Genomic DNA, 576716 nt, shown 5'->3' on the forward strand with positions numbered 1-576716 from the left:
TGATTCCCTAAATTACCCGGTTTGCAAGCCATAGTTGCCTTTATAGGTGTAATTGCTGCTGGCTGTGTTATTCTCCCATGTGTCCTCCCCATTTTTGTGCAAACCATATCTAACAGCCTGTCATTATTAGCAAAAAGGGAAGCAGTAGCCCAGGTAATGGCAATGGAGGAATATGAAAAAATAACAGGTGTGGGTGATTGTGAAACTCCTCCTGAAAAGTCATAAGAGTTTCAAAGGGGGGAAAGTAGAAGGTTAAGCTGGGCAAGAACATCCTGACTCTTTATCCATGCAACAGGGGATTGATTATCTTATCTACCTGACTAGGTCGAGCCAGGAAATTGGTAAGATTATATCCTTATAAGGCAATCAAGATATCCTGTCACTAGGGGTTAATGTATACGAGTCATTCGTGACATGGGAAGAATGTATACTTAGGAGAATGATCAATATCTTGGCTGATAAAGTATACAAACCTGTAACCAACTGCCCTTCAGGGTTCAGATTCTGCTTGAGTTATTGCTGCTGAACCTTGTGCAATAAACCTTTCCTTTCGACAAAGAGCTGGTTTGGTCTCATTTCTGCAACACTATAATTCTCTGTTTCTCAAATATTATGATAGCCAGTGTAATTAAGTGGCTGGTGGGTAACTACAATATAGGTAAAGGGTCTTTTAGATTGAGCAACATCTATTCATAAAGTTATTTTAACAATTTCTGAATAAAATAAACTGGCACAGTAGGCATAAAAATGTAGGTGGATGTTATTTAATGTGTGAAATTAAACTTCCAGCATTAATGGATACTCTAGACAGTATTTCAAATAAAAGCCATCTGCACTGTCTGTGGTGATAGGAGTTGAATGCAAGAATTTCAACACATGAAGTATGAAATTCTGTACGGTTCCAAAAGTTTGGGTTGAGCTGTACAATTGACAGACATTAATTAGCAATTTCATTAAACAGTCTTGAAGTTATAAATGTCTACTCAAAAGCTGGCTAGGAAAGACTAAATTCAAGAATGATTAATTCACAAGCACTGTAGCCCAAGAGTTCCATTTAAACAAAATTTTAATTGAAATAAATTCATTTTAAAAATATGAAGCTTGCCCCTGAAAAGCATCAAATCCATTTTATGAATAAACTTGAGGTAGTATTAATAATGGGATACCTAATTGTCAATATTATACAACTCTTTTTTAAAAAAAACAACAGAATAAGTTATTGTTTTTGATTGCATACTGTCAGTGCAGGATCCCAATTGAAAACAGCTATAGCTTTTACAATTAATCTTTGGGTTATGGAAATCATTTTTGATGAAAAACATTTTGATATATTAAAATAAATTGGAGATGAGATTATGTATATAGAAATAATAAGTGAAGTCTAATTGCACAGGGATAATGGTGTTTTGTACCAAGATAAGGAAAGTTTATTACGATAATACTGGGGAAAGGTCTTCAGTTTTTAGTTAGGCCTTAATCTTCTTATAAGATTTAAATTACTTTGCAGTTTTAGGTGTTGGAGCATAAAAGCTAACCTGTCTTTCCCTCAACAAGAGAACATTTTACAGCTATATTAATTGGTTATCTCTCTTTTAAGGAAATACAAGAAGCATTTTTCTGGTCCCTATACAAAGTAATGGCTTCAGGTCCCATCGCTGATACCACATAGCAAGTATGAGAATAGTGTACTAAAGTGTCCTTGAATTGGCAGTAAAAAGCACCAGCATAACCTTTGCTAGCCTGATTGCTGAGTTCTAATCTGCACAATAACTGTTGGTGATCATTTGGGAGATGGCTCAAGCATGGAATTAGTCTGGATTTGTTACATAACCACAAGAGGGCAAGGTCTGAAAAAATGCCTTTGAGTGTTATACAATCTGTCTCCAAAGTGGGGCATGGAAGGAATCACAGCTGGGTATTATCATGGCCCATCTGCCCGGAGACTGAGGTAAATCTTGAGGCCACACCTCTACCCCTCCTCTGACTCCCCAGATTAACCTTAGTCTTTGGCCCAGAAGGAGCTAAATACCTGGCTCTCCTTGGTACGAGATTTTCTTCAACTTTAACTTCTATTGATATACAACTTACCTCCTCTCGTGCGCTCTGTGATCGGCCTGTGCACAGAAGCAGTTAGCACTGCTGAAAGGCTCCCGAGCCGCGGCCCGGCAGCAGGGGGGGGAGCCCCAGGCTCTGTGCACAAGAACGACTACAGCTTCAGGTTTCTCCGCAAGGATCTCAAAGCAGGAAGGAAGAGACCGACTCAGTCGGAGTCGGCTCATGTGTTCGGACCGCATGGTTGGCGGTCACCATCTTAAGTACTAGAGCGCATGTGCGGAGCGCAGTTCTGGTCTCTGGTCACAAAGACCGGAAGCGCCCATGACCACCGCCAGCATACAGGAGAGGACTGGGCCCGAACTCTGCAGGTAGTCCGGGTAGGGCCACAGAATATGACAGTGGGCCAGTCTCAACTCGGGCCACAGATAGGCGGCATGGCTGAAGAGTGAAGAGCCAAGGGAGTACCGAGCCTTCGCAGGCAGCCTGCTGACCGGTTTCAATGGTGAGCGAGGAGGCGGATTGGCTAACCGTGAGTAAGGTTGCGATGGCGGACAATTTAAGAAGCGTAGGATTGGGTAGGCCTGATTCCCCAAGGATTGCAGACCCAGGTGAAGGGACCTCCTGGGGGCCCAATCCTACGGAGAGGGGCAGACCCGCAGCAAGAAAGTGCACCTCTAAGTCATTGCGGAGGGAGCACTCTAGAAAGGAAGTGAGGGTCACCAGGGTGGCAGGCAGGAGAAATAGGGATACCATCAGCCCTTTCCCGGACAGATCCCATTCTCCAGTCAGGGCTGTCTTCCCTAGAGATCCTCCCAGCCCAACAGCCTCCCCACGTGGTTCCCTAAGGGGGTAGTTCCCTATCCCCCTTTCTTCAGTTCATCCCTCTGGAGCATGAAGAGACTCCTTCGGCTGCTGCTCTAGCAGCTTGCCAAGGCAACGCTTGGCTCCACAAGGCCCTGATCCCCACGTGGATCCAGAGCCCCCCAGCTTATCTCTGGCCTACCCAGAAATCTCCCAGAGTTTCCAGGAGGTCTTAGCCAGAGCTATTGCCCAGGGTATCTCCTCGGGCATGCAGCATCAGTTTCAGGGACCTAGAAGCAAGGCTGCTCATAAGTCACCTTGAAGTCATCTAGACCTACTCGGTCCTTCCACCTCCAGAGACCTCAGAGCAGACTTTCCCTCCATGGCTAGTGAGGAGTCGGGGTCAGAGGAGAGGGAGCTTAAGGGTGTCGGTTTCTCTGATGACGAAGAGGTCCAAGCCTTTGAGGCCACAGCCATCTTGGGCCTCTTCTCCCCATTCTCTTTAGCTCCCTGCTGCGCAAGGCTAGGGCCACAGCAGACCTGGACATTCCAGTAGCCAGTCAGGACACTGCTACCACTAGCATGAGTGGGGGAGCCAAGAAAGGTCCTTTCCACAGACCCCAGGTGGAGAAGGAGGAGATCCCTACCCCAGACCTGTTCCTAGAGGTGGTCAAGTCACAATGGGCTCAGACTGGCACTTTTCCCACCCTGGGGAGCAATGATCATAGGTTCTATAACCTTAATACTAACTTTGATCAAGCCTTACAGGTTCCCTCAGTGGCCTCCTCGGTGGTTAGTCTGGCATCCTCCTCACCAGTGGTGACGGGAGACATTTCCAATTGCCTGAAACCAGAAAACAGGAAGGCGCAGTTAGTCATGCATAGGACGTTCCAGGCGGTATCGTGGGCAATCAGAGCTGCCGCAGCAGCCTTCTTTTTCAACAGGTCCACCTTACTATGGCTGGAGCAACTCCAAGACAGAATCCCAGCCTCCCACGTTAGGCTCCCGCAGGACATTACAAAGGTGATGTCGGCCACCCAGTTCTTGGTGGACGCCACACTGGATGTGGTAAGGTACTCTTCCGGGGCTTTATCCTCGTCAGTGGCATTCAGACGCTCGCTGTGGCTATGTAACTGGCAGGCAGAGTTCCAGGCAAAATGGCATTTGGCAGGTACAGAGTATACGGGAGGGAAGCTGTTCAGTCCATCCCTGGACCCCATCCTCATCAAGGACAAGAACAAGCAGAAGGTCTTCCCATCCACGTTCAAGTGATCAGATCACTGTTTGGCACCTTATCCCAGAAGATCCAACTTTCGAGCTCCCAAACAGGACTTCCAACAACCGAGGTACTCTGCACCCAGATTCCCCAGGCAGGGGGATAGACAGTTCTCTAGGGACAGGGACAGGTTCCAACAATCTAGCAAGTGTCCCTTTTGAGGGGGGGCGGCTGCTTCTTCTGCAGAAACAAGTGATTCAGGATTGAATCACTCCATCTGTGGCTGCCTTTCTCTGTTCGCGGATCATTGGGCTGATATCACTACAGATGCATGGGTGCTACAGACAGTCAGGTTCGGGTTCACCTGGAGTTTCACTCACAACCCCCGAATAGATTCCCGGTCTTTTTCTCCTCCAAGAACCCGGCCAAGTGCTCCTTCATGCGCAAGGCCATCCAGCATCTACTGGAGATCAGAGTGGTGAAGTTGGTGCTGGAGGGGGAGAAGTAATCAGGATTCTATTCTAATCTTTTTGTGGTCCCCAAGAGCTCTGGAGGGTGGAGGGCCATCCTAGACCTTAAATTACTCAATTTTAGACTGGTCTACCGTAAGTTCAAGATGGACTCGCTCAAGTCTACCCTGGAAGGGATTAGACAGGGGAATTTCCTTGCCTCCATGGATCTCACCGAGGCTTACCTGCACATCATGATTGCACCAGACCACTGTAAGTTCCTCAGATTTCCATACGGGGCACTCATTATCAGTACAGGTCTCTTCCCTTCAGTCTGGCATCCGCCTCCAGGACGTTCACCAAGGTACTAGCCATGGTGGCAGCCCACCTCCGCTCCACTCTGGTCTGATTATATTGTTACCTTGATGACATCCTCGTTTTAGCCCCCTCGGCGGCTTGAGCCGAAGGGGACTTAAGCCTCACCATCGCCACCCTTAGGTCACTGGAGTTCTCGGTCAACCTTGAGAAGAGTCACCTGACTCCCACCACCAGACTCCAGCATCGGGGAACCATTATTGACTCGGTGAGGGAGGAGGTTTTCCTCTTGGAGGAGTGTAGGGACAGCATTGTACAAATGATTCTAGAGATTTGCAGGCATCAATCTGTTCCCCGAGCTCTTCTTTCCAGGCTTCTCGGCAAGTTCATCTCTTGCATCGGGATAGAGCCTTGGGCCTGGCTCTATGCCAGAAAGCTGCAGTGGTTCCTCCTTCCTCACCAGAGAGATGGGACAAGCGACACAGAATTCAAGGTCAGGGTGACGCCCCAGGTACTCCTGTCTCTCCACTGGTGGATGTCCCCAGCACTGTCCAAGGGCTCCCTGTTCAGGGAGCCGGACAGGCTTGTCCTGATGGGAGACATAAGCCTGTTTGGTTGGGGGGCATACCTGGATTTCCTGCTAGCCCAGGGATGGTGGACACTGACTGATCTTCGCAAAAGCATCAATTGGTTGGAGCTCAGAGTGATCCACCTGGCTCTACGATGCTTCAAAATGATGGTAGCCGGAAAGCATGTCCTAGTACTCATGGATAATGTGGCGGCTTCCTGGGCGGGACCTTGCTGATGGTGGCAGCTTAATAGAGCTGCTCCCGAGTTCCTGGTTGCGTTATCTGCCTAGACATCTGACAGATACCTCACCCTTCAGGCAAGAAGGGAAGGAGAGAGATCCAGCTGGCAAGTGCTTTCTTTTGATCTTTGCAGCTTTTTTGTCTGCGAAGAGAGGGGGGGCCAGCCGAGGCTGAATCATCTTCGTGCCGGAAATCTACAGCTGTTTTTTTTTTCAGCTCAAAGTAAGATCCTCCCACTTAGAACAATATTTGAACTATCTATCTGATTTTAATATAAGCAGAGTCTGTATCTGAGAACCTCATCTGCTTTTTTAAATCCTAGCTTCATTTTTTACAAGAGCTTCCTTCGTTAATTTGGTTATCTAAAAAAAAAAGGCTCCTAAAATGGCGATTGTGTATTCTCCGTAACAACGCCGCCTCCCTAATCTTTTTGCAAAGAACAGCGATAAAACTTAAAAGGGAGGAACAGCCAGCCAGCAGCTTCTTATTAATTAGTTTCATTTCTCTGAAGATTTTACAAGACTTTCCTCTTATCAACTTTGCTAATATATATTTCTGATATAGAGAAGTCTAAAATGGCACTGAATATGCTGAGCTGCTTCGTTACAATGCTTTTTTTTCTGAAACCTTCTGAAAAATCCTAAGGAGCTAACAAAGGGGTGATTTCATACCTTTTTCTCGTAAGCTGCACAGCGGACCAGTAGAGTTTGATTAATTGCTTGAAGATAAGACTTATAATGGCATCAAAATTAAACCCTGGGCTGAAACCTCCTCCTAGAAATACATCCCCAATACCTGGCACAAAGTTGCAGCCTCCACCCTCTATGCCCCCTACTGGAGATTTGCTAACGAAAGAACTTTTTTGGAAACTTTTAGAGAATTTAGAGAGGAGAATTTAGAAACTTTTAGAGAATTCAGAGAGGAGATAAAGGAGGAGATAAAAGAGCTTAAGGCGGACTTATATGATAAACTTGATACTAGGATTGCCAAAATAAAAGATGATATGCTGGGACTTGTAACTGTACTGACAGAACATGTTTCTGGAATTGAAGATAACCTAGAGGATCTTAATGAAGTTAATACCAATTTGACATCCAAAACTGAGGTGATGCAACAAAAAGTTGAAAACGCTGAAAAACAAATTATTATGATACAGTACAGGCAGATGGAGCTGGCATTAAGAGTCAGGGAGTTGTGTGAGGATAAACAGGAGAACTTGAAACAGATTTTTTCAGAAGCTTTTGATTGTCTGGTGGGAAGACCGGGGTCCAACTTTAACTGGCAGATCGATAAAGCTTATCGCGTTAATTCTTGGGTGGCAAAACAGAAGCAACTTCCCCGAGACGTAGTTATATACTTCACCACAAGAGAGTTCAGAAACATGATACTACAAGAGTCCTATAACACTAGGCTTCAAATTGGGGGCCAGGATTTGATTGTTTTGAAAGAAATACCACCTCAAATGCTAAGAGCCAGGAGAGACTATGCTTTTTTAGTGGAAGAACTCAGAAACTGTCAGATACAGTACAGATGGGATGCACCATTTGGTATTATATTTACATTTGACAGGCAAAGATATCGTCTCAACTCCATATCGAAAGCTCGAGATTTTTATCACAATATTCTGAAGGTGGGACACTCTGCACCATCTGGATCTGGAGAAAGACCACAAGAAGGACAAGATAGACAGCGAACCACACAACTACCAGACAAGATGTACCATCTTCCCTCCCCGGAAGGGCAAGATGTTATGGAACAAAGACCTAGCCGTATGACTACCAGACGACTGGAAAAACAAGCTAAAAGGCAACAACCTAAACAATTATTGGCCACCGACCAAGGAGTTACAGCAACAAGCTCAGAAGCCGTGGGAGGAGCTAGGCCAAAGATTAAACAGGCCATGCAAGAGGCTCTAAAAAAGCTTCAGGTAACCAAAGATGACAACTAAGATTTTAACATGGAATGTCAATGGACTGAATTCTCCACAGAAGAGAAAGAAAATATTTCACTATCTTAGACAGTTTAAGAATGATATAATTTGTTTGCAAGAAACTCATATCAAATCAACTGATCAAAAATATTTGCTTAACCCCAAACTTGGTCAACATTTTGTTACTTCTGCTATGGAAAAGAAAAATGGTATAGTTGTATACTTAAGAAAAAACATCAAAGCTGAACTAATTGAAGCAGATCCCTTTGGAAGATATATCGCACTAGATCTAATCTTAGAAGGGAAAAAGACATTACTTTTGGGAATTTATGCTCCTAATCAACAGCAAGACGGATTCTATAGAAATCTTCATGCTAAATTAGTACAGTGGGACTATAGGTCTTGTATACTATTGGGTGACTGGAACAGCATGATTGACATTAAAAGAGATAAGAAGACCTCTCTCCCAAATACTAAAATGCGAGCTAAGCTAGCCCAAACCTTTTTTTGACATGATGGACTACTTTGAATTGAGAGATATTTGGCGAGAAAGAAACGCAGAGAAATATGATTTCACTTTCTTTTCTGATAGACATCAACCCCTTTCAAGGATTGATTTTATACTAATCACTAATGATTTACTTTCTAGGGTGAAGAAGACAAAGATTGCAGCTAGGGTCCTTTCGAATCATAACCCAGTTTGGATGGAATTGGGAAGGGCAGTGCAGGCAAGAAGGTCTTGGAGACTGAATGAAAACTTATTCAGATATGAAAAGTACATTAATTATTGTAAAAAATTGTTATTTGAATACTTTGTTTTGAATATGAATAAGGGTACACCTATGGAATTCATATGGGATGCAAGCAAAGCATATATGAGAGGAGTACTGATGAATATAAATAAAATACATAGACATAAACAAGGGCTAAAACGAACAGAATTGGAAGAGGAAATTAAGAGGAAAGAATTGGAGTTAACAATGAATCCAGGCGATACAAAGGTTAAGGAAGCAATTACCATATTAAAATCTCAATTTGACATGTTGATCTCTGACCAGGTAGCCACTAGTTTATTATATGCAAAACACAATAGTTTTTGTAACGCAAACAAACCTGGCAGATGGTTAGCTTATCAGATTAGGGAAAAAAGGAAAACTTGAAATATAACTAAACTGATTTATAGAGGGAAGGAGGTGTTTCAACGGGAGGAGATTCAAAAGGCATTTCGGGAATTTTTTACAGAATTATATAAAGGGGATAAAATTAAGGGTTTAGATATAGACAAATACTTAGATAAAGAGAAAATACCCTCAGTTAGAGAAGAGCACAGGCAAAAATTGAACCAACCAATAACCTCGGGGGAAATTTTGCAGGTTATTAAGCAACTAAAGTTAGGGAAAGCACCAGGTACAGATGGTTTGACAGCGGTTTACTATAAAAATTTACAGTTAGAAATGGTAGAACCTCTTAGAGAATTATTTAATAAGATTCAAATGGAAGGTAAGGTGCCTCCATCTTGGAAGACAGCGTTTATATCTTTGATACCCAAAGAAGATCAAGATACTACCCAACCAAAAAACTATAGACCTATCTCATTACTTAATGTAGATTATAAAATTTTTACTAAAATACTAGCAAATTGGTTAATGCTGGTTATTCAACAATTGATACACACCGACCAAACAGGTTTTATACAGGGGAAACAGATGAAAAGTAATGTTAGATTAATTATTAATGCATTAGAATATTTGGGAAAGAACAACCAAATTCCTGCTGCGTTCATATTTTTGGATGCTGAGAAGGCCTTTGATCGAGTTAACTGGCAATTTCTGTTGAAGATATCGCAAAAAATGCAGATAGGAGATAGCTTTTTACAGTCAATTAAAGCAATATACCAACAGCAAACAGCACAAATCATAGTCAATGGAAGTTTAACAGACCCTTTCCAAATTGGAAAAGGTACAAGACAGGGCTGTCCTTTGTCCCCACTATTGTTTATTATAACTTTGGAAGTATTGTTGAATAAAATACGGGGCTTGGATGGTCTAAAAGGGATCAAGATTAGGCAGCAAGAATACAGAGTCCGCGCTTTTGCGGATGATTTGGTCATAATATTGGAACAACCACAGGAATCTAGTATGGTTTTAATGAATACGATTAATCAATATGGTCAAGTGTCTGGTTTTAAAATAAATTTAGGAAAAACAAAAATATTAGCTATAAATATGAATACTAAACAAAAGGAAGAACTAGGAGGGATGCTAGGATGTGAGGTAGTCAAAAAAGTCAAATAACTTGGGGTTAATATTTTAACCTCAAACGGGAAATTATACAAGCATAATTATGAACCACTTTGGCATAGTATACAGATAGAGATGAAAAAAATGGGAGAAATTGCACTTATCTTTGCTGGGTAGGATAGCGGCAGTGAAAATGAACATCTTACCAAAATTTTTATTTCTCTTCCAAATGTTACCTATACTTAAAAAAGATGTGAATCTTTTAGAATGGCAGAAGGGTATCAACAAATTTGTATGGGCAGGAAAGAAGCAGAGGGTAAAGATGAAAATAATGCAAGATGTACGCAAGAGAGGAGGCTTGAAATTACCTAACCTAAAACTATATTATGATGCAGTGGCGCTATCTGTAATTAGTGATTGGATTCATTTAACCAATGATAGAATACTGAATATCGAGGGACACGATCTGGTATATGGTTGGCATGCTTACCTGTTATTCAACAAAAAATTGGATAAGAATTTTAAAAGTCATATTTTAAGAAATGCTTTACTGCGGGTCTGGAAAAAATACCAATATAAATTAAATGACAAGATACCCATGTGGGCAATTCCTAGACATGCGATTGAAAATATGAATATAGCACAAAAACAGGATAGAACTACCTACAGACAGCTTCTCACTTTGGAAAGGGGGGTACTACAACTAAAATCTTTAGAGGTATTAAAAGAGTAGAAGGTAGTTCAAACATGGTTCCAGTATGGGCAATTACAGGCCAGGTGGAAAATAGATCAAAAAAGTGGTTTTATCCAAGTTGAGGATAATTTGTTTAAACAAATAAGAGATCAAAGTTTAATGCATATAAAGAGGATATATAATGTACTAATACAGATGGATTCGGAAACAGAATTAGTTAAAGATTGTATGATAAAGTGGGCTCAAAATATTGAAGAACCAATAATGTTGGATATATGGGAAAGAATATGGGTAAGAAATGTGAAATTTACACAAGCTCAAAACCTGAGAGAAAAATTTTATAAGATGTTCTATAGATGGCATTTAGATCCTAAAAAGCTGGCTTCTATGTATCCGAATGTACAGCCTAAATGTTGGAGGTGTGGTTCTCTCGATGCTACATATTTTCATATATGGTGGACCTGTCAAAAGGTTAAGGCATTTTGGATAAAAATATGGTGGATTATGCAAAATATCTTTAAAAGAAGGATAAAGTTTACTCCCCAGTTATTTTTACTAGGTATATGTACTGACTTTACAGTGGTAGAGACTAACTTGGTTCTGCACCTAATAACGGCAGCAAGACTGTTGGTGGCGCAATACTGGAAGAAGGAAGACTTGCCTACAACTCAAGAATGGACATTGAAAGTTACAAACTTAGCTGAGATGGCTAAAATATCGGCATATCTTAAAGATCATTCAAATGAGAGATATAAACGAGACTGGAAAAAATGGATTGACTATATACAAAACAAATATGGGACTAAGAAATTCCAGATAGCCTATGCTTAAGATCAGGAATAAGTTAAACTGTTCAAAGTTAGTGTAGCAGGAAGAAGCTGAGTTCAATGTAGAGATGTTATTAACTTCTTTTTTTTAATTTCTTTTGTCTCAATATATTTTAGACTGTGTTTGTTAAAAATCTATGCCATGTACGGGCTCTGGGAAGTCGGGAGGGGGAGCGAGGTGGGGTGTTAGGGGGGAGGGTGGGGGAGGGTGGGATATATACTATGTGTTAGATTTCAATGTAATGCAATTTCACATGTATACTGTTTCTCTTTAATTTCTCTGTAAAAATAGGACAAGCTGAATACATTGACATATAGTAGAAATACACCAAGGGCAGGAGTAGTGGGATAGAAGAAAGAGGGGTAGAGAGGGCGGGAGAGAGGATGGGAGGGAGGGTGAGAAGGAAGGGAGGGAGCAGACTGGGAGAGAGGAGTGGTAGAGGGGGAGGGGAAGTAGGGTAGAGGGGAATGATGGAGGGAAGATAGAAAGTTGGAGGGGGTGGAAGAAAAAGGTGTATGGAGAGTGGAAGAGGTATATTGGGTTTCTATTTTGGGGGGTATTGTTGACAAGAGGAATTGCTGTGATTATTGTTTAATGTTGTATGGCCCCAGCTATGCACAGTATATATGTGACTGTATGAAAATGAAAAATGGAAAATAAAAACATTTTACTCTTAGATAATGTGGCGGCCAAGGCGCATGTGAACAAGCAGGGAGGCCCCCACTCCAGGGCACTTCACGACAAGGCGGTGAGATTGGGGAACTGGGCGGAACAGAACCTCCTATCTATCTGAGCAGTATACATCTCTGGGGTGGAGAATCATCAGGCAGACTGGCTCACCAGGGAGACAGTGGACCATGGAGAGTGGCAACTTCACCCCAGTGTCTTCAACCGGATCTGCCAGAGATTCGGCCGACTGTCGGTGGATCTCTTTGCTTCCCCGACGAACGCCCAGCTTCCAAGGTACATATTGCAGTTCCAGACACAGGGAGCGATGGACAACAACTCCCTGCACTGCAGTTGGCCATCAGGTCTTCTCTATGCCTTCCTCCCCTCCCTCTCCTTCCCGGGGTGCTCAGAAAACTAGTACTAGAGAGGGCAGAGGTCATCCTGGTGGCTCCCTACTGGCCCCGACGTCCTTGGTTCGCAGATCTGATAGAAATGTCTATCACACTCCCATTGGAAGATCCCTCAGGGGGAGGTGTTCTGACCCCCCTCTTCATACACCAAAGCACGCCGAGACAAAGATACTTCAAGGATTTATTAACACTCAGACTAGACCTTGGTAGCAATCCAGCACAGACTAGACTTTTGCAGCCATCCAGTGCAGACTAGACCTTGGCAGAAATCCAGCACCGACTAGACCTTGGCAGCAATCCAGCCTGCCAAGATAGCCATGATAGCTTCTCCAGCTCTAGTAAATACGTTGATTCCTGCGACAAGCTTGTGGAAAGCCATTCCTTTTATAGTCTTGAGAGGAACCTAATTTAGATTTAGATTTAGATTTTATTAACATTTGTAGGCCGCCCTTTTCCCTGAGGGGACTCAGGGCGGCTCACATAAAATCAGGGAGGGGGAACACAAACAATGACATAGACACATATAATAAAAGTAATAAGCAACATACATTCATCATTCGGGAGGGGCGGCTATCCTTATCCCCAGGCCTGACGGGCTAGCCAGTTCTTAAGGGCTGTGCGGAAGGCCTGGACGGTGGAGAGGGTACGAATCTCCACGGGGAGCTCGTTCCAAAGGGTCGGGGCTACTACTGAGAAGGCCCTCCTCCTTGTAGTTGCCAGCCGGCACTGGCTGGCCGATGGAATACGGAGGAGGCCCAATCTATGAGATCGAATTGGTCGCAGGGAGGTAATTGGCAGAAGGCGGTCTCTCAAGTACCCAGATCCACTACCATGCAGGGCTTTATGGGTGACTAATAGCACCTTGAAGCGCATCCGGAGAGCGACAGGTAGCCAGCGCAGCTCGCGGAGGATAGGTGTTATGTGGGTGAACCGAGGTGCACCCACAATCGCTCGCGCGGCCGCGTTCTGTACTAGCTGAAGTCGCCGGATGCTCTTCAAGGGCAGCCCCATGTAGAGCACATTGCAGTATTCCAGCCTAGAGGTCACAAGGGCCCGAGTGACTGTTGTGAGAGCCTCCCGATTCAGGTAGGGTCGCAACTGGCGCACCAGGCGAACCTGGGCGAATGTCCCCCTGGTCACAGCTGTCAGGTGGTGGTCAAACGATAGCTGTGGATCCAGGAGGACTCCCAAGTTGCGAACCCTCTCTGAGGGGTATAGAATTTGACCCCCCAGCCTGAGTGATGGAATATTGATCGAATCTTTGGGAGGGAAGCACAACAGCCACTCGGTCTTTTCTGGGTTGAGCACAAGCTTGTTTACCCTCATCCAGTCCATAACGGCCTCAAGGCCTCGGTTCATCACGTCTGCCGCTTCATTGAGTTGGCACGGGGCGGACAGATACAACTGGGTATCGTCCGCATATTGATGGTATCTGATCCCGTGCCTGCGGATGATCTCTCCCAGCGGTTTCATGTAGATGTTGAATAGTAGGGGGGATAAGACCGAGCCCTGAGGCACCCCATATGTTAGGGGCCTAGGGGACGATCTCTGCCCCCCCACTAACACCGACTGCGACCTGTCCGAGAGGTAGGAGGAGAACCACCGCAACACGGTGCCTCCCGCTCCCACCTCCCGCAGTTGTCGCAGAAGGATACCATGGTCGATGGTATCGAAAGCCGCTGAGAGGTCAAGGAGGACCAGGATGGAGGAATGTCCTCCATCTCTGGCTCTGCAGAGATCATCGGTCAATGCGACCAAAGCGGTTTCTGTGCTGTAACCGGGTCTGAAGCCTGACTGGAAGGGGTCGAGATAGTTTGCTTCCTCCAAGGACCGTTGTAGCTGGAAGGCCACCACCTTCTCAACAACCTTCCCAAGGAAGGGAAGGTTGGAGACTGGGCGATAGTTATTAAGAACAGCTGGATCCAGAGATGGCTTCTTTAGGAGGGGTCTCACCACCGCCGCTTTCAGTGCGGCGGGGAAGTTCCCCTCCCGAAGAGAGGCGGTAACAACCGCCTGGATCCAGCCTCGTGTCACCTCACTGCTGTTAGTAACCAGCCATGAGGGACACGGGTCCAGTACGCAGGTGGAGGCACTTACAGCCCTCATGGCCTTGTCCACATCCCCGGGGGTAACATCCTGAAACTCAACCCAGAGATGTTCTACTTGATCCTCCTGTGCCTCGGCTGGAACTGCGGGGATGGAGTCCAAGTCCGACCGAAACCGAGCAATTTTGTCCGCTAAGAATTGGGCATAGTCCTCAGCTCTGCCCTGCAAGGGTTCCCCCGCTTCCCTTTTATTCAATAGGGAGCGGGTTATCTTAAACAGGGCGGCTGGGCGAGACTCAGCGGACGCAACCAAGGTGGCTATGTGAGATCTTTTCGCTGCCCTAAGTGCCCTGGTGTATTCCTTGGTGCAGGTGGTTACCATTGCTCGGTTCGATTTGGACTTATCGGACCTCCATCGGTGCTCTAGGCATCTCCTCCGGCGCTTCATCTCCCGGAGTTCCTCGGTGAACCAAGGAGGTCTCCGGGATCCGCCGCCTCGGAGGGGCCATAGTGGCGCAATCCGGTCGAGGGCCTCCGATGCTGCCGAGTGCCAAGCAGCAACCAGAGTCTCTACCGGACTGTGGGCGAAAGTATCAGGAATGACCCCAAGCTCCGTCTGGAACCTTAACGGTTCCATAAGTCGCCTGGGGCGGAACCACCTGGTCGGTTCCTCCTCCCTACAGTGGGGGTTTGGCCTCCAGAAGTCAAGCCTCAGTAGGCAGTGGTCTGACCACGACAGGGGTATGATGTCGTTACCCCTCAGACCAAGATCACAAATCCACTGCTCCGAGAGGAATACGAGGTCGAGCATGTGACCCGCCGAATGGGTTGGGCCCCGAATTACTTGGGTCAAGCCCATGGCTGTCATGGAAGCCATGAACTCCTGCGCCCCATCAGAGTTTTCACCGAGCGACGGCAAATTAAAGTCCCCCAGGACCATCAACCTAGGGAACTCAATTGCCAGCTCGGCTACCGACTCGAGGAGCGAGGGGAGGGCTGCTGCAATGCTGTTGGGAGGCAGGTACATTAACAGCAGACCCACTTGACCCTTGAGGTCCAACTTTATCAGCAGAGACTCACACCCGACAAGCTCCGGAGCAGGGACCCTACGAGGAACTAACGACTCCCGGATAACAATGGCCACACCCCCACCCCTTCCCTGGGCTCTCGGCTGGTGTAGCACCTGAAATCCTTCTGGGCACAGCTCTACAAGGGGGACTCCTCCCTCTGGGCCCAGCCAGGTTTCAGTAATACATGCCAGGTCTGCCCTCTCGTCTAAAATTAAGTCCCGGACGAGAGGAGCTTTGTGTACAACAGACCTGGCATTTAGCGACAACAGCCTGAGACCAGGGTCCTGATTACTTGCGCCATCTGGTCTCGGAGTGGGACTCATAGGGCCGGAAGGAGGGATCTCTGTAATGTAGCGAACCCTCCTTCCCCGGTAATGGCCTGCCCTAAAGTCCCCGCCGTATCTGCCCCTCCCTGTTACGACCGTAATACCCCGACCCTCTCCCGTGTCTCTGGTCCCCTCAACCACCCCCATGGCCCCCGCATCTCCCGGCAGGTCCTCCGAATCACACATACTCATGCACTCCCCCAAACAGTCCCCACGTAAGAGTTAAAAACACAAAAATTTACAACAATATGATAATAAAAAGTGGGACATTCATTCATCTCATACGTATCTCATGCATATCCCATACAAAGAGAGAAGAGAAAGATGAAAGAAAAGAAAGAAACTAAAAATAGTTGCGCAGTTGATTAAAATTTAAGGTGCGAGTTCAGATGGCAAAATTGGCTCTTAATGTTTGGAGTTAAAGTGGCTAGGGACCAGTTATAGTTCAGATGGAATATACGGGGGAGTGTCTTGTTGCCCCTCTCTTCTTTTGCAAATTTGCTGGTCAAAAGGTCCTGCGGGGGTTCAGTGCGAACACACAATACTGCCGTCGTCTGTCCACCCGCAGCCCGGGTCCAAAATTTCCTTCTGGGGGTAAAACCAGTATAATAGTGATGGTAACAGTCAGGGCTAAGAAAGACAGGATCACAGGCCCTAAATATATGGGTGAGGGAAGTCAGACAGTCAAAGTCCAGAGTGGCAGGAAACCAATGTTGGTAAAAAAGGTAGCGTTGAAACCAATGTTGATGGAAAAGGCAGCGTTGGAGAAGATGGTAAAGATGGTATAGATGGTATTGGGATAGAAGCTCCAAAGGGGCTAAGATGGAGTCTCTTAACAACAACGGGCGGCAATGATCGTACCAACCAGGACTAGATCGTGAGTCCAATGTCCAATGTCCAGTAGCCGTGAGTAAGGAACCATATGGCAAAGTCCTGTATAAGTAAGAGCAAACTGAAGACCAGGGAAAAAAGGAGAGGCCGTGCTGTAAAAAAGGCCTAGGGGGTAGATTAAGGGGTTGTGATAATGGCCGCAAGGCCAGCTGCCAGGTCTTATACCGCCCCATATCAAACCAACTACCCCTCTATAAAGTCAGCAACAGAGTCTAAAGAGATTCCAAGGAAAACAGGGCCAAAGATGTCGAAAAACGCCAAAAACATCCAGTAATATAATCCACCAGAGTAGAAAGGGGGGGGGGGCGCCTAAAGAGACTACAGCAGCCGGGAGAAAACCAGCTGCCTTGCCTCCTCCAGCATCGTTCGAATCACCCACCTCCTTTGAATAACAATAGTCCTCCGGAGACAACTAAGCACCAGGGTCCTCCCAATCAGCACCAGCTGAGTTCAATTATCTCCTGTAACTGGGTAAATGTTCTTTACGCCAATTAGCCCTCCGTTGCCGGGCATCCAGACCAACTCCCTTGTCTCCTCCCCATTGCTCCAATGCATGATGTCAGGATCACAGTCCCTTGTTCTACTAACTCGGAAACAACTCTTGCTTTTCCTCTTAGTCCTAATCTTTGGATTCGTCACGCTCAATATATGTTTTTGATTCATGGTCGGAATATAACTTTATATTATGAACCTCCTATGGCTCTTGGTTAAGTTGCTTTTATTCCTAATTTAATTAATTCTTCTGCTTTCATTGTTTCGCAACTTCAACATATTTCTTCTTCTTGGTTATTTTCTACTCCTCCACATGAATTAAATTTAGTTAGATGGAATTATATTCATATTAATCAATTTACTAGAGGCTTATGTTTTTGTTCTTATGCTCATCATAATTAGCTTAATCAATTTAGCCCAAAAGCTAAATGTATTTTAGATAAAGTGGGGAATTATAGTTATTGTACTCAGAAATATTGGTTATGGGATACTATTAAAAAAATCACAAGGTCATAACACCATACCTGATATGTATCCTGAAAATTTTCCTATTTTTCAAACTGTCTCTTCTAATACTGGAACAGGTGGATCAATCTGTGCTGGATGGCAATTAAAAGATCCTGCAATGTGGTTTTTCTTTGACAAATATGCAACTAACGTACACCCTCAGAACTATCAATTACAAAATGACAATGTCTACTGCATATAGAGAAAACTTGTATAAGATGTTTTACAGGTGGCACCTACCCCCAACCAGAATCGCAAGAATGTTCAAGAATAAATCAGAAAAGTGTTGGAAATGTTACCAGATACCTGGTTCATACTACCACATGTGGTGGACTTGCACTGAAGCTAAAAGATACTGGACTAAAATCCACATGTGGTTGGAGAAAATGACACACAAACAAATAGACTTTAAACCAGAGGTCTTTTTATTGGGGATCATACCAGAAATCTACAACAAAGTCTTAAAATATTTGATTGTAAATGTGTTAACAGCAGCCAGAATTGTATTTGCAAAAAACTGGAAAAACGAAACAATACCAAAACAGGAAGAAGTTATCCGAAAAATAATGGACTGTGCTGAAATGAGTAAATTGACATTTGAAATTAGAGAGCAAGAGGATGAGCAATTTTATAAGATATGGGATTTGTTTTATCGGTGGCTAGGGGAAAAAAAAAACCTTGGAAATGAAAAATGATATACTTATGCTTTAATTGAAGAAAGTGAATGATGATATAATTATGCTATGAAATAATCTAACAATGATACAATGAAGAATTAATATAAGGTCTGGTGATATAATGTATAATGTTAAGAACTTATTATAATGATATTTCACTGCTGATAAGCAATTTTAATAAGGGAACAAATGAAAACTGGTATATATATGCAGCAACATTTTGTTGAAAAATGAAGGAATAAGATCTCTGTTTGAAGGTATGAAATGCAAGGACAATAATGAATATAAGTATACTTTCTGGGGAAAAATAATGCTAATGTTAACTGAATATATATTGTAGAATGAAAATGAGGTTTTTAGTTATACTAGATGAAACATTTGAGACGGTAAATATTATTTGAAGATTTAGATGTTAAAACACTTGTAACCAAACGACATGCTGCATGTGATGATGGGTTTTTTTTCTTTTTCTTTTTGTGCTTTTTCCTTTTTTAAAAAAATCCTATTTTATTGTTGTGTCTATTAAATATATAACAGAGAGATACGGGGTGTGTGTGTGTGGGGAAACGTGGTAGGGATGGATTGCTACAGGCAGGGGAATAAGAAACGATACTAAATTATAATCTATTAAATGAAACAATGAATGTATAAGAATGCTAAAGGTTAAAACACTTGTAATCAAATGACATACTGCACGGGATGATGGGCTTTGTTTTTTTTTCCTTTTTTCCTTTTTTTTCCTATTGTTGTGTGATTATGTTATCTATGTAACAAAAATAAAAAAAAATTCTATATATAAAAAAAAGAACTATCAATGTGCTGCCATTGGATATTTGTCTTTACCTGTCCAAGTGGGTGTTTCTGGAAGTTTATCAACTCGAAAAAGACGTGCAGCCTTGGGATCAAAATGTTCTGATGAAGTTATTATTGATACTCAATTTTCTTCATTGCCTACTTTTGGACGTGCATTAGTTGGAGAAATAACTGGAACTATTTTTTGGGGATCATACCCAGGAATATTAGGTCAAAAAAATAGACATTCTATTTTAGGTCTCACATGCCGATTAATGCTACTGCTGCAATTATTAGAGATTTACAAAATAAAATTGAAGAACTTAATCAAGATTTAATTCAACAATGCTTTGCTATAGACTATTTGCTAGCTCATCAAGGTGGATTTTGCAGCTTAGTTGGTCAACGTGCTTGCGCTGTGCATTTTCATTCACTTAATAAAACTATTGATGAATTAGCTAATTTACAAGCTTCTATAAAAAATAATGTACATGATGAATTTTCTCCTCATGCTTGGTTAACTAAATGGTTACCTGACATTTCTTGGTTAAACAATTGTTTTTCTATGGTGTAAACATAATCGTATTACTTATACTTTGCTGTTGCTGTATGCAATGTGTTCCTTCATTTTTTGCCATGTTTCGCAAGTCTCCTGCACCTACTTTGAATGTGATTCAAATGCATGCTCTTGAAAAATCTCTTTTTTTGTCATTAAAAACAAAAAGCAAGGAAATGTAGGGTTTTTACAGTGAATCATCTGAATGGTCCTTGGAACTGAGGTTACGCGTGTAAGTAAAAACTGCAGCAATCTGTAGAAAATATTTGCCTGTCAGCTATTCTTTGCTTGCAGTGTTCCCAAGGCATGATCAAGGACATGGGATGATACAAAGTATAACCTGTAACATTCACTCATTTGATAACACTTGATTTACTTAGCTATTACAACGTGAATTTTCTTATGAACACCAATGATGTAAGGACTAACCAATTATTGTGCCTTGGAGACTTGTTAGCCAATAATGATATAACACGTAAAGTAGGTAGAGCTCAAAGAAGCTGAAAACACTATAAGAATGATGTTTCATGATTAATAATTTTGCTGTTGATTCTCATGTTAATTCTGGATGCTCAATAAACTTTGGTTGATTCAGCTATCTGTGAGTGGACATTCCTTTCATCTTCAGCCTCGGAAACCCTAAATGCTACAGCTTGTGAGCCAGGGAATCCTAGAACCGGTTGATCACGCACGCTGGGAGACCCCTATAGTGACACCTGTCAAATCTGACAGGTCTGTCCGCATCTGCGCAGACTACAAGTGCACAATAAATAAAGCACTACAACAAAGCGCCTACTCTGTACCCATTGTACAGCACTTACTTCATTCATAGGCCCAGGAAAAATCTTCGCAAAATTGGACATGGCACAGGCATACCAACAATTGCTTGTAGATGGTGCTATGGTGGAGGCCCAAACCATTGTGACGCACAGGGGTGCATTTAAATGTCACCGCCTGCAATTCGGCGTTAGTATCGCCCCTGGACTGTTCCAAAACATCATGGAACAGCTTTTGCAGGAGATTCTAGGAGTCGTCCCCTATTTCGACGACATCTTGGTATCAGCTGAAAATGAGGCGCAACTTTTGAAACGTGTACGAACAGTTTTGGCTCGAATTAGAGGCAAAGACCTCTGTCTGAAAAAAGAGAAATGCCAAATTAATGTGCCAAGGGTTGAATTCCTAGGGTACCTAATTGATGGTTCTGGGATTCACCCAGCTACACAAAAAATTAAAGCTATTCAGGATACCCCCACATCTCACAATCAAACCGAGCTGCAGGCGTTCCTCGGGCTCCTTAATTTCTACAGTGTCTTTCTCAAACAGAAAGCCACTGTTGCTGAGCCCTTACACCGTCTCTGGCTAAGAATGCCAAGTGGTCCTGGGGCAGAGCTGAGGCTGCTACATTTGCCGTGGTAAAATGACTCTTGTCGGCGGACTCCTTTCTAGTCCAAAACAGCCAGACCTTGCCATTGGTGCTGATCTGCAGTGCTTCTCCCTTTGGCATCAGCCTCTCCTCAGCCACCATATGCCCAATGGAACAGAAGCCCCTATTGCATTTTACTCCAGGACCTTGTCTGTTGCTGAGTGGAACTGCAGCCAGTTGGACCATGAGGTGTTGGCTGCAGTGGCCAAAGTAAAGAGGTTCCACGAGTATCTATATGGCCGTGACTTCGAACTGGTTATGGGCTACAAGCTGTTGTTGGGCTTACTGGCTGGAGATCTTTGGCTAGGAGTTACATGTAGTGGCCTAACATGGACAGGGAGATCAAAGAGTGGGTGGCTAACTGCACACCATGCCAGGAGTCCAGACCAGCTCCCCAGAGACACCCGCTAAGGAGTGGGAGTGACCTCAAGCACCATGGTGTAGGGTGCACATTGACTTTGCTGGTCCAGTTCATGGCCGGACATTTCTTGTAGTTGTGGATGCCTATTCGAAATGGTTAGAGGTAGTCCTGATGACCTTCACTATGGCAGAAGCGGTCATCAAGGTGCTACAGAGACTTTTTTCCACGCACGGCCTGCCGGATGTCTTGGTCTCAGACAATGGGCCCCAATTCACAGCCATGCAATTTGAGACTTTCCTAGCAGCTCAGGGAATCAGGCATACCCTGGTCACGCAATTCCATCCGGCCTCCAATGATCAGACGGAGAGAATGGTGAGATCTGCAAAAGAGGCCCTCTCTAGGATGGGCCCAGGAGATTGGTAAACATGGATTGATCACCATTTGCTAATTCAGCACATCACACCCAGTGCCACTACAGGGAGAAGCCTCTCCGAGCTTCTCATGGATTGCCAGCTAAGGTCCACTTAGACCAGCTACACCCCAATTATTTTGTCTCATCACCCCAGACTCCACAAGCAAGTTTCGGACATTTAGTGTAGGGGATTCAGTATATGCCCACAACTACGCCGAGGGAACTCTGTGGATTCCTGCCACAGTGATAGGCATCACCGGCCCTTGCTCTTACCTCTTAGAGCTTGAGGATGGTAGAAATTGGAGAAGGCATATTGACCAATTCCATGGCCACCTCTCCAATTCCACTCTTAGACAACCAGGGGTAGCTCCTGCACGGGTTAGCCAAAGCCCTTCCCAAACAGAGCAAACACTCACTCCTTCCACGGCCAGCTCAAGCCCGATGGTACCAGGAAACTTATCTGGTTTTGTTGCAGGCCTGCAGCAAGCTCCAAGCGAACCAGCTCTAGAAGCTCCAGCCGTGGCCGGTGAAAGGTTCCAGGAGCTTCCACCAAATGGAGCTGTGGAGCAAACAGGTCTGTCCGACCTGTCCAAGGAAACCCCTCCAACTGAACTGTGCAGGTCAGACAGAGCTACCCAAAAGCCTGCCTACCTGCATGACTATGTTACAAGTAGGATTGTTCCATCCAAGAGGGGAGTGGTGTTAGATATCAGTACTAACTACAGTGGTTTTCACCAAGGTCCTTTTTTCTGGCAGTAACAGAGGTTTAATCCTATTGGTTGAAGGGTCTGACAGCTCCCTATAAAAGGGCTGCTGTCAGACTCAACTTTTGCTGGATTGTTAACACTTGTTGTACTCAATAAAGAACTGTTGTTACCATTAAGCCTATGTGTGCCTATCCATTACCCAATCCAACAATGGTGTTACAGATATCATTGCAGGATGGAAGCAGTTCCAAGTAAAGCTGCCTTCTGCAATTGACTGATTGCAAATTTGTCAATGCCTATGGTGCTCTAGTTGTTTTGGGACTGCATCCAAGGCGTCTATTACTATTGGTACTACTCTTGTTTGCCTTTGCCATAGTCATTCTATTTCTATTTGTAGGTCTTTGTATTTTGTTAAGTTCTCCAGTTCTTTCTCTTCTATTCTGCTGTCTCCAGCCACTGCCATATCCACTATCCAGACTTTTTTGTCTTTCTTATCTACAATTGTTATGTCTGGGGTGTTATGTGACAGGTGCTTGTTTGTCTGGATCCTGAAGTCCCAGAGCAATTTAACTTCTTTATTTTCTATGACTTTCTCTATTTTATGGTCCCACCAGTTTTTGCTTACAGGCAAATGATACTTCTTGCAGAAGTGAAACATTTGTTAAGTGAATTTTGCCGCACTTTATGACCTTTCTTGCTACAGTTGTTATGTCAGGTAAGTTAGTTACACAGTTGACTAAAGCGAATCTGGCTTCTTCCCTATTTGCTGAGAGGACCAAATGATTCTGGGACACTGCAACTGTCATAAATATGAATCAGTTGCCAAGCATCTAAATTTTGATCATGTGATTATGGGGCAGTGGTGGGTTCTGAATCCCGTTGCAACCGGTACGCTGCAGTGAGGCCAGGCGTCCAACATATGTACACGCACAGTGCGCGCATGCATACCTACCACCTGCGATGCTCCTGCTGCTTGGCAGAGCATTGTGCAGGTGCCGTACGCTCCATGTGTATGTGCAAATGCCCTGGTCGGCTCGAATAGAGGTAAGGAGAGCAGGCAGGTGGGTGGGCCCTCCATAGTATCAATTGCAGGAAGCTGCAATTTGTTTATGTATCTTATAAATTTCTTGGACATAGTACCAAGTGCCCTGATGATAATGGCTCACTGTTACATATTTCATCCATTATTGTGTAGTTTTGATGGACAGGTTGCGGTATTTTGTGATTTTTTTCCAGTTCTTTTTCTTCGACTCTGGCATCTCCTGGTACCGCAATGTCAACAAATTGTACATTTTGGTTTTCAACAACTGTGATATTTGTCAGGTTGTGTTCCAAATGATGATCCATTTGTATTCGAAGGTCCCCCAAGATCTTCACCTTCTCATTTTAGATAACTTTTTACATTTTATGTTCTCATGACTTTCTGGATAAAGGTAAATCATATTTTTTATATAATGACCAGAGGATTAATTTAGCAATTCGATCGTCTAGCTTTGCAATCTGTTTCTGCAATTTGGCTGCATTCACATATTAAATGTGAAACAGTTTCGACTTTGTCGTTGCAAAGTCGGCAGTTTTGATTGTTGGTGGATTTTTGTATGTTTACTTTCATGTCATTAGTTTGTAGTGCTTGTCCTTGAGCAGCATTAAACCTTCCGTTTCTTTCTTCATGGTTCCCATCTTAAGCTGTGCCCATGTAAGGTTGTCATCACATTTTCCTTCAATGTTTTTCAAGTGTTGTCCGTGGAAAGCTTTGGTTTTCCATCTATTTAATCTGTTATCCAGATATTTTTTCCTTATATTCTGTCTTTGTTTCTGTTGTTTTTACAATATTCTCCGTTTTCACAGTCTGCAGCAGCAATTTTTCTATACCTTGGTTCACATAATCATTCAAACTTCATTTTTCTTCTTCTATACTTTGATGGATTTGCAATAGCCCCCTGCCCCCTATTTTTCTTGGCAGGTACAACCTGTTGATGTCACTTTGTTGATGTAAAGCATGGTATATATTCAAAAGTTTGCGCATTTTCTGATCCAAGTTTTCCAGTTCAGCCAAAGTCCAGTTGATGATTCCAGCTGAGTAGCATATTACTGGAACTGCCCATGTATTAATGGCTTTAATTATGTTTCCAGCATTCAGCTTTTATTTTAATATTTTGCAGACCTTTCTGATTAGCAGATTGTTTTATTATTTTTTCCCTTCTACAACACCTTACAGTCATATCAACATTGTTATGTCATCATACCTGTACATGTATATAATATTTTGCTTCTATATTTACACACCTTTATACAAGTTCTATATATATTGTTTTTTGGCTTAATTAATTTTATTGTTGTTTTGCAGCCATTTTTACCAATTGTTCCAAATTTCATAATATTCCGACTCTTCTTTATCTTTTAATTTCAGTGTTAATTTGTCCATCTCTGCACAATCCAAAGGTTTTTTTTATCACTAATTCGTCTGAGGGGGTATTATTTTGTTTCCAGCATTGGGCAAATGCTATTCTACTTTAGTTAGCAGATTAATATGTACTTAATTTTCTTTGTATATTTCCCTTCGATTATTCGTAACAGAAAGATATCGGGTTTGCATTTTATCTGTTCTCCTATAATTTCTTGCACCCATTTCCAAATTTTTGTCCAATATTTTTGTGTTTCCGGGCAGGTCCATCATATGTGATAAAAAGTTCCTTGTACTTTTTTACATTTCCAGCAGGTTGGGTTCATGTTTGGGTACATTTTAGCCAATCTTGTTGGTGGTAAATGCCAGTGGTAAAACATTTTGTACATGTTTTCTTTAAGTGCTGCTGATCGTGTTAGTTTATAATTTGTGTTCCAAATTCTTTCCCAATCCACTAGATCTATGTTGTAACCAAAGTTTTTGGCTCATGCTATCATGCAACCTTTAACTTTTTCTTCTTCTAATGTTACTTCTAATAAATATTTGTAAATTTTCATTATGAATTTATTTTCCTGGCCAATTAAAAGTTTGTCTATTTGTTGTAATTCTGTGTATATTCCATATTCTTTTACGTCTTTTTTGTATCTCAATTATAGTTGGAGATATGGCCACCAATCTATATTTATATTTTGCTCCTTTAATTCTGGATTTGTTTTCAAATTCCCTTGGCTATCTAAAATTTCACTATATCTAACCATTTTCGATAGATCTAGTGTATTGGGATGTGTCATGGCTTCCATAGTGGAAAGCCATGTCGGTATTTTCATGTAATGTTTTCCTCTAATTTTATTCCAGACCTGTATCAGTGCATCTCTAATATAGTTTCTGTGAAAGTATTTTTGTTTCTTTTTACCCTCTTCTCATAGGAAAAAATGCCATCCCATTTGCAAATCGTGGTCCTCTAATGTTAGTATTCTTTTATTTTTTAAATTTATCCAATCCCTGATCCATGTTAGTGCTGCTGCTTTGCAATAAAGCTCCCAGTCAGGGAGTTGCATACCACTTCTGCTTCTGTCATCCTGTAGAACTTTCAACTTTATCCTGGCTTTCTTCCCTTGCCATATAAATTTTAATATAATCTTATTCAATTCAGTAAAAAAAAATCCTAATTTTATGGGGATTGTTTGAAATAGGTATAATAGTCTGGGTAGTACATTCATTTTTATCGCTGCTATTTTCCCTAATAATGTTAGTTGTAGTTTTCCCCATAATTCTAGATCTTTTTTCATTTGTTGCACTAATTTTGTATAATTATTTTCTTTTATAGTTGAGCACTTTGCAGTTAGCCATATTCCAAGATATTTAACTTTCTTTGTCACTTGGAGTCCTATTATTCTTTCTAATTCTTTATTTTGTTCTTCCTTCAAATTTTTAGTTATCATTTTAGTCTTTTCTCTATTAATCTTTAACCCTGCTACATCTCCATATTTTCCTAGTTCTCGCATTAAGCTATTTCCTGTTTCTAGTGGGTCTTCTATAATGAATACCAAATCATCTGCAAAGGCCTGAATTTTATACTCCTCTTTTTAAATTTTAGTTCCTCTTATCTCTGAATTTTGTCTAATTATTATTAAAAGACTTTCAAGTGTCAGGATAAATAGCAGAGGTGAGAGTGGGCAACCCTGCCTTACTCCTTTCATTATTTTAAAGGTCTTTATATTTTCCCCATTTAATAATATATTTGCCCTTTGGGTGGAGTATATTGTTTCTATTAATCTTTCAAATTGATCCCCTAATTTCATATTCTTAATTGGTTGTATCATGAATTCCCAATTTAAATTGTAAAATGCCTTCTGTGCATCCAGAAAGACAAGTGCCACTTGTTTCTCTGGATGCGCCTCATAGTACTCTAAAATATTTACTATTATTCTAGTGTTATTCCTGATTTGTCTTGTTGGGAGAAATCCATTTTGGTCTGGATGTATATAACCATTTACTAGTTTTTTTCAATCTCTCCGGTATTATTGTTGTGAATATTTTATAGTCGGCGTTTAACAACGAGATTGGCCTATAGTTTTGAATCTGTTTTTTCTGCACCTTCTTTAAATATTAATGTAATATGTGCTTCCCTCCATAAATCTGGTATTTTTGCTTTCATCAATGCTTCATTATACATCTCCAACATCAAGTGTTCTATCAATTCATTTATTCATTCAATTCATTTATCATTTTGTACCATTCTGCTGGGAATCCATCTGGGCCTGGCGTTTTATTATTTTTCTGTTTCTGAATCGCCTGTTTCAATTCTAGTTTTGTTATTTGTTTTGACAACATTTCTTTCATATCTTCTGTTATTTTCGGGGTTTCTTTTCCATTTAGATATTCTTTTATTTGTTTTCCATATACTTGTTCCCCTTTATACAGATTCTCAAAGCACTTGTATGCAATCTTTTTCTTCCGTTCTATTGTATGTTGTAGTTCACCAGTTTCCTCTTGAAGTTGATATATTAATCTTTTTTCTCTTTCTTTTTTCAATCTATATGACAGCCACCTCCCCGGTTTATTTGCTTGCTCAAAGAAGTTTTGTTTTGTTAGTTTTAGGCCCTTTACCATTTCTTCCTGGTTTAATATATTTAATTTATGTTTTGCTAACATCCAATCCTTTCTAATTTTGTCACTTTGTGGCTTATGTATTAATGGCTTTAATTATGTTTCCAGCATTCAGCTTTTATTTTAATATTTTGCGGACCTTTCTGATTTATTCCTTTTGTGTTGACGCTTTGACTTTTCCATTCAAGATGTTATCTGCTTCCAATATGCCTAGGTACTTGTAACCATCATCTTTTGCTAATGCTTTCACTATGTTTCCATTTCCCAATTCTATTCCTTCTGTTTTTTTCCATTTTTTCTTGCCACGTGGATAACATAGCATATTTTTCAAGTCCAAAGTTCATTTTGATGTCGCTGCTGAACAATTGAACTGTGTTGAGCGTCGATTTAAGTTCAGTGGGGCTGAACTTTATCATCATCATCATCATCATCATCATCATCATCTTGTAGGGCTGCATTATTAGCTATCAGGTTGGAGAGTATACTCTGTTGTAGAGTATAAAAAATAAATGTTTGCAGATATCTATATTAAGGAGCAAGAATTGACTACATCCTTCCTGCTGAAAATGCAGGTTGTGCAAATTTTTATTATGGTGCATTTGATTTTGGCTTAGTATGTTCTATGCACTGTAATTTGAAGATTACAAATCAGATTATGATATGATGTATCAAACAAACAATGATTAAGTAAATCATGGCTTAGTATAACCAGAATATACTCAATAGTAAACTTGGGTTTGTTGTAATCACAGTGGATAAAACATTTTTAACTAAAGAACTGGACTGAGCTATTTTGCCTCCATGTAAAATCTGTCTCTTGAGTCATTCCATATAATTACTTCCACAGCCATTTTATGTCTTGTAATTATAATGGGTCATGGCCAATGGTGGGTTCCTACCAGTTCGGCCAGGTTCGGCCGAACTGGTAGTGGTTTGGTGGCCTCTGTCACTAGAACTGGTAGTGACCCAGGCTTGCCACGCCCTCAAAATGGTTCCCTGGTCGGCGCCTTTGGCGCTGCCATCTTTTTTTAAGTTCTGTGCATGCACAGAACATTTTTAATTGCACTGTGCATGCACGCACAGCATGCATCAAGCACACATGCAAAGTGCATATATTAGCAAACTGGCAGTAGTGCTGGCAGGAACCCACGGCCTTAGTCATGGCCTAAGTTTATTTTAAAAAATTGGATGGATGGATATGCTGTATGTCAAAGAGAGGACAGTTGGCTCCTTTCTGCTTAAGAATCTGTCTCTGCTAAAGCTAGATCACCTTGTAGAAATGGCAGCTTGCCATCTGAGCAGATGGACTGAAGTATAAGCAGCCAAACTGTTGCTTAAGAACATAACATGCATTGTCTAAGGAGAGAGTTGGAAACATTAATGACCAGTACTGCTTCTAGGACAGAATTTTGATGCCCCTTATCAACAAGCAGTCTTCCATTGATAGAATGCTCCACTAATTATAAAAGCCAGCTGCAATTTCCTACAGTTATCAGAAAAATGGTTTTACAAAGAAACAATCATTCTTATAGGGCCAATTCAATGAGAGCAAAAATTCAGCACAGTGAATTCATAACACCTGGTTGTTTGGTATACCGCAGGAAGAAAAGTGTTATGCTATAATTAGACTTGAAGTAGAATTTGGAAAAAAATTTCAGCCATGCAGTTTAAATAAATTAACTTAGAAAAATCTATAATAAAGTGTTCTTGTTGGAAGAAATACCCATCTGGATTCATTTCCAAGTGCCGAGAAAGACACTGGAAACATGGAAGCTGTTTGGAAGGTTTAATGGTGGACAGGAGCATATGGTTTGAGGTCCTGGGAAATCGAGCACATGAGTGAGAGAGAGATTTATACCAGGGTGGGTTGTTGCCAGTGTTGCTGTAGATTCGCTTTGCTGACTCACTTTGGATTGCATGGATGATGGCTGTATAACAATAAAGGAGCCACTGTTATTGTAATATTAAACTGCTGGATGTTTTTTAAAACCTTAGAAGCTAATGGGAAAACTAATGGCTTAAACAGTCACTCAGTACTTGCTGTGTTGGCAAAAATCACACATCTCATTTCTTTGGTTGTCCAGATCATTGACTCTACCCTGATTCAATAGTATCCATAATGGCTCAGAGCATATCATGCAAAAAAGTTTAAATTACAGGGGAAAAGATTTGTTAGACACCAAGAAAAAATTCCTAACAGTAATAGCTGTTCAACAACACACACTGTGAGAGAGAAGTGAGAGAGTCTCTTCAATATTTTGAGCCCACTTTATCATACAATCTTTAACTAATTCTGTTTCGGAATCCATCTGTACTAATACATTGTATATCCTCTTTATATGCATTAAACTTTGATCTCTTATTTGTTTAAATAGATTATCCTCAACTTGGATAAAACCAATTTTTTGATCTATTTTCCACCTGGCCTGTAACTGCCCATACTGGAACCATGTTTGAATTACCTTTTCCTCTTTTAATACATCTAAGGGTTTTAGTTGTAATACCCCCCATTCTAAGGTAAGAAGCTGTCTGTAAGTAATTATATCCTGTTTTTGTGCTATGTTCATATTTTCTATTGCATGTCTAGGAATAGCCCACATGGGTATCTTGTCATTTAATTTGTGTTGATATTTTTTCCAAACCCGCAATAAAGCATTCCTTAAAATATGACTTTTAAAATTTTTGTCCACTTTTTTGTTATATAATAGGTAAGCATGCCAGCCATATACCAAGTCATGTCCCTCAATATTAAGTATCCTATCATTAGTTAAATCGATCCAATCACTGATTATAGATAATGCTACTGCGTCATAATATAGTTTTAGATTGGGTAATTTCAAACCTCCCCTCTCATGTACCTCTTGCATTATTTTTAACTTTACTCTCGGCTTCTTTCCTGCCCATACAAATTTATTAATACCCTTCTGCCATTCTAGGAGATTCACATCTTTTTTAAGTATAGGTAACATTTGGAAAAGAAATAAAAATTTGGGTAAGATATTCATTTTCACTGCTGCTATTCTTCCCAACAAAGATAACTGCAACTTATCCCATTTTTTCATCTCTGTCTGTATACTATGCCAAAGTGGTTCATAATTATACTTATATAATTTTCCATTTGAGGTTAAGATATTAACTCCCAGATATTTGACCTTTTTGACTATTTCGCATCCTAACATTCCTCCTAGTTCTTCCTTTTGTTTAGTATTCATATTTATAGCTAATATTTTTGTTTTCCCTAAATTTATTTTAAAACCAGACACTTGACCATATTGATTAATCGTATTCATTAAGATCATACTAGATTCCTGCAGTTGATCCAATATTATAACCAAATCATCTGCAAAAGCATGCACTCTGTATTCTTGCTGCCTAACCTTAATTCCTTTTAGACCGTCCAAGCCCCGTATTTTGTTCAGCAATACTTCCAAAGTTATAATAAACAATAGTGGGGACAAGGGACAACCCTGTCTTGTACCTTTTCCAATTTGAAAAGAATCTGTTAAACTTCCATTGACTATAATTTGTGCTGTTGATATATTGCTTTGATTGATTGTAAAAGACTTTCTCCTATTTGCATTTTTTGCAATGTTTTCAACAGGAATTGCCAGTTAACTTGATCAAAGGCTTTCTCAGCATCCAAAAATATGAACGCAGCAGGAATTTGATTGTTCTTTCCCAAGTATTCTAGTGCATTAATAATTAGTCTTACGTTACTTTTCATTTTTCTCCCTTGAATGAAATCTGTTTGGTCACTGTGTATCAATTGTTGAATAACCAACATTAACCTATTTGCTAGTATTTTGGTAAAGATTTTATAATCTACATTAAGTAATGAAATAGGTCTATAGTTTTTTGGTTGAGTAACATCTTGATCTTCTTTGGGTATCAGGGATATAAAAGCTGTCTTCCAAGATGGGGGCACCTTACCTTCCATTTGAATCTTATTAACTAATTCTTTAAGAGATTCTACCATTTCTAACTGTAGATTTTTATAGTAAACCGCTGTCAAGCCATCTGTGCCTGGTGCCTTTCCTGCCTTTAACTGCTTAATTACCTGTAGAATTTCCCCCGAAGTTATTGGTTGATTCAATTTTTGCCTGTGCTCTTCTTTAACTATGGGTATTTTCTCTTTATCTAAGTATCTCTCTATATCTAGGCCGTTAATTTATACTTATACAGCTCTGTAAAAAATTCCCAGAAGGCCTTTTGAATCTCATCCTGTTGGAACACCTCCTTCCCTCTATAGATCAGTTTAGTTATATTTTGAGAGTTTTGTTTTTTCCTAATCTGATATGCTAACCATCTTCCAGGTTTATTTGCATTGCAGAAGGTATTGTGTTTTGCATATGACAAACTAGTAGCCACCTGATCAGAAATCAACATGTTAAGTTGGGCCTTTAATTAATCTTTGTGTCTCCTGGATTTAAAGTTAACTCCAGCTCTTTCTTCCTAATTTCATCTTCCAATTCTTTTCGTTTTACCCCTTGTTTATGTCTATGTGATCTATTTATATTTATCAAAATTCCTCTCATATACGCTTTACTTGCATTCCATACAATTTCCATAGGTGTGCCCTTATACATATTAAAAACAAAGTATTCTGTTAACAATTTTTTACATTCATTAATGTACTTTTCATATCTGAATAAATTTTCTTATAAATAAATAAGACCTTCTTGCTTGTGTCACCCCTCCCAACTCCATCCAAACTGGGTTGTGATCTGATAAAACTCTAGCTGAGATCTTTGTCTTCTTCACCCTGGAAAGCAAATCATTAGTAATTAATATAAAATCGATCCTAGAAAAGGATTGATGTCTATCAGAGAAAAAGGTAAAGTCATGTTCTTCTGCATTTCTTTCTCGCCAAATATCTCTCAATTCAAAGTCATCCATCATATCAAAAAAGGATTTAGGTAGTTTTGCTCGCATCTGAGTGTTTGGGCGAGAAACTTTCTTGTCTTTCTTAGTATCTATAACACTGTTCCAATCACCCAGTAGTATGCAAGATCTATAATCCCACTGTACTAATTTAGCATGAAGATTTCTATAGAATCCATCTTGTTGTTGATTAGGAGCATATATTCCCAGAATCAATGTCTTTTTCCCTTCCAAAACCAGATCTAACGTGATGTATCTTCCATGGGGGTCTGCTTCGATCAGTTCAGCTTTCATGTCTTTTCTTAAGTATATAACTATAGCATTTTTCTTTTCCATAGCAGAAGCTATAAAATGTTGGCCAAGTCTTGTATTAATCAAATATTTTTGATTGGTTGATTTAATATGAGTTTCTTGCAAACAAATTATATCATTTTTGAACTGTTTAAGATAGTGAAATATTTTCTTTCTCTTCTGTGGAGAGTTCAATCTGTTGACATTCCATGTTAGAAGCTTAGTTGTCATCTTTGGTTTCCTGAAGCTTTTTTAGAGCCTCCTGGACAGCCTGTTTAACCTTTGGCTTGCCTCCTCCCACTGCTTCTAGACTGGTTACTGTAGCTTCTTGACTGATAGCAGGTGATTGTTGGGGTTGTTGCATTTTGTTGCTCCATTCGTCTGGTAATCATACGGTTTGGTCTTTGTTCCATAGCTCCTTGTGCTTCTAGGAGAGAGAGAGATGGTCCATCTTATTTGGTAATTGCTGTCTATCTTGTCCTTCTTGTGCTCTTTCTCTAGGTCCAGATGGTGTGGGATGTCCAGCCTTCAAAATATTATGGTAAAAATCTCGAGCTTTCCATACTGAGTTGAGACGGTATCTTTGCCTCTCAAATGTGAGTGCAAGGCCAAATGGTGCGTCCCATCTGAACTGTATCTGGCGATTTCTAAGCTCTTCGACTAAAAAAGCCTAGTCTTTCCTGGATCTTAACATTTGAGGTGGTTTGTCTTTCAAAACAGTCAATTCCTGACCCCCAATTTGAAGCTTAGTTTTATAGGACTCTTGTAATATCGTATTTCTAATCTCTCTTGTGGTAAAATATATAACAATGTCCCGTGGGAGCTGCTTCTGCTTTGCCAGCCGAGAATTAACGCGATAAACTTTATCAATTTTCCAGTCAAAATTACCCCCTGGTCTTCCCAACAGGCTGTCAAACGCTTCTGAAAAAATCTGTTTCAAATTTTCCTGTTTGTCTTCACGCAAGCCCCTTACTCTTAATGCCAGTTCTATTTGGCTGTACTGTATCATAATAATTTCTTTTTCAGCATTTTCAACTTTTTGTTGCACCACCTCTGTTTTCAATGTCAAATTAATATTAGCGTTGTTAAAATCATCTAGTCTATCTTCAATTCCGGAAACATGTTCTGTCAATACATTTACAATCCCCAACATATCATCTCTGATTTTGGAAACCCGGGTCTCAAGTTTATCAGACAACTCCTTATGCACCACGGATATCTCTTCTTTGAGCCCTTCTTTGAGTTCTTTAAATTTGGCTTCCACCTTAATTGTCTGAATGTTAAAAGACTCAGTCATTTTATCAGTCAGTTCTTTCAGTTCCTTCAGGAAGAATTCTTTCGTTAGTGGGTCACCTATAGGGGGCATAGGAAGCAGAGGCTGTAGCTTTGTGCCAAGTGTGGGCGATGTGCCAGAGCTTCTAGGAGCCGAGGGGGGCATCTTTAAAATAAGAATTGGCTTAGAGGCCATTCCAAGTTTTATCTTCAACCAATTAGTAAAACTCTGCTGGCCAGTTATACAGCTGTGGAACGAAGTGATAAATCACTCCTTTCCTTTGAAGTTTTAAAACTCCATAGGGCTTTACGAAGAGTTTCAAAAGATAAACATTGTTACGAAGCAGTTCAGCGAGCTCGTCGCCATTTTAAGTGTCTCTTTAATAGCTAGGTTATCGGAAGAAGGTCTTGTAAAAATGAAGCTAAGATTTAAACAAACAATTAAGGGCTCCCGCATACAAGTCCTGCTCGCCTTGAAATCAATAAATCTAGCTTTGTTCTGAGGAAGAGAGCTTGCTTTGTGCTGCAAATGCAGCTGGAATTCCCCGGCACGGAGACAGTTCTGCCCTCAGCTGGCCCTCCTCCCCTCACAGACACACAAACTGTGAGGATCAGATGGCACTTTGCCCAGCAGAACCCGCTCACCTCATCTTCTTTGCCTGAAGAATAAGGTAAACAAACTGCCAGACGTCCGATAGATGATCATCCGACAAATAACGCGACCAGGAATTCGGGAGCAGCTATAATGAGCTGCTTCCATCAGCAGGCCCCTCCACGGAAATGCAGGCCCCTCCCCGGAACCAATAATGTTGGATACATGGGAAAGAATTGGGGTGAGAAATGTGAAATTTACACAAGCCCAAAACCTGAGAGAAAATTTTTAGAAGATGTTCTATAGATGGCATTTAGATCCTAAAAAGTTGGCTTCTATATATTCGAATTTACAACCCAAATGTTGGAGATGTGGTTCTCTTGATGCTACATACTTTCATATACGGTGGACTTGCCAAAAGGTTAAGGCATTTTGGATAAAAATATGGTGGATTATACAAAATATTCTTTAAAAAAGGATAAAGTTTACTCCTCAGTTATTTTTGTTAGGTATAATAACTGACTGCACAGCGGTAGAGGTTAACTTGATTTTGCATTTAATAACGGCAGCAAGACTGTTGGTGGCGCAATACTGGAAGAAGGAAGACTTGCCTACAATCCAAGAATGGACATTGAAAGTCACAAATTTAGCCGAGATGGCTAAAATATCTGCGTATCTTAAAGACCACTCAAATGAGGGATATAAACCAGACTGGAAAAAATGGATCGATTATATACAAAATAAATATGGGACTAAGAAATTCCAGATAGCCTATGCTTAAGATCAGGAATGATTTAAATTGTTTAAAGTTAATTTAGCAAGGAGGAGCTAAGTTCAACACAAAGATGTTATTAATTTCTTCTTTTTTCCCCCTCAATATATCTTAGACTGTGTTTGTTAAATATCTATACCGTGTATGGGTTCTGGGAAGTCGGGGGGGAGGAGGTTGTGGGGGCTCGGAGGGGAGGGTGGGAAGTATATTAGGCCTGATGAGGGGTGTTAGATTTTAAAGTAATATGATTGCACATGTATACTGTCTTCTCTTACAACATATTGTCTATGTAATAGCATACATGTGATTATATGTTATAAAAATGGAAAATAAAAGTTTGTTGAAAAAAAGAAGAAGTGATAGTGTCTCATTTGTTGGATTGCTTAAACATAGATGATCTTGTTTAACCATAGCTAATCGTGTGTGTGTGAGAGAGATCCAGGTACAAATAATCAAGATTTACAATATTCATTAATTAACATTAATTCTGTAGTGTTAAAATATTAAACATAATAATCATATTTGCTTCTTTCTCTTAAGCTATCTTCTTTATTTCACTAATCTTTTTCTTTTGTTTTCCTGTTCCTAACTTCCATTTTTGTTGTCTAACCATTGATAAGTCCCATGTCATGTAATATTCAGTTTATTATTTCTCCTTAATTGCTAACATTAGTTTATTCCAGTGATGGGTTTCAAAAATTTTCATTACCGATTTGGTGGCTAGGTGGGGGGCATGTGACTGAGTGGGCATGGCCAACTTGATGTCCCTCATGCCCATGCCCAGTTACATGACCCCCCCCTACCAAGCCACACCCACAGGAAAAGGTAGGAAAAGTTTGGAATTTGTACCTATCTATCCTACACTCCCTTTGCCAGTTGGCCCTATTTCCCGTCCTTTAGCAGCCCCAGCCCTAGCCGCACTTCCTCCTCCAGCACCACCTCTTTGTTTGGGCTGCTTACCTTCCGCAGTGGCTGGTCCATACTCTGGAAGGCAAGCTGACTGGAGTTTTCAGCAGTCCCAGTCAGCCTCCGCTGCTGGGAAGCGGCTGGCAGGCAAAGAAGCCTCCCTCTTTGAGAGCTACTTTGTGGATGGCTATCAGCTGCCAAAAAGTACTATAGGTCGGCAAAAAAGCTGCTGCGGTCACCATGTTCTTCGTTCATATAAATCCCATTGCCTTGCAAGTCCAGTCTGTGGCCTATTTGGAACCAAGCCAAATGAGCAGTGGGCTGGTGTGCATTTTTATGCAGCTCGTGTGAGCGGCAGGCTGGTGTGCATGCACAAATGCATGCACACAGCTCAGCTATATGTACATGCTTGTGTGCCCCAGCCCACCTCTCGCTCAGGTTCAGCTGCTTGTGCATGTATGTGCACGTTGGCCCACTGCTCATGCAGCTTGGTTCCCTTCTCCCATCCCAGCCAAGCCAGAAAGGTTGAGCACTACTATTTTGGATTGTGTGGATTTATTTTTTAAAAAAATCTTATCCTATTTTATAATTTTGTTTTAGTTTTTCAATAATTTAAACAAACTGTAAATCACTCAAAAATCTATATATATTTTAAATAATCAAGTAGCTAGCAAATACAACTTATTAGCACTAAGAAATATAAACTATTGTGATATCAACAATTTATTATGATTGTGACATGTTTCATGAGTACAATACTTTTAAATTATGGTCACGCACAGAATTATTGCAGAGTTGTTTGCTCGATGAATAGTCTTTTGAAGCAAGTAAAACTAAGCAAATACATGCATGCTCAGAATTGGTAGTTATATACTTAGTGGTAACATTGCAGTTAAAGTAAAATTAGTTCTTGTAATCTTCAAAGTGATACTATAATTTGATGGCTTTCTGTATGATGCTGATGCTTAATTAGGGAGCTGTTACTTCTAATGATTTTTTTTCTCCAAACACTGTAAATCCAATGTACATAAAATGATATCTCATATTCTTGATAAATGTGATTTTTTAAAATTGCTGCCAAGAGATAAAAAATGGAAAATGGAGTTTGAAGGTAAGTAAGAAACTAGTGTTGAATAATTGGCCCAACTCAGAAAATATTCATAATAGAAAATACCTCTTCATGGAAATTACTCAAATTACTTAGAAACTAAATTTTTAATCTTTTAAAATATATTCCTAGTTCAGCAATTAATCAGCCTCAGGAATTTAAACAAAATTTGACAGGTAGATGACTGCAAGCAGTATATAGTTTTTTTCTTTGACATACATAAGTGCTTAGGAAAAAGTGTATTGTCTAGGTCAATTTATACACAATACTGATAATAATAATGCTATTTAGGTATACATAGTAATAATCTTTCAACTTCTAACATTTACATATATATAGTAATTATAATAATTATATTATGTAGCAATATACTCTTTGAAAGGGAGAGGAAGAGCCTGAAACCTCCACAGAGCGTATCCTCAGCTGGCGGATTGGGGACACCTATCCAGTATAGCTTTTATGCTATAATGGTGATGTTGGAGGGAATCAAATACCTCCCGTGGACCAAAGGCCTGGTGAGTGGCAGCTGGCTCATCAGTATCGATGGAAGGCAGAGACCTCATTGGCCAGAACAGTTTCAGAAGAATAGCACACGGTGTGGTGGCAGTCATTTGAACAGTGTGTGTATCACGGTGTAGAAAGGGAGGACTACACTGTATATTTGCTAGGAAAATCATATTAATGGTGCCAAAACCTAACAATGGCCTCAAGTACAGGAGCCCCTTAAATGGGGCAGAGGTGCTAAGAATCTAACCCAAAAGTACGAATTGGAACCTGGAACCTGAGAAGCCTATATGAATCTGGGAAAACACCCAATACTATCCAAGAAATGTTCAAATACAATATCTCTACACTGGGAGTGAGTGAAATGCACTGGCCTGAAAATGGAATGTATAGAATAGGATATTATAGTATCTACTACTCTGGTGAAAATAGTAAACCTCATCGAAATGAAATAGCTATAATAGTAAACGACCTTGTAAATAAATGCATCAAGTCCTTTATTCCTGTATCTGATAGAGTGATGATGATTCAAATAAATAGTACTCCAATAAATATAAATGTTATACAAATTTACGCTCCCACAGCTGACAGAGAAGTTTTACAAAAATATAACCAGTGTATAGAAACCCCTAAAAGTAATGATATCACAATACTCATGGGGGACTTCAATGCAAACTCATGGATGAAAGACTCTCTTATAAAAATAAAAACAAGAAAAATACAATGAATTGCAGAGAGCAATTAGAAGAAAAATTCGACTAGCAAAAAAAAAGTGGTTTGCAAAAAGATGCAAAAAAAAAAAGAGACAGAGAACATTTCATAATAATTTCAATTTACACAAAAAAAGTGAAAGCAGCAGGTGTCTACAAAAAGAAAACCAATAACTTAGTTGTCAAAGAGGGGGAAATCATCTTGGATGAGGATGAAAAACTAAAAAGATGGAAGGAATATATTGAAGAACTTTTTGAGGACACTAGGGATGATATTGATATGGGAAGTATAACAACTAGACCAAACATCACTATGGAGGAGATTGAACACACAATAAAAATAACAAAAACAAGAAAAGCTACAGGACCTGATGATATCCCTGTAAAAAATTTAAAATTGCTTGAAGACAATAGGAAAAAATTTTTATTGCAGCTCTTCAATCAAATATATGAAACAGGAAAGATACTAAATGATTGGCTAAAATCAACTTTTGTTGCAATCCCACCCCCAAATAAATGCAAAGATATGTACCGAATACAGAATAAGCTTAATGAGCCATGCCCTGAAAATATTCCTGAGAATAAATCAATATTCAACAAAATTGAGGAGTGTTTAGTAACACACAATTTGGTTTCAGAAACAATCTTGGTACACAACATGCCCTATTCAGCATTCAAGTTCTTGTACAGCGCTGTAGAGATGTCAATCAGTGTTTATATGTACTTCATCGATTTTGAAAAAACATTTGATAAAATAAGACACAGCAAACTACTACAAATCGTGGAACAAGTGGGACTAGATGACAAAGACATCCGAATCATAAATAATCTATATTGGTATCAGGTAGCAAATGTGAGACTAGGCCAAAAATACTCAGATGATGTAGAAATATGAAGAGTGGTCAGACAGGACTGTCTCCACTGTTGTTTAATATCTACTCTGAGTCAATTTTCAATGAAGCACTGGAAAACATTGATGCTGTCCTTAAATAAATGGTGTTCAGATCAACAATTTAAGATATGCTGATGATACAGTTCTGCTTGCCAGTAAGCATGAAGACCTTCAGCTTCTTATCAATAAGAGTCTCAGAAATATCTGAAAAATACGGTTTGAAGCTTAACACTTCAAAAACCAAGATCATGGTCATCAGCAAACAACCCATTAATTTACCACTCATAAATTCCAAAAGGATACCACTAGAAAAAGTTGACAGGATCAGGTACCTCGGTTTTAATTTACATGAAAGCTGGGACGTGATCAGTGAAGTAAAGACAAGGACAGAGAACGCTCAAACAGCATTCTTCAAAATGAAAAAGGTCTTCTGCAGTCACGACATAAGCCTAAGACTGAAAATCAGGCTTGTCAGATGTTACATCTTTTCTATCCTGCTCTACAGAGTACAGAGTTGGTCTCTGACAGAAAACCACTTGAAGAAAATAGAAGCATTTGAAACGTGGATTTACAGATGGCTGTTACGTATAAGCTGGGTTGACAAAATAAGCCACCTGGGTAAGCAAAGGGAAATCATCAAAGCTATTAAAAAGCTAAAGTTAGGATATTCTAGACATGTGATGTGATATCCAAAAAAATACAGCATATGAGGTTCAGGCAGAAGGCAAATGAGGTCCAGGCAGGAGAACATAGTGGCTTCAAAATCTAAGGGACTGGTTTGGACAAAACTCAGCAGCACTTTTTCATACGACTGTTGACAAAAATAGGATTGCCACCATGATCGCCAACATCCAATGACGGATATGGCACAAGAAGCAGAAGCAGTATGCATAATAATATTTTCCCAATTTCTAATCTCTACCTCTTATTTTCTAACACTTAAATCAAATCCCATATTAAGAAGTATACTGTATCTATCTATCATCTCTTGCCCTTTTTAGTATTTTAACTCTTAATGACTTTTTGACAAATCTCCCATGCTCCTCCCTTGGAACCTTGTATCCGCTTACATCACTCATATTTAATCTGTCTCTACATCTACCTCTCGCTGTCGAAGCTCTAGAGCACCCATCCATAATTATTTCATCAGTTCTGGGAGATCTTTCTCTTTTTCCTCTATATTTTGATCTCTTAAAGAGCAATCTACCTGTTCCATTTCAAGAATTTTTACTCTGTTTCATATCTTTATGTTTATGTCATTTGTTGATTTATCTCCTCTATTCTTCCCTGTTCTCCTTCTAATTTCTCCTCTATTTTCTGATTTTTTTGTTCATTTTTGATTGTCATTTGCTGAGGGATTCCTAGTCTCACATCTGTATTATGCATCAGTTTCTTCATCAACCTATGGTTCCTTGTCATAGCTTCCTGAATACATTGAAGCTTCAATAGTATTTCTTTTTGAAATGTATGTTTTTCCCTGTTGCTTTATTTTAATAGGCCAAAAGTTACTCAATAATCCACCAATATTCCAATTGTCCAGAACACCAAATAGCCAATATTAGAAGAATTTGCTCAATCCCGAACTGTTCCTCAGAATCCACAATTTTTTTAGTTCTCAAAATCTGCCCATTTACTCCCTGTGAGTTATCCAAAGTTGTAAAAAATGGAAGTTTTCTTCTTTTGCCTCATAAGATGTTCTATCAAACAATATTTATAATCCAGAATGGCCCACTAAATTTCCCGATGTCTCATTAAACCACCATTTGACCAAGTCAAATGTTCAGTTTTGAGGACAATTCCTATTGTTTATAATCCGCACTACTTTGAAGAGCTTCAAAAGGCTCACCAGTTACTCCCAAACAACCAGAAAGCAAATAGACATAAAATGAAAAACAAAAAGACAGTCTCTCAGGTGTTGTTTGCTTTCACTTTGTTTCCCTTCTTATCAATTCTGGCTTCCCATCAAGGCCTTTTTCAACCATGTAGTAGTATAGTATCTTTATTCACTAGTAGGTGGCATCCACGCTCTAAGTTCCAGCATTAAAAAGAAGCAGAAGATACAACAGCTGTTTGTCAAATGATCAAAAGGTCCATTTTTAAAATACAATTTCTTCCAGTAGTCACATATTAACAGCAAATTAAAATCATTTTTCACAGTAGTACAAGTTCCAGTCCGGTCTTTCTATATTTTAAAACTTCATTGTCTTCCATTTAAATTTCATTTATCTTTTGGGTCTATAATCTCCATGTGCTAACTCGCACCTTTCCCAGTGCTTTGGAGAGTCTTTCAAAAATTCTTTTTTACTTGGGGTTGAATTTCTAATACAGTAGTTTAAAATCGTTTCATCCAGTTCCAATGCTCTGTTCACAAACTGCTCCAGCTCATTAGTATTTCTTCTTTGGTTGTCCAGCTTCGGTGCGGCCTTAATAGCTGTGTCTCTTCTTTGTTGGTTGGGAGGGTGCCTTGGATCAAGTGGCAGAGCGTGATCAGCAGGGTGTCCCTCCTTTCTTTGTCACCCCTCTGGGGTGACTTTAGCCCGTTAAGGCCTCCTAACGAAAAAGGATTGGCCGGGATTTGCGGAGCCACACTACTCACAATTGTCTTGCTGTGACACCAAATCGGATGTCTAACAGAATTGTTAGCCGGCTAGATAATAATTGGAAAATATTTTCCATGCTGGGAGAATGCTACATGAAGAGAATGCAGCGCAATGGGAAAAGTCACTGGTCTATTCTTCAAAAACGGTTGGTCTCTGATTTCTATTAAGGCAAGTCATTCAACTTCAAGCTCAGAAATAGGGCATAATGGATTGCAACATGAGCCAGAGAAACAAGGGCAATTTCATTCTATTAGATTGAAGTTGCTAACCCAAAGCTTAAAAAAAAAACCTTCGTGTGGCATTACTGGCCTCTCTCAGCAAAACATGCATATTTCCACCCTTCACCTCCACTTTATTATAAAAGTGCCCCTTTCAAAATTCGTGTGTATAAGGGCATGAACGCAGGCCCGCGTCACTTTTTCAGTCCAACTCTTTTCTCGCCTTAAGTGAGGGCAAACAGCGCAGGGCTGAGGGGATCTCCCCGCCTTATGAAGAAGTACACAGCAGTAACCTTTGTTGCGTTTAAAGGCCAATGCGCTGCGAGCGGATGCCTCTCCGGATACCACGTCCGTCCTGACCCCAGGAACTTCTCCGAGCCCTTTTACCTCGCCCCCGCCTCCTCCTTTCGTGAGGGGCATGGCGAGGAGGTCGAAGGAAAAGGAGCGCTAGTCGACAACCACGGCGCCAAGGAAATGCACTCCGACAACTGGGTCTGTCGGGCGGCGCCTGGTTCTTCCCTCGCGCATGCGTACCTCCGCTCCGGGTTCAGCGTTCTCCAGAGGATCTGCCTCACGCTCTCTTTTAAGCCCTTCCGCTCCGTTCCCGCGGCTGGTAGCGGAAGTGAACCTAGCTCAGAGAAGAAGACCGAAAAAACCCGATTCGGGAAGGAAAAGTGGGGATGCGCTTGGATTGCGTTGCTGCTGCTGCAGTGGCGAGGAGTCCGAGCCGAGGAAGTGAAAAAAGAATCTTTCCCCAAGCAGGGCGGCCGACAATTTGGAAGAGGGAGGCACAAGGTGAGTTCTCAGGCGGAGCAGGGATGGGGCAAATGAAGAATGACCTACAAGAGGAGGGGCGGGTGCCAGTGGCTCCTCCTTTCTTCTGGTGAAAGAAACTGGGAGCCTCGCGAGAAATCTCGGTGCATCCCCGCAGCTTTTCTACTTTTCTCTTTAGAAAATTTCCCTTCTCAGCAGACTTCACGTCCGCCTTCCAGGTGGGTGTCCGGGCTGAGCCAGCCCCTACCAACTAGCAGGAGACCGAGTAGCTGGCAGTCTCTGGGAATGGTTGGAGGAGAGCGGGTGACAGATGTCAAGCAAGGAAAGCTATCCCGAGGAGCCCTCAGGAAAAGGGATAAGGATCTTGGCGATTCTCTCCGCGCTCCCGAGAAGGCTTGGGATTCAGCCGGTAGAGGTCCCCGTGGGTGGTTCTCCGAAGAGCCTTTCTCTTTGTAGAGCTGCTGGGTTACAGAGCGTTTCCTTTTGAAACCTTGGGGGAGGGTGGAGCTTCCTGTCCTTCCTGGAGCCTTCCTGAGAAAGAATTGCCAGGATAAGCAGCAGCGTTTTTGTTTCCTATGTCTTTATCTCCCCTTTCTTTTGCTAGCGTTTCATCACTTACCCTGTTCTCACCGATGTTGCTGTGTTTGAGGTCAGTGGGAACAAACCACCTTCCTGGAATATAGGGGTCTCTCAGCACTTTTCTGCTCAATCACAACCATTGGGCTGCTTGTTGCTGTCATTAAAGTCTTTGTAGCCATCAACCCAAGTGCGGTTTCAATGGGAAAATGAAGGTAAATATTTTGGGGATGGAGTTTATTTGGGGATTGTTGGGGAAAACAGTATAACTGCCTTAAAGAAACAAAAGCACAGCAATTACATTTTGTTTAAACTGCCTTCAGGTGTAATTGAGACATAAGCTTGATATAGACTCTATATAGTGTTGGACAAAAGTTGTGTAGACTATTGGATCTCTGTTTTGCAGTAGTTCTGCCTTAAATTCATAAAACCTAGTGTTTTGTCTGAACCATAGTCTGATTTTATAGTTTCTTTTGTTGTGGTTTATTTAAAATAATCAAGTGCGATCAGTTTTAGATCACATCTAGTGATTGGTTAGGAAAAGATTAAATATTTCTGTTATATATTTGTTGTCCAAGTAAAGTTTGAATATGATTAAATTCTATTTAAATTAATTAAAATCTTCATATATTTTGAATTCCAGTCTCAAAATTTTGAAAATAGAAATTGAGTTTTTCTTTTCTGTATCAAACCTAGCTCATTAGAAATTCTTTGCCAAAGTGTATTATTCTCAGCTTGTATATCTGTTCCTTTCTTTATCTGGAAATTCTTGAGGAACTCAAAATGTTAAAATAAACAGCTTTTTCAATAAAATTGAAAATAAAATGTTAAAATAAACAGCTTTTTCAATAAAATTGAAAATAATTATATGGGAATAACATCTAACTGTTTGAAATTGCTGTCTTCTCACTGATCTTATGGCTGATTCTATACTAATTGGTTTAGTGCAACCAAGTTCCAGAAATGCCAGCTATCTTCATTTATCATAATTAGTCTAATATTAATAAGAAAATAACTAATTTGTATTTTAATAATGCCACCAAATTAATATGAAAGTTCACATTAAAGGAAGGATTAACCCTGTCCCCTTCAGATCCACCATACTAATTAAATTGGCTGTCCCTGTATTCTAGCTACATTTCATTTAGGATATGTTGGGGGCATATTATGTAGTTTAACTCTGGCTGCAATCTGATGCATAGTTATTTGGTAGTAATGCTTATTGTAGAAAATTTTTCTATTTTTATAATTTGTTTATTGAAATAAATTATCTTGCTTGAACAAAGTTGAAACACAGTTGCTTTAAAGAGAAAGATCAACTCTATAATTAAAGTTATGAAATACATAGTAATTACAGAATAATGCAAAGTTTTTCAACCTGATTCTCTAGATATTTTTCACCATATTTTCAGTCTGATCCATTCAGCATGACTAATTATTAGAAATGAGTTTTACTAAAACATTCAGAGAAACTGACACAACAGAAGTGTTGCGTGTTTATATTTAAAGCACCTGATAACATTTACACTAAATTGCATTATATATATATTTTAAAAAACTATGAATAGCTCTAGCTTTCTTAAACAGATTTAGCTTCCCACTCAGTCTAATAATAGTGCTACAGTAGGTAGCCAACAGTAAGCATACATATACATTTTAGTAAATATGTTTCCATCTCTTACTATTCTCTTACTATTCTGTAATTTTAGCAACGTTTTTATTGCTATCTAGGCCAGATCTGGGCATCCAGCCCTTTAGTTGTTCCTGTCTAGACTGCAGAGTGTCAGCGGTGGGGGCAGGAGTGAAGCATTGGGGGGCAGGGCGGTGGGGCAGCAGGGTATATATGGTATATGGCCTCTGGGGAAAATTAATTGCCTACCCCTGATCTAGTCTCTTTAAAAAAGCAGAATAAATAAATGGAATAAGAACTTTTATTCTTGATAATTAAAAAATGAATTAGCCAAAAGATTTATATGTATCTGTAAACATAAACATCTAAGAATTATTTCCTACAACAACAAAATAATTTATGTAACTACCATACAAATTAGTAAGTAGCTATCACTCATAACAATTTATGATTTTCCCCATCTACAATTGATTTATGAAATTTAATTGTTTATATAAGACCCAGTTCAGCTTCTGAATGTATAATTCACACAAAAACTCTGTCTCTTCATATGAAGCATTAAATTTAATTGTTACAGTTTCCCTAGCCTATAATACTTACAAATATGGACAAAATAAGAAGACTCTCAAAGGCAGAAATGCCATAATAATAACAGTAACAACAACAACAATACGATCCCTAGTCAGTGTAAACAGCTTAATTTATTTTATAATCTGCTGTTTTATTTTTTATTTATTTATTTTATTTATTTTATTATTTTTAGTATTGATTGCATCACAAAAAGTGATACGGAATTCTGTACATGTTGGTTTCTTGGTATTTTTGTAATTTTTTAAAACACGTATTTGGAATGTAGATAGGTCTCTTCACCACTGAAGGTTCATATTTGGACACAGACCGAATATATAGCAACTAAGGCAGTTTAGAGAACTGCTGTATAATATTGCTCTTGGATCAATGACATTCCTAGATAGATGAAATGATCTAGAAAGGAATATATATCATGATATATGAGCATTTGTATGTATAATTAATATTGAATAAGATTATTTGTTGTATTAGAACAATGTAATTTTATGTATGATATGATTTGTACTATGAAATTATAGAATTACAGTTTGCCAGTACAATTATAAAAAATAGGACATGCATTAGAAAAAGCAAATTTAATTTGAGAAGATAATATATTTTATATAAAGGATTTCTTTTAAGGTAATTTTGATAAGGAGTAGCTATACTTATTGCATACATTGTGCAGATTAGCATTTATTGATCTTTTATCCTGTATATATAGTATTGAATACATCGGCTTCTATGAGAGAATAAGAATTGCAAACTCATAATGCAAACTCTGGATTTTTGTATGTGCAATCTGATACAAAACACATATAAAAGAAAAGATGCAAAGCTGTTGTTTGATCACAATGCATATTTTGTTATCTTGATGAAATCTTAGTTTGCTGTGGATGCCTCTGAATGAAAATCTGATTGGATCTGTCACCTGAAGGGTTAATTTATTGATTACGTGAAGTTTAACTTTTTGTTGCATAGTTTAACATCTCATGTGGTTTGCTAAGCTGCTTTAATAATCTTTAAAGATATGATTGTCTCATCTGATAATCTAATTCGCCTATAACATTTAATTAATGAAAGAATAGAAATTGACTTTTCAAAGCTCCACTTAATGAACTTTTCTTGTTCATTGAATCAGAATGAACAAAACTTCATTTACAGTTGTTGGAAAATGGCAATATTTTCATTTTTCTGGAATGTGAGCACATTTTCTACTGTTAGATAAGGAGGCCTTTCTTTTCTTTAGAAGCATACAGGTAATCCTCGACTTATGAGTACAATTTTGCCCAAAATTTCTGTTGTTAAGTGAGGCATTTGTTCAATGACTTTTGCCTGATTTTACAACCTTTCTTGCTACAGCTGTTAAGTGAATCACTGCAGTTGTTAAGCTGGTAACGTGATTGTAAAGTGAAACTGGCTTAATCATCAACTTTGCTTGTCATAAAGTTACAAAAAGTAATCACATGACTTTGGTACTCAGCAATGGTCTTAAATATGAACCAATTGCCAAGCATGTGAGGTCATGGGGAGGCTGCAAAGGATGTAATTAAAAAATGGTCATGTCAGTTTTTTCAGTGGCATCATAACTTTGAACAGTCACTAAATAAACTTATAAGATGAGGACTGTCTGCATATGTTTGAACGTCAGCCATTTCTGCTGATACTTGTTTACAATATTTATCTGGTGGTATATGTCTATAGTGGGCACTCTGCAGCCTACATACACTCCTCTTAAAGCACACTAATATCACATTGCCAACTTTGTCAACAAAATGAACAGAATCTGTACTTTTTGATATAAAAAAAACAACACAAGAAGGGTAGAAATTGATATGCTACCCTACTCCTAGGAGACTCCCATTTCTATCTTCTCAAAACCTGGGAAAAGAAGTTTGTATTTCAGCACAGAATTTGTCATATTTTTAACAAATCTTTTTTTTTATATAGCTTTATTTATAGTTTTTTCTTTAACATCCATAAATGCTTGGTGAACTGTGTATTGTTTGGGTCAATATATTTTAAACAGAGTACTACTACTACTAATATTATTTAGATAGACATAATCATAATCTTTCAACTTTTAACATTTGTGTATACATGGTAATTATAATGTATTCTATTATATATCAGTATACATAATACTATTTCCCCAGTTTCTGGGAAAACTTTCTTCTTTCTACCTCTTTTTTTCTAACCCTTAATAAGATAACCACCATATTAAAGAAGTATTCTATATCTATCCATCATCTCTTGCCCTTTTTAGAATTTCAACTCTTATTGACTTTTTGGTAAATCTTTCATGGTTTTCCCTTGGGATCTTATAACTCCTTATGTCACATTTATTTAATCTATGTATTTCAACTGCTTCAACACCTATCTCTTGCTATTTGAGAATGTCCATCCGTAGTTTTTAAATCATTTTTAAGATAACTTTTTCTTTATTCTCTTTTGTTTTGAACTCTTAGAGGATAATCTCTGTGTTGTGTTTTTAAAATAATTAGTATCTCTACCATATCTTTAACCATTTGTATCATTTTTGGATTTATCTCCTCTATTCTTTCCTCAGTTCCTTCTAATTTCTCCTCTATTTTCTGATTTTTTTGTTCATCTTTTATTATTGTTTGTGGGAGTTTTTCTAGTCTCACATCTGTATCCTGCATCAATTCCATCATCTCCCTATAATGCCTTCACATCTTCCTGAATTCATTGAAACATCAATAATATTTTTTTTTATATACCATATTTGTTTTCCCCTGTGGAAACATTTTGTAATAATTTAATGGGCTAATAGTTGCTCAATATTCCACCAAGATTCCAATATCCCTATTGCTCCAAAATGCCAATCTATATAAATAAAAATGTAATGGTTGTTTGTTCAAAATTGCTAATCTCCGAAAGTTCTTCACAGATTGCTTTGAAACGTTGTATTCGAATACGTGAATGTTTTTATATATGTATATTATATAGATGTCACACCTGTGACAGGTAAAAACATGATTTTTGTAAAAACATGCTTTTTTGAAAACCAGCGCCATCTGGTGGTCATAAAAGCAACACCTGCTATACTAAATATTTCATGGTTCCATTTCAATGTTTCCAATTGATTTATTTTCATTTTGATTTAATTATTTCATGTGACATTGCGTTGGAATTGAGCTGTGTCATTTACCATAGCGTTCATTTAGTGAGTATAGTATATTCGGAACAGTTCAGCCTCTCTCCAGCTTCGTCCTGATGGTCCCTTTATATGTGTGGCTGGGCTGCGGTCACACCCTTTCCCCTTTCCGCCCCTCTTCTGACAAGCTTTGGCCATTTCCGCCAAGGGGAGCCGAAGCCCTTCACTCTCTCCCCTCCCCTCCCACTGGGCATTTGCTGTCTGCGGCGGGGCATCACCTGCGCCATCCCTCGGCCGCCTTCCCTGCCCTTAAGCCCTGGCCAGCCCAGCAGAGCTCCAGAGGAGGCAGTGGTGGAGCGTCTCTTCAGTCTGGCAGGCCACGCGTGTTCTCCATCCCCCCTCACAGTGAGCCAGCTACGGTCTCACCAAGGCGACTCTGACAGGGTGGCGGTGTCGGTGTCAGCCTGAGGTGCAGCGAGGCTGGGGTGGTCCCTGGGTGCCCCGTGAGGCAGCACACCGAGGACCTCTAATCCTCTGAGATCCTGGACGTCTCACTCTCCCGGGCCACTGACTTGGATGAGCCCAAGCGCAGCTCCTCCGAGGAGATGCTCAACAACTTCCATGAGCCAACAGCCCCGGTGCCATCTCCCCAACCAGCCTCGCCCAGCCCAGCAGCCCCGAGTCCTGACCAATGCCAGCACCCACCTGCCGCCCCACTACGCCCAGACTGGGCTACAGCAACACGTGGCTGGGTACAGTTAGTATTAATATAATTTACACAGTCCCAGAACTGTTCCTCAAAATCCCCTAAGTTTATAGTCCTGAAAAATTTCCAATTTGTACCCTCTAGATTTTCCAAATTTTTAAGTCTTGTTTAATTTTTCTTCTCTCTTTTTTCCTTTTCATCTTGTAGAGTGTTCAACCAAATAGTCTTAATAATACAAATTTATCTACCAAATTTCCCAAATGTCTTTAATCCCCACAATCAAATGTTCATTTTCAAAGAAATTTCTTGTTAATTATAATCCACCTTGCCTTAAGAATCTTCAAAAGGTTCAATACTTGCAAGCTGCCAAAAAATCAGTAGACAGAAAGGCTTTCCTGGTTTACCTTTCCCCATTTCCTTTGTTCTCATCTTTGTTTTTCTTGCGTTATCAATTAATCAATTAACCCTCACTTGCCAAGGTCATTTCCCACCTTGTAATAGTATAATATCTTTTTTCACCAGTTGATGGCATCCCCATTCAAAGTTCCAGCATTAGACAAAGTGAAGAAAATGGCTGATTGTCAAAAAAAATCAAGGGAAGAAAACAAGATTCCTTTTTTTATATGATTTCTTCCAATAATCACACAAATTTATCCACAAATTAAATCACTTTTCACACTACTACAAGTTCTAGTCTGGGTTTTCTATATTTTAAAGTTTCATAGTTTTCCATTAAAAGTTTGTTTCACTTTTGGGTCTATAATCTTCTCTCTGTGTTAACTTGTCGCTTTCATAGTGTTTTGGAGTGTCTTTTTAAAATATTATTTTGTGTGAGTTTAGATCTCTAATATAGAAGTTGAAAGTCATCTCAACCAGTTTCAATCTTCTGTCCACAAACCTCTCCAGTTCATAATCTTCTTGTCCCAGTTGTCACAGCTTTGGTCTTGCCAAAGAGGGTTTCTTTGGAGGGTTTCTTTGAAGTGAGGAAATTGTTGTTTCCTTGCAATCTACAAAGCATCCCTCCTTTCTTCACCCCCCCCCCAGGATAGCTTTGACCCCATAGAGTCGCCTGGCAAGCAGGTATTGGCTGGATTTCATGGTTCTCTGTGGAGCACAGCTGTCCCAGGGGCAGCTGCAATGCCAGTGGCTTCAGGAGACACTGGCCAGTGGGGAGGAGTAGCTAGGCTAGTGTGAAGGCTTACCTGTGTGTAGGCAGGAAGAGGCAGTTCTGTGGATACACATGGCAAAGGCGAGGCAGGGTGAGTGTTGGAGCGTGCCAATTCAGGGGCATGGCCAGCCAGCCATCACTACCAGTTCGGCGACCCAGGCCCAATTACCACTACTGGTTTGTCCGAACTGGGAGCAACCCACCTAATTGGATATATTAGGACAACAGTTATAATCACATAGGTACATAGAAATCTTAGTTGGTGGGAAGAATAATGATTATGTTCCCCAGCAACGAGATGGTGGTAACGCTAGAAATGATAAGAATGGAATTTTTACCCCTTTTATGTACTTTGGAAGTAGTTTAATTAAAATAAAATTATCAAATCTTTTGGAAGTTTAATACTTATGTGATAACTTATTTGGTTAAAGGATAACTCAGCAATCATGTTACTAGAAAAGGTGCTGAACACCAAATTAGTAGTATCATTTTATCAAACTTTTGTTTGGGAGTGACAAGAATTAGAAAATGTGTATGATTGAAAGCAATATGTCTGATGAATTGTAAGTATACTGAAGCTGTTGTCTATAGGAATGTAAACAGAATTAGGATGAACAAGAAGTTTGCATGAAAACAGCTTTATAAAGTATGTATGAATTTATGTCTATGCAGCCTTCTTGGCAACATTACAGAAATAGTTTGCTGCAGGTTTTTTCTGGGTTTATTTTGAAGTTTCTTCTCTAAGGTATGACTTGGGTCATGCCTAAGATCTCTTTCTGTATCCTCTGTGATTCTTTTAGGGAATCTATGTTGATGAAGAGCCACCAGCATCTCTGCCCTTTTATATATGTGTATGTGTGCAGGCATGGGGATGGAAGATGTGGCAGCAGGGGTGCCACAGTTGGCCCTCCAAGAAACAGGCATGGCAGTGGTGGCAGCAGGCAGAGTCAGGGGGAGCCATGTGATGCAGACCACTGGATGCACCTGCTCTATTATACATGGCTAGAATGGGCTAGACTGCGTGCCTCTCCCCTGCGCCTCTGCCTCTGGCTATTGCTGCTTCCTAACCAACCATCCACTGTACTTTGGGGAAGTCCGGATGGGTACCACATGTTGGATCTGTTAGTGGGCAGAGAAGTGCCTCAGCCTCCCCGACTTTATCTTGGGCTGCTGGCGAAGCACCACTCTGGTGCACCCGATGCACCTCAGCACAGCTGTGGGCCGCTGTAACAACCTGCTCTCCAACTGCAAGTCAAAACAGACAGTGAGATGGAGTAAGTGCGTCCAGCGACCCACATCTTGTTCCTCCCACTGCCTCAACCTACTGCTTTGGTGGGCAGCCCAGTGGTGGCAATAAGCTCCAGAGCAGCATCGTGGACCAGCTGAGGGGCTGGCAGACTGTGGCTATAGCTGAAAATCATCCCTCCACACAAAGGGGCAGCGAGTGTATGCTGGCCGACGGTTTCCGGCTTTGGCTGCCTTGCTTCATCTCGTTCTATGGGACGAGCCTCCTGCTACTCCTCCACTCCCCAGATTCTGGATTCTCTCCTCAACCCTGCCCATTCCCCACAGGCACTACCTACGTGAAGCTGGCCATCACCGGACAATGCCCAGTCGGCCATGACCACCCGACCATGCCCCTCTTCCCCTGGCCCTTGGAGGACAATCACAATGCTGATCTGGCCCTCAATGTCTAGACCAGTGTTTCTCAATCTTGGCAACTTGAAGATGTCCAGACATCTGGCTGGGGAATTCTGGGAGTTGAAGTCCGGACATCTTCAAGTTGCCAAGATTGAGAAACACTGGTTTAGACCAATCTTACAACCAAAGTACAGTTGTACTTTCTTAACAAGTCTAGTAATGGTAAGGCTTTGAGGCTTATGTATGTACAGCACTCACCACAAATGTAGCAGAATATATCATGGCTGTTTTGGCTTTGGTGAGATATTCATGCTGTCACTACTTGATCATCCTATAAGTCTATAATCGGCTTGTTATGTAAATTGTAAAGAGACAGTGTTTGCCTTCAAACAATCACATCAAAATGCATGGGAACTGACACCAAGAAAATGAGTAGCCTTTGTTCATGTGAACTGTTTTAATAGTCCGTGTTATGTAATATGCTGGGAGTGCATGCCTGGACATGTATGAGCTACACAAAGTATCTTATAACACAAGTGAAAATTTGTAAAAAAAAAAAAAAGTATATACATACATACATACATACCGGTATACACATACACCATTACATTCAGCTGTCTCAGCACAGCTTTTATAATTAACAGCTGCCCTCTCACATTCTGTGTGTGTGTGTGTGTTGGTAAGAGAAAGTGTATTTTTGTGTGGAAATAAAGCAACTAGAACAAGAAAAAAGCTGATGTGGTTTCTATCTTCAAAAAAGGGGAAAAAAATAGATCCAGGAAACTACAGACCTATCAGCCTGACCTCAATACCAAGGAAGATTCTGGAAAAGATAATCAAGCAACGAATTAGCGAACACTTAGCAATAAACAAAGTAATAGCCAAAAGCCAACATGGGTTTATCAAAAACTGATCATGCCAGACTAATCTTATTGCATTTTTTGACAACGTAACAAAATTAGTGGACCAGAGGAATGCCATCGATATAGTTTACTTGGACTTCAGCAAGGCATTTGATAAAGTAGACCCTAACCTACTACTAGACAAAGTAGAAAAATGTGGGTTAGGCAGCATCACCACCAGACGGATTTGTAACTGGCTGACCAACCGCACTCAACGTGTAGTCCTCAGTGGAACTGCATCTACATGGAGGGAGGTATGCAGTGGAGTACCCCAGGCTCTGTTTTAGTCCCAGTACTCTTCAACATCTTCATCAATGATTTGGATAAATGGGGGACTCAGTACTCTTCAACATCTTCATCAATGATTTGGATAAATGGGGAACTCATAAAATTTGCAGGTGACACCAAGCTGGAATGAATAGCCAACACTCCAGAAGATAGGCTTAAGATACAGAAGGATCTTGACAAACGTGAACATTGGGAACTATCTAACTAAATGAAATTCAATGGTGAAAAAAGTAAGGTTCTACATTTAGGCAAGAAAAACAAAAAGCATAGGTACAGTATAGGTGGTATCTTGCTCAATAGTAGTAACTGTGAGAGGGATTTTGGAGTGCTAGTGGACAACCATTTAAATATGAGCCAGTAGTGTGCAGCAGCTCCCAAAAAAGCCAACACAGTTCTAGGCTGCATAAACAGAGGGATAGAATCAAAATCATGTGAAGTGTTAATACCAGTTTACAATGCCTTGGTAAGGCCACACTTGGAATACTGCATTCAGTTTTGGTTGTCACGACATTAAAAAGATGTGGAGACTCTAGAAAGAATGCAGAGTAGAGCAACAAAGATGATTAGGGGACTGGAGGCTAAAACATATGAGGAACGTTTTCAGGAACTGGGTATGTCTAGTTTAATGAAAAGAAGGACTAGGGGAGACATGATAGCAGTGTTCCAATAACTCAGGGGTTGCAACAAAGAAGAGGGAGTCAAACTATTCTTCATAGCATCTGAGGGTAGAACAAGAAGCAATGGTTGGAAACTAATTAAGGAGAGAAGCAACTTAGAACTGAGGAGAAATTTCCTGACAGTTAGAACAATTAATCAATGGAACAGCTTGCCTCCAGAAGTTGTGAATGCCCCAACACTGGAATTCTTTAAGATGATGTTGGATAGCTATGAGTCTGAAATGGTATAGGGGCTGGATCCGGCTCACGGGTGCTTAGATCTGACCCGTAGGACTGCCCCAGAAACAACGAAGGACCGGTCTGTGGTCCCTCTGCCAGTGAAAATGTCATGGCCCTCCAGAGCTCTGATTTTGCTTGCAGAGGGTTGCAGAAGGCCATTGCAGCTAAAAATGAAGCTGGGGAGCCTTTTTTCGCTGGCAGAAATATACTATCTACTATCTATTTATGATCATCTATTATCTGTTATCTATTATCAACTGTTTATATTTATCCTATTTATAGACAGCTGCTACCTATTTATTACCCACTATATCAGTGATGGCGAACCTTTTCAGTACTGGTGTCGAAAAGGGAACCTGTGCATGTTCCTCTGGGCCGCAACCCAGAAGAGGAGCTGCCCAGGGGGCATGGGTGCACTGAAAAAATGAATTTTTGGTTTCTGGCACGCGCATGCAGGCTGGCCAGCTAATCTCCCGGTTACTGGCATGCATGCGCGCTTGACTATTAACTGGCGCGCATGCTTACTCCAGAAATGGAAGACCAGCTGTTCCAGTTTCTGGCACTGCTGCATGCACAAAGGCCAGCTGATAGTTGCGCATGCATGCGCACCAGAAACCTGGAAGAGGAACGGGTCTTAGGCGACATGGCTCCGTCTGCCACTTCTGACACGCATGCCATAGGATCGCCATCACGGCACTATATACTATTATCTGTATACTATCTACTTGTATCTACTATCATCTAACTCTCAACCATTTGCTATCTATATCTATCTAGTGATGCATAGAAATAATATTTACATTATTGTATTATTTATCACTCATAATAACTTTACTTTTTACAAAACAAACTATAAGAGTTTCAGAATAATCAGATATAGTAGATGGAATAAAATATAATGAAAAATAAGATCAACTCATGTTAAGAGATAAGATGATAGATTTCCAGCTCACTACCATCTATATTCTAAGGTGGATCAGTGGCTAAGACGCTGAGCTTGATGATCAGAAAGGTTGGCAGTTTGATAGTTCGAATTCCTAGCGCCGCATAATGCAGTGAGCTCCTGTTACATGGCCCAGCTTCTGCTAACCTATCAGTTTGAAAGCATGTAAAAAATGTAAGTAGAAAAATAGAGATCACTTTGGTGGGAAGGTAACAGTATTCGTACGCTTTCGCCATTTAGTCATGCCGGCCACATGACCACGGAGACTTCTTCGGACAACACTGGCTCTTCAGCTTTGAAACGGAATGAGCATCACCCCCTAGAGTTGGGAATGACTAGCACATATGTGCAAAGGGAACCTTTACATTTATCTTTACTGACCTGTACAATTAAAATAATGTGCTAATTATTAGAAACCTAGAAATGTACTACTCAAAGATATTTTCATGTTATCTTACATTTTGGAATAAAAAAACCTGCATATTCAAGTGCCATATTTTCTTTAGAGAAATTATAATTTTTCTTACTTAGCACCATACAAAATGGGCTGAGAAATATTTTTTATTCTTGTGACTTTAATTTAAAGAGGGAGATTTCAGTGAGGATTTGTGTTCAAAGCCACAGTTCAATCAATGTTAAAATAAAGCCATGACTTAGTAATTTTATGTCAGCAGTCTGTGATGACCTAATCTTTTATGCACATTTAAGTGAGGTCTTTAGGTTGTGGTTGTCTTCTTATAATTGCAATTTTATGATTGTTCTGGTTATTTCTTAAAGGCTGCACGCCATAGTAGGCATAACAAAATCCCCCCCAAAATCAGTGGATTTATCCAGTTAACCAATTCAAAAGGGCTTAAATTTATCTCCAAGAAGATCCATTAATTATCTCCTGGTAAACAATTTTTCCCATGTTGTCATAGATAATAGAATAATAGGGTTGGAAAGGACTCTAGTCTAACTCCTTGCCCTAGATAGGAAGGAGCCTTGCAACATGGTTGTCCAATCCATTTTTGAAAAGGTAATAATGCATGATAAAGGCTTTGGAGGCCAAATTGTATGATGAATGATTATGGGAGCTAGGTATGCCTTGCCTATTGAAGAGAAGGATTAGGGGTGACATGATAGTTGTCTTCTAATACTTGCAGAGCTGTCACAAAGAAGAAGAGATTAACCTATTCTCCAGAGTATTTGAGAGCAGTACAAGAAGTAATGGGTGGAAGCTTGTTAAAGAGAGATATGTTTTGCTAGATATTATTTTTTGTAACTTACTGGAGCAGCTGAACTATGGTATCTGGTGATATAGATAGCTCCTTGTTTTTTAGGTTGCACATTTTCAACAGCTGCCTAAGGATGAAAATGAAATAATGATTCCTGTTCTAACTTCCAAAAAAGCAAGTGAATTAGCAGTCAATGAAGTGGCAAGCATTCTTCAGGTAAATAATAACTTGAATATATAAGAACATTTTCTTAATATCCTTGAGTGTTTGTTAACTTCACATGTCTGATCAGTTGATAATTTGCTAGTTATTTCTATTTCTTTATGATGTTCAAATAATGCCTTGGTTTGCTAAAAATTGATGAAAACTACCTCTTTATAGTTGATGGGTAAATACTGATTTCTACATTTAGATTAAACTTTAAACATAGATAAAGCAGATCCATTTTGAGTTTTTATAAGTGGTTTTAGTCTTGTTAGATACAGATGTTTGATACTATAACTCCTATAACTTCAGTTACTTTGGACTGTTGGTTGCATCTAGGAATGGGAAGGACTGCTTTAAGAAATGGGATAATTTGCTGCCATTGACTTGCCACAGCCATGTTGCCATGGCCGTCTCGCCACAGGGCAACTCACCATAAAAGAAATCAATGAGGGATAACTCAAGAGAGGGACAAATGAATGTGCATCCAGCCTTGAGGACTTCTAAATTGAGAAGGTTCAAACTTAAAGGCCCGATGCAATTCAATTCTACCTCTTTTGAGTTATTCCATGTTGAGTTGTCCCATGGCAGGTCAGCTGGGGTGAGTCAGCCTTGATGAGTTGTCCTAGACCTGCTTTAAACAAACGTGCTCATCTACCATTTTTAAACATACTAATCACAATTTAATCTATTATTTGTATTGTTAATGTAATAATCTAGACCAGCATTTCTCAACTTTGACTAGTTTCAAATGTATGGACTTCAACTTCCAGAATTCCCCACTCAGCACTGATCTACACTGTTTATTCAAGTATTATTAAAATCAGAATAGAATCAATGAATTTTATTTGCTAAATGGGCACATTTTCTGATTTACTTTGGAAAGTGAATCATCAACACTGACTGGGTAAGTTACTAGTATATAAAAATAAGAGCAAACTCCACTCCCTTCTAGCGCTAATTATGTTACCTAGTTTGGTAATGAAACATCTTCAAGAAAATCACCAAGCTAGGAGAGCACCAAGTACTTTCTTTGGAAGATCTTGGAACTTTGCACAATAAAATTATGTTTAAATGACAAAAAAGAAAACCAATAATACAGTGCCATTCACAGAGGTGCTTTGGCGACAAGAAGGGCATCTGGCCATTAAACGCTTTGCTAGCTCCATTCAGTTGCCCAGACTCCATCCTGCAAGAGATTATGGGTTTTTAAAAGAAGATAATGGTGATTTACAAAGATGCTGTAATGGAACCACAAAGAACCTATTTTCCATTCTTCTGTCCTTCCAGGTGCTTTTGGTTTACTTTGAAAGGTACCCAGACTTTGGAGCCAGTTTTGTGTGCCAAGGCATTTTTTATAGGAAAGAAAGTAAAATATATGCTTTTTTCCTTCTCAGTAATAATCCAAATAAACTTAACCATGCATTGAAAAGAAACCAATTCCTAGCATCACAATAGACTGAATTGCTTTAGATTAGATTGAATTTAGCACATATGTGTTCCATAAAATAATTGAAATAACTCTCCTTTCTCAGATATCTGTAGGAAAGTCAGGACTTAATGGCTTTCATGTGTATAGAAGAATTGAGTGATGTCAGCTATACTTTTTTCGATACATAGAGCCAAATGTTTAACATGACTTGTACATGAATGAACCCAAAGGTGGTATTCAGCAAATTCTGATCATTCTGGAGAACTGGTAGCGCAAATTTTGAGTTTCGGAGAACTGGTAAATACAACCTCTGACTGGCCCTGCCCTCATCTATTATCCGCCTCCTGAGTCCCAGCTGATTGGGAGGAAATGGGGATTTTGCAGTACCCTTCCCCAAATTTTACAGTATGCTCACCAAGCCATGCCCACAGAACCAGTAGTAAAAAAATTTGAATCCCACCATTGAATGAATCTATATAGTGATGAGATAGAAATTCTAAAATGCTCCCTTGTTTAACCTTTTCTTTTTGGAATTTCTGCCAACAATTGCCCTATGCCAGCAATGGCGAAACTTTTTGGGCTCCTGTGCCAAAAGCGGGAGGAGCACAAGGGGGCCGTACGTGGGTTTACCATACCCATAATGCTATGCACATGACCCCCTTGCGCATGTGTGCGTGTGCACACCCTGCATATGTGCACGCAATCCCCTCCCCTTTTGGCCCCTGATAGCCCTGTTTTTCGCCCTCCCCAGGCTCCAGAGGCTTTTAAGGAGCTTAGGGAGGAAAAAACAGCTTCCCCACCCTCCTGAGGCTCTTTGCTGTCTCTTGGACTGCACTGGGGGCGACTGAACAGGCTGCTCTTGGAAATAGAGGTTGTGGCCGATGGGCTTAGCTCTGGGCTCTTGCTCTGCCTGCCCAGGAGATGGAGCCCAGGGAGGAATATAACGGCCGTTATGGAAGGAATGGACCCAGCACCTTCCACTTACATCCACTGCAGCCTCGCCTGCCACGCCCTGTTGCCTTCGGAGGCAACAGAGGAAAGCGCTTCTCTTGGTGGGATGGTTGAGCTGGCCGGTGCTGGGCCCCAAGCCTCGCGATCACCCCGGCTAGCACACAAACTTTGTCTCTATTGCGGCCTGCGAAGGCGTGCACTTTGGCCAGCTGATGCCCTGGGAGACCCATTTCCTGGCTCCATGTTCCTGACCTGGGTTATGGGGCAACCCCTGGGCATTATCCTCGCCCCTACAATGCTGTTGCCGCCACTGCCACTGCCGGGTGTGTTGCCTATGTCTATGCCGCTCTGCCTCAGGTCCCAGTAGCCATTCTGCCTGTTCCTTCAGATGCACCAGAAGCATTTGCAATCGGTGCCTGCCCCACCCACCTCACCTGGAGGCTTCTCCTTCTGGCTGCTCCAGCATCCCAGCCAGAAGCAGCACTGACAGTTGCTGAGGGCGAAGGGGCGGTAATGGCAAGGACGGGCAAGGGCTTCCCTCCCTCCCTCACCCAAATGGGCTATTTGCATGGCTCCAGCCCGCGGCTCTGATGAGGATCTGCAGTCCGGAGCGCTGCTGCTTCCAGCCGGGATATATTCTGCCAGGCCCTCAGCAGCGTCTTTATGCAGGTAGCTCACCTCCACGCCAGCAGCACCTCCAGCCTCCCAGCTGGAAGCAGCAGTGCAACAGTTACTCTTACCAGGGATGAAGGGGTGGCAGTGGCGAGAACGGGCGACCGCCACCCCTTCGTCCCTTCCCCAATAGCGGCTGTTGCGTTTCCACTTCCAGCTGGGATGCTGGTGGAGGAGCTGCTGGCGGGGAGGCAAGCTACCCGCATAAAGACGCCACCGAGGGCCTGGCAGAATATATCCCAGCTGGAAGCGGCAGCGCTCTGGACTGTGGCTCCTCATCAGAGCCACAGACTGGAGCTGTGCAAGAAGCCTGCTTGGGCGGGGGGAGGGAGGGAAGCCTGGGACCACCTATCCTCGCCACTGCCACCCCTTCACCCCTTGTACCGAGATGCCACCAAGGGCCTGGCAGAATATATCCCGGCTGGAAGCAGCAGCGCAATAGCCACCGCTACCAGGGGCGAAGGGGTGGCGATGGTGAGGATGGTGGGCCCAAGCTTCCCTCCCCCCCCCGCTTGTGCAGGCTTCTTGCACAGCTCCAGCCTATGGCTCTGATGAGGATCCGCAGTCCGGCACGCTGCCACTTCCAGCCAGGATATATTCTGCCAGGTCCTCGGCGGTGTCTTTATGTGGGCAGCTCGCCTCCCCGTCAGCAGCTCCTTCACCAGCATCCCGGCTGGAAGCAGAAGTGCAACAGCCACTGTTGGGGAAGGGACGAAGGGGTGGTGGTTGTCCGTTCTCGCCACCACCACCACCCCTTTGCCCCTGGTAATGTTGACTGTTGCGCTGCTGCTTCCAGCCGAAACACTGGAGGAACTGCTGGCAAGGAGGTGAGCTACCCTTATAAAGACGCCACCGAGGGCCTGGCTCTCTGACTTGGGAACAGCTGCAGTGACTGCCCGGTTGCTTCTGCCCTTCCCCCTGTGGCTGCAGCTGCTGCTCTTCTGGGGCACCCGAGCCAGCCAGGCACTCCAGATAGTAGATCCTCATTAGAGCCGCGGGCTGGAGCTGTGCAAGTAGCTTGCTCCGGTGGGGAGGGAGGAAAGCCCGTCGTTGCCGCTGCTGCCCCTCGCCCCCGGCGGCTGTCATAGTGTCACTTCTGGTTGGTATGGGAGTGGCTGCAGGGGCCGGCCGGCCGCTCCTGCCCTTCCCCTTGTGGCTGCCACTGCCGCTGCTTTTCTGGGGCGCCCGAGCCAGCCAGGTACTTCGGACTGCAGATGAGCCACAGGCTGGAGGACTGGTGCCATGCAAGAAACCCACTCAGGTAGGGAGGGAGGGAAGCCCCAACCACAGCTCTACTCTGCTAAGAAGTGATGGCCAGGAACCCCTCTTCGCGTCTTTTGGCATGCGTGGCCGTTGCTCTGTCTCATTTCCCTCTCCCCCTTCTCTCATTTGTTTCTCTTTCTCTCATTCTCTCCTTCCATCATTTATCATTTCTCTCTTATTCTTCCTCCTCCCTCCCTCTCTTTCTCTCATACGAGCAGGAATACCCTCTGCAAGTGAGTGGAGCATCCTCTGAGTGGCTTTATAGGGGATTTTTGCTGTCTGGAGGATGCTTTTCAATCAATGCCATTGCCAGCACCGCTCAGCTGGAGGAATAAAGAAGCTCAGGGGAGTGGGAAAAGGGAGCTGGTCCCCCCAAACCTCACCCCCCCCCCCCGGAGATCAGGCTTGGAGAAAGCCGGATGCCCTCGTGAAAGATCCTCGCCTGTCAGCCGGTCAATCCACTGCTCCATGCACCTTCGCTGCGTTTTGGCCAACCCCAGCCACTAACTTCAGGAGGGTAGTCCCACTCATGTGCGCCCTTCTGATCCTGCAACAGCCAGCCAGTGGGTCACTTGAGGAGAAGAAGTAAGAGGGTCATCTTCAGGGAAGCTGCCACCGCGACTCTTCTCTCTTCTCAGCTGCGAGCCTGTCCCCCTTTCCGTCGTATCCTCTTCCTGGATCCCATTCCCACCTGCCAGGCTTCATGTTAGTGAGGTATTGGGCCAGTATCTCTGAGCGGAGAGCAGGTTGTAGATTGCACGACCGAGTCAGCAGGGTGCCACAGGATAGGGGTCAAAGAGCCACATGTGGGTCCAGAGCAGCGGGTTGCTGAAATCCAGTCTAGTAGAAGAAAGTGAACATTAAATATTTTTGTTAGTAAAAACCCGGCAATTCCGGAATAAATCTTCATTGTTTTTAATAATAGAACTTCTACTGTATCATTCTGATTCTTAAAGTACACAATTATGAAACAATATTAGATAAAAGGCTTTTACCCAGGTATAATATTCACACAGTATGGATTTATGGGATTTTACTATTTGATTGTACAGAAAGAATACATTCACATGAATGTTTAGATTGAATACATCTCTTAAAATACATATCTCTATATGTTTCAAAGGCTGATATTCAGAATGGCTTGAAAAATTGTGAAGTTTGCCATAGAAGGGCCTTTCATGGTTGGAATGAATTTGATATTACTGAAGATGAACCACTATGGAAAAAATATATTTCTCAGGTAAGAATCTTTTCCAAGAACACTTTTATTATTTTAAGTACCCAAATGAACTACCTTCATGCAAACTAAGAAAAAATGGGATCAAAATCAGCTTATGATGTGGTGGTATGATGATGGTAAGTAGAGAAATGTATTCCAGCTGAGTTAATCTTCCAAGATAGTTTCCACCCACTACTCAGATCACTTTAGGATTGAACTCTTTGGATTTTTCTTCTCCTCTTCTTTCAAACCTTATTTAAATAAATATTTACACAATATTTGTGATGATTATATTTGTAAATGAAATTCTGATTAGTAATAAAAATGCATACAAATTGTCATTGACTTATGAATACAATTGAGTCCAAATTTTTTGTTGCTAGGAGAGACATTTGTTAAGTGAATGTTGCCCCATTTTACGACCTTTCTTGCCACAGTTGTTGAATGAATCACTGCAGTTGTTAAGTTAGTAACATGATTATTAATTGAATTGACTTTACTTGTTACAAGTCGCAAAAGGTGATCACATGATCCCGGAACACTGCAACTGTCATAAATATGAATTTTTGGGCAAGTGTCTGAATTTTGATTATGTAACCATGGGGATGCTGTAATTGTCTTATGTGTAAAAAACTCTCATTAGTCACCATTTCAATGCCATTGTAACTTTGAGCAATCACTAAATGAACTCTTGTAAGTTAATGACTATTTGTATAAAACTTTTCTTTAAATATTTTATTTAGAGATGTATTAATTACATTTGAATAATAAAACATATTAAAATCTAGCACAGTAACATTTTTAATAATATCGCTTAAGGCCTCATCTTTTGAGGCATTATGACTTGGGAGTTATTTTCTGGTATGTTGTTCCCATAAAGCTATCATTATTTTTAATGTAATAGGTAAAGGAATTTTCTTTATTATTCCAAGATATTTCTGTCTTTTTTCCTCCCTTTTCTCTGTAGTTTAAAAATCCTCTGATTATGCTTCTCCTGGCTTCTGCAGTCATCAGTGTTATAATGCATCAATTTGATGATGCCGTCAGTATCACTGTGGTAAGATTGTCATTTTGCATTTAAATGAAGGGTATAGAGCTTATGATAAACACTATCCATCATGGCCAATGGTTATAAATAATGAGAAATGTAGTTCTACTAACATCTAGATGGCCACCGTTTCAGGTCCATGCTTAAATAAACGCAGCCCTCTATATGTATGTATTTAGATATTCTCAGCTATTTTTTTTAAAGTTATTTGCTTTAGATCAAATAGAATTGCTTTGCATTGCTTGCCATCTCAAATTGCTTTGTCCACATAATATGTTTTACTGAAACATGCATTTTAACTAGTTTTAAGAAATGGCATCTGCTCAGTTTTTTCTGCAATTAAATACCATATATATATTAAGATTGTACAGTACATCTGAAATTTTAAGGATGCCTTTCTCTGTAAGCTTTTGGATTGTATACATGGCAAAAAAAATTCCAAATCATTGACTATTACTTAAATATATTAAAAATATTTGTATATTGTTCCCATTGTAAGGTCTTGAAAATTAAAGAGATACAATTCTCTGTGCATCTACATTTCTTCTCATGTAACTATATTCTTCCTTTGATCAGTGATATATTGATTGTATGGAGCTATACAGTAGTTCATATTGTTGGTCATGTTGTTCTTGTTCTCTTACTTTTTTTCCAAAAAATTTAACTGATTCTCTAAGATACTAAGATACTGTAAACTTACACACCTGTTAAAATGGAAATAATATTTGAATATCGTTTAAATCAATTCTAGAACTTATGGGGTAGGCAAGGCTTATGTATTTTAGCTATATTTCCCCTTCTCTTCTGCATTGACTGTATTAGCCTGATTGCCTGCTGCATTTTGGCAGACAGGTAATCCCCGGAGTGTTCCCTTAGAGAATGTTCAGAGTTACGTAATAAGCACCTCCTAGCATTTACGAACAAGTCCCGAAATTACAAATATTGTAGCATCATGGCAATTGTTTGCCCTTATGAATGACCGCAATGGCTCTGCAACATTCACCCTGCCTATTCACTTCCCCTGCCAAGTCTTCACAGGCTTTCTGCCTGTGGAGACTCAAGTTGCGAAGATCTCTTTATCGTGGTTTCTTTGCCTACTTCATTGCTTCAGGTTTTAGGTGCATTCATACAGAACAGAGGTGTAATGTATCACGAGATCAGTAGCACGAGACCATGTGCTATTGATCTCATGTGACCTCTGAGAAATGAGGCCTGGACATTTGCAAACGGAGGAAAGGCTTTGGTCCTTCACGCCTTCCCTCTGTTTGCAGTTTCCTTGCTGAAGCCTGCAGGAAGATTGTGTCCCTGTAGGCTTTGGCAGCACTTTGCAAAAAGCCTTTGCTAGTAGGAACAGAGACTCCCTCCAAAGATCTGTTTCTACTGGCAAAGGCTTTTTGTAAAGGGCTGCTGAAGCCTACACAATTCACAAGCACTTTGACAGCAAGAAAGGCAGCCGGAAGCCTTCTTTTTCATCACTGAAGCTATCCTTGAGTCCCCTATAGCCTCCATTACATTCTCAACTTGAGGACTATCTGTACACTATTTTCCATTAGCCACTGTTGCTGATGTCTTTATAAGTGCAGCATATTGAACTGGCCCATTGGGGTCAAATATTTCCAGTCCTGCCTTCTGCCTTCCTTACCATGGCTTCATATATGTAGTTTCCAATTTATGTGTTTACCCCACCTTCCACTTTTCTCAGAACTTTTCTTTTTCTGCCTACCCAAAGATTTTAGCAGCAAGTAAGGAAAGATTAAAAAAGAAGCCTAAAGAGAATTTGTTATGATATAACTAAAGCTAAGGAGATTGGCAGAGCTATGCAAACAGCCTTTCTCGTCTTCTTATAACCTTCATTTCCCTTCCTTCTCTTAGTTGGCATGAGTAGATACCAACTTTTACTTATTTTGCCTCTCCCTTAATACTTCTGCCTATGCCTGGACCAAGAGTTTTCAGTCTCAACAGATTATCAGGAATCATCATGGAATGCTTCATGTATGATTGTTTTGCATAGTAGCAATGTTTGGAATTCAAATCTTACTAAATTACAGCATGTAAGTTTAAGAAATAGGTGGTATAAAAGGAGAAAATTTGCATGTTTTTCATTCCCTCCCCCCCTTTGAATGATACTAGATAAGAAAACAAATCTTCATCCGGATATTGGCAAACAATAAAATCATGGAAAATGTTTTTGGTTTTCAAAGTATACATCCATTAATGACATGTCCCCAACTTTGTCTTTTGTGTAGAAATGCTATTAGACATATTGGAGAAAACTCAAATATATCTGAAATGGTGATAAGTCTAAGAGACTTAACCAAAAAAATATATCATGTGAATGATGTTGTAATCTAAAAGATCCCAGAATTAATTCATTACGTTTTTTGTTCTTTTACATAATGACAATATAATTAATTTTTTCACTTGATTCAGTAATAATGGGATACTAACTGAAATTGTAACTGAAGTTGCCTGCTTTTTAAATTTGGTTTCTAATATCTTCTGGATAGTATTTACCATGCTTTTTGGAGTATAAGACACACTGGAATATAAGACACAGCAAGGTTTTGAAGAGGAAAATTTAAAAAAAATGTTTTTTGCACTCTGCAAACCTCCCCCAAACGGCCTGTTTTTCGCAAAAATGGACCCGTTTCCCTCCCCCCAAAAGCCATGAATAGCCTTTAGGGAGACTGGGGTAGGGGGTGGGGCAAAAGCGAGCAAAAAACAGCCTGTTTTTCATTAAAAAAAGGGCATGTATATCCTTTAGGAAGCTTATAGAGTGCTCCTGGGGGTTGGGAGGGGGTAAAATTGAGCAAAAAAATGGGCCATTTTTGCTCATTTCTGCATTCCCCAACCCTCAGGAGCTCTAAAAGCTTCCTAAAGGGTATGCACAGCCATTTTGGTGAAGGGATGGGGTTTCAGGAGGCAAAAAATTCTGTATTCAATGTATAAGACACAGCCAGATTTTCAGCCTTTTTTTAAAGGGGAAAAGGTGCGTCATACTTGGAAAAATACAGTAATGTGCATATTTACTTAGATGCTAAAATATATATTATAAGTAGCATTTATCATCTTTCATACAGGCAATACTTATTGTTGTTACAGTTGCCTTCGTTCAGGTAAGAATTTCTCGTTTGCTTCTTTCCAGTCATTATTTGCTATGTATTTACAATTGTTATGGCAATTAAAACATTTAACAGTTTATTTGTAGGTTGATTCTTTTCCTATTTTCCTTCCCTTTAATGTGTTTATATCTCTGATTCAAAATATAAATATATATATTGAAATATATATCTAGTAGAGAATACAGGAAAGGAGGGACTAAATTTACTGATCCTGTAATAATATTTTGCTTGCTGAAGTAAAGAAATGTCTCACAAAGAAGAATTTCCTTTTGCAATCTATTGATAAATATGTTGTCTCACAATTGGGAAAATATTGATATACTTTTTTGGTTCAGATTATTGATGTAAATCTGAATCACTCATATACATGGATCATACATACATACATGCACATATACATATACACATACATACATACATGCACATATACATATACACATACATACATATACACATACATACAGAGACAGAGACATATTATACATACATATACAGGTAGTCCTCGACTTACAGCAGTTCATTTAATGATCGTTCAAAGTTATAACAGCATTAAAAAAGTATGTTCTAATTAAAACTGAAAAATATAGTTTGGATTCTCAGGGGTTCCATTCTAGCCCCAAATTGGATAATAAAATTTAACAATGAGAATATTTGGGAATTGGAAGACTAATCCTCAGAGCTTAGGGTCATTCTTTTTTTTCCATGAGAAATTCATCCTATAGCAGTTTTCTATGCAGCATCTTTTTATTTCCATAGTTGATGCAAATGTAGTATGATGTTTATCAACACTTGGTAATCAACAGATACCACTTTTGCTAATAGACATGTAATACAGGTTGTAGTAATATCCACTGTATAAGAAGCTACACAGGATACTAGTGCTACACGAAACTTTTCATTTCTTGATTATGCCATGGAATGCTAACAATGACCATAGTTCTTGTCAAGTAATTAAAATTAATCATGACTGATCTTTTGGAAGCAGTAATAGCATTCAGTGATGCATTCTACTGACCTCTTTACCCAAATTGTGGAAGAGCTTTCTGGACTGGAGAAATCAGTGTAAGTCACTTGCTCCAAAGAAGGCATCCAGCTGCCATAAAAAAGTCACATGCTATCCTATGATTAGGCTGACCTGGGACGATCCACTACAAAATTAAGTTTTGTGCTTAAAATGTAATACTAGCTCTTGGGGGAAAAATCCGTTAATAATTTTGCATATGTGGAAAATACTAGATAAACTACAGAAGTACAGACATTCACAAATCTTGTGCATATATCGAAGTCTGGTCTCTAATTTCATGCTTTGTATTTGCAGGAATATCGTTCTGAAAAATCTCTTGAAGAATTGAGTAAACTTGTACCTCCAGGATGTCACTGGTAAGAATTAACATTCTGGTTTTAGATGTATGTGACATGTCTGAAGATACAAATCTAATTTCATATTTTGCAAAATAGCTGTGATTTATTTGAATTGACCTGTTTAGCAGTAATTATTTTGATGATTTCAATTTAATTGTAAAATGTAATACTATTTGAAGATTACAGTGAAGAATAGTATGAAATATTCTTTGAAAATAAATTATGAACAGTGGTTCTTTAAATGACTGATTTTTATGTACTTGTGCCCTTGAAAGAATAGTGAATACAGACACTTTTGAGCCACCAGATGATAATTGACTCTTTTGAAGGGGGAATCTAGTTGTTGAAGAAATGCTTATGAGCAGAGAAATAGTTCATAATTCTATAAATAAAAAGTGCAATCTTTCAAATATATAATATTTTTAAGGTTCGTATCATTTATGTATAAACAATTGCTAGATTTTGTGGCTATTAAATTACACTCACCTGTATTCCGACATGCATGCCTTAAGTTCCATCAATTTGTATGAGTCCACATAAACCTGTTTTTAATCCAACCCTCTCTACAATTATATTTTTATAGAGATTCCATAAGATGGCACCTGACCATGGTTTTAATTCTGTACAATAGAATTCATTAAAAAATCTGGCTAATTATAGATGTGAAAAAATCATGTGCAAAAAACACATCTTTTTTATATTGTACATTCATGATACAAATTTCAAAGGAATTTTAATAAAGGAGAAAAAATAGTTGGGATTTTGATTTTTGTTCATATTTATAAACTTCAATCTCAATTTCTACTTGAAATGGAACAAATAACATCTGAAAGGGATGATGTTTAGTATAGCAAATCAAACAAATTTTATCCTGAAGTACACACAAAGGCCAGTCAAAGATTATAACTTGAATTTTGTTTTAATTTATTAGATGTAGGCATTGCATAACCCCAAACTGAGACTGGATAGTTTATATAAAACTAAACAAGATAGAAAATGCAACATAAGTAGAAATCTTTTTTAAAAAAGAGGGGGGAAGAACAAAATGATAAATCGGGTCAACAACATCTATACACGCAAATGTATCTGACATATTCCAATCACTGTAACCCAGTGGTTCCCAATGTGGGGCCCACGCCCTACAGGAGGGCAATTTGATTTTTAATTAGGACAATTTGAACCTTGTTTAAACCAAGTTAATGGCCTTTTAGGCTTCCTCTATGTGAGTAGAGTTCACTTTTTGAGTAAAGTAAGAATTATATGTCACCGGGGACATCAGAATTTTAGAGATGCTTAGGTGGGGCATGGCCAAAAAAAAGTTGGGAACCATTGCTTTAACCCAAAGCTTTGGAAAATAGTCATGTGTTATTAGTCCTTTGAAGTAGTCCAGTGAAGAAGCAAATTGATACACTATCTATCCCTACTGTAAAGTTACATCTTCAAAATCTTGGCAATCGAAAGTATTTTTTCCCTCCTTTCCTTCGACTCACACTAGTGGGGTTCTAATCTAAAATGCTTCCCACATCCTCACTACTTCTGTAGATTGCAATACCTTTCATATAATTGGCTAGTCTGTGGCTTTTTCCCCTGTTTTCTAAGGTCATTCTCATCTACTCTAGAGGTCTTTAGGACTTTTTAAAATAGCATCAGGATTGGAATAATGTACATTGTGATCTTATTAGCTGTTAAATTTAAAGGTCTTTTTAATTCTTAAAATAAATGTGAAGGAATAATATATTCTAGTGATGGTTAATCTTTTTGGCACTGAGTGCCCCAACTGGAATCATACCCTGCATGTGTGCGGCAGAGCACTGGAAACACGATCACCAGGTGGCCGGTGCGCATGATCTTGGATTTCCGGCATGCGCATGCTGGCCAGCTGGTCTTCGCGTGTGCCGGAGCGCCAAAAACACAACCAGTTGGCCGGCACACACATGCGCCAGCCAGCTGGTTTTCAGGTTTCTAGTGCTTTGGCATGTGTGAAGACTAGCTGGCTGGTGCACATGCGCGCACCAGAAACCAGAAGAGCAGCTGAGACAGCACGTGTGCCCACAAAGAGGGCTCTGCGTGCCACCTGCATGCCATAGGTTCGCCATCATAGATATATTCTGTTAACTTTTTATCTATTTATGTCTCTCCAGTGTTCGAGAAGGAAAGGTAGAACATACACTTGCAAGAGACTTAGTTCCTGGAGATACTGTTTGCCTATCAGTGGGTGATAGAGTTCCTGCAGATTTGCGCTTATTTGAGGTAAGAAATCAATGACTTAGTAAATAATAGAACTGACTTCTCTTTAAATTTCTAACAATGTGTATTCATAAGCCAATTTTAACAGCTGAATGCTATAATGTTATATGAAGTAAAAGTGTAAATCCTACTATTGTAGGAGCTAGCTTATGCTTCTTTTGTGACTATTGATAATCCAATTCTATTACATTTTCATCTAGTAATTTTAAGCGACCCTGGAAATATCAGATGTGATTATACTTGTAAATAATTGGGGAACAGTGATGACACTTATCTAAGGTTTAATTTAGGATGTTTAGATGAGTTAATTATTGATTATTTTCAAAAGATACAATTTATATTTCAAGTCAGAATGTTTGTAAAGATTTCACTATCAGTCCAAGAAGTCCAACTAGGTAGTTTTAATTTTATTCAGTCATCTTAAAGAGCTAACTTGTTGTGAATTTCCATCAGCATTATTATGTATTTCTAAGTGAAAAAATGAAAGTGAAAAACTTTCAAAGATAGGATTTGTTTCCCAAAGTAATGTGTTACCTGAATTCTGATTATACATGTTGTTTTTCTGTTGTTTCTATGTTGTTGTATGATTTGTTAATAATATAAAGTCAAGGAGATGAAACCTAAAGTAAGTTACCCTGGAACATGTAATATAAATACAACATTGGGCACTCCAAACAAAAGGACTTTTTTTTTTAAACGAAGGTTTTTTTAAAAAAAATTGTTACATATTTTAATTTCTTTTATAAACAAAGTGTTGTCCGGGTTTCCCCCCTTTATATCTTCTATGATGCATAGTTCATTTTACATCATATTTTCATTTTATATTTCACTCATCTTATTTTCATTCCATATTTTTCCACCATTGGCTATATTTACCAAATTTCCTTCTATTCCACTAGTAAATCCTTTTCCTTCTTTCCTCTTTTCAACCATTTTCTCTTAGTCTCTCAGGAACTTCACCTCTCTTATATTCTCTTCTCTCCACCTATTTTCCTAGCTTTTGCTTTTTGTTGAAATTACTATATTTTTTATTTCCAATCTTTTTTCTCCGTTTTAATTCTGTTGTTTTAGTATCTCTCCCCAATTTTTCCCCATTAATCCCACCTTTGCTATTTAACTTTCCCTTCTTGGGTGCCACTTCCCCCTTGTCTCTTTTTGGTATATAACTGTAAATCCCAGTACAATCATGTAAGTATTTTTCTTTTTCAATCTCTTTTTCTTCTATGGTATCTTCTTGTTTTTCATTCAGTCCCTTTTCTTTCTCCCTTTCTCCTCCTCCTTGTTCTAGGAGTTCCCTCTGACTTTCCACTGTTTTTTTCCCCAATTAGCATTTTATGCACATTTTTTAACATATCAAGTAATTCATTATACATCCTAAATTCCATATTGTCTGCTTAATTAATTTAATAAATTGTTTAAACTTTTTCTGTTATATCTCATTTACTTAAACTTTTCCTGCAGCTCGGCGGGAGGGGCTACAGCTGGGTTTAGTCACAGCCTGATTGGTCCAGAGACTGAGGGAATTTTCTTAAAGACACCATACTTCCCTATTGACTCCCAGTTTCCTCTCAGTCTCAGTAGAAGCACTGGTTTAGGATCCTTGAGGTATTGATATTTATTATATTAATTCGATTAATTGGGTATTCTAAATTCTTAAATTATCGGACTGCTGGCCATCGAGTCTGCTAGTCAGTCTCATAAGGAGGCAGGGCTTCCTGGTCCTTGCCTCTGGGCCTGAGGAGGCTTTGCCCAACTCCTGGGTGTGCAAGGGTGACGGGCTCCCAGCGCAGCTGAGACTCCCAGAGGCCCCAGGGTGAACTATTGGTGTCAGGTAGGATTGCAGGGGCCGCACCTGCAATTGCGATCCGTGCTGCTGGGATTGCCTCGCATATAGCCCGCCGCAGTCTTAATAACTTTGCCGCGACTGAGAAAATTTTGTTGCGTCGTCCTAGCCTCGCCACGTTTTAAAACAACTGCAGCCTAAAGACTTGCAGCTTTCCTGTGGTTCGGAAGTCCCTGCAGCGAGGACAATCAAAGAGTGGACAAACAGCCTGGGCTCGCCCGGAGGCCATTGCCTTAGAGCCATTTAACTGGGTGGCCGCCATTTTGATTCATCACGAGGCGCGGTGGCCATTTTGGAGCGACCTTGTGGCGGTGGCAGAAATATATATACATATACATATACATATATACATATATACATATATACACACACACACACACACACACACACACACACACACACACACACACACACATATATATATATATATATATAACCAAGATCTGCACACGGCCACACATCGAGGCTGGCATATTGAAGCCCATATTGAAGCCAGATATCGAGGCTGGAAGGCTCCTATTTGACTCTCCATGAGATTCAGACATGTGAGTGAGGCATGGCCTCTACAAGTACCAGATCAGCACATGGCCCTGAAGGGAGCATTGATGATGGGAGAGAGGAAGGCTAGGACAGGCTGCGCACCAGGGCAGCGGCTTCTAAGCCATCTGCAGATCAGCGCCCCTCCAGAGCTACAGTGAGGGATGAACTTAGAAGACAAAAGACCTTGAAGAAACGAGTGGCCAGAGTTGAGAAACAATCTCACCCTGTTAGGCCCACATCTCCAGAGAGATCCAGGTCTCCCATTCCTCAGTTCTCTCCCTCTCCTCCTAGGGGCTTTAGCCTTCCTTTCCCTCCGTTTCCCCGGCTAGACCTTGCAGACATTCCCCCCCATCTCCCCTAGATCATTTAGGGATGGGAGCGGCGAACCTTCGGAAAGGAGATCTGGGGATTAACTACCTCCCTCTCATCTAGCTCCCAAGGGTCCAGTTCCCATGTGACCCTCAGAGGAGGATCTGGAGGATTTGGATCTCTTGCCTGAAAGCATCAGGAGATTCATCTCCTCTGCCATCTCTAGAGGCATTGCCTCAGGATTATACCAAAGGGACTGTTCCTCACAAAGGGCATCTAGATCTCATTCTTACAATGGACATCACAGGTCTCCTTCGTCCCGGGGCCAGGGTCAGCCTAGGGCACATTCTCCATCGATGGTCAGTGAGGCCTCAGCACTGGGGGAGGGCATTCATCCATAATTAGGCTTCTCAGATGATGAAGATTCTATTCCTTCAGACACCCAGGCTTTTTCAGGCCTCTTTATACCACTGGCCTTCAAGCCCCTCTTGCACAAGGCCAAGAAGACTACTCAGATTGGCACTGGGGCCTTGCCAGTTTCTCAACACAGGGACCCTAATATAGCTATGTTTATCAATCCCAATACAGATAAGGAGGAGGTTCCAGCCCCTCCTCTATTTCTGGAGGTGGTCCAGAGTCAGTGGGCTCGACCGTCCTCTTTGCCCAACCCTGGGAGCAATGACCGCTGCTTCTATATTATGGAGCAGGCCATTTCCAAGGTCCTTCAATTGCCAACTGTAGATCCCCCCCATTGCACTCCTGGCCAATGCCTCCACCGTCATTTCCAGTGACGTGGCAGATAAATTGAAGCCCGAGGATAAACGAGCGGAGCTCACCTTACGCAAAAAATTTATTGCCTGCGCCTGGGCAATCAAATCAGCTTCCTATTTTAACCGAACCACCATCATGTGGCTTCGCCAGCTGCAGGATCGTATCCTGATCCAAGATGAACGTGTCCATCAGGACCTGGCTAAAATTATCATGGCCACACAATTCTCTGCAGATGCCATCCTCGACTCCACCAAGTTTGCATCCAGGGCGCTGTCAGTCATGTCTAGACAACTCTTGTGGCTTCGCAACTAGCAGATGGACAACAAGTCCAAATGGGGGTTGGTTGCAGCTCCTTTCACCGGTCGGGGAATCTCTTGACCCAATCCTTGTGGAGAACAAGGACAAGGAAAAGGTTCTCCCTTCTAATTCTAAGAAGCAGGACTCTCCTCCTTCTTCTTACAGGAGACCTTCTTTGTACCAGCTTCCCGAATCCAACTTCTGGCAGCAGCGCTATGCCCCCTACAGTATGACAGGCAGAGCCATCGATTATTCTACCAGGATAGGAGTAGATTTCAGGGACAGTCCAAGCAGCCCTTTTGAGGGGGGGCGGCCGCCATTTCCACAGAAGGAAATTACTCCAACTTGAGTCAACTCATAGGCGGCTGCCAGGATCCTTCACGGATCAGTGGGATCAGATAATGTCAGATGCTTAGGTCAGATCCACCATCAAGTACAGCTTCCGGTTGGAATTTCTCTCCCTTCCCCTGATGCTCTTCAGAACCTTCTCCCCATCTCGGGATTTGGAACGCCGCCGCCTCATGAGCCTAGCCATTCAACATCTGATAGATATCAGGGCGGTGGAACCTGTTCCAAGGAGGGAGTACGGGCTAGGCCTGTACTCCAACCTCTTCGTGGTCCCGAAGAGCTTATTATTATTATTTATTTAATTTGTATGCCGCCCACTCTCAAGGAGACTCAGGGGGATGGAGGGCAATACTGGATCTGAAGCACCTGAACTCCTACCAGGTCTACAGGCGCTTCAAGATGGCCTCCCTCAGGTCTATCTTCCTGGGGATTCGGTGGGGCGACTTCATGGCCTCAATAGACTTAACGGAAGCATACCTACACATCCCCATACTGCCAGCCCATCACAGATTCCTCCGATTCTCCCACAAGGGATGTCACTTCCAATACAGGGTGCTCCCGTTCGGTCTAGCCTCTGCCCCGTGCATGTTCACAAAGGTTCTAGCAGCTCTCGTAGCTCACCTGCGTTCCTATCCGGTGAGACTCCATTGTTATCTGGACTATGTGCTCCTCCTGGCCTAATCCGGCACGTAGGCTGTCCACGACCTGAAACTGACCATTCAAACTCTTCACTCCCTAGGGTTTTCCGTCAACTTCACCAAAAGTCATCTTTCTCCCTCGACAAGAATCCAACACATAGGAACTCTATAGCAGGACTTGTTTGGCTCTCTCCGGATCGTCTCAAGAGTCTCCAATGCTTGGCACGCCATGTCCATGCAAGTCGGTCAGTTTCCATCCTGACCTTGGCTCGCCTCCTGGGCAAGATGGTGTTGTGCATAGGGATAGTCCCCTGGGTGCATCTCCACTCTCAGACACTTCAATGGCTGCTCATCCCCTATCAATGTCATCGCATGAACAACTTGCGCCTGATCGGACTGCCTCTGGATCTCTGCTGGTCCCTGAGGGGGTGGATATCTCTGGCCCTGCTTCACAGTTCCGGCATTTGGGAACCGGATTGCATTACTGTCACCATGGACGCGAGCCTCTACGGCTGGGGGGCCTTGATGGAATCAAGACTGGCGCAGGGTCGTTGGTCGAAATAGGACCTTCGCCACAATATCAACTGGCTGGAGCTGAAAGCAGCATACCTTGCACTCTTGCAATTTCGAAACTTGATTGCCAACCAACATGTCCTCCTCTTGATGGATAATGTAGCTATGAAGGTGCACATAAACCACCAAGGGGAGACTCACTCCAAGTGTCTCTGGCTGGAGGCTCAGAAACTTGGACTCTAGGCAGAGAAGAACTTGGCCTCAATAATGTCAGATCACATTTCGAGCATTGCCAATCATCAGGCCGAGTGTCTGAGTCGGGCGACAGTCGATCACGGCGAGTGGCAGCTGCTTCCAGGGCTCTTTCACAAGATTTGCCACTGCTTCGGCTACCTGTTGGTGAACTTGTTCGCGAGCCCGACCAATGCCCAACTACCACAATTCTTCTTTCGCTTCCCAGCATGCAATGTGGAAGGAGCAGACGCACTCAGAAGTCCATGGCCTCTGGGCCTCTTTTTGCCTTTCCCCCTCTCCCTCAGATCCAGGGGATCCTGAGGAAGGTAATGATAGAGAGGGCACACATCATCCTGGTAGCCCCATATTGGTCGAGGTGGCCTTGGTTTCAGCTGTCCATCTCTCCCCCATGGAGGATTCCTCAGGAGATCGCCCTGTGCCAGGGGATCTCTTCCATCTGGAGCCCCAGTGGCTCCAACTGACCACCTGGCACTAGAGCGGTGCCTCCTGAGGGAGGCACATCTCTCAGCGAAGTTTATCTCAAACATTGAAGCAGCCAGGCAACCATTGACCACACGGATATATAATTCCACGTGGTTGGTGTTTGCCTCTTGGTACGAGAGATTCAATCTCTCCCCGGCCCACACCTCAGTGGCCCATGTCCTTGAGTTCCTTCAGCACGGCCTGGATCTGGGTCTCTCCCATAACACCCTACGTAGGCAGGTGGCTTCCCTCTCCTCCGACCTGGCAGGGGATGGTTGGTTCCTCAGAGGGTCAGCAAACGTTCGTTCCTCTCCTATCCATCGTTTCCTAACGTGGGACTTCTCTACCATGCTCAGGGCCCTCACGGCCCCCCTTCGAATCACTTCGGACAGTTTACCTCAGATTCTGCACCTTGAAGGTAGTCTTCCTTGTCGCCATTACCTCGGCTCGACGCATATCGGAGTTGGGAGCATTGTCGTCTAAGGACAACCTTTGCCAATTCCACAGAATTAGATTAGATCCAACCTTCATCCCGAAGGTCAACTCCCTGTTCCATAGGTCGCAGGAAATCATACTCCCTAACTTCTGCCCCTCTCCTTCACACAAGAGGGAACACCTGTGGCACTGGCTGGATGTGCGCTGCGCCTTGCACATATACCTTAGACGCACATCTTCCTTCCGCCGGTTAGAGGCTCTCTTTTTATCCTTTTAGCCCAGCACAATGGGTGCTAGAGTTTTGTCTTCCACCATTGGTAGATGGTTGAGACAGGCCATTAGTGAGGCATATTTAACCTCAGGGAAGACTCCTCCCCAAGAGATCACGGCCCATTCCACCCAAAGTGCTGCTACCACGGCCGTGTGGGCCACTAGGGCTCCCCTGGAGGACATTTGCAAGACGGCCACCTGGGCCTCCCCGACACCCTTTATCCGCCACTATCGTTTGGACCGTTTCACCTCGGTGGACGCGTCCTTTGGGCATTGAGTTCTTCAACAGGTGGCTACCTCCCCTCTCCCGGGATCTTCATCCCACCCTGGGACTTAGCTTGGGTATGTCCCAGCTGTAGCCCCTCCCACCAAGCTGCAGGAAAAATTGGTCCTTACCTGAATGTTTCTTTTCTGCAGTGAAGGCAGGAAGGGCTACATCCCACCCTAGTAAGTTCAGTTAGACCAGTGAGGGGCGGTTGTGGGGTATGTGTACATATGTCTTCAATTGTTTTGCCTTACATAAGATTACAGCTTCTCCATCGACCTCAGGGAAACTGGGAGCCAATAGGGAAGGATGGTATCTTTAGGAAAATTCTCTCAGTCTCTGGACCAATCAGGCTGTGACTAAACCCAGCTGTAGCCCCTCCCACCTTCACTGCAGAAAAGAAACGTTCAGGTAAGGACCAACGTTCTTTCTTTTTTCTTTTCTTATTTCCAATTTCTAAAGTCCAATTTCACTTTTATTTGCTTTTTCTCTTCCACCGAAACAGTAAGTCCAATCTACAACACTGTTGCAAAAACAAGTCCTCCTTGTTATTTCACATCGCTTCAAAGTATCTTTATCTTGCTACAGTCAAGATCAGGTTACAGCTGTACTTTCCTCTGTTATTTTCTATTGAGTCTTGTAGTATCCTTTTCTCACTAATAGATGCCTCCTTCTCCACTGTAAGCAATGTGTTCTAGCTGTCAAAAGCTGCCAAAAGCTGTATTTATTCCACAAAAAATAAAAAGGTAGAAAGAAAGGATTTCCCCCCCTGAGTTCTTTTATTATTTTTGATGTTTCTAAGTCCAAATTTTGGAATAAAAGTCTTTTAGAGCTTTCTGTTTTCTTTTTTCCTCTGTTAAATCCCCCGTCTGCCAAATAACCGCTAATTTCCGCTCTGGATCTCTTTTTTAAAATCCAAATGTAAAATTTCTTTATTTTGCATTGATCACTCTTTCACCCAGGTCCAACACTTTGTTCCAGCACTGCTCCTGCTCAAAATAGCTTGGTCCGGCTCTCCCAACTTTGAAGCGGCCATTGGTGTGACTGCCGCCGCTTCCGTTGTCAGTTTAAGAACTTTATCTCAGATCTTTCGAGGAACTGCCGGTTTCTTCTTGGTCGTCGAGATATTTTTTTCTTTTTTCACCTGTTCCTCCAGAATGGTTCTGAGCAGAAGGTCCCTGGCAGCAAGTGTCCGGTTGGGTTTTCATGGAGCCTGTCAGAGCTCTGCTATTTCCCAATTGTTCCCGTTGCGGCGCTTCCAGTTTCTCCTTCAAATGAAAGGACTTCAAGTAAAATCTCCATTTTGCTTAACATGCTCCATCCCTAATAGAACAGTTGTTTCAAACTGTTGAATACAGCCTTTACCATTTAAAAAAAGTAGAATGCATAATATAACTTTTTAATTTTATCTGTTTGTTCTCAAAGGCAATTGATCTCTCTATTGACGAATCGAGTTTGACAGGTGAGACAACTCCATGTTCTAAATGCACTTCTCCCCAACCAGCTGCTATGAATGGAGATCTCACTTCAAGAAGCAACATTGCTTTTATGGGAACACTAGTTCGATGTGGAAAAGCCAAGGTAATTTTCTTCAAAGGTTATTAAACTAATTCTAAAAAGATAGATCAGAGATAAAATATGTATTTTTAAATATTTTCTTTACTTTGTGTGCTGGAAAATATATTATGAATACTTTCAGTTGCCTGTTTGTAATTTATTGAAAGTATTTAAAAATAAATTGTTCACAACTTTGTGTTAAATATATTTATTTTAATTAAGATGGAGTCATAGCAATTGAAATATATATTTATATAATGAATAATGTTTAAATCAATGCAACTAAGAAGTTAAATGGATCTCTATATGTCAGATTCTGTAGAGTCACTTACTCCCTTTTTATTGCTGGGATTCTTGCAGAGTACTAGACTAGACCAACATTGATTACATTTTGTAGTATACATTTTGTATTTCTAAGAACGTATTTGGAGGTTTAGTGAACACAAATTAGTTCTGTTTTAACTGTTCAGAATCCTTGAATTTTCATTTGTATTTTTTTCAAAAAATTAAACTTCCTGAATAGAACAATTTTAAACAATTTAATCTTTTTGCTTCTGTTTTGTAGGGGATAGTTATTGGAACTGGTGAAAACTCTGAATTTGGTGAGGTTTTCAAAATGATGCAAGCAGAAGAAGTAAGTAACATTTCATAAATAATATTAATGTAAATCCTAACTAATATAAACTGACTAGTTATCCATTTATAACCATTCATCCAGAGACTGTTAGAATTTTATTGAATAAAAGGATTTACAACTCATGCCTGAAGTTATGGCAATTGCAGTGCCCTTGCAGTCACATCATCAAAAACCCACACTTATGACTGCAGGGCCACTTCACCTCCTCCTCCATCTGTTTTCCCCCTATCTTTGCTCTTTTGGGTAGCCACACACTCCACCACTTACCTCTGCTGCCCCTGCTACCATATCTCCCACTAATGGTGGCTGATCTTTACCATCTTTCTTCTACTGGTGGTTCAAGATCTGGGTGCTGGGTAAGAGTGTAGCTATGGGATGCATGCATTGCACTCTGGAAGCCTATAGTCCTTCCCTTTCTTCCAAATCTATTCCAACAATGCATCCCAAAGAGCCTCCACTTTTGCCCAGGAAACAACTATTGTCTCTCCCCATTCTTACTGTGTGCACTACAGAGTTGCCCTGCCTAGCACCTGGATCCTCCTTTACCAGCAAGAGGAAGAAAATAGCAACTGTGGGCAGTGGGATGCAGCAGTGACAGGGAGAAGCAGGCGTGCAGGAGACACAAAAAGGCAGAGTTGGGAGAAGATAGGATGAGGGAAATTGAAGTGAAAACAAGCACAGCAGGGCAGAAGAAGCGTGAGATCCTTGCCTAATAACATCACTGTCTTGGCCTAAGGACCACAGCTGGGTCTACTGAAACTGGTCACATGGTGATTCGGCTTACTGATGGAAGTTCCAGTCCCAATTGAGGTCATAATTTGCACTCTACTTGTTCTAAATATGCGGAAATGTTTTCCCCCAAATAATTTCAAACTTGCATGCCAGACTAATTTCAATACTCTTAAAATTGTTTATATCTTTGTATGCAGATGTAAAGAAATGAGTTCAAACATTGTACAAAATTTGTAGTGGATATTAGCCTGAATTTAGATACTTTAAGATTTATAATTTACATTTATAATTTAATTTTTTTTCTTTCATATTTCTCAGGTGTAAGGCTTTTCTCAGGAATTCTTTAAAACAGTTTAATCCTTTAATTTTAGCATGATTTCAGTGAATGAAACAACTCTGCAAATTCAGCAAATCAGTGAGTTTAATAATATCAGTCTGACATTTTTTTTTTAAATAAAGGCACCAAAGACACCTTTACAAAGAAGCATGGATCTACTAGGGAAGCAGCTTTCCTTGTATTCCTTTGGTATAATTGGTAAGGAATCAGTTAAGTTATTTATTGTAAATGTTTGGTACAAATTGTGGGAAAGGGTATTAATATCAGGACAAGGATTGATGCTTATAAATTCTGTTTATTTTTATAGGAATAATTATGTTAGTTGGTTGGTTGCAAGGAAAACATATTCTTGACATGTTTACCATTGGTGTCAGGTAAGATTCTTATTCTATGTCCACTACATTGTATAAAAACAGATTTCATTCCCTGAAGAACATCATGAAATATAGAACTCATATACAGGACCGCCATGTATTGAATAGATTGCACAGATGTCCTTGTGCAAATAAGTGGGGTGGGGTGTCCCAATTTTGCATATAGATTGTTAAATTCTAAGCTTGTGTGATACAGAGAAAAAAGTTTTGGAATTTGTGGTAATCTCAAGAAACATTTCAGAGTTATGCAGCATAACTTGAATTAATTCTGGATTAACAATATGCTTCTGCTTTAGAAACCTCAAATTTCAAAGAAACAAAGCAAAATACCAATCAGCTCCCCAGTCCTCTTTGAATGCAGTTATTCATGAAATTTGTCAATACTCTGCTTTAACTTAACCATATAAGTTATTTTTTTCTGCATATAGCTTAATTAACACATCCTTTCAATATTCAGCTTAGCTGTTGCTGCCATCCCGGAAGGTCTTCCAATTGTTGTAACAGTAACATTGGCTCTTGGTGTCATGAGAATGGTTAAGAAACAGGCCATTGTGAAAAAATTGCCAATTGTTGAAACTTTAGGTAAGATTAAGAATAATATGCAAAACTGCTAATAGCAATATATCAAATCAATATCAAAATACCTTTGAGTATAAATGGCATGTTATTGTATAAAAAGTAGTGCTCCAAAATATCCAAAGTGACCACTATAGCAATACATTATTATAAAAATAAACCCTTGTATTTCTGGAATTAACTACTATTTCTATATATGCTGGTAAATATTTTTACTGTGTTTAAAAATTGCAAGAAACTATCTGCAGGCAGTTGAAATGGTAGATTTAAGCTTGAGTTTTTATATATTGATGAGGCCTTTTTTTGGAAGAGCAAACATAATTCATTGAACTGGTGCAGAATTCAGCAGTATGGCTATTGGCCATAGCCAAGCTTTTGTACCATATTAAAAATAGCTTTAACTGTATTTACTGTGTTTCACAGTGTATAATACCTACTCAGGTAGAAAACCTGTCCAACTTCCAACTTTAGAATAGCAATGGAAACTCTACTATATTTGCATGATTAAGAGTTGTGGAACCTTTCCTTAGGAGATATGTCTAATCCCCTTCATTTATACTCTTTTAATTGGGACAGCAATTATAAAATCAAAGCATTGGATTGAATGACTGTATGTTATTAAGGAAATATTTGTTTGACATCTGAAGTTTATTAAATAGGCAAAATGTTTGATCTAGTGTAAAAGAGAGAATTTGGTAGGTTTATCTGGAGAAAACTAGATGACCCCACATTTACTTGCCTTAATGAGCCGAGGTGGCGCAGTGGTTAAATGCAGCACTGCAGGCTACTGCTAGATCAGCAGTTCAGCGGTTCAAATCTCACCGGCTCAGGGTTGACTCAGCCTTCCATCCTTCCGAGGTGGGTAAAATGAGGACCCGGATTGTTGGGGGCAATATGCTGACTCTCTGTAAACCGCTTAGAGAGGGCTGAAAGCCCTATGAAGCGGTATATAAGTCTACTGCTATTGCTATTAATGAACCCCAATAATCAGGAATAAATTTGGACCTAAGAATATTTTTGTTGCTTAGAGTATGTTATTAGGTCAGGTCCCATCCAAAGTTTTCCAAAAGTAATCATCCAGGTCATGTGGAGGAGCTAGAAGTTTTTTGAAATGTAACTTTCTTCAGATTTGGATAATGATAGTCTTCATCATCATAAACGGAAAAGGCATGTGGTGGCTCTTGCAGTGCAAGAGCATCTGCAAGTGCTTATTAGCTTGGCCAATTCCCAATTCTTCCTCTAGACAAAGGTAAAGAATGGTGGAACCAGCTGCCCTTGCAGTTGTTGCTATTGGAATGTGAAAAGGGTAGCTCCAGCATGAATTACGCTAAAACTTTAGTGAAAGGGTAAGGCCTCTCTTTAAAAATGAATTGGCCTGAGATCCTAGAGTAGGTTTATGACTACATAAATTAGCTACGCCACAGATTATGGGACTTTTCCTATCCCTGATCTAAGCAAGGATCCTTCTCTATTATTTTAGATTCTTGAAATAGATTTTGCTCTTATATTCCATTATCTTATCAAATCTGACAAATAATGAACTGATAATATTGTTTATGCTTTTCAGGATGTTGCAATGTAATTTGTTCAGATAAAACTGGTACACTGACAAAAAATGAAATGACTGTAATTCATATATTCACAGCAGATGGACTACATGCTGAGGTATGTGAGCATCAGTGTCAGAGATTCTTTGTTTACTAAAGTGTAATGGTTCTGAAATCTTTTTCCTAGAAACTGGCTGTTATTAGAGTAAATTAGCCTCTATGGCTCTTAGGAATTTTCCAGTCTTAGCAACAGATTTACAACAGATTGCCTAGGGAATTCTGAGAGTTGATCCATTTTTCAGTTGTCAAGATTGAGAAACTCTGGATTATTGGACAATTGTTTCAAATATATATATTTATACATGAAGTCCTTGTTTGTCATTGAACCTGGAATTATGATTGTAAGTTGTTGAGCTGTACGTTGAGGCATCACATGGCTGCACACAATTTTTCAACATTTGCTTTGATTGTTAAGTAAATTAAACAATTTTCTCCCATTCGCATTTTTTGCTCAAAACTAGAAATCAATGCTGCACTTCATTGGTTAAATGGCCTAGATCCATGACGGCAAACCTATGGCACATGGAGCCATTTGTCAGGGCACGCGAGGCGTTCAATCTTTTGAGGGCGTTTTTCACCTTCTGGAGGCTTCCCTGAAGCCTCCAAAGTGTGAAAAACCGACCCTATGGGCAAACTGGAAGTTTAGGAACAGACTTTCGGTTTGCTCATAAGACCATTTTTCGCCCTCCGGAGCCTTCAGGGAAACCTCCTGAAGGCCTCTGAAGGCTCTGGAGATCAAAAATGGTCCTAAGGAGAACCCTGAAGTTCAGGAATGGTGACTTCCGGTTTGTCCATAGGTCCGTTTTTTGCCCTTCGGAGCCTTCAGGGAAGTCTCCTGAAGGCTCTGGAGGTCGAAAATTGGCCCTACGGACAAACCGGAAGTCGCCATTCCTGAACTTCCGGGTTCCTCGCAGGTCCATTTTTTGCCCTCCAGAGGCTTCAGGAAAGCTCCTGAGGCCTCGGGGGCGCGCGGAGGCTGCTTTTGTCCTCCCCAGACTCTTAGAAACCCTCTGGAGCCTGGGGAAGGTGAAAAAAATGCAGCAAAAGCAGGGGAGCGGTCACTGATCTCACGCATACAGGCTCGCTGGGGGCACACATACATAACATTGTTAGTGTGGCACACTGGCGCACAACCCCCCTGTGCTTCCCCCGCTTTTGGCATTGCAGCCAAAAAAGGTTTGCCATCACTGGCCTAGATATTGGTATTTGAACATAGATTTTTTTTAACATTTACATTTTATTGTGTTTTACCAATCTATTTGAAATGCTAATATATATTTCTATTCCATGTATGATAAGCCATGTACTAAATAAGGACTCAAGGATTTATCTTTCACAAATCATTACTTTTCCTACATTATTTTTAAGATCATAAGGTTTGATAATTGTGCTGATTATTTTGTCACAGGTTACTGGAGTGGGCTATAATAGATTTGGGGAAGTCATTGTTGAAGGTGATATTGTCCATGGATTTAGCAAACCATCTATTGGCAGAATTGTTGAGGTGAGCCTCACATGGAAAAATAACTATGTTCTGAAATAGTAACAGTTTATTATAGTAACATTTGTTTTCTTTGTAGGCTGGGTGTGTGTGCAATGATGCTATAATTAGAAACAACACTTTAATGGGGAAACCAACTGAAGGAGCCTTAATTGCTCTTGCTATGAAGGTAGGAAGTGCACTGAACCAATGGGTGATACTAATTAAAAATATAAAATGCATATTCAAAAAAACTCATTCAGGATAAACTGTGCTTGTATTATTATGTTGTTTGTAACCTATAATGTTAGACTAAGAAAAGTATTGCAATGCAGATAGTCCTTGACTTACATTCACAATTGAGCCCAAAATATATGTTGCTAAGTGAAACATTTGTTAACTGAATTTTGCCACGCTTTACGACCTTTTTTCTACAGTTGTTACATCAGTTGACTAAAGTGAATCTGGGTTCTTCCCTATTTGCCGAGGGGACCACATGATTCCGGGACACTGCAACCGTCATAAATATGAATCAGTTGCCAAGCATCTAAATTTTGATCATGTGACTATGGGGCAGTGGTGGGTTATGGATCCCGTTGTAACTGGTACACTGCAATGGGGCCAGGCGTCCACCACATGCACGCGCACAATGTGCACATGCGTACCCACTGCCTGCGACACTAGCTGCTTGGCAGAGCATTGCGCAGGTGTTCTACGCTTCATGCATGTGCACAAATGCCCTTGTCAGCTCAAATAGAGGTAAGGAGAGCGGGCGGATGGTTCCTCTGGAGCATCGTAACGGAACGATACCTAGTGCTCCCAGCAGGCACTGGTACGCCCGTACCAGGGCATACCAATCGTAACCCATCACTGCTATGGAGATACTGCAATGATTTGTGAAAAATGGTCATAAGCCACTTTTTCCAGTACTGTTTTAACTCAAAATGGTCACTAAGCAAACTGTTGTAAGTTGAGGACTACTTGTTGTATAGTTGAAACTTACTATGAAAACTGAAGCAATGCAAGAACAAGTAATATGTGTGTTCATAAACACATATTATATATAAGTATATAATATAATCCAAAGAATAAAATCCAATTAAAACTGAACTATCAGTTTCTAATGGTGAATAGATATAGCAAGAGCCTTAAAAAGTGCTATTCTGATTTTTCTTTGTAGAGAACCAGAAATATTTTGCATTTTTTGGAATTAAAATGCTAAAATTTCAAACTCTAACCATTTTGTTGATTCTTATAATTTATCTGTTGAATTATGAAGCTTTTAATTTCAGTTTTTCTAAATTGTTAATCAATTCTGTTACTGTTTGAGTTATAAAGAATAGTTGTTGATTTGAAGTCTCTAAAAGTTGAAATGGTTCTAGAATTAATAAAAACTTAAATGTTAATTATTCTATAAAAGGCACTAGCATTTTTTTTAAAAAAAAAATTAACTTGTTATGATTTGGTTACTGGCTTTGTTAACATAGGAGATAAACTATCAATAGAATACAAGAACCAGATGGAAACCTAAAGTGTATGTAATTAAGTGTAGGATACAGAATATGTTCAACTACTGACACTGAAGAAGCCAACCATGTGAAGTTACATTTTTGTTCTGGGAACAATGAGGATTTTAAATCTGGAATATTTATAGTGGCTTTTTATTATCTTAAAATTAGCATCTTAGAAATTAAATATGTTTATAAAACTGTAGCTTTAATTAAAAATACCATCCCAACTCTTTATGCAAAGGTTTTAAGATTGGACCCTAACATGTTTCTGTTAGGCAAAACTTAAGTTATATTCTGTTTTTCATTTTTATAATTAATCTACAATAATTTCAACCCTTGATTTTTTAAATCGAAATATAATAATAATTTATCTGCATAAATAATTAAACAATGGTTCTTAGCTATGGTAAAGTATGCTTCAAAAATGATGTCTGAATTATATAAAATTCTGATAGACAATCTAAAGATTTTGGAAAAATAACTTTCATTATAATTTTAAAAATTATTAACAATTTTTAGCAAAATAATTTTACTAATCAAGTGAAATAATTTTAGTAAAATAGAGAAATTAAAAGTGGATTACATAATTATAGTTATAATCTTTCTTAATAAAAAGTATTAGAGGGAAATTAAAAGTAAAGAATGTTGTGAATACAATTGTAATAAATAAATGAAGTAATGAAATGATGTAGATAATATATGTAAAATGAGTAGAATATGAATTGCCTGATGTAGGTTGAAGAATTACAATCTTTTGTTTTCATAGATGGGTTTAGATGGAATCCAGCAGGATTACATAAGAAAAGCAGAATATCCTTTCAGTTCTGAGCAAAAATGGATGGCTGTTAAGTGTGTACATAGAACCCAACAGGTATGGCTATTACTAAACTTTTAATTGAATCTAATATTTTCCTACACCTTATTGTTTTTAATAATGCAGTGATTAAATTCCACCCCATTGTATTTAAAAGAAAAAGATCTAAATTGTATTTTATTTATTATTAAACTTCTATGCCACACATCTCACTACGCAACTCTAGGGAGCTTACAATTTAAATTGTTATACTTCATTTTAGAGTGAAGATAACATTATAACAATGATTGTTTGAAAAAGAACAAGTAAACCCAGCTGAGGACGATGTGTAACAGACTACCATCTCTAATATTGCAGTACCATTTTCAGCCTTTTAACAATGCATCAGTTGATATAGTGTTGTTGTTGTTGTTGTTATGTGGTTAATCTTTGGTGAGATTCACAGTCTTTGGGGCTGGTTGGTAGCTCAACAACTCAAGTCCTAACCAAGGACCTAGGAACTGTTAAAGTAACATCGGAGGATATAAACTGTTCCAAGTAGGGTGGTTTAATATAGAATCATGTTCAAGTCTGATAAATTAAGAATTTCCAAATAGCAAGGTAGCCCTTTAGATATTGCTCCAAGGGTTCCAATTACAATCGGGACAACAGACGATTTCTTTTTCCACAGTCGCTCAACTTCAATTTGCAAGTCCTGGTACTTTGTGATTTTTTTCTTGGTATTTATCTTCAATTCATGCATCTCCAGGTATTGCAATGTCAATGAACCATACTTTTTTTTTATTTTCAACTATTGTTATGTCAGGTGTGTTGTGGGCCAAGTGCCTGTCAGTCTGAATTCTGAAGTCCCACAAGATCTTGACTTTCTCATTCTCTAAAACCTTCTGAACCTGATGTTCCCAGTGGTTTTTGCTATACTCAAATCCAAACTTTTGGCACAATTTCCAGTGAATGATTTTAGCAACGCGGTCATGGCGTTGTAGGTAGTCAGTTTGTGAAATTTTGCTGCACCCACTGATCAAGTGGTCAATTGTCTCGTCTTTCTCATTAGAGAGGCAACATTTGCTGTTGGTAGTAACATGTTGAATTTTTGCCTTCATGCAGTTTGTGACTAAGGCTTGTTCTTGAGTTGCCAAAATAAAGCCTTCTGTTTCTTTTTTCAGTGCTCCTGATATTAACCAAGTTAGCTTTTGGTCAGCTTTGCCTTCAATACTTTTCAAGTATTGGCTGTGTATAGTTTGTTTTTCCAATTTTCAGCTCGCTTCTCAATTACTTCTTTCTTATATTCAGCTTTTGACTTAGTTATTTTTAAAAGGCCTCCTTTATTTACTTCCTTAATCATTGGTTCTTCACTTTTCTGGATGTAATCATTCAAGCTGTGTTTTTCTTCTTCCCTTGTCTGTTTTACTTGTAGGAGTCCTCAACCACCCTCTACTCTTGGTAGATATAATCGGTCAACATCACTTTTAGGGTGCATAGCATTATTATTATCGCAACAACAGAATTGTATCATAGCGGCCAGTTGTTTTGCCAGATTTGGCATTGATTACTAGTCGAGCCCCACCCAGGGCCCTAGGACGTCATAATGTATTTTCATAATATGCGTGCAGATCCAAGCAGTGCGGTTTTTTGACTGATGGTGATTTTGTCAATTTTTAACAGCACCCAGTGTGCCAATTACCACTGCTGGTTTGTGCCATAATCGTTGAATTTCGATTTTTAAGTCCTGGTATTTTGCATTTTTTTCATATTTCTTCTCATCAACCCTGCTATCACCTGATATTGCGATGTCTATGATTGTAACCTTATTTTTCTCAACTAGTGTGATGTCTGGTGTATTATCCACCAGTATTTTGTCCGTTTGTATGCAAAAATCCCACAAGATCTTGACCATCTGATTTTCGGTGACTTTTTCAGGCTTATGTTCCCACCAGTTTGTTGCTGTTTTAATATTATAATTTTTGCACAAATTCCAGTGGATCATTTGTGCTACTGAGTTGTGCCGCAATTTATAATCAGTCTGCGTGATTTTTTTACAGCAGCTGAGTATGTGATCAACAGTTTCATCAGCTTCTTTGCAAAGTCTGCATTTGGCATCATCAGAGGATTTTTCGATTTTGGCCTTAATGGCATTTGTGTGGATAGCTTGTTCTTGCGCAGCCAGGATTAGTGACTCTGTTTCTTTCTTTAATGTACCTGCTGTTAACCATAACCAAGTTTTTTCACTGTCCACTTTATCTTTTATTTTTCCAGAAATTGGCCATGCAATGCTTTGTTCTGCCAACTCTCCATTAATGATTTTATCACATCTTTTCTGTATTCTTGTTTCGTCTGTTGGACCTTCAATAGATTTTTATTCTTTACTTCGATTAATAGATGTTCTTGATTTTCTTTTAAATAATCAGCCAGTGCATGTTTTTCTTCTTCAACTATTTGCTTCACTTGTAATAATCCTCTGCCACCTGATTTTTGTGGCAGGTATAGTCTATCAGTATCACTACGTGGATGTAAACTGTAGTGCATTGTCATTAGTTTCCTGGTTTTTCGGTCCAAAATGTCCAAATCAGCTTGTGTCCAGTTAACTATACCAGCTGTGTATCTTATACCTGATATTGCCCAGGTATTTATGGCCCTGATTGTATTTCCACCATTCAATTTAGATTTCAAAATTTTCCTAACTCTGTTGGTGTACTCTCCCCTGACAATAGTTTTTACTTCTCCATGCTTAATGTTATCCAACTGCAGAATGCCTAAATATTTGTAGGCTTCATTTTCGTTGCATTTAATTAATTGAATTCTTGTGAAAGAATAGCCTTGGAGGTCTTCTAGTCCAACCCCCCGCTCAAGCTGGAGACCTTATGTCATTCCAGACAAGCAGCTTTCCAGTCTCTCCTTAAAAGCCTCCGTTGATGGAGCACCCACAACCTCTGAAGCCGAGCCTTCCACGTGGCAACACGCTCCAGTGGTGCCACGGGTTTAACAATTCGGATGGAAGAGGTGCACGTGTGTCCTTTTAACGCCCACGTGCACTCAAAGAACACATTGAAGAACAGACATCTTGAAGAACACACACAGAACATTCTTGAAGGACACACTTCTTCAAATTGAATAGTTTCCATTTAACACCCACTCAGTTGAGGACAAATAGATAGATTTGCAGAGAATATTAGTATTCACGTGCCTCCAGAGGTTGTGGCTGCTTCCATTGCTGGAGGTTTTGAAGAAGACACTGGAGAGACTTCCTGGGGGCGTGGCCTGTTGCCGAGGAGGGCTCCACCGAGCTCCTCAGAGATCTGGTTTGTATATCTAAATAAGATCATAGATAGCACCCCTTTTTGGCTAAGAAAGGGGCAGGGAGGATAGCTCCGTAGGCTAGGGTCTATTCGTAAGCCACAGCCTTTTTCTTTTTTTGGCTGTGGAAAGAGATTAGATCCAGCCGAAGCGGAGCTTTTATCTCCAGCCATTTCTTCTCAGCTGCCTTTTTTTTTTTTTGGCAGCCCCAGACAGGCTAGCCCCCCCCAGGACAAAACAAAAGTTTTTTCAAGCTAGAATTGATACGGGAGGGTACCACCCCTGTGAGATTTATGCTTTTATTACTATCTTAAATACCAGCACCATTCGTCTTAGAGACTTCTTTGTCTAAATAGACCTCAAAATGGCGATTTCTCTCCGTGGATGATTACTGGATGTACTTAGCCGGGTTTATCTTCCTGCAGACCGCTCCTTAACAAAATAAACTCTTCTTCTTTGGAAATAGAGGGGAGCGAAGCGCTGCTTACTTGTTTATTTATTATGGCACCCAGATCAAAGAAGCGTCTTGCTACAAATGTGTCTAAAGAATTTAAAGAATTTTTTCTGGAAACACAGCCTTTGTCTCCTACGCCCTCTACTGGAGAATTTTTAACACAGGAATATCTCTTTAAAATGTTTAATGCCTTTAAGCAAGAAATTAAGGAATTTGTATTGGAACTTTATGATGATCTAAAATCTAAAGTTAATCAAATGAAGGCGAATACGTTTGCAGCCGTGTCTGCCCTGTCAGATTACTCTGCTGAAATAGAGAACAAATTGGAAAGTCTGGAGAAGGCTAATTTTAATTTGACTACCAATATTCAAATTTTACAACAAAAAATTAGAGATAACGAAGAACAGCTTATGATGATAAATTTTAATAGGAAGGCATTTGCAATAAGAGTCAGAGGATTCCGTGAAAAGGAGCAAGAGAATTTGAAACAGACCTTTGCTGAAGCCTTCAGCCATGTGCTGGGAAGCCCGGGACTTAACTTTGATTGGCAGATTCGGAAAATCTATCGCCAGAACTCATTGATAGCGGAACAGCGACAGCTCCCGAGGGACATAATTATACATTTCTCTACAAAAGAATCTAGAAATGCGATTGTGCAAAAGTTTCATAATAACAGTTTCCGAGTTGACGGCCAGGACCTGATTGTTTTCAAAGATATTCCTTTTCAGATGCTGAAGGCAAGAAGGGACTACACCTTTTTAACTAAGGAGCTTAGGAGTCAACAGATTCGATACAGATGGGAGGCCCCTGCCGGTATCACGGTTACATTTGAGAATCAAAGATTTCGTCTTAACTCTGTTTCGGAGGCTCAAGATTTCTATTGTAGGATTCTGAAGGCGGGACTTCCTGACGCGCTTGGAAGAGAGGAGAGACAAGCGGAAGGAGAAGGCAAGCGGCTGGCCATGTGGCTGCAAGATGGAGGGGGTAGCCCCTCCTCCCTCGGAGAAGCAGAAAAACGGAGATCGAGAATTTAGACACTTCAAAATGCTTGCTAAAGTTGAGGACTGAATGGGGGTTTGAGACCTCTCTCCGGTAGAAAAAGCGGACTAATTATTATCAGAAGGGAAAGCTGGGTGAAACTACTTTGAGCTAGATTCTAAATTAACGTTAGCATAAATTTGATAGTGGTAAACATCAGGCAAGCAAGGGATGAGGGTAAAATTTACGTTGTTTAAAGCTTATTAGAACAGAAAGCCGGTTGGGATTATCTTAAGATAAATGTAAAAAGAATGCGGAATGATTTATGTTGTTTAAACTTTGTTAGATGGGACTATTTTAAAATAGAAGGTTAACTGACTCTTGCTGAAAGTATTATTTGAATATGATCCATGCTATTTAACTTTTATTTGAAGGGAAAGTTGGTTGAAATCGCTCTGAGTTACATTTTAAACAAATGCTAGTATAAATTTGATAGTGGTAAATATCAGACAAGTAAGGGATGAGGGTAAAATGCATGTGGAATGAACTACGTTATTTGTGGTAAACATCAGACAAGCAAGGGATGAGGGTAAAATTTACGTTGTTTAAAGCTTATTAGAACAGAAAGCCGCTTGGGATTATCTCAAGATAAGTGTAAAAAGAATGCGGAATGATTTATGTTGTTTAAACTTTGTTAGAAGGGACTACCTTAAAATAGAAGGTTAACTGACTCTTGCTGAAAGTATTATTTGAATATGTGGAATGATCCATGCTACTTAAATCGCTCTGAGTTATATTTTAAACAAATGCTAGTATAAATTTGATAGTGGTAAATATCAGACAAGTGAGGGATGAGGGTAAAATGCATGTGGAATGAACTAAGTTATTTAAATCCTATTAGAAGAGGAAGTCGGTTGGAATTATCTTAAGATAGAAATTGATTCCTGTGTAAAGTAATATCTGATCTACGCTGCTTAACTTTACTAAGAAGGGGAAGTTTGGTTAGATTATTTTGAATTACTGTTTGAAAAGGGGGTAAAGAAAGATCATTTACGCTGTTTAAATTTTACTAGAAGGGAAAGTTTGATTACTTGTCTGTAAAGTTATATTTGAATATATGGCATGAACCACGTTGCTTAAATTTTATTGGAAGGGATCATGAGGTTTAGGAAGAGGAACGGGAGAATCTACAGAAGGTTGGGGTAAATAGCAAAGAAGTAAGAGACGAGAATAAAATATAGATAGAATGATTTATACTATTTAAGCATAGATAAAGATGGGGGGCTGAGATCAACGCAAAGAGTGGTTTCTTTTTTTTCTTTTTTTTCTTTTTTCTCTTTTCTCTTTTATTTTCTCCTTTTTTTTTCTCTGCTTTTTTTTTTCTTTTGATATATTACTTTTATTTTTTAATCCATATGTATACAAGATATTTTAGACAGAAGGTAGTGCCAGGTGTGGGCCCTGGGAAGTCGGGAAGATTAGGGATGGGGATTGTGGGGGGTGGGGTGGGGGGGTGTTAACATAGTCTTAATAAGAACAAGAATGTATTTATATACGGTGGTTCTTTTTTTTTTTTCCTTTTTTTTTATTTTTATTTTTTCCTTGGTTCATTTTACTTTTATCAGATCAAACAACACTCGAATAAAGGCATACACCAAGGAGGGAGGTAGAGGGAAAGAAGAGGGAGGAGTAAGGAAGGAGTAAGGGGAATGTAAGGAGGGTGTCCTGGGAGTAAGGGGAGAAGGAAGGTTTGAGGGGAAAGGGAAGTAGGAGGGGAGTGTTAGAGGGAGAAAGGAAAGTTGGAGGGGGTAGATGGGGTGTATGGAGGATGGAAGGGTTAGGTGGGGTTGTGAATGATGAGTTGTGTTTCCTTTTTACTTGTTCGTTTTATTCCCTTTTTCTTTTTTTTCTTTTCTTATAGTAAATACCCTGTATATAAATGATTGCAAATGGAATGTGAAAATTGAATAAAATATATTTAAAAAAAAAAAAAGAAAAAAAAAAGAAGACACTGGACAGCCAGTTGTGCAGGATGGTACAGGGCCGTGATGACGAACCTGTGGCACTTGGGCCAGAGGCGGCATGCAGAGCCCTCTCTGCTGGCACCGTCACCCCAGGTCAGATCTCCGTGGCGTTTCTTTCGTGAGCGTCTCTTTCCCTGCAAACGATGAAAGAGACGCTCACAGGGGGAAAAAAAAATCTTACCTCTTACCGAGCTGCCGGTGTTGGGATGCCCCATCTCCTGCCCTCCAGCTGGTCTTCAGGTCCCTGCTGCACATGTGTGCATGTACACACATGCATGCGCATGTCTGTGCCTGCACACTTTCACTTTGGGCATGCATGCACGTGCAGTTTGGGCACTCAGTGTCTCAAAGGTTCGCTATCCCTGGTGTAGGGTCTCTTACTTGAGCAGTAGGTTGGACTAGAAGACTTCCAAGATCCTTTCCAACCCTATAATTCAATGTTCTAGTTTTATTATTTTATTATTTATTTGTGCCTTTGATTAATTAATTGTGCATTTGATTAATTGGAGAGGGAGTAGAACTCCTTAGCACCAGAGCATGTTAATAATAATGTAAAAAATACTAATGCTATGATGGTCATTTTGAAAAATCCTTTCTTACTGAGCACCTAGAAGCCAAGAGGAACATATGTGGCAAATTTGAAGTTTGTAGGCTTTACGGTTCTGGAGATTTTGTGATGGTGCATGAGTGACATTTCACTTTTATATACCTTGGTTCTATTATATATCCATATATGTACTACTATTTTCCCAATTTGTACTTTCTGCTTTTTTCTATTAGTTTTTAGTACAGTCACTATATTGCAAGATATTATATCTCTATTCATCATCTCTTAGACTTTTTAGAATTTTATCATTTATTGACTTTTTGGTAACTCTTATATTTTTCTCTTGGGATTCTATATTTCTTTCTAGCATTTTTGCACATACTGAATGTTCCCTCTGTCTTACCCCTTATTTCCTTCTGAGGCATCATTAGGATACCAATCCATAACCCTTTCATTACTTTTGGAAAATCTTCCTTTTTTCTCTCTGTTCTATTGTAAATTGTTATGGAATTATTTATTTGATTCTTAGTATTTATTATTACTTTTTTTCCAGTGTTTTTGTCTCCTTGTAACTTGTTTTGATCTGTCTCCTTCGCCAATCCTTCTAATTTCTCATGTGTCTTCTGAATGTTATGTTAATTTTTCCCCACAGTTTGTTGAGGGTCTTCTACACTCACATCTTTATCTTTGAACAATCACATCATCTTCTTATGATTCTTTAGCACATTTTTGAAAATACTCTTAACCATCATTAACATTTCTTCACAGAACTTTATTTTCTCCTGTTGAATCATTTTCTACCAGTTTAATATATTAAAATTATTCAATGTACTCTAATATTCCAGTATCCCAATACCTAAAAACTCAAAAAAGTCAATTATTAATAAAATTTAATCAATCCTGGAATTTTTCCTCCAAGTCCCCTAAATTTCTATTTTACAATATTTATAATTTCCAGTTTACATCTTCCCAATTGTCCCAATTTTTTTAATTTTTAATTTATTTTGGTTACATAATAAACAATCTTTTGTGGAAAGGGGCTGACGTCATGACGGCACAACATGCGATCTTGGTGCTCTGAAATCGCAGTCGATATTTCTGCTGCTGGACGGTCCATTCAGACCTAAACCATCCCGCAGAGATGGTGATTGAGAAGGGCACCTCCTGCTGATCTCAGGGACACCTCAAAGTCCCTGAAAGATCCAGGAATAGCCTTTTTTTCCGGTGACAGAAACGCAGCTAATGAAGCTGCTGAAGTTGGAACAGCTCCGGAACGGGAACAAAGTGAAAAGAGAAAGTGTGTCGAATTGGTGAGGAAATTTTATTATTAGAAAAAGAGACTACCACCCAAAAAATTACGTTAAATTGAAATTGAAGATAGAAGACTGTAAGTGGCAAAATTAATCTACATTAAACTTAGTGTGTTATCCTGTTTCTATTTTTTTTCATGGATGGAATTTTTGCAAAGGCTCCCTATTTAAACTGAATGGATTATTTTTTTCTTCTTTTTTCACTTTTGCTCACACCTATGGATTAAAATTTTCCTTCTTTTTTTGCAATGCTTGATTGGATTGATTGGATTATTTTTTATCTCCATTTAAGAGTTCTTTTCTTTCTTAAGCTTGGAATATAAAGAAGATAATAAGAAGGATTATTATAAGGATTATTATTATAAAAAGCAGTTACACTGCCACTTAGAATGCTGGAGGCTGGATACATTGTTTTTTCTTCTTTCTCTTTGATCACTTGAAATTTAATGTTCTTTCAGTTTGTTTACTGGCAATGATAATAGGAAGAGCACAAGTTGTTTATACAGATGCTTTTTGGGAGTTCTATCACTAGCTATTGGAGGGAAGACAACATTTTGACTTGAAAGATAATAAATGAACCTGTTTGAAGTTTATTAAAATAGCCTTGAATCCTATGGTGGCAGTGCCTGCAAAATTGGAAGAATGGTGCAGCAGGAAAAAGAAACTGTAACATTGCAAATGATTATGTTTGAAATTCAAAATCTATTAGTTGTGACAGAGACAGTTGAAAAGAGATTGGAGAATATGGAATACAAAACAGAAAAATTTGATGGAAAAACTGAGGATGTTTATCAAATGAAGAATGTGGAGGACACAGTTCAAAAAAATGGAAGAAAAGATGAGCAAAGAGATAAGGAAACTGTGGATACTGACAACAAAGTGAGCGTGGTTGGTAATGGCAAGAGCAGAATATGGAAAGGGGAGATAGATGGATTGGAACTCTACCCCAGACTTCAAAGCACAGAAGAAGAAAAGAGAGAAAAATTGATAGAGATAAGGAGAAAAATCTTGATAGAAGCACCAGTGATAACCAAAGATAAGCTGATGGAAAGAGCAGATGCTCGGTTTTGAACTTTTATGAGATATGAAAGGAACAACATGTTGCAAAGAGAAGTTCATACAAGATTTATTAAGAAATTTACTAGAATATTACTGCTACAAATGGCAAGAGATATAAGACTGCACTATTACTGGGAAGATACTGGTTGATGCAATGAAAATGTATAATAAAAACTAAGCTAAATTTAGTTTACTAGTAGTATGTATAAAATGAAGTGACAATAGCTATAGTTAAATAATGATTAATAATGATAACAATACATATAGATATATTAATTTGATAATATGAATTTTTATATAAACAACACATGGAGAATATGAGAGGAGGTTTAAAAGCTTTATCTAGAATATGTTATAAAGATGTATTGCGATTGGATGATTTTAGAATGATTTAATACATATAATCCTATTCTAGATTTTGAATATTATATATAAAAGGATGTAAAAACAATTATAGTCAAATTAAGGTTGAGATATAATAATCGTGATATACATGAATATATTTGGATTACTCTTAAAATATGAGATTTGATATGAAAAACTGGTGATGACTATGGAAGAGATGCATGGAAATACTGTAACCAACTGACACACTTTCTACAATTTGTAATGAAAGATGCTTTTTGTTTTTATGTTTGTTTGTCTTTGTTCAAAAATAAATAAAAATTGTTTAAAAAAATTATTTTGTGAACAGTGTTGTCTGAATTCCTCCTTTAACATTCCCACCAAAAGGCATAATTCATTTTATATTATATTTCCATTATTTCTAATTTTAGTCAGATTACTTTTCTTCTATTTTCCAATTTCTAGTTTTAAACATGTACAAACAATATAATTTTTCTTTCTCTTTAAAAATAAACAATTATCATTTCTTTTCCATCTATTTTTCATTAACAGTATGAATCTTCAAGTTTCAAATTTCAAGTTTTATGTAATCAACATAACATAATTATTTAAGAGATTTAAGGTTTTTAATATAATTCCCACACATTCTAATTAAAAATATTTTAATCTTGTTAATATTTCTTTTACTGGATCATATTCTACTATTCTTATATTTCTAAATTTTCTTTTCTCTCTTTTTTATGTGTCATATCTTTTATTCTATATTTTCCCTCTCACTTTTCGATAGATTTTTTTTCTCCCCTATCTCCCTTTATTTCTCTCTCTATTTTTGGCTAATTTTTTTTCGGATGCCCTTTTTTCTTCTCTACTCTCTCTCTTTTTTTTTTTTTTTGCAATTTTTTTTTATTTTTAAACATAAGAAACAACATAAAAAAAAATCTCATCCATACAGACTGTAGAAAGTGTATCGGTTACAAAAAGTTTTCATGCATCTCTTCCACAGTCATCAAGCATAATTCATATTAACTCAAGTATTTTAACTCAAATATTTATACATGTTACTCTTATACCTCCACTTATGTTTGACTATAATTGTTTAAACATCCTTCATCATAAACTGTACCAAAATTTAATACATAACCACATACTGGCATTTCATTTAATATTTCTAAAATCCCTCAATAACACTGAATCCTTATGTCCTATTCTAGCTAAACATCCATAATATTTAAAAACAGACTTTTCTAATCCTCCTTTCCAGATCGCTGTTGGCAGTTTTCAGCTAGTTTCCTTATATTATACTCATGTATATGTATATAAGTTATCATCGTTATCCCTCCTTTATTTAACTATATCCTGTATCATAACATTTACCACTAATCAATATTAATATCCAATTATTACTTATCATAACACTATACATTGTGTACATTATTATCATTATCATATTTAGTTATATCTATTATTATTAAGTTTCACTAAGTTTAACTAGTTTTAAGTTATATTCTTCCATCTATCAGCCTGCATCTTTCCAATAACAAAACAATCTTATATCTTCTGCCATAGTATTTTAACTCAGATATTTATACATATTATCCTTATACCTCCTTTTTATTTAACTATAATTGTTTAAACATCCTTCATCATAAAATATACTAAGATTTAATACATAACCACATACTGGCATTTCATTTGATATTTCTAAAATCTTCCAACAGCACTGAATCCTTATGTCCTATTCTAGCTAAACATCCATAATATTTGATAACAAACTTTTCTAATCCTCCTTTCCGGAACACTGTTTGCAGTTTTCATCCAGTTTCTTTATATTGTACCCATACATATATATATAGATTGTCTTCATTATCCCTTCTTTATTTAACTATATCCTGTATCATAACATTGTCCCCCTAATAATCAAAACTTAACTGTATCTAATTTAATTCTTTTTTATTAGCCTCAGTATATAATCCAAAAGGATTTCTAATCTTCCTTTCATGAGTACCATTCAATGTTCATGTCCAATTATTACTTATCATAACACAACACATTGTATACATTATTATCATTATCAATTATTTATTTAATTATATCTATTATTACTAAATTTCACTAAGTTTAACTAGTTTTAAGTTACATTCTTCCATCTATCAACCTGTAATCTTTCCAATAACGAAACAATCTCATATCTTCTGCCGTTTGTGGTACCAATTCTCTAGTCATCTTCTTGGTCAGCTTTGTATGGACTTCTCTTAGCACCTCCTTCCTTATAAGATCTTTCATATAATCTTTTTTTTATTACATAAACAACACATACACACAACAATGAAAAAACAAAAAGAAAAAAGAAAAAAAGCACAATCATCATCACATACAGCATGTCGTTTGGTTACAGGTGTTTTAACATTTATCATTCTTCTACATTTATTACCTGTACTATATATATATATATACAGTCCATTATTTTTCAGATAACTTCTTCCTGTTTTGGTATTGTTTCATTTTTCCAGTTTTTTGCAAATATGATTCTTGCTGCTGTTAACACATTTACAATCAGATATTTTAAGTCTTTGTTATAGATTTCTGGTATGATCCCCAATAAAAAGACCTCTGGTTTAAAGTCTATTTGTTTGTGTGTCATTTTCTCCAACCACATGTGGATTTTAGTCCAGTATCTTTTAGCTTCAATGCAAGTCCACCACATGTGGTAATATGAGCCCAGTATCTGATGACATTTCCAACACTTTTCTGATTTATTCTTGGACATTCTTGCAATTCTGGTTGGGGGTAGATGCCACCTGTAAAACATCTTATACAAGTTTTCTCTATATGCAGTAGACATTGTCATTTTATAATTTTGAGACCACAGTTTCTGCCATTTCTCTAAGTCAATCCCATACCTAAAATTTCCCCCCCAAGCTATCATAGTTTCTTTAACTTGTTCTTCTTGTAATTTAACCTCCAATAGATATCCATATAGTTTTTTAATTACTTTTTCATCAGTACCTGTTAAAATTTTGTCTAACTCAGTCATTTTATTGTAAAAACTTTTGGATTTTCTATCTTCATTCTATCTGGATTGTATCTGTACATATGAATACCAGTTCATTTCTATCCCTTCTTGTTTCAACTCTTGGATAGATTTGAGTTCACCCTCTGCATTCAATAATTCAAAATATCTAACTGTTTGTTCCTTTTTATATATTATTGGATATGAAAATGCTTCAATTGTTAATATCCAGACTGGAATTTTTAAGTAGTGTATTCTTTTTACCTTTTCCCAGTTTGATAACAACGCCTCCCTTATATAATGTCTTCTAAAATAACCATGTGCTTTAGTTCCCTTATACCATAAGAAAGCATGCCAAGATCTTTCATATAATCTTGATGCCCCCTTTCTGTTTCCTTATTCAGTTTGTCTTTGATTGTCAGCAGTGTTATCAAAAATTTTGCTAGTAGAATTTTTTTCTTCTCCATAGGTTCTTTAATTCTATCTTCTATATCTTGACCCTTGAAGAAGATTTCCTCTCCATTTGATTCCTCTTTCTGTATTCCATTCTTTCCATTTTGAGGAACAAACCAATTACCATAGATCTCAACAGGTTTAGTTTCTTTATATTCATTTTCCATTTCGATGTTTTGAATTTCAATCATCCCGTTTTGCATTTGATGAACATTTTCAATTTTTTCATCATATTTTTCTTGTTATGTGCTCTAGATATTCCAGTTGTTTCTCTTCTCTATTTAGTATTTTCTGTTGCTCTGAAAGTATATCTTGCAAAGTCAAAGCCTCTATTTTTCTTTGCGTTTGTGTCATTGCTGTTCTGGCTTAAAAGATCAACAAAATTAAAGCATAGGTTCACAAAGAACGCTGGTCAAACATCAAAGGGCCATCTGTGCGTTCTTATCAGTGTGCAGCCAAGACAACAAAGCCCTGAGGCGCCAAATCAGAGTAATCCATGAAAGAAAAGAAGAAGAAAAAGTTCCGTTTTGAATACTCAGAGCTCCGAGTACCTCCCAGCCTCTGAAGCAGAGACACTTAGAGTTTCTTTTTGTAAATACCTGACAACAATAAGAACAGAAAACTTTTGTCTGTGAATCACGAAGAGTCAGAAAGAGAAGGTAGAAGAAGAAGCTTAATCCATCCGTTTCAAAAGGCTTGCATAGATTCAATCCATGTAAATAACATTTAAAAAGTAAGATAACCACTGTCCAAAACCATTCCAAATTCAATTCTTCCGCTTGATTCTTCTATTCTTTAATTTAAATTGGTTTTTGAGTTTTTATGAGCAGATTCTTTTTTAAAGCAATAAAAATTCCTCACCAGCTGGAAACACTTTCGCTTTCTGTATCTTTCTGTTTGGGCCACCCCGACTTTGTCAGCCTTGTGGCTGGAATTTTTGTCACCGGCTTGAAGATCTTCTCTTGCTTCTTTCGAGGATTTTGCGATATCCCTGAGATCAGCAAGATGTAATCTTCCTGTTCACCGTCTCTTCAGGACGGTTTAGGTCCGTTTGGACCTCCCAGTGGCAAAAGTATTGGCTGTGGTCTCTGAGCATTCAGACCACACAACCATCTTGTCGTGACATTGGCTCCTCCCCCTTCTCTGCTCTCTTTGTACCTTTACCCCATTGAGTTTTATTTTCCATTTCTACCGTTAATTCCTTGTTCATTTACATTTATTGTCTGTTCCCCTCATGTCTACTTTCAACAATATTTCTGGTTTCCTTTCTACCTCTTTGTTACCTTTTAATGTTGCTCATGCACTTTTTAACACTTCCAGCAACTCCTCTAACATCCCACCCTCCATGATCAAATTTAATACATTTTTAATATTTTTATTTTTTACCACAATTAATTTAGTCCTTCTTCTTAGTTCTTCTCTTTGATATCAGATCCCAAGATAATCCAATCCATTTCCAAAATTCAAAAGTTCTATATTTTCTTCCAGTGTAAACAAAATAAAGTCAAGTAAAAAGAAAGACCACACCCTTCTTCTATTCCTTTGTTTCAAATTGGTATTATGTATCCTCTCTCCAGTAGGTGGCTTATTGTTCCTTTATGTAATCAGATCACTATCTTGTCAAACCTTGTCAGTAGTCGAACCAAAAGTTCAAAGTCCATATTCCAATTTTTCTGACCCCCCCCTTTTTTTAGCTCTAGGTTTTTCCAATTCCAAATTTATTAACAAGGTTCTTCTTGGTCTCAGTACTCTCTCACTGATAGCTTTCCCTCCTTTCTTTTTGTCCTCTGTATTCCGAGTGACGTTCAGCTGCTAGCTTAGCTCCAGAAAATTTTTAAGCTCCAAAATTTGTTTCTCTTACTCTTACATCATCCAATTTCCTCCAGATCAAACACTCTGCCTACTTCTCCGCACCTGCACAAATTTTGTTCCAGATGCCCCGTCTCCAGAGCAGTCATACAAAGATGGCTACCATCCCCACCGCCGATCTCCAGAGAGCTTTGAATCGGACCTGCTGGGGAGCTTGCCTCGCTTCCTGCAGGCATCCAAAACACCTCTCCTTGTACCCCGTCCCTTCAGGACAGTTCCAGTGCATAAAGGATTTCTCTACGCCGGCTTGCGGGCTGGGCTTTTGCATAGCTCGGCAGAGCTCGCTATTTCCCCAGCCGTTCTCGCCGGAGTGCTCTAGGTTTCTCCAATTGTCCCAAATTTTATTCCCAAACAAATTTTTTCCAAATTTTAAAGTCTTATCTTTTCTTCTTCTTTTCCCCTTCTATCACTTTTCTTAAGACTTGTAGAATATTCTATCAAGTAGCATTTGTAATCCAAATCCAAATTGGCCCACCAAATTCCCTTAAACATCCAAGTTGCCTACTAAAATAGAATCAAGGTCAAATGGCCTTTCAGCTGTTGTTTGCTTTCACTTCTTTTCTTTGTGTATTCTTTGTAAATCTTAAACAATTATTACTTTCATTTCGGTTCCCATGCTGCAGTAATCTTCCTCCAATAGATGACTCTCTGACTACAAATCCATTGAATAGCATGCAAAACAAACAAAACAACCTAACCACAACAAATTGTGAACCTATCAGAGGGGGTTAGAATTTTAAAAAAAACACGCAGTTTCTCCCAATAATCACTTTCCAAAATATTGTTAAATCTTTTCCAGGCTTTCTTTGTTTGTAAAGTTTCCTTTAGATATTCCTTTCAGATCTGCGTATTTAATCTTTCTCTTTTTCCATGTATCCAATTGCCACTATCTTAATGTTTGGAGATTATTTTTTAAAATTATTTAACTTGGGTTAAATCTCTAGCATAAAAGTTGGAAGTTGTCTCACCCAGTTTCAATGCTCTATCCACGAACCGCTCCAGCACAAATCTTATTGTCATAGCTGTCACAGCTTATGATTTGCCAAAATTGACTGTTGTCTCTTCTGCTGTTTGGGAGAGCTTTCTTCAGACCTAACGAGGAAATTGCAACTTCCTTGTGATTGACAAAGCGATTCTCCTTTCTTCACCACTCCTCCAGGACGGCTTTGACCCCGTTGGATCTCCTGGCATGCAGATACTAGCTGGTTTTCATGGAACTCAGTAGAGCTCCTCTATTTCCAGCTGTTCTTGCCACATCACCAACCAGATGTCCTATGAAATAGATTCCTGATTTTCCTGGCTGACTAGCTGCCAGGGAGAGTCTCTGAATCTGAGTGGTAGTTAATATTTTATTAAAGGGATTGCACCTGTTGCCTTGAAAAAGATGATGATACACTCCTATCTGAATCAAATCAACTTCCCATTTTCCAACTTTCTTTTTCTTGGGAAGGTCCAACTCAATTAGAAAAACCTGAATGAAGCAGATTATATTGACTGTTTTTAGTCAGTATGAATATCTGTGATAAGTCTGCTTTAGTTGGTCTTACAGATGGCCTACAAAAAGATCTTGGTAAAAGGAATACAGTCTTCAGCAACTTCATATTATTTTTATGGATCTATTTCAGGGATTAAATTTTGAAGACATACCTGCATTTCAGTGGTTCTCCTAGCAGACAATTTATTTTAGTAGTGATAAGAGGTAAAAAAATAAAGTGCTTGGCCACTCCTTTGCAAGGTGCCCCTGTCTTTAATCTTATTTAATATCTATATTTTGCTGCTGCAAGAGGTAATTGTTAGTTTGGAACAGAGTGTCATTAGTATGTTGATGATTACTAGCTATATAGTTCATTGGAGACCAAGATAAGATATGGGGAAGTGCTACTCCAAAATTTTGAGGCTGAGAAGGTACACAATGGTTGTTTGTTAGAAGCACCATGGTAATTCTGGTATTGGTTCTGGATAAAATCATAATATCCCTGAAGGAGAAAATTTATTATCGGGAGTATTCTTACTTCAGTAACAGCTGGTGGCTATAGCTACGGGAATCTTTTCTTGACATTAGTGGGGGGACTAACTCCAATCTTTTTTGGAACGGAATGTGCTAATTATAGTTACTCATGCATTCAAGCACATTAGAATTACTATAATTCACTCTCCTTAAGGCTATTATTGAAGACCTCACTTGATAGAAAATGAAGTTGTATATTGGTGATAGCTAAAAGCCTTTTAGAGGATAACATCTATAATGGAGGCACCATATTGGTTATCAGTAGGTTTTGAGGTAATTAATGAAACTTCTCATTATTATCTATGTAGCCTTTTATGACCTGCATCCTAAGTATCTGAAATATTATCTGCTTTAAAATATAATTAAGGTAGGTAGATTGGATTAGGAGCTTCCTATGTGTTTTTGGTTTGTATTTGAGAAACAATCTTTCTCTGTGACAGCCCTGGAAATTTTTTAATAGAGATCAGGATGACACCTATTGATTTAATCGTTAAGACGATTCTTTTAGAAAACTAGATTATCAACCTTAGAATGGTTTATTCAGCTGTTATAGTTGCTCCACTTCTGTTATTGTTTTTATGATTTATGTTTTAATTATGTTTTTCCCAAAGAACATAATTGGGATGGTATACAACTGAAGAAATAAATGTATGAATAAATATTTTTTTAGGACAAGCCAGAGATTTGCTTTATGAAAGGTGCCTATGAGGAAGTGATTCGATACTGTACAACTTACAACAACAAAGGGCACAGTTTACCACTTAACCAACAAGAAAGAGAGCATTATCAGCACGAGAAAGCATCTATGGGCTCTGCAGGACTTAGAGGTAATGTTTTAACTCATGTTTCTTTGTGGATTGTGAAAACAAATTACTTGCTGAACACAGTGAACTCTGAGCAAGCCTGTACAAAGTGGCAATGTAACTTTAATTTTTCTCTCCAGAATATAAAAAGAGAATGAGTTGAAGTAGGCTGTTAAAGCTTCAGTTTAATCAGGGAACTGGTTTTATAGCATTGTCTTATGTATTTATATTTAAAATTGAGAGTTGAATACTTGGAAGTCTGATTAAACACTGTATAGAATTATCTAGATTAAAGAAAATTACTAAATAAGAACAGAAATATGCATTTTTATAATATTTTTCCTCATAGATTAGGAAAAGACATTGGTTTTATTTCTTTTTACATTAACATTAATTGCTTATAAAAAAAACTATTTTTTGGAATTCCTTAGAGTCTCTTTGGATACCACCTGCATATTATCCTATTAACATTCTTCTTCTCATACTTGAAGAAAAATAATTATATATTTTCTGTTCCCTTAAATCAGTGGCATAGCTAGTAATATTATTTCTTTTATTTTGAAAGTTCTAGCTTTAGCTTCTGGTCCTGAGCTTGGACAGCTATCCTTCCTTGGTCTGGTTGGAATTATTGATCCTCCTAGGACTGGTGTAAAAGAAGCTGTTGCTGCGCTTATTACTTCAGGAGTAGCAATAAAAATGATCACTGGGGATTCACAGGAGACTGCAGTTGCCATTGGTATGAACAGACATTTTTTCTGTGAACTTTTATTAATAATTATTTTGCCAATATATGTTGATTTTGAGTTGATTTTGAAACTGGGGACAGGAAGTATAAAACCAAATCCATGAGCTTAAGGAAACACTATCATAGCTGTGTGTGTTTTTCCAAGCAACTCCCATCAGTGCGTGACAAAACACTTTGTGGATAGCTATAGAAATACTCTATAAAATACTCTATAAAAAATACTCTATAAAAAAAGAATACAATATGAAGTTTAGTTATTCTTAGTAAAATCCCAACAATGCTGGGTAAACACTGTATGTTTTCACATTCGGCATTAAAAAAAATCTTGTAGCTTGTGTATACTACCATCCTACATCCAATCATGTTCTGTATTTTAAGTTTTAGGCTCACTATATTGTTTACTAACCATTATGAGGGAGATAACACAATCCAGTTCTAAATGAAAACCAAGCAAATTACACTACAGTCACAGATAAGTGAGCAAACTCTTTGGATTAGTCCTGTTCTATATTTTTAAATTGGATGAAACCAAGAATCATGTACAAACAGCCAGCAAGAAGGAAGATAGAGTGCACAGGCTGAGAAAGAAACATATAAAACGTGCCCTCCTGCAGCCTGTTTTTGGTCCGCCAGACTGTTGTAGGTAGTTGTGGGGGCCAAAAATGATCCAACACCCCCCCCCCTTGTAGCCCGTTTGCAGCCACCAGAATGCTGTAGGAGGCCATAGAGGTTGAAAAAGTTCCTCCGTGGCCCGTTTTCAGCTGCCAGACTTCTTTAGGCTGCAGTCTGGCATCCAAAAATGCCCCACAACCCATTTTTGGCTGCCAGACTACTGTAGAGGCAACCGAGGTACCACTGGGCAGTCCTTGTTATTTCCAGGCTGGCCCTGCAGGCCAGATATAAGCACCCCATGAGCCAAATCTGGCCCGCGGACCTTGAGTTTGATACCCCCTTTCTAGACAATTTATTTTTATCACAGAAATTCTCCTAAACAATGCTACTTGAAATTTCTTCCAGTTTTAAACTTCATTTCAAGTTTTAATATAGGTATTTTGAAATAACATTATTCATATTTATTATACTGACACCAACATATTTTACTTCCTTTTCAATCTTAAAACTCATTTCATTTGTCAGTTCTGTTTGATTTTCTATTTTTATATAATTTATAAATTATATAATTGTCTATTAATCTTGAAATCTGCTAATGCATCACTCATGGGAGGATATTTTTAATTGATTTCCAAAGTCTTTAAATTAGTTTCAGGAAGAAGTCAAATTTATAATCTTCCCCTAACCAACTTTTAAATCACCCTTTGTTATATATTGCAAAAAATAAAGATTTTACAAAACTGAAGAAAATGTTATTTCTTTTTTAATGTATTGAAAGGAAAATTGTCCAGTGGTTGGTAGACTTGCAGTTCTGAAAGTTTTTCAAGCTTAAAAAAGCAGTCTAAAAAGTAAAATTCCAAAGTGTTTAAAAAGATGACTCCATGAAAGGCTTAATTTCTTTCTCAGAGTATAATGGAACCCATGATTCCCAGTTGATCACGAACAGCCATAAAATTGTCATTTTTTGCATTAAAATCTAATGTATAGAATATACATGGGCAATCTCCAGATTACTCTTTATTCCAAAGAGAATTTTGGAAGCTTGCATTTTTGGCTGTAATATCCCACATTCATAGAACAGAGAAAAGTGTGGATGTTGGTTTGCCTTGTACTGGAAATTAATCCAACATATCTGAAATAGCAGATGATTTATAGGCACCTAATTCATAAGAACGATGTCCTCCTATTACACATTGCTTTTATCTTGTACCAATAAGAGTTTAAGGACCACCTGTAGATTTTTTATCTCCGATATCTCAGGAAAGTTATTAAGAAGAAACTGTGTTTTTAATATTTCTGAAGCTACAAGATACTTGCAGACAGAAAAGGCTATAGGCCTAGTTGAGTTTCTTAAAAGACCAATCAATTGTACAAGCAGGTTTTCATAATAACTTCTTTAATAATTTAATTTTATACTTGCAAACGGAAGTATTATATTTCATTATTGCTTTTTGTCCTACTACAAGAATAAATGCATTTGCTAGCATTATTTCAAAAGACAATGTGGAACTATAAATATTTCTTAAACTCTCAAGCTTTTCTAACAATATACTGAAAGGAAATTTATTGTGTGTGTGTGCGCGCGCATCCATGTGTATGCACGCAAACACACATAGATAATGCACCTAAGTGTTAGTATGTAGTAGAATATATATTTTCCATGTCTTTACACATATGACTAGATAACAAAATGATTACTGAGAATTTAGCAATTCCACTGAATCCAAGTCCATTGGGTCCTTTATTTGCTTAGTAATTTTATTTTCTTTCCTTTTTCTAGCCAGTCGCTTGGGAGTGTATTCTAAAAGTTCTCAATCAATCTCGGGTGAAGAAGTGGATGCATTGGATATACAACAACTTTCACAAATAGCACCTAAGGTTAATTATAAATTGAGGGGCAGTGATCTTAGAGGATAGAGAATCAGAAACTATAAGTGAGAAAATTATTGTCTAGCTTTTTAATTAATAAATACATTAATATGTATAAGCATTATACACACACACACACACACATATACACAAATGCAACATATATATATATATAATGTTGCATTTGTATATGTATGTGTGTATATCTATATATCTATATCTATGTATATCTAATGCTTATACATATTAATGTATTTATTAATTAAAAAGCTAGACAATAATTTTCTCACTTATAGCTTCCGATTTTTGTTAGTTATGAACAAATAAATATAGTTGTATGTTCTCTTTCAATATTTGTTTCAGTAATGCAACACAATATTCTTTAAAAAGAAAGTCACATTTGGCAAAATTGTGCAACTATAAAATATTCTTTCTTTACCCAGATGTTCCTGTTCATTTTTATCTTGAGAAATTATTTTTTATATTTCAGTAAGTGATTTAAGAGGGTTTTTTATTTTTGCTTTTTGACTGGCATAATACATCCCATACAATAGGGCTGATCACGGTTGTGGTTGACCTCGGGGGGAGGGGGGCAGGCAGGCATGGCCATCTGGCATGGCCAGCCAGCTGGGTGGGCATGGCCATCTTGATGCCACTCTCCAAACTACTGACACGTTTCCTCTTTGCACTGGGTAGAATGGGCTGAAGCAGTGGTGGGCTACGACCAGTATGTCCCGATACGGGTGTACTGGTGCCTGCTGGGAGCACCGGCTACTGTTCCAGTCTGGAGGGCCCACCCGCCCGCCCACCATCCTTACCTATATTTGAGCTCTTCGGGGCTTCCACACACACACACACACGGAGCATACGGTGCTTGTGTGACGTTCCACCAAGCAGCTGGAGCGTTGTGGAGCTGTCGCAGAGTGTCACAGATGGTAAGTACGCATCTGTGCTGAGCGTGTCTGCGTATGTTCATGTGGTGGATGCCGGGCCCCGTTGCATCGTACTGGTTGCACCGGGATCCGGAACCCACCACTGGGCTGAAGCCATCCTGGCCCAATGTTCCCTCTTGGGTAGACCAGGCCGAAGCGATGCTGGCCTGATGTTTCCTCTTCACATTAGGTAGATCAGGCCAAAGGGACTTGGATAGACTGGGCCAAAGAGACGCAGGCTGGCTCTGGATGGGCCTGTGAGCAGAATCTGGCCACTTCGCAGGCTGGATGCAGCCCTCAGGTCTTGAGTTTGACACCCCTGCCATACAACTACTGCTTCATATCATTTCTCAGAAAAAAAGTGATTTTGTCCTTCCTCTGTTTATTTGTTTATACTACTACCGTGTTTCCACGAAAATAAGACAGGGTGTTATTTTTTTGGCCCCACGAAATATGGTCTTCGGTTTATTATAGGGGAGGGCTTATTATTTTCTGGGGCAGGTGAGAAGCGTGGTGTGCCTTTTACCTTTCCAGCTCCGTCGCGTTCCTCGCCATTGTGTCCAGGGAAACCGCTGGTAAAAAAAAAATTTCTTGGGAGTTCTATCAAACTTCTTAAAGTTGTGAGAAGGTTTTTTTTTTGTTTTTTTTTAACCAGGGGCGTCCCTGGCGAGGAATGCAACTGTCAGCCTCTGCTTCGCTACTTGCTTTCGGCTGCATTGAAATGGGGAAGGGGAGGCATGGTATTTAGGAAGGGAAGTCTTAAGTACAGGAGTGATTGTTAAAAAGGAGTTTTGCTCTCACCATCTACTGCGCATGCTGGAGATAGTGAATGTGCCCGCCAAGGCCAACTGTCCGGCATACCAACCTGATGATGCTTTTTGAAGATGGAACCCACATGACACCTGACTTGTGCGGATTGGACTATGGCAGTGGTTCCCAAACTTGGCAACTTTAAGACTTGTGGACTTCAACTCCCAGAATTCTCCAGCCAGCTCTGCCAAATTTGAGAACCACTGGACTATGGGATGGGGTTACCAGGGGGAAGGAGTTGGGTCATGTATTGATATCTATGGTTACGTGTGCTTTTGCTTCAGATCTTGCTTTGCTTAGCTGCTATCTCATAACCAGTAAAAGTACTCTTAATTCTGCAAAATGGAGTTAAGTGGTTTCTTTCTTGGTTTCTGAGGGAGGCTGGCTTGACATTAAGCAAGATCACAGTTTCCGGAACTAACACCTTCCAAGGGGAGTGTAAAAAAACCCAACTTTCAAAAGAATGTCCCACCCAGGCAGCGACCAAGAGGATGACATGGGAGCGGCTGCATCCTCGTTCCCTTTGGAACCGGAGCGCATGGCTGGACTAAACTTGGAAGAGTGATCCGTCCACCCCAGGTGGTCGTTGGGAGTGGGACAAAAGTATGACCCTGAGGAAATTCCGGCTGGAGTTACCACAAGGTGATATCGATTACCAGCAGCTGCTTGGCAAGATGCTGATTAGGAGAACCTTATTATGTCCCTTATGATGTCCTTATGAAAATCTTTGAAGAGGCTTGGGAGAGGCAACGCTTACGTGAGAGCGGTCCTGAAAGAGAAGCTGATCTCCGAGAAACAAAGGAGAGAACTGCAGAGGCCCTGCAGAGGATCTGCTCAGGGTGTGTGTGTTGGGGACAGACAGTGGAGCTCATCAGGTTGGAGAAGCCCTGGCCCCAACAGCAGCAGCCACGAGAGCCCTTCCAAGAGGGGGAAGGCCCCCCCGCAGATACCGGATGGCTAAAGTTCCTCCGCTTGGTGTGAAATTTGGGATTTTTTCTGGTTCAGGTCTGGAATTTTATGCAACAGTTCGGGGAGGACCTCCCCACAGAAGAAGCCAAGTTAAGAGTTGTTACCATGACACTGGAGAACAAGGCAGCAGCTTGGATGGTTGCCCTGTATAACAATGACTCTCCACTACTGAGAGACTATAATAGATTTATGGCCGCCCTGTTGAAACGCTTTGATGATCCGCTCACAGAGCGGAAGGCTAGAACCAGAATGAAAACCCTTACCCAGGGAAAAAGTCCAGTTGCTGAATATATACAAGAGTTTCGTTAATTTTTCTGTTTATATGCGGGGGGGGGGGTGTTTCCGAAGAGGATCTGATGGACAGCTTCATGGACGGTTTAAACAAAGATATATACCAGAACTGTGTAAACACCTCCCCCCCAGCAGCTTGCAATGCTGGTATGAATTGGCAGCGGACGTGGAAATTGATTTAGCCAGAGACCAGTACCGTGAGGATAGTGAGAAAGAGAAGGCTACCCCTCCCACCCCCACCCGCCAAGGAGCTCCAAAAGGAGGAAAAAGTTGGTCTGCAAGCAATCACCTGTTTCCGTTGTGGGAAGGAGGGGCACTGAGCAGCAAACTGCCGCACCAAGATGGGGCCAAACCCCCCTGCCAGGGGGAAGAGAAAGCCAGATAAACAGCTGCACCAAGATGGGGCCAAACCCCCCTGCCAGGGGGAAGAGAAAGCCAGATAAACAGCCTGGGAAAAGAAGGGATACAGCCACGAAAGGGGTGGAGCCTGCTGCACAATTCCCTCCCACTCCAGGAGAAGAGGAACCATCCTCCTCATCGGAGGAAAGTGAAACTGAATCTGACGACGGACGTCTGGTAAGTTCCCAATTGGGCCCCACGACCATCCCAGTAAAACTTAAAGTGCCCTCTACTGGAGCCCAAGCAAAAATGCTGGCCCTTTTAGATTCGGGTTGCACATATTGCATCGTTAGCCCTGAAATGGTGGAAAAACTGGGCATGAAACTGAGAACTTAGAAAGTCCCCATTGCTTTTTGCCAGTTGGATGGGTTGATAACTGGGGGGAGCCCTGCTCATTTTGTGACTGAACCAATAGACATGTGGATGCAAAATCACCAGGAGACAATAAGTTTCATTGTCGCACCAGGAATGGACTGGCCTCTCATACTGGGTTTACCCTGGTTACGTAAATGGAACCCACACATCAATTGAAAGAAAGGGTGGTTGCGCATCCGAACAGCTACAACCCCTGAGGGAGAAGGAAGGGTTCCCAGTATTGCTAACACTGAATCTAACGTAGCAGCTGCAGTACAGGAAAAAATTGAGGGGGAGGAGAAAATCCCAAAAGAATATTGGGACCTAAGGGATGTTTTCAGTGAAAAATCTTCTGATAAATTGCCTTCTCACCACGCAACAGATTGCAGCATTGATATTCTCTCGGGGATAAAACTTCCAAAACCCCAAATTTACTCAATGACCCCCTGCAAAATGGAAGAATTATGGAAGTTTATTGACAAAAATTTACAAAGGGGGTTTATTGAACCTGCTAGGCCACGAGTGGCCCCTCCAGTGTTATTCAGAGAAAAAAAAAGATGGCTCCTTTCGTCTCTGTGTTAATTACAAAAATCTTAATGCTGTATGCGTACAAAATGTTTACCCCCTCCCTCTGATGAAAAACATGTTGGCCCAATTGGGTAAAGGAAAGATCTTCACAAAATTGGACCTAAGAGAGGCCTATTACAGAGTCAGAATTAAAGAGGGAGATGAATGGAAAACTGCTTTCAACTGCCCACTTGCTTGTTTCCAATTCCAAGTACACCCATTTGGCCTAAAGGGGGTACCAACGGTTTTCATGCAATTAATAAATAAGGTTTTGCATCATCACCTGTACAAAGGCATGATAGTCTACCTTGATGACATCTTTATTTACATGGAAACACGTGAAGAACATGTGACATTGGTACGATCAACTCTGGCAGCAGAACTATATGCCAAATTATCTAAATGTGAATTTCATCATGAAAAATTGATTACCTGGGCTATCGCATCTCCCACAGCGGCATCGAGATGGACCCAGCAAAAGTCCAGGCTGTCACTGAGTGGGCACCCCCTCGCACCCACAAACAATTACAAAGTTTTTGGGGGTTTGCGAATTTTTATCGTCAATTTATTCCTTCATTCGACAGCATTGCTCTACCCATTACAAATCTCCTAAAGTCGAAAGGGGAGGCCAAGCCCAGACTGGGTAACCCATTGAATTGGACTATGGAATGTCAAGCTGCGTTCAAAAAACTGAAGCAACTCTTTGCAGCTGAACCCATTTTGAAACACCCAAATATGGATGCACCATTTATCATTCAAGCTGATGCCAGTGATGTGGCGGTGGGAGCAGTATTATTTCAAATTAACGCTGATGGGAACTTGCAGCCTTGTGCTTACACCTCTCACAAACTAACAGAGACAGAGAGACGGTGGGCTATATGGGAAAAAGAAGCTTTTGCTGTCAGGTGGGCTTTGATAACCTGGCGATATTTCCTTGAAGGGGCTAAATACCCTTTTGAAGTATGGACTGATCATAAAAATTTGGAGGCGTTGAAGCCCCCTTGAAACCTATCTTCTAAACAAATGCGGTGGGCGCAACATTTCAATCGGTTCAACTTCACCCTCAAGTACATCCCAGGAGGGAAGAACTTCATGGCTGATGCTTTATCCAGACTTCCACAATACAACAGTTTGAAGCTGAGCAGGGTTCACCTAGTCATCCCAACGAAAAGTCTTGCTGCCCCGGTGGTTACCAGAAGCCAAAGCAATTCGAATTTGGAGGTCACAACAGACCTCATCTGCAAACTCAAGGAAGGCCTTGAGTCCGATGACTGATTCAAGGAACACTCGAATGAATGTACTATGAAGGATGGACTGGCTTGGGTAGGGGCTAAATTGTATGTCCCTGCAAGCCTGAAAACTTTTGTTCTTCAGTGGACCCATGATTCCCGAATGGCAGGCCATTTTGGTTTTCTAAAAACTCTACATCTAGTTAAGAGGCAATTTTTGTGGCCTTCATTGAAAAAAGACATTGAGTGCTACATGGCCAGTTGTCTCATATGTGCTGCCGCGAAGTGCCCACCAGGAAAACCCCAAGGCCTTCTCCAAGGTGTGGCCCATCCTGAGGCCCCGTAGAAGGAGATACCAATGGATTTCATTGTCAGATTACCAGAGAGTCTAGGGAATACCGTGATTTGGGTCATTACAGACCTGTTTTCTAAACAAGTTCATTTTGTGCCCTGTTCCAAGATCCCATCAGCTAAATCGTTAGCTAAGTTGTTTATTTCGCATGTATACCGTTTGCACGGAGTACCGGAATGCATAATTTCGGATAGGGGGTCCAATTCACCTCCCTCTTCTGGAAGGAATTTCTAAAGTTAATTGGCTCCGCCGAGGGGCTAAGCTCCGCCCACCATCCTCAGACTAACGGTGCTTGTGAATGGAATAATTCTGTTTTGGAACAGTATCTCTGGTGTTTCATCAATTATCAGCAGGATAATTGGGCTGAGCTGTTACCACATGCTGAGGTGGCATACAACAACTCTGCACAGCAGTACCGGTTTCACCCCTTTTAGGATTGTGTTTGGACAGGACTTTGTACCTATTCCAGAATTACCCCAAGAAAAAACGCAATTTTTTTCTCTCTCCGAGTGGAGTGACCAGTTCCAGCAAATTTGGCCCATGACCCGCAAAGCATTAGAAGCTGCTCACCGGGCGCACAAGAAACAGGCCGACAAAAAGAGAGTGAAGCAAAGGGAGTACAGAGTAGGAGATCAAGTATTTTTATCCACCAAGTTTCTCCAAACCACCCAGAAGTCAAAGAAATTGGGGCCAAAGTACGTTGGTCCATTTCCTATTGTGAAAATCATTACTCCACTTCTGTACGATTGGAATTACCAAAGCATCCTAACCAGATTTATCCTGTGTTTCATGTGAGCCTCTTGAAACCTGAGGACACTTCTTCTTTTCGTGCGCCTCTACCTGTACCCCCTGCCCCTCTTCTCATTGAGGGAGAGCAACATTTTGAGATTAAGGAAATCTTGGACTCCAGGAAACATAGGAATCGAATTCAGTATTTAGTCCCCAGTCCTTTCTCACGGGCCTTTAGGAGAGATACTCTTCACCCCGGCCTTTTAGGCTCAAGAGACAGTTAGCTGCCAACCAATTGAAGGAAGGGAAGGGATAAAGAGAGAGGCACGGAGGGAGAAAGTGTTTTGTGTCAAGTTTCCAGTTGCCTCAGGTTCGAGCTGGAAAATCTAATAAATCCTTTGCATTTCCCTTATCCCTCACTAAAGGGATGTCGAGGAAGGGAAGAAGCCCGGCAGCTGTTACATTGGGAGTGGGGTGGGAGGTGGCAGGCCAGCCACCTCGCACCCCATTCCCTCTCGTGCAAAAAGAACACCTCCCACCAAGCCCCAATGATAATGGTGAGCCTGGTTGCTTCCCTTCCCCGACGTCCCTTTAGTGAGGGGTAGCAGTGGGGAGAGAAGCAAGACGCGTGTCCTAGTGCTACGGGAGACTGACAGTTCCACTGCATTCCTTGCCCTTTCGTCCTTGTAAAAAAAAACCTCATGAGTTCAACTTGTGAGGTTTTTTTAACAAGAGGTCTCACTGAATGAATGGGCAAGGAATGCAGCGGGGCTGAACAGGCAAAAGGCACGCCTCGCGTCTCCCCCCCCACCTGCCACCCCTCGCTAGAGGGGCAGTGGGGAAGTGAATCAGGCAGGCTGCCTTTACCATTGGGGCGAGGTGGGTGGTGTTGGGCCACGAGGTGTGCCTCTTACCTTTCCAGGTCAGTCATGTTCCTCGCCCTTTTGTCCAGTGAATCCCCTTGTAAAAAACCTCATGAGTTCAACTCACGAGGTTTTTTTTACAAGGGGCTTCAATGGAAGGAAGGGTGAGGAACGCAGCGGAGCTGTCAGTCTGGTTCCTCACTTCTCTCCTCCCCACCTGTCACCCCTCACTAAAGGGGTGATGGGGAAGGGAACCAGGCAGGCTCCTTTACCATTGGGATGGCCGGTATTTTTTTGCGTGAGAGGGAACAGGCAGGAGGGGGTGATCACATTGCTGGCCTGCCTCTTTTTTTGCGGTGGGCTCTTTGCACAGGAGGAAATGGGGTGTGAAGCACTTTGCTTGGCCTGCAGCTCTTTTTGCGGCAGGCCCTCTTTTTGCCCTGAAAGTTGTACCGATAGGTGGTACAGTGGTAATGGTGGTGACCAGTTGCACATGCACTTAAATAGTTGGGGTGGGCTTATTTTGGGGGGCGGGCTTATTATGGCGCATGCTCTGAAAAGCCCAATTGGGCTTATTAGCAGGGCATGTCTTATTTTCAGGGAAACATGGTATGGATGTAAATGCTATTATTATATAATTTTTGTAAATATTTATAAACACAATTTATGTCTCAAGACTGCTCTTTTCCCAGAAACTGTTTAGATAATGTATACAGGATCGCTTAACTCTTAAAAATGTTGTCTTCTTATATGGAGTTATTTTTATTTCCTACTGAGAGCATTGTATTTACTTAAAATGGAAATAGTGTCGTCATAGTTTTGGAGCATTTAATTTTTTTTCCCCATTAGAATCATAGTAGGAGATGTGATGAGAATGAGAAAGGTAGGCCATATGAATGTAGATTAACATTGTAAAGCCTAACTTTTACAATAATTGAAATGTTAATGCTTCCACCTCTTAGGTAGCAGTCTTCTACAGAGCCAGCCCCAGACATAAACTGAAAATTGTTAAGGTATGTATCTACTTTCAAAACAAGCATTCTTTAATTCAAAAACAACCAGCTGAAATTCTTTAGAGCTCTTCAAGAGAATGCTGCAATTTAGGCTACAGGACAACATTAAAAATAGTCTGGGATAATTAAAATTAAAATGTTTTCTTTGAAACATTGATTTCAGCCAGTCAGTATTTATACAATTAATTTCAAAAAACAAGATTAAATAACTTTCAATAACATACATTTATCTCATACGAGATAACCCATGATTTGTTGGGTTATTGTTTCAGATATATTTCTTTACCTAAACGAGAAACAGAATGATCATAGTCAGGCAAAATAATCAGAAGCATCTTTAATCTCCCTCATTGAGTTTCCCAGTGGGGGGGTTTCAGGAAGCATCAAAAATCTTTCTTTTCCCTTCTCCTTCCCTTCCATTTCTCTTTCTCCTCCCCTCCTGTTCTTTCTCCTCTCCTTTCCTTTCTTTTCTTGCAGGTAAGTAGTTGCTGCTAGATGACCTTACCTGCTGTTTTCCTCATTGCTGACTTTCTCTGCCAGCTTCCCAATGCAAAGGCTTTGCTAGTGGGAAAGTGCCATGGAGGGTTTGCAATAGCAATCAACTTTACAGTTCTTTCTGGCTTCTCCGTTAACTTTTGGGAAGTTGTCAATGAGCACTGGAAATAAGAAGCATGCTGCTGACTAACATGGCAACAGTAATGAAGAGTTAGCAATCCAGTGGCGTAGAAGTGGTCATAATTTCCCCAAATTTCATTCTCACAGGAATCATTGGTCCCAGCATTCTATGAGTTAAGTCTATATAAGGTACTCTGGTTTAATAATACTTTCCAAATTAACCCAGTTGACTTGGCTGAGTTGAGTTGAGTTTACAAACAAAAGGACACATGGGTTTTACTAGTATATAGATGTGCATATTAGAGTTCATGAAATCTTCACCTTCATAAAAGGAGGTAGGCAATGTTTAAATGCATATGTTCATTATAAAATCTTAGACTAGAAAAATATTTTGACATTTTTTTTTCTCTTAGTCACTTCAAAATAATGGTGAAGTAGTTGCTATGACAGGAGATGGAGTGAATGATGCGGTAGCACTAAAAGCTGCAGATATTGGAGTTGCAATGGGGCAGACCGGCACTGATGTTTGTAAAGAAGCTGCTGATATGATCCTGGTGGATGATGACTTTCAAACAATAATGTACGTTTGAATTATAGGATCATTCTGGATGTAATATAATTTTATTATTTGTATGGTGTCATTTGTGTAGAAAGTAATTGGCATTCCATAGAATAATCCTATTCAAAGAGATGCAGTGGCTCAGTGGCTTAATCATGCTGGAGATGGTCTGCTCCAGCAGTTCAAGTTCAAGCACTAACACTGTATGCCGGGATGAATTCCCACCATTTGCCTCAGATCCTTCCCATTAGCAGTTTGAAAGCATGTCCTATGTCAGTAGATAAATGGGCACCATTTTGGTGGAGAGACAAGTTGGTACTCTGTGCAGGCAAGCAGCTTGCACAGGCAGGCTGCTGCCTCCGAACTTTCCCATTGTGGTGCCCTATTTGCAAACTTGTATCAATTAATTTATTTTGTGCAAGGTGTAGCCTATTTGTCCTATATAGAATCAAAGCAGCATTGCTGGTAGAAAATGGAATATCTCACAAAATATGAAAAGGATTTGAAAATAGTTTTAATGTAGTGAATAAAGTTGGGGGGCTATCATGTAGTTATTGATATAAATGTGGACGCAAATGTGAGAGTTTGTTGCTGAGGTCGCTTTACAAAGGGCCTACAAGAAACAAAAATGGAGGAATATACTATGTAATGCCAGCAGACTCATGGCTATGCTTTGAGTTATTACCAGGTGCAAACTAAGGGCTTCAAATTCAAAATTTCCATTGTAGCATCATTATTCTGTTGCTTGTTTCTTGTGAAAATTTGCTTCAGGTTGGTTGGTTATCTGTTTACAAGTATGAACCTAGTATTTCAGAAAGTGCATTGTCATTATCTAGTTTTGGTTATAACTTCTTAATTGAGAGACCTAAATTGTGAACTATAGATGACAAGCTGTGGTGATGTTTGATTTTTGTGATCTGCCTTTCTTTGGAATCAGTTTGACTTAATTGATTTTACTATTGATTTCATTGGGTAGATACAGTAACCCACTGAATGGGTTAATTAAAAAATAATAATACTGGATTAATTCCTTAGTTGAGCAATTCTAGTATAGTAGCATAGAGTTTGGTTCTAAACAAATATGGTTGTGGGTGTTCTTGATGTAAGCTAGGAGCATGTATATATGCATGCCAATCTGTAGCATTCCTATATTATATTTATGTTGTAAAATTTTATTATACAAGTAAAAGTTAAGGTTGATGATGGGGCTGAAATTGTTAAAGTCTTGATGTATTTGAATGAAAAATCATTTTCTTTGGGTCCAGCTGATGAAAAAGTCATGAATCTCATGAAAATCAGGCAAAGTGTTAGGCCTTTTAATAAAAGTTGTTAGTTGTTTACGGTGCTACCACATTCCTTCTAATTTTGATTAATTTTATATACAGAAGCTGAAAGAGATTAAATTAATTTTTAAAGTAATTTAGATAACACTGAATGTAAATTAAATTAAATGGTCATAAGCATTGAGTTTTCAGGATGATGTCCAATTCTTTACTTTTTCCCTTTTCATTTTCTTTAAGCATTCTATCTTTCTTTTTGTATTTCAGGTTTGCTATTGAAGAGGGTAAAGGAATTTATAATAATATTAAAAATTTTGTTAGATTTCAACTTAGCACGTAAGTTTGAAAGCACAGTGTCAGATATTTCTTATAAATTTTGTTTGCAGGATCATTTACATAGATGTTTGCATGACTGGTTTTAAAATAAACTGAATTTGGTATTGCTTCTCGTGCATGCTTTTTGCTCTTCAGCCCTAACTGCAATATTTCTTAATAATGATTCTAAGTAATAGATTCACTGTCATATCTGCAGCTGATAGTTCAAATCTATATATAAGTTATTCACATAAGATTTTGAACAAAATGTAAAACTTCAATCTTTGCAGCCTATATTTAAACTGCATGAATAATCAGATATAAATTATGTATTTCTATAAATAAATGTTGGATTGATAAAACAGATATGCAGTAGATTTTTCAGCTTTTAATCATAGATTTGGATAGTTTTGTTTATTTGATAAGGTATGCATTTTCCCCACATTGTAGCAAATGAACTCAATAGGAACAGGGCTTATAAGGCCCTGTGAAAGTACTTTCACTTCTGTGTAAGAATGGTTGGTCCTATTACATGATAACTGCGTGATATGAAACTTAATAAACTCAGATGTTTTCATGAAGCTCTTTTCACGTCCTATTGCTTATGCATTGTTCTTAAAATGACAGAAAACAGTAAAACTAGATATTTTGCTTGAGGTACCGTACCGTATTTTTCGGAGTGTAAGACGCACCAAGGTTTTGAAGAGGCAAATTAAAAAAAAATTTTTTTTTTGCACTCTGCAAACATCGCAAAAACGGCCTGTTTTTTTTTTCTTTCAAAAAAAGGCATGAATAGCCTGTAGGAGGTGGGGAGCAAAACGAGCAAAAAACATTTTAAAAAGGGCATGGATAGCCTCTAGAAAGCTTATAGAGTGCTCTTGGGGGCTGGGGGGGGGGTAAAATTGAGCAAAAAATGGACCATTTTGGTGAAGGGGGCGGGGTTTCAGGAGGCAAAAAATGCTGTATTCAGTGTATAAGACTCACCCAGATTTTCAGCCTCTTTTTTGAGGAAAAAATGTGCATTGTATACTCCGAAAAATACGGTAGATATAACTCCTTGAAGACTTAACATTTATTTTGTGATATATGTTCATCCATCTGATACAAGAAAGATTTTGCTACAGTAGATGTATTAATTTGAAATTACAATAGATTTCAGCTTGTTTTTGCAGCTCTATAATATTACTCTCTGAATATTAATTGATGCTTTTATATAAAAAGGAGCAGTGTTCTATTTATAACAAATTGTTCCTGCTAGATGATTTATTAATTATAGGTACTAAATGTAACCTCAGAATTTAGAGAATGGAAAAAAAACCCTACCATCATATCTGTCTTGAAACTTACTATGTAACTTGACTTATATCTATGATACCTCTCATTCCCTCTGCTGCATTAGCTTTATTGTTTCAATTCTGATATAGACATGTGTTCATATTAGAAAAAGCACAGTACTATTCATGCTTGATAAGCGTTAAAGAAAGCAGAGATGGGTGTATGTTGGAAAATAATTTAGTAAACTGCTGTGAGTCATCTGTTTGTATTGACCCTTCCTTAAATGCTACCATGTTTCCCTGAAAATATGATATATCCTGAAAATAAAGCCATGCCAGATTTTTGGGGTGGGCAAAAATATGCACTCTCCCCTGAAAATAAGTCCAGTGGACAAGCACCCCCTTCAGCCTGGCAGAACAGCATTCACCAACCTGAAGGCATCAAGCCACATGAGCAGTGGGGGGGGGGGGAACCAGCGTTCGTGTGGCTTGGTGCCTTCAGGATGTTGCTGGGTCAGTGAGTGGTGCTCTGTCTGACTGGAGGGGGGGGGATGCACAAGTACATGTTCCCCCTGCTTGTGTTCCTCCCAGTCCTCTCCACAACCTGGCCCAGTTCTCTCTGCAGGGCTGCCGCTGCTGCCACCATCCCAGCACTGAAGATGGCTTCTTCTGTGCTTCCAAACTCCGGAAGTCTGTTGCCAAGTCTTCCGGGAGCCAGGATCTTCCAGCAGCTGGGGCAGAACCATAGAGCAGGAAGGGCACTCTCAGAACAGCCACTGCCGGAAGACACTCTGCCCCAGCTCCCGGAAGATTCAGCAGCAAACTTCCAGGGTTTGGAAGCCTCAGAAGAAGCCTTCCTCAGATGGTGGCAGCAGTGGTGGCCCTGACCCTGAAGAGAGCTGGTCCAGGCCGTGGGGTCCATGCAGGTGCTGGTGGTGGGTGCACATCAATGTGAGAACTGGGAGGTGCGCAAGCGGGGGAGGACAGGCCCGTGAGTGGGGGAAGTGACCTCCTGCACCCCCCAAAATAATAAGACCCCTTGATAATAAGGCCAAGACCATATTTCAGTAGTCAAAAGAAAATAAGACTCTGTCTTATTTTCAGGGAAACACGGTATCAAAAAAGTTTCTGAGGAATCATCTGGGGGAGAAGTCGTCCCAATTACATAAAGGAAAGAAGTGAATGAACTCAAGGAAAGGCTGTGATGCAATGCAAACCTGAATAGACTCAGAAAATAAAATAAATATGGATTCATGCTTCAAGACAATTGACATGACCATCATGTTTTTTTCCTTTCTTCTTTTCTTATTACTGTCTTCTCTCTGCATTTTGGAGTTTTATTTATTATGATCCTGAGGGTACATATTTAATTACACTGATTTTTCTAAAGGAGCATACATAGATTTTTTTTGACTAAAGGGCAAGATAAACATGTTATCAATGTAGTAATTATTAAGACTAAAAATAAAGCAAACTTTTTGCATTTTGACAGTATTGCATAGATTCCAACATACAAACATAACACAACTTTTAAAATAACTCTTTTAAAAAGTTGGCCATAATTTGCCTAGACTAGAAAAGAATCAAGTAAAATGTTACAGCTTCCAAACATCCTTTTGAAATTATATAACATTGTTTCGCAACTTCTAGATATATGGACTTAATTTACACAATTTCACAGGAAGCAGGTCAAAGTCTAAGCATTTACAGTAGAGGTTGTCAAGGTTGGAAAACATGTATGTTATAATGTATCAAAATGTTTTGGGAGAGATTCTCTTAAGCATATCCAAGTTTGGAATTGCCTTCAAATTTGATACATATAGAAATTAGTACATGTTAGTATATTAACATGTAAACTATGTAAACTAAACCATGAATATTTTGTTACTGGAACCTTGATTTCTTATAAACACGAAAAAGTCCAGTTTATTTCAATTGTTACAAAATGCATATTCTTATCAAGCAGACAAAACCATCATAGGCTTTATTTCAGTGCGGGGAAACTAAATTTTGAATTGCTGAATGTGAAAGCTATAATTTATGTTGCCCCAAATAACATGTGATCTGCTTTAAAGCAATTGGATTTTTATTGTTTATGTATATTTATTTGCTATTCATTTATATTATATTTTTCTGTTCTACATTCTCCCTCATCCTCCCTTTTTTTGGCTATGCTGACAGCTGTTTAAAATAACTTTTTTCAACAGGAGTATAGCTGCATTGACATTAATCTCATTGGCCACATTAATGAACTTTCCTAATCCTCTCAATGCTATGCAGATCTTATGGATCAACATTATCATGGATGGGCCTCCAGCTCAAAGGTATTTTTTAATGTATCAGGGTTGCATAATTGAAGCTAATGCATTTTTTAAAAAATTATTATATAATTTGCAGTCTGTAGTTGAACTTTTTACAATTCCCTCCATTCAAAAGGCAGTTATATCAAATTTTTGGTTTAGCTGTCAGGACTGCATTTGAAAATTGGTGCATTAAATATTTATTTCTGTATCATTTTCAAAAGACTGCTTTTTAATATCACCAGTAGACTACAGGACATTTGAAGGAAATTACTAAATTACTAATGGTAAATGGCTTTTAAGAAATACTGACATGGTGAGATTACATAAGTAATAAATTTTGCAGGTAGTATCAGATAAAAGTTAATTGGATTAAAACCAGAATAGTTCATTCACATTTCATTAATTTCAGTGACTAATCTAGTCTGGATTCAGCCTATTTTAATTAGTTGATAGAAAAATATACACATACACTTAAGTTTATACCAAATTCCGTATTAATTGATTTATATGATATTAATAAAGGTAAGCATTTATAAAATTTTTGCTTTCTTAATTTTTAGTCTTGGTGTTGAGCCTGTAGATAAAGATGTTATCCAAAAACCTCCACGAAATGTTAAGGACAGCATTTTGACCAAAAATCTGATCATTAAAATTCTAGTTTCATCTATAATTATTGTATGTGGAACACTATTTGTCTTCTGGAGAGAGGTAGGAACCATCTGTTTGTAATACTAACATTTACTTGCAATATTGTTTATATGACAGGAAATACAAATATAAAAATATATAGGCTATGAGAGAGATCTAAAGAACCATATACTGTATTTTTTCGGAGTATAAGATGCACTCCCCCCCCACAAAAAGGGTGAAAATTTGTGTGCATCTTATACTCCGAATGTAGCTTTTTGGAAGCTTTTTTCACCCCTAATGAGGCGCTAACGAGTGAAGCTTCAGTGCTTTGCCTGCTTTACTCACTTTGAATATGAAAAAAATCCAGGTTCATTCCAGCTGGGAGAAGCCAACTACGAAATATTTGAAGACTGCTTTAAGAGGTACTTCTTTTTGTCCAGTTTCTATTTTTGGGAGATAATCCTCTCAAGGGAAAGACAGCGTGTTCCTGTGACTACATGATTTATATTCTTTTCGGAATAATCCTTTTAAGGGCAAGGCAGGAATTTTTCCTATCAGCTATCTGAATATTCTCAATGGTTTCCTTCAGGGAAACACTGGGCTGGTTTGTTGATTCAACTTTGTTACATTTTTACAAGGTGTGAAGTGCTGTTGGCTGAATGCCCAGACATCTAGATAAGTTTATTAAGAATTTTCCGCTTGGGGAAAGAAAAAAAATGGCAAAAAGTATCATTTTATTATATTGTGTTTGCTTGCTTTTCTGGGGTTGTAATAATAATGAATGCCTGGTAAGCAGAATTTTGTTTCCCATATTTTTCTCCTGAAAAACTAAGGCATATCTTATACTCTGGTGCGTCTTATACTCCAAAAAATATGGTAATATGTTCTGTGCAAGCAAGAAAGCTATAGATTCTGGATTTTTAAATAACAGCCTTAAATGTCCATGGCATATTGGTTTTCTAAGATAAGAGAGGTTTTCAAAATTAATATTGAAATAATAAGGGATCGTGTCATACAAATATATATATAATTAACTTCTAAAAAAGGAATCTCTAGCAGCTCTTCAAATAACAACGATCAGATTCAAATGCCAGCTAGTACATTTGGTAGTTAAAGACAGAATTTTTTTTTAAAGGATATGGCCTAAGAAAGACCAGCATGTAATTTTTTGAGATTTTATAGATTCATAGCCTATTTTTTAAAAAAATAATTGCATGATATTGAAATAGCTATTATGTAGTATAACAACACTAAACAAAACTCTGCACTATGTAGATGTTTTGATTTCAATCTAAGAATAGATAAAATAAAATGGGGGAAAATGGAAATAAAAAATGAGGAATTAGTCAAATAAACTCTGAATACTTTGTTGACTTATAAGGCCGATTCTGAATTGTTAGCTATACTAACAGATGCAGTGATGATGCTGGCAGTGCTAGAAGCTCTAAGGGTCTGAATGGGAAGGATCCTGACAAGACAGAGTGGCTATTTTGACATACACACTTACACATAATCAGATGATTCTTTATCTTTGACTTTGGATGGAGTAGCACTTTCTGGACTGAGCAGGTGCACAATTTAGCATGGAAAGCTGAAAATCAGAGTATTCTTGTAACAGCTGCACAAAGCACTTAAAGTAAATGGATATCATCATCACCATATTATTATTGTTAGTTATTAGTAGTATTATGCTCCCAAATCAGCCAAGTGGGAAGTCCCCAAAATTAGATATTCTTTATGATACTAACATTTCAAATCTTGAGGAAAATTTACATTCAAAATGTTTTCATAAACTATTAGTGAACTTTATACATTTATAAATTAAGACTTTTTTTTTTGGCAGCTACGGGACAATGTTATAACACCCAGAGATACAACAATGACTTTCACTTGCTTTGTATTTTTTGATATGTTTAATGCATTGAGTTCGAGATCTCAGGTATGTGTTCATCTGATTTGAAAATTTTATGTAATATTTTTTGAAAAATATAAGATACATAAATAATCAGTACTATGTTTAAGACCATAGTTAACTCACATTTCCATGCAGTTAATAGAAAAATGTTTTGTTATATTTAGTTTGCTAAGAATTTTGCTTTTAATTCACTATGGAATAAATAATTGCAATTTCTTTTTTTTAACTTCCAGACTAAATCTGTATTTGAAATTGGACTTTGCAGCAACAAGATGTTCTGTTATGCAGTTCTTGGGTCTATAATGGGTCAGCTGCTGGTAATCTATTTCCCTCCACTTCAGAAAGTTTTTCAGACAGAAAGTCTAAGCATAACAGGTAAGGGAACATAGCTAAGTTTGGTTTTCAGAATGAAATGTTTTAGTTTTAATGTGTTGTATTAGTAAGGCATCCAAACATGTATAAAACTGTATATAAAGCATCATATTTAGTATTAGAATCTTGTTTTTTATCCTTTTTAATTATATTTTTCCCATTTCTCTCCTACCGAATTTGTTCCCTGAAGTTATTTTTTTCTTTCCTCTTATACATTCAGCATTATAGGAATTAAAAGTGAGGGAACAGCTTTATCCATTCTTATATCTTCATGTCACAGTTTTTCTTTTATAATTTGTAGGAAGATTGCTCAGCTAAAAAATAGCAAATTATGATTTATTTTAAACTAGGATCTGAGGGATAGGAATGAATAAAGCATGCAAACTGAGGATTCTTGTATGGGAAACCAGGAGGTTATGATGTTCCTTCTGTTCTTTGGGCTGTTCAGCAATATGAGTTTGTGATAACTCATTAAAATTAGCTTGCTCTGAGAATAGCATTGATCTGTTCCTCTGACCACCTTGTTATTAGACTCAGGACATAGATATTTTGGGGGGAAACTGTTGAAATGATCATTAAATGTACATTAAAAATAATGTTGAGCTTTTCAGTAGTCCTAAAGAAAAAATTGTAATTCCTTCCAGGTTAAAACCCCAATGTTATATCAGTCCTTTAAGTTATTTTAAAAGTAGGCAATCTATAGCTTATTTCTTGTAATGGTGAATTGAAAAGCCATGTTTTCATTTATTTTTAGATTTGCAGTTTCTTCTGGGCCTTACCTCTTCCGTGTGTATAATATCAGAGATCATAAAGAAGGTTGAAAAAAGCAGGGAGAAGACCCAAAAGCATGGTAGTTCACAACACTTGGGATCATTTCTCGATGTATGATGCACATTGCATTCTTTACCTAACTAGAAACTGCTGTTTATGTACAAGGGAGAAACAATATAAAGGGCTTTTGACAAACCCTTCTCCCTGAAGGATAATAAACTTTGGTAAAATTAAAGACTGTTTAATTCTAAACTTCCAGATAGGGAGTAATAAATTATGCAATTTTGGTAATTTTTCCCCTCAAAGGTAATTTTACTTTCCAGATTGATGGAACTTTGTAATATGAGAAAGACTACTTTAAAAGGAAACCTATGTCAAGAGTTTGGCCCACCTTTTTTTCTTAACAGATGTATGTCTATAGAAATAAAAATTAGATGAAATATGTTTTATGGTAAAGGTGATGGGATTTGATTATGGAAATATTTGAGGTATTCCATTTATCTGGATTAGGGGTGGTGTCAAACTTGTGGCGATTCGTGACGTATCAGGACTTTTTTCCCCTTTGCTAAATCAGGCGTGGGTGTGGCCAGTGCGTGATGCATCTGGCCTGTGGGCCGCAAGTTTAACAACCCTGATCTAGACTGAATTATCTAGACTGAATTACAAGAGTGCCATTTTTCAGCTCCTGTATTTATTTCCATTATTCTGCATTGTGTACCATGGGTTTTTCTTTTTGTATCCCGATCCTTTTTTGCACAGGATGTAACTGTCAGATCACTGTCTTTTCTTTCTTTTTGTGACTGAAAAGTCTATATTGCAATTTTCAAGTAAATGTTTGCTTTCCTTAAAATATGTGATTGTATTTTATGTAGAACTGGATCACAAAATTGTTTTCACTTCCATGGTAGTCTAAATATTTTACTTAATCAAAGTTACTAACTCATGCTTTTCAGTGGTCCCCCTACTCTCCTATCTTTCAAATTAAAGATTTTCTAGGCCAAAATTTATCCATTCCACATTCTATTCTCACAGCATCCAATCAAATATCTTGGGAGGCCCCAATGTAGGACATAAACACCATAGTGTACTAACATCAGAGATGGGTTGCTCTTGATTCGGCCCGAATCAGGTGAACCTTAGTAGCGGCAGCGGGAGGCTCCACCACCTGCCCGCTTCTGCGCATGCGCACACATGAGCGCACCCAAACCGGTAGTAAAAAAAATGGCAACCCAACACTGACTCACATCAATGTTATTCAGTAGGTTTTACTCAGATATACTTCTTTTGATCACGGAGACAGATTTATTATCTGACTTTACAGAGACATAGTAAAGGACTATGAATGTAAACTTGAAGGGGGAATGCAAGAGGGTTACATAAACAGCAGCTTAGCCCCGAAAGAGAGAAGGTGAACAAGCAATTTAGGAATACCTTACTTTGATTTTTTTCTGTATAAAAAGGAGAGAAATTCTGTCCATAGCACAAGTTTGTTATTTTATCTTGCAAATAGAGTTCCACTAGTGCTTGTGGAGTTTGTTTCCTGATTAACTGCAAATGGCTGAGAGAAACTACTATTACTGTACATTTCCTTTTATTCAGCAGAGGAATTTTAAACCTCATAAATCTTTCCTGCACATCAGTCTTTTGATACTCAGATTTCTTATCTTTTTTTAAAAGCCTTTAAAAAGCAGACTTCTATATTTTATTTATTCATTTTTAATCTGTAAAATTCGGAAAACAAGTATCACTTGGATTTCTGAAAAGAGCTTTACTGCTAGTAGAGTAATGTAACAGAGTCTTGAGAGCCTGTCAAAATAATTCTTCAGATCAATGTATACTTAATGTGATTATGACAGAGTTGCTTTCAATCGCTTCCTCAATTTTCCCTACACTAGGCTAAGGTTTCTCTTTTGCAATGGTTTTGTTTTTTTCTCTATTTCTTCATTATCATATGCCATTGCAGCCTTGCAATTCAATAAGATTTACAAGATATGTAAAGCAAAAAAATCAAAATATCTATGGTATTACAACATAAATAAGGTAAATAATGTCCTTAAATGTATACACATGCAACAAAACAATAAAAAGATGGCACAATAGGTAAGCATCTTTGAAATATCTTTCAGAAAACATTTCCAAAGTAAGATTATTTTTTTAAATATCTTCTGAAAAATTATCCATTATTAGAAACAATACAGCGATTTTTCATGTTCCTTAATTACCAAACGAATAAATCCATTTTAATAGCATTACTTCTTTAATTCTTTTGAGAAATAACTTCTCAAACCCAAAGACAGATAAATATCAACAACCAGTCTGGAATAATGAGCTTTCAGTTCTCTATTGCCAGTGTTGCAAACCTGTTAGTACTACAGAAAGGTAGAGTGTCCACCATAGTGCTTTCTTGTGTATCTGGCAATTTATTAATAATTTTCTTATTCTTTTTCCTTTGGGATTTTGATTTCTTCTGAAAGAAACCTGGTGGTGTTGAATCTTTTACTATCTGTATCATGCTGCAATAAAGCTTGTAGATCTTTGGCGATGTACTGAGGAGGTTCTCTGGTGTGGAACTGGATTTAAGCTGTTGATATAACCTATGGACAAGGGTCCCATTATAAAGCCTGTCAAAAATGAAAAAGACAAGTGGTTTTCTATAGGAGAACTTGGAGCTAGGTGTTAAAAACCATACCAAATCAATGAAAGAAACGCCTTTTCAGATCTGTCTCGGAAATAAACTCCCTTGCATTAAGTTGAACTCATGGTGATACTATGGACTATCCCTGTAAAGTTTCATTTTATATAATAATATGGAAGTAGCTTACTACTGCTTTTTTCTGAGATGTTTCACACTTTTCAAATCAATCTTCCAGTTCTGGAATTTCCTATTGATGTTCTATTCCAGAATTAGCCAGGTTTGCTGGTTTTAGCTTTCCAAGATCTTTGAAGTTGCTGTGCCCTAATTGGATTTTATATAAACACTATAATTAAAACTTTGTTTGGGAAACCTTGTTTGAGAAAATGCTAGTGCATTCAGAAAGTATTCAGTATCCCCTTCACTTTTGTCAATTTTGTTATGCTGCAGCCTGATTCTACAGTGGCTGAAATTCATTTTTTTCTTCATTAATGTACACTCAGTATCCCATAATGACAAAGTGAAAACAGAATTTTAGAAATTATCCCAAATCAGTGAGTATTGAACATCCCTATTCAGCAGCATCAACCATTGAGAGAGGGGGAGTAGAGTGGCCTGTTTTTAGGTCAGGTTTCAAAAAAAGAGCTAAAGATATTATACATTTTACAATGAGACTTGTCTCCCAGACTTTTTAAAATTTATATGGGAAAATTCCATTACATCTAGGTAAGAAATAAGCACCTAAACATCTGCCTGTAATTGAAAAACTAAACCATGGCACCACAATGGGGTATGGGCCAACTATTTGAATTGAAGCAAACCATTGTGCTCCACATTTACTCTTGACATTCTGAAATTTTTAATGCAAATCTGTAAATAAGATATAGAAGCATGCTTGTATGTTGAATCTTGAACAGTTGCTTATAATAGCATTATATAATATTAGAAAGAAAATAGGTTGTTTAAAAATACTTTCATTATCATCGATTTCCCAAAAGCAAAACATGAACAATCTTTGAAAAAAGCTGAAATGCTACTAGCAATATATACAAATCAGAAAGTGATATTGTTGGCAAGTAGTAGTTCTAGCAAATGGAAGCAAATATTTATAGCTCAGGGTTGCACTGTAGAGTCATTGGTGCGCTCTGAGCTTATTTGCATTTTTGCTTGCAAACATTTCATTACCTTACATCAGGGAAACTGATGATGTTACTTAGTCAAGTAATGAAACATCTGCAAGCAAACAAACAACCAAGCTCAGAGAGCATCAAGGACCCCATAGTAGTTGAATACTGTATTTTTAATTCAATTATTTATACTGTTGTCTTCAAATTTGCTACTGAAAATATTTAACTTTACATAATAGCATTTTTGGTTTTGTGATCATAGAAAGAATTGCTGCTGCTAGAAGTTATTAATCAAATGCCCCCCACCTATCTGAAAAATACAGAAACAGTACAATGCCACAAATGTGCAATTACAACTATACTTTTGGAAAAAGTATGAATTACAACTATACTTTTGGAAAAAGTCAACTTCTGAATAACATTTTTATATGCACATTCTAATATTATATTGAAATTAGAGGAGCATCCTTTAGAATAAGCACCTATTAATGGGATGTTTTGGGAATACCTACCGTGTAAGATCTGGCTCAGGGAAAGGTCTACAAAGCAGCTGGTTGAGATACAATCCTGCTTGCAGGCAGCACTGCCATTGACAGAAAATGTGTGCAACATCTAATTCCAAATAATCTTTTGGGGATTTCTTTTCTTTCCATTTCAAGTACTGGTCATGTACAATTTTATTGACCTCAGCATGTGGTGTTTCAGGATCTAGATATAAAAGAAAAAAAAAACATTTCCTGAACACTGAATGGTTTTATTTTCATTGAATGCATACTATGTAAGAATGAATACCAACGTTTCTAAATTTTTAGAACCTCAAAATCATAGCCCTTCCTTATTTACTATCTTAAATTTGGATACCTCTCCTTATATTGGAATAGTGTTACAAAAACAAAGGAAGCTTGAAAAAGTTTTTTTTTTTTACTGCTAATATGTTTTACTGAAAAATACTTAGCCAATCCTTATTTTTATTTATGAACAGCTTCTATAACATCCTATAATTATCCTGTTTAAAATCCCTTCTCAAAACAGTTTTTCCCATGGAGGCTATGAAAAGAATCCTTTTGCTATACTATACTTACTATACCCAAGCTGTAGTTGCTTTACTTTAAATAATTGTATTTTTCTTTCCCCCTTAGTATTGATGATTTTTTCTTATCTACTACTACTTCTGTTAAGCAGACAACATGCACACAGATATTAATGTACACATGGACTAAGAACAATGATACAAAAATTAAATATGCATGTCCTCAACTCAATTGCAGATCAGATTTCATTTATGGGATATATCATCTCCCTTTTAAATTCACAAATTTATATCTTTTATGGTTATATCAAAAGTGTTTTGTTTGTTTGTTTTTTAAAAAAGCAACTGGACTGATTTTTGAGGAAAACCAAGACATTTTGCTTCCTATCCTGAAAGCTTCATCAGTTGTATTCCAGGATAGGAAACAAGATGTCTTGTTTTTCCTCAAAAATCAGTCCAGTTGCTTTTTCAAAATTAAAAAAAAAACATCACTTTTGATATAACTATAACTTAAATCTTCATAAACATCTCTTGTGGTTATTACTATTACTAGATGATCAGAATATACTAATTTCCACTACCCATCACTGATTTAGTCAATGAAGGCTATCGCGTAATGCTTCATGGTAAGACAGAGGACCAGGTTACCAGCCTTAGTAGTACTCCTATGATGTTTACACTTCTTTCCTAATATTAAAGATATAATACTGGTTATTTGTACTTCAGCCATTATTCTACAATTGCAACACAAGTTTTGTTTTTACAAGCATATTCTAGATAAATTAGACAAATTTACTGACTACCTACAAGCCAATATACCAGTGATGTCAAACTCATGTCGCCATGTCATTGACATGTGACATAATGTGACTATTTCCCCTTCACTAAACCAGGGGTGGGCATGGCCAGTACGTGATGCATCCAGCTGCAGGCTGCAAGTTTGACACCCCTACAATATACTGTTGTCCACATCCTACAAAGTGGAGGTATACTTTAGAATTCTAATGAGATGCATGATACAAACATCAAATTCTTCAGTATTCTTACATCAGCTTTAAATATTAGATGTTAAATTTCTACAATGATTTCCACATTTTTATTTGGAGAGTAAGTAAAAACATTTTTTTTTAGTCAGCTGGCTTCTAGCCTGCAATTCCTCACCATACCGTATGGGTTAATCATGTGAGACATATCAATGTTTCACATGATTAGCCTAGAATATTGGATATCCTGAAATAGGATTGGCTGATCTGGATCAGAAAGAAAATTCCTTCATGTTCCAGGGTGTAAACTGACCATGATTAAAAACAAAAACAGGAGCAGTAAATAGAATATTACTTAGAAGAGTAATTTATGATTTCTATAACAGTAACCACTAAGGAAAAGTTGGATTGGATATTTATAACGCTGAATGTTTTGCCCAACTTCCTATGAAGTATTTTAATATGAAGTTGCTTACATAATACAAAACTTCAACATGCATTTCACAATTTTACTTAAAATATATCAGATACCAACAAAAGTGAAACAAATGAACTATAGCCTTTGGCTAAAATAACTGGAAAAATTCATGTGTCAAATAAACCTGATCCTCTCTAAACCTACCTGGAATGTGCAACATCTTATCTAATTCACCAAATGTTACTCCAAGTAGTAAAGCCTTGATGTGCTGTAGTGTCACTTTGGGTTCTGAAAACTTGGTCCAGTAACAGGTTGCAGCCATAGGGAGTTGCAGCAAACAAGGAACTGGTTCAAGGACACAGGCTGATACTCCAAACGTCTCGAAAAAAAATAGAAGACGCTCTGCGATGGGTGCCTACAAATAAATGATAAAGCTTTCATAAAAAATACTGTTTCCTAAGTAATTTTAATTTTAAACTTATAATTTTATTCAGTAGATCTACAGTTCACAGTGAGGCTCTTTAGAGAAAAATTAATACTTAATTATGATTAGTTCTTCTACTTCGCCTGTTTTGGGGAGTTGAGAGAATTATTAATAATAAACATTCTGCCTTAGTAAATTACCCCCAATCTCTTTTCCCACACCAAATATTGTTATCTTTTATGTCATACATATCCCATAAGGACTCCTGCTGCATTGTTCAGTTATCAGCAAAAGATAAATGGAACTTCTGTATACATTTTGCAGTGTAGATATCAATCAAATTATTTTCAAAGTCACTGTTTCAATCTTCCCATTACTTCTTTTAAATGTAAAATGTAAAATGTAAATATACCTATTTCTCAGGACAATAAAAGACACAGAATAGATTCATTAGCATTTATGGAATGCTAGACTCCCATAAAATTTTGGTATAAAAAAAAATGGCAAAAACAACCTAGTACAAAAACTGTTAAAATATTTTTATTGAAAATATTCATTTCTGTAATTCCCCCAAAACAATTGTCTTTGTATACCCTATCTGCTGAACCACAATGAGTTAACTCTGTACTTCTGATTAAATGTACTGAGATCTACTTTAATAAAGCTTTAGTCTTTGATGTCCCACAAGATTTTTTTTCTTTTTTATTGCAAAATACTATCACTGATATCTCTTTATAAATTTTGTGACAGGAATTCCTTTGCAGTCAAGGTTTTGTAAGAAAACTATTTAGAGACATCAAGAAAAAGCTTTAATGGAAAGCCTTTCTCACAGGTTACTAGAAAATTGATTATATCATTTATTTAATATATCCATTAATTACAATACATGTCTCTTTTTATAAGTCAGTGACATAAATTTTTGCAAGAACATTCCAAATTTTATACTTAAGAAATGTTCTGCAACCATGGAAAATATTTTTTCCTAGCTTCTTTAATGTGGAATAAATTCTGAAAAGTTGTGTAATTTATATGAAAAGCATAAATGTATATTATTTTGCTAGCCATAGATTAAAAAAAGAATCAGAGTCCAGAGAACTGCTTGCTATCTCTTACAGCATTAAGCATCAACATCATTAAATATCAGCAGAATTGATCATGCTTTTCAATATGTATTTTCAGTTATAGAGGTCAAATCTAACTTTAAAAATGATTTCAAGTGATAGTTATTAATCTGCGCAGTATGTTTCATATGTGTTCTGTATTGGAAATGTTTAAGTATATAATTTTAATTATTTACCTCATTTAATGTAGCCAAAGCATACCGATTGTCTGGAAATTTCTGTGCCAATTCTGCTACACAAACAGATGATTTCTTGAGTGATTTTTGGAATCTATCAAATTCATAGAAGACAGGAGGAAATGAAGTTGGCTGTTTGTTCAAAGAGGGACTAAGGGAACTTGGTGAAATGTTCAACAATAACCAATAGATAACTTGTCTAATTGGCAGAGTTATGGAATGAGCACTATTTCTCTGCATATTCTCCACTTGAACAGGAAGGATGGTTCTTTTTAATATAAGAGCGTCACTAATAAATGGTGCTAGATGTCCTTTAATTAAGTGTGTTGCAACCCACTGTGGTAATTTTAATTTCTTCATTTCCTCAGATTCATACATACCACTCTGGAAAAAATCTTTGAGATTGACATTAGATGGTTCATATTCTTTCATGAAAGAAGAGAGAAGCTGTCGTATGTCGTCTTTTTCATGCTTTTTAAAATACTTCAATACATTTTCCATTGCCTCAGAAAGATCAGCAAAATGAGATAACCAGTTCAGCAGTCCCTGAATGTGGCCATGCTTTCTACTTTTCCGCCGGGATTTCTCTATAGGAAGGTTTAGTTTACTAAAGAATACTTCCATAGCTGGCAGATTTATGTAGTCATTGCCACTCATTACTGCAAAAAGAGGCAGCAGGGTTTTGTTCATATTGCTAAAATGTCTACAAAATCTTTGTAATGAGAAACACCGTGTTGGGATGTAGCATTCTTGTGAGTCTTTACATTTACAAAGATTTCTCCACTGAAAATAATTTAGAGGACAATAGCCTGATTGGAGGTCAAAAATGCAAAAATCACTATCTAAAGTTAACACAGGGCAACTCAAGTGATTGGCTAGAGATACAATATCCCTGTCTGCCTCTGCAAATGATTGTACAAAGGGCACTTGTAGTTCAGTTAGAATCTGCTTGAAGAGCTCTCTGACAAGCAAAGGCAATACACTTCCTCCACCACCACGAGAAAGTGAATGGGCTGCCTGGATCTTTTCCTCAGCTCGTTGCTTTAAAGTTGCAAGTTTTTTATTAGATGCATCATTACCTCCATCCAGCACAACATATGGCTGTATGTGGCACAGAGCCAATGACTGAAAAAACTGACGTATAATATCTGTAAAAGAATCATAATCTCCACCATACTGAATATCCAGATTTGAATCAAAATAAAGGTGATGATACAAATTATTTCCATCAATTATTACATCTGTGTTTCTCAGCTGCAGATCAACAAAGAATTCACTATGTTCCCCTACAAAACTTGTTAGGCCATGAATGCCCATTCTTATTAGCTGGAGTTCCCCTGTTAAAAGGAAAAGAAAAGAATCTTTCAAAGAAAAAGCACAAGAATGTGGAATTAATTTGGCAACATTAATTATTTGATACTGCAGTTAAAAGTATTTGAACCCGTGAAAAAGCAATTGAATTAGTGACTAAAATTCACATACATGGATGGATTTGTTGCTATAAGGATAAAGCCAACTGAAATTTATTAATTTGGGGAGTAACCTACTGGTCTTCAAAAAAAAAAAAAAAGTATAAATTTGTCCCCTTTTGAAATAAGGTCCCATCACATGTCTAATTACATCAAAATGAGCCCAACAGTGTCAGAGTCCTTTCTCCCCATTACCACAGCAAAAATGTTTTGGCAACCATCTTTATGGAAAATTTCATGAAGCTATTAGGAACTGGGCCTTCAGGCTAGAAATACAGATGCTTCCTCAAGCATGCTTAACAGTTTCTGGGCTCTTATATGCTTGTGGCAATCCCAGGATTTCTTGATTTCTCTAGTTAGTTTGATAAAAACAGGGTAAATGGCCCAAAAAGTGTTTAAAAAATCTCAATGTTTCATAATTTAAAATGTGCTTGTTAATTTTTTGCAAACACAAAAGAAAAATTCCATTGATATACTTTATACTTTACCATTAGAAACATCTATAACATTGGAATTTGAATATTGCAACATTTGAAATGATTCACTAGAAATACACATAAATGACATCTTAGGTTAGTGAAAAATCCCATTCACCATTTTACATATGACTAAAATCCCATTCTTCTTTAACAGATGTTTGGGTCTAACAGACACTCCTTCCCTTCATTAGATGTTAAACTGAAAGTTTATTGTATGTATCAATCACTAGAAAAAAATACTTAGATTTAAAGCTGGTACGAGTAATTTCCATGGTTTTTTATTCCAAAAGCAAAATATTAAGAATTACTTTGGGAAGCCAAACAATGTTGTCTACTGCCATGCTATAAATAGTTCCCATATTCTATTCTATAGCAAGGTTTAATAAATATAAACCCTTCACATCCCTCCTCTATTTATCCCACATTATTTCATAAATTACTTGGAACAGAAACCTGTCTACTTAGGCCAAGCAGGCAGTAGTCATATATGCGCTTGATGTTAAACTATAATGAAGGAGAAAAGTAATACAGTCAGTCCACAATTTAATGACTGTTAGATTATCTGCAACACTGCAGATTTTTTTTACTACTGAATTTTTACTTAAGGATGTATCCATCCCCATCCTTGGAAAAAAATAACCTATAGCAATCTCAAGGGAGCATCATCCAAAAGGAACTCTGGTGGAAAAGTGATTGAGGCCATTTAAAAGGGAAGTGGGGAAGAATGCTGCCTTACATTGTGAGACAATTTGGTCTAGTAGTTAAGGCACCAGATGAGAAAACAAAATAATGACTTCAAGACCCATCTTAGCCATGAAAGCCAGCTGAGTGATGCTGGCTTAATCATTCTCTCTCAGCCCAATTCACCTCACAGAGTTGTTGAGAGCAAAATAAAAGGAGGAAAATGTGTTGGATGTTTGCCATCTTGAGTTATGTGTAAAAATAACAAAGGTAGAATATAAACGAATAAAATTCAGCAGCTACATATAAACTAATCACAAACTTCCCGCCTTTCTAAAATCTAGTTGATTCCAACACCACTCATGTTTTGTCAAGGGTAGTTTCAGAAAAAGCATTTTGTTTAAATCATGATCTAATTTCCAAATGACTAAAAACACCATTCCCTAAGAAGTTGCCAGCACATCAAAACTTATTACAGATTACAATTCTTAAAATAAATGCAACCTGTTGGTAAATCAGTGTTGTGAGCTTTTTTTTTTCAAGGAACTGAAATATGTGTGTCTGTATGTCTGGGCTACATGAATGGATATAGTCAACCAAACCCTGAATGAACGCTGTTAACCCTTAGCTTTCTGTCTTGTGGGCCTGTTTTGAAACAGACCGGTGAATGGGGGTTGAAAACAAAAGTGGAAATCAAAATTATCCTTACATCTGAATAAGTCATCAGCTTAACACTAAAAATTAAACCCCTCCTTTAGATAAGCCATAGCTTTTTGTGCGGATTCTCTTGTATTTTTACAGTACAGCTCCATAACGGAGTGAAGTTTTGCAGATTGTTTTCTTTGGCATGAACTTGAAATTCTGTTGAATTTCCAGTTGCCCAGCACGTTTTCAAGCAAAGAAAATCTTGCAATTCTGTTCCCAGCAACATCGGAAACATTCCGCCGGACCCATGTTTCTAATTTAACGTTTTGATCCAGTACACATATTGGGCGCCGGATTACCGAACACTTTAATTCTAAAGACGCCGAGAGGCGAACATCTGATGACCGTGGTGGGCGGAGCCACCTCTAACCTCTTGGACAACGTACCTCCGCGCAAACAATTCTTGAACTCTCGCCTTTTACAATGGAGCGGCAAATAAGGCGGCCCACGGTATTACGTCATCGCCAATCTGTACAGTACCGTGTGTTGAGAAAGATGTGTGAATTTTAATTCCCAGAATTCCTCAGCCAGGAAACGGAAGCATAGCTGCTCCCACCACAGCGCGCCTTCGCCTAGCAACAAAACCCAAACACTGAGGAAGCGGAAGAAGGCGAACATTATTGGAAGAAGAGAACAAGGCAGGTGTTGTTTGTGGGGAATGGGAGAGGGAGGCTACGCGAAGGATATAATCCTAACGTCCCCCTCACTATGGTATGGTACTGCTGGCAAAGTAAATGAATTTACTTTGAATCCCATATTTTTCCGACCTGCTTATCGCAAAGTGTTTTTATTTGATATTTAGATATGTAGTGATTCTCGAGGATCCTAAATCATCCCGAATTTTGTTTGTTTGTTGAACAGTTCCCTCGTCCATGGAGTTTTATTGGCGGTACAGATAATTCTCTTTCATTAGGATCCTCTGTCTGTGCCTGCTAGTATAAATGATACTGTAATTTTAACAGAAGCAGCATAAAAAAGCAATGAAAATAATGGAAAGATTACAGAAGGAGATTGATATTGTTTGTTTTCTCCTGTCAGGTAACAAGTACAGCATTTAGATAAGCAGGATCAGACTTTTACTGCTTCAATGGGAGACCATTAGGAAAATCCATGGCTAAATGGGAAATAGAAAAGATTTCTGAAAGAAGGTCCAGGTAAACCTCTTCTATATAATTGCCAAGAAAACTACATGGATATATCCATATAGTCACTGGTAGTTGAGCAAACAAGCCATCATAAAGACCCTGCTTTTTTAAAATAAAAATTCTTTGAATGAACAAGGCCATTCTTGGGGCACCAGTAAAAAACTATGAAATAATTATTCTCTTTGATAGATTTATGCAGTAATAAGATGAAAGACGCTTTGGCAAAAGATAGGAAGGGTACCAATGATGATCCCAAATGAAGGAAATACAGATTACCAATGATATCTGACAAACAATGCTAAGCAGATCTTCCAGAAACATTATGCCTTAATACATTCCTCTCTATTTAGTGAGCAGATTTGAATAAATTTCTGTGTCTTAATATAACTGCAGATAACATATTCTTTATCCCAGCACCTTACCTTGTGTGCCTGATATTTGTGTATTACCCACTTGATAAAATAATTATAATCCTATTGAAAAAGTAAATATTGAATTGTATGGTTTCATCTCTGTAACAGGTGATTTTGGCAATATAGCCACAGTAAGACTTCAAAATCCTACATCAGGCAATAATCAGATAAATCATCAAGAATAGCTTGGACTACTTTTACTAGTTTAGCAGCATTGAAAAGAAGTGAGAGGCATGGAGCAAGACCTGGCTTCTGCAGCTTCCAAGCCGGGGCAGAGAGGCAGCGAATGGCGAACAGCTCACCCCTGGGGATGAATAAGACACTTCACTGCAGAAACTGCCCCACGCCAGCCCAGGCTTCCTAAATCTCTCGCTCCCCAGATCATCTGCCTCGCAAAGAAAGCCCAACCTGACGCAAACTCTGCCTCCAGCCACCTCTTCATCCTGATGAAACTACTCTTTGAAAGGATTATCTGCAGGTGGGGGGAGAGATTTCCTGCACATTGGCGTCGTCGTCTCCTCACAGGGCTTCTCCCGATGTCCCAGGTGCAAAGCAACATCTCGTGAAGGAAGGCATGGAAATCATAAAACTGGGATGTCGGAAGAAGCCCTGCCAAAAGACACCACTGTTGATGTGCAAGAAATCTCCCCCCCCCCCCACCACCTTCAGATAGTCTTGTGGACTGGCCGGAGAGGGAGCGCCTTCAATGAACTCCACTCTTTGTCTGTGTCTTTGCAGGTGACAGCGTCGACAGTGTCTCCTCTCAGGGTTCCTTCCTCCTCTCTGGTCTTATTCTCAAATATTTTCAAGCAAACACAGCCAGGAGAGGGAAGTATCTCTTCCCTCTCCCTCACCAAACTTTGTGTGTAGGCATAACATTTCACAAAGCTACTGGCTCCCTTGCTTTGTGTTTTTTATACACATACCGACATACCCCGTGACCCGTCAAAACTGCGCCCGACTAAACCGCGTTGCTGACGTCATCAACAGGTCAACAACAGCCAGCGCGGAGAAAGAAGGGCGCTTTAAATAGCGCTTTGAAAGCAACCCGATTCAACTTAAGGTAAGGGTTAGCTTTAGGGTTAGCTTTAGGGTTAGCTTTAAGGTTAGGTTAAGGGTTAGGGTTAGGGTTAGGTTTAGGGTTACGTTAAGGGTTAGGATTAGGTTTAGGGTTAGGTTAAGGGTTAGGTTTAGGGTTAGGTTTAGGGTTAGGTTAAGGGCTAGGTTTAGGGTTAAGTTTAGGATTAGGTTTAGGGGAGTTAGGTTTAGATTTAGGGGTTAATTTTAGGTTTAGGGTTTACAGCCTGCTTCTGTCTCCGCGCTGTTGTCGCCCTGTTGATGATGTCAGCGACACGGTTTAGTCGGGCGCGGTTTAGTCGGTGAACCGACATACCCATTCTACCTGGGGATGCCGTTTCCCCCTCCCAAGATTCCATTTGCAAGGAAAGAAGAATGCTGGGGTGTCACTGGACTTTCCCCCCGCCCTGGCTCCTCTCAGCCTCAACTTCGCTCCTGAAACCCTGTGGGCCACTTCTCTGCCAGAGCTTGGTTCTGGGAGAGACCCTTGGCGCGCTCCTCAGGCGCAGCCACTTCTGCAGCAGGAGATTCAAGCCAGCCCTCCGAAGGGTACTGTAGAAGCAGCTGTCCAAAAAAACCTTACCCTTATTTTGTCCCGATCCATGTGACTCACTGGGCCATGTGGGTCGGGACGAAATAATGATTAAAAAATTGTGGATACCTGCTGCTAAAGTACCCTTCGGAAGGCTGGTGCGAGGCGCATGGAGTGCATCGCTTGGCCTCCTCCTGCTTTTATGGCTGCAATCGATGGCAAAAGCTCCCACACTTGCTGAAGGCCGCAGCCTGAGTAGCACCCGCAAATCAGCTGTTTTGGAGCTGCTCAGCTTATCCGATTAAGGAGCCGAGAAGCACTGAGGTGACTGGGGAAGGGAAGGGCTTCCTCCTGTGCTGGCCATGCCACCCTTTCACTAGGGTTTATTTTTGGGGGAGGGCATATATTTACGCACACCTCAAAAATTAGGCCTGGTCTTATTATAGGACATGTTGTATTTATGGGGAAACACATTATTAGTGTATCAATGCAGTCTTAGAATTATTGGAAGCATGTCATTTTCATTGTTAGGGTCTAAAAACAAGCAGGAAGACCGGAATATTTATCTAATTGATGTATTTAGTTGATTTATATAGCCATTCTACTGAGCACATAATTCAGATTAGTATATGTAATCGATAAAAATACACCATAAAACAATATAAAAATAACATATAAACAATTAAATGCTGAAAAACAACTCATCCAACAATTAACATCATTCCAAAACTCAAGGCTTGAGAAAAATATGTAGATCTTTATGCCTTCTGAAGTCAGGCAGAGTCTTGGCTGAATCTTAGCAAGAATATTGTTTAAAGTTAAGGACCAGAAACTGAAGGCAAGCTTCCCAATCATACTAGGAAGACATTGAGGGAGAAACAGGACCTTTAATTACGTATTGCAGAATTTATATTTGGTAAAGTTAATGTATTAATAACATTTTTAAAGTGGGAATATTGACTATTCATGAATTGTCACGGAGCTAAAAAAATGAGATTGTGGAAAAATAATGATGCATTCCATATTCATTGTAGAGATGCACTTTGCCTATATATCAGTGAACTGAATCAGTGAATTTATTTATCTTAAAGAACTAGTTTATTTCATTGCAGTGACTTGGGTATGCAAATATTAAAATTATCATAAATTTATATCAAAACCCCAAAATAAAACCACATCACCAACAGAGCTCACCCAAACGCCTATTTCAAAAGCCGGACCAAGAATATATTTCACCAAACAGGGAAGCCTATTAACAGATTAACAGAGTTGGAAGGGACCTTGTATGTCATCTTGTCCAAACCCCCGCCCAAAGAGGAGACCCTACACCATTTCTGACAAATTTCAGTCCAGTCTCTTCTTGAAAGCTTCCAATGAATCCCTCGTTCATTTTCCATCCATTATTCCTTGTCTAGCCTTCAGGTGCTTTGGAAAATAGCTTGATCCCCTTTTCTCTGTGGCAGCCCCTCAAATATTGGAACACTGCTATCATGTCTCCCCTGGTCATTGTCTTTGCTAGACTAGCCATGCCCAAGTCCTGTAACAGTTCATCATATGTTTTAGCCTCCAATCCCCTAATCATCTTGGTTGCTTTTCTCTGCATTCTTTCTAGAGTCTCAACATCTTTTTATAGTATAGTGATCAAAACTGGATGCAGTATTCTAAGTGTGGTCTTACTAAGGCTTTATAGAGTGGTATTAGTACCTCACTTTATCTTGATTGTATCTCTTTGTTAATACAATTTAGGATTGTATTGGCTTTTTTGGCTGCAGCTGCACACTGTTAACTCATATTTAATTGATTGTCCACTAAGACTCCAAGATCCCCCTCACAGTAACTGCTATTAAACTTGGTTTCACCCAGTCTACATGTGTAGTTTTGGTTTTTCTTGCCTACGTGTAAGACTTTACTTTTCTCTACATTGAATTTCATTTTGTGTTCAAGTCTGCCAAGATCCATCTGGATCTTGAGTCTATCATATAGAATGTTGGCTATTTCTTGCCAGCTTAATATCATCCCCAAATTTGGTAAGTTCCCTTTCTATTTCCTCATCTAAGTCGTTTATGAAGATATTGAAGCGTACTGGGCCTAAGACGGAATCTTGCGTGGCCCGACAAAACCGCACTCGTCAAAATAGCGGCGACAAAACCGCGTCGCTAAAGCCGCGACGTCATCACCGCGACGTCATCACCGCGGCAACAACAGCGCGGTGACAGAAGGGCTCTTTAAAACAGCGCGGCGGCAGAAAGCCGATTTAAATTAAGGTAAGGGTTAGGATTAGGTTTAGGGGTTTGGTTTAGGGTTAGGGTTAGGGTGCTGAGTGCTTCGGAAGGCGCGGATTTGCCCTCCACGGTTATGTCGTTGCGCTAGGGTCGCCTTTTTCCTTAGCGCTTCAGACGGCACGGATTTGCCCTCCGCGCTTATGTTGGCGCGGATAAGGGCTTCGCGGTTTTGTCGGTGAACCGGAATCTTGTGGTATCCCACTGCTTACTTTCCTTCATGGAGATGTAGTGCCATTAAGGACTACTCGTTGAGTACAGTTTATCAGCCAATATTATGTAAGATTTTTAATGGGATTATAGATAATTGCTGAAAATGAAAAGTAGGTCATATAGACAGATAAAATTTAAAAAGATAAGAGAGGTATAGTACAAAAAATTCATCAATAGATGTGGCATGAGCCATATCTCTAAGAAATAAATAAAAATAAAGGAATTAAGCAATATATAATATAAATGTGATGGAGTTGTTTATGGTTCATTGTGTTATGCCCATCATAGCAATTGATAAACTATGGTTCTGATAATTTGGGCTAGTATGTTCAAATACAGCTAGTGATATACTTTGTTGTAGCAGTGAAGGTTGAGTATAAGAGAAAATTGCTTCTACAAGATCTTCTACTGCACTAGTGTTACAATAATATAATGGAAAATAAGTAAGTTAAACCTATTCTTAAGTATCTTATAAATTTCAGTATATTGAATATTCTTTTTCCTTATAAATTTCAGTATATTGAGTATTCTTTTTTCTCTTGCAGGTGATTAATCCTTCATGATCAAGGTATTATAAATTTTGTAGTTTCAGTATTAATTATTGAGCTACCTTGATTCTATGGAGTAATGCTGAAATTCCAGGAAGCGGTTAAGCATGGTACATCATTTACACCTATTTTTATCCACTCAAAAGCACTAATTGCAGGAAGATACAATATTTATCAAAAACTTGGACATGGAAGTTTTGGAACCGTTTATCTGGTTTCTGACAAGAAAGCAAAAGAGGAAGAACAGTTGTAAGTGTTGTATAAAATGAATTGACTTAAAACTGCAAATATGCATTTTTGTTTAAATATTGCCTTCTGAGAAAATGGTAGAATGGAATAATATTTATTTATAAACAACATTTAGTCAATTTTCACAGGTATTAAGTGTTTGCAGCCATACAGATAAAACTGGTACTGTCTTAAATACATCTTGTTAAAAATAACCTAGCTTGCTTCAAAATAGTTATGTCATGATAAGGACATATATGATTCTAGCATTATACATATTTTGCATATGTTCTTCTGTAATATGTTCCTTTTATTCATAATTCATTCATTTTTAAAAGATTCAGCTTGATCTTTACTGAACTAGTGCATAGTAGCTTACCAGTGCAGTTTTCTGCTAATAAACTCTGAGGAGCTGCTGTGCCTCCTTAGCAACTACTGCATCCCCAATAACTTATTTATGCTTATTTTGAAACAAACATAACAACTTTCATTTATGTATCTATTTTCTGAGATTGTGGTGTGTAACCCAGAAAGAGATCTTAAGGTCAAAGTGACTAGTGTGATGAAAATGTCAATTGTGTTTTTACTAAATACAACAGCCCCCAATCTTTTGGACACCAGGGACGTACGTGTGTGTGTATGGTTTCAAATGCTACCTACATCCCCCATGCGTAGATGAAGCTTGCGCTGAGCAGTTCCTAAGAGGCTGTGGGCTGGTACTGCTCTGTGCCAGTGGTTGGAGACACTTGACTAGAAAACTAAATTCTCTCTTAGAAATAAAGGTAGTCCTCAACTTACAATAGTTTATTTAGTGATAGTTCAAAGTTACAACATCACTAAAAAGTGACCTATGACTGTTTTTCACACTTATGACCATTGCAGCATCCCCATTGTCACATGATCAAAATTCAGATGCTTGGCAACTGACTCATATTTATGATGATTGCACTGTGTTTGGGATCATGTGATCACCATTTGCTATCTTCTGACAAGCAAAGTCAATGGGGAAACCAGTTTCATTTAACAATCGTTTTAATAATTTACCAACTGCAGTGATTCACTTAACAATTGTGGCAAGAAAAGTCATAAAATGGGTAAAACTTAACAAATGTTTCACTTAGCATCAGAAATTTTGGGCTCAATTATAATCGTAAGTTGAGGACTGGCTATATTTAGAAAAAAAGATAAAAATAAATTTCCAGATCTTGTGCTTTTATCTAAATCTATTATGTATGCTTCTCTTAGAATGCCATATATTCTTCCAATTGATACAGTTCATTAATGATATTGTAAAGTTGGAAAAGTTTGAAAAAAATACAACAAAGTTTATTGCTAAATTGGTTCAATTTTCTTATGGAGGTACAGTCTATATAGTTACATTAAAAAACAGTATGCAAGAATAGAGATATTTATAAAATTAGACATGGTTTATATAAAGTGTTCTGCTTCATTAAAAAAAAATATAAGTGCACAATGAAACTGAACAAGAGACACAGAAATTTGAAGAATGGACTTCCTTAACAACATGACCTGATACATTCATTTTCTATTGTATATTTTAATTTTAAATTTTACAGCTAATTTTCTTCATGCATCTAAAAGAGCTAGTTTGGTGTAGGAGTTAAGGCATCAAGCTAAAAACTGAGGAATTCTGGAGTTCTAGTATCTCCTTAGATACAAGGCCAGCTGGGTGACCATTGGCCAATCTCAGTCTCTCTCAGTCCAAAAAGAAGGCAATGGCAAACCAAATCTGAAAACATTCAATCTAGACAGTCACTGATCTGAAATAGTATAGGTTCTCCTTTTTGAGCAAGGGCCTCGACTAGAATACCTCCAAGATCTCTTCCAGTTCATTCATTCTAACATTGCCAAGAAAACTACAGATTGTAGTCCATGCAATTGCCAAAAATCAACATTAACTTAGGTAAACACTTTTCTGCTTATAGAAACTTGCAGTTTAGCACTCTACCATTTGATGGAGCCAATGCTCTGTACAATAGTAAAGTTGACATTTCTAAGGTGGCACAGCAGTTTTTAGCAAAAGTGTTCAATCTTTTTAATATTCAAATTACTCTTTTTTACAGTTGGACTAAATTACATTGAGGGAAGGAAAAGCTACAGTGATATTTCTGTTTGAATATTAAATGCTTCAGAAAATCTTAACTAATATTTATTTTTGAATTTAAGAAAATATTGTGTCATTTAGCAAAACTGGTAAAAAGCTAGGAATTGTCACATGTTGCTGAAAACCCTGTTATTTTAGCTCAAGAATCATTTTGCTAAAACATTCCAACTATTGTTTTCAGGAATGCCTCTTCTTTTATGACAATCATTAAAAATACATCTAAAATTGTTTTTCTATATTGTAATATTGATATAAAATTTACATGGTGCTGCATGTATGCTATTTCAGCTCATATTAGATCTCAGAATATGATGGCTGTGTCATGTACAGGTAGTCCTCAACTTACAACTACAACTGAGCCCAACATTTATGTTGTTAAGTGATAAATTTGTTAGGTGAGTTTGCTCCATTTTACAACTTTTTTTTGCCATATTTGTTAAGTGAATCACTGCAGTTCTTAAATTAGTAACATGGTTGTTAAGTGAATCTTGTTTCTTTGCTGGTCAGAAGATCACAAGAGGGGATCACATGACTCTGGGACACTGCAACTGTCATAAATGTGAGTCAGTTGTCAAACATCTGAATGTAAATCACGTTACTATAGGTATGTTGCAACCATTATGACAAGTGTGAAAAATGGTCATAAGACATGTCTATGGAGGTTCTCAGTCATCCAGGTCCTGATTGTCCCATAGGTGATTTTTTCAAGAGGCAACTGGACTTTCTGATTTTTCTTTGAAGATGTTTTGCTTCTCATCCAAGCTTGGATTCACATAGTTATTTTTACATATTTTTACATATTTGTTTTTGCATATAAAAGGTTAAAATATACATTCTGGATTGCTTTACTTACCGTCCCATACATCTATTTTGTATTATCGCCGCCCTATTTTTTCTTTTCTTTTCACCCTCCCTCCCTTCTCTACCTTCTTCCTTCCTCCTTTCCCTTTCCTTCTTCCTTTGCCTCTCCCCTACTCTTCTCTTCTTCTTCCTCTTCTTCTCTTTCCTTCTCTTTCTATCCCTTCCCCCCTTCCTCTCCTTTCCTTTTTCTTCCTTCTCCCCACTTTCCTCTCCTCTCCTCCTCTCTTCCTTTCCTTTTCTGTTGTGGTTATCTCTTTTCAATGCTGAACTGGTGTATTTTCAGGATGGTATTCCCACAAACACTGTTATAATTTTATGCTTATCCTATTCCCTTTTCTTCATTATCTTGTCCTAACTATTTTTTCCCTCTATATCTCATTCTTGAACATATACTTATATATTAATACTTTCTTTTCTATTTTCTCCCCTCTTCCCCCCTTTCCATTTAATAGTGTCTCGCTTAGGTTTTATATCTCTCTCTTGCTTTCTTTTCTAGATTACTTTCTCTAACTAATCATAAAATCTTTCCCATGTCTTGAAGTGCACCGATTCCTCTTTATCCTCTATTCTCAAAATTAACCTGTTTATCTCTGCACAATCTAATTTTTTTTATTATCTCTTCTGTTGGTATCTTATCTGATTTCCAATTCTGTACAAATACAATTCTCGCTGCCGTAGTTATATGTATAATCAAAGATGTAGCTGCTTTTTTATATTTCTCTGGAAGGATATTCAATAAAAATATCTCTGGCCTAAGCTCTATATTTCGCTGTAACATTTTTTCTAACCATGTTCTTATCTTAATCCAGTAGTTCCTTGCTTCTGCATACGTCTACCACATATGACAATATGAACCCATACATTGTTGACATTTCCAACATTCTGCTAATTTATTTTTAAACATCTTTGCTATCTTTTCGGGTGACATGTGCTATATATAAAACATTTTGTATAAATTTTCTTTGCACAATGTTGACACAGTTAATTTGTAATTCCTTTCCCATAGTTGTTGCCATTTCTCTAGTTCAATTGTATAACCAAAATCCTTTGCCCATGCTATCATTGTATCCTTAACCACTACTTCTAATCTGATTTTTAATAGATAGCTATATAATTTCTTGACAGTTCTTTCTTCTGTTCCCATAAGAATCTAATCCAGCTCTGAACTTCTCAAGTTAAAACCATACTCTTTGTATTTTTCGTATATTGATTGTATTTGCAATTGTGAAAACAACCTATATCAATCCCTTGTTCTTCTAACTCTTGTTTTTGTCTTGATTCCCCCTTTTCGGTTAAAATATATTTGTATCTAATAACATTCTTCATACTACTAATGTTTGGATGTGTCAATACTTCCATTGTTGAAAGCCACGTTGGTATTTATAAGTAATATTTTACTTTTACTTTTTTTCATGTTGTTAATAGTCCATTCTTTATGTGGTATCTCTGGAAATAGCCATGTACTTACTTTTACCATACCACAAAAATGCATGCCAACCTAGTTGCAAATCATGTCCTTCCAAAGTCAATAATCTTGTATTTCTCAATAAAATTCACTCTTTCATCCAAGTTAGAGCAGCTGCTTGATTGTACAATTCCCAATTTGGTAATCCAAACTCGCTTCTGGTTCTTACATCTTGTAGCATTTTTATATTAATTCTTGCTTTTTTCCCTTGCCATATGTATTTCCCCACTATTCTATTCATACTTTCAAAGTATTTTTTCTTTAGCTTTATCTGTATTGTTTGAAATAGATATAAAATTCTTGGTAATATATTAATCTTTATTATCGCTATTCTTCTCATTAATGGTAGTTGTAAATTTCTCCAATTTTCCAAGTCTAATTCTATTTGTTTTCTCACCTTATAATAGTTATCCTACTTTATTGTTACACATCTTGATGTCAGTTGAATACCCAGATATTTCACTTTTTTCACTATCTGTATATCCAATTTTCCCATTAACTTCTGTTTTCCTGTTATATTTTTCACCATAATTTTTGTTTTATCTTTGTTTATTTTCAATTCTGCTACCACTCCATATTCCTCTATTATTTCAATTAATTTCGGTCCTGTTTCTATCAGATCTTCCATAATAAACACCAAATCATCAGCAAATGCTTGTATCTTATAGTCTTCTTTTTTAATCCTAATTCCTTTTATTTCTTTATTCTGTCTTATTTCTCTGTTCAGGATCTCTAGTACCAATATAAATAATAGTGGCAATAATGGGCACCCTTGCCTCATTCCCTTTGTAATTGCTACCTTTTCTAGCATATCATCATTTACCATCACCTTTGCTGATTGATTATTATAAATAGTTTTAATCATGTATATAAACACCTCACCAACTCCATCATTTGTAACTGCATTATCATAAATTGTCAGTTCACATTGTCAAAAGCCTTTTGTGCGTCCAAGAATAGCAGCGCCGTTTGTTTCTGTGGTTGAGCTTCATAGTACTCTAACGTGCTCAATACAATCTGCATGTTGTCTCTAATCTGTCTCTTAGGTAGAAATCTATTTTGGTCCATGTGTATAAATTCGCTTAAGAGTCTCTTTATTCTTTCTGCCATTATTGATGCAAAAATTTTGTAATCCACATTTGGTAATGAAATTGGCCTGTAGTTCTTTACTTGCTGCAAGTCTGCCTTTTCTTTTGGAATAAGAGTTATAGATGCCTCAGTCCATGTATCTGGCATCTTTGCCTCCCCTAATAACTTGTTAAATAGTTCCAACATTGCATTACTTAATACATCTTGTAAGGTTTTATATAATTCGGCTGGTAATCCATCTGTCTTCCCCTTCTTTTGCCTTTTAATTCCCTCCATTCCCTCCATCATTGTTATTCTTTCTTCTAGAAGCGAAACATTTTCAAAGAAAAAACAGAAAGTCCAGTTGCCTCTTGAAAAAAGCACCTTTGGGATGGTCATAAGACACTCTTGTCAGTGCCATTGTAACTTTGAATGGTCACTAAATGAACTGTTATAAGTTGAGGACTACCTGTATTTTTGTATAGAAAGAAAGCATAATTATCTGCTATTTTACTAACTATAATTGCATAATACCTACTTGTAACCTCATGCAGCCCATGTACTTCCTATCTTATTTCATACTATATTATTTATATACTGACATTGCTTAAGTATTTAGAACTTATATTCTCACCATTTAATTCCTCAAAATTTCCCATGTTGTATTATCATGATAATAAAGATTAAGATAAAAAGTTAATTTTAAAAAAATTGTCAGTCAGATATAAATATTTGCATATAAAGCTTGCATAGTGAAAAAATTTTTTGTGGTATGACTTCCCAAAATATACTACTTGTCAGGTGTGCCTCCTCCAATAACCAAGAAAGAAAATTCCCAACTCCATTTGAGTAGACATAAAGGTACTTTTACTGGATATGAAAGGAAAGCAGTGAAAGAAAAGCAAGATCTGAGTCAAAAAGGTGCAAACGTAGAAATATTAATTGTTTACCCAGGACCCTCCCCGCAATTATTCAAACCCAATATCCAATCTGCAACTCCCTAAGATGTCATGTGGGGGTGCATCTTCAAGTGGCCTCATTCAGTTGATAGCAGAGACGGTTGACCTTGACCAAGCTCAAACACTAGCCATCACCATGCGCAGAAGATGGTGAAAACAAAACTCCCTTCTTGATAACTCCTCCAATACCAGTAATTCCCTCCCCAAATACCACAAGCCCACACCCCACCCCCGTTTCTATGACAGCCAATAGCAGGCAAGCAATGTAGAAGCTGACATTCGGCTCTCCTTCAGAAAGGACATCAACAATAACAAAATATATATGGATCACAACTAGAGTTTATCAGGATACTTAGAATGGAACTTTTGCAAATGTTTGGGAGCTCTGACATCAGACTTGTTCACCCACTCAGCATGGGATGGAGGAAAATATTTCTAGGCCACCAAATATTGAATTCATCCCCTGTGTTTCCTGGAACCCGAGATTTTCTTAACCTCAAAATGTTGTTTTCCTTCAATAAGGAAGGGAACGGAGTGGAGGTTGAGATGAACACACTAAAGATGTTTGTTCCGGTTTCAGTAAGTTCACATGGAACACGGGATGGATTCTCCTAATGGTTTTTGGCAATTCCAATTGCACTGACACAGGATTCACAATTTTAAAAATAGGGAAAGGACCCACATATTTTGGATTCCAGTTTCTTCGACTTCTGGATAGTTTGAAGAAACTTAGTGTGTCAAGAATACCCTATCCCCAACCTGATATTCTTTTGGCTTTGACCTTTTTTGACCTTCTGGATAGTTTGAAGAAACTTAGTGTGTCAAGAATACCCTATCCCCAACCTGATATTCTTTTGGCTTTGACCTTTTTTTATCAGCTTGTCTTTTGTGTGCTTGGTGAGTCACATCTAAGCTTTGTGGGTCATAGGCCAGAAATGTTGAAGCTGATCACTCCACTTGGACAAAGACAAGTTCTGTGGTTTCTTCTGAGACAATTCAGGAATAGGTACAAAATCCTGGCCGAACACTTCTTTTAAAGGGGTCATTCCAGTACTGCGATGTACCGAATTGTTGTATGCCACCTCTGCATAGGGCAAGAGGTCAGCCCAATTATCCTGCTGGTAATTGACATAGCACTTAAGATACTGCTCTAGAACCAAATTATTCCTTTCACAAGCCCAATTAGTCTGCAGATGGTGGGCAGAGCTTAGACCATGGGCAGAGCCTATTAACTTCAGGAACTCTTTCCGAAAGAGGGAGGTGAATTGGGCCCCCCTATCTGAAATAATGAGCTCAGGAACGCCATGTAACCTATAGACATGCAAAATAAACAGTTTAGCCAGTGTTTTTGCCGATGGAATCTTTGAACAGGGCACAAAATGCACTTGCTTGGAGAACAAATCGGTGATCACCCAGATGACAATATTTCCCAGGCTTTATGGTAACTCGATAATAAGAGCCAAGGTGGCACAGTGGTTAAATGCAGCACTGCAGGCTACTTCAGCTGACTGCAGTTCTGCAGTTCGGCTGTTCAAATCTCACCGGCTCAGGGTTGACTCAGCCTTCCATCCTTCCGAGGTGGGTAAAATGAGGACCCGGATTGTTGTTGGGGGCAATATGCTGACTCTGTAAACCGCTTAGAGAGGGCTGAAAGCCCTATGAAGCGGTATATAAGTCTAACTGCTATTGCTATTGCTATAAAATAAAATCCATCGATATCTCCTTCCATGGTGCACCAGGTCGGGTGACGCTTTGAAGTAGTAGTTCCCTGGTGGTCTCTTTGTAGCCTCACAAACGGGACAACTAGCTATGTAGAATTCTATGTCTTTTTTCAAAGAAGGCCACCAGAACTCCCTTTCAACCAGATGTAATGTCTTCACAAAACCAAAATGTGTGGCGTTGTCGCCACACTGGAGGGCTGCTCATGTGTCCTTGCCTAATCAAAAGGAAAACACCAGACAAAATTCCTCGGGATGAGCTAAAGCTTTGAATGATCATTGAAGGGCTCTTTTATTAGAAAAAGTTAGTTACAGCGTCATCAAAAAGGAGCGTATCAAAAGGCATATATAATCACACATGGTACAAGTAAACTAATGAAAAGTTCATAGCATTCTACAAATAAACCAATAGAAAATCACATCATGGCAAAGGGTGGGCAAAGGGGGAATAGAAAGTTACAAGCTGCATGGCATTGGTAGGGGGAGAGGGGGAACAGAATGTTACAGCACAGCATAGGGGGGAGAAAGGGCATGTGTGGGAGTAGCTGGCTCACATATTTCATTGTTACATGAGGCTGCATAGTGAGTCCTGACCGTTAGGCCAGAAAGATGTTTCTGGTGCGATGTTTTTGCATCCCTGTGTATGTGTGTTTCAGGTAGCAGAAACTGCCCTGCACACAAACACCCGGAATGAATTCCAACATCTCCACTATTTTTGTTTTAAAAGGCAGCATCTCCCTCTTCGTCGCTGGGCATGCGGAAGGGATCTTTCCCCATGAAAGGGGTTGACTGTTCATGTAACTCCATGTGGCTGACAATGTGAATTTTCTTCTGTGGAGCCAAGCTAGAGAGTATATTCTTACACATAGTTAATAAAGAGGGTACACATTGAATACAGCAGCACAACAGTATTAGCAAAGCAACAAGGGTTATAATGGTTTTGACAGTATTTCCAAACCAGCTAAAATTAGGTAGCCAAGAGGTCAGCCAATCCCAAAGGAGTCCGAGGCCTTATATGTTTGTCTAACTGTTTGAACAATATCATGTAATTTTTCCACACTGGTTTCAATTTCTCCGGACTGGTTCAAATAATGACAACAGGTAGCATTCAACCAAACACATAGGCCTCCTTCCTTGCTTAACAAGTAATCCAGAGCCAATCTATGTTGAGTTAAAATTCTGGCTAAAGAGTCAACTTCTGCCTGCAGGGCTTGTAGCCCAAATATCGTGGTGTTAGCTAGGGTTTCCATTTGGGCAGATAGAATACGCAGTTGTTTAACGTTCCATGCGACACCCAAGAGTGGTAGGGTGGAGGGTGCTCTGCCCTGTTTTCCAGGTCAGAGACAGAGACAGCCTCAAGCTGTGGTTCCTGCTGGTTGGTCATGGTCAGGCGGCTTCTGTGTTTGTGCGGGTGGTTGTGTAGGTGGTTTGGGCAAATATGGTCTTATGTGCCGTCCTGGGATCCAAAGAACCTTGTCTTTCAGTTGGATTGCAGCGTAGCCCCATCCCCAGGTAATCAGGTCAGCAGGTCCTCGCCACGTCAGGTCAGGCAAGCAGCAATAGTAGACAGGTGGACGGGAGGTGTCAGCAGAAGGTGGAGCTGCGAAATGACAAATTGCTGCTGAGGAAGGCGGCTGACCGGTGAGATTTAAAAAGTTTAATGTATAGAGACAAAGATTAAGAATGTTTTGCAAAGCTGGGAGGCTAGGGGGCGCTTTCCCCTTTGTTTCAATGTAGCGATCAAGGGAATGCTTAAGAGTCTGATTAGCGCGCTCAACCATTGCCTGTCCTTGGCTGTTATATGGAATGCCGAATTTGTGCACAATGTCCCATTGGTTACAAAAAGCAGCAAAGGCTGCACTGATGTAAGCGGGCCCATTGTCTGTTTTTATCTCTTTTGGGCATCCCAGTGATGCGAAGGTTCGAATGCAGTGGTTGATAACATGTTTTGTGGCTTCCCCTTTTGTGGGGTAGCAAACAAGAAGCCAGAGAATGTATCTATGATTACATGTAGATACTTCCAAGGAGCAAAGGATGGATATTGAGTCACATCCATTTGCCAAATTTGGCAACATTCTGTCCCTCTGGGATTAACTCCCATAGGGAGGGAATGTGCTTGCCGGCTACAGGTGGGGCATTGTTGAACAATGGCAGAGGCCTCATTTGCAGTAATGCCAAATTGTTTCATGAGCGCTTTCTTGTTTTGATGAAAATAGGAATGGCTTTCCCATGGAGTGGGAGCTGTCAAGGTTAAAAGAGAAGAAGAGTTGACAGCAGCCGCTGCTGCATCAGCCACATCGTTGCCTTCCTGGAGAGGCCCAGAGAAGGGCTGATGGCTTCGGATATGGGAGACATTGAAAAAATGTGTGCGGGCAGAAATTAACTTTTGCAAAGATAAAAAGAACGAGAGTAATTGTAGTTCCAATGAGGGAGAAAGATAGGCCTCATAGATTGATTTCACAATCTGAGTTACATAGAGGCTATCCAAAATCAAGTTAAAGGGTTTATTTGGAAAAGTAGAAAAAGCCAAAATAGAGGCAGCAAGCTCTGCACGCTGAGCGGAAGTCTGCGGGGGTAATTTTTGTGCACCACCAACCATTCTCCTGCCAGGCACAAGCTCCATAGGTTTTGCTTCTGTCAGCAAAAATAGTCATGGCCTGAGGAAGTGGGAGGGGGGAATATGGAGTGTGCCATTGCAGGGGAACAGTTCGGGAGGTGCATGGCAAGAAATCTCACCTGGCCAGTCAGCAAGTGCGAATTGAAGGTTTTCCGAGTTAGCAAGTAAAGTCTCCCAGGTTGATAAAGAACAAGGGACAAAAATCGTGGAAGGTTCAATTCCGGCCAACAACTTTGTTCTGACATGGGCTTTTGTAATTAGAGCTGCAAAAAGTGCAGGTTTCTGAGAAATAGTGGATTTTGGGGTGTGAGACAAGTGTACCCATTCAATAATTAATAATTTTGAAGTTTTTTGCACCACGGCTCCTGTTGGGAGCCCAAGAGTGTTACATATAATGAAAGCTAAGGGGGTGTTGTCCTGAAGACGATCCACCCAAATTTGAGCAAGGGCCTCATTTACCTCTTTTAAAACTTGCTGATGTGTTTCATCTAATTTAATAACATCTGCAGGGTTTTTGCCCATTGTTAATGCAGAAAACAACGGAGCCAATTGAGGGGTTGTGAGCCCCATATATGGGCGTGCCCAGTTAATGGAGCCCAAATATTGCTGTAACTGTACTAATGTGGGAGTGTGTGGCAAGTCCAATTTTGGCATTGCAGGTGCAGCATGAGAAGCCAAAAGCTTATGACCTATGCCTATCTTCTTTCCATTTCTGTTAGTTTTCAGGAGGTGAAGGCGCAAAGTTGCAGGTTTCCATCTATGTTCATTTAGAGCAACAATGCCCCCACGGCCATGTCACTTGCATCTGCTTGGACCACAAAGGGTGTATCCATGTCAGGGTGTTTTAAAGCAGGTTCAGCTGCAAACAGCCTTTTCAACTTCTCTAAAGCAACTTTACATTCCATAATCCAATTCAAAGATTCTGTAACAGTCTTGACTTTCTCCAGGTCCACTTCGATATCCTCATGAGAGATGTGGTACCCCAAATAGTCAATTTTCTCCTGGTGAAATTCATACTTAGACAATTTGACATAAAGTTCAGTGGCTCAGAGTTTCTTCAGGAGTGAGCGCACCAGTTTTATGTGTTCCTCATGTGTTTCCATATAGACAAAGATGTCATCAAGTAAACTAACACCCCCTTGTACAGATGTTCATGCAGCATCTCATTAATCAACTGCATAAAAATAGCTGGCACCCCCTTTAGTCTAAATGGGAGTACTCTAAACTGGAAACACCCCAAAGGGCAGTTAAAGGCAGTCTTCCACTCATCTCCCTCTTTTATTCAGACTCTGTAGTATGCCTCTCTTAAATCTAATTTCGTGAAAAGCCTCCCCTTGGCCAAGTGAGCTAACATGTCCTTCATGAGGGGCAAAGGGTACATGTTTTCCATGCAAATGGCATTCAGATTTTTTTAGTTGGCACACAAGCAAAGAGAGCAAGCTTTTTTCTCTTGGAATAAGACTGGCGCGGCCACCCATGGCCTAGCAGGTTGTATAAACCCCCTCTTTAAGTTTTTATTAATGAAATTGCATAATTCCTTCAGTTTACGTGGGGTCATTGAGTAAATCTGTGGTTTAGGGAGTTTCTCCCCTGGAAGGATTTCTATGTTGCAATCTGTGACATGGTGGGGAGGGAGCTTGTCGGAACCCTTTCGCTGAAAGCCTCTTTGAGGTCCCAATATTCTTTCAGAATTCTTTTCCTCAAGTTTATCACATGTAACAGCTGCTAAGTCTGTTACAGCTCTTGCTAGGTAGGAAGTCTTTTCCTCCTCTGTCAGTTTAGCCAAATGGATTCCTTTCCGCCAGTTCATGTGCGGGTTCCATTTCTGCAGCCAAGGTAATCCCAGTATGAGGGCCCGATCCATCCCTGGTGCGACAACAAAACTCAAGGGTTCTTGGTGAACCCCCATCCACATCTATACCACTTTGGTTACAAAATGGGCCGCCCCTCCCCACCACTGACCCATCCAACTGATAAAAGGCAACTACTTTCATAGTTCCCAGTGTTAAACCCATTTTTTCCACCACCTCCAAGCTAATTACACATTGGGTGCAGCCAGAATCTAAAAGGGCCAGCATCTTCTCCTGGGCTCCAGTTGAGGGTACTTTTCATTCTACTGGGATGGTCATGGGGCCCGATCAGGGAAGTGGTCATCATCGGAGTCGGTTTCACATTCTCCCGAAGGAAGGGGTTTTTCTTTTCCTCCTGGCCTGGAGGAAGGACATCAGCAACTTCCATGCCTTTCATGGTGGTTTCACGACATCTCCCTGGTCAGGTTTCTTCCCTCCAGCTGTGGTTGGTTTGGGGCCAAGCTTAGAATAGCAGTCGGCCCAATGCCCCTCCTTTCCACATCGGAAACAGGCAGTTGACAGGGGCTTGGTTGCAGACTTCCCCTTTCCTGCTCTTGGGACCTCTTACGGGTTGTGGGAGGGTTGTTCCAGCTGCTGCCTCCATGGTATTGATTCTGGCTAGGTCAATTTCCACATTAGCTACCAGCTCATACCAGCATTGCAGGTCGCGGGAGGGGGGAAGCTATTCATATAGCTCAAGGAATACATCATTGTTAAGGCCATCCATGTAGCTTTTCATTAACGCCTCCTCGGACCACCCCCACATATGCACAGACAGTTTGCAAAACTCCTGAGTGTACTCAGCCACAGACCTCTTCCCCTGAGTTAAAGTTTTCATCCTGGTTCTTGCCTTCTGATTTGAGAGGGGGTCATCAAAGTGCTTCCTCGGGGCCTTCATAAACACATTGTAATCCCTCAGCGGGGGGGGGATCATCATTGTGCAAAGCCACCATCCAGGCAGCATCTTCTCCCTCCAATGCCATAGTAACACTTCTCACTTTGGCACCCTCCGATGGGAAATCTTCACCATATTGTTACATGTAATTCCAAACCTGAACAAAAAAAAAACCCAGTTCTTTGGGATCCCCTTCGTACTTCACTCCACGAGGAGGAATCTTTGGAATTTGCCGCCTTCGGGGGCCTATCCCCCCCACTTGGAGGAGCTCAAACGGCTGCTGGGATTGGAGCTCCTCTGTCTTAACCAGCTCTAGTGGCAGCTCTCAGGGCTGTTTCATGGTTAGCCAGGTCATCTGCTCCCCCCTCCACCTGCTCAGCTAATCCAAACTCCCTTTCAGCAAGACCTTCGTGGAAATGGTGCTTTTCCCAGGCTGCTTCAAGAAAGTGTAAAATGACTTCTGGTGGGCGGGGGCCTGACAGGGAGTTGTTTTTAACAGCTCCGGAATCTTGGCTGCGTTAAACTGTCTAAACAGCAATCCATCAACTGTTTTCAGTTTGTTTACCTCTCCTTCGGGCTTAGAAGAAGAAGGTGAGAAACTATGCTTGGGAAGCGCCCCATCTAATCCTCCCAGTCTAAAAATCTGGGAGGAAGGGGGGGGCACCTGGCAGCATAGCACCTCCGTGTTAAGATTTATTCTGCCTTTTGCTGCAGAACGAAGGTTTTTGCTCATCCTCAGTACAAAGATTGATTTACTGCTGACTTCAAGACGAGCTGAACCAATACTCGTGAATTCCTAATTGTATGTATAAATCCTTAGCTCTATTTGTAAAGAATTCCTTCTGACAATTACTTGCTGAAAGATACACAAAATGGCGCCAAGTAGCTGTGTAGGAGGGATTAGACTTTGATAGCATTCTTATGGAGCCCAGAAGTGGTTTATTATCAAACTAAATAGCAACTGCTATATAATTGGTTTGCTTGGACTTATTAATTGACTAAAGAAGCTTAAACCTGAGATGGCTTCTAAGCAAAAATCCCTCCCCCTACGTCAAAAAGTGCCGGAAGCTCGCCAGCTCCCACTACTAAATTACAGTCATTACTTCCCCCTACTTCTGCAGGGGAGCCTCTGACCAGAGAAATTTTGCAGAAAGAATTAATTAATGCATTACAAAATAATGCAGCTGCGATGGAAGTAAAAATTAAGGAAGAGATATCTGCTGCTAACAAAGAACTGTCCGAAGAGCTTATGACACGCAATCAAACGATTAGAGATGATTTTCTGATGGTATTTAATTCCCTGTCTGGCTACGTATTGGGAATTGAAGACAGGCTAGATGACTTTAGTGACTCTAATATTAACTTGGCAACGAAGATGGATGTGGTTCAACGAAAGGTTAGTGATGCAGAAAATGGCTGGATTATTGCAACGCGCTCTACATGGGGCTACCCTTGAAAAGTGTTTGGAGACTGCAGTTAGTTCAGAATGCGGCCGCGCGAGTGATATTGGGTGCACCAAGGTACATCCACATTACACCTGTCCTAAGCGAGCTGCACTGGCTACCAATTGGTCTCCGGACACAATTGAAGGTGTTCGTTATCACCTTTAAAGCCCTACATGGCTTAGGGCCAGAGTACCTTCGAGACTGCCTCCTGCCACATACCTCCCAGCGGCCAGTAAGATCCCACAGATTGGGCCTCCTTCAGATGCCGTCAGCCAGACAGTGTTGGCTGGCGGGCCCTCGGAGGAGAGCCTTCTCTGTAGCTGCTTCGACTCTCTGGAACCAGCTACCCCCGGAGATCTGGACCATGCCCACTCTCATGGCCTTCAGGAAAGCTGTAAAAACTTGGCTGTTCCAGCAGGCCTGGGGATGTTGACTTCACTTTTGAGGTCCAGCCCCGATTAGCATGAATGTACGAGGTGTTGCTGTTTTTAAACTGTTTCTTTTGTTATGTGTTTCTTTATGTGTTTTTCTCTTTATTTTTGTAAGCTGCCCGGAGTCCTTCGGGATTGGGCAGCATATAAATGTGTTTAATAAATAAATAAATAAATAAATAAATAAATAAATAAATAAATAAATAAATAAATAAATAAAATGAAATTATAATGTTACAGTATAGACAAATGGAATTTGCCTTAAGGATAAGGGGCCTCCCAGAGAAAACTTGAAGCAGATTCTCTCTGAAGCCTTTGACCTACTGATGGGGAGGCCAGGAGGGAATTATGTATGGCAAATTGAAAAGATTTATCGCGTCAACTCCTGGCTTGCAAGACAAAAGCAACTACCAAGAGATATTGTGGTGTATTTTGCTACTAGAGATATGAGGAATACGATATTACAGGAGTCTTACAAAACTAAGCTTCAAATTGGGGGTCAGGAGGTGACTGTATTGAAGGAGATACCACCTAAAATGTTGAGATCTAGGAAAGACTATGCTTTTATAGTCAAAGAGCTTAAAAATCGTCAGATACAATTTAGATGGGATGTGCCAGCCGGCCTTGCACTTACTTATCTTGGACAAAGATACCGTCTTAATTCAGTATGGAAGGCCCAAGATTTCTACAGTAACATATTGAAGGCTGGACATCCCCCCCCTCCTGGACCCAGAGAAAGAGAACAAGAAGGATATGATAGACAGCAAATCACTCAAGCATCAACAAGGGCGGGTCAACTTCCTCTCTCAGCGGTTCAAGAAGCTAAGGAACAAAAACAAACCCGCATGATTATCAGGTGAATGGAACAGGAACTAAAAGAGCAACAAACACATGCCACCGTTCAAGAACCTACAGGTGTTACTCTAGAAGCAGTGGGAGGAGCCAGGCCAAAGATTAAATTCCAAGATGTTCAGATGGCTCTTAAAAAGCTTCAGGGAACTAAAGTTGGCAACTAAGTTCCTAACTTGGAATGTGAACAGCTTAAATTCCCTACAGAAAAGGAAGAAAATAAACCACTATCTTAAACAATTCAAGAATGATATAATTTGCTTGCAAGAAACTCATATTAGATCAACTGATCAAAAATACTTGATTAATACAAGACATGGACAACACTTTATAGCTTCTGCCACAGAGAAGAAAAATGGTATAGTTATTTACTTAAGGAAGGAATTGAAATCTGAATTAATTGAAGCAGATTCCCATGGAAGATATATTGCAATAGATTTCGTATTAGAAGGGAAAAGGACATTGCTATTGGGAATATATGCTCCCAATCAACAAGGCAAATTTTATAAAATGCTTCACACTAAGTTAGTACATTGGGACTACAGATCCTGCATATTACTGGGTGATTGGAATGGTGTTATGGATACCAAGATAAGGCCCTCCGCCAAAACACCCAAATCCGAGCAAAACTACCTAAGTCCTTCTTCGATATAATAGAGGATTTTGAATTGAGAGATATCTGGCGAGAAATGAATGCAGAAGAATATGACTTTACCTTTTTTTCTGATAGACATCAATCCTTTTCCAGGATTGACTTCATATTACAACCAATGATTTGCTTTCTAGGGTAAAGAAGACGAATATATGCTCCAGAGCCTTATCAGATCATAATCCTGTTTGGATGGAGTTGGGAGTTGGGATGCGAGCAAGAAGGTCTTGGAGACTGAATGAAAACTTATTTAGATATGAGAAAAACATTAATGAATGTAAAAAGTTGTTAAAAGAATATTTTGTTTTTAACATGAATAAGGGTACATCTATGGAAATGGTATGGGATGCAAGTAAAGCATATATGAGAGGAGTTCTGATAAATATGAATAGATTACATAGATGCAAACGGGAGGGGGAAGAGAATTGAACTTGAAAAAAATTAGAAAGAGAGAGCAGGAGCTAATCTTAAAACCAGGAGACAAAAAGATCAAAGAAACAATCACATTATTAAAAGAGCAATTTAACATGCTGATGTCAGACCAGGTGGCTACTAATTTGCTATATGCAAACACAACACTTTCTGTAATGCAAATAAATCTAGTAGATGGTTAGCATATTTGATTAGGAAAAAACAGAAGTCTCGTAATATATCGAAATTACATTTTAAAAGGAAGGAAGTGAACCAACAGGAGGAGATTCAAAGGGTTTTTCATGAATTCTTTATAGGATTGTACACGAATGATAAAATCCAAAGCTTAGAGATAGACAGATACCTGGATAAAGAAAAAAATACCCATAGTTAAAGACGAGCAGAGGAAAAGACTGAATCAACCAATAAGTTTGGGGGAAATTATCCAGGTAATTAAACAGCTAAAAGCAGGGAAAGCACCGGGTACAGATGGCTTGACGGCGGCTTGCTACAAAAATTTGCAATTAGAAATGGTATTGTATTGTATTTATTGTATTTATTTGTCTTGTATGCCGCCCACTCCCGAAGGACTCCGGGCGGCTCACAATAGACAAGGGAAGGGGGAAGACTAGACAAAGACAACACTTTAAAAACAAAACCGCAACAATCACAATTTCTGCGGGACTGGATGTTTCACAGGCCCCCCGGCCTGCTGAAGCAGCCAGGACTTGGTGGCTTTGCGGAAAGCCGGGAGGGTCGTAAGGATCCGGATCTCGACAGGGAGATCATTCCAGAGGGCTGGAGCTGCAACAGAGAAGGCTCTCCCCCGGGGGGGTCACCAGCCAACATTGGCTGGCAGATGGAATCCGGAGGAGACCTAACCTGTGAGATCTGATCAGTCTATGGGAGGTAATCGGCAGGAGGCGGTCTCTCAGGTACCCAGGTCCGATGCCATGTAGGGCTTTATAGGTAGCGACCAGCACCTTGAAGCGGATTCGGAGACTAATGGGTAGCCAGTGCAGCTCACGGAGGATAGGTGTGACATGGGTATACCTGGGTGCACCCACAATCGCTCACGCGGCTGCGTTTTGGACTAACTGAAGTCTTCGAACACTCTTCAAGGGCAGCCCCATGTAGAGCGCATTACAATAATCCAGTCTTGAGGTCACAAGGGCGTGAGTGACTATCTGAAGGGCCTCCCGATCCAGGTAGGGTCGCAATTGGTGCACCAGGCGAACCTGGGCAAAGGTCCCCCTGGTCACAGCCGACAAATGGTGTTCTAAAGTCAGCTGAGGATCCAGGAGGACTCCCAAATTGCGAACCCCCTCTGCGGGGCGTACAATTTCACCCCCCAGCCTGAGAGATGGAATAGTTGGCCAATCTTTGGGAGGGAACATCAGAAGCCACTTGGTCTTGTCTGGATTGAGTGCCAACTTGTAGAACCGCTTAAGGAATTATTTAATAAGATCCAACTGGAAGGGAAGGTACCCCCATCTTGGAAGACAGCCTTTATATCCTTGATACCCAAAGAAGATCAAGATCTTACTCAACCAAAAAATTATAGACCCATATCGTTACTTAATATAGATTATAAAATTTTCACTAAAATACTAGCGAATAGGTTAATGTTGGCTATTCAGCAATTGATTCATAATGATCCAACAGGTTTTATTCAAGGGAAACAAATGGGAACTAACGTAAGACTAATTCTCAATACATTAGAATTCCTGGGAAAGAACAACCAAATTCCTGCTGTGCTTATATTTTTAGATGCTGAAAAAGCCTTTGATTAAGTGAATTGGCAATTCCTGCTGAAAATATTGCAAAAAATGAAAATAGGAGAGCACTTTTTACAATCAATTAAAGCAATATATCAGGAACAAACAGCTCAAATCATAATTAATGGGAGTCTAACAGATTCATTTAAAATTGAGAAAGGTACAAGGCAGGGTTGTCCCTTATCCCCATTATTGTTTATTATAACTTTGGAATTATTGTTGAATAAAATACTGGGTTCAGGGGACTTACAGGGAATAAAGATTAGGCAGCAGGAATATAGAGTACGTGCTTGTGCGGATGATTTGGTTATAACATTAACCCAACCACAGGAATCTAGTAAGGTTTTAATGAATATGATTAATCAATATGGTCAAGTGTCAGGATTTAAAATAAACTTAGGGAAAACAAAGATGCTAGTTATGAATATGAACACTAAACAAAGGGAAGAACTAAAAGGAATGACAGGATGTGAGATAGTTAAAAAGGTCAAATATTTAGGAGTTTATATCTCAACCTCAAACGGGAAGTTATATAAGTATAATTATGAACCACTATGGCATAGCATACAGACAGAGATGAAAAAATGGGAGAAATTACAGTTATCTTTGCGGGGAAGAATAGTAGCAGTGAAAATGAATATTCTACCTAAATTTTTATTTCTTTTTCAAACGTTACCAATACTTTAAAAAGATGCAAACCTGCTAGAATGGCAGAAGGGTATTAATAAATTTGTATTGGCAGGGAAGAAGCCGAGAGTAAAACTAAAAATAATGCAAGATGTGCGTGAAAGAGGAGGCTTGAAATTACCCAATTTAAAATTATATTATGATGCAGCAGTTTTATCTGTAATTAGTGACTGGATTAACTTAACAGATGATAGAATACTTAATATTGAAGGGCATGATTTGGTATATGGTTGGCATGCTTATTTGCTATATAAAAAAAAGGTCGACAAGAATTTCAAAAGTCATATTTTAAGGTGGGTAAAATGAGGACCCGGATTATTGTTGGGGGCAATATGCTGACTCTGTAAACCGCTTAGAGAGGGCTGAAAGCCCTATGAAGCGGTATATAAGTCTAACTGCTATTGTTATTGCTAAAGAAACCCCCCACTCCATTTGAGTAGAGATAAAGGTACTTTTACTGGTTATGAAATGAAAGCAGTGAAAGAAAAGCAAGATCTGAGTCCAAAAGGCATGAACGTATACATATCAAACGTTTACTCAGGACCCTCCCCCCAATTATTCCAACCCAATGTTCAATCTGCAACTCCCTAAGGTGTCATGTGAGGTGCATCTTCAAGTGGCCTCATTCAGTTGGTATGCAGAGACGGTTGACCTTAACCAAGCTCAAACACGAGCCATCAGCATGTGCAGAAGATGGTGAGAACAAAACTCCCTTCTTGATAATTCCTCCAGTACCAGTGATTCCCCTCCCAAATATCATAAGCCCCCATCCTCCCCGTTTGTATGGCAGCCGATAGCAGGCAAGCAAAGTGGAGGCTGACACTACTACTGATAAAATGTCTTTATACTTTGTCAGAAAACTTGCATTGAATGTATAATTTGCCAATTTGATTGATGTCCATGATTTTTAGATAGATAGATAGATAGATAGATAGATAGATAGATAGATAGATAGATAGATAGATAGATGATAGATAGATAGATAGATAGATAACAACTAAAGTTAATGGACAAATAGACCAATTTGAGAATTTGGAGAGAAGGATTGCTTTCTGCTTGAGTCGTGCAGTCTTTGTTTCTTTATCAGTTCTACTAGTTCTCCTGCTTCTTTGGTTTTTTTTTCCTATGCTCACTATACTATGCAGGTAATTCTCGACTTAGAACACTTCACTTAGTAACTGTTCAAAGTTATAATAGCACTGAATAAAGTGACGACCATTTTTCACAGCTACAATTTTTGCAGCATCCCCGTGGTTATATGATCAAAATTCAGAAGTTTGGCATCTGATTCATATTTATGATGTTGCAGTGTCCTGGGTCACATGATCACTTTTTGCAATCTTCTGACAAGCAAAGCCGATGGGGAAGCCAGATTCATTTAATAACCCGGTTACTAATTCAACTACTACAGTGATTCACTTAACAAATTTGCCAGGAAAAGTCATAAAATGGTGCAAAACTCAATAAATTTCTCAACATAAATTTTGGATTCAATTGTGGTTGAAAATCAAGAACTACCTATACTACACTTTGTACAGGTAATCCTTTGTACTACTTTGTGTAGTACAAGAGTGTGGGGCTAGCTCTCACTGGCTTGTATTCTTTCCTTATTTGGTTACAGAAAATGGATAATAGCTGCAGTTAATGGATAATAGTTTCAGTTATTTCACCTAGCACCTCCATTGGAGGAAGACAATAAAGTTTAAGAAAACACTTCAGCCCATAGTTTACACATTCACATTTATTTGTTTGTTTATTAGTTTTTTACTTTTATCATTAAAAACAGTTCCATTTAGATTTTTTTCATAATTAATTTAAAAAATGATTTGAAAAATGACTAGAAGCATCTGCTGAATTTTATTAACAAGATATGAGATCTTTTTTGTCTAAGATGAACAGAATTTCATATAGTTTATATCTTGCATATACAGTGCATAATATATGCAAACTAAACACATTTTTAAAATATTTTATAAGAGTTTTAGAATGTGTAATTTTAGAAACTGCTTTGAATGATATAAAAAGCATTAGAAATAAAACAAAAACAATATTATCCATCAGGGCCAGATCAAACTCACATAACTCAGAATCTATCAAGGAAGAAGCTGTCTGTATAAGTACTTCTAAATTGTATGCTAAGCTAAAAATCTCCAAGTTTGTGGGGCCATTCCCCATAGTGAAGTTCATCAACCCAGTCACGGTGCAATTAAAATTGCCCGACTGTTAGGGATGATACACCTGTTATTCCATAGCAGCCTCTTAAAACCCATGGTTGGGTCAACCTTGAGACCACTATCCCATGAGCCCCCAGACCCTGTGGTCATAGGGGAGCAAACCCATTATGAGGTGCAACGAATCCTTGACTCATAGTGGCACAGGAGACAGCTCCAGTACTTAATCAAATAGAAAGGCTACCCCCTTCTCAGAGATGTCTTGGGTAAAGAGTAGAAACATCCAGACTGACTGCCTCATAGCTAAATTCTACTCAGACAGCCCAAATAAGCCTGGGGAGGAACTGCAACCCTAAAATCTATACCTGTACTCAAACTATCTTTACTTTGCACAGGTCGCCTTTAGGAAGTGAGGGGAGTTGAATGCTCTCGAGTTGCCATAGACAGGGGGACGGTAAAGCAAACTTCACAGCTGCATCAAGGAGCTGGTATCTCAGTCAAAACAAGGCACATTCCAACCAATACGCCAAGATGGTCTCCACAGAAACCCATAATGACCAGAGGGGAGTGACTTTTACAACCCGTGAAATTGCTTTGTTGCGGAATGTAACTGATGACACATATTGGGGGAGAGGGAAACAGGGTCAAAGGCAAAGCGCAAAGGTCAGAGTTAGCTCCACCTGGCCCGTGCCAGCATGAAGCTCCTAATAAATAACTGGATTTCTTTTGAGCTTGACTTGAGACTCATGATTTAATTAGGGCATCTGTCGGAATCCTGACAGTCTTATTAATCTTCCAGCTTCTGCTTTCTATGATTCCTTACCAGTTTATGAAGGACAAGCAAGGACAATCCACTTATGTTTAGATGCAATATTTAGATGGAATAATTTTGTCTACAGTTCTGAGCAAATGGTGATTTTCCATACATATTTCTTTGATCACAGTTAACTGTAACTCTTCAGAGTTATTTATTTATAGCTTAAATTTATAAAGGCCAACCTATTCAACATAAAGAATCTGCTTCCCCATCCTCTCATTTACTCCCAAAAGGCAATTTATCCAATTATCGTATATCTGCATTTTACTGATTTTAATTGCTGAATACCCATCACTTTGGAAACATTATTCACAAGGAAGACACTGCAGTCATTTTTGGATTAACAAAAATCCTAATCAGTTGTATTAAAAGAAGCTTTGAGTTAAGGTTTACTATTCGATAAGCATGCATGACCAAGCAACAGAAGTACACAGCAGGCAGTAGAGGCTTCAACTCCATTAATATTCAAGAGGTATTAATATATTCTCTAGGTGGAAGGCCCATGCTGGGTGCACTAAGCATCCAGCACTGCTCCTGCATGTGGTAATTGTAGGGTGCCAGCACAACTTTTGCCTCTAACTTGCATTATACCATTAATACCAACTCATGCTAGGATTCCTTGGAAACTCTGCACTTAGCTGAATAATTTATTGCATGTCACTCAATTATTTATGCATTCTTATTACAACTAAAATGAAATCTAAAGGTAGAAGAAGCTTTATAACTTATGAATATCCAAGAGACTCAGTGGATTGCTGCGTAGTTAAATCCCTGAATTTGAAACCTGTTTCTTTCTCTGAAGGTATTCCAAAAAAGTCTGCTGAAACTGAATCAATTAATATAATAAAAAATAGTTCCCCACTGTGTGTGCTGCATTTGTTCATCTTGTCATGTTGGTTGCCTTTTTTTAAGCACCACTGAGTTTGAAAATAAAATTATATACAATATAGAAAAATGAGATGAGAAACTGAGGGGGGGGGATCTGGGGGATAGAATTGGGAAAGTCTTTTCAGGTCATTGTATGTAGGTAATTAATAAAAATATGTGGGTTCTGTTACAAAGAATGGAAGATAATTCTTCCAACTTCTTAGCCTCAAATATATTATGTTTATATACTGGCAAAGTGGCATGAAATAAATGCTTCATAGATCTCATGGATACTGGGAGGCTTAAAAATGAGCCAAAAGTATTCCCATATATTTAGAATTTATATAACAAATGTTAAAACACTCATTCTCTAACTTTACATTCTTTTTTGTCATAGTTGTTAAGTGAATCATTGATATTTAAGTGAATTTGACTTCCCCATTGCTTGTCAGAAGCCAGCTGGGAAGGTTGCAACTGGTAAATACCACCTCTGACTGGCCCCGCCCCATCTATTCTCTGCCTCCCAAGTTCCAGCTGATTGGGAGGAAATGGGGATTTTGCAGTAACCTTCCCCTGCCACGCCCATCGAGACACATCCACAGAACCGGTAGCAAAAATTTTGAATCCTAACACTGTCCACAGCATTTCACTGGTCTACTCATTTAGTAACTTTATCAAAAAATGAAATAAGATTGACATGACCTGTTTTTAACAAACCATGCTGACTTTGACTTATAACATTATTTGTTTCTAGATATTTTTTGATTATCTTTTTCAGTATCTTCCCAGTTATTGATGTTAAGTTGATTGGTCTGTAGTTTCCTGGGCTAGTCCCCCCCCCCCCACCCCCATTTTGAAGATGGGAACCATATCTGCTATTTTCCTCAAGTAGTTCCCTGATATTCCAGGTTTTTTGAAAGATATTGTACAATGGTTCTGAGTTAATATCTGCCAACACCTTCAGAACTCTGGGATGTAAATCCATCAGGTCCCAGTGATTTATATTCATCAAGTGTGATGTTGCCTCTTCAATATTCTATAAAGTATTAATACCATATATGTGAGTATAATGGTATTAATTTTGTTAATTTTTGCAAGTTGTAATCTAAATTTATACCATTACTGGTTGAAAATTTTAACAATTTTACATTATCTTATGCTGGTCTATGGCCTAAATAAAGAGATGGTGGTAATAATGAGGTCAACGATGATGACGATGATGATGGAGGACACATGCACATTTGGTTAATTCTAATTAAAGTATTATGGGTTATGTCTAGCTAATGTAACAGATATCTCCATTATTTTCTGTTACAAATTAAAGGGTCTGACATTTGAATAAATCTGTTGAACAAGGGAGCAATCGATTATAGATAATACAGATCTGAACAGTAGATGGCAGTAAAGCAACATTAGTATTGCTTTCAATAATTGTGGTTGTATTCTGTGTCCTCCAGTCTTTTTAATAATTATTTTTGTTTCCTTTGAAATTTATTTTAATTAAACTATAAATATTTACAGTTCAGTTTAGGGAAGGAAATAGCTTTAAAAGTATAATCAAAATATTTATAATTTTATTTGGAAATGATATTTGTATTTGAAAAGAATACATTTTAACTATTCATTCCTGTTCAAATAATTTAGTGTCTAATCCTTTTGCTTCTATGAACCTAGCCCTTTTCTTGTTTAAGATTATTTTCATGTTTCTAAATGAGAGCTTCCAACTTTTGGAAAAGTTTAAAGATTAAATTTAAATGAAGTTTAACAATATAACTTGGTAATCTAATATCTAAAAGGAGTGGCCCCATTTTTTAAATGTGCTAAGTAACTTTCTGCCCTCTTTGAAGTGTCCTTATTTTCTAGGACAATACTAAGACTGAGTTCCAACATTGAAGAATCATATCTCTATATCTCCTTTTAGATCTTACATATTTGAAAAAAATTAAATCCAACTTAGCATAGGTAAAACTATATTTTCTGTTTTAGTATTTATGGGCTGAACTACATTTTGCTTCACAATAGATATTTGACCATCTGCTATACTAAAATATGCTTATTATATACAATTAAAATGATGTTCTGTGTATAAGAAATTAGTGATGAAAATATTTTTTCTTGATGAAATATTATGGTTATATTAAATTCAGTATTTCAGGCTTGGAAGCCATCTTTGTATTGGGCCTCAAGCCTGCCACATATTCAAACATATTCTACCATGGGAAACTGGGAGGGGGGATTGTATGGAGCATGGGAGATATGTAGCCAAAATAACATTCCTTCTCAGAGAGTCGAGGCCATTTTTTGTCTCTGCACCTGGAGTGATGTGGATAGGAGGAATATTCCTTCATGACAGTGGCTGATTGAGCCATGTGATGGACATGTGGTTGCTGGGGCAGGGTCTTAAACTTTCAACTGGGTGGGGAAAACCTGGAAGCTTTCAGATTCGGGTTTTCCCAGATGTGCCAACATGGCTCCTCTAATAGATTTGAACTTTGAAGAATCTCTAGCCTCGGATTCTTATTTGATTGAGGATGATATTTAGAACCCTGACACAGTATCCCTCTCTCCCAAAAATAGCAATTTCTCAGCTTTGAAGTCAATTAACAAACATTTGGTTTATAGATATTGAAACATTTTTGACTATATAAAAGTACTGTCCTTGGATACATTTTGAAAAAATTCTTTAATGTGTCCTAGGACAACACTTTTATATAATCAAAAATCATTTGTATAGATTTATCATTAGAATTAGTTCTTCAATAGTTTTTAGACACATCTAAGATTTTTCTGTAAGCCTCTTATTTTATGATTCATAAAATAAGCTTTATGGACTATTTTCAATTCATTTGAAAGAAATGTATTGTTTTTTTGTGTGAATTCAGTTCAAGTATTTATTGGATTTCATTTATTATAGAAAATGTATTGAGCAGACACAATGACATAAATTTTCATATCTTACCATGTTGGAGAAGTATTTTAAATTTGATTGGAAGTATAAATGATATGTAGGGAAAAGCAATGAAGCAACTCATATTATGAGAATTGAAAAATGATCAGATGTTAAGGAAAAATGGCTATAATTGCAGTAACGTGAATATATGGATGTGGTTGCTTATGGAGTAGCTATGTAGCATACATAGCTACCAGTGACCTGCAGTCAGATGAGGCAGGGGAAGCACAACCTCACCACTCCCATCATGAAAAGAAAAAAAATGTAAAAGGAAAAAGGCGAGTGCTGAGGTGAGGCTAGCTAGCTGCTGCCTCACCGTGGATGTCTCTGCTTAACTGTTTAAAAAAGCACCTTCTACTATGAGGCAGGAGAACTGCGTGCCTCATCTAGTTTAACTTTTTATCGAGCAGAATTAAACAAGGGTTAAAAGCCTAAAAAGTCCAGAGGTAGGTGAGGCATGCAGTTCTCCTACTTCATAGTAGAGGGCGCTGATTCTTCCTTTGACTTAGCAGCAGCAGAATAAGTGATGAGTCCAGTGCAGTCATTGGTCCCTTCCCTTCCAACTCTGTCATTCTGTTTAAAGCTGCAGCACCCGCTCTTCCTCCTCTCTTTCTCCATTTCTGATGCCCCCCACCCCACACTCCCACTTTTCCTTCAGATTTCCTTTTTTTTCTTTTTTCTTTAATAAATGCAATGCCAGTTGCCATTTGGATTGAGTCTTCTCTGTTGTGTTACTCTTGCATGAATTGAAAAGGAGGAAGATTGGGTCGGGGATGTGACCCTACCAAAGCTTCCAACAAATAGGTGGGTTAGTCAGTGGGGTGTTGGGGGAGAGGACAGAATGCCTGAGCTCCGCCATGGGCGAAAGAAAGCGCTTCCCACTAGTTAGGTTTCCCCACGGCCCAGGCCAAGCTGCAATGATGAATTGGCTCAGATCTGGCGCTTCTTGGTGGACTGGAAGGCAAAGGGAAAAGAAAGTCTTTTGCCATGATGGAAAACGGCATTGCCAAAGAAGCAGTTGGCGAGGTAGCCGGGAGATAGCCCGGGAGGAAAGGTGCACATGTGGAGGAGAGGAATCTAAGGCGAAAGCTGCATGTGGCTCTCCCCAGACAAGCTTCTTCGCCCCTAGGTGCTTTTCTCTAGTTGCTGCATTTTGTTGGAAGTTACACACACACACCCCGCCTGCCGGAGCGTGGATGACAATAGTGCTTTATTAGCCCGAGGTGGGCTAATAATAGAATCCAGTCATTTCTGCTGAGCTAAGGCTACGCTTATTCTCTTTTAACCACCTGAGGTTCTTTTGGTAACAGGCGGGGATGGCTGCTCCTCCCCTCCCCCCCCCCCAAGATCCAGGAGGAACACATTTCTTCTTCATTGTTTTCTACCCACCCCTAGCTAAATAATACTTGGGGTGCAAAGCGGGGTGGTTGAGCAGACCTGGACGTGAATTACAGTTACTTGCCATTCAGGGCTTTAAGCATATTGCTGAGGGATACACTGGGGGAAAGAGTAGGAATTACTCCTCCCCCCTTGCCTTTCATCTCTCCTCCTCCTCCTCCTCCTCCTCCTCCTCAATTCTGAATTAAATATGAAGAAAACTTCACCTGAAGCAACTTTTGCAGGTCAACAAATATACGTCTGTATTAAAAATGTTCCTTATTCAACAGCTTATGCAAACATCCAGTGCAGGCAACATATATTAAATTTATTATTAATATTTAACTTGCCTTAAATATATTCCAAAACTTCTATCCAGGATTGTAGGGGATGATATGTTTTCAATAGTGTATGCCATTCCCTGCTAAACTTTATTACTGATAGCTGTTCATTTCTAAGTAGAACTGAAGTAGAATATTAATTCTCCCCATTTTCTATGCAATTGGAAAAAGATTAAAGATGTCACAGTCCTCCCTTCATGATTATCATTTGTTAGGAGACAGATAGTCCTGAACCTATGACCACAATTGAACCTAAAATGTTATTTTGCACAGTAAGACAACTAAATGAATTTTGCCCCACTCTACAACTTTTCTTGTTGCAGTTGCTAAGTGAATCACTGCAGGTGTTAAGTTACTAACACGGTTGTTAAGTGAATCTGGCTTCCTCCATTGACTTTGCTTGTCTACTGTCAGAAGGTTGCAAAATGTCAGAGATGGTTGCACAAAGTGATCATGTGACTCCAGGACACTGCAACCATAATAAATATGAACCAGTTGCTAAGCATCTAAATTTTGATCATGTGACCATGGGGATGCTGCAATGGTCATAAGTGAAAAACAGTCTTACGTCACTTTTTTCAGTGGTGTAACTTTGAATAGTCACTAAATGAACAGTTGTAAGTTGAGTATGTGTAAAGAATGCTGATATGAGACTTTAAACATAACCTGTTAACTCCTGTTAATCAAATGTTGGATAAGATAATTTGTAGGATTTTAATGTTTGTAAATCTGATTGTGATGACGTCAGTGCCTCACCAGCCATAAACCTCACCGCACGTCACTGACAGCTACATAGGGCCCGCAATCTGGGAGTCCTCCTGGATACATGGCTTAGAAGAACACCTGACAACCGTGACCAGGGAGGCGTTTTACCAGGTTCGCCGGGTACATCAGTTGTGCCCCTTTCTGGATCGGGATGTTCTGTGCACAGTCACTCATGCCCTCACCTTTCTCGCTTGGACTACTGCAAAGCTCTCTACATGGGGCTGCTCTTGAAGAGCACCCGGAGGCTTCAGATGGTCCAGAATGCAGCCGCGTGAGTTATCATGGGGGTTCCTAGGTGCCATGTCCCATGTTATACCCCTTTTAGGCAACCTGCACTGGTTGCCGGTTGTTTTCTGGGTGCAATTCAAGGTACTAATTATGATCTTTAAAGCGCTCCATGGCTTAGGCCCAGGGTACCTGCGAGACCACCTACTGCCACCAGTAGCCTCCCACTGTCCAGTGTGATCCCACAGAGTTGGCCTCCTCAGGTGCCGTCGGCCAGATAGTGTTGGCTAGCGACCCCCAGGGGGAGAGCCTTCTCTATGGGAGCGCCTTCCCTCTGGAATGAGCTGTTCCCAGAGCTTCGCATAGCCCTTGATGCGCCCTAAAAAGTTGGCTTTTCCAGCAAGCTGGCCTGGCCTGAATAGAATAAAATAAATGATTAATTTAATTGTTAATTTTAATCTAATTTTTAAAATTTTATTGTTAATATTAATTGGGTTTGTTTTTGGATGTTTTATTTAATTTCCATTTTAATTTTGGTAATATGTGTTTTTTTTTAATGTTGTTCTCCCTTTGGGAGAAGGGCGGCATATAAATCCAATAAATAAACAAAACAAACATACTTAAGATGTATAAGACTGCATTTTCTTTGCTGGTTGAAAGTAAATTTATTGTTCACAATAAAGAGGAAAAGAAAACAGGAGTAAATGCAAATGTTAAAGGGAAATTGTTTATTAAGTACCCCTGGGAAGAAATAGTACAGAATTCTGATTAAAAGGATAAGAGAGGTAACTGAGCAAATGTATGAAGGGCAATGCAGCTTTATACCAGACAGAAATAATAGCAACAGGATGCAACAATGTGTTCTTTGTCAGTTTCAAATCAAAATAGTTGCCCATTCAGAATGCAGAGTATGTGTTTTTTGTGTGTGCAGTATTTTTGTGTACCCTTTTTCTGAATAAAAATCTGGCTAATTTCCAGATATTCTGAGCTACCTATTCTGGTTTTAAGAGAACTCGTGTGGAAGTAAAAAAGCAGATCTTTGATCCCAGCATTCAATTGCTTTGAGTTATTCAGATGATGTTTTTTTGGGCAGGATATTCAGAGGATAAACATCAATTTAAAAATGCATAATATAAAACTCTATTAAAACCATGAACATTAAAAACACTGGACAGCAAAGATTTCACTTCCTGAAATTGATACATCTACAGATTTTTCAGTACTAATGATCAAAATAACATGTAATTTAACTTATCACATACTGTTTTATAGAAATTACTTGTTTTTACAAATGGCAATCAACTTAGTTCATATTTGACAGAATAACAGAGTTGGAAAGGACCTTGGAGGTCTTCTAGTCCAATTCCCTGCTCAAGAAACCCCCTATTCAGGAAACCTACTGTCCCACTACACAGGAAACACTATACCATTTCAAACCAATGGTTATCCAAACTCTTTTAAAAACTTCCAGTGTTGGAGCATTCACAACTTCTGGAGACAAGTTGCTCTGCTGTTTAATTGTTCTAACTGTCAGGAAATTTCCTTTAGTTCTAGCTAGCATTTCTCCATTCAGGCCTGCAGTTTTCTTTTGGCTCTTTGGCCTGCCACACTTTCTATTGTACTATACTTTTTTATTGTGGGAAAATGGGAGGGGGGATTGTAGAGTTACTTACTGTGTAACCAAAACAAAATTCTTTCTACAAAGGCAAGGTCACCCTTTGTCTCTGCACCTGACAGGAACTGGATGGGTGGAACTGCCAGCATGGCAGTGGGAAATTGGACCATGTAATGAATTGTGGGTGTGGGGCTTTCAACTAGATGGGGAAAATCTGGAAGCTTTCAGATTCGGGTTTTCCCAGATATGCCAACATGGCTCTCTTAATAAATTGGAACTTTGAGCAATACTTTGACTCTGATTTATTTTTAGACGCTTTTTGGAACCCTGGCATTAACCTGAATCTCCATTAAAATAAATTACCAGCTCCCCTGAATCCTGGGGTGCTGTCTGGGGTCCTGAGCCCCAACACCAATCTGAAACCAGGTGGCATAAAGACTCAGGGAAGACAGAGCATGGGAGAAGGTTGAATGGATGCTGTGAAAACTGCCTGGTCAGTTTTCCATGGGTACCCTGTGACAGGCTACATTGTCAGAGGGCGCTTGGCTGATACGCGTGCAGCCAGCACCTGATGATCTGGGCCCAGCAAGTGGAAGCCCAGAGCGACCAGAGGGAAGCTCACCAACGGCTGGGATCAGCCAAAGAGTCGATGGGCACCTGTCTGCTCTATGTGAGATGAAGGCATTCGATGGAGTCGAGGACTTCTCCTGTGGGACTCCAGTGGAATGGACCATGGTTTCTGTACCCTCTGTGGCCCCCATGGATAATGCAATGGGGAGGGCCAGTGCAACCATCTGCAATGGGCTTGGTTGCCATGGGCTTTCATGCCTTCCCCACAGTTGTCGCTGGGGCTGATACAACCTGCCGGGGGAGGTAGTGGGGCAATAGCTGGAGTGGGTTGCCAGGGGTCCCATTCCCCAGCTGCTGCAACCATCACCAAACCATCACTGCGCCACCTTGGAAGAGCCAAGGTGGCGCAGTGGTTAAATGCAGCACTGCAGGCTACTGCTAGATCAGCAGTTCAGCGGTTCAAATCTCACCGGCTCAGGGTTGACTCAGCCTTCCATCCTTCCGAGGTGGGTAAAATGAGGACCCAGATTGTTGGGGGCAATATGCTGACTCTCTGTAAACCGCTTAGAGAGGGCTGAAAGCCCTATGAAGCGGTATATAAGTCTACTGCTATTGCTATTGCTATCACTTATGGGATCCTTTGGAGAACTGAGGGACGAGAGCTACGGAGATTTGGGCTTGGTGCAGCCGTTCGGCCCAAAGCCGCCTCAGACGTCGGGATTAACACAGCTTCTGGGCATGCAGGCAGCTCCCCTGCAACCAGAAGGGAACCACAGCTGAAATGCCAGCTTCGTTGGCGCTGAGGCCAGGAGAAGCACCCAATCAAATTCGCTGAGCCCAATAAGGTTTAAATTTGAACTGAAGCACATCCCTGACAGAAAGAATTTGCTGGTGGATGCCTTATCAAGGAAACTGCAGTATGACAGTCGGAGGGAAGAAGTGATTCACCCCATCATTCCCACCACCACCAAAAGGCGGCTTAAGTCACCACCAAAGGCCAGACAAGGCAATCCAAACTGTACGTCCTAGCGAACCTGAGGCTGGAAGTACTACAGCGAAGCCATGACGCAAAATTGGGAGGTCATTTTGATGCAGCAGGGGTTGCACAGGTAAACCCACCAGTGGCTGGCCAGGTTAGGTGGTCTTAATAGAATGGACCTTATAAATTCATATTAGTTTGGCTTTTCATTCTAGTGCCCTGGAGTCCCAAAGTTGACTTTTAGCTGGAGTGAACCTTCTCCCCAACTTCCTCATAAGTATTAAAAATAGGGCTGAACAGTGTGTAGCAAGACCCTGTAAATGGGGGCACAGGAAGCCAGGCATGGGTGAGAGATAGAACAGAGGTAAAACTGCTGACAGCTTAAGACATTATAGGAGGAACTGCTCTTTCTTGTATTTTTCCTATGTACTTCTCTGTAACATTCCAAATGAACTTCTGCTTTTTGAAATGTCATGCTTGTCTCGTGTATGGAAACACTGTCAGAACCTCTCCATTAGATAATTAGGAAAGAAGACCACGAGACTCCATGAGTAGAAATCAAGTGTACTTTTACTAATTATAAATGATTAAAGGCATAGCGAAGCGAAGTCTGATTATTTAGGCGTGAAAGCAATTGATATATAGAATAGCCCATTCCCCACCCCTTGGCATCACAGCTACAGTCCAATCATAATTCTCCCAAGTGTCAGGTGTGAGATAACTTCAAAAGGCATCATGAAGATGGAATGTCGGTGCCGTTAGTCCTGGCGGGAATCTCCTACGCATGCGTAGTCAGACAGGCAGCTGAGCTCCAGAACCTTCCTCCAGCACAATGAGTAACCCCTCCCAAATACCATGCCCTCCCTCCCCGTTTCATGGCAGTCGAAGCAACAGCAAAGCAGAGGCTGACAAATGCCTTGAGAATGCACCGTGTGGAACACGGCATAAAAGTAGGATCCTGGGCAAAGCTCAGGCAGTTTAGATTTTGGTGTGTGAACACGCTGAACTCGATGCATCCAATAAACCTGTTTCTCTTCCTTCGTGGTATTAAGTCCTGGTCTTTCGTAAGTAGATTACAAACCTCAATTTGCTGCAACAACTTTGGATTCCTAAAAATGCTTTACCTCACCAGACGTCAATTTTGGTGGCCGAAAATGAAAGCAGAAGTGGAAGACTATGTGAAAAGCTATGCCACTTGCGCAACCATGAAAATACAGCCAGGCAAGCCCCCTGGGTTACTGCAGCCGGTGGCTAAGCCTAACTGACCATGGGAGGAGAGTGCAATGGATTTCATTGTACATCTTCCAGACAGCAGTGGAAATAAAGTGATCTTAACAGTCTTCAACTTATTTTCCAAGCAAGCCCACTTCATCACTTGCTCAGGATTACCATTACAAAAAACTAGCAAAGATGTTTGTCAAACATATTTACCACCTACACCGAGTACCCAGGAGAACAATCTCAGACTGCGGAGTTCAATTCACTGCCAAGTTCTGGAGGGAGTTCCTGCGGTCCATTGGGTCCACACAAGGACTTAGCTCCGCTTTCCATCCGAGCATGAACCAAGCAGCGGAACGCACGAATGCAATGGTAGAACAATAGCTCTGTTGTTATGTTGATTACCAGCAGGACAACTGGTCGGACTTGTTACCTTTCGCCGAAGACGCGTATAACAACACTGTGCACAGCAGCACTGGATTAATTCCTTTCCAAGTTACTAGTGGCATGGAATTTGTTCCTATGCATGAACTGCCCAGAGAGCCCCCCCTCCTTCATGTCTCTGACTAAATGGATGGACGCTCTTAAAAGGGGGTGGGAGAATACAAAAAAAGCTCTGGCAGAGGCAGCATAAGAGTACAAGAAACAAGCGGATAAGCACTGCTTGCTCCAACCCCCTTTCTGAGTGGGGGACAAAGTTTTCTTGTCTACCAAATATATAAGGTTAAGGATGCTTAGCAAGAAATTAGGGCCAAAATTTTTAGACCCCTTCCCAATAGTGGAAATAATTAACCCAGTCGCGGTTCAGCCCAGTCTGCCCAGAATTCTAGGGAAAATTCACCCTTTCATTGAAGCTTACTGAAGCCAGTGATTGGGTCCAACCTAAGACCGTTGACCCCTCCTCCCCCTCCTCCAGTAGAGATAGAAGGAGAAACTCACTACGAAGTGAAGAAATTTTTAGAGTCTAGATTGTATAGAGTCTGAGCCGCCCAGAGCCCCAATGGGAGTGGGCGGCATACAAATCTTATTGAAGTAAAGTAAAGTAAAGTCTAAATATATTTACTGCATTGGAAGGGGTACCATTTGTCTGAAGCTACTTGGGTGAAAAGTTGGAATGTAAAAGCTGATAAGTTAGTGAAACAATTCCATGATAAATTTCCCGATAAGCCAAAGGGCTCCCTTGGGGGGGGGGGAGGTGGTTAGGTATGTTTATGTAACTTCCCACATTATTTTCTTTTCAGGATACATTTTTATTCTGAGGAGAGTTTGCCTATCAGACCTGCAGTTTTCTTTTGGATCTTTGGCCTGCCACACTTTATTCTTCTTCTATGCCTTTTTCTATTGTGGGAAAATGGGAGGGGGGATTGTACAGAATTACTTACTTACTGTGTAGTCAAAACAAAATTCTTTCAAGAAAGCCAAGGTCATCCTTTGTCTCTGCGCTTGTCAGGAACTGGATGGGTGGAACTGTCAGCATGGCAGTGGGAGATTGGACCATGTGATGGAATTGTGGGTGTAGGGCAAGATCTTGAATTTTCAACTAGGTGGGGGAAACCTGGAAGTTTTCAGATTTGGGTTTTCCCAGATGTGCCAACATGGCTTTCTTAATAAATTGGAACTTGACTAAGGCTAGGAAATTTTGTTTGGGTAGTGGAATGGAATTGTAATATGCAATCATCAAGGTTGCTTAATCAAAACAAAAACTTGATTCTATCATTTCCATACTAAGCTCTATAAATCTGATTTTTTATTAAGAAAGCAGTCATTACAGTAAACAGAATTCATCATTTCCCATCATTGCTTTTCCATACATGGACAATACTTGTTTGTTACTATATCAGATAATTTGATTTACTACATGGGCTCTCAAACATCTCCTAATGATTAATCTGCTCACCCAAGGAAGGACAACTACAAGCCATTTTTAAATGGACTTTCTGTGCTTATATTTGATTGTGAATCATGCAGCAAATTTACATTTGACTTGGCAGTTAATTTAGTATTTCTACAGTGTTCAGCACTTAAATATTAGAAGAATCCTGCCAAGTAATATGTAATTGTTCCTGGCTCTTGCAGTATTAGCATAACTCAATGTCTATTTACCCATGCAAGAAAAAAATATACAGGGATTTAGAAAATTTTCAAAAAAAATTAAAATTGTGATGTCATTCACTCTTTTAAGAGCCCCAGGCACTAGATGTGCTAGCCCCATTTGTCTTTCTCATGAAACTTAATAGGAGAAGCTGATTTACCATATTTTTCAGAGTATAAGATGCACTTTTCCCACCTAAGAGGGTGAAAATTTGGTTGCGTCTTATACACCGAATGTAGTCCTGCCCACCTGCTGGCCCCCATAATTGTCAGTTGGATCAGCCTACCAAGCATCAGCTGTTCAGGCTGCAGGGATTGCCATTGCCTATTGCTACCTCCACACTCCACATTTTTGGCCTCTGTGCACCCCATTTTCCGCCCATTCTGTCAACCGGAACAGGCAGAAAATGGGGTGTGCAGATGCTGAAAACAGGGCATGCGGAGGCTGATAATGGGATGTGGAGGCTGAAAATGGGACACACGGAGGTGGCAATAGACTATGGTAATCCCTGTAGCCTGAAACAGTTGCCTCCTGCATAGGGAGGCTGATCCAATCAACAATCAGCTACTTGTGCTAATCAGGCTGTGCTGAAATTGAAACTGAAACCCAATGTTTGCTGCAAGGAGACAAATTTCTGGGAGGCAGGGGCAGATTTTTTTTTCTTGTGCTAATCAGGCTAAACTGAAACTGAAACAGGCTGTTTGCTGTTAGCTTAAGGTGACCAGATTTTCAGATTGGTAAAGAGGGACACCATTGATGGTGGGGGAGGAAGCTAGGCCGCGGCGGTTAGTGCTAGCCCGTGGCCTCGCTAGGGACATCTGGTCACCTTAATTATACATATCCTCTCTCTCTCTATCCATCCATCTGTCTGTCTGTCTATCTGCCTGCCTATCTGTCTATCTAGTTATGGTATCTCTCTGTCTCTCTCTCTCCTTCTGTCTATCTGCCTGCCTATCTGTCTATCTAGTTATGGTATCCCTCTCCCTCTCTCCCTCTCTCCCTCTCTCTCTCTCCGTCCGTCTAACTGCCTGCCTACCTATCTCTCTCTCTTTCTCTCTCTCCTTCTGTCTATCTGCCTGCCTATCTGTCTATCTAGTTATGGTATCTCTCTCTCTCTCTCTCTCTCTCTCTCTCTCTCTCTCTCTCTCTCCCTCTCCCTCTCCCTCTCCCTCTCCCTCTCCCTCCCTCATCTCATTATCATCTATCTCAGTGTTTCTCCACCTTGAAGACTTGAAAGTATGTGGACTTCAACTCCCAGAATTCTGGGAGTTGAAGTCCACACACTTTCAAGTCTCCAAGGTGGAGAAACACTGATCTACCTAATTAATATAATTATTTCTCCCTCTCTTTTTCACTCTCTCTCTCTCCCACACACACACGCAAATGCATAGGGCAGCCCACCTCACATACAGGTAACGCCGGGTGGCTTACAACATTATGATGCACACCCAAAGCGAATAGAGTCAGGTGCCTGTGATCCCAACCCTCCTTTCCCGAGGGGGGAGGGCCATAGAACACTGCAAAACTCTTCTTGGTGGCGTCACTCTATGGGGCTTTCACTTTCGCTTGTCCCCCCCAACCTTTCCAAAGCCAAGCTTCATCCGATTCTAACCAATCCCAGCGCCTCTCGCATCTCTCCTTTGCAAGCGTCACCCTGTGCAGAGGGCTGAGATGGGAGCTGGAGTCCGATGCCACTGGTGATCTGGGGCTGCTGTAAGCAGGCACGGGGCTTCGGGGGAGGGGGGATGCACAAAGCCCCCTCCCCTAATGCTTCTGGCTCTTCTAAAGAAGAGGGTGGCGGGGCTTGTGCAGAAAGGAATCTCTCTTCTCCTCCCTGCACACACCCCACTGATGCCCACATCAGAGCTCGGGCGGGATTCAGGCGAAGGAAAGGACTTTTCTTTCGCCGGCATCAGAGCTTGGGCGAGCGAAAGCAAGTATTGTAATCAGTGGGCTGCGCGCAGGGACGAATATCTCCTCTCCTCCCTGCACGCATCCCACTGATTAAAGTGCTTCCTCTGGCCCGCCCGATCCCTGCTGCAGGCAAAATGGAGCTGGGAGGAGAGGAGAGATTCCTCCCAGTACGCACCCCACTAAAAGCGCTTTAATCAGTGGGGTGCGTTCTGGGAGGAATCTCTCCTCTCCTCCTGGCATGCACCTCCCTGCCTAAAGTGCTTCCTCTCACCCGCCCGATTTCTGCTGCGGGCGAAAGAGAGCAGTTTAATCAGTGGTGTGCGTGCTGGGAGGACAGGAGAGATTCCTCCCAGCATGCACCCCACTGAAAGCGTGTGGATGGGCGGGGGAGCGAGCGACAGCTGATGGGCTGGGGAGCGGGACTTTTTGAAAACTGCGCGGGGTGCGGAACAAATTGTACAAAAGCGTGCCTGTCACGCTGAAAGCGGGACGTCTGATCACCTTATGTTTGCTGCAAGGAGGCAAATTGCTGGGAGGCCGAGGCATATTTTTTTTCTTGTTTTCCTCCCCAAAAGCTAGGTGTGTCTTATACTTCGGAACATCTTATACTCCAAAAAATATGGTAGTTTATTATTTTGTTGCTTATTGTGTCCAGCCAGATATATCTGGGACAGTAAGAGTGCTCTAATTTGATGCTTCTCAGTTATTGGTAATTAGCAGCATTTCCTCTGATATTGAAGATTTTAAATATGAAGCTCATCTTAACTAATGTAACTGTTAACTTCCTCACTGTTTATATAAATCATTAATTAATTAAATTATTAAAATGTATGGTTATTGACACATTTTGAAACGGAAAATTGCATTTTCTGAGTGTATAGTGTTCTGTAATAGGAATAAAGAGAACTACATTCAATCCACTATTTATTACATAAACTCATTGGATGACTCTACCTAGCCAACACAACAGGATTCCCATGGGCAATGATTATGTTATCTGGGAATTATGGAAGCCTAATGAATCTGGAGGACATTGAAGGCTGTTAATCTACAGCATAGATTGCTTTACCAACTAGGTTACTTGCTTGGTGTATGTTTTTTATCTCTCAGAATTTCCTAGTCAACAGTTTATTATTCAGAATTTTCCCAGTTGAAAGGTTTTCAGATGTCAGGCTTCATTTAGACATGACATACATTTCTACTCTCATGAAACTCAGTTCTCATAATCACTAACTAATAGCAGTTAGTTCACAAATAAGTTAATTGTTTTATAGTACACAATAAAGAAATCCCATGGAAATACACCTACTATAAAAGATGAAGCTTCATGCAAAGTGACAGACAGACAGAAAGACAGAGGCAAATGCTTACAGTGGTGGTTAAAAATTTGAATCCTTTTGAATTTTCAATATTTCTGTGATCTAAAATGTGATCTATTCCCCACATGTGCTAAAACTAGATAAAGCGAACCAATTTAAACAAATGAATCAATTGATTTAGATCATATTTATGCAAAAGTGTTGAAAATTCAAAGTGGTTCACAAATGTTTAAGCACCACAATATTTATATACACCAGAGTTTAAATCCTAACACTCCCCTTATTCCCCTTTGTCTCAGTTGAGTTTTGGTGGTTCTTTCTTTAGTCTTAAGATACTTGCTCCAGTTTTATGATAGTGATTAGTGATTATGCTTAGCCTAACTAAGCATGATTGTTCTAACTTTAACCTTTTTTGGAACAGTCTGGTATAAAATCTATGACTATTGTATTCTTGATATAACAAGTAGAAAATATCAGTAATATATTTAGAAAAGGCTTCCAGTGTAGTCCAAAGAGGCTCTATCAAAGAATATAATGCTACAAAGCATATTGGTTGTGCGTCTTCTCCTGTGATCGTGGAGACTGGTTTACTCTGTCCAGTAACCAATTGGACTGAATCTACACTTATGATGTCATTGGGCCCTTATGGCTCCTCCCCAGTTCAGACTCAGTCCAACCAGAACTAGCAGTGAGAATTGATCACTCCTCTAAGTTTTAGCTTTATGGCATTAATTGGTGATTTTTTTCCCTTTAAATTGGCTTTTTAAATCATTTTTTTTTCTGACCAAATTGGAAATCTATCTGATAGGATCATTTCCACCATACAGGCCTCCATGAGGCCATCCACAGTCCGCATTTATAATGCCACCTGGAGAATATTTTCATGTTGGTGCGTGGGCAGGCAGATCTCACCAGTTCAGTCTACCGTCTCTCAGCTCCAGCGGTCCTTGGAGGAAACCGATTATCTAGACGCCTTCCAATCTGGTTTCAGGCCTGGCTACAGCACGGAAACTGCTTTGGTCGCACTGGCCGATGATCTTTGGAGAGCCAGAGATGGGGGCCAGGCCTCCGTTCTGGTGCTCCTTGACCTCTCAGCGGCCTTCGATACCATCGACCATGGTATCCTTCTGCGGCGGTTGCGAGAGGTGGGGGTGGGAGGCACCGTTCTTTGGTGGTTCTCCTCCTATCTCTCGGACAAGTCACAGTCGGTGTTGGTTGGAGGGCAGAGGTCGACCCCTAGGCCCCTTAATTATGGGGTGCCGCAGGGGTCGGTCCTGTCCCCCCTCCTGTTCAACATCTACATGAAGCCGCTGGGAGAGATCATCCGACGGCACGGGATAAAATACCACCAGTATGCGGACGATACTCAATTGTATCTGTTCGCCCCGTGCCAGCTCAGTGAAGCGGTTGACATGATGTGTCAGTGCCTGGAGGATGTTAGGGTCTGGATGGGGGTGAACAAGCTGGCTCTCAATCCTGACAAGACCGAGTGGCTTGTGTTTTTCCCTCCCACAAATTGGCCAGATATTCCATCTCTCAGGCTGGGGGGTGAAATTATACGCCCCTCAGACAGGGTTCACAATTTGGGAGTCCTCCTGGATCCACAGCTGACTTTAGATCACCATTTGTCGGCTGTGACCAGGAGGGCATTTGCCCAGGTTCGCCTGGTGCACCAATTGTGTCCATACCTGAACCGGGAGGCTCTTACAACAGTCACTTATGCTCTTGTGATCTCAAGACTGGACTACTGCAATTCGCTTTACATGGGGCAGCCCTTGAAGAGTGTTTGGAGACTTCAGCTTGTCCAGAATGCAGCCATGCGAGCGATTGTGGGTGCGCCTCGGTACACCCACGTTACACCTATCCTCTGCGAGCTGCACTGGCTGCCTATTGGTCTCCGGATACGCTTCAAGGTGCTAGTCGTCACTTATAAGGCCCTACATGGTATTGGACCTGGGTACTATTATTATGGGGCTTGGGTATGTCCCATGCATGGATGTTATCTCCACCCTTATTGAGAAAGGGCATTGGTAACTTACCTGATACGCCTTTTCTAATAAGGTGGAGATAGCATCCAGCCCTGACCCTTCTTCACCTGTTCCTTGTATTCCTTATATTCCTTATATTCCTGGTATTACTGTGATTGTTGTTCTTCTGAAGTTGAGGTCGGGCCCTTCGGGGTTCCATTGCATGTTGTAATCTTTTGTTCTTTGACCTACTAAATTTGTTTTTATTGGGATTCACCAGAAAACTGGGCGGTACCACTAATGGAAGGGGTTATATAGTGGTTAATTAATTAGTAATCAGACTCAGTCCAATCAGAGCATGGACAGTTTCAACACATGCACGGATGCTATCTCCATCTTTTTAGAAAGGGTGTATCAGGTAAGTTACCAACGCCCTTTCTCCTCGTACCCTTCACCGCCCCTTGTTTGCCCCGAGGGTTTCTCTCCCAGTCATTCGCCTCTACCATTTCGCCTCCACTGTTAGGTCCACTGTTTGTCTGGGTAATGGGACTCACCCACTTCCATCCCAGGCCCTTTGTCATGGGCCTTTGGGAGAAATATTGCTCCCCCCGGCCGTTTGGGCTCAAGAGACAGCTAGCCACCAGCCAATTTGAGGAAGGGAAGGGAGAAAGTGTTTTGTGTTGAGTTTTCAGTTGCCTTGGGTCCAAGCTAGAAAATCCTTTGCATTTGCATCCCCCCCACCCGAAATGTTGGGAAAGATTTCTTTGTGTGAGAGAGCCTTTTTCCTCTCTTTTATCTCGGGTCCAAGCTAGAAAATCCTTTGCATTTGCATCCCCCCCCCCCCGAAATGTTGGGGAAGATTTATTTGTGCCAAAAGGGCCTTTTCCCTCTCTTTTATCTTTGCACAGGCTTAAATGTGTATTATTAAGAATTCACCATTGTTCTGTGGTAAGGTTCCCCAACACATTCCAACCCTAGGTAAATTTCACATTTTGAAAACACATTCAGGCTCCCTCAAATTGATATTCTACTTCATTGAGATAGTGATTATGTTAAAGTATCAAATTTAAATATTAATATCCTGGTTATTTCCCCATGGAATTGATGGAATGTTCCTTATATTAGTTCTACTTACCATTTCCATCTTTGGGGAGCAAGTGAATTTACCAGTTTGTATGTGGAAAGAGTACCACCAGGACATCTCACAGATAGAAAAACAGGCTCCAGACATCCCTTCTCATTATTCCACTGCCTTAGAGATTCACATTATATTAAACACACACCAGAAACAAGGTCACTTAAAATCAGCCTTTATTAATCTGTTTGATAATTGTTTGCAATAGCACGCAAGTAATCAATATGATTTCGGTTGCCATATTCACTGACAATACAGGCAATCCGTTGGTCTGCATTGTGGTATTTTTTCAGTTTCAATGGAGGACTATGTCCTGATAAGAGTTGTTCATAAAATACATCCCTGCTTCGTTGAATCTTGTGCAGGCCATCTATAAATTTCCAAATGGTTAAATGACACATGCCCATCTGAGCTCGGAGTCTGCAATGAACTGCTTCCAAGTGATTGTTTGTACGATCCTCTCTCATCTGTGCTCGCTGGAAAAGATTCCAAATTGCTATTGGGAACAAAGATGGATGTCTTCCATGCTCCCACCTTGCAGGATGACCAATGTAGGTATCCTCAAACCAGTCCAGGAGGCAGAGCAGCGGTTCCAGAAGATAACATTCGAGAGCAATAATGTATTCATCCAAGTCTGGGACAGACATGAAAGCCAAGGCCATAACCATTTTTGCCCTCACAACAAACTCAGGATCTGTGTTGTACTCATGCAGTTCCATCTCTAACCAAATGCTTCCTCATATTTTCTGCTAGATGAAAAAAGCACCCTTTCAAAGCTACTTCTAGAAAGCATTCCCTGATGGCATTAATGGCAGCCAGTTCAAAATCACAATGAATGAATGCAGCTGAGTGTCAGGCATTAGGTTTTTAACAAACTCAAACAACCTTTCATATTTTGCACATTGTTTGTTTGGCAGAAGTGCATATAAGACAGGATGCACTCCTTCATATTTTTTGGCTAGAATGACATACACCTGTGCAAATAATTTTGGAGCTATGGCAAAAGTCCCATCTATATATCAGGTGTTGGATGACTGCAAGATTCTTCAACCAAGTCCTTCTTCCAAATATTAGGATCCTCGACCCCTCTCGAAAATCTCCTAGTAGAAAAGGCTCTTGTAAACCAGGAATTGGTGAATATGTCTTGTACTCTTCAGGTAAAATGAGGTCATCAAGGCTTACTGGATCTGATGGTACTGCCTGTATTTGGTTCTTTTTCTGTGGATGGTTTTTCGCAATGCTGAGTTGATGGAATTACAGAGTACACTGCTGGACTCACATTGACAAGAGACATATGGATTACCTCGGAAGTGCCCTCCATTGTCTCCTCTGCCGTCTTTTCATGCTACTCAGGAAATGAGCTACCGCAACACGCTGAGCCGAGGCTGGGTGGGAATGATCATTGATTAATTTTTATTACTTCTCCAAGTGTTGTGTGAATTCTGGCACGGCATCTATCACCTTGCTCACAGCACCAAAAAGTAAAGCTAGAATCAACTACACTCAGCTTATCAAATACTAGAGATACCCATTTGAAACAAACTTTTCTCTTCCTCTCTTGCTACAATTACATTCATCTTGCAGGTAGGAGCAGTAACACAACTTGTGCTTGTCCTCAATGTATGCAACTTACTGTTGGGAAGAAAATGCCTCTCTTCAAACCAGGAAACAATTTTAATTTTTAAGGTTTGGAAGTATGCTTAAGCCAAAAATGAATCAAAATGAAGACTTAAACAGAGGCTTGAAAAAACAAAGAAAATAGACTGTATTATTTGATCTAAGTTAAAGTTCTGGCTAAGAAATTCCAAACCCATGCACAAGAGACATGAGAAGAAAGTTCTACAAACATTCAATGATACTATGTCTTTTCTTATACTCACAAAAATCGTTCTTTGTATTCTAATTATTCTAAATTACTCTAGTCATGTAAACTATCTATATTGTAAAACTCAGTCATATATCCTAATGTAGATTTACATCCTTCCCGGTAGTGTTTATGTTTTGTTTTGTTACCTTTTCCCTTCTCTGTTTACTTAATTGCCCATTTGATCCCCTTATTAACAGCATAAAAGGTGTGAGGATTGCTCTGGTATTTGAGATAGAGCATAGCTGATTCCTGGTGGCATATGAAGGATTTAGATCTTATCACAAGAAGAATGCAATTGATTGTAGGCATATGTTTTTACAGAAAAGAACTTTGGAAAACTGACTAGTTCCTGTGCCTAATAATTGCTTTAACAAGATGGTAATTATTCAGTATTTTGTTACTCTTTCTGATTAGCCCCCTGGGACTATCAATTCTTGAAATTAGTCAGACAAGGCTACTGTTTTTGAAAGGGTGTTGTTCTGACCCAGCGATCCATGATTAGGACATTCCTTTAGATCAAGTTTATTATCAGACATTCTTAATAGCAAAACTTACAGTTCAATGTTAAGATACTTCTGACTTTCCATGATCTGTCCCATCACGTAGTGTAAAAAGTCTGTGGTCTTTCTATCCCTTTGATGAGCGGAGATGAGCGGAGATGAAGAGGAGAGATGCGTTCTGCCCCATCCCAGTTAACAAAGGGAGATTCAGAGAGTGACTGGTAATAAATCACTTTTCCCGGGCAGAATACCCACTGCCCAATCAGGGAAAACAGATGTTTCCCACAAGGGAAAACAGACATTTCCCCACAAGGCAGTTCTGCCTACATTTCCCATAAGGTGGCTACATTTCCCATGAGGTAGTTTCTTAAAGGAGACAGTTCTTAATTCCTACATTAGCTATATACTGTTGGGACAGCACACTCTCCGCCAGGAATTATAAATTCCACTACTTACTAACTTTTAACTAAAGGCAAACAAAATATGGCACAAAACAATGCAAACTTGACTGACTAATTAACTGATTTAAACAAAGGCATAACATCAAACATGTAACTAACTGACTAATTAACTGAGCATGCAAACCTAACTAACTGATTAACTGGGTTACACAAAGCCATATCATCAAATAGTGCAAACAATCATGTAAACACAAGGCATGCAAAGCTTGAGGTTCAATCTTCTAATTCAGTTATTCGTAGCAGCAGTTCTGGGTCGCTGATTGGTCTGGTGTAGAGCTTTTTGGTAGAAGTCTGCTTTGCGACCTGAGCTTCCATCTGGCGAACTAGTTCATCATTACTAGGTAGGACTTGGTGCACAAGTCCCATAGGCTGTGAGTTCCAGTGGACACAAGGCCCTTAGGCCATAAGTTCCAATACATGTCTTTAGGAATGAAGTTCCCTGCTGATGCTGGCCAGTCACCTGTCTTCTGGGTCAGTAAGATGGCTGGGGTGAGGACAGTTGGTTTTTTATGATCCAAAAACTCTGGAACCAAGGCTTGAGAGTTGCTGACGGCTGCCCCCTCTATCATGAGGGTGGTGAAAAAGATCACTGCTAAGCCCAACACAAGAGGCTTCCGTCTGGAGAGGTGTTTGATTGGTTCTTGGGACTGGTTGACAGGTAGTTGTTAGTTTCACCATTCCCATGATGAGTCTGATGTTCTCCCTGCCGTAACCAATGTGAACGTTGTTCTCCCCACCATAGACGATGTAAACATTCTCCCCGCCATAGACCCTGATGTATCCTATGGCTGTTATCACCTTTGTTATGGTGATAGGCCAGATGGGGATGTACTTGCGCTGGACAGGAACACCTTGGAGATAACTCAGGGAGTCTTGCCATATTTGCCATTCTTGCTTTCATTGGTTGTGCTGTTTGTCGCTGGACCACATGAAACATAGGTAGATTTGATTATCTTCTCTGACTAGGAATAAGTAGAACATCTGCTGGATGTTGTACAGGATGGCTATGGCTTCCTTTCTGAAGTGATTGAGCATGTTGAGCAGACTGTTGGTGAGGTCAGGACCTTTGAGAAGCACTTTGTTCAGAGAGGGGCCTTGGGATTGCACGCTGGTATCGAAAACTGCTTGAATCTGGCCTGGCTTTTGTGAGTGGTACTTTCTAAAGGATGGTAGGTACCAGCATTCTTCATCATTTCTCAGAGGCAGAGTGAGTTCTGTGTGTCCATTCTGGACCGTCTTGTGTGGGAACTCCACTAAATGAGCTTTCATTTTGGGCTTCTTGTTCATGATTTGGCTCAGATTGAGGAGGTGAGAGAGAGGTTGCTCATAGTTATTTGGAAATTGTTGTCTTGGTATGCGAAAGGGTATTGGAGCCATCCAATTCTTGGTAGCCTCCTGTTGGCTTTGCTCTCTATCAACTAGGTCAAATCGTTGTCTTCTTTGCTGGTCTGGAACACTGTTGCTCCTAGAACTGGTTTGACTGACAAAGTCGAGAAGTGTCCTTGGCATGGTTTCGAGTGTTCTCCCATTACTGAGAGCAGAGTTTGCAAAGACATTTGCCTGGGTTGGGACCTGTGGTTAATCGACACACACCATCCCAAAGATGCCCCCTCCAAGTTCTGTCTTGAGGGAGAATGGGGAGCCCTTTGGACCTTTGACCACTGTTGAGGGGTGAAAGCGTTGGAGGTGTTTGCTCCTGGCAAGAGCAGGATTTCGGCTTTGGGATCTAGAGCAGGAGAGTAGTTACTCATGTGCTTCAGGTGAGGTGTTGTGCTTGCTACCTCTGGTGTCGCAAACTGACTGCGATCATCTGATGGTTGTCCCATTCTAATAATGGCGGCAGTGGGAACTGTGCATTCTCGTCTAACACTTCTATGCAGAGTCTATCCACTTTCCTCCCCGCCGTGCACTGGGACCCAGTGCATATTGATGTCATGAAGTGTGTTTCTTTACTTTGGACGTTGATGAAGCTGTCGACTGCTGGACTGGCTGATGTGCTATAGCTTTGCACATCTACTATTTCAGGCATCTTTTTGTCTATGCTTGGATTGCTTTGAAGGTCTGCCAAGGGTTTCTTCACCTCCACATTGAGGCTGTGAACCACGGCTGCTTGTGTGCTTGCCTGTGGAAGATCCTTCACTGTTGTTGATGGATTACCCTGGTCACCTCGTGTTTCTCGGTTTGTCAGGGTAGGCTCTCCAATTTTAAGGGAGGGGTCGAGTTCCAACACTTGAGATTCCCCTCCTTGTTCCTGTTGTACCATGTGTTGGCTGTTTATGTAGGCTTTGATGCGTGTGTCTGGGTTTTCCACTTCTAACTTCCTATGACTGGAGTTGAAGGAGGCTCTGTCAGTCTCGGCCTGCAGAACTTTGGCCCGTAATTAGTCTTTCTTTCATTTCCCGCATGCGCTGAAAATATTCTAGTTGAGCCTGAGCTTTGGCTTCTGCAGCTGCTCTCTCTTCTTCCACAGCTGCTCTCTCTACCTGAGCTTTGGCTTCCTCAGCTGCTACATCTGCCTGAGCTTTGGCTTCTGCAGCTGCCTTCTCTGCTTCTATGGTCGCCATTTTTTTCCTTCAGCAGCTGCTCTTCCTTTCCAGTCTCCAGATGCCAACTCAACTTCTGCTCGTGCTTCTGCAGCTCTGGATATCCATGACCTTTGGCTGTAGCGGGAAGATTGCTGCGAGACGCTGCTACCTGCTTGTGATCGAATGGCCTTTGGTCAGAAAGATGAGGCTATTTTGGAGATGTAGGAGGAGGTTGTGTGTAACTGCCGAAATGTTGCATACGAACAAAGAGATACTTTGAAGTCAGCCTTGTATTTGTATTTGTATTTATTAGGATTTATAGGCCGCCCTTTTCCCTAAGGGGACTCAGGGCGGCTTACAATCATTAGGGAGGGGGTGCAATTCAAAAATAAACAATATGTGAACAACGTAAAATAATAAAAACACAACTTGCATTCAACACTCGGGTGGGGCGAATTAGAAGCTTATCCCCAGGCCTGTTGGGATAGCCAGGTCTTGAGGGCTGTGCGGAAGGCCTGGACGGTGGTGAGGGTGCGTATCTCGATGGGGAGGTCGTTCCACAGGGTCGGGGCTGCAACAGAAAAGGCTCTCCTCCGTGTAGTCGCCAGTCGACATTGGCTGGCAGATGGGATTCGGAGGAGGCCCAGTCTGTGCGATCTTATCGGTCGGAGGGAGGTAATCGGCAGAAGGCGGTCTCTCAAGTACTCAGATCCACTACCATGAAGGGCTTTAAAGGTGGTCAACAACACCCTGAAGCGCACCCGGAGATCAACAGGTAGCCAGTGCAGCTCGCGGAGGATGGGTGTTATGTGGGCGAACCGCGGTGCGCCCACTATCACTCGCGCGGCCGCATTCTGAACTAACTGCAGTCGCCGGATGCACTTCAAGGGCAGCCCCATGTAGAGCACATTGCAGTATTCCAGCCTAGAGATCACAAGGGCTCGAGTGACCATTGCGAGAGCCTCCCAGTTCAGGTAGGGTCGTAACTGGTGGACCAGGCGAACCTGGGCAAATGCCCCCCTGGTCACAGCCGACAAATGATGGTCGAAAGTCAGCTGTGGGTCCAGGAGGACTCCTAAGTTACGAACCCTATCTGAGGGGTGTAAAATTTGACCCCCCAGCCTGATAGATGGAACATTGGCCAAATTGTTGGGAGGGAAACACAACAGCCACTCGGTCTTGTCCGGGTTGAGTACCAGTTTGTTAGCACTCATCCAGTTCTTAACGGCCTCAAGACCCCGGTTCATCACGTCCACCGCTTCATTGAGTTGGCACGGGGCGGACAGATACAATTGCGTATCGTCCGCATATTGATGGTATTTTATCCCGTGCCTCCGAATGATCTCGCCCAGCGGTTTCATGTATATGTTAAATAGTAGGGGGGATAAGACCGAACCCTGCGGCACCCCATATTTTAGGGGCCTCAGGGACGATCTCTGCCCCCCGACCAACACCGACTGCGACCTGTCCGAGAGGTAGGAGGAGAACCACTGCAAAACAGTGCCTCCCACCCCCACCTCCCGCAGTCGTCGCAGAAGGATACCATGGTCGATGGTATCGAAAGCCGCCGAGAGGTCAAGGAGAACCAGGATGGACGCATGGCCTCCATCTCTGGCCCTCCAGAGAGCATCGGTCAATGCGACCAAAACGGTTTCTGTGCTGTAACCGGGTCTGAAGCCGGACTGGAAGGGGTCAAGATAACTAGCTTCCTCCAAGGCCCGTTGAAGCTGGAAGGCCACCACCTTCTCAACAACCTTCCCAACAAAGGGAAGGTTGGAGACAGGACGGTAGTTATTTAAAATGGCTGGATCCAAGGATGGTTTCTTCAGGAGGGGTCTCACCACCTCCGCTTTAAGTCTTTAAGCCTTCTTGTCCGGTGCAGTCTCCCTCTTCAGATAGGTTTGGATAAAGTCTTTGCTGCATTGAAATTTCTTGTAACGTTCTTTGTTTAACTTCTGGAGGTGCAGCATCTCCTTCTGAAGTTCTCCATCATCATTTCGTTGTAGCTGGATGTCATTGAGACGGTCTTCATAAATTGTCCATTGCGAGAAAATGCCATTCATGTCCTCTTCCAATGACCGGAGGCGTCTGGGGGTTAGATCTTCTTTGGGTTGGTCACAGAGACGCTGTAACTCCTTCCAGCGACTCTCATGCTTTCGATAAACCCCATCCCATTCCTCCAAGAGGTTTGCCCACATAATCTATGTACGCTTTCTGTTCTGACCCGCTCCTCCATCCAGTAACGAAAGCTGAGACACGCTTAATGAGAATGTCCTTTAATAGTAAATCCAGACTCTTGGTGGCTGAAAGCCAAGTAAACAAATAAATAAGGACTTTGGCAGCAAGTCGGACAAACCTTGGCAGCATTGCAAACAAACTCTGGCAGCAATCCAGCCTGCCAAGTTAGTTTCTCTTTAGTCCAAGCGTTGACTTCTGCAAGAAGGACGTGACACGAGCAGTCTCTTTTATAGTCTGGAGAGGAGCCTAATGACTATCAGCTAAGTGTAATTACCTCCTGTAATTACGTAGTTGTTCTTGACCCCGAGTAGCTCTTCGACAGCGTGCGTCCCAGAACAACTCACTGTTGGTTTCTGGATCACTCTCCCTTGTCTCCTCCCCACTGATCCAAGGCCCAGGCGCCACCTGGTGGCCAACCAATCTCTCTGCGCCCTGCTCAGAGTCGGAACCCTGTCCAGGGTCCTCCACATCCTCCAGGGCCAACTCATAGGGCCCCTCGCTGTCGGAATCTGGTGGCAGCTCCAATGGCTCCTGCTGGGCCACAACAGCTTTCTATGCTTTCTTAGGTCATAGGCCTTTTCTGATAGTTGGACATCAAATTCTGAGGTTTGGATGACCAGTTCTGTGTCCATGGTGGGTTCAGGCATGAGGTTTGGCATGTCTGACCCTTCTGCCATGGCTAGAAAGATTCTAGGACTAGGACTAGGTCAGAAAATTTCTTGAATGTGTTATGAATTCTTTGAGTTCAATTCCCTTTTTGGCCACTAGGGTGCGTTGAAAAGCTTTGTAAATGCAGGTGCAGTTCACTTGTTGGCCTCTAGAGTGCGTTGCAAGACTTTGGCAATGTAGGCGCAGAAGCGGGGGAACCCTTGCAGGGCAGAGCCGAAGAGTATGCCCAATTCTTAGCGGACAAAATTGCTCGGTTTCGGTCGGACTTGGACTCCACCCCTGCAGCTCCAGCCGAGGCACAGGAGGATCAATTTGAACAACTCTGGGTTGAGTTTCAAGACGTTACCCCCGGGGATGTGGACAAGGCCATGAGGGCTGTAAGTACCTCCACCTGTGTACTGGATCCGTGTCCCTCATGGTTAGTTACTAACTGCAGTGAGGTGACACGAGGCTGGATCCAGGCGGTTGTCACCGCCTCACTTCGGGAGGGGAACTTCCCCGCCGCACTGAAAGCGGCGGTGGTGAGACCCCTCCTGAAGAAGCCATCTTTGGATCCAGCTATCCTTAATAATTATCGTCCAGTCTCCAACCTCCCCTTTCTGGGGAAGGTTGTTGAGAAGGTGGTGGCCTTCCAGCTCCAGCGGTCCTTGGAGGAAGCAAACTATCTAGACCCCTTCCAGTCAGGCTTCAGACCCGGTTGCAGCACAGAAACCGCTTTGGTCGCATTGACCGATGATCTCTGGAGGGCCAGAGATGGAGGACATTCCTCCATCCTGGTTCTCCTCGACCTCTCAGCGGCTTTCGATACCATCGACCATGGTATCCTTCTGCGACGACTGCGGGAGGTGGGAGTGGGAGGCGCCGTGTTGCGGTGGTTCTCCTCCTACCTCTCGGACAGGTCGCAGTCGGTGTTAGTGGGGGGGCAGAGATCGTCCCCTAGGCCCCTAACTTATGGGGTGCCTCAGGGCTCGGTCTTATCCCCCCTACTATTCAACATCTACATGAAACCGCTGGGTGAGATCATTCGCAGGCACGGGATTAGATACCATCAATATGCGGACGATACTCAACTGTATCTGTCCGCCCCGTGCCAACTCAATGAAGCGGCAGACGTGATGAACCGCGGCCTCGAAGCTGTTATGGACTGGATGAGGGTTAACAAGCTCGTGCTCAACCCAGAAAAGACCGAGTGGCTGTTGTGTTTCCCTCCCAGAGATTCGACCAATATTCCATCACTCAGGCTGGGGGGTCAAATTCTACACCCCTCAGAGAGGGTTCGCAACTTGGGAGTCCTCCTGGACTCACAGCTATCGTTTGACCACCATTTAATGGCTGTGACCAGTGGGGCATTCGCCCAGGTTCGCCTGGTGCGCCAGTTGCGACCCTACCTGAATCGGGAGGCTCTCACAACAGTCACCCGGGCCCTTGTGACCTCTAGGCTGGAATACTGCAACGTGCTCTACATGGGGCTGCCCTTGAAGAGCATCCGGCGACTTCAGCTAGTACAGAATGCGGCCGCGCGAGTGATTGTGGGTGCACCTCGGTTCACCCGCATAACACCTATCCTCCGCGAGCTGCGCTGGCTACCTGTCGATCTCCGGATGCGCTTCAAGGTGCTATTAGTCACCCATAAAGCCCTACATGGCAGTGGATCTGGATACTTGAGAGACCGCCTTCTGCCAATTACATCCCTGCGACCAATAAGATCACATAGATTAGGCCTCCTCCGTATACCATCGGCCAGCCAGTGTCGGCTGGCAACTACAAGGAGGAGGGCCTTCTCAGTAGTAGCCCCGACCCTTTGGAACGAGCTCCCCGTAGAGATTCGCACCCTCGCCACCGTCCAGGCCTTCCGCACAGCCTTGAAGAACTGGCTCGCCCGTCAGGCCTGGGGACAAGGATAATTCCCCTCCCGAATGATGAATGTATGTTGTTTATTATTTTATTATATGTCTTATCTTAATGTCTGTATCTCCCCTTCCCCTATTTTATGTGAGCCGCCCTGAGTCCCCTCAGGGAAAAGGGCGGCCTACAAATATTAATAAATCTAAATCTAAATCTAATCTAAAAGAAAAAATATTTTTTATAAAAAAACACACACACACACATTCACGGATTATAACCTCGACTTTTAAAATAATATTGGAACCAGTAAAAAAAAAAATCACATTTATTGCGATCCAAAATAGGCGATAAAAAGTGTTCCAACAACTGGGGGGGGGGGGAGCTAGCCCCATGGTTTCAGCACCTCAGGACGAGCAGAGTGCTGGGAACGATTAACTCTGTAGTTAGAAGGAGTTGAGTTCTCTGTCTCTCAGCCTCCCCCTCTTTCATTCTACTTCTTTCTCCCTCTTTCCCTATGCTGTTAGAGTTCAATATGCTGTTAGAGTTTGCTTGTAGTTTTTCAAAACTCCTGTTTTTCTATCTGTGAGATGTCCTGGTGATCCCCTTTCCACATACAAACTGGCAAATTCACTTGCTCCCCAAAGATGGAAATGGTAAGTAGAACTAATATAAGGAACATTCCATCAATTCCATGGGGACATAACCAGGATATTAATATTTAAATTTGATACTTTAACACAATCACTATCTCAATGCAGTAGAATACTAATTTGAGGGAGCCTGAATGTGTTTTCAAAATGTGATGTATACCTGTGGTTGAAATGTGTTGGGGAACCTTACCACAGAACAATGGTGAACTCTTAATTATACACATTTAAGCCTGTGCAAAGATAAAAGAGAGGAAAAAGGCCCTTTTGGCACAAATAAATCTTCCCCAACATTTCGGAGGGGGGGGGATGCAAATGCAAAGGATTTGCTAGCTTAGACCCAGGCAACTGGAAACTCGACACAAAACACTTTCTCCTTCCCCCCCCCCCTCTCCCTTTCCATCCTCTAATTGGCTGGCTGCTAACTTTCTCTTGAGCCCAAAAGGCCGGGGTGAGCAGTATTTCACCCAAGGCCCATGACGAAGGGCCTAGGACGGAAGAGGCTGAGTCCCATTACCCAGGACGAACAGCTAGAGCCCTAACAATGGAGAAGAAATGGTAGAGGTGAATGACTAGGGGAGAAACCTTGGGTGTGAACAAGGGGTGGCAAAGGGTACGAGGAGAACATTCCCATTCTGGAGTGGGACAGGATGCCATGCCTGGCCTTTTCTTCCCAGAAGTTGCTATGAAAACAGAGTACTAGATAAAATTGTTTCAGTTTAAATAGCTCATCATAGAGTAACACATAGAGAATTTTAATCCTAGTAATAGTCCTTGCAAGTGCAACAGATCTACAACTAGATTTCCAGTTGAAGATGCAGTATTTGATGCCCAACTCTCAATTTTAACTGCCAAATCCTGCATCTGCTATCTGAAGTACCAGGATAGTAGAAGTGACTTTGATTTTTCAAATTAATTCATGCTCAACTAAAAAGTATTAAGATGTTTAAAAAAATCTGCAATATATTGTAAATTCTCCTCTTATACCACTTATATATAAAGAGAAATTAAATTAAATTCATGGATGTATGAACCAGCCTTATACCGTATATACTCGAGTATAAGCCGAGTTTTTCAGCCCACTTTTTGGGCTGAAAAAAGCCGCCTTGGCTTATACTCGAGTCTACAACTGGATCCGGCAGTGCTGTTGCCTGTTGGAGGAGGAGGAGGCGAACCAGCCTGCCATCGCCGGCCACCGCTAGCCCCGCCGCTCTTCCCGACCCCTTCCAAGCCCCACAGTCCAGCGGATGGAGCAGCGAAGCCCCGGGGCTTCGCTGCTGCTCCCCGCATTTGCTGCACGGGGATCCCTTGGAGAGGGGATTCCAGCCTGCCATCGCCAGCCACCGCTAGCCCCGCCGCTCTTCCCACCCCCTTCCAAGCCCCACAGTCCAGCGGATGGAGCAGAAGCAGCTCGGGGGCTTCGCTGCTGCTCCCCGCATTTGCTGCATGGGAATCCCTTGGAGAGGGGATTCCAGCCTGCCATCGCCAGCCACCGCTAGCCCCGCCGCTCTTCCCACCCCCTTCCAAGCCCCACAGTCCAGCGGATGGAGCAGAAGCAGCTCGGGGGCTTCGCTGCTGCTCCCCGCATTTGCTGCACGGGGATCCCTTGGAGAGGGGATTCCAGCCTGCCATCGCCAGCCACCGCTAGCCCCGCCGCTCTTCCCACCCCCTTCCAAGCCCCACAGTCCAGCGGATGGAGCAGAAGCAGCTCGGGGGCTTCGCTGCTGCTCCCCGCATTTGCTGCACGGGGATCCCTTGGAGAGGGGATTCCAGCCTGCCATCGCCAGCCACCGCTAGCCCCGCCGCTCTTCCCACCCCCTTCCAAGCCCCACAGTCCAGTGGATGGAGCAGAAGCAGCTCGGGGGCTTCGCTGCTGCTCCCCGCATTTGCTGCACGGGGATCCCTTGGAGAGGGGATTCCAGCCTGCCATCGCCAGCCACCGCTAGCCCCGCCGCTCTTCCCACCCCCTTCCAAGCCCCACAGTCCAGCGGATGGAGCAGAAGCAGCTCGGGGGCTTCGCTGCTGCTCCCCGCATTTGCTGCACGGGGATCCCTTGGAGAGGGGATTCCAGCCTGCCATCGCCAGCCACCGCTAGCCCCGCCGCTCTTCCCACCCCCTTCTGTGGGGCTTGGAAGGGGGTGGGAAGAGCGGCGGGGCTAGCGGTGGCTGGCGATGGCAGGCTGGAATCCCCTCTCCAAGGGATCCCCGTGCAGCAAATGCGGGGAGCAGCAGCGAAGCCCCGGGGCTTCGCTGCTCCATCCGCTGGACTGTGGGGCTTGGAAGGGGGTGGGAAGAGCGGCGGGGCTAGCGGTGGCCGGCGATGGCAGGCTGGTTCGCCTCCTCCTCCTCCAACAGCACTGCCGGATATCCGCCCAACGCTGCGGGGGCGCCAGCGGGAGCTTTGGCGGCTTCACCTCAGCCGCAGCGCTGGGCAGCAAATGTGCTGGTGCTGTTGGAGGAGGAGGAGGCGGCGGCAGCAATAGCACCTGAGGACAGGACAAGAAGCAATGGAAACTTGTCAGAAGGAGACTCAAGCTGGAAATAACGAGAAATCTGACAGTAAGAACAATTAAAATCCTAGGAAAATGTCCTTTCATGAAAAATTACTTTTTCAGTTAACTCTGCCTGACATTAGTTGGGCGAACAGAAATATTAGTTGGCCAATTCTAAAAGGGAGCACCAGAAAGAACTTAAAATATTTTTTAAGAGAGCTGGGTTTTTCATTTATATTATATGTATGAACAGAATTAACACAAATTGCAGATACCAATCAAACATAAAGAAAAAAAGGATGAAATAATGCTCATTTTTAAAAACTCAGTGAAAATAAAAACAATATACCAAGAAGGTGGCATACTGGTTGTGATTTGATCTCTTCGTGGGATCCCGGGGATCCCCTATACAAGTATTTTAATATTGCAGACTTGCAGTATTATAAGTCATACTGATATTATAGAACACTTTAATTAAGCGGGTCCCTTGAATAAACATAACTTTGAGTTTCAAATAACACTGATTTTTTATTTTTGAAATTTACCATAGCTGCTGCATTTCCCACCCTAGGCTTATACTCGAGTCAATAACTTTTCCAGCTTTTTGGGGTAAAATTAGGTGCCTCGGCTTATATTCGGGTCGGCTTATACTCGAGTATATACGGTAGCTCTTTTATTTCAACATTTTTATTAAAACCTACAGTACTATATTAGACCAAACCTGTTGTTTTTTATATACTCGTATACTTTTAAATCTTCTGAATTTTGCTAGGTTTTTAAAAAATAAAATTACTATCGATATCTTTAAATGATTTTGTCTATTTAAAAATAAAATAAATTTATATCACAAGCAGTACTCAATTTTTAAAAACGATCTTAAAAAGCAATATTTTTGTTATCTTCTAAAAGTCAGTCTAAATTTTCTAAATAAATATTCAAAAAGGGAAAGTAGAAACCTCTTTGCAGGAAATATAATAGCAATATAGCAGTAGACTTATATACCGCTTCATAGGCCTTTCAGGCCTGTCTAAGCGGTTTACAGAGAGTCAGCATATTGCCCCCAACAATCTGGGTCCTCATTTTACCCACCTCGGAAGGATGGAAGGCTGAGTCAACCCTGAGCCGGTGATATTTGAACCGCTGACCTGCTGATCTAGCAGTAGCCTGCAGTGCTGCATTTAACCACTGCGCCACCTTTTTCCTTTGCAAAAAATATTTAAATGTTTTAAATCCATTTTATTTATTTTTCTTGCAACAATTCTGGTATTTCGTAAAACTTTCATAGTGAAAAGACTAGCTATGATTTTAATAATAAAAATACATGGTATGGTAACAAACCCTTCTCTAATTTATAAGTTTACAGATTTCTCATTTGCCATCTAGTGATAGAATTTTAATAAGACAAACGTGGCATGTAGCATGAAAGGTGATGGGAATAGTGAAATCAGAGTGAATTAAATGACAAGCTGTCCTGCCATGTCAAGTTTTTATTGCTGCCTTTTGATGCAGAAAAGATCTTCTATTAAGTGATATTTAAGGAAAGCTCATTGTCTTTGACAGTTTAGTGACAAGATCTGTGAGCAGGAAAAAATAATGTCACGCTGTCAAATCAAAGATGAGAAGATTAATTTAAATATTACCTATTTTAATAGCAGAAAGTTTGCAGTAATTCAGAAAACTATAATCTGTATTTTATTATTATCTTATAAATATGTATAGGTAAGTTTTAGCAAATGGTACCGTGTTTCCCCGAAATTACAATAGGTCCTGATAATAAGACCATGCCATATTTTTCCTGTGGGCAAAAATACACGCCCTCCCCCAATAAAAAGCCCTCTGGACAGCCCTCCCTCCAGCCAGGCAGAGCACCACTCACCAATTTAGCGATATCCCAAAGGGGCAAAGCCACAGGAGCTGGGGAGGGGGCAAAGGCATTCACATTGCTTGACGCCTTTGGGATACCATTGGGTTGATGGGTGGCTCTGTGCCCAGCTGGAGCGGGGTTCTGCCGGGCAGCTGCTCTCATGAGCAGCCCCCCGGCAACGTCCCTTTCCAGCCGGGCAGAGCGCCACTCACCGACCCGTAATATCCCAAAGGCACTAAGCTGCATGGCGCTCTGTCCAGCTGGAAAGAGAGGTTGTGTGAGCACTTGTTCTGCCTCCAGCTCGTGTGCCTCCCTGCCTCATCATGCCCAACTCTCCGTGCAGAAATATCTCTAAAGCCCTGTGGAAGGGAGAATTGACCTTGGGCATGAATGCAGGGTCCAGTCTCAGGATGACTCGGTTCTCCAGGAAGGTGCAGAGGTCAGAGCTCAGATACCCTCCTGGCTGAGGTGATGGCAACCATGAAGGTGACCTTAAGGGTCAGGAATTGTAGGGAAACCTCCCTCAAGGGTTCGAATGGTGACTCTGTCATGCCTGGAGGACTGTGGGTAGGTCCCAGGTAGGGAATTGATGGACCACAGGGGGTTTCAGATTCGCTGCTCCCTTAAGGAAGCATCTGAGGACCGGATGTTGGGACAAAGGTGGTGCATCCACCACCATCCCAGGATCATGGAGAGAGCAGAGACTTGTCTCCTAAAGGTGCTGGGGGCCAGACCTTTCTCCAGAACTTCCTGTAGGAAGTCCAGAACCTGGGGCACAAAGGCCGAAGCTGGTATGATGTCCTTTGCTTGACACCAGTCCGTGAAGGCAACCCAGGAGGAATTGTAGATGCGAGTGGTGGATTGCCTCCTGGACGCCTCGATGGTCCTAATGACCTTCGTGGAAAAATGTGCCCCTCTCAGCTGTTCCCGCTCAATCGCCAGCCGGTCAGATGGAGCCACTCCAGATCCGGATGCTCCAGAGACCCCTGGTGTAGAGACACCTCCCCCCAGGGAATCCTCCAGTGGGGAGCTGAGGACAGCTCCACCAACTCTACTAGTCAGGGGTGCCGTGGCCAGAAGGGAGCCACTAGAATCATCTCTTCTCCCTCTGACACCAACCTCCTCAGAACCCTGGGAATGAGGGGAAGGGGGAGAAAGGTATAGAGTAGACTTGGTGACCATCTGCAGTAAAGGACGTCCGTGTCCATGGCTCCTCTGGACGGGAACCTCGATACAAAGGTCGGCAGCTGGGCATTCGCTGGGGTTGCGAAGAGATCCACCGACGGGCAGCCGAACCTCTCGCAGATCTGCCAAAAGATGCTGGGATGGAGCTGCCACTCTCCGTTGTCGACCGTTTCCCTGCTGAGGCAATCTGTTTGCTGGTTCTCTGTCCCGGAGATGTATTCCGCTCTGATGGACTGGAGATGCCTCTCTGCCCAGTTTCCCAATCGGAGGGCCTCATCGTGAAGGGCCTTGGAATGGGTGTCCCCTTGTCTGTTCACGTGGACCTTGGCTGCCATGTTGTCCATTAGGAACAGGACATGATGACCGGTCACCATGGTCTTGAAGTGACATAGGGCCAGATGGATGGCCCTGAGCTCCAACCAGTTTATGTTGTTGCGCAGGTCTGTTGGAGTCCAGCGGCCCTGGGCTATCTGGGCCTCCAGGTGTGCTCCCCAGCCGAACAGGCTTGTGTCGGTTGTGAGTACCTTCCTTGCTGGTTCCTTGAAGAGGGATCCCTTGTCTAATGCTGTGGTCAGCCACCAACGGAGCGAGAGCAGCACCTGGGGCGACACTCAAACCTTGAAGCTGGCATCGCTTGTCCCTGCTCTCTGATATGGAAGCAGGAACCACTGAAGCTCCCTGGCGTGTAGGCAAGCCCAAGGCACGATCCCTATACAAGAAATGAATTTCCCAAGGAGCCTGGGAAAGAAGAACTACAGGGACAGAGCATAATTTGGGAACTTCATGAATCAGCTGCACAATGCTCTCCTTTCGATTCTGGGAAAGAAAAACCTCCCTAGTCACCGAATCTATAATGGACTCTAGGTGCTGGAGCCTGGTAGATGGGACCATGTGACTCTTCTCTAGGTTGATAGAGAACCCCAGGGACCTGAGTGTGTCAATGGTAACCCCCAGGTCCTGCCTGGCAGTATCTGGGGACCTGGCTAGGATGAGGATGTCATTTAGGTAGCAAAAAAGTCGGACTGGGAAGGAACGCAGGTGATCTGTGGCCACAGCCAGCACCTTGGTAAAGGTCCTGGAAGCTGAGGCCAGCCCAAAGGGAAAGGCCCTATATTAAAAATGACTGCCCTCGTGGGAAAACCTAAGGAACCTGCAATGTTTTGGGGCAATTCTGATGTGAAGGTAGGCCTCCATGAGGTCGATGGAGGCCAAGAAGTCGCCCTGACGGATGCCCTCTAAGATGGATTTCAGGGAGGCCATCTTGAACCTCCTGTAGACTACCCTGGAATTGACTAGTTTAACATCCAGGATGGCTCTCCACCCCCTTGAACTCTTGGGGACCAGAAACAGGTTCGAATAGAATCCGGAACCCCTCTCCCCTCTGGGACCCTCTCTTTGGCCCTGATATCTAACAGGTGTTTGATGGCCTTTGCCTTAAGGGCCCATTTGGCCGTATCTGCAGAGGAAGTGAAGGTGCGGAACCTATTTGGGTGTTGTGAGCGGAACTCCAGCTGTAACCCGAGCTTAACAGTTTGGAGGACCCAGTCGTCTGAAGTGACGCGTTCCCAGACATTCGCAAAAAGGAGAGGCGACCACCAATGGGGTATCCACGAATGGATCACTTGCACCTGCAGAATAGGCGACCGCCCCCTCCTCCAAAGGGCTGCTTGCTCTACTGCTGGCCCCTGAATCTGTCCCTAGGAAACTGCCTATCCCCCTGTCTATGAAACCTCGGGGTCTGGTACCTTTGATTCTGGAGGTCCGATTCAGGCGGGTGGTAAGTTGTTGTCCTGGGATAAGGAGCGTGTCGGTAATCTGACCATCTGGTCGTAGCTGGGAAAACCTTCCACTTGTTTTTGTCCTCTACCAGGTTAGGATCCAGCGAGGCACCGAAGAGCTTGTCCCCGGTGTAGTCTGCTCCTGCTAGGTGCCACTTAGCCCAGGACTCCGCCTGGACGCTACAGAGGATGACAAGGCTCGAGACGCATACTTAACTGCATCCAGAGTGGCATCTGCTGAGAACTGCGTGGCTACCAGCACCTTAGAGATGTCCTGCAGCAGTCATACCTCCATGGCTGGGGTCCTGTCTCTCAGCTGTTCCAGCCACAGCACTGTAGATCTATTGAAAAAAAGATGCAGAAGCGGCCGCCCTAATGGCCCAGGTTATTGCTTGGAATGTCTTACGTAAAATGATCTCCGCCTTTTTATCCTCTGCCTTAAGGCAGTTGGCGATGTCTCCAGTCACCACGGCTGAAGCTGAGGCTAGGTGTCAACTGGGGTGTCCACCTCAGGAACCTGAAGAGTTTTGGCAGGGGTAAAATTGAGATTATAGAACCTCCACTCTTTGCCCCCTGGATTGGGAAAATAGGATTTATGGAAGGGTCCCTTCTTGTTACCCCTGCTAGTGCTAGGCATGGCAGTCGTAGGCCTGGAATCTGGAGGTGTATCCAGGTCTGCTGTGGCCCTGGCCTTACAAAGTAAGGAGCTAAACAAGAAGGGGGGGGAAAGACCAGTGATGTTGGGGGCCTCAGGAGCCTGGGCATCCTCATCCCTAGAAAACCCCCATCTCCTTCAACTCCCCTTCCTCTAAATCTGAAGCTTCACTGGCAGTGGAAGGGGAGGAAGACCTGGGCTCTCTGGTAGCAGTGGCTCTGAAGTGGCTCTGATGATCCCTGGGCTGGTCCCGGGAAGACCTATGTTTAGAGCCCTGGGACTGATGTTTCATCCCAGAAGCAATCCCTTGAGCTATGGCCCTGGCTAAAACCTCCTGAAAGCTATCAGGGACCTCTGGGAGGGAGGGACGGAGCTCTGGAGTCTGTAAATAGTCCCTTGCCTCTGGGGATTGTGGTGCCAGCCTGTGCCTTGCAGGGCTGAGAACCCTCGTTTTGTTTTGTTTCATTTCGTTTATTGGTTTTGTATGCTGCCCAATCCTGAAGGACTCCGGGCGGCTCACAATAAAATGGGGGAGGGGATAAATAAGACAATACAAACAATATTAAAATACACAACAGTCACAAATGGAGCAGAGCTGGCTATTTCAACAGCCCCCAGCCTGGCAGAACAGCCAGGACTTAGTAGCTTTACGGAAGGCCGGGAGGGTAGTAAGGGTCCGGATCTTCACGGGGAGCTCGTTCCAGAGGGCCAGAGCAGCAACAGAGAAGGCTCTCCCCCGGGGGGGTCGCCAGCCAACATTGGCTAGCAGATGGGACCCGGAGAAGGCCGAGCCTGTGTGATCGAATCGGTCTTTGGGAGGTAATTGGCAGGAGGCAGTCTCTCAGGTACCCAGGTCCGATGCCATGCAGGGCTTTATAAGTAACAACTAGCACCTTGAAGCGAGTCTGGAGACCGATGGGCAGCCATTGCAGCTCGTGGAGGATAGGTGTAATGTGGGTGTACCTAGGTGCACCCACAATTGCTCGCGCGGCTGCATTCTGGACTAGCTGAAGTCTTAGAGCCCTGCGCCTAAAGGGATCACCCCTTGTCTCAGATGACTGTGCAGGCGAAAGGGGTGGCGATATGGAACTGGGGCGATCCCTGCCAGATCCCCGGTCCCTCGATGATCCTCGCCGGTCTCCTGGAACTGGGCAGCCGATCCTGATGTTCCGCGCATGCGGAGGCTTCCTCCCCTTTTTCGCGACCGTCTGGTCGCTTGGGGCGTGCGCGCTAGCAAGCGGCAAGGCTTAAACGCTAGCAGAGCTGAGCACAGCAGAGGAGGGATGCAGCAATTAAATTCAAGGTAAATTGTGGAATCCTGTAGAAAAACTCCAAAGTCTTTGAAGTGAGGGAGAGTCAGGAAAAACACTCCTTCTGGGCTGGAGGCTGAAGTTTAATCTGGAGGTCAGAAGGAGGAACGGAGGTGTGGCCTCAAGATTTACCTCAGTCTCCAGGGCAAAAGGGTTGGGTTAATACCCATGTGTTACTCCTCCCACGCCTCACTTCGGAAACATACACATTTGCTGGCATTTAACCCAGAACTTGTTAGGGCTCATTATCTAAAACAAGTGGTTACAACAAACAGAATACACATTTTAAAGCTACAGCAAAGTTACTTCAAGGCTAAGCTTGGCATTCAGCCTGTAGCTTTTTATCTCTGCACATGGTACAGCTCAGCAAGAATAACAATAGCTGGATTATAAAGAAATAGTTACACTCTGTGCATGCTCTAATCTTTTCACAATCTTATGATATACTGATTTTATCAACAGGAAAGTTTTGAAAGAAATCTGTGTGGGGAATCTTAAACCCAATGAAACAGTTGAGGCGAATTTGGAAGCACAATTGTTGTCCAGGCTAGACCATCCGGCCATTGTTAAATTCTATACAAGTTTTGTTGAAGGAGGGAGTTTTTGCATCATTACTGAATACTGTGAGGTAAGACTTCTGTACTATTTTTCTCAAGAGCTGCTGAATGTCTTTTAAATGTCTTTAAAAGATTTTAAGGACTCCCTCCCCCCACCCTAATATTGTTTCAGGATTCTTAGTAATTTCTTCAAATGCTTACTGTGGAGATTCACTTCCTAACAGAATCTCCTGAGACAATCCAGTGAAATTTTAGAAAATGAGCTGGCTGAGACATTGGGCACTATAAAATTAAGCATATCTATAGGGAGCTTCTTGTTTCCTTAGTTTTGTATTTTACGTTCTTCAAGAATATAAGTAACCAAGCAGAGTTATTCAAAGTTTATGTAACAAAGTAAATAAGTATTTTCCTAAACACTTAGGAACACTTAGAATTGAATTTCATGTGCTGATGTAATGCTTTCATCAGATATACATTTGCTTCTCTTTTTCAGGGTCAAGATCTCGACTTTAAAATTCAAGAGTACAAAAGAAGTGGCAAAGTATTTCCTGAAAGTCAAATAGTGAAATGGTTTATACAATTATTACTTGGAGTAAACTACTTACATAAAAGGTACAGCAGTTTCATTTGTCATTCTATAAATTGAAACTATGTTTCCATGGCTAGATTGCTGACATAGAGTGAACACTTTAAAAGCTTGTGGAATAGCTGTTTATCTCTAATATGAAATTATGTCCAGCTATCTGGATTTGGATTATTAATATGTAGCTAAAGTGAGTGCCCCCTTTTAAATAATATATTTTCCAAAGTTTGCCATTTTAAATCTCTTTTATTTCTGCAGAGATGAAATAGCAAATATATTGAAAGTACATTTTGGCTTATTTCCAAAGAAAGCTAATGTGAACATGAAAACTACTTTTTTCCAAATGTGAAATGATCCCTTATGTCTCACTATTATTATGAAAGTGAAAATATTTTATTGTCCAAACAGGAAGAACTAGCCATTTCCTTCTGATACAGTATTCATTTAGTCTGTGTAAAAATATTTGAATCTTCTTCATGGTGGCATGATATTGTTTTCTAAAGTAGGATTTCCTGAATAGAGCTATCAGTTCATTTGCAAATATCAGTTTCAAATATTACTAACAACTGCAATACACACTCAGAACTTGATTTCCTCTCATCCCAAATCTGTAAGAAGTGCCTCTCCTTCTGCTTAAGAAAGTGAAGACTCTTGAAATGAAGTATTTCAAAAGGAAGTTTTTAGTAGTAGTGAAAACCTCCAGTTCAAAGCAATGTCTGGAATTAAAGCGGTAGAGATCCCTCCCATTAGTCAGAATGCAGATTTTAGCCAATACACAAGTGTGAAAGTGGTTCCTTTACCAGTTGCCCTGAGAATCAGATAAGCATACATTCCCATGGTTATCTTCCGTTAGATGTTAAAGTGAACCGTCCCACATGGCTATCACAAACATTCCCCAAAAGATGAAGGGATCTCAAGGTGCTTTGGCGCCAGAGAACCAGTTGTAAAATATCAGTTGTCACAGGCAGTGCTAATAAATCGACTCCAAGGCCCCCCTTCTCCCAATTGAATGGCAGTATCACTTTTAGGGATCTGATTTAGGTATAAATGAAGTACCTGGGATATGGTGACTATAAAAACAGTACCATAGGAGGAAAAACAATGTCAGAGAGAGGATTATTTAAAACCTCTTTTTAAGCACAGTGAGCCATCCCTTGCTCTGCCATTTCATGCTGTGCTTTGGGGCCACTGATGTACCCACCCCCACCTAGTAGCAGCTCCCCCTGCCACAGTCATGCCATGACTCATAGTACATTTACAAATTCTTCACCACCCAGGAAGAGCCAGTCATGTTGTGCATGTGCTGTGCACTATGCTTTACCTGCCTGTTCACCTGTTTGCAACCATTTGAGACTTGCTTAAGAATCCATGAGCTTTATTTAACAATGGCAATGGAATGTGCTGGATTAACCAAGGACTCCTTTTTGTAGGATATTTTTATTCATACACTAATTTCCCCAAAACCAGCTTTTCCTGTCCAAAAAAACCAAAATATATTTATGGTACTTTTTGATTCATTTTCAATCAGAATTGCTAAAATACTTTTTAAAATCTTTATTATTTTCCTTCTGGACGTTATGAAAAAGAAAGTTTGACCTGCAGCCCTTCATATATTTAGTTTTTGCCTATCCTCTCTCCATTAATTTGGAAAAAACTTTGATATTAACATTATTCAAAATCAAGAAATTGACTTAGTTGCTAATTAATGTGTTCAGGATTGCAGTCCAAAAGCAATGATATGAATGCAGTTAGGAGACATGTTTAAGTTTTATAACATAACAAGATACATTTGTTGCAATAACATTTTTTTTCTTATCACTGGAACAATGTTTTCTTTTTTATTTTCAGACAAATACTTCATCGAGATTTGAAAGCTAAGAATATTTTTTTGAAAAATAATCTGGTTAAAATTGGTAAGATATAAAAAAGTTACTATTTATTGTTTCAGGAGCATGCAGGCAGACCAAGATGGCAAGATAGATGAAATTGAACAGCTGTTGGGATCAGTTACAAATCCCAACAGATGTTTGAATGCTAATTCCATGTTTACACTAAAAGATAGAAATACTTACCACTTCCTGCCCAAGTTTATTTCTTCACAGATTCCCAAGTATTTTCCTTTTAATGAAACATTATACTAGGGTCAGATCTTAGTTTTGAAATATTTGGAAGAGTAAAACTACCTCTTTTTATTTTAAAACTGAACCTTACCAACATATAATTATAAATATAAACATATTTTGTAATATGTGTATTTTTTAAAGAATATCTTACAATATAATACAAACAAAACATTGCATCATGCCTTGTGTGTTATGAGAAAGATGTTCTTTATCTATTATCTCCCAGACTGCTATTGTAATGGCTAGTTTGCACAAAGCCACATGTGGCACAATAAAAATATTACTGTTCCTTAGTTAACTAATTCAAGATGATATCCTTCAGTGATCAAAGCACATGGAAAGGAAATATTTCATGAAATCCAGCATATGCTTACTTTTATCAAAGAATCATTGCAATTATTTTTCAAGAATACCATAATATTGTAGAATTTGTGTTTCTTTTTTTACATATTATATAAAACTTACTATTATTTTTATTCTCCTTATGTTAAAGACCTGAGAGTATATGAGAGCATGTTAAATGATTTTTTTAGGAGGCAAGTGGACTTTCTTGTTTTTCTTTCCTTTTAAGACATTTTGCTTCTCATCCAAGAAGCTTCTTCAGCTCTGACAGGATAGTGGGAAATGGAAGGATTTATATTCCTTGTAGAACAGCTGGTAAACCACAGAAAGACCTTCAAGTGCTTTAAGGACCCTCTAAATGGATGCAAATGACCAGCTGTCTGCAAGGAATATAAATCTTTCCATTTCCCACTACCCTGAAGAAGCTTCTTGGATGAGAAACGGAACATCTTCAAAGAAAAAAAAAAACAAGAAAGTCCAGTTGCCTCCTGAAAAAGCACCTTTGGGATAACTAGCAATAGCAATAGCAATAGCAATAGCAGTAGACTTATATACCGCTTCATAGGCCTTTCAGGCCTCTCTAAGCGGTTTACAGAGAGTCAGCATATTGCCCCCAACAATCTGGGTCCTCATTTTACCCACCTCGGAAAGATGGAAGGCTGAGTCAACCCTGAGCCGGTGAGATTTGAACCGCTGACCTGCTGATCTAGCAGTAGCCTGCAGTGCTGCATTTAACCACTGCGCCACCTTGGATGACTGAGAATCTCTATAGACATGTTAAATTAAAAAAAACAACAATGTTTTTCCATCCTATTTTTTCAACAATTCCATTAATACTTTTATTGTTATTTATTACTACAAAATAATGTATAAGCTACTATCCTATAACCACTTCTGCTGCAGTAAATCCTTATTTTATAATTGTGCTATGATTTTAAAATAATTTAAACTAAATGTGTTCTATTTATATATCTCTTTGCTTAAAAAAAGCATGATTAATTTTTGAATGTGCATAAATGTGTATTTGACTACAGGTAACTTACAACCATTCTTTTAGTGATGGTTCAAAGTTACAACAGCCCTTAATAAGTGACTTACAACCAATCCTCATTACTGTCAATGGGGGAAGTCAGATTCATTTAATGATCATATGATTCACTTAACAACTGCAGTGATTCACTTAATGTTGCAAAGTGTTGCAAAATTGGTTATAACTTACTTAACGACCAACTTGCTTAGCAACATAAATTGCGGTCCCAATTATGGTTGTAAATCAAGGACTATTTGTATACACAATAGCATTACACATTTTAAAACTAGGCTGGTAGCCCTTTTTTAAAAATATAGTTTGTTGGGGATAAAAGCTTATTCTGTAAATGGAAGGCAAATATGGGCAACTTCTTTATTCATGATATTAGCCACTATGTGTACTCAGTTTACAAGGTGTTATTAGTAACCTCTGAGAATTTTTTAACTATTTGAATTTAAATAGTTAGCTAGTTTTTGCTTTTTTTCTTCATTGGTTGTTTTTCTAACAGATTATCTCTTCTTTTTAAGGGGACTTTGGAATTTCTCGACTCTTGATAGGATCCTGTGATTTAGCAACTACTTTTATTGGGACACCTTTCTACATGAGCCCAGAGGCATTACAACACCAGGGTTATGACACAAAATCAGACATTTGGTGAGGAGACAATGCTGTATTCAAATTCATTTTACCACAAGCAAGCACATAACTGTTTTTTATGTTAGGTTTTATTGTTTTTCTTTCTATAGAACTCTATACCTCCCTAGCACACAATAGGCTACCATTCTATTTGAATATTTATTGTAAAGAATGCTTTATTGTTCTGAGGGATTAGTCTGACATTTCTCTTCATTTCTTATACGTCTCTTTTGAAGAAAAGGTTTTATTGTATTCTATTGGAGTATATTTTTGTGGCACAATTTTTCTTCCGATTGAAAATGGATTTTTATTTAGGTTATATAATAAACTGATAGATAAAAATAGCAATAGCACTTAGACTTATATACCAGTTCATAGTGCTTTACAGCTCTCTCTAAGCAGTTTACAAAATCAACATATTGCCCCCATCAATCTGGGACCTCATTTTACTAATCTTGGGTGGATGGAAGTCTGAGTCAACCTTGAGCCGGTGAGAATCGAACTCCTGGAGTGAGCAATGAGTCTGCACTATTGCATTGTAACCACTGTGCCACCATGCCTCTGTATGGTGTGAATGTTATGAATAAAGCAGAGTATTTTTGTGGGTGCTTTTTTTAAAACTGAACATTTTTATGAATTCCCAGTCTATTACATGTATTGAAAACATTGGTTTCTTGAGATAATCTTAAATAATGTAACAAATCTAGGGATACATCATTAAATAACCCTATTATTTTTCACAGATAACTTTTTTTTCTTTTTACTGATGTTAAAACATCAGATTCCTGTGCTGCACTTCTTTGCATTTGAATGAAAATAGATTGTTCCTTGCAAGCTATCAATGGAGGAATAAAATACTGAAAACTTTTTAAAATAAGGCAGATAGAAGGTATTAAATGTTTATGTAAACCTATCACACAAGCAGTCTTGCCTTGCCTTTCAGTTCCACATTTTGAATCAATGCAGTTTTGTTCTAAATCATACTTAGCTCAAGACCAATGTCTTCAGGGCAGAGCTTGTAATTCAGCAGGTTCTGACCAGTTCTGGAGTCAGCGGAAATTTTGAGTAGTTTGAAGAACTGGTAAATACCACCTCTGGCTGGCCCAGTCCCATCTATTCTCCGTCTCCCAAGTCCCAGCTTATTGGGATGAAATGGGGATTTTGCAGGAACCTTCCCCTGGAGTGGGAGGGAATTGAGATTTTATGGTATCCTTCCCCTGCCTTGCCCACCAAGCCACACCCACAGAACTGGTAGTAAAAAAATTTAAATCCCACCATTGCTTCTGGGGATTCTATAGTGATACTGGGCCTTAGGAACAATTACTTCTGGTTTTGGAGTTAAATAGGTGCCATTTTTCTTTGTATTATTATTATTGCAGGGGAGGGGGGGTTGCAATAGCAAGGTTGTCCGAAGATTATAACATAGTTAACATTTTTAAAATTTTTATTATTATTTGTGAGATCACATTACTAAGAGCCCAGGGCTGCCTGCAGCTGAGGAGCTGCAGGGTGGCTCCATCTGTTCTATATGAATCATCTTTTATATAAAAAGACAGAAGTTTTAAAAAGTGCTTTACAAACAGTGTTTAGGATTGTAGCAAAAGTAATGTAGTAGTCTCCAACTTGTTTCGGTGTTTCTCTCTAACAAATAGCTTGTTCTTGAGTTTGGCTCTGCAAAAGAAAAGGAAGTCTTAGCCTTAAACACATTACTCAGCTGTGCTTGATTGTAAAGCATGATTATTTGCAATTGACTGTTGCTTTAGTAAGGTAAGGCTAAAAAATTCTAGGAGTGCCACATTGTGTTGTTTCATCTAAAAGCAGTTTGGGTTTTGATTTGGCTGTAGATAATTCCCCGAGATCCCATTTCACTTATTGTGATGTCTAGTGTAGTCAGCTTTGAGCAATGTTATAAGTAGTACTTATTGAACAACTGGTCACTTAATTGACTTAATTATAGTGCATTCCAGAGGTGCACTTCAGATGGTTCGGACCGGTTCGGTTGAACCACTTGTTAAGATTCTGTGCAGTTTGGCAAATCTCACCACTGGCTGGCCCTGCCGCGCCCAGTCACTCCTCATCTCACCCACTTCCCCAGCATAGCTGCTGCTACTCTCTGTATGGCTCCCTTGCCTGCCTTGACCATACGGTCTCTGCGGGCCAGCCAGCTTGCTTGCCTTCACTGCTGTGGCTGCATCCCATGTGGGGCTCTCCCCATGGTCCAGCTGAACAGCCCTGATCTACCTGGGTGAGGCTGCGAGCAAGGCTCAAGTTCTGGCATAGCTGCTTCCCATGTAGCCCAGCCAGCTTGCCTCCCTTCCGCTGCAGCCTACCATGCGGCAGTGGCCCAGTTTTCTGCCTCAATTACCTTCCTTTACTGATCTCCACTCCTCCTCGCTTGCCTAGATTCACCCAGCTGCCTCAGCCTACTCCCGCCCATTCCAGCAGCAGAAACCTTGAGGCAGAGGTCAGCATGACCAGGCATCCACTCGGGGAAGCGAGGCTTGGAAGAGTGCTAGTTTCCAAAGCCTCCCTTTTCTCTCGCCCTCTACCTCCTATTGCTTCTTTCAGCCTCAATTCATTTTTCTCCGTCTGCCTCCTACCACTTCTCGAGGCCTGAGAGAAAGCACCTGGTCTGGGGACACAGCCCTCCATGATGGAGCCCTTCCCGGGGAGCTCCAGACTTTCCACGTGCCTCTGCCAGCCCAAGTGCCCTGCCCTTCATATCCCGATGGGGCCAGCACCCAATGGTGGCAGTGCTCAGTGAGGGCAGTGGATGTCCTGGAGCTGCACACATGCACCATAGCAAAGGAGCAATCTTGGTCCCAGCGGCATCTGCCCTGAGGGCTGCCTGCCAGCAGCCTTGCTTTGGTAGATAGCCACGCACTGGTTCCATTGGAATCTGAAGGGCAGGGCATTCAGGCAGGTGGAGGCACATGGAAGCTCTGGAAGATAAGGCCAACATCACCCACGCCCACCCACCCAGTCATTAGGGCATGCTGATGTCGTGCACATGGCATTATGGGTGTGGCATGCCCACGCACGACTCCCCTGTGCTTCCCCTGCTTTTGGCACACCAGTCAAAAAAGGTTTGTCATCACTGTCCTATACCATTTCAGAGAAATGGCTGTCCAGTCTTTTCTGAAAAACTACTAATGATCAAGCACTAAGAACTTCTGGAGACAAGCAATTCCACTGGTTAATTGTTCTCACTGTTAGGAAGTTTCTCCTTAGTTTTAGGTTGCTTCTCTTTGTTTAGTTTCCATCCATTGTTTCTTGTTTTGCCTTCTGCTGCTTTGGAAAATACATTGCCCCCATTTCTTTGTGGCAATCCTTCAAAAGCCTGTTCTATGGACTTACCTATCAAACTCTTGGGCAAAGCATGTGAGACATTTCCTCCTTTCAATCATCTATGAAAGTACATCTATAGTATGTAGATGCAGATAATAAAGTCAAAAAAGGTGAACAACATTTTTACAGAACTGTGGATATGCTGAGGTCAGGTGTGACAAGGTGTGGCTGGGAGAGGAGAGACCCGGCAACGCATCCCTTGATGTGAGTGATGTTGAGTTGGCCATGCCCACCCAGTCACATGCCCACCCAGCCACACCCACTCAATCACATGGTCATCCACCCACGCCCACCCACCCAGTCATTAGGGCAGAGAACCAGTTGTTAAAAAATTTGAATTCCACCACTGGTCTACTCCCTCCAAAAGCTGCAAATAACTAAGTCCTGAAAATACAATTGATGTAGTGCTCCGCTGATGTTTGCACCTATGATCAACTATAGAGATGTTGCAGTGCTCCCTACCTATTTTCCCATCCCCCCTGAAGGCCTTTCCAGGTTCCCGAGGCCTTTTCTCCCCATCTGAGCTCTCACAGTCTTTAGGCCTGATTTCCTTCCTATCAGTCCCCATACCCTAAGGTGACCAGATTTTCAGATTGGTAAAGAGGGACACCATTGACCCTGGGGGGGGGGGGGAAGCTAGGCCGTGGCGATTACTGCCAGCCCACGGCCTCGCTAGGGACATCTGGTCACCTTAATTATACATATCCTCTCTCTCTATCCATCCATCTGTCTGTCTATCTGCCTGCCTATCTGTCTATCTAGTTATTGTATTCCTCCCTCCCTCTCCCTCTCTCTCTCTCTCTTTCTCTCCCTCTCCCTCCCTCATCTCATTATCATCTATCTCAGTGTTTCTCCACCTTGAAGACTTGAAAGTATGTGGACTTCAACTCCCAGAATTCTGTAAGCAGGTGCAGGGCTTCGGGGGAGGGGGGATGCACAAAGCCCCCTTCCTTAATGCTTCTGGCTCTTCTAAAGAAGGAGTTTGGGGGGGCTTGTGCAGACCCCCTCCCCCCTATTCCCGCATCTCCTTGCAGGAACCTCCAATCGCCAGGGGCATCGGACTCCAAATCCCATCGCAGCAGCCCCCAATGGCCAGTGTCTTAGGACTCCAAATCCCATCGCAGGAATCCCCACTCGCCAAGATCGTAGGACTCCAAGTCCCATCCCATCTGCTTCAAGATCTCCCTCACAAGCTTCAACAGCCCCGATAACAGCTCGGCACACTTCTTCTTCTCCACATGCTCCCCTCCCCCCCATTCTTTTCCTCAGTTCCCATGCTCTGGCGGGTCCACACAAATTCCTTGCCTAGTTAAGCGCGCCTTGGATCCCAGCCCCGGGGCACCTTTTCGCAGTTGGCAAGCCCCTGCTCTCCCCGCAAAAGGCAGCCTCGCCGCCACTGCCTCTCTCTATTCCCTTTGCCTGCTGTCAGTTAAGAACAAAGCCCATGGTGGGGAAACTGCTTGTTTGTGTGTCTGGGATTCTTTGGGGTGTGTGTGTGTGTAATTGTCTCCAGCTGAAGGAGCGGAAGCGAGGGAAATGAAGCTCGGAGAAGCGGGGGAAAAGATGCAAACCCCCCCCCAAACCTCCCGCATGGGTTAAAGTAGAGCCTCGGGATGCTCTCAGATGGAATCTCCCCCCTTCGCCTTCTTCCTCCAGCAGGCAGGCAGGCAAATCCTCTCTGCTCCTGGCAGCCCCCGACTCCCTGATGTCTCACCCTGCTGAAAAGCAGCAACGGTGGGCAACTCCGCCAGCACCGGTCCGTTTGCCTTGGCTGGCCGGATCCCGCGAAATGATTTTTATTCCCTCCCCCGAGCTTAAGCGGCTCTTCCCAACCGCATGCCCTGGTGTGTGTCTGTGTGTGTGTGTGTGTATGGCGGACATACTGCTGGAGCGGCCAAAAGCCTCTTTCTTGACAGCGCTTGACAGTGTTGTTGGGGCCTTCAGGCGAAAGAACTTTAATCAGTGGAGTGAAGCATTTTCTTTCGCCCGCCTGAGTTCTGATGCGCAATGAATGAAAAATGGAGTTGGGGGGGTTGCTGGCGGACTGATATTATATGATCTATTTATAGCATCCTGCTCTTGCTGGAACTGCCTTTTCAGGCCTGAATTGGCCACCCCGAGCAAGCTTCAGTGGAGGGGCCGATGTTAGCCCCCCTCCCTTCTCCAATCCAACCCCCTTCCCCTCCCCCACAATTCAAACCTGGAAGGAACAGCCTCCCTTTCCTCGTCTGCTCATTGAATCAAAAGATCGATACCCACAAAGCTTTAACCCCCCCAATCACCACCCCACCCCCAAATAGGCAGACCCCTCCTCCCTATCCACAACCCGCCACAGCTAGAAGAGGCCGCACGGTATTGTGACCCATATGATCGACAAACGCACAGACATACAACTGGGGCGGGAGCGTGCAACTGTGCACAAAGGTCTCCGGAGCAACTTTTCTCCTTTTGGAAAAGGCTCATTCTCGACGCGCCGGGGCCGCTCTACTTCTCAAAGGGGTCAAGGAGCCCCCCACTCCTCACTTTCCAACGTGGGGCGGCGGTGGAAATGGGAGGAAGCTTTCATTTGCAATCCCGCCTCTTTCTTGGCGCTTCCAGCAGCAGCTCCATCAAAAAGACAAAGGGGAGAAAAAACAGAGGGGAGCCCGTCCCGGGGAAAATCTTTGGACCCGCCAAGCCTGGAGGGAAGGAGAGAGAAAGAAAGAAAGAGAGAGAGGGAGGGAGAGAATGAAACGAAAGAAAGAGCGAGAAGCAGCCCAGCCCTTGATGCAGAGAGGGAGGCGCGAGGAGGAGAGGAAGGCGAGCTCCCCTCCTTGTTTGGCTTTTCTGGACCGACCAGATTGGGAGAGGCGCTACCCGAAGAGGTGGAGGCTTTTGCGGGGAGTAGGAGGAGGCAGCCTCTGGATCTGTCCAGCCCAGGAACCAGAGTGATCGGGGATCTGGCAAGGTGGGCTAGGGCGCGATCGCTTCAGGGTTTGCACGTTTCTGAGCCAGCGCAGGATGCTGGCAAGGTCAAAGAGGAAAGCCCGGGAGTGGGGTTGGATCTCTGGCTTCGGAGAGGCCCGCCGGCCAATAGGGATGCAAAAGATGAGGGGCGTGGCCCCGAGCAACCAGCCAATGGGAGAGAGCAGCTCAGGCAGCCTCTAACTCTCAGCTAGCATAGTGATAAGTCACCGGTGGATTTCTCAAAATCTTTGGACTGAAACTGAGATACTACGTCATGCATTCTTTCAAAAAATCGAGACTTTTTAAGAATGCAGCGGGACACGGGACAAATTGTGCAAAATTGTGACCGTCCCACGAAAATCGGGACATCTTGTCACCTTACCATACCCTCTTCCTACACACTTACCTTTTGAAGAATTCCAGAGACATCCAAAATGCTGGAACAGATTGGTTCATCATACAGCTAGGACCATGTTTCTAGTGGCCACATTGAATTGTGGGCCATGGGAACATGAGGTCTTCTTCCAGAATCACTGCACAATTCTGATTGTTTGAGTGACAAAACAACCATACTGCTTCACTATCATGGTCTGCATATCACTGTGGAAAACTCCTGGGCTCTGATGCTTTCTGCAGTGCTGTGCAGATAATATTAGGCAAACAAAATAAAACAATTGTTTGGTGGCCATGTAGCAGCATTCTGGAAGTGGCTCCTGTGTTCCTGATGGACACATTAAATTGTGAATACTGGGAACATGATGGCATCTTCTGGTATTAGGTAACATAACCCTGTTCCATTGCTGTGGAAAGCTCCTGAACTCCTCAGAAGGTACTGTAAATGAGGAGGAGGGTATGGGGCCTAATGTGGTGGGAAGCAGATCTGAAGCCCGAAGGGACCCAAGGAGCAAAAAGCAAGGGATGGGAGATGTTTTAAGGAGACCTGGGACAATTGGGCCTTGACCTTTCAGGGCCTTCCCTCACCCATCAGGTATCTTGTGTTCCACTTACATCAGGTAGAACAGGGGACGGGTCACTAACCAACACTTCCTTGCTTAATAGCTATCATGACATGCAACACTAATGGGCAAGCTCCATTACTGTCAAAAGCCAAGGACTATTTATTTATATAAAAGAACAGCATCAAATAAAAAATTACAATCTGGCAAAACAACATATGGTCTGACCATGTCATGCTCCAACTGGAAAAGGATCTACCCAAATATCCTAAGCAAAGCTTGGGGAAAATGTCAGGTTTTCAAAAATTTCTTAAAGATAAGCACATGGGAACTATTCAAAGTTTGTGGGGGTGCTATTCCAAAGCATAGCTGCAGTAGCGTGACCCATCAAAACCACGCTCGACTAAGCCGCGCCCGATTAAACCACATCGCTGACGTCATCAACAGGGCGACAACAGCCAGCGCGGAGAAAGAAGGGCGCTTTAAATAGCACTTTGAAAGCAAGCTGATTCAACTTAAGGTAAGGGTTAGCTTTAGGGTTAGGTTTAGGGTTAGGTTAAGGGTTAGGGTTAGGTTTAGGGTTAGGTTAAGGGTTAGGGTTAGCTTTAGGGTTAGGTTAAGGGTTAGGATTAGGTTTAGGGTTAGGTTAAGGGTTAGGTTTAGGGTTAGGTTTAGGGTTAGGTTAAGGGTTAGGTTTAGGGTTAGGTTTAGGATTAGGTTTAGGGGGGTTAGGTTTAGGTTTAGGGGTTAATTTTAGGTTTAGCGTTTGCAGCGTGCTTCTGTCTCCGCGCTGTTGTCGCCCTCTTGATGACGTCAGCTACGTGGTTTCGTCGAGCGCGGTGTAGTCGAATGCGGTTTTGTGGTGGAACCCTGCAGTAGAACTAAAGCAATTGAATAGCATAAAACTATTGTTAATTCACAAGTAATCCAAGTTACAATGGACTATGCAGAACTTTTTATGACTGGTTTGGGAGTTACGATGGCACAGACACACACAGCAATTGCATGACTACATTTTAGGCAGTTGGCAAATAGTTCAGTTTTACAATCATTTGCAACATCCCTTTGTCACATGGCTGTGATTTATGACTTTTTTTGTTGGTTTTCAATATGTATTTCCAATTTATGGGGAAAAAACACTCATTGGGGAAAATTGATTTGCTCAACAAGTACAATGTTTGCTTAATGACCACTATATTCACCTAACAGCTACCATAAAAATGATCATAACTTTGAATCATGTGGTGCCTTATAACTGCAATGATGTATGACCATAATTCTGGGCTAATGACCATAAGGATTATCTGTATTTTTAACAGTTTTATCTATGATATGTATTTTTATCTTGCTATGTACTTAGGTTGATCACAAAAAATCTATTTTATTACTCATATATCTAAATTTATGCTAGGTATGATTTTATAGTTTGGAGAAAGTATATTTTATTTTTGTCTGCAGGGAACTTATCATTTCTTTTCACCAGGACTACAAGATAAGTATAAGAAGTTACTAGGCATGAATTTAGAATAACTGCTTGTCCTTGAATCATTTTTATCTCGCATTCTAGGTCACTTGGATGCATTTTGTATGAGATGTGTTGTTTGAACCACATGTTTACTGGTCATAGTTTTTTGACCGTTGTTCTGAAAATTGTAGAGAGCAAAACACCTTCTCTTCCAGACAATTTTCCAAGAGAACTTGATGCTGTCTTGCATAGGTGGGTATGTTTGTTTGGATTTTATTTTTTCCATTATATCTTTCGTTAATGTCAGTATTGATTCATTTCATTTTGTTAATATTTTAGAATGCTGAATAAGAACCCTTCACTGAGGCCATCAGCTGCAGAGATTTTAAAAACTTCATACATTGACCATCACTTACAGGTATTTGGAATGCTTTCTTAGGCATGCTTAAAAACATACAGTATATCACAGATGAGTAACACCCCCTCACATTTTGTAAATATTTAAGAATATCTTTTCATGTGACAACACTGAAGAAATGACACTTGGCTACAATGTAAAGTAGTGGGTATACAGGTGAAACTCGAAAAATTAGAATATCGTGCAAAAGTTCATTTATTTCAGTAATGCAACTTAAAAGGTGAAACTAATATATGAGATAGACTCATTACATGCAAAGCAAGATAGTTCAAGCCGTGATTTGACATAATTGTGATGATTATGGTTACAGCTCATGAAAACCCCAAATCCACAATCTCAAAAAATTAGAATATTGTGAAAAGGTGCAATATTCGAGGCTCAAAGTGGCCCACTCTAATCAGCTAATTAAGCCATGTTGCCATGTTGAACTTTCAGTGACCAGTATAAGAGAGTGAGAGTGATAATAGCAAATTTAACACACTAGCTCCCCCTTCACACCTGAGACCTTGTAACACTAACAAGTCACATGACACCAGGGAAGGAAAACAGTTATTTGGGCCCCATTTGGACATTATCACTTAGGGGTGCATTCATTTTTGTTGCCAGCAGTTTAAACATTAATGGCTGTGTGTTGGGTTATTTTGAGTGGACAGCACATTTGTACTGTTATACAAGCAGTATACTCACTACTTTATATTGCAGCCAAGTGTCATTCCTTCAGTGTTGTTACATGAAAAGATATACTTAAATATTTACCAAATGTGAGGGGGTGTACTCACTTCTGTGATATACTGTACATTAAAAAGTCAATGCATTATAAAAAAGTGAAAACTATAAAATACAGTTAAAAGGTTGCAGGAAATACCAATCAAATTCTAGAGAATTATATCTAAACTCATTGATTGGTAAGATATTTGATTGGATATTTAATGCAGAAGGATCTGTATTATTACAAGTTTGAGAGAAGTGCTGTTTTGTTATGAAGTCAACTGGATTTTAGCACTCTGCATTCATAGTCTGAAAATTCTATCTCCAAAAAATTAAAACTTCATTATAGATGTTCAGAATTTGGTAGAAGTAGAATAGGGGTCACCTGCTATTAGTAATTTAAATTTTCAGAAAGTCAGGTAGATTTCTCACACTCCAATACAGAAACAGATAGACAGACAGAGGAGAGAGCCCCATCCTCAAATTAAAAAGAAGAACAACAACAATTTTAAAATACAGGCACAACTCACTTGTTGATCATTTTCCTCCCTGGAGAGGAAAATACTTTGGATTTTGATTCCTGGAGCTCCATTTGAATAGTTGGAACATCTCCATAATCATACTACCATGCTTTTGTTTAAAGGTCGGATTAGTATAAAGAAGATAAGTGGTGGAAAGGTCCACTTTATAGATCAATTAAAATTCTGGGAAACAGAATATCATGGCAATATTACACCACTCATGTTAAAAACGCCTTTAAAATAATATAGAAATGCTGTAACAAACAAAACAAAGTGACATTTGCAGAACAGATTGCAATTCACTAGAAATTATGGCATTTATTTTGTATTTCAATTAACGGCCTTTGTCCCTTTTAGAGAAAGAAATGATAGCCAGTGAAAAAAATAGGAAACGAGTCAAATTTATTAGTATTTGTTTTTCTTTTCTAAGATGTATATGAATCTCTGCAAAGGCTTGTAGGCTGCCACTTGCTCTTTGAGCAAGAGTCACAAGTGTCTGAGAAACCCAGATTTTGCACTTTGTCTTTTTAGGATAGTGTTACTTATTCTATTCTTCTAGAATAAGAGATGGTAATCCATAGAATCAGAAGGGTGCCAAACCCAAATCTATTTAATCTTCCAGAGCAAAATTGAAGCCTATTATTTCCCATTCAGTGCCCCCACCCCAGCCTCCAGATACCAAGACAGGACATCAACAGCATTACTTAATTCATCATGGGCAGATTATAAAGCTGGGTATCATTAGCATATGGATGATATCTCAGTCCCTGATGATGGATGATCTCACCCACTGGCTCCAGATATTAAACAAGAGCAGAGAAAATACTGAACCCTGTTGAACATTACATATAAAATATCCATGTCAGAGGCATTCAATATCATGTGTCAGGATGTACATAATATCAGAGAAAAGTCTATGAGTTACTAATGACCATTAAGGAAAGAGAAGTTTGGGCTAGTCAGGCCTTAAGTTTAGTTTATCTCATCAGGGATATTCTTTGTAAGTCACCTACTTCATTCCTTTGCTAAGTGCAGAATCTGGTAGACTATAAGCAATTTATGTGAAACATAAAAGGAATTTGCTTTGTGAAAGACCCAGAAGTCATGAAATACTTCAGTATTAAAAAAAAGTAAATTATTACAATTCCTGTTTCCTGACAGATTATGAAATATAAGCACACAAATATGAGCACACAAATTAAAAAGGATTGGATGTTTAATTCCCAGGAAGGAGCTGATCATATAATAAGTGCTGTGTGAGTATGTGATCATTGAAATTTACAAAAGCAAATCAAATCAAAAGTGGACAAATCACCAAAACCAAATAAAAGAGAAATTCATTTCCATAATTAGTTCATAATTTGTACATATCTGTTTTCTCTTCCCTTAAGAAAATTCTTTACAGAAATTTCAGGCATTAAGAAGGCCATCAATTAATTTACAATAAATGTCATATATTTCAAAGATAATTGTGACATTTTTCTATAGTAATATAAATAATATGTTCTATTTGCATTATTCATGAATTAAACTAATTTGAGTACTATTAAAATATCAAAATAGAATGATATAATAATTAATAATGGGTAATATGGTCATATCCCTTTGAGTTTTACTTTCAACTGAATTGTATTTTCTTGTAATCCTAGTATACAATTTAGAGCCATTCCATTAATTATTAATTACTGCTTCATTCTGCTATGGCAATCATTTCTCTTTTAGCTTCCTTGCCTTTTGGAAGCAACATTAGTTGTCTTCAATGTTAATATGCTACACTTTTCTTTCAAGTTAGTTGAATATTAGTAAGAATCTGATCCTAGTATTATTTGGTTTTTCTAATAAGTAGCAAACAAGCAAAAGTTTCACTAGTAGCAAGTTAGCTGACTTTTATAATGCATTTCTGTTTTATTCTTTTGATTGTTTTAATCTCTAATACTAACCCTAACCCTAATTCTTTATTTTCTATTGTTTGCTGCCAAATTACACCATGTTTTCCTAAAAATAAGGCCCAATCTTTTCTCCCCCAAAATAAGCACCAGGTCCTAGCAATAGCAATAGCAATAGCAGTAGACTTATATACCGCTTCATAGGCCTTTCAGGCCTCTCTAAGCGGTTTACAGAGAGTCAGCATATTGCCCCCAACAATCTGGGTCCTCATTTTACCCACCTCGGAAGGATGGAAGGCTGAGTCAACCCTGAGCCGGTGAGATTTGAACCGCTGACCTGCTGATCTAGCAGTAGCCTGCAGTGCTGCATTTAACCACTGCGCCACCTTGGCTCTTAATTTTGGGGGAATGTGTTACCCTCTTACCTTAGGACCACTGCAGCCACACCTCCCATACCCTAACACATATTGCTCTGCTGCCTGACTTCTCCGGCTGCTTGCAGCCAGACACCGCATGGCTTGTTGCGCCAGTGCCGCCACTCACAGCAGGAGGCTGCATGGTGTATTGTGCCATTGTGTGCACGAGCAGTGATACCAGTGCAATGAGCCTTGTGGCATTATGTGAGTTGCAGCACTGGCGCAATAAGCCTTGCAGCATTCTGCCATGAATGATGGCACTGACGTGAACACTGGCCACCAACAGCCACAAGCAGCTGCAGAAGAAGTCAAGCAGGAGGGCGTAGGAGGTGCGGGGTACATGGGGCAGCTCCACCCCCCCTATCTTGATTGGGCATTATCTAGGGCTTTTTGTAGGGTTTATATTAGGTGCAGGCACGAAAATCAGGCTAAGGCTTATTTTCAGGGTAGGTCATATTTTCGGGAAAATACAGAATCTATCTCTTTGTTTATCAATTTTGGCAACTTTAAGATGTGTGAGCTTCAACTCCCAAAATTTCTAATATGACTAGCTGGGGAATTCTGAGACCTGAAGTTTATGAACTTATAGTTTCCAGATTTGACAAACATTGCAGTATAGAATCCCTCTCTCTTTTCAACCCTGATGTTTTAAATGCAACGACATTTAATCTGATCAGAAATTAGGTACTGTTTTAGCAAATCTAAATTGTTAAATCCAATAACATCATAAATATTTGGCTACTACAAGAATTGCTGTAGACTAACAATAACTTTTTTCCCCTATTTTGAAAATGCAATTTGCATCAAATAATTATAGCATCTTTGAACTGGCAGAGATTCCTTAGCCTATTTATTCCAATGGATACTTAAGCATTAAAGATCTAGTAACAGGAAGCAACCACAAGTTACTACTTCTTTAAGACATCTTTAAACAGGTATTTTCCTGGGCACGCACATATGGCCACTGTCTGAACAAAAGTGGCTTCTTTAAGGGACAATCAACAGATAGAGAGTGCTGATATTGGACCTGAAGCATCCTTGACCACTTCCAAGTATTCCATATCACTGTTGCATGATTAGATTTCAGTATGGCCAGGAACCATCTCTGACCAATCAAAATTGTACATCAATTGCAACTTTGTAGAAATATCACTTCATTCTAAAAATGTATCAAATTTGGATCATGAGCTGCCACTCTCAAGAGAAATAATAAAAGTCATCAAAATCTCTTTGAAATCTAACCATGTTAGTTCAATCAAAGACTATGCTATGCATCAAGATGGGTGATTCACTAACAAGATCTTCATTGTTTCTGATTACTCAGATCAAAGTGTATATCTTTAATGAATAAAATCCATGACAGGGAGTCAGAAAATGTAGATGATAATTTTATGAGTTGTTGCAATGGGTTTGCATCTCTGCTATCTGGAATAACAGATTTATTAATTAATTTATTAAGCAAATGTATACGACCACCCAACTCAAATACAGGTGATAGTAGGTGAACCTAGTCACATCCTGCTAGGCCTGCCTACTAATATCAGCTAACCTCTCATCTATTAGAACAGCATGTTTTGTTTACAGAATCCTAGGACAAATTGCAGTTCAACAGGACTGGCATTAAGTCCTCAACCCAAATTCTTTGAATTTCATAAGTAAAAGAGGGGGAGGGGAGGATTTATTATAACTGAATGAATCTGTTCTCTCAATACAAATTTGCATTTCCTTTTCTACCATATTTCCTTTGCCTCACAAAATGATAAAAGCAAACACAAAGGAAGAAAACCTTTTATATTCTAGTGGCTTGCATTATTGGTGTTGGTGGGAGTAGTCTTGGAGGTTCTTTGATTCTGTTTGTTTGGCAGCTTCTTGATTAGGGTATTGTTTACTTGATTATCGATCTGATGTTAACCTTGAAATTAATATATGCTCATCTGGGCTCTGATTGTTGGTGGGGAAGTGTATAAGTCTTCTTGTTCTCTTTTTTGACTTGTTCATTGTTTCTTTTGCATAGTCTATAGATATTATGTCTATGTGTCCATTGATAATTAATTTGTCAGAGTGCCACACTTGTAGAAATTCCCTAGCATTTTTGGATTTGGTTTGGTCTAGGATGGTCACAGTTTACCAATTGACACTATAATTAGGTTTGTCCATATGTTGCAAAATTAAAGAGTTTTCATCATGTCTTTTAACTGCTAGTTGATGTTCATGAATGCGTTCTGCCATTTTTCTGCCTGTTTGTCCAAACAGGCAGAAGTGGTTGTTGCAGTCATTATACTACATGTTGTAGATCAGGGGTGTCAAACTCAATTTCATTGAGGGCCACATCAGGATTGTGTTTGACCTTGGGGGGCCAGAGTGGGGGTGGCCAGGGTGGGCATGGCTAGCTTGACATCACTCATGTTGGAGGCACCTGTGGTGGCCCAAGCACTCTTCCAGTGAAAATGGGCTACAGAACTCTGTTTCAGCTACAAAAGCCTCTTGCAATCCTGTGCCAGTGAAAATGGAGGTGAGATTGCTGCCAATGGCCCACACTAGCTCTGTTTTCGGCAGAAGCACTGCGGGCCAGTCCTTCATTGTTTCCAAGGTGGCCCCGCAGGCCAGATTTAAACACCCCACTGGCTGAATCCGGCCCCCATGCCTTGAGTTTGAGGCCCCTGTTGTAGATGATTCTGCTGGGTCTTTTCATTTGCATAGGATGTTTTGAAGAGCTTTGGTTGGTTTATGCACTATGCTGATTCCATGTGGTTTTATTAGTTGTTGGTTTCTGAGATGTCGTTGATGTATGTTATTATTTTTGGGGCAAAATAAGCAGCACAACACAAAGGATGGGTTTTTCAACATAAAGATTATTTGCCATCTCAAATCTTGATTTTTAATATCTCCCAACATCTTTACTATATAGCTCAAAGCAATTAATAACATGGTCCAATGTACACTTCATAGTCAATACTCTTCTATTTAAACTGCAAAGCTAGAATCTTTATGGTACATTGGATAATGAGGTCAAAAAAGAAAATGTCATTAGTATGGTTTTTCATTTCTTATGTTGTTATTAAATCTTCAAGGGTATCCCTTTGTTCTTTTTGTTTTTTAAAAAATTAATATAAGTTGTATCAAATGAAATGAGTTCAAAGTTCTTGATTTACATAATTTAATTATAAATGAAGTAAGGTATTAAAAAGTAATACAATTAGAATCTTCCTTTTGTTAATGTACCATGCATTTTAATTGCATCTTTTCATTTGTTGGCAGTTCTATTAATGTTGATAATTTAAAACTATTATAAGTATGTTTTAAGTACAGTAAACAAAACTATGAATAATAAAATGATGGTTTGGCATTTTAACTTTTTAAAAATTGAATTAGATTTTTTAAAATTGGAAGCTTTATGCTTCAATTTTGTGACAATAAATTCAGTTCATTTTAAGTTTGTTGATTCTCACATTAATGAGAGTAGTTCAAACTATTACTAACTTGCTCCTTTGATGTCAAGTCATTCAGTGTGGCTCCAACCATAACAACAAACTGGAGAAAGCCTGTTCCATCTCACAGGGTTGTTGTGGAGAAGATAGGAGAAAAAGAATAGTGTGTGTGTGTGTGTGTGTGTGTGTGTGTGTGTGTGTGTGTGTGTGTTTTGTGTGTTAAAGAGAGGAGGGAGATAGATAGATGGTAAGATAAATTATTAGTGATTTATTCAAAAAATTGTGACAATGGAATAAGGATCTATTGAATTTTACCAGTAAGCATTTAAATCCAAAAATATATATAGCATTCAGAGAGATAAAAAATTATTAATTCTAACAGGATTCTAAAACCTTTTGGAGATCATAGATGCTGTAATCTCACACACGTATACTGGAGTGACAGTATATTATGATACAATGCAACACAGTATGTAATACAATACATACCTTTACTTTTTTTCTTGATAAAGCAGGGGACTGAGCTTTTGTTTTGGACTTGTATTAAACTCACATTTCATATAACAATTTGTGTTAGGTGGTGGGGGAATTGAAAAATTCTGGAAAATCTTCCTTGGGAGGTGGAGTCAGGTGTGTGTGTACATGCATATGCGCATGTGTGAATTTCCTTCAATACATGACATAAGGCCATGATGGCAAACCTATGGAATGCATGCCAGGGGTGGGTTTCAAAATTTTTTACTACCAGTTTGATGGGTGTGGCTAGGTGGGGGGCATGTGACTGAGTGGGCATGGGGCATGACATCACTCATGCCCAGGCCTACTCAGTCACATGCCCCCCACCTAGCCAAGCCCACTACACTGACGAAAATCTCTGTTTTGCCAGCTGCAAGGCTGACAAAGAAGTCTCCCTTTCCCCGCCACCATGGCTGCTTCTACCTCAGTGCCAAATGGTCTGTGCCCTTCCCCTACGGACTGACGCCACGGAGGGCAGGAAATAAGCTAGTCTTGGGAGAGACCTTTCCTTTTCCCCTCTCCCCTTTTCTCGGGGTGGGCGCCCCTGCTGTCACCAGCCAGCACAGAAGGGGTGAGATGGTGACACAGTCAATTGGTCAGTCTGGTGTGTGCCAGGAAAAGAGAATCCCCACTCGCTGATCCTTAAAAGTGGGCCCCTGCTTCTACATCAGCGCTGAAAGGTCCATGTTCCCCTACACACACACCATGCACTTGCCCTGGTGGCATCCTGGTGGTAGCAGCAAAGGGAGGGAAGGAGAGGGGCCAGAGAATGAAGTGGGTGTGACACAACTTCTTCACAACAGCCAAGGACGGAAGAGGCATCTCTTCCATCCTCAGCTTTTGCAAAGGAGCTGCGGCTCTGGGTGCATCACACCCACTTCATTCTGTTTGAGAACCACTTTGCACCTTGTTTGCAAACCCACCCTTGGAACTCACTGTTGCTCTCCCTCCCACCAGGTGGCTGGCAAAAGGTGAGCAAGGATCTCCCTCAGCATTTTTCCCTGCCAGTGGAAAAGTGCTGAGAGCTCACCCTCGCTGCCCTGCCCACCACTGGCTGGTTGGGAAGGGAGGCTAGGCTAGCGCAAATTCTTACTGTGTGTAGGCAGGAGGAGGCAGTTCTGTGGATTCAAGTGGCAAAGATGAGGCAGGGCGAGCGTCAGAGCGGGCCGGTTTGGGGGCATGGCCAGCCAGCCATCACTACTGGTTCGGCGACCCATGCCCAATTACCATTACCTGTTCACTGAAACCAGTCCGAACCAGGAGCAACCTACATTTGATGTGTGCCACAGGTGGCACACAGTGCACTCTATATGGGCATACAAGCCATTGGCTCAGTTCAGCTCCATTGTGCATGTGCGCATGTCTCCCGCTGGCCAGCTGGTTTTTGGGTCTCTGCTGCACACATGCAGGGACGGGGTGCATGTGTGAGATGTACATGCATACATGGGGGTGTGGTGTGCGTGGGGATGACATGAGACGTGCATGCATGCATGGGGGTGGAGCGTTTGCAGGGGTCATGTGTGAGGATGCATGGGAGAGGACGCATAAGGGGTCACAAATGCATGCACAGGGTGGAGCATGGGGGTCACACACAGATGAGCAGGGGGAAGGGAGCACAGTGGAGTCAGACGTGCATATGTGAGGGGTGGGGCACACATATGGTCACACCTACATGCCTGGGGGGTCACACATGCATTGCCTTATGAGTGCATGCAAACACACTTTTACCACACAATAACAAAAAGGTTAGCCATCGTTGACATAAAGGGTATTTTTGTAAATTTGTCAATTTCTTTTAACACATGAAGTAAACTTTTCTTTCCAGCTTGATATCACAAACTGCCTTCTTTCCTCCAATTTTTTAATTCCAATTTTATTATTTCTTCTCAATTTTAGAAAGAAAAAGGTACATCTCCAAACTCTGAGGGCCATATCTGAAGTGCAGAAAATGACACCTCGTGAACGAATGCGATTGCGGAAATTAAATTTAGCTGATCAAACAGCACAGAAGCTGAAGTAAGCAAACACTTGTGTTAGTCATGTATTTATAATTTTATCAAAATCATTTGTAATCAGAAGGTGATGATTTGATATACTCCTTCATTATATTTTCCTCTTGTAAATTATATATAGTATGTGTTTTGCTTTCTAATTCTGAAAATGAACCTAACAGAGAAATTACAAATGTTATTTATTATTCTAGCTCTTTGTGTGCTTCAAATACTGATATATTTAGTGAAATAACTGTTTGCTTGCTTTCAGAACACTTTTAATCATTGTTGCCATTTGTTTGAACAGTTGTTAGGACTATACAATGTCATGCAGTTTTCTGTCTATTTAGTAGTCTAGATATTTCAAAACTCTATAATGGGAGATACAGTATACCATAGGGCAAAAATAACAACATGCAAAATAGTAAAATGTATAGAATTTGTGTCTGTTTACGACTAAAGTCAACTTTATTAGAACTACAGATTTGTCAGATAGACAGAATAACAGAGTTGGAAGGGACTAACAAAGTTGTGATAAAGTTGCTGTTATTTGTTATTTGTTGTTATTTGTTATTATTTTTGCCCTATGGTATAGGGCAAAAAATGGTATATCCCCATTTTTAGGGTTTGGAAATATCTGTACTATCAAATAGACAGAAAACTGCATGATATTGTATAGTCATAATAACTGTCCAAACAAGTTGTAATAGTGTTGAAAAAAGTGCTTTGAAAGCAAGCAAAGAGTTATTCCACTAATTATATCATTATCTGAAGCACACAAAGCACTATAATGATAAATAATATTTGTAACTTTTTGGTTAGGTTCCTTTATCAGAATTAGAAAGCAAAACATATATACCGTATATGTTTTATAGATATGTCATGATTACATTGAATTTGAATAATGCAGTATTTAATTTGGACCAAATTGTAAATTGATTCCAAATTGCCCTTAACATGATTCAAAATTCAGTTAGTACGAGACTTGGGCATGTGCAATTGAAACTAGTAAATGCACAGTTGCAGTTGGCAATTTAGATAAGTTTTAAAAAGAGGAGTCTCATTATTACATTAGAACAAAAATTGGATATATGGTAATTGATTGACCTACACGTTGTGATAGCAATGCTAAAATAGGGCAAGATGTTGGAATGCCTGAATCTACAATAGAATTGTGTTTTTTTTAAATTTTGCTGCCCTTCTCCCCTCCCTTTCCCTCTCCTCCTCTTCTCTTTAAATTCACATCCATGGATTCCAGTGTGCTCTTCCCTGTGTCCTCCAAATGTTTCTTACAGAAGCATGTTTGCTGAAGTTCAAGCGATCTTTTAAAATTCTTTAGCAGCTTTTTTCCTTTTGGTCTTTTACATTCAGCAGCTTCTTCCAACCCTTAGGTTTCCAAAGGTTATAATCCTTACTTCAGCTTTGAAGAACTATATAAGGGAAGAAGTATTTCAGATTTAAGCATCCAGTCTTGTAACATTTTATTGTTTTGTACCTATTTAGTTTGTTATTCTTAAGAAACTGTTTTAAAATAACTCTGATATTTAAGACTATGTAGCAATTTAATAATGGAGATTTAATATTCCCTTGAAATGGCAAGGTCATTTTCCCCAATTTCAGAATTCAGAATTAACATGTATTTCTTTCTCATGCCAATTTACATTCAATTCTTACACAATAAATGTTTCTTTAAATCATTTGAAATACTACAATTTGCAATTGATACCAGTATTCTCCTTTCAGACAGTTGGCTGAAGAAAAATATCAAGAAAATCTTAAAAGAATGAAAGAACTTCGATTCCGTAATTTTCACCAAGTGAATATAGACGTGCTTCATGTAAGAACTGATTCTACCCTTTTCACTTTTCTAAAAATTTACAATGAATTTCTATAGTATTTTAACTATCTGTCTTGTTCATAGTATAGTTAATATAGTAGAGAAAGTAGTAATTAATCTTGTATAAGATTTCAAAAAATATTTAAAAGAGTATAAATTATAATACTCCTTAGTTTATAAAATCACTATATACTTTAAATTGATTTATGAAAATAGTTAAAACAAATTAATTTGAAATTGTAACTGAAAATGAATTATGCTTGTGCATATTATATCTCAATTTAATGACTATCCAATATTTATTCTAAATTATTTTGGGATCACTTTATATATAATTTATTTGCTGGACAAATGAAAGCTACCACATGTGGCTAAATATTTATTTATTTGTTAATCATACTATTTTAGTTTTCCCAAAACTGTGTTTCCTTCTATGAAAAGAAAATACTAGATTAATCCAATTCCAATAACATGATTTGGTACAATAGGTAGTTTTGCTGGTTTTAGGGTTCCATTAGCTTTATGTAAAGGTAAAGGTAAAAGGTATGCGGTGGCTCAGTGACTAAGACGCTGAGCTTGTCGATCAGAAAAGGTCGGCAGTTCAGCGGTTCGAATCCCTAGTGCTGCATAAAGGGGTGAGCTCTCATTACTTGTCCCAGCTTTTGCCAACCTAGCAGTTCAAAAGCATGTAAAATTGCAAGTAGAAAAATAGGAACCCCCTTTGGTGGAATGGTAACAGTGTTCTGTGGCCCTTCGGCATCTAGTCATGCCGGCCACATGACCACAGAGACATCTTTGGATAGCGCTGGCTCTTCAGCTTTGAAACAGAGATGAACACTGCCCCCTAGAGTCAGGAACAACTAGCACATATGTGCGAGGGGAACCTTTACATCTACCTAGCTTTATATGTTTTAAAAATTCATAAGAATATTTTTAAAGCCATTCTTCATAGAAAATCCCATTGATTCTAGTCAGAATATATTCAGTAATTTATGGCTGAATTATGATCCTACTTTTGTCTTTTTTTTAATTGCTTCAAATAAGGAATCTGATCAGCATCATTCAGAATACCTCATTAAATCCCAGTCTGTCACGGCATTGGAGTATTTTTCCATAGAATGCAGTAACCAAAGGGACAATGATACAATAGGCAGACTTAATGAATCTAATCCAGCAGAGCATGGTAAGAATTATAAAAGTATATATGATCATTATCTTGTTTCATTAAAATATTATGAGATGCAACTAAGAAGTCAAACTTAAGTATTTAAGAAAAATGAAATAATTGTTCTAAAATGACTAGAGCCCACATGCATTTTCTTTGAGAAATAATTGTGTGTGTTATATTGAGAATATTTTCATAGTGCTGGAAGTCTGAAGTAATCAATCCATCAAAGATCAATAGGATGCCCATAGATTTCTGGTTCATATCTGTCTAGAAGGGATTGAGTCTATGAAAGTTAATTAGTGCATAGTGTATCTATTGCTTCAATGCTGGAATTTCAACTTCTTTGGCATTTATTAATCAGCGGAAAGAATATTCTATATGGAGGTCTAGGCCAGCACGTGCAGATAAAACAAAGGCTCCAGTATCTGAGAAACCTTTGAGCTTTATTTCTGCTACAAGCTTGGACCATAGCACACGATAAGAATTTAAACATGATAAGTGTCTTCCAGCACTTTTTATCTGGTTGCTTCACCCCAGTAGCAATCATCCAGTGCAGCAAATTCCCTCACAGCTTATCAGAACATAACAAATTTAAACAGCCCAGTCGCCTCTGCATCTCAGTGCTGGTGCTGTGATGTCATCAATCATCATTGCTGCTTGTAGATGGAATCAGAGGCCCCACACTGGAGGCAGGTTACCACATTCCTCTGGCGCCACCCCCTGCCAATTCCCCCTAGTAAGGTCGAGCCTCAGACTGGGGCTCGACAGGCGGCTCCCTTCTACGAGGGGTTCACCTAGAAGATAGAAGGCAAAAGGGTTATTACCATATACATTATTTGTCACTCCCCCCCCCCAGGTTTATATGGGTATTTGTTATGGAATTTACGCAGTAGTCGTGTGGCCCTGACATCAGGCATTGCCATCCAGGATGCCTTAGCTAGAGTATACCCCTTCCATCTCACTAGGTATTGGAGTTTGCCCCTATAGGTGCATGCATCCAATATGGTTTCTATTTTGTAATGATCCACATCCACAGCACCTGGGGAAATTGGGAGAGGCCGATGCCTAATGTTGTCAACCGACTTTAGCAGACTACTATGAAAGACCGAATGGATCTTATTGAGCAATGATGGTAACTGCAATTTGACCATCACCGAGTTGATTACTCAGACAATGAGAAAGGGACCAAGGTACTTGGCACCAGCTTCTCACTTGGGATATGTAATTTAAGATATTTTGTGGATAGGTACACCCGATCCCCCACCTGAAAGAGTGTATGATCAGCCCTCTTCTTGTCAGCTTGTTTTTTGAATTCATCAGCGGCCCTCTGTAAAGATGCTTTGATATGAGGCCAAATTTCCCGGATCTTGTCAGCCCATTCTTTTGAGGTCCTTGAACGTTGCGGGTTAGGTTCTAGTTCAGGGCTGGCAGGAAGCTCCATGCCATATATCACTCAGAATGGTGTAAAACCAGTGCTATGGTGGACCACAACATTGTAAGCAGCTTCCGTGAATGATAGAAGATCTGATTAATTCGACTGTTGGTAAGATATGTAACATTAGAGGTAATGTTCCACCATTGCATTGGCTCTTTCAGCTGTATCATTGGTACTAGGGTGAAACACTAAATTTAAGCCCTGGGAAGAACCAATTAATCGTATAAATTCCCTTCAAAACCAGGCAGTAAACTACACCCCCTGTCTGAAATAATTTGAAGTGGCACTTTGTGCAAGCGATAGATATGTTGGAGAAACATAGCATATATGTTTCACCAGTCTTGGTGCCGACAGTATACTTTTTCATGGGATGAAATGAGCATGTTTTGAAAACAAGTATATTACAGTCCATATCACAGTATGTCCATTAATACTGGGGAGCTCTACAACAAAATCCATAGCAATTTCTTCCCATGGACATGGGTCAGCTACTGGTTGTAATAGCCCTAATGGTTTTCCAGGCTTGGCTTTGGTGACAGCACAAACTCGGCAAGCTTTCACGTAATCTTTGATTGTTGCTCTCATTTTAGGCCACCAGAATTGCCGTTGCACTAAATGTAATGTGTAAAGGAAACCAAAGTGGCCAGCTGGTTTGACATTGTGACAGTGGTGCAATTTGTTAGGCTAAAAGGTTGTAGGCACATATAATTTGTCCCCCTTCCAGGCCATCCCATCCCGATGAGTTAAAATGGCTCTATTTTCAGCTAACTAGGGATCGGTTAGTAGCGCTTTCCATAATTCGTCAAATACTGAGATGATAGGGGAAACCTTTGCCACTCTTTGCACTGGCTGATTAGGTGGGATAATGGCCTGCACAACCTCCTCTCATTTATTATTATATTGAGGCATGCAAGACAATGCGTCAGCTACAAAAAAATTTCCAGCTGGGACATACTTCAACTTGAAGCTAAAATGTTGGAAGTACTGCGCCCATCGAACCTGTTTGGGTGACAACCTTAATGGGGTCTGCAGAGCTTCCACACCTCTGTGTGTTGTCGGTTCACACCTCAAATTGTTGTTTAGCCCCTTCCAACAAACACCTCCATGTCAAGAATGCCCAATGTACAGAATAAGCTTCCTTCTCCCAATCGCCCATCCTTGTTCTGTCGAGGTGAGCTTCCGGAATACATAGGTGCAAGGCTGCAGTCTACCCTGCTTATCAGCTTGTAACAATATGGCTCCCACAATGACGTCGCTGGCATCTGCTTGTACTACAAACACCTGTTCCAGATCAGGGTGTTTCAAGATAGGTTCATGAGGGAAAAGTGCCTTCAGTCCCTCAAATGTTTTTTGACATTCCAATGTCCACTTCAGACCTTCTCCGGGCCATGGTTTAAGTACAGGGTTTAAGTACAGAGGGTTTGGTATATAACAAGCCTGTCAAGGGTAACATCACTTGGGCAAACTTTGGGATAAATTGCTGGTAAAATTTGCCAAATCCAAGGAAATTTTGCAATTGTTTCTGCGTCGTTGGTGTTTGTCAACCTAGAACTGCCTGAACCTTATGATGGTCCATCTCCACCCTGTGTCTGGTGATATAATACCCTAAATAATCCAGACTTGTGTGGTGAAGCTCGCACTTGGAGAGCTTCACAAACAGTTTGGCAGCTAATAACTTCTGCAAAACCTGTCTGACCAAATGGGTGTGTGCTCCATCATTTTGGTGTAGATCAAAATGTCATCCAGGTATACAAGAACCCCTGATATAAATGTTTGTTTGTTTATTGTTTGTTTGTTTATTTATTAGATTTATATGCCACTCTTCTCCGAAAGGACTCAGGGCAGTGTACAACATAAAAAACACATATTACAAAGATTAAAAAGGAAATTAAATAAAGTATCCAAAAACAAACCTAATTAATGTTAACAATAAAATTTTAAAAATTAGATTAAAATTAACAATTAAATTAATCATTTATTTTATTTTGTTCAGGCCAGGCTGGCTTGCTGGAAAAGCCAACTTTTTAGAGCACGTCAGAACTGGAGGTCAGGGATTATGTGAAGCTCCGGGGACAGCTCATTCCACAGGGAAGGCACTCCCACAGAGAAGGCTCTCTCACTGGGGTCGCTAGCCGACACTGTCTGTCCGATGGCACCCTGAGGAAGCTAACTCTGTGGGATCACACTGGACAGTGGGAGGCTACTGGTGGCAGTAGGAGGTCTCGCAGGTTCCCTGGGCCTAAGCCATGGAGCACTTTAAAGGTCATAATGAGTACCTTGAATCGCACCCAGAAAACAACCGGCAACCAGCGCAGGCTGCCTAAAAGGGGTGTAACATGGGAGCACGTAGGTACCCCCATGATAACCCGCGAGGCCACATTCTGGATCAGTTGAAGCCTCTGGGTGCTTTTCAAGGGCAGCCCCATGTAGAGAGCATTGCAGTAGTCCAGGCGAGAAAGGGCATGAGTGACTGTGCACAGAGCATCCCGATCCAGGAAGGGGGCAACTGACATACCAGGTGAACCTGGTAAAAGGCCCCCCTGGTCAGGGCCGTCAGGTGTTCTTCTAAACTAAGCCGCATTCCCAGATTGCGGGCCCTCTCTGAGGGGGGTAAAATTTCTCCCCCTATCATCAAAGATGGAACAAGATGCACAAATTGGGATGACGGAAACCACAGCCACTCAGTCTTGGAGGGATTGAGCTTGAGCCTGTTCCTCTCCATCCAGATCCGCACAGCCTCCAGGCATCGGGACATCACGTCGAGGGCATTGTTTGGGTGGTTTGGTGTAGAGATGAAAAGTTGGGTATTATCAGCATATTGATGATACCATACCCCAAAACCATGGATGATCGCTCCCAGTGGTTTCATATATAGGTTGAATAGGAGGGGTGAGAGAACCGACCCTTGGGGCACCCCACAAGTGACACGCCTCGGGGTTGATCCCTGTCATCCAGTCAACAGGTAGGAGGAGAACCATCGTAAAAAGGTGCCCCCACTCCCCTCCCCGAGTCATCGCAGTAGGATACCATGGTTGATGGTATTGAAAGCCGCCAAGAGGTCTAATAGAACCTGGACAGAGGAGCAGCCAATGTCTCGGGCCCGCCAGAGATCATCGACCAATGCGACCAATGCTGCCTCCGTGCTGTATCCGGGCCTGAAACCCGACTGAAACGGATTCAGGTAGGCAGTTTCATCCAGGTACTGGGGAAACTGACATGCTACCACACTTTCGACAATCTTTGCTACAAAGTGAAGGTTGGAGACCGGACATAGTTGGCTAAAGAGGCTGGGTCCAGGGAAGGCTTCTTAAGGAGGGGCCTCAACACCGCCTCCTTCAAGGTGGTGGGAAAGAACCCCTCTCTCAATGAAGTGTTGGTAATTGCCTGGAGCTAGCCTCGTGTCACCTCCCGGGAAGCTGAAACTAACCAAGAGGGACATGGGTCCAGCACACAAGTGGCAGCACTGAGTCTCCCCATAATCTTGTCCATGCCCTTGGGGGTCACAAGGTCAAATTCATCCCAGATAGTCTCCACAAGATTCATCCCCGTCAACTCACCCGAATCTACCCAGTCAGAGTCCAAGCCTGTCCGGATCTGAGCGATTTTATCCTGCAGATACTAAACAAATTCTTCTGCCCTAACCTTCAAGGGGTCTTTCCCAGTTCCTTGGTTAAGTAAGGAGCAGGTCACCCTATACAGGGCGGCTGGGCAGTTATCTGCGGACATGTTAAGAGCGGGAAAATGTTTCCATTTTGCCGCTTTTATCGCCACTAAGTAGGATTTAATACGAATTCTTACTAGTGTTCGATCAGATTCAGACCGACTGGCCCTCCAACCACTCTCTAGGCGTCTTTTGCAGCGTTTCATCTCCCTGAGCTCCTCTGTAAACCAGGGGGCTACCCAGGATCGACACCAAGTCAGAGGCCACAAAGGCACAACACGATCCAAAGCCCCAGTGGCTGCCCTATCCCAAGCTTCCACTAGGGCTTTGGTCAAGCTGTGAGCAAGGGATTCAAAAAAAGTCCCAAGCTCTATCGGGAACCTTTTGGGGTCCATCAGGCACCTTGGGTGGAACCATCTAGTTGGTTCCACCTCTCTGCAGTGAGGGGTAGCACTATGGAAGTCAAGCCTGATGAGGAAATGATCAGACCATGACAAGGGTTGGATAGAAATATCTCCTAAATCTAGATCTTTCATCCACTACCCAGAGACAAAAATCAGGTTGAGCGTGTGTCTCCTGTTATGGGTGGGGTTTTGAATTAACGGATTTAGGTCCATAGCTATCATGGAAGCCATGAACTCCCGAGCTGACTCGGATGTCTCACCAATGGAAGGCAGATTGAAATTCCCCAGGATCATAAACCTGGGGAAATCAACCTGCCAATCCGGCTAACATATGCAGCAGTTCCAGCAGGGCCGATGAAATGTAGCAGGGAGATAGGTATGTAACAAAAAGGCCCATCTGAACTCCAAGGCCACATTTCACAAAAAGGGACTCACACCCACCTATCTGAGAAACAATGACCTCCTGAGGTCCGAGACTTTCCCTAATAACCACCGCCACCCCCGCCCCTACCCTGGGCTCTCGGTGGTGAAACACCTGGAAGCCTGGTGGGCATAATTCACTAAGTGGAACACCCACTCCTGGTCCAACCAGGTCTCCGTAATGCACGCCAGGTCCACTCTACCCTCTTGTATGAGGTCGTAAATGAAGGGAGCCTTATACTCATGCAGAACCAGCATCTTGCTGGACCCCTTGGAAAGTACAGATGTTCTGAATTGTCACAGGTATTACAAAAGGATAAATGGGAGAGCTCATCATTGGGTCCTGCTGTTCATCATCCTCTCTATCACATGTCGACACCACTGGCTGCCGTTGCTGGCAAAGACCCCACCTCTTTGGCTGATGCTGGATGGTCATCTGATGGATGTACTTGTGTTGCACCTTGCGAGTGCTCGGATGTGGGCCTGGGATGCTCCTTCTTTGCAGATGGTGATGGCTTGGATACCAACATTCTGGGTATTGGAGTTGGGCATTCTGCTGCTCGATTCCCATCTGGTTGCATCTAAAGAACGAAGTGGAGGCCTCCTGGCCTGGTCAGTAACGGCTGGGATCATAGAAGCAAGCCTAGCCATCCTGGGAGGCACTGGTCTGTCCACCGATTGTCTCAGCTGATCAAGACCCCCATCCCCACATAATCTGAATTCCCTCATTCCTACATGCAAGTCAATAATGGCACGAAACCACTCATGCAAGCAAGGCGGCAATCCCTATTACAAACAAGCTTGTCTCAAATCCTGGTTTAGCCCCATCCGGAATTGGTGAACTAAGAGGTGTTCTGGCCATGAACTCAGCCTTCCAACTATGTTCCAAAAATCTTGCACATACTCCTTGGTTGACTGATTTTGTTGCCGAAGTGACAGAAGTCTCCCCTTTATCAGCTGTGTTCTGGATCCATCTTCAAATCTTGCCAGAAATGCTTCCAGAAACTGGTCCATGTTAACAAACTCTTTAGCATGGTCGCTGTGGAGATTGGCCACCAAATCATCAGCCTCCCCAGTAAGCATTGTGGTGACTGCTACAACCATTGCCCATTGGGAAGGGTAGCACCAGCCATAAAGGTCCATATGGCTAGTTATCTGGCTAATGAACAAAGCCACATGGTCGGGGCTACCTTCAAATGTAGCTTGTATAGGTGGAGGACCCCATACCCCTTTTATGGGCCACATCCTGGGGACCTATAGGGGCCCAGGATCAGGTGCCTGCAAGGGCACACCTGTATTTCTCTCATTTCCATGGGCAGGGTCTGGTTGTCTTTCTCCATGTGGAGTTCTGTCCTGAGCTGTAGGGGCCCTATGTATGGGATGATCCTGTCCATGAATAACATCCACCAGCGAAGAACCTAGCTCCCAGGACCCTTGCTTCTCTGAAGACTTAACCCAGCTGGTCCCTTGGTCTAAACACAACTTGGGGCTGATAAGATGAAAGCGAGTTTCCAATCCCCCTGCCTGCCAGGTGGATGATAGGAAATCCGTGAGCTTTATTTCTGCTACAAGGTAAACAAGATAAAGACAGCACTGGGAACTTCTTCCTTCCAACACTTTTTATCTGCTTGCTTCATACCCAGCCACCATCCAGTTCAGCAAATTCTCTCCCCCTCGCAGCTTATCAGAACACAACAAATTTAAACAGCCCGCCCGCTCTGCATCTCGGTGCTGGAGCTATGATGTCATCAGTCATCGTCACTGCTTGTAGACGGGATCAGAGACCCCACACTGGAGTCAGGTTACCTTGTTCTGCCAGCACCACCTATTGCCAATCCCCTCTAGTAATGTCGAGCCTTGGACTGGGGCTGGACAGAAACTTTGTTAAAAACTAGGGAAGCCTTAAGACATTTTGCTAGGGATACATTTAACTGAAAATTTGTCCTGTTTTAAAACTTTCTATCTAATATGACAGAAGTGAACAATTTTTTGCTTGTTGGGGCTACATTTAACTTTTGTGGTCTTCTGAGGGTTGCAAGTTGGGAAATTATGCAAAGTGGAAAGGGCTGCATCACAAACATAAAAAGGGTTGACATTATCAGAATTTTCTGGCATACGACTTTTGGGCCTACTTTGTTTTTGAATTGGTTTAGGACATAAACCATACACTTTGGGTTTCCTTTATCAAAATATATGGGAGAAAAATACTTAGGCATAATTAGAAAAGGCTCTAGAAACCACCAAGAACTCCAACAACTTGTGAAAGCAGTGTAACCCATCTCTGTCCTAATCTATCCTTACAGTATTGCATTATAATGATCTCTTTATGAAATATAGATGTGTTTAGTGCTATGTATTTAGTGCTGTGTACAGATGATCACTACATGTAGCTTTCAAACACTGCAAGGAAAATCTATAGCTATTATTTAATTGAGGAATTTATTATGCACTTTATGTTAATCTAAATCGATTAACTGTGATTTTAATATTACAGTGGATGTATTTAACAGTTTTATGATGCTTTTATAGAATGTGGAGGATTGCAAATGAAGTATTACCTAATTCATCTGAGACGTATTAGCATTCCTTGCTTGTTAATACCTGTGTGTCTTAAAATACTAGAGTGTGTCTTAAAATACATAGTTTGATAGCTAATGTAATGGCTCCTCTCCTAACTTGAGAAAGTAAAGACTCTTGAAATGGATTATTTCAAAAAGAACCTTTAATCAGTCAGGATGGAAACTATTAGAAGCAAAGCAGCATCTGAAAACCTTTAGGCCATGCAGATGGGATTAAGCTGATAATGACCCCTCATCTTTGTCCGAATGCAGATTCTAACCAATACACAAGTGTGAAGATGCGTCTTAACTCTTCTGCCCTTTGAGTCAATAAAGCACCTGTTCCCATGGCTATCTCTAGTTAGACATCAAAGTTATATATCCTATATGGTTATCATAAATATCCCTCCAGAGATATTGGGACCTTCATTCTCCTGGTGACAGGAAACCAATTGTAAAGTTGTAAAACTCAGTTGTTTCAGATGTAGCTAATGATTTAACTCTGAGGTTCCCCTCCTCCCAATTGAATGGCAGTATCACTTTTAGGGATCTGACATGCTGCCGTTCTTTAGAAAAAGGAGAGATTCACCTGTGAAAAAAGAGGAAAAGAAATTGCATCATAGTATTTTAACAAGGTTTGTCAGGGTATTGAGAGTTAATTTTTTTCAATAGGGCAGGGGCCCTAATGTGGTGTTTCTCTACCCATTCATTTTGGGCTGAAGATAAATGCTTCCAAGCAACTAAGTATTGGGTTTTCCCCCTGTGGGTCCTAGAGTCCAGGATTTTCTTAATTTCAAAATGTTGTTCGCCTTCTATCATGATAGGAACAGGAGATGTAGGTGCATGTGGTCTGAATTGTGGGATTACTTCTCATTTGAGTAAACTAATGTGAAACACTGGATGGACTTTTCCTGAGTGTCTTTGGCAGGAGTAATTCTATTATTACCGGGTTGATAACTTTGGTGATCGGGAAAGGTCCGATGAAATGTGACCCTAATTTCTTGATGGTTGCAATGATTTCAGGAATTTTGCCGATAGGTATACTCTATCTCCAACATGGAAGGGTTTGGGATCTACTTTTTTTTGTCAGCTTGAGTTTTGAAAGCCTCTCTAGCTTCCTGTAACACTAATCTAACCACTGGCCATGTGTTTCATAGGTTGTCTATCCATTCTTTTAGTGAGGGGATGGTGGGTTCCTCTGTGGGTAGTTCAGGCATGGGGTTGAAATCCTGGCCTGTTGCTACTCTAAAAGGGGTGAACCCAGAGCTTGAGTGCACAGCGTTATTGAAGGCCACTTCTGCAAAAGGTAAAAGATCAACCCAGTTGTCCTGTTGAAAATTAATAAAAGATCTTAGGTATTGTTCTAGAACCATGTTCTGATTTTCAGTTTGACCATTGATGCACGGATGGTGACTGGAGCTCAGTCCTTGGGTGGTGCCTAATAAGTTTAAGAATGCCCCCCAAAATTTTGAGGTGAATTGGACCCCTCTGTCGGAGATGATTCTCTGTGGGGCTCCAGATAAATGTGTATCAGGAATAACTTGGCTAGACTTTTGGCAGTTGGGATCTTTTAGCACGGTATAAATGGTGTCTGTTTTGAAAACAAGTCTGTTATAACCCAAATGACAGTATTCCCTGCACTTTCTGGTAGTTCAACAATAAAATCCATAGCTATCTCCTTCCAGGGTGCTGAGGGCTCGGCTATCTTCTGTAAAGTCCTGGCATTTTGTCTTGGCGTCTTTTGGTTGCCGCACAAATTGGACAGCTGGGTACGTAGCTCTCTATGTCCTTTTTTAGTGATGGCCACCAAAATTGCCATTTAATTAGATGTAAAGTTTTTACAAAACCAAAGTGTCCTGCTAGTTTGGAGTCGAGGCACCCTTCCATTAAGTACAGTCTTTGGCTGGCTGAAACATACAACTTCCCTCCCACCCAACCTAGGTTATCTTTCATCAGACAGCTGTCTTTGTGGCTCAAAAGCCATTTGTGGGTGGTTAAAGCTTGTTTAAAAGTTTGGGTGGTGTCATTGTCCTCCAGAGTGTCTCATTTTCCCTGGGATCTGGTGGTTACTCTAGCGGCTAGTTGATTGTCTTGTATCATGGGTTTGATTACATTTGGCTTCATACTATTGTATTGCCATTTCCTGGATAGTGCATCTGCCAAGAATCCCCCCCCCCCCCCGGAAGGTATCTGAATGTAAATTCAAACCTTTTAAAGTACTGAGCCCATCGTACTTGTTTTGGAGAGAGTTCCCTTGGGGTCTTTAGGGCTTCTAAATTTTTATGATCCATCCAGACTTCAAAAGGGATCTTACTCCCCTCTAGGAAATATCTCCAGGTTAAAAGAGCCCATCGAACTGCATAAGCCTCTTTCTCCCAAATGGCCCACCTTTGCTCAGATTCATTCAATTTTTTGGATGTGTAAGCGCATGGTTGTAATTGGTCTTCCTCATTTTTCTGAAGTAAGATGACTCCTATCACCACATCACTAGCATCTGCTTGTATGACGAACGGTTTCTCTGTGTCAGGGTGCTTTAGGATTGGTTCTGCCGAAAACAGCCTTTTAAGTTTTTCAAATGCCACTTGGCATTCCATTGTCCAGTTCAAAGGCTGCTTCAGTTTCGGGTTTTCCTCCCCCTTCATTTTTAAAAGCTTGGTGATGGGGAGGGCAATTTGGACGAAAGCAGGGATAAACTGCTGGTAAAAGTTTGCAAATCCCAGGAAGCCTTGCAACTGTTTGCGTGTTCTGGGTGGTTCCCAGTCAAGTACCGATTACACTTTCGAAGGATTCATTTCTGTTCTGACCCTCCCTGCATCCAGTAATGAATTCCGAGACAAGCTTAGCTGGAATGCCACAACACTTTATTGGCAGGACTATAAATCTTGGTGGCTGCAAGCCCAAACATGAAAAACAGATAAAGAACCTTGGCAGCAACCCAGACTCCAACAGATACAGATAACAGCTTCTCCAGAGTTGTTTCACAAACAGTTCAGACCAGATTACTTTAAACGTTGTGTCCTGCAAGAAGTATCCTCTCCTTAAATAAGCTCTTGGGAGGAACCAAGCCACAATCATCTGAGGAGCTTGTCTCTGACGCAACTGTTGCCGTCGCTTCTGTGCCCATTGTAATCTTGCGTCAGGGACAAACTCCCTTAATTCTTCTCCACTGCTCCATGCCTCAGGTGCCTCCTGGTGGCCAACCAGCCTCTCTGGTCCCTGCTCTGAATCTGAAGTCTGCCCAGGGTCCTCCATCTCTTCCATAGCCGACTCATAAGGTTTGTCACTATCTGAGTCCCTCAGGAGCTCCAGCAGATCCTGCTGGGTCACAACACATTTCTATGCCCTGGTGTGAAATGTGGTATCCTAAATAATCAATTTTTTTCTTGGTGGAATTCGCATTTGGAGAGTTTAGCATAAAGTTTTGCAGAGCAAAGTTTGTTCAGAACTGTCCAGACTAGTTTTACATGTTCTGCCTTGGTCTCAGAATATAAAAAAATGTCATCAATATAGACTATGCAGCCCTTATATAGATGCTCCCGCAACACTTCATTTATTAATTGCATAAATACTGCAGGGGCCCCTTGTAGCCCAAATGGTAGCACTTTGAATTGATAGCATCCAAGAGGGGTGTTAAATGTTGTTTTCCATTCATCTCCCTCCTTAATCCTGATACGGTAGTAAGCCTCCCTTAAATCCAGCTTTGAAAAAATTCTCCCTTTGGCTAGGTGTGCTAGCACATCCTTCATGAGTGGGAGGGGATATACATTTGCCATACTGATTGAATTTAAATTTCTAAAATCAACACATAAGCATTTGGAGCCATTTTTTTTCTCTCTAAACAACACTGGTACTGCAACTTTTGGTCGGGCTGGTTCAATGAACCCCTTGCTAGGTTTTTTTCAATGAATGCCCTCAGTTCTTCCAGCTCCCTTGGAGACATGCTATACATCTTGGGTTTAGGGAGTTTGGCTCCAGGTAGGATTTCTATCACACAGTCAGTGGAGCGGTGGGATGGATGCTCATCAGATGCTTTTTCGCTAAAGACCTCAGCCAAGTCTTTATATTCTTTGGGTATGTTCTGGGTTGGCATAGTGTAAGCAGGTATTGCTATTTCTAGGTGCTCTGTCCCCTTTGTCTGGATTCTCAGCAAAAGTCACGTGCATCTGCACTCTTATGGTGCCTTGCTTCCAATTACTTTTGGGGTTCCATTTTTTCAGCCATGCAAGACCCAGAACTAGTGGCCATTCTATGCCAGGCGCCACTATAAATGTAAGTATTTCTTTGTGGTTTCTGATTCTTATCTGTAGAGGCTCAGTGGCAAATGAAGCTGGCTCCCCCCCTGCTATTGACCCATCTAGTTGGCAAAAAGCTATGGGTCTTTTCAATTTCCTTACATTAATCCTCAACTTTCTTACCAGGGTTGGGCTGATCAAACACTGGATGCACCCCGAGTCCAGTAAACTGAGATTTTCATCCCCCTCTCCCAGTTGGGGATAAATAGTCTCAGGGGCAAGGTAAGCGGTTTAATTGGTTTGCTTATCAGTGGTTCATCCTCTGGATCGCTTCCAGATGAGTATGGTTCCTCCTGCTGTGAAGCTGGGGTTTCCTCCTCAAAGAAGGGAGGAGGTGGATATTCTATGGTCTCCCTGCTCCCAGGGCCATCTCCTTTCCGCGCTGGCCAGGTTTCATAGGTTTTCCCCCCAATGGGTGGTCTGGTTTCTTAGCCAGTGTCTGAGAACATCATTCTGCCGCTCGGTGCCCCTCTTTTAAACACTTAAAACAGACTAAGGATTTCGGAGAAGGTGTCATTTGCGGTTTAAAAGGTTCTTGTTCCATTGGGGTGGGGATTTCTTCCACATTCATCCTGCCTGATACTGATTTCTGGCCATATTGATCTCTGCCTCTTCAGCAATAAGATACCACTTATGTAGATGGTTTGGGGCACCTCAGGCCACACAAGCATTGTAGAGTTCATCACTCAGCTCATCCTTGAACCAGCTTACCAGGATATCATCTGGCCAGTTCACATGACATGCTAGGTCTCGGAATTCTTCGGTATACTCTGCCACTGACCCGCGTCCCTGCTTCACAACTTTAATGCAGTTCCGTGCTTTGCGGTCTGTGAGGGGGTCCTTGAACCGTCTTCGCGGGGCCATCATGAACCGATCAAAGTACTGCAGTTCTGGTGCATCGGCGTCATGTAAAGTCACCATCCATCTGGCAGTGGCTCCTTCCACGACTAGGGTGACCACTCGCACTCGGGCTCCTTGGGTTCGAAACCCACACCCATATTCTTGCATGTAGGTGAGCATGTGTGCCATAAAGAATCCCATTTTTTTCAGATTCCCATCAAATTTTACCCCCAGGGAAGGAGTTTTCCTTTCTAACTGTAGGTTTTGGGGTTGGTTCGGAGTGGCCCCCAACCCATGCGCCAACTGGGGGGAAGGTTTTCTGGGTTCCTAGCTGTTGCTGCTGTGCCATCAGCTTGATCAGCAGGGACCAGAGGGGGGTTAGTTTCCCTGGCGTCACACCCGTTTTCTGCCCTTCCAATGCTTCTCAGTTGCCGGTCTGGCTCTCCCCAGATGTTGAGATTTTCAAAAATTTCCATCACCAACTGGGTTACATGCCTCTTCAGAGGATCCTCTATCCGCGAGGCTTCATTTAGTTCCTCCTGGTCAGAGAGGGTTTCTAACTCCAATTTCCATCCTGGTTTTGTGCTACCTTGGGTAAGAGTGACTCTCCTGGTCTTCCCTTCCCAGCCGTCTTTCGTCCCAATTCCGATTGACCAACGGGGCTTTTTGGTGTCCTCCAAGCTCACTCCGTTCTCTCCGCCAGGATACAAGGAGCAGGTCTCTGGTTGTGGAGGGGTTTCCATCCACCTCCAGCAGTCAGTTTCCCCTTGTTCACTGTTATGCTCAGACATGGTTTGCTGGGTCCCCTCAGTAGAGTAAAAATGTTTCTCTCCTGGTTGACCACTTTGCAGAGAGATACTGCTTTATGTAATGGCTCCTCTCCTAATTTGAGAAAGTAAAGATCTTGAAATGGATTATTTCAAAAGGAACCTTTAATCAAGGATGGAAACCATTAGAAGCAAAGCAGCATCTGAAAACCTTTAGGCCATGCAAATGGGATTAAGCTGATAATGACCCCTCCCCTTTGTCTGAATCTGAATGCAGATTCTGACCAATACACAAGTGTGAAGATGCGTCCTTCACTCTTCTGCCCTAGGATGTAATAAAGCACATGTTTCCATGGCTATCTCTAGTTAGACATCAAAGTTATATATCCCACATGGCTATCATAAACATCCCTCCAGAGATATTGGGACCTTCAGTCTGCTGGTGACAGGAAACCAGTTGTAAAGTTGTAAAACTCAGTTGTTTCAGATGTAGCTAATGATTTAACTCCGAGGCTCCCCTCTTCCCAATTGAATGGCAGTATCACTGTTAGGGATTTGACATACTATGTTTTTTTAAATCAATAACACCATGAGAATTGTCCCAGTAGGAAACACTTAGACTAAATTTCCATAGTTGCAGAACAGTAAAATACCATCTGAAATAGTATATCAGAATTTCTACTACTATTTTAATAAGAAAAAAATGTTTTGTTACGTGAGAGTTTGATTTTCCAGGAGAAAATTACTGTTCAGTAGAATCACATATATTCTTTTTGATATATAGCATTTTATCTAGAAGTACATAGATTAGGGACTTTGCTTATTTTATGCATTCCTGCCAGTCTATGCTATAGACAAAGATTAATATGCTGGCAATAAGTTTGGCTTTCCTGATATTTTTATTTCAGGATTCTATGAAAAAGTGTGTGCTTTGTATATCTCATAAATTTTAGAACAATCAATCCATGATTCTAATTTTAGGCACAAATGACCAGACTCAAGCTATGATACTTTGGAAACATCATCTGAAAAATTAGCCCTCTTTGTAAATATAATGCTGAGAAAAATGGAAGAAAAATAAAAGAAAGGATTACAGATTACAGATCAACAGAATTGGAAGAGACCTTATAGGTCATCTAGTCCAACCCCCCTGCCCCAGCTAAGCAGATCCTACACCATTTCTGAAAGATGGCAGTCCAGGCTCTTATTTCAAGCTTCCAGTGATGAAACTCCCAAAACTTCTGAAGTCAAGCTGTTCCATTGATTGATTGCGCTCACTTTCAGAAAAATTCTCCTTGTTTCCAGGTTGAACCTCTCCTTGTTAAGTTTCCATCCATTATTCCTTGTCTAGCCTTCAGGTGCTTTGGGAAATATCTTGACCTCCTCTCTGTGGCAGCCTCTCAAATATTGGAACACTGCTATCTTGTTTCCCCGGTCCACTTCACTAGACTAGCTATGCCCAGTTCCTTCAACTGTTCATCATATGTTTTAGCCTCCAGTCCCCTAATCATCTTTGTTGCTCTTCTTTAAACTCTTTCTACAGTCTCAACATCTTTTTTGTAGTGTGGTGACCAAAATTAGATGCAGTGTTCTAGGTGTGGTCTTACTAAGGCTTTATAGAGTAGTATTAGTATCTCATTTTAACTTGATTGTATCCCTCTGTTAATTAAGAATTAAATCCAGTATGGCAGTGGTGGGGTTCAAATTTTTTTACTATCTATTCTGTAGGTGTAGCCTGTTTTGTGGGAGTGGCTTGGTGGTCATGTGACTGGGTGGGAGTGGCATGACAGTCATGTAATTGGGGGTGGCGGCTTGGCAGTCATGTGACTGTGTGGGGGTGGCCAAGTTGATGTCACTGAATTCTTTGCCCCAATAAATAACCTACAAAAAGAAGATATAAAAAAAGGAAATTTATTATTTTCCAGTGGAAGAGAGGGAGGGGTTATGTGTGGGTATTCTCAAAGCCTGATTGGTCCAAAGACTGAGAGAAAGCTTCTTAAATACTCCTTCCTTTCATTCTTGCTCAGTTTCCTCTCAGTCTTTTGGTCCAAGCACTGTTCAGTATTGGTATAGGTAGGAAATTTACTTTATTCGATCAGATCCTTGTAATTGGCTCAATTGGAGATTCTAAATTTGAACAAATTCTAAATTACAGCTGCGGCCCAAGGGACAGTCTTTCTGCCTCGTGCGGTGAGGGAGAGTCCTGTGGGGTGATTATCCTCCCCCTCCGCGGGCCAGGAGCCCTTCTTCCTATTCCTGGTCCAGCAGGCGTGATGAGCTCCAAAGCACAGTTTCAGGAACGTATTTTTCAAAAAGCGGATGGCAGGAATGAGCTTTGCTTCCAGGGCGCTGCACGAGGCGCACATGGGAAGCCTGCGGAGTCGTCGCTTTAAATCCAAACGGCTGCCGCATGCCGCGCCTCCTATCTGCTTGCAGGAGCGGCGAGCCACTTGAGGGGTGCGAGCCAACTGAGCTGCGGAGCCCCCAGAGCTTCAGGAGCCCGCCATATCACCAGGGTGATCGGTCGCGGCATCGGAGCCTGTTGCGGCCACCATTTGCTCACACCAGGCCTTTAGGAGCTCCAGCGGCCATTTTGTGCGCCACATGCATGAGGCCTTACTCGACCATGTGGCTGTTCGAAAGCTCTCAGGCTGGAGAGACCGGTTGGGTCCACTGCTAGTCCAGCTCCCGAGGGCCCTGGCACCGGCGGGACCTACAGAGGCCTGGTTTTTCTCGTGCTCTTGGACATGTAAGTGGGGCAAACGAGGCGAACTCTGAGATTCCCCAGGGCCTGGTAGAGGCCCCTATGGCAGTGGGAGAAGAGCAGGGTCAGGACCCCAGGCCCAGGGACCCCTCGACCAAGCCCTTCGTGGCTCAGCGCTCCTCTAGGGCCCCAACAAGGGAGGAGGCTAGGAGACACAAATCCCTGGAGAAGACCTTCGCCAGGGCCAAGAAGAGGGACAGGACAGCCGGGCCTAGTTCGACCAGCAGATCCAGGTCCCCAGTCAGGCCCTCCTCTACTCATTCAACCTCGCCTAGGGGTTTCAGTTCGTCCTCTCCTTTGGCCTCCCCATCCAGATTCCATGGGTATTCCAGGCGAGAGGGGTCTCCTTCTCCTTCGGTTTCCCCAGAATCGGCAAGGGATATATCTGCGGACCCTTTGGAAGGGACCTCTAGGGCACACCATTCTACGCATAGGTTGGCTCCACAGGGTCCAGGTTCTTCCTTTGATGAAATCGAGGACTTGGACTGCCTCCCTGAGAGTATCAAGAAGCTTATATCTGCAGCCATCTCCCGGGATATTGCCCAGCGGGACAGGAGCTCCCATTCTTCTAGGGCCCAGGGCAGCCATAGCCGCCAGCAGTATAGGGCATCCTCTCCATCCATGGTCAGTGAGGGTTCCGTCCTGGGAGAGGAGAACCTCCAGGACATGGGGTTCTTGGAGGATGAGGACACGGCCCCTCCCAATCCACCTTCTTCCTCGGGGCTTTTCCCCCTGCCCATGTTCAAGACCCTGCTGAACAAGGCGAGGAAAACCACCAAGATTGGGACTGGGGATCCCTTGGTTCCCCCACCAAGAGACCCCGATACGGCCATGTTTTCAAACACGGCCACGAACAAGAAGGAGATTCCTGCCCCTCCTCTTTTCATGGAAGTTGTAACCAATCAGTGGGCCTGCCCTTCCAATTTTTCCAACCCTGGAAGTAATGACTGCCACTTCTACAATGTGGAGCAGGCTTTTGCTCAGGCCCTTCAGTTGCCAACCATTGACACGCCCATTGCTACCCTGGTCTCCTCATCACCGGTGGTGTCCGAGGATGCCGCTGATAAATTAAAACTTGAGGACAAGCGTGCAGATCTTACCTTGTGGAAGAATTTTAACATCTCCTCCTGGGCCATAAAATCTGCGGCTGCAGCCTCATACTTTAATCGCACTACGGTGATGTGGCTACGCCAGCTCCAGGATTGCATTCCAATCCAGGACGAGTACCTCCACCAGGACCTTACGAAAATAATAGCTGCCTCACAGTTCTCCGCTGATGCGACCTTAGATACAGTCAAATTTGCTTCCAGTGCCTTGGCCACTTTGGTTACTTCCTGCCACCTTTTATGGCTGCGTAACTGGCAGATGGATAATAAGGCCAAGTGGAATCTGGCAGCTGCCCCCTTCAAGGGTCCCATCCTCTTTGGGGAGGCTCTTGACCCCATTTTAGTCAAGAACAAAGATAAGAAAAAGGTCCTCTCGTCCAACGCCAAAAAGAACGAGTCACAAGCTCATCCTTATCGCAGGCCGTCGTATAGGACTCCCAATTTTGACCATCACCAATGCTTCTCTTCTTTCAGGTCGGACAGGCAATTCCCACAGCCGGCCTACCAGGTGGTGGCGGTCGCTCCTACTGCAGGGGGAAATGACTTGAACCTGAGTCTCCCCACAGGTGGCCGTCTGTCCCTCTATGCAGATCTGAATGTATATATGTAAAATGCATGCAGAATGATTTACGCTGTTTAAATCTTGTTAGGAGGGAAAGTTTGAAGAGATTATTTTAAAATAGAAGGTAAACTGATTCTTGTTGAAACTATTATTTGAATATGTGGAATGATCTATGCTATTTAATTTTTATTAGAAGGGAAAGCTTGGTGAAATTATTTTGAGCTAGATTTTAAACTAATGTTTGCATAAATTTGATAGTGGCAAATATTAGAGAAGCAAGGGATGAGGGTAAAATGCATGCGGAATGATTTACGTATATTGGTGGGGTGATACTGAATGTATATATGTAAAATGAATGCAGAATGATTTATGTTGTTTAAATTCTGTTAGAAGGGAAAGCTGGATGAGATAATTTTAAAATGGAAGGTAAACTGATTCTTGTTGAAAGTATTATTTGAATATGTGGAATGATCTATGCTATTTAATTTTTATTAGAAGGGAAAGCTTGGTGAAATTATTTTGAGCTAAATTTTAAACTAATGTCTGCATAAATTTGATAGTGGTAAATATCAGAGAAGCAAGGGATGAAGGCAAAATGCATGCGGAATGATTTACATTGTTTAAATCCTATTAGAAGGGAAAGCTGGTCGGGATCATTTCAAGATAGAATGCAAACTGATTTTTGTGTAAAGTAATACTTGATTCACGCTGCTTAAACTTTACTAAGAAGGGAAAGTTTGGTCAGATTATTTTGAATTATTGTTTGAAATTAAGGTTAAGAAAGGGAAAGTTTGATTATTCTTCTGTAAAGTAATATTTGAATATGTGGAATGAGCCACGCTGCTTAAATTTTACTAGAAGGGATTATTTTTGAGTTAGATTGTATATTGATGTCTATACAAATTTGGATAAATGTTTATCTGAATACAAGGTTAAGGAAGAGGAACGGGAGAGTCTACAGGAGGTCGGGGTAAATAACAAAGAAGCAAGAGACGAGAATAAAATATAGATAGAATGACTTATACTATTTAAGCATAGATAAAGATGGGGGGCTGAGCTTAACACAAAGAGTTTCTTTTTTTTTCTTTTTTCTTTGTTCTTTTCTTTTTTTTTTTTTGGTTTTTTTTTTCCTTTAATATATTACTTTTATTTTTAATCCATATGAATATAAGATACTTTAGATAGAAGACAGTGCCAGGTGTGGGCCCTGGGAAGTCGGGAGGATTAGGGATGGGGATTTATGGGGGGTGGGTGGGTGGGTGTTAACATAGTCTCAATAAGAACAAGAATGCACTTATATACGGTTGTTCTTTTTTTTTTCCTTTTTTTTTCTCTTTTCTTTCTTTAAATTTTTTTTTTCCTTGGTTTATTTTACTTTTTATCAGATTATAATAAACAACACTTGAATAAAGGAATACACCAAGGAGGGAGGTAGAGGGAAAGAGGAGGGAGGAGTAAGGAAGGAGTAAGGGGAATGCAAGGAGGGCGTGTTGGGAGTAAGGGGAGAAGGAAGGTTTGAGGGGAAAGGGAAGTAGGAGGGGAGCGTTAGAGGGAGGAAAGGAAAGTTGGAGGGGGTAGACGGGGTGTATGGAGGATGGAAGTGTCAGGTGGGGTTGTGAATGATGAGTTGTGTTTTCTTTTTTATTTTTATTTTTATTTATTTTTTATTTTTTTTTCTTATAGCAAATACCCTGTATATAAGTGATTGTAAAATGGAATGTGAATGTGAAAATGAATAAAATATATTTAAAAAAAAAATATTCCCTAAAAACAATTTTAAAAAACATTTTCTATAAACAATAAATAAAACATTCTTTAAAAAAAAAAAACACTAAAAACACAAAGAAAAAAACCCAGTCATTTACCAGCAGGCAGAATCAGCTGCTCTTCTATGTAGTGGATGCAGGCAGGTGACCAGGCAGCAGGTAAGCTGGACTGGAGGGATACAGGGGCAACCCAGTCAGTTAGGATGCCTGGCATGGAGCCGAAGCGGCTTAGCTAGCTAGGTGAGGCTGGGGACTGGGTGGGGGTGACAAGAAAGGCCTCAGCTGAGCACCTTGCGTCTTTGGGCTCTATGCGAGCCCAGGGATTGGCTGCAACGAAGGCCCCAACTGATCCCCAGCCTCACCTAGAGCGCACAGTAGGGTGCTCCAGCTATCTTCCCGCCCCCCCCCTCCAAGTCACCCACCGAGCGCCAGGCAGTTCTGTGCTCTAGGCGAGCCTGGGAATCAGCTGCAATGAAGGCCGCAGCCAATCCCTGGCCTCACCTAGAGGGCAGAGCCACAGAATGCTCCAGCTAGCTTCCTGCACCCTCCCTATGCGCCTTGCAAAGTCTCTGGCTGAGTGCCATGCGGCTTTGTGTTCTAGGCGAGGCTGGGGATCAGCTGCAATGAAGGCTGCAGCTGATCCCTGGGCTTGCCTAGAGCACAGAGCCATAGAGTGCTCCAGCTAGCTTCCCGCCTCCTCCCCACGTGCCCTGCAAAGTCACCAGCTGAGCGCCATGCAGCTTTGCACTCTACACGAACTCAGGAAGAGTGCAAGGAAGACAAAGCGACTCCCTGGCCTCGTGTACAGTGGGAAGCCAGATAGTGCCCGCAGTAGCTTCCCCCCCCCAAGTGCCCTGTGAAGTCGCAGCCATAGGCTTACTTACCTGAGGAGACAGCAGTAACACAGCAGGGCAGGCAAGCGAGGATCAAGTCAGCAAGGATCAGATCAGTGAGTGAGTGATGACATGAGAGCCAAACCAGGAAAAGAGGTAAATGGGCCATCCACGCACAGGGCAAGCATGGTACGGATGGGGGGGGGAGTGAGTGGTGACCGGATGGGGGGGGTGATCGAGGGAGCAGCAACCGGGTGGGCTGGGGAGCGAGCGAGTGGCGACCCAGGAGGCTGGGTGACAATAAAGTTGTCAGCCTTGGTCAGGAACCTATTGGATTTCTCACTTGGTGAGGAATTAGATTTCCAATTGATGTCAGGGTAATTGAAGTCCCCCATTACTATTGTAGTGTGTTTCCTACATATATTTGTTAGCTGATTGGCAAAAAGTACATCTATTTGGGAGGGTGGGGCTGATGTCGCTACAACACGACATGCAATCTTGGAGCTCCAGGACTGATGTCAATATCTCTGCTGATGGGCAGTCCTTTTGGACCTAAACCGTCCTGTAGAGACAGTGATAGAGAAGGGCACGTCCTGCTGATCTCAGGGACATCGCAAAGTCCCTGATTGATCCAGGAGAAGCTCTTTTTTTCCAGCGAAAGAGAAGCAACCATTGAAGCTGCAGAAGATTGGGACAGCCTCTGAATGGAAGAAAAGCAGGAGAGAGAGAGTGTGTCGAAATGTGAGACAAATTTTTATTATTAGAGAACACCCAAAAAGACTTAAGAGTAAAATTAAAATTGAAGACAGAAGAGAGCAAGTGGCGAATTAAGCCTGTATTAAACTCAGTGTATTATCTTTTTTTTAATTTTGCCTTTTTTATGGATGGAATTTTTACAAATGCCTCTTACTTTTTAAATTGGACTGATTTCTTTTTTCCCTCTTCTTCTATTTTTCCTCTTTTTCATATTTGTGGATTATGATTTTCTTCCTTTTCTTTCTACAACTGTCAACTGGATTGTTTGCTTTTAAGCATTTTAAGCATTTTTTCCCCTTTCCTAACTTTGGAATTTAAAGAGAGGGGTAAAGGCAGAGGAAAAAGAAGCAACACTGCCATCTAGAGGCTGGAGGCTTGGAAACATTGTTTTCTTTATTTCCTTTGAATATTCGATTCATATCTAATACTTCAAGGCTCTTAATTTTGTTTATTGAAAGAGATAGTGGGAGGAGTACAGATTGTTTATGCAGGTGCTCTTCTGGAGAACGATCAATAGATGGACTGGAATGAAGAGAAAATCTTGACTTGAAAGATTATAGTAAACTTGTTTGAAACTTAACAAAAAAAGCTTTGGATGTTTTAGTGGCAGTGTTTACAATCTGGAAGAATGGTGCAATATGAAGAAGAAGAAAAACATTGCAAATGATTATGTTTGAAATTCAAAAAGTACAAATAAGTACAAAAAACATTGAAAAGAGGATGGAAAACCTAGAACAAAAAAACAGAAAAAATAGAGGGAAGAGTTGAGAATATTTATAAAATGATGATGAAATTTGAAGATAGAGTTCCAAAAATTGAAGGAATAAATGAACAAAGTGATAAGAAAATTGTTGATATGGGCAGAAAATTGAGCGTGGTTGGAAATGACAGGAGTGAAATCTTGAAAGGAGAGATTAACGAACTGGAACTCTATCTCAAACCCCAACACATGGAAGAAGAAAAGGGAGAAAATTTGGCAGAAAAAATGAGATAAAGTCTGGCAGAAGCACTAGTGATAACAAAAGGCAAGCAGATGGAAGGAACAGATGGAGGGTTTCGAGTCTTTACTAGATATGCAAGGAACAACAAGGTGCCAAGAGAAGTCCATATAAGACTTATCAAGAAAACAATTAGAATACAAATACCATAAATGGCAAGAGATGTAGGACTGCACTACTACTGGAAGGATACAGGATGAAGAAATGAAATGTCATAATAAAAAATAAGTTAAACTTAGTTAAATTTAGACTATTATGTATAAAATAAAGTAATAATAGTTATAGCTAAATAAATTATTAATAATGATAATAATGCATCTATATAGAGATAATTGATAGATAATATGATTGATAATATGAAATTTTATATAAATTATAAGGGAGGACTATGGAGAGAATGCTTAAAAGCTTTGTTATAAAAGATAAATAATTCTATATAGAATAAAATATAAAGATGTAATACTATTGGATGAATTCAAGATGATATAAATGCCATAATATAAATTTATCTTAAATTTAGAATACTTTACTGTTTTCTGTAATTCCAACTATAACATTCTATCTTCATATATTAATAGTTCAAATTCATCCTGTTTGTTCCCTAAATTTTGTGCATTTGTATATAGGCACTGGGTGTCTTTATTACTGACTCTGGATATGCTTGATATGTTTTCTATTTGGTGTTTAAGTTTGTCTTCCTTTTCATCCCTCCTTACCTCATTATTTGATTTGTTTTCTAGTGGTTTTTGCTTGGAATTAGTTCCTGGAGATTGGTCATTTTCCTCCCCCTCAATTTTAGTTTAAACCCTCCTAGTATGTTGAGACAGCTGTTTTCTGAAAACATTCTTCCTAGTCTTTGTGAGGTGCAGCCTATCCCTTGGCAAAAGCCCATCATAGAGGTAGTGCAGACATGGTCTAGGAATCCAAAGTTCTTTTGGATTACTCATGCACTTAACTCCTTGCCTAGCTGCTCATAATCACTCAATATTGTTTATGTTTTTTGTCATTTATCCATACCTATAGTAGTAGAAAAGGGTGGTAATCTGTTGGCCTAATTATTTTGGTTAGGTTCTCAGCCACATCCTTGATTTTTGATCCAGGGTGATAACATGCCTCCCTACATTGTATGTCTGGTCTGCAAAATGCTGGTTCTGTTCTTTGAGAATAGAATCTCCTATCACAATATCTTCTTTTTTTAGGGGGTGTAGTCTGGGATGCTTTTCTGTTTATCCCAGGTGAGTTTGTTAATGTGACATTTTTAGGGATATTTGATGATGCCTCTTTTGCATCTGGGTCTGAGTATTTTCAACTGGGGGCGAAATTGACTGCTCAGTTTTAATGGGACCGCTTTTGATTGGGTTAGATTGGGCAGCAGGGGCTTGTTAGATGTAAGCTACTTCTTTCTTTGATAATTGTATTTCTTTCTATGTGTGACATACCTCCATTTGTCTTCTTCTAAGAGTTTATTAGCAGGGTCAAATCCTCCGGGAGTTATTTGTTCATTATTTGGTTCAATTTGGGCATAGCTTTCTTGCGTAGATTGGAGTTTGGCTAGAGTTACCTCTAGATCCCTGACTTTTTCCTCTAGTACCGTAGTTCACGTAGCTTACATTTAATGCATTTATAATTGGGTGTTCTTTGGGCATAAACACATACATTGAACATATATTACATACCACAATAGTATCACTCACCTGTTCCAGTAGTATCACTCACCTGTTACTTTGCTGATTCTTTTAAGAGTAAAAAGTTTTGTATCTTTTAAAAATCCTTTTTACTTCCTTTTTCTGCTTGTTTTTATACCTTTTTTTATTTTACTTGCTTTCTATTATTTTAGTTTTATTTATCCCTTTCTTCCAGAGGTAGATTGCTGATTCATCCTGGTTCAGCCAAATTAGTATTGGAATTCTATGTAACTATGCAATTGCCACCATTTTGGAACAAACAGAAAAGAGTAGGTGGACTTAATTACAGTGACCATTCGTGCACTGTTGGAAGATCTGAAGGACTAGATTGGGAACATCCCCCAAAAACCTATGTAGTCCCTATGAGCCAGTACCATTTTAATGGAACAAAATGAATCAAATTACTTATATCTCTCCCAAAGCCATGGGAACCTGTTGTGGCCCAGCAGGTGCCATTGGAACTGCCACCAGACTCCAACAGCGAGGGGCCCTCTGAGTCGGCTCTGGAGGATGTGGAGGACCCTGGACAGGATTCCGACTCTGAGCAGGGCACAGAGAGGCTGGTTGGCCACCAGGAGGCACCTGAGCCTTGGACCAGTGAGGAGGAGACAAGGGAGAGTGAGCCGGAGGCCAGTAATGAGTTGTTCCTGGATGCACGCCATCGAAGAGCTACTAGGCATCAGGAACAATTACGCAATTACAGGAGGTGATTGTACTTAGCTGGTGGTCATTAGGCTCCTCTCCAGACTATAAAAAGGCTACTTGTGCACAGGCCCCTCTTTGCAGAAGACAACACAGAATCAAATGTCAGAGAACTTTGTATGAGCTTGGCAGGCTGGATTGCTGCCAAGCCTTATCTGTGTTTATTGCTGCCCAAGCTTGTCTATGCTGGGTTGCTGCCAAGGACCTGTCTGTCTGTTAATTAAATGCTATAATTTATCTCTGGCTCAGAGTGTGCTTTGGTGTGGAACGAGTGGGGTCAGAACAGATTGACTTCTGCTCAAGACGAAACTCCATTCAGCTACAATGGAGCAACTGCGTGCTGAGAATGCCCAGTTGGCTCAACAGATTGCTTTGCTGGCTGGTCAAGTCTCTCAGCTTCTGGGACCTGCTAACCCCACCCCCCAGCCACGAAGGAAGTGCCCAGTGGCTACACCAGACAAGTTTGATGGCAAACAAGCTATGTTTGCAGCATTCCTGGGACAATGCCAGCTGTTTATCAGCTTGAGAGCGGAGGACTTTCCCACTGACCAGACGAAGGTGGGATTTATCATCAGCTTGCTCTCAGGCACAGCTACCCATTGGGCTACTCCGTTACTATCTCAGCCTAGCCCTCTGCTGGATGATTTCCAGGGCTTTTGTAATCATCTCCGGCTGATGTTTGAGGATCCCATAAGGAAGAAGCAGCCACCAGACTACTCAGGCACTGCAGCAGGGCAGTGGCTCCTTGCAGGATTATGTCAGCAAATTCTGGCTGCTTAGTCAGGACTCAGCTTGGAATGAGCCAGCCCTCATGGATACTTTTCAGGATGGGCTGTCCAATGATTTGCAGGATGAGCTGGTGAGGTGGACAGGCCACCGACGTTCGACGCATTGGTCCACTTGTGCCTCCAGATAGACGCCCGGCTACAGAGGCGGAGGCCTCGCCGTGCATCTCAGGAGACCACTAGTGTGCTGGTCCCTCAGGAGACTGCAGTTTCAGAGAGGAGCCCCTGGAGTTGGGTGCCGCCACACCCTGAGTGGCATGCATGGAGATGGACAGATGGTGCGCAGGGGGGGGGTTGTCTTTTTATTGTGGGGCTCTTGGACACCTAGCCACAGCTAGCCCTAAGAAGAGTAGGGGGGTTGCGAGGTCTGAGACCTACCCCTCAGCTCCAGAACAATGTGTCGGGACTTGGGCAGGGCCTGATCCGAAGGAAATGTTAGGTCGGGCACAGGCTGAAACAGAGGTGGACGGGTTGCCACAGCACATGGTTTTAGCAGCACACATCCTCTTGTCGGGTAGTCTACAGGGAATTCCGGCCCATGCCTTGGTCGATTCCAAGGCTACCACGAACTTTATGGATGTGGTGTTTGCTACAGCATACAACATCCCTCTGTGTCCGGTGTACCCACCGATGTGGGTCAAGACTATTGATGGACGGTTTCTTCTGTCTGGTCCTATCAGGGCCGTCACGCAACCTTTGTGCCTGATCCTCAGGGAGCACGAGGAGGCTATCCAATTTTACGTGGCTTTGGGCCTGCATTTCCCCGTGGTGCTGGGCTTGGCTTGGCTGCGGACGCACGACCCTCAGATCTACTGGTCGCAAAATTTGATCACATTCCCGTCCCTGCAATGCATCGACCACACCCGGCAGGTCTGTGTGGCCCAGGTACCCAGCTCACCCAAGGTGGATGTGCCGCCGGGTTTAGCGGACTTCTCAGATGTCTTCAGTGACCAGGAGGAGGACCAACTGCCGCCACATCGGCCTTATGACTGTCCCATTGACCTGGTGTCTGATGCGAAACTCCCTATGGGTCATCTATATTCCATGTCTGAGCTGGAGTTGGCCGCATTGCAGGACTTTCTTGACAAGAACCTCACCCGGGGATTTATCTGGCCTTCGTCCTTGCCCTTGTCTGCCCCAGTTTTGTTTGTGAAAAAGAAGACCGGTGATCTGAGACTTTGTTGCGATTACCGGTGCCTGAATGCCATCAGGGTACATAACCGTTACCCGCTGCCCCTGATTCTGGAGTTGTTGGAGTGGCTCTGGGAGGCAACAGTATTCACGAAATTGGACTTGCGTGGGGCCTACAACCTGGCTCGAGTCAGGGTTGGGGACGAATGGAAGATGGCCTTTGGCACCCGATATGGACATTTTGAGTACACGGTCATGCAGTTCGGGTTGACCAATGCGCCGGCAGTCTTCCAACATTTTATGAATGATATCTTCCGGGACCTGTTGGATCAGTTTGTTGTCATTTACCTGGATGACATCTTGATCTACTCGACGTCCCAGAAGGATCATCAACATCATTTGCGTCTGGTCTTGCAGTGACTCTGAGAACATTGTTTGTTCGCAAAGCTGGAGAAGTGTCAGTTTTGGCAGACTACCATCGAGTTCCTGGGGCACCGTATCTCCCCTGAAGGAATTGCGATGGAGCCGGGGAAGGTGGAAGCGTTGCGTAGTTGGCAACCTCCTCGATGTATGAAGGATGTGCAGAGACTCCTCGGGTTTGCCAACTACTACCAGACCTTCATCCTCAGCTTTGCTTTCTTGACCGCACCTCTCACTCGGCTCCTGCAAAAGAAAGTGCCGTTTTGCTGGGGGCCCATGGAGCAGCAGGCATTCATGGCCCTGAAGCACGCTTTTACAAGGGAGCCAATCTTGAAGTACCCTGATCCCCATCATCCATTTGTAGTGGAGGCAGACACATCTGACATCGTGGTGGGTGTGGTGTTACTGCAGGCTCACGCCCCTGATGGTACCCTTTTCCCTTGCGCTTACTACTCTCGGAAACTCAATCCTTCCAAGCGCAATTACACCATATGGGAGGAGGAGTTGTTGGCTATCAAGGTGGCGTTCGAGGCCTGGCGGCATCACCTGCAGGGGGCCAAGCATCAGGTCGAGGTCTAGATGGACCATTGGAATTTAGAGTTTTTGACCACGGTGTGTAAGTTGAACCAACGCCAGATCCGGTGGTCTCTGTTTTTTGCCTGGTTCAATTTTAAAGTGACGTACATCTCTAGTGTGCTGAATCAAAGGGCGGATGCCCTGTTTAGGAAACCGGAGTACTCTCACCCTGCTGACTCACTTCCACCCCGGACTGTTCTACCCGTCGAATCCTTCGCTGCAGTTCATGAACCCGTGGACTTACGGTCTCTGATACAGGATGCGCAGTGGGGCGATGAGTGGGTGGAGCAACGGAAGGCAGAGGTAGGGCCAGCTTCCCCGTGGACCTTTGATGATGATCTTTAGAGGTATCAGGACCGGATCTACATGCCCGCAGGGGCCCTCCGTGAACTGGTTCTCTCCCAGGGTCATGACACTCCAGCAGCGGGACATTTTGGCCTTTTCAAGACATTACACGTGGTCTCCTGTACTTTCTGTGACCCCACTTACGAGACGACGTGCAGAAGTACATCATGTTGTGTGTACCATGTCGACAGGCCAAGTCAGCGACAGGAGCTCTTCCAGGTTTATTGAAGCCCTTGCCGACCCTGGACAGACCCTGGGGAGCCATGTCCATGGACTTCTTGACAGAGCTGCCTCCGTTGTCAGGGTTTACCATGGTCCTCATTGTGGTAGACATGCTCACCAAGATGGCGCATTTCATCCTGTGTTGGAGATTGCCGACAGCTCATGCCACGGCCCCCATGTTCATCCAGCATGTGTTCCGCTTGCACAGCCTACCTGACCAGGTTGTCTCAGACCGTGGGGCGCAATTCACGGCCCAGTTTTTGAAAGGGCTGATGGCAGCTCTAGATGTCCAGGTGTGTTTATCCTCAGCGCACCATCCCAAAATCGATGGGGGTACGGAGAAGGTGATTGGGATCCTAGAACAGTACCTGCACTGCTTTGTGAATCAGCAGCAGAACAACTGGGTGGAGTACCTGGCCATGGCGGAGTTTGCATTTAACAACTCACAGCACACCTCCACATGGACGCCCTTCATGGCTAATGGGTACCACCCTCATTTTTTCCCTCTCACCCCGGTGGACTACCCGCTCCCTGCAGCACAGGACTTCCTCTCTGAGTTCCAGGCGGTCCACCAAGTGGTGCGCCGCTTTCTGAATCAGACGAAAGAGGACTACAAAAGGATGGCAGATAAGTCTCAGCATGAGGTGCCTGAGTTGGCTTTGGGAGATTGCGTGTGGCTGTCCACGCAGCATCTTCCATCCCATCAGCCGGCTAAGAAGTTGGACCACTGGTATCTTGGGCCATTTCCCGTGGAGACCGTCATCAACCTGGTAGCCTCCTGACCCTCCCACGCTCGATGCGAGTACACCCAGTGTTCCATCGCTCACTCCTGATCCCTGAGCGATCAGCTTGTCCTCTCCGCCAATGCTCTTCCCCCCAGCTGTCATCGTGTGAGGTGGACATGCAGCCACCACATGAAGTGGCCCGGATCCATGACTCGAGATGGCTCAAATGACGGTTCCAGTATTTGGTAGACTGGACGGACAAGGGGTCGGATGGGGGGACCTGGACAGGGGGCAGACATGAATACCCCTGCCCTGGTGCGAGCCTATCATGCGCAATATCCCTCAAGGCCACATCCCGAGCATCAGACCCGGGGGAAGGGCCCTGCGGTGAGGGATAGTGTTGTGGCCCAGCAGGTGCCGTTGGAGCTGCCACCAGACTCCGACAGCGAGGAGCCCTCTGAGTCGGCTCTGAGCCGGAGGCCAGTAATGAGTTGTTCCTGGATGCACGCCATCAAAGAGCTACTAGACATCAGGAACAATTACACAATTACAGGAGGTGATTGCACTCAGCTGGTGGTCATTAGGTTCCTCTCCAGACTATAAAAAGGCTACTTGTGCACACGCCCCTCTTTGCAGAAGACAACACAGAATCAAATGTCAGAGAACTTTGTATGAGCTTGGCAGGCTGGATTGCTGCCAAGCCTTATCTGTGTTTATTACTGCCCAAGCTTGTCTGTGCTGGGTTGCTGCCAAGGACCTATCTATCTGTTAATTAAATGCTGTAATTTATCTCTGGCTTGGAGCATGCTTTCGTGTGGAACGAGGGGGGTCAGAACAGGAACCTATAATTCCTCACAAAATTACTACCAAATGATCAGGGTTGGGCAGCATTTTGAATTTGAATCCAGAAAATATGCTTCAGAATGTGCAAAAATTATCTATAGCAGCAGTCATTGGCTTCAAACTGATAGATATGACTGGATAATAGAAGCCTTACACTTTTTAATAGGCATTTCATATACTGCTTTACTCAACAGAAGCAGAAAGGAAGACAAAAAGATTAAGGGCTTCTTGTAAAAATTTAGGATCAGGCTATAACTTTTTATTTATCAAATGTATAAGATATCAGACTCACACAAATTACTTTGGGTAGTAAGTAATACAGCAAATAATTAAAAATAAAAACTAAATATGTAAAAATGTCATTATTAAAAAATATTTAAAAACCACAAGGCAAAAAAGAGATTAAATGTTAGCCAGGTCTTAAAGGAATTAACAGGGATGCAACTAATCTAATTAGTTGTTAGATATATATTAGAATATGTTATAAGGCAGATCCAGAGCAGAGAAGACCTTCCTATTGGCATCCACCAAGTATAATTCTCTAACAAGTAGATCCCATAGCGTATTGATTCTGTCAGATATTATGACACAAGCAGATATAATTGGGGAGAAGCAGTCCCTCTGGAGTTTTTTTTCCAGAAACAGCACAAATCCAAAACAGAAAAGATTAAAAGGCAACTGATTTCAAAGAATTGATAGTGGAAAATAACAAATAAAATCAGTTCATATAGGTGTGGTTATCTAGAGCTATTTCATTACTGACAGCCCATTGCTCAAACATTTTAACCCAAATTAATGACAACTCAAGAGGTGAGATTTGAAGAGTAGCCTGGGCTGTAGGAAAAGATGCAGCTAGTAGAATAAATTTCACATTTACTAGATGTTACTGGTTTTATTAGAGCCGAGGTGGCCGAGGATGTAGTTAGGGTGCAGTACTGCAGGCCACTTCAACTGACTGTTATCTGCAGTTCAGCGGTTCTATTCTCACCAGCTCAAGGTTGACTCAGCCTTCCATCCTTCTGAGGTGGGTGAAATGAGGACCCAGACTGTGGGGGCGATATGCTGACTCCGTAAACTGCTTAGAGAGGGCTGAAAGCCCTATGAAGCGGTATATAAGTCTAACTGCTATTGCTATTATTCATATCATGTTTAATTTGTTTTAAATTCACAAAACATTTTATTTCCTGCTCTGAAATCTACTGTGAAAAGTATATATTGAACTAAATAAATAAGTGTTATGTGGTGTGATGTGGTGGGTTTTAGATTGGTTTGCATTTATATTTTATGTTAACTGCCTTCATCCAGTGACGCAAATTGGTTAGAAACACTATCTTAATTGGGCAAAGAAGTTTTCCTTTGTTAATTTGCAGAAATGTATTTATATAGATCAAATGTTAAAGAAAATAATATATGTTTTATTCTAGGAGAAAGCTCCATTTTAACAACTTAGAGCATATTCCCAATTTCTTTCTGATCATTTGCCCCCACTATGACTATATACATATATTTATATTGTTAGAAGAAATTCCCTGTGTTCGTTTCCCAGCTGGGAAGAAATGCCAATGCTGAGAAGAAATAGACATGGAAGCCAGCTGCCAGAAAAAGCATCCTTTAATTCAGGAAGACAAAAAAAATGTACTGACACAGTTCTTGGCTTGCAAGCAGATTGGGTGTGTGACTGAACCTTTTATGCTTAATTCCCCTTTGAAGCTCCTGCAGTTTGATGGGCTTATTTGTGTGCCTCTAGTTAAAGTGATTGTCCTGGATCCTGTCTTTCTGCCTTAATGGGTTAATCCTGTGCCACAATCTTTTTTTTTTTAATAATTTTATTTTTTATTACATAGACAACATCACATAACAATAGAAAAAAAAATGGGAAAAGGAGAGGAAAAAACCCCATCATCGCATACAATATGTCATTTGATCACAGGTGCATCCCTACTACGTTTATACATCCCATATCTCTCTGTTGTATATTTAATAAACACCACAATAACCTAGGGTTTAAAAAAAAAGAAAAAAAAGGGGGGGGAGACAAAAAAGAAAAAAAAGAAAAAAAAACCATCATCACATGCAGCATGTTGTTTGGTTACAATTGTTTTAACCTCTACATCTTCAAATAATATTTACCATCTCAAATATTTCATCTAATATAACTAAAGGCCTTATTTTCATTCTACAATATATATTTAGTTAACATTAGCATTATTTTTCCCCAGAGAGTATACTTCTATTTATTGTTAACCTTGCATTTCATACCTTCAAACAGAGATCTTATTCCTTCATTGTTCAACAAAGCATCGCTACCTATATATACCAGTTTTCATTTGTTCCCCTATTAGAATTACTTTATCAGCAGCAAAATATCATTATAATAAGTTCTTAACCTTATACATTATATCCCCAGACCTTATATTGATACTTCATTGTGTCATTATTAGATTATTTCACAGCATAATTATATCATCATTTACTTTTTTCAATTAAGGCATAAGTATATCATTTTTCATTTCCAAAGTTTTTTTCCCCCCTAGCCACCGATAAAACAATCTTTGTCTTTCCTATCCTGGGGGTTAATCTTGTCAGGGGGCAGGAAAAGGGGAGTTTTGTTTTACCTTGAAGAGTTTATTTTTAGCCTGATTCCCCTTATCTTAATGGCTGTTTCTATGGTCAGCTTTATTAACAGTCCTTAGCAGGATGCTCTGAGTTTTCCTTTAAGCTAGTGCTTCTTGGTTTTCTTAAAGTGGGAAAGGCTGGCTTCAATCTCTTGGCACAGTTTTCCAAGATTTTTGGTGCTGTGAGGTTTCTGGCACTTTTAGGGTATACTTTCCGCTATCACCCATTTTGTGCTAGGGCAAATATTTTTTCCCAATTATTTCGCCCTCAGCACAAACCAGAGTATTATCAGCTATATTTGATAATCATGGTCAATTTGAACCATCATTAAGGTAAACTGGTTTCTCTTTTTGTTGTGTTTTGTTGGGGCTGAATTGCAGGTCTTAAGGCAGCTCAGGCATTGGGTGGGGGGAGTGTACAATGACAGAAACAGCAAAAAAGTATCCCTTGGTTCATAAGGGGAGAATTTTCAACCCAGGAAGGTCTAGCAACCAGGGGAAAAGTACTGGAAAGAAATTTACAGTATCCAATTTTCTATGCCAATGATTTTCAGATGTTTGATGTCACTTTTTGTGAGTTGCCAGACAAGTTTCAAGCAAGCAGAAGCCTCAAAAGCCTTCACAGCCGTGGTTTTGCTTTAAATAACTACAGGCTGCCCATTTCAAGGGTTGTTTCTTGAACCTGCCCTAGCTCTTACTTTTGTAAGGCTAAATTGAGGTTAGTGAATGTGTAATCTAGGCTATTCATATTTTTTCAAATTACACATAATGAGTTCTACTGATGAAACAACCAGTGCAACATATCCTGCTTTATTGTGCAATTGGGCAACATCTCTTGTGAGTCACAATCAGGGCTTGGGTTTTGAAGATATCTTTTCTGCTGTTTCTTCAGTGAGGAATTGCCTGAAGGGGCATGCCTAAGGTGACCAGACGTCCTGATTTCAGTGGGACAGTCACGATTTATAACCATTTGTCCCATGTCCCGGGGTGTTTTTTAAAAGTCCCGATTTTCTGGCTTCGTGTTGAAAGCCCAGTGGATTTGCTTAAGAAATCCTAACGGGGGCAAGACAAAAGACACCCTGTCTAATCCCTCTCTCTGTCTCAGTACTTTCATTGAAGATATTAAAATGTTAAAGCAACAAAACGGACCCCCCCTGCACCCCTTTTACCTCATTTTATAAGAAAAAATGACCAAGTACCATAGAGCTGCAGGAAATACTTGGCTAGAGAAGCCGTGAGTGTTACTTCCTGGATTTTCCGGAGGGGAGGGGCACGGAGGTTGGAGGTCGGCTCATGTGGAAAAAATGGTGGCAAAGTTTCTTTGAAAAATATTTCCCTGACTAATTTCACCATTTTAATTTGCTCAGTTCTTTGTATTAACATCTATATCATTCTGGATTGACTTGGAGTGCTCACTTATGCCTGCTGGTAAGTGAGCTGGGTTTTTTTCTTTTATTTTTTAATGTATTTTAAAATAATATTTTATTTAATGTGCATAGGATTTTTTTAAATAGTTTTATTCTGTGTGGATTCTTTTTTAAAATTGTCTTGGACTATTTAAAAAAAGATTCTATCCAAAATAAATTGAAGTGAAACCATTTTTAAAAATTCTATGCACAATACTTTGAAATATATTGTGCATAGAATTTGTAAAAATAATTTTACTTCAATTTATTCTGTGTGGAATAGTTTGAAATGTTTTACTTCAATTTATTCTGTGTGGATTCTTTTTTTAAATTGCCTCAGACTATTTAAAAAAAGATTATCCAAAATACAAGATACCAGCTGCGGTTATTCACTTAAGAACTGTGGCAAGAAAGATGGTATAGTGACCAAAGTTACAATGGCATTGAAAAAGTGACAATTTTTCACACTTAGCGACCATTTTTCACACTTAGCGACCATTGAAGCATCCTCATGGTCACATGATCAAAATTTTCATGTTTGGCAACAGATTCATATTTATGATGGTTTCAGTGACCTGGGGTCATTATGAGTCGGCCCTGGAGGAGGTGGAAGACCCTGGACTCTGAGCAAGGCGAGGAGAGACTGGTTGGCTACCAGGTGGTGGCAGAGCCTTAGATCAGAGGGAGTGTTCAGGAAAACACTTGTGAGTTGTTTCAGGATGCACGCCATTGAAGGGCTACTCAGCGGAAGGAACAACTGTGTAATTGCAACAGATGATTGCGCTTAGCTGATGCTGATTAAGATCCTCTCCTGATTATAAAAGAGATTGTTTGTGCCACGCCCTGTTTGCAGGTGTCAACGTTCACTATTCAGAGAAACCAACTTGGAGAAGTGGTTTGCTGTGAGAAGTTTGTTTGCATTGCCTAGGTTTGTAAGATTTACTGCCAGAGTGCTTATCTCTTTGTTTATTTTGGGCTTGCAACCAACGAGAGTCTGGACTGATTAAAAGTATTCTTATTTACGTTTGCTGGTGGCTTTCATTCCTGGACGGAGAAGAGGAGTCAGAACAGCCAACCATCCTGATTTCCTGGTTTACCAGTGCAGCAGGAAATAGAACTCTTAGCAATTTAGTTAAAAAAAATGTGTTTCCATGAAAAGGGAGGTTGATGTTCAAAACCAGACTTCTTTGCTAAACCAAATCATGAGCTACACCTGATCAAGTATAAACCAAAGTTTAATTGATATATACATGCTTTTAGCCATACCACACGGTTTCCAGTAGACCACTTAACTAAATATTCGTGCTGATTGGAATACACAGATCAAAATCTAGGACACAAGGAGAAAAAAATGCAAATAAAGAGGAACGTGAAAATTTAGTAATATTCAAATTCTCCCCAATCTTGGCTGTTTTGCTGCAAAACTGGGCAAAGGTGATGTTATAACACAGAAGCAAGAAATATCTTCTGTTATTATCTCCAGATTTTGGAACAACATTCTATTAGAATAGGTTAATTGTGCAAATCCTTGCAAAGAAATGCTTTGGAAACTAGAGTTACTGTAGCTGTTGGAAAAAGATGTATCTGCTTTAACAATTTGAACAGAGATGCTCCATATTTGTTTCCATGCATTCTGAAATACTACTTTCAAAATATTTGCACATCACTATAACTTAGCTTATAGTAGGTGTAGGGTATTAGGTAGATTTTTTTTTACTGTACCATAAACATATTATTTCTAACCAAATAATCCGACAAGAAAAAAAAGATATCAGCTTGATTATACAGCCTAGAGCATGATTTATTATTATTTGACTTGGCTCTTAATTCTAGCCTCCACCTAAAGTATATTTGCACTTATCTCTTTTCAATATGACTCACTTTTATTCTTGAGAGGAAATGTAAGAGGTCAGGGTCAAAAACTAAACTGTAAAGAACAAATCAACAAATGCAAAATGATACACATACCACCAAGGCTGCCTAAAATGAAATAAATAATTTATTAAGTCCAGATGAATATATGCTAATAGAAAATGTAATGAGACTATTTATAATAACAGAAGATAATTTCTTACTATATCAGGCAGCTGAGTTATGGAGATGTATTCTTTTCAGAAAATTCCCAAACAATTTTAACTCCCCTCAGACTAAAATCAAGGCAAACGATGACTGCAAAATCCAACTGTTGTTATCTATTGCTAAGCAAGAGTGCTTTGCAGCTGCCAGGAAACCTTGACATGCTGTCATTTCTATTCTTTCTATCTTTCTTTCCTTCTTTCTTTCTCTTTCCTTTTTTCTCTTTCTTTCTCTCTCTTTCTATCTTTGTCTCTCTCTCCTTTTTTCTCCCTCTCCTCTATTCCTTCCTTACTTACTTTCTCGTGTATATCTCTCCCATTTTTTCTTTCTCCCTTCCCTCCCTCCTTCCTTCCTTCTTTCTCTTTCTTTCTTTCTTTCTGTCTTTTCCTTTTTCTTTCTTTCTTCCTTTCTTTTGCTTTCTCTTTCTTTCTTTCTTTCTTTCTTTCTTTCCTTCCTTCCTTCTTTCTTTCTTTCTAAATCACTCTAAGGTTTGATGAAAGCAGTCACAAGTTTAGGGTGAATTAAGTCTTTCTCCAAAACTTAAACCAGAATTCCAACAAAAACCTCTAGGTCAGCATCAAACTCAGGTTTTGACTTTTACCCAAAGCCCACCAGCTTCAAAAATTTGGGACAGACCAGATCTCTCTAGCTTAGATTTCCCAAATAGACCTGGCAATCAGGAAACCATGGGTGTGCCACCTCTGAACCCATAGTCATCCTTGATACTACAGAAGGACTTATTGATGCTCAACTATCATGGACTTTGGGAGAGTGGTCACCGCAAGGGATGGAAGGCAAGCAAGGCTAGGAAGTATCAGAAAGGAAGGCTATGGGGATTCTCGGTCATCCAGGATGTCCCAAAGATGCTTTTTTCCCCCAAGAGGCAGCTGAACTTTCTGCTTTTTCTTTGAAGACCTTTCGCTTGTCCTCCAAGAAGCTTCTTCAGCTCTTCCAGAAGCTTCCTCAGAGCTGAAGAAGCTTCCTGGAGGAGAAGTGAAACATCTTCAAAGAAAAAACAGAAAGTCCATTTGCCTCTTGGAGGAAAAAAAGCACCTTTGGGAGAAATGGATGAGGGCACCCGGTCCTAGCCTGTGCCCCTTGTGTCTGGGCATCCATCCCAAGGAAGGGCTCAACCCGGCTTTAAAAAGGGCCCATGCCCCACAGCCAGCCAATCTGCAAAAGTGCAGAGGAGGGCGGGGGGATGTGCGTGACCTGCGTTCAAGACAAATCACACCCAAGTTCCCCAAATATAGTGCCCGGTCACAGGTGGGATAGGTGGGTGGCACTGGGCACTGTGGGCATGATGTACTCCCCCTCCCCCACAAAAAAGTGTCCCCACCTTTGCATCAGGCAGTTTCTTCAACCCTCAGCTGTGATGCGCTTTTGCAAAATAAGTGGGTGGGTGGGCAGCCACTGTTGTTACTCACGTTGTTGCTGAGCTGCTGAAGAGCCATGCTCATGCTGGTGATCCAGAGGGCAGGGGGAAGAAGTTTCTCTTCTGCCTTACAACCTTCTCTCCTCCTCCTTTACCAAAAACAAGATGCAGCTAGCAGAGAAAACCCCATATGGCCAAGGTACCCCATTTTAAAGTTGAGCCCCTTTTTTGTGCCAAGTGGGAAGGGAGCCTAATCAAATGAGGAGGTGAAGAGTCGGGTGGAGGAAGGTGGAAACCCTAATGAGGGCTGCCTGCTGCCAACTATAAGCCAAGTTGATCAAGGGAGCGTGCTGCTGCAAGAAGCCATGCTGCTGTTCCAGGAGCTGCGTTGCTCTGCTGGGTTCTGGGGACTTCTGCCCCTTGTGCCGCACTTTGCAGCCACCGGAGCCTAGCGTGGACCTCTATGGGGTGCTGGAAAACCTGGTTCTGGGAATCCCCCCCCCCCCAAAAAAAAAGGACCGACCACCCATCGCTCCGGTTCTTGCGGCTTTTTTGGGGTTTTCTTTTTAAAAACGCCTCTCCAGACGATCTTGAAAACCTGTGAGGTTGCTTTGAGAGCGGGGCAGATGGGCAGCATTCCACCCTCCCCAGGCACCTGCAACCTCAGAGCCTGCAACAACTTGCCCAATAAAGGCAATTAAGAGCTTCTCACACTCGTGAGAGTCTTGCTTTAAGGCTGCAGGCACACAGGGATGAGGGGGAATGCTGCCCGTCTGCCCCCTCCCAAAGCAACCTCACAGGTTTTCAAAATCATCTGAAGAGACGTTTTTAAAAGAAAACCCTGAAAAAGCTGCAAGATCTGGAGAGACGGTTGATCGGTATTTTTTTTGGGGGGGGGGGAATCCCCAGAACCAGGTTGCCCAGCACCCTGAAGAGCTCTGCGCTGCGCTCCAGTGGCTGCAAAGCGTGGCATGAGGAACAGTAGCCCTCAAACACAGCTGGGCGCCTAAGCAAAGGAGGAGATGGAGAGCTGGGTGGAGGAAGGGGGAAACCCTAGTGGGGGCTGCCTACCACCAACTTGACTCCACACAGAGCGGGCTACAGAGGGTGCCATAAGGCAGGTTGATCAGGGTGGTGTGCTGCTGCAAGAAGCCACACGTTACTGCTGGAGCTGCGTTGCCATGCTGGGTTCGGGAACTTCTGCCCCTCGTGCCGTGCTTTGCAGCTGCCAGAGCCCTGCACAGACCTTTTTGGGGTACTGAGCACCTGCAGCCTGCTCTGCGTGGAATTGAGCTGGCAGGCAGCCCTTGCTAGGATTTCCCCCTTCCTCTGCCCAACTCTCCGTCTCATCCTTTGCTTAGACTCCCGGCTGGGTTCGAAGGCTTTTGCCCCTTGTGCCACGCTTTGCAAGCATGGTGAGGCAGGGAGAGAGGTCGAGCAGCAACTAGGTGGGCGGGGGGAGCGAGCTGGGGGAGAGGCCAGGGGAGGGAGCATTACGGTACGGTGCCATTGGACCAAAGGGTACAGAAAGGCACAGTAAATTTCACCATCCGGTACGCTCATCTGATAGATAGCATTGTTGAACTGAAAAGACCCAGAATACACCCATGCAGAATAAACTAAATTAATATTCAATCCACTGACAATTATTTTAGTTCCTACTAAAGCCGAGGTGGTGCAGTGGTTAAATGCAGCACTGCAGGCTACTTCAGCTGACTGCAGTTCAGCAGTTCGGCTGTTCAAATCCCACTAGGCTCAAGGTTGACTCAGCCTTCCATCCTTCCGAGGTGGGTAAAATGAGGACCCGGATTGTTGTTGCGGGCAATATGCTGACTCTATAAACCGCTTAGAGAGGGCTGAAAGCCTTATGAAGCGGTATATAAGTCTAACTATTGCTATTGCTATTGCTACTTATGGTTCTCCTCCTACCTCTTGGACAGGTCACAGTCGGTGTTGGTTGGAGGGCAGAGATCGACCCCTAGGCCCCTTAAATATGGGGTGCCGCAAGATTCGGTCCTGTCCCCCCTCCTGTTTAACATCTACATGAAGCCACTGGGCGAGATCATTCGGCGGCACGGGATAAAATAATACCAATATGTGGACGATACACAGTTGTATCTGTCTGCCCCGTGCCAACTCAGTGAAGCGGTTGACATGATGTGTCAGTGCCTGGAGGCTGTTAGGGTCTGGATGGGTGTGAACAAGCTTGCACTCAATCCCGACAAGACTGAGTGGCTGCTGTTTTTCCCTCCCAATAATTGGACTTGTATTCCAACTCTCAGGCTGGGGGGTGAAATTATACACCCCTCAGACAGGGTTCGCAATTTGGGAATCCTCCTGGAACCATAGCTGACTTTAGAGCATCATTTGTCAGCTGTGACCAGGGGGACATTTGCCCAGGATTGCCTGGTGCACCAATTGCGTCCCTTCCTGAAGCAGGAGGCACTCAGAACAGTCACTCACGCCCTTGTGACCTCAAGACTGGACTACTGTAATGCGCTCCACATGGGGCAGCCCTTGAAGAGCATTCGGAGACTGCAGCTTGTCCAGAATGCAGCCGCGTGAGCGATTGTGGGTGCACCTTGGTACACCCACATCACACCTATCCTCTGTGAGCTGCACTGGCTGCCTATTGGACTCCGGATGCACTTCAAGGTGCTAGTCATTACTTTTAAAGCCCTACATGGTATCGGACCTGGGTACTTGAGAGACCGCCTTCTGCCAATTACCTCCTCAGGACCGATTAGATCCCACAGATTAGGTCTCCTCCGGATTCCATCAATTAGCCAGTGTCGATTGTCGAACCCCCAGGGGAGGGCCTTCTCTGTGGCTGCTCCGGCCCTCTGGAACGATCTCCCCGTGGAGATTCGGACCCTCGCCACCCTTCAGGCTCTCCGCAAAGCTGTTAAAACCTGGCTGTTCCGGCAGGCCTGAGGGTGATGAGTTCCGAGCCCCACTCAAATTGTTGTGACTGTTGATGAGTTTTTAAGCTGTTTGTATTTGTCTGTCTTTTCGTTTTTTGTATTTCCCCTTTCCCCTATTTAGTTTGTTAGCCGCCCTGTCCCCTTGGGGAATAGGGCGGCATACAAGTTCAATAAAACTAAACTAAACTCACTCAAGGTTACTAGATTTCCAACAGTCAAAATCAGAACATGTTAATTTATATAATGTTAGTAGATATAGTTCATACTTTTTAAAATGAAAATTATCAGAACTTTTGATCAGTGACGTTATCAAAGTAAACAAACCCATGTGCTGATTACATCACCAGATCATGCCCATAAGCGGAAGTGACGTGCACAGCCGCCACCCTCCGGATGTGACGTGCATAGCCTTCCTCCCTGGCTGGGATGTGCATAATTGACTGCACATAGTGCAGGAATCACAAGGTCATAACCCTAGCCGGATATGTTGTATTGGCCTAAGCCCACCATCATGGGCTAACAGATAAGGTGTTGTGCAATATCCTAGCCCTATTTTTTCAGATAAGACATGTTGAAACTTATCCCATCATGAAAGATGCCAAGACTCTGTGTACATGATTAGTTAACCCTAGATTAATTCTATGGACATTCAAGGGGGGAGGGGGGTTATGAAATAAAAAAATGTTTTTTATTTGTAATCATTCTCCTAAGGGCTGCATTTAAATCCACTTTTTTTCCCCTAGAAGGTATTTATTTCTAGGCAATGCTGGTTTTAATTTTTGTGGAGACGGGTCTGCATTTAACCATTTTTTCTCTAAAGGGTATTTATTTCTAGGTAGATTGAAGCCCACCTGCAGGAAAAGACAAGGAATATTAACAGGAATTAAAATGTTCACAATAGGCAACCCGCCAGGTTGCATGCAGGGGTTGCCTTGTTCAGGCATGCCTGGGAAATGCCCGGGGGCATGTCACACCCACCTGCCAACCTTACCCACTATGATTCTGGGCATGTGCAAGAGACGTGTGGGACATGCCCGGGCATGCCTTACCCACCCACCCACCCAGCACACTCCCCTGTGATTCTGTGCATGCGTGAGAGCCATGCCAGGGGCATGCCTGGGCATGTCATACCTCCCATGATTCTGGGCATGTGCAAGGTTCACTTGTCATTACAAGAGCTGGTTAGTTTGCCTTAATTTCAGCAGTCTCTTGAAGATGGCAACCTCAGATGGAGATTTGTTTGATATAAATTTGACCCCTAAACCTCCCAGTCATGGGCATAGAATAAGAAAAAGACCTGGCTACAATGATGAGAATGAACTTATAAAGCCTTGTTATTGCAGGTTCTGCAAAATATCAAATGGTAAGTCAATATAAAAATTAAGAAAACAGTATTTTTGATTTAGTTGAAACACCTTAATCTAATTCTACCTTATTTCCTGTTTTAGAAACAGTGGAGCCTCAAAATGTCAGCATGCCGCAAGTTCTGAAAGCGTGTGTTATTAAAATAATACATCATTATTTAATGGGATGTTTAAAATCAGACGATAATGTGGATGGAAACAGTGAAACAGAACTTATTAACAGCTTATGTATTCAGCTTTCTATGCCGCATGTTCTCTGGGTCATCATCAGTATTACTGACAAAGTGAATAAATTTATTTCACACTTGGTGATCTCAAGACATTCATACAGTGTATTGAGAAGAGTCATAATCCGCTGTCATAAATGTCAAAGATTGAAGCTGAATTGCCATTGGCTCTGAAGGGGATCATATGCCAGAATGTATCAGAAATTAATTACAAGAAACTGTTAAAGCTATGAAATTTATAATAAAATGTGCTTTACAAAACACATGAAAGGTATATTATGTTTTTTTTCTTTTGGTGACCCTTCTGTTTAACCTTGTCAGATGTTAAATACAGAGATACAGTTTAATTAAAGCTCATGTGATATTATTCATTCAGGATTTCCTATGCTGGTTGCGGGGGCCTAGCCAGTGTTTGCAAAAGGTGGAAGAACTCCTTTTTTCTGATGTGATTAATTTGTGATGTCACTAGGGTGTATAAAAGTAGGGGCCGATACTTGTCTAGTCATGTTTACTGGTTTCTGGCATAACCATACCTCTGGAGCAATTTGAACTGCTAAGAAGACCCCTATTCAGAATGGAAGCTACTATTGTAAGTAATTTTATGCCTAATTTTGAAACACTTAGATGCAAAATGGTTTTTATAGAGTTCTTGTCTGCCTGCTTGCTTGTTTGATTGATTGAATATTTTCTTTCACTAGAATGAATGGACAGATTCAGAATGTTTGATGGGGGCTACAATTGTAAGTAGTTTTATGGCTAATTTTTTTTGAAACACTGACCCCTCTTAGATGTAAAATGTCTTTATAACATTCTTGCTTTCTTGCTTGCTTGTTTGTTTGTTTGACTGTGTTTTTTTTTTTTACTAGAATGAATTGACAGACTCAGAATGTTTGAGGGCATATGAAGGTATTTATCTTTCATACTTTCATAAATTTAGATTCTTATAAACATTCTGCAACAATTCTGACTATTGTGGGAGGGTTTCTTTTCCTCCAGAATGGGAGGACGATCAGCCATTCGTGGATCTCACTATTCCTGCAGAACCCCAGGGGTCCCAGCAAAACATGACCCCTCAGCCTTCCACAAGCCACACAACCCGAATGATATTAGGAGGTATAAAATCTAGCATTTTATGCAACTACAACTCTATTAGTATTATTTTTAGAAACTAAAGATGTGTGTGTGTGTGTGTGTGTGTGTGTGTGTGTGTGTGTTTATGTGTGTTGGCATTATTTTATTAGGAATGTTGGTGATAACTTTTTATTTGTTTGCTGGTTTGTTTAACCAGAGCCGTTTTGCAAAAAAGCAAAAATGCATGGCTCCAGACTTCCTGCATCCCCAGCAGACAGTGTTAGTTGTGTTTTTATGATTGTCTCTCAACCAGAAGAAGATACATGTCATTCTATGTCCAAGCTACAATCCCCTAGCTTTGCAAACTCTCAGAATATGAACAATGTTTATCTGGATATGGTGCAGGCATGGGAGAATCCTATCCGAAATTTCAGAGCTGTGGAATACTATCAGCGATACAGATTTGTTAATCTTGACCAAATCCGGTCTTTTGTAGTTGCTATAGATGCTATTCATAATGTATTACAGTTTCTTTTGAATAATGTAGCTATAAACAAAGACCCAAATGATTTTGTTCAACTCCGGTTGGATGCAGAGGGGTTAAACTATCCTCTCTTTTCTCTTAGGAAGTGTGTGAATGATTTAAATGCTGATGATTTTCTGACCAGTGTTGAAAATCTGCTTCAAAGTAAGGCTGAGATATTGGGGTGGTGTTAATTTGCAATTAGTGGTTACCATTGTGAAGAACAAGGGAAGAGGGCTTAGGAAGTTAAACACTATGCTGCTCACCAGAGTACTAGAGAAAAAAAGACAGCACCTAGTAGATTTCAATGTGGAAGGTGAATTTCTTTGTTTTGCTAGCTGTTTGCTCTGTCTGATTGGTGGTGATGTTAGAAATCAAGAAATTATTACCAGGGCCAGGGAACTTCACAGCAGACTGGGTATTTCCACAGAAAACAGGATTGACTTTTCTCAGATACACATCTTTGAAAAACACTTAAGGGTCACTATAAAGATCTTGTTTTATATGCAGGATGGGTGGCGTTTTTTGCCACAGGTCGCGTGCAGCAAGAAAAAATAGTATTTATATTATTACATGACAAGCATTACTATGGCATCAAAAATATCAAGGGCTTTCTGGGTGAACGCTATTTCTGTAAATTCTGCCACATGCCTTGCCACCACAAATTTAGTCATGGCTGTCAATATATTTGCAGAACTTGCCTAAAGCAAGAATATCAGCAGGTTGAGGCGGAGAAGATGCACTGCTGTAGGTGCAAAGTGCCTTGTCGGTCTAAGGAGTGTGTTGAAAGGCACACACAACTCGCTAAGGAGGGAAAAGTTGACTGTAAGTATAAAGAATATTGTGAAACATGTGGGGGGTTTATGTCTTTACCCCCCACAAAAAGTGCAAGGAAGTCAAGTGTGGGCAGTGCTCTGAGAAGGTTGAAAGCTTGGAAGGTCATTTATGCTTTCTAAAATCGTTGGACTGACCACGAATTGGCGAAAGATACATCATTTATGATTTTGAATGCTGCCAAGAAACAGGCACACATATACCTAATTATACATGCACCAGGGATATGTTGAAGGATGAGGATGATAAAGATTTTGTGAGGTGGGATTGTTATGGTGTTAGATGCCTGGAGGAGTTTGTAAAGAAATTTATAAATCATAAGTTTAAAAGATGTACTTTTATCGCTCACAACTCCAAAGGTTATGACAGGTACCTAGTACTGAGGCAGCTGATCCATGAAAAGGTTAGGGTTCAACTTATAAGTCAGGGGGGGGGGGAAACTTCTGTGTATTACCCTTCCAGATTATAAGATTCGGTTTATTGATAGCCTCTCATTTTTACCACTTAAATTATCCAAATTACCCAAAGCTATGGGGTTTCAAGGCTGCAAAGGATATTTCCCGCCACTTGTTCAATACAATGGCCAAACAAAACTATGTGGGACCACTCCCTGAAACCAAGTATTACAGCCCAGAAACCATGGCACACTGCTAATAGAGGTACTGTGTTTAAACTAAAGAAGGCCCTGACTTACTATCGCAGACAGGATGTAGATATATTAAGAGAGGCCTGTATTTGATTTAGGGATCAGGTGATGAAAATGACTGAGCATGAGCACCACAGTGGAATCGGGGGGGGGGGGATATTGTTGAGGAGATTCAATGCATTGACCCCTTCCAATATATCACATTGGCATCTGTTTGCATGGCGCAGTACCTGTTCATGTATTTGAAAAGAAATACCATTGCTTTAGATCCTTTGGACTATTATCACAATACGTAGAAAAGGTATTCAGCTCCAGAGATGCAGTGGTTGTTGCATATAGAGCACACTGAGAAGATCAATATTCAACATGCTCTGAAGAGCAGTGAAAAGAAAGTGGGCAAATATTTTTTGGATGGTTTTGCTGTCATAAATGGAACCCCCACGGCTTTTGAATTTCACGGCTGTTTTTTTCATGGGTGCCCTGTCTGTCACTCTGAAAAAGACTTCAACAAATTACTTCATTCAACATATGGTAGCCTGCACAACCATACTAGGATTAAGGAAGAGTACCTCAGGGCACAGGGTTATGCTGTGCGCTGCATCTGGGAACATGAATGGCGGGCCATGGTGAAGGATGACACCTCTTTGAAGCAGTTTCTAGTTGAGAATAAGCTCCCAACTCTTTTGAATCCTCGAGATGCTTTTTTGGTGGTAGAACAAATGCTACATGCCTGTACTACAAACCAAAACCTGGTGAACAAATCTTATACTACGATTTCACCAGTTTGTACCCTTTTGTGAATAAGACCAAGGGGTATCCAATTGGGCACCCTCAAATCATCTATCAAAACTTTGGGGACATAAAGCAATATTTTGGGTTAGTCAAAGTCAAAGTGTACTCGCCAAGGAATCTCTATTTCCCAGTCCTACCTCACAAATCAGGGGGCAAATTAATGTTTAGTTTGTGTGCAACCTGCACAGAAAAACTGCAAACCTCCCCCTGTAAACACAGTGATGAGGAAAGATCTCTGACTGGTTCATGGTGTACTGTTGAATTGAATGTAGCCTTAGAAAAAGGTTATAGAATTGTTGAAATCTACAAGATCTGGCATTTTGAAAGAACATCAAATGAGCTATTTTCAGGATATATGAACATGCATCTCAGGCAGAAACAGGAGGCCAGTGGTTACCCTGACTGGTGCAAAACAGATCAGGATAAAGAGCAATATATTCAGGATTATGAAAAGATGGAAGGTATTCGCTTACAACGTGACCACATTGAAGTAAATCCTGCTAAAAGACAGATTGCCAAACTCTTTTTAAATTTGCTGTGGGGCAAGTTTGGTCAGAGTACCAATCACCTGACCACATCCATGGTGACAAACCCTGAGGATTTATTCAAATATCTTTTTGTACCCTATTATGATGTTTCCTCATGTGAGTTTGTGGATGCAGAGACAGCCATCGTGACGTGGAAAACAGCCAAGAACCACCCCACCAAATCCACATGCACTAATATATTCATTGCCAGCTTTACGACCACTTATGCACGGCTGGAATTATACAGACTACTGGAGAGGCTGGGTGATAGGTGTCTGTACCATGACACTGATTCAGTCATCTTTGTAAGTAGAGAGGGGGCATGAACACCCCCTTTGAGTGATTATTTAGGACAACTGTCAAGCAAAATTCCACCAAACACTACGATAACAGAGTTTGTTGCAGCCGGCCCCAAAATGTATGCTTATGCTTTGTCCAACAGTGAAGCCGTGGTAAAAGTGAATGGAATCACACTAAATTGTGGTAATAGCAGTAAAGTTAACTTTGACAGTTTGAAAGATTTGGTAGATCATTATTGTCTGTCTGATGCAGAGAGAAAAAAAGAGATCAGGGTAGAATAGTTGGGGATTTTCAGGGTTAAGAAACAGTGAACCCTAGAAACAAGGGTCCTCCGAAAAACTCTAAAAGTAGTGTATAATAAAAGGTTATTAAAGAGTGAGGATTACTGTACACTGCCTTACGGCTATTAAGGATTATGGAAAAAATTGCACAATTTGTACACCCTTTTTCCTGTATTATAAGTGGACCGTCCAATTCTGGCAAATCTTTTTTTATCAAACAAATGTTAGAACATGGCGATGGGGTATTGTCTCAAAGTCCTCAAAATATTGTATGGTTTTATAGCTGTTGGCAACCTCTGTACAAAGAACTGCTTAATAAATTCCCTTATATTAAGTTTATGGAAGGTCTTCCATCTTCTTTTGAAGATGATGTTTTGTTTCTGCCAAATCAAATAACTCTAGCTGTGATAGATGATCTCATGGAACCTGCTGGTGACAGTGACCAAATAGAGAAGGCTTTTATACAGTACGTTCATCACAGAAACCTGAGCATTATTCTCATACTACAAAACCTGTTTTTTTCAAGATAAGAAAATGAGGACAATAGCTCTGATTTCCAAATATTTGGTTTTATTTAGAAGCCCCCATGATCAAATGCAAATTGTCACACTGGCCAGGCAGATTTATTCCACCAACACAAAGTATTTTTTAGAAGTATTCCAAGATGCCACTCACAAACCACACGTGTACCTATTAGTAGATTTGTCAGCCACCACTCCAGAATCCTATAGACTAAGAACAGGACTCTTCTCCCCGATTGGCCTACTGTTTACACCAGTGGTAGTCAACCTGGCCCCTACCGCCCACTAGTGGGCATTCCAGCTTTCATGGTGGAAGGTAGGGGTTTGCTATAACTCTGCTTTATAAATTTTATAAAGTAAAATTATTTCCCTACTTTATAAATCACCATTAATATGGAACTGGTCGGCAGTTAGAAAATTTTACTACTAATAGAGTTACAAAAGTGGGCAGTAGGTATAAAAAGGTTAACTACCTCTGGTTTACACAATGAAAAAGAAGAGTAAAAAGTTGTAGCCCGGTTATCTTAGCACTAGTTCATTTAAGATGTCAGAGAGGTTACATAGAAATTGGGAGCTTTTAAAAATCTTAGTAATGGCTGGACCAAGACAGAGAAAAGCCATCTTATACAATGCTAATAATGACCTGGTGGGGTCAATAGCAGAAATAGCACTGAACACCCTAAAAGGAAATCTTCCTCTGAAACCTTCACAATTCCGGTCTCTAAAGAGTAAGAAGGGTGTCATTAAAAAGCTGAGTGATAGTAAGGTTTCACTGAAAAAGAAGAAGCAGATCATACTTCAGTTGGGTGGTTTTATAGGTCCCTTACTAGGGACGGCTATTCCTCTGTTGACTAGCCTGTTAGCAGGATAAACCATGGACCATGCCGAGAAAATGTATCTGGTGTCACGTCATCAGATGGAGCAGCTACAGGGTAGGACGTCTAATATGGGGACTACTGCCACTAACCGGTTGGAAGATGAGATGTGCAACATCCTTCAGAGGCATGATTTGAATGAGGATGACAAGATTAAGCTCTACAATTCTGTACTGCAGAGGTATCTAAGACTGACCAGGCAAAATGAGTCTGAAAAGGACAAACTGAATCTCATTTATCCACCGGGAGAGCCTCAGCCACTTCCAACATTACCAGAACAGCCACCACATCCAACTCCACAGGACACAGCTATGGATGATACCCTAAGTGGTGTGAGCGCTCGTTATAGGAAAAATGCAGAACTTTTGCTGAACAAAATGAAACAACACCAGGACGTCTCAACCTGGGATGGTCGCGGTACCTTTTTATACAAAGGTATACCTATTCCTGGTACTAATATTTTAGACGTGGTGAAAGGCGTCTTGCAACACTGAGCCCCTACTGAGAAGTGGAAACCTAAAGGATGGGATGAGTTTATGAATGCTATGGCTGAGGTGAATGTTCCAACTTCTGTGTTGGGGTCTATTGCTGTTAAAGAGCAAATAGAAAAGTTGAAAGATACTCTGGTTGTTTAGGATGAAACTGCTGCTAGCCCTGACTCTGTTATGACAGCACCTTTTGGGGCTCAGAAGCTTATGTTTACAGGCACACCCATTAGCTCTTGGACAATAAAACCTAGAAGTCGGCTCAGGTTTGGTGACTGGCTCAATTTTTGAAATGAATAAAAACACAGTGATACACGTAAAAACATTTAAGTCTTTTTCTTTATTTTATAGTAAGGCATGCATGCCTGCATGCACTGGTGACGGTTACAGGGTCCAAGCCCCCTCCCCAACCTTTATAGTTTTTACAGACGGTTTTACCATTTGATCATTTTTAATATCGGCATTGGAGTACATCTTTAAAATATTTTCATAGGTCACTCTTTTAGTATGGTTCAGTAGAAAAAATGCAATGTTGTCCGCAGGTCACAGCACTGGGGTGTTGCAGTTGGCATTGGTGAAATGTGTACTTCTCAGCTTGCTGCTCTAAAAACATCACTATGGAGCCAGGAAAGTCATGGCTATCCGGAGGTCTTCCATAAGAATCAAAAAATTCGCCATATCTGGGAGATGGGAAGTAGAGGCCAGCCAGTATTCTCCAGGAAGAGTATGAGGATGGGTATTTACGATTAATCCAAAATGTCTTTTGGGGATTTGTCTTTGGGGTGTCACAAGGATAGACCCCTAGAAAGGCAGTATTTCCAGAGAACAAGTGGAGGAGCTGCTGCATATCCATACTTGCATATAATCAAAAAGTACATTCCTTGTGTGGCTTATTTCAATAAGATTTTCAAAGATTGCATACAGTATCATGTTAACGGTGTTGGGGAGGAGCTGTGCAAATCTAATTTCGGCTCTGTGGTTACCGCTCCTGATCAATGAATAGTGCTCAGAGCATCCCTGATCAGGACTCAAGTCAAAACAATACGAAGTATACCCTCGGTTAAACTCTTCCCGGCTGATTAACATTGGTCTGTCTTTCATGCCTTTGCGCATGCTCAAGATGGTGTCCTGTCGCGTTTGAGGAGAGCTTTGGGGAGATGATTGCCCTTCTTGGGGCTTGCAGAGGGTACCCTATCCCATCGTTGGTTCCAGGTCCAGCTATGAGAACTTCCTGGGACCTTGGGGATACCCTTGAGCTGCGATTTTCTGCCTCATAGCCGGAACATTGTGAGTGAAATGGGGCGGTTGGTGGTGAAAGGAGAATGAAGAGCGTCGGCGCTGCCGGTGTGGGTGTGGTCAGCGGTGGCAACAGGATGCCCAGCCTGGGGTCTCTGCAGCTGGCATGGGTGTGGTCGTCATTGTCGGGACGCCTGACCTGGGGTCTCTGCAGCCAGCATGGGTGTGGTCAGTGGCAGCGGTGGTGGGACACCCAGCTTGGGATCTCTGCAGCTGGTGTGGGTGTGGTCAGCAGCAGCAGCGGTAGAACGCCCTGCTTGGGATCTCTGCAGCTGCCGCTCCCCACACCGTTGTGTTATCCTGATTGCTCCCCCCTCTTCCTTGCTTATGGACATGATAATTTGGATCAACAGGGAGTGGCTGAGGCACCTGGCATGGATATTGATGCCAGCAGAAGATAACTTCGGTAGTTGGCATGGGAGCGGTTGGAGTGGGGAGGTCCTTCATTGTGGCCCCCTCCAGTATCATCGCTGTTGCCTGGACCACCGTACTGTGTCATTTGGCCATTTGGCCCCTACTCTTGTGACAATATGGACTGGGTCAATGGAATGTAACCCTGGCGATGGATAGGAGTGCAGCTGACGTGGATGGAGTTTAGCTGCTGGAGTTGTTGAAGTTGGAGCAGCAGCTGCTGCCACCACTCTCATCACCGCCATTACTGGCCGCTTCACCACCTTGCAATTCATCATCTGCTGTGATTTTGACATCTGGCCGTTATTCTTACATATTGTCCTTAACACTGACCATTGTTATGATGGACATAAGCTTCCCGCTATCCGCTTGAACACTGTCAGCTGCCCCCTCCCCCCCTGGATATGTCATCTCCTCATTCCATCTCTCCGTGACGTCAGCCTGTTTGGTTGTTGCCACACTCTCCTCTATGTTACACTGCGACAGAACTTTATTCCTTTCGGGAACTCCCCCTTTCCCGGGGATGGCCTTCGTGCCTATCAAGATGCTTCCTTAATGATGGATCTTGGGATCCTGAGAGGTGGCATGCGAAGAAGAGACTTCTTAGGGTTTTTTTACAGGGGTTTTAAATCAAATTTTAAGGGGGGGGTAATTTGGATGGCTCAGACAGGCTTGTGGGGGAGTCTGCCAGGGCACAGGCCAGAGCTAACTAATGGGCATGGGTCAGGAGTGCTAGGAAGGGTTGGGATTCTGGGGAAGACATTAAGCCATTCCATTGGGGGGTTCACCATCTCCACTGTTTGTGGGAGAGGAGATATAGTGGGGGCCGAAGGCCAAATTATGTTCGGGGGACGCGGGTTCCCTGTTCAAGAGCGTTTGTGCGTTCTGACCCTTATCACCCTTCTTACACCCCTGGGTGCTCGGGATTACAGGACCCTGGTCTCCAGCTGGTGTGGGGGGGGCGTGACCAGGGGGACCTTTTGCCAGGTTAGCCTGATATGTCAGTTGCGCCCCTCCCAGGATCGGGATGCTCTGTGCACAGTCACTCATGCCCTCGTTCTTTCTCGCCTGGACTACTGTAACGCTCTCTACATGGGGCTGCCCTTGAAGAGCACCCAGAGGCTTCAACTGGTCCAGAATGTGGCTGTGCACTTTATCATGGGGGCACCTAGGTGCTCCCATGTTGCGCCCCTTTTAGGCTGCCTGCACTGGTTGCTGGTTGTCTTCCGGGCAGTGTTCCCTCTAAGGTGCGCGCCTGCGCGGCCGCACACATAATATGGAAACACCGCACAGCAGTTTCCAAGTGCCGCGCATGATTTTCAATGTTACACTTCCTGTTAGATGAGAGGCCACGCTCCGCTCCCGGCGCTAACTTTTGTGCTCCTGGGCTTTCTTTGCATAATGGTTGGAGTCCCTGCCGATTCTGCTCCAAGCTGCGGAAATCCAGGCTGATTTATTTCACAGAAGTTATACCTCTCCACTCTCGGGGCGGAGGCAGGGAAAGTTTTGCTCTGTGGTTGGTTGTGCAGCCGGACTTAGGCGGCGGGGAGAGAAAGCGGGCGTCTTCCGCCCTCTCTTGCTCACACTTGCCAGTTCCCAGGACAATCTAGAGCCAGCAGGGAATGAGCGACGGCTGTTGGCTCCCATTCGGATTGGATTGCGCCCACCCCCTCCTGGCAGAGGCTTCACTTGACTGAAGTGGGGAAGCTAATTAACCGGCCACTTTGGGGGGTTCCAGCTGGCTTTCAGGGCACAGTGGTATGGGGCACCGGGCAGAGAAGGCGCCTCTTTTCCTGTTCCTCTTGGTGTTGGCAGGTGAATCTTGGAGAGGGAGGAGGAAAAGTGGCTGCAGAAAGGGATAATGAACTGAGGCGGAGGGGGAGATTTTAGTGGGTGCGAGATCATGCTTTTTGCAAGACGGAGGGTGACGGTCTGGAGCCCTCAATAAAGTAGTAAACAATAAACACCCCGTGCCCCCTCCCTCCTTAGCAATGAATTAAAAACATTTATCTTGAGTTTTCACATTTCAGTAAAACAATAAAAAATGGGTATTCGCAACAGCTCCTTTAAGAGGTGCATGTAATGATTGTGAACTTTCCAGTTGAAAGATTTTTAGGAGAGGGGGAGGGAATGTTATCTTTTTTGTTCCTGCTGTGTTTTGGGGAATGTCTCCCCCAGTATGGAATACTCAGTTTTTGCGCACAACATGCAAAATACTAATTACTATCAATTACTTAAATGTCTTTAAAAAGCATAATCACTTACCCTATTTATTTGCCAAATGCAAATAGTTGCAAGATATACTGAGTGTCAAGAAAAATATTGAAATTAGGAAATACAAGCAACAATAATAGCTTTAGAATAATTGGTCATCCTCTGCTAAACCTAGCAGATATAAATATGAACTGTTATTCATAAATACTAGGAAAATGTCCTTTCATGAAAAATTACTTTTTCAGTTAACTCTGCCTGGCATTAGTTGCGGGAACAGAAATATTAGTTGGCCAATTCTTAAAGAGAGCACCACAAAGAACTTAATTTTTTTTTAAGAGAGCTGGGTTTTTTATTTATATTATATGTATGAACAGAATTAACACAAATTGCAGATACCAATCAAAAATAAAGAAAAAAAGGATGAAATAATGCTCATTTTTAAAAACTCAATGAAAATAAAAACAATATACCAAGAAGGTGGCATACTGGTTGTGATTTGATCTCTTCGGGGGATCCTGGGGATCCCCTATACAAGTATTTTAATATTGCAGACTTGCAATATTATAAGTTATACTGATATTATAGAACACTTTAATTAAGCGGGTCCCTTGAATAAACATAACTTTGAGTTTCAAATAACACTGATTTCGTTGTTGTCTTAGGTGACATCTGTGAAAAAAATTCAGGTGCTCAGGCATGAAAATGTACCGCTCAAACACTATACTTTTCCGCTCACACTGAAAAAAAATTAGAGGGAACATTGCTTCCGGGTGCAATTTATGGTACTAATTATGACTTTCAAAGCGCTCCATGGCTTAGGCCCAGGATACCTGCGAGACTACCTACTGCCACCGGTATCCTCCCACCGCCCAGTGTGATCCCACAGTGTTGGCCTCCTCAGGGTGCCATCGGCCAGACAGTGTTGGCTAGCTACCCCCAGGAGGATAGACTTCTCTGTGGGAGTGCCTTCCCTCTGGAATGAGCTGCCTCCGAAGCTTCTTATAATTCCTGACCTCCGGTCCTTCTGACGTACCCTAAAAAGTTGGCTTTTCCAGCAAGCCGGCCTGGCCTGAACAAAATAAAATAAATGATTGATTACTGTTAATTTTAATTGAATTTCTTAAAATGTTATTGTTAATCTTAAGTGGGTTGTTTTTTTGGATACTCGATCTAATTTTTTAAAAACTTTTGTAATAAGTATTTTTTTTAATGTTGTACGCTGCCCTGAGTCCTTAGGAGAAGGGCAGCATATAAATCCAATAAACCAAACCAAGCCTGTTGCTTGCACCATCTGCATGTACTCTCTCACAAAAAGACCGTGCTCATAATCAGACTGAAGAGGCTTTGCAGGGATCTGTTCACCATCACAATGCAGGGCACAAAAATTGACATTGCAGTGTTGAAAATTGAATGGATTTCTTTCATAATCCCCACTAAAAGCTGCATTGTCCAAAAACTCAATCACTAATTGTTTACGCAGTTGGCCCAGAAATAGATTTTCCTGATTACACACAAGATTACTTGCGGGAATGCTGTAAACCTTCATCCCCACTCGATCAATGGGGTATTTGGCATTGGAGGTGAGCATCTGCATGGCCAAGGCGCACTCCCAGGGCTACTTTTACACATTTTACAAAGAGAGAAGCTGCCAGGAGTTGCACTTTGTAATTCTCATTGCCATCCTTCATCATGCAAAATTCATTTCTGCTTCTTGTGATTTGACTTTCACATCTATGCCATTAATTAGCAGTCTGTCTTGAAAAAACAGATCGCTATGCAGAGGCCCAAGGAGGTCCCATTTATGACTATCGGCCATATGTCTCGCTCTCACTTTGAAACCAGAGTTCCCAGCCGCTGTCAGTAGAGTACTTTCCATGAGGTCCGAGTCATCTTTGTAAAAAAAAACCAGAAGTAAATTGGGTGCCCAACGCATCACCACCAAAGTTGAGAATCAGTTCAATTATGGCCCTATACGAATAGCAATGATGGCTCTGTGTAATGAGATGATCTCCCAAGGTAACATCCAGCTGGTTAAACAGTGATGCTATGGGGTAGTTGGCCAGGGCCACCCTTGTCCCATCATCAATATCTGACACGTCAGTTTTTACAATCTTGCAACTCACATACAGAAGGGTGCTGTTTAAATCTGTGTAATGCTCACCATGCCCTGTGATGAAAAGTTCCAGGGGGCCGTTGGGCATTAGCGCTGATAAGGGGGGGATCTTGATATAGGTACTGTTTTCAATACAATGTTTCAATGGGTGTAGGCGCCCATTGAAAAAGATCCAGTTCAGATTTAACACATTCCTCTGAAGCAGAATGAATAAATGACATAATGTATTAGAATATGTCTTCCTTGTCACAGGGTTTCCTCTTCTGCGCATGTCTCCTCTTGGTATGACGGGGCTTTTTCACAAGTCTTCTCTTTTTAAACGGGATATGCGGGCCCAATGCATAATTCTTCCTGGCTTTGGCCAGCCCTGATCCATCCTGCCTGCTCTCAACAACACGGGATACAAGATGCCCCGCAACATCTCTGGCGATGTTTTTGGCTGCAGATTTCGCATGCGGCTTTATGATTTCTAATCCTTGCCTCAAAAAAGGCGTTGCTTTTCAAAAAAGTCCATGGAAAACCGGTCCCGTACATAATGGGGGCTCCTTGGAAGCCTGGAAGGCCTCCCCCAGCTTGTGTCCTGTAGTAAGCCACATAGTCTTGTGGTCTCCTGTGCTCCTTGTTTACAACCATCCTTCACTTTTCCAAGGCCTAAAATGAAGCTTGACAATCACCTTCCCATGATAAAAATGCACGTTTTTGTCCTGGTCGGTTTTGATTTCTATAGTAACAGTATCGATGTTATGTTTGCTGACTGGCACATAATGTGGATGGTCATAGGTCATAGTTATGAAATCGTTGTCTTGCCCCCACACAGGCACACAGCGTAGTAATGGCACATAGAAGTCACATTATCTGGAGCTCTACAATGTCTGTGTAAACATATAAGGTGCTGAATCTGGGGAACATACCTAAAAGATGGCCAAGTTTTCCGCTAACTAGCTTGGCATGAGGTTCATCTCCTTTAAGATTAATTTTTCGACCCACTGAATCATAATGTAGGGTTGTCTTAGGTCCATCCTTGGCATTTGATATAAGCTTGTTCATATTTTCTAACAGTTGTCGGATGCTATTATAGTACCCGCTTCTCAAAGAAAAATGCCATTTCTTTCTCTCGTTAGCAATTTCAAAATATCCAGGAGAAGTTATTGTATGCCAACTATGTGGATATTGTATCTCTGCTACAACATGACCCCCCGCCTTAAGACATTTTTCCTTTCTTTTACTTTTTAAACTTACCCTATAAAGTCTCAGCCACACATCCCTTTCGTTAGACAAATGTACGGCTTTAGGAGTAGTCCCAATGCTACAATGGTAAGTGCTGTTGTACCCCCTGAAGAGTGTCTGCCAAAATGTCCACATACCAATGAGTATTTCTAGCTGTGAAATATCTCCAGACTTTGTTTTTAGGGTTCTATTAAACCTCTCTATAACTGCTGCTTTAGTTTCACTATGGGTGACAAAATGATGAATGCCATAACGTGTTAAAAGTTTCTTCAGCGCCATATTCAAGAACTCTTTACCAGCATCTGTCTGTATTTTTCGGGGTGCATGTCCTGTTTCAAAGATATTCTGGAAGGCGGATGTAACGTCCCTCCCTGATATATCAGATAAAGGAGAGGCCCAGGCATTTTTAGATCACACATCAATAACTACTAAGATGTATTTTTTTCCATGGTTCTCTTTAGAAATTTTGGAGACATCTATGAGGTCGGCCTGCCATTGATGATCTAAGCCAGACACTACTGTTTTATTTCTAGGAAAATTAATTCTTGCAGGCTTATGAAGCATATAAGCATCTTGCCCTGACAGCCATGTCTTGACTTGCTTCATGGTCAGATTTTTATCATGTTTTCTAGCTTCCTGAAAAAGGATATTTACTCCTCCATAACTCCCTACATATCCTGGAATATAATAAATATGGCTTAGAATATTTTCATGCATCATTATATTGAAAGAACACTGACAAATGGGTCAAGCGTTGACATTAACACAATCTTTTATTGGTTATACAGAGTTCAGAGGGTCATTTTCAGAAAAATATCCCATATCAGAAAAATATCCCTCATCACCACTATCAGAAGCAGTATATAGAGGTGCATAACATGCTATTTTACAATTTGTTGAGTCTGTATTTCAAAAATCATGTCTGCAGCCGCAAGCAAACCAGTCTTTAGACAAATTGCAGCTCTTTAACTCACTGGTTAGATAGTGTGGTCTGTGGGATAGTTCAGAATCCCAGTTACAGTCTAGATCATAAAAATCTGCAGAAGCTTTATGACCGTGGCAATTACCACTGGAATATAAAATCGGGATGTCTTGAAGAGTTTGCTGTCTAGGAGTTATTATTTTGGAGTCTGCAAAATATAAACAGCATCTTGTTAGTGATTGTCATTTACAACATCATAAATAAAAAACATATTTACTTACCATTGCAGGGAGGTAATGAAGCATCATTCGCTGTTTCACATACTGTCTGGTAAGTACTCTGAACATCATCATTAAAATTACAACACACCATGTTGCAGCCATGCAAAACAGGTCTGAATAAAACATTTTCTTTATCATAACTCTTGCAACAGGGTTTGTTGCATTCTGATGGCAGGGGTCTTGTGTCAGAGCATTCGATGCTGGCTTTTGCTGTTGTTTTAAAAACATCTTTGGAATCAGAGGTTGCCATCTTCAAGAGACTGCGGAAATTAAGGCAAACTAACCAGCTCTTGTAATGACAAGTGTACCTTGCACATGCCCAGAATCATGGGAGGTATGACATGCCCAGGCATCTCCCTGACATGGCTCTTGCGCATACACAGAATCACAGGGGAGTGGGCTGGGTGGGTGGGTGGGTGGGTGGGTGGGTGGGTAAGGCATGCCCGGGCATGTCCCACACATGTCTCTTGTGCATGCCCAGAATCACGGGGTCAGGTTGGTGGGTGGGTGTGACATGCCCCCGGGCATTTCCCAGACATGCCTGAACAAGGCTTAATCCCTGCATGCAACCTGGCGGGTTGCCTATTGTGAACATTTTAATTCCTGATAATATTCCTTGTCTTTTCCTGTAGGTGGGCTTCAATCTACCTAGAAATAAATACCCTTTAGAGAAAAAATGGTTAAATGCAGACCCCTGTCTCCACAAAAATTAAAACCAACATTGCCTAGAAAAAATACCTTCTAGGGAAAAAAGTGGGTTTAAATGCAGCCCTTAGGAGAATGATTACAAATAAAAAACATTTTGATTTCACAACTCCCCTCTCCCCTTGAATGTCCATAGAATTAATCTAAGGTTAAACTAATCATGTACACAGAGTCTTGGCATCTTTCTTGATGGGGTAAGTTTCAACATGTCTTATCTGAAAAAATAGGGCTAGGATATTGCATAACACCTTATCTGTTAGGGCTACTCATCATGATGGACTTAGGCCAATACAACATATCTGGCTAGGGTTATGACTTTGTGATTCCTGCACCACGTGGTGTCAATTATGCACATCCCAGCTAGGGAGGAGGGCTATGCAAGTCACATCCGGAGGGTGGCGGCTGTGCACGTCACTTCCGCTTATGGGCATGATCTGGTGACGTAATCAGCACATGGGTTTGTTTACTTTGATGATGTCACTGATCAAAAGTACTGATAATTTTCATTAAAAAAAGGTATGAACAATATCATCTAATGTTATACATATATTAATGTTAATACTTGGTTACCTAAGAGTCCTGGATAAAAATTATAGCAGCAGCAAAAACTGCAAAAACAATAATAGAAGCTAATATTTCCAAAGAGTCTCAGAAAATAAGTACTTTGCAATAATTCCAAACCGTTCCTGTTTACTACTGTACTTTTACATTATAGGCAAAGCAAAATTCACCCTTATCACTTCATACTAATTCATTGTCCGCAACTCTCTTGCTGTTTATTGATCATCTGCATTTTTAATCAACATATGATATTATATGATGCCAACATTGTCTACAATATGTGGCAATCAACCCATATGGCAATCAACCCATTCAATTACTTATGTGCATGAAAGTTTCCTAAGCAGCATATCATTTACAATTTATACTGTGACTGCATTGGAACAGACCAAGAAATTAGAACATTTTTTGATTTATGGAGGACGCAAGTAATAAAACTATAGTGTTTGGTCCCCCTTAAACTCCCGGCATAGATAGGCAGAAGGTAAGTCTAGATCTATTGTATGTCTTTCAATATATCAACAAACATTTCTAATTTCTAATAGTTTAATACCATGGCAGTAATTTCATTGTTCTCTTTCATACTTACTCATCCACCTAATGATATTAAAATGAAGAGAGTCTGTGATAGCTTTGAGTAGATTTCCGTGTGGAATGAAAGTAGATTTTCTTCTAATAATCAACATCAATAATCAACTTATTTATTTCTAAGTATCTCTCTTGCACTAGGTTTATATTAACCTATGAAGAAGATCTCTCAAGACTTGTAACTTACCTATCTTTTATTTAGAATCTACGGACAGTCTTCTTTTTAATATACTATTGAAAGCAAATATCATGACATCTTAATTTTATAGAAGCCCTATCTGCTTCAAGAAGCAATTCAAGAAGCATTAGACAAATTTATTGGGAATGTCAATAATTGAGAATGTAATCATATAGATTAGATATAATCTATTCATAATTTAATCATAATTTACATTAATCAAATGTTGAAATTTAATTTAATTCATATCCTGTATTAAATATTTTGCCAATGGGTTTGTTTTAAATAGAGATGGGCTAAATATAAATCTGGATTGTGAGAAGTATTGCCCGGACTGCCTGGAAATAAACCTTAATAAACACACTTTAGCTACTTCTGAATACACAAGCATAACATTGTGCCTCTAGAGAAATTCTAAAAAAATTTTTTTTTCAAATCAAATCATAAGTAGGGTTTTAAATGCTACACAAATCAAACTGCATTTTAAAAAAATCTACAACCTATGTAGCCACTTTAGGCACAGACCAGTGGTGTTCTGGATCCTGTTGCAACTGATATGGTGCAACGGGGCCTGGCATCCACCACATGAACATGCACAGCGCACACATGTGTCCTTACCTCCTGCAATGCTCCACAACGCCACCGCAACACTTCTGCAACGCTCCAGCTACTCGGCGGAGCATCACACAGGCACTGTATGCTCCGTGCATGTGTATGGAAGCGCTGAAGAGCTCAAATACAAGTAAGGAGGGTGGGCAGACGTGTGGCCGCTCCGGAGCACCATACTAGAACGGTACCCTATGCCCCCGGCAGGCATCAGTATGGCCGTACTGGGGCGTACTTCCTGCAACCCACCACTGGCACAGACCTCAATATTCTGTTAAGGGCATTTGGTCAGCTAATGCAAAGAATAGCTTTAAGGTTTTGTCTTTGGTTAAAAAAAGAAAAACTAAAATATTTTTTTAAAGTACTGTATTTCTTACCATATTGCCATACATTCTTTAAAACATTTTACCAACTGATTGTGCTTATCTTCTGACAGAGATTGATGGACATATAAGTTTCTACTTAAACTTCGGTAGTTCAGTCCAGTGACATTTTTTCTGAAATAACATTTTTTTAAAGCATTGTCTTTTAAAACAGTTCTATATACTGGTAAAATCTATACACAAAACAATAGTCCAACACTACTATCACTGTATAGGCTATTGTGCTTTACTCAGATTTTGTTGTCTCTTAATATTGGGATGTATTGTATACTTTGTGTTACTTACATTTCAGTACCAGTCCATTCCTATCCAACTAGGAAGACTATTGATTTATCCTCTGATTCAAACAGAAAATGTTTTACTGATTTACCCAGTCGGTATCTAATAACATCGGCAATATATTTTGCCATGGAGAGAACATCTAGAAAAAAATAAGCATTTTTGCAGAATCATTACCAAAACTTCTAATTTTTAAATACTGAATGAGATTTGAAGCTAGATTTTAAACATTTAACTAGAGAAAATTGAGTTAATCTGTCATGAATACTAAATGAAGATTAATTATCATCAAAACTTCTAATTTTTAAGTAGTGAACCAGATTTGAAACCAGATTTTAAACATTTAACTAAAGAAATTTGAGTTCATCTATTATGAATACTAAATTAAGATTAATTAGATAAATTTTAGAGGCACTATGTAATTTATAGATAATTCACACATGTTTGTGTGAGAAAGGGTGCATAATTAATTTTCACTGACAATATTTCTAAAATCTTTGTTTCCAAAATAAAATTGGTATATGGTAAGAAAAATATTTTGTTCATTACATTTTTGTCCATTATAAAATTATTAATGTTGAGCGAAATTATACTTTCTTATATGCTTACCTTATTTCATTGCATTAAAAATAAACACTCAGTATTTATAGCAGCATATAAAAGTTGGAATACTCCTTTTATGCAATAAGAACTCTAGGAAAGGAGACGACATTTACTTCATTAAAAAAACACTGTAGTAGTCATAAAAGAAGTTCAGATCCAAACAAAGCAGGCGATAATTTCCCAAGAACAAATTTGGGCATGTTGCATGTTATTTTTTTCTGTAGCAAAATGCTTTAAGTGGTTAAAAATGTCTAAAATTCAATATTCATACTATGTTTTTTACATATCTATTTAATTTTTGTGAATGAGAGTGACATGGTGATGATGACGATGATTTGATAATTTGTGCTAAATATTTTAATTACAATAATAAAATCTAATGAAAACTGAAAAAAGAAAGAATAGAAAGAATGAATGAAAAGTGCAAAGGAGATGAAAAAAGCAAAAAAACAAAAAAGAAAGAATATAGGAAGAAAGAGAAAAGAGATATATGAAAAAGTAACTTCCAAATTTAATCACAAGTATAAACATCTATACCATTTTACCTCCTTTTAATTTACAGCCAATTATCTCAGATCTTTTCAGATTATCCCCTTTTTTATAAAATATATAAAACATAATGTATTTAGTCCTGGTGTCAGCAGAAAGTTCATTAAGCATTATCAGAAATTACAATATATCTAATTTTAACCTTGGCCTGTTCCAATAATGTTATTGAATTTGATTTTTTTTTCATTTGTTCTTTATCCCTTCTCAAGAATTTTTCAAAGCTTTAATAAGCTTCTTTTGTAAATCCAATATAGGAAAATTATCTAGGTCACACTCTTGGTTTGTTTTTGTACATCCTTTTTAATTATTTAGGCATCAGCTGGTTTCTTGTGCATATTCAATGCATATTCATCTTTGTAGCCTGTCATTTATAAATCCACTTTAAACTCAGTCTTAATCTTCAGAGGTAAAACTGTTCAATTTCATACAATTGCCAATGATGCAAACCTCTCTCCCTCTCTCAACACTATTAATATTAATTTCTAAATCCAGTTTTCAGTATGTCCCATTCATATATTGTAATTCCTTCTTTAACTATAAGTCAGTTTTATGTGCTGCTCCTTAATTGTAATCTTTTGTAGTCTCTAATATCGAATTTTCACATTCTTTATTTTTTTGTTCACAAATATCAAAACAAAACACAGGAAGGAGTCTTTATAATTAATTCCAAACTATTATTATCTGGATCCTTAGTTTATTTGTAACTTTATGAAATCAAATCACTTTTTTGCTGTTTATTGAAAAAAAAGAGTTTTTTTCTTGAACTTGTACCTAAAATTTATTTCATTAAGGATTAAAGGAAATTCATCCAGTGTTGCAAACTAACAAGTAATTTCTGAAAGTGATTAGAAAAGGAAGTATGCGAACTTATCGTCTTTTCAAAAGCAGTGATTTCTGTTAGAGTAAGATGGCTATTCTCTCATTTCCCAAAGCTCTAAAACTACTGAAGACTTATATCTTATATCTTACATTCTCTTTGTGAGGAACAGCTGGTCTACTCACCAGTTCTGCATTTCATCATGGTCATTGACTCCAGTGCTTCAGACTGATCATTTCTTTCTCTGAAAATCTTGCTAATCTTAAAGAACTCTGACTTGGTTGTACCATGTCTGTTCCAGACCCAACCTTGCTATAGATTTGAGTGAGTTCCTAGGAAATGACATCCATTTTTTTCACATTATTGTAGGCTTTTTTCACATTATTATAGGCTTTTACTGCTAATTGGAATTGTAATGACAATGACATATCTATAGTGAGAAGCAACAAGCTTGCTGTAACATTTGGAAAATTAACATTTCTGAAAATGATTCAACAAAGCATTACTTAAGAAAAAAATTGAAATTATTAAACTCCAATGTTGCTAGGTCAAAACAAAGGAAGAGTTTTGTAGGAAATGAGCTTCAGTTTACAGCAGCCATCTGCAACCATTAGTTCTCAGCAGCAACACAAGTATGCTGGAGGTCTAGTACTAAAGCTATGTTTTTGCTTCAAACGATGTTATAATTTTCTTATTTTCACTTTAAATAGGGATGTGTCCAATGATCATGGTTCATAAAAATGAAATACTTGGCTAAACTGAGCAGTCCACTGTTGCTCTGGGTTGTATATTGTATGTGGCAGTTTTTATTAAATGCAAAATATGCCCAAGAATAAAGAATAAATGCAAGAGCTATAGGATATATTCTCCTTAAACTGTTTTCAGAAAAGCAAATAATGTCAAGCTTGTTGCATGACAACTCTCAGAAATAAACATTTTCAGGCATGTTGCCTGATCAGAATCACTAAAAATGTATTAAATTCTATTCATTTGCCAATATATTATATTTAATATATTAATATAAATACATTATATTGTATTTAAAAGACAAGCTCTATTAGCTCTATTAATTTACCTTCAAAATGGGAAGGACCTTTTAGATTTGCCCAGGCACATGTTCCTCCAATGCCCCGTCAATGTTTTCTATCTAGTCTTCCTTTGTGAAGGGATTCGTGTTAAGATCAAGGATATATTTCTACCAGGTAAATGTGATACATTTTGCATGTGTATTTTGAATTCCTTTATCAGTTTTTGAAAATTGAATGTAGTCAACATTTTGGTCTGAATTAAGCATTTATAGTCATGTAAACTGAAGTAGCTGATTTCTGTTTATCTCTACAGCTTCTCATGCTAAATGCTACCCTCAAGAACATGTTTTTATGGGGATTGGGAACAATAAATAGAGGGAATGGGGAGAAATATCCTGACTTGGGAGCTGAAATGCTTTCTGCTAAAACTATAATTGACTACAATTATTTGTAAAGAATGACACCTTAATCCTAACCCTAACCCTACACTTTTATTCAAAAGTAAAATCCTTGACTTACCACCATTTATTTAACAACTGTTCAAAGTTATGATGCTACTGAAAAAAGTAACTTATGACTGGCCCTTACACTTTCAACAGTCAGAGCACCTCATAGTTATAGCATCACCAACTGGAATTTTTCCATTCAGGATTTCAACAAGGAAAGTCAATGGGGAAGGCAGTATGGAAGGTTGCAAGTCATAATTACATGATTTCTCACTTAGCAATGAATTGGTTGTCCCTGTTTTGGTTGTAAGTTGCATTAAAATTTATTGTCATTCACAAATTAAGTCTGCTTTTATTGCAGAGATCCCAGAGGATCCACTTACTGCAGAAGAATATTATAATGATCCATTTGATTCCTGTTCAGAAACAAGCGAAGAATCGGATAGGGAACAGGAAGAAAAGAATGCATCACAGACAGTATGTAAAATATATCCATAAGTATATTTACTCTAAATAACTGCTGAATTAAAAGAACCATTATATAGTGAATTTACACAAAATGAAAGATTATTAGAACTGGGGCCATGTAGTATAACATAGCACCTTGACAACCAGCACCTTGAATCACACCTAAAAGCAAACCAATATTAAGTGCAAAGCATCAGCATCACCGAGATATACTATAGATCCTTGATGGCGAACCTATGGCACTTATATCACAGGTGGCACAAGGAGCCGTATTTGCTGGCACACCCTCCCCAGTCTTCAAGAAAGCCTCCGGAGCCTGGGGAGGGCAAAAAACTCCCCCTGCATGGGTGTGTGTGTTGTGCATGCATGTGCAGATTGGTGGGGCTTATTGAATTGTGGATGTGGTCGCATGCACACAATTTTGCAACATCTTTACAAAAAGGTTCACCATCACTGCTATAGATGTTGCTTCAAGGGTAGCCCCATGTAGAACATATTATAGTAAGCCAGATGAAGGATGATTAGGACAGGGTCAGCAACCTTAAACACTCAGAGCCATTTGGACCCCTTTCCCACAGAAAAGAAAACACCAGGAGTCACAAAATCTTCCTCATGCCTGACTATTTCCTAAGCGACCACAGAACTAACATATGTAGTTGAATCTGTTTTCTTCTGAAACTTTTCTTTTCTTTATCCATGGTTGGCCTACCAGGCGTAGAAAAGCTCATTAAATCACATGCTGGGAGGTATCACACATTGGCAGTTGTGACGCATATTTTGAGTGACAGGGAGTTGCAGCAAAGGGATGAAAGAGCCACATGTGGCTCCAGAGCCACAGGTTGCTGACCCCTGGACTAGGGCATCCAAGACTGAGAGCATAGTCATCCAAGGTTATTGTCAATGAATAAGTCAAAAGTCTGGTGCAAAAATCCTCGTAGCCACAGTTGTCACCTGTTCATTGAACAGAAATATTTAGATAGGCCCTTAGATTCAGATCACATGTAAAGATTAGAGTTCAACTCTATTAGAGTAAAAGTGGTACTTTTCAGGAGTTGTTAGACCACAAACCCAAAGCCAACTTCTCTTCAGCCTACTATCGTCCCTGGAATGTGCTTTAAAACAAAATCAAAATGGTTGAAGTACTGAGCCCATCGGACTTGTTTGGGTGATAGTTTCCATGGGGTCCTAAGCACCTCCAGATTTTTGTAGTCGGTCCAGACTTTGAACGGTTTCTGCCCCCCTTCCAACAGGTGTCTCCATATTAGCAGTGCCCATCTCATTGCAAAAGCCTCCTTTTCCCAAGCAGCCCATCATCTCTCTATGTCTGTGAGCTTGCGGGAGGTGTAGGCGCAGGGTTGTAAGTTTCCTTGGTTGTTTCTTTGGAGTAGCACCGCTCCCACTGCCATCTGGCATCTGCCTAGATCATGAAAGATTGCTCAGGGTCAGAATGCTTCAGCACTGGCTCCTTTGCAAACATTTCTTTTAGTGTTTTGAACACCTCTTTGCAGGTTAGGTCCCACTATAGAGGTTGTCCCAGATGGGGTTTCGTTCCTGGGTTCCCTGTCTTCAGGAGATCTGTTTGGGGTTTGGCAATTTTTGCAAAGGAGGGGATGAATTGCCTGTAGAAGTTCGCGAAACCTAGGAAACTTTGTAGCTGCTAGGGGATTGCACTTTGGCTGGGTCCACCTCTATTCCCCCATTTGACACTCGGTAACCCAGGTAGTCTAACCGTGCATGGTGAAATTCACATTTTCATACCTTGAGGTACAGGTTGGCTGCCAGAAGTTTTTCCAGTACTGGGCGGACCAGGGGTACATGATCATCCATCGTCTCAGTGTAGATAAGGATGTCATCTAGGTAGACAAGGACCCCCTTGTAGAGGTGCTCGTGCAACACCTTGTTTATTAACTGGATGAATACTGCTGGGGGCCCCTACTCAACCTTATGTTGAGAAAATGCAAAGCATCTTTTACAGCTTTCACAGTCCGAAAGGCATCACTTTGAATTGAAAGCTCCCTAGGGGGCAGTTGAATGCTGTTTTCCACTCACTCTCACTCTCTGATACGTACTCGGTAGTATGCTTCTCTGCGGTCTAGTTTGGTGAAGACGTTTCCCTTGACCAGATGAGATAGCATGTCCTTCATGAGGGGAGAGGGTATAGGTTGTGTACGCACACACCATTTATCCCTCAAAAGTCCACACACAACCTCATAGTTCCATCTTTTTTTTTCTTTGAAGAGTACTGGCACTGCGACCCATGGCTTGGTTGGCTCAATGAACCGCCTTGCTAGGTTTTTGTCTATGTATTTGCACATCTCTTGCATTTCATGGTGTCATGGTGTACAGTTTGGGCTTGGGTAGTTTTTCCCCCAGGGATGATTTCGATGGCACAGTCTGTCTCCCGGTGGGGAGGCACAACATCGCACTCGGCCTCTCTGAATACTTCTGCAAGGTCCTGATATGCCATCAGAATCAGTTCGGCCTCTGGGGTTTTGTCAGATGTGGTTGCCAGTTGTTCTTGTGGGCTCTTTGGGGGGGGGTTCCAGCATGGGTGGTATTTCTGCTTGCTGGTGTGGGAAGGTTGGGGGCCCCTTGATATCCTAGGTCTACGGATACCCCCTTGCCACCAGAAAAGTCCCATTATGACTGTGTCTGTCATTTTGGGGGCTATTATGAGTCGAATTACTTCCCAGTGATCCACTAGCTCTAGCCTCACTGGTTCAGTCAGGTGGGTGGCATAGGCTCCTCCCATTAGGGACCCGTCAACCTGCTCGAACCAGATCAGGTGGGCCAGTCTTTTTGCTCTGATCCCCAGTTTCAGGACTGTGGTTAGATTAATCAAGCACCTTGTGCAGCCTGAGTCTATTAGGGCTTGAAAATCCCCTTGGTTTCCAGTTTTTGGGGCTGTGAGGCATATTGGAAAAAGGAAAGAGTGAATTGGTTCTCTCACCATTGTCATTTTCTCCCTCATCCTCGCTGTCATATGGTTCAGGCAACTGGTTGTCGTTGCCTGGGGTTCCATCACTTTTGCCTGGGGGGAAGGGGCATCTGCAGCCTGGAGGGTTTTCCTGGACCTGTTGGTGGTCCATTTGGGGCCTCATTCTGGTCATGCCCTGGGCAGTGGGTCTGGCCTTGGTTTTGGGGCTTGGGTTGGGCATGTAGCTGCCATGTGGCCCATCCCACCACATCTGTAGCATTTCAGCGGACTTCGAGGGAGGGCTGGTCTCAGGGTCTGCTGTGGTGCTGTGGTTCCCCGCCAGCTGGGTGGTTTCAGGTCAGGTTGACATCTGTCTTTTGTGTCCAGTTGCTTTCTCATGTCGTTGGCACACAGCCCACTGTCGAATTTTGTTTCCACCCGGAACCACTCAGAGAGTTGATTTGGGATGTCGCGGTATGCGGTTACCTGGGCAATTTGCTTGTCCAGGCTTGTTCTGAAGAAATGCACCAGCAGTTGCTCTGGTAAAGGGGGTAGCCTTCCTATGACCCTCCTAAATTCACGGATGTGCTCTTTGATGGGGTGGCCCCTCTGCTTTAGTTTGCTGAGTTCCTCTTCCGCATATGGGTCCTCCTCCCCCTCCTCAAACCTGGCCTCTAGCAGTCACAGGAAGTCATCTATGTCTTGCAGTTGGGGGGCTCTCCTCTTGTGGAGGGTTGCTAGCCATTCCCTTCCTTCTCCCTCTAGACTCTCTGCGATGGCATTCATCATGGTTCTGGGGGATGGGTAGAGGTGCCCATAGCATTCTAGGTGGATATCAGCTGAATCAAGAAATAGAGCTAGCTGGTCTGAGTCTCCGTCAAACTTTCCCCTGAATTGGGGCGGGTCGTTCAGCCCTACTCCTCCAACCTCCTGTCAGCCTCTGTATGCTTGCGCCTGATATGGCTGGCCATCTTCTTCACCCCTAGTTCAGAAAGAGGGAGGGGGTTGTCTGCTCTTGGCAGCCTGCCTGCTGAGTGGGAGAGGCACTGATTGCCATTTTGGGCTCCTTCTATCAGGAGGGGGAGGGGGGCTGTGCTCCAGTCTGCATCTCCTCCCCTCAACAGGATCAGATGTCCCTCCCCTCTCTTTTGGACGGCACAATGGCCCCCATCAGCAAGGGTGGCCTGGTCAAGATCCTCCTTCATTTGCTCTATTGCACTCCCTAGGGATTCCATCTGGGGCTTTGGGAGCCTGGCTTGTTTCCAGTCCCACCTCCAGTCCACCTTTGCCAGCTTGCTTGAGACCCTTCCCTGTATCTGGGGACTAGGACAGGGGAATTCCAGGTCAGCTGTTTTAAGGGTTGATTTCCAAAAGTATTCATCTTTTCTTGCTTCTGCTGCTGGGGAAGACATCACTGCTTGGCATTGCTGCATACCTCCAGTTGTAATCAGTCTTTTTCTTCAACCTCCTGTTGCCTGATTTTCCCTCCAAGCACCCCAAATATTGGGGGAGTGCTTGGAGAGCCCGGGATTCAGGAAACCCAGAAATCTTAATAGATTTTTAAAAGTCAGTTTCGGCTCACTGTGAAGTTTCCAAGAGTTGACCTAATTAATTTACGAGCCTCGAGACAAAGTTCAAAAAAACCCCATTCATTTATTAGGACTAACATCTTGGCACGGACTTCTGTGGAGCCAAAACTAAATCCCACTTAATGGCGTTTGAATTTTACCCCTGTGTCCCCTCCCCTCTGCCTGAAGTCATCAGTCACATTCTCTAACAGGACGTTACGGCAGGGTTCTGGACATGCGCATTCACATCCCAGTTACAGAAATATGAGACTTTTTACTCTGGTCAAAAGTATGCATGGCATTCCCCCCCCCCCTTCTCAAGTTGATAGTAGTCATGGAAACGCTTTAGACGTTGACATCTGGGGGAAGGATACTGCAAAATCTCCATCCCCACCCCACTCCAGGGGAAGAATACTGCAAAATCCCCATTCTATCCCCACCCCACCAACCTGCTTTCCAGCTCCATTCTCCTGTGCAGGGCAACAAAAGAAGACCGAAGTGATCAGCTGGGACTCTAGAGGCAGCAAATAGATGGGGGCGGAACCAGCCCGAGGTGGCATTTGCCGGTTCTCCAAACTACTCAAAAATTTCTGCTATGAGTTCACCAGAACCAGTCAGAACCGGCTGAATACCACTTCTGCTTTGAATAAGTAAATAGATAAATATTAAATACAGCAATATTTCTAATTACTTTAAAAAATCAGACTCTGACCTAATTTATGTACTTTGAGATTCAGTTGACTTCACTAGAAAAGTTAAGCAAAACTTTCAATTTCTTCCATCAAATCAATTACAAGTAAATTTGTATTTAGTTTTAAATTTAACTATGTGGTCATTAAGAACCCATCCTGACTTGATGGCACATAATCAATTAGTCAATCAAATAAATCATTCTTTCACTAAAGCAGGGCAATACAACCAACAATTGTAGAATGATAGGCTGACTTAATGTTGATTGGCTTTTGGCCTTATTTCAAAAGCAAACTTAAATTTCTTTCCCAGTATCCTGTTCCTTGAAGAGATGGGGAAAAAGAATGTTAGAGAGTAAGATGAAAAAAGGCAATGTCAGAAAGAAATGACTCCCAGATTTGACTTGTCTAGATTAGAATTTTTACTGCAGAAAACAGTAAAAGAAACAGTAAAGCAGAAATGCACAACTGATTGCTTATTTCCAGGGCAAAGATACTAGAAATTTAAATGTCTGTAGTCTGAGATTTAAAGTCTAGACTTCTTCCTCCTGTCTTTCCAAATTAACAGATACTTGACAGTATGGTTGCCCTTGGGTGGGAGAGCAGGAGGGGTGAAGGGGCTAATGAAAAAACTGCCCTTTTGTACTTTATATTGGATGATATTCAAATAAGGAAGTAACAAAGCTTACACTATAGTATCATCTACAGATTTTGGTATTTTGACAAAATCTTGGCTTACTAGAAAATATTTTAATAGTAAAGAGAATACATATTTAATTATTCATGTATTAACTGCAGCTAGAATTGTATTTGCACAACATTGGAAAAGCGAAGAGATTCCTACTGACAAGAAGATAATTAGGAAAATATTAAAATGTACAGAAATGAATAGATTAACATTAGCAATTAAGGAGAAAAAACAAACTGATTACTACTTGATATGGGAAGTGTTTTACCAATGGTTAAAGAATAAAAAAGGAAATTGGAAATAAAAGGAAAGGAAAGGGGGAGGGAGAAGATGATTAAAAGAGAAACAGAAAATATATTAAGATAAAAATGAGAATAAAATGACAATTGTTAGTACTACTATAATGAGAATAATCATGTTTAATGTTATTTTGGTATTTTTATTGGAACACATGTTAATGAAAGAAAGGAAGAGCATTATAATATTTAATTGTTAAATGTATTATCATTTGTGGAAGGATGTTGCATAGTAATATTTGTACTCAGACAACACACTGCTTAAGGAAAGATGGAATGTATATATTTAACATTTGGAAAAGTAATTAAAAATTAATAAAAAAAGAAAATGTTTTAATAGTTTAGGAAGCTGGGATATGTTTATATAATTACTGCTCTAGTTGGGGAAACTGAGGCAGCTTCAGCCTATGTTATGTTATTCATGCTCATGTCTTTCAGTTGTGAGTAGTTAGGAATTGGAATGGGACAACTTGCTACAGCCAACTCGCTATGGCCAACTTGCCACAAGACAATTGAACAATTCAATTATTTTAAATAAATAATTAAAATGTTATTTTAATTTTGGTCATTCATATTTCATTTTGTCCCTCCTTTGAGTTAGTCTATTCCACCATTTCTTCAATATTAATGTAACTCTTGTCCCATGGCAAATTGCCCTGCAACAAATAGGCCATGGTGAATTGACTGCAGCGAGTTGTTCTAGACCCGTTATGAACAGCCCTTAATTGCCGTTTCTGATTATGTCAATATGTTTTTCTTAACTTGCATTATTGATCTTCAGTAACTCACTTGTAACAATCCAATAATAAATTGCATTGTTCCCAATTTTCAGTATTTTTTTGTTGAAACAACTAATTCACTGTCTTCTTTGGTTGACAGGACAGTGATATCAACGCAATGGTCAGATACATGGAAAATATTGTAGATATCAATTCTGAAGGTAAGATGGCATATTCTTCAGTTTGATTACAACACCAACAATTGGATATTCTTGGCTTGTTGCATAAAATGCTGAGCCAATATTTTGTGCGTGTAAAAGAAACTTGAAGTTCTTTATCCTAATCCAGAAGTAAGTGCAACAGTCAGCCTAACAGAACTTCTTAAAAGTTCAGTACTTAGTAGATTTCCTCTCCCTTGTTAGTTGACTTTGGATAGAGTTCAAGAAAAGGAGTTGACTTCTGGTTTAACCTTGTTCAACATAACCCATCAGCTGGGGATGGGTGAGTAGAGAATTGGGAGAATCTATAAAGAAAAATTATAGTTGATGGCTGAGGTCCTATTTAACATCTTGACTTTTGGTCTGCCCAGTTTATCTCTCCTAATAGTGCAGCAGGAACATATCTATTGTTTTAAAAGGAGGCATTTGAAGTTTTTTTAAAAAATAAGATTGAATATTGATTGATCACTGGGTCCAGAGATTTATTCTTCCAAACTTTCGGGCTCATGCCCAATATCAGGGAGCTTCTTCCTACTGGAATATGGGCTTTGGGCTATTCTGTAAGTCATATTTATGTGGTGCCTTCCTATTGGTTGATTGGTTTGTTGATGGCAGCCATCAACACACTGGAAAAACTATAGTTCCAAATAGGTGATTATTCCTTTTCATTTCTATGTGATCAAAACTCTAGTTTTTAAAGGAGAAAAAAAAGCATATCCTATATTATCCCACAGCAGAACACAGGATATTACAAAAAGAACTTAACTATAATACAGGTGATGCCTATTACCTAGATTTTTTTTTGCAACCTTAGAAGAGGCATTTAAAACCACCAAACTCACCACAGAGCTCCAATAAAACATTAGACAAAGCATCATTCCAGAGATTAGAAGAAGACAGGAAAAGAATTAACTTACAACAGAAGACAAAGTAGCTGTCAGAAACCTAAAACAGGACCAGACCATCATCCAACCTTCAGACAAAAGCCAAATCACAGTGATTATGGACAGAGAACAATGCCAACAAAAAGCAAAAGAAATACTGCAGGACAAAGAAACCTACATCCCTGTGAACACCAATAGAATACAAAAACTAGACAACCAAATCAAGAGAACCCATAGTGACTTCACTAAGAAAGGCCAAATTACAAAAAAGGAACAGTAGCAGATGAGAAGCAGCAGATCAATCCTCCTACTTTTCTACAGATGCCCCAAAATACACTAGCTGGCATATCGTATCTCTACTAGAGACCCCTATATACAACATTGCAAAATAAATTAACAAAAAACCTTGGGCATCTCACAAGATGAAGCCAACACTTCATTAAGGACTTTATCTAAACAAACCGAAACACACTGCAGCAACCCAGAATAGCAGAAAAAGGAAATGGAACATCTATACAACACATTCCAACAAAATGGATACCCATGCAACTTTATCAAAAAGTCCTTGACCACTCAACTCAATACAGCACAACCAACACAAACCCTAAAAAGAATTATACTACCATACATGAAGAATATCTCAGAAACCACCAACAGACTACTACAACCATATGGAATCAATGTAGCACACAAGCCAACTAAAACCCTTCAAAATGTCCTAAGCAAACCAAAAGACCCAGCAACCTCAGAAGAAAAAACGGGAGTCATCTACAGCATACAATGTAAGAACGGCAATAACCACTATGTAGGACAAACAAGCAGAAGACTGACAGAACACATCCCTGAACACCAACCAGCAGTCAGAAGACATGACAAAAAATGTAATTTCACAACATATAGACAGATTTAACTATAGTTTCAATTGGGAAAATATGACAGTCCTAGACTAGATCAAGTCCAAAAATGTCAGGAAATTTCTAAAAGCCTGGCACTCTGACAAATCAGCCATCAATATACAGCTAGACATTAACATCATCTATAGACTATACAAAAGAGACAGTCAACCAGCCCAAAAGAAAACATAAAGACCCAAGGACCTCTCCACCAGTAATCAGCACCCAGATTAGCATAGATTAACTCCAAGACTAACTTCAGACCAACAATCAAGTAAACAATACCCCAATCAAGAAACTGCCAAAGAGCTATCAGTAAATAACCCAATCGAAGCATATCTAAGACTCTCCCCACTCACCCACATAGACAAGTCACCAGAATATAAACTGGCAGCAAACAGCACTCCTTACTAGCACTGATGAGGTTACTTAGTTAGGGTAGTGAAAGATCTGCAAGGAAAGAAGCAAACTCAGGCAGCATTTAGAACCCATCATTTCAATCTTGAGCTTCAAATATTCTCCTTTATTGGTACTATATTATCCCTTATATAAAGCAAAAATTTGTATATAAAACTATGTACACACTCATTATATTATTCTGTTTCAAAGTAATTAGTAGTATGCAAAGTGTGCAAAAAAAGAAGCAATAAGCCAAGAAATTAAAGATGAAATAAAATAAAATAAAATAAAGCATATTTTTTGGAGTATAAGATGCACTTTTTCCCCCTCCTAAAAGACGCTGAAATTTGGGTGCATCTTATACTCTGAATGTAGCCTTGAAGCTGTTTTTCAGTCTAAACACAAGCTAAGTGATCTTCCATTCTTTGCCTGCGTTTCTAATTGCTGCTCCTTCCGACAATGAGCTGTGCTTTAGAAGCACATCCCCACCATCTCCAACCTCAAAACCAGCAAGCGAACTAATGTGCTGAAGCTTATACCCACCATCCCCAACCTCAAAACCAGCAAGCGAACTAATGTCCTGAAGCTGACCACGCTAAGGACTAGCCTGTAATACCTGGTAGGCAGAATTTTTTCCTTCCATTTTCCTCCCCAAAAACTAAGGTGCATCATATACTCCGAAAAATACAGTAGTTTACTAGATTCACATCCTTGCCTTCACCTTTCCACATGCTGATTCATAGATCTTGGTTTACTAAATTCTAAACTCTCTCTTCTTGAGATCCCATCAACTCCAGCTAAGACTCAGACTAAGTAACCAAATTGATATCTTACCTTTGTAATAGTATGTTAGTATTAAACACTTATTTCTGTTTATGTGGGGTTAAAATTATGGTTTCTTTTCATGTAAAGAATTTCATTTATTACCTTTTTCCAGTAATAAATAACTGAAATAATTTCAAGAAATTATTCAATCAAAGAATATATTTTATTTAGTGTCTCTGGGGTTTAATTAGTAATCGCAGATGGTGTTAGATAAGATGCTAAAGCAAATTATTTCTCTTCATTAACATTAATCAATGTGAATGTTCATGAAATATTAGATGCTTGAAGTTGCAATGTAACATATAGTTTACATGGACATATAGTTCTGTGAAACTGTGTATCCATTGCATGAACTTTATTGCTATTATTCAGTAATAATTGACAAAAACATCTTGTTTGGAACTTCCATGGAAATATTATCATATTCCTAGACTCTTGGTTGGACTCTTGGTAAAGACTGTTGAAAAAGAATAAATAGTAGTAAGCTAATAATGGCCACAAAACAACTTGACTCCATAAATGTCTGTTGAAGGAAATGAGGTACATATACATTTGTAAGAAATGCATATAAGCCTCTTTTATAAAACATTGTTGCTTGGGGATGTTCTACCCCATTAAAAATAATTGTGTTTCATGTACTTGTTAAATTAAATTATATTAATATGCATTTAATAACCTAATTATCTTTAATTAATGCAGCATTTTCAGATGAAAAAGTTAATTGCTGCTTACTTTTTGTTTGCCCTTGGATAATGCTTTGGTTCTGCAGAATGCAGACAACAACAAGCTGATTAGATTGTGCATTTATTTGTAGGAACTAGAAGTTTCACTGAAGTGACTCCTGTGAGATTGAGAGCTCTCAATAATACTATGGCAACAACCAAGCTGAGACATATGAAGGAGTAAGTCATCTTATTAAATGCTAACAGTAGTAATCAAAGATGTTGAAGTATTTACTTTACCTTTAGTTTGGTTTGAATCAAAATGGAGCAAAACCCAAAATAATACTCAGTGAACGTCCCATATTTTAGTAAATTCATTAAATTGTTACGTTATTATATTATATAATGGATCAAAACTTTTGAAGTTGAACTTTTTTCATTCTGAGAATATAATATTAGCTCTTGTTACTGGGTGCAAATTCAATAATCAATACCAATTCCTTGGTTTTCAAGCTCAGAGAGCACCAAAGACACCTCAATTCAACCTGGAGATACAAATATTCTCTTCTACTAATAATCCTTTTCTAAATATTCATTTCTAATCCTTGCTTAATTTATCATCTGCTATTCATGAAAGAAGCTTTCTCTAGCTTCTGTGTAAATGACAGGTACCTTTACTTTAAAGCCTCATTAACTTGAATCAGTTGATTCCTTAAATCAGTGTCATTATTTGATCAAACCCCCCCACCCCCCCAAAAAAAAGCTGGATTGCTTTCATAAGGAGCAAAGAGGTGCTGTGAATGTGCTGGGTCCAAAAAAAGTTTTTCCTGAAGTTTGCAGAGTCCTTCTTACAGTGTTTCCAAACCTGGCCTACAAAAGCCAGATATGGTTATCCACAGATACTGATATATTTAGATATATGAGGAGAGCAAATTATGCAATTATATGACATGCAGCACATTAATCATTTTATTGTTACATGACAAAGATCTCTGGGCCCTTTTAATTCTGATCAAAATTTTTCACCTATAATTGTAGAAACAGTACAATAATATTGTATACTTTGTTTTCCCAGTTCTGTTAAATATTTGGAAGCAATTCCAAAAAAAATCTATATTAATATTTCAAGCTATATAAAATATATAAATGAGGATAGTGCCATTGGAAAATTATGGTAGGCAATTTTCAGTTTAGATTGCACCTAGTACACTCCCAGTCAAACCTATATTAAGATTAGAGCAAGCACCACATCACATAGGATAAACATCAAAAAAACACATTGCCTCTATCCATATCTGTTGTGGCCCAGCAGGACCCGTTGGAGCTGCCACCAGACTCCCACCGTGAGGGGTCCTATGAGTCGGCCCTGGAGGATGTGGAGGACCCTGGACAGGGTTCTGACTCTAAGCAGGGCGCAGAAAGACTGGTTGGCCACCAGGTGGTGCCTGAGCCTTGGATCAGTGGGGAAGAGACAAGGGAGAGTGATCCAGAAACCAACTGTGAGTTGTTCCGGGATGCACGCCGTCGAAGGGCTACTTAGCGTCAAGAACAACTACGTAATTACAGGAGGTAATTACACTCAGCTGATGGTCATTAGGCTCCTCTCCAGACTATAAAAGAGACTGCTTGTGCCACACCCTTGCAGAAGTCAACACTTTGACTAAAGAGAAACAAACTTGGCAGGTTGGATTGCTGCCAGAGTTTGTCTGAATTGCTGCTGAAGTTTGTCGGCCTTGCTGCCAAGGTCCTTATCAGTTTGTTTACTTGGGTTTCAGACACCGAGAGTCTGAACTTGTTATTAAAGGACATTCTCATTTAAGCTTCTCTCAGGTCTCTTCTCAGACCTGGCATGTATTACTGAAACCTGGCTGGGCACAGAAGGAGGAGTCCCCCTTGTAGAGATGTGCCCAGAGGGATTTCAGGTGCTTCATCAGCCGAGAGCCCAGGGAAGGGGTGGCGGTGTGGCTATTGTAATCCGGGAGTCTCTGTTACCTCGTAGGGTCCCTGCTCCGGAGCTTGTCGGGTGTGAGTCTCTGCTGATAAAGTTGGACCTCAAGGGTCAAGTGGGTTTGCTGCTAACGTACCTGCCTCCCAACTGCGTTGCAGCATCCCTCCCCTCGCTCCTCGAGTCAGTAGCCGAGCTGGCAGTTGAGTTCCCCAGGCTTATAGTTCTGGGGGATTTCAATCTGCCATCGCTCGGTGAACGCTCTGATGGGGCGCAGGAGTTCATGGCTTCCATGACAGCCATGGGCTTGACCCAAGTAATTCGGGGCCCAACCCACGCAGCGGGTCACATGCTCGACCTCGTATTCCTCTCGGAGCAGTGGATGTGTGATCTTGGTCTGAGGGGTAATGAGATCCTACCCCTGTCGTGGTCAGACCACTGCCTACTGAGGCTTGACTTCCGGAGGCCAAACCCCCACCGTAGGGAGGAGGAACCGACCAGATGGTTCCGCCCCAGGCGACTTATGGACCCGTTGAGGTTCCAGACGGAGCTTGGGGTTATTCCTGATACTCTCGCCCACAGTTCGGCAGAGACTCTGGCTGCCGCCTGGTACTCGGCGGCGTCGGAGTCTCTCGACCGGATTGCGCCACTACGGCCCCTCCGGGTCAGTGGATCCCGGAGACCTCCCTGGTTTACCGAGGAGCTCCGGGAGAAGAAACGCCGGAGGAGGTGCCTAGAGCACCAGTGGAGGTCCGATAGGTCCGAGGCGAACCGAGCACTCTTAACTACCTGCACCAAGGACTATGTCCGAGCACTAAGAACTGCAAAAAGATCATATATTTCAGCCTTGGTTGCGTCCGCCGAGTCACGCCCAGCCGCCCTGTTTAGGATAACCCGCTCCCTCCTCAATAGGAGGGATGCGGGAGACCCCTTGCAGGGTAGGGCTGAGGATTATGCTCAATTCTTGGCGGACAAAGTAGCTCGGTTTCGATCGGACTTGGACTCCACCGCAGTAGATCCAGCTGAGACACAGGAGGATCACTTGCCACACCAGTTCTGGGTTGAGTTCCAGGACGTTGCCTCTGGGGATGTGGACAGGGCCATTCGAGCTGTAAGTGCCTCCACTTGTATTCTGGACCCGTGTCCCTCCTGGCTGGTTGCCAACAGCAGGGAGGTGACACATGGCTGGATCCAGGCGGTTGTCACCGCCTCCCTTCGGGAGGGGCACTTCCCCGCCGTACTTAAAACGGCGGTGGTGAGACCCCTCCTGAAGAAACCATCGTTAGATCCAGCCATTTTAAACAACTTTCGTCCTGTCTCCAACCTTCCCTTTATCGGGAAGGTTGTTGAGAAGGTGGTGGCCTTTCAGCTCCAACGGGCCTTGGAGGAAGCTAGCTATCTTGACCCCTTCCAGTCCGGCTTCAGACCTGGTTACAGCAGCACAGAAACCGCTTTGGTCGCATTGACCGATGATCTCTGGAGGGCCAGAGATGGAGGCTATGCGTCCATCCTGGTTCTCCTTGACCTCTCAGCGGCTTTCGATACCATCGACCATGGTATCCTTCTGCGACGACTGCGGGAGGTGGGAGTGGGAGGCACTGTTTTGCGGTGGTTCTCCTCCTACCTCTCGGACAGGTCGCAGTCGGTGTTGGTCGGGGGGCAGAGATCGTCCCTGAGGCCCCTAACGTGTGGGGTGCCACAGGGTTCGGTCTTATCCCCCCTACTATTTAACATATACATGAAACCGCTGGGCGAGATCATTCGGAGGCACGGGATAAAATACCACCAATATGCGGACGATACGCAATTGTATCTGTCCGCCCCGTGCCAACTCAATGAAGCGGTGGACGTGATGAACCGGGGTCTGGAGGCCGTTAAGAACTGGATGAGTGCTAACAAACTGGTACTCAACCCGGACAAGACCGAGTGGCTGTTGTGCTTCCCCCCCAATAATTTGGCTAATATACCAACGCTTAGGCTGGGGGGTCAAATTTTATACCCCTCAGATAGGATCCGCAACTTAGGAGTCCTCCTGGACCCACAGCTGACTTTTGATCACCAGCTGTCAGCTGTGACCAGGGGGGCATTTGCCCAGGTTCGCCTGGTCCGCCAGTTGCGGCCCTACCTAGACCGGGGGGCTCTCACAACAGTCACTCGAGCCCTTGTGATCTCTAGACTGGAATACTGCAATGGGCTCTACATGGGGTTGCCCTTGAAGTGCATCCGGCGACTGCAGCTAGTCCAGAATGCAGCCGCGCGAGTGATAGTGGGCGCACCGCGGTTCGCCCACGTTACACCTGTCCTCCGCGAGCTGCACTGGCTACCTGTTGGTCTCCGGGTGCGCTTCAGGGTACTGATGACCACCTTTAAAGCACTCCATGGTAGTGGATCTGAGTACTTGAGAGACCGCCTTCTGCCGATTACTTCCCTAAATCGACCAATTAGATCGCACAGACTGGGCCTCCTCCGAATCCCATCTGCCAGTCAATGCCGACTGGCGACCACACGGAGGAGAGCCTTTTCTGTTGCTGCTCCGACCCTGTGGAACGAGCTCCCCATGGAGATCCGTACCCTCACCACTATCCAGACCTTCCGCGCAGCCCTCAAGATCTGGCTCTCCCAGCAGGCCTGGGGATAGGCTTCCAATTCACCCGCCCGAGTGTTTGATTGTCGAATGAAAGTTGTGTTTTACTATCTTTTCTTTGTTCACATATTGTTTTGTTTTTGACCTTGCACACCCCCCCCCCCTGTGGTTGTAAGCCGCCCTGAGTCCCCTCAGGGAAAAGGGCGGCATATAAATCCCAATAAACCTAAACCTAAACCTATAAACCTCGGCATTCATTACTGGATGGAGGAGGGGGTCAGAACACATATCTATATGCCAAAAAGAAATTTTCAGAATCAAGCAGCATTATAAGTAATGAGCATTTCAGCTTTATTCTATATTTAGTCCATAATTATGCAACATAGAGATGGTAAATAGGAGTCCAGATTATCTTTTTACCATTGAAGAAACATTATGATGTACAGTAATTTTTCAATAATTCAGAGATAAGTGAAAATACTGATGTGTCTGTTGGAAAGAACAAATTAAAAATGAGTAAGGCTTCAATATTCGTATATACACTGATAGCTTGGTTATGTTGATTTCACTCAAGCATTAAAAATGTGTTAATGCTTTATTTATATATATAAAAATGGTTGTGTACGTGTGTATTTTCCAGCATAACTCTCGACCAATTTCAACCAAATTTGGTACACAGATGACTTACTCTCTGGAAACAAATACAGTGGGAGTAAGACACCGCTAACACCCCTCGGTGTGTGTCTGTGTGTGTCTGTGTGTGTATGTGTTCCAGTATAACTCTTAAGGATCTCTTTTTAAAGCTTCAGATATATAATAAAGAATTATTTTCATATTTTCAAATTATACTTTTGTGCCTATTCATTAATTTAGTAATTTATTGAATGAAAATTATTACTTGATGCCATTAAAATCCTGGCAAGAGTTCAATGTTTAAATGGTAAGATATGTTTGCACATTGTTGGTAGGAAATTTAAATGTGAATATAGTTCTTACAAGCATTTGATTTTTTAATTGGCACAATAAACGTCTTTTGGAAAATATGAATGAAAATGGAATAGTTATTCCTAATCAGATACTTTATAATGATTCTTGAAAAACTTTTGAACGATTTGCTCAGGGCTCAATTTAATTCTAAAAATTAAGCTTCAATGGTTTGCTTAAGTTGCATTATTATTCAATGAGTTATAGAAAAATATATTTATTTTTTGCTTTGTCTAGTATTTATTTTTAACCTTAGTTTATTAGCATGTGTTATTTAGCTTATATATGATTAGTTTGAGCTGACTGAATTATGTTCACTTGTTTTATAAATTTTATTGTTACATGTAATTTTAAGTTAAAAAGTTAAAAATACTATTTTAAAATGTTTAAGCAAAATATAATAATATCATCAGGATAAAAAAACATAAAAAACAGAACTCAATTGTTAGAACTAATTATTCTGTTAGTTGAAAGAAAGATACAAGATAAATCTATCACAGGGTTTCAGAACAGAATGACCTGATTCACCAAGTCATCCATAGGTGACAGTCTTACAAATAGTCCTCTAATTTATAAAAATGTATTTTAGTGATATTTGTGTGACAAATTGTATTAAAAAAAATTATTATTTTAAAAAAATGAAGTGAGATGAGCTCCTCACTTAACAACCTATGTGATATTAATATAACAATGGCAATCAGGACTGCAGGAACTGCCATCACTACGTTCCATGATCATGTAGTTTTTCAGCTTATAACCATGTCACACTTAATGCTGGATTTTCTGGCACCAATTATTGTTATTAAATGATGACTACCTGTATGTTTGTATATGGTATTTAGAAATATTGTTAATACACTTCCTATGTGATGGTAATATATACATTTTATTGTTATTTTCTAATTTATAATCAACAGATTCTGCCTCTAGATGCAATAGATTTGTAGTTTTTATTTTGTTTTATTGTACTTTATTCTTGGTCCCATGGTAACTGTAAGAATTTGGACATCCTTGAAAGCTTGAATATAGATATCATAAGGCTCAGAATTTTTATCTTCACTTTCACTGATGGAACAAAAAGAAATATAGGCACAAAACGAAAAAGTGGTTCTATACATAGCATTTCGTGTCATTTTAAAACATAGAATACATACAATAAGATAGAGGCTAATGATGGTGAACTTTATAGTGCAATTTAAACGTTCAAATAACGTAGTTGGGAAAAATTAGAACACTTTCATGGAATAACATTTCAAAAAATTAAAATCTTGCAGCACAGTACTGTATTCCTCTTATTTAGCTTCCAGTGTCTTCCACTCAGCAGCATGCCAGGATCCCACAGAAGGCTCCATCATTACCTGCTGAGTGTAAATAAAATTGTCTTTTAGAATAGTAGAAGAAAGGCATCTAGTGATGCTTTGTTCTGCCACTATAACATCATTGCTTAAGATTCATAAGATACATACAGATACAACTTTATACATGCAATGAGTGCATCTAATATACCATTTGTAAAAAATTCAGAAAAAAAGAATAACTGAACATAATTGACTGTAATCTTTAAATTTCACTAATGGGGTAAGTGAGAAACACTCATTTTTTGTTGTGTTCATAGATGATGTGAAAGTTCAAAGCTGCAACTGTAAAAACCCAAGCCTGAAAATAAAGTCCCTAATTGAAACAGATACATATATCTAAGATACACATAACTTATCTGAAACGAATATGTAAAGCTAGTTCACCTCTTGTGGCACAGCAAGGATAGATGTGCAAGCGCCAAGCAGAGTGAACTAGCAATCTAGATCAGGGGTGTCAAACTCGCGTCACGGCGCCATCACATGACATATCGGGGCTTTTTTCCCTTCACTAAACTGGGTGTGGGCGTGGCCAGTGCATCTGACCCACGGGCTGGAGTTTGACAGCCCTGATCTAGGTGGTCAGAACTGCATTGTGTTTAGCATGTGTAGATTTCCCTGACATTGTATATACTAAATAAATATAGGTAGTCCTCAACTTCATTTAGTGACTGTTCAAAGTTACAACAGCACTGAAAAACCTGACATTACTATTTTTTAACCTATGACTGTTGCAGCATACCCATGGTCACGTGCTTTACATTCAGATGCTTGACAACTGGTTCATATGTATGATGTCCTGGGGTCATTTGATCATCTTTTGCAACTTCTAACAAGCAAAGTTAATGGGGAAGCCAGATTCACTTTACAACCGTGTTATTAATTTAACAACTGCACTTATTCACTTAACAAATGTAGCAAGAAAAGTGGTAAAAGTTGCTTGAGATCCCTCTCAAGCAAGGAGACACAAAAATTCAGATATGTTGCTCAGACTACATAACCTTAAAATTACAACTTACACAAAAATTCATCTGCTGTTTTGCATATGCAAAAAAGCCAAAGCTGCAGATGTGAAAATCTTTATATGATATAAATTCTGGATATATAATTATCAATCACAAATTACCAATGTCTACAATGTGGAGGCAGGAAAGATGAAAAGGCAAATTTGTTCCGCAGAGAAACAATTGAGTAGCTTTACATAACTTATATGGAAAATGGTGGAAACAAGATCCTCCAAATCTCTAGCATCAGATATTTTTATCTTTGAAGGAATGTGGACTAATTATCAATTACTATGTCTATTTGTTAGAACTAATTTGATCTGGGGCAAATCATCTTCTTCATGGACGAAGTCTATGATAGGGAAGATGAAAAGACAGATTTGCTGTCATATGCAACATACAATTTACTCTAATCAGAAAGATCTTAGAATAGTTTTATATAATTGATATATTAGCCCAGGGGGCCTCATATGGTCCATGGGCTAATACGGCCAGCTGAAGCAATTAATCCAGGCTGGTGCAGCACTACCATTCACATCACCCTCTCCAGCCACTGGGCCCTGCCTTCCAGGTGAGTGCAAGCCTTACTTTCGCAGGCAGCCATGGTGAGTAGAGTGGTGTGAGTTCTATGGCCTGCAACTGGAAGGTAGGCTGCGCTGGACCAAAGGGCTGTCTTGGGAGATTGTGGGCATGGTGAGGCTCAGCGCCTTTTGGGCCCTGCTCTGGGCTGGGGAGTGGTTCAGCTTTCCAACTGGCTGTGAACCCCAATCCCTACCTTCTCATCACTTTCTCCTGCAGCTAGTGGCAGAGAGGAAGAAGATCCGCTGCTGCTCACCCCCCCCCCCCAGCCCACATCTTGTCCCCTCTCCGGACTTCCTGCAGCTGCTGGTCTTGCCTGCTGTGGTTGCCACTGGTCAGGGAACACAAGGCTGTGCCACCTGCATTGCCACTCTGCTAGATGGTTTCCCCCACCAGCCCATGACCTTCAGCCAAGTGTGGGCCTTCCCTTTGTGGGCAGCCACAGTGAGTAGAGCAGTGCAAGAACCACGAGCTGGAATTGGAAGGAAAGGCCAATAACAGAGGAGGGAAAATCACTCTGTACCAGCCGCGCTCGGCCGAAGGGCCACCTTAGGGGATGGATGGTGAGGCTCAGCCACCGTTTGGGCCTGTCTCTCGGCTTCCGCAGGGCCTCTGGGCAACTTCCACCCACTTTCCCTTCCCCCTGCCCCAGGCCAGGCATCCAGCCCACAACCAGAGGACTCATTGCTCAGAGCACCCTCCCGCTCACCCACCTGCTGGCCAGAATGGCTCAGAAGCAGTGTGTCACCTTGCATTCATCCTTGGCCTCCTCCCACCCCAGCTGCTGGCTTCTTGACTCAAGCAGAGCCTTCTGGTTGGAGTGAGGGGAACTGCAGTTCTGGGCTCCCGCAGCTGCGAGTGCCGAGGCATAGATAGTATTGGAAGAAAAGTCTGCATGGCTGTGGGAGAAAGAACCGGAGCAACACCAGCAGCTTGGATGAGAAGGCATGAGTGAGGTGGTGGCTGCTCTCACCAATAACTGAACCCACCGTGCCAATTGGAGTAAGGTGCGATGGACCCACATGGCTGACTAGTGCTACCCACCTGCCTGTTTGGGCACGAACTGGAGAGCTGCAAAGGGATAGCTCACTTGAAAGAAAAATGGCTGAGCCTTGCAGCTGTTATCTGCTGGCTGGCCTCGGGTCAGGCCCCTCTTCTTCTTCCTCTCCCCTTCTCCTTTCCACACAGTCCTGTTTTTCCAAACACCTGGGCCAGACTGGGCAACAATTCACAGGGAGGTGCCCTGACTGAGGAGGCTCAGACTGTATCCCATGGCTTGCCCACTGTATAAACCACTCCCGTCCCTTTCAAAATGGCCACCCAGTGCTTCCTTCAGGCACCCAGGGCTGGTGAGTGCCTCTTGAGAACTGGGGGAGGGGAGGCAGGCACACCAGTGAAGGAGATGGGCTTTGGTTGTTTGTTCTGCTGCAACCCCGAGTGCCTCTTGAGAACTGGGGGAGGGGAGGCAGGCACACCAGTGAAGGAGATGGGCTTTGGTTGTTTGTTCTGCTGCAACCCCGAGTGACTGGCCTCAGCTGCAGTTTGTGGGTGCTCTGTCTGATGGGGTAACTGAAGTGGAGAAGCACCCCTTTCTGCTGGCCTTTCATCCATAGGTGGAGCTCCAGGAGGAAGTGCTTGCTTTGGCTCTGGATTGGAGCATTGAGGAGGCAATGGTGATGGCATGAAGAGAAGCCACATGACCAGAGGCCCAGTTGCCGCAACCTGCAAGAAAATCACCATCTTAGGTTTCACCGGCATGTGTGGCGAGTGAGGCAGGGCAGGGAGCGTCAGCCTGGGGAGCAGGACAAGCAGGGAACCTGCAAAGGGGGACACCCAGCTCCAAAAGGACACGCTTGGGATGCGTCTGCTTCCCCGGAGAAACAGTGCAATGGCTGACAATTGGAAGGGCAAGTACCAAACGATCAGCACCTTACATTCTAGCTGCTGTAATGAATATGAGAAGCAATTGACAACCCCAGGGGAGGAAACCAATCTAACTCCAACAGGACTGGCAGGCGGCCGTGGAAGTCCCCATAGTCTACCCAGATGGGGAAGGAACCCAGGGTGGGAATAAGAGTCCCCTGGTAGCCTCTGAGGGACGTGTCCACTGGCTGCAGCTGGTCGTGGTTGATGTGGGGACACAGGCAGGAGAAAGTGGACCAGGACAGCAGGGAGCGGGAGGAGCCGGAGTTCACCTCCATGTGGCAGGGCTGACCTTCCAGGTGAAGGGCAGCAGAGACTTTCTTCGCCTCCGCGGATGTCTGGCTGACGGTCTCCCCGGCAAACTCCGTCTGGGTCACAGTGTAGCAATCTTCAGCCCGCCGCACGGGCCGCGGAGGCTGGCGGCGTGGTTGCGGTTGGGAAACGGCAGGCTGCTGAAGGAAGGAAGGCGCAGGCATGGAGGCTCGGCAACCCTGGGCAATGTGGCCAGTTTTGTGGATCGACGGAAGGACAAGATGGGAGCCAGGACTTCCAGAACACAGGTTTATTCAACAGATATTTACAGATGATTCAGCACCATCCCTGCTTGACAGCTATTTAAACGGGCTGTCAAGCAGGGATAACCAATGGGCGTACTTTCAGCGTCTAGCAACGGATGACGCTGCGCCCTAGCCAATCAGGGCGCCTCTAGCGGCTAGCAACAGGCGATGTTGCGCCCTAGCCAATCAGGGCGTTGCCTGGCCTGTTGCTAGCTGTCAGGTCATACGTCGAGGACTTTCCGAGTCCTCAACAAGGCTTTTACTTTCGTGGAAATAGAGGTATCAGAGTCCATCAAACAGTCCATGTCATACACAGATAAGACAGTCAATCATCAATGTCTTTCAGTTAAGGGATAATCCAAATAACATAGCCCAGTATCATATAAACAGTCCGGTACACAAAGTTTGCTAACAGTTGCAAAACTTACAATAGTTCACAGCACTCAGATCAGATCAGCCCAGCATCTAACAAACAGACAGCTAACAGTCATTCTGGCTCCCTTTTATGGCCAATTGTGGAAAACAGCAACCAATCACATTTTACACTATGCTTTAAAGAAACAGGTACAACATTGTTACATGATTTATATATTGCCAACCCAACCATTAGATTATATTCCTAACAGTTATTATTCCTGTCTAATACAGGAATACCTTAATCTTATGATACAGAGGTATTACTCCATTGTAATATATGATTGATTTGACATCTATAACAAATCATTTAATTTTTAATAGCAAATTAAAAATATTGTTAAGTGTTTCTTCATGAATGAAAGATTAGTGGAGTTTCCTTCAAATACAGTGAGAAAAATAATATTGTGAGATAATAAAACATGTGGAATCATGGGTCTGTCCTGAACTTGATTTTTTTGCTCGCAAACAGCATTATCTAACTATGTAATGTTATCAATGCTAGTGAATGTGGGGTTGTTCTCTGTTTATTTATAATGGCTTACCTTGCTAGTTTTAGTGGGAGTGTTTCTGCTTGGAGGTTCCTTAATTAGGGAAGATTCCCAACTAGTGGGCCCTGGTCTGTTTGAAACTGGACCACAGGAGAGATGGGTAAGCATGCATGTGTGAAGCTCCACTTGCACAAGTGGTGGACAAGTGCATGTAGGCTTGAAGCTCTGCTTGCATGAGTGGAAGACACTTGTATGTGAAGCTCCACGTGCATAAATGCACTCCTTCACATGAGGAGAGGTTTATGCACAAGCACAAGCACCTTCCACTTGCGCATGAAGCTCCATATGTGTGAGTGGAGAGTGCACACGCACATCACTCATACAGATGGAGGTGTGCATTTCCGTGTACATCCAGAAGTGGGTTCGGACTGGTTTGGGTGCTAATTTAGCATCTGATTCACTGAACTGGTAGTTGGAAGGACTGGCTGGCCCCACCCACCCTCCCCCATTCCTCCCAAGAGTCTCCACATAGCCGTTTCATCATGCCAGATAAGTGGAGGGCCTACACTGGTGCAGTCTGGAAATGGGACTGTTTCTGGCCTTCAGAGGGCCTCTGGAGCCCAGGGGAGTCTGTTTTCACCTTCCCGGAGGCTTCAGGAAAGCCTCTGGAGCCTGGGGAGTGAAAATGGCTCCCCTCCTGTGGTGCAGGAGGCCATGTAGGCCATACCCCTCATGGCCACATCCACCCAGCAACTGAGCAGAGAACCGGTTGCTAAAAAATTTCAACCCCACCCCTCACATGCCCTCTTCCGTGCCCTGGGCCATGCTATCCAGGCTGGGCCACCAAGTTAGAAAGTTGGGAACTGCTGGATTATTGTATATTTTTCTGCTTGATTATTTGTCTAGTATTAATTCTTGCTTATCTGGATATAGCCTGCTGGAGAGGATGTATTCTGGTCTTTCCATTTCCATCTTAGCTTTTTGTTGTTTCTTTTGAATGGTATACAAATATGGTTTATTTCTATGTATCTATTGATGGATGATTTGTCTGAATGACAAGCTTCCAGAAATTTCCTAATGGATTTAAGTTTTGGAATTAGCTTTTGTATAGGATGTACACAATGTTTCAGTTTAAACTATGGTTGAGTCTGTTCATGTGTCATGAGATTGACCTTTTATCATGTCTGCTAGTGTACATAGGTGCATCTGCTAGTCTTCATCTATCTGACTTATATAGTGGTTGTTACAGTCCTTACATTCTATGTTATACATGATTCATGTTTTTTTCTTCTTCAACTACGGTGTTTTGGTTAAGCTAAAATGTTTTGAAGGACTTTATTTAGTTTGTGGAAATATCTACAGTTGTAATACTTTATTGGTTGTTTCTGAGGGGTTTTTTTTGTATAAAGTAGTGCAGTAGTTCCCATAGGGGGGGGGGATTTGATTTTTAATGAGGGGAATTTGAAAATGAGTTATTGACTGAATTTTTGAAAGCCCACTAATTGTTCTTATATATTTGTGATGAAACAGCTGTATTTCATTTACCTATTGTTGGCTTTGTTAAAGTGCATTTCCTAGGGCAGTGATGGGCAACCTTTTTGGCGTGGTGTGTCAAAAATTGGCAAAAAATCGAGCATAACTCGCGTTGTGTGTCACTTCGACAAAAACATAATTTTGCGCAATTTATAGTTTAAACTACAAAAATATATAATTGCAATATAATTGTTTTCAATAAACCAAAAACAAATTATTTAACATAGCTGCTTAGTAACTTCTTTGTTCATCAGTCGATTTCGTATGTTGCCCTTGATATTATTATCAGTATCACTTACCAACGGTCCTGCTTAGCAACCAAAATGTTGGCTCAGAAACTCTGGCATTGAAGCACGCAAGTCTTAAAGCTGTCAAGTTACAAGGCCCCTGCACCCCTAACCCTTTAGGAAAAAAACCCCAGGGGTCTTCAAACCTGACAGCTTTAAGCCTTGTGGACTTCAACTCTTCAACTAAAAGAGAGACTGATAAATATTAAAAAAAATAAAACCAAAAAGCAGCTACTGCAGTGGCTTAGAATTTTACTCAATTACTGTTGAGCCCATGGAAAGTTCTGCAGCCCCAGGAGCAAAGGAAGGGGGACGGAGAGAGAGAGATTGGCTGTTTGGGGTGCTTGAAACCACCTGGCCCTCCCCAAAGGAAACCCTCATTTGCAGGATGAGCCTCGACTGGCTCTGCCCAGCGGGGTTACCCCAAGCGCCATTGGGCAGCGACGGATGCTTATCCTTTTTCCTTCGGCTGCTTCAGCTGGGACTTCAGACACCCCAAGGGAGGGACTTTATCGGGCCTCCCCCTCCCCACCCTTTGAATGAAGGTGTGATATGGCTCCTCCATCCCTGCTCTTTAACCCAGCCAGAATTACAGGAGGGCTGCCCCCGTTCTGCTTTCCGGGGTGGATCTTAGCCGAGGGACACCAAGACCCCAGAATGGGTGGGGGGTGGGGGAAGAGCTTCTTGACGGAGGCCACGATCGACTTTTGGAAGTTGTGTTTTCGTAAAATAAGATTAACCTTTGGATGTGTTTGTTCCGCTCGGCCAGCGGCGTTTTCTCCCACTTAATCCCGGCGGATCCTGATATCTGAGCTGGAAAACTGCAACCCCTCGGAAATGATGACGCCCCGCTGAGTAGCTGGGACTTGCAGAAAAAGGCTGCAGAGAGAGAAGCGTTCGATCCGTAATCCGTCTGTGGGGGGCGCTGGGGACAGGCCGGGCCCCTTCTTCCCACCTCTATCCCCCCCACTCTTGAGGGACAAGCCCTTTCCCCTGTCCCAACGGTGGAATTTGAGGCTACCTCTGCTTTCCCTCTCCCTCCCTCAGTTGTGCAGCAGCGGCAGCGGCAGCTCTCAGCCTGGGCGGCAGCGTCACGCAGGCTGTGGAAGGAGGGGGAGGAGGAGGGAACCAAAGAGAGCTTTTACCGAGTCTGCATCCCACAGCCAGGACCGTCCTGGCGCCTCAAGCCGCGTTTCTTCCTGCAAAGCCCTTCTGGCGTCAAGCGGAACTCTCGGGTTGCCCGAAGGGCTTTGCAGGAAGAAACGCGGCTTGAGGCGCAAGGGCGATCCTGGCTGTGGGGCGCAGACCCGGTAAAAGCCTCTCTTTGGTTGGTTCCCTCCTCCTCCTCCTCCTCCTCCTTCCACAGCCTGCGTGACGCTGCCGCCCAGGCTGAGAGCTGCCGCTGAAACAAGTTTGGGGAGCATGTGCGTGTCACCCGAAATGGCTACGCGTGTCAGCACTGACACGCGTGTCATAGGTTCGCCATCACTGTCCTAGGGCCTGGTCTGAAAAGGATATCCCAACCGGGGGGGGGGGGGGCGGAGAGCAACTGCCAACCAATCAGATGTATTCCCACTAAAGATCATGGGATTGGCAGTCTCTCTCTCTCCCACCTTCCCTCCCTCCCTCCCTCCCTCCCTCCCTCTCTCCCTCTCTCTCTCTCTCTCTTGTGGGATTTCTGCTGAGTAGTTTCAGGGAGAGCTGCTCTGTGGGAGACAGAGTGGATGACTGCTGGGGGCAGCCCAGCAGTGAGGATACAGAACCAGGAACCATGTTTAAGTAAAAAAATTAGATTTACCATTATTTTTAGTCTGTGTTTTCCCAGGCTGTGTTTTATAAGACTTTCCTCTCAGCGCAATCTGGGGCTGGGTCATGCATGTGTAGGCCTTACCAGGCCTGTGTGATTCACCTCCACCTACTGAACTATCAAAGCATTTCCCCACTAAACTACAGGTTCAAACCGAGTGGGCAAGTAGGAGAGTTCTAAGTTACAACTCCTCTTTCATTCATGACAATCTTATTATTCATAAATTAAGTTAAGAATGTTTTTTAAATTTCCCTCTTTCTGCGCCATCTTCTTCTAATAGCTATTTCTTTTAATAATTTGCATCCCTTCATAAGTTTTTTTCACATTTATTTCTTTTAGTCACAAACCCTATTCATAAAATGAGTAGTGCAGGCAAGAAAAATGTTTGTCAATATTCACAAGAATATTTAAAACTTGCCTTCATACCAACTATCCATGATGAACGGTCACATTTCTGCCTCTTATGCCAACAATGCTTGACCAACAAATCAATGAAACAAGGTGGTCTTGAGGCGCATTTGAAGGCGAAACATAGCGTGTACGTATATTCAGATTTAAATTACTTCAAGTCTTTAAAGGAGAAGTTTGAAAAAAGATCAACAATAAAGTCTCTGTTCATTGAACAAACTGTTACTGTCAGTTATACTCTTGAGACTAGTTATGAAATTTCTTTATTCATTGCTAAATCTGGAAAAAATCATACTATAGGGGAGGATTTAATTAAACCATCAATATCAGCATTTCTTAAAACAGTTCTGGAAAAAGATGACAAAGATGTAAAAGCCATACCACTCAGTAACAATACTGTTAGCAGAAGAATAGATTAAATGAGTGAAGATATTTAAACACAACTTGTTGAAAAGCTGAAATCAAGAAAATGATTTCAAGTACAATGATCAAGTACAAATGAATGAAACAACTCTAAGAGACAATGAGGCCGTATTGCTTACCTATGCAAGATATATTGATAAAGATGAATTTGCTGAAAAAAATGTTATTCTGCAAATCATTAAAGACCACCATAATCACTACTGATTATATATATATATATGGATGAAAAATGAGAATCCAAAAATGCTTCTTGTGCACTGTGTTATTCATAAAGAGAACTTAGTGTCCAATCCCCCCCCCCCCCGCCGGTTCTTAGTAAGTACTAAAATCAGTTATAAAATGTATCAGTGCTATCAAAGCTAATGCCAAATGTGAGCACCTCTTCAAGCAATTTTGTGAAGATAAAAATGCAGACCATGTGAGACTTGTACTTCATACTGAGGTAAGGTGGCTCTCACGGAGAAATTGTTTGAAAAGATTCATGGAACTATTTGATGTTCTTAGTGACTTTTAAGTGACAAGCCTGAAATGAAGAAGCTGCTAACTGTTGATGGTAAAGCATTTGTGAGTTATTTAGCAGATATCTTTAAAAACTGAATATGTTGAATAAACAACTTCAAGGAACAAATAAAACTCTTGTTGATGCAAAGGCAAAGTTATTTGGCTTCAATATATTTATAGAGTTATCAAAACATATTTCTGACAAGAAATTGACATGTTTCATTGGCTAAAAAATGTGAGGTGACTACTTGTCATTATGGATCATCTGAAAATATTGGCCTCTGATTTGAAAGAAAGATTTTCTGATTTAAAATAAATGACTTCCCAACATGGGTAGTGCAGCCAGTGCTAGTGGATATTCTGATGTTTCAATGCCAAGAAAAATGATGAGTCACTTAAAACTTTATTCAGTATAAAAGAGTGATGGCATGGCTTTGTGATGAGACATAAATTAAATACCCAAATTCATCTTACTTTGCAAGAAAACTGCTGTTACTGTTCCCATCTTCATATTTAGCTGAATGTGGCTTTAGTGCTGTAAATGATTTGCTACCAAAGAAAAGAAATCAACTGGATATCACTGAGCGAGGAGACTTGAGAATGAAGCTGACTAAATTGGAGCCTAATAGAAAATTTCTCTGCTGCAAGCATCAAGCAACAGGGTCTCACTAACTTAAGTAGACTAAAGCTGCAACCCTACTGGGACTAAGCCCCATTGAAGACAATGGTACTTATTTCTGAGTAGACATGCATAGCATTGCAAGGTAAATATGATCTTGAGGTGAGCTCAAATTGTATTTTGAATTTGTTAGGTACCTTTATTTTAATACGTATAGTAAGTAATATGATCAAAGTATTACATAAAAAGCTTTCATTAAAATTATTTTATATTTATGCATTTCAGTTCTACATTATACGTTTTGAAACTTTATTTGCTGTTTTTTCATATCCCTTCATACCATTATTTTTTAAGTTCCTCAGTACTTCTGTCTTTCATTCCTTTATTTTTCTCTTTCATGGATGCCATATTCCTTGGAACTTTGTTTAAACCAAGTTAATGGCCTTTTAGGTTTCCTCCGTGTGAGTAGGAGTTCACTTTTTGAATTGTAAGAATTATATGTCACAGAAGGGGCATCAGGATTTTAGAGATGCTTAGGTGGGGCATGGCTAAAAAAAGGTTGGGTACCACGATAGTAGTGTTATCCAGAGGTGGGCTGCAGCTGCTTCGCACTGTAGGAATCTCCCCACGTGCCCCATTTTGGATTCCAGGTTTGGGCAGGAGGCATTCCAGGCCCAAAATGGGGCACATGGGGGTGTCACATGCCCCCCACCCCATTTTGGCTTTGAGGTTAGTGCAGGAGGCATTCCAGGTCCAAAATGGGACATGGGGGTTGTCACACACCCCGTTTTGGCTTCCAGGTTGGTGCAGGAGGTCTTCCAGGCACAAAACAGAACATGGGCATTATGCAGGGACGTGCAGTCAGGGGAGGCATGGCCTCACCACTGTCATCATGGAAAGAAAAAAAATGTAAAAGGAAAAAAGGCTGAGGTAGTTGCTGCCAGAGTCACAGTGGATGACTCTGCTTAGTGCTTAACTGTTTAAAAAAGCCTCTAAAAAGTGCCCTCTACAGGAGGAGGCAGGAGAACCACGTGCCTCATTTAGTCTATCTTTATGATCACTCGAGCAGAGTTTAGCAAGGGTTAAAAGCCGAAAAATTCCTTATGTAGATGAGGCATGTGGTTCTCTCGCCTCTTCTTATAGAGGGCACTTTTTAAGAGGCTTTTTTAAACAGTTAAGCAGAATCATCCATTGGGGACTCTGGCAGCAGCTAACCCAGCCTGACCTCAGCAGCTCTTGCCTTTTTCCTTTTACATTTTTACATTTTCATCATGGCAGACAAGAGCAGAGTTGAAATCCTCTGTGAAACAGCTGGAAAAGGTATGTGGGTCAGAGGGAGGGGGAGAAATTCAAAATTAATGTAATTTGTAAGTAATTTTATTATTGTAAGTAATGTTTGTGTGTGTGTGTGCGCGCGCGCGCATGTGTTTCTTTCTTCACTTCACTCAAACAAACTCTCAATTTGAGAGAGAGTTTGTTTGAGAAGAGAGGGATGGGGGTAGGAGTTGGAGAGGCAGGGAGGGCAGCTTGTTTGAGAAGAGAGGGGCAGCCTTGTTGGAGAAGAGAGGGGCAGCCCGCTAGCAGAGGCGGGTCTTTTACCCGCCTCTCCTGGCGGGCTGCACTTTCTTTCTTTTGTCGCTCGCCTCGGTCTTGCCTCTTGGCCCGGCTCTGCACAAGGGGCTCTGTCCGGCGTCTCCTCACCTGCTGTGCCCCCCTTTCCTTTCTCCTCTCCCCCTACCAGGAGCCCCATCCTGCTCCCCACCCCCTTTCCTCCTCCTCTCCCCTTTCTTCACCAGCTGCAACTGAGTGAGGAGGCACCACGGGGCCAGGCCCCTCATACCTGCTGGAGCTCGCTGTGCCAGGGGAGGAATGAGATCCCATTGTCCCGCGGAGCCTGCCGCCGCTTGAGTGGGGAGGACAAGGAGGAGGAGGAAGAGAAGAGCGGTGAGGCCTTGTGCCGGCTGGCCGGCCAGGCAGGGATTAGGTTGGGCGGGGGGGGCTGGCTGGCTGGGGAGGGGGGATCATGGCCGCTCAGGTAGTCATAGATCGCATCCCACATCTATGGCGGACACAGCGCCGGGGCATTTGGATGCCCCGCTGCTGTGTCTGACATAGAGGCGTCCCGCATCTATGGTGGACACAGCGCCGGGGCGTCCGAACACCCCAGTGCTGTGTCCACCATAAACGCGGGACACCTCTATGTCAGACACAGCGGTGGGGTGTCCGAACGCCCTGCCGCTGTATCTGACATAGGGCGGCTTTTGCCCGCTTGCCTCACCAGCCATAAACCTCACCGCACATCTCTGGCATTATGCATCCCCTTCCAGGCATAAAACAGAGCAGGGCATTATGAATCCCCTGCGCCCCTGTTTTGGCTTCTAGGTGCAGGAAAATAGTTAGGATTTTTGAATGATCATTACTATGGGGTGAGTTTGAAATGGGGATTTTGTATTATGATTACATCATAATAAGTAAGTAGGAACCAGTAAAAGAGGAATGGAAAAATCCCTATCTGTAGATCAGCATTTTTCAGTCTTGACAAGTTTAAGATGGGCAAATATCATGCTGCCTGGGGTATTCTGAGAATTGAAGTCCATGCACCTTAAAGTTGTCACAATTGAGAAACATGGGTCTACACTAGAGTTTAGGTTTTTCCATATGTATATGTTTTTTTATTTGTGCTGATAAATTATATATATATATATATATATATATATATATATATATATATATATATATATATATGTGTGTGTGTGTGTGTGTGTGTGTGTGTGTGTGTGTGTGTGTGTGTGTGTGTGTGTGTGTTTAATTTGTGCTGATATATATATATATGTTGTATTTGTGCTGATAAATAAATAAAGGGCTATTTAGCTCTCATCAGCTAGCCATACCCTTACTGGGATTAGAACCTGTGCTATATATAAAACTTATATCTGTACCAAATAAAGTTGGAAGTCATTCTTTTTCAGTTTTCCTTCTTTTCCTTTCTTTCTTTCACTTTTTCTTTCATAAGCATTTTCTTTTTTTCAAATCTGTTTATTTGTTTATCCCTTAGCTTTGTATTTTTTGATGTATGAAGGATCAAATACTCATTAGAATTCTACATTCCTTATTTACAGAAATCATATCAAATTTGTAGAATGAAATCCACTGGGAGCCATCTCATATAAAACAGGCTCTGAGTCCCTCTGTAATGGCTCCTCTTCTAACTTGAGAAAGTAAAGTCTCTTGAAACAGATTATTTCAAAAGGAGCCTTTAATCAAGCAGGATGGAAACCATTAGAAGCAAAGCAGCATCTGAAAACCTTTAGGCCATGCAAATGGGATTAAGCTGATAATGACCCCTCCCCTTTGTCTGAATGCAGATTCTGACCAATACACAAGTGTGAAGATGCTTCCTTTTCTGCCCTGGGAGTCAAAGCACACGTTCCCATGGCTACCTCTAGTTAGACATCAAAGTTATATATCCCACATGGCTATCATAAACATCCCTCCAGAGATGTTGGGATCTTCAGTCTCCTTTGTGACAGGAAACCAATTGTAAAGTTGTAAAACTCAGTTGTTTCAGATGTAGCTAATGATTTAACTTCGAGGCTCCCCTCCTCCCAATTGAATGGCAGTATCACTTTTAGGGATCTGACACCCTCTAACCAAAAAGTGTTTATCAATAGAAGAGAATATTTGTAGCTCAGGGTTGAACTGTGGGCTCCTTGGTGCTCTCTGAGCTTGATGGCTTTCTTGCAAATATTTCATCCCCAAACATCATCAGTACTAGAAGGGAGTGGAGTTTGCTCTTATTTTCATATACTAGTGGCTTACCCTATCAGTGTTGATCACTTGCTTCACAAAAAGTGTTTTGATTGGTCCCAGTTCTCTACAGCCCAAGGCAGATAAGGGCTATTCTGCACCTCCCTAAAATGTTCTTTAAAATACAGACTTTCTCAGCCTTCATTTAGGAACCTCCAACATGCAAACTGTGGTTACTCATCCTAAAATGAATCCTCTTTACCTGGAGCTTCAAAATTTGCTGTTTTCTAGGGAGGTGTGTAATTAAAAGTCAGTCTACATTTAGTGTACATCTGACTTTGGGGATAGTTCTTCATAATCAAATAAAAGTGTATTTTCTGTGCAATTCACACCCCTTGCTTGCTGGATCTGGATGTCACAAAGCAAAGCTCACATTTTGTAATTAACCCCGTGTCCTGTTTTGACTGGCAGAGTGCTGGAGGAGGCTGAATGCTGTCACGCCCCTTGGCCACGTCCACCCAGCCATGTCCACCTATCCAGTCATTAGGGCAGAGAACTAGTTGTTAAATTATTTGAATCCCACCACTGGTGTTATCCTTTTCATAGGTTAATAGAATAACAGAATTGGAAGGAACCATGGATGTCTTCTAGTCCAATCCCCTGCTCAAGCAAGAAATCCTATACCATTTCAGACAAATGGTTGTCTAATCTCTTCTTAAAAACTTCCAGTGTTGGAGTACCTGCAACTTCTGGAGCCAATATATAAGCCTGAGATTGTACCAGTACCAATTGTATCATTACTATTAAGTATAATCTTTATTGTCATTGTACTTAAATACAACAAAATTACTTCAATTACGGAGCACTTGATTAATGTAGATTGTTTTTCTAAGTTTCTAACTTGCCACCAGGAATGATGTGGCAAATGAGACCAGAAAAGTAATGGAGTATTTGGCCAGATAGAATAGAAATTTCCACAGAATTATTATAGAGATAGTATACATCTATAAACATCCAAATAATATAAAGGGAAGTTATGTTCATGGTGGTTAACTATCATTTGTTTGTTCTGTACATATACATGATTATGTTCAATTTCAAATCTGCTCAAAGAAACTAACAATGTTGCTGCTGAAACATCAAAAGTTTATCCATTGCCTTGAATGGCGTTGGTTAAACTAACTTCACCATAAGAAGTTCCTTCAAATATTATTGCCATTTACCTTTTTGGTGAGCCATGTTTGATTTTATATCCCAATTAATTTAGCCACAACTGAAGTTGGAATAAAATATGGTATATTGGGTGTCAGAATCTATCTATCTATCTTTTCTGAGTAGCAGGTTGCATGCATTGTTATCCCAACAAAAAGAGCCATTTTGGACTCAGACTTTAGACACTCAATCAGAAATTAACAATGGCCATGGTGTATAAAGAAAATTGGTATAAGATGTTTTACAGATGGCACCTTCCCTCAGCACAGCTCTCAAAAATGTTTAAAAATTTAGCTCCAAATTGTTAGAAGTGCAAAAAAAAAACCTATCAGGCACCTTTTTCCATATGTGGTGGACATGCAACAAGGCGAAACGATATTGGAGAATGATACAATTATGGCTGGAACAAATGGTGGGAAATCAAATTCTGTTCAAACCAGAAATTTTCCTCCTAGGTATAATACCAGAGAGGTATAAGAAGAATGTGCTTTATTTAGTTATCCATGTATTGACAGCAGTGCGAATAACCTATGCACAGTATTGGAAAAAAGAAAGTATCCCATCCCAGTTAGACATAATTAGAAAAATGTTGGCCTGTGTGGAAGCAGATAGGCATAGAATTAAAAAATAAAGGGGAGTGGGAATATTATGAAGTTTGGAACAGATTTTATTATTGGTATAAGACAAGGTGACAAGACCGGAACAAATTATAAATAGTGTGATTGGATAGAAGGATAGAAGTCTACTAAGTAGACTGAGCTAATGGATGAGATTATGTGTATATACTATGATTGTATAGCCATAATGGCTTCACTGCGCTGCACTATTTTAAATGCAAAAACAATTTTAAAAAAAATTAAGAGCCATTTTCTTCCACTATTACAAAATGTTACTGTATATATTCAATTATAATTAAAATGGGTTCTATATACTATTTATATTTTCATTAACTTTCCTACAACTGTCTCCTTCTGGCAGGACAGCCATTCAAAAATTGGGAGCAGACATTTTTGAAAAAGTATATGAATTCCTCCAACAAGCAAGAGAGAGGAAGGCAAGTGAAGATGAAGTCAAAGAATACCTTGGAAAATTGGTATCTCGGGCAAGTGACTGCTTTGAGGTAGACCAGCTTCTTTATTTTGAAGATCAGCTACAGTCTCAGAAGATATTTTAGTGAGATGGTGTATCTGAGAATGAATTTTCTTGTACTATCTGAAACCACTGGGTTCAATATTGTTCAATTAGAAGTAAATGCATTTATGATTAATGAATAACATGGAAATACTGTTTGGAAAAAAAATAATGCTAAAGAATTACATTTTAAATATAAAATCCAAAACATTCTTTAGTCCAAATGAAGTTGATGAGAACTTACTGACAAATTTCTACACAACCAGTGCTGACATTTAGTTAATTTTTTCCCTGACAATTCCTACATTATTTTTTATTTTATTTTTCATGGTTAATTCCTTCAGATCTAATGAATCAGAATTCCGTAATCTGAGTTTCATCTGTGTTTCAACAGGATGGAGGGGAAATTTAAAAAATTGTAGTTCTTTTTATCATGCAAAGTGAGTAAACAATTAATTGCATTAGTTGGATTTCAGTTGTTATATACCTAGTAAACATTTTCACTGTGCAAAAGGGGCTTTGAGAGTGGGGAATTTCTTTCTCCACTGTCACAGCTCTGTCAGCCTATCTGTCTTTCTGCTGTTTACAATGCAAATAAATAAATACATTTTCTTCCTTGTACTTCAAACAAACAAATCATATGTAACTATGTGAAAAAAAATTACATAAAGTGTCTTCCAAGTCAAGGTCAACTCCTGGTAATTTCATGAACATATCCATGTATATCCTTCTATGCAATATTGTGGAAATGGTTAGCTATTGCTTTCTTCTTGGTCTAGCCTACAACCTTATATTCTCCTGTGCGCTGCTTGGAGAGTCCAAGAATGGGTTAAATTCAGTTTATCTGCCCAAAGACTGAGTTGATTTTTCCTTACCACACCTCCTGTTCCTCATTGGGGACCTGTTTAAAAAAACTCAGTCAGTCTGTTTGGACATTTTTGGGGGAGCTCCTCAGTCCTTGTGCAGATTGACTGGATCTCTCCAATTAGTTATTAGGATTTCTTATTTTTGTAGATACTTGCCTTAGTTAGTTGACTTTAGGATTCCTTTCATTTGAAAATCACTATTCTTTTCCTTGCTGAAAGGGCTGCTGTGGCTTGGATTGCTGCTGGTTGCATGTGGTGGCCAGGATCAAGCGGGGTGCTTGTCCGGCAGCTTCCGGGGAGCACAGGAATGGCCACAGGCTTCCATGACATTTCCCAGCCGTCGCAGTTCTGATTTGGCACTGGGCTTCCCTTTGAAGGCTTTGGTCGCACCTGACAGCTCCCAAATCGCCCCAACAATAACGTGGCTGGCCGTTTGAAGGCTAGGAGCTTCACAGCAGCCATTTTGAAAGCAGCAATTACACGCTTTCATCCGGAGGGCCTTGCATTGTCCCCGAAGAAGGCGGCTGCCATTTTGGAGCCTTTCAGCCTCATGGGGACCATTTTGGAAGCAGAAAATTGCACGCTTCATTGTGAGAAGTTTGAAGCTGTCACCTTGCCCTTCTTAGCCGCAGATCACCGACAGGGACAATTTGGCCTTTATCCAGAGTGCCAGCAAGGCCTGCCTCCCTCTACATTAACCAGGAGGGGGGCCTTGGATGTGTTGGCCACTCAGGCCATACTCCAGCTCAAGGAGTGAATCTGCGCAGTGCACCGGATCTCAAGACCTGGCGCTGATCCCCCGGCTTCTCCGTGTCTGCCTGCCACTGCCCCATGAGCAATTCAGCAGGGTGTTCCAGCAGACCCTTAGCTTCAACTGCGATGTCTGAAGGAGGTTTGGTGGTGGTGGAGGAGGAGGAGTTGTCTTCCACTAAGAGGAGCAGGATCCAAATCCTACTTGAACGGGGACAGGGCAAGAGGGCCTCCAAGGAGAAGCATACACAATGCTCGAGGGAGTCCAAAGCCTCTGATAGGGAGGCTGTTAGGGGGCAAAAGGAACCAGAAAAGAGGGCCCACAGACAGCCCAAATCCCCTGAGGGGCAGGCCTGCACCTCCCACAAGATAATAGAGGAAAGGGAATACTTGCCAACCCTGAGAGACCCATCTCCTTCTCTGGTGGATGAAGGATCTCAAGACTCCTCTCCAAATGCCTCTTTTGGCTACCCGGATTCCCCAGGTTCATCTGATAGGGGCGAAAGACAACCCTTTGATTGTGCCATTTCTGAGCTGGAGGAACCTGGACCATCCAGGGGCAGAGGCCAGCTAGCCTCAATTAGAGCAGGGCCCGTAGAAGATCAGAGTATGATTGCCCAGGCCATTGCCCAGGGCATTGCAGAGGGAATGCGCCATAAGGAAGCTCAATTGGGACTTATACCCCAGGCCTGTTCTCACCCTTCCCCACAGAGCAGGGATCATTCCCGGGCTCCTCAGTCCCCAGGAACTTCTATAGCAACAGAGGGGTCCATTCTTGATGAGGACACCTTGGGAGATATGGAGTTGTCTGAGGATGAGGATCTGCCTCCTGACAAACCTGCATTTGCAGGGTTATTTAAACCCTCATTCAAATCCATTCTACATAAGGATAGGGCCTCCACCCTGCTGGGTCCCCCCCCCCCAGGGGACATCAGCAGCATATACATCCCAGGACCCCAGGGAGTGCCTCTTCAAGGAAAATGCCACGGCTCAGGATCTAGTTCTGTTCCTAGAGTTATTCATGAATGTGGTCCAGCGCCAATGGGCGCAGCCAGGCTCCATGGTCAGCCCCAGTGGGGGTAACAAGAGCCTGTATTTAGGGGAAAATAGTCTGGAAGACATTCTAAAAATTCTCCTGGTAGATGCCCCAGTGGTTTCATTAACTTCAAATTCTGTTTTGCCAGTAGATCATCTTTTTTTAAAAAAGTTTTTTTATTTTTAGACAAAGATGTACAACACATGAAACATAAAACCATCATCAATTACATATACATATAGCATGTTGTTTGGTTACAAACATTTGTGCATCACCGCTTTCAATTATATATAAAACCAGATTGTCCATCAAGTATACATAGGTGTTCTGACCCCCTCCTCTGTCCAGTAACGAATGCCGAGACAAGCTTAACTGGAATGTACTTTAATAGCAAGACCAAAATCTCAGTGGCTGAAAGCCAAGCAAACAAACAGATAAGGACCTTGGCAGCAACTCAGACAAATCTTGGCAGCAACTCAGACAAATCTTGGCAGCAATCCAGCCTGCCAAGTTAGTTACAACAGTTCTCTTTAGTCAATTCGTTGACTTCTGCAAGAGGGCCGTGTTCATAAGCAGTCTTTTTTATAGTCTGGAGAGGAGAGCCTAATGACCACCAGCTGAATGCAATTACCTCCTGTAATTGCATAATTGTTCCTGACGTCTAGTAGCTCTTCGATGGCGTGCATCCAGAAACAACTCACTGCTGGCTTCTGGATCACTCTCCCTTGTCTCCTCCCCACTGGTCCAAGGCTCAGGCGCCACCTGGTGACCAACCAGTCTCTCTGTGCCCTGCTTGGAGTCAGAACCCTGTCCAGGGTCCTCCACATCCTCCAGAGCCGACTCATAGGGCCCCTCACTGTCGGAGTCTGGTGGCAGCTCCAACGGCACCTGCTGGGCCACAACACATAGGTACATTATTCTCATTCTAGATCATATGTTCAGCTTACAATTGTTATTCCTTCATTTTAAACAAATATTCTAAAGATTAGATTCATGTATATACCAACATTCCATTACGTCATTATTAATCTATTTAGTAATAATATGTCTTTATAGTATCACCTATCTCATTCTATTGTTCTTACAATGTGAAAAAATTCTCCAACATTTTGTACTTGTGCAAAATGTACTTGTACATTTTCAATTGTATATAAAGTCATGAATTGTCCATCAAATATACATAGATACATTGTTATCATTGTATATCATATATTCCACTACAATTGTTATTCCTTCATTTTAAACAAAATATTCTAGATATTCGATTCATATATATATATATACATGCATGCATGCATACATACATACATACATACATACATACATACATACATATATATATATATATATATATATATATGAATTGAATATCTAGAATATATACCAATATTCCATTGCATCATTATAAATCTATTTAATAATAATAATGGTATCACCTATCTCATTCTATTATTACAATATGAAAAATGTCTCCAAGATTTTTCATTTCCATATTTGTTTTATCTAACCACTGGTAGAACAAATCCCATACCTTATAAAATTGTTCATCTTCTTGTTCTCTAATTTCAAATGTCAATTTACTCATTTCAGCACATTTCATTGTTTTTTGAATAACTTCCTCCTGCGTTGGTATTTTCTCATTTTTCCAATTTTTTGCAAATACAATTCTAGCTGCCGTTAAAACATTTACAATCGAGACTTCCGGTGGGCGGAGCCTGACAGAGGGTTGTTATTTTTAACAGCGCTGGAATCTTGGCATCGTTAAACTATCTAGATAGCAATTCATCAAGCTGTCTAGCAGTTTATTGACCCTCTCTTCGGGTCTAGAAGAGAGAGGTGAGAAGTTATGCATCGGAAGCCCTCTATCTGACTCTCTCAACCTAAACGCTGGGAGGAAGGGAGAGGGCACCGGCTGTAGCATAGCTGTTCCGAGCAAAGGCTCATTGTTGCAGAATGAAGGTTTTCGCTCATCCTCAGCACAATGATTTACTATGGAATTCAAACCGAGATGAACCAATATCTGGGAACATCTTAATTGTATGTATAAATCCTTAGCTCCATTTGCAAAGAATTCCTTCTGCTGATTACTTGTTGAAAGTTCTATAAAAATGGCGCCGAGCTGTGTAGGAGGGGCGTGACACGGATAGAACTTTTGCGAAGCCTAAAAGTGATTTTTTACCAAGAAGTGATTTGTTATCAAAACAAATAGCAATTGCTGAATAATTGGACTGCCTGGACTTTTTAACTGACTAAAGAAGAATAACCTTGAGATGGCTTTTAAGCAAAAATTTTCCTCTCCTCCTCCCCCCACATCGAAAAGTGCCGGAAGATCAGAAGCAGTGGGAGGAGCTAGGCCAAAGGTTAAATTCCAAATGTTCAGATGGCTCTTAAAAAGTTTCAGGGGCTAATGATGGTAACTAAGTCTCCAATTTGGAATGTTAAGTGATTGGATCAATAGCAATAGCAGTTATAGCAGTTAGACTTATATACCGCTTCATTGGGCTTTCAGCCCTCTCTAAGCGGTTTACAGAGTCAGCATATCGCCCCCACAGTCTGGGTCCTCATTTCACCCACCTCGGAAGGATGGAAGGCTGAGTCAACCTTGAGCCGGTGAGATTAGAACTGCTGAACTGCAGATAACAGTCAGCTGAAGTGGCCTGCAGTACTGCACCCTAACCACTGTGCCATCTCGGCTCATCAATTTAACAGAGGATAGAATACTCGATATTGAAGGGTATGATGTGGTATATGGTTGCTTATTTGTTATATAATAAAAATGTGGATAAGAATTTTAAAAGTTATATTCTAAAGAATGCCTTACTGCAGGTTGGGAAAAAATATCAATATAAATTAAATGACATGGTAGACTTACAAAAAGGTTAGGGTATTCGGGACAAAAATATGATGGATTATGCAAAATGTTCTTTAAAAAAAGGATAAAGTTTACCCCCACCTATTTTTTGTTATGTATAATTACTGACTGTACAGCAATAGAGATTAACTTGATTTTGCAGAAGAATTGCCTACAATTCAAGAATGGACATTAAAAGTAGTAAATTTAGCAGAGATGGCCAAAATCTCAGCATATTTGAAGGACCATTCAAATGAGAAATACAAGTTGGAATGGAGAAGATGGATTGATTACATTCAAAATAAATATCGGACTAAGAAATTTCAATTAGTTTATGAATGAACAAGGAATGTTATAATCTATCTAAATTTAGTTTAATAATAAGAGGGAGGTAGGATGCTATAGTTAGCTAGCCTATGTTAGTGTATGATTGTTAAATGTTTATACCCTGTATTTTGCTCTGGGAAGTTGGGGGGAGGGAGGGTTGGGGGGGAGGGAAGGGGAAATATTTGTAAAACTTATTAAAACCCTTCAATAAAAAAACTTGTTGCCTGGAAATATAATTCCCAGTTAGGTAAACCCAGTCCTCCTCTTATTCTAGCATCTTGTAACAATTTTAATTTTATTCTTGTTTTTTTCCTCTGCCAAATAAACTTCAGCACTATTTTATTTAATTCCTCAAAATAGTCTTTTCCTAATCTAATTGGAATTGTCTGGAACAGATATAAAATTCTGGGTAAGAGGTTCATTTTGATAGTAGATATTATCCCTGTCATTAATAGTTGTAGGTTTTCCCATTTCATCAAGTCTGTCAGCCTCTGCTTTGCTGCTTGCTTTTCGGCTGCCATTGAAACGGGGAGGGAGGGCATGGTATTTGGGAAGGGAATCATTCTGTGCTGGAGGATTGTTTATTGGGGGTTGTTCTCACCATCTCTTCGCGCATGTGGAAGGAGGGGAGTTTCCCGCCGAGGCCAACTGTCCACCATTCCAACCTGATGATGATTTTTGAAGATGTCTCCCACCTGATAGTTGGGTGAATTATGATTGGACTATGCTCTGGGGTACCAAGGGGAGGGGAATGAATCATGTATTGATATCTACTGCTTTCGCGCGCTTTTAATCAGATTCAGCTTTGCTTTGCTTCTCATCGTTTATAATCAGTTAATTCTGAAACATGGAGTTGAGTGGTTTCTTTCTTGGTTATTAAATGAAGGGGCAGTGACAAAGTCAGTCGCAATCTGCTGCTTAAGTTTATTCTCTTTAAGTGTGCCGCATCTTGCAGTTAAGTATATCCCTAAATATTTGACCTTGTTTGTGACTTGAATCTCCAAGGCTTCTGCCAATTCTTCCTTTTGTCTTCTTTGTCAAAATCTTTGTTTTATCTTTATTTATTTTCAAACCTGCTACTTTTCCATATTCCTCTATTCTCTCTATTAATTTGGGTGCCGTTTCTAATGGGTCCTCAAGAATAAAAACCAAGTCATTTGCAAATGCTTGTAGTTTATATTCTTCTTTTTTAATTTTCATTCCTTTCATTTCTTTTTCTTCTCTGATCTTTCTATTTAAGACTTCTAATGTTAAAACAAAAAGTAGAGGTGATAATGGACAGCCTTGTCTCGTACCTTTCTTTATTTCAATAAAATCTGTCAATTCTCCATTTATCATTATCTTTGCTGTTTGTTTGTGGTATATGGTTTGAATGGCTTGGGTAAATTTCTTACCAAAATTCATCGTTCCAGTTGTAAAAACATAAATTGCCAATTCACATTATCAAATGCTTTCTGAGCATCTAAAAACATCAAAGCCATTTGTTCTTTGGGGTGCGCCTCATAATACTCCAAAGTGTCCAGAATTATTCTCATATTATCTTTAATTTGTCTTTTTGGTAAAAACCCATTTTGGCCAGTGTCTATTTGAATAAAAAGTATATTGTTTTTTTGTGGGATTTCTTTCTCTCCAGACATCTTTTAGATTTATTTCATCTGGCATTTTAAAAAAAAGGATTTTGGGAGTGGATTTCTATTTAGCTTTGTTGTTTTTTGTATTTTATACTCCATGTTTTGATCTACAATTCCATTTAAATCTCCCATCATACAAATTTCAGCATAGTCCAAGTCAATTATTTTCCTGTGTAGTTTTCTATAAAATTCATCTTGTTTATTGTTAGGAGCATAAATTGCAATTAAAAGTATTTTCTTGGTGTTTCCATAATTTCCATCATCAAGATTCTTCCATCGTCATCTGTATAAATTTGTTTTGCTGGAATTGTGTCTTTAATGTAAAAGATCACTCTTCTTTTCTTACGGCTTGTCGATGTGGTAAATATTTTCCCAAGTTTTGGCTGCACTAATAAATATTCATACTGTTTTTGAATATGCACTTCTTGTAGACAGATTATATCCAATTTTAATTTTTCTAATTTGTGGACTATTCTTCTTCTTTTAATTACTGAGTTAAGTCTGTTTATATTGATTGTAATCATTTTTTCTCTTCCATGTTTATCTTTTACAAGTAGGATTTATAGCTCTAGTTCATCTCGGTTCTTGTGGTTCTCTAATATTAACACTGCCTACAGCACCTTCTTCTGTTTCAATCGTGCCTACAGCATCTTCAACTTTCTCAGTCTCAACTGTGGATGCCTCTTGGAGTTCTACCAATAATTCTTTTTTTCCAGCCTTCTCAGTCTTCCCTTTCAGATGTTCTATGAAGAATGCTTCTGCTTTTTTGGTTGTGTCTATTCTGTATCTTTGTCCTTGCCATGCAAATATTAGACCTTCTGGTATAAGCCATCTATAATTGACGCCTTTTTAAAGTAGAATCTTAGTCAGGAATTGATATTCTCTTCTTGTCTCTCTCACTCTTCTTGCAATTTGTTTCAAAATTACAATCTCCTTGCCTTTATATTCCAGTTTTCTATCTCTTGTTTTCTGTAGAATTTGTGACTTGATTATTTTCTTAGTAAAACTTACATGGACTTCCCTCGGGAGAACATTTCTCACTGCATATCTTGTATAAACTTGAAACGTCTCATCTATACCATCCATCATCTTCTCTTGGGTTATCTCTAACACATTGTTAGAATTTCTGATATTATTTGTGCCAGGTTCTCTCCTTTTTCTTCTTCTATATTTTGAAATCTTAAGAACAATTCTGACCAATCCATCTCCTATCCAAATATTCCACTGTTATCTTTTTCTACCGTACTCAATCTAGTGTCAATGTCCTCAATTTTCTTCTCTCTTTGTTCATCCTTTTCTTCATTTTCTTGTAGTCTGTCATATTTCATCATCCATTTGTTAAATATTTTCAATTTTTACTTCTGTTTTATCTGTCTTTTTTCCTATATTTTCTGTTCATTGTTCTATCGTCTCAATTCTCTTTTCCATGTTCTCTGTTCTTTTTTCAATGCTCTCTGCTCTTACTTGTAATTTTTGTATTCCTTGCATAATTGCCTCTAATATTACTCCCTTGTCTTTTTCCTGTTGAAGCATCATCTGTATTGATCTTTGTCCTCCTGCAGATGAAGAGGAGGGGGTTGTTGTTGCAGAGCCAACAGTTGTTATTTTTTTACTCATCTTCTTTTTTGTGTTTTAATACACCTATTGTGGGGTGGGATTATAATTCTAAGTGACCATGGGGAGGTCAAAAAATAAAACAATAAACAGGAGGTAAGGGGAAACAGGGGAAACAGAAAAAGCCAAAAGAAGAAAAGGGAAAAATATACAACAATATAAAAAAACCAAAAAGGTAAAAATATTTAATCTTGTATGCCCTTGTCCAGTTGATTCTAATTCAAAAAGGAAATTTTTCAAGGGAAAAAAGGAACAGTCCCCAAATAAAAATATAGAAATATGAAGATGCAAAATTATGAAAAAGAAAAAGGAAAAAAGGAAAAAAGGAAAGGAAAAAAGAAAAAGTATTTAAATTTTTCCTTAGTCCAATTTACTTAAAACAATCTAACAAAAAAATTCAAAAAAGAAAAAGTAAACAGAAAGGAGTCACAACTTCCAAAACAGAGTGAGGTAAACACTGCCACCAAAAAATAAGAAAAAGAGTTCAAAGACTTTATAGAGTGAAAGCCTTTCCAAGGTCACTCCGAGCTTTCCCTTAAATTTTTTTTATTTATTCTTTCAAGGTAGATTTCCAGACACTGAAAGTTTCCCAAGAAACACCCATATAAACAACCGTGTTCCTCTCACTATCAAGCCTTGATTAAGAAACCTTGAAGGGAACAGCTTCTCTCCAAACATTCATACAAAAATAAAAACATTGTTTCAAACCCACTAGGTGGCAGTGATACTTGTTTCCCACACTCAGTCTTTCTTACACTCTGCCTTTTACTTTCTTTTTTTAAAAAAATAGAAAAAGGAAAGCCAGGAAAAGGGAGATACAATAGTTCATTAAGCAAAAGTAAAAAAAGGAAATTCTTAGACAGTTAAAGCTTAATTGTACCAGTGATTCCAAAGAGTCCAATAAAGAAAATAAAAAACCACAAAGAGCCAGTCCAATATAAAAAGTGAATTACAATGTAAGTCCAATCAGGCTTCCGGCAGTAAAAAGAGAAAAAAAGAAACCTTCAATTGACCATGCCTTAAATCCACCGCTTCCTCTCTTATCAATCTTTATTTTGAATTAAATCTCCAGATTTAGAGTGTTCTCTCGCTAATAAAAAAAATTAAAACTCTCACCAAAACGACATGCTTCTCTCCTGCCCTTGTGTTATGGAGCTGTCAGCAGTTCCAGCAGCCTAATGGCTGACTCATAGTCACCGACAAGAGGGGCTTTTTCCCAGATCACCAGAGACTTTGCAGGTGTCTCTGGGATCGACAGGGTATACCCCTACCTATCACCGTCTCTACAGGACGGTTTAGGTCCAGTTGGACCATCCAGGGGACCCAAATTTGGTGGTGATCCCGGAGCTCCTGGAAAGTCCGTCGTTTCACCATGACATCAAGAATCTCCTCAGTAGGTCTTCTTTAAGGTCTAAAGGCAGAGGACAAGAGGGTGGAGAAATGCTGCCAGAAAATGCATCAGGCGGCCACCCAGGCCATCAAGGCTTCCACTTCTTCATCCTTCTTTACCAGGACCTCCCTTCTCTGGTGATGTCATAATCTGAATAAGATCAGAATGGAATATTCTGTGGATGCATCCTTAAACATAGCAAAATTTGCCTCTAGGGCACATGCCTCTCAATGTGACTTCTTGCCACCATGAAATCCAAATGGAAGCTCACCACAGTTCCTTTTATAGGGGGCCAGCTTTTTGGTGATTCCCTAGACAAGGTGTTAATGGAGACAAAGGATAAACATAAAGTCCTCCCTCCCACTCATAAGAAAAATGATAGGAAGGGGTCTAATTTCTTTCGGAGGCAGACCTTTCGGGAGCAAGATAACACACCTGCCACCTCCTCCTCTTCATACCAGCGAACCTATCCCCAAGCAGGTGACAGGGGTCAAGACAGGTCATTTTTTAGGGACAGGGGTTAGCAGCAACAATCATTTTGTCGACCATTTCGAGGGGGGGTGAGCAATCGCTCCTTCTCATGTAACAAGTGATCACCAAACCAATCCTCCCATAGGAGGGCATTTGCAACTGTATCCCACCCTGAGGTGCAGCTGGCCATCAGGCCTCCTATATGCCTTCCTGCCTCTTCCCCTCATCCCTTGCTTCATCAGGAAGCTTCTGTTGGAAGGGGCGGAGGTAATACTGGTAGCACCTCATTGGCCCAAGAGGTCCTGATAAGCAGACCTTGTCAGCCTCTCCATCTGCGCGCCATGGAGAATTCCTCAAGACCAAGTCTCCCTCAGCCAGGGGGCCATCATCCACCTGGATCCCCAGTGGCTCCAGTTGGCCATCTGGCACTTGAGTGGGACTTCCTGAAGAGAGACAATTATTCTTGCAAGGTCATATTGACCATACAAGTAACCAGGCATCCCTCCACCATCCTCATCTACAAAGCGACCTGAGTCACATTTTCTACATGGTGCTGGTCACATGACATTGAGGCAGCCTCTGTGTCCATTCCACAATTGTTGGACTTTCTACAGGAGGGGTTGGACAAAGGCCTGGCCACTAACACCCTCCATTGTCAGGTAGCAGCCTTGTTGACCATCCTGGCCAGGAACTCATCCCAATTGCTTCAACAGCACCCACAGGTCTGAAGTTTCCTGAAGGGTGCCTCCAACCTCCAACCTCAGGTCGTACATAGATACCCCACTTGGGATCTTACCTACATTTTACAGGCCCTGACTGGAACTCTATTTGAACTGCTCAAATCTGTCAGCCTCCGCCACCTGACTTTAAAAACCTCCTTCCTCATAGCCATCACATCAGCTAGGAGGATCTTGGAGCTGGCAGCTCTTTCAGTCAGAGAGGACTTGTGTATAATTCACAACAATAGAGTCATCTTACACCTTGATCCTACCTTCATCCTGAAAGTCAGCTCTCACTTTCACAGGGCGCAGGAGGTCATCCTGCCCAACTTCTGCCCCCATCCTCAACACCCGAGGGAGTGATCCTGGCACAAGCTGGATGTTCGTCGATCTATCCGACAATACGTAAAGAGGACAAAGTACTTTCGCAGATCCGAGGCATTTTTTGTCTCCTTTCAACCAGGATCTATGGGACGTAAAGTGTCTTCTTCAACCATAGGCCGCTGGCTACGAGCTTGCATTTAGATGGCTTATGAGCATCAGGGCAGAGCTGTTCCAGTCCGTGTGACAGCACACTCCATGAGAAGTGCCACAACCATGGCAGGGTGGGCGACGCAGGCTTCCATTCTCGACATATGCAGAGTGGCTACCTATTCAATGCCCACACCATTTATCAGAAACTATAAAATAAACTCCTATGTGTCAGCCGAAGCCTCTTTTGGAAGGAGAGTGTTACAGAGGGTTGCTGCACCTTAGTTGACCCTGGACAGACATTCTTCCCTCCCTGGCACAGCATAGCTTGGGCATGTCCCATGCTTGGACTCTCCAAGCAGCGCACAGGAGAATGATCGTTGGCTTACCTGAACGGTCATTCTCTGGGCACTGCGGGAGAATCGAAACCCACCCAGAGGTCTTTAAAGGGTCCAGGATCCGATGGACTGTGGTCCTCACCAGAGGCGTTCTAAACTACACCATTCCTTCATTTTTTAATCTGGTCATCAATGAGGAACAGGAGATGTGGCAAGGAAAAATCAAATCAGTCTTTGGGAAGATAGACTGAATTTAACCCATGCTTGAACTCTTCCGCAGCCCTCAGAAAACAACTGTTCAGGTAAGCCAACAGTCATTCCCTGGTGTTCTGTCATCCAGATTCTGCCTAGCTCCAACCTTGCTTAACTTTCAAACCCAGATAAGGTTAGCCAGGATTTGCAACATGCTGAGGCATGTAGGAAAAAGAAAACTAATTTAGAATAAGGAAAGTACATCTTGAATAGATATTTCCTTCATTCTACAGTAGTTTTCATCACATAACCAAACTGCTTCCATGTAAAAGTTGCCCTGTTATTAAGCAGGTAAACTATTATTCAAAGAAATATGCTAATATAGGTAGTCCTCGATTTATGACCACAATTGGGTATTAGTAGGGAGAGAGAAGATTGTCCAAATATGTCAAGAGTGAAATTGTGATTTTCTATGTACAGTTCTACAAATAAACAAAGAGTTGTACCTCAATTTTTGTAAAATTGATAGTTTTTAAACAAGTACAAAATGAACTTTTCTTTTTTTACAATTAACACGTAGTAATGGTCAGCCTAGGGATCTCTGTATTAGCAATTTGCTTTATTTTGTAAATTACATTTTTGCATTAGCATTAAAATAGATATAAAAATTTAAATGTTACATTATGCGTATTGTGCTAAATTCCTTACATTTCAATAGTTACCCTTAAAAGCATTGGTCCTGAAAGTTTCTTTAAATGCTTTGTCTCAGGTCCTATTGATCTCTATTGGGACCTGCCATTCTGGAGGGAGGGAAGATTCAGGCTACGCTTGCATGGGTTTTTCTTTTTTGGACATTTTGGGAATTTGTCAAAACAAATGGGACAACAGAACGTATGAACTTGGTTCTGGAACAGTACCTCTGATGTTTTATTAATTACCAACAGGACAACTGAACCAACCTATTGCTGTTCTCAAAGGTAACATACAATAATTCAATGCATACCAGCAGTTTTTACCCCATTCCAAGTAGCCACAGGCCAAGAATTTAACCCAATACCTGAACTACCCATTACTGAACCAACAATCCATAAAGCAGTGGACCAGTCAGGTAAAGACCACCTGGCCTGTGGTCCACATAGCCCTAGATGAAGCAAAAACAGCCTACAAGGCTCAAGCAGACAAAAAGAGAGTGGCGCCTAAATCCTTTAAAGTTGAGAATCGGGTCTACCTTTCCACTTGATTGGTTTTTTCCCCCCATTTAAACAATTATTTATTATGTTTGTTGGAATAACACACACACACACACATATCAGCTTTATAAGATAGGATAGATGAAGAATTCAATACCACATGAATCTGAAATTACTATTATTGGAACAGTATCTTGCAAATCTAAATGTTCTCCCCACTATCTCACTTTATCTTCCTGTGAATTAGAGAGGGAGTTGTCTGAGATGTTTTCTCAAATTAGTTTCCTGGCCCAGGCTCAGGATCCACTTGTCTAACCTTGGTAATAGTTCTTCCACCTGTCCCTCTGCCTATTACAAACAATCATTCCCTCTTTCTTTCCCACCTTTTTAAAAAAAAAATATTTTCAAAACAAACATACAAATCCTTCTTCTTTACATACTGTAGAAAGTGTATCAGCTGGTTACAAAAGGTTTTTGTGCATCTCTTCCACCGTCATCAAATATACTTCATATCAAATCTAATATCTCAACTCAAATATTTATTATATTACCATCATCATATCTCCACTTCTATTTGACTATAATTATTTAAACGTCCTTCATCATAAAATATACCAAGATTTAATACATAAACACATGCTGGCATTTCATTTGCTTATTTATAAAATCCTCCCTTAACATTAAATCCTCATATCCTGTTTTAGCTAAACATCCATAATATTTACTACCAAAATTTTCTAATCCTCCATGTATATAATTTATTATCATTATCCTTTCTTTATTTAATTATATCCTATATTATAACATTTTCCCCCTATTAATTGAAACTTAGCTGTGTCTAATTTTGTTCTTTTTTATTGTTATTGTTATTAATAACCTTTATATATAATCCAAAAATATTTCTAACCTTCCCTTCATGGGTAACATTCAATATTCATATCCAGTTATTACTTATCATAACAGCTCAACATTGTATACATTACTATCATTATCAATTTTTATTTAACTATACCTATTATCACTGAATTTAACTAAGTTTAGCTAGTTTTAAATTATACTCTTCCATCTCTCAACCTGTATCTTTCCAATAGCAAAACAATCCTATGTCTTCTGCCATTCGTGGATCGAGTCCTCCAAACAACTTCTTAAACAAATCTGTATGGACTCCTCTTAGCAACTCCTTGTTTATAGTATCTCTCATATAATATTGACACCCTTCTTCTGTTTCCTTTTTCAGCTTATCTTTAATTTCAGCAATGTTATCAAAGATTTTGCAAATAGTATTTCATAGTCCATAAATTCTTTAATGCTTTCTTCTTCTATGTCCTGTTCTTTGAAATAAATTTTCTCTCCATTTAATTCCTCTTCAAATATTCCACTCTTCTCCCTCAGAAATAAACAAATTGTCACGAATATCAACAGGCCAGTGACGTGTGGTCAGCTTTAGGGCTGGTGAGGCACTTTTTAGACTTGTGGAATTGATCTCCCAGAATTCCACAGCCAGGCATGCTCAGTTCCGATTTAAAGCGACAGCATTTTCCCCCCTTGCAAAATAAGTTTTCCCATTCTTTTTCTTTTCCCTCCCCCTCTTTCTTCCTTCTCTCTCCCTCCCTCCCCCCTCTCTCAAACAGACACACGCACACAGAGAACTTGGATCCCTCTCTTACTCACTCACTCTCAAACACAAACACAGAAGTTGGATTGGATATATTTTCCAAAGGCTTGAAAGTAGCTCCTCTGCCATACCCCCCCTTCCCCTGCTGCCTTCCGATCAAACTTTTTGAATTCCCCCCCTCCCCACACACGTACCTTTTTCCAGCTGTTTCAGAGACAATTTCAACTCTGCTTCTGCATGCCCTCCCCTCCCCTCATGAAAGGCCAGAGCTCTGAGTCAGACTGAGCTAGTTGCTCCCAGATAACTCTAAAAAGCCTCTAAAAACGCCTTCTACAGGAGGCGAGAGAATACGTGCCTCATTTGCATAAGGAATTTTTTGCTTGTTAACCCTTGCTTAAATCTTAAAAGGTGAAAAATTGCTTATGCACAGGAGGCCCCTATTTCTCTGGCCTCCTCCTATGGTTAACACAAAGCACTGTTCCAAGTCATTGTGAATCTGGTAGCAACTACCTTGGCTTTAATTATTTTTAAAAAATTCTTTAAAATCCTTTCCTTTTCCTGACTGGTAAGGCCATGCCTCCCCTGCCTCTAGTTACTGCACGTCCCTGCAACAGGCTCAATCTCTTTATATTCATCTTCCATTTCAATTTTTTGAATTTCAATATTCTTATTTTGTGTTTGAAGAACATCCTCAGTTTTTTCATCACATTTCATTGCCAAATGCACCAAATAATCCAATTTTCTCTCAATTCTTTCTTCTGTCCCCAACACCATCTGCAGAGATAAGAGTACTTCTCAGAGAGATGCCATGTTCATACGCAGCTGTATTTTTTCTTAGAAGCTCTGCAAGATTCAAACACTCACTCGCAAACTCTCTGCAAGCGAAAACAGACTTCAAAGGAACAGCTGTAAAATCTTATCAGATCTTAAGCCAAACAGCCAAGCAATAAAAGCTTAGAATGACAATCCATCTGTAGCTTACAGAGAGTCACAAAGCAATGTTAGCAAAATAATCCATCCATTTGAAAAGGTTTTGCTTAGAATCAATCCATGTAAATAGCATTTAAAAAGTAAGATAACCACTGTCCAGAACCATTACAAAAATCAAATTCGCTGCTAAGTTCTTCTATTCTTTGATTTAAATTAGTTTTTAGATTTTATAGGCAGTCCATTTTTTTAAAACAATAAAAGTTTCTCACCAGTTAGAAACACTTTCACTTTCCACATTGTTCTGTTCCTTTCTGAGGCCGCCCTAACTTTGTCAGTTTTGGCAGACTGGAATTTTTATTACCAGCAGAAGATTTTCCCTTGCCTTTCTAGGAGATTTTGCGATATCCCCGAGATCAGCAAGATGTAATCTTCCTGTTCACCATCTCTTCGGGATGATTTAGGTCCGTTGGAACCCCCCAGCAATAAAAGTATCAACTGCGATTTCAGAGCTTTGAGATCACACATCATCTCGTTACGGCATCGGCCCTTCCCTCCTTTCCACTGGATTGTTACATTCCCTGCAACCAATTAAAAAACTTGGACCAAAATTCGTAGGGCCATTCCCTCTTACCCACATTATTAACCCAGTCACAGTGGAGCTCCAAGTTGTTTTGGCAAGTGCATCCAATCTTCCATTGCAGACTATTAAAACCTGAAGTAACCCCAATCTTATCATCCATGTCCCCCCTTACCACAACCCATTATGGTAGAGGATAAACAACACTTTGAGATTAAACAGATCCTTGATTCAAGACAGCTCCATGAGTCTATCCAGTATGTAGTGTCTGGAAAGACATACACACCCCCGGCATCTCAAAATGGGTGGGTTAACAAAAAATACATTAGAGCTCCTAGATTAATCAAGCGCTTCCACCAACTCTACCCTGACAAACCTAACTAATTGTTCTTATAGTTGTCTTTCCTTTTATTCTTTTCTCTGTTTTTAGGTTGATGTCTCCTTTTCTTAGGGTAGCAGCATGTCAGATCCCAGTGATCTCTATTAGGACCTGCCATTCTGGAGGGAAGTGGGAAGATTTGGGCTATGCTTGCATGGGGTTTCCCTTTGTTTTTTTTTCCTCTGCTTTGGTGTAACTTTGGGATATTGGATGGGGTGGAGCGGGGGAGAATGTGCTTGACCCATCTGTTTTGTCTCATCACTGGAGGAGTGAGATCATAATGCCTAGGAACCACCTGCTATCACCTTGTCAGCCCAAAGTTCTCACAACATCTTTACATCTTGGAATTGGTTCAAAGGTGAACTGGACATTGGGAGGGGCTTCGAAAGGAGTGGTTTAAACTAATGCTCCACTGCGCAAAATTCATTTTCTGCCTACACTCTCTCTGCTATCACTGTCTTCCAATAAAAGTTCTTTTTGAAATGCTGTTTGTTTCAAGGGTTCTGCTTTTTTGATAAAGCTGGTGAGGCAGGACCTTACATTTTGAGATCATGTGAAATAAACTTATTTGCTAAAGAGATTGATAATCTATAGTAGCCTCCTTTAAGGATCATGTAGTTATTTCAGTGACAGATTCATCAATTACTGGAGTTTTGACATTATAATGTAAAAAAAAAAGAATATTATTTGAGTGAATAATATAGCTTGCAGCATTCAAACTTTATAAAATATACTGCTAATAATGTTTATTGTCTCAAAATCATGTTCAAGCCATTCACTATGTCTTCTGGGAATAATTTTAGGAATGCAAAATTTATTGGCATATTGGATGAAATGTCATCCCATAATATGTGTGCATGTTTGTATGTATATGTGTATGTGTATGTATCAGCTATCCAACATAAACTAAGACTTCAGAATTTATTCTCTCTTAATTTCCTATAATCTGCCACTGATTTAGAGCCACATTTAGACATGCAAACTCTCTTCTAACACACATGACTGACTCATTCATTTCAGAAGCAAGTTGTCTCTTGTTGTTGTTAGTTGTGAAGTTGTGTCCAACTATCACAACTCCATGGATAACATTCCTCCAGGCCTTCCTGTCCTCTACCATTCTCTGGAGTCCATTTAAGATCACGCCTACTGCTTCGGTTACTCCATATAGTCACTTCATTCTCTGTTGTCCCCTTCTTTTGCCCTCAATCTTTTCCAGCATTAGGTTCTTCTCCAGTGAGTCCTTCCTTCTCATTAGGTGGGCAAGTATTTGAGTTTCATCTTCAGGATCTGGCCTTCTAAAGAGCAGTCAGAGCTGACCTCCTTTAGGACTGATTGGTTTGATCGCCTTGCAGTTCAAAGGACTCGGAGAAGTCTTCACCAGCACCATAGTTCAAAGGCTTCAATTCTTTGGTGCTCAGCCTTTCTTATGGTCCAACTTTCACCACCATACATTGCAACTGGGAAAATCATAACCTTGACTATATGCACTTTTGTTGGCAGAGTGATGTCTCTGCTTTTTAGTATGCTGTCTAGATTTGCCATAGCTTTCCTCCCCAGGGGCAAGTGTCTTTTAATTTCTTGGCTGCAGTCCCCATCTGCGGTGACCTTGGAGCCCAGGAAAATAAAATCTGTCACTACCTCCATTTCTTCTCCATCTCTTTGCCAGGAATGGAGAGGGCCAGATGCCATGATCTTAATTTTCTTAATGCTAAGTTTCAAGCCATCTTTTCCACTCTCCTCCTTCATCCGCATCGAGGCTCTTTAGTTCCTCTTCACTTTCTGCCATTAGAATGATATCATCTGCATATCTGAGGTTGTTGATATTTCTCCCGGCAATCTTAATTCCAACTTTTGATTCATCTAGCCCCGCATTTCTCATAATGTGCTCTGCATATAAGTTAAATAGGCAGGGTGACAGTATACAGCCTTGCCGGACTCCTTTCCCAATTTTGAACCAATCAGTGGTTCCGTGTCCAGTTATCACTGTTGCCTCTTGACTCACATATAGGTTTCTTAAGAGACAAATAAGATGCTCTGGTACTCCCATCTCTTTAAGAACTTAATACAATTTGTTGTGATCCATCCAATTAAAGGCTTTAACATAGTCAGTGAAGCAGAAATAGATGTTTTTCCTGAGAACTTCCGGGAGAGTGCAAGAGTGGGTTGTCTTGTCTATTCTGCCTAGAGACCAAGCTGTCAGCTTTGTGGCCATGCCCCCATCATCACCCTGTCTGGCCCAGTTTCGGCTCAGTCCATGATGTAGATCAGACATGTCAACTTTCTCAAAACTTCTTGCACTCTCAGGAACAGGTTTTTGTCTTGTGATTCGGTCTAGCGAATTTGCAAGTGGTGATGGCTTGCTGCCCTATACTCCCTTTCGGCTGTCAAAAGTGCTTGCAGATCGATTTCCATGGGGCTTCACTTCATGGTTCACCAGCCCAGCTGAAACATTAATTTAAAACCTATTTAGTGCTGTCTGGTTCACCTGGTCCCCTTAAAAAGCGGCCACTGTCTCCAGCGCAAATTGCAAGAGCCTCAGTAGGGGTACAGAGTACCTGCCTAGGCTAGGCTTGGCATACCTGTTTTTTTGTCTGAGACAGGAAGTCCCTGCCTAGTTTTGCCTAGGCACTCCCATTGTGGTGTGTCAAACCGTGGCAGTTTCCGCTCTGCCAGATGCTACAGCCTCACACCCTGCTGGCCTAGAAAGGCTTGGAGTCCCTGCCTAGTCTCAGCTAGGCACACCCACACAGCAGCAGCTGCAGCAGCTGCTTTGTCTGTTTAGACACAAAATGAAGAATCAGGCTGTAGAACAGGAAGACAGGGCTCTGCTCCCTGAACGATCTTTTTCTTCTGTGGAAACTTCAGATTCCAGGAAGGCAAAGTCTATCTCTAAGGCTTCCATTATTAAGTACTCTAAGGCTTCTGAAAAAGACGCCAGCAGAAGGCAAAAAGCCTTGGAAAAGCAATTTTTTAGAGCTAAGAGGGAGGTGTCAGAAATTCAAACAACTTCCCCTTTGACAGAAGCTGCAAATGCCTGCCATTTTCAGACTGAGCAGTTGCCTCACTCAGGAGGTGTAATACCAGAGACATGATCACCAGAGGGAACAAGTGAGCACTCTTCATTTGTCTTCTCAAGTGTGCAATGCAGCTGAAGTAAACCCCTTTTTCTGCCCGGCAACAACTCAATGGCAGCAGATCTCCAGTGTTAGAAGGCCCATTTTAGAGGCTACCTTTACACCTACTGCAGCTGGACTTCGCCAAGAGGATTCTTTGAGATCTTCCTTGACTGGAGATATAAAATTATTGATTTCCCAGGCTATTTCTCAGGGGGTTACTGCAGCACTGCAACAATCTCTTACCCAGATAACCATGCCTTCTGAGCCCTCTACCAGCCTCCAACAGGGCCCCCAATCAACAGAAGTCCATCCTCACTGGCTTGGAACACAAACTCACAACCTTCTTCTGATAATGAGGATTCATTTCAAGATGAGGGCCAAAGGGAAGCAGATCTATCAGAGGATGAGGGTTTAACTCCAGATATTCAGGCTTTCACCAGGCTGTTCTCCCCTGCTACCTGTAAGTCACTTTTGCATAAGGCAAAGATGACATCTGGCATAGGAGCTGATCCCACTTCAAGACCCACAGGCCTCAGGGATCCCAGTGAACACCTTTTCTCTGAGCCAGCCATGGAGCAGAAGGAGATACCTGCACCACAGCTTTTTGTAGATGTAGTGCAGAAACAGTGGGCCCAGCCAAGTTCATTTCCGACCCCAAGCAGGAATGACAGACGTTTTATAATTTGACTCCCAACCTGGCAGATGCTCTTGAGATAATCAAGATAGATGATCCTGTTGCGTCCCTCATCTCTTCCTCCCTTGTATCAGGAAGCATAGTGGAAGGGCTAAAGGCAGAGAATAAAAAAGTGGAATTGACAATGCATAAGATGCAGCAATCTTCAGCCTGGATGATCAAGGCGGCCTCTGCAGCTTCGTTTTTAATCAGACCTTCACCAGATGCAACAGAGAAGTCCACCACATGAGTCCAGGCTCCAACAAGACCTCTATAAATTAATTGCAGCTGCTCATTTCTCAGTGGATGCCACCCTGAATCAGTGGTGGGTTCTGGATCCCGGTGCAACCAGTACAGTGCAATGGGGCCCAGTGGCCACCACATGAATGTGTGCAGCACATGCATGCATCCTTACCTCTTGTGATGCTCTGTGATGCCTCTGCGATGCTCCAGCTGTTCGGTGGAGCATCGCCAGGCGCCGTACACACCGTGCACATGCGCGGAAGTGCCAAAGAGCAAATACAGATAGGGACAGTGGACAGGCGGGTGGGCCCTCTGGAGCACTATACCAGAATGCTCCCAGCAGGCATTGGTATGTTTGTACCAAGGCGTACTGCCTGCAACCCACCACTGCCCTGAATGCAGCAAAGTATGTCTCCAGAGCATTTCCCCAGCACCAGAAGTTCCTCCCTCAGAGGTCTGAATGCCAGCCACCAGAGCAGGATTTTACAACCAGCCCATACAACAACTCCAGGCCAGACAGCCCTTTCATGAGGCAGGAAGCTGTTCCTTTAGTAGACCAAGCTGACTTCCAAACCAATCCTCCCATCAATGGCCAATTAGCTCTATTAGGGGCCCAATGGGAGACGATAACAACAGACAATTGGGTACTCAACACAATGAGGCTAGGCCTCAGTCTGGAATTCCTTTCCACACCTCCAAATTTCCATATTTGTTGCCCTGCCTCAAAGAACAATGAAAAGCAGGGTCTCATGGAGACCACCATCTAACACCTGTTGGCTATTCAGGCCATCGGGGCAATTCCAGAGAGCCAAAGAGAACAGGGGTTCTACTCCATTCTCTTTATTGTTCCAAAGAATTCAGGGTGTGGTGTAGAGAGCTATTTTATATCTAAAAAGATTAAATGCACATCTGGTCTACAGGAGGTTCAAAATACATTCCCTCCAATTCATCCTGGAGGGGATTTGGGGGGGTGACTTCCTTGCTTCCATTGATTTGATGGAGGCCTACCTTCATGTGCTGATTCTTCCGGCCCATTGCCAGTTCCTATGCTTTTGCTACAGAGGATCTCACTTCCAATACCAGGCATTACCTGCATTTTTATTGTAGGTCTTTTTACTTTAATTCAAATATAAGGGGCTGGAGGCAAATAGCATTACAAAATCTTAATAAAGCAAACAGGTACAGATTGTGGCTATTAACTGTGCCCTTCTGTCAGTCTGCCCTGCTGCATTAATACTAGTGTGTCAGAACAAGATGAATTGTGAATATGGTCTTGTATCCTGTCCAAGAAAGCTGGGGTGAATTTCAAAGAACCTTTCTTTCTTTCTCTTTCTTTCTTTCTTTCTTTCTTTCTTTCTTTCTTTCTTTCTTTCTTTCTTTCTTTCTTTCTTACTTACTTACTTACTTACTTACTTACTTACTTTCCTGACTTTATTACTTTATTAAAATTTATAGTGGTGAAAATATCCAACACATCTTCTTCGTCCTATTTTCCCCTGAACAACAGTAGGTGAGTTGGGCTGAGAGACACTGACTGACCCAAAGTCACCCATCTGGCTTTCATGACTAAGCGGAAGTAGAACTCATGGTCTCTTGCTTTAAAGCCTGGTGTTTTAACCATTAGATCAAATTGTGTCTGCCTCTCTTCATCCATTGCTCTTTTTTTAGTAGGCATATTTAACTCATCTAAAGAAAATTCTAGGATGAGCACTGTTAAAGCAAGAGATAAAGCAGGTAGGAAATAAAATTGCAAAATAAAATACATTAAGAGCAACTTAAATGAAAAATGTCTAAGTGAAAATGATTAAGGCGAAAGAAAAGAAAAGATCCCGCCTTGCCCTAATAAAGAAATAATCTTCTAAAATTAGGAAAACCTTTAAGAAGACTTCCCCTTTTGACTGTAATGCTCAGATGGATTCTTATCTTGAACAGAGAATCAGACCTTAACTATTCAGGCTATCGTAACATGATAATTATCTTTGTGGTGGGTAGAGAACCAAGGAGTTGTTTAGAAATTAAAACAAGAATTGAATTGCAGTTGGAAAACTGCAAAGTGCAGGATAACTATCATGCAATCATAATTCAATCTAATTGTACCAATTAGCAAGCCAGCAGTAGCATTTTGAATGAGTTAAACCTGTTAGCAAGGATAGTCCCATGTAAAACATCCTGATGTACTGTAGTTGCTGTCATGGTGTAGTTATTAATTTGCACATTAACTAGTTCAGGGGTGGCTACAGCTGGCATAGTAGGGGAAACATCTTTCTAGTCACTGTTGGCACCAGGGAACACACAGACATCTGATGATAAAAAAGTATTTAGAATGTGGACTTGTTTCAGTATGATACAAGCCCATCAACAATAGAGCTGAACATAATTCTTATTCCAAGAGTGCTCAATTTTTATGAATTTAATGTTCAGCCAACTAAATTGGAATTGGATGTGTAAAAAATCAATCTAGTTGGGCATCATAAACATGTGCACCTCATTCATTGCCCAGCACTTTTTGTATGGATGTATATTAGTGGGATAGAAATGAAGAAGGCGGAGCTTAGCAGTGAGAAGATGGACTTTCAGGCAGTTCCTGAGAGACCATCTAACCGGGTCATTTGGATGATCCTTTTTAGATCTAAGCTGTCCCGGAGAGACAGTGAAAGATGGAGGGAACTCATGTTCGCAAAATCTCTGGGAACCTAAGGAAAGCCCTCCTTGCCAGTGATTTCCAGATCAGCCGATGCTGACTGTAACTGCAAAAGCCCAGAGAGAGAGTGGATATGAACATGTCATTTGGTGTGAGTTTTAAATCTTTTTTTCTTGTTGGAAAGAGAACACTCTAAATTTGGAAACTTAGTTTAAAATAAGGCTGACTAGTGAGAAAAGCGGCGGGGATAAATGTTGCCGATTGAAAGATTATTTTTCTGTTCCTTTTTTTATCTTTGGAAGCCAGGCTGGACTTTCTTGTAATTTAAATCGGCCTCTTGTGTTCCTCCTTTTTGCTGTCGACATTTTTAACTTTGAACCTAGTGGGGACATTGAATTTAAACCTAAAGTGCCTTGAAGATCTGCTTTTTGTTTTCTTTTAGCTTTTTGGTTGTATTTTAACAATTAGTAATTAACAATCGCTACGGAAATTAAAGCTAAAGCAAGCTATAAACTACAAACCACAAGCTAACACTGCCATCTAGTGGACTTGAACTTTGTTATCAAAATCCCTCCTGTAATGCATTTGAAACCAGTATTTACGCAGCTGGATTTTTGCTAGACAAAACAGCAGAGCTGAGAATGACCTCGGAAAGACTTTTATCTTAGGGGGGGGGAAAGAGTCCGAAAAAACCATTTGTTTTAGCTTGTTGGCATCCTTTCATCTCTCAATACTATTCTCACACCATCTGCTGCGGAGATATTGACATTGATTTTTTCTTTTTTGATCATCCTTATTGACTTTTTGATTTTTTACACCTTTTTTCTGTTTTGATCATTCCTTTTAACCTTTGGATCATTCTTTTTGACCCTTTGACTATTTACACCTTTTTTTCTTTTTCCCACTTGTAGCTGAAGCACCTCTCCTTTTCTTTTTGGAGGGGGGGGGTTCTCTCTCTCTCTCTCTCTCTCAACTAGTCTCCCTTTATTTATTTATCAGCACAAATATAACACACACACACACACACACACACACACACACACACACACACACACATATATATATATATATATATATATATATATGTAGGTCTCTAGTTCTTCGGGTTTTCTCCCGCGTAGAATTGGAGATGTCTTGGCGACGTTTCGACGAAGTCACATTCGTCATCTTCAGGCTGCTGCTGACTACTTCAGGTTTGGTGTTTCCAGGAGTAGTGTGGGATCTTGGCTGTTTTGTTCCTTATAACTGCTGGTAGGGGATTAAATTTTAACTGCCAGTAGGGGATTAAGTTTTAACTGCCAGTAGGGGATTAAAACTGATTGAATGGGGGCTTGGGTGTGTCTTGATTAGGTGGAAGTGTGTCATTATTTGGTGGAGGGGTGTTCTGTTCTGATTGTTTGGAGGGTTGTGTTTCCTGTGAGGGTAGGAGGGGTTTTGAAGAGGCTGATTGTGCTTTAGCAGTCTGGCTTCTGGTTCTGGGTCGTGCCTCCTCATCAGTTTGTGTTTTTGGTTGTTTTCTTTGTGGATGTTTTTTGGTAGTATTCTGTGTGGCTATTGTGAGTGTGGGCCTGGTCTCATTCTTCATGTTTGGGATTCGTTTGTTGATGAGGGCGGGTTTCCAAAGGGCTGGCAGGCGGGAGGTGTCGTCTCGCCTGTTCATGCTATGTGGGTGTTTTTCTATTTCGATAGCTTCCCTGATTATACGGTTGTTGAAGTGTTCGGCCTTGGCGATGGTTCTTGTCTTATTGAAGTCAATTTTATGTCCTGTGCCTTTGAGGTGTTGGACCAGGGAAGAAGTTGGTTCTTCTTTTTTGATTGCATTTTTGTGTTCTTCAATGCGTGCACTTATTCTTCTGTTGGTCTGTCCGATGTATGTGGCGGGGCAAGTAGTGCATGGGATTTCATATACTCCTTGATTTTCTAATTCAATTTTGTCTTTGGGGTTTCTTAGGATGGTGGATATTTTCTGGTCTGTGCAGAATGCTGTCTTGATGTTGTGTTTGCGGAGGATTTTGCTGATTTTGTCTGTGGTGCCTTTTATGTATGGGAGGAGGGCTTTTCCATTTTCTTGTTCTCTGTCCTGGACTTTAGTGGGGGTTTCTTTTTGGATTAGGTTGGTGATCTTATTTCTTTGGAATCCATTGGATGTCAGTACGTTGGTGAGGGTGTGTAGTTCGGTTTTTAGGTGTTGTTCATCAGCTAGGCGTTTTGTTCTGGAGATGAGTGTCTTGGCTACGGAATTGATCTGGGCTGGGTGGTGGTGTGGGAGTGCGTGCAGATAGCGGTTAGTGTGTGTTTTCTTCTGGTAGATGGTGTGTCCTAGGGAGCCGTTAGATTTCCTGTAGACTAAGACGTCCAGGAAGGGGAGTTGGTTGTTTACTTCTGTTTCCATGGTGAACTGTATTTTGGGGTGTAGGCTGTTGAGGTGTGTAAGGAAGATGTCCAGTTGTTCTTTCCCATGTGGCCAGATTATGAAAGTGTCGTCATACACATACACACACACATATATATACACATACATTCATACATACATACATATATATACATACATATATATATCTTCTTTTGTATTCTCTCTGTATTTCTTTCTTTTCTGAAGAAATTGGGACATCAATAGATGGCTCAATTTAAATCTTGAACAAAATAGTTGGAAGAGTTCCTTTTTTTCCTTTCTTTTTTTCCCTTCTCTCTTTTCCTTTTTCTCTCCCCCCCTTTCCTCATCTCTCCCTCTTCTCCCTTGTGTACCCTACGTACTTCATCCATTGTACTTATAACCTTCCACCCTCTAATACTAATTGGCTATGAGTAGAAAAGCAGTTGCTTTTGGCTCCACATCAACCTCTGCCTCCTCACCTGCGGGAGGCCAGAGGACAACACAGACAATGCCCCAGCATGAAAAAGAGAAGGAAACAAATTTTGAAACACTTATGCAAATGATGCAGAAAATGCAAGCAGGAATTGACAGTAAAGATAGCAAGTTAGACACCCTTGTAAAGAAGGTTGAGAGTATGGAAAAAAATGGAGGTAATGGAACAACAAAATCAAAGCATAGTGCAAAAAGTTGATAAAATGGAAGGGAAAGTTGAAAGCATGCACAACTGGATGTTGAAATACGAAGACAGGATTCAAAAAATTGAAAACAAAATCCAAGAAGGAGAGAAGAAAACTGAGAAGCTAGAGACCAGACTAAGTGATGTAGAAAGAGAGAGCAGTGGAATATTAAGATGGGAGATGGATAGGTCTGAATTCTTTTTAAGATTTCAAAACATAGAAGAAGAAAAAGGAGAGGACTTAGTTCAGATAATTTCAAATATTTTGATAGACGTCCTGGAGATGTCCCAGGACAAAATAATAGAAAATATAGATGAAAGTTTTAGAGTATACACAAGATATGCAATGAGAAATGCTCTCCCAAGGGAAGTGCATGTAAGATTTACTAAGAAAACAATTAAATCACAAATCTTACAGAAATTGAGAGATAGAAAATTAGAATATAAAGATAAGGAGATTGTAGTTCTCAAACAAATTCCGAGAGAGGTGAGAGAGAGGAGAAGAGAATACCAATTTCTGACTAAAGTATTGATAAAAAAGGTGTTAATTACAGATGGCTCATACCGGAAGGTTTACTATGTACATGGCAAGGACAAATACACAGGATAGATACAATTGAGAAGGCAGAAGAATACTTTAGAGAAATGGCTGAGAAAGCTGGGAAAGATGACTCAGCGGTACAAATATTGGAACCACCTGCAACCACGACTGAAAAAATAGAAGGAGCAGTAGGTGGAAGTGAGAAAGAAGGGGTGATGGGGAATGGAAGCTGTAAAGAAAAACAAGAACCCAGATCTACTAGAACGATAAATCCTGTATATAATGTATAAACACGGAAGAAAGAAAAATGATTACAATTAACATTAATGGACTTAATTCGGTAATTAAAAGAAAGAAAATATTCTATAAACTAGAGAAATTACAACTTGACATAATTTGCTTACAAGAAGTACATATCCAAAAGAAATATGATTACTTATTAATTCAACCAAAGCTTGGGAAAATGTTTTCATCATTGGCGAATTGCAAGAAAAGAGGAGTGGTCTTTTATATTAAAGTCAACATCCCAGCAAAACTAGTCTATGCAGAGGAAGAGGGAAGAATTTTGATGGTGGAAATTATGGATACCAAAAAAACGCTCCTAATTGGAATCTACGCCCCCAATGAAAAACAAGATGAATTTTACAAAAAACTACACAAAAAAGTTTTGGAACTAGACTATGCTGATATTTGTATGATGGGAGACTTTAATGGCATTGTGAATCAAAATATGGACTATAAAGCACATTAAAAAAAATTAAATAGGAAGCCTCTGCCGAAATCCTTTTTTAGGATGACAGATGAAGTAAATCTAAAAGATATATGGAGAGAAAGAAATGCTAAAAAAGAACAATACACTTTCTACTCAAACAGACATTCTTCATTTTCTAGAATAGATATGATATGGGTCTCAGCGGAATTGAGCTCCAACATAAAAGAAATTGAGATTGGAGCAAGTACCTGGGCGGACCACAATCCAATTTTAATTAAATGGAAAGGCCAAAGGGCAAGACCTAGATGGACACTAAATAACACTATATTGAAAGAAAAAAAGTTTGTACAAAAAATGGAAAAAGAGCTAGTCCTCTTCCTTAAAGAAAATAGGAAAGAAGATACATCGTTGCAGAATCTCTGGGATACAATGAAGGCTGTTATCAGAGGTTTGACAATAGACTACACAAGGAAGAGAAACTTAAAGAAAAGACAAATGCATAAAGCTTTAGATAACGACTATAAAATACTTGAAAGAGAACTACAGAGAGCACCACAAAAAAAAGATGTCAAAATAAAAATGGACATAATTAAACACAAAATGGACCTATTAGAAAAGGAAGAACTGGCACAAAAAATTAGAGGTGCCAAACAGAATTATTTTGAAAATGTGAATAAGCCAGGCAGGTGGTTGGCATATAAGATGAAAAAAGAGAGAGAGACAAAGAAAATAGTTCAACTAAGAGATAAACAAGGAGAAATTCAGTATGGAAATATTGAGAAAAAAAATATTATACAAGACTATTATGCTAAACTCTATGAACAAGAGAAGGTGGAGGAGGGACGAGTTAAAAAATACTTACAAGATGCCAATCTCCCCCAGGTACCAGACGAAACTAGAACAATGTTAGAAAGTAAAATAACAATGATGGAGCTAACAGAGGCACTTAAAAAACAAAACAACGGGAAAGCAGATGGACTACCGGTGGAATTCTACAGAACATTTGAAGGAACACTGACCTTCCCACTCCTACAAGTCATGAATGAAGTGATGTCTGAGAGCAAAATACCGAAGTCATGGTCAGAAGCGTATATCACATTACTACCCAAGGAAGAGACTGATCTAACACAAATCAAGAATTATAGACCAATCTCCTTATTAAATTCAGACTACAAGCTATTTGCATCTATACTAGCTGAGGGACTTAAAAAATATTTAAATGGCTTCATCCACTCAGATCAAAATGGCTTCTTACCTAAAAGACAAATTAAAGACAATATGAGAATGATTTTGAATACCTTGGAATACTATGAGGCCCATCCTGAAAAGCAAATGGCACTGATGTTCCTTGATGCACAGAAGGCCTTTGACAATGTGAATTGGCAATTTATGTTTTTGCAACTGGAGCAGATGAATTTTGGCAACAAATTCACTCAAACTATACGAATGATATATCAGAAACAAGCAGCAAAGATAATGGTAAATGGAGAACTAACAGATCCGATTGAAATAAAGAGAGGTATGAGACAAGGCTGCCCACTATCACCACTACTTTTTGTCCTAACACTAGAGGTCTTAAAAAGAAAGATCAGTGAAGAAGAAGAAATAAAAGGAATGAAAATTAAGAGAGGAGTATAAATTACAAGCGTTTGCAGATGACTTAGTTTTTATTCTTGAAGATCCATTAGAAACAGCACCCAAATTGCTAGAAAGAATAGAGGAATATGGAAAAGTAGCAGGCTTGAAAATAAACAAAGATAAAACAAAGATCATGACGAAGAATATCCCAGCAACACAAAAGAAAGAGCTGTCAGAAATGTTGCAGAATGAAAATACAAGTAAGGTTAAATATTTGGGGATACACTTATCACCTAGATGTAGCACTCTTAAAGAGGATAACTATACCAGACTTAAACGACAAATAGCAATTGACTTGGAGAAATGGGAAAATTTGCACTTATCAATGATGGGAAGAATTTCTACAATTAAAATGAACATTCTACCTTGAATTCTATACCTGTTTCAGACAATCCCAATCAGATTGGGTAAGGACTTTTTTCAAGATCTAAATAAAATAGTTTTGAAATTTATTTGGCAAGGGAAAAAAACTAGAATAAAACTTAAATTACTACAAGATGCTAGATCTAGAGGAGGATTTGGGCTATCTGATTGGGAGCTATACGATCAGGCAACAAACTTGATGTGGATTAAGGAATGGATATCATTAAAACACTCTAGATTATTGAATGTAGAAAGTCACGATTTACTGTTGGGATGGCATGCTTTCTTATGGTATAAGGGAACTAAATCATATGGCTATTTTAGAAGACATTATATAAGGGAGGCGTTGTTGTTAAACTGGGAAAAGGTTAAAAGATTACACTATTTGAAAATTCCAGTCTGGATATCAACAATTGAAGCATTTTCATATCCAATAATTTATAAAAAGGTACAAACAGTTAGATATATAGAATTATTGAATACAGAGGGTGAGCTCAAATCTATTCAAGAGTTAAAACAAGACGGGATGGAAATGAACTGGTATTCATATGTACAGATACAATCTAGATATAATGAAGATAGAAAAACTAAAGGTATTTATAATAAAATGACTGAGTTAGACAAAATTTTAACAGGCACTGATGAAAAAATAATTAAAAAACTATATGGATATTTATTGGAGTTTAAATTGCATGAAGAACAAGTTAAAGAAACTATGATAGCCTGGGGAAAAAACTTTAGGTATGAGAATTGGCAGAAATTGTGGTCTCAAAATTACAAAATGACAATGTCTACTGCATATAGAGAAAACTTGTATAAGATGTTTTACAGGTGGCACTTACCCCCGACCAGAATCGCAAGAATGTTCAAGAATAAATCAGAAAAGTGTTGGAAATGTCACCAGATACCTGGCTCATACTACCACATGTGGTGGACTTGCACTGAAGCTAAAAGATACTGGACTAAAATCCACATGTGGTTGGAGAAAATGACACACAAACAAATAGACTTTAAACCAGAGGTCTTTTTATTGGGGATCATACCAGAAATCTACAACAAAGACTTAAAATATCTGATTGTAAATGTGTTAACAGCAGCCAGAATTGTATTTGCAAAAAACTGGAAAAACGAAACAATACCAAAACAGAAAGAAGTTATCCGAAAAATAATGGACTGTGCTGAAATGAGTAAATTGACATTTGAAATTAGAGAGCAAGAGGATGAACAATTTTATAAGATATGGGATTTGTTTTATCGGTGGCTAGTGGGAAAAAAAAACTTTGGAAATGAAAAATGATATACTTATGCTTTAATTGAAGAAAGTAAATGATGATATAATTATGCTGTGAAATAATCTAACAATGACACAATGAAGAATTAATATAAGGTCTGGTGATATAATGTATAAGGTTAAGAACTTATTATAATGATATTTCGCTGCTGATAAGCAATTCTAATAGGGGAACAAATGAAACTGGTATATACAGGCAGCGATGTTTTGTTGAAAAATGAAGGAATAAGATCTCTGTTTGAAGGTATGAAATGCAAGGTTAACAATAAATATAAGTATACTTTCTGGGGAAAAATAATGCTAATGTTAACTGAATATATATTGTAGAATGAAAATGAGGCCTTTAGTTATATTAGATGAAACATTTGAGATGGTAAATATTATTTGAAGATGCAGATGTTAAAACACTTGTAACCAAACGACATGCTGCATGTGATGATGGTTCCCCCCCCCCTTTTGAGTCTTTTCTCTCTCTTTTTTTAAAACCCTAGGTTATTGTGGTGTCTATTAAATATATAACAGAGAGATACGGGGTGTGTGTATGGGGGGAAACGTAGTAGGGATGCACCTGTAATCAAATGACATACTGTATGGGATGATGGTTTTTTTCCCCTTTTTTTGTGTGTGTCGGGTTTTTTTTTTTCTCTTTTCCCTCTGCCTTTCTTTTTCTATCGTTATGTGATTATGTTGTCTATGTAACAAAAATAAAATAAAATTTAAAAAAAAGTATTTAGAATGTGGACTTGTTTCAGTATGATATAAGCCCATCCACAATAGAGCTGAACATAATACTTATTCCAAGAGTGCTCAATTTTTATGAATTTAATGTTCAGCCAACTAAATTGGAATTGGATGTGTAAAAAATCAATCTAGTTGGGCATCATAAACATGTGCACCTCATTCATTGTCCAGCACTTTTTATATGGATGTATATTAGTGGGATAGAAAAGGCTAAAAGTCACAGTATCAAATATAATCCTGAATTGCTCTGTCTCCAGTCCAACGGAATTGGGTCACATATTCTATTGCAATGGCCCCCAATCTTTTAGGCACCAAGGACTGGTTTTGTGGAGAGAGGTTTTTCCACTGACCAGTGAGGGAGTGGTTTAATGTTCTGCCTGCATCCCTAGATGGGACTTTGCTTGTTTGCACAGCACTGTTTCTGGCATGCTGCAAACTGGTGCTGATCCATGGATCAGAGGTTAGGGACAAATCAGAGGTTCATAAGCAAAGTTCACAGAGTATGACTACTTAAGCCTTTACTCCAAGCCAGAATAAGAAATTTGCACAATAAATAACGTGAAAGAGCAAAGCCTAGTCATGAATACTGAAGATTCCATAACACTCCTTTTGCCAGTCAGGGAACCCCAGAGAATTGAAGGTACTGCATGAACTGTTAAATGAAGCCATTGTAAAGGAGGGTGATGCTCCCAAAGCCATCAAAACTGTAGTACCATTACAGTTAAGTTTGCATTCTATGGGAGTTTCTGACTAGCTTATAGAAGATGCTGATCCATCATTACCCTCCTTTTTAATGGTTTCATTTCCCTGAACTTTACCAAGAACAACTTATTCTTACCTTATGCCTGGAATGCTTCATCTATTACTATCAAAAATGAAACTATCAAAGTAAAGAAGTAGTTGTTTATAGCAGGTGGTAAAGACACCTTTCCAAACTAAGGAATATGTATTTCTCAAGGCTTTGAAATGAGAAAGCTGAGAAATGTCATCCTTCTCTATACTGGTATCCCAAGAATAGGGCAACAACTCCTCCCCCACCCCCATTAACCCAAGCATAATCCTTCAGTAACTAAAATAATTGCTTGCTTAATTTTGCATTACTGTTTTTTTAAGTATAAGACATACTCCCTGTGATGCATCTTATACACTGAATGTTGCCGAAGTCCCACCCACCCCCGGGCCCCACCCTTCAACTGTTTTCGGCCTCTGCGCGTCACACTTTCAACCTCTGCACACCACATTTTTGGCCTCTGTGTATCACATTTTAGGCCCATTCCAGGCAGTGGGGACTGGCGGTGGCAAATGGGGCAAACCAAATGGGCCACAGCAGTAGCGAATGGGCTCTGCCAAATGGGCTGTGCCAAATAGTGGCAGTGAACAGGATGTGGCAAATGGGAGGAGGTGAATGGGCTATGCCGAATGAGCCATGGAGAGCAGCAAACAAACAGCAGTGAATGGGCCATGCCAAATGGGCCGCAGCAGCAACAAATGGGCAGCGGGCCAAATGGGCTGTGGCAAATGGGTCAGATGAATACCAAATGGATGCTGAGAGGCAAAGGCATTTTTTCTTGTTTTCCTCCCCCCAAAAGGTAGGTGCATCCTATAGTCGCGGATGTGCGACTTTGGATGCACCTACCTTTTTGGTAGGTGCATATAGTATAGAAAAAATACAGTACATACTCAGCCATTACATGGGAAGATAAAGTTCTATATATCTAAGGGAACGGTATATATCAATATCTAATTTATCCTTGTCAATCTGGTAAAACTACAAAATCAGCACTACAGATTCCCAAGCATTAATTTCTGGATTTAACATAATAAGGAATAGAACAAACACACTTAGTCCCCCCAAACCTCTTTTTATTTCAAAGACTGTGAATTATGTTCATTCATATCCCATAATGGGTCCCAAATAGTTGTAGTGAGTCCTACAGTAGACTGCCAAAGTCCTTTGGGATAAGGCTGATAAGCACCCACCTTTATCTCCCTGGCAACATTTCCAAAAACTTAATTGGCAATTAGTTTGGCAAGGCCACATGGAGCAAAGAGTCAGAATGGAGCTTCAGAAGGTAAACTGACCAGCATGAACTTTGCTTCCTGCAAAGACTCATATGCCTTTACTCCTCCTTTATTTCCTATGGGAGGGGCCAATCATCTCCAAGCCTTACTCCCGAGTCGTCCCTTCTGTCTTAACTGTTTTTGCCTTCTGGCAGCTCTTTGCATGCATGCACAGAGGGCGCCTGTTCCTCTACCTCACTGCTGTCTGACTCTGGAGACTCCGGAGGTAGCAGATAATTCCCAGATGGCCCAGGACCCCTGTGCCTCTGACACAGAGCCCTCATCCAAGACTTCCCCAGACTCCAGGACTGGCCCATGTTCCTCCCCAACCTCCTCACTCTCTGACTTGGCTGCCAGCTCTGCAGGCTGCCAGCTGACCACAACACAAATACTCCAAACCTGCCAGGTAGTCCAGGATAATAATGTGATTGATGTCATACCAAAATCCTTTTAAGAGCCAGAAAACCAGATACATTGTGCTCCCACCCTCTAATTCTCCCTGCACAATCTGTACTGTGTCCCAAGAAGGTTAAAGTATTCTCATTACCGTGTCCTCTTAGAAAGCTTAATCACAATAGTTAATCTTAGAAGTATATTATTTGTATCTTTTAGTTGTAATGGAAATTGTGATATCATCACTTTCTGTACCTTGATCCAAAATGAGGCTAGTTTATAATGTTCCATTTTAGCTGAGTCTGTGGTATTTACTGTGGTTTAATTTAAATAATATACACATATTATTAGATTTTTGCTCCTTGCCATTATGCACAAATTCATGCATGCTTGTTTATGAAGATATCCTTGCTCTGATTACTTTCTTACTATGCTGAATGTTGTCAAAGACAGAAATGTGCTTGATTTAAAAATTCTGTTGACTAACTATCTATTGAAAACAGAAGACAGAAAAGATGAATTGCATCCACAATGCCTAAGTAAAATTCATCTAGAATTGTGCAACTTTTTGGAAAGCAGGAAAGCTAAATCTTTAACTGGCATCTAAGCAGGAGAACATCAATTTTATTTCAGTATTCAATGATAATTCCATAATTATATGTAAACATAAGAAAAATTACATTGGATTAGATCAGTGACCCATTTCTTTTAATCTTCACACAATGATGGAAACTAGAATTTTTTTTCATTTATGCAGCAATTGATAAATCTTATTATTCTTTATTTTCAACAGACTATTAGATTCCCTATTCTATTCATAGATAAAAAGAATATATAGAATATATACATTCACTGATCATACTAGCTTTCAGAAAAATTGGATTTCCTGATTACATGTATGTAATAGACTAAAAACTGACTGGAGATCTCTATTTTACTCTTCAAAGTGATTCCCTTCACTGGGATACATTATTGAAGTTCCAAAAGCACAGACAACACTCTGGATTGGAATGCAACAGAATGAAACAGAACAGAACTTAATAGAATTCTTAAACAAATTTGTATAACTGCCTAACTCACACCTTGGTGATTCCGAACAGCTTGCAATATTAAAAATCCACAACATAAAAGCCATAAAACCCAATGCCTCCTCTGGCAGCAGCAACACAATCAGATTAACCACTTTATCAATTCCATCTCCATTTCGGTCCCCATCTCATTAGTAGCACCACTTGGAAGGGTTAGAAAAACATTTTCTTACTATTGAAAACATTTCACTTTCACAGTCATATTTCTGTTCAAAATGCAGTGTCCCTTGTGAAAACACCTTTGTGATAACTCAGTGAATTAAATGGAGAGTTTAAACACAGTTGCAGACCTTCCTGGACCTGGTATTTCCACTGAATTGAAACAATTACTTTGGACATTATTTGGTACATATGTACCTAGCCTAAGAGGAACCCCAAACTATAACAAGAATAACTAGTTGTATCTTTTTTACAAGAATTCCAGAAATTCTTTCCTCTTCAAATTTATGAGCAGCTCTCCTGGAACCCTGCTTGGAGCCACAGTGGGATGGAGGAAAAGCATTCATGTGATAGATTCTACACTGCCTTTTGCACCCCAGGTCATCTGAGTAGCTTTGGAAATTCTTTCTATATGCTCCTATCACTGCCTTCTCAGTCTTAATGAAGAGGAGAAGCTACATAAAAAACATTCAGGCATGGGAACCTGCTAATTTCCTCATTAAAAAACCCAAATGGTTGTGCAAGTGTATGGATTTCTTTCTTTATATATTTATTAATTTGTTTATTGGCAGTTTACAATAGCATTGTCACAATATATAGAAACAATTATTAAAAGGCACAGTGGTTCAAAAAAAAACCCAATAATATTGAAATAGCTGAATAGAGAATATATTTCTTCTAAGCTGCAGTGTTTCATTTTTTTCTATAGAATGGGCCTGATAATGGATTTTCTTTTTTAAAATGTTCATGTTCAAAGTTAGTAAGGCCTGCAACCTAATCCTGTTGATGGTGAGGATAAGGATGATTTAAGTATTTCAGTGTATTGCTTCTTCATGTGTGAAAAGAAACACCTTTGGTGGGGTGTAAAACTGAAGATCAGATCATGAAGATCTAGCTCCATCTCTGCACCCCACAGAAAAATGTCATCTCTTTTCCATGTGTGGAAAGGAATCCTTCAGTGAGGTGCAGTGAAGGAATTCAATTCCTGTTGGTATTTAGCTGCAGATTCCAGGCACAAGAGAGAAAGAAAGAGTCCTCTTGGCAGGCAGCAGCAGCTTGCAATCTTCCAAGCCAATTTCCCCATTGACTTTCTGGAAAAGCTGGCAGTGAATATTGCAATTACATTTTTGCTTGACAACTGGTCGTATGTGTGAATAGGTTTCCGTGTACCCAGATCGCAATCACATGACTGCACAGCAGAGGTGGGTTCCTACCAGTTCACACCTATTCGGTAGAACCGGTTCGTCAAATCTACTGAACCAGTTAGAAGAGGTTCCACCAATGGACCCGGAAAGCAGGCCACACCTACAGAAGAGGTTCCAAAAAATTTTGAAACCCACCACTGCTGCACAGGGATATTTTATGATATTTTATGATGACCCAAAGTGCTTTATGGGTTATAAAGTACCTTTTCTGAGTCATCATAACTTTGAATGGTCATTAAATGACCAGCAGTAAGTCAATGACCACCTCTAATAGTTTGGACCTAAATTACAGATATTTTGAAGCAGAGGTCTCCATCTCAAATTGCCATATGAAGCTTAGCCAATAACTCTTCTCCAAGACCCTCTTCCACCAGAGAATTTACGCTTATCACATGTATTTGATTTTGTTAACAATACCTTCTTACTCCCACCATTAGCACTGCAGCTCCTCAATACCAGCACTTAATCAGCATCCGATGGTACTCCAATGCAAAGACAGGAGTGCAGCTGTTATCACATCTCAGCACAGCCAAAGTGGCCCCTTTATCTACCCCAAACCAAAGGAGCCATTGGCATGGAAGGCCTTCGACCTGTGGCCAGATATATAGCCATTGTCTGGGCTAACTCACTTAGGCATGGAACCTAATCCTCTGGGGGACTGCAGTACACAGCTTGTGCATATGAGGCATCCTCTGGTGTTCTGTCCAACCCTTCTAAGCACTATTGTAGGCCATATATAATGACTGAGGCTGAAAAACATGGAACCTATTTCAGAATGGTAGTGGTGATGGTAATATGTATCTTACAATAACATCTCATTCACTAAATATTGCTACAATATATGTCAGATGCAATATTTGCATTGTTTTCAAGAGCACCTCATCGGACATTGTATAGTGCAGCTTAAAATTACCAATACATGAAGCTATCTGAAATAATAGGTGGGAATGATCTTAGGTAAGTAGATGCTGCCTAGGGAATGGTCAAATAAGAGGAAGTGTAGACCACAGTTACATAATACGCAGAGCAAGAGACTGAGAAGTTATCTAAGTTTTTGGACTGTAAATGTGATAGCAGGTGAAATGTATTTTCAGGCTTGCAAAATTTTGTTACTGTAGCTTTACTAATCTACCTGATAAGGGTGACACACCAAAGCCAAGTCTGATTTATCATTCAAGGGTGATCAAAGGACATTCAATCAACTTGATCCCTCATCAGTGCTGGATCCCAGAAGCTACAGTGTATAAATCTGTTCAACAAATATTGAAACAAGGAAGATCAATTAATTTATGATTTATTTGAAAAATTTGGATTAAAAAATTATTCATTTCACAACAGAAAACAAAGGGAGAAATCATACTTTCTTTTTCATAGTTTGCATAATAAAAAGTAGGAAAGAACATTTTGATTGGGTAAGGAAAATCATCTGTCGAATTGTATCATGAGAATTAATGCATCCAATAATACTCATTTCAGTTTAGGTTTGAAAAGGTTTGTATTTTGAATAAAAGTAAAACAAATATTTGCAAGCAAAAAAATGTCAGAATGGATATGACAGAGCTTTCCCGAATATGGACTTGAATTCTTGCTTTGTTCATGTAGGTTTGAGAACAGCAGAAAATGAAACTTTTATCTATCGTGTATTGAGTACTTCTCTGCCAGTCCTGGTTCTAAAAGACTTTTTTCTGTTGTTTCAAAGATTAAGTAAGGCTTATGGCAAATTATTAGCAACATATTTGAAAAAAGAAAATTTAAAATATAAGAAAACCCATGTTAATTAGCCAGAACAACAGTACTAAAAACCCATATTGCAAGTATTACAAAGCCCATCCTATTACAAAGTCCCTCAAATTAGCTAATCGGGGATGATTCAGCACACAGAACTGGAGAACAGTTTTGGCCAAAGCCAACTGATTATCCACTAGGACTCCAAGGTCCCTCTCACAGTTATTATTTTTGAGCCAGGTTTCTGAGTCTTAGTGGACGATCACTTAAACATGAGTCAGCAGTGTGCAGCAGCAGCCATAAAAGCTAATACAATCCTTGGTTGTATAAACAGACATATAGAATCAAAATCACATGAAGTATTAGTACCACTTTATAAAGTCTTGATAAGACCACATTTTTACAATAGCAGAGTTGGAAGGGACCTTGGAGGTCTTCTAGTACAACCCCCTGCCTAGGAAGGAAACCCTATACTGTTTCAGACAAATGGCTATCCAACATCTTCTTAAAAACTTCCAGTGTTGGGGAATTCACAACTTCTGGAGGCAAGCTGTTCCACTGATTAATTGCTCTAACTGTCAGGAAATTTCTCCTCAGTTCTAAGTTGCTTATCTCCTTGATTAGTTTCCACCCATTGCTTCTTGTTCTACACTCAGGTGCCCTGGAGAATAGTTTGACTCCCTCTTCTTTGTGGCAACCCCTGAGATATTGGAACACTGCTATCATGTCTCCCCTAGTCCTTCTTTTCACTAGACATACCCAGTTCCTGCAACCGTTCCTCATATGTTTTAGCCTCCTGTCCCCGAATCATCTTTGTTGCTCTTCTCTGCACTTTTTTTAGAGTCTCCACATTTTTTTTACATTGTGGTGACCAAAACTGAATGCAGTATTTCAAATGTGGCCTTACCAAGGCATTATAAAGTGGTATTAACACTTCACGTGATCTTGATTCTATCCCTCTGTTTATGCAGCCTAGAACTGTGTTGGATTTTTTGGCAGCTGCTGCACACTGCTGGCTCATATTTAAATGGTTGTTCACTAGGACTCCAAGATCCCTCTCACAGTTACTACTATTGAGCAAGGTACTACCTATACTGTATCTGTGCATTTCGTTTTTGTTGCTTAAATATAGAACCTTACTCTTTTCATCATTGAATTTCATTTTATTAGATAGTGCCCAATGTTCAAGTTTGTCAAAATCCTTCTGTATCTTAAGCCTGTCTTCTGGAGTGTTGGCTATTCCTTCCAGCTTGGTGTCATCTGCAAATTTGATGAGTTTCCCATTTATTCCCTCATACAAATCATTGATGAAGATGTTGAAGAGTACTGGGCCTAAAATAGAGCCTTGGGGTACTCCACTGCATACTTCCCTCCATGTAGATGCAGTTCCATTGAGGACTACATGTTGAGTGTGGTTGGTCAGCCAGTTACGAATCCATCTGGTGGTGATGCTGTCTAACCCGCATTCTTCTACTTTATCTAGTAGTTATGGTCTACCTTATCAAATGCCTTACTGAACTTCAAGTAAACTATATCATTGGCATTCCTCTGATCCACTAATTTGGTCACTTTGTCAAAGAACGCAATAACTTTAGTCTGACATGATCTGTTTTTGACAAACCCATGTTGGTTTTTGGCTATTACTTTGTTTACTTCTAGGTGTTCACTAATTCATTGCTTGATTATCTTTTCCAGAATCTTTCCTGGTATTGAGGCCAGGCTGATAGGTCTGTAGTTTCCTGGATCTATTTTTTTCCTTTTTTGAAGATGGGAACCACATCAGCTCTTTTCCAGTCCTCTGGCAGTTCCCTGGTGCTCCAGGATCTCTGAAAGATATAGTTCAGTGGTTCTGAGATCTCGTCTGCCAGTTCCTTTAGAACCCTCGGGTGTAATCCAACCGGGCCTGGTGATTTGAACTCATCTAGGGTAGACAGGTGCTCACTTACCATTTTCTTTCCTATTTCAACTTGTGTTCCCAATCTGATTTTTGTGGTGCTGTTTTTGATAGGTTGAACTGTTTTATCCCTTTGTGTAAAAACAGATGCAAAAAATGAGTTAAATAGTTTTGCTTTCTCCCTGTTGCTTGTCACCTTCTTGCCACTTTCTCCTAGCAATGGACCAATTGTTTCCTTAACTTTTTTCTTGTTTTTAACATGTTGGAAGAAGCTTTTTTGTTATTTTTTTACTTTTGTGGCAAGCCTTTCTTCATTGTGACCCTTAGCTTTCCTCACTTCATCTTTCAGGCTCGGGCTATTTGCTGATATTCTGCCTTAGTTATGTCCCCTCTTTCCACTTTTTATACATATCTTTTTTGTCTTTCAATTTGTCAGAGAGTTCTTTATGAAGCCATGCTGGTTTCTTTTGGGAGCTGTTATTTTTTTTCTTCATTGGTATTGTGTTAGACTGGGCTTTTGTAATCTCATTTTTCAACATTTCCCAAGCTTCTTGAATTGTTTTCCCCTTGAGGATTCTTATTTATGGAATTCTTCCCAAGCTCTCTCTACATTTATTGAAATTAGCTCTCTTAAAGTCTAAGACTCTATATACATCTGGAATACAGCATCTAGGTTTGGTCACCACATTACAAAAAAGATGTTGAGACTTTGAAAAAAAAGTGCAAAGAAGAGCAACTAAGATGATTAAAACCTGGAGGCTAAAACATATAAAGAATGGTAGGAGGATTTGGGTTTGGTTAGTCTAGAAAAAGAAGGACTGGAGGCACATGATAGCATTATTCTAGTATTTGAGAAGCTGCCACAAAGAAGAGGGGGTCAATTTATTTTCCAAAGGACCGAGGGCAAGAAACAATGGATGAAAACTAATCAAGGAGAAAAGCAACCTGGAATCGAGGACAAACTTCATAACAGTGAGGACAATTAACCAATGGAACAGCTTGCCTTCAGATGTTGTGGGTGCTTTGTTACTGCAGGTTTTTTTTTTTTAAGAAACTGGACAGTCACTTGTCTGAAATGGTATAGGATCTCCTGCTTGAGCAGGGGCTGGAATAGAAGACCTCCAAGGTATTTTCCAGATCTATTCTGATTTTGTACTTCAAAGTCCTTCTCACAGTTACTATTTTTGAGCCAGGTCTCGCCTACTCTTTAGTGATATCTTTGTAAAACTTTGCTTTTCTTCGCATTAAATTCATTTTGTTGGATAGGGCCCATTGTTCAATTTTTTCAAGATCTTTTTGGATCCTGTCTTCTGAGGTGTTGACTATTACTGTCATTTTAGTGTCATCTGCAAATTTGATCACTTCCCCTTCTATTTCCTCATCTAAGTCATTTATGAAGATATTGAAGAGTACTTGGCCTAAGACGGTGCTGTAAGGATTGCCTCTCCTTCTAACTTAAGAAAGTGAAGACTCTTGAAATGAAGAATTTCAAAAGGAAGCTTTTATTAATCAGAAGTGAAAACAATAGGTTCAAAGCAACATCTGAATTCACTTAGGCAAGGCAAGTAGAATTAAAGCAGTAGAGACCCCTCCCATTAGTCAGAATGCAGATTTTAGCCAATACACAAGTTTGAAAGTGGTTCCTTTACCAACTGCCCTGAGAACCAGATAAGCATATATTCTCATGGCTATCTTCTGCTAGACATTAAAGTGAACCATCCCTCATGGCCATCAAAAACATTCCCCAAAAGATGAGGAGATCTAAGGGTGCTTTGGCACCGGGAAACAAGTTGTAAAATATCAATTGTCACAGGCACTGCTAATAAATCAAATCCAAGCCCCCCCCTTCTCTCAATTGAATGGCAGTATCACTTTTAGGGATCTGACATGTTGCCTTCTTTAGAAAACGGAGAGATCCATCTGTGAAAAGATAGAAACAAAAATTCCATCATAGTATTTTAACAAGGTTTGTTAGGGTATTGGGAGTGAATTTTTTCAGTAAGGTAGGGGCCCTAACATGGTGCTTAGCTACCCATTCATTTTGGGATGAGGGTAAATGCTTCCAAGCAACTAAGTATTGGGTTTTCCCCTCTGGATCCTAGAGTCAAGGATTTCTTTGATTTCAAAGTGTTGTTCATCTTCTATCATGATGGGAACAGGTGTTGTAGGTGCAGGTGGTCTGAGTGATGAGATTACTTCTCATTTGAGTAAACTAATTTGAAATACTGGATGGACTTGCCTGAGTGTCTTTGGAAGGAGTAGTTCTACTGTTACTGGATTGATGACCCTAATGATAGGGAAAGGTCCAATGAAATTTGGCCCTAATTTCTTTTATGGTTGTAATTATTTCAGGAATTTTGTAGCTAAGAATACTCTATCTCCAACATGGAAAGGTTTGGGTTCCATTCTTTCCTTGCCAGCTTGAATTTTAAAAGCCTCTCTAGCTTCCTTTAAAGCTAATCTAACTACTGGCCATGCGTTTTGTAAAGTATCCATCCACTCCTTAAGTGAGGGGGTAATGGGTTCTTCTGTAGGTAGTCCTGGCCTGTTGCTACTCTAAAAAGGGTAAAACCAGTACTTGAGTGTACAGAGTTATTGAATGCTACTTCAGCAAAAGGTAAAAGTTCAGTCCAGTTATCCTGTTGAAAATTAACAAAACATCTTAGATATTATTCTATTAGTGAGTTAGTCCTCTCATATTGACCATTAGTAGGCACCTGGTGCAAAGAGCTCAACCCCTGGGCAGTGCCAAGTAAGTTTTAAAATGCCCTCCAAAATTTGGAGATGAATTGGACCTCTCTGTTGGAGATGATTCTCTGCGGGGCTCTATGAAGACAATAAATATATATCAGGAAAAACTTGGTTGGGCTTTTGGCAGTTGGGATTGTTTGGCACTGTATAAAATGTGCCTGTTTAGAAAACAAGTCTGTTATGACCCAAAAGACAGCACACCCTGCACTTTCTGGCAGTTCTACAATGAAGTCCATAACAATCTCTCTCTAGGGTGCTGAAGCTTCAGCTACCTTCTGTAAGAGTTCTGGGACTTTTCCTTGACATCTTTTAAGTGTCGCACAATAGGACAGTTAGCTACATAGATCTCTTTGTCCTTTCTTAGTGATGGCCACCAAAATTGTCTTTTAATTAGGTGTAAAATTTTCACAAAACCAAAGTGTCCAGCTAATTTGGAGTCATGGCATCTTGCCATCAAACACAGTCCTTGGATAGCTGGAACATACAACTTCCCTCCCACCCAAGCTAAGTTATCTTTCATCAGGCAGCTGGATTTGTGGTTCAAAAACCATTCATTGGTGGTCAAACCTATTTAAAAGTTTGAGTGGTGTCATTGTCCATCAATTTTTCTTATTTTGCCTGGGATCTGGTGATTACTTTAGTGACTAGTTGATTGTTTTGTACTATGGGTTTGATTACGTCTGGCTTCATACTATTGTATTGCAGTTTTCTGGATAGTGCATCTGCCAGAAAGACTTTTCCCCTGAGGAGATATCTGAGTGTAAACTCAAACTATTTAAAGTACTGAGCCCATTATACTTGTTTTGGGGAGAGTTTTCTTGGGGTCTTTAGGACTTCTTAATTTTTTATGATCAGTCCAGACTTCAAAAGGTATCTTACTCCCCACTAGAAAATGCCTCCAGGTTAAAAGCACCCACTGAACTGCATAAGCTTCTTTCTCCCAAATGGCCGACCTTTGTTCAGTCTCATTCAACTTTTTGGATGTGTAAACACATGATTGTAATTGGTCTTGTTCATTTTTCTGAAGCAGGACCACCCCTAGATGCCACATTGTTGATATCTGCTTATATGATTAATGGTTTCCTCTGTGTTTGGGTGCTTTAGAATTAGCTCTGCTGAAAACAGTTGTTTAAGTTTTTCAAATGCAGCTTGAAATTCCATTGTCCAGTTCAAAGGCTGCTTTGGTTTTGGGTTACCCTTCCCCTTCATTTTTAAAAGCTTGGTGATGGGGAGGTCAATCTTCTCTGGACCCAGCAGACCTCAAGACTGGATTACTGTAACACGCTCTACATGGGGCTGCCCTTGAAGAGCGTTCGAAGACTTCTGCTAGTCTAGAACGCAGCCACGCGAGCGATTGTGGGTGCACCTAGGTACACCCACGTTACACCTATCCTCCATGAGCTGCACCGGCTACCCATTAGTCTCTGGACTCGCTTCAAGGTGCTAGTCGTTACTTATAAAGCCCTACATGGCATCGGACCTGGGTACCTGAGAGACCGCCTCCTGCCAATTACCTCCCAAAGACCGATCAGATCGCACAGACTAGGCTTTCTCCAGATTCCATCTGCCAGCCAATGTTGGCTGGCAACCCCTCCGGGGGAGAGCCTTCTCTGTTGCAGCTCCAGCCCTCTGGAATGAGCTCCCCGTGGAAATCTGGACCCTTACTACTCTCCCAGCCTTCCGCAAAGCCACTAAATCCTGGCTGCTCCAGCAGGCCGGGAGGCTGTTGAAGTATCCAGCCCCACGGTAACTATGAATGTTGTGTATTTTAAATTGTTGTTTTGTCTATTTATCCTCTTCCCCTTTTTATTGTAAGCCGCCCAGAGTCCTTTGGGAGTGGGCGGCATACAAGACCAATAAACTATAACTATAATCTAAGTGAAAGCGGGGATAAACTGGCGGTAAAAGTTGGCAAATCCCAGGAAGCTTTGTAACTGTTTATGTGTGCGGGGTGGTTCTCAATCAATTACCGCCTGAACTTTTGGTGTGAAATGCGATACTCTAAATAATTGGTTTTTTTTTCTTGGTGGAATTCACACTTAGAGAGTTTAGCATAAAGTTTGGTGGAGTAAGTAAGTAAGTAAAATGTTTATTACGGTCAAAGACTAGCAATACACTTTAGTTTTTGCACTATATTAAAAATACTATCATTAAAATATAATTAAAAAGTATTGACATTAAAAGTGGATAATTACATAATGGTCCAAAGATTGTTAGAGGTATGTCCAGATAATTGGTACAAGATGGTATTATGCTTCTGTAGCCAATTTTTTTCTTATGGACATTGCAGCAGCACAGAACTTTGCCACTGCATACGTGGTAACCGGTTTAGTGTCCTGGAGGAGAAAGCCTAGATAAAAATTGTCTGCCCTCCCTGGCAATCTCTCTAATAAGGGGGGAATATGTGCAGACCTACAAGCTCTGTATAGCTCGCAGTGTAATAGAACATGTGAATTATCTTCCACTTCTCCTTTACCACATATACAAACCTGTTCTGCTATAGGTGTTCTCTTATACCTGCCCTGGAGAAGTGCTGAAGGAAGAATGTTAAATCTGGCTCTGAAGAAAGCTATTCTTTGTTTTGGGAAGATCAGGTCATTTAGATATCTTGCCGATTCCCACACACCCTGTTTGATTCTGTTCCTACTGTGGAGAGGCAACCTTTTTGGTTCTTCTTGTCCTCATTCTATTAATTACTACTTGCTTTGCTTGCTCAAAGCCTAGGGACATTAAGCATAATGGTGAGAGCCCATAAGAGCCCAGCTTGTGATCAATTGCCTGTTTTTAGGGGGAAGGGAAATTGTCAGTCAACACTAGTGGGAACAGTCCCCCTGGAAAGAAATGTATTTTAAGCCAATAAATGATCATCATCTTCCAGGCTCTTACCTGAATTTGAGGCATGCCTGTCTCAATTCTTAACTGGGCATTTGGAGTTCCATTGGGTGCAGCTAAGATGACTTGCAGAAATTTAGTTTGTATAGTTTCTAGCAAGTCTCTCATTGCAAGGATTCCTGTTTGTGCCCCATAAAGACTTTGTGCCAATGTTTTGGCCTCAAAAAGTTTTAAGGCAGCAGGTACTAACTGACTTCCAAGTTTGGTGGAGAGAAGTTTGTTTAGAACAGCCCAGATGTAAAATTTCCTAACAATGCCATTTCTGATTCATAATAAGTGAGCTAAAGTCTTGATACAAAAACCGTGATTTATTAATAGCTTCATTAGGCATTCTTCATTAGGCAATATTTATTCGCAGCCATTTATTTGATTTCTTTATCTGCTTCTGAACTTTGCCCCTGTTCCTTTCCTCCCCGCAGCCTGTAAGATACACCTATCTTAACCCAGCTACTGTAATCTGAGATCTGGCTCCACTGACTGTATGCATGGAATGTCAACACAGAGAGTTGACATCCAGCTCCCCTCACTTTTCAAAAGCAATCTCTGCAAGCAAAAACAATTTGAGTACAAGTATAGGATTCAAGGCTATGTCCTCCCTCCAGACTTGTTTGGATTTTTTTCATGGAATCTTTCTATAAGGTGATCAGCCTGGATATTTCTACTCTTTACCCAACATGCCTCTGACAAGAGGTAGTCCTTCCACTTGATTAAATGCTGGAGTTGTCTCCTGTGCCATCTCGAATAAAGTATGCATTTGGCTCCTATGACAACAGGGCGTGAGGGCTCCTGGGGCAGTGGTCTCAGAGTGGATTCGATCATGGGTTTTAAGAGGCTACTATGGAATACTGAGTATATCTTCCCTAGCAGTCAGGCAGTTTCAGTTGCACTGAGACTGGGTTGATGATCTTTACTATGGGGAATGGTCCCATAAACTTTCATCCCAGTTTCTTGCTAGGGAGTCTTAATCTCGAATATTTTGTGGAGAGGTAAACTTTCTCTTCCACCGAGAATGGTCGTTGCTGTGGCTTTCTGTGGCTTTCAGTTTCATATAATTGCTTTAATTGTACAATGTTAAATGACATGATAGAAGCAAAATATGCCTAAGGTACTAGGGAGAACATGGTAATTGCTTTTGGAATGCTAAGAGCTTGCGATTACAAGCAATAGTGGACAAAGGAGAGAAATTAGAGCAGATGATGGGATGCACAAGGAAGACCCATTTGTGTAAAGTCAAGAAATTACAGATGGCATATGAAAGTATGAAAGTATTAGTTCTGAATGAGATGAATTGGAAGATTCATGTGGATAACAACTTAAGGAGCAGCTTGTCTGCTTCACTGCCAAGGATTAAATATTTATGTTTCCTATATTACATTTTGTGTAAAGAATTTATACTTTCTATGAAAGGTGACATAATTAACAAAACCACTCGCACTTTGATGATCTTTGGCATATTTAAAAAGCTTCTGACATTTTTGAACAGATTCATGTGCCACAATTCAGAATACAATTCCTAGGAAGAGATGGAGTGGATAAAATTGGTACTGAGACAAATTAGATTTTGTGTTACATAGAAAAAGAAATCAAGCCTGTAAAAAGTTTTTTAAAATTACATTTGGGAAACTATGTATGGATCTGTGCATTCTGAAATGTTAAATATAAATGATTTATACTATTCATGCTGGACTGGTCTCATATTATATACAGACGGTCTTTCTATAGGATATAATTTTAAAGATACATTTAATTTCCATCCTCTATAGGTTTCTCAACTCTTTTAATCCACCTGATCTCTGTACAGGAAAAATGCTACATTAAAGAATGTTTTGAGAGAAAAAATGATCAAATCCGTAAGATTACACTACTGACCTTTGCATCCTTTTTTGTGCCTAATTGTAACTGTGCCACTAGAGGGAACTTCAAGAATGACATTACTTTTGAGTTATTTCTCAGATAATTGATATAGCCATTCTAAATGTTCTTTAATGAAGATCAATCTCTTTTCCTATATGACCACACTGGCATATATAAAATATTATTAATAAATTGTTTCAAACATTAATCACCTTGTGATTTAATTGTTATTATAATCTTGTCAAATGGGTTTGTAATATTATGATTCATAGCACAGTTGGCCAGATGTTCAGATTAGATTTGACATTTTTGTACGCCTATTGAGTTGTTCCCAAGTACCTGGAGTAGGAAGATGTGTATGGTTGATGGTGTTACAGATATCATAATAGGATGTAAATTTTTCCAAGTAAAGCTGCCTCTTCAATTGACTGGTGATGAATTAATCAATGCCGATGGTGTTCAAGTGATGCTCTACTTTTTGGGGATTGCACCCAAAACTCCCATCACTATTATTATTGTAGGAAGTTAGCACCCACCCCTCTCCTAGAAGAAGAATGAAATATTCTAGAAATATTAAAAAGGCAAATATTATACCTCCTGGATGAGAAAAGGAGAAACATGCTCTTGGAAAGCAGCCCCCACCTTTGTTAATAGCCCCAGAAAGACTGGTGCCAATCTATCTACAAGACAAAAGGCTGGGCCACCTTATCTACAAAACAAAAGACCTTCACCCTCAGGACATGATAGGATTAGCCCTCACTCAAGATCCAAACCAGGACAAAGCCATTAAGCCATAATAGGAATTGCCCAAAGCTCCTTCATTACATCACCTAGCAAGATTCAACCAAGCCTGGGACTCAAAACAACCTACAAAGTTACCCCTGCCTAGCCCCATGGGAGTCCGACAACCAATCAGAATACATTTCTTTCACAGGAACAGGAAACAAGTTCAAAGCTCAAGAGAGAGTATAAATCTCTCTCTCATACACCCATGTGCTCGATTGCCCAAGACCTCAAACCATGTGATCCTGTCCATCATTAAACCATCTTTCCAATCAGCCTCCATGTTTCCAATGTCTTTCTTCCCACTTGGAACTGAACCCAGATGGACATTTCTTCGAACATTGCTACATTTGATTTCTTTTGCTACAATTATTATTATTATTACAATTGTATCACAGCGGCCAGTTGTTTTGCCGGATTTGGCATTGATTACTAGTTGGGCCCCACCCAGGGGCCTAGGATGTCATAACGTATTTTTGTAATATGCGTGCGGATCCAAGCAGTGTGGCTTTTTGCATTTGACTGATGGTGATTTTGTCAATTTTTAACTGTTTTAAATGTAATTCCAGTGCTTTTGGAATAGCACCCAGTGTGCCAATTACCACTGGAATTACCACTGTTGGTTTGTGCCATAATCATTGAATTTCGATTTTTAAATCCTGGTATTTCATGATTTCTTCATGTTCCTTCTCATCAACCCTGCTATCACCTGGTGGTGGTATTATTATTATTATACAATTGTATCACAATGGCCAGTTGTTTCGCTGGATTTGGCATTGGTTACTAGTCGGGCCCCACCCAGGGGCCTAGGACGTCATAACGTATTTTCGTAATATGCGTGCAGATCCAAGCAGTGCGGCTTTTTGCATTTAACTGATGGTGATTTTGTCAATTTTTAACTGTTTTAAATTTAATTCCAGTGCTTTTGGAATAGCACTCAGTGTGCCAATTACCACTGGAATTACCACTGCTGGTTTGTGCCATAGTAGTTGAATTTCGATTTTTAAGTCCTGGTATTTTGTGATTTTTTCATGTTCCTTCTCGGCAACCCTGCTATCACCTGGTATTGCGATGTCTATGATTGTGACCTTATTTATCTCAACCAGTGTGATGTCTGGTGTATTATGCACCAGTATTTTGTCCATTTGTATACGGAAATCCCACAAGATCTTGACTATCTGATTTTCGGTGACTTTTTCAGACTGATGTTCCCACCAGTTTGTTGCTGTTTTAATATTATAATTTTTGTACAAATTCCAATGAATCATTTGTGCTACTGAATTGTGCCGCAATTTATAATCAGTCTGCATGATTTTTTTACAGCAGCTGAGTATGTGATCAACAGTTTCATCAGCTTCTTTGCAAAGTCTGCATTTGGCATCATCAGAGGATTTTTCGATTTTGGCCTTAATGGCGTTTGTGTGGATAGCTTGTTCTTGCGCAGCCAGGATTAGTGATTCTGTTTCTTTCTTTAATGTACCTGTTGTAAATCATAACCAAGTTTTTTCACTGTCCACTTTATCTTTTATTTTTTCCAGAAATTGGCCATGCAGTGCTTTGTTCTGCCAACTCTCCATTCTTGATTTTATCACATCATTTCTGTATTCTTGTTTTGTCTGTTGGGCCTTCAGTAGATTTTTGTTCTTTACTTCGATTAATAGATGTTCTTGACTTTCTTTTAAATAATCAGCCAGTGCATGTTTTTCTTCTTCAACTGTTTGCTTCACTTGTAATAATCCTCTGCCACCTGATTTTCGCATTGAAACTGCATTGAAATATCGGTGCTGAATACTCGGACTGTGTTTGTCAATGATTGGATTTCTATTTCTGACTTTCCATAGAGTTTCTAATCATCTATATATAGTAAATGCGAATTTTTTTCAGCTTCTTTGGCTGTTTGGTAGCCTAACTTCATTTTTTTTTAAAGATTACTGATAGTGGGATCATTGCGATGATGAAGAGAAGAGGTGAAAGTGAATCACCCTGAAAAATTCCTCACTTGATATTAACCATTCCGTAGATCTCATTCCCTACTGCCAACTCAGTTCTCCATTGTTTCATTGCCTTTTCAGTAAAGGATGTAATATTTTTGCTAATGCCAGTTGTTTCTAAGCATTTTATAATCCAACTATGTGGCAGTGAGTCAAATGCCTTTTTGTAATCAATCCAGACCATATTCAAGTTCATTTTTCTGTTCTTACAATTTTCTAATATCATTTTATCAATTAGGAGCTGATCTTTTGTGCCCCTGCTCCTTCTTTTGTTGCCTTTTTGCTCTACTGGCAAGATGTTGTTTGTTTCCAAATAATCCATCATGTTATCTGCAATAATGCCTGTGAGTAATTTGAAGGTTGTTGGCAAGCATGTTATTGGTCTATAGTTTTCAGGTGTTGTTCCTTTAGTTGCATCTTTCTGAATCAAGTATGTTTTTCCAGTTGTCAACCATTCATCAATTTGGCCCTTTTGTAAAATTTCATTCAGTTGCCTGGCCAATATTGCATGTAAACTGGTCAGATATTTGAGCCAGAAACCATGTAATTGGTCCTTTCCAGGTGATGTCCAATTCTTTACCTTTTTTACTCGATTTTTGACCATCTCAGTTGTTATTTCTAATACTTGCATTTGTTTGTTGTTGCCAATGCTTTTCTCAAAGTCATGTATCCACTTTGCTTCCTTATTGTAGTCCTTTGCATTTTCCCTCAATTCTTTCCAGAATTCAACTGTGGCCTGCTTTTCTGGTTTTCCACTTTTGGCGTTACCATTCACATTAAGACTTTGATAAAAACACTGTTGGTCTGATCGAAATTGCTGATTTTGTTTATATTGGATGATTTGTGCCTCATATCTTTCAATTTTTCTAGCTGTTGCTGTTATCTGCTGTTTTACAATCTCTAAAGCTTCATTGATGTTTCTTGTATTCAATCTATATCTTCTGATTAGCCGATCTATGATTTTGTTGTTTTTAAGCCGTTGCTCATGCATGTTCTTTAAGTTACTAGCATCTGCCCTTAATTTTTTGACTTTTTGTTCTAATTGGATTTTCCACTTTGCCTTTGATGCTTTTTCTGTTGTGTTACTAGGTACTTTGATTTTAATGCCTAGTTCATTAGTGACTATTACAGCTGTGCTGTACATTAACTGGTTCGTTTCCAAGATGGATCCCGATTCAATTGTTGAAAACACTGCATTAATCATTTTCATGATAGGGGCCAAAATTTTCTTAGGCACAGTTTTTAGTGATGGTAAACGTTGCCTTTCCTCATTAAGCAGAAAATGCTCCATGATCTTATCCTTCAATTCTTTTTGTTTTTGAGTTAGTTCATCAGTTGGTTCAGTGATAACTGGTTCTAGTGGTGGTGGTGTTATTTCCTTCCCGAGCGCTTCTTCTGGGAATTCTACTATAATGTCTTTAGTTGTGTTTTGAATATCAGTTATTTCTGCTTGTGATATTGTTTTTTTGGTTTTGCAATTTGCCTGAATTTCCTCAAGTTCAGCTTCACTAAACACTTTATTCCTTATAGTAAATCGCCTTTGATCTGCTGGTCATTGTTTACTAACATTTGAATCTGGATATTGTTGTTTCCATAATTCACACATTTGCTTTAAATAACCTCTTTTTTCTGGCTCTGAGTTGTAGTAACAGGCCATTATGGCACGGTTTTCATCTGCACTATATTTTTGTCGTTTTGCTGGCTGGTCCACTTGTAGCCCACTTGTCAACGGATGTGCAGGGACCCCAACATCCGCTACGGCCCTTGTTAACCTGCGTGATGAACGATGCGGTATAAAATTTTTGTTCGTTTCTTTCACCATATTGTATGGGTTGGTGGGTTTTTTTTATGGGGCCAGGTTGCCAACCTGACCCCAACCCTCCTCCTTTCTCATCCGGGCTTGGGACTGGCAACGGCAGAGTTGTTGTTGTTGTTGTTGTTGTTGTTGTTATTATTATTATACACTGTAAGAGTTTCTGAAATGTTTTTTTATTTAATTAAATTGATCGTTGTTCATATTTATATCTTAAGAAAAAACTGCAATCCTGAATTTTAACTGAAATTAAACTCATGTGCTTTTAACATTTTCTGCTGTATTGCATATGCAGTCAGAAACAAGAAACTGCCAAAAAGGAGCAATATGAAGAAATGAGAGAAATTGAATGAATCTGAGAAAAGGTGGGCCATTTCGGAAAAAGAGGCTTATGCAGTTCGGTGGGGTCTTTTAACCTGGAGACATTTCCTAGAGGGGAGTAAGATCCCTTTTGAAGTCTGGATGGATCATAAAAATTTAGAAGCCCTAAAGACCCCAAGGAAACTCTCCCCAAAACAAGTACGATGGGCGCAGTACTTTAAAAGATTTGAATTTATGCTCAGATATCTTCTTGGGGGTGGGGGGGATTTTCTGGCAGATCCAGGAAACCGCAATACAATAGTATGAAGCCAGACGTAATCAAACCCATGATACAAAACAATCAATTAGCCACTAAAGTAACCACCAGATCCCAGGCAAAACAAGACATTGACCCCACCCAAACTTTTAAACAAGCTTTAGCCACTGATGAATGGTTTTTGAGCAACAAATCCAGCTGCCTAATGAAAGATAACTTAGCTTGGGTGGGAGGGAAGTTGTATGTCCCAGCTAGCCAAAGACTGCACTTAATGGCAAGGTGCCACAACTCCAAATTAGCTGCACACTTTGGTTTTGTGAAAACTTTATACCTCATTAAAAGGCAATTTTGGTGGCCATCACTAAAAAAGAACATAGAGAGCTATGTAGCTAGCTGCCCTATTTGTGCAGCAGCTAAAAGATGCCAAGGGAAAACCCCAGGACTGTTACAGAAGGTGGCTGAACCTTCCGCACTCTGGAAGGACATTGCTATGGACTTTATTGTCAAACTACCAGAATGTGTGGGGAATACTGTCATTTGGGTTGTAACAGACCTTTTTTCAAAACAGGCACATTTTATACCTTGCCAAATGATCCCAACTGCCAAAAGTCTACCCAAGTTATTCCTGATACACATTTATCACCTTCATGGAGTCCCGCAGAGAATCAATTCACCTCAAAATTTTGGAGGGCATTTTTGACCTTGCTTGGCACCACCCAAGGATTGAGCTCCAGTCACCACCCTGAAACTAATGGTCAGACTGAAAAATTGAACTCGGTTCTAGAACAATATCTAAGATGTTTTATTAATATTCAACAGGATAACTGGACTGAACTTTTACCTTTTGCGGAAGTGGCCTTCGATAATGCTTGCATTCAAGTACTGGTTTCACCCCTTTTAGAGTAGCAACAGATCAGGATTTCAGCCCCATGCTTGAACTACCCACAGAAGACCCACTTCCCCTCACTTAAAGAATGGATAGAACGTTACGAAACACATGGCCAGTAGTTAGATTAGCCTTACAGGAAGCTAGAGCAGCTTTTAAAATTCAAGCTGACAAGAAAAGAGTAGAACCCAAAGCTTTTCATGTTGGAGATAGATACGCCACGCCTCCATCTTGGTTCTTCTTGACCTCTCGGCGGCTTTTGATACCATCGACCATGGTATCCTTCTGCGACGACTGCGGGAGGTGGGGGTGGGAGGCACTGTTTTGCAGTGGTTCTCCTCCTACCTCTCGGACAGGTCGCAGTCGGTGTTGGTGGGGGGACAGAGATCGACCACGAGGCCCCTAACATATGGGGTGCCGCAGGGGTCGGTCCTGTCCCCCGTACTATTTAACATCTACATGAAACCGCTGGGCGAGATCATTCGGAGGCACGGGATAAGATACCATCAATATGCGGATGATACGTAGCTGTATCTGTCCGCCCCGTGCCAACTCAATGAAGCGGTGGATGTGATGAGCTGGGGTCTTGAGGCCGTTAGAGACTGGATGCGGGCTAACAAGCTTGTACTCAACCTGGAAAAGACCGAGTGGCTGTTGTGTTTCCCTCCCAATAATTTGGTTAGCATTCCACCACTCAGGCTGGGGGGCCAAATTTTACACCCCTCAAACAGGGTTTGCAACTTGGGAGTCCTCCTGGACCCACAGCTGACCTTTGATCACCACCTGTCGGCTGTGACCAGGGGGGCATTCGCCCAGGTTCACCTGGTGCGCCAGTTGCGACCCTACCTGAATCGGGAGGCCCTCACAACAGTCACTCATGCCCTCGTGACCTCTAGGCTGGAATACTGCAACGTGCTCTACATGGGGCTGCCCTTGAAGAGCATCCGGCGACTTCAGCTAGTCCAGAACGCAGCCGCGCGAGTGATTGTGGGTGCACCTCAGTTCACCCACATAACACCTATCCTCCGCGAGCTGCGCTGGCTACCTGTTGATCTCCGTGTGCGCTTCAAGGTGCTTCTTACCACCTATAAAGCCCTTCATGGTAGTGGATCTGGGTACTTGAGAGACCGCCTCCTGCCGATTACCTCCTCGAGACCGATTAGATCTCATAGATTAGGCCTCCTCCGAGTGCCATCTGCCAGCCAGTGCCGGCTGGCCACTACGCGGAGGAGAGCCTTTTCAGTGGCAGCTCCGACCCTCTGGAACGATCTCCCCGTGGAGATTCGTACCCTCACCACCCTTCAGACCTTCCGCGTAGCCCTCAAGAGCTGGCTATCCCGCCAGGCCTGGGGGTAAAGATTTGATCCGCCCCCACCCGAATGTTGAATGAATGTTGTTTATTTTTTAATTATGTGTTATGTTATATGTCACTGTTTGTATCCCCTCCCTATAAGTTGTTAGCCGCCCTGAGTCCCCTCAGGGAAAAGGGCGGCCTATAAATAAACTTATTCCATTCCATTCCAAGTCTTTGCAGCCATCAAAGAAATTAGGGTCAAATTTCATTGGATCTTTCCTATCATGAGAGTTATCAACCCAGTAACTGTATAATTACTCCTTCCAAAGACACTCAGGCAAGTCTACCCAGTATTTCACATTAGTTTACTCAAACGAGAAGTAATCTCACAACTCAGACCACCTACACCTACATCACCTCTCCCTATCATGATAGAAGGCGAACAATACTTTGAAATTAAGGAAATCCTAGACTCCAGGACCCACAGGAAAAAATCCCAATACTTAGTTGCTTGGAAGCATTTACCTTCAGCCCAAAATGAATGGGTAGCTAAACACCATATTAGAGGTGTTTCTCTTCCTCACCCACGCTGGCACAAAACCAGCAACAGGCACGCCGGCTCTGCCGTGCCTGATGCTGGTTCACAAAGCAGTGGCAGGGAAAAACTTGGGAAGTTCAGAGGGGGGGAGCTCCCACCTTCCAAAGATGATTCCTTGCCAATAGTAAGACAGGGAAAAGTGCTGAAGGGACAGCTCCTCCAGGAACATCAGCCAGCAGAGAGGCAAATGAAGCTGCCTTGGAAAAGAAAAGCCACTAAATTTGCTAGACAAGCCTCAGAGATGCAAACCCTTTCCCCAGGAATCAATGGAGGGCCAGCCGAAGGGCCCTTGCCAACCTTACATGAAGGAAGTGGTGGGGATGACAACTTGATGGTAAGTGCACCCATCTGCCCCTTTGCCATCAAAGCCAAACTCATAGTGCCCAAGACAGGGTTTCAAGGTTTCAAGGTTTATTAAACTTGTATGCCACCCTATTCCCAGAGGGACTCACAAACCAGAAGGGGAGGGAACAATACAGGAAAAAAAAGCAAAAGACAGACACAAAATACGAAAACAATTTAAAAGCTGTCAACAGCCACACAATTCAAGTGGGGATGGGAACTCATCAGCCCCAGGCCTGTTGGAACAGCCAGGTCTTGACAGCTTTGTGGAAAGCCTGAAGGGTGGTGATGGTCCGGATCTCCACAGGGAAATCGTTCCAGAGGGTAGAAGGGGAAGTTGAGGCAATTGTGGACACAGGCTACACCCAATGCTTAATCAGCATGTTTATCATGGAGCAGTTGGAATACGCACAAGACCCCTAGCCAATCCCATTTGGTTTGATCAAGTGGGTGGGACGCTAATTGGAGGGGCTCCTGCCAAACTAATTATCAACTTGGTGAAGCTGCAGATAGGGTGAAGTCCTATGTAAACTCCTCAGATTCATCGTAACTCCAAAAATGCATGAATCAATTATCTTGGGGCTTGCATGACTGGACAAGAGGACACCTACCATAAAATGGTGGGATAGCATTTGAAAATTGATCATAAGCTTTGGTCTGCTACTACCCATGAAACCAGAGGTCCATCCTGAGGCTATTGAACTGCAGCCGCCACAGCAGACACAAAATCCACAGGCATCCAGCAAGTGCCAAAAGAGTACTGGGACCTGGAAGGCGTTTTCAGTGAGGAAGATTGTAACTATCTCCCCCCTAATCGGCCCACTGATCGTGCGATAGAGTTTGTGGCTGGGGCTACCTACCAAAGCCAAAAATGTACTCCATGACTCCTAAAGAGATGGTAGAACCAGCAAAGTCAGAAGTAGCAGCCCCTGTGCTCGACAAAGAGAAGAAAGATGGCAGGGTGAGGCTATGTATTGACCTGCGAGGGATAAATGGGGTATTTGTAAAGAACACCTATCCTCTCCCCCTCATGAAAGATATGTTGAACCACTTGGCTAAAGGTGTTCACCAAACTGGACTTGAGAGAGGCATATTACCGCATACGCATCAGGGAAGGAGATAGTATAGTATAGTCTTTATTGTCATTGTACAAAATAAATACAACAAAATTGGTTTTAGCCTTACTGGTGCAAAATTATAGCGGAAACAAAAAAAGAAAGAAAAAGAAAAAACTAGTCATACATTTCCACATGTGCATGGAGTGATTGTGGTTGTATTTAAAAGTCTGGCAGCCCAAGGATAGAAACTATTTTTAAACTTATTTGTTTGGCTGGCTATACTTTGATGTCTTCTCCCCAATGATAGAAGTGCAAAGACACACTGACTAGGGTGTGAATCATCTCTGAGTATCTTCCTTACTCAGCTAAAGCAGCAAGACCTGGCAATATTATCCAGTGATGTTAGAGGGCAACCAATAGTTTTTTGTGCCGAATTGATGACTCTCTCTTGTGCCTTCCTGTCCACAGCTGTTAACCCAGCATACCATACTATAATGCAATATGTAAGGACACTTTCTATGGTGGACTGATAGAAAGAGGTCATCAGCTGTTGTTTCTCCTGATTTTTTCGCAGGACTCTAAGGAAATGAAGTCTCTCTTGGGCCTTTCCAATCACCAGGGATGTGTTGTTTTTCCAGGTGAGATCTTGACTAATAAGCGCTCCCAATAATTTAAAAGGGAAAATCCTCTCCACACAGCCACCCTTGATATACAGTGGGGCAGCTTCCTCTCTGTGCTTCTGGAAATCTAGCACCATCTCCTTTGTCTTACTAGTATTTAGATGCATGTTGTTTTTTGAGCACCATGCAGATACCTTCTGGACTTCTTCCCTGTGTGATGATTCATCCTCTCCAGTTATGAGACCCAGCACTGTTGTGTCATCTGCAAACTTTAGTATGATGTTGGATGGATTAGAGGATATACAACAAATAGATGTAGCTCCTGAGCACACAGATCTGAGAGGAGCCTATGTTGAACTTCAGGGTGTAAGATGTAAAGGACCCAACCCTTACAGTTTGTGGGAGGTCCATCAGGAAGTCTTTGATCCAGTTACAAGTGAGGAGAGAAACACTCAGGTCAATCAGCTTTTCAATGAGAATGCCTGGTAAGGCTGAGCTATAGTCTATAAAAAGCATTCTGACATAATTCCCAGATTTCTCAAGGTAGCTCAGTGCAATATGTAGAACAGTGGCACTGGCATCCCCTGTCAATCTGTTGCTTCTATAAGTAAACTGGTGTTGATCAAAATTTGGTGGAAGAGAGGATCTGAAGTATTGTAGGACCAGTCTCCCAAAACACTTTAGCACTGTAGACATCAGTGCAATGGGTCGATAGTCATTCAGGATAGTCATTCAGCAGCATTTATGGCTGCTTTCTTCAGAACTAGGATAATTGTGGCTGCTTTCAAGCATGATGGTACTCTAACCTGTTGCATGGAGATATTAAAAATCCTCGTCAGGACTCCTGTTAATTGGTCAGCACAGGTTTTTACCACTTTCCCCAACACCCTGTCTGGACCTGCAGCTTTGTTGAGATTTACAGCCTTCAGCACAGCTCTCACTTGATGTTCATCCAGGGTGAGTGGTTGGAGGTTAGAGGGCCTTTGGGCTAGAGCCACAGAGACAGGTCTTTTGACCTCAAAGCAGGCAAAGAAGCTATTTAGCTCCTCCACCAGCAGGGCATTAGCATTGGCTATTTTTTTTCATATTGCCCTTATAGTTGGTTAGGTGTTGTAGCTCCTGCCACATCTGTCTTGAGTTATCTTCCAGATGCTTCTCTATCTTTTGTTTGTATTTCTGTTTAGCTGCCTTAATGCCTCTTCTCAAGTTTGCCTTGGCTTCATTGTATTTGTCTTCATTTCCTGCCTTGAAGGTGGAGTTTCAGGCTCTAAGAAGTGATTGTACCTCTGCTGACATTCAGGGTTTATGATTACTATGAATTCTGATGTGCTTATTCATTGTTACATTGTCTGTACATGTTTTAATGTATGAGAGTACAGTGTCAGTGAATTCTTGCAGCTCCAATTGTTCAAATATACTCCATTTGGTAGTCTCAAAGCAGTCCTGCAACTGGCAGAGTGCTCCCTCCAGCCAGATTTTGATAGTGTTCAAAACTGGGTGTATCTTTTTCCTAAGGGGGATATACTTTGGGCACAGTAGCAGAGAGATGTGGTCACACATACCCAGATGGGAGAGGGGGATTGCTCTATATGCCTGTCTTAAGTTTGAGTACCTATGGTCTAGAGTATTCTTACCTCTGGTGGTACACGGCACATACTGCACAAACGTAGGGAAAATAGACTTTAGATAGGCTTGATTAAAATCCCCAGCCATGACAAAAGCACCCCCAGGGTAAGTTTGCTGCTGCCTCTCGATGACATCATGTAATTTAGAGAGCACTGTGCTAACATTTGCATCAGGTGGAATATAGACAGCAGTGATAACTATAACATAAATCTCTCTAGGTAAATAAAATGGCCTACAAATGACAGTGTAAGCATTCCAAACACCATGTAAAATTAAATCAGAGTCGAAGCCAAAAGTTCCAATTTAATAAAGCAGACATGTTGGCATAGTGCTATGGAATTCCGACTCTGGAATTTACATCAGAATCTCACCCAGTTAAAAGTTCATGATCTTGTCCCCACACCCACAGTCCATCACATGGTCCAATCTTCTTCTTTCACGCTGGCGTCTATGCCTAACTGCTTCCATCCAGGTGTAAATGTTTGGGAGACAAAAGATGACCTTGAGCTTCTAGGAAGGAATTTCTTATTTTGAAAACAACATATTCTACCCTTTGCTAAATCCCCCCCCCTTAATAAGAGTGTGGCAGGCCAAAGATTCTTAAAGGAACTGCTGTAGGCCTAACAGGCGGCCTCTCCTCAAAAGAAAAACATTTTCTGGAAAAGAAAATTAAAGAAAGGTTTCTCTCTATATATATTGACAGAGCACAAATAAAAAAAACGTATATATATATATATATATATATATATATATATATATATATATATATATATATATATATATATATATATGCTGATAAATAAATAAAGGGAGACTAGTATAGATCTATTTCAAGCTATTTAGCTCTCATCAGCTAGCCATACCTTTACTGGGATTCGAACCTGGGCTATATTACATATTAGGCAGACGTCTCAGCCATTAAGCCACAGGCTCTGATCCATTATCAGCTGAGCCAGGGAGAAAGGTATATATTTAAAGTCACAACCCCTGGTATGCCCCAATTATGGGAGGAAGCTAACTGCTTCCATTCTCTGTCAATCGGCTCGTCACTAGAGTCCATCACGACAGAAACCCAATATTTTTACTGTTGCCTTTGTTATATTTGTGTTTTTTTAATTTGTGCTGATAAATAAATAAAGGGAAACTAGTATAGATCTATTTCAAGCTATTTAGCTCTCATCAGCTAGCCATACCCTTACTGGGAATCGAGCCTGTGGGTATGGCTAGCTGATGAGAGCTAAATAGCTTGAAATAGATCTATACTAGTCTCCCTTTATTTATTTATCAGCACAAATATAACAAATGTAACAAAAAGGGAACAGTAAAAAAATATTGGGTTCTGTCTGGATGGTCTCTTGTGACGAGCCGAAGGACAGAGAATGGAAATAGTGATCTTCCTCCCATATTTGGGCATACCGGGGGTTGTAAAATATATATGTTTTCTGAGGTTTTCGTGGGTGTTAGTATGTAGGTCTCTAGTTATTTTGGTTTTCTTCCGCGTAAAATTGGAGATGTCTTGGCAGCGTTTCGACGAAGTCTCATTCGTCATCTTCAGGCTCGGTGCTTCCAGGAGCAATGTGAGATCTCGGCTGCTTCTTCCTTTTAACTGCCAGTGGGGGTTTGAACTGATTGGGTGGGAGCTTGGCTGTGTCCTGATTGGGTGGAGGTGTGTCCTGATTGGGTGGAGGTGTGTTCTGATTGGTTGGGGATTTGTGTTTCATGTAAGGATAGGAGGGGTTTAAAGAGGCTAATTGTGCATTTGCAGTCTGGCTTCTGGTCCTTGGTCATGCCTCCTCATCAGTGTGGGTTTTTGTCTGCTTTCTTTGTGGATGTTTGGTGGTGATATCCTGTGTGGCTGTTGTGAGTGTGGGCCTGGTGTCATTCATCATGTTAGGGACTCATTTATCAATAAGGGCAGGCTTCCAAATGGCTGGCAGGCGGGAGGTATCGTCCCGCCTGTTCATGCTATGTGGGAGTTTTTCTATCTCAATGGCTTCTCTGATTATTCTGTTGTTAAAATGTTCAGCCTTGGCGATAGTTCTAGTCTTATTAAAATCAATTTTATGTCCTGTGGCTTTAAGGTGTTGGGCCAGGGAAGAAGTTGGTTCCTCTTTTCTGATTGCGTTTTTGTGTTCTTCAATGCGTGCACTTATTCTTCTGTTGGTTTGTCCGATGTATGTGGTGGGGCAGGTGGTGCATGGGATTTCATATACTCCTTGATTTTCTAACTCAATTTTGTCTTTGGGGTTTCTTAGGATGGTGGACATTTTTCGGTTTGTGCAGAATGCTGTCTTGATGTTGTGTTTGCGGATTTTGCTGATTCTGTCTGTGGTGCCTTTTATGTATGGGAGGAGGGCTTTTCTGTTTTCTTGTTCTCTGTCCTGGATTTTAGTGGGGGTTTCTTATTGGATTAGGTTGGTGATCTTATTTCTTTGGAATCCATTGGATGTCAGTACGGTAGTGAGAGTGTGTAGTTCGGTTTTTAGGTGTTGTTCATCAGCTAAGCGTTTTGTTCTGGAGATGAGTGTCTTGGCTACGGAGTTGATATGGGCTGGGTGGTGGTGTGAGAGTGCGTGCAGATAGCGGTTAGTGTGTGTTTTCTTCTGGTAGATGGTGTGTCCTAGGGAGCCATTAGATATCCTGTAGACTAAGACATCCAGGAAGGGAAGTTGGTTGTTTATTTCTGTTTCTATGGTGAACTGTATTTTGGGGTGTAGGCTGTTGAGGTGTGTAAGGAAGTTGTCCAGTTGTTCTCTCCCATGTAGCCAGATTATGAAAGTGTCGTCTACATATCTGAGCCAGAGTTTGGGTTTGTGATCAGATTTTTCTAGAGCTTGGGTTTCAAAGTTTTCCATGTAGAGGTTGGCAATGACAGGTGAGAGGGGTGATCCCATGGGTGCTCCTTCTATCTGTTTGTATTTTTGTCCATTATAAATAAAGTATGTGTTGGATAGGCAGTGGTTGGTCAGATCAAGGATGTGTTTGGGTGGGTTATATTTGTTTTGGATAGCTGTCAAGGCTTCTTTGATTGGCACTTGGGTGAAGAGTGATACGACATCAAAGCTCACAAGTAGGTCACTGGGCTGTAAGTTTTGTTTCTTTATGATCTCTATGAAGTGGAAAGAGTTTTTTACATGTGAGGTGATGGAATCTGCATAGGGCTGTAGTTGTTTGGCGAGAAATTTGGCTAGATTTTGTAGAGGTGAGCCTATGGAGCTGACTATGGGTCTAAGTGGAGTTCCTTCTTTGTGTATCTTGGGGAGACCATAGAGCTTGGGGCATCTGGGTGACTTCTCTCTGGGAATTATTCTTTGCTGGATCTCTTCGCTGATGGGGGAGGCTTTTATTTTGGATCTAGTGGTTTTTTCCAGGTAGGTAGTGGGGTCCATGTTTAGGGGTTTGTATGTGGAGTCTTGGAGTAGGTTGGTTAATTTGGTTTGGTAGTCAGAAGTGTTCATAACCACCGTGGCATTGCCCTTGTCTGCTGGTAGGATTATTATGCTGGTGTCTTCTTTCAGGTTAGGTAGTGCTGTCTGTTCTTCTTTGGGTAAGTTCCTTTTGGGTGGCTTGCTGGTGCAGAGGATGTTGGTGATTTCGAGTCTGATTCTGTTAGCGTCGTCAGGGTTGATTTTGGTCAGGCCGGTTTCAACTCCGCATATAATGGTTTCAGTGGGGATGTGTTTGGGGGCAACTGCAAAGTTGAATCCTTTTGAAAGGACATTGGTTTTGGCTTTGGTGAGGATCCTATCTGAGATGTTATGCACTGTTTGTTTCATGTGTGGCTGTGTGGGGGGAGGGGTTGGTTTCTGGCGTTCTTTTAGTCTTCGGAGTTTGTTGATGTGTGTTTCTGTCTTGAGGGTGGTCTTTGTTTCAGCTCTCCAGGTGGCGAGTTGTTTCGATTTGTCCCAAAGTGTGGGGTGGATCTTGTTGCTGAGTTCGAGGTGAAGAGTAAGGAGATCTTTGTTGATTCAGTCTAGGAGGAATCTTTTCATGTGAAGTTCATTTCTGATTAGGGCCAATTCTGTTCTTTTCAGGATGCGTTTGGTGGCTGCAGAGTTGGAGTGGAATTTCAATTGGAAGTGTGTGGGGATTAAGTTTTGATCTCGGCAGTTGCGTAGGAATGCGAGGTCACATAAAATGGAAGCTCTTCATTCTTCAAGAGTTACTGGGATTCGAACCTGGGCTATATTACATATTAGGCAGACGTCTCAGCCATTAAGCCACAGGCTCTGATCCGTTATCATATGTATGTATGTATGTATGTATGTATGTATGTATGTATGTATGCATATCCACCCCTTCCTCCCCCAGGGGAACCTTTTGGCTTATCAGGGAACTTCTCATGGAATTGTTTCACCAATTCATCTGCTTTTAAATCCCAACTTTTCACCCATGTAGCTTCAGACAAAGGGTAACCCTTCCAATGCACCAAATATTGTAAGCAACCTCTATACATCCTGGAATCCAAGATTTTTTCCACTTCATAATGTGTTTCTCCTTCTACCACTACAGGAGGAGGGGGAGCTTGGGCAGATGGCCTTATGCTAGATCCCCTTACAGGTTTTAACAAGCTACAATGGAATACTGGGTAAATTTTCTAGGTAGGCTGAGTCCAACTGTAACTGGGTTAATTATCTTTTCTATTGAGAAAGGTCCTAGGAATTTTGGACACAGTTTCTTACTAGGCATCCTCAATCTTATGTATTTTGTAGATAAAAAAACTTTGTCCCCCACCCTAAAGGAGGGAACGATGTTTATCAGCTTGCTTCTTGTAGGCTTCTGCCGCATCGGTTAGAGCCTTCTTTGCATTTTCCCATCCCTTCTTCAGTGTGTCCATCCATTCATTCAGAGACATGGAGGAGGGAGATTCTTTTGGTAGCTCAGGCATGGGAATGAACTCCATGCCACTGGTAATCTGGAACGGAGTTAAACCGGTACTGTTGTGGACTGCATTGTTGTATGCCACTTCAGCGAAGGGTAGTAAGTATGACCAGTTGTCTTGCTGATAGTCCACATAACACCGGAGGTATTGTTCCACCATTGCATTGGCCCTCTCTGGGATGAAATGCTGAGATGAGCCCCTGCGTGGACCCAATTGATTTGAGGAACTCTCTCCAGAACTTAGCGGTGAACTGAATTCCGTTATCTGAAATGACGCTTTTTGGCACCCGTGCAGGCGATAAACGTGCTTCACAAACATTTTCAATAATTTCTTTGTGGATGGCAACCCCGAGCAAGCGATGAAATGTGCTTGCTTGGAAAACAAATCAATAACTGTCCAGATTACTCTATTACCACCAGAGTCTCAGGTTGTTGTTGCTAAATGCCAGGTTGGTTGTGAACAAAGCCCCCCTCATCCGGGATCTAATATTGGACGAGGAGGCAGACCTGGCATGTATAACTGAAACCTGGCTGGGCCAAGAGGGGGGTGTCCCCCTCTCAGAAGTGTGCCCAGATGGGTTTCAGGTGCTCCACCAACCACGACACCAAAGAAGGGGTCGGGGAGTAGCAGTTATCGTCCGAATGTCGTTAGTTCCTTGCAGGATCGCTGCCCCAGAGATTGTGGGGTGTGAGTCTCTCCTCTTGAAGTTGGACATAAGGTTTCAATTGGGCTTGCTATTGATGTACCTGACTCCCAACTGCGTCACAACAGCTCTGCCTGTGCTACTAGAGGCAGTAGCCGGGTTGGTGGTGGAGTTCCCCAGACTTATAGTATTGGAGGACTTTAATTTGCCGTCTCTCAGTGAACACTCAGATGGGGCACAGGAGTTCATGGCTTCCATGACAACCATGGACTTGACCCAGGTAGTTCAGGGTCCGACTCATAGGGCAGGACACACGCTTGACCTTGTATTTCTCTCAGGGCAGTGGAGACGTGATCTTGATTTAAGGGGACTAGAGACCTTGCCCTTGTCATGGTCAGATCACACCTTGCTGAGGCTTGACTTCATGACACTACTCCCCCATTGCAGGGAGGCGGAGCCGATTAAGTGGTTCTGCCCCAGGCACCTGATGGACCCTGAGGGATTTCAGAGGGAGCTTGGAGAGATACCTGACTCCCTTGTCCACAATCTGGCCGAGTCTTTGGTCGCTGCCTGGAATGTTGCGGCGGCTGGAGCATTGGATCGGATTGCGCCTTTGAGGCCTCTCTGCGTCAGCGGATCCAGGAGGGCACCTTGGTTTACCGAGGAACTCCGGGAGATGAAGCGCCAAAAGAGACACCTAGAGCGACGTTGAAGGGCTAGTAACTCTGAGTCTGATCGATCACTATTAAGAGCCTTTATTAGGACTTATCTAGTAGCAATACGGGTGGCAAAATGTACGCATTTTTCCGCTCTTATTGCATCCACGGAATCTTGCCCAGCCACCCTGTTCAGGGTGACCCGCTCCCTCCTGAAAGGTGAGGAGGCGGGTGAACCCTTGCAGGGATGAGCTGAGGAGTTTGTTCAGTTTCTGTCGGATAAAATCACTCAGATTCGGACAGACCTGGATTCCGCTTCGGCAGTACCAGCCAAGATGCCGAGGGCTAGTCTTAATCAGATTTTTTGGGATGAGTTTGAATTTGTCACCCCTGAGGAAGTGGACAAGGCCATGGGAGCGATGAGTGCCTCTACCTGTTTACTGGACCCGTGCCCCTCCTGGCTGGTTTCGACCAGCAGAGAGGTGACACGAGGCTGGCTCCAGACGATTATCAATGCATCTTTCCAGGAGGGGTTTTTCCCTCAACCATTAAAGGAAGCAGTGGTAAGACCCCTCCTCAAGAAGCCTTCCCTGGATCCAGCTGTTTTGAAAAACTATCATCCCATCTCCAACCTTCCTTTTTTAGGGAAGGTTGTTGAGAAGGTGGTGGCGCTTCAACTCCGACGGACCTTAAATGAAACGGATTATCTAGACTCCTTTCAGTCTGGTTTCAGGCCTGGGTACAGCATGGAAACCGCTTTGGTCACCCTGACCGATGATCTCTGGCGGGCCAGGGATAGAGGATATTCCTCTATCCTGGTGCTTCTTGACCTCTCAGCGGCTTTCAATACCATCGACCATGGTATCCTTCTGCGACGCCTGGGGGAGGTGGGAAGAGAGGCACCGTTTTACGGTGGTTCTCCTCTTACATCTCTGGCAGGTTGCAGTCGGTGTTGGTTGGGGGGCAAAGGTTGACCCCTAGGCCCCTAAAAAGTGGTGTGCCGTAGGGTTCGGTCTTGTCCCCCCTCTTATTTAACATCAACATGAAGACGCTGAGTGAGATCATGCAACAGCATGGGGTAAAGTATCATCAATATGCCGATGATACTCAATTATATCTTTCTGCTCCTTGCCAGCTCAGTGAAGCGGTGGACGTGATGTGCCGATGCCTGGAGGCTGTTAGGGTCTGGATGGGGGCGAACAAACTTGTGCTCAATCCCGAGAGACTGAGTGGCTTTGGATGTTGCCCCTGAAGGACTGTTTGGGCAGTCCATCCTTAACCCTGGGGGGAGAAAATTTACACCCCTCAGAGAGGGCTCACAATTTGGGAGTTCTCCTGGATTCGCAGCTGAAATTGGAACATCATCCGTCAGCTGTGACCAGGGGGGCCTTTGCCGAAGTTCATCTGGTGCACCAATTGTGGCCCTATTTGGACCGGGATGCACTCTACATGGGGCTACCCTTGAAAAGCGTTCAGAGACTGCAGTTAGTTCAGAATGCGGCCGTGCGGGTGATATTGGGTGTGCCGAGATATACCCACATTACACCTATCCTCCATGAGCTGCACTGGCTACCTATTGGTCTCCGGACTCAATTCAAGGTGTTGGTTATTACCTTTAAAGCCCTACATGGCTTAGGGCCAGGATACCTTCGAGACCGCCTACTGACACATACCTCCCAGCAGCCAGTAAGATCCCATAGATTGGGCCTCCTTCAGATGCCGTCAGCCAAACAATATCACCTGGCGGGCCCTCGGAGGAGAGCCTTCTCGGTGGCTACTCCGACTCTTTGGAACCAGCTCCCCCCGGAAATCCGGACCATACCCACTCTGATGGCCTTCAGGAAAGCCGTAAAAACTTGGCTGTTTTGGCAGGCCTGGGGCTGTTGACCTCACTGTTGAGGTCCGGCCCCAACTAGAATGAATGTATGAGGGGTGTCTGTTGTTTTAAATTGTTTTGTCATTATGTGTTTTTTATATTTCTTGTAAGCTGCCCGGAGTCCTTTGGGATTGGGCGGCATTATAAAAACTCCAAATAAATAAATAAATAAATATTACCACCGTTGTCTGGAAGCTCGACAATGAAATCCATGGCGATCTCTTCCCACGGTCTGCTGGGGCTGGCCACTCGTTGTAGTAGTCCAGGGGGTTTTCCCAGCCGGGTTTTCATTGTGGCACAAGTAGCACAGCTTTTGACATAATCTTCCACTTCCGATTTCATCTTTGGCCACCAAAATTGACATCTGGTGAGGTGGAGTGTTTTTAGGAATCCGAAGTGGCCTCCTAGTTTCGCATCATGACTCCGCTGTAGCACTTGCAGCCTCATCTCTGCAGGAATGTATAGCTTGGACCCTTTCCAGGCTAAGCCCTCACTCACTGTTAGGATGTCCTTGTTGTTGTTGAACCACGGGTCTGTCCGGAGAGCTGCCTTCAGCTCGGTCGTCAACTTATCTTGGATCCGAGTGGTGACTAGAGCTGCTTTTTGGTGAGAGGGAGATATGATGGGATGGACGACTTCTTCCTTCTTACTGTCATATTGCAGTTTTCTTGACAAAGCATCTGCTAACAAGTTCTTTCTGCTGGGATGTGTTTAATTTCAAATTTAAACCTTTGGAAGTATTGTGCCTAGAAAACTTGCTTAGGGCATAACCTCTGATAAGCTAAAAGTGCTTCGAGGTTTTTATGATCAGTCCAGACCTCAAATGGTATGTCCCCCCCTTCTAGGAGATGTCTTCAGGTGAGCATGCTCCACCTGATTGCGAATGCCTCTTTCTCCCAAATGGGCCACCTTCTTTCAATAGGGGTGAGTTTCTTGGAGATATAAGCACAAGGCAAGAGGTGGCCTTCTTTACTTTTTTGTAGTAGTACTGTGGCTATTGCTACATCACTGGCATCCGTCTGGATTATAAAAGGTTGTTCTGGGTCAGGATGTTGCAAGATGGGCTCTTGGGCACCGAGCCGTTTTAATTTCTCAAAGGCTTTTTGACAGTCCATCGTCCACCTTAGCGGTTCATTAGCTTTTGGCTTTGTTGGGGAAGGACCCGTCTTTAGTAACTCAGTTAATGGTAGAGCAATTTCAGTGAAAGTTGGGATAAACTGCCTATAAAAATTCGCAAATCCAAGAAAACTTTGTAGTTGTTTGCGAGTACTGGGAGGTTTCCAATCCAACACCGCTTTTACTTTTCCGGGATCCATTTCTACTCCTTCGTTGGAGATCCGATACCCCAGATAATCTAGCGAGGTCTTGTGGAATTCACACTTTGACAACTTGGCGTACAGCTTGGCATCTAGAAGTTTTTTCAGAACTTGACGCACCAGTTTTACATGTTCTTCTAAGGTCTCAGAAAATCAAGATGTCATCCAAATAAATGAGTACTCCGCGGTACAGGTGGTCATGTAACACCTCATTTATATACTACATGAAGACTGTAGGTGCTCCTTGTAGTCCAAAAGGCATGCCTTTGTACTGGAAGCTTCCCAGGGGAGTGTTAAATGCAGTTTTCCACTCATCCCCTTTTCGGATTCGTATGCGGTAATATGCCTCTCTCAAGTCCAGCTTGGTGAAGATTTTGCTTTTAGCCAAGTGGTTCAATATATCCTTCATGAGGGGGAGGGAATAGGTGTTTTTTTCATATACTGCATTCAAAGCTCGCAGATCTACACAGAGGCGAACTCCGCCATCTTTCTTTTCTCCAAAGAGCACTGGGGCCATTACCTTTGACTTGGCTGGTTCAATAAAACCCCTTTTTAAATTGGTGTCAATGTACTTCCTCAATTCAGTCATCTCCTTAGAAATCATAGAGTACATTTTTGGTTTTGGTAAGGCTACCCCTGATTTGAAGTCTAACGCACAGTCTGTGGGACGGTGAGGTGAAAGGTAGTCTACGTCTTCCTCACTGAACACACCCGCCAAGTCCCAGTAGACCTTTGGCACTCGTTGGATCCCCAGAGGTTTGGTGTCTGCTACAGGGGCTGCAGGTTCTGGATGGCTTGGGCCTATCTTCAACTTCACTAATTCACCTTTGTGGCCGGGGCGCCCCCAATTAGGGTTCCATCTACTTGCTCGAACCAAATAGGGTGGGTTAGGGGTCTTGTGCGTATACCTAGCTGCTCCATTATTGACATGCTGATTAAGCATCTGGTGCAGCCAGTGTCTATGATCACCCCAACCTCCCCTTCTACCCCTGTTCTGGGCACTTGGAGTTGGGATTTTATGGTAAAGGAGGGAATAGGTGCACTCACCATTGGGTCATCTTCGGTATTTTCATCCTCCTCCTCTGAGGCCCCAGGGGCTTCTTCAATAGCAGGGTTCTCCGCCTCCATTGGCTGCTGTAGTAAATGGCTCTTTTCGGGTGGCTTTTTTGGTTTTTTCTTCATTGTGCTGGCAGGTGGTTGGCGCTGTTGTGGAACAGGAGCTGGAGCCAGGCATTCTGTTGCTCTGTGGCCCATCTGACCGCATCTGTAGCACTTTATGAAGGCCCCACGGGGGGTTGGTAGAGGCCTCTCAGCTCGCTGCCTCTGCGTACATTGGCCCAAAGGGTTTTTGGCAGGGGTTCTGGTACCAGGTTTTCGATAGGTGTTAATCTCGTGGTCTGGTATGATTGCAGTGGTATACCAATCTTGGAGACATTCCAGGATCCCCCTTACGGCACAAGCTTCTTTAAGTTTGGGATCTAAGGCTTTTTTGAATGTGTAGACCAAGAGTCTTTCTGGCTAATAGCGTAATCTCCCAGCTATTCTCCAGAACTCACAAACGAATTCCTTCATGGGACGACCAGCCTGTTGCAATTCGTGGATCTGGTCTTCAGCATCCACATTTTGGGCCACATCGCTAAACCTGGCACGCATCAGTTGGATGAACCCATTTATATCATTCAGCTCAGGAGCTGCTTCCTCATAGAGCTCCGCTATCCACTGCGCAGCCTCCTTTTCATTCATCCCCTCTGCTATCTCTTGGATCAACTCTCAATCAGATGGGTATTGAGGCCCCACTTGATCAACGTACGCCCATACTCGATTCAGGAAATAAGCAGCTTATCTGGGGAACCATCAAATGTTGCACAGAACCTTGGGGGTGTGGGAAGAGGGGCCTCTGGTGGTTGAACAGAGGCAGCTTGTTGGTTTGCTGCTGGGGATGGTAAGCCCCTCCTTTGACCAACACCCATCGGTTGGGCAAAATCCTGGGGAGGCATTGCTGGGGGGGCTGGACCTGGTGGCGGTCCCATTCTCTGGGTTTGCTCAGGAGCAGTTATCTGGGAAGGTGCCATCTGCTGGAAGGGGGTAGGCGTTCATTGACATTGAGCCCATCCATGACCCGGGATGAATGCCCACCCTCGGTTTGCTTGATTCATGGGTTTGGCGTCACCCCTTTGCAGCTGTGGGGAGGTGCATGTGTTCCAGGCCTCTTTCTGCCGGCTGGATTGACCTCTCCTAATTGGAGGGGGGCCTGGTTGCACTCCAGTAGAGGGAGGGGTACTGATGTGACTGCTCTAGGCATCAATCCAACTGCAAAGGTGTGGGTTGATTCATTAGCTACTCTATGGAAGGAGCCCACGTCTCCGCTCCACTTGGCAGAGATTTCCCTACGAGGAAAGGAGAATGTGGGGGTGCCAGGTTCCACTGAGGGGTCTCTTTAGAGGAAAGGGGTTTTATTTCACTCACGTTTAGCCATAGGAAATGATCTGGGAGGCCCATTAGAGAAGTACTGCATGAGGGCAGCTGATTTCTTCCTTCATCAGTTCTTCTGGTAATCATCCAGTCGCTTGTCGAAGGTTCCCTGGCAACCCCCTCTTCTTCTAGCAGGCATTCCTTAGAAGTCATAAATCTTGATGTCTCCTCCTGGAATTCCTTTCGCCGGGCCCTCAATTCCCTAATCTCTGCAGCTTCTATCAATTTCTTAAGAGGCACCTCTTGAGTCTCAGCCAAATTAATTGAGCTGTCAGAATTAGCTTTCTCCATATTCACTGAATTTTCGTACTGCTCAGGGTTGGGTCAGAACTGGGATTCAGTACCCCTGACAGCTTCCCAGCTTGGGATGCTGATAATTTATCTTAGAGGAGAATCAGAATGATGTAAGCATTCCAAATACCATGTAAAATTAAATCAGAGTTGAAGCCAAAACTATGCTTAAAGTTCTAATTTAATAAAGCAGGCATACTGGCATAGTGCTATGGAATTCCGACTCTGGAATTTACATCAGAATCTCACCCAGTTAAAAGTTCATGATCTTGACTTCCTGGGGGCGTGGCCTGTTGCCGAGGAGGGCTCCACCGAGCTCCTCAGAGATCTGGTCTGTATATCTAAATAAGATCATAGATAGCACCCCTTTTTGGCTAAGAAAGGGGCAGGGAGTAGCTCTGTAGGCTAGGGTCTATTCGTAAGCCACAGCCTTTTTCTTTTTTTGGCTGTGGATAGAGATTAGATCCAGCCGGAGCGGAGCTTTTATCTCCAGCCAGTTCTTCTCAGCTGCCTTTTTTTTTGGCAGCCCCAGACAGGCTAGCCCCCCCCAGGACAAAACAAAGTTTTTTTCAAGCTAGAATTGATACGGGCGGGTCCCACCCCTGTGAGATTTATGTTTTTATTACTATCTTAAATACCAGCACCATTTGTCTTAGAGACTTCTTTGTCTAAATGGATTTCAAAATGGCGATTTCTCTCCGTGGATGATTGATAGTGGATATACTTAGCCGGTTTCACCTTCCTGCAGACCGCTCCTTAACAAAATAAACTCTTCTTCTTTGGAAACAGAGGGGAGCAAAGCGCTGCTTACTTGTTTATTTATTATGGCACCCAGGTCAAAGAAGCGCCTTGCTACAAATGTGTCTAAAGAATTTAAAGAATTTTTACTGGAACCACAGCCTTTGTCTCCTATGCCATCTACTGGAGAACTTTTAACACAGGAATATTTCTTTAAAATGTTTAATGATTTTAAACAAGAAATTAAGGAATTTGTATTGGAACTATATGATGATTTAAAGTCTAAAGTTAATCAAATGAAGGCGAACACGTTTGCAGCCGTGTCTGCCCTGTCAGATTATTCTGCTGAAATAGAGAACAAATTGGAAAGTTTGGAGAAGGCTAATTTTAATTTGACTACCAATATTCAAATTTTACAACAAAAAATTAGAGACACTGAACAACAGCTTATGATGATAAATTTTAATAGGAAGGCATTTGCAATAAGAGTCAGAGGATTCCGTGAAAAGGAGCAAGAGAATCTGAAACAGACCTTTGCTGAAGCCTTCAGCCATGCGGTGGGAAGCCCGGGACTTAATTTTGATTGGCAGATTCGGAAAATCTATCGCCAGAACTCATTGATAGCGGAACAGCGACAGCTCCCGAGGGACATAATTATACATTTCTCTACAAAAGAATCTAGAAACGCGATTGTGCAAAAGTTTCATAACAACAGTCTCCGAGTTGATGACCAGGACCTGATTGTCTTCAAAGATATACCTTTCCAGATGTTGAAAGCAAGAAGGGACTACACCTTTTTAACTAAAGAGCTTAGGAGTCAACAGATTCGATACAGATGGGAGGCCCCTGCCGGCATCACGGTTACATTTAAGAATCAAAGATTTCGTCTTAACTCTGTTTCGGAGGCTCAAGATTTCTACTGTAGGACTTTGAAGGCGGGACTTCCTGACTCACTTGGAAGAGAGGAGAGACAAGCGGAAGGAGAAGGCAAGTGGCAGGCCATGTGGCTGCAAGATGGAGGGGGTAGCCTTTCCTCCCTCGGAGAAGCAGAAAAACGGAGATCGAGAATTTAGACATTTCAAAATATTCGCCAAAGTTAAGGACTGAATGGGGGTTTGAGACCTCTCTCCGGTAGAAAAAGCGGACTAATTCTTATCAGAAGGGAAAGCTGGGTGAAACTACTTTGAGCTAGATTTTAAATTAACGTTAGCATAAATTTGATAGTGGTAAACATTAGACAAGCAAGGGATCAGGGTAAAATATATGTGGAATGATTTACGTTGTTTAAAGCTTATTAGAACAGAAAGCCGGTTGGGATTATCTTAAGATAGGTGTAAAAAGAATGCGGAATGATTTATGTTGTTTAAACTTTGTTAGAAGGGACTATTTTAAAACAGAAGGTTAACTGACTCTTGCTGAAAGTATTATTTGAATATGTGGAATGATCCATGCTATTTAACTTTTATTAGAAGGGAAAGTTGGTTTAAATTGCTTTGAGTTAGATTTTAAACAAATGTTAGCATAAATTTGATAGTGGTAAATATCAGACAAGTAAGGGATGAGGGTAAAATGCATGTGGAATGAACTACGTTATTTAAATCCTATTAGAAGAGAAAGTCGGTTGGAATTATCTTAAGATAGAAGTTGATTTCTGTGTAAAGTAATATTTGATCTACGCTGCTTAACTTTACTAAGAAGGGGAAGCTTGGCTAGATTATTTTGAATTACTGTTTGAAAAGGAGGTTAAGAAAGATCATTTACGCTGTTTAAATTTTACTAGAAGGGAAAGCTTGATTACTCTTCTGCAAAGTAATTTGAATATGTGGCATGAACCACGTTGCTTAAATTTTATCGGAAGGGATCATAAGGTTTAGGAAGAGGAACGGGAGAGTCTACAGAAGGTTGGGGTAAATAGCAAAGAAGTAAGAGACGAGAATAAAATATAGATAGAATGATTTATACTATTTAAGCATAGATAAAGATGGGGGGCTGAGATCAACACAAAGAGTGGTTTCTTTTTTTTTCTTTTTTTCTTTTCTCTTTTCTTTTCTCTCTTCTTTTTTTCTGTTTTTCTTTCTTTTGACATATTACTTTTATTTTTTTAATCCATATGTATACAAGATATTTTAGACAGAAGGTAGTGCCAGGTGTGGGCCCTGGGAAGTCGGGAGGATTAGGGATGGGAATTTGTGGGGGTGGGGGGGTGGGGGGGTGTTAACATAGTCTTAATAAGAACAAGAATGTATTTATATACGGTGGTTCTTTTTTTTCTTTTCTTTTTTTTCCCTTGGTTCATTTTACTTTTATCAGATCAAACAACACTCGAATAAAGGCATACACCAAGGAGGGAGGTAGAGGGAAAGAAGAGGGAGGAGTAAGGAAGGAGTAAGGGGAATGTAAGGAGGGTGTGTGGGGAGTAAGGGGAGAAGGAAGGCTTGAGGGGAAAGGGAAGTAGGAGGGGAGTGTTAGAGGGAGAAAGGAAAGTTGGAAAAAAAAAAGTTCATGATCTTGTCCCCACACCCACAGTCCATCACATGGTCCAATCTTCTTCTTCCATGCTGGCGTCTATGCCTAATTGCTTCCGTCCAGGTGTAAAGGTTTGGGAGACAAAAGATGACCTTGAGCTTCTAGGAAGGAATTTCTTATTTTGAAAACAACACATTCTACCCTTTGCTAAATCCCCCCCTTAATAAGAGTGTGGCAGGCCAAAAATTCTTAAAGGAACTGCTGCAGGCCTGGCAGACAGTTAAGAATTCCACATCTGGAGAACAGTGTGTATAAGTAATTCTACTGTTAGTACATGAGATGAATGGAAGACCACCTTTAACTGCCCCCTTGACAGTTTCCAATTCAAAGTTATGCCATTTGGGCTACAAGGGCCCCTGCAGTTTTCATATAATACATAAATGAGGTGCTACATGAGCACCTATACCGAGGGGTGATCTTTTACCTTGATGATATCCTCAGTTTTTTTGAGACCCTAGAAGAGCACATGAAGCTGGTACGACAAGTCCTGGAAAAACTTCTAGCTGCCAAACTATACACAAAATTATCAAAGTGTGAATTCCACAAAATCTCATTAGATTACCTTGGCTATCATATCTCCAGCAAGGGGATAGAGATGGATCCAGGGAAAGTGAAAGCTGTGTTAGACTGGAAACCCCCAAGCACTCCCAAACAGCTACAAAGCATTCTTGGATTTGCCAACTTCTATAGGCAATTCATCCGGGCTTTTGCAGAAGTTGCCCTGCCATTGACTGAACTGTTAAAAACAGGGCATTCCCCAATAAAGCCAAAGGCAAACAACCTATTAGGTGGACAATGGACTGTTAAAAAGCATTTGAGAAATTAAAATGGCTCTTTGACCAAGAGCCGATACCGCAACACCCTGACCCAAAACAGCAATTCATAATCCAGACAGATGCCAGTGATGTGGCTGTAGCAGCAGTGCTGTTGCAAAAGAACAAAGAAGGAAGGGCACCTCTTGCTGTGTGCTTATGTCTCAAAAAATTCACTGCTACTGAAAGAAGGTGGGCCATTTGGGAGAAAGAAGCATATGCAGTAAGGTGGGCCCTACTCACTTGGAGACATTTCCTGGAAGGAAGGGATGTGCCATTCCAGGTCTGGACTGACCATAAAAACATCGAATCCCTCAAAAGCCCTCGAAAATGTCTCCAAAGCAAGTTCGCTGGGCACAATACTTCCAAAGGTTCAAATTCGAACTGAAGCACATCCCTGCAGGGAAGAACTTGTTGGCAGATGCCTTATCAAGAAAACTGCAATACTACAATAAAAGGGAAGAAGTGGTTTACCCCATCTCTTTCTCACCAAAAGGCGGTCCAAGTTACCACCAGAGGCCAGATTAACCAGACGCCTACCCTCAGCTAGGACAATCTGATTGCAGCAATGAAATTGGCACTGCCAGCAGACAACAAGGACATCCTGATGATGAGAGATGGCTTAGCCTGGAAAGGATCCAAACTCTACGTTCCTGCAAACTTGAGACTGGAAGTACTACAGTGAAGCCATGATGTGAAATTAGGAGGCCATTTTGGACTCCTAAAAATGCTCCCCCTCGCCAGGCATCAATTGTGGTGGCCAAAAATGAAAGCTGAAGTGGAAGATTATGTGCCACTTGCGCAACCGTGAAAATATGCCAGGCAAGCCCCCTGGATTACTGCAATGGGTGGCCCACCCTAGCCGACCTTGAGAAGTGTGTAATAACTCTCCTAACTCAAGAAAAGAAAGACTCTAAAATGGATTATTTCAAAAGGAAACTTTAATGAGGCAGGATGGAAACCATTAGAGGCAAAGCAGCATCTGAAAACCTTAAGCCATGCAAATGGGATTAAGCTGATAATGACCCCTCCACTTTGTCCGAATGCAGATTCTGACCAATACACAAGTGTGAAGATGCTTGCTTAACTCTTCTGCTCTGGGAGTCAATAAAGCACATGTTCCCATGGCTATCTCTAGTTAGACATCAAAATTTTATATCCCACATGGCTACCATAAACATCCCTCCAGAGATGTTGGGATCTTCAGCCTCCCGGTGACAGGAAATCAGTTGTAAAGTTGTAAAACCTAGTTGTTTCAGATGTAGCTAATGATTTAACACCAAGGCTCCCCTCCTCCCAATTGAATGGCAGTATCACTTTTAGGGATCTGACATGCTGCCGTTCTTTAGAAAAAGGAGAGATTCACCTGTGAAAAAATAGGAAAAGAAATTGCATCATAATATTTTAACAAGGTTTGTCAGGGTATTGGGAGTGAAATTTTTTCAATAGGACAGGGGCCCTAATGTGGTATTTCTCTATCCATTCATTTTGGTATGAAGGTAAATGCTTCCAAGCAACTAAGTATTGTGTTTTCCCCCTGTGGGTCCTAGAGTCCAGGATTTCCTTAATTTCAAAATGTTGATCGTCTTCTATCATGATAGGAACAGAAAGTGTAGGTCCATGCGGTCTGAGTTATTAGATTACTTCTTGTTTGAGTAAACTAATGTGAAACACTGGATGGACTTTTCTGAGTGTCTTTGGCAGGAGTAATTCTACTGTTACTGGGTTGATAACTTTGGCGATCGGGAAAGGTCCAATGAAATGTGGCCCTAATTTCTTTAATGATTGCAATGACTTCAGGAATTTTGTCAATAGATATATTCTATCTCCAACATGAAGGGTTTGGAATCTACTCTTTTTTTGTCAGCTTGAGTTTTGAAAGCCTCTCTAGCTCCCTGTAATGCTAATCTAACCACTGGCCATGTGTTTCATAGGTTGTCTATCCATTTTTTAGTTAGGGGATGGTGGGTTCCTCTGTGGGTAGTTCAGACATGGGGTTGAAATCCTGGCCTGTTGCTACTCTAAAAGGGGTGAACCCAGAGTTTGAGTGCACAGCGTTATTGAAGGCCACTTCTGCAAAAGGATCAATCCAGTTGTCCTGTTGAAAATTAATAAAACATCTTAGGTATTGTTCTAGAACCATGTTCTGACTTTCAGTTTGACCATTGGTGCACAGATTATGACTGGAGCTCAGTCTTTGGGTGGTGCCCAGTAACTTTAAGAATGCCCCCCCCCCAAATTTTGAGGTGAATTGGACCCCTCTGTCAAGATGATTCTCTGTGGCGCTCCATGAAGGCGATAAATGTGTATAAAGAATAACTTGGCTAGACTTTTCGCAGTTGGGATCTTTTAGCACGGTATAAAATGTGTCTGTTTTGAAAACAAGTCTGTTACAACCCAAATGACAGTATTCCCTGCGCTTTCTGGTAGTTCAACAATAAAATCCATAGCTATCTCCTTCCAGGGTGCTGAGGACTTGGCTACTTTTTGTAACAATCCTGGCATTTTGCCTTGGCGTCTTTTAGCTGCCACACAAATTGGACAGCTGGCTACATAGCTTTCTATGTCCTTTTTTTTAGTGATGGCCACTACAGCCCATTCTTGAACCAGCTTATCAAGATATCATCTGGCCAATTCACATGACATGCCAGGTCTCAGAATTCTTCAGTATACTCTGCCACTGGCCCGCGTCCCTGCTTCACAACTTTAATGCAGTCGTGTGCTTTGCGGTCTGCGAGGGGGTCTTCGAACCGTCATCGCAGGGGCATCATGTAACGATCAAAGTCCCACAGTTCGGGTGCATCGGCATCATATAAAGTCACTATCTATCTGGCAGCAGCTCCTTCCAGGGCTAGGGTGACCACTCGCACTCGTGTTCCTTGGGTTCGAAAATCACACCCATATTCTTGCATGTAGGTGAGCACGTGTGCCACAAAGAATCCCATTTTTTTCGGGTTTCCATCAAATTTTACCCCCAGGGATGAAGTATTTCTTTCTAACTGCAGGTTTTGGGGTTGGTTGGGAGTGGCCCCCAACCCATGCACCAACTGGGGGGAAGGTTTTCTGGGTCCCTAGCTGTTGCTGCTGTGCCGTCAGCTTGATCAGCAGGGACCAGAGGGGGGTTAGTTCCCCAGGCGTCATCCCCGTTTGCCGCCCTTTCACCGCTTCTCAATTGCCGATCTGGCTCCCCCCGGATGTTGAGATTTTCTAAAATTTCCATCACCAACTGGGTTACATGCCTCTTCAGAGGATCCTCTATCCACGAGGCTTCATTTAGTTCCTCCTAGTCAGAGGGGGCTTCGAACTTCAATTTCCACCCTGGTTTTTGGCTACCTTGGGTAAGAGTGACTCCCCTGGTCTTCCCCTTCCCAGCTGTCTTTCATCCCAATTCTGATTGACCAATGGGGCTTTTTGGTGTCCTCCAAGCTCACCCCGTTCTCTCCACCAGAGTACAAGGAGTAGGTCTCTGGTTGTGGGAGGGTTTCCATCTCCCTCCAGCAGTCAGTTCCCCCTTGTTTGCTGTTATGCTCAGACATGGTTTGCTGGATCCCCTCGATAGAGTAAAATGTTGTCTCTCCTGGTTGACCACTTTGCAGAGAGATGCTGATTTATGTAATGACTCCTCTCCTAACTTGAGAAAGTAAAGACTCTGGAAACTGATTATTTCAAAAGAAACCTTTATTCAGGCAGGATGGAAACCATTAGAGGCAAAGCAGCATCTGAAAACCTTTAGACCATGCAAATGGGATTAAGCTGATAATGACCCCTCCCTTTTGTCTGAATGCAGATTCTGACCAATACACAAGTGTGAAGATGCTTGCTTAACTCTTCTGCCCTGGGAGTCAATAAAACACATGTTCCCTTGGCTATCTCTAGTTAGACATTAAAATAAGATATCCCACATGGCTATCATAAACATCCCTCCAGAGATGTTGGGACCTTCAGTCTTCTGGTGACAGGAAACCAGTTGTAAAGTTGTAAAACTTAGTTGTTACAGATGTAGCTAGTGATTTAACTCTGAGGTTCCCCTCCTCCCAATTGAATGGCAGTATCACTTTTAGGGATCTGACAAAGAGATTGCAATGGACTTCATCGTTGAGCTCCCAGACAGCTGCAGTAATAAAGTAATTTAGACAGTCATTGACATTTTCCAAGCAAGCTCATTTCATTGCTTGCTCAGGTCTACCATCTACAAAGAAGCTAGCAAAAATGTTTGTCAAACACATTTACCACTTGCATGGTGTACCCAGGAGGATCATCTCAGATCATGGAGTACAGTTCACTGCCAAGTTTTGGAGAGAATTCCTGAGGTTCACTGGGTCCACACAAGATTTTTAGCTCAGCTTTTCATCTGAGTATGAACTGGTCAGCAGAAAAAGCCAATGCAATGGTGGAGCAATACATCCGTTGTTATGTGGATTACCAGCAAGACAATTGGTCAGATTTGCTACCTTTTGCCAAAGTCGCATACAACAACGCTGTCCACAGCAGCACTGGATTAACTCCTTTTCAAGTTACCAGTGGCATGGAATTTGTTCCCATGTCTAAACTACCCAGAGAACCCCCCTCTTCCATGTCCCTGACTGAATGGATAGAAGCTCTTACAAGGGGGTGGGAAAATACGAAAAAAGCACTGGCGGAAGCAGCAAAATAATACAAGAAACAAGCTGATAAGCACTGCTCACTCCAACCTCCCTTTCTGTGGAGGGGATAAAGTTTTCTTGTCTACCAAGTACATAAAGTTAAGAATGCCTAGCAAGAAATTAGGTCCAAAATTTCTAGGTCCATTGCCAATAGTGAAAATAATTAACGCAGTTACCCAGTTCAGCTCATCTGCCCAGAATTCTAGGGAAAATTCACCCAGTCTTTCATTGCAGCTTACTGAAGCCAGTGATTGGGTCCAGCCTAAGACCATCCACCCAGCCTCCCCCTCCTCCAGTAGTGATAGAAGGAGAAACACACTATGAAGTGAAGACAATTTTTTACTCTAGGTTCTACAGACGTCGTTTGCAATATTTGCATTGGAAGGGATACCCTTTGTCCAAAGCTACTTCAGTGAAAAGTTGGAATCTAAAAGCTGATAAGTTAGTAAAACAATTCCATGATAAGTTTCCTGATAAGCCAAAAGGCCCCCCTGGAGGGGGTTAGTTCTGCTTATGTTAACCCCCACATAATTCTCTTTTCAGAAAACACTTTTTTTCTGAGGATAAGCCATCTGTCAGGCTTGTAGCCATATTACTTTCGGATCTTTGGCCTGCTACACTTTCTATTATTCTACTATGACTTTTCTATTGTGGAAAAATGGGAGGGGGTACTGTACGGAGTTAAATGCTATGTAGCCATAAAAATCCTTTATAGAAAGCCAAGGTCATCCTTTGTCTCTGCCCCTTTGCACCTGACTGGAACTGGATGGTTAGAACTGCCAGCATGGCAGAGGAAGATTGGACCATATGATGGACTTGTGAGTGTGGGAGCAAGATCGTGAACTTTCAACTGGGTGGGGAAAAAGAGACCAAAAGCTGCATGACAGATTTAAGAGAATGTAGGATATTATTCCCATATTGTGCGGTGGGCAGCCAGGGAGCCAAAACTTCATGAAGAAAAAATGGATGAGAATTATAGAGGAATTTTGGGAGACAATTTCCAGAAACACAGACCACCTAAGAAGAAAAATGTTTTTTTTTCTAAACATTTTAAAACAATTATTTTCTAAATGTCAGTTAGATTAATTATCCTAAATGTTCAAAAACACTCAGTGTCATATTCAGTGAGCTTATTCAATACTGAGAATCTTTTGCAACTCTGATATGTCAGCTAATGGCAATCTTGAACTCATCATCATTGTGTATTTTGGAGTTTTTCAGATCATGGAGGTGTTAGAAGATTTCCAAAGTTATGTGTTATGCAAAAAATAATTGGTGGAAGAGTTATCCTATACTTAATTCATAAAAAATGATCACTTTGAACCATTAGAACAGTGCAGCTACAGTGAAAAAAGAGCCCAAGTTGGACATTATTGAGAAAGTCTGCAAATAAAATAGACATATTGATTTTATGATTACATTGAATGTCAGAGTATTAACTCAGCTACCATTGTGATCAGAATGTAGCAGACATGGGTTGCTGCCAGTGTAGCATTTAGGGTTCCCGAGGCTGAAGATGAAAGGAATGTCCACTCACGGATAGCTGAATTAACCAAAGTTTATTGAGCATCCAGAATTAACATGAGAATCAACAGCAAAGTTATTAATCATGAAACATCATTCTTATAGTGTTTTCAGCTTCTTTGAGCTTTACGTATTATATCATTATTGGCTAACAAATCTCCAAGGCACAATAATTGGTTAGTCCTTACATCATTGGTGTTCGTGAGAATGTTCACGTTGTAATAGCTAAGTAAATCAAGTGTTATCAAATGAGTGAATAAAATGTTGCAGGTTATTACTTTGTTTCATCCCGTGTCCTCAAACATGCCTGGGAACACTGCAAGCAAAGAATAGCTGACAGGCAAATATTTTCTGCAGATTGCTGCAGTTTCTACTTACACGTGTAACCTCAGTTCTAAGGATCATTCAGATGATTCACTGTAAAAACCCTACATTTCCTTGCTTTTTGTTTTTAATGATGAAAAAAGAGATTTCTCAAGAGCATGCATTTGAATCACATTCAAAGTAGGTGCAGGAGACTTGCGAAACATGGCAAAAAATGAAGGAACACATTGCATACAGCAACAGCAAAGTATAAGTAATACGATTATGTTCACACCATAGAAAAACAATTGTTTTAACCAAGAAATATCAGGTAACCATTTAGTTAACCAAGCATAAGGAGAAAATTCATCATGTACATTATTTTTATAGAAGCTTGTAAATTAGATAATTCATCTTCAATAGTTCTATTAAGTGAATGAAAATGCACAGTGCAAGCACGTTGACCAACTAAGCTGCAAAATCCACCTTGACGAGCTAGCAAATAGTCTATAGCAAAGTGTTGTTGAATTAAATCTTGATTAAGTTCTTCAATTTCATTTTGCAAATCTCTAATAATTGCAGCAGTAGCATTAATAGATTTCTCCAATCAGCATGTGAGACCTAAAATAGAATGTCTATTTTCTTCAGCTAATATTCCTGGGTATGATCCCAAAGAAATAGTTCCAGTTATTGCTCCAACTAATGCATGTCCAAAAGTAGGCAATGAAGAAAATTGAGTATCAATAATAACTTCATCAGAACATTTTGATCCCAAGGCGGCACATCTTTTTCTAGTTGGTAAACTTCCATAAACACCCACTTGAACAGGTAACGACAAATATCCAATGGCAGCACATTGATAGTTCTGAGGGTGTACGTTAGTTGCATATTTGTCAAAGAAAAACCACATTGCAGGATCTTTTAATTGCCATCCAGCACAGATTGATCCACCTGTTTCAGTATTAGAAGAGACAGTTTGAAAAATAGGAAAATTTTCAGGATACATTTCAGGTATGGTGTTATGACCTTGTGATGTTTTAATTGTATAACCAATATTTCTGTGTACAATAGCTATAATTCCCTATTTTATCTAAAATACGTTTAGCTTTTTGGTAATCAGACCATTGATTAAGCCAATTATGACGAGCATAACAACAAAAACATACGCCTCTAGTAAATTGGTTAATGCAAATATACTTCCATCTAACTAAATTTAATTCATTTGGAGGAGTAGAAAATAGCCAAGAAGAAGAAATATGTTGAAGTTGCAAAACATGAAAACAGAAGAATTAATTAGATTAGAAATAAAAGCAACTTGACCAAGAGCCATAGGAGGTTCATAATATAAAGTTATATTACGACCATGAATCAAAAACATATATTGAGCATGACGAATCCAAAGATTAGGACTAAGAGGAAGAGCAAGAGTTGTTTCCGAGTTAGTAGAAACCAGAAAGAAAAAGAAAAAGAGAAAACAACACATGAGAAAAAAGAATTTTTTCAATTGATGTTGATCTTCAAGGTGATTCCAAGGCAATATTGGAGGACGTTGCATCCTTGGATGTTTCATTTGTTTTTCCATGATAAGGACAAACACACCGGCCTGGAATCCACACAGCTTGCTTTGTTTGCAAATCTTCAACTGCAGTGTAACCCCATCCCCAGGTTATACGTTTTGTAGGTCCACGCAAAGCAGGATCAGGAAGTTGATGAAAGAGCACCAAAGGACGTGCCACAGGATCCTGAATATGAAAATGTAAATTCACTGGGAGGTCTGAAAAGGAATCTAGAAAAGTTAAGTAATTCCATGCATAAAGAGCAATAGAGATCAAATTTTGAATTTTTCTCAAATTGAATGGACCAGATTCAGATTTCACTAATTTAGTTAATGTAGCTTTGAATGTACGATGAGCTCGCTCAATTATAGCTTGCCCTTGAGAATTGTAAGGAATTCCATGTATCAATTGAATGTTCCATTGTTGACAAAAAGAATTAAAGTCCTTGCTAGTATACGCAGGACCATTATCAGTTTTTAATTGAATTGGTCGTCCCATTACGGAAAAGGTAGAAAGACAATGAGACATTGCATCAAAAGTGCGCTCATGTCTAGCAGCAGTGACCCATAAAAAATGAGAATATGTATCAATGGATGCATGTAAATAAGTGTATGGTTTAAAGGTAACAAATTGTGTGACATCTATTTGCCAAATTTGATTAGCCTTGGTTCCTTGATTTACTCCCATAGGAAAAGGAACAGCAAATTGTTGACAAGAAGTACATCCTCGAACAATGTCACGAGCCTGAGACATAGGAACAGAAAATTGTTTAGCCAAAGATTTCGCATTTTGATGAAAATATGAATGACTAGCAACAGGATCTGAAAAAAGAGTTGTAACTTCTTTGAGAGTCTCATCAGCTTGTCTATTTCCTTCCGTCAAAGGATTTTGAAAAGGAGAATGGCTCCTAATGTGCTCAACATATAAAGGAAAGACACGTTCTTCCAAAACATGTTTTAAAGATAAAAATAAAGACAAAAGATTAATGTCAAGAGAAACAGCACAATAAGCATAAGGAAGAGATTACATTGCAAGAAAAACATATTTGGTATCAACAATCAAGTTAATAGGCTGATCAGAAAATAATCTCAGAGCCAAAATAACAGCTGCCAACTCAGAACGTTGGGCAGATGTCTGAACAGAAGTGAATTTAGAAAACCATTGTTGACCATCCGTCCAAACCACAACTCCACGAGTGGGTGATCCGTCTGTGAAAATTGTTAATGCTTCAGGAAGAGGAGAACGAGTAAAAATAGAAGAAAATGAAAGATTCAATGTATTTGTAATAACTATTCTAGGATCTTTAGGTAAAGAATATTGAATATCATCAAGGTAATGTGAAAATGCAATTTGATATGAATCAGAAATGGTCATCAAATGTTCATGTTCAAGTTTAGTACGAGTGAAAGCTATTCCATCCAGGTCATGACCTATTAATTGCAAAGATCTTCGTCATGCTTTCATAATCAATTCTTCTAAAGCCTGTTGATAAGGAAAAATGTTTCTAGGAGGAGAAGCAGACAAATTCAACCATTCATGAATATGAATCACTTTTTCATCCAAAATAGAATAAAGACATCCAGTAGGTAAAGATGAGGTAGGAAGAATTGCTAACCATAATTTCTTAGCTATAGAAACAATTCTATCAACGTATCCCAATTTAAGTTTATTTAGAATGTCTTGGAGACATTTCTTTTGCAAAACAGTAAGTGAAACCAAATCTCCAGGTTTTTTGGAACCTTTTAATAGAGAGAAAAGTGGTAACATTTCTCCTGTAGAAATTTTAAAATATGGATGAGCCCAATTGATTGTACCTAAAAGTTTTTGCCACTGAACCAAAGTGTATGAAGATTGCACCTTAAATTCAGGTAAGATAGGAATGGAAAAAGATTGTAAAACTTTAAAACCTAAGTATGAATATGGTTCAGAACGTTGTATTTTTTCAGGAGCTATGAAAAGCCCTCTGCTTGCTACAATGGTAGTCAATGTTTGTAGCAATTGTTCTTCATCAAGATCTTCACCTGCAATTAAAATATCATCCATATAATGGTAAACAAGATAAGAAGGAAATTGATCACGAAAAGGTTGTAAAGCTTGATCCACAAAATATTGACAAATTGTAGGAGAATTGTGCATACCTTGTGGTAAGACACACCAATGAAATCTTTGTGTAGGTTGACTATTATTTAAAACAGGCACAGTGAAAGCAAATTTTTCTTTATCCTGTGACTGCAAAGGAATAGTGAAAAAACAATCCTTCAAATCCACAACTAGTTTATAAAACTGTGGGATTAAATTAGGATTAGGAAGACCACATTGTAAAGGCCCCATTGATTGAATACATTCATTTATTTTTCTAAGATCAGATAAAAATCTCCATTTTCCACTTTTCTTTTTAATAACAAAGACAGGAGTGTTCCATGGACTAGTAGAAGGTTCAATATGACCAGCAGCCAATTGCTCCTGTACCAAGGAATGCAAAGCGATCAATTTTTCAGAAGATAGAGGCCATTGCTCAATCCAAACAGGTGTAGAACAAAGCCATTTAAGCGGAAGCACCATCAACCAAAATCAAATGAGCATTAAGAAGAGAAAGAAGGTCCCTACCCCAAATATTAGTATGAATATCTAAAATGTAAGGATGTAAGGATACAGACTTACCAGCAGAGGTTGTGATGGCTATGGAATGAATGCTTTGCCAAGCATTTGTAGACCCACCAATGCCCCACAAGGAATTAACATCATGGTTAGGCCATTGGACAGGCCACTGTAAAAGGGAGATGACAGTAACATCGGCTCCTGTGTCCAACAAACCTTGAAACGGTTGCTCATTAAGATACAAAGTAAGAAGTGCCTATGAGAATTAATAGACTGCAGGAGACCTATAGAAGTAAGAGTTGAACCAAATCCAGAATCACCACGATTTCCAGTACCTGGGTTAGGTACCTTATAGGGAAGCAAAAGAAGTTGTGCTACAGAAGATCCTTTAGGAAGAAATTGTGGAATGTTAACCCAAATTTGCATAAGAATCACTCCAACCAAACCAGAAGAAAGAGGACCAGTGTATTGAGAAGCAACCAATTTCACTTCTAAAGGAAATTTAAAATCCAAATCAGCTTGAGTAATTAAATCGATCCCAGCACTACCTGCTGTGACCGAGGAGGCCCCAGAGAGGGAGGAGGAACAAGAGAGGGGGGAGGGAGACTCACAACGGGAAAGGCACTCTTTGTTTTCTGGGTGGGTGCCACACCCACCTGGCCGTTTCCTGAACCCAAACGAAATCTACACTGATTTGCCCAAGGAAAACCCTTCTTGCAAATAGGACACTTCTTCACAGGACGCTCACCACCAGTTGGCGTTGAATGACAATCTTTCTGAAAATGACCTAATTTTCCACATTTAAAACAGTTTCCTGGAGGCTTTCTCCCTTTTTGAATCGCTGCAGCCAACAAATTCATTTTGTATGATTGAGAACCTACATCCTGACAAACACGTAACATGTCTGCTAATGTATATTGATTTGTGGCTTTTAAAGGCTGCAAAGCACGTTTACAGTCCACATTAGCATTTTCAATAGCCAACTGACGAAGCAACTCTGCAGCGGCTTCCTGGTTATCCAACTATTGATGCAAAGCTTTTGAAAGTCTCTCCACAAAATCAGCATAAGGTTCATTCACTCCCTGGCGTATGTTAGAAAAGCTAACTTTAGGTTCTCTGGCTTGAGAAACCTTGAGAAAAGCCCTGAATGCACATTCAGAAACTACCGCCAAAGTTGCAGGAGGAAGTAAAACCTGATTAGGAATATCTACAAACTGACCTGATCCAAACAACTGTTCTGCTGTGTAGACTCCACCACTACCTATAGCAGCTGCCTGAAATGACACAAATACTCACTTTCCCAAACAACATACTGCATAGAAGTCAAAATCATTCTAAACAATTGTTTCCAATCCTGCGGAATCATGGTATAGCCATTCTTAATTCCTTCCAAAAGACCTCTAGTAAAATTTCCAGTAATACCATAATCAGAAATAGCCTTTTTTAACTCCCTTAAAATCTGAAATGGCAAACCTTCCCATTCAGCAATCTGCTGACCTGGTTGTGGCCCTGGTTGATATTGAACCGGACACCCAGACAACAATTCAGCTAACTCTTCTCCAGAAATATTAACATCCGATTTACAATTTTCTACCATTTTCTGAAAAGCAGACCTTGGAAGAATATTAGCAGAAGGATGAGGAATAGGAGGAAGAGAAAGAGGAGGGGGAATAGGAGGAGAAGGTGGAGGAGGCTTTATCACAATGTCAGAAGAAGCAGAAGAAGGTGTTATTTCAGACTTAGATTTAAGATCAAAAGACGAAATTTCTTTTTCAGACAATGGAGGAAAAATCACAGTAGTAGAATGTTGAGAGGGAGGGGATGGTAAGAAAGAAACAGAATCTTCTTTCTGACCAAACATTTCTACAGCATGCTGACACAAATGCCAAGCATGCAAAACATCTATATCTTTCCTAGGCTCAGAATGCAAAACCTTGCCAACTTTTTCCCAATCTGACAACTTCAGAGAGCCTTGTACAGGATCGAAAGGACAATTTAAAGCAATTTCACGGACCAGCCAAAAAAGAGCCTTTTGTGACACACATAACTCAGACTTCTTAAGAAGATACCCCAACTCATTAACATGCTTCCTTTGCTCTTAAGAAAGCGAAGATCCCATACTTACAGAAACCTTAAAAGGTTGAGAAGCCCTTGGGCCGATGATGCATCTGTCCTTCTCTGGACGAAGTATGGGTCCCTGTTCGGGGCGCCAAAATGTAGCTTTTAGGGTTCCCGAGGCGGAAGATGAAAGGAATGTCCACTCACAGATAGCTGAATTAACCAAAGTTTATTGAGCATCCAGAATTAACGTGAGAATCAACAGCAAAATTATTAATCATGAAACATCATTCTTATAGTGTTTTCAGCTTCTTTGAGCTTTACATATTATATCATTATTGGCTAACAACTCTCCAAGGCACAATAATTGGTTAGTCCTTACATCATTGGTGTTTGTGAGAATGTTCACGTTATAATAGCTAAGTAAATCAAGTGTTATCAAATGAGTGAATAAAATGTTGCAGGTTATTACTTTGTTTCATCCCGTCTCCTCGAACATGCCTGGGAACACTGCAAGCAAAGAATAGCTGACAGGCAAATATTTTCTGCAGATTGCTGCAGTTTCTACTTACACGTGTAACCTCAGTTCTAAGGACCATTCAGATGGTTCACTGTAAAAACCCTACATGCCAGTTCGGCCTGGATTGGCCGAACCAGTAGTAGAGCTGGTGGGAGGCTCCACCCACCTGCCCGGACACTTCTGTGCATGCACAGAAGCGTTGCACACGTGCCTGAATGGTAATAAAAAATTGGCAACCCACCTCTGGAATGTAATTATGGGTACTAGGAAGTTCAGGAAAAGGAAAAAGCTGCAAGGAAGAAAGTTTTTCCCTCTTTGCTTTAGGACAAACTCTGAATATTTCAGCCATTTATGATTAAGAAGACTGAGAAACTGTGATGGTTTATGCAATGGTGGAATTCAAATAATTTAACAACAGGTTATCTTTCCTAATGACCGGCTGGGTAGTAGTGGCTGAGTGGTCATGTAACTGGGTGGGCATGGTCAATTAGACATCACTCACTCCAAGGGGCACCTTGCTCGGCCTCTCCTCACCATGCCTGGCCATACCTCGCTCCTTCTCTCCGGGACACTCCTTGCCTTGCTGGAGTGAGTAGCTTTCAAATAAAAAGAATGCTCACCTTGTGCAAATAAATAACAAATATCTTGACTTCAGGTTTAATGCATCTTGCAAAGCATTATTGCTCATTCTAGTCTCCTTTCCCACTAACAGGACTATCTCAGATTGTAATTTGCTACAACCTCTCGTCTTCCATCATTCTACGGGAGATTATTCTGAAATGTTATCTGTGATGTTTGCAGCTTTATAAGTTTGTTTCCTCCAACCCTGTTTTCACATGCAATTCTTACAAGTGATTTTGACATTTCTTCCTTCTTTTAAAACAAATTAGTGGTTAAGGTGTTGGGCTAGAAACCAAGAGACTCTGAGTTCTAGTCCCATTTTAAACCTTAAAAATATAGCTGAGTGACCAGTCACTTTCTCCCAGCCCAACCACTTCTTAGATGGTTGTTGTAGGGAAACTAAGAAGAGAAAGAAATATTAGATAGGTTCTCCACCTTGAGTTCCTTATAAAGTAATAAAGACAGGATAAACATCTAACAAAATAAATAAATCATTTGTGAGAATGATGTCCTTCTAAAGGAGATGGGGTGCTGACTGCCTTGTCACATGCCTTACACTACTGCATTTATTTCATTTTTATCCAATTTATTTTTCTCTACTTTTTGGTTTATTCTTTAATGATGACATAGTCTGTGAAATTCTTACATGCCAGGGTTATGTGGGAAAACATCAGGTAAACACATCCATGTGGCTGATGGGCAATGGCAGCAGAAATCACAAAGCAGCTACATTAAGACAGAAAGGTGGAGGCACCAGGGTGTAAAAAGCAGAAGATCTCAGGGAGAAAATAGCTGAGACAACCACCTTTCATCAAACTGGCATAACCTAGTGTGAGATAAAAACCCAATTATTAAATCCTCACAACACAGAGATAAGTCTGGATCACAATTCAAAAAGGTTTATTTACAGAAAAATAAAAAGTGTTTGCAAAGGCGGCCTCCAAGTCTCCCAAGTGGATTGAGTACAAGGAGAGCAAAGAATAGCATTCAAACAATACATTTTATAGATTCTACTCCTCAGAAACTCTATCCCTCCTGGTCATTCATTTAAGTCATTTCTTTCATCCTTCCATACTCTAAAGGGTCAACTTGACAATTTCTTGAGAGGCCTCTAATTCTTATTTGGTTTTTTCTGGTGCCTTTCATCTGAGCAGATGGCTTCCTATCTAACTTGTACATAGGCACCTGTAAACAACTTGGAATAACAAAGGTATCTTGTCCTGTTTATGAACACATTTTGTGGTTAGCAAAAGCACAGTAACATTACACATTTTAGGCAAGAATAAAATGGCTTATATATTTAACACTGTAAAAGAATACAAAAGCAACCCTTTAACATTTTATAAAAGAGTAACTTAATATCATTTTCTTAACTAGTCAACTCCAGAAAAGTACAAAAGTTGTACATGCCTCATGTGCTCTTTCCATTGGAAATTTTGAGATTGTTTCAAATTAACAGTGCAAAAATTGCCCTAGCTCTATAATACTGATGATCAGCTTCAGCAGCCTGATTCAGCAGGAGTAGCTGATTGGCGGGTGGAATACCCCCAATCAGCTGTTCCAGGTTGCAGGGATTACCACAGACCATCATCATCTGTGTGCCTCACATTTTGGGGCAATTAAAGGCGGTGGGGATCCTCACTTCCACCCAAGCAGCACAGGTCATTTAAAACAAACCCTCTCACCCACGGGCATTTAACTGGAGTGCATGTGGTAGGGATATGATTTTCATGGGGCAGAAGAGGGACTTGGCTGCTTGAAGAGGCTGGCCCACTTTGGGATCATGGAAGCCCTCTTGGAGGGACACCTGCTGCGGGGGCACAGGCCCTTCACAGAGCTCTAGCACTTGCTCTCTCCACTAGACCCCCATGAAGGGCAGATTCAAAGGCAGTATGACCAGGCTTCATAATGTCATTGCCTCCTGCATGCTCTCTCTCAGCCTCGCTTTACAAAATCGGTTCCATCCTCCTGTACAAGGGTATTTAACAATGCATTGGTTAACATCACCTCCCACAGCCATTTCCTCCTCCCCTTAAATCATCTCTCCTCTGCATGAGCCAAACTTTTGCAGCATAAAACTGAAACCAGATGCTCTTGTGAGGTGGCACAGGAGCTCCTTGGGAGAGGCAAGGACAAACTTGGTGTTTCCTCTCTCCCAACCCCCTTTCTCTCCCCACTTTTTTCCCTGGCCTGTCTGTGATCTTAGCTTGCGGCTCCTTGGCTTTTCTTTGCCTTTCTCTGCCCACCCCGTTCCGTGAGCTGGAGCGCCGAGGAGGTATGGCAGAAACACGTAAAATTGAAAAGTAAAAAACAAACAAACAGAAAGGCAGGCTTGATGTCGCAACGACACGGCATGCAATCTTGGGGCTCCAGGATTGCTGTCGATATCTCTGTTCCTGGACGGTCCTTTTGGACCTAAACTGTTCTGAAGGAATAGTGATAGAAAAGAGCATGTCTTATTGATCTCAGGGACATTGCAATGTCCCTGATTGATCCAGGGGAAAGCTCTTTTTGTCAGCTACAAGAGAAGCAGCCAAAATGGCTGCAGAAGGTTGTGACAAGCCCCTGAAACAGAAGCAGTACAGGAAAGACAGTATGTTGAAATGGTGAGAATTTTTTTTTATTATTAGAGAAGGGAAAACCCAAAAGACTTTGAGTTTAAAATAAAATTGAAGACAGAAGAAAATAAGTGGCGAATTAAGCCTGGTTTAAAACCATCATGTTATCTTTTCTACCTTAACTTTGTTTATTTTCTATGGATGGACATTTTAGAAATGCCTCTTACTTTTAAACTGGACAGGTCTCTTTTTTTCCTTCTTCCTCTGTACTTTTTCCATTTTTTTGTATTTGTGGATTAAAAGTTTCTTCTCTCGTAAGGCTTAGTCGGAGTGTAATTTTTAAACATTTTTTTCCTCTTCTGGAGCTTGGAGTTTACAGAGAGAGGCAAAAACAGATGGAAAACACTGCCATCTAGTGGCTAGGGGCTTGGCAATATCTGATATTACAAAGCTATAGGCTTTGTTTACTGAAAGGGTCAGTGGAAAACATTTTGTTTATACAGGTTTTCCTTTGAAGGAAAGAAAAAGCTTTGATTTGAAAAACTCCACTGAATTTGTTTGAAACCTAAAAAGTCTTGGATGTTTTGGCAGTGTTTATAACATGGAAAATGGCACAATGTGAAGAAGAAAAGGCACTAACTTTACAAGAATTTTCTTAGAAATTCAAAAAGTTTTAATAATCACAGAGAGAATTGAAAAGAGACTTGAAATTATAGATCAAAATACAGAAAGTACGGGGACAGTGATGAAGTTTGAGGACAGAGCTCAAAAAAATCACAGAGACATATGAAAGTGATAAGAAAATTGTTGACACTCACAGGAAACTGAGAGTGTAGGGAAATGACAAGTGTGAAATATGGGGAGATCGATGAACCAGAACTTTATTTCAGATGTCAGAACATAGATGAAGAAAAGAGAGAAAATTTGGCAGAAATAATGAGAGTAATCTCGGAAGAAGCACTAATGATAACAAAAGTTAAGCTGATAGAGGGTTTCGAATCCTTATAAGACACATGCAATGAACAACAAGTTCTTAAGAAAGTCCACATAACACTTATCAAGAAAATACTTAGAATACAGGGGGAAGAAGGTGGGGCTTGGCAGCCTGAAGACGGACTTTCAGGCTGTTCCTGAATGTCCATCTAAACCGGATCATCTGGATGGTTCTTTTTGGACCTAAGCTGTCCCGAAGAGACAGTGAAAGGTAGGGGAAGATCCAGTGGTCCCAGAGACACCTGCAAAGCCTCTGGGAAAAAACCCTTTTGCCAGTGATCCTGAATCAGCCAAGGCTACTGAAGCTGCTGATAGCCCCTAATGTAAGCGCTGGAGAAAAGCGTGTTGTGTTGGTGAGAGTTTTTAAACCTTTTTTCTATCGGAAAAAGAACACCCTAAATTTGGAAACTCAATTTAAAATAAGGCTGACTAGTGAGAAAAGTGGCGGGTATAAATATTGCCAATTGAAGGATCTTTTTTTTCATTCTCCTTTTTATTTCCGGAAGCAGGGCAGGACATCTTTGTAATGTAGATCGGCTTTCTGTGTTTTTCTTTTTCTCTCTGATAGTCTTAATTCTGGACCTTGTGGGGACATTGAATTTAAACCTAAAATGCTTTGAAGATCTGCTTTTTCTTTTTTAGCTCGCTTTTTAGTAACTTTTGCTGTTTTTTTTTTTTATTTTTTTAAAAAAAGTTTAAACAGTTTGGGTATTGTTTCATTTTCCCAGTTTTTTGCAAATATGATTCTGGCTGCTGTTAACACATTTACAGTCAGATATTTTAAGTCTTTGTTATAAATTTCTGGTATGATCCCCAATAAAAAGACCTCTGGTTTAAAGTCTATTTGTTCGTGTGTCATTTTCTCCAACCACATGTGGATTTTAGTCCAGTATCTTTTAGTTTCAATGCAAGTCCACCACATGAGGTAATATGAGCCCGGTATCTGATGACATTTCCAACACTTTTCTGATTTATTCTTGGACATTCTTGCAATTCTGGTTGGGGGTAGATGCCACCTGTAAAACATCTTATACAAGTTTTCTCTATATGCAGTAGACATTGTCATTTTATAACTTTGAGACCACAGTTTCTGCCATTTCTCTAAATCAATCCCATACCTAAAATTTTTCCCCCAAGCTATCATAATTTCTTTGACTTGTTCTTCTTGTAATTTAACATCCAATAAATATCCATATAGTTTTTTAATTACTTTTTCATCAGTGCCTGTTAAAATTTTGTCTAACTCAGTCATTTTATTGTAAAAACCTTTGGATTTTCTATCTTCATTATATCTAGATTATATCTGTACATATGAATACCAGTTCATTTCTATCCCTTCTTGTTTCAACTCTTGGATAGATTTGAGTTTACCCTCTGCATTCAATATTTCAACATATCTAACTGTTTGTTGCTTTTTATATATTATTGGATATGAAAATGCTTCAATTGTTGATATCCAGACTGAAATTTTTAAGTAGTGTAATCTTTTTACCTTTTCCCAGTTTAATAACAACGCCTCCCTTATAGAATGTCTTCTAAAATAACCATGTGCTTTAGTTCCCTTATACCATAAGAAAGCATGCCATCCCAACAGTAAATCATGACCTTCTACATTCAATAATCTAGAATTTTTTAATGATATCCACTCCTTAATCCACATCAAGTTTGTTGCTTCGTAGTATAGCTCCCAATCAAGTAGGCCCAATCCTCCTCTAATTCTAGCATCTTGTAACAATTTAAGTTTTATTCTAGCTTTTTTCCCTTGCCAAATAAACTTCAAGACTATTTTGTTTAAATCTTGAAAAAAGTCCTTACCCAATCTGATTGGTATTGTCTGGAACAGGTAGAAAATTCTAGGTAAAATGTTCATTTTAATTGTAGAAATTCTTCCCATCATTGACAGATGCAAATTTTCCCATTTCATCAGATCAATCACTATCTGTTGTTTTAGTCTAGTCTAGTTGTCCTCCTTAAGAGTACTGCATCTAGGTGATAAGTATATCCCCAAATATTTAACCTTACTTGTAATTTGAATCTGCAAAGTTTCTGACAACTCTTCCTTTTTTGTTGCTGGCATATTCTTTGTCATAATCTTTGTTTTGTTTTTGTTTATTTTCAAGCCTGCTACTTTTCCATATTCCTCTATTCTTTCTAGCAGTTTGAGTGCTGTTTCTAATGGATCTTCAAGAATAAAAACTAGATCATCTGCAAAAGCTTGTAGCTTATATTCTTCTTTCTTAATTTTCATTCCTCTTATTTCTTCTTCTTCTTCTCTAATCTTTCTGTTTAAGACCTCTAATGTTAAGACAAAGAGTAATGGTAATAATGGGCAACCTTGTCTCGTACCTCTCTTTATTTCAATAGGATCTGTTAATTCTCCATTTACCATTATCTTTACTGCTTGTTTCTGATATATCATTCGTATGGTTTGAGTAAATTTCTTACCAAAGTTCATCTGCTCCAGTTGTAAAAACATAAATTGCCAATTCACATTGTCAAAAGCCTTCTCCGCATCGAGAAACATCAAAGCCATTTGTTTTTCAGGGTGAGCCTCATAATATTCCAAAGTATTCAAAATCATTCTCATATTATCTTTAATTTGTCTCTTAGGTAAGAAGCCATTTTGATCTGAGTGGATGAAGCCATTTAAATATTTTTTAAGTCTCTCAGCTAGTATAGATGCAAATAGCTTATAGTCTGAATTTAATAAGGAAATTGGTCTATAATTCTTAATTTGTGTTAGATCGGTCTCTTCCTTGGGTAGCAATGTAATATATGCTTCTGACCATGACTTTGGTATTTTGCTCTCAAACATCACTTCATTCATGACTTGTAAGAGTGGGAGAATCAAGGTTTCTTCAAATGTTCTGTAAAATTCCACAGATAGTCCATCCGGTCCGGGGGCTTTCCCATTGTTTTGTTTTTTAAGTGCATCTGTTAGCTCTATCATTGTTATTTTACTTTCTAGCATTGTTCTAATTTCATCTGATATCTGGGGAAGATTGGCATCCTGTAAGTACTTTTTGACTCCTCCCTCCTCCACCTTCTCTTGTTCGTAGAGCTTAGCATAGTATTCTAGTATAATTTTTTTTCCTCAGTGTTTCCATACTGAATTTGTCCTTGTTCATCTCTTAATTGAAATATTTTCTTTGTTTCTCTCTCTTTTTTCAGCTTATATGCCAACCACCTGCCTGGTTTATTTGCATTTTCAAAATAGTTCTGTTTAGAACCTCTTAACTTTTTGTGCCAGTTCTTCCTTTTCCAGTAGGTCCATTTTATGTTTAATTATGTCCATTTTTATCTTGACATCTTTTTTTTGTGGTGATCTCTGTAATTCTCTTTCAAGTATTTTATAATCATTATCAAAAGCTTTATGCATTTGTCTTTTCTTTAGGTTTCTCTTCCTTGTATAGTCTATTATCAGACCTCTAGTAACAGCCTTCATTGTGTCCCAAAGATTCTGCACTGATGTATCTTCTTTCCTATTTTCTTTAAAGAAAAGGACTAACTCTTTTTCCATTTCTTGTACAAAGTCTTTTTCTTTCAATATAGTATTATTTAATGTCCATCTGGATCTTGCCCTTTGGCCTTTCCATTTAATTGAAATTGGGTTGTGGTCTGCCCAAGTGCTTGCTCCAATCTCAATTTCTTGTACATTGCAGCTCAACTCTGCTGAAGCCCATATCATGTCTATTCTAGAAAATGATGAATGTCTATTTGAATAAAAAGTGCATTGTTCTTTTTTGACATTTCTTTCTCTCCATATATCTTTTAGATTTACTTCATCTATCATCCTAAAGAAGGTTTTCGGCAGCAACTTTCTATTTAACTTTTTTGTTTTGTTTGTTTTATAGTCCATATTTTGGTTCACAATGCCATTAAAGTCTCCCATCATACAAATATCAACATAGTCTAAGTCCAAAATTATTTTATGTAATTTTTTATAGAATTCGTCTTGTTTTTCATTGGGGGCATAAATTCCAATTAGGAGTGTTTTTTTTAGTATCCATAATTTCCACCATCAGAATTCTTCCCTCTTCATATGCATACATTAGTTTTGCTGGAGTATTGCCTTTAATATAAAAGATCACTCCTCTTTTCTTGCAGTTCGCCAGTGTTGAAAACATTTTCCCAAGCTTTGGTTGAATTAGTAGATGTTCATATCTCTTTTGGATATGTACTTCTTGTAGGCAAATTATGTCAAGTTTTAACTTCTCTAATTTATGGAATGTTTTCTTTCTTTTAGTTACCGAATTAAGTCCATTAATGTTAATTGTAATTATTTTTCTTGATTTCCATGTTTATACTTTATATACAGGGTTTATAGTTCTAGTAGATCTGGGTTCTCGTTTTTCTCTACAGCTTACATCCCTCACCACAACTTCTTCTTTCTCAATTCCACCTACAGCTCCTTCTATTTTTTCAGTTGCAGTTGTAGGTGACTCCAGTAGTTGTGCCACAGAGTCATCCTTCTCAGTTTGCTCAGCCATTTCTCTAAAATATTCTGCATAAAAAGCTTCTGCCTTCTCAGTTGTATCTATCCTGTGTCTTTGTCCTTGCCATGTACATAGTAGACCTTCCGGTATGAGCCATCTGTAATTAACACCTTTTTTAATCAGAACTTTGGTCAGGAATTGGTATTCTCTTCTCCTCTCTCTCACCTCTCTCGGGATTTGTTTGAGAACTACAATTTCCTTGCCTTTGTATTCTAATTTTCTATCTCTCATTTTCTGTAAAATTTATAATTTGGTTGTTTTCTTAGTAAATCTTACATGCACTTCCCTTGGGAAAGCATTTCTCATTGCATATCTTGTATGTACTCGAAAGGATTCGTCTACCATATCTATCATCTTATCTTTGGATATCTCTAATACATCTATCAGGATCTTGGATATTATCTGTACTAAGTTCTCTCCTTTTTCTTCTATGTTTTGAAATCTTAAGAAAAATTCAGACCTATCCATCTCCCATCTTAGTATTCCACTACTCTTTCTTTCAACATCACTTAGTCTGCTCTCTACCTTCTCAGTTTTCTTCTCTCCTTCTTTGATTTTATCTTCAATTTTTTGAATCCTGTCTTCATATTTCATCATCCAGTTGTGCATATTTTCCATTTTTCCTTCCATTTTGTCAACTTTTTGAACTATGCTTTGATTTTGTTGTTCTATTGTCTCCATTCTTTTTTCTATACTCTCAGACTTCTTTACAATGGTGTCTAACTTATCATCCTTGTTATCAACTCCTGCTTGCAATTTCTGTATAGCTTGCATGATTGCCCCAAAGTTTACTTCTTTCTCTTTTTCTTGCTAAAGCATTGACTGTATTGACCTCTGACCTCCTGCAGGTGAGGAGGCAGGGGTTGTTGTTGTAGAGCCAACAGGAGTTACTTTTCTACTCATGCTCAATGATTTTTGAAGATAAGAGCTTACAAATGCAATGAGAAAAGGGCATAAGAAAAAAAGGGGGGAAGGAAGAGTGAAAATCTCACTTAAGAAAAAAGGTAAAGAAGTGAAAAAGAGAAGAGAGAGGGTGAGGGAAAAGAAAGGAAAAAACTCTTCAATCCAATTTGCTCAAAATTTAAAATGAGCATCCATTGATGTCCCAATATCTTCAAAAGGAAAAGAGTGCAAAAAGAAAACATAAGGTAAAAAACAAAAAACAAAAATACTTCAAGCCACAAAAAAGAGGGGGGAAAAGCGGGGGAGTCAAAAAGTCAAGGGAAGTATAAAAAAAAGTCAGTATCTCCCCAGCAGGATAATATAAGAGTAATATAAAAACTGCCACCAAGCTAAAATAAATAGATAGTCTTTTTTCCCCTTAAGATAAAAGTTTTTCCAAGGTCATTCTTAGCTTCCTTTACTTCTTGTTATTTAGTCTAGGATAGATTTCCAAATATTAAAAAGCTCCAGCTGTGTAAACAAAGCCTGCTTTCCCTTAAGAGCTTAACCAAATGATTTTCAGGGGAAATTTCTGATAACAATGTTTCAAGTCCACTAGATGGCAGCATTGGCTTGTGTTAGCTTGTATCAACTCGGTACTTAAATCTTCCGTTTAAACTTTTTTTTAATTTTTATTTTTTATTTTTATTACATAGACGTCACATACACACACCAATACCCCCCCCCAAAAAAAACATCATCACATACAGCATGTTGTTTGGTTACAGGTGTTTTACCATCCATATTCTCAAATAATAGTTACCATCTCAGATTTTTCATCTAGTATAACTAAATACCTCACTTTCACTGTACAGTATATGTTCAGTTACAATTAGTATTATTTTTTCCAGTAAATCATGATTCTCTTACATTCTTGATTGTCTATTTGATAACAGTATACCTTTATATAATCCCATGTCATAGAAAAAAAAATTTTTTTACCAACCATTTATATTTGTATATCACTATTTTCAATTATGCATAATTCCACCAATCAACTATCAGGTATGCTTATGTTCATTATTATCCTTGTACATCATACATTCAAACAGAAATCTTATTCCTTCATTTTTCAACAGCATATTCTAAATAGTTGCTACATTTATATACCAATTTTCAATTATTCCCTTATTAAAATTATTTATCAACAACAAGATATCATTGTAGTATGTTATTAACGTTATACATTATATCACCAGTCCTCTATCAAGTATATATAAAATCATTATTATCCTTATCCTTTTTAAAGCAAAAAATTCTAAAGTATTCAATTCATAGATATATTAGTTTTTCATTGTATCATTGTTAATTTATTTCACAGCATGATTGTGTTATCATTTAACTCCTTCAGTTAAAGCATGAGTAAAACATTTTTCATTTCCAAGTTTTTCCCCCCAGCCACTGATAAAACAAGTCCCATATCTTATAAAATTGCTCGTCCTCTTGTTCTCTAATTTCAAGTGTCAATTTACTCATTTCAGCACAGTCCATTATTTTTTGAATAAGAAGAAGGCTGGGCTTAGCAGTGTGAAGATGGACTTTCAGGCTGCTCCTGAATGTCCATCTAAACCGGATCATCTGGATGATTCTTTTTGGACCCAAGCTCTCCCGAAGATACAGTGAAAGGTAGAGGAAGACCCAGTGGTCCCAGAGACATTTGCAAAGTCTCTGGGGGACCCAGGAAAAACCCTCTTTGCCAGTGATTTCCAGATTTGTCGTAAGGCTATTGAAACTGCTCACAGCCCTAAAGAGACTAGATAAGAACATGTCGCTTGGTGAGAGCTTTAAAATCTTTTTTTATTGGAACGAGAACACTCTAAATTTGGAAACTTAGTTTAAAATAAGGCTGACTAGTGAGAAAAGCGGCAGGTATGAGCTTTGCCAATTGAAGGATTATTTTTTATTTTTTCTGTTTCTCTTTTTATCTTTGGAAACCAGGCTGGACTTTCTTGCAATTCAGGAGACTGTAGTTCTCAAACAAATCCCGAGAGAGGTGAGAGAGAGGAGAAGAGAATACCAATTCCTGACCAAAGTTCTGATTAAAAAAGGTGTTAATTACAGATGGCTCATACCGGAAGGTCTATGTACATGGCTGGGACAAAGACACAGGATAGATACAATTGATAAGGCAGAAGCTTTCTATGCAGAATATTTCAGAGAAATGGCTGAGCAAACTGGGAAAGATGATTTTGTGGCACAACTACTGGAGGCTCCTACAACTGAGACTGAAAAAGCAGAAGGAGCTGTAGGTGGAATTGAGAAAGAAGAAGGTGCAGTGGGGGGGGTGTAAGCTACAGAGAAAAATGAGTACCCAGATCTACTAGAGCTATAAATCCTGTATATAAAGTATAAACATGGAAGAAAGAAAAATAATTACAATCAATATCAATGGACTTAACTCAGCAATTAAAAGAAAGAAAACATTTTATAAATTAGAGAAATTAAAACTTGACATAATTTGCCTACAAGAAGTACATATTCAAAAGAGATATGAACATCTACTAACTCAACCAAAGCTTGGGAAAATGTTTTCAACACTGGTGAACTGCAAGAAAAGAGGAGTGATCTTCTATATTAAAGATAATATTCCAGCAAAATTAATTTATGCAGATGAAGAGGGAAGAATTCTGATGGTGGAAATTATGGATATCAAAAAAACACTTCAAATTGGAATCTATGCCCCTAATGAAAAACAAGATGAATTTTATAAAAAATTGCATAAAAGAATTTTGGACTTAGACTATGTTGATATTTGTACAATGGGAGATTTCAATGGCATTATGAACCAGAATATGGACTATAAAACACACAAAGCAACAAAGCTAAATAGAAAATTGCTTCCAAAATCTTTCTTTAGGATGATAGATGAAACAAATTTAAAAGATATATGGAGAGAAAGAAATGCTAAAAAAGAACAATATACTTTTTATTCAAATAGACATTCATCATTTTCTAGAATTGATATGATATGGGCTTCAACAGAATTGATCTGCAATGTACAAGAAATTGAGATTGGAGAAAGCACTTGGGCAGACCACAACCCAATTTCAATTAAATGGAAAGGCCACAGGACAAGATCTAGATGGACATTAAATAATACTATATTGAAAGAAAAAGACTTTGTACAAAAAATGGAAAAAAGAACTAGCCCTTTTCTTTAAAGAAAATAGGAAAGAAGATACATCAATGCAGAATCTTTGGGATACAATGAAGGCTGTTACTAGAGGTCTGATAATAGACTATACAAGGAAGAGAAACTTAAAGAAAAGACAAATGCATAAAGCTTTCGATAATGATTACAAAATACTTGAAAGAGAATTACAGAGATTGCCACCATAAAAATGGATATAATTAAACATAAAATGGATCTACTGGAAAAGGAAGAACTGGCACAAAAAATTAGAGGCGCTAAACAGAATTACTTTGAAAATGCAAATAAACCAGGCAGATGGTTGGCATATAAGCTGAAAAAAGAGAGAGAAGCAAAGAAAATATTTCAATTAAGAGATGAACAAGGACAAATTCAGTATGGAAACACTGAGAAAAAAAATTATACTAGACTACTATGCTAAGCTCTATGAACAAGAGAAGGTGGAGGAGGGAGGAATCAAAAAGTATTTACAGGATGCTAATCTCCCCCAGATATCAGATGAAACTATAATGATGCTGCAAAGTAAAATAACAATGATGGAGCTAACAGAAGCACTTAAAAAACAAAATAATGGAAAAGCCCCAGGTCCGGATGGACTACCCGTGGAATTCTACAGAATATTTGAAGAAACCTTGATTCTCCCACTCTTACAAGTCATGAATAAAGTGGTATCTGAGAGTAGAATACCAAAGTCATGGTCAGAAGCATACATTGCATTGCTACCCAAGGAGGAGACTGATTTAAAACAAACTAAGAATTATAGACCAATTTCTTTATTAAATTTAGATTATAAGCTATTTGCATCTAAACTAGCAGAGAGACTTAAAAATATTTAAATAGCTTCATCCACTCAGACCAAAATGGTTTTTTACATAAGAGAAAAATTAAGGACAATATGAGAATGATTTTGAATACTTTGGAATACTACGAGGCCATCCCGAAAAACAAATGGCTTTGATGTTTCTTGATGCACAGAAGGCCTTTGACAACGTGAACTGGCAATTTATGTTTCTACAACTGGAGCAGCTGAACTTTGGTAAGAAATTTATTCAAACCATACAAATGATATATCATAAACAAACAGCAAAGATAATGGTAAATGGAGAATTGACAGATCCTATTGAAATAAAGAGAGGTACGAGACAAAGTTGCCCATTATCACCGTTACTCTTTGTCTTAACATTAGAAGTTCTAAATAGAAAGATCAGAGAAGAAGAAGAAATAAGAGGAATGAAAATTTAAAAAGAAGAATATAAGCTACAAGCATTTGCGGATGATTTGGTTTTTATTCTTGAAGATCCACTAGAAACAGCACTCAAATTGTTAGAAAGAATAGAGGAATATGGAAAAGTAGCAGGTTTGAAAATAAACAAAGACAAAACAAAGATTATGACAAAGAATATATCAGCAAGACAAAAGGAATTCAAATTACAAGTAAGGTTAAATATTTGGAGATATATTTATCTTCTAGATGTAGTACTCTTAAGGAGGACAATTATACTAGACTAAAACAACAAATTGCAACTGACTTGATGAAATGGGAAAATTTACAGCTATCAAGGATGGGAAGAATTTCTACAATCAAAATGAATATTCTACCTAGAATTTTCTACCTGTTCCAGACAATCCCAATCAGATTGGGTAAGGTTTTCTTTCAAGACCTAAATAAAATAGTCTTGAAGTTTATTTGGCAAGGGAAAAAAGCTAGAATAAAACTTAAACTGTTACAAGATGCTACAATTAGAGGAGGTTTGGGTTTACCTGATTGGGAGTTATCTTACCAAGCAACAAACTTGATGTGGATTAAGGAGTGGATAACACAAAAAAACCTCTACACTATTGAATGTAGAAGGTCATGATTTACTGTTGGGATGGCATGCTTTTTATGGTATAAGGTAACTAAAGCACATGGCTATTTTAGAAGACATTATATAAGGGAGGCTTTGTTATTAAAATGGGAAAAGTTTAAAAGATTACACTAATTAAAAATTCCAGTCTGGATATCAACGATTGAAGCATTTTCATATCCAATAATATATAAAAAGGAACAGTTAGATATGCTGAAATATTGAATGCAGAGAGTGAACTCAACTCTATCCAAGAGTTGAAACAAGAAGGGATAGAAATGAATTGGTATTCATATGTACAGATACAATCTAGATATAATGAAGATAGAAAATCAAAAGGTTTTTACAATAAAATGACTGAGTTAGATAAAATCTTAACAGGCACTGATGAAAAAGTAATTAAAAAACTATATGGATATTTATTGGACGTTAAACTACAAGAAGAACAAGTTAAAGAAACTATAATAGCTTGGGGAAATTTTTTTAAGTATGGGATTGATTTAGAGAAATGGCAGAAACTGTGGTCTCAAAACTATAAAATGACAATGTCTACTGCGTATAGAGAAAATTTGTATAAGATATTTTACAGGTGGCATCTACCCCCAACGAAAATTGCAAGAATGTCCAAGAATAAATCAGAAAAATGTTGGAAATGTCATCAGATACCGGGCTCATATTACCTCATATGTGGTGGACTTGCATTGAAGCTAAAAGATACTGGACTAAAATTCACACGTGGTTGAGAAAATGATACACAAACACATAGACTTTAAACCAGAGATCTTTTTATTGGGAATTATACCAGAAATCTATAACAAAGACTTAAAATATCTGATTGTAAAAGTGCTAACAGCAGCCAGAATCGTATTTGCAAAAAACTGGAAAAATGAAACAATACCAAAACAGGAAGAAGTTATTCAAAAAATAATGGACTGTGCTGAAATGAGTAGATTGACATTTGAAATTAGAGAATAAGAAGACGAGCAATTTTATAAGATATGGGACTTGTTTTATCAGTGGCTGGGGGAAAAAACTTGGAAATGAAAAATGTTTTACTCGTGTTTTAATTGAAGGAGTTAAATGATAACACAATTATGCTGTGAAATAGATTAACAACGATACAATGAAAAACTGATACATCTATGAATTGAATAATTTAGAATTTTTTGTTTTAAAATGGATAAGGATAGCAATGATTTTATGTGTACTTGATAGAGGATTAGTGATATAATGTATAAATAATTTTAATAAGGGAATAATTAAAAATTGGTATATATATGTAGGACTATTTAGAATATTTTGTTGAAAATGAAGGAATAAGATTTCTGTTTGAATGTATGATGTACAAGGACAATAATGAACATAAGCATACCTGATAGTTGATTGGTGGAATTATGCATAATTGAAAATAGTGACATACAAATATAAATGGTTGGTAAAAAAAAATTCATATTGGGATTTGTGATTATATAAAGGTATACTGTTATCAAATAGATAATTAAGAAAGTAAGGGAATTAGGTTTATTGGGAAAAAAACCAATAATACTAAATGTAATTGAACATATACTGTACAATGAAAGTGAGGTATTTAGTTGTACTAGATGAAAAATCTGTGACTATGGAAAGGATGCAGAAAGACCTTGTAACCAATCAACATACTGTATGTAGTTGAAGAGGCTTTTATGTTATATGTGTTGTGTGTTTGTGTTTGTTTGAAAATAAAAAAATTATTAAAAAAAAAACAGGCAAGAGATGGTAAACAAAGCAACCCAAACGGTATGTCATGACCCTGTAAATGGAATGACAAATGTATAAGAACGTCAAATGTAAAAAAGAATAATAACTATGTGAATGTATAACAATAATTGTATATACAGAACAAAAAAAAACTTTTCAAAAAAGAAAAAAATGAAATAAACACAGAGTTCCAGCCAGTAGAGGCTTAGCAGAGGGGCTGCCGAGGAACAGGAGGGTGCAAAACCAAGGGGAAGATCATGATGGTTTTCCTCCCAAAGGAGTTCCTTTTCCACACCCCTTTCCCTGGGTTCAGGGGGAGTTTCTCATCTCCAATGCTGACAGGTGCTCCTTCTAGCCCACCATGAGCTCTCTTGCCCCCTTCATTTCTCCCCCTGCTTTCATGAGGTTTGTGACACCCTTGGGAAGCTGATCTTGCTTTGAACCTTAGCAGAGGAGGAGAGAGAAAAAGTGGAACCACACGAGAAGGGGCAGGTGAAGTGAATGCTGCATGAGAGGTGTAAGACAAGGTGGCTCGCTGCTCTATCTCCCCCTTCTCCAGATGATCCAGACAGCCAAGATTGCCACACTGCCACCTGGAAAGGCTTTACTGTGATCTCTGCAGCACCCACTTCACCTGCCCCTTCTTGGGCAGTTTCATGTGGCCGAGATTGCTATGCTGCCACCCAAAAATGCTGTTACCATGATCTTGGTTACCTGAAACTGCCTGAGAAGGGGCAGGTAAAGCAGACGCTGCAGAGATTGCGGAGATCGCCTTTTCGCGTGATAGTGCAGCGATCTCAGCCACTTGGAATCTCCTGAGAAGGAGCAGGTGAAGTAGGTGCTGCATGAGAGGTGTAAGCTAAGGCAGCTCGCTGCTCACCCTCCCCTTCTCCAGATGACCCAGGCGGAGGGTGGTTGGCTTTTGCTCCTTGCCTGGGAGACAGATCTGGCCAGGAGGAAAGAGAAGATGGAGGAGGAGGAGGAGGGGGGCATGCTTTTTTTCTTCCTATTCCAAAAATTGGGTATGGGGAATCAGCCTCTGACCGAGGCAGCAAAGGCACAAGGGCTTGCTGGGAATAGGAGATGGATCTGGCCAGGAGGAATGCATGCCCCATTTTTGCAATCAGGGAGGAAAAAGGGTTTCAGGCAGCGGGGATCGCAGATCCACCTCCTAGGCCAGGAGCAGAAGCTGAATGGCCACCGCCTTGGTCGTCTGGAGAAGGAGCAGGCAGAGCAGTGAGTCGCCTTGCCTTACGCATCCTGCGCAGTACCCACTTCACCTGCCCCTTCTCCAGATGGCTCAGATGGCTACATTCAGAGTAAAGATGCACCCAGATATTCACCCTCTTTTGGGGGGGGGAAGGTGCATCTTAAACTCTGAAAAATACAGTAGCTCAATAAAACAGTACTGTTCCAATATTTGAGGGGCTCCTACAAAAATGAGGGGGTCAATCTATTTTCCAAAGCACCAAAAAGCATAAGAAATAATGGATGGAAACTAACCAAAGGGAGAAGCAATCTAGGACTGAGGAGAAATTTCCTAAGGGTGAGTGCAATCAACCAATGGAATAGCTTGCCTTCAGAAGTTGTAGGTGCTCCATCACTAGAGGCTTTAAAAAAGAGATGGGACAACTATTTGCCTGAAATGATATAGGGTCTCCTGCCCAAGCAGGGAGTTGTACTAGAAGACCTCTGAGGTCCCTTCCAACTGTATTATTCTATGTTTTTTATATTCTAAATTGGGTGCTTCACAGCAGAAGCAATACAGCTGGCTGGACCACACATGCACTAAATTCACAGTCTGTATGATTAAAATGCATCATTGTCCCCTCCTGTATCTTTTCCCCCCGGGAAGGAAAAATAAGTAGCCAACACTACAGCAGCTATAAAAGGTCTTGGGAAACTCCAGGGAGTGTCAGCTGTTCACAGACATGTTACTTAATACCCTTTATAATTTAAAAACAGGTAAGAATCTTGGTCAACCAGCTGAATGCATTGTCACTGAAATTCATTTCATTCTATTTTGGAACAGAGTATCCTTTTTCTTAAAGAAATGGATATTTATCTGCATGATGATTATGGTATGGTTGGTTGGTTGGTTTATTGGTTTTGTATGCCGCCCACTCCCGAAGGACTCCAGGCGGCTCACAATAAACAGGGGAGGGAATAAATAAGACAATACAACAATTTTAAAATCCACAACAGTCACAATTAAGACGGGGCTGGGTGCTTTAACAGCCCCCAGCCTGCCAGAACAGCCAGGATTTAGTAGCTTTACAGAAGGCCGGGAGGGTAGTAAGGGTCCGGATCTCCACAGCGAGCTCATTCCAGAGGGCCGGAGCAGCAACAGAGAAGGCTCTCCCCCAGGGGGTCGCCAGCCGGCATTGGCTGGCAGATGGAACCTGGAGAAGGCCACGCCTGTGCGATCGAATTGGTCTTTGGGAGGTATGGTGCCCTTGGTTCAAATAACCAAGAACCAATTATAACCAATCATTCTGAACATTTCTTTTCTGAACAGTTTTCCCTAACAGAAGATATTGTACTGTAATCAAATCCTCTGGCTTTCCAGAGTTTGCCAGTCATGGTCCTTTGGGATTAGTGAATAGCCTGGGGGCAGCTAGGAAAGGCACAGAGGGAGCAGGATCCAGCTGTGATTGGGAGAAAGGTCCTCTCATTTACACACAGGCATATAGATACTTCCCTTGCTTTCATTGGCTTTAAAGGTTAAAATTTAGAGGTACTTGCCTCCTTTCCAAGTTAGCTGTTGAGCTCAAAAGTCAAAACTCTCTTTACTAATGATCCAAACAGGCAAGGTTTGGTAAACCCACCCACAGAGCACAAGGGGTCTGCTGCCTGCAAGATGGAGACTTACCTGGATCAGGTTCATTGGTCAGATTAGCTTGAGTCTCATCTGGCATGCCAAATTGTTGGAAGTAAAATCCAGTCTGGTTCCAAGCTGGGGAAAAGACGCTGGAAATAAAATGGAGGCAGGCTGCAGGAAAAGAAGTCTCTGTTTGTTTGGTAGCCAGAAACTAGTGACAGCACCATGTTTCTGGGGTGGCTGACAAAATAGAATTGAGAGTAGGTGGGTTTCTACACATTTTTTGGGGCTTTGTGATTGAGATGCCTATTCTTGGGTAAGAATATGTCCTTTATTTTAAAGGCTTGTGGGAAGTTATCATCCAGCCCTCTCCCAGAAAAATGAAATATACTAGGAAATACTGAAAAGGCAGAATATTTCTCTGGATATGAAAAGAAAGAAATATGCTTTAAAACACAGAATAGTTGCCTGTAACTTCCTGCCCATCCACACTTTGTCAATAGACCATTGAGAAGGCCAGGCTAGCCCACTTCACATAATAAAGACTCCCCCACTGCAGCTGCAGGGAGAAGAGATATTACTCAACTCTCCACATGGCATCTGAGAACTCATCTATACCTGGATTCAAAACAGCCTAGAGAGTAGCCCCCTGCATGGCACCATGGGAGTCTGACAATCAATCAAGAATACATTTCTTACACAGGAACAGGAAACAGAGAGGTGGGACTGAACAGGGTATAAAAAGCCTGGCAAGCCCCTTCCTCAGCCCCTTCTCTTCTTCTCCACCTACATTGAAACATGTAATCACCTTTTCTGTTCAGGGCTCAAGCCATGTGGCCCTGTCCAACAATAAACCATTTTTCCAAACAGCCTCCATGTCTCCAGTGTCTTCTTCCCCACTTGGAGCTGAACCCAGAAGGACATTTCTTTCAACAGGCTGTTACCAGATTTTTATGGGATCATGAAAGGGTTGTGGCTGGCTCTACAGGCAAGAAGAAATCCTAGGTTTTTTGTGTAAGTTAATTTTGTCAGCTTTGGCTCCCTGTCTATTGTGTTGCTTATTTGGAGTTTCTGGTTGTTCTTTACATATGAATAGATTGGCCCAGTCTTTCTGAATTGATACAAAATCTCCATTCCTAAAGACTAGCCTCTTCAAGCTTCTCCTTGAGACTGTTTTCCTATGGCAGGAAGACTGGGGCTACTTTCTGCCTTAGTTAAGATTCCCCCCCCCCTCTTCTCCTACAGGGGAAATATTCTATCTTGCATCTTTTAATATCCTGCAGAATATTTTTACTCTGGGGAAGGGGATGAGCCTCCTACAATAACAAAAAACCTTGTTGTTGTTCTTTCAATATGTAAAAAACAAGAAAAATGTCAAAAAACAACAACAATTGGCCCATTAATGGGAGAAAATGACAAGAAGATGACAAGCAGCAGGAAGAAAATGAAGCTGCTTAACTCATTTTTTGTATCTGTCTTTACACAAAAGGGGGGATCCAGTTTAACCAGTCCAACCTATCCTATAAAATGCAGATTAGGAATGCAAGTTAAGTAAGAAAATAGTAAGAGAACACCTTTCCACTCTAGATGAATTTAAATCACCAGGACCAGATGGATTACACTCTAAGGTTCTGAAGACAGAACCTGGCAGACATTATCTCAGAAACACTGAACCTTGTCTTTCAAAAATCCTGGAGAACCAGGGAATTACCAAATGATTGGGAAAAGGCTGATCAAAAAAGAAGAAAAATGCATTTAAGAAACAATAGATTTATCAGTCTGACATCAATACCAGGGAAGATTCTGGGGTGGGGGGGAATCAAACAATGAATCTGTGAATACCTAGAGGCAAGCAAAATTATAATGGGAAACCAACCTGGGTTTGTCAAAAACAGATCATGCAAGGTAAATTTGATGCATTTTTTGTCAATGTGACAAAATTAGTAGACCAACAAAATGCTGTGGATATAATTTACCTGGGATTCAGCAGGGCATTTGATAAAATAGATCACAACCTACTATTTGATAAGATAGAAATTGTGGATTAGACAGCCTTACTGTCAAACGGATTTGTAATTTACTTACTGACCAGTAAATATTCCTTAATGGAACTGCATTTAAGTGGAGGGAAGTATGCAGTGGGATACCTCAAGGTTCTGTCTTAGCTCAATATTCTTTAATATCTTCATAAACAATTTTGATGAGAGGATAGAAGGGGAACTCATCACATTTGCATACAATGCCAAACTGGCAGGAATAGCCAACAATCCAGAAGATAGACTTGAGATACAGAAAGATATCAAAATACTTGAACACTGGGCTCTATCTAACAAAATAAAATTTAATGGTGAGAAAAGTAAGGTTCTATATTTAGTCAAGAAAAATGAAATATATAAAATAGGGGGTACCTAGCTCAATAGTAGGTGAAAATAATTCAGAAGGATTAATGCTGAAAATAATTGTGAGAAGGATCTTGGAATCCTAATGGACAATCACTTAAATATGAGTGAACAGTGCACTGAAGCAGCCAAAAACACCCAAGCACTCCTAAGATGCATTAACAGAGGAGTAGAATCTAGAACATGTGTTAGCACCAATTTAATGCCTTGGTAAGACCACATTTTGAATATTGCATCCAGTTTTGGTCTCTACAATATGAAAAAGATGTTAAACTCTAGAAAGAGTGCAAAGAAAAGCAAGAAAGATGATTAGTGGACTGGAAACTAAAACCTCTGAAGAACGGTTGCAGGAATTGGATATGTCTAGTTTAATGAAAAGAAGAACAAGGGGTGACATGATAGCAGTGTTCCAATACTGAAGGAGCTGCCACAAAGAAGAAGAGGGTCAACCTATTCTCCAAAGTACTAGAAGGCAGGACAAAATGTGAAGGATGGAAACTAATCAATAAGAGAACTAACCTAGAACTAAGGAGAAATTTTCTGACTGTTAAAACAATTAATTAGTGGACTGGCTTGCCTTCAGAAGTTGTGAGTCCCCATTACTGGAGGTTTTAAAGAAGAGATTGGACAAACATTTCTCTGAAATAGTATAAGGTCTCCTGCTTGAGTAGGGGGTTGGACTAGAAGATCTCAAAGGTCCCTTCCAACTCTGTTATTCTGTAAGATTGGAATATAGGAAGTAAGGAAGAAAGCAATTTTAAGGACAGAGATTCTGTTCATAAGCTTCAACATGAAAGTGATTTTGCTAGGCAGTCATTTGTATTATTTCTATAAATTTCCCAAAGCCATATAAAGGAAAATCATAAAATCATAATTACTGTAAGAAATAAATTAGGTCATCAAGTACAACTGCTAACTTAGTGCTAGAATGTAAATTAAAGTATCACCTTTGGATATGCACTGGCTGCCTCTGCCTGAATGCTGAAAATAACTACTTCCCTAAGTCAGACTTTCCTCAGTTACAGTGATATGTGGTGAGGTTTATGGCTGGTGAGGCACTGACACAGGGGTTTCAATTTTTTTTAGACTTGTGGACTTCAACTCCCAGAATTCCACAGCCAGGCATGCTCAGTTCTGATTTAAAGCGACATTTGTTTTTCTCCTTTGCGAAAAAGTTTTCCTTCATTCTTTTTCTTCTCCATCCCCCTCCTTCCTGTCTCCCTCCCTCCCCCCCTCTCTCAAACAGATACACACAGAGAGAGAAGTTGGATTCCTCTCTCACTCACTCTCAAACAAACACAAACACAGAAGTTGGATTGGATATATTTTCCAATGGCTTGAAAGCAGCTCCTCTGCCATACCCCCCCCATTCCCCTGCTGCCTTCCGATCCGAGCCTTTGATTGCAAGTGGAGCTACGTTGCCTTTTCAAACTTGTAATCAGGTTTATCCATGTGTGTGTGTGTGTGTGTGTGTGTGTTTGTGTGTGTGAAAAAGGCAACGTAGCTCTGCATGCAATCAAACTACACTTGAGGAGGATCTACACTTGAGGATGACATTTGAATTCCTCCCCCTCCCTCCAACCCACACATGTACCTTTTCCAGCTGTTTCAGAGAGGATTTCCTCTGCTCTTGCCTGCCATCATGAAAAGAAAAAAAATGTAATAGGAAAAAGGCAAGAGCTGAGGTCAGGCTGAGCTAGTTGCTGCCAGAGTCACTATGGATGACTCTGCTTAGTGCTTAACTGTTTAAAAAAGCCTCTAAAAAAGTGCCCTCTACAGGAGGAGGCGAGAGAGTGACGTGCCTCATCTACATCAGGAATTTTTTCAGCTTTTAACCCTTGCTTAACTCTGCTCGAGTGATCATAAAACACCAGACTGAATCTTCATTCAGCTATCAGAAGCATACAGAATCAGAATAGCAATCTAAATGGACTGAAGTTATGTTGTTTTCAAATTGATACAGGCTAAAAGTCTAACACAGTGTGACGTTGTCGGGATAAAGTGGTCCAAAAACTATCCTTCCTGGAAGTGTTGATACAGTCATGTGCATTAGGCTAAGGTTATGTATTGAAAATTGAGATCAACTGCTTTGAGATATTTCTTTCAATAACTTGTATATAGGCATGCACACACCTTGCGTGTGTTACCAACAAAGCAAAACAACAACTGTTCTTGCCATTATTAGCATGAGAGTATGAGAGAGGCAGCACTGAGAATGTAATTTCCAAAGCAATTAAGGGAAGAACTCTTCACTTGTTCAATGCACTTCATGGAAATGCCCATCAACAGCTTTGCCTAGCTCTATTACTATCCAGTTTCAGATTTAAAAAAAGCAAAGATTCTCTTCATACTTAGTTTTCTCAAATCAGGAATTCCTTCATCCTATAATTTTGCATTTGGAATTTTTTCGTAAGAAAATAACCTTGCACTTATTTGAATTTCAGTCTGAATTCCCTAACCTATATCATCATTTTGAATGTTGCTTCTCTCTTCACAGGTACAAGTAGTCCTCGACTAACAACAGTTCATTTAGTGACTGTTCAAAGTTACAATAGCACTGAAAAAGTGACTTATAATTTTTCACACGTATGACCATTGTAGCATGCATATGGTCACATGATCAAAATTCAGATGCTTGGCAAGTGGTTCATTTTTATGACAGTTGCACCATCCTGGAGTCATGTGATTACCTTTGCACCCCTCTGACAAACAGAGTCAATGAGCAAGCCAGATTTACTTAACAACCCTGTTACTAACTTAAGAAATATAATGATTACTTTGGCAACCACGACAAAAATAGTTGTAAAATGTGGCAAACTCACTTAACAAATGTTTCACTTAGCAACATAAATTTGGGGCTCAAATTTTGTGGTTTTAACTCAAGGGCTACCTGCATTAACTATCCCAAAGAATTTGGTGTTAGCTTCACATTTGATAAACATTCCCTTTCTCTCTTCATCAAACTCCATGAAAATATCAGAGTACTGAGATCAGGACTGAAATTGTTGGATGTATCTTATTTCCTTTGATGAGAATGCATTATTTTGATAGGGATTTCAAACTAAGTGTGGTTCAACTTGATAGATGTGCTAAGCAGCTCATTCTTAATTAACTTTCTAATCAGAACAATATATAATACTTGGTGAAAATAGGAAGGATAATCCAAGAAAAAAATCTCTGCTGCGAAAAAACAAAACTGGCTAAGTAACTAACTTTAAAAACCGCTATAAACCATATGGTGCCAGTTAAAGGGAGAATGTACCAATCACCATTGCAAACAGCAAGAAGAGCTGTTACATTCTAAATTAAGGTGGCCAAATTTTAACATTGGTAAAGAGGGACACCATTGACTGGGGGGGGGAGGGTGTTCTTAATTAAAAAAATTTTAAAAATCAGGACTTTTTTAAAAAGCCGCGGGACACAGGACAAATTGTTCAAAAGCAGGACTATCCCACCAGAAGTCCTCTGGGAATAGGAGGCCTATAAATTCAATAAATAAATAAACAAACAAATAAATAAACAAATAAAATAAATAAAAGCTGACAAACTGAAAAGGAAGAGTGGTCACTTAAATGGACCAGAAGCCCTTTACAGTGCAACATAATTGAAGCCTGGAGGATTGTTCCCTCTGTGCTTCTTTAAAACAGTATATGTTAAAATAGAGTAACAGAGTTGGAAGGCACCTTGGAGATCTTCTAGTCCAACCCCCTGCTTAGGAAGGAAACCCTACACCATTTCAGACAAATGGCTATCCAACATCTTTTTAAAAACTTCCAGTGTTGGAACATTCACAACTTCTCTCCTTGATTAGTTTCTACCCATTGCTTCTTGTTCTACCCTCAGGTGCCTTGGAGAATAGTTTGACTCCCTCTTCTTTGTGGCAACCCATGAGATATTGGAATATTGCTATCATGTCTCTCCTAGTCCTTCTTTTCATTAAACTAGACATACCTAGCTCCAGAAACAGTTCCTCATATGTTTTGGCCTCCAGTCCCCTAATCATCTTTGTTGCTCTTTTGACTTGTGACTGTTTTTCTCCTTTATGACCACTGCACCATCCTCATGACCACATGGTCAAAATTTGCTTGGCACCTGGCATGTGTTCATGATAGTTGCAGTATCCAGGATTATGTGATCACCATTTGTTACTTTCCCAGCTGGTTTCCAACAAGCAAAGTGACCGGGAAAAGCCAAACTTGCTTAATGACTGCATGGTTCACTTAACAATTGCAGTGACTCACTTAACAACTGTGGAAAGAAAGGTCATGAAATGAGGAACTGTCTTGCTTTGGAAATTTTAGGATCAATTGTGGTTGTAAATCGAGGTCTAGCTGTACAGTATATGGAAATAATCCCAGTCTCTTAAAATTGAAGTGTGCTTGCCTTGCATTCTAAACAATAAAATATCCAACCATTTTTTTCTTAAATATTTTAAGCAAATGTTGTACAAAATCTCCTAATGCAATAAGCTTAACACTGTATCCTGAAGTGTTGGAATATAAAAACTGTCTTGTTCACATAGTATGTGAAAATAGCAATGAATTTAAATGTATGAATTTAAAACTAAGTTTGGAGCTATTGTTTATTAGCCAATGTTGCACTCTATTTTATACAAAATGCTTCTGTATCAGAAAACACCCATGTTCTTCTACTCCAGACACCTGTAATGACCCCAAAGGACAGCTATTTGTTTATGACCTTTTATAACAAATTCATGGCTTTATATAGAGATACAATAATATCAACACCCAACTCTGCTCACTGGGTAGTTTCAGATAACTGCTATTTGAGGAGAAATTTTAGAAGTTACTTGCAATCTTAAACTTAGTGGTCATTTCAGTGTACTGCACAAAATGTACTCCAAACCTAGCAGAGTGTCATTCAAATAAGTGGTCTCCCTTCCTGATTGGACACAAGAAAGAAATATAGCAATCTCAGGTACACTATTCTAAATGTGAAATGGAATAATTAACTGCTGCAATGAGTAAGAAAGTGATGATTTATGATACATTTTGCTGTTTCCTCTGAGAGGCCTCTGCTCTTGAAGGCTGATTTCACTCCTACATAATCATTTCCTTTTCATCATAGAAAGGACTGTTTTTTTCCCACCTGGAGAAAGATTTGTTGTGAGGGACAGAAGATAAAAATAATTGCCAGGCTTGTGCTTAGCAGTTTAGGCTGTGATGCCCATAACTTACTCAATATGGATTGGAGGAAAAAACCCTAAATTTTTATATATGAACTTTTTCCACACATAAAATTCTTGATTCTTTATTGGCCAAATGTGATTGGACACACAAGAAAATTGTCTTTGGTGCATATAACCTCAGTATATATAAAGAAAGATAAAATAGAACACATTCATCAAAAATCATAAGATACAACACTTAGTGATACTCATAGGTTACTAATAAGCAATCAAATTATACTAAAACAATATAATTTTTAAAGATACAAGCAACATGTTATAGTCATAAGTGGAAATAGATAAGTACTAGGAAAGAGATACTAGGAAGGAAGAGAAGAATAATAGTAATACAGTCTTAGTAGATAATTTGACAGTGTTGTGGGGATTAGTTGTTTAGCAGAGTGATGGCATTCGGGAAAAACTGTCCTTGTGTCTAGTCATTCTGGTGTGCAGTGCCCTATAGCATCATTTTGAGGGTAGAAGTTGAAACAATTTATGTCTAAGATGTGAGGGGTCTGTAGTCAAAACTCTCTTTTTGACTTGTGCAGTATACAAGTCCTCGATGGAAGGCAGGTTGGTAGCAATTGTTTTTTCTGCAGTTCTAATTATCTTCTGAAGTCTGTGTCTGTCTTGTTTGGTTGCAGAGCCAAATCAGACAGTTATGGAGGTGCAGATGACAGACTCAATAATTCCTCTGTAGAACTAAATCAGTAGCTCTTTGGGCAGTTTGAACTTTCTAAGTTGGCACAGAAAGAACATTCTTTGTTGTGCTTTTTTGATGACATTTTTGATGTTAGGTATCCATTTTAAGTCTTGAGATATGATAGAACCTAGAAACGTGATGATCTCTACTGTTGATAATGTGTTGTCTAGTATTATCACATTTAATATATCAATTAAAGTGAATTTAAAGAATACACCATTTTCAAGAATTCCTTTCTAGGAATATTAGTACAGTTCTTGAAAAGAAAGTACCTTTAATATTACAGTAGAATATGGTCATCTAACCTCTGCTCTGCCTGACCTCAGCTCCAGCCGCCACCCTGCTGCTGCTCTCACAATGTCTGTGGGACAAGCTTTCAGTACCCCCAGGTCTTCTCCTGCCCTGTCTGCTTGCCCTGCTGCTGGGACACTTCTCAGTTGTGGTGGGTACCATGCTACCCACAAATTGGCTGCCTCTGCTGCTACTGGGCTTGCAGGGGCTCTTTGCCCTCCTGGCCATGCTGTCCTTGGCTACCCTGCTGGACTGCTCCTGCCTGGTGAAAGTGAATCAGCCCACATCTACTACCTATAAAGCATCCTCCCCCCGCTGGCCAGCCAGGGGCCCTTGCCAGTGGCCACTGGTGGTGCTACACTGCCCATGTCACCTTGCCTCCCACTGCCTTCAGGTTGCTGAGTGCTGGCCTGCATGCCTACTTGGTGCTGCAGTTGCCAGGCTATGGGCTAAGCCTGGTGATCTTTGGGCCCTGTCTCTGGCAGGTGCTGTAGCCCCCACCCCGAAACCCTGTGTCCATCAGTAGCCAATCATCTGCTGCAAAGATGATTGGCTATTCACATCTTGATTTCACCAAGGTGGCATGGTAGAAAGATGCCATCTCTGGAGCATTGTAGCCTTCAATAGTGCACAATGGTCGGGAGGAATCAATGGAAATGGTGTGAGCCTCTCCTCCCTCAAGCTCCCAAGCAGTTACAGCAAAAGCAAAACCATATATGTCTTTGGGCAGGCTCCCACTTCTCATCCAGAATGTTAGTGTTCAGATAGTGTTTACCTGAGCTGCTTTTGCTCTAGAAGAATGAGATCTGTATCTGTAAAAGGAAAAGATAAAAAACAAGGAAAATACAATCATTTCAGTTTGTTAGAATATTGGGTGTGGAAATATTTGAGCAATGTAGGGACTCTGGTGTGAGATTTATCAAACCACTCACTTTGAGAATCTAGGAAATCCTTCCATTCCACCAGGTATTGAACCCTCTATGGACCCATGAGTCCAGAATCTGCTTAATCTCAAAATGCTGTTCACCTTCAATCATAAAAGGTTCAGGAAAAAGAGGAGGAGTTGGCTGTAAAGATGAGGTTGACTGAGTGTCAGGGTTCCAAGTAACAGCCCACATGAAATCAAAACTCCAAGGCAGTGTTCCACAAAGTATAGATTTATTAGGCATGTCATATTGGCACAGCTGGTGAAAATCTGAATCTGAAGCACCCTGGGTTTTCTCCACCCAGTTCAAAATCCAAAATTCTTCCCCATGTTACACACAACCATCACATGTCCCAATCAAGTCTCTCTCTCCCCATCCCAGATGCCTCCCATCCATGCCACCCTAGGTGCTGGTGACAGTGTCCTTGGTTCCCAGAAGAAAGAATGTTATTTTGGCTACATATTCCCCTTAGCTATCTCTATTCCCCCACCATTTCTCACAGCTCCAGCCAGGCTTGCTGTGGCAATACTGAAGACATTCAAAGATGGCTCCAGGGTTGACACTGGTGTTTTAATAAGCTGCAATGGAAGATTGGGCGGACATTCCTCAGCAATTTAGATAATTCGTGTTCCACATAACTGTGGATTGATAATGTGTTTGATCTAGAAGGGACCTACAAATTTAGTCTAATTTTTTAGAGGGTTGTAAGGATTGGAGGAGCAATGTGGACAGATTAACACAATTCCCAACTTTAAACTCCTTAGGCTCAATTTTTTTCTTGTCACCTTGGATTTTGTAACTGGCTCTAGTGTCATCCAGGGCCTTAAGAACAATTGGCCAAGTGTTTTGCAACTGTGAGATTCATTCCTTCAGTGAAGGGACTACTGAATTCTTTACTAGCAGTTCAAGCATAGGCTTAAATTGTTGGTCAGTAGCTACTTGAAACAGAGTGAAACCAGTGCTACTGTGTACTTCATTGTTGTACGCCACTTCCGGAAATGGCAATAGTTGGCCAATAATTGGCCAAGTTTTCCATCTCTCAGGCTGGGGGGTCAAACAGTACGCCCCTCAGACAGGGTTCGCAATTTGGGAGTCCTCCTGGACCCACAGCTGACTTTTGAACACCATCTGTCGGCTGTGACCAGGGGGGCATTTGCCCAGGTTCGCCTGGTGCGCCAGTTGCGTCCCTACCTGAACCAGGAGGCCCTCACAACAGTCACTCGTGCCCTTGTGACCTCTAGACTGGACTACTGCAATGTGCTCTACATGGGGCAGCCCTTGAAGAGCATTCGGAGACTTCAGCTTGTCCAGAATGCAGCCGCACGAGTGATCATGGGTGCACCTCGGTTCACCCACGTAACACCTATCCACCGCGAGCTGCACTGGCTGCCTATTGGTCTTCGGATACGCTTCAAGGCGCTAGTCGTCACTTATAAAGCCCTTCATGGTATTGGACCTGGGTACTTGAGAGACCGCCTGCTGCCAATTACCTCCATTAGACCGATTAGATCCCATAGATTAGGCCTCCTCCGAATTCCATCCGCCGGCCAATGCTGACTGGCGACTACCTGTGGCTGCTCCGACCCTCTGGAACGAACTCCCCGTGGAGATTCGAACCCTCACCACCCTCCAGGCCTTCCGCAAAGCCCTCAAAACCTGGCTATTCCGGCAGGCCTGGGGCTAAAGAGCTTCTGCCCCCCCTTCTCGAATGGTATGGTTGTTGTGTGTTTTTAAATTGTGTATTGTTTGTTTGTCTTTATCCCCTGTTTGTACTTCCTTTCCCTTGACTGAGTTGTGAGCCGCCTTGAGTCCCCTTCGGGGAAAAGGGCGGCATATAAATGAAATAAATCCTAATCCTAATCCTAATCAATAGGTCAGTCTAATTATCTTACTGATAGGTTGATAAAACATTGCAGGTACTGTTTGTGAGATGTAAAAGCCAATTAATTTAATCCTCACAACACAGAAACAAGTCTGGTTCACAATTCAAAAGTTTATTGAAGAAAGATGAAAAGCGGTTACAAGTGCGGCCTCCAGGATCTTCCCAAATGGATTGAGTATAAGGAGAGCAAAAAGCAGTTTTCAAGATATACATTTTATATCCTTAAAACATTGCACATAATGCCTAAAAAGCCTTCCCCATCTCCTAAGTCCGAGATGGCGAACCTATGGCACGGGTGCGCGTGCTGGCCAGCTGACGTCAGCCTTTTTTGAGGCCATTTTTCACCCTCCCCAGGCTCCAGAGCCTTTAACCTGGGGAGGGTGAAAATAGCCTTCCCTGCCCTCCCCCCCCCCCCCGCCCGAGGCTCTCCGGAGGCTTCAGGAGCCTCCCTGAAGCCTCTGCAGCACAAAAAAAACCCAGCCCTACGGGCAAACCAGAAATTCAGGAATGAATTCTGGTTTGTCCGTGGGGCCTTTTTTGTCCTCTGGAGACTTCAGGGGCCTTCCAGAGGCTTCCTGAAGGCTCTGGAGGCCAAAAAACAACCCTACGAACAAACCGGAAGTCACTTAGGGCTGTTTTTCATTCCTGAATTTCCAATTTGCCCATAAGGCTGTTTTTTCTGTTCTGGAGGCTTCAGGAAAGCTCCTAAAGCCTCCGGAGGGCCTCCAGGGGGTGGCAGGGGAGGCTCCTATAAAGCCTCTGGAGCCTGGGAAGGGCGAAAAAAGCATGCAAAATATGGGGGGAGCACTGGTCATGAGCACATGTGTGCTGGGGTCATGCTGGCATCGTTCTCTTGCCTCCTCCTGTAGAGGGTGCTTTTTTAGAGGCTTTTTTAAACAGTTAAGCACTAAGCAGAGTCATCCATGATGACTCTGGCAGCAACTAGCTCAGCCTGGCCTCAGCTCTTGCCTTTTTCGTTTTACATTTTTTTTCTTTTCATGATGGCAGGCAAGAGCAGAGTTGAAATCCTCTTTGAAACAGCTAGAAAAGGTACATGTGGGTCGGAGGGAGGGGGAAGGAATTCAAACTTCATCCTCCCGGTGCAACTTTGTGTGTGTGTGTGTGTGTGTGTTTTTGAGAGAGGGGGGAGGGAGCGTATTGAGACAGTTTTAGTTTATGCACTATGTAACACTCTAATACTATGCCTTTGGTTCTTCTGAAATTTTAATTATCCAATCATAAGCAAAAACAATGTTTTCAATAGAATGAATTTCCACTTCTACTTACAACTGCCAGCCAAAATGCTGCTAGTGGTATTGCTAACATGGGCTGAGGAGGAAAACCTAAATTTTCTGAATCCTGGTGGAACTGTGTATATGTGTGTATGTTTGAGAGAGGGGGAGGGAGGGAGAGAGGGAGGAAGGAGGGGAAGGGAGAAGAAAAAGAAAAAGAAAGAAGGAAACTTATTTAGCAAAGGAGAAAAACAAATGCTGTCGCTTTAAATTGGAACTGAGCATGCCTGGCTGTGGAATTCTGGGAGTTGAAGTCCACAAGTCTAAAAAAATTGCTGCCTCACCAGCCATAAACCTCACTGCACGTCACTGCTTACAAGTGTGCACAAAAGATTAGCAGCCCAAATGAACCAGATCTTAAAAACACCTGAAAATGATGAATGGATGAAACTGGAAGGACATTTTTGATCCAAAAAGATAAAGAAAAAGGAAAGGATCCTGGAAACTATAGGCCAATCACCTGTTTGCCAACAACATACAAGCTCCTTACTGGTATCATTGCAAACCAAATTTATGGATACTTGGAACGAAATAACTTGCTTCCTGTAGAACAGAAGGGATGCTGCAAAAATTCAAGAGGACCAAAGGACCAAGAACAAAGGACCAATTGCTGATTGACAAACTAATCCCAAAGAATTCAAAGAAAAGACGAACCAACCTGTTCATGGCTTGGATAGACTATAAGAAAGCATTTGATTCAGTTCCCCATAGTTGGATCAAGAAATGCCTGAAAATCTTTGGCATCAACAGTAACATACAAAAATTCATGGAAACTTCAATGAACCTCTGGAAAACGAAGCTTATAGCTAATGAAGAAGTACTGGATGAAGTTGAAATTAAATAAGGCTTTTTCCAGGGCGATTCCCTTTCACCCCTACTTTTTATACTCTCAGTGCTACCACTGACAATCATTTTGAAGAAGATGAACTATGGATACGAACTTGCAAAGAAAGGACTGAAAACTTTGCACTTGGTGTACATGGATGATTTGAAGCTGTTTGGTAAAACAAAAGCTGAACTGAATGTATTAATTGAAAGCACAAAAGAATTTATCCAAGACATTGGTATGCAGTTTGGAATTGACAAATGTGCAACAATGGCAACCAAAGCAGGCAAGGTCATAGAAGATGATGGAATATAACTTGAGAATGAAGAAATGATAAAGGCAGTAAAACCAGAAGAAGGCTACAGGTACTTGGGGATTTTAGAGGCCTCTGACTTAATGCATAATAAAGTCAAGGAATTAATTTCAGCCAAGTACATTAGATGAATTCGCAAGATATTAAAGTCCAAATTGACTGGAAGAAACATCATAAAAGCCATAAATACTTGGGCTATACCTTTCCGTTGGGAGAGCGAGTACGTTCAGTGAAGCGTGGGAGCGCCTTCCCTCTGGAATGAGCTGCCCCTGGAGCTTCGTATAATCCCCGACCTCTGGTCCTTCCGACGCGCCCTAAAAAGTTGGCTTTTCCAGCAAGCCAGCCTGGTCTGAACAAAACAAAACAAATTATTGTTAATTTTAATTCATTTTTTTAAAAAAATGTTATTGTTAATTCTAATTGGGTTTGTTTGGGATATTCTATTTAATTTTTTTAACTTTTGTATTATGTGTTTCTTTTAATATTGTACGCCGCCCTGAGTCCTTGAGAGAAGGGCGGCATATAAATCTAATAAACCAAACCAAATCAAGATAATGCCTAATCTCACCGAGATGTTTTATACTGAACTTTGTCTTTAACAGTGTAATAATCTCAGTAGCTTCTTGTTCAGTTTTAGTGATTAATGCTATGTCATCAGTGAACAATAGCAACAATGAAATCCCACCATCACTTTTTTTAAAAACAAACATGGATCAGCTATGCCAGCTTTAAATTCTAATTCCTTCACTATGCATTGATTCCATTCATAGCCTGATTGCTTTAAGACTTAAAGACTCTTTTTTAACTTCCAGCAATCAGTGTTATTACCAGTATTTAACCCTAAAGGCTTCTTTAAATATACTGTATGTTGCAATGGTGCATGTATAAGCCATCTCAACATCTAAATGATTCACTACATATCCATGCTTAGCTGCCCACACTAATGATGCACGTAATGTTGTAGCCTTTAGACTAGGTGCAAATACCTCATCATAATCATTGGCTGACTGAGCAAACCCTTGTGCAACTAATCTGCCTTTATGGGTAACAGTCCCATCTACACTTGTTTTAATCTTGTAGATCCATTTACATCCTATGGCATGCTTACCTGGGGGTAACTTCACATTTTCACTAAATAAATAGCTGTCTATATGCGGTATTGCTTATCAACACCAACTCTTCTTTAGCTACATCTAGTAGACTCTGGGCCCATAACCAGTGTTAGGTAAGCTCTCTGTTGGGAGAGTGAGTACGTTCAGAGAAGCATTGTGAGAGTTGTATTGGAGAACACACAAACCAGTATACAGAGACACTGCAGTTTAAATAAGCTTTTACTTTCGTGGAAATAGAGGTATCAGAGTCCATCAAACAGTCCAAGTCATACACGGTTAAGACAGTCAGTCATCAATGTCTTCAGTTAAGGGATAATCCAAATAACCTAGTCCAGTATCATATAATCAGTTCAGTATTCAAAATTTGCTAGCAGTTGCAAAACTTATAATAGCTCACGGCACTCAGATCAGATCAGCCCAGCATCTAACAAACAGAGAGAGAGCTAACAGTCGTTCTGGTTCCCTTTTATCGCTGATTGAGGAAAACAGCAACCAATCACATTTAACAGTATGATTTAAAGAAACAGGTACAACATTGTTACATGATTTATATATTGCCAACCCAACTGTTAGAATTATATTCCTAACACTCTCCTTGAGGCTGCTACTCCTTTTCTTTTTTCTTGTCAACTTTTCAGAAATCCAGGCTGGCTGAGGAACGAATGCAAGCCACAGCGGAGGCTTTCTCCAAAGATGACCCTCCTCCTCCTCCTTTTGACATGACCCCCTAACCAGCTGTGGTCAGGCTTTGTTCAGCCAAATTGCAGCAAAGGTGCACGGGGTGGGCGGGTTGATCAGGTGAGAGTCTTTGACAAAGGCATGTTGGATTTCTTTGAGCCTGACCCCCTAGGGTGGGTGGTCGAGCTTTGGCAGAGCCATCCCTCTTTTCCCACTGCCGTGAGTGTCTTTACTTGAGCAAGTGAGGCACATCCAGCATCAGGTGGCTGGAAGAAACACCTGTGAGACCCAGCAAGAGATAAGACCCAGCCACTTCTCCATCCCCCGCCATCAGCTTTACCTTCTCAGGGCAGGTGAGGAGTGACTAGGAGGGGAATGGAGAGGGGCGGGCCAGCCAATGTGGGATCAGCTGGTTTACCAAACTGCAGAAGTTTACCGGTTTGGCAGGGAGCTGCACCAGAGGGGTCAAAGAGCCACACGTGGCTCCAGAGCTATGGGTTGCTGGCCTCTGCCCTAAGCTTTTGCTATAACCTTTTTATTAAGCCATTATCAACTTCTAGACTACTTGTCAACACTGTGCTTGGAAAAGTGAACAGCACTTCCTTGTTTGGAGATCAGCTGGGGTAGCAGAGATATGAGCAGTCAAGAGACTGTCAGGTATGGGAGTCAGTGAAAGAGAACATGAGAATGCTGGAGGAAAAGTATTGGAGACTTCCTAAGCAAAAGCAAGGAGGTAGGCATGACATTCTCAGTTAGACATTTTCAGCCTTTTCAGCCTATTGAAAATTCTCAAGCATCTAAAACTTTCAAGTACCTTCCTCTTCATTTCAGCAAGCAGATTGTGATTACCATATTTTTCGGAGTATAAGACAGATCTTCCCCCCCCCCAATAAAAGAGGGTGAAAATCTGGGTTTATCTTATACTCCAAAGGATGCCCATCCACACGCGGCCCAGGAAAGCATGGAGGTTGGGACTCAGTTGGTGAAATGGGTGCTGCACAGGTGTAAGGCAAGGTGGCTAGCAGCTCTGTCTGCCCCTTTTCCAGGTGACCCAGGTGGAGTGCAGTGGGCTTCTGCTCCTGGCCCAGGAGGAAAGAGGTGAGTCTGTGGAGAAGGAGAATGAGGGCATGTGGCTCTGCGATGTGCAACAGGGAATTGGGGAGGAAAACATTTTCAGATGGCACCACTGGCTGTATGACCTGTTTTTGGATTCAGGGAGGGGATCACAGCGCTGCCGCTCAAAAACAGTTTCCTCCCTGATTTGGACAGAGGCCAAACAAAGTGGCTAACTGCCCCAAAATGCTGTTCCAGTGACAGGGATTGCCAAAAACAAGCATCACTTTTTTGGCCTCCGCACGCTGGGAGATCATTGGTGGTGGCATTGATGTTTTCATGAGGACAAGCAGCTATGGGCTCCACCTTGTTCGCCAAAGCTTCCAGACAGATCCACCGCAGACTGTCCCTAAGAGGAGTGCTCCTGTGATCTGCAGGGACTACTCACTTTCCCCAGAGACCCCTTGCATGGTCTGGGGGGGAGGGTTGGGGCACAGCTGAGGAACGAAACTCTTCGGGATGGTCTGGGGGGATCTCCCAGCAGCTTCAGTGAACAAGGTGGGCCTCATGGTTTGTGGCTGATCCCCACTCTGGCCACCCAGCAAGCAGCTCAGGGAAGACAATGGCCATTATGACTTCAATCCCCAGCAATGTGAGGGTCCTCCACTGCCTAAGCCCTCTCCATGCCTGGGAGCTGAGCTGAGCTGAGGGGGAGCCCCAAAAGCAAAAGGTCCCTCCTTTCCAGCCACCACTGTCCAATTTCCCAATGCAATTTGCAGAGCCATTTGCCCTCATGAAAATGCAGGGACTTCACCAACCAAGTCCCGACCAGCCTGCTTCCCCAAACTGCTTGCGGAATCAGGCTCTGACTGAGGCAGCAAAGACCCAGGGAGCTTGCCAGGAAGCCCGGCACGGTGTTTACGAGATGGCAGCATCTAGGAGGACTGAAGTGCTGCATCTCTATTGGGCCTTACTGCGAGAAAGCCAGGCTTTCAATGTCTACATCTATAGGTAGGAAGACATCTTGGGAGCAGAATCTTTGATGCCAAGTCCCTCTTCTGCCCCCATGAAAATCATCCCCCATCCTACTCACTCCAGTTAAATGTGCATAGGGTGATAGGGTTTGTTTTAAATGGATAAAAAGATCTGTGCTGCTCGTTATCAAAATCTGACTGGAAGTGGGGACGCCACTGATCATGATGCTGGTAGGCAGAGGCAGAATTCTTTTTTTTTCTTGTCCCCCCCAATTAAGGTGTGTTTTATAATCCAAAAAATACAGTACATACACAAAACCTTGAAGTTGAGAGGGTTATACAGAATAGTTCTCAGTTTACAACTATAATGGAGCCTGGAATTTTTATTGTAAGTCATTAAGAATATAAACCCAGTTAGACTTTACTATTTTTATGGAAGTTGTTAAATGAATGCAGCTTGCCTAATGGGTGGATTTTTGCTGGAATGTTTTGCTGAAGAGAGTGGCAATTCAAAATAACATAAGATGTTGCAGTTCTAAGGTTTCAAGTTTCAAGTTTAATTATATTTATAGGCCTCCCAATCCCAGAGGACTCCAGGCGGCTTACAGTGAGGGGAGGAAAACAATAAAAGAAAATAAGAATTAAAATAGACAAGTTAAAAACAACACAGATACATTCATTTCAGTCGGGGCTGGACCTCAACAATGGGGTCAACAGCCCCAGGCCTGCCGGAATAGCCAGGTCTTGACAGCTTTTCTGAAGGCCATGAGAGTGGGCGAGGTCCGGATTTCTGGGGGTAGTTCGTTCCAAAGGGTCGCAGCAGCCACAGAGAAGGATCTCCTCCAGGGAGCCACCAGCCGACATTGTCTGGCTGACGGCATCTGAAGGAGGCCCACCCTATGGGATCTTACCAGCCGTTGGGAGGAGTGTGGCAGGAAGTGGTCTCGCAGGTATGCTGGTCCTAAGCCATGCAGGGCTTTAAAGGTAATGACCAACACCTTGAATTGCGTCCGGAGACCAATAGGTAGCCAGTGCATCTCGCGGAGGATAGGTGTAACATGGGTGAATCTTTGATGCCAATATCGCTTGCGGGGCTGCATTCTGGACTAGTTGCAGTCTCCGAATGCTTTTCAAGGGTAGCCCCATGTAGAGTGTGTTGCAGTAATCCAGCCTGGAGGTGACTAGGGCGTGAGTGATGGTCTGGAGTGCCTCCCGATACAAGTAGGGCTGCAATTGATACACCAGGCGAACCTGGGCAAAGGCCCCCCTGGTCACAGCTGACAGATGGTGTTCCAGTGTCAGCTGTGAATCCAGGAGGACCCCCAGATTGCGAGCCCTCTCTGAGGGGTGTAAATTTTCTCCCCCGAGGGTTAAGGATGAACTGTCTGAACTATCCTTCGGGGGGAACATCCATAGCCATTCAGTCTTGTCGGGATTGAGTAAGTTTGTTTACCCCCATACAGATCCTAACAGCCTCCAGGCACCGGCACATCACGTTCACCGCTACACTGAGCTGGCACGGGGCAGAGAGATATAACTGTGCATCATCAGCATACTGATGATACTTAACCCCATGCTGTCGAATGATCTCACCCAGCAGCTTCATGTAGATGTTAAATAGGAGGGGGGGACAAGACCAAACCCTGCGGCACCCCACATTTAAGGGGCCTAGGGGTCGACCTCTGCCTCCCGACCAACACCGACTGCGACCTGTTAGAGAGGTAAGAGGAGAACCACCGTAGAACGGTGCCTCTCACCCCCACCTCCTCCAACCGTCGCAGAAGGATACCATGGTCGATGGTATCGAAAGCTGCTGAGAGGTCAAGAAGCACCAGGATAGAGGAATGTCCTCTATCCCTGGCTCGCCAGAGATCATCGGTCAGTGTGATCAAAGCGGTTTCTGTTCTGTATCCTTGCCTGAAACCGGACTGAAAGGAGTCTACATAATCTGCTTCATTCAAGGTCCATCGGAGTTGAAGTGCCACCACCTTCTCAACAACCTTTCCCAAAAAAGGAAGGTTGGAGACAGGATGATAGTTCTTAAGAATAGCTGGGTCCAGAGAAGGCTTCTTAAGGAGTCTTTCCCGCAGTCACTTAAGGAAGCGGCTCCTTACCACCGCTTCCTTAAGTGGCTGCGGGAAAGACCCCTCCTGTAAAAATGCGTTCATAATCATCTGGAGCCAGCCTCGCGTTACCTCCCTGCTGGTCAAGACCAGCCAGGAGGGACACGGGTCAAATAAACAGGTGGAGGCACTCATCGCTCCCATGGCCTTGTCTACTTCCTCAGGGGTGACAAACTCGAACTCATCCCAGCAAATCTGACTAAGACTCTCCCTCGGCATCTCAGCTAGTGCTGCCCAAGTAGAGTCCAGGTCCGCCCGAATCTGAGTGATTTTTTCCGACAGAAACTGAACAAACTCCTCAGCTCTTCCCTGCAGGGGTTCCCCCGCTTCCTCACCTTTTAGGAGGGAGTGGGTTACCCTAAACAGGGTGGCTGGGTGAGATTCCGCGGATGCAATAAGAGCGGAAAAATATGTACATTTTGCCGCCTGTATTGCCACTAAATAAGTCCTAATAAAGGCTCTTAATAGTGTTCGGTCAGATTCGGAGTTACTAGCCCTCCAGCGTCGCTCTAGGTGTCTCTTTTGGTGCTTCATCTCCCGGAGTTCCTCGGTAAACCAAGGTGCCCTCCTGGATCCACTGCCATGGAGAGGCTGCAAAGGCACAATCCGATCTAGAGCCTCAGCCGCTGCAACACTCCAGGCCACAACTAAGGCCTCTGTCGGGTTGTGAGCAAGGGAGTCAGGTATCCCTCCAAGCTCCTTCTGAAATCCTTCCGGATCCATCAGGCGCCTGGGGCGGAACCAGTTAATCAGCTCCACCTCCCTGCAATGGGGGAGTAGCATCCTAAAGTCAAGCCTCAGCAGGAAGTGATCTGACCATGACAAGGGTGAGATCTCTATTCCCCTTAATTCAAGATCACGTCTCCACTGCTCCGAGAGAAATGCAAGGTCAAGTGTGTGTCCCGCTCTATGAGTTGGACCCTGAACTACTTGGGTCAAGTCCATGTTTGTCATGGAAGCATGAACTCCTGCGCTCCATCAGAGTTTTCGCCTAAGGATAGCAGGTTAAAGTCCCCCAGTACCATCAGTCTGGGGAACTCCACCGCCAACCCGGTTATCGCCTCTAGGAGCGCAGGCAGGGCCGTTGTGATGCAGCTGGGAGGTAGGTACATCAGAAACAAGCCCAATTGAACCCCTAGGTCCACCTTCAGGAGAAGAGACTCACACCCAACAATCTCTGGGGCAGGGATCCTGCGAGGAGCTAATGACCTTCGGATAATAACTGCCACTCCCCCCCCCTTTCTTGGTGTCGAGGTTGGTGTAGCACCTGGAACCCATCTGGGCACATTTCTGAGAGGGAGACTCCTCCCTCTTGGCCCAGCCAGGTTTCAGTTATACATGCCAGGTCTGCCTCCCCGTCTAATATTAAGTCCCGGATGAGGAGAGCTTTATTTACTACAGACCTGGCATTTAGCAGCAGCAACCTGAGACCAGGGCCTTGATCTCCTCTGCTACCAGGCCTTTGAATTGAGCCAGTAGGGGCGGAACAAGGAATCACTGTGAGGTAGCGAGTCCTTCTTCCCCAGTAATGGCCAGCCCTACAGCTCCCATTATATCTGCCCCTCCCGGTCGTAACCGAAATGCTCCAACCCTCCCCCATCGCCGTAGACCCCCACCCCCCTCCCATGACCCCCATTCTTCCCGGCAGGCCACACTCATCATTCATTCCAGGACGGGGGCGAATCTGGGCCCCCATCCACTTCTGCATTTGCACTCAGTGGAGGGGGCTCCAGGTCGCACACCCGGTCCTATCATACACTACAAACAGCCACTCTCCTCATATACACCCCACAGTAATCGTTAAAAATACAGAGTAATAGTATAAAAAATTAATCAAATTAAAAGTGGAAAACCCTCTCTCACCCATTCATACATACATTCACTCCTTCACTCAACAAACAAGATAGACGCAGTTCTTGAACCGCAAAAGTGGTTGGCACAGATTTAAAATGGATAGAGTTGGTAATAATTTGAGAGAGGGGGTCTTTACGCTCTTAATCTTCTCCCCTGAGGAGTCCAGAAAAGAGGAGAAAGTCTGAAAGTTTGAGGTGGCTGAGGGGGTTGATGCCAGCTGGAGGGGGGCAGGCTCCCTGTCCATGTCCTCCTCGTCCCCCGCCTTCTCTTTCTGCGAAGATTGTATAACACAGAACGCAGGACTCTCGGTGTGGCCAGAGGTCTCCATGGCCGCAGCAACAACAGCTGGAATGGCGAGGAGGAAAAACCCTTGCGTCAGCGTTGTCCAAGATCGAGACAAGAAAACAGAGGAGAAGAAGAGGGAGGGAGGGGTCATGCCAGGGGTTCCACCACAAAACTGCACTCGACTAAACCGCGCACGACTAAACCACATCACTGATGTCATCAACAGGGCGACAACAGCGTGGAGATAGAAGCACGCTGTAAACCCTAAACCTAAAATTAACCCCTAAACCTAAACCTAACCCCCCTAAACCTAATCCTAAACCTAACCCTTAATCTAACCCTAAACCTAACCCTAAACCTAACCCTTAACCTAACCCTAAACCTAACCCTAACCCTTAACCTAACCCTAAACCTAACCCTAACCCTTAACCTAACCCTAAACCTAACCCTAAAGCTAACTCTAAACATAACCCTTACCTTAAGTTGAATCGGCTTGCTTTCAAAGCGCTATTTAAAGCGCCCTTCTTTCTCTGCGCTGGCTGTTGTTGCCCTGTTGATGACGTCAGCGACGCGGTTTAATCGTGTGCGGCTTAGTCGAGCGCTGTTTTGACAGGTCACGCATGCCAGGAACCAAATGGTGGTGGCGCAAAGAGCAAGAGACGCTTGATCTCAGGTGTCCCAGCTCCCTCCAAGATGGTGGTCCTGAGGACGAAGGTGGGGGCGGTCGAAGGGCGAGGGCAGCCGGAGAGCAGCGTCGTCTGAAGAGGCACGCCCAAGGTAATAGCGTATGGCAGCGGCAAACAGCAGCGGGGAGCCAGGAGGCCGGCTATGGTGTCTAAAAAAAGCCGGGATTACAGCAGCCGGTCCGCAGCGGTGGTGGCAAAGAGGCAGAAAGGGCCACAATGGAAAAGGAGAGGGTGTGTGCTTGGGTCAGCAGCGGTGACGGTAAAGGAGACCAGTCGCCCAGACCACGGCACCCCAATATCACTCACCAACCCCCGAGGCAGCAATACAGTTCAGCGGCACCTCATTTAGCGAACCAGGGCCGCGGCGATCTGAGCTCGGAGCTGGAATTGCTGTCAGCTGGAGTTGCCGTCCGCAGGGGGGGGCATCGCCGGAGGGCTACTTGGCACCGTTCGGAGCCGCCCGGAGCCATTCGGAGGGGTGTTCTTCTGAATAATCGGTTTTCCGAGAGCCTCTTGCTTTCCTCTCACACAGACTTCACTTTTTAGTAAGTCTGGTTTCGGCAGAGGATTAATTCTTGGCTGTTTCATCTCTCTGGTGAGCTAGTTGTCAAACGCCTGAATTGTGATCACATGTCTAGGTGGTACAGCAGTCTTAATTGTGAATACAGGTCATGTCACTTTTTCTGAGGCTATCATAATTTTGAACGATCATTAAACAAATGGTTATAAGTCCAGATTTTGCTTCATCTAAATATTAAATTGCCTTTGCATTTATCACTTCAACTTTTTAAAACATGGTTTATATGAGTCCTTTTAAATACTTCCCAAGCACCTGAATAACAGAGTTGGAAGGGATCTAGGGAGGTCTTCCAGTCCAACCCTGTTCAAGCAGGAAAACCTACACTATTTCAGAGAAATGGTTGTCCAATCTCTTCTTTAAAAACTCCAGTGTTGGAACATCCACAACTTTGGAGGCAAATCTTCCATTGATTGATTGTCAAGAAATTGCTCCTTAGTTCTAGATTTGTTTTGTCCTTGATTAGTCTCCATCCATTGTTTCTTGTCCTGCCTTCAGGGGCTTTGAATAATAGGTTGGCCCCCTCTTCTTTGTGGCAGCATCAGTCTTTCTTTTCATTAAATACCCAATTTCTACAATCGTTCTTCATGTAATCATCTTTGTTGTTCTCTGCACTCTCTCCTGTCTTAATATCTTTCTTATAACTTGTGTTATAATTTATTGAAGTCTAACTGCTTTTTAAAAATATATTCATCACCTTTACACTTATAGGAAGATCTGCATTTTTATGCAGGGGGCTGCTTCTGATTTTATGCATTACAAAATTGTATTCTTCTCCCCAGAGAATTAGGAGATGATCTTGAAAGAAGCAAAGAAAACTCATTATATAAACAAACAAACCAAGTTTGTTTAAGGCCTTGTTAGAGGAACCCTAGGGGAGATAAATCTCACTCACTCATTGAAGTGGGTGGTCACATACATTGGATAAATAAATAAAAATAGAAAGCAAAGTCAGGCTTCCAAGATTCTATTTTAGTCTATCACAATACAGTTCTAGCCTTCTTCATGCAACCAAGTGGGTGTGACTGAGTAGGCGTGGCTATTTGAGTGCAACCGGGTGGACATGAGTGGGCATGACCAGGTCAATGCAAAGGATTAGGTGTAGCCCACTCGGGCGGATGACTCAAGGCTTGGGGCAGCTGGGTGGGTGTAGCTAAGTGGACACAACTACATTGTGAGGCAAGCTAGGGAGTGTCAGGTGGACATCGCCAGGTGGGCACAGAACAAGTTGCCACAGACAACTGGACTTGGAGCCAACTTGGCACCCTGCCAAAACAAAAAATCACCTGGAGATGTGCTAGCAAACAGGAAGCAGCAAAATTTGAAAAGCAACGGGTGGATTTCTCCTCCCCCCACCTTTAGAAAAACACTCCTTTTTTCTTGCTGCTTCCTGAGAAGTTTCTCTGCTAACTTTGGAAGGGTAGGTAGGGGCTGAGTGGATTTCAACCACCCCATTTGCTAAAACTTTCACAGGTTATCACAGGCTCTCTTACTCCCAACACTTTGTCTCTCTTCCTCCCTCCCTCCCTCGATTAGAGATTTTTAGAGATTTAGAGATTTTATTAATATTTGTAGGCCGCCCTTTTCCCTGAGGGGACTCAGGGCGGCTCACATAAAATCAGGGAGGGGGAATACAAACATTGACATAGAGACATATAATAAAATAGCAAGCAACATACATTCATCATTCGGGAGGGGCGCCTATCCTTGTCCCCAGGCCTGACGGGCTAGCCAGTTCTTAAGGGCTGTGCGGAAGGCCTGGACGGTGGAGAGGGTACGAATCTCCACGGGGAGCTCGTTCCAAAGGGTCGGGGCTACTACTGAGAAGGCCCTCCTCCTTGTAGTTGCCAGCCGGCACTGGCTGGCCGATGGAATACGGAGGAGGCCTAATCTATGAGATCTTATTGGTCGCAGGGAGGTAATTGGCAGAAGGCGGTCTCTCAAGTATCCAGATCCAGATTAGAGTTACCCCCACATTGTGACATCAACAAATCATAAAAAGGCATGTATGAAATAAATTGTTAATTTGTGTGCCATAGCACACAATTGTTAATTGTGTGTTATGGCACTTAAATAGTCATAGGGTTTCAATTGCCATATTCGCTTACAATCCTGACAATGTGTTCATTTGCCATGCGGTACTTCTTGAGTTTCAGTGGAGAGCCATGTCTAGAAAAGAGCTATTCATAAAACGCATCTCTGCCTTTTTGGAACTCCCTCAGATCATTGATGAATTTAACGATGGTTGGATGGCACATATCCAATTGGGCACACAGTTAGGAAATCAAAGAAAACAAATTGGTACATGTCTTATGCACTGACTTTCCTGACACTAATGTAGAAATAGGGCAAGAGAAATAAGTGGCTGGAATAAGAACCAGGGGAAAGGGGGTGGGGTCTTTTATTAAATACATTGTGATTATCTAAAAATTTAGTACCTGGATAAAGTATAACATGGTATGTAACTGTAAAACCAGTTCGCCTCTTATTCCAAAAATAATACCAGAGATGTAGAGATGGATATTGGGATCCAAACTCAAATTAAGAGTTTTTTGTTTTTGAGAGCGGGGGGAAGTCACCAAAAGAACTGTCGAACTGCTGAAAATATAAAATATACTCCTTGCCCTCTTTCTATTTATATCATCCTTCTTCTCCATTTCCACCGTTTCCCCATTTCTGTGGATTTGTCCAAATGGGGAATGAATCCCTTCCTTGATTCAGTGAGATTTCTGCAAATGGATGTGCTTTGTGAGGATTTATAACTCCAAAGAAATGTAGAAGTTACATCCAGCACTGATAATCCCCACATGCTCCATGTTGTGACCCAGTCCCCAAATTTAGTAGAGAAACTTCTCAGGAAGCAGTAAGAAAAACGCTCTGTTTCCCCAAATGGGATGTGGGGAATCCACTCAACCCCTCCCTCACCTGCCAAAGTTAACTAATCAAACACTCAGGAAAGAACAAGAAAAAAGGAGCATTTCTCTAAAGAGCAGGGGAGAGAAATCCACCTTTTGCCTTTTAAATTTTGCTGTTTCCTTGACTCCCGTTTGTCAGCACGTCTCCGGGTGGTTTTTGTTTTGTATGGGCATAGGGCCTGAAGGTTCCGAAGGTCGAAAATCGGCCCTACGGACAAACCAAAAGTCACCATTCCTGAACTTCTGAATTTCCCATAGGTCCGTTTTTTGCCCTCTTCGAGGCTTCAAAGGTCATCCAGGGAGGTGGCGGGGAGCTGTTTTTGCCCTTCCCAGGCTCCTAGAAAGCCTCTGGAGTCTGAGGAATGCAAAAGAACAGCAAAAGCGGGGTGTGTGTGTGTCACTGATCGCACGCATTGCACATTGCATTATGGGTGTGGCACGCCGGTGCACACATACCCCCCATGCTCCCCCCGCTTTTGGCACGGAACCCAAAAAAGGTTTGCTATCACTGTCATAGACCTTCCTGTGGAATATGTTTCCTGATCTGGTTTACCCTCAAATAATAAATCAATGTATTGGTCGAAACAATCATGATGCATAAAAAGGGGGAGGGGCTTTTATTATAGAACTGTGGCCACCATCTTTGCTTTTATAAAAGTCCTCTCCCAAACGTCATTTCTGCTGTAACAGAATGATTTTTCAGTATAAGCCTTATCTGGAAACACCCAACAGCTCCCCAAAATCAACTGAGATATTAGCATTCAACAGAATCATACTGTACATTAAATAACTGATGGATTTAAAGGATGGTGGGACATGGATATAGTATCAAATGACATGAATATCAACACCAGTATCATAAGGGCAAATGGATTGTCCTTATACTAAATTAGGTATAGATTTTCAAAATCTCATTTATCTTTTAATATTTTTCATTTAACATCTCATTAGACTTATCAATAAGTAATTATTTTTAACAAGACAAAACACTTCATTTAAATTTATTAGTTAGGAACTCATATTTAAAACTTTAAGAATGGATAACCATTGCTGACATGGCATTCATTATAGATACGCTACTTATGCAGATCAAAGCCGACAACTTGGACATTTATTAATAGGCTTGATTCAGCATTAAACAAGCAGTGATAGAAAACAATAAATTTTAATTGAGGATTTTTTTTTAAAGTTACAAAAATAAATGCATATTATTCAAGGGTGCTTAGTGCACATACTAAGATATATTTTAAGGTATTCCATTGTAGGTAATTTTTCTATACATGCATACGCAGAATAGAGCTAGAAGAGACCCTGAAAGTCTTCTAATGCGACCCCACGCTCAAGCAGGAAACCCCATGCCATTTCAGATTAGTGGCTGTCCAGTCCCTTCTTAAAGACCTCCCCCCCCCCCCGCCTTTGGTGCACTTTTTTTTGCCTTCCCCAGGCTTTCTAGGAGCCTGAGGAGGGCAAAAACAGCCTCCCTCGCCCCCCTGGAAGCCCTCCAGAGGCTTCAGGAGCGTCTAGTCCATAGACCGGGAGTTTGACAGCCCTGAGCTAGCTTCATTTTAGGGGGAAAATGAGGAAGGAGAAAAAATAATAATGATATAAATCAAAAGAAAAGCAGCTGCTCCAACAAGATCCTTTTATTGTAGGTTTGGATTGCTTGAAAGTTCAACAGGTTTCTCAAAAAGCAATGTTTTAAGCAGATTCTTAAAAATCTTTCTTTACTGCTGGTCTTCCAGAGCAACTTCCTTCTGATTCAAAGTTTTAAAAAGCCTGCCACAGATCCACCCTAGTTCTTCATGCAAAGAGCTATGGTGGAACTGATTAAGGAGTCATACCGATCTTTATCTTTTTTTTCCATATGGACTACCCAGATATTTTTCATAAGCACTCAAGACATGACAGCTATCTCAGCAAGAAAGCACACCCATAATGGTTGGGTGACCCTATGAATGATTAGGGAGAAATAATTTTAGAATGATATTGATAATTTCAAAGCAATTTTCCTTCATATTTGAGGATTGTTTTGTGTTGAAATAAGTGCGTTCTGCAAAAAGTAAAATATGTCTTCATATGAAAGCAGATGTAAACCTTGAGACATTATCTTCTGTTTCTTTCATAACAAAAATGTGGCTGTTAATCAGAAGCAAACCCTATTAAGTTCATTGAAACAGACTCTTATTGAATTCATATATCAATCTCATATTATTTTAGGCAAGTTCTATTTCTTTTCAGCTACTGGATGTTGTCTTTTGAATCAAAAAGGACTTCAGGATATGTGTCATGAAAAGTTGGCTTTACACAATAGGAAATGTGGTATGTGCAAACCAGCAGATATTTCTAAATTATAACATTAAAAATACATATTTATTATATGAATCATATTAATTTGTTAACATGTTACAGAATGCTTCTCTTCAGTTTCAAAGAACTGTTTTTATTTAATAGTGGATCTGGAAATCAATAAAGATCCACGTTATGTGGATACCATCTTAAAGAAGTCATAGGGCCCTTCAGTGAGGGCTTCATGTTTAGTTCTGAAGACTGAAGGTAGAATAGCTATTAATTCTTCAGGACTCAGAGAGTGCAATAGAGGGTTCAGTGAACTGGAAAAGCTCTTCATCATACAGCTCATCAGGCAGCTCTTCAGAATCAGCAAAAAATGTTGGAAATGGTGGATTCTTAAGGTTTTCTTGGTAAGTTGGTAAAACGGTGTCAGTGACCTAGAATATAAGAGCCAGAGGAATTGAGAAGAAAATAGTAAAATTCCACACAATTCAAAACATTCTCAATAAAATAGGTACTAGCTGCCCTTTAAAAGTTTATTATTGTTTTTGATTTTTGCCTGTCATTAGTAACAAAACCAACAGTTAAAAATCAAACATTTATCCTAAATTGGGGATATGTGACAAGGCAAAGAAATATCATGGTTTAATTCAGAAAGCTTTAAAAATGAATTTACAATGGAAATTAGAAACTCTTTAGAATTATTAAAGAAGGGGGGGGGGATTGGAACTCTACTGTTATACATGATGACAGCTGCAAGAATTATATATTCCCAGAAATGGAAAGAAGTGTTACCTCCCACAATGGAGGAATGGATCGAAAAGATGATTAATGAAGCTGACTGCATTATTAGAAACAAGAATGTAAATAATATTGTAGTTATTTAGAATCCACTTCTGGACTTTCTGTATGAAAGAGAAAATCAATGAAATTTGAGTCTGGTTTTTGACAACTGAGTTAAATGAACGGCTACTGGTTATAACTTGGCAAAACTAAAAAGTTGGCATTATAACTTTACTTATCTTTTACACTGCAAAAAGTCAGAAGTTACTGCTTTTGTTTTTTTAATTTCTTTCCCCACATTTCTGCATTTTATTACCTTTATTTCTTTCCTTTCAAATTTTTCCATTCTTTATTTCTATTTTTGTTTTATATTAAGAAACATGCAACCCCCCCCCCCCAAAAAAAATTATGTTGCTGATAGCAAAGTTTTCAAGTGTGACCCTCTAAAATTCCACAAAGCAGAATAATTAAAAATAACTTGAGTAATGTGAGAAACAATATGTTTGGGTAGCAAGTGAAAAAAAACCCACTTAAGCTGTTATTGAACAAAAGCTCCAGGCTATACTAAACTATTTTTAGGAATATATTAAAAAGTTGGAGACACCTAAATAGCAAATAAAAGCATTTCTTCTCAGCAAAAATATTACAGACCATCCAAAGGCTATGTGTTGAGCACAGAATTTCTTTCTGTAAGACATCTTGATTGCTTTTTTGATAAGTTATTGAATGCTAAGCAACTTGCTGAGCAGGTCAATAAGTTCTCCCAAGTGAACTGTGTATCAGACACATATTTTTATTTACTGCCTACATTAACTTGTAACATTGTTAGCTGTCACTGATTGTTTAACTACATGTCTCAGAATTTTTTTGTCACATCTTCTCTATTATGAGCTAAGGAAAGCCAGCTTTGTATCTTACACACACACACACACACACTATAGCCGTGACGGCGGACCTATGGCATGCATCGCTCTCTCTGTGGACACACGAGCTGTTGCCCCAGCTTAGCTCCACTAAGCATGTACGTGCGTCTCCCATTGGCCAACTGGTCTTCGGGTCTCTGCTGCACATGCGATGGGGGATGGGACCATGCAGGGGGCCACCTGAGCATTGCATTTTGGGGGTTCGGGTGTGCACTTTTTTCATTTGCATAAAAAATAAATTCAAAGTTTTATAGTTTGCTAATTCAAACTTTACAACTCGGCTTTCACTACACAGGAAGTGAACTGTTTATTTTCTTACATTAATACATTTATATGCCACCTATTTATTTAAAGAGATTATAAGATTTATACAATTATAAAGATTACGGACAAGAAGCTGATTAATGTATTATAAATTTGAGTTTATTTATATTAAAAATAGAAAAACAAAAAACTCGGCATAGTTTTTCTGTTATTCAATATAATGCATGGTGAACATGAAACTATGCATTATTTAAAGATAGTAATGTCCAAGTTTTTTTAAATTAAATTTTCAGAAAGAATTTATGCCATTCATTTAAGCTACATTCAGCTTACTGAGAAGAATGCCTTCTAAAAATGTGCCTCTGTCAAGATGCATATTCACTTAATGGTTGCCAAGCAGCTAAAGATAGCATCAGTACACCGTTTTTATACCTGCTGACAATAAAGCCTCCAGCAAAAAAGTATTTTATCAAAAATATTAGTTTAAGAACTAAATTAGCTGAATTCATTTGTTATTGAGTTGTTGAGTTGTTATACAGTATTGCCTCAAGGCAAGACACACAGCACTCCCTTTTCCATTTCCCCCCAACTATCATCCTGGAAGGTATGATGAATCAAGAAAAGTTATTGGATAAAAATCAGTCAGAATTTCTATGGTTGAGATTGAAACATGAATCTGACTTTCCCTTGGCTTACAATAAAAAGGGCATTGGTACTTACCTGATACACCTCTTCTTATAAGGTGGAGATAGCATCTATGCATGGGTTGACACTGTCCGTGCTCTGATTGGACTGAGTCTGATTACTAATTAATTAACATGCTTTATAATCCACCCTTGTGGGTAACTTCACCCAGTTTTCGGCGAAGGAAAAGAGAAGAGACTCAATGGTGTTTTTCAGCAACGATTTTAGTAATTAGTCTCAATAACAAAGCAACATGGAGAAAAGGAAAGACCAACTAGAACTAAAGGATCCAACTGAAAGAACACTGGAGAGAACAGTTGCCTCATATGGGAGGGGCTGGATGCTATCTCCACCTTATTAGAAGAGGTGTACCAATGCCCTTTTTCAATAAGGGTGAAGATAACATCCATGCCAAATTGTCCGAAAGGGTGGGATACCGACTGTTCTGGGCATGTTGTCTCAGTCCGAATCGCCTGCAAGACCCGGCGGCCAAAGATCATATCTGCCAATGCGAATTTGTCTAGCTAATAAAGGGCGAAGGGGACAGCCATGCTGCAGCTCTGCAGATCTTGTCCAGCCGTGGTGGCGGCGGCGCTTCTCGTGGAATGAGTGCTAATGCCCTCCGGAATTGTTCCCACGCATGACTCATACGCCGCTGCAATGCAGCGTTTGACCCATCTGTCAATGCTAGCCACCGACACCTTCTGACCTAGGGATGAGGGCTGAAAGGAAATAAAAAGAGCCTCTTGACTGTCTTATTCCTGACGTGTGGTTGATGTAAAATTTAAGTGCCCGGCGCACATCTAAATTGTGCCATTGGCTCTCTAAGGGAAGGGACGGCGAGGGGAAGAAGTTAAGTAGCACAATCTCCTGGGCCCTGTGAAATCAGGACCCCACCTTTGAGACAAACGATGGGTTCAGTCTGAGAACCACCCTGTCCAGATAGAACTTACACAGATCCTCCCTAATGGACAATGCGTGCAGTTCCAATATCCTCCTGGCAGATGTTATTGCCACCAAAAAGGCCACCTTCCAGGTAAGAATCTGCATGGAAACCTCCCGCAGGGGTTCGAATGGTGGTTCGACAAGGGACTCCAGAACCGTGGTAAGGTCCCAAGTTGGATACCGGTGGACAGCTGGTGGTCTCAGATTTGTGGCCCCCTTCAAGAACCTCTTGACTGTAGGGTGATGTGAAAGGGTCTGTCTCCCCCCCCCCCCCAGGTAAGTATGGTACCCATAGCCATCTGTCTCCTAATGGTGTTAGGGGACAGGGCTCTTTTCAGTCCGTCTTGCAGGAACTCCAGCACCTGCATTTCCATGTAGACACACCTGTAGCAAAACTTGCATCAGCATATGCAGTTAGGCTCAGATCATCCTTAGGTTCTAAATACAATGCATAACGCATTATTTGCTTAAGATATCTTAATATCCTCTTAGCAGTTTGCCAGTGCCTTTCAGTAGGTTCATCATTAAATCTGGCTAATTGATTTACACTATATGCTATGTCGGACCTTGACCAATTACTCAGATACAATAAGCTACCAATTAATGATTGATAAACACCTTTATCAAATACAGGGCTTTGTATGTCATTGTGGCTAAACTCTTGGCCCATTGGAGTTTTTGCCGGTTTACACAGTTCCATCCTAAATTTTCTGAGTAGCTGGTTAATTTTCTCTGTTTGTGAGATTTTGTATCTTCCCCTAGTTTTATCTATGTGTAAACCATGCCCTCGTGACCTCAAGACTGGACTACTGCAATGCGCTCTACATGGGGCAGCCCTTGAAGAGCATTCGGAGACTTCAGCTCGTCCAGAATGCAGCCGCGTGAGCGATGGTGGGTGCACCTCGGTACACCCACGTTACACCTATCCTCCGCGAGCTGCACTGGTTACCGATTGGTCTCCGGATACGCTTCAAGGGGCTAGTCGTCACTTATAAAGCCCTTCATAGTATTGGACCTGGGTACTTGAGAGACCGCCTGCTGCCAATTACCTCCCAAAGACCCATTAGATCACACAGATTAGGCCTCCTCCGGGTTCCGTCTACTAGCCAATGTCATCTGGCCACTATCCGGGGGAGGGCCTTCTCTGTGGCGGCTCCAGCCCTTTGGAACGAGCTCCCCGCAGAGATTTGGACCCTCATCTCTCTCCAGGCCTTCCGAAAAGCTGTGTCGGCAGGCCTGGGGTCGATGAGTTCCCTTCCCCTCTCGAATTGTGTGGCTATTGGTTGTTTTAAATGCCCTGTACTTTTTGTTGTAGTTTTTGTGTTTCCCTTCCCCTCCTTGGGTTTGTGTGCTGCCCTGAGTCCCGCTGGGAATAGGGCGGCATATAAATAAAATGAACCTCGAACCTCGAACCAAGATATTGCCTAATGTCATCGAGATGTTTTATACTGAACTGCGACCTTAACAGTGTTATAATCCTCATAGCTTTTTGCTCAGTTTTAGTGATTAATGCTATGTCATCAGTGAACAATAGAAACAATGAAATCACATCATCACTTTCTTTCTTAAACATGGATCAGTAATCTGTGTGTCTAAAGGGCCCACCATACTCCTGTGCCCTGCAGGGCTGCCTTCTAGAGTAGGGGGCAGCTTGGGCAAATACCTTCTTTGGGTTAGAGGACAGGATCTTACATTTATCCTTGCCCTCAATTAACAATGGAGTCAGCGAGTCTCCGAAAATCCCCCCACCCTTTGTATGGCTCAGACACTAGGCACCATTTATGTCTCATATTGGATTGCCACTGGCGCAGCCACAGAAGCCTTCGGGAGGCCACAGATGAGGCCATTGCCTTAGATGCGAACCAGGTGGCACTCAGCGTGGCGTCTGCGATAAACTGCACTGGGGCAACCATTTTATTTAGGTCCTGGTGTGCCCTAGAGTCACCTGCAGGAATGTGTTCTTGAAGCTGTTGGAGCCAAAAGAGGCTAGAGCGTGAAAAGGATGCGGCTGCCAAGGCCCGCACTGCCCAGGCCACCGCCTGGTGTCCCCGCTGAAGAACTTGTTTGGCCTGCCTATCCTCTGGCTTGAGGATGTCCTCCTGTGCTCCAGGCAGTGTGGTATTGGCTAGTGGCCAGCCTCGACTCCCACCGCTTTTTCCTAGAGCTCTGGCAGGCCTGCCGAGGAGGAGCGCGGATGGGCTGGAGCGAAAGCCGCGGAGGCGAAAGGCTGGCCACTCGGGGCTTGGAAGGGGGAGCAGAATGCGGGTCCTCCGCTCCCGGAAAGTCCAGGGAGGGAACCGGGGCTGCGGAGACTCACCCGTGGCCGGCTTCTCTGGAGTGGAGGGGCGGTTGATAGAAGCGGAGCTGAGCCTCTTGCCGCTGCGGGCCTAGCTTGCGGAGTGCAAAAAGGGGAGGGGCCCTCTTGGAACACCCACCCCACCTCTCTTCGCTTTTCGCCTCTGCGGCTCTTGCTCCAGCCTCGTCCGGGCTCCTCTTCAGCGGGCCTGCCGGAGCTCTGGGAGAAACTTGTGGGAGCCAAGGCTGGCTACTCAGGGCTTGGAAGGGGGAACGGAATGCAGGTCCTCCGCTCCCAGAAAGTCCGGGGAGGGAAGCTGGGCTGGCCCGTTTGCTCCCGGGGCTGCTTGGAGAGCTCTGGCTGGCCCGCCGAGGAGCCTGGATGAGGCGGGAGCAAAAGCTGCCTCCTGCCCACTCCGCCTCCTCCTCCCAGGCCCGCACTTTGAAGTGCATGCCGCCCCCCCACATAGAGCGAAACATGTCCTGCTTTATGGCCGGGAGGTGTGCTGACACTTTAAAGTGCATGCCGCCACCCCGGGCCCGGCCATATAGCCCACCGGCACTTTAAAGTGTATGCCACCAGCTCGGCCATACAACGGGACCCGCTGTATGACCAGAAGCCGGCGGCTTTAAAAAATAAAAAAGTGCCAGCCTGCGCGCCACCACAGGCAGGTAAAACACACACACACACAGACAAACAAAAATTACTTATAATAAAACAAATTACAATTACTTATAATTTTGCATTCCCCCCCGCCACGGCCTCCCTCGGATCCACATACCTTTTCCAGCTATGTCAGAGAATCATTTCAACTCTCCTCTTGTCCGCCATGATGAAAATGTAAAAAGAAAAAGGCAACTTAGGCAAGAGTTGCTGCTCCCAGACCAGGAGGCAGAGAACTACGTGCCTCCTTTGCATAAGGAATTTTTCACCTTTTAACCCTTGCTTAACTCTGAGCAAGGGTTAAAAGGTGAAAAATTCCTTATGCAAAGGAGGCACGTAGTTCTCTTGCCTCCCTCTGCAGTTAGCACTAAGCAGAGTCATCCACTGTGACTCTGGCAGCAACTACCTTAGCCTTTTTCCTTTTAATTTTTCTTTTCTTTTCCTCATGACTCTGGTGAGGCCCCGCCTCCCCTGCCTGCACGTCCCTGGCTGGAGACAAGTGGGCGACCGCCTCTGGTGTTGACCCCGCCTGAGAGGCAGACCGGGAAGACCCTGCCAGTGTCCCCTGGTTCCTCTCCTGTAGGCCCACACTGGAGTTTGAGGGCCTCGGCGATGATGTTTTGGAACCCAGATGCCACCGAGGGAATGCTTGGCAACGGGTCTGTGGCTCGCATAGTGGAAAGAAACCCATCTGGCCGAAGGCCGGCCGTGGTAGGGGTGAAGGTCACCCCTGCAGATGTACTCTGAGGCTGCGAGGCGGCACTGCCCGGATGTGTCTATGACAACATAGGGCTGAAAGGGCTCTGGCTTAATACCAGTTGCAGAGGTAGCAATGGGTTTGGGGAGGTGGCCGGTACTGGAACCTTGTCAGATGCTGCTGCGATGGCCCTGGTTCCTTCCGATGTTTGGTCTTAGTGGCTGATTTGGAGTCCTTCTTGGACCTGGAGCCCTTGGAGGTTGAGGAGGAAGAGTTCTTATTACTGGTCTTTCTCCTCCCCACCGACTGGCTTTGCGACATTGATTGTCTGGGGGGGAGGAAGGGGTGGCCTGCCCCAGCAAGAGTAGGCCCTGTCTGGCCTCCAAAACGCTCCTGCTGTTGCCTGTGTTAATTTTGGGTATGCTGCTGTCTGCCATTGCCGCTGGTTAGAAAGGTTGGGAAGACAAAATGGCAGCCGCAACCTCCGTTCCAGGCCCCGCCCTCTTCAAAATGGTGCTCGCATCTTTATTTGTGTGGCCCAGGCCTTGTTGGGTGAGGAAGAACTCTCTGGGCTCTTACGATCCCTGGCTGCAGCTAATAGCTCTGGCTTGCCGATCGCGCCTAGTAGCCTTGGGACAAGCTGTGTTTCTCTGCACATCGAGGGGCTGGTTGCGTAGTGTTGCAGACGCGCGTGGTGCTTCCAAACTGCTGCAACGTGTGCCTGAACCTCTAGCCGCAAGGAAGTTCTCTCTGCACGCAGCAGTTAGAGCTGGAAAGCTACGCAGCAAGGCTGCTAGGTTGGCTGTCAAATTATTTCCTTGCCTCCCAGATATACATGCTAGGCTGAGGAGTGTGCTTGCCCAACACAAAGGAGGGAGGAAGTAGAGGGCCTATGAGCCGAAGCCCTATGGCCAATGTAATGAGGGCCTCCGAAAGTCAGATATATTCACGGCCCTGTCTACCAGGCTTAGCACCTGTCAGTGTTTGTTCGTTCTCAGAGTGGAAATAGTTCCAAGCACAGAAGGAAAGCTGGATAACACGACCCTCCCAGAGTGGACTGAATTGAAAAACTGGGTGGAGTTACCACAAGGGCGGGTTATAAAGCGTGTTAATTAATTAGTAATCAGACTCAGTCCAATCAGAGCACGGACAGTGTCAACCCATGCATGGATGCTATCTCCACCCTTATTGAGAATTAACCATCTTCCCCAGACCAGCAACTCATGCATAAAAATGAGTCATTAGCTTAAGAGTGATTTGGAACTAGAAGTAAATAATTGCTTTATGGGATTTGTAGCTGTCTTTGTTTACATATGAAGTGCAATTAAGTGTTTTAAAAATATTTGTTGAACAAACTTAACAGAATAGCCTATTAGGCCATAATAGATGAAATCACACTCATTCTAAGCCAAAAGAAGCAAATTATATTATTACAGGTCCAGAGTCTCTTTTCATATGACTATATAATGAAGATCATTGTACAATTGTGATGCTACAATTGTGTAGCATCACAATTACATAAAAAAATAATCCAGTCAATACCTTCCTGAGAAAATAGATGCTACTAGTCAGTCAACTTACAATATTTCTGAGTATAAGCACATTTTGCTAATCAAGACTGTAATCTTGCATGTGGATTAAATATTAAATATCTGCTCATTTTTAAAGCATCAGAAAGATTTGATGACACTTTTTAGGGCTGCTCATACCAGCCCAAACCTAGTACAGGATGCAGCTTTCCTAAAACTTCATTAAAGAGCTGCTGTTTTTGATTCGCATGAAAATAAAAAAGTGCCTTTTAATCACTAAGAAAGAAATGCTGTGCTCAGGCAAAATTCAAAGCACTTCTTCCAAATCACTGTGGAGTTGACACTCTCTTCAAAATATGCTGAACAGAGCAAAAGTGGACAGACAATAGTCCAATACTCTGAGCATCACTGAGATAAATAACATCTGAAGCTCACCAATAGATTGCATTCTATTTTGTGCAACTTCTTTGAGTAGAAGGGAAAAAAGAGAGGGAATAAGAAAAAAAATGAATATACAAAGCTTCTGCTACATCCTAAGATACCTTTTTGCCACATCTGAGTCAGAGAAGATCTAGAACTTCCAATTTCCCTTTATGGCGATGTCCTGTTACCATACAAACCCCATTAAAGGCAGTTTAAAAGAAACATAGTTCCAGGACAGGACATACTATGGTATGCGCATCACATTACATAAAGTTGTTAACGTGACAGAATTTAGGGGACCAGGCTATTGCTTGGACAAGTAACAGAGTCTTTGGTATTTAAGCCTACCTTTGTTGGCAGTATTCATTGTTACTGTATTTAGAAATTATATTGTTTTTGACTGATTCTCTTTTATTTGCATGGATAATCAGTTTTATTTATATTACTGTGTATAATTCTGGTTTACTAAACTACATATCTTGGAATTTAGTGGGATATGGGAGAATGTATAGCTAATACTCATTTATTTTATCTCTTTTGCTTGGTATTAATTTTTGGAGAAAGATCATTGCTAGATAAATTAGCAGGGCTTGGTGAAGGTGTATGCATGGTTTTGATCAAGAAGTAGAAGGAAGACAGCAAGCAAATTCTAAATGATCATCAATTGTTTAATAAATTTTAAGGTTACTAGTCATGTATCAACCTCACAACTAAGATTTTCAAGTTATGTATTAGCGTTTTTATTATATAAGTATTCCAAATTTGTGCTCCTCTTTTTCTAGTAATAGGCTTTTGGGATTTCACTGTAAAACATGCCGTAAGGTATTAAATGAAAATACTCATTTAATTAATATATTATCGACGTTCTGTCACACTTTCCCTTAGTCTCTTCCTTTCATTGGCACAACTACTATTACCACCCAGTGAGTATGAATATTATCAAGATGCTTATTTCTGAAGACAAATATTGATCTGCTTGTTCCAAATATCTTCATTTCAGACACTTCCGTAAGTAATCCCACCAAACAAGAAACAGATTTTTCATGATCCAGGAGGAATTAAAAATCAAGCGAATATATACTTTTGTGCTGACTGAATCATAATTATAAAGACCGTTGGCTTACCTGAACGGTCGTTCTCGGGGCACTGCGAAGAGAGTCCAAATGCTGGGTTAACACAGCCTATCTGCCCTTGGACTGAGTGATGTTTTTGTTGACCACGCCTCCCTTTGCCTGCGCATGCTCAATTCGAAAACGAAGGAACCGTCCTGTAAACATTACAGTCAATACAGCCACATCGTTCAAAATACAAACACCCGGGTGGGTTTGGACTCTCTTCGCAGTGCCCCAAGAACGACCGTTCAGGTAAGCCAACGGTCTTTCTCCAGTGCACTGCTCAGAGTGTCCAAATGCTGGGACATGCCCAAGCTATTGAGTCTGGCATTTCAGCCACTCTTTGTAATACTCTTCTGCCAAAGGAGGCTTCGGCTGAGGCAAAGGTGTCAATCTTATAGTTTCTAATAAAGGCTGGGGGGGAAGCCCAGGTGGCCGCTCTACAAATGTCTAGGATAGAAGCCCGGGTTGCCCAGGCTGCAGACGTAGTAGCGCTCCTGGTGGAGTGAGCGGTGACCCGTCTCGGAGCCGTCTTGCCCTGGTGTTCATATGCCAGTTTGATGCAGGCACGTAGCCAACGTCCCACAGTGTGAGAGGAGACCTTGCGGCCCAGGGACGCAGGGAGGAAGGAGACAAAGAAGGCCTCTGACCGGCGGTAGTCTTTTGTTCTCTTTACATACGTGCGCACGGCCCGCCTCACGTCCAGCTTGTGCCACTCACGCTCCTTAGGGTGAGAAGGATGGGGACAGAAGTTGGGCAAAATAAGCTCTTGAGTCCTGTGGAACAGAGAGTTAATTTTCGGAGCAAATGACGGATCAAGTCTCAATATTACTCTGTCCGGGTGAACTACGCACAAATCCTCCCTGACAGAGAGCGCCGCAAGCTCGGAAACCCTGCGAGCGGATGTAATGGCCACCAGGAAAGCAGTCTTGATGGTGAGGTGGCGCAGACTGGTCTTTTTCAAAGGCTCAAATGGGGTTTTGGTCAGGGCCTTAAGCACAAATGGAAGGTCCCATGACGGATACCGGTGAACAGCTGGAGGGCTGATGTTCGCTGCTCCCTTGAGAAAGCTCTTGATCTGAGGGAGTTGACTCAGTGAGCGAGAGGAGCCCTTTGCCAGGATGGTAGACAACGCTGCAACCTGGCGTCTGAGGGTGCTGACCGCAAGGCCCTTATCCAGACCCTCCTGCAAAAAGTCTAGTGTCTGAGGAATCGAGGCTGAGGAGGCCTCTATGTTTCTAGTCTTGCACCACTGTGAGAAGGCGGCCCAGGTGGCATCGTAGATTCTAGAGGGTTTCCTGGACGCTTGGATTGTTCGAATGACCTGGTCAGAGAACTTTTGCTTTCTCAGGAGCTCCCCTTCAAGTGCCAAACGGCTAGCTGCAGCCACTGGGGCTCCGGATGGGCGATGGCCCCTTGGCTGAGGGCAATTTTGTCCCGGGGGATTCTCCAGGGCCTCTGAACTGAGAGACTGACCAGGTCTGCGTACCAAGGCCTTCTGGGCCAGAAGGGAGCCACCAGAAGGAGGTCTGCCTTTTCGGTCAGGAGCTTGCTTATCACTTGAGGAATGAGCGGAAGTGGAGGGAAGGCATACAGGAGTCCCTGAGGCCACGCTGACCTCAGTGCATTTGTTCCCTCCGCCTGGGGCGAGTGGTAGCGACTGACGAAGCGTGGGAGCTGTGTGTTGTTGTGTGTGGCAAACAGGTCTACCTGTGGCTTGCCGAATCTCCTCGTGATCTGCTGGAACAGGTCCGGATGCAGGCGCCACTCCGAGTGGTCGATGCGTTGGCGACTCAGCCAGTCTGCCTCCCGGTTGCTTATGCCGGACATGTGATATGCACTGAGAGAAGCCAGATGACGTTCCGCCCACCTGCCCAGCGCTTCTGCCTCGAGCATGAGGGCCTTTGATCAAGTGCCCCCTTGTCGGTTTATATGCGCTTTGGTCGCCACATTGTCTGTCATCAAGAGTACGTGAGCCCCTTTTACTAGAGCGGCAAACTTTCTCAGCGCTAGTCGAGCTGCCCTCAGCTCCAGCCAATTGATGCTGTGGGTAGCCTCCCTCTGAGTCCATCATCCCTGGGCTAGGTGGCTCTGACAGTGGGCGCCCCACCCCAGGTGGCTGGCATCCGTGGTGACAACTAGCCTCTCCGGCTCCTTGAACAAGCAGCCCTTCTTGACTGCCTTGGATCTCCACCACGCCAGAGATCGGATTACCTTTCGTGGGAGCCGAACCCGTCTGAGTGAGTTGCTGTCCTTGGCTCTCTGCATTGGCAGCAGAAACCACTGCAGCTCCCTGGCATGAAGACGAGCCCAGGGAACCACCCTCAGGCACGATATCATAATCCCCAGGAGCTGGGACAGCTGAATGATGGGTACCGACCTGGCAAGGCTGCAGTGCTTCACTCTGCGTCTCAGGCTGGACAGCCGGTCGGGAGAAAGGAATACCTGGCAGGAGGTGGAGTTGATGACTGCACCCAGGTGCTGTATACAGGTGGATGGCCGGAACTGACTCTTCTCCATGTTGACAGAGAAGCCATGGTGCTGCAGGGTCTGCACAGTTAGAGAAACATCGCGGTGTGCCTGCTTGGTGGTGAGAGAATGGATGATTATGTCGTCTAAATAACATTCTAGATGGACCGGATGGTTGCGGAGATGAGCCGCTAGCACTGCCAGAATTTTGGTGAATGTTCTGGGCGCAGATGAAAGCCCGAAGGGAAGTGCCCTGTATTGGAAATGCTTCCCTTCTGAACAGAACCTCAGGAACCGCCTGTGGGCCGCATGGATGGGGACATGCAGGTAGGCCTCTTTGAGATCTATTGATGTCAATAGGTCCCCCTCCCTCACACAGTCCAGGATAGAGTGGAGTGACTGCATCTTGAACCTCTTGTAAGCGAGATGCCGATTTAGGTTCTTGAGGTCCAAGATGGCCCTCCACCCCCCTGAACTCTTGGGCACTAGGAAGAGGATCGAATAGAAGCCCCTCCCCTGCTGACCCCTGGGGACTGGTTCTATCGCCTCTATCTCTAGGAGATGGCGGATTTCTGCCCTCATGCGCTCCCTCTTTTCTGGGTTCCTGGGGGTAGGACAGCGGATAAACTTTCTCTGGGGAAAGGTTAGGAAGTCCAGGACAAGGCCCCTGTGAATGGTGTTGAGGACCCACTTGTCCGATGTTATCTCCTCCCACCTGTCGGCATACAGCCGTAGCCGACCCCCGATGGGAGGATCCCTGTGACCATCACTTTCCTTTACGAAAGGGCCGGGATCCACCACTGTTGTTTCCTCCTCCTCGGAAGGTTCTCCGAAAGGAAGACTGGGGTTGGTTGGCACGAGCCCCGAAGGATCTGTCTTGGTGCCTATCCCCCCCTGCCTGAAAGGGCCTCTGATAGGAGGAAGGGTGAGAAGCTTGCCCTGCTTCCTGGCTCCTGTAGGGTCTCTTACGAAAGGACCCCGCCCCTTTCCGGTCACCTCTTTTAAAGGTTGCAGGAAGAATCTTGCGTTTGTCCTTGGTTTCGGTGACAAACTTGTCCAGGGCCTCTCCAAACAGAAGACCCCCTTTAAATGGGGCCGATGCCAGCTTCCATTTGGCCTTCATTTCGGCCTGCCAATGCCTGAGCCATAAAAGGCGGCGGGAGGTGATATTGGAAGCTAGAGCTCTGGAAGAGAATTTTGCTGCTGTCAAGGTGGCATCCGCCGAATACTCGACAGCGGTAATAATCTTGGTCAGCTCATGGCGCCACCTAGATTTCCTGGGCGGGGGTCTGGACCTGAATTGGCGCAGCCAGAACAGGGTGGCCCTAATAAAAAAGGAGGCAGAGGTGGATGCCTTGATGGCCCAGGCAGACGCCATGTGTGTTTTCTGACACGCCTTTTCTGACCTCTTATCTTCTGCCTTGAGTCCCTCTAGGAATTCAGCTGGCAGGTTGGAATTGGAAGTTAGAGACACGACTGGGGCATCTACTTCCGGGAATTTGAGGATTTCCTCCATTTTATCTTCTACTGCATATAGAGTTCTATCCCCCACACTGGGGTTGGTCAGGGTGCCTGGCTGTAGCCACTGGCGCTGCACAGCGTCCATAAATAGGTCTGGCACAGGAATGACCTCAGGAGTTTCTACTGTCTCCTTGAATAAACTATGCTTAAGATCCCTGGAAGAGGAAGCCTGAGAGGCCTCAGGTCTGGAAGTGGGGCCTAACTCTGTGGCCGTCATGGCTTTGTGCAAGATAGCCTTGAATAATGACGGTTGAAACAGGCCAGAGAATTTTGGCTTGTCAGGGGTGGTGTTTTCGTCTTCGGAAAGGGCGAAAATTTCCCCTTCTTCCTGCTCAGAACTTGATAGCCCAGAGTGAGAGGGGCCTGAAGATGGGGAGGAGGATACAGGCTCCTTAGAGGTGGAGGCCCTAGGTTTGCGTTTTTCCTTTGGGGCCTTGCCTTTGCGAGAGCCCTTGCGCTTAATGCCTTCAGCTATCCCTTGGGAGATGGCTAAGGAAATTACCTCCCTCATTTCATCAGAAAGAGCAGGGCTTCCCCCCCCCCTTTTTTTTCTTTTGCTTACTGGGTCTGTGCTGGCTAGGCCTGCCTGAGCTGGATCCACCCCTCCCAAAGGGGGAATTCTGGACAGAATCTCGTTCCTCTCCGATGGAGGAGCTAGGGGAGTCGGGGTACCCCCAAGATGCTTCAGGAGATGGATCCCTGGATGCATAGTTATCCCCAAACAAGAATTCACTTTCCCCGGGGGATTGGGCTTCACGATCAGGGGAAGCTGACTCCCTGCTGCGACGGTCTGGGCTAGGTTATGGCTGATGGGGCCTTGAAACCTCCCTGGGATCCACTGTGGCTCTTGGAGAAGACCTTTCAAGTGAGCCTTTGTGCCCTTTGCCTTTATTTACAGAGGGATCCAGTTTGCTGTGCTTGCTGGAGGGCCCCACCTGTTCCCCTAAGGCCTCCCTGCATTCCTCAGCCATTTCAGGTCCCCACGAGGCCTGGAAGATAGCTGGAGTTGGGATGGGCACGCGCTGGCCTTTGCGGTCAAAAGCGCTGGCAGAATCTACAGGAGGGAAGGGCCGCCTTGGGGTCGGATTCCTTCCTCCCACCGCCCTCGGTTCACCGAGACTTAGCTTATTTTCCGGCGGGAGAGACTAGCTGGCTCCCCAGGCTAGTCCCCAGCCTCCTTGCGGCGTTCTGCTGTCGCTGAGGGCTGGCTGAGGTTCCTCTTGGGCTGGCTGGCTCGTCCTCCTGGCTTCCTCCAGCGGTCTCCGACTTGCTGTCCTCGCTGCTCGCATGCTCCGCTCTCTGCCGCTCTGCACAGTGAGTCGGAGCGATCCAAAATGGCGGGGGGTGTGCGCGCAGTCGCTTCCCGCTCTTTTCAGCCCTGAAAAGCGCGTGAAGGCTCCAGCCGTCGCTGCTGTTGCCGGGCAAAATGGAGCAGGCGAGGGAATCCTAGCAATCTGGCTCGCCGGCTTTAGAGCCTTCTCAGAGCCTTCGCTGGACCTTTCCTCCCCCTGGAACACCCCTGTTCCAACGGGGAACTTGGTTTATCCCACTAATTGCTCCCATAGCTAGCCAGCCCCCGCTGTGCAAGCCTTTCCAATCCACTGCAGTAACAGCAGGGAAGCCCGGTAGCCCTTCTCTTAAAGCGACAGAAGCCTCAATGGAGGCAAATAGACAGAACTGATGTAGAAGCGTGATTTCCTCTATCTGAGAATTTAAACGTGGTCCAAATTGGGAAACTTTTTCCAGCCTATCTGACCTTAGACTGGAGCTCTCCCAAAACAGTCCTAACTCGGGCGGACTGAGTTTTCGAATTGAGCATGCGCAGGCAAAGGGAGGCGTGGTCAACAAAAACATCACTCAGTCCAAGGGCAGATAGGCTGTGTTAACCCAGCATTTGGACTCTCTGAGCAGTGCACTGGAGAACGCAAATTTCTCATTACTTGTGAAAAAAACAAAACAAAATAAGTATGGAAACAAAATGCAACCTAACTGAATATAAATATACTAGGGGAGGAAGGGAATAAACTTAATTACAGCTTTTTTTAGTTCTAATTCTTTATATTGCACTGAGAACTTAATAACCTAGCCTGGCCAAAAACTCTACATTAAATAATAATATTGCATTTAAAGTGTTACAATGGCTACAATGGAAAGGGAAACCCGTGGCTCTGGAGCTGAACGTCGCTCTTTCATCCCTCTGCTGCAGCTCTCTGTTGCTGGTTAGCTGCACAATACATAGGGCTTTCGGTTAGGATAGGTAGAGGAAAAAGGATGCCACACTAGGAGGAGACTATGGTGGGGGAACTGGACTTCCAGTCGGCTCCAGAATTAAATGGGGGACTTCCTATTAGGACCTTTGTGGCTCTTTGAGTGTTTAAGGTTGCTGACCCCCGATTTAGCCAGAGGAAAACTAGGCACTAAAAATGAGCCTGGTCCAATCATCAGCCAATAAATGAGGCAGGTAATTTCGATTCCCATCTATCCCAGCAAGAACAGTATCCACTGTAATCATAGAAGCCACAATGACTGTCCTCCAGACTGTTATTTGCCAATGAACAATTCCCTAACACATCAATAAACAGGATGAGAATATAAAGAATTCATGTGTTTTCAAACATGTGACCTTCTTTCTTTCCATCCTTTTTTCTATCTTCTCTCTAAGTTCATAAGCCTGGAGGCAACCTATGTCTTATTTTTTATTCTATGTTCAGCACCTGCCTAATTGTAGTCTATACTGAATCTTGAATTCTGATTTAGGAAAATGTTTTTATTGAATGTGGACATTAATGAATAAAAATAATTTTATGTATATCAAAAAGGAAATTTGTGTTAAAGTAAGTTGAATTTTAAGGAAATATTTACTGAAAAAATATGGTTTTTGTCAACCGGAGCAAATATACAGTTAACAGAAATATCAGTAGAATAATGTCTAAATGAAAAATCTTAACATCCACAGCCTGTATTTATTCCTGAATATTAAACATAAAACCTGCTTAACTTAAATATTTGCTACAATCCAGAGCACTGTGTAAATAAATCTATTAGGTTTCCTGTATATCTGATTCTAATTAGTTGCCAGGATCTTTTAAGACTGACAAGCAATTGCAATTAATTTATGAAAATTCATGACTTTTTAAATTAGCAATTGAATTCTAAAATTATCTCTCTGAAGTAACATCCATCTGTACTCTGAACTGCAAGCATGTACAATCACAAATATTTCCCCAAGGTTACCAAGTTGTTCTTTATTGTTGTTTCATCACTATTATTACAGTAATAGGTCCTAAAGCTAAATGTTGGTTAATTTTATGCTGTTTGCACCATTCCTTGATAACTCTATGTGAATGCAAGAACAGGCAATCTAAAGTGGGGAGAGGAAATGACATTCATGTAGTTAGATTTTTCAAGACAACTATGCATATTTCTCGAGAGGTGGGGGATAGAAAAATTATGCAGAAATGCTACACACTAAAAAAAGTAATGATATTACTTTTCACAGTCATACCATGGGGAAAATAATGAATACTGAATTTTACTTATATGGAAATTATAGATGTAGGAATTATAGAAACATTCCACAGTGATTTTCCTTTACATATATGTTTTGCATGTTATGCACAACTGAAAGAAAATAAATTGTTTTAAGTAATAGGAGACATTATGGCACCAATTAGGACAAGAGAAATAAAGCAAAACCATTCTCCTCCTCCCAGGAATTAGAGAAATGATAAATTTTGCCAGCTCTGTTAGAAAGTTTATGAAGAACAAGGACTTTTGATAACATTAGAAGAAGATATTTGGAGATTAACATAGGCTCTCAAAATGAAAGTCAGTTTAAATGACTGTATAACTGTTTAGAAAGAAACATACGTATAGAATCCTTTGTTTAAAATTAAAGGAACAATACCATAAAGGTGATATTTACACTTTATATATACTCACTCCTTGTTTAGAAACTAAGTTCTATATTAATGATCAGTTTGTTAAGTGAATTGGAAAATAAGTGACCACATCACACATACAGAGAGAGAGAGGCGGGGAGGATGTTGTGAAGATCATTAGATATTGTCATCTTATTTTGTCAGTCTCCCAAATGGAGCACATGAGAAACATGACAAAATGAGATCAATGATGTGATTCAAGTAATTTAACAACTGATTCTCCCTACTGACCAGTTGGTTAGATGTGGCTGGGAGTTGTCATCATGTGATTGAACGGGCATGGCCAACTCGAGTTCACTCATGGCAAGATGGGGCGGCACAGGCAATGCTGAAGTCTTAGTGCAGGAGCGAAGCACCCCTGTTTTTGCCTTTGTGCAGCAACTGCATTCCGCCTTCATCGCGGTAATTTGTGTCAAGGCATCCCTTGCCTCCCACCACTTTGGGCTTGGAGCTGTACGCCACGTCCAGGAAGCACTGCAGTGGAGAGAAGAGGCATGGCATGATTCTCCAGCACCTCATCTCTTGCTGGGTCTCGCTGCCCAACAGTCAGGTTTTTAAAAAAAGATTTTTGCAGCAGGAAATGGCAGGTGGCTACGTTGGACCTTTGTTGGTGCAGCTAGCTGGGCATGCCTCAGTCACTTGAAGAGACGTGCAACCTGCTCTCTGCCATGAGATACTGGCCTGCCACGTTCAGTGTGGCTACCTCATGGCTTTCCCGCTGATCTGACTGGCTGATGCTGCTATCGTTGCAGGGGCAAGTGGGACAGGATCGCATTGTGGCTCCATGTCGTAATGGGAATCAGGAGGAGGAGGGGACCCCAGCTCCCACATTGTGAAGCGCACTAACTTTCACTGTGCTGGGCAAGACGCTGTGAGATCAGTGGGAGGCCACTTCAGCCTCCTTCAGCCATGAGGCGGCAACAGCAGCGGAAGCAGCAACAGCAGAAATGTCAGCGTGGGTTGGATCAGCCGGTAGGACATGAGATGGTGAAGTCCAGGTTGAGTCAGCAGGTAGGCGATGAGGCAGCCGCAGCCACAGCACTACTCGGCTCAGCAGGCAGGCCATGAGACAGCCATGGTGGCGAACGTAGCAGCCATGTCTTGGGGCGGAGAGGTCATGTGTCTTCCCGAGTGACTAAGGCATGCCCAGCTGCACCAACAAAATAGCTGCCAGCCATTTCCTGCTGCAAAAAGCTTTTAAAAACCCTGACAGTTGGGCAGAGAGACATAACAAGAGATAAGGCACAGGAGACTCAGAGCTGGCTGCTTCTCTCCACTGCAGTGCTTCTTGGACCTGGCTTACAGCTCTGAGCCCGAAGCAGCAGGAGGTGAGGGCTGCCTTGAGTGCAAATGTACCACGACAAGCGGATTGCTGTTGCTGCACAAAGGCAAGAATAAGAGCACTTTGCTTCTGCACTAAGACTCTGGCCATTGCCACAGCCACTTCGGCCACTTGTGTCATCCCACCTTGCCACAACATTGCCATTATCTTGCTCCAGCTAGAGGGCTGCATTACTCCTTGTACTTCTTGTGCCACCGTCTATGGCAGCAATTTCCAGCCCCATCTGCAGCAAGTCTCCCTCACCCACCATTACACTTACCAACTCAGGCCAGGCGAGGGGTGACTGGGAGGGGAGGGGCGAGGCGAGCCAGTGGTAGGATCAGCCTGTTCTGCAAACTGTGCAAAAAGTTAACAACCAGTTCAGCTGAACTAGTGCAAACCGGCTGAATCCCACCACTGGAGATAATCCCACTTTATTGTAAGGCTATATTAATAGAATCTCAAAGAACAGATCTCCTACTGTTTCTTTTTACTGCCTATGAATTAGGGTGGATCTTTTTTCTGTGCCCATTTCTCATTCCCTAGACAGAATCACTCCCAACTATCTTCCGAGATTATTCTCATATTACATTACACAGTCAGACAAAAGTTCTCTCAAGAGCTATAACAGTATTATATTTATTACAGCATGCATTGTCAGGCACATAAAATGTGTCATAAATGGGTTATGAAAATACATTGGTCAGAAAATACATTTTTAATGCCACTATATTTGCAAGGTAGTCACCAAATGAGGAGTACTAGGTTGGTTACCTTTAAATGTAGAATGAATATTTTCTACTTGTTTTTGTTATATATCGCATACATTAGATTCATTATTTGAATTGGGGAGCCCTAGAAATCCATTAAATAAATAATCCCAGACATAGGTCATGTATAACTTGCAAAGTTGAAGCCAGGAAAGCAAAAGCACAGAATGAACAAAGATTTGCAACAAAAGTCAAAGATAACAAAAAAAAGTTTCTTTCAACATATTAATAACAAGAAAAAACTCACGGAAATAATTGGTCCACTAAAGAGAGAAGATGAGAAGAAAATAACAGGCAGTAGGAAGTAAGCAGAGCTGCTTAACTCATTCTTTGCACCAGTCTTCACACAAACAGAAACTTCCCAACCTCCCAAAAAAACTACTGTAAAAGACAAACTAGAAATAAACATTGAAATAAGCAAGAAAATGGTAAGGATACACCTATCTGACCTTGACAAAAATAAATCACTGGAATTTGACACATTACATTCCAGAGTTCTGAAGGATATTATCTCAGAACCATTGTATCGGACTTCCAGGGTGGAGTCATGCCGGTGCGGAGCAGGAAAACAGCTCTTTGTTCTCTCTGCCTGATTTCCCATGCCAGGAGGCTTGCAAAGGCAGAGCTGAGTCTTGGAGGGACCAGTGTCAGAGAGGAGAAGCTTGGAGGATAACGGAGATGTGCCAGCCCCTGTTATAGTAGGAGAAACCTCTCAAATCTGGTGTGGGAGAAACTGGCCTTTATGGCCGGATCCGGAGGCATGACAGCCCTTTAAATGGAGAAGGAAGCGAGAAGAGGGAAACAACTGGAAGTTTTGGTGGATTTAGGAGTTGGAATGATTTACAGGTGTGACTCTCAGGAAGTATAAACCTATAGCTAATGGCTGAGTGAGTCTCCAAAGTCTGTGTGTGTGTGTGGGGGGGGGAAGCAATACTTTAGCGGTGGGAGCGGAACCTTGAGAAAATGGAGTTAACATTCAGAGAAGGAATGGAGGAAATATACTGACTGCTTGAACTTGCTGGAAAATTATTACAGGCAGAAAGAACACGAGCTGAGATTGTGATTAGACTGGGACTAAATGTTGTGGATTGCAGAAAAGGAAAGAACAAGCTACAAGAAGCCTCTGCCTGGGAAGAAGACAGTGGAAATTTGATCTGGCAGGGAAAGTGAGAGAACTATGATAGTGACTGTGCTAAATAGACAGAAGGCAACCTCTTGGACTTTAAGGGAGGAGAAGCTGATGCAACAGTAACAATGAAAAATCTGTGCAATCTAAGTAACCTGATATAATTATATAAAATCCTGTATAGATATTATTTACTGTATAGCTGTTCATATAAAACTAGAATTGAAATGTTACATAGATAGAATACCTTAAAGATCTGCATATTTTATACTCTCTGACATATAGATTCTCATATATCCTCATAGATACTTATAGATAATACCCAGTGGACGTAGGCGTATGTGAAAGCAAACTTATATAATATATTTATATATCCTAGATATTTTTATAACATAATCTGTTGTGACTCAGCAGAAACCTGTGAGTTGTTTCGGGATGCAGGATAATGAGCAGCTGTTGCTCGTTAAGGTCTTCTCCTGCAGATAAAAGACTGACGGTGCCACGCCTTAGCTGCAGAAGTCAACATCATTCATCGTTCTCCGTTTGTGTGTAACCCTTGAGAAAAGCCTGTAGCTAAGTGTCTGGATTCATGTTTGGTATTTAGTTTGAGTGAAGACTTTTTGTAAGAGCCATTTATCTATGTTTCTTTTGGGCTTGCAGCCAGCTTGAGCCGGGACTGATAAAGACACTCCTTTTGCGAGATGTGTGTGTGGCTGTCGTTTGTGAACGAGCGAAGAGGGCTGTCAGAACAGTTCAACTTCTGCCACAACAAACCTCCATTCATAAAAATATGGAGCAGCTTTACGCTGACAACGCCAGACTGACCCAGCAAATAGCAGTATTGGCTGACCAAATTGCTCAGCTGCAGAGAGCTGCAACACTTTCCCAGCCAAGGAGGAAGTGCCCAGTAGCCATGCCAGATAAATTTGATGGGAATCAGGCCATGTTTGCCGCGTTTCTGGGACAATGCCAGCTGTTCCTGAGTTTGAGAGCGGAGGACTTTCCCACTGACTAGACAAAGGTGGGTTTTATTATCAGTTTGCTCTCAGGCACAGCTGCCTGTTGGGCTACCCCCTTGTTAACTCAGCCGAGCCCTTTGTTGGATGACTTCCAGGGTTTTTGTCAATACTTTAAGGGGGAAACAGCAACCAGACGTCTTAAGTCACTGCAGCAGGGGAGTGGTTCACTGCAAGACTATGTAAGTGAATTCAGGCGTGGAATGAACCAGCTCTGATGGACACTTTCCAAGATGGATTGTCAGATGCCTTGCAAGATGAACTGGCAAGGGTGGACAGGCTACCGACATTTGACGCATTGGTCCACTTGTGCCTCCGGATAGACGCCCGGCTGCAGAGGCAAAGGCCTCGCCGTGCATTCCAGGAGACCACTAGCATGCCAGTTTATCAAGAGACTGCAGTGGATGGGGAGGACCCCATGGAGTTGGGTGCTGTCAGACCTCGAGTGTCACGTACAGAGATGGACAGACGACGTGCTGAGGGATTGTGTTTCTACTGTGGGGATCTTGGACACCTGGCGGGGAGTTGCCCCAAGAAGAATAGAAGGGTAGCACGGACTGCAGCTGTCCCTCAGCAACGAATTATTTTGTCAGACAACCGGCACGTTTGTGCGGCTTTGATACCCCGTTCGCACAATGTAGCGTGCATTCGTGGGGTGTGGAATCACCGGGCAGATGCCTGCCTAGGAAATCAGAGAACTCTGACCCCGCGGACTCGCTTCCACCTCAGACTGCTCTACCCGTCGCATCCTGCACTGCAGTTTATCATCCCGTGAGCATACAGTCTCTGATATGGGATGCGCAGCGGGGTGACGAATGGGTGGAGCGACAAAAGGCGGACGTAGGGCCGGCTTCCCCGTGGACTTTGGAAGGGGATCTTTTGAAGTATCGGGGCCGGCTCTATGCTATCGCAGGGCACATCTGTAGATGGGTGCTCTCTCAGGTTCATGGCCCTTCTGCAGTGAGACATTGGGGGTTTTTCCGGACATTGCACCTGGCATCCCATCAGTTTTGGTGACCCCATTTAAGAAATGACGTGCGGAAGTGCGTGGAGTCATGTGTCCAGTGCCAATGGGCCAGGTCTGCGAGGAGGGCTTCTCCAAGATTCCAGCCCTTGCCGACCCCGGTCCCCGCAGCACAGAACTTCGTTTCTAGGATCCCGGCGGGGTACCAGTGTCTGGGACTGTGTTCCATGGAGGCCATCACCAACCCTTCTGGGCCATATTCCAAGCGTCGGAACCGGGGGATGGGCCCTGCGGTGGGGGATAGTGTGGCGGCCCGGCAGGAGTCGGTGAAGCTGCTGCCAGACTCAGATGGCGAGGGGTCTTATGAGTTGGCCTTGGAGGCGATGGAGAACCCTGGACAGGGTGTTAGGGCTTGTCCAGAGCTGTTAGAGCCACCGCCAGTCTCCGACAGCACGGGGGCTGGTGGGTCGGCCTTGGAGAGGGTGGAGGACCCTGGACAGGGTGTCGACGCCACGCAGGCCGGAAAGAGACGTGGTGGCCACCGGATACCTGGGGAACATTGAATCAAGGGGGTTGCTCAACATAAAGAACAAAGGAGGACACACAGGAAATGATTGCGGGCCTATCTTATGGACAACCTATTCTGACCGCATCCGGACTGTCAGACCCGGGGGAAGGGCCCTGCAGTGACGGATAGTGTTGTGACTCAGCAGAAACCTGTGAGTTGTTTCGGGATGCAGGATAATGAGCAGCTGTTGCTCGTTAGGGTCTTCTCCTGCAGATAAAAGACTGATGGTGCCACGCCTTAGCTGCAGAAGTCAACAGCATTCGTCGTTCTCCGTTTGTGTGTAATCCTTGAGAGAAGCCTGTAGCTAAGTGTCTGGATTCATGTAACTCTGTTTGGCATTTAGTTTGAGTGAAGACTTTTTGTAAGAGCCGTTTATCTATGTTTCTTTTGGGCTTGCAGCCAGCTTGAGCCAGGACTGATAAAGGCATTCCTTTTGCAAGCTGTGTGTGTGGCTGTCGTTTGTGAACGAGCGAAGAGGGGGGTCAGAACAATAATCAATTTAATAATCAAGTAAAAAAAAATTACATATATTTATTTATATTTATATTCTTATAAATAGACTTAAGGTATTAAACCTGCAATATAAGTATTATATTAGATGTATTACTCATAGTAAATGCAATATCTATAATTTTTATATTTCTTATAATTAAATAAAAAGTAGATTAAGATTAGTATAACTGTTTATGTTAGTCAGAATTGTTAGACCATCATTAGCATATTATTAGATCATTAATTGTATTGATCAATTGTATAAATATGTATTATAAATTGTATAAATTGTATTATAACATAGGGTGTTCCATATTGTGGTCATCAATAATATTTAGTGAAGTAGGTAGAAGAATTGTGAGGAAGTGAGGTAAAGACAAAAAAAAAAGATAAAGGGGAAAAAACAGGGATGTATGGTTCTGTGGAAAAACTTTTTAAAAAACATTAAAATGACGAGTACAGCCACCAGTTATCAAAATGGGGGGGGGGGAACCACAATGATAGCATCCCCATCAGGACCACGTTCAGTAGAAAGCATGCTAGGAGGTGAGAAATCAGGCTCCACTTTAAATCTATAGAACGTGCAATCAACCCTAATATCAATTCAGGAGACAATGATGAAGATGCAGGAGATAATGACAAAAAGTCTTGAAGAACTTAAGAGTGATATGGGGGAGGTGAAAGGCGAGATATACAAACCAGATGATAAAATTGGTACAACGCAGGAAAAGATAATACAAAATGAGCAAAAAATAAAAACAGTGGAAACTAGAACGGAACAAATGGAAAAGAAACTAGATAAAACAGAAAGTAAAATGATGACGATAAAGAAAGAAACGGAAGAGGCCATTATAAATTTAGAGATGGAGAGATCAAGGTTTTATCTTAGATTCCAAAATATAATGGATACTAAGGAGGAAGATCTTTCAAAGTTAATGGTCAAACTCCTGGCTGAACTTCTGCAAAAAAGCAAGCAGGAAGTGGAAAATGACTTGGACGATGTATATAGAGTCCACACAAACTATGCATGCAGACATAAACTTCCAAGAGAGATACATGTAAGATTTACAAGAAAAAAGACAAGAGATGAAGTCTACAGCAAAACAAGAGAAGAGTCTTTGGTTTATAAGGGAAAAGAAATCATAACATTAAAACAGATACCAAAACGGATAAGGGAACGGAGAAGAAACTACAATTTCCTATCGACCCAACTGCTCAAATAAAGAGTGATGTTTAGATGTCTTATCTCTGAGGGGATGCTAATAACCTGGCAGGAAAAAACAAACCCATATTGACTCGCTGGAAAAGGCACAGGAATTTTGTGATCACTATATAATAGGGAAAGATGAACAAGATAGTAAGAGAGGAAGCAGAAAATAAGAGTCAGGAAGAACAGACATCAGAAGAAAAACTTAGGGAGCAGGATATAAGGGACTGAAGGGAAACATAACGTCAGGAGAGAGAAGGAGCCAGGACAAGAACACAAATCGAGACAAGAACAAGGAAAGGACCAAAACCAACATACATATAAGATGGAAAATAAAATAAAGATGATATCTTTGAACATCACTGGTATCAATTCACCGGCCAAGCGAAAACAAACATTAACAAGACTCAAAAGACAGAATATGGATATTGTCTGCCTACAGGAGATCCATATCAAAGAAAAAATATGGTAATGTTTTAGAATGCCCCAAATTAGGAAAGCTGCATATGGCAGCACAAAATAAGAAAAGAAGAATTGTGGTATACATAAAAGATTGGTTAAATTTGAGGAAAATATTTAGTGATAGAAAAGGTAGATTTTTAATGACAGAAATAACAAATCAAAAAAGAATTCTGTTAGTGACAATTTATGCTCCAAATATAAACCAAAAAGAATTCTATAATAAATTACGTAAGAAAATAATTGAATCAGATTGGGAAAATGTCTGTATAATAGGCAATTTCAATGCGGTGGTAGACAACAAAATAGATTATAGGAATACAAAGAATAATAATAATAATAATAATAATAATAATAATAATAATAATAATAATCTTAAAAAAAATAATCTTAAAAAAAATGAAATTAGGCTACCAAACAGCCAAAAAAGCTGAAAAAATTTCGCATTTACTATATATGGATGATTTGAAACTCTATGGAAAGTCAGAAATAGAAATCCAATCATTGACAAATACAGTCCGAGTATTCAGCACCGATATTTCAATGCAGTTTGGCATGGAAAAATGCGCCACTGTATCCATAAAAAGGGGCAAAATCACTGCATCTGAGGGAATTGAAATGCCCAATGGCCAACTAATTAAATGCAAAGAAAATGAAGCCTACAAATACTTAGGCATTCTGCAGTTGGATAACATCAAGCATGGAGAAGTAAAAACTATTGTCAGACGAGAGTACACCAACAGAGTTAGGAAAATTTTGAAATCTAAATTGAATGGTGGAAATACAATCAAGGCCATAAATACCTGGGCAATACCAGTTATAAGATACACAGCTGGCATAGTTAACTGGACACAAACTGATTTGGACCTTTTGGACCGAAAAACCAGGAAACTAATGACAATGCACTACAGTTTACATCCACGTGGTGATACTGATAGACTATATCTGCCCCGAAAATCAGGTGGCAGAGGATTATTACAAGTGAAGCAAACAGTTGAAGAAGAAAAACATGCACTGGCTGATTATTTAAAAGAAAGTCAAGAACATCTATTAATCGAAGTAAAGAACAAAAATCTACTGAAGGCCCAACAGACAAAACAAGAATACAGAAAAGATGTGATAAAATCAAGAATGGAGAGTTGGCAGAACAAAGCACTGCATGGCCAATTTCTGGAAAAAATAAAAGATAAAGTGGACAGGGAACAAACTTGGTTATGGTTAAAAACAGGTACATTAAAGAAAGAAACAGAGTCACTAATCCTGGCTGCGCAAGAACAAGCTATCCGCACAAATGCCATTAAGGCCAAAATCGAAAAATCCTCTGATGATGCCAAATGCAGACTTTGCAAAGAAGCTGACGAAACTGTTGATCACATTCTCAGCTGCTGTAAAAAAATCGCGCAGACTGATTATAAATTGCGGCACAATTCAGTAGCACAAATGATCCATTGGAATTTGTGCAAAAATTATAATATTAAAACAGCAACAAACTGGTGGGAACATCAGCCTGAAAAAGTCACAGAAAATCAGATGGTCAAGATCTTGTGGGATTTCCGTATACAAACCGACAAAATACTGGCGCATAATACACCAGACATCACACTGGTTGAGAAAAATAAGGTCACAATCATAGACATCGCAATACCAGGTGATAGCAGGGTCGCCGAGAAGGAACATGAAAAAATCGCAAGATACCAGGACTTAAAAATCGAAATTCAACTACTATGGCACAAACCAGCAGTGGTAATTCCAGTGGTAATTGGCACACTGGGTGCTATTCCAAAAGCACTGGAATTACATTTAAAACAGTTAAAAATTGACAAAATCACCATCAGTCAAATGCAAAAAGCCGCACTGCTTGGATCTGCACGCATATTACAAAAATATGTTACGACGTCCTAGGCCCCTGGGTGGGGCCCGACTAGTAACCAATGCCAAATCCGGCGAAACAACTGGCCGCTATGATACAATTGTACAATAATAATAATAATAATAATAATAATAATAATAAGAAGAAGAAGAAGAAGAAGAAGAAGAAGAAGAGACGACAACTACAGAGTACCTTCTTTGAAATGGTGCAAGAATTAAATTTAAGGGATGCATGGAGACAGATAAATAAAAAAAAAAAGACAGCACACTTTCTTTTCCCATCCGCACAATTCGTGGTCCCGAATTGATATGGCATGGATGAACACAGAATTGATCAATAACATAGAATATATGGAGAGTTCGCCAAATACATGGGCAGACCACAATCCACTAATGGTAAAATGGAAAGGTCAGAGGAAAAAATTCAGATGGATGCTAAATCAGAGAATTGTAAAAGAAAAATCATATCGTGACCCGACAAATGCGTGCACGACAAAATCACGCCAACAAAACTGCGGTGCTAAAACTGCGACATCATCAACGCGCTGACAGAAGCGCGATTTAAGTTAAGGTAAGGGTTAGGGTCAGGGTTAGGTTTAGGGTTAGGTTTAGAGCACGCTTCTGTCGGCACGCTGTTGTCGGCATGCTTCAGCGCTCATTCATCGGTATGGTTTAGAACTTGCGGTTTGTCACTGCGGTTTCGTCGGGTGTGCTTTTGTCGTTCGCCCTTTTGTTGGTGAACCAAATCATATATACAAATGATGGATAAAGAATTAGATATTTTCTTTAAGGAAAACAAGAAAGATCAAACAAAACTACAAAACCTATGGGATACCACAAAAGCCTATGTGCGGAGTATAACAAAAACATATGTGGCAAGGAGAAATAAGAAAAAAAGGAAACAGCAAACATTATTATAGGAAAAGCTTAAAGAATTGAAGACCGTATTGCAGAAAGAACCACAAAATATTAAAATCAAAGAAGAGAAAGATTTGGTGAAACACAAAATCAATCTAACACTTCAAGGAGAAATGATACGTAATATAAAAATGGTGAAACAAAACTATTTCGAAACAGCAAATAAACCAGGTAGATGGCTGGTCTACAAATTGAAGAAAGAAAAAAACAGAAAGCTAATACAGCAATTACAGGATGAACATGGGAATTTGTTCCATAAGACAGAAGAAAAAAAATCCATTTTTTTTTCAAACTTTATACAGTCAGGAAAATATTTCAGAAAAAGAAATTCAAAATTATTTACAAGAGAGAAACCTACCAAATATTTCAGAGGAAGCAAGAGAAATGGTAAATGAAAAAATAACTCTAACAGAGATAAAGGAGACAATTAAGAAACAAACAAACAAACAAAAAAAAAATCACCAGGACCAGATGGGATCCCCGCAGAGATATATAAAAAATTTCAAGAAACTTTTGAGGAAATGATGTTAGAACTGTACAATGAAGTACTAGAACAAGCAAAAATGCCAACTTCATGGATTGAGGCATTTATAACATTAATTCCAAAAGAAGAAACAGATAATCAATTGATCCAAAACTATAGGTCAATCTCACTGCTAAATGTTGACTATAAAATATTAATGTCAATCATCGTGGAAAGACTTAAAAACTATTAAATTAAAGTATTCATTCAGATCAAAACGGATTCCTACCCAAAAGACAATTAAGAAATAATACAAGAATTATAATGAATGTATTAGAATATTATGAAGCTCATCCAGAAAAACAATTCGTATTAGTATTGGTAGACGTGCAGAAAGCTTTTGATAATTTAAATTGGCAGTTTCTTATTATACAATTAGCTAATATGAAATTTGGAGAAAAATTTATTAGAATGATTAAGGCAATATATTCAAACCAGACAGCTAAAATAATGGTAAATGGAGATCTAACAGACAAATATAAATATAAATTAAGGGGTCAGACAACATGGATTAGGGAAAAAGAGGAAATAAAAGGGTTAAAAATTAAAAAAGAAAAATACAAAACTCAGGCATTTGTGGACGATATGGTTTTTATAATAGAAGATCCCCTTGAAACAGGGAAAATATTAATTCAAGAAGTAGAGGAATTTGAGGAGGGGCCAACGTCGTGGCAATACGGACGTGCAGTCTTGATGCTCTGAGACCGCAGCTGATACTTTTGCTGCTGGGTGGTCCAATCGGACCTAAACCGTCCCGAAGACACAGTGAACAGGAAGAATACGTCTTGCTGACCTCAGAGACATCGCAAAGGCGACAAAAAATCCAGCCAAGGCTGACGAAGTCGGGGAGGCTCCAAAACAGAAGGATACAGAAAGAGAAAGTGTTTCCAGCTGGTGAGGAACTTTTACTGTTTTAAAAAGAGACTGCTCTTAAAAAACTTAAAATTAATTTAAATTGGAGAACAGAAGAATCAAGCGGAATTGGAATGGTTTTGGACAGTGATTATCTTACTTTTAAAATGCTATCTTCATGGATGGAATTTATGCAAGACTTTTAAAACGAATGGATTCTTATCTATTCTTTTCTTTTATTATTCTCTGTAACCTATGGACTAAAATTTTCCTCTTTCATTACTGTGGGTGTTCTCCTAACCCATTTAAAAATTGGTCTCTTTTTTCTAACTTGAAATACAAAAAAGATACAAAAAGAAATAAGGAAATTTGCAACAATAATACTGCTACTTGGAGGCTGGAAGATTTGTGTATTGGAAACCGAACACTTTTTTCTTCACTGATTGTTTTGGCTTGGCACTACAAGGTCTCACTGCTTGGTTATAGAGAGTGATAAGAAGGGAAGCAAACAGATGTCCCTTTGAAATATATCTTTAACCAGAGAAAAGTGAAAACAAAACATTTTTGTGAATCTATGCTTAATTTTATTAACCTTCCAAGCTAGAGCAGCTGTGTTTGTTAGTTAGCAATAGCAATAGGAGTTAGACTTATATACCGCTTCATAGGACTTTCAGCCCTCTCTAAGCGGTTTACAGAGTCAGCATATCGCCCCCACAGTCTGGGTCCTCATTTCACCCACCTCGGAAGGAAGTCAACCTTGAGCCGGTGAGATTAGAACCGCTGAACTGCAGATAACAGTCAGCTGAAGTGCAGTACTGCACCCTAACCACTGCGCCACCTCGGCTCTAGTTGGATATAAAAAAAACCTTAAGCTTGCAAAAGATATTTTCAGAAATACAGAAATTATCAAATACATATGAGATGAGATACATATGTTTGTTGACTGTGGAAGAGATGCACGAAAGTCTTTTTGTAACCAACCGATACACTTTCTACAGCATGTAAAGAAGGATGTTGTGTTTATTCTAAATAAAAGATTATTAAATAAAAAAAGAAGTAGAGGAATTTGGTAAAGTTGCAGGCTTAAAAATAAATAAAAATAAAACAAAGATAATGATTAAAAATCTTACACAAAGGCAAAATGAGCAATTAGAGAGAGTATTGGAAATGCAAATAGTTAAAAAGGTAAAATATCTTGGAATCTGGCTAACAGCTAAATGTTCTACCATAAAAAAGACAATTATTCAAAATTATTACAACAATAAAAAAAGACTTGGAAAATTGGGCTAAATTACAATTATCACTTATTGAAAGAATTGCAACCATAAAAATGAATATCCTACCAAAAATTTTATTTCTATTCTAAACTGTACCAGTAAAAAAATTTTTTTGTGGAACTAAATAAAATAATTTTAAATTTTATTTGGCTGGGGAAAAAAGCTAGGATAAAATTAAAATTACTACAGGACTCTAGAATTAAGGAGTATTTGGCCTCCCAGATTGGAAGCTTTACTATCAGGCAGCAGCGGTAGCATGGCTCGAAGAATGGATAGTACTTTAAAATAAAAGAATATTGATGACTGAGAGGCATCAGCTAAGAGGGGCCTTACTAGAAATATGGATGAAAATCAAAATAAACTTCTACACAAAAATTTCCAGATGGATATCAACCATGGAAGCAATTATCTAACCCAATCTAATAGATTTGAATACGAGTTATTGGATGGGCAAGGAAAACTTAAAAAACAAATCAGGAGTTAAAATTGCAAGGAATTGAATTAGGTGTGGCCGCACCTACAAATTCAAACAAACTACAAAAAGGACTTAGAATAGTATGGATTTCAAAATGAACAACAAAAATTGGACAAAATAGTAATAGGAACAGAAGAAAAAATGATTACAAAAGCATACAGTTGTCTGTTAAAATTCAAAATAGAGGAGGAAACCGTGAAGGAAACAATGATAACCTGGGCTAAAAACTTTGGGTATAATATTGAATTGGAGCACTGGGAAAAAATTATAAATTGACAATGCTGCATTTACCCCCGGCATGATTGGCCAAAATGTTTCCAAATAGATCTCCAAACTGCTGGAAATGTAACCACCAATAGGAAACCTTCTATTACATGTGGTGGACATGTCCAAAAGCCAAAGAATTCTGGACTAAAATTCAAAAATGGTTAGAAGAAATAATAGAATGAAAAATTGACATGAACCCTGAGCTGCTTCTTCTAGGAATAATAAAAAAAATATTAGTAATGATATCCAATATTTAATGCTCCATATAATCACTGCTGCCAGAATTTCATATGCCCAGTTGGAAACTAAAAACCATTCCATCAAATGCAGAAATCATAAAAAGGTGTTAGAATGCTCACAAATGGGCAACCGATGGAACTAAGAGATAGAGAGGAAACAGAATAGTACAAAATATGGAATAAGTGGTATAACTGGCTTGAAAAGAGAGATAAAATCAATACATAAGGAACACATAGCAAACACAATGAAAAGCGATGGCATATATTTAGAAAGCAGTAAAGATGGAAATATTGTATACAGATGTATATATTGTAAAAATGAGGAAGTAAACCAAGAAAAATATGTATAAAATAATAGAATGGAAAAGCCGAAATCAGAAAAAATGATAATGGAAAGCTGTAAAAGATATATATATATATATCGTGTGTGTGTGTGTGTGTGTGTGTGTGTGTGTGTGTGTGTGTGTGTGTTTGTAGATTTTCACGGGTGTAGGTATGCTGGTCTTGTATTCAGGTCTTTTCCCGTGTAAGATTGATATTGTCTTGGCAATGTTTCGGCGAGGTCTCACTCGACATCTTCAGGCTAGTGTATACTTTTGTGTTGTAATGACCTGAGTGGTTGGTGGGGTTCGTTTTTTGACTAGGGCTAGTTTCCAGATGTCTAGTAGGCGAGAGGTATCGTCACATTTATTCATGTTGTGGGGGTGTTTCTCTGACCACACTTTAAGCCGAGAACACCAGCCTGAAGATGGCAAAAATCCTGGAGTGTCAGGGAAGTACCTGAGGATTGAAAAAGGGCTGATGTGGTTCCCATCGCCAAGAAAGGGGGGGGGGGGAAACATACCCAGGAAACTACAGACAAATCAGCTAACAATCAATACCTGGGAAGATCCTTGAAAATATCATCAAAAAACTGATCTACAACTATTTAGAAACATATATAACTAGTAGCCAGCATGGGTTTGTTATAAACTGATCATGGCAAACCAATCTTATTTCTTTCTTTGATAAAGTGATTAAATTAATAGACCAGTGAAATGCTGTGGGCATAGTATACTTAAAATTTCAGTAAGGCATTTGTCAAAGTAGACAACAACCTACTTCTTGGTAAGCTAGAAAAATGTGGAATAGACAACATCACCATCAAATAGATTCTTAGCTGGCTGACAAACCGTATGCAAAAAGTAGTCCTTAATGATATTACATAGACATGGAAGGAAGGAAGCAGTGGGGTACCATAATGTTCCATCTTAGATTCAGAACTCTTCAATATCCTCAGAAATGACTTAGATGAGGGAATAGAAGGGGAACTCATCAAATTTGCAGATAACACTAAGCTGGCAGGAATAGCCAACATCCTAGAAGGCAAGCTCAGGATCCAAAAAGTTCTTGACAGACTTGAACAATGGACCCTATCCAACAAAATGAATTTTAAAGTGGAAAAAAAGCAAAGTTTTACATTTAGGCAGGAAAAACCAAAGGAATGTGTAGAGTAGACGAGACCTGGCTCAAAAATAGTAACTGTGAGAGGGACTTTGGAGTCCTAGTGGATGATCACTTGAATATGACCCAGCAATGTGCAATAGCAGCCAAAAAAACTAATACAATCCTGGGTTGTATAAACAGAGGCATAAAATCAAAATCATTTTTAGTATTTATTAGTACCATTTTGTAAAATCTTAGTAAGTCCACACCGGGAATATTGCAATCAATTGTGGTCAGCACGCTACAGAAAAGATGTTTAGACTTTGGAAAAAGTTCAGAGAAGAGCAACTAAGATGACCAAAGGCCTGGAGACTAAAACATATAAAGAACGGCTGCAGGATTTGGGTTTGGCTAGTCTTGAAAAAAGAAGAACTAGCGATCACATGATAGCAGTATTCCAATATTTGAGGGGCTACCACAAAAAAGAGGGGGTAAAATTATTCTCCAAAGCACCAGAGGGTAGGACAACAATGGTTCGAAACTAATCAAGGATAGAACCAACTCAGAAATCAAGAAAAACTTCCTTAAGTAAGAACAGTGTAACAGCATGCCTTTTGAGTGCTTCATCACTGGAGGTTTATAAGAAGAAACTGGACAGCTGCTTGTCTAAAATAATAAAGGGTCACCTGCTTGGGCAGAGGGATGGAGTAGAAGACCTCCAAGGTCCCTTCCTGCTTTATTCTATTCTATATATGATATCATAAGTAGTTGATACTATCATATTCTCTATATAAGGCTGTGACAGTATGACATTTGCTCGTACAGCTACTAAGGATCTGAATAACTTTTAATTTGGGGTGGAGTATTTATGTTTTATTACTGAATTGAACACTGTAATGTCTTATTACATTTTTTTGCAAATAAAGGGAATCTAGTACTGGAAAGAATTTTGGCTTGCTTTGAACAAGCAATGCACTGGTACATGCTATTCAATGTTTCACCTTTGATTTCTCTTTCAGACAGCTAACAAAAACTCAGAACTTCAGTCTTCGCTTGTATAACATATGCAAACAAGAAACTTTGACATTTTTCTCTAAAGAGTTAGACAGCAAGATTCTTAAATTGTTAAAAGGGAAATGATACCTTATTTGTATGGCTTTCATACATTTCAAACTGCTTTATATATATTTGGGCTCTGTAGCTTTTAAGTAAAGATATAATAATGGTTTCTGTATGTGCATATAATTATAACACATGGAACAAACAAAGGTATCTTCAAAGGCTTTACTTGATTGGTAAGAGTAGTAATATTTAGCTTTTTCTAACATAACACTAGAAAATAAGCAGAGATCTTTGTGACAGAGGATCTTATGTAACTCTGATAAGAAAATTAAGTATTTTGTAAGCCATTCTCTGTTCATATCTAAGTACCAAACTTACCTTTACTAAGCAATTCCTATGACCAGGAACACTTCCATGTACATATAAAATATTGTGCTTCACATTGACCTGCCATATCTGTAAGATTAAAATCACCCAGTAAGAATTAATACTTGTTATTATTAATTTATAGCTAACTTTATTTTTTAAGTGAAAAAGACATGTTTTATGAGGAATTCTCTTAGAAGAACAGAAATTTAAGAAAAAGACAGCTATGTAATCTCTTTCAATAGAAGTAAAAATGGTTATATAGTTGTTGTTTATGAGACATCTGTAAATATGGCAGGGACAAAAGTTTGTATTCCCTTAAATATGTCTGTCATCTGCATCAGTCTGGTTTGGCACTGCAACCAAGCAAGACAAACACAGACTTCAATGGATAATTAGAACTCCAGAAAAAACTATTGTTCCCAATCTGCCTTCCATTAAGGACCTGTATACTGCACGAGCCAGGAAGAGGGCTGTGAAAATATCTACAGACCCCTCACATCCTGGACATAAAACTGTTTTAACTTCTATACACAAAATGATGCTATAAGGCACTGCATGTTAGAACAACTAGACACAAGACAGTCCTCCCCCGCCCCCCATGCCATCACTCTGCTAGACAATTAATTATCACAACACTGTCAAACTATCTAGAAAGGCAATATTACCATCACTATTCTTATCTTCACTATTACCTATCTCCTTATCTTCTTATGGCTATAACTTTGTTGCTTGTATCTTACAATTTATATTGTTTATTTAGTATCCTAGTATGATTTATGTTGATTGCTTATTTAGTATCCATGACTATTGCTGTTGTATCGAATGTTTTATTATGAATATTTTTTTACAATGACTATGATAATGATATATCACTATTGTATGTACACTGTGAGCCTATGCACCGGAGACAAATTCCTTGTGTCTAATCACACTTGGCCAATAAAGAATTCTATTTCTAATTCTAATAAGTAGTTTGCAACACTAAATAACAGCCTATCTAAGCATTCTTCAGCAATTCAGAAACTTTCTGCATTCAAATTTATAGATTTCATGATTATCTTTGTGCCATAGAAAGCTTGTGTCAGCTTCTGATCACTTAGAAATATGATCAGGGATTATTGAATTTATACATACATCTATATACCACTCAATTTGTTCAACAGCCCAGTGGTGGATAATCTTTAATAGTATAAACTATGCTTGGACAAGGTAGCCACGTGAGAAACTCTTTTGTCTTTATTTCTGGACTCCATTAACAGCCACATTGGCAAAAAGAGGATTAAGAAGGTCATTCTCTAGCTTTGAAGAAGTGTAATGTTTTCATCGTATGAGAACCAAGGCTTTATTTTTCAAGTCAGGTGGAAATGACAGTGGCTTCTTCAATTACTTATTTTGAATTTCTTGAGAGAAATATGTAAACTTTACTATTACACAGAAATCATTGTGCACTAAGAAGTTAATTTATCATATCAGATGAGATATTCTTCAGCAGCCTTACCTTTAGTCCCCTAGTTGTCCGATAGAAGTTTCCTAATTGTCCTGGCATTTTCTTTCCCTTGAAGACCTTTGAAACACCCTGTCTCAAAAATCAAAGTAAAGTTAGACAAAACTTGGTTTTATTATCCTGCATAGGAGTACCATGGAAGAATGGAGCCCATTAAATGACTAGTATGATTGCATTCTTCCCTGTTAATATCCTTGACTTATGAGCCTTTGCCTCACAACAGTTCAAATTAACCACAACTTCCAAAAACAACAGTTATGAATCAGAGAGCTTGGCAACCTTTGTGTTTATGACTGATTGCCAAGGGCCCTGTGATCATATGATTGGTATTTGCTATATTCTTTACTGGTTTCTGTGGAAATTGGCAGTGAAAATTTCAAACACAAGAGATGAGGATTTGTGTCAGCCTCTACTTTGCTTGCTTGTTATCGGCTGCCATAGAAATGGGGAGGGAGAGGGCTTGTGGTATTTAGGAGGGAATTACTGGTGCTGGAGGAGTTATCAAGAAGGGAGTTTTGTTCTCACCATCTTCTGCGCATGCTGATGGCTCGTGTTTGGGCTTGGTCAGGGTAGGCCGTCTATATATACCAGCTGAATGAGGCCACTTGAAGATGCACCCCATATGACACTTTGGGAGTTGCAGATTGGACATTGGGTTGGGGTAATGGGGGAGGGTGCTGGGTAAACATTTGATATGTATGTTTGCACCTTTTTGGCTCAGATTTTGCTTTTCTTTCGCTGCTTTCTTTTCATAACAAGTAAAAGTACTTTTATTTCTACGCAAATGGAGTTGGGAGTTTTCTTTCTTGGTTATTGAAGGATTTCACACAATGACATTTGTTCCATTGTGTATCAAGGGATTTTCCCTCCCCTTTTTGCAGGGAGGGGAAATCCTCCCATGTGCTTGAGGAACAAACCTCAAATTTGGAGAAACCACTGGTGAAGCTAGTGCAGAGCCTTTCAGAATGCTGGCTTCCCTAGCATTTTCTCCTCCAAAAAGAAGAATTCTAGCAAAAGAGGTGGATTCTGGGGGAAGAAACCTTCCAAACTATCATGGGAATGTGTCCATGTGGAAAATGGAATGAGTTGCTTTTTAAAGTAAATAGATCTGCTATGGTGCAGAAAGGGTTTGTGAAGCTAGTCGGTATAGCTTGGTGATGCCTCCCAACCTACAGCAGGTTACTGTGTATCAGTGGGTGATGTCATACAATGGGGAGAGCTTGGATTGCAGTTGTTGAGCAAGGTAGTTGCAAGGCCCTTTGTTTAATGACTACCATAATTTATGAACAAAATTTGGGGCTCCACTGTGGTCATTATTACGTCAAGGACTAACTTATACTAACAGATAATTACGCACATAGAGAGGTTTCCACATGGCAATTTATAGAGTTTTCAAGAAATGTGATAAAATTTACTCAGAATCTGTATCACTATCAATTTGTAGGGGGGCAGAATTTAGCTTATGAAGATTTTGATATTACCAAGATGTCTCAATTCAGTATATGCTTTAAATTTGTATCTTCTTTGAACTGATCAACATAATATAGATAATAAGAATACTTGCAGAATTAGAAATTGATCCAGGTCGTCTATGTGTTTTAGTTTGGCCATGGGAAGCAGGCTGGCCAGAAAATCCCCATCTTTTCATGACTCCTTGGAAACCTTTGCCAATTCTGAAAGCAAGCAAGCCAAGTTAAATATTTTTTTAAATATTCATAAACCAATTTGATAGCAGAATTATATTTTCTAGTAGAGTTATTATATAAGTTGAATATTCAGCATAAGACTTTTATAGAATGTTGCTGTGAAACCTGTATGTGCTAATTAAAAATAAAACTACTGTTTTTACCTTTCAGAATAAGTTAACAGTTGGCAGATTTTAGTTATCTTTTTTTCAACAAAACAAGGCAATTGTTTGTTGGTAATTATGGCTTTTTTTATTAGACATACATAGTTTCACAGATTTCTATACTACTGTACTTGTCACTAGTCATTATTGGGAATTATATGTTTTAATTTTCTATTTATTTTGTACTGACCCATAACTGTTATCAAATAAATTAAACATTTAAAATGAGTTTTGTAACCTGACCAGCAAACTCACTTTAGGCATTAAAATTTAAACATCTTTTTAGAACTGAAATATACTCTATTTATCAGCTTTTACTTCTGATTCAGATAGAGGAAAAAAAGGAACCATACTTGTCATGCCAAAACTTATAACTTTAGTATAAGTTTCTATTATAAGTTTATTATAAGTTTCCTAGTGGCCAGAGACAAATATGCCCTAACTACATTGTCTAAAGCTGACTCCGCCCATTTACCCATCAGCCCGCACTCAAACCAAGTGCACGCTGGGAATCCAGAATCCATTTCCTTCAGCATTTGGAGAAGGCAGAAGCAGCCATTTTAATCTGTGGTACAAAGTCATCCAAAAACAAACCAACATCCCACACACAGAACATTTTTATGTTCAGTAGCAACTTAATGCTATCTTTCTTATATTTGAGTCTCATTGTATGTATCCCTATTTTCCTCAGTTTCACCATACCTTGGAGCTATTCAGAAGATGTGTGGTCCTAGTTTTAATTGTTCTGTATCTTCTGTAAGAAAGGCAATAGTCTAAAAAGATTGTAAGCAGGATGGGAAAAGTCTCTGAGAATGTTATACAACTTCCTCAAGCAGCGAGATGCGAAGATGTTATCAAGGGCTGGCAGCTGGAGCCCAGTGATATTCTGGCCAGTTTTCATGATTCTCTGTAGAGCTTTTTTATCCGCTGCAGAGCTGCTCCCATACCATGCAAGAATGCCGTATATCTCAATAGTGCTGCGATGGTAGGACAGAAGTAGATGCTGAGATAGATTTATCTTCCTTAGCATTCTCAGGAAGTACAGCCTCTTCTGTGCCTTCTTCACAAGCATGTTAGCATTCATGGTCCATGAGAGGTCCTCCGAGATATAAGTGCCCAGAAATTTAAAACTACCAACCCTCTCCACCTCTTTGCCATTTATGTGCAATGGTAAATGTACATCTTTCTTCTTTCTGAAGTCAATTGTAAATTCTTTAGTTTTTTTGGTGTGAAGTATAAGATTATTTTCTTTACACCACAATGTCAGCCTTTGTACTTCCTTCCCACCTCGATAGGGAAGACAACTTTTTAAAGAAACAAGCTACTCAGCACCACTACAGGCTAATGACAAGCCCCAAGCCTACAAAGGAGAAAGCTTCAAGCAAAGTTGCACATGTGATAGCAGACTCCTCACATCCAAGGTACTTGACCGGCAATTTATTCCATAAGATCCCATAGCCTTCATGCCAGAGCAGTCGAAAAAGGACCAGCTGAAACTGGAGACTCCCAAAAGATATGACTACTCAACACCTTTTTACTACAGCAATGCACAATCGGCTACAACCATCACAGACCTTGCCAAGTTCCTTGCACGATGTGAGCTAGTCACACAAGGACTTGAAAGGTTCGACAATTGTCCAGAAAGCTATTGGGCTTGGTGATCATCCTTCCAAAATGCCATCGGAGACTTGGATCTGTCGTATAGTGAGAGATGGATTTAATAATGAAATGGCTTGGAAATGAATCTGCTGAGCATGCAAAGCAAATCAGGGCAATAAATATAAACTACCCTGAAACAGGCCTTAGAACCATCTGGGACAGACTTGATGAGTGCTATGGGTCAGCAGAAGCAGTGGAGAATGCACTGTTCAAAAGACTTGATAGGTTTCCCAGAATACCTAACAGAGCCTATCAAAACTTAGGGAACTTAGCAACTTACTAATGCAACTTCAAGTAGCCAAGTTGGAAGGGGACTTGCAAGGACTTGCGTTCCTTGACAGAGGACGTGTCAACTCCACTGTATAAAAGTTACCCTATAATTTACAAGAGCAGTGGATCACACATGGCTCCAAATACAAAAGATAGCACAATGTTCCATTTCCCCTTTCTCTGTTTTTGTGGACTTTGTGTGCTAACAAGCTAAAACAAGAAATGACCTGAGCTTTGTCATGTGCTGCTCCTTCAGAATGTAATCATCGCAAGTTATACAGTTTTTATTTCAGAGTTCCCATCCACCTTAAATTTTCTGCTTCAGCTAACTGCGGCACGCATAACCTATGCACAATATTGGAAAAAAGAAAATACACCATCAGAGCTAGATATAATCAGAAAAGTGTTGGCCTGTGTGGAATCAGATAGGCTCACTCTTGAACTTAAAAATAAAGGGGAATCAGAATATTTTGAAGTCTGGAATAGATTTTATGACTGGTATAAGACAAGGTGACAAGACTGGAACAAACTGTATATACTGTAATTGGACAGAAGGATTGATAATGTATTAAGTAGGCTAATTGTCAATAGTTGTGACTAGCTGTATATAATGTGAATGTATAGTCACTCCAACTTCGCGGTACTGCATTGTTTTAAATGTAAAAATAATAAAAATATATGGGGAAAAAACAATTCTGTTTAGGGTTGATTTTAATGATTTATGCATATTTTTTTAATTTCACGTAATTTTTCAAATTCCCAGCTTTCCATGATGTCCAGTTCCAAAGTTACAGTTAGTTATATAGTTCTTATTTCAGAATTCTGATCCACCTTAAATTTTCTGCTTCAGCTGCTGTGGGGAAGAGCGACGGGAGCCATCTTGGTCTTTTGTTCTTTCTTAATGTCCAGTTCCAAAATTGCAGCTAGTTTCTTCTTTCTTTCTTTCTTTCTTTCTTTCTTTCTTTCTTTCTTTCTTTCTTCAAAAATCCCGATCTGATCATCAATATTATTTATTCTCTCAAGATTCTTTGCCTTTTCCAAGTTTGATTTATGGCTGTGGGTTAGATGAATTTTCTTATCAGTCTTTCATCTCTTCCTCACACTCCTGTTCATTTGCTTTGGCTGGAAGGCAGCTTCTCGTGCAGCATGTTGCCATGCTGCCGCCCCTACTCCAATTCAGAGGGCAAATCTTCAACCTGTGAGGGACTGTTGCCTCCCCCTGGGTCTGATGAGATGCTGCCCTTTCTTCGCCCCTCCTCCAGGAGGGTTTCAATCTAAAAAAGATCTCGGAGATGGTTTGTCAGACAGGGTTCATGTGAGACTCTTAAGAGCCCACACACCCCTACGTCTGTCCTGCTGGAGAACTTCCAGTTTATGAATCAATTAAATATGTTTTGTGAACAAAAAGCTATTTTAAAGAAATATGTATATATATTAAAGGAGAAATGTTTAGAGAAAGCCAAAACATGATGCAACGACATTTAATCTTGGATTGTTGACCATATATGTCAAGTTCAATCAAGCAATATAATTCCTGGTGGCAAAGAACTAAATGTCCATTTCAGTATTTTCATCTAGTTGCCCTTTTTTACAAAACAGCAAAGATGGGAATTATCCACATAGTCCATAAATAGTGACTTTGATGGGATAAAATCGAAAAGCAATTTCAACACACAAATTGCATACATATAAGTGGCAGTACTCTTAGAACCATTTTTCTTTCTGTGTCTGTTTCAAGTTTTAAGAACTTGTAAGAATACAAAAATGGAAATCTTCAGCTGTTAAGAGCCTGTAGATGGTTAGTTATTATTGTGCTACCTACACTGCCCCTCTTATGGATCCTTTCAATGTAATACATTTATCGCATGGACCTATTTTTCACATGATGAAAAATTAGGCAATGAAAACTAATACATTGCCTTCGGGACCTTCAGACCTTTAAGAGACTTTTTTTATCTGTATTCTCCTTATATTTGGAATAAATCCTGCATTTATGTGCTCTATCTCACTAGACATAATGTTAACACAATACACATTTCTTTACATGTGGAATTCTATTTTTCAATACAGAATATGAAACTAACTTGATGTTAAAAAAAGTTAAATATATAATGCTTTGACTGACAATCTGCTTTAGCTTGTTCCATAATAAAATACTGTGCTTTTTCTAGTAAAGCTAAGGAATCTGAATAATTCATTTAACTGAGGAGGTCATCATTCTACTAGTTAAGTAACAGGAGAAAAAAGTATCCTAACTCTAATAAATACAGTGGTCCTCTTACTTTTCTACCACTGGTAAGTTATAAAGATAGGAAAAAAAGAAATCAGATAATAAAGACAAAACTGAACTAATACAACAAGCTTAAACTTAGTAATACAATAAATCTCTACTTCTTAGTTGTGTCGTTAAAAAACAAAGGTACTAACTTATAAATCATACTGTAGTGGGAAGGCATTTCAATAAATTTTGTTCTGTTTTTTTTTACACAACAGAAACTAAAATTCCTGTATATACATCTGAGTAAAGAACCAGAATGACAGCTGATTTGTTATAACAGTTGAAAGCATAGAAACTAGATGATTTTAGGCCAATTACTCTCTCAATCTTAGAAAGTTTTATAAATCAGACCTGTTAATTTTTAATTCTACTTATACTACAAAGGCTGTTTCATAAACAATAACCATTATTTGAAATAGTAGCGATAGATAAACTACCTTGCTTTATTTCTCAGTGCTGTAACTGAACTGCCTTACTCTACTGACAACCCACCTCAGAACTAATTTAACACCATTTTGTCTTAGAGTAGGGGAAAAATGTGATTTCCAGGAGCAGATTTATTATATTTATAAAAACTCATTAGTGTATTTTATTTATATTTTACTCAAATGTTTGAAGAGCACCCTATTAATAGCTTAATTAAAAATAGAAGACTTCTAAGAAAAGCTAATTAAATTGTACTTAAAACTTTAGGACATAAATAAATAGAGTTGGAACTGACGTTTTAGCAGTGATGTCCACGTACTGCCCTGGGCGGAAATGAGCTGCATACAGAGGTGTACCTTAAAGTAAATTAAGAGAGATTAAACAGTTTAGGTTAAAAACACACACATGGGAAACCATTAATGTCTGGCTACAACTATGAAGATTAAGTAAGGAATCAGTCAAACTACTTACTACTTAATATGAGATGCAGCAAAACATATGTATTACAGTTTCTGCATTTTGAGAAAAATATAAAATATCTTGCTGTGTTATATAATGACATGACATGGCTCCATTCTAATTTTTTTTTTCAATAATGGGGTCCCCACTCTAAAGGTAGATTCAACTATGACAAAGAATTACTTCTCATTTATTTATCTGCAATCTGATTATTCTACTTACAGTTAATAACTGTCTTCTCCTGGCACAAAAGATAAATATTCTGTCATTTTCAAATAACAGAAAATACTAAAACTTGGGTTTTAGATTTTGGCAGTGGTTTGCTCTCCAAACTTGTTTCAATTTAGTTTCTGAACGTTTCATTACCAGACTAGGTAACATTATCAGCAGGATTTTCTTGTCCTATTCTCCTTAGCTTATGTTTTGTGTGCCAGTGTGGTCTGTTGGTTGTTTGATTGGTTGTTCATTTGGAGCTATATTTAAATTCTGAGTAGCTGATTGGTTCTCTTGTTGGTTGATTCGTTGTTTGAATTATCTGGTTTCTTATGTAGTGATATGATGGATCTAGATCAATATGTTTGTTAATTGCTCCTTTGGTAGAATACCAGGCTTCAATAAATGGGATCAGTTTTACATGTGAGGAAGAAAAAGAACAATGACCTATATACTAACATAACGAGACAAGATAGCAGCGAATTAACAACCACCCAGACCAAATTCTAAATTTCACAAGCACTCACCTCACTGCACACAAGAGCTGCATTCAGACCTTTTTCAAAAGAGTCAAAACACACTGCATAGTTCACAAACCCACATGTACACTCAGAAAAAAGACAAAAGACAAAATCTAAGACAAAATCTAAGACAAAATACAGAAGGAAGACAACAGCAACATAGTATACAAAATCATTTGCAACGATTGTAACCAATTCTATATGGGACAAACAAAAAAGTGTTTTGAAATAGGGGTTCATTAACATCAACTAGCAGGTAAACAGCACAACCCAAAATCCCTGATCTCAAACCCCATTGATAATAAACAACCCCAGTTTGATTGGGAAGGAACAAAAATCATTGGCCATGCCAGCACCCGCCATGCACATGAATTTATTGAATCTTTGTATTTTACCAAAGGAGCAATTAACAGGCACAGTGATCTAGATCCAGCATATGAATATGTAAGAGACCAGACCATTCAAACGATCAATCCACAAGATAATCAATCAGCTGCTCAGAATTTAAATATAGCTCCAAAGCCCAAATAATCAACCAATCAAAGGACCAACTGATCACACAAGATATTTATAAGCTAAGGAGAGTAGGACAAGAAAATCCTGCTGATGATGTTACCTATTCTGATAATGAAACGTTCATAAACTAAATTTAAACACGGTTGGAGAGCAAACACTGTCAAAATTCTGTCATTTTTTTCAAAGATCTATACCCAAGGTTTTTAAGGATCAGAATTTATTAAAACTTTTTGTTGTTCACCTATTGCATGGGGTTGGCACTGACTATTGACAAATTAGGGCTCTTCTCCCCCCCCCAAAAAAATATTGAGGCCATTTAAAAAAGTTTTTCCTCCCCTTCAACACGAGATTCCTGAAATATTTCTCACTTGCAACCAAAAAAGTAGTGTCATCAACATATCTAAAGCTGGATCTCAGTTATTTTAATTGCTATTTCTATTTCTAATGTAGCATTTACTATTCTATACATGAAATAAATTAGGTGAAAGTACACAACCTTCACATATTTTCCCCAATTCTGAATCAATTGTTTCATATTCCATTCTACTTGTTGCTCCCTGGCAATCACACAAATATTTAATAGGAAAATGAGATGGTTTTTAAAGTTTATTCATAATTTGCTGGGATTTAATAAAACCTTTGCCTAATGTAAAATGAAAGCTAAATGTGCCTCAATTTATAATTGCAATAGAGCATGCCCATTACAGTTGCATGTCATGACAAGCATTAAGAAAATGACTTCGCTGAATCCCATGTTTCCCTGCTGCAGCTGTTAAATAACTGTCCAGGTTGTAAGCAGAGCACTGGATACCTCAGGAGTGAGGATAACCTGGGAGGCCTAATGCAGATCAGCTACACCTGCTTCAAGCTCCCAAGTTATCCTCCATCCCTTGAGACACCCAGTGCTCTAGTTTATGCCCCTTGAGGTCCCCACAGCCCTTGGACCTATTTTCCCTGCCCCACCAAGGGCTTGGGCATCCACTCCACCCATTATGCTCTTACCTTCTGAAGAACTTCAAAGCCCCAGTGCTTTCCATAGCAATGCACAGACCAGGTTAAGGAAGCTGATTATATCTCTTACCTAATCCAAGCTCTGGAATTCTACAGATCTTTGAAAGGTAAGTGAGGAGGATATGGAAGCTGATGGAGTGGGAAGTTGAGCCAATACCTGTGGAGATCTGGTGTGCTGGTGTGCTGGTGTGTGTGTGTGTGAGAGAGAGAGAGAGAGAAGACAGGAGAAGTGTGTGCTACAGTGGTCAATTAAGGTAAGGGTGAATGACTAGAGGCACTACAGTGGCCATAACTTCCCCAGCAGGTCATAAGTAACTTTTGGAGGGGTCTCCTGTAACTTAGAATAGCCGCTAAGTTACCAGTCATAAGCCAAGGACTATCTTTATTTTTAAAAGTATATGGTTTCACTGAACATTATTTTTCTCTATCATTTCAAAAGTACAGAAACATTTATTTTCAGTATTAGAAACAATTTTTATTTGGTTCACTTTGTGATCTTTTTTTAAAATATAGTAACTTTTATGAATTTACTTTCCTGTCCATGACCACAATTCAATCAGCAAATATCACAAATAACATTTGTTATGAGCTATGTTTAAACTAAATAAAAAAATATTTCTGCTATAGCCAACTTTTTTTTAAAGTCACTTCACTTTGTCTCAAGGTTATTTCAAATAAATGTAAGATAACAGGCACCTAATATAATGACTATTAATTTTTCTTTGGAGAATGATAAGTTTTTAATTCTTTACTTTTACATACATGGTACTTATGTATTATTTTTTGAGTAGAAGAATACTAGTTTAGCAAATACTTATTCTTCTGCTAAATAGCTTTTAATTAGTAGGGAGAATATAATGAAAAATTATACTGCACCTTGTTAACATTACCTGGCTTAATGACAGCATTAGGTGACACTCGAAATATTGAAGTTTTCTGTTTTGGTGGAAGCCCTAGTTCTCTGTATATTTCCATGACAGAAGAACTTCTCTGGAAATCATAAAACTACAGTCAGCATAGTAAAAAGTGGAATTTATATAATATGCAGCCCCTTTAAACAATAAAAATAGAATTTAACTTTTTATTGTTCTCACAAATGTCAGAGAACAGAATGACACAGAATGACAAAGAGCATTGTTGCTTGTAATTGTATAATAGTCTATATTTTTAAAAAGTGCCAATGCTCTAAATGAAAGTTAATACTTAATTAAAAAGCACAGTACAATAATCTTAATTCCTTTATTAAAACTTTAAATGTAAAATGTTTTGAGTTACTGTATTAGTTATTCTATCTGTGCTAACAAAAGCTGAATGCCTTAAGAGCCCATCTATATCTACAATAAAGCATTCATTAAAATGTCTTCTTTTCATGAAAATGAACAAATTATAAACCTATGACATAATAGATTTTCATATAATAAATATTACATAAATAAGTATTAATAATAAGTATTCCTGGAGTATGCTATGAATAAAAAGCACACTGTTACATACAGGTCTGATGTTCTCACTTCATACTTTGCACTTGTGGGAGCAGAAATGAAAAGGATGCTATCAAATAGTCACTTTAGAAAAAAACTGGCTTACCCAATATTAAAAGCAATACCACAATAGAATCTTGTCACACTGAGATCATATAGTTCAAAAGCAAGTAACAGCACAATCATATGTATTAAACAGACCACATATTATCTTTATAAAAAATTAAATTATAAATATGTAGAGAAAGGCAAATATTAGAGGTATACAAAATGAATAAAATATCATTTTTATCAATAATTAAAGGTGCTCTTTTTTACTCACTATTCTACTTCTAAATAGGTTCTCACCTGGAATCTGAATGTATGCATCTTTTTTACAAACAGGCATATGTATACCTTTTTCTCTATATCACACTTTTTATCACGAGTTTTTCAGCAGTTTTTTAAAAAAAATAAGTTAGCTTAGCAACATAGATAAATCTTAACTATAACATAAAAGGAAAGAGCATTATTTCAAAAAGGGTTGCACATTCCAGAGGGCAGGTACTACAATAGAGAAGGCACACTTCTTATATCCCATAAAGTATACAGAAACCCATTAAAATTGTATTGTCACATATCTTATCAAAGCCAGCTGCCTTGTTGTTAGGGCTTCTAATTACCATATTTACTTCTTCAATTGTAATTTCACCAGTTTTACCATCTCTTGTTGGGAATACTCTTCATTTAAATTGTATAAAGCAGGTGGATTTGACTGGTAAAGAGTTTCCTGGTAGTGTTCAAACCATCTTTTATTCAGCTCATTTTGGGTAATCAGAAATTAACTCTGCCATTGCCAATCCCAAATGCAAATGAGAAAAAAGGAGGGTTAGATATCAGGCTAGCAACCCAGCCCTGTAAAAATTATAACCACTATAGAAACAGCAAAAAGAATGTCAAGAAAATGTCAATCAGGCAAGAGTTCTGTGTTTGGAGGGAGGGAGGGAGGGAAGGAGAGAGGGAGGGAGAGAGAAGCAGGGAATGCAATTTTTATTGTAGTGCCTGCCCTCTGAACAAAATCTTTCTATAATTTTTTTGAGACCCCACCTGATTTTCCTTTTTTTTAGATGAACCATTAAAACCGGACTCTTTTTACAGACCTTGTGGTATACTGTATTATGATCATCTTGAAGGCTATCTCATTTGTAAGATGATAGCATCTGCATATTGCTTTGTATAGTATTATGAAGATTATTTTATTATAATTTTTATACAATATGCTGGCCAAAGTTGAAATGGAGTTGTATCTTCAAACATTTAAATGTTTGACACTCCTATGAGATTAGGGAAGTTTTTGAGAAAAAGTGATCTGCATCCATCAATAGGATCTGAAAATGTTCTAGCCTCTATGTTAAAGAATAGTTGATTTCTCTGTGCAATCTATATATATGACATAGTAGTACACTATAGCTGCAACACACCTTGTATTAATATGCCGTTTATGCAGTACTGAGATACATACAGTTCAATTATATATTCAAAATTCTTCGCAACTAAAATTCCACTAACTCCTAAAATCCAGGTGCTGGATAAGTGATAATATATTTTTATAAAATAAAATATGAGATATAAGTTCAGGACAATATTGTAATGGCAGTCTTAGAAGACAGACTCTATAAAGTCAGGAATTTTAGCTTAAATTCACAAGAAGAAAATCAACTTTAGCAACCTGATTAAGTTAATAGACAATATATAAAAGAACATATAATTTATCAACATTTTATTCTGGAACAATTCAAAAGCTCCTCTGAGCTTCCTTATTATAGTAACTAAATGAATGAACAATGAATGAAAACTGAATACAAGAAATCAACATAGTGAAATTTTGTGGTTAAATGGATTGTTTCAGAAAGCAATTAACATGATGACAGCATGTAAACAATTTACATGACTGACAGCAGTGCCATACTTGGATAATTACCATGAACCAATGACTGTCAAAAGATTTGCTTGTAAAAATGCCTGATCTTTCAGATTAATTTTAAAGATCAATTGCATTGCCAGAAAAGCTACAGATTATTAATCCTCTATAATCCTGCAGAAAAATCTCACAAGATCATTTTGGAAATTAAAGATAAAATAATTTAAATGATTTCCTCAGAAGATTTTCTAACATTAAGAGTATCCATACTTTTGATTAAACTTCACTGTAATCAAGACTTGTTTCTGGCCTAATATACTGGCAAATCAAGTCACTGTGATCTGTAAATTTGGGATAGCATGATTTAATCTAGGAAAATGTATTCAAAAGATCATTAGATCAAAGAATTATTAAAAGTACAAATTGGCCATCTAGACACATAATTCTGTTCTTCTAGAATCTCCTTTCATACTTTTTTCTGTCTCTTTCTCTTTAAAAAAGCCTTTTAATTCTATGTAGCTGTTTCATGCAAAATGCACAGATAGGGGCATTTCAGATCCCTCTCAGAAAACAAAATGCACACTACTTCATGCCATTTAAGAATTGATTCTATTTAATGTACAATTAAGGTAACTTATATAAAAACATCAATGCAAAAATAGAGGAAAATCAGGCACTAAGTCCATGACTAAAGCAGCACAAAAATATTGGTTGTAGAATGGAAATCAGAAGTGTTTTACTAACTCATTGGCAATATATCAATTACATTTTATTCTAATTTGTTCTCAAAAAGATATTTCTTTTAATATATGAAGAATGGAATTTACCAATCTCTGGTTCACTAAATGATAGGTGGAATTACAGACATTTGTTTCATTGTTGTAAACTGTGTTAACCAATTAAAATTTAAAAAGCAGAATATTGGTACGCAAAGGAAGGCCTTGGAGCTCACACCTACACGCAGTTGTATGCAGGTTTCAGGCCCCATGGTCAAATTTTGAGTTTCAACCAATCCCCAAATAAACATAAACTGTAGATAATTCTCAATTTATAATCTGTTGCTTAGTAAGTATAATGGACCTATCGGGGGATACTTATGACCCAGATTCAAAGTCCTGCAGTCACTTAACTAACCTTTGGGTGCTCCGCAGCTGGTGTTTATAGCCATTTGCAGCCTCCTGTAGTTACATGACAGCGTTTTACAATGGTTTTCCTAATATTTACTTCTGGTTTTTGACAATTTGACAATTGCCCCATAGAAAAAAATAGATTTGCTTAACAATCACAGCATTTACATAATAACAGCCACGAAAAGGGTCATAAAATTGGGTTGGTCATGTGGATGACCCAATTTAGAATCTTGATGTACAATCCCCATTATGGTCATAATTTGAGAACTATATGTATATGGTACAAAATACTACACGGGAGGTAGGAAAAATAATTTCAATTAAATATCAATATACCCAAAAGTTAATATCCCCTAGTCAGAGAAGAAACCACATACAAACTGTAGTTGACTGTTTCACCAAAGCAGCAAGCTAAAAAAGGTCCAAATCAATCATGAAGTACATGTAGGTAGCCCTTGCTTAATGATGGTCACTGGGGATTGTAAAATAAAACGTCATATGATCCTGCTAACTTAAAACAAACAGTTGAAACAATCCCAGTTGCCTTTTAGGCAAATTCTGTACTAATTACAGATAATGTAATAATCACCATTTGTGACTGCCTGCCACCTTTCCCATTGCCTTTGCCATTTGCGTTCCTACTGCTGGCTTCCAACAAGCAATCACATGACTGTGGGATACTATGATCATTATAACGGAACTAGTTGTCAAGCAACCAAAGCATGATCAAGTAACAAGTGCTCCTATGGCTGCTACCACAAAGACCCATCATCAGTTCCTTTTGTTCAGTGTTGTAGTAACTTTGAATGGTTCCTGGATGAGTGGTTGTTCAATGAGAACTAGCTGTAAAAGTAAAAATTTGGAATGGACTTCACATTCTCCAGATTTGAGTACTACTGAAAATCTGTAGATCTCAAGCATGCAGTACATATATGTTTTCTGAGCTAGTTCTATAAAAAAGAATGGGTAATAACTGAAAATAATAACTAAAAATATTCGTAGTTGGTTATAGGAAACAACTCATCTGAGATGTTAAAAACACTAATTGCAAGCTATCCAAACTTTTGTCTTGTTTTTGTCATGTTTTCTTATTTTGAATCTACAGAAAACAATAAACAATAATTACACACTCAAAATTACAGAAAGATGTTTAATTTTGTACCATGTAGGAGTTGTGTTAGCTTATTTTCACTTAGCAAATAACTGAAGCAGACAAGTTGAGGACTATGTATAGCATACAATTATATATGCATGTAAAAAGACTGTAAAATGAATAAAACCTTCTTTCATAGCCCAATATGGCATGATTTATGAATGATAAACATATACTATGTTTAATCATTAGTCAAAGTAAACAAAACACTAAAGAAACTAGAACACAAAAGCAAACATGTCTTAGCTTCATAAACGTTCCATGAAAAAATGTATTAAGGTTTAGGATTATCTTCAAAAAATTATGACAAGGAAATAAAAGTTTCCTTAAAAAGACAAAAAAAGAGATAGTCTTTTAGATTTTAAAGATATCTTCTTTCTAAAAATGCATTCCTTTGGATAATGCAATAAAAATTGTTGTCCCACTCCAAAAAGAAAAATAAATCAGACTTACATGGAATTCAGACACATTTTTCCCCCCAACAGTTAGACTGGGAGTTTTCCCATCAAATTCTTCTTTGGGTGTATATTTAATAACATGGCAGTCTTGAACCTACAAGAAATTATTCAGGTTTATCACATATTAGTTGAAGAAAAAGACAATTAGATTTAGTCTTAAATTTTTGAAAAAATATTGGCTTCAACAATCTGTTTTACATCTAATTCTAGATAATAAGATGTGAAATTCTATTCTTATATGTTAATGTGTGCACAACTTTATTTATATTAAATGCATAACTTTGGATAGCAAACAATTCTAAAATCAACATAAAAAACCTTCAATTAAAATAAGCAAATAAAAGAAATAAGGAAAACTGGGGCACTATAAACCATTTCCATAAAAACAGATACACATTTATTATTTTATTTACTTGTATAAATAAAATATAATATAAAATCCCACTTCAGAGATGATGTTGACTGTTTTCTTTTTGGAAAATTCATGAATATTGTAGTGCTTCTGAGATGGAGACCAAGCTGGAACTATCAGGCAGCATACACTAGCACACTGTGAACAAACATCACCAGCATTTAAGCTTTTAAGAAAATCCAGCCACCCTCTACTCTAAAAATCATGCTCTACTCTAAAAATCCTGCTGGGTAGGTAAGTATTATTACACTATTATCATTTCATTGATTTATTGATTGCACTTTTATTGATCACTTATCAAACTTCTCTTTCTGAATTTATTTTTTTCCACCTGGACAAAAAAGTTTTGTATTGACATTGTTATGTGAAGTGCAATACATAACAAATTAAATATAATTATTACCGTATTTTTCAGAGTATAAGATGCACCTTTTTTCCTCAAAAGAGGCTGAAAATCTGGGTGTATCTTATACACCGAATACAGCATTTTTTGCCTTCCAAAGCCCCGCCCCTTCATCAAAATGGCCATGCATTGCCTTATGGAGGCTTTCACAGAGCTCCTGGGGGCTGGGGAGGGCAGAAATGAGCAAAAAACAGGCCACTTTTTGCTCCCCAAGTCCCCTGCAGCACTCTACAAGCCTCCATAAGGCTATGCATGCAATTTTATTGACAAAAAACAGGCCCGTTTTCATGAAAAAGGGGGCTTTTATTGCTTGATTTTGCGGGGCCCACCCCCCAGGAGTACTCTGCAAGCCCCCCAAGGCTATTCATGCCTTTAAAAGGGGGGGCATTTTTGTGAAAAACAGGCCATTTTTGGGAGGTTTGCAGAGTGCAAAACCTTTTTTTTCTTTTTGGAAAAAATATTTAACTGATTGATGAGAATGACATTGATCAAGTGCTGTGCTAGCAGAAACACCTACCTATCAAATGTATTTATCTCTCTCTCTTTATCCACCTACCTACCTACAGACACTCTCCCTACCTACCGTATTTCTCTATCTCTATTTCTCTTTCTCTCTATCCCTTTATCTACCTACCTACCTAACTACTCTCCCTCTCCCTATCTATTGTATTTCTCTCTCTCTATCCCTCTGCCTACCTACACACTCTCTCCCTACCTACCTACTGTATTTCTCGCTCTCTATCCCTCTACCTACCTACACTCTCTCTCTCTCTCCCTACCTACCTACTGTATTTCTCTCTCTCTCTCTATCACTTTATCTACCTACCTACACTCTCTCTCCCTACCTACCTCCCTACCTACCGTATTTCTCTCTCTCTATCACTTTATCTACTTACCTAACTACTCTCTCTCCCTACCTACTGTATTTCTCTCTCTCTATATCACTTTATCTACCTACCTAACTACTCTCTCTCCCCCTACCATCTACTGTATTTATCTCTATCTCTTTCTATTTCTCTCTCTATCCCTCTACCTACCTACATACTCTCTCTCCCTATCTACCTACTCTATTTCTCTCTCTCTCTATTTCTCTCTCTATCCCTCTATGTACCTACCTAGTCTCTCTCCCCCTACCTACCTACTGTATTTCTCTCTCTATTTCTCTATCCCTTTATCTATCTACCTACCAAACTACTCTCTCTCTCTCCCTACCTATCTACTGTACTGTATACTCCCTACCTATCTACCTACTGTATTTCTCTCTCTCTATCCCTCTACCTACCTACTCTCTCTCCCTATCTACTATATTTCTCTCTCTCTCTCTCTTTCTCTCTCTCTCTATCCCTCTACCTACCTACCTACCAACACTTTATCTCTATCTCTCTCTCCCTTTATCTACCTACCTACCTAACTACTCTCTCTTCCCCCACCTACTGTAATTCTCTCTCCGTCTATCTACCTACCTACTTTTTTTTTAAAAAAAAATGCCTCTTCAAAACCTTGGTGCGTCTTATATTCAGGTGCATCTTATACTCCGAAAAATACGGTATGTGTTCTCTACCTTACCTGAAGCATTGTGACAGGTATTTTTTTACCCTGCTTAGTCCATAATGGCATCATTCCCAACTTTACTGCAATAATACCGACTCTTTTAGAACCTGTGAATAAAAGAATAAAACAATCCTTTCTTAAATTTCAAGCCTATTGGCGTTCAGAAAATCATGACAGATTAATTCTTAAATTAATTCACAGCATATACAGATTCTACAAACAGTATCTTGCAACACAATCAACTTATTCAAGTGGCAGCTACTACTATCTGATAGATAATATTTAGATTAAATTACACTGGACATACTATGAAAACAAGTAATGTCAGCTTTTTTTAATGTCTAATATTTTTAAATATGCAGGAGCAATTAACATGTGATGTTACTGTGTTATAACTACAATGCTATTCTTCGCTATACATTTAACAAAACTATGTCCCTCCCATTGTAGAGTGATCATCTAGGCAGTGCATTAATCCTATAGATATAAGTGGCATTTGTACCTCACTATGGAATAACGGCCAGATTACTTGAAGGATTACTGTACTTGTTCATCTTATTTCATCCTGCAGGGTTAGCACAAACCAGGTTTCTTCAATTAAACAATATCATCTTTCAGGATCTTGGAAGTGCATCTGCAGTCTGCAATGAGAGCCAGATGGCCCACACTCTGCTATTATTTAAAAGAGGCATGAAGGCGTGACTCTTTACCCAATCTTTGGCGAGGGAGTGTGATACTTCTTGCTTCCTTCCATCTAGTCTGTTGCAGTTCACTATCTGTCTTTAGTGTTTTATTGATTTCATTGTAATTTCTTTCTATAATCAGGCAGCAAACGAGTTTATTATAATGGAGATATCCATAAGAATTTCCCAGAGTTGGACTTGCTGAAATAACTTTTATCTGACTTGCCAATAATTGGAATAGACTTTCACTGATTATTGTAAAATATATAAACTTAGCAAAGTGGAAGTAAAAGAACAGAATCATAAGATGCAATTCTAGTAGACCTAATTCATTCATTTGAAATATGTTTTAATAAAGGAATTAGATATATATCCAATCAGATATATCCAAAATAACCCTTTTCTTTATCCCTTGAATTTATTGTATACCAACCTGGCTCCCATGAGTTCAGAGGCCATGGCTCATCTTTCAGAGGACAAAGTTTACTAGCAGTTTGAGTTTTATATTCTTCTGTTGAAAGTTTCTTAAGGAACTCAACATTTTCTTCTGAAAGTTGCTCATCCCACCATGTGCTATTGTAAATAATATGTCGAACTGTGACAAACCACAGACCCCTACCAAAGACAAGAAAAATGAGTTCATAAAAATGAATGTTTGCATTTTCAAACTTCCAGTGCAATAACCTTGATTTGTTACTTTTATGTCCAACCTACCAATAATAAAGAAAAGGTCAGGAAATAATGATCATAATACATGACTAGGAAACCTCAGCAGTTTATATCCTAAAAGAAAATTCTATAACTGGGGAGGGTTAGGTTCTTAGAGCTATTATCAGCTGACAGAGCAGTGGGTTTTTTTCCCAGAAGCATCTTGCCATTGGCTCTTTCCTAGAAGAAAGAATAAGTGACCAGCTGTAGGTAATCCATTGTCTTCATGCCCGAGGCAGCACTAGAACATAAACTTTCCTGGTTTTTAGACACTACACCAAACCAGCATATCCTGGAGGTTATGGAGCAATTTGTAATTTCTCATTTGTAACTTGAGGATCCAATCTGGGACTAATGATGGTATTAAAAAAATTTTTGGGAAGGGGGGTAATATCATTATTCAAGACTGGTAAAAAGAGTAATTAGAGTCAACAGTTTAAGAGCTATGGTACTAGAAGCTACATTTCAAAAAGGAAGCAGGGTTAGAAAAAATAAATGGACGGAGAAACATCAAATGTAGGTCTGATTCTATGTAAATTAATTTTAATTATAACAAAATAAAATTTCTCTCTCTCTCTAAAAAATTGAGAAGTTGAAGCATTAGGAAGGATTCAGCCATGTTGGTATAAACCTAAGTCTTTCAAATATGTATGTTAGCATATTAAAGATCAAGTGTATGGTACAATTATACTAACAAACCTGTTCCATTTGGATGAATAAGGAGACGCTGGACGTTTATATGGGGTAAAGATTTAGGCTGCATTATTTACAAATTGTATAACTTTTCCCACTTATCTGCATCAGGAATGTGCCTTTTTATTAAATTGTCCCATGCTGCCAACTGCTACAAATTTCCAACTAGTGACAGGGATAAATATGCAAACCTGGTTAAGGGTGCTAATTTTCTGGAAATTGGGCTCAGTTTCCTGCTACCTTTATCATGCGCATCCTTACCAGGTATTCTTCCCAATTATTTTACTCTCTTCACGAATGTTATCCCAGCGAAAATGGGGATCGTAAAGGAGAGAAAAGAGGAAAACTAATTTGATAGCATTATAGGCAACACTACTTGGGGAATACTACTGGCTTTGAAGAGCCGATGACTAAACTCAACACTGTTCAATGCCTTTCTTGAAATTCGTCTCCGCATTAAAACTGTCCCCCAGCTTGACTCACGTGCAGCTCCTGGAGGTAGAAAAGCTTTAACCCACTCTATCATCCGTAAATACGAGTGATGGTTGCGAGTTTTACTTTTCTTATTATTATTAAGCGAAAGGCAGAACTGGCGTGGGGGAGGAGCTGTTTGAGCACAAAAGGACACCTAAAAAGAATTATACGTGTAGCAAAACAAGTCTCTCAGCTCCCGCCGCAGACTTACTGCCGTCTAACTCCAACTTCCGCAGGCTCCGCTGCCCCGAGAACTGAATTAAGGATGCTTCCAGGTACCAACCGTCGCAATCCTACACGACACAGCAGACCAACTCCCGACATGATTCCACATCAAAAAACGCGTCGAAACAGCGTTCAACCGAGAAAATCTCCCCCACCCCACCCCGCGGTCCGCGTTCTTAAGTTCCGGAAATTCTTCGTTCCTACTTACTCCACTTTGGGAGGAAAAGGTGGAGCTTATACTTAGTTCATAGAATCGCCGAGGCGAGAGAGGCCGCTGTAACTGCGGATGGTGTGTGTGTGTGGGGGGAGGGGGATACAGTTTGGGTCACATTAGTCAGTAAGGTGACCAGATTTTCAGATTGGTAAAGAGGGACACCATTGGACGGGGGGGGGGGGGGGGGGGGGAGGGGGGGAGCTTGATTAAAAAATATATATTTTGTCAAAAGATGATTGCATGGCCCCAGGACACTGAAACTATCATAAATACGAATCTATTGCCAAACATCAAAATTTTGATCATGTGACCATGAGGATGCTGCAATGGTCGCTAAGTGTGAAAATGTTCGCTAGGTGTGAAAAATGGTCATCAGTCACTTTTTTCAATGCCATTGTAACTTTGGTCACTAAATGAACTGTTTGAAAGCTAAGGTTAGCTTGCATTATAATGCCTTATGCTAGCTTACATTTTCAAGAGAGAGAAGCTATACTCCTTGTTAGAATTGAAATAGAAATGAATAGCGTAGAGTAGAGTAGAGTAGTTTATTAGCCAAATGTGATTGGACACACAAAGAATTTGTCTTTGGTGAATATGCTCTAAGTGTACATAAAGAAAAAGAAAATAGAATACATTCATCAAGAATCATAAGCTACAACACTTAGTGATAGTCACAGGTTACTAATAAGCAATCAAATTGTACTAGGAAACAAATTATTGGATTTTTAAATTATTGGATTTTCTTTCAAAGAAACTCAGTATGTGCTTCCTGATTATTAAAAGTGCAAATTCAGTGTCATTGACTCCTGACTATTTAAAAAAAGATTCTATCCAAAATAAATTGAAGTAAAACATTTCAAAATATTCCACAAAGAATAAATGGAAGTAAAACTATTTTTAAAAATTCTATGCACAATACATTTCAAAGTATTGTGAATAGAATTTTTAAAAATGTAAGTCACAGTCATACGTCCACAAGATGCTGCAAGTGGCTATAAATGTGGGTCAGTTATGGAGTGACTGCAGGGGAGACATGAGGCATCAGAACTTCGAACCAGGTCGTAAGTACCTTTTGGGAGGGAGGGAGGGGTCTGTCATAACTTTGAACAGTAACTCAGTTACCAGGCATAAGTCGAGGACTACCTGAGCAATCCTGCCTTCCAAATGCCTGGTAGCTCCATCAACAGTCCTTTTCATCTTTTTGTAAGAAAAATATGATGGAAAAAGAAACAATAACTATTGTACATTTATTCCAGGACATACACAAAGTCATAGGAATGGATCATGAATGAGAGCACATTTCCACCAATTAATCCAGAAAATAAAGCAGCAAGGATCTCACTATCCCCCACACCTCCTCTTTCTGAAAGAGGAGGTGGGGGGGAATAGTGGGATCCTTGCTGCACCAAGCTCAGAAAGCAGCAAAGATCCCACTATTTGTATTTGTATTTATTAGTTTTGTATGCCGCCCACTCTTGGAAGACTCCGGGCGCCTTACAATAAAAAAGGGAGGGGGAATATAAAAGACAATACAACAATTTAAAATTACAGCAACATTCATAACTTAAAGTGGGGCTGGATACTTCAACAGCCCCAGGACTGCCGGAACAGCCAGGTCTTAATAGCTTTACGGAAGGCCAGAAGGGTAGTAAGGGTCCGGATCTCAACAGATCATTCCAGAGGGCCAGAGCTGCAACAGAGAAGGCCCTCCCCCAGGGGGTCACCAGCCGACATTGGCCGGCAGATGGAATCCGGAGAAGGCCTAGTCTGTGCGATCTAATCGGTCTTTTGGAGGTAATTGGCAGGAGGCGGTCTCTCAGGTAGCCAGGTCTGATGCCATGTAGGGCTTTAAAAGTAACGACTAGCACCTTGAAGCGTGTCCGGAGACCAATGGGCAGCCAGTGCAGCTCGCAGAGGATAGGTGTAATGTGGGTGTACCTAGGTACACCCACAATAGCTTGCGCAGCTGCGTTCTGGACTAACTGAAGTCTTCGAACACTCTTCAAGGGCAGCCCCATGTAGAGCACATTACAGTAATCCATTCTTGAGGTGAAGAGGGTGTGAATGACTATCTGAAGGGCCTCCCGGTCCAGGTAGAGTCGCAATTGGTGCACCAGGTGAACCTGGGCAAAGGCCCCCCTGGTCACAGCCAACAAGTGATGTTCTAACGTCAGCTGCGGATGCAGGAGGACTCCCAAATTGCGAACCCTCTCTGAGGGGCGTATAATTTCACCCCCCAGGCTGAGGGATGGAATAGCTGGACCATCTTTGGGAGGGAGCATCAATAGCCACTCGGTCTTGTCGGGATTGAGTGCAAGCTTGTTCGTTCCCATCCAGACCCTAACAGCCTCCAGGCACTGGCACTATCTAACTCCCACACCTCTTCTTTCTGAAAGAGAAGGGGGGGAAATAGTGGGATCCTTGCTGCACCAAGCTCAGAAAGCACCAAAGATCCCAATATCTATCCCCCACACCTCCTTTTTCTGAAAGAGGAGGTGGGGGGGAAATAGTGGCATCTTTGCTGCACCAAGCTCAGAAAGCAGCAAAGATCCCACTATCTATTCCCCATGCCTTCTCTTTCTCCCTCTTGTTCTCTTTTTGGGGGGAAGGAGGAGAAAGGACAAAAAGGAGAATGAGGGAGAAATGGCTGCAGGGAGAGCAGCGCCCGAGAGAAGCAGGCAAAAAAAACCCTTCCAACAGCCCGGGACCGAGCCTCCTCCTCGCCGCGCTGCCGCCGCCAGAAACCCATCACTCTCCCTGCAGAAAAACATCACGCATCAGGGCGCACACGTGCAGGAGGGGAGGGAGCCTAGCCCCTCATCAGGCGCTGCAAACGAGCCAAGCGGAGAGAGGGAAACCACTGCCCTCTAAAGGCCACATCGGGAATGACACTTCAGAGAAATAAAAACTTTTTTTTAACGGTGTCCTTTTTAAAATTGATTTTCTTTCTTTTGGAAAATCGGGACTTTTGGAACACGCCGTGGGACACAGGACAAATTACTAAAAATCGTGATTGTCCCGCAAAAAGCGGGACGTCTGGTCACCTTACATTAGTGGGCTCTGCCGAATGAAACTCTACACTGCATGATGAAAGAAATGTCCTTCTGGGTTCAGCTCCTAGTGGGGAAAAAGACTGGAGACATGGAGGCTGCTTGGAAAGATGGTTTATTGTTGGACAGGACCACATGGCTTGAGCCCTGAACAGAAAAGGTGATCACATGCTTCAACGTTGGTGGAAAAGAAGGGAAGGGCTGAGGGAGGAGCTTGCTAGGCTTTTTATAACCTGTTCAGTTGCACCTCTCTGTTTTCTGTTCCTGTGTAAGAAATGTATTCTGATTGGTTGTGAGACTCCTATGGGGCCATGCAGGGGCATCTCTCTGGGCTGTGTTTTGAATCCAGGTATGGATGAGTTCTCAGATGCCATGTGGTCAGTTGAGTAAAGGGCCAATATTATCATGCTTTCCTGTAGCTGGTGGAGAAGTCTTTATTATGTAAAGTGGACTAGCTTGGCCTTCTTAATGGCCCATTAACAGTGGGGATGGGCAGGAAGCTACAGGCAACTATTCTGCCTTTTAAAACATGTTTCTTTCTTTTCATATCCAGAGAAATATCCTGCCTTTTCAATATTTCCTAGGATATTTCATTTTTCTGGGAGAGGGCTGGATGATAACTTCCCACAATGAAAGATGGTATTAGTGCATTCATCTGTTTTGAAAAGAGATTTAAAGGAAAGCTAGGAGACATTGAAGCATTTCAACATTTTTGAAGTTTGGGTGAAAACTCCCAAAATACAGTACAAAAGAGAACATGCTTCTCTCCTGATACAGGGGATTCTCTATTCTTATAACTTTTTAAATTCATCTTAAATGTTTTTCTCTCATTTTTAAACATTTTAAACATTTAACAAATAACTTTTATTTGTTTTGGTTGTATTTATTGTATTTAAAATTAAAAATGACACTTTGCAGTGGTGGATTTTTTTAAAAAAAAATTACTACTAGCTCTGTGGGCGTGGCTTGGTGGTCATGTGATTGGCTGGGCGTGGCTTGGTGGTCATGTGATTGGCTGGGCGTGGCCAATTTGATGTCACCCACTGCAAGGAGTGCCTTGCCTGGCCTCTTCTAGCTTAAAAGACCTCAACAAGATACAATTTCCTTGTCTATTTATTTACTACTACTGAACATCCAAAATACACTATTTAATTATATATATATATATGTATGTATGTATGTATGTATGTATGTATGTAGGTCTCTAGTTGTTCGGGTTTTCTCCCGCGTAGAATTGGAGATGTCTTGGCGACGTTTCGACGAAGTCCCATTCGTCATCTTCAGGCTGCTTCAGACTACTTCAGGTTTGGTGTTTCCAGGAGTAGTGACTACCTGGAAACACCAAACCTGAAGTAGTCTGAAGCAGCCTGAAGATGACGAATGAGACTTCGTCGAAACGTCGCCAAGACATCTCCAATTCTATGTGGGAGAAAACCCGAACAACTAGAGACCTACATACTAACACCCGCGAAAACCTCAGAAAATATATGATTTAGCTCTCATCAGCTAGCCATACCCTCACCCTGGCTGGCTGATAAGGAGTCGAGCTCTGTAGCTCAATGGTTAACACATCTGCCTAAGAGGCAATAGAGCACAGGTTCGATTCCCAACAAGGGTATGGCTAGCTGATGAGAGCTAAATAGCTTGAAATAGATCTATACTAGTCTCCCTTTATTTATTTATCAGCATAAATATAACAAATGTAACAAAAAGGCAACAGTAAAAAAATATTGGGTTTCTGTCTGGATGGTCTCTTGTGACGAGCCGAAGACAGAGAGTGGAAGTGTGACCTTCCTCCCATAGTTGGGCATACCGGGGGTTGTGACTTTAAGTATATACCTCCCACCCTGGCTGGCTGATAAGGAGTCGTTCTCTGTAGCTCATATGGTTAACTCCCTGCCTGGGAGGCAATAGAGCACAGGTTCGATTCCCAAACTTGGGTATGGCTAGCTGATGAGAGCTAAATAGCTTGAAATAGATCTATACTAGTCTCCCTTTATTTATTTATCAGCATAAATATAACATATATATATATATATATGTATGTATGTATGTATGTATGTATGTATGTGTATATATATATATATATATATATATATATATATATATATATATATATATATATATATATATATATATATATATATATAGTGTGTATAGGCACATAAAAATATACACTATCTATTATATATACTGTATGTGTATACCAGGGACATGCAGTCACTAGAGGCAAGGGAGGCGGGGCCTCACCAGTCTCCTCAGGGAAAGGAAAGGATTTTAAATAATTTTCTTAAAATAATTAAAGCCAGGGTAGTTGCTACTAGATTTCAAGTCATAGTGGCTTGGTGTCTGCTCTCAGTATTAACTAGGAGGAGGCCAGAGAACTAGGGGCCTCTTTTGCATAAGGAATTTTTCGCCTTTTAAGAGTTAAGCAAGGGTTAACAAGCAAAGAATTTCTTATGCAAATGAGGCACGTATTCTCTCGCCTCCTGTGGAGGGCATTTTTAGAGGCTTTTTAGAGTTCTCTGGGAGCAACTAGCTCAGTCTGACAGAGCTCTGGCTTTTCAAGAGGGGAGGGCAGGGCAGGGCAGGGAGAAGCAGAGTTGATATCGTCTCTGAAACAGCTGGAAAAGGTGCGTGTGGGGAGGGGGGAGGAATTCAAAAAGTTTGATCGGAAGGCAGCAGGGGAACAGGGGGTATGGCAGAGGAGCTGCTTTCAAGCCTTTGGAAAATATATCCAATCCAACTTCTGTGTTTGTGTTTGAGTGTGAGTGAATGAGAGAGGGATCGAAGTTCTCTGTGTGTATCTGTTTGAGAGAGGGGGGAGGGAGGGAGGGAGAGAGGGAGGGAGGAAGGAGGGGGAGGGAGAAGAAAAAGAATGAGAAAACTTATTTTGCAAGGGGGGAAAATGCTGTCGCTTTAAATCGGAACTGAGCATGCCTGGCTGTGGAATTCTTGGAGTTGAAGTCCACAAGTCTCAAAAGTGCCTCACCAGAGCTAAACCTGACCGCACATCATTGGTGTATACACACAGACACACACACACACACACACACAGCGCTCTTCTAAAACTATACACATTCAACCTCACTGTATTTGGAAAAAACTCACTCAGGGTCCACTTTCTGCCACACATTTAACTATAACTTCTGTACATTAGAATATTACACATGCTACGGATCAACGATGGGTTGCAGATCCTGTTGTAACTGGTATGGTGCAAAGGTGCAAAGTATCCACCACATGAACACGTACACGTGCACAGCGTGCGCATGCATCCTTACCTCCTGTCACGCTCCATGATGCATCCGCAATGCTCCAGCTGCTGAGCGGAACGTCGAGCAGGCGCCATATGCTCCATGCGCGTGTGCGGAAGTGCTGATGAGCTCAAATATTGATAAGGAGCTCAGGCGGGTGGACACTCCGGAGCGCTGTACTGGAACGGTACCCAGTGCTTCAAGCAGGCACTGATACGTCCGTACCAGGCTGTACCAGTCGTAATCCACTACTGCTTCAGATTTTCTTCCCTAGCCTGCACATGACTGTTAGAACCAGGAAATGTCATGGATTGAGTAAAATGTGGTGAAATTCACTTAACAATTCTCTTACTTAGCAACCAAAATTTTGGGCTCAATTGTGGTTATAAATCAAGGACTATCTCTACCTTCCTCTGAATGGCAGCATTGCCCTAGCAAACTCCTTCTTCTTTCTGGCAATTTTCCTCTCATTTAGAGGCACCAAAATAATCCAGATGATAAAAGATTTCCTACTGGAGCAGGGGGTTGGACAGGTGGGTTGCCCCCAGTTCAGCCTGGATCGGGTGAACCAGTAGTAATGGAGGTGGGAGGCTCTGCCCATCTGCCCAGATGCTTCTGCACATGCGCAGAAGCCTTGTGTGCATGCCAAGCATGTACACAAGCACGCTCGAACCGGTAGTAGAATAATTGGCAAACCACCACTGGGGTTGGACTAGATGGCCTCCAAGGTCCCTTCTAATCCTGCTATTCTATGATTCTATAAGGATCTCCTGCTGGAGCAGGGGGTTGGACTAGAGGGCCTACAAGATCTTGTCCAGCCCTAGATTACTGTGCTGTTTGAAAGCGTCTTCTTCTCACCCACCCACCCCGCCCAATTTTATACTTTATTAAATATAGTTGTTCAAGACAAACTATTCATTTTCTTCGCTGCACAGTCTGGCATTTGGATTGGTAACCTTGATAGCAAGCTGAGCTGCTCGCTCCACAATTATCTTCCGATTCTTGGATAAAACGTTATGAGCAATTTCTGCACAAAATGACTTGTTGCTCATCATTACCACCTCCAGCTCTTTCACATTATGAACAAGAAACTTCCGGAATCCTGAGGGAAGCATGTGTTTTGTTTTCTTATTGCTCCCATAGCCAATGTTGGGCATCAAGATCTGGCCCTTAAATCTTTTGCGAACTCTGTTGTCAATACCTCTTGGCTTGCGCCAGTTACGCTTGATTTTGACATAGCGATCAGACTGATGACGGAAAAATTTCTTAGTCCTCTTTTTGACAATATTAGGTTTGATGAGAGGCCTCAGAGCTGGCATTGTAACTTGGTGGCACAGAAGGAAAGAGCTTGAAAGCGTCTTCTTCTTAAGCCATATCTAGTGTCAAGGTTTGTGGTCCTTCCTTCCTCTCCTTTTTTTTCTCTCTCTCCCTTCCTTCCTTCCTTCTTCCCTCCCTCCTTCCCTTCATGTATCAATCTATCCATCCATGCAACCATATCAGTAGTGGGATTCAAATTTTTTAATAACTGGTTCTGTGGGTGTGGCTTGGAGGGACATAGTTTGGTGGGCATGGCTAGGTGATCAAATGACGGGGGGGGGGGGGGGTTGGCTAGGTGTTCATGTAACCTGGTGGGCATTGCTAGGTGTTCATGTGACCAGCATGACCAACTCAACCGACATCACTTCTTTGCCCTAATGATAGTTTTAAGAATAAAAAAAGATATTATATACCAAAAGATTTATTATTATTTTTATTAGTTTATTATAAAAGAAGTACATAAAACTACATTGTTACAAGAGTTCTAAAATATTAATGAAAAACTGTTAAATTCTTAACAAAAAACAATAAAATTGCAAAGCTGCCAAATTGCAGTATTATTGCCATTCTCAATTCCCCCTTTTTTCACATTATCATTATTTCCCATTATCAGCACTGTGATTTGTTCTCAACTATTTTTTAGGAATAGGAATAGGGTCCTATTTTTGAAAGTTTCTGAAGTAATCAATCCATCAACTTTTTGTTCATATTCACACTTTTCCTTTCTAAGAATTTCATTGCTTTAATTGATTTTATCACTAATTTTTCAGTCTTTATGATGTCTGTAGTTCTTGCTTGCAGTCCATTTGAAAGAAGAGAAATTTCTTCTTTGATTATCAATGCCAAATCAGTCATAAAATGTATATTTTCAAGATGGGCAGCCATACTTAAGTATTTTTTTTTATTTGAATGAAAATAGTGATTTAGCACTAGATAAGCATGCCAAACAGGTAGGGTTGACCCTAAACTACAGGCAGCCCATCTTGGTCCAAAAACTCTACTAATCTTTATGATGTCAATTTCAAGTTCTGATATTTTGTTCAATTTGGTTCATATTGGATTGATGAAAAATAGTATATATATTATCAATACATATTTTTAAATGATTTACTTGCTTTATTTCCTTTAAGGAGTCATCTAAAACAAGTTGGAGACGATGGCTTATGCAGTGCCATATTATGCTATTTGGAAACTCTTGCTATTCTAGTGCTCACTCCAGTTTTTCTCCCAAACATAACACTGGCACCATCAGAGCAAAATGGTATTAATTTTTTTTTGTAGGTAGTTCTTAGTAAACCAACATTTTTTAAAGTTTCCATAACTGAAAAACATATTGTCTCTGCATCTTGTTTTACCAATTCAACTAGCTCAAGGAAAATTGTTGGTGAGTTAACTGAATCCTCAACTTTTAAGTAAAGTATAAGAACTGGTTTGCATGATATTGTTGAGGCTTTGTCAATAATTAAACATAGTTTGAGATTTTTTTCAATAATTTTAGTAAATAATTGTTTTCTAATGTCTTTTGCAATGAAATCAACTATTTTCACTGCAATTTTACGTGAATGCAATCCTATTCCCAGATCTACTCCATTTTAAATTTGTGATTCTATCACACTTTCAGAAAATGGTTTTGATCTTTGGACTAGGTCGTAAACTATATTGAATACTCAACAAGTACTACCTAAATACTTTTCTGTAATTTTGTCCAGTCCTTTACTAATTGCATCCTGCTCACACTACTTCAACTTCTCTGTGCAGAAGATGTGAGCTTTGGATAAGAAGTAGTCTTTCATCTTTTTCCTAAGAGAGGTCTGTTGCACCTCTTTACTTTTCCCAGCAGCCTCTATTTTGAAATGTTTCCATACCTTAACTATGTGAACACTTTTTTCTGCTGCTCTAGTGTCAATTTTTTTTGCAATACTTGCAACCTAATTGTTTTTAAATTCCAGACTGTTGTATTTCTCCTTAAAGTTTTTTTCTTAATTTTTTTTTATTTTATAATTTTTATTTTATCAATTTCATATATACATTCACAATTATATGATCTCATAACTGTTATTAATAATATGTATTTATAACAATTTTTTCCCTACAGTTGACAATATACTTGAAGATTGCTTTCTTACCATCCCATAGATCCATCTTATCTTACAACGGTCCTACTTCTTCTTCCCTCCCTCCCTCTTTCCTTCCCTCGTTTCTTCTCTCCTACTCTCCTTCCTTCCCTCCTTCCTTCCCTCCCTCCTTCTCCCTTCCCTCCTTCTCTCCTTCCCTCCTTCCTTCCCTCCTTCCTTCCCTCCCTCCTTCCCCCTTCCCTCCCTCCTTCTCCCTTCCCTCCTTCCTTCTCTCCTTCTCTCCTTCCTTCCCTCCCTCCCTCCCTCCCTCCTTCCTTCCTTCCCTCCTTCCTTCTCTTCTTCTCTCCTTCCTTTCCCCCTTCCTTTCCTCCTTCCTTCCCCCCTTCCTTTCCTCTTTCCTTCCCCCCTTCCTTCTCTCCTACATTCCCTCCTTCTTCCCTCCTTTCTTCCCTCCCTCCTTCCCTCCCTCCTTCCTACCCCCTTTCTTCTCTTCCTCCTCTCCTTTCCCTTCTCTCCTTCCCCTTCCTCCCCTTTACCCTTCCCCTCTTCTTCCCATTCCTCCCCTCTTTCCTACTCTTACATTCCCTCCCATTCTTCCTCTGCCTTTCCCTTTCTCCTATTCCTCTCCTTTCTCCTCTCCTTCCTATCTTTCCTTCTACTCCTCCCTCCATCCACTCTATCCGTTGTTGTGTTTACATATTCTCCTCTTCAGGGGATGACCTGGTTCTCTCTTTTTTTTTTTCCTTATTTGAAAGTTATATAAAAAAAGGCGAGATTTACAAAATGCAAGATACAAAAATAGATAAAGCTCTTTACATATTTTCATCTCCCATAGCTCATCTCGCCTTACCTAGTATAAGACTAGGTTGCTAATTCCATGCAGGTAGTTATAACGGATTTCCTATCAGCTTTTTGAGTTTTTCCAACGTTGTGGTCTAATGGTATTACTCGACGGTGAATTCTCACCTCTAATACATTTCTACTCTCATTTGTCCCTCTGTCTTTGTGTATTGTTTATTTGAGTTGTTGCTTACATCATTTTAAGTTAGTCAGCTATCTCCTTTTATATCTGAATCCTCACTGTCTCATCAAGCCATTTGTATAATTTCTCCCAGACTTTGTAATAGTCTGTGTCTTCTTTTTCGTTAATCCGCATTGTCAATCTGTTCATTTCCGCTAATTCTAAGATTTTATTCATCACCATTGTCCTAGTGGGGGCATTTTCACTCTTCCAGCACTGCGCGTAAGCGATCCTTGCCGCCATCAAGATGTGGACGAGAAGGTATTGATTGGTTTTACCTATTTTTTGATCTGTTATCCCTAATAGAAACATTTCCGGCTTAAGACTTAATTTAATTGACATGATTTCATTCAGCCATCTTAGCATTCGCTTCCAATATGTCTTAGCCACTGGACATGTCCACCACATGTGGTAGTACGTGCCCAGTGTTGTTTTGTATTTCCAGCATTTGGCCGATAATTTTGAGGAAATTTTTGTCAGTCTTGTGGGAGGGAGATGCCAGCGGTAGAACATTTTGTATATATTTTCTTTATAGGCCGTCGACTTCGTTAATTTCAGGTTCCACTCCCATACCCTTTCCCAGTCATCCAGGTCAATTGTGTGGCCGATATTCTGGGCCCAGGTTACCATGACTTCTTTCACTCTTTCTGCTTCCATTTTTCAGATCAGCAAGCAGTTATATATTTTCGAGATTAATTTCTTGTCTGGTCCTATTAAGATTTTATCCAATTCCTGGTCCTTGTCCTGAAAGCCAAATTGTGCTAGAGCTGATTTGTATTTATTTTGTATTTGAAAGTATGGCCACCAATCAATATTTATTCCCATTTCAGCCAAATTTTCCCTGGAATTAGTCTATTTTGGTCATCTAACAGCTGTTTGTAAATAACATTTTTATCAAAATTTATCAGATTTGGGTATATCAGGGCTTCTGTCGGGGATATCCATTTGGGTAGTTGGATATAGAATTTCCTTCTAATTTCCAGCCAATCCTTAATCAGTACCCCTCTTAAATGGTGTCTTCTAAAATAATTGTGGACTTTGTTTCCCTCACACCATAAGTAATTGTGCCACCCCCATTGCAAGTCATGGCCATCTATCGTTAGGATTCTTTTGTTGGTTAACATTACCCACTCCTTTATCCACATTGTTGTTGCTGCTTGATGATATGCTTTCCATTCCGGTAGACCCATTCCACCTTGCGCTCTTTTATCTTGAAGATGCTTATATTTTATTCTAGGCTTTTTGCCATTCCACCCAAAATTTCGTACCATTTTATCCAAATCATTATAAAAATTTTCTCCTAAGTTGACCGGTGCCGTTTGAAATAAATAGAGTATTTTTGGCAAGACATTCATCTTGATTACTGCGATTCTTCCCATCAACGATATTTGTAGCTTCGACCAATTTTTTAAATCTTTTTGGATGTTTCGTAATAGTTTATCATAGTTATCTTCTTTTATAGAAGAGCATTTCGCAGATAGCCAGATCCCTAAGTATTTGACCTTTTTAGTTATCTTTAATTCCATTGCTTTCTCTAGTTCTTCTATCTGTTTTTTGGGAAAGTTCTTTATAATCATTTTTGTTTTTTCCTTATTTATTTTTAATCCGGCCACACGCCCAAAGTCCTCAATGTCCTTCATTAATTTCAGTCCTGAGATTAGAGGGTCTTCCACAATAAAGACCATGTCGTCAGCGAAGGCCTGTGTTTTATATTGTTCTTTTTTTATGGTCAAACCCCTAATTTCCTGATTTAATCTTATCTGATTTAGGAGTACCTCTAACGACATAATAAATAATAATGGGGAGAGCGGACACCCTTGTCTAACACCCTTTCCGATTCGTACCCTCTCTGTTAATTCTCCATTAATTATAATGTTTGCTAATTGCTGTGAATATATAGTTTCTATAATCTTAATAAATTTGTCGCCGAATTTCATCATTTTTAGTTGTGTGATTAAAAAATTCCAATCTAAGTTATAGAATGCTTTCTGCGCATCGACAAAAATTAATGCTAATTGTTTCTCAGATCTTGTTTCGTAGAATTCCAGGGTGTTAATTATTATTCTTGTATTGTTCCGAATGTGTCTTTTAGGGAGAAAGCCGTTTTGGTCCGAATGGATGCTTTGATTTAATATTACTTTTAATCTTTCCGCCAAAATTGATATAAAAATTTTGTAATCCGCATTTAACAAGGATATAGGTCTATAGTTTTGGATTTTACTACTATCCACCTCTTCCTTTGGTATTAGGCTAATGAAAGCTTCCCCCCATGATTTTAGAACCTTACCATTTTGTAGTGCCTCATTAAATAATTCTAATAATTTGTCTTCTACGGTATTTTGGAGTTTTTTTATAGATTTCCGACGGAAATCCATCTGGACCAGGTGTTTTATTGTTTTTTTGTTTTGTTTTTGAATGGCCTTTTTCAATTCCTCTTGTGTAATTTCCTTGCCAAGCATCTCTCTCATCTCCTCCGGCAAGACTGGAAGTTTCTGTTCTATTAGGTATTTTCTGATGTCTTGTTCACTAATTTTGTCCGGTTCATATAGTTTCTTATAGTAGTTCTGTACAATCTTTTTCTTTTCCCCTATTTCCTGTTTCAAGTTCCCCTCCTCGTCCCTCAGTTGTTTAATAGTTCTTTTTGCATCATCTTTTCTTATTTTGTGAGCCAGCCGTCTCCCAGTTTTATTTGCGTGTTCAAAATAGTTCTGCTTCATTCTCTTAATGTTTTGTGCTACTTCCTCTTGAGAAATCAGATTTATTTGGTGTTTAATTAACTCTCCTTTTTCCCTGTATTTAATATTGTCTGGCTCTTTCTGAATCAGCAGTTCTATCTCTCTTAATTCTTTGTTCAATGTATTAAGTTTTTCCCTATGCATTTTATTTCTTCTTGCTATATAGGCTATTGATGTTCCCCTCACGACTGCCTTCATCTTATCCCAGACATTTTGTATTGATGTCTGCTCTTTACCGTTTTCTTTGAAAAAGTATCCCAATTCCTTTTCTATTGATGGTACAAATTGTTTCTCTTGTAATATGTTCTGGTTTAGTGTCCACCTAGGTTTTATCCTTGTCTTTCTTTTCCATTGCCATAAGACTGGATGATGGTCGGCCCACTTGTTTGTTGTTATTTCAATATTTACAGTATCCATAAGTAGTGCCGGGTTTGACCAGACCATATCAATACAGGACCAAGAATTATGTGGTTGAGAGTAGAATGTGTACTGTTGTATCTTGTCATTCATTGTTCGCCAGACATCATAGAGGTCTAGTTCCTTCACCATATTTGCATAGGCAGTCGGTAGTTTCCTTCTAGTACTTTTCTTGTGTATACCCTTATAATCCATTTTACCGTCTACTACTGCATTGAAGTCCCCTAGAATACATATATTTTGCCACTTTATTTCATTTATCGTGTAAATTTACATAGAATCTTTCTTGTTTTTGGTTTGGGGCATAAATTCCAACTAGTAAGATTTTTTCCCCACCATTTGTTATCTCCACCATTAATATTCTACCCTCTTTATCTGCATATTTTAATTTTGGGTTCAACCATTCTTTTATATACATCACAATTCCCCTTTTTCTAGTTTGTGATGACGAACAAAATGCTTTACCCAATTTTGGGCATTTCAACAGGTTATTATATTTCTCTTTAATGTGGGTTTCCTGAAGACAGATTACATCTTTTTGTTTCAATAAATCCAACAGTACACGTTTCCTTTTTGATGTTATGTTAAGACCATTTATATTTGCTGATAGTATATTCGTTTCCCATTCCTCAACTCCTTTACATGTTGTTTGCTTTGAGGGCACCTTTAGATCTTGTCTCAATTGGTGACCTTGCTCTTGATTCTTCTCTGCCATATCTCTCTCGCTCTCTGACCTCTCTCGTCTTTAGCTCTTCCAGTTGGGATTCTGTTCCTGTGTTCTACTTGAGGTTCCTTCTTTATTAAACCTCTCTTCGTCTGCAAATAAAAGTTCCTGGAATTCTTGAGCTTTCTCCAAGGTGTCTATCCGGTACTTCTTTTCCCTCCATGTTACTAGCATTCCTTCTGGAAGGAGCCATCGAAACGGGATTCTATGTCTATTTAATTGTGAGGAGAGGAAGTTATATTTCCTTCTCTTCTCTCTAACTCTCCGGGGGATCTGCTTTAAGATAAGAATTTCTTTACCTTTATATGTTAATGAGTCCCCTCTTATTGTGCTTAAAATATCCTCTCTCAATTGTCTTCTTAGAACCCTCACATGGATCTCCCTTGGAAGTCGATGACGTCTCGCAAAGCTTGTGTTAATTCTGTAAACTTCATCCAATTCGTTGATGACCTCATTTTTGGGCCTGGCGAGAACTAGTCCCAGAATTTCTGCAATCAGCTCCCGAAGATTTTCATCTCTCACTTCTTCTACATTTTGTAGTCTCAAATAAAATGCTGATCTCTCTAATTCTAGGTGGAGGATGGCCTCCTCCAGATTTGTGTTTATGGATTCCAGTCTATCCTCTGTCTTATCTATTCTTTTTTCTGCTATTTCCGTTCTCTCCTTAACTTCTTTTATTTCCTGTTCATTCTTTGACAAAGCTGCTTGGATAGCCCCTACACGCTCTTCAATCCTCTCCATATTATTTTTGACTTCACTCATTTCGTTCTTTACTCCCTCCAGGCCTTTGATGATGTTTTCATTCATCTTCAATATTGCTTCCTGTAGAGAGTCCATTGTTACCTCCTGGCCTTGTGAAGTTGAGGCTGTCTTATCTCCCATCAGCCTGCCCTCAGGTGACTTTTCCCTCACCGGAGTGGATAGAGAATTTGTTTTTTGCTTCCTTTAGTTAAGGTTACTATTCTTGTTGCCATTTAACTTAATTCAGCTCTCCTCCTTTGATCTGTAGTTCCAGTACCTTCTAGCTGCTGTTAGAGTATTTATACAATTCTATTACATTAATCTATAAACTTTTTAAATAATTTATACTTAATTAATTAATTGATTAACCAATGAGTTAGGTATCTAGTCAGTAATGTTAACAATATATCAGTTACTCAAGTCTCAGTGTGTTGTTCAACAACAATCAATCCACTATAATGAAGACCCCCAAAAAAGAAAGATAGTTAAATTAGAGCAGTACTATACAGTAGAACAGTTCTATAGTATCTGAGAGGCATCCACTAGATAGGGAGAAAACGTTTCAGCGTGGAGAGTCAAGAGACGGGAGAGGTCAGAGCTCACAATAGTCATTTCAAAGCTCACCCATCAATCACTTCTTGTTGTCAGTGAGGTAAAGAAAGAGGCAGGGGGAGATGGGTTTTTTTTCCCCCCCGGCGCTCAGTTTTTGCTTTCAAGATGTCGCCCTTCTGTTGTCTCTATCAGTATGCCTCGGCACCGCCTCACCAGAGTTTTAAAGCTGATTCAAACCCTCGTGACTCGCAGATCTTTTCCCCCTTTTTTCCATGAGGAGGACAGATCCAACCGACTGTCTTTCTCTTCACCGTCTCGCCCACTGTTAATCCTCCAGATTTAAATATTCAAAAGCTCAGTCCTTCTCTATCCGATCTGCTGCTCGGCTCTCTTAAATCTTTCCCTGTCCGTCTTTACTCGCCGCTTCAGTTCAATGCACCCACTTACGTATCCATGCTCAGAACAATTAGATTATTAATTTCTTCAAATTTAGGTTCTTAAATCAAGATCTTTCGTTTACCATCTTTCAATCCGATATGTTCCCTGCAGCTGTCTTTCCCTTCCTTGTTAAAGGCTGGCAGTCACGTCTTCTGGTCGGCCATTAATCAGCCGACCTCCTTTGCACTCGATCTGAGGGAGCCTCTCGCTTCATGGGGGAGATCGCCTTTCTCCCTCCGCTGCTCCGATGCTTCCCCTCTCCACTGGTCCTTGCACCTCGAAAAGACCTTGCCTGCTACAGCCACGCTTGTGCAAAAGGCCGGGCGAACTGAGCAGAGGATCTGTCGGCAGCTCGCACCGGCATGATGCCAAACCAACTTTCTCCTTAAAGTTGGTGTTCTGCTGCAATGTCCAGCAGTCAGGGAGATTATTTGCAATGTCCGAGTTATCAGAAATACTTGCTGTGCCCGTGTTGCTTTCTAGTGGGAGTGGTTGAGGTTGTTGTGACTCTTTTGGATCTTCCAATCTTGTTTCCAATCATTTTCTTTCTGAAAAAAGAGGCCAAACTCTGTTGCCTTTTCATCCTGTTAATAAGGTGACCAATTGTCCTTCTTTAGGAAGGACAGTCCTTCCTTTTGTAAGTTCTGTCCTCCCTCAAAAAGTGTCCTCCTACATGTCTGCCTTTTCGATATTTGAAGACTAATCTGTTGTGCGTTATGTGACCTATTTGTATTTGACATGACGATTTGTCAAGGCTCGGTATAGTGCGGTATAAAACACGATTATGAGATGCATGCGCTCCACACAGGAGACCTTGAGAAAGAGCGCCGCACGCAAGTGGCTTTGTTTCCTACTTACTGAAACATGACACGGCAGATACGCACGCAGTAGACTCACGGCATGTCAGCAATTGAATGACTCACGGTAATTATTTATTTCTCAGTGAATATTTGTATTTTGTATTTGTATTTTATTGGTCTTGTATGCCGCCCATCCCGAAGGACTTCGGGCGGCTTACAATAAACAAGGGAAGGGGATAAATAGACAAATAGACCAACAACAATTTAAAATACACAACATTCATAGTTACCGTGGGGCTGGCTATTTCAACAGCCCCCCAGCCTGCCAGAGCAGCCAGTTCTTGGTGGCTTTGCGGAAGGCCGGGAGAGTAGTAAGGGTCCAGATCTCCACATGGAGCTCGTTCCAGAGGGCTGGAGCTGCAACAGAGAAGTCTCTCCCCCAGGAAGTCACCAGCCGACATTGGCTGGCAGATGGAATCTGGAGGAGGCCTAATCTGTGGGATCTGATCGGTCTATGGGAGGTAATTGGCAGGAGGTAGTCTCTCAGGTACCCAGGTCCGATGCCATGTAGGGCTTTATAAGTAACGACTAGCACCTTGAAGTGAGTTCGGAGACTAATGGGTAGCCAGTGCAGCTCGCAGAGGATAGGTGTAATGTGGGTGTACCTGGGTGCACCCACGATCTCTTGCACGGCTGTGTTCTGGACTAGCTGAAGTCTTCAAACACTCTTCAAGAGCGTGTTACAGTAATCCAGTCTTGAGGTCACAAGGGCGTGAGTGACTATCTGAAGGGCCTCCTGATCCAGGTAGGGTCGTAATTGGTGCACCAGGCAAACCTGGGCAAAGGTCCCCCTGGTCACAGCCAACAAATGGTGTTCTAAAGTCAGCTGCGGATCCAGGAGGACTCCCAAATTGTGAACCCTTTCTGAGGGGCATATAATTTCACCCCCAATCTGAGAGATGGAATACTTGGCCAATCGTTGGGAGGGAACATCAATAGCCACTCGGTCTTGTCTGGATTGAGCGCCAACTTGTTTACTCCCATCCAGACCCTAACAGCCTCCAGGCACTGGCACATCACTTCCACTGCTTCACTGAGTTGGCACGGGGTGGACAGATACAACTGCGTATCGTCCACATATTGGTGGTACTTAATCCCGTGCCGGCGTATGATCTCACCCAGCAGCTTCATGTAGATGTTAAATAGGAGAGGGGACAGGACCGAACCCTGCAGCACCCCATAATTGAGGGGCCTTGGGGTCGACCTCTGCTCTCTGACCAACACCAACTGCGACCTGTCCGAGAGGTAGGAGGAGAACCACCGAAGGAAGGTGCCTCCCACTCCCACCTCTCGCAACCATCACAGAAGGATACCATGGTCAATGGTATCGAAGGCCGCTGAGAGGTCAAGGAGCACAAGGATAGAGGGGTGACCCCTATCCCTGGCTCGCCAGAGATCATCGATCAGCGCAACGAAAGCAGTTTCCACGCTGTAACCAGGCCTGAAACCAGACTGAAAGGGATCCAGATAATCGGTTTCATCCAAGGACCGTCAGAGTTGAGAGACCACCACTTTCTCAACAACCTTCCCTACAAAGGGCAGGTTGGAGACTGGACAATAGTTGCTCAAAATGGCTGGGTTCAGAGATGGTTTCTTCAGGAGGGGTCTCACCACCGCATCCTTTAAGAGGAGCAGGAAAATTCCCTCCCGGAGAGAGGTGTTAACTATCGTCCGGATCCAGCCATGTGTCACCTCCCTGCTGGTCGAGACCAGCCAGGAGGGGCACAGGTCCAGTATACAAGTGGAGGCACTCACCGCTCCCATGGCCTTGTCCACTTCCTCAGGAGAGACAAGTTGAAACCCGATCCATGAAATATGCTCAAGACCTTCCTCCGGTACCTCGGCTGGTACCGTGCAATTGGAGTCCAGCTCTGTTCAAATCCGAGCGACTTTATCCATTAAATACTGAACAAATTCCTCAGCTCTACCTTGTAAAGGGTCATCCGCATCCCTCCCTTTCAAGAGGGAGCGGGATATTCTAAACAAGGTGGCTGAGCGCGATTCAGCAGATGCAATAAGGGCGGCAAAATGCGAACATTTCACCGCCCGTATTGCCAAGAGATAGGCTCTGATAAAGGCTCTCATCAGTGCTCGGTCTGACTCAGATTTACTGGCCCTCCAGCTCTAGGCGTCTATTTTGGTGCTTCATCTCCCCGAGTTCCTCTTGGTCCCGCTGCCTCGGAGAGGTCGTAAAGGAGCAATCCAGTTTAGAGCCCCCGCCGCCGCTGTTTTCCAGGCAGCAACTAAGGACTCCACCGGATTGTGGGCGAGAGTGTCAGGTATTTCTTCAAGCGCCGTCTGAAATCCCATAGGGTCCATCAGGCACCTGGGGCGGAACCACCTAATCGGTTCCACCTCCCTACAGTGGGGGATTGTTTTCCAAAAGTCAAGCCTCAGTAGGAAGTGATCAGACCATGACAAGGGCAAGGTCTTAATGCCCTTCAACTCTAGATCATGTCTCCACTGCTCCGAGAGGAATACGAGGTCAAGTGTGTGACCCGCTGAATGAGTCGAACCCCGAATTACTTGGGTCAAGTCCATGGCTGTTATGGAAGCCATGAACTCCTGTGCCCTGTCAGAGCGTTCACCAAGTGTAGGCAGGTTGAAATCCCCCAGAACCATAAGCCTGGGGAACTCTACTGCCAATTCGGCTACTGACTCGAGGAGCAAGGGGAGGGCTGTTGCAACGCTGTTGGGAGGTAGGTACGTTAGCAACAAACCCACTTGACCTCCAAGGTCCAACTTCGTCAACAGGGACTCACACCCGACAAGCTCTAGAGCAGGGATCCTATGAGAAACTAAAGACCTTTGGACGATGACAGCCACTCCCCCACCCCTTTACTGGGGTCGCGGCTGATGAAGCACCTGAAATCCTTCTGGGCACATTTCAGTGAGGGGGACTCCTCCTTCCGGGCCCAGCCAGGTTTCAGTAATACATGCCAGGTCTGCCCCCTTGTCTAAAATTAGGTCCCGGACGAGGGGAGCTTTGTGAACCACAGACCTGGCATGTAGCAACAACAGCCTGAGACCAGGGGGCTGACAGTTCTTGCCATCTGGCCCTGGAGTGGAACTAGCAGGGTCGGAAGGAGGGATCTCTGTGACGTAGTGAACCCTCCTTCCCCGGTAATGGCTAGCCCTGAAGTTCCCGTCGTACCTGCCTCTCCCCATAGTGACCGTAATGCTCCAGCCCACCCCCACACCTGTAGACCCCATATCCCCTCCCACAGCCTCCGCTCCATCCGTCAGGCGATTTATGTCACACATTCTGGGACGCGAGGTAGGCCTGGGCCCCCTACCACTTCTGCAATAGCACTCAGTGGAGGAGGCACCAGGCTGTACTATCAATCCTCTCATACATACACAGCCACTCATCCATGCATTCCCCACGTATGTTAATTAAACACAAAAAATACAACAATATGAGGTTAAAAAGGTGGGTACAAACATCAGCCAGGCACACCATTCACATTACATTCCTAAAATGTGCGGAGCACTGCGCAAGTATGGTTAAGATAGTCAATGGTTCTGAAGGAGGAGGGAGCACTGCTCCGCCCCTCTCCCTTCCTCAAGTCCTGAAAAGCACCCAAAGTCAAAGGTCCAAAAAGAAAACCATGTTGGGTGGGCGATTGTAAAATAGAGGGCAGATGGAATGATGTCCCTGATAGTTGGAATAATATTCTTGGGGTAGCGATGGGCAGCCGTAGTCGCAACAAAAGGAGCAGGGGCGTAGATCTGGAAGTCCGAGAGTCCAAGTTCGTAAACAAAGTAAACAGAGAGAGCCAGATGGTAAAGGTGGTAGAAGAGGGAAGGAGGCTCCGCAATCGCAAAAGAAGGCGGGGGAGGGCTGCACTGCAGAGAGGCCCTGATCGAGTAGAGCCAGGGGGTGGGGGGATGGTCGCAAAGACACCAAGTAAAATCTGCCACCCCCTTCCGTCCAAGGCCACCATCCAGCGTCGCGTGAATCAGCCACCCCACTCCCCAATGCTGATAATAAACTGGTGCAAATCCACAGGCTCCTTCCAGTCTCGTAAAAATAAATAGGAAGCCGGAACAAGACTGGCAGGGATGCCGCAAGCCGTTGAGGTGATGCGGGAGGGGGGGTGCCTGGGGGGGAGGGCGTAACGGCGACAACGAAGCCTGCCGATCGATCCCCTTTGGCGCCATCTGGGCCAGCTGCCCCCTCCCTGGCACGATAGTCTCCTGTTCAGTCCAGTCCAGAGTGGCTCTGCTGGGTCTCCCGACCAGGAAATAGAGTTGCAAGGCACCGGCCTCGTTAACACTGCTGGGAGCGGCTTCGCCAGCATGAAACTGCCATCTTCGCTGCTCGGTCGAAGAAACCAACGAAAACAGCGTGTAGGCTGGGAGCCAGCCGAGAATGGCGACTCCCCAGCTAATCGCCTGCCCGAATCCCCTGGGTCATACTCTACCATTAGGGCTCCTTTCTGGAAGACTCGCAGCTGAAACCGGTGGTGTTTTTCAGCATTCCTTCTGCCTGTCTCGTCGGAGCAAAAAGCAACCGACCATTACGCCAACTATCCTTTAATCTCGCACAGCCTTCCGAACTGCGATTCCTGATGAACAGCGAAATCTGGATCGGCCTCTCGGAGGGACTGCTTGTATCCTAACAATGGGATATGGATAATCGTCCTCCTAAAGCTCCTGATGCGATTCCAGTTGGCGGCCAGATGCTAAAAATCAAGAAAAGTTATTGATCAGTGACAGGAGGGACCTGCCGCGGATGCAACCCAGCTGAACTTCAGCTGTTCCCCCTCCTCCTCCTTTTTTCCCATTATAATATTCAATTATACAGAGGTAAGTACAATTCATGTTTTATTAATTCATTATCTATTTAATAATTTCCAAATATGTATAATTTATTTACAAGTTTATACAACCCTGTTGTCAACAGAAGTGTAAAATAATTTAAATTTAAAGTTTCAGTTATAATAATTAATTTTATTTATTCATAATGTGCTTGCATTGTTCATGTAGCTTTATATTTTATTTTAAATTTAAATTTCATTTAAGGAATGGGAAAATCAAAAAACAGGAAATGCCATTTCGACAATCAATTGAAAAAGGAATTTCCATTCTTCATATCAAAGAAAGATGCCATTGTTTTCGAGAATTTTGTATTGCAGTTGGGGGCAGAGCAGCTATAATGAAACACTTGTCCACCAACAAACATAAGCAATCATTAGATGCATCAGCTTCCAGTCGTAAAGTAACAGGTTTTTTTAAAACTTCAAATTATTCTGAAGATGAAAAACAGCTGCAATGGAGGAAACATTTACATTTCATACCATAATTCACAATCAAAGTTTCCGTAGTATGGGTTGTACAACTAAATTATTGAAAAAGTTTCACAATGCTAAATTTTCATGTGTCAGGACAAAATGCGACGCTATTATTAAATCAGTATTTAAAAATTACTGTGATAAAATACAGCAGACTTGAAAATTGCAGCATTTGTAACAGTTTTATCTGATACATCAAATCATAATGAAACCAAATTGTATCCAATACTAGTAAGATACTTTAATGTTACCAAGGGGATTCAAGTAAAATTTTTAAATTTAGACTCCATTGAGGGTGAAACTGCTGAAATTTTGTCAAACCATCTATACAGAGTAATAAATGAAAACAATTTGAAATCCAAAGTTGTTGCACTAACAGCTGATAATACAAACACAAATTTTGGTGGGCGAAGACGCAAGGGGTGAATAATGTGTATGTAAAATTACAAGATTTACTCCAAAAGAAAATACTAGGAATAGGTTGTAATGCACAGATTTTGTCAAATGCAATCAACACAATGCCAGGTGCCATGTCAATTGATGTAGAAGTAATAATAACTACAATTTATTTGTATTTTAGTCATTTTACCGTTTGTGTGGCTACTTTAAAACAATTTTGTAAAGAAGCGAATGTTGAATACAAAAAACTTTTAGGATATTCAAAAGTGAGATGGCTTGCTCTAACACCTGCTGTAGAGCTTGTTCTACAATTATTTGATCCTCTCCATTCATATTTTTTAAGTTTAGACAAATGTCCTAATCAAGAATCTATTTTTCACAAAACGATTCAAAAGATTGAAGGTTTTCATTTCAGCTACAGAAGTTAGCCTTATTTTGAATGACTTTATCCTTCAATATAAATCTTGATTTGAAGATAAATTTCTTCCTTTAATTATAAAAAGAAAATTGTCAGACTTAGAGGAATCAAATCTGGGCATAAGGGAAAAGTTTATCAAAGAAGTGCAGAATTTTTACCAAACATGCTTTCAATATATCGAAGAATGGTCTGAAACAAACATCACAGGAAATAACAGTTTTCAATTGTGTTTTTTTTACTTCATCACAAGTATATTGGACAGATATTGAATCTTGTGTTGAGTTTTTATCTAAAGAAATGCCAGACATTAAAATAGACGACAATTGTCTCTCTGAAGAAATTAGAAGACTGAATGTATATTTCAATTCTGAAAAATTAATACAATGGGAAAATCAACATGTTGAAATTGATAAAAGATGGGTGGATATTTTCAACCATTTCAAAAATGAACATATTCCATGTGAAAATGTATTTATACTTGTTCAATTTACGTTGTGCTGCCCTGGAACTAATGTAGCAGTTGAAAGAGTTTTTTTCAATTGCCAATGATTTTTGGACAAGTGAGAAATCGAGATTGAATGTTGATACTCTAGCTGCAGCACTTGCCGTAAAATTCAGTATGAAGGATATTTCTTGTTCAGATATTTCCAATATATTGTTAGAAGATGATACATTTACAAAAAATATTAATTCAATGGAAAAGTACTCATTTAAATAATAATTAACAGGCATGTAAGCATAATTACAATATAAAATGTTACAAATGTTTTTATTATGCATATATCATATTATAGTGTATTATTGTTGCAATGAATAAAATATTTCTTTTATTTATGATATTTTTTTTCAATTTATTTGTCCTCCTTTTCATTGTAAAAAAGTTGGTCACCATACTGTTAAGCTACTGGAAAAAACAACAACAACAATGATGTCATTTAGATTAAACTGTGGTTGTAAGTTGAGGACTACAAGTAACAGAAGGTATCTGTTTTCCTTGTGTCTAGTTGTTCAGAGCCATTTAACATCATTTCGAGGATAGAAGTTGAAACAATTTATGTCCAGAATGTGAGGGATCTGTAGATATTTTCACAGCCCTACTTAATACTTTCACAGCCCTACTTAATAACACTACTTCTGTGGAATCCCATCCTCATAGGGAGGCTGGTAGACTTCTGAGGTCTATGGGCAGTTGGGATTTCTTTTCAATTTGGCACATTATTGTGTGTATGTTTGACTGGGATATCCAAGACAAGCCCTTTTTTATTACATGTGATGGTTGCCCCTAGCTTGCATATGCTACCCCAGCTTCTGGGAGTCTGGGAAAGCATCGTGTGTTTCTGTCCATAAGGGACAGTGGAGACTGGCAGACAGCAGACAGTGAATGTGTGTTCTAAAGAAAAGGGGCCCTCCTTTATCTTCATGTCACTAGTAAATTCAACAGGGATTACTTTTCTTCCCACCCCCATTATGTTATCCTTGGCTCCCTGCATTATGGACTCCTTGAAAGGAGGCTTGGTAATAAATATGATGTAGCGCTGATGTCAATCAGACATTCATATGCCTTTCCCCCTATTGTTACTGTAAGAAGGGGCTCTCCATCAGGACCATTCCTTAAGGGAATAGCTAACCCATGGAATGTGGCTTTAAATTTTTCATTATCTTCCTCTAGTCAAGTCATTTCAATTTCTTGTTGCTCCCAATGGAGTCTAGACTGGTTGTCTCTCCTCATTTGTGGGGTAGAGAATTATCTAGGAAAAAGAGGCCTAGATGGTTATGATGGCCCCCGGTGTCCCTGTAACTCCTTGTATAATCTTGTCTGAAATGTCCTTCCCTCCCACACCAAAGGCAGTGCTTGCAGCAGCTCCTGATTTTTCTGTTAATTCGCACTGCCAGCATCTGGTTCATCTATTTGGTGGACAGCTTTGCCTTTGTCTTTGTCTTTTTCATTTAAAACTGCAAATGCCTGCAGATCCTCCCTTCTCTCTGCTCTTCTTCTCCTCTCTTTCTCTCTCTCCTTTTCCACTTCATTCTTCTCTTTTTCCTCCTCTTTTATCCCTTTTCTCTGGTCAAACATGAAGTTTGCAATCCTGTGCAACTCCAAGATCTCTAAAATTGACCAGTTGGGGACAATTTTATGAAAATACCCCCTTATGTCTTCTATTGATTGATTTAAAAAAGCAGCAGCTAGGATTCTCTGGTCTTTTAGACAATTTAAGTCTAGATGGGCATATGCTAACCCAGCTTCTGGGAGTCTGGGAAAGCATCAGGTGTTTCTTTTTTCCTCTGAGCGTTCCATTGAAATTCGGACCAATTCAATGGGATTCTCCCTATTTCTTGCAGGGCTTTTAGTAAATTGTCTTTGGCTCTAGTGTATTTGTCCCAGTGGTTAGTATTATTAAAGTCCCAGTCTGGACATTTTAGAGGCCAGGCAACCCTAACAAAGGTTACTTACCCTGGTGTGATTATTGTAGGTCACCTGGCTATCTCTTCAGTTTTCTCAAAGAGCTTCATTAACTCATTCTTGGTTAAGAAAAGATGTAATAACAGACTCATAGTCCCGTCCCCCCCATGAAGGATTATGGCTTTCAACAATAGATTTTATAGTCATAATGGGGAAAAGGGAGTGTGGGTTAATATATAATCAAGCTGGCCTCTTTGTCACCCGGCTACAAACCATACACTTTGAATCCGAACTGCCTGGGGCTGATGGGGTTTTGGGTTTTCCTGTGTTTTAATCAAGTTTAGGTCTTTGGACCTAGAAGGTTCAGCCCAGCAATACCAGTAGGGTAGCTGAGCTGGCTTCAGTCTATACCTAAGTGCTTTCAGGGTAGAGAATTCAAATATACCATCTTCTGGCCAGATCTGTTTCCCATATTCATTTGTAAGCAAAGCCCACTTTTTACATAGCCTCTGTGCTTTTTTTCTTTGTTATGCCCACCTGGACAGGCAACCTCGTTTTATTCCAGGCATCAAGCAAGTATTTCATTGGGGAGCCTACCATGACCCTCAAGCAAGAGCATCCCATGTTTCCCCTCTTATGTAGGGATTCAATTTGGCTCTGCCGGGTCCTGGCAAACTGAGCCTCCTAGTGAGACAACTACCCTGCAAGCAGTTTTTGGACCCAAAAAAGGGATCCGAAGGACTCTGGTCCCTATCAGTGTGTGGACACCTCCTGTAGGGATTCTCCTGTCTGCAGTTTTCAGATCCAAAGCAAACAAAAAAAAGGTCTGGAAGGACTCTACTGCTCCCTACAGTGAGTATGGACACCTCCTATCACCAACTTTCCCCTCACTCACAGATTTTGGACTCAGGAGACTCCAGAAGCACTTCTGCTTGCTTACACAGAGGTAAGGGCCCCTTCTACCAATACAAAAGGGAAAGGACAGAAAGGGGAAAATGTGTACATCTTTGCTAACTGCTCGGCTCCTCTTTCCTCTCATAAAAGGTCCCACACTTCGGTTCTCTCCCCTTGCTTTCTTGGATCCTGCCGGTAACAGCTTTTATAAGCTAGCAGCAGGCTGGGGGGGAGGCATCTATAGAGAACATGAAGAGAGTGAAATCCAGCTGTTGTCAGTAGAGGATTCCCCACGCACACGCACATGCACACGCACACGCACACGCACACATTCACATACATCCCCTTTAGGATTTTCATCCAACAAATCTTCATCCAAGGTCTCTCTGAGTTTATTAAAATCAGCTCTTTTAAAATCTAAGACTTTGGTATCATTATGTTCTATTGCTTGTATTTGTGTTATGTTGAATTCTAGTATGACATGATCACTGTCACCCAGGGTTCTTGCAGTTTCAACTCCCTCTATCACTTGTTCTCTATTTATAAAAATTAAGTTCAATATGGCTGTCCTCCTTGACTTCTTTTCTCCAGATGCCTCTGAGCTAAAAATGTGTAGGAAACCCTGGCGATTACCTTGGAAAAGCTATCTAGAAGCTGTTAAGGAAACATCTGGTACTGAACACAGGCAAGATGCAAAAACTCCAGACTGAAAAATATTGTTTCAAGCACTATTTTTAAAAAATGGCAAAGAGAAAGGATGGCTTAAGTTGGAATGAAAAAAGCTCAGAGATGTTCTAATATCCAACTACATTATTTGCCTCCCCTGTTTTCTGAAGTGGCAGGACTGACCAAATGAGACTGTAAACTGTTTTTATACTCTGATGATAATTAATACTGGCCATCACCATGAGTCATGAGGGCCAGATTTAGATGAAAAGAGGCCCTAGGCTATTCCACTTATGAGGCCCTTTCACCTCCCATTTTTAAGTTTATAAATTACATGAGAGACAATAAAATACATCATTACTGTGATATATATCAATATATATCAATATATATAGCTGGCCTTCCGACGGAGGGCGGCTCTGCTCTGCGGCAAAGGCAGCGAGGCCAGCCGCCTCCCCTGCTGCGCTCAGCTGCCCGGCTCGGCCCCCTTGCCCTCACCTGCCTGGCCGCTGGTGGGCTCTGCGTCAATGGGGCGGCTACTGGGAGCGGCCGCGCCTCTCGCCCGACCGCCAGTCCGGGAACGTGGGTGGTCTCCCCAACTGCCGCAGCGCTGGAATGATCTTAACCAATACATTTTATGTTTGTTTATTAGTCATATACGTAGAATTTCTCCTTATTTTCGGTTCAGTGTTTTAGTGTTTACTGTTTTTAGAATAGTGTAATTTTAATTTTGCTAACAATTTGAATGTAGGCCCCTCTTGATCTTGAGGCCCTAGGCTGAAGCCTAGTTAGCCTATAGGAAAATCCGGCCCTGACCATGACCACTTCTCCTAGCAGGAGAAGCATTTGCTTTAAGCTCATTTAGTATGGAAACTGCTCCCTTGGTTCTTAAACTGAAGCTTGGAAAGTGTAAAAACAACAATGAAAATGTCAGAATGGCATAGGTTTCCTTTGGAGAGGGATCCATAAAAAAGAAACAGGGCAGGAAGATTTCACCATTCATTTTTATATTTGCATTAAATTAATAACCAGTTAATATAAAAATTGTCCAGTTAAGATGTAAACAGAAATGTGTTTTATCTTAATGCATTGCAAAATAATCTTCTCTCACTCCTTAAACCAGAAATGGATGGTAAAGTAGAAACCATTATATCTGATAGCTTTTGCTTTGTATATGAACACTTTGTGTCAGGGGTGTCAAATATGTGACCTAGGTGTTCCTACGTGCTGGCCCCGCCCCTACCCAATTTAGCAAAGGGGGGAAAAAGTCCTAATACATCATATGACAATGCCATAACAACATGAGTTTGACACACATTTATGTCAACCCTGAAGCGAACCTGGCTGAGGTAATCTTTGAGGCTTCAGGAGAAGATGGGACAGGATGGGAAGAAAATAGATAGAGGGGTTTTATAGCAGTGGGTTAATTCAATTTTTCCCTCTGTATCTGTCTCTCTCTCCTCCCTCCCCCATCTGTTACTCTTGTGTGTGTGTGTCTGTCTGTGTTTCACTCACTCTGTATCTGTCTCTGTCTCTGTCTCTCTCTCTGACTCTCCCTCTCCGTCTCTGTGTGTCTCTGTCTCTCTCCCCTCCCTTCCTCTCTCTCTGTCACTCTGTGTGTGGATGTGTGTGTGTGTGTGTGTGTCTGTCTCTCACTCACTCACTTAATCACTCACTCTAAGTGTCTCTCTGTGTGTGTGTCTCTCTGTCTGTCTCTCCCTCCCTTCCTCCCTCCCTCCCCCTCTCTGTCTCTCTCTCTGTGTCTGTCCATCTCTCTCTGAGTCCCTCCCCACCTCTCTGTCTCTCTGTCTCTCTCTCTGTGCCTCTCTCTGTCTGCTTGTCTCTTTCACTCACACTCACATACAGACACACACAGACACACACATACTGTGGTCACCTTGTTGAGTGTTCCAATCACATTTGAAACACTCAACAACTGGCCTGCATTTATGGTTTTTTGCAGCATTCTATAGTCATAGGACCCAAATATATGGTTAAAAGTACCTGGCAGCAGCATTTTTCCCTGGGGGGCTCCGCAGAACATCCCAAGACTGATGCCACCACATCTGCCCTCTTCGGAGCTGCAGAGAGGCTCTGCGCAGCTGCCGATGACTCCGGAGCCCATCCAGGAAGACGAGGAATGCCACACGGATGGGCTCCAGAGTCATCGCTGGCCGCACAGATCCTTGCTGCAGCTCCACGCTGTGGAAAACATAGGCACGTGCATGCACCCCATACAATTAAGCCTTGGAGACTTCTTAACGGCGGGAACGTGTTCTCACTCGCCCAGGCTTCTGCAGAAGCTTCCCTCCAAAGCCCTCCAAGGGAGGATGGGCCAGTTGGGAAAGGGGCTTTGGTCCTGCTCTGGGCTGTAATTGTGCAGGTGTGCATGCACCTATGCTTTCCACGGCATGGGGCCGCGGCTGGAAGATGAGGAATGCAAGGGGGACCATGGAGGCCTTGTCCTTCTGAAGAGGTCCTGTCTCCAAAGAGGGCAGATGTTGTGGCATCAGTCTTGGAATGTTCTGCGGAGCCCCCCAGGGAAGAACACTGTGGGGGAAGGCTTTTTAACCAGGCGGCTGTCAGAGAAAAGAGGGCAGTGCACATCCGTGGGGTTGTGCAACAGCCAAGTCCTGGTCTCCTGTTCCTTCTTCGGCTACAAGCTCACGTGGTGTACACTGCCATCTTCTCTCTGACAGTCGCCTCATTTCCAATGGAGGGGGTGGGGAATGCATGCGTTTTCCTCCCTCTGCATGGATTTCCCACTGCATATTGGTAATGAGGTGGCTGTTGATGGGGTAAGCCTGGAGCGGACAGTGGGGGGGCAAGTGAGTGACGACTGGGTGGGTGGGTGGGTGGAGCAAGCAAAGGGGCAGGCAATGGGAGGGGGTGTTCCAGAAAAATGGGTACCGGAAGACATGCTAAATTTAAGGAACAGATACGCACATACTGGGGCATACCCTCTGAAACCCACCCCTGGTATAGTAAACAACTTCCATTTGGTAACATGTGATAACAGCTACCATTTGACTTTCCTTGGAAATTTTCCTCACTGTTCAGAAAGGCCTCCCTATGACATTGAAAGTAGCTATGGTGTATATTGGTCCCCTGGGATGAGTAACTCAAATTGGCCTATATAAGGTATTTTTGTTTTTGTTTTTATGGTTAGCTGAATAGCTGGAGTTCCTTACTTCTTGACAAAGAACGTTTTGAATTTAATGTATTACATATTAGTCTCACACTCTCTTCTTCTGTGTGACATAATAGAAATGTGTGAATAGAGGATTAATCTTTTTTGGGCCATTCCTTGTGAATATATTCTTCTTGAATGCACACACACACATTCTTCTTGAATATATTCTTTTTATTTTTATTTTATTTTACATATACATATCAATGTGTGAACAATGTGGCGGTATTGCATTCTAATACAGATAAAACTAGCAATATTAATCATAGTTGTTACATTCATACATCCATCATATATTCATTATGTATTTCTAGTTATAATACACATTTATATTAAGTAATAGTCTTTCATTATTAAACTATTCCATATTTCAATATATTGTTCTAATGCCAATTACCATATCGTTTAAACATACATAATAATATCCATTCTGTTTTTAAACTTCCCTTTTGTTATTGTTTTTATTTTAGTTATGTAAAAATGTGTATACTAATATTCCCCCTTTCTTTTATTTTTATCTCTATTCTGACTTTCAGTCATGTCACCCTTATATTAAACTACATTTTCTTTCTCTTGCCCATTTTGGTGCTTTGCATCCTGCTCATTTTTAACTTACCTCCCATATTTCACTCTTTGCATCTATTTGTATTAATAATACACTCCTTCAATATTTCATTATTCAATATTTCAATGCAGAATTCGAATACCAATTACAATAGTATTTAAACATACAAAATTATTCTAATCACATTCTTTACATTCATCAAATCTATATAATTCTGATAGCGAAACATGTTTACATTAAGAAATGTTCTTTCATTGTTTAACTGTTCAGTGTTTCATTATATTATTCCAATGCCAACCACAATATTATTTAAATGTACTTAATAATACTATCATTCATTTTCTAGTTTTCCCATTTTATTATTGCTTTTTTTAATTATATAAAAGTAAGTAAAGGTAAAGCTTTCCCTCTCACATATGTGCTAGTCATTCCCAACTCTAGAAGGCGGTGCTCATCTCTGTTTCAAAGCCGAAGAGCCAGTGCTGTCCAAAGATGTCTCCATGGTCACATGGCCAGCATGACTAAACACCGAAGGTGCACAGAACACTGTTACCTTCCCATCAGAGTGGTCCCTATTTTTCTACCTGCATATTTACGTGCTTTCGAACTGCTAGGTTGGCAAAAGCTGGGACAAATAATGGGAGCTCATTTTGTTATGCAGCACTAGGGATTCAAACCACCAAACTGCTGACCTTTCTGATCGATAAGCTCAGCATCTGAGCCACTGAGCCACCGCATTCCTTATATAAAAGTGTGTGTGTGCGCGCACACGTATGTATGTATATGTGTGTGTGTGTGTGTGTATGTGTATGTGTTTTCGGCTTTAAGCCGTAAACACCAGCCTGAAGATGGCGAGTGAGACCTCGCCGAAACATTGCCAAGACAATCTCAATCTTACATAGGAAAAGACCCAAATACAACAAGACCAGCATACCTATACCTGTGAAAATCTACAAAAACGTGTGTGTGTGTGTGTGTGTGTATAATTTTTGCTGATAAATAAATGAAGGGAGACTAGTATAGATGTATTTCAAGCTATTTAACTCTCATCATTCGAACTTGAGCTGTTTTCACATATTAGGCAGTTATATTAACCTCTAAGCCACAAGCTCTCCTCCCTTATATGCTGAACCGGGGGAATGATTATGTGTTTTTCTTTGGTCAAAGCAGCTTTCTCCCGTATTTGGGCATACCACCAGGTGCTTTGACCAAAGAAAAACAATATATATCTCTATCTGCATCTATATCCTGTCTATTCAATCTATGTGTTTCTCTCATCTCTACCCTTTTCCACTGCCCAGCTTTCAAAATAACTACCTGAACCTCTATCTCCCTTTCAAAAATATCTTCCTGCATCACCAATTTTCTTTTTAACCCTCTTAAAACATTTCCCCCCGGTTTAATTAATCAGTCATTGTTACTTTTATTATTGTCTCCTCGTTTTCTTCTTTTATTCACTGATTCCTCAGTTCTCTCTTTTCCTATATTCCTTCTGCTAGCTCCTTCCTTTTCTGAGTGTCTTGATCTTTACTCATTGTCCCATATATACGTGGATGACACTTGGGTCAAGATCAAAACACAGGAATTGAAGCATTCACCAAACCTATCAACTCTGTGGACAGATAGGTCAAATTCACATGGGAGGATGTTAAAGAAAATAGTCTAGCTTTCCTGGACTGTATAGTACACATTAAGGAAGACAGAAGCCTTAACATTGAAGTTTACAGAACACCCTCCCCCCCTCCAGATCTATATTTACATTTTTATCAGCTAGCCTCCTGTTTGCTGCTATTTAAAAGGGGGAAGGGATTGGTAGAGAATTTTTCATTCAGCTTTACAACTCTGGTCTGGATTTCACCTATGTCTCCAAGACCATTTCTGTTAGCTCTGGTATGCAATAGCCCCTGGTTGCCTAGCTACAACGGGATTGGATTGTACAGTTTGTTTCAAGTTGCTGTTTTCATGTGCTTTGCCTCAGAGCTTGCCTGGAATTCCTTGCTTTTAGTTTGTTTCTAGTGAAACTACTTTTCTCTAAATCTATGGAGCCAAGGATTTTTCTTTCCTAGGAAATGGACAGAGGCAGCCCTGACATGTTTTGATTCCCACCAGCCACTGGAGCACAAAATAGGAATCATCAGAACCCTACACCACAGAGCTGAAGGCCTACCTATCAGTGAAGATGGGAAAGTAAAAGAACTAAAACATATCAAGGAAGCCCTCAGAACATGTGGCTATCCCAAGTGGGCCTTCATCAAATTTCAAACAAGACCTACAGGCATTTCTCCATAACAGACAATGAAGAGAACAATACACAAAACAACATTGTCATTTTATAGGAATATCAGAAAAGCTCAGGAGGATCTTCAGCCAACATAACATACGTGCACACTTCAAACCCAAGAATACACCAACATAGACATTTGTCCCCTACGAGGATAAAACACCCAGACACAAACTGAGCAATGTAGTATATGCAGTATAATGCATTGGAAACAAAACAACTACGTCATAAACACATGGAACAACGTAGGAGAACAATCCCATCAGGACTAGATTCAGCAGTCCATCTGCATTTAAAAGATAAAGGCCACTCCTTTCAAGACAGCAAAGTCTACCTTTTGGACAGAGAGGACCGCTGGTTTGAAAGAGGGGTCAAAGAAGCCATCTATGTCAGAATTGAACAGCCCTCTCTCAACAGAGGGGGGGGGGGTTACGACATCATCTATTTCAAGTCTACAACACAGTCTTTTCAACAGTTCCAAGAAGGCTCCAACCCATTCAGGTGATCTTGATGACACAGATAAAACTCCAGGTGGCCTTAATTATTCACTAAAAGAATGCAAATGACCAGCTGCCTGCAAGAAGTATAAAACCTTCCATTCCTCACCATCCAGTCAGAGCTGAAGAAGCTTTTTGGATGAGAAGTTAGACTTTTAAAAATAAAAATAAGGAAGTCCAGTTGCCTTTTGGGGGGAAAAAAGCACCTTTGGGACATTTGCTTGGTTGCTTGATTTAGTGTTTCTGGGAAATTAGCCCCGTATGTTCTGTAAATTAGATTTTAAAGCTTAATACTTAACTATTGGCTATGTTTGGCCATATTTTTTATATGTAAGCAATTATCATGCTTGTTATACATATCTTAGATTCATGTTTGAAGTATAATTTCCTGAAATAGTTTGAAGAGGTTTTGATAATAGGAATTGTCATAATCTGAAAATGGAATACTTTATGAAAACATTTGAATGAACAGCTTTGTAGCAAGAAATACACACAACAACTGCAAAACTGTGTTGTTTTTATTTTGGAACATGCAAATACAATTCATGCATCTGTCACTTTGAAAAAAACTTTTCCTTTTATAGCAGATAAACCCAAAGATATTTTGGCTATCAACTTCCAATAAATTTTTCAAAATGCTTTACAGTGTAAAGATAATAAGAAATTTAGCAAAATTTCAACAAACCAGTATAAAAAACAGATACAGATAACTTTTCAAGATGACATGCTGTAATGTAAAGAGTAATAATTTTGATTGGTTTTTTTCCATAAAAAGTCTGCAACAATATAGTAGCTTAATCTTTACTTGTAAGCCTTTAGGCTACACATGCAAAAATGAAAAGGGGGAGAGGAATTTAAGTAAAAATCACAAAAACGTGCTATTTTCATTTTAAATACAATAGTTGTAAATAGTAGTGTATCTGAACTCTGTCAAGTAGGTACGAAATTTCATGGAGCTAGTGTCCTGGAAGACTCATATTCTGACATACATTTTGGTTTAATTGTTTTCCCATTATAATAGTCAACCACTTGATTTGGAACTTCAGCCAAAACACTTTTTGCTAATGCAGCTGGGGATGCCTGCAAGAAATAGCAGAAAATAATGTATGTTACTTCAAGTCTAATTGTGCCAACATTTCTTTATAACTGACAGTGCTGAGTTCATAACTCGTCTATAGCAGTTATGTTTATATCTCAGCTTTTTTTATAAGCTCAAAATAGTGCATGGGTAGAAAGGAGGATATTATTTTATCCATATAGCAATCCTGTGAGGTGGGATGAATTAATTGACTTCCCAATTCAAAGCCAGTCTCTTAGTAACCATTCTGCACTACCTGATCAAAGATGTTTTATTTCAATCTAGTCATCACTTTTTTTTAAAAAAAACATACTAAACTTATACTATACTAAAAAACTATGCTATACTTATAACAGCATTTACCTAGAAAGAAAATTAATCTGCTCTCTTCCTCCGAATAATTTGATTGGGAAACCCTGAAAAATATTACAATACAATACAATAGCAGAGTTGGAAGGGACCCTGGAGGTCTTCTAGTCCAACCCTCTGCCTAGGCAAGAAACCCTATACTGTTTCAGACAAATGGCTATCCAACATCTTCTTAAAGACTTCCAGTGTTGGGGCATTCACAACTTCTGGAGGCAAGCTGTTCCACTGATTAATTGTTCTAACTGTCAGGAAAATTCTCCTCAGTTCTAAGTTGCTTCTCTCCTTGATTAGTTGCCACCCATTGCTTCTTATTCTACCCTCAGGTGCCTTGGAGAATAGTTTTACTCCCTCTTCTTTGTGGCAGCCCCTGAGATATTGGAACACTGCTATCATGTCTCCCCTAGTCCTTCTTTTCATTAAACTAGACATACCCAGTTCCTGAAACCGTTCTTCATATGTTTTAGTCTCCAGTCCCCATATCATCTTTGTTGCTCTTCTCTGTACTCTTTCTAGAGTCTCCTCATCTTTTCTACATCGTGGCAACCAAAACTGAATGCAGTATTCCAAGTATGGCCTTACCAAGGCATTATAAAGTGGTATTAACACTTCACGTGATCTTGATTCTATCCCTTTGTTTATGTGGCCCAGAACTGTGTTGGCTTTTTTGGCAGCTGCTGCATACTGCTGGCTCATATTTAAATGGTTGTCCATTAGGACTCCAAGATCCCTCTCACAGTTACTACTATTGAGCAAGGTACTACCTATACTGTACCTGTGCATTTCATTTTTCTTGCCTAAATGTAGAACCTTACTCTTTTCACCATTGAATTTCATTTTGTTATATAGTGTGCAATGTTCAAGTTTGTTAAGATCCTTCTGTATCTTAACCCTGTCTTCTGGAGTGTTGGCCATTCCTGCCAGCTTGGTGTCATCTGCAAATTTGATGAGTTCCCCATTTATTCCCCATATTAATAGAGGAAGATATCATTGCAAGTGAGTAAATGCAAATTTGACTGAAAACAATGAAATAGAGGCATCAACCGAAGAAGGAGAAAATAAACTCCTATTACCACCCTCTGCCCATCCTCACAATTTGTTGAAGGTGAGAATCTGCTTATGCCCATGAAGTGCCATCATGCAAACAACAAATAAAGAAAAATCAGGATCCTCAGTAAGGGAGAGTCTCCATAGCAGGTCTTCCCATTATACATAGCAGATTACAAAGAGGAGAATAATCTTATTGACTGAATTCATCCTTAGAATGATGTATACAGTCCAGTATTCCTTAAGCTCTTAGAATACATAAATATTGATATTACATTATATTATGTCCTTAAGTATAAGATTTAACATAATGTCTACCTCTCCTCCTCCTTGGAGGAGAAATAAATTTCTCTTTTTTTATATAGTGTACATTTTGTGTGGTATTATACATTACATGCAGTGGTGGAATTCAGTCAGTTCTCACCAGTTCACTAGAACAGGTAGCTAATTGTTCAGTTCGGCGAACTGGCTAAAGCTTCGACTCTTCCCTCCCAGCCACTCCTCCCCTCACCCACCTCTCTTTGCTGCACTGCTCGACTCATACTTTGGCTGAGAGTAAGGGCCTATTGACAACCTATTTCCCCTTCCCTCCTTATGCTGCACCAAAGAGAGTTGCCCTCTCGCACTTTTCCATCTGGCCAGACTGAAGGCCATTTCGGCATCTTGGCACTCCTATAACCTCCCCCCTAGCTCCTCCAAACAAGCAACATCTGTGCAGGCAAAACCCCAAGGCAGCTCTAAGGTGCCCAAGGGGGGGAAGCATGGAGCGAGGCAACTTGGCAACTGGCCTCAGAGGAGCTCAGGGCCTTTTCGGGAAAAGTCCCAGAGGAGCTCAGGGCCTTTTCGCGAAAAGTCCCATGCTCCTGGGAAGATGGGAAAAAGCTCTCTGGTTTGCTGGCTTCCCATTTTCACAGCAGCAGCATGTGGAGAGAGTACCTTGGCAACTGGACTGCTTCTCTCTGAACCCCTTTCCTGTTTTGTCTGCTGGATCAATGCAGGTGGACATAAATCCTAGCTTTGCTGTCCATTGAAGCTAGGAATATCAAATAAGGTGGATAATGTAAGGATCGGACCCTTGCAAAGTCCTCATCTGCCAAGGAGCCCAGCCGAGGCCTCACTCACTGCCTGCTGAGGTGTCTGGACTCCAGATGATGGGATGGGGTCTTTCAGGCACTTAGTTTAGTCACCTGCTTAGTAGCTCCTGCCCTCCCTCTGTCACTGGGAGTTTGGGTGTTTCAGCGGGCGGTGAGCAAGGTCTCAGCCAGGCTCTTTGGTAGACGAGGACTTTGCAGAGGCTGATCTAGCGCCCGGGTGGCTACAACACAAACTTACATTCTTGGCCTTATTTGAGATTCCTAGCTGCAATGGACAGCAAATTCAAAATGAATTTGTGAATACAAACATGTAGACACAGATATGCAGACACACACAAACACGATTCTGTATATTTACACGAATGTATATTTACAGATTTTCTTCATTAAATCAATATGCCATGCATTTCACATCTAAGACATATATGTGTTTGTGTGTGTGTGAGTATGAGTATGGCATATGTATATGTATATGTCAGTGGTGGGTTCCGGATCACGTTGCAACTGGTACAGTGCAACGGGGCCCAGCAGCCACCATAAGAACGCGTGCAGCGTGCGCACACTTGGTTGCAGCGCCTGCATGCCTCCTTACTCTTGCAAAGCTCCACGATGCCTCCATGACACTCCAGCTGCTCGGTGGAGTGTTGCACAGGCGCCGTATACTCCATGCACGTGTGCGGAAGCGCCAAAGAGCTCAAATACAGGTAAGGACGGTGGGCGGGCGGGTGGGCCCTCTGGAGCACTGTACCAGAATGGTACCCGGTGCTTCCAGCAGGCACTGGTACACCCATACCAGGGCGTACAGCTTGCAACCCACCACTGGTATATGTATGTGTATGTATGTATGTATGTATGTATGTATGTATGTATATATATATGTGTGTGTGTGTGTGTGTGTGTTGTATTTGGCAACAGTAAAAATATTGGGTTTCTATCTGGATGGTCTCTTATGACGAGCCGATGGACAGAGAATGGAAGCAGTGAACCTTCTCCCATATTTGGGAATACCGGGGGTTGTAATTCACTCACTCACTCACTCACTCACTCACTCACTCACTCACTCACTCACTCACTCACTCACTCACTCACTCTATCTATCTATCTATCTATCTATCTATCTATCTATCTATCTATCTATCTATCTATCTATCTATCTATCTATCTATGCATGCCACAGTGCAAGGGTGCGGGCTACAGTGAAAAACCCTGTCCTATTCATCTCACCGGCTGAAATTCCGTAATTGACGGGGTCTTCAGTAAACTCCTTCCATTGCACCAAGTAGAGTGGGCTAATCTCATTGTGGCAAGATGATAAAATACGCAATTGGCATTAATTTTTATGAGTAACAAGTAAATTGATAAGATCAAGAAGCTGATCAGTGTGCAGGATATTTTGTGTTTTTTTCTGTTTAATTTTCTTTTAGAGGAGAAGAATTGGTTCCTGAATTGGTATCAGGGTGCTATTATTTTGTACTAGACTTAATAGTATCAAAATAGATTGATTTTTTAAAAGTCTGAATGATGATTTTTGTTTTGTGTTTGTTATATTGTTATGTTAACTAGCACATGTTTTATCTTGTTGTGACAATAGTAGTGTCCTCCATTGCCAGGCTGTAATTCTGTAATACCTTGATCAAGCGTTACATCTCCCTTTTCCCCATATTAATTGTCATTCTATAATATTTTCACTGCTTATGCTTCCATATTCTAATATTGTGACCTTTTAAGAAAATTATAAATGAACTTTATTAAACAAGTATTATTATGTAAATGCATATAATCTATATTTAACTGATTTGTCAGTTGTTTGCTGGTGGGCTATATTCAAAGAAACAACCATTTATCATACACTTCAGTAAAATCATCCTTAAATTTCTACCTGAATTATGTGTGAATATTATTGTGATAGGTATAATATTTATGGGTGAAATCCCTGAACTAAAAAATAATGTTTTATCAAAAAAAGTATGGTTAAAACAAATCTTACATGTTTGAAGTTTCTGAATGGCACAAATTGAACAATGTCTCGTAGAACTGGTTCTCCCTTGGGAGACCGCAGGATGCCATCATCCCCATCAAGCATCTGCATGTCACTGAAATCAGCATTTCCGACTCCAACAATGATGACCGACATGGGGAGGTGAGAGGCATGGACGATGGCTTCACGTGTGTCAGCCATGTCTGTGATGACCCCATCCGTCAGAATCAACAAAATGAAATATTGCTAAATGGTAGAAAAAGGAACATCAGCATTTGAATGTATTTCTCACAACTGTTGCTAAAAACAGTGCTGCTAAAATTTCCTGGCAATTGCATCCTGTAACTAGCTTTGTGGCACTTTTCATTGATGATGACTGGAGGTAGAAAGTTAAATATAATCAGATCAAAGAAAATATAATAAATTTATTCTACAGGAGGTATGAAGGCAACAGTGCTTCTTTGGGAAGAGTTATATAACCATTCATATAGACAGGGCTCATATAATATGGTAGTCCCCTTTGTGATTTAGCTGACTTTGGCTCATGATGTTTGAATCAGCAGCTATTTGCTAAATCATGGTATATTGTATGCATGTTGTGTGAACCTACCATAACTCAATAGGCATTTTTCTCAGTCAGTAAATATCAGGAAAGTGTCTGATAAAAAGTAGAAAGAATCAAAAGAAAGAATCAGAAGATTTCTGAAAGTAATTAGTTTAATGGCACCAGTACCAAATTTGGATGGCAACTATAAGACTTTGCTAGTACTAAGGCACTATTTTCTCAACCTATGTATGAATTGCTGTCTGTCCAGTCCTCTTACTCTAATACATTATGTATTAGAAATTATGAGCCATATAAAGAGTGACAATAATTATCTTTAATTACTACATTAAAAAAAATCCACAAATTTTCTCACAACTTAACTTACAATGAAAATATATGGAATTACTGCACAAAACCTGTAGCAGATCTGGCACCAATTACTGTGTGCATAAATTAGCAGCAATATAAAATAGTATAATAAGATATTCTGTTTTTGAATTACACAATAATATCATGAATATCTCTTTCATGTGACACAGAAAGCATAGTGTGACATAGTTAGGGCTGACATAAGATGCATGTCAACATTATGCATTCAATTGTAGCTAAACATAGCTAACTTAACTATAATTTGTATTCATGAATGGGTAAGCAGATATTTTATAATTAGTATTAAATTATAATAATTTGATAAAATATAATTAGTATTTTATTGCTTAAAATAGCAATAGCACATAGACTTATATACCACTCCACAGTGCCTTACAGCCCTCTCTCTAAGTGGTTTAACAGAGTCAGCATATTGCCCCCAGCAATCTGGATCTCATTTTACCAAGTTTGGAAGGATGGAAGGCTGAGTCAACCTTGAGCAGTTGAGAATTGAACTGCCACACTCCAGAATTAGCCTCAATATTGCATTCTAACCACTGCGCCATCCAGGGTGATTTCTGGCTTCTGTTACTGCCAGTTTGCTCAGGGATGTGCTTCAGGCGCACATGTGCTTGATGTGCACTACACATGCATGCACAGAAGCAAAAAACAAGATGGTGCTGCTGTAGATACTGCCAATAGAACCACTTCGGGGGCATGACTGGCCAAGTTACTACCTACTTAGCTGAACTGGTCCAAACCGGTAGGAACCCACCTCTGGCACCACCACGGCTCTTAAAAACTTAACTTAGTTTTTTTTAGACATTTTGGGAAATTGGTACTTATGACCATTTTCACAATGAAAACCATCATGAATAAAAAACATAGAATGGGTCCAATTGAAACAGTGAGGGAAATTATCTGCTTTTATGTTTGTACTGGCCAGATGCTGAAGCATCAAAAATGGGCTAAGGTATGTCAATGTATATCTAAACAGATATTTTATGCTCTCAGAAGGAATGGTTTCATAAAGTAGTTTCTTATTTTCCGTGATCCTTACCGATGCTTCCTTGGTGTTTGTTTCTTCTGATGCTGATTTAGCCACCTTTTGGATGATGGGAGCTATGTTGGTTGGTCCATAAAGCTGAAGCTTTGGGAGACAATTCTGATATGCTTCCACAACCCCTTGAATCCCTTGTAAAATGACAAGTTAAAGAAAAAACTGGGATGAAAGCAAAAACTGAGCAAATTCCTTGGGAAAGAGGACATGACTCCAAGTTTTCTTCCAAGTGAAATTGTTTTAAACAATTCATGTAATCCTATTCATGAAAGTGATCAGCTAGACAGCCTATTTCATCTTCCCAGCCATGATTCTGAAATAGTTGAAAGAAAGAGACTCTCCCCACTGACCTGACCTCATTTATGACATGTAATACATAATTCATGAACTAGCTCTCTTCCTTACTGTCAGCATTCAACTGTGCATTTTATAGATATTAACCATCCCACATATTAGAACCCTTTGCAAATATGATTATTTTATATGCCATAAAAGCCTGTGCTAACAATGTGAGCATCAGAAAAATGTTATAATTTTAGAAGTTTATAGAGATTAATTATTAGATGGAAATTACCTGGTACATTTTCTCTCACTGTCCTTAGTACTTTTGGACTAAGCCATTATATGGCCTTTCTAAAGACCTGCATTTTATCAAGAAATTTAAAAACGAAATCTTGGAATAAGAACTAGATCTTGAATAAGAAAGACTTGTCATGGATCATTGCTGCTGTTGCTATAGACATTGTCATTCTTCTCAAAGAGAGCTATATATAAAAATCATCTTTTTTTAGAAAAGCAATCTAGTAAAGCAATCAATTATAAACAAATTCCCATAAACTAAATAATTAAAATGTAGGTCTACAACAATTTAAAATAAGAGTTTAGCAACAAATTAGTCCTAAGGTCAACTATTAATCTACAAATTGTTGAATTTCTATTCTCATTTAATAGTTATATGTAATCTTTTCTGGATTCTCTGAATGATTCACATTTAAGAATATGAAAGTAATACCTATACAGGAATTTGTCTTAATACTGAGTCCAATTATTGAAGGTCCAATCACTTCCAGTTCTGCAGGGAGATATAATTCCCAGCTATACCTGAAGTGCTGGACATTGGTCCTGGGAAGTTCTGTGTGAAGTACATTACATTTAACACTTTTCACATCACCCTTCCACTAAGTATGAGCTCTAAGAAGCAAACAAAGGACACTGAATATGAAATCAGTACCATGCAGATATATAGATTGAAACAAACAGTTTGGCTCAACAATTGATGAAAAATACATTAAACAGCAGAGCTGTATTATGTTGATTGCTGAGAAAAAAAGCTGGTTACCTGCACATTCTGGATTATCTTCATTAAAGTTGATTGCAAAATCATGAGATACCTGTGGATAAAGCCAACCCCCCCACCCCGCCCAAGAATTAGATTAATTTTTGCTCTAAAAATAATTCTTGTTTCCCATTGGCAATTGGAGAATTCGAAATAATTTTCTTTTAGAGATGCAATACCAAATGCTTTCCAAATAATTTATTTGTGTTGCTTCAAAGTTGCAGCTTTTGTGTAGTACATTAAGGAAGAGTATTTACACAATTAAATTCAAGAGTATTTTCTAAAGTAGAAGAAACAAGAGTGGGAAAACATTCAGTGAATTCATATTCAAATGTGAACTTATCTAATTTTGCATTTTCCAACCATTATATGACTCAAAATTTAATTACATTCAAATTTGCAATTCTTCAAATTCTGGACTGCAGTTTCTAATAATAATAGTAATATTAAAGCCTGTAAATTATAGAAAAATATGTATGCATATATTGCAAAAAACTACATATACACATGAAAATAATGCACAAGCATTTTATTGGGGAAAATACTTGAAAAATATTTATACCAAAGAAAGTATTTTGCTGCAAACTTGAATTAATGTGTATAAAACTATCCTGAAAATTGCTATAAATCTTACACCCAAATTTTCAGTAACTGCAAACAATCTCCAAAACTAATCTCTTTAGATTGAATTGACCAATCCATTAATTTCAATCTAGGAGAAGTTGCTACTGATTTAGAAAAGTGAAGGAGAACCATGGCCAGAACTATTTCATGTCCTTTCTGAAATCAGGCTGTTATATAATTTGGAAAATTGTTTGAAACAGAGTTTTTCTGAAGAGCATAATCAGGTGGGCCATTTTTATTCCTGGCTGTTTTCAGAGATTTTAACCTTTTTTTAAGGTTATGTTCATTTTTTATTATACTAATGGGAAATATTTGATGATTATGTAGCAATGAATAAATAAATAAACATATCTCTTCCCTGTTTTTTTTAAATTTAGACTAGGTCAAAACATAAGCTATATTAACTTAGTCCAATAAGTAATAGTTATACCCCAGAAAGTAGAATGCTCTTCTAAACACTCATTAAAGAAATGCACCTTTTTTATCTAATGTTCCACAGGTCAATGGTGGGTGTCCTCCCCCCCCCCTGAGGGGGGGAAGAATGTCATCACTGGGAGTCCACAAAAGCTTGAAGAATTTAAATCTTGAGTTAAGTCTTGAGGTCCATGGCCATGGTCCATGACCACAAAAGATATTAAAAGTGGTCCATAGTAAAGAAAAGGCTGAGAATCATTGATACAGATAATTTAAATACTTTAATACAAAGGTATATAATGTGATGGATTATATAGCTAAGACATGCTCTCTGCTGTTGATGTAGGAATCATGAAGCCTTTAAGATAGCAACAGGTAGAAAAGCACATGTTAGTCCCACATATGGGAAGTATTAGAAAAAGATTCAGATTAATTTTCCTATATTGCCTGAGGAATAAAAGAGAAGGAAGGGAAGATATGGAAAATTCTATTACTGTAGCTCCGTGATGGCGAACCTATGGCACATGTGCCACAGGTGGCACGTGGAGCCGTTTGTTAGGGCACGCGAGGCACTGCCCTGTCTGCTCCAGCACGCATGCGTGCGCTGGCCAGCTGACTTTGGCCTTCATTTTCGGCCATTTTTCGCCCTCCAGAGACTTCCATCCGGGTTGAAGTTCCTGAACTTCCGGGTTGCTCATAGGGCCATTTTTGCCCTCTGGAGGCTTCAGGGAAGGGCCTCCAGGGGGGTGGAGGAGGCCATTTTTGCTCTTCCCAGGCTCCTAGAAAGCTTCTGGAGCCTGGGGAAGGTGAAAAATGGGTCCACCATGCACCAAAGGTTGGGGGAGGGCAGGGGTCGCATGCATAGAATTATTGGTGTGGGCACACCCACAAATGACTCCCCTGCGCTCCCCCCACTTTTGGCACACACCGGGAAAAAGATTAGCCATCACTGTTATAGCTTATATAAATAAAATACATTTGTAGTCTTCCTTCTTTTCAACATCTACATGAAACCGCTGGGTGAGATCATTCGACGGCACGGGATAAAATACCACCAGTATGCGGACGATACTCAGTTGTATCTGTCCACCCCGTGCCAACTCAACGAAGCGATGGATGTGATGAGCCAGGTCTTGAGGCTGTTAAAGACTGGATGGGGGTCAACAAACTTGTGCTCAATCCAGAAAAGACCGAGTGGCTGCTGTGTTTCCCTCCCGTGAATTGGCCAAGTGTTCCATCTCTCAGGCTGGGGGGTCAAACTGTACGCCCCTCAGACAGGGTTCGCAACTTGGGAGTCCTCCTGGACCCACAGCTGACTTCGAACATCATTTGTCAGCTGTGACCAGGGGGGCATTTGCCCAGGTTCGCCTGGTGCACCAGTTGTGTCCCTACCTGAACCGGGAGGCCCTCACAACAGTCACTCGTGCCCTTGTGACCTCTAGGCTGGAATACTGCAATGTGCTCTACATGGGGCTGCCCTTGAAGAGCATTCGGCAACTTCAGCTAGTCCAGAATGCGGCTGCGCGAGCGATCGTGGGTGCACCTCGCTTCACCCACGTAACACCTATCCTCCGCGAGCTGCACTGGCTGCCTGTTGATCTCTGGGTGCGCTTCAAGGTGCTACTTATCACCTACAAAGCCCTTCATGGTAGTGGACCTGGGTACTTGAGAGACCGCCTACTGCCAACTACCTCCACTAGACCGATACGATCGCATCGATTAGGCCTCCTCCGAATTCCATCATCCAGCCAGTGCAGACTGGCAACTACCCGGAGGAGAGCCTTCTCAGTGGCTGCTCCGACCCTCTGGAACAAACTCCCCATGGAGATTCGGACCCTCACCACCCTCCAGTCCTTCCGCACCGCTTTAAAGATCTGGCTGTCCCGGCTGGCCTGGGCTTAAGATTCTAACCCCACCCGAATTGTGTGACTGTTGTGTGCTCTTTTTAATATGTTGTATTGTCTTCATGTTGGAAAATTGTTTGTCCTCCCCCCCCTTTTTGAACTGTGAGCCGCCCTGAGTCCCCCCAGGGAAAAGGGCGGCATACAAATAAAGGGAAACTAAACTAAACTAAACTATAGAGTAATTTCTGTGGTCTGGCCTATTTTGTAGGGTTTACCATCTATGAAGTCTGTAGTCTTTATTTATTCACAAGATTCTTTTCAATTAAAAATTAATGGAAGATGACATATTGCTGAGCAACACCTTTCTGCAATCTGACCTGGGCTGACATAATAAAATAAAATAAAATAAAAATGGTTTGGAATTCACTAATTTATTTGGAAGCATGTGAGATATCATACAAACTTTGGTAATCCTGAATGGGTGTCTGGAACTACACATACAGTTTAGACATTAATGGCTGTGTGTTGTGTTCTTTTGAGGGGACAGCAAATTTACATTGTTATACTGTATACTCACTACTTTACATTGTAGCCAAGTGTCATTTCTTCACTGTTGCCACATGAAAAGATATACTTAAATGTTTACAAAATGTGAGGGGGTGTACTGATATACTGTATATTATCCTCCGCCCAAATGTACTCAGTTATCCACAGTATATTTTTTTTAATTGAAGCCATTTATATCCACTTGCCCCAAAGATTATCTCTAGGGGTCCTGTTAATTTGCTTAATATGACATCCATCTTCCTTTTCATCCATGCTACTTGGCACTCTTTCCTTAATCATAAAACATCGCCATCTTTGTTCAGAAACCTTAACAAAACAAAATTATTCTCAAATGTTATTTTAATTCCAGCCCTCTAAAGTCTGATCCAAAATATCAACTGTACTGTATGCTAAAAATAAACCTTGTCACAACAGGAGGAGAAATTGAATGGTATGGGAAACTTTCTCATGCGGAAAGCCTTAAAGGTCTTAAAATTATCTTCATTGGTTTGAAATTCAGAATTATGCATAACATGATGCTATTTGAGCAGAGCCCCCCCCCCCACAGCTGTAAATCATGCAGATGAATCTAAAATTGCTTTGGCCTTGCCTCTTTATTCCCTCCTGACATTCACGCCATTGCTTCCCTCTCCAGTAACTTATACATTATGCTAGAGACATCAAGAAAATGAGGAAGCTTCACCTGTTCACCTACTTTATAGTCAGGAGGTATCCTGGCTCCAAAGCCATACACTGGGAACATTTTATCACTGAAATTAAGATAGACAAGGATTATTGATCTTTGTTATACTGATCTCATTTCATTTTTCCTACTCCACCAAATTCATAAATAAATTACAAGGCAGAAAAAAGTTATGAAAGAGAAAGGACCCACTACATACCAATTACCTAGGTTTCACCTACCTCAGCTTGCAAATATTTTTTTTTTCTATATGAGATAGCTAGATTCTTGCCTCTTCTTTGATAATTAGTAAGCCATAATGGCAGCTTTTCTTTATTTTCCACTTCATTTAGCAATCCTAGAATTCAGTCACTTCCAATACTAACCAGAGCTTTTCATGTCAATTGACTAGATGTCATCTAATAATATACCCTTCAAGCTAAGCGATTTGTATTTGAAGGCAAAAATCTTTGGCCTGTTAGCTTGCATTTGATGATATGATTATGCTGAATTTGATTAATTTGCAATTTACTTGAAAAAATATTTCACTCCAAGTGTGTGTTAAATTGCAACCATAATATTTTTAGTAAAATAAGTTTATACTACTGCTTCTCTTCACCATTTAACAGCAACAAAAGATTTTGTATTTTTAGCAGCATTTATAGCAATATACATGTATACAGTAAAGTACATGCTATTCTACTATATATTGACAGTAAGTTTTGGGAATCTGTGCTAGCTTGTAATAACCTTTATATCTATAATAATATCCGTACCTGTATCCATATTCATATTTATCTCTATCTGTATCAGAAAGTGAACTGGCTATTAATTTCATGCTAATTATCCTACTGTTGCAACCTCTTGAATAAATGCTGATTTTTAAACTTGTCAGTGCTATAAGAAGCTCTTAACACCTGCCTTTCCCCCCAGGAATTGATTGGGGATGGGGTATTGTGCTCATTTTGATTATTTTGGTTGTCTTATATGCAAGAATGTTTAAAGATTTTTGTTTCTTTCTTGGGGTTTTCATTTTTTAGAAGCTATTGTCATATTAGTTTTTATCTTACATGCTGCTCTGAATTGCATGTGATTAGGCAGCTATATAAATTGATTGACAGATTAAATAAACATGTCAAGTATAGAGGTTGATTGCTTAATTTTACACAATTTGTATGTCTCTAGAAGCCCTAAGGTAAGATGACATAATTGCTACATGATAACATTATTTTAAAATAAATATTGCTCTTTAAAAAAAAGAAATTAAAATATACGGGCCTACTTTAATCACTGCTCTGTTAGTTTTGTCTTTAAAAAATAAAACAGATGGCTGTTTAATGCCTTTGGGAAGCTGAACTTGCTGACTAGCAGGAAATGTATGCTTATAATTGAGCATTAAGTATGTGAAAATAGAAAACACAAATATGCTACCTACAAAAGAGGTAATTAATGAACATGAGGAATATACTTGCCCTAACAGAAACTTCTAAAAAGTATTTCTAATGAATTAACTAAAAAATTAATTATAACAAATATTATATCCATAAACATATCTGATTAACAGTAAGAGTAGCACTGTTGACAAAGGAATGCCAACCACCCTTATTAAATGAGTCAAATGTGCAAGCTAATCACAAAATACATCAACACATTTTTACTCATGAATATAAAGCAAGGAATAAATATGGGATTGAATATAAGAAACAGTGTATCTTAAGTCCCATAAAATGGTAAACCAGGATTCAATATCTGCATTTACTTGTTATTTAGGAACAGAGACATCCTGAGTATCCTTAGCTGTATTGATTGCCCATGTTTTGCGACAGATTAAAATATATACTTTACATGTCAGCTTTTAAAATGTTTATGAATATCCAGAAACTTCACAGCTGATAAGGAAATTGGTAAAGATTTGTTAGAAGGCCAATAGTCTATTAATACAAATTGGTTGTTTGCATTTTGGACCTTCTGATCTACAGGGTAATAAATATCAAACCCAAATAATCATCTTGTGCATAAATCCATCTAAAACCTTTATGTAAAGGTAAAGCCCCCCCCCCGCACATGTGTGCTAGTTGTGTCCAGTTCTAGAGGTGGTCCTCATCTCGGTTTCTAAGCCAAAGATCTAGCGCTATCCGAAGATGTCTCCGTGGTCATGCGGCTGCCATGACTCAATGTTGAATGCGCACGGAGCACTGTTATCTTCCCACCAAAGTGATCCCTATTTTTCAACTTGCATTTTTTACGTGTGTCACGTTCTGAGCATGCGCTAAAATAAAGTTGTTTAAGCAGGAAGTACTCGACAGCCGATTGGCTAGTCGTTTGACAGCTCCAGTATAAAAAGGGAGCTGTCCAAGTGAGCGGCATACGTTCCTGTCTGAAGCCGGTTCTGAATGTTAGCCTGTACTTGTTAG

At 40.9% G+C, this 576716-nt stretch overlaps 6 protein-coding genes across 13 annotated transcripts in view; 2 read left to right on the top strand and 4 right to left on the bottom strand.

Annotated features, from left to right (window-relative positions):
• Positions 1-40455: 40455 nt before the first annotated feature.
• Positions 40456-127724, top strand: ATP2C1 (ATPase secretory pathway Ca2+ transporting 1). 7 transcript variants are annotated; one of them, XM_032237094.1, is made up of 29 exons: positions 43145-43230; positions 43388-43427; positions 43814-44000; positions 56970-57080; positions 62510-62626; positions 63573-63662; positions 66734-66769; positions 68094-68155; positions 70279-70387; positions 78756-78911; positions 79453-79521; positions 80716-80791; positions 80901-80967; positions 81425-81549; positions 83111-83208; positions 84559-84654; positions 84731-84820; positions 86908-87012; positions 104974-105130; positions 105672-105842; positions 108244-108341; positions 116790-116840; positions 117869-118035; positions 119562-119630; positions 123091-123207; positions 123747-123894; positions 125660-125755; positions 125965-126106; positions 126858-127724. In XM_032237094.1, the coding sequence occupies exons 3-29, from the start codon at positions 43995-43997 to the stop codon at positions 126989-126991; spliced, it is 2763 nt and encodes a 920-aa protein (XP_032092985.1). In that variant the 5' UTR covers positions 43145-43230; positions 43388-43427; positions 43814-43994; the 3' UTR covers positions 126992-127724. The 7 variants fall into 7 exon arrangements, with proteins under 7 accessions (XP_032092981.1, XP_032092982.1, XP_032092985.1 ...); XM_032237097.1 differs by having other exon boundaries at positions 43186-43230; positions 43814-43858; XM_032237090.1 differs by lacking the exon at positions 43388-43427 and having other exon boundaries at positions 40456-43230; positions 43814-43858.
• Positions 127329-138708, bottom strand: ASTE1 (asteroid homolog 1). The gene is made up of 5 exons (XM_032237099.1): positions 138506-138708; positions 134786-136122; positions 133269-133479; positions 131146-131341; positions 127329-129495 (listed from the first exon to the last, which is right to left on the bottom strand). Exons 2-5 carry the CDS (start codon positions 136100-136102, stop codon positions 129207-129209), a joined length of 2013 nt encoding a protein of 670 aa, XP_032092990.1. The 5' UTR covers positions 136103-136122; positions 138506-138708; the 3' UTR covers positions 127329-129206.
• Positions 138709-139163: 455 nt separating this feature from the next.
• NEK11 (NIMA related kinase 11) lies at positions 139164-334892 on the top strand. Its single transcript, XM_032237973.1, has 16 exons — positions 139164-139273; positions 144324-144575; positions 207183-207348; positions 207771-207889; positions 209709-209773; positions 211883-212009; positions 220809-220958; positions 221046-221124; positions 223515-223609; positions 230496-230615; positions 232334-232427; positions 233472-233610; positions 298602-298717; positions 305746-305806; positions 309619-309706; positions 332818-334892. The coding sequence occupies exons 2-16, from the start codon at positions 144406-144408 to the stop codon at positions 333011-333013; spliced, it is 1785 nt and encodes a 594-aa protein (XP_032093864.1). The 5' UTR covers positions 139164-139273; positions 144324-144405; the 3' UTR covers positions 333014-334892.
• A 134329-nt stretch (positions 334893-469221) lies between these two features.
• Positions 469222-527474, bottom strand: MRPL3 (mitochondrial ribosomal protein L3). Of its 2 annotated transcripts, XM_032236725.1 has the most exons (11): positions 527295-527474; positions 525642-525823; positions 524541-524632; positions 522605-522709; positions 522155-522253; positions 516928-517027; positions 513613-513673; positions 508400-508508; positions 506830-506907; positions 505341-505418; positions 469222-470319 (listed from the first exon to the last, which is right to left on the bottom strand). In XM_032236725.1, the coding sequence occupies exons 1-11, from the start codon at positions 527405-527407 to the stop codon at positions 470167-470169; spliced, it is 1170 nt and encodes a 389-aa protein (XP_032092616.1). In that variant the 5' UTR covers positions 527408-527474; the 3' UTR covers positions 469222-470166. The 2 variants fall into 2 exon arrangements, with proteins under 2 accessions (XP_032092616.1, XP_032092617.1); XM_032236726.1 differs by lacking the exon at positions 522605-522709 and having other exon boundaries at positions 527295-527471.
• A 7225-nt stretch (positions 527475-534699) lies between these two features.
• LOC116522551 (60S ribosomal protein L32-like) lies at positions 534700-535148 on the bottom strand. Its single transcript, XM_032237512.1, has one exon. It carries the CDS (start codon positions 535146-535148, stop codon positions 534741-534743), a length of 408 nt encoding a protein of 135 aa, XP_032093403.1. The 3' UTR covers positions 534700-534740.
• A 27117-nt stretch (positions 535149-562265) lies between these two features.
• The window catches only part of CPNE4 (copine 4), a 264609-nt gene continuing 250158 nt past the window's right edge, over positions 562266-576716 (bottom strand). Inside the window, exons 11-15 of the mRNA XM_032237074.1 lie at positions 574336-574390; positions 570196-570247; positions 568857-568990; positions 566890-567126; positions 562266-562397 (exon numbers count right to left, since the gene is read on the bottom strand). Coding sequence (XP_032092965.1) covers positions 562266-562397; positions 566890-567126; positions 568857-568990; positions 570196-570247; positions 574336-574390 — 610 coding nt within the window. The remainder of the gene's footprint in view (positions 562398-566889; positions 567127-568856; positions 568991-570195; positions 570248-574335; positions 574391-576716) is intronic.

Source organism: Thamnophis elegans, chromosome Z, assembly GCF_009769535.1.
Source record: "Thamnophis elegans isolate rThaEle1 chromosome Z, rThaEle1.pri, whole genome shotgun sequence".
In the NCBI taxonomy this organism is placed as follows: Eukaryota; Metazoa; Chordata; class Lepidosauria; order Squamata; family Colubridae; genus Thamnophis; species Thamnophis elegans.

Bases quoted from the DNA above. Each gene is read 5' to 3' on its own strand.
- NEK11 (XM_032237973.1), top strand. From the start codon at position 144,406: ATGCTGAAATTCCAGGAAGCGGTTAAGCATGGTACATCATTTACACCT. The intron at 144,576-207,182 runs GTAAGTGTTGTA...TTTTATCAACAG, and splicing joins GCAAAAGAGGAAGAACAGTT to GAAAGTTTTGAAAGAAATCT. The intron at 207,890-209,708 runs GTACAGCAGTTT...TTTTATTTTCAG, and splicing joins GTAAACTACTTACATAAAAG to ACAAATACTTCATCGAGATT.
- MRPL3 (XM_032236725.1), bottom strand. From the start codon at position 527,407: ATGTCGGGAGTTGGTCTGCTGTGTCGTGTAGGATTGCGACGGTTGGTA. The intron at 513,674-516,927 runs GTAATGTTAACA...ATTTACTTTAAG, and splicing joins TAATGCTGTCATTAAGCCAG to GTACACCTCTGTATGCAGCT. The intron at 470,320-505,340 runs GTAAGTTTGGTA...CTTATATTCTAG, and splicing joins ATAGGAATTGCTTAGTAAAG to GTCACTGACACCGTTTTACC.
- ASTE1 (XM_032237099.1), bottom strand. From the start codon at position 136,102: ATGGGCATTCATGGCCTAACAAGTTTTGTAGGGGAACATAGTGAATTC. The intron at 131,342-133,268 runs GTAGGTTTAGAG...TTTTATATCTAG, and splicing joins TAAGATGTTGCACATTCCAG to ATCCTGAAACACCACATGCT. The intron at 129,496-131,145 runs GTAGGTATTCCC...CATTTTTGACAG, and splicing joins CCTGAGCCAGATCTTACACG to GCTTTATAATGGGACCCTTG.
- ATP2C1 (XM_032237090.1), top strand. From the start codon at position 42,706: ATGAAGAAGTACACAGCAGTAACCTTTGTTGCGTTTAAAGGCCAATGC. The intron at 43,231-43,813 runs GTGAGTTCTCAG...TTCTTTTGCTAG, and splicing joins TTGGAAGAGGGAGGCACAAG to CGTTTCATCACTTACCCTGT. The intron at 70,388-78,755 runs GTAAGAAATCAA...TTGTTCTCAAAG, and splicing joins CAGATTTGCGCTTATTTGAG to GCAATTGATCTCTCTATTGA.
- LOC116522551 (XM_032237512.1), bottom strand. From the start codon at position 535,148: ATGCCAGCTCTGAGGCCTCTCATCAAACCTAATATTGTCAAAAAGAGG.